Below are 576,716 nucleotides of genomic sequence, written 5' to 3'. Positions count from 1 at the left end.
TTCTGTTTCCTATACGGACACTTATTACTGGATTCAGGGCACACCCAGATATTCCGGCACAATCAATCCCATCTTGGGATTGCAATGTAATTATATCTACAAAGACTTTTTTCGAAGTAAGGTCACCTTCATGATTCTGGGGGTTAAAGCGTGAACATGTGTTTTTAAGGACCACCACTCAACCCCCTACAGGAACCAGAGAGCCTTGGATGGGATAACTAGCCCCATGCGAAGGAGGAATTCAGGCCTCTAAATTTGGCCTCCGTACAATGGATCAGAAGTATGGGGTATTTAATGAGAGGGTGGATATTTAAAAAAGCTGGTTAAATGGAATGACTAACAGGCATTTGTGTCGCATCAGGAGGCTAACACTTGGAGCCTGTTGGCTCACAGCTTAGAGACAGATGGAGAGAACCTGTCATAACATCTTTGGAGTCCCAGGGTCTAGCTCAGATTCTGACACATAAAAATGGTAGATGGATAAATTAATGAGTAATGACAACATAGATCCTGAACTCAGCATTACCTTCAGGCAGTGTAGCAACCAGGGTCATTTTAGAGCCACTGGAAAGGAGAACACGAGTGAGTGGGAAATTCCTGAAATCTGCAGTTACGCATCACGGGCTTCCTGTAGTCCTCTACGCATGGAGAGTCAGCTTCTGTGTCTAATTTCACAGGAATGTCCCAGTGTGATACGTCATCACTGTTATGTAAGAGGGCAGAGAACACGGCACTGGAAGGCAGCTGACGAGGGATCCAGCTGCACACGTTTCTTCTCATGACCCCTTGGGAAAGCCAGGGCTCTCCCACGCTCCTCACCGGACAATGGATGCCTCTCAGCCCAAGCAAGCTCAGAGCAAGCACACTTGGGACCCGCACGTTCTAGCCCCAGAAGCACAGCACTAGCATTCCTATAGGGATGTCTGATGGTCTTCAGGCCAGAGTCTGTCCTACTTGTAGCCCCATTCTCTATGCTAACCGTGGAGAAGAATGCTGATAGCTCAGTAGACTCCATGCTGACAAGATGTGTCTTACCTACAAAGTTCTCCCAACCCTGGTAGCGGGCAGAACGGTGGGGACATTTGCTGTCTTGCGGTGCCTATGGTGAGGATTGGCATGGCCGGCCTTCAGATGGGGAGCAGAACCCTGTGGTCGACAATGGGTCCCCTCTTCTGTATGAACCTCAAGGCAATACCCTCTTGTAGGGAGCATTTCTTTGTTCAGTTCACATGTACTGCCATGTCCCAACCTGCCAGGTGGGACGAGACATCAGACTTGATGCCACCAACAGATCTAGAACCGCTGCCCTTGACTTTTCCCTGACGATACCACTGGGTGCCATAGAGTTGTCGCGTTAAGTCCTGAGAACGCCAAAGAGTTAGTTGCATGCCTCCCCTCAAGTAATGGGCCGCTCGGTCTGTATACTATTCCAAGCTGGGCTGGCACCTGACGATATGGAATACCGGTTGCTTAAACACTGAAACGCTTCCATGTTGGTTAGTCTATATGGCTTCTGCCTTGTGTTTTCTGAGGGCCCCACCTCTGACTGCTCCAGCCCCTCCTTCTTTGCCTCCAGACCTTCCCATTATTCAGTAGTTGAAATTTAATGACCAGCACAGCAGGTATCCAGAAGTCTGCTCCAAGTGTGTGGCCAATGTCCATTCAACGCCTGGTCAACCCGTGCCACACTAGTTGCTAACCTTTACGATATTACCTCTGTGTCTGTGACTTGTGCGCACTCTCCCCCTGGCTTCCAAGGAGAGCTGGAGCCATTCCCTGTAATCCAATGTGGTTTTCTGGCATCTTCCTTGCTGAATAAGAGAGGAGAAAAAAAAAAAACCCACAAGTCAGATGACTGTTGGAGCCCTGCTATCTCCATTGAAATCATTTATCCACTCCTGATCTCAGATTCTTCATCTGTAAAGTCCAGGAGTTGAACTATGATCTCTAATCGTTGGCCAGCTCTGAAATTCCATGACTCCATCCTATTTCTGGAAAAGATTGTCCTAAAAAATTTAACGAATAACGGATCAACAATCATTCTAAAAGGAAAGCTGGCATTAACAGATTTGTTATCATATAGCTGTAGGATCAGTGAGTGATGGAAATCTGAACCGGTAGGTATAAGACTGATCCAGGGTGTGAATTTGCCATTCTGTGGACTATTCCAAAGTGCGGGAGTAAAGTAGCTGATTAAAGAAATACTTCTTATTTATACCATACCCTGCCATTGAACAAGAGATTGTAAAGTCAGGACCTGACAGCATCAGTAAGACACGCATTAACTCAAGGAGGGCCCTTGAGTAGCACTGCACAATGGTTACTTGTTTGACTACTTCTAGACTACCTGAGATTTTTATTGTTTTCTTTTATTTGCCCATAGCCCAAGTGACTCGGTCATAATGTGTCTAAGTGACCAATAAAGGGAGGAGAAGGAAAGGAGTTTTTCAACCTGGAAAATTGAATCTGCGTACAACCTGTGACTCTCCTTGCTTCTGTAAAGTTCTGGCTTACATGAAGACCTTCCATATTCTGACTCCAAAACATCAGCCTCTCTTGGATATGGGAACCCACTCTCGTGGCTCATGGTTGCTATTTCCATTTAAAAGGCTCCGACTGGGGCGCCTGGGTGGCGCAGTCGGTTAAGCGTCCGACTTCAGCCAGGTCACGATCTCGCGGTCTGTGAGTTCGAGCCCTGGGCTGATGGCTCAGAGCCTGGAGCCTGTTTCCGATTCTGTGTCTCCCTCTCTCTCTGCCCCTTCCCCGTTCATGCTCTGTCTCTCTCTGTCCCCAAAATAAATAAACGTTGAAAAAAAATAAAAAAATAAAAAAATAAAAATAAAAGGCTCCGACTGAGATCCAGTGGTCCAGAAATTTCCATTGTTTAACTGATGCCGAATGACCCGGAAAACAAAAAGAAGCAAAACCTTTGGCAGAACCAAGCGCTTCTCCTGCGTGATGCTCTCCTCTTCATTTTGTGGTTTTCTAGCCTGTGCGCAAAATGGGACAGCTGCGAAAGACAATTAAGTGCTTGGCATTTACTGTACAGAGTGTAAGTTGCACACCAACTGTGGGTTGTGGTGATTTTTCACGATGAAAAAAGAAGAACCAGGGAAAGATGTCAGTATCTTGTCGTTGCTAACCGGGGATGCCCGTGTAGCTCTTTCCAAGTTGGACTACGACCGTCAATCAAATCAAAATATTCACAGAACCATATTTGTGTCGGTTTAACGTATGATTAGTAGGCGATGGGCTTGAGTTCTTGACATTAATACAATAAAACACAACCGGATGGACGTCAGGGGATTAGAGGATTTGGGCTGTATCATAAATAAGAGTTCGCTTGAACTGGCTATTTCATGCGTTCTCAGACAAACTAGCCTGGTTTGCCCATGCCCTCTGCTGGGTTCTATGGAGCAAGGGTGTTGTCAGACTCACATGATGTGGAACAATGCCGGCAGCTCCCAAACGCTCAACAGCCATCAAAAGGACAAATAAGATGTTTGTTCATATTTAAAAATGGATGCCAAATAACACAGACCAGATGAAAGTGGCATTTTACGGAACAATAGCACCACGACATCTGGAATGTTTTCTCCGTTTTTGGTAGGCTCACTCTGAGGTGGAGAAAGCTGAGGCCGAAGAAGTCCAGAGAAAAGAACATGGAGTTATTAGAAGTGGTATGTTCTGTACTGTTTTGCTTCAAATCTGTGGCGTTCCGCTCGTAATTCCGGGGTCTTGTGGGGGAATGTGCCCTTTCTCTTTCTCTGTTGGACAGTTCTTGGCACCGGATTCCCAAGAGGTAGAGTCACGACACCTTACATTTCAGGCACCCAGTTGTTTGCCTTGTTTTTCCTGTCTAGGAGAGAGCAGGGTTTGACTTGTAAAGGGCTAAACCCATTCATGTTTTCTGGTAGTGATTCTGCAGCAGTGAGCTCAGACCTACGAGGGAGATAGATGTGCCTTCTAGCTTCAGGGCCGAGTACCTAGGACTTCCCACAGAGGATGAGAGAGGGATGTATCATCTTTTGAGCAAGACCTCACGGCCACCAAAAGCCCAAGACAAAAGGACAGGTGAGTTTTGTTTGAGGAGAAAATCTGAGTACAGTTTGGATCCTGGGGCTAGACTGACAGAATGGTCTTCAAAGCTAAGGAATTGAGGATCTGGGGAGCAGAGGATTCTAAAGAACAGAAACAGGCACCTGGAGGCTCTGATGACGTACTTTGTCTCAGGGCTGGTCGACGGAAGTAGACCCCGAGTGGGGTACATTATGACATTCATGGGGCCGTAGCTGTTCTGATTCACAATAAGTGGAATTCTGGTTTCCTGCAGAACTAAGGTGTGTAGAACCAACTAGAAAGAAAGAAGACAGTAAGAAGTAAGCGACAGAGAAGAGGGAAGGAAGCGGGACAGAATGTTGGCTCCCATAGTGTGGCAATGGAGATGGTAAGAACCTGAGGTAGGTGATGCATGGCAGACCGACCCCGTGATGATGAGGGTCGAATGAGGTCGCCCACAAATACACAAGTCAGAGATGATGTTTAAAGGAGCATGAGGCATGTGCAGCCACCTGCCCTTTAATATCGTATTCCTCTTTTTGCATGGGGGCGTTGGAGCAAGGGAAGGGATGGGCAGAAGAAAGTGCTTCCCTTTACTGCACCTGCAGATTCTTTAGGGTAGGTTCCGTTGAGAAGCCATAGCATTTCATTCATGGATGGATGGGGCTTGTCTCTAACATATGCTTGAGTATCTGAGCAGCACTGTAGGTTAAGAAACTGAATACCAATTCGCTGTACTAGAGAACGGTGGTCCAGCCAGTAGTTGGAGCTGTCCCAGAACTGTGGTAGGCGAGGATAGGATGTGCGTCAGTGAGGTCAGGTGCCTTGCCCATGATTAGATAGATGGCCAATTAGTGGGGGGATGGGAAGCTAATATCCGAGTCTCCTAATTCCAAGCTCAAGGTTCTTTCTTCTCCTCTTCACTCCTTTTCTTTACTTTCCATTTGCTTAAGAGGGTTTCAAGGTCCACAGACGGTGTGAAATGCATCTACTCGTAAGAGTAACCCCGCTACGGTTTGAAATTTGACATTTTCAAAATGACATTTTCATTTTAGACATAGATATATAGAAGGTAAGCATGATGGCGAGGACTTTGAATGTTTCATCGACTGCCATACCCAATAGGCTGGTTTAGTGCCAGGCATGTGGTGGGTGCCTGAAAAAAATATGACTTGAAGTTGAATGCATACAGGTATTTTTCAAAAGATCGTACTTTCCACAAAACTATGTCGATTACTTGGCCACTCCAAATTTTTAGCCAAGGCAGATCTTGACATTGAGCTAAAGACACTGACAGCTATTGAAATATGCCGAAAAGGGGGAGGGGACAAGTGGAAGAAAAAAAGTGATACAATTTTTTTATTCTTCTATGAATTCAAAGTGGCTGCTATAGTTTAGGCCAAATATTCTCCTCCTGTGCTAAACTTAACCCATTTAAAAAAATCACTCTCTTTGGTCTAAAATGAGCGGAAAATATGAACACCAAAGTGTGTGCATTCTTAAAAAACTTCAAGACATCCACTCAGAGTTGAAATTTTTCAGGTTACTAAATTCCTTGATCTATTTTTTTAATTTACTTATTTTTGAGAGAGAGAGAGAGAGAGAGCGAGCGAGTGGGGTAGGGGCAGAGAGAGGGAGACACAGAATGTGAAGCAGGCTTCAGGCTCTGAGCTGTCAGCCCAGAGCCCACTGTGGGACTTGAACCCACGAACCATGAAATCATGACTAGAGCCAAACTTGGACACTTAACCAACTGAGCCACCCAGGCGCCCCACTAGACTTCCTAATTTAAATCCATAGTTTGCATTTTGTTCTTGTTCTTACTTAGATTTGTTACCTACATAATTTTTTCTCTATGATGTAACTTTTAGCTTTATCAATATGTTGCCAAAAATCAAAGAAAAGGTTCATTACTTTGGGCAATAGGATACCTTGTCCCTACAGAGGTAAAACAGACATGAAATAGATTGAATTTTACAATTAAAATTGCTTTGTTGGGGGCGCCTGGGTGGCTTGGTCGGTTAAGCGTCCGACTTCGGCTCAGGTCATGATCTCATGGTCCGTGAGTTCAAGCCCCGCGTCGGGCTCTGTGCTGACCGCTCAGGGCCTGGAGCCTGCTTCGGATTCTGGGTCTCCCTCTCTCTCTGCTCCTCCCCTGTTCATGCTCTGTCTCTCTCTCTGTCTCAAAAATAAATAAACGTTAAAAAAAATTTTTTTTAATTGCTTTGTTGTACATTAATTCACTCAGTCGACTTTTAGTGAGCACCTACTGTGTGCTGTGTAGTATTCCAGGGTTAGGGAAGGAAACGTATGAAAACTGACAAAAAGCCATAATGAAGCTTATATTCCTATAAATTATGTTTCCATAGCTTTATTATACATAGAAAAATATTCAGTGAGTCTAGTGTTTTCTAGAACAGGGTCACCAAAGTTTTTCTGTAAAGGGCCAGATCATAAATTAAGCTTTGTGGGCTCTTTTGACTCAGCCTGAGGTTAAGTGAGCACTAGAATGCATTCAGAGCAACCCCCGCAAACAGCTTCCCCCAACTCCCCCCAATCAGCCGGCCACAAAGGAAGACATTTCCCACGTGTGGGTCCCCTCGCTCCATGAGCTCATCCTACTCGCCCACACCCTGTTCTTTCTAGACTTGGTGACTCCTCCTCATAAAAGATAAGCTGTTTCTGCCTGACCTGTGAGGCACTTGGAGATTTTATGGCATTGCAATTGTCCCCTCTCCCTAGAGCACTCATCTTTTTTAATAGTCTCTCCTTACCTGAATCCAAATTCGTTTTGTCTTTGGCAGGTTGCTGGCCTTAAGAAGGGAAATAGGAGGACTTGCTTTCTCAACCCCCAGCTTCAGGCTCCTCATTGGACTGACATACGGGCGCAGTCCTCTGACCCGTGCGAGGGAAGAATCTACTCCAGAGAAACTGGGCCAAACTGCAGCTGAGAGCTGAAAATATGCCAAAAGCGACTTTCCCTTCGGCTTCGGATTCTGTGTCTCCCTCTCTCTCTCTGCCCCTCCCTCACTCACACTCTGTCTCTCTCTCTCAAAAACAAACACTTAAGAAAAAATTTTTTTAAGTAAGACAAAACCATCGTTGATTTTCCCTTCTCCTATTTGGTGGATGTTTTTGTTTTTAATGTTTATTTATCTTTGAGAGAGAGAGATAGAGGGCAAGCGGGGGAAAGGCAGAGAGAGAGAGAATCTGAAGCAGGATCCAGGTTCTGAGCCATCAGCACAGAGCCTGATGCGGGGCTCGAACTCATGAACCGCCGATCATGACCTGAGCTGAAGCAGGATGCTTAACCGACTGAGCCACCACCCAGATATCCGTGATTTTTTTTTTTTTTTTTTTAATATGAGCTCAAAGGAGCTACTCCCTGGATAGACCTCAGGCACCCACTGTCTAGGGTCAGGCACTCATAGCTGAGGATGCTGGCTGTCACCTGCCTGAAGGATCTAATCAAATCTTACCTGTTTCTTCGTTCAGATATATTGCATTGACATTGTGGGGGATTTTGTCTGTTTTTAGTGTTTGACTTATTTTCTTACTTATTGTTTTTACTCTTCTTTTCCCTAATTTTGTCTTTTTGTCTTTCTTCTTTTATTTTTCTCATTTATTCTTTTTTATCTCTCATTCTTTTCCCTTTCAATATTCATGTGTTTCTTTTTCTTCATGTCTTCCTTTCTCATTTTTTCTTTTCTTCTTTCTTTTCTTAACTTTTTAATTCTTTTCTCTTTTCTCATGCTGTTTCATTTCTGTTTTGCTTTTTCTTTTCTCATTTTCTTTATTTTTTTCTCATTTTTATTTTTCTTGGTTTTTTTTTCTTTTTTTATGCGGTTTGGTGACATTGTTTTGGTATTCTTATTTTTGTCTGCCATTGTGTTATGAAGTCTTTACAAGGAGAAGTTCATGAAATGGACTTCCTTTGGAAGCGATTCTCTTCTGAGGTGATTTGGAGCAAGCCTCTCACTAGATTTTCCCATGTGAAGTCCACCTTTGGACACACTGACTCCAAGCCCAGCAGTAAGCCCTACGTGCTGTGGGGCCACATCTGCCCAGGAGGGGTCCCTGGAGATTATGGACACAGGTCAACCTTCCAGGTTGAGGTTGGCCCCAAACATCCTGACTGGGTAACAGGTAGACACGAAGATCATTGACTGAGGTAAGAACGATGAAGGCAGTGAATCAGGCCACCATAATCAAGTTCTTTGAGGTGACCAGGACAGAGAGCACTCTATCCCTTGGGAGAGCATGCTAGTGGAGCAGGGGTGCTGAGTACGGGTGTCCCCCTATCTGAAAGTAGAGCATTCCTGTGCAAACTTTCACAAGCCAAAATGGTAGCACGTGAAGAAACAGTCACCATTAACTTACATGGGAAAGTTCTTGAGCATTCTCAGACCCCAAAAATCACCTCCCTTAGATCCTTTCTGATACCTTCAGACACACCTTGCTAATGGATGCACAAAATCCATGGAGACAGAGCCCAGATACAGACGCTGTTCGGAGCTCTGGTGCTGGAGGGTGGTTCCCGGGGAAAGGAGCTGGTCAGGTGAGCCCGCCCTCTGTGAAACTCACTGCAAAAAAAACCAACGCAGGACACAGGTGCCGCTTTCCCCCTTTATCTGCAAAGGCAAAAATCCTTTTCAGATTTCTGTCGGCAAAAAACAGGTACTGATGTAGGTCTTTCCTAAAAGCAAAGTGGCGTGGCGGGAACTTTCAAGAAGCAGAGGGTGCCTGTACGTAGGGCCTTGCCGAAACACGAAAGGATAAAAGGCTGGAGCCACATTCTACCGCGTAGGGTCTGCTGTGCGGACCTATCCGCAGACCTTCATTTGGGAGAGACTTAAAGGCAGAAACTGTTCTTGGGTGCGAGGTGAACATCAAGATGACAACCTTTGGCTTCAGCAACGAGTCCACCTTTGGCAAAAAGCTGGTTAGCCTCTGTGGCCAACCCCGTTTTGCTGCCCCAGCCCTCACTCAGGATAAACTTGGAAGGGCCCGAGGTGCCGAGCCTGGGAGTCCTACTATAGGCACTGGTCAGCGGAGCCTGCCTTTTTTAAAAAAAATTATTTTTTAGGGGCGCCTGGGTGGTGCAGTCGGTTAGGCGTCCAACTTCAGCCAGGTCACGATCTCGCGGTCCGGGAGTTCGAGCCCCGCGTCAGGCTCTGGGCTGATGGCTCGGAGCCTGGAGCCTGTTTCCGATTCTGTGTCTCCCTCTCTCTCTGCCCCTCCCCCGTTCATGCTCTGTCTCTCTCTGTCCCCAAAAAAGAAATAAAAAATGTTGAAAAAAAAAATTTAAAAAAATTATTTTTTAACGTTTATTTATTTTTGACAGCAAAAGAGAGTGAGAGAGGCAGAGAGAAAGAAAGAGAAAGAGAATGAGTGGGGGAGGGGCAGAGAGAGAGGGAGACACAGAATCCGAAGCAGGCTCCAGGCTCTGAGCCGCCGGCACAGAGCCCGATAAGGGACTTGAACTCACAGACCCTGAGATCATGACCTGACCTGAAGGTGGACGCTTAACTGACTGAGCCACCTGGGTGCCCCGAGCCTGCCTTCTGATGGACAGAATCTGAAGGAGCTGCTGGGGCAGGTGCTGAGGGCACCATAAAACCTTCCCGAGGAATTTCTTGTTCTCAGTCCCAGCATGTTAGAGCAGATCGTGGAGCGGGTAGATGAATGTGGGTCGTGAAGCTGATGAATAAAACCTTACGTGGACCCTCTCCCTGCCTACAAGGGCCCCCTGTGGACCGTGTTAGTGGTGCCCCTGTGTGATGCACAGAGAGCCAGGATTTGCTGGTGGGTGGGCCACAGAGACCAGATAAGGTCACCTGTCTTCTCCTGGGCTTCAAAAGCTTGAAGCTAGAGGGTGCCATTGTCCCCTCGAAGCCCGTTGGCACCTGGGCTGATCAGTCGCCCTTTCCCCTCCTGCCAAGGCCTGCGGGGGCCGGTCAGCCAGCCCCCGGAAGCAGCGCTTCAGGGATCAGACTGCCCCCGCCTTTCCCACCCAGCTTCTGCTTTGAGAAGACCCAAAGTTACTAGAGGAAAGGCCCGGCCCGAGGAGGACCAGAGTCAGGGTGAAGGAGGGCCTAACAGCACCGCCCCCCCCCCCCCCATTCACGTGGAGAGGAAGATGGCCCCGTCTCCTCCACAAACAGCACACCACCAGAGGTGACCTTCTGGGCTGGAGGCCTAGGCAGGTAGTGGGGGGGGGGGGGGGGTCCCTGCAATTCCTCCTTCCCTGGAGCTGGACCTTCTCTTCCACAAGCTGCTGTTGGGCATTTGTACCCTCCTTAGAAGTAGTTCCATCTGCCTCCAGAAGGCAGAAGGAGCAGACCCAGGACCACTGGGAGAGGAAGGGCTACCGGGCAAGGTGGGCAGTCTCCCCGGTGACAGGGACCCCGGGTAGGGCTTTGTCTAAAAGCACCCCTGCTACGCACCCCTGCTTCTCCTCATCAGTCATCGGCACTAATCCGGGCACCTGTGGTGACCCCCCCACACCCACCCTGCTGTCTCATCTCTCTGTCTTCCCTTCTCTTCCCGATGCTGCCGCCCCTCCACGGGGTGGGGACGGATGGGGCCAAGTGGCTGCAGCTGGCTCACCTCCGTGGCCTCCGTGGCCGTGTGGAAGTAGGTGACTGTGGGTGCTTGGCTGGGGGCCGCTCTTCACCCCTTCATTTACTACCGTGCAGTCTCTTTCCTAAGAAACTGCTGGAGAACGTTGTGCACGGAGGTGGTCCCCATTCTCATCCGGGTTGTGCATTTTTTGGTGAGGCTTTGTTCCTTTATTTTATCCCTTCTTTCTTTTCAATCGTGGCGATCCCCCCTGCCCCCCACCCAATTCCCCCTGCCCCACCCACCGTGTGGGCCCAGTCCGGGCTCAGCTGCGAGTCAAACGCTTGGATCCCAGGAAGGAGCCGCCTCTGATCCTCTCTCCCCCCTGACCCCGCACTCTTTCACCCTACGAAACAGCGCAGTGCTCCAAGGAGGCCAGGAGGGCTTGGCTGGGCTCCACAGGGTGCGGGGGCCGGCGATCCAGGCAAGGTGCCCCATGCCCCCTCCCCCCCAGCAGGCTTCTGCACTTAGTTTGTCCTCTGGATCAACTGGTAAAGAGAATGTTGCGGGGCGGGGGCAGGGGGGGATCTATTCATGCTGTTCTATGGATTTTAAAAGTGCAAGAGTGTGAATAACAAAGCCACGTAGGGGCCAGTTACAGTCCAGGGAGAATGAGGTGGCTTGAATTAGAGTATCCGAGAGGCAGAGTCGAGAGGGATCTGGAAAACAGGACCAACGGATCCTGGATGCGGATGGGGAGCAGCGGAGAGGCAAGTGTTCAGATGAACCCTTAGCTATCTCACTTAAACAACCAAGTCGATGAGAGACACCTGGACAAGCACAGATTCGGCAGGGAAAACTAGCATTCCGTTCAGGGCGTGTTGAAACTGAGAAGGTTGTGGATGGCAGCTTAACATTTGGACTTTGTGACATGTATGCCCGAGGAGAGGTCATGCCTGAAAGTCTGGCGATCCCGTTGAAAGTGCCAGCGTGTGACTATCATTTAAAGTCCTGGCAATGAAGGGGATGGCCTCATCAGAGGGTAGGGTGGGCAGAGACAGTCTGGACAGAGTCCTGAGGGATGCCGACACTTGGAGACGAGAAAAGGAACACTAAGGCTGAAAGTGGCCAAGCAGAAAGGCAGGAAGAAGATTCATCGTGTGGTGTCCACAGCCGGGCTGTGAAGGGAGCAGAGGAAGAAGGGCTTGCGGATCAAAGGGTACGTTCAGGCGAGGTGCCTGTGCAGAAACACGGGAGGTTTGGCCTTTGAAGGGAAGAGAGGGTCTTCATTTGTTTTGCTAAGAAGAAGAGAGGAGATTCAGAGGTCAGTAAGCCTAGAAAAGGCCAGAGAGTAAATATTACAGGCTTTTAGTGCATATGGTCTCTCTCTCGCAACAAGTCAACGCACCGTTAGAGCAGGGAGCGGCCATAGACAATAAGTAAACAGTGAGTGTGGCCGTGTTCCAAAAACATTTTATTTATGGACCCCGAAATTTGAATTCCGTATAATTTTCATACGCCAGGAAATAGGACTCATCTTTTTTTTTTTCTTGTTTTCTTTTAAGTTGTTAAAAAAAAAAAGTCAAAACATTTGTAAATCGGCGGGCCATACAACAGGCCAAAGACTAGATATGGTGCACGGGACATAGTCTGCCCCGCGCTGGTCTAGATGCTAGAAAGGGAGGTGGAGATGTTTACGCAAAGGCATTCGTGGGGGCGAGAGGGTCCTGCTCACAGAAGTCTGTTCTTGCAGTGAAATACGAAGCAAAGGCTTCAGCCGACATACGGGTTGGTGTGAAGGGTCAGAGGCAGAGAACGCCGGGGGGGAGGAGACGAGGAAGCTGGTCTACAGGAAAAACACGGCAACATGTAGAGCAGGGTGGAAATCCAACAGAGGCGTGACGGCGTTGACCAAGGGGAGGCTTCCTGGAGGCCCTGCGTGGAAGCTGAGTCTGAAAGAAGGATCGGAGACTCTGAATTCATTTCGAAGTGAGAAGCAGAGCCACGGAGAAGCGACAGCATGACACAATGTGACTGTTTTCAAATGACAGTAGTCGCATTCCGTAATTTCCAGTCCCAGCACATTGCCTCTTAATGATACTAAAACATAGACGGACTGCAGCGTAAATGTCCAGACGTTCCCAAACAGACCAATGGGCTCCAAGGCACACACATCTGGTCAACATCTGGAGCGCACGCAGGACAGAATTCGTCAGACTTGCTCTGCATGTTCCACTCGGGTGGAGCCAGAGAAGTTCAGGCTCATTTCAGGTTCGGGGAAATTTGGTCAATTCGGCAGCAGGGTATATAAGGCCTCAAAAGCAAGTCCCGTTTATAGATTTTGCGGAGCCTAGTGTATGCTTCTGGAGTAGGATCCTACCTCAAAATCAGCTCAGCCTTCGCTCTTTCGTGGCGGGGGGGGGGGGGGGGGGGGGGGGGCGGCGCCAGAAAAAGAAGTTACATTTTCAATGAATAGAGTTAAAATTGCAGACAGTGATTCATACTACTGGTTTTTTTTTCTTTCTCCTTTCTAAATTAGAAAGGTTTAATCGTGATAAAACACACATAATAGAAAACTTCCGATCTTAACCTTTTTTTTTTTTTTTTAGGCGTTATTTGTTATCATGTTTTTGAGCAGCTTTCGGTGTGCAGCGCAATTAGGAAGGCATAGAGATTTCCCATAAGCCCCTGCAGTCCCCCCACATGCATGGCCTCCCCCCGGCATCGACACCCCCAGCAGAGCGCTGCACACTTCTGGTACAACTGGTGAGCCCCCACTCACACATCACAATCACCCAAAGTCCACGGTTGGCACTAGGGGCTCAGTCCTGGCCTTGGTCCTGCACGTTGTGTGGGTTTGGAGAAATGTACAATGACAAGCACTCACCGTGAAAGCGTCATACAGAGTGTTGTAGAACATTCGCGGATGTTATTGAATCCAATATGTCTAAACTATGATCATTGAACACGTAATTGACGTAGAAGTAGTTTACATTCCTTCTGGACTAGGTCTGTTAAATCTCGTGTATGCTTTACGCTTACAACCCATCCATTTGAACACTAAATTCTCATCGGAAAAAAAATGGGTCTGTATTCAGGTATAACATTCGCCGTGGAAAACGATTCGCATATCCTAGCTGTTCCACACACAGTTAAAACAAGGGTTCCAAACACACTTAAAAGTTTTCTTTCTTCTTTTTTTTTAATCTTTATTTAGTGTTGAGAGAGAGAGAGAGAGAGAGAGAGAGAATGGCAGAGGGTAAGCGGGGGACGGGCAGAGAGGGAGGGAGACACAGAATGTGAAACAGTCTCCAGGCTCTGAGCTGTCAGCACAGGGGCTTGAACCCACGGATTGCAAGATCATGAGCTGAACTGAAGTTGGATGCTTAACCGACTGAGCCGCCCAGGTGCCCCCACACTTAAAAGTCTTCTAACAACTGAGCTAAGTATCAGTTTTTAAAGGAAAATGATAAAATTAAAAAGTGACTTCCTCTGTCATGCCAGGCACATTTCAAATGCTCAGTAGCAGCAAGGGGCCAGTGACTACTGTGTTGGAGAGAGGATGGCTTTAAACATGCTCTTTTCCCGGGGTTACTTTTGACATTCATTTAAGAAAAAGTGTATAAATTCTAGTGTTATTTCTCATTTTTAAAAAATGTTTATTTATTTTGGGAGAGACTGAGCGCAAGCGAGGGAGGGGCAGAGAGAGAGGGGGAGAGAGAGAGAGTCCCAAGCAGGTTCCACGCTGTCAGCACAGAGCCCGACGCAGGGCTCGGTCTCACGAACCGTGAGACCGTGACCTGAGCTGAACAAAGAGTTGGACACAACCGACTGAGCCACCCAGGCGCCCCTCTAATTCCGAATATAATTACTACTCCTTATTTTTTTCTTGATTGGTCCTAAATTCCTTTATCCTTACCAATTTTCGTTGGTTCCAAGACATGTCTGTTTTTGTTTTTTGCTTTTTTGTTGTTTGGTTCATCTCGAGTCCTCGTGTCGTTCATGGCTCCAAACCACGTTAGTGTAAAGCGATTAGTTCGGGACTATAGTCCTCTCTTGAACCTACAGTTTTCTCATATTAGTCAAACCCTGCTTCCCCCTATATTTTTAAGACTGTTTTTAGAGCAGTTTTCGGTTCACAGCAAAATGAAGAGGAAGGTAACAGAGATTTTTCCTGTGCTCTGTCGCCACGCATGCACGGCCTCCCTCATTATGATCTCCCACCACAGCGGCACATTTGTTACAAGGGATGAATCTATACTGATACATCACAATCGCCCCCAGCCCACAGTTTACATCAGGGTACATTCCTGGTGTTGTTGGTTCTACGGGGGCTTGATAAATGTATAATGCCAGGTGCCCATCGCTAGAGTATTATGCCAAGTATTTTCAGGCATTCTGCCTATTCATCCTCCCTCGTCCCCTGGTTTTTGCTTATATTTACATTTTTAAATGTCTGTCATTATTTGGTGCTTTTTTGAAAACACTGTCCGATGGGGTTCATTTGAAGTTGTAGAACAATGCGATCAAAACACATCTTTAGGACGAGGCGGAAGTTTTTCAGATGACACGCGTGTTTTGCCATATGAAAAGAAAAGGATCATCTAGGGAGAGGTAAGAGTTTAGAATTGTTCTTGCCACGTACCTCTTATCAAAATAAATCTTGGCTTGTGTATTTTCCTTAGCGGAAGATCTATTATTGCCCCATTAAAAAAAAAAATTAATGCTTTTATTTTATTCTGAAGAGAAAGAGACAGAGTCTGAGCAGGAGGGGAGCAGAGAGAGAGGGAGACACAGAATCCGAAGCAGGCTCCAGGCTCTGAGCTGTCAGCATGGAGCCTGACGCGGGGCTCGAACTCACGGACCGTGAGATCATGACCTGAGCCGAAGTCGAATGCTTAACCGACCCAGCGAGCCACCCGGGCACCCTTATTGCCGCATTCTTATCATAAACTGGTTTCAGCCTTCTTTGTTGTCTTTTTCCAATTCTCCACCCCCCTCCTCCTTCTTCTCATCTTCTTCCTTCTCTTCCTCCTCCTCCTCCTCCTCTTTCTTCTTCCTTTTTTTTTTAACAGACAACGCTGTTAATTGACTCAGGGTTTGTAGAGTTCCTGCTCCGCGATGTCCGTAATAAATCCACTAAAAAGGTGGTCATAGTCATTCCATCACTGTGACTGTAGATGCCAAGTGATGTTATTGGATGGATGTTCTTGGGATTCCTGGGCACTGGTAACTGGCAACTGGAGTGAGTCTTCAGAGATACATGTGGCTTCATCTTAGACTCCTTTCACTGACCATTCCCACAAAAGAGAGAGAAGGTCTTTCCTCCTGCTCTTTCGACTTTGTTTTAGCTATATTGAATATTAAAACCAATGGAAATAAAGAGACTGCAGTGTCCATGAGTACAGAGGATGAGGTTGAATTCAACGAGTTTCATTTATTGTTCCCAGGCGTCCTCAGAGGGTTGAGGGGTCACGTGGGATAAAAATGGGAATTCCTATTTCCTGAACTGGTCTCAGACCTCCAGACGGACAGCTCCTCAGTGAGCACAAGTGGCAGGATTTCGACAAACGTCTTTGTTTTCCATCTTTTGAGTGCTGGAACATTAGAATAGCTTTGTGCTCCTTTTTATTTCTGGCACAGAGAAACTGGTTTGGCCAAAGAGTTATTTTGGGGGGCATTGGCATGTTCTTAGGTATAGGATTTGCCTTTTAGCCCAAGCTAAATAAAGTCAGGTGATTATGGCTTGGGGGGGGGGGTTCTCTTCCAGGAGACAAATCGATATATATTTTTTAAAGGCAACATGTAGGCTCTAGTTATTAAAAGATTTGTTCAAGAACATTCATATTCCATAACCTCATGTCAGAAAAATTCAAGCAGTAAGACATCTAAAGAGTGGGTTTTTTTTTTTTTTCAGCTTTACTCTTTTCCTTGTTAGCGCGTCATAAAAAGTGACAAACCAAATATCCTTTGGCCCTCTCACATTTACTTCAAACCCTGCTTTATCGTGGTTTTTCTCTTTAGATGAGCTCTCATTTGCACTTTCTTCTTCTCTGAATTGAAAAGTATTTGAAACCTACTTTCCTTATCAGATACATCTCGGAGTCTTCCCAAATAAAGGGAGATGTGAATGATTTTTCACAGATATAGTTACAAAAGGCCAGAGAGTCACAACCCTTTTCTCGCTTTTCTACACATCACACAAAAACACCGATGCTACAAATTTCTTTGATTTAGCAGCCATAAGGCCAAGAAAACAGTAATTTCCATTTTAAGTGCCAATAAACTCAATTTGGCAGGAAGCAAGGTTTTGTTTTTATAAAAATTCATTGAGAGCAAAGACATAGCTTAAAGCTATGATAAAAATAACTTTTTCCCTTTTTCTTTTCTTTTTTTTTTTTGGCATTTATGGGTATGGATGGCTGGGATCTAAGGGGGGGGGGAGATGCTAAGACACACTTATGGGTTTTTATTTAAACTTCGAACACTTGAAGTGTATTCCACCAGGACTGAAATAGATAATTTCCTCTAATTTAAAGGTAGAATAATCTGTTTTCACATATAATTGGATACGTTATGGGATTTTCAGTGGTTTGGACCAAATGAGAAATGCAGTTCAACTTTGACTTGGGTGAGGAAGAATTTTGTTTGTGATAAGGGAGAAGGCAAAGGGCACTCGTACCATTTTATTCAAAATAAACCACTTAGAAAATTCTAGGAGGATTAGAACTTTCCCCCCCGGTACACGGATTGCAGGGAAGTCTTTGCTCTTTTCACGCAATTCAAAGCCAATTCCCACCGAGGCAACAATTGCATAAGGAGATGAAATATTTGATACCAAAAGAGAAACACTTTGAATGTTTCCATATTTTGTTACTATAGAATGCTTTTCTCTCTCTTTCTCTCTCTCTTTCTTTTTTTCTTTCTTAAAGCTGATGTTCTTGGTTGTTCAGGCAAACTTCTAACCAGACACACCTAGAGTCAATGGTGAGAAAAATGGTGTTTCCCCCCCCCCAACTCACCCCCGCCCACACTGAAAGGTGTAGCTGAGCCGAATATCCTGATGTTTGATAAGAGGTCCCAGTAAGGATGGCCGTGTTGCTTTTTACAGATAATTTCCCCCTTGTATGTTTCCACTGGCAGCAGAGTATCACCAGGCCCCGCGGGGGGCTGTGAGGAAAGCGGGGCTCTAGCATTCTTTGGGAGATTCCCTGGTGTTGGGAATTCTTTAGGCAACGATATTACAATCCTGACTTTTGAACTGTGCATCTGACAGAGGATTGTCCGTTCTTTTCTCGCCCAGAGAAGACCACGATAATGGTAGCAACTACAGGAACACCAGAGGGAAGGAAAAAGAATGATGATTTTTAGGACGCCCTGAGCTCTCTTGAAAGCACACGGAAAAATACGGCCCCTCTATCCTTTTTGTTCAAGCTGAAGAATGAAAAGAGTTGCTAACTACTACTGATACCACTGCTCTTAGAACGCACTCCCTAGAAACAGCTGAAACCTTCTGTCAACAGCCGGAAGCCAAAGTTTGCAATGTGGTTCAAACAAGAAAGACTCTATCTTAACATATTCAGGGAGGATCTAATCAATTTAACATTGATCAAGAAAATACTAAGTAGCAGTTCTGTGACCTTAAGCACTTCATCTATTTTGCATACGGAGGTAACCTGGGCATTTGGAACAGTATCTGACACGTGGAAGGCTTTCAATAAATATTTTGTATATAAACAAACAAATGAATATGGAGATTGGCCTTGCATAAAAGAGGAGAGTCAGAGGTCCCAAACTATTTTTTGTTATTACCTTAGTCTTAGTGTAGCTATAACATTTAACTTGCTATTATTGCTTTATTTGATTCGATAAATGACTTTTCCTTTCTGCTTTTTTTTTTCTTTTTTTTTTTACCATTTTTCTCTTCTGCTTTGATGTTAATTTGAGGATTTTTCCCTCGGCTATGCCAATACTCACATGGACAGGAATCTTTGACTCGCTTAAGCCAATTTCTGGGTTTTTTTTTCGGTTGTGGCATGTGTGTGCACGCGTGTGCATGCCTCTGTGTGTGTGTGTGTGTGTGTGTGTGTGTGTGTGTTTTCCTTCTCGTTTCTCATCAAGTAATGACTTTTCTCTGTGAAGGCTGTTTTTCTGAGACATGTTTATGTTTCTCGGTTTGTCCTCTTCTTCATTTTAACTGCTTTCTTCTGATCATTTTATTTTCAACCATTGTTTTCTTCCTCTTCCTCCAACTCTCATCAGTAGGAGTAAATATCCCCCAATATCCAATCTCATTACCTTTGTTTAGGGTAAAAATGAGAATTTCTTCACAAGTAAACGGCACATCATCCTTTTCTCTTTTACCCTAGGTACGTACTAATTTGTTTTGCACACTGCAAACAGCTCAAACTCTTTCCCATCTCCTTTTGCCCCAATTTGCAAATGTGGGTGGTGCTCTCGTAAGTGTCTTCTTTGTACAAAAAAAAAATGTTTTATTGAAAAATAATTTACCCTCTCTCTCTGCCCCTCCCCCGTTCATGCTCTGTCTCTCTCTGTCTCAAAAATAAATAAATGTTAAAAAAAAATTAAAAAAAAAATTAAAAAAAAAAAAGAAAAATAATTTATATAAAAGAAAGTGAATGAATTAAGACTGTACACTTTGAAGAGTTTGAAATAAAATCAAGACAGTAAACATATCCATCACCCCTAAAAGTTCTCTGACGACCTTCCGCAGTGTCTTTGTCGGGACCCTTACCACCTCCAGTCTGGTCCCCAGGGAACCACTGATCTGCTTTCTGTCTTGATAGATTCGTTTGCATTTACTAAGATTTTAAATAAATTGGAATAATACAGTCTAAGGCACCAGTGGGAAATGCTTGTCCTTAAAGTACTTTCTACTCAACACTCACAAACCACAATTCATGACCTTTCCTATCTAAATGTAAGCCTCCTGGGGTGCTTTCTATGTCCATTAATAAAACTCTTTTATTAAAGATCAAGACTCTTCTTTTAAGTTCATTTATTTATTTTGAGAGAGAGAAAGACAGAGAGAGAGAGAGAGGAAGCACAAGTCAGGGAGGGGTAGAGAGAGAGGGAGAAAGAAAAAATCTCAAGGAGGCTCCACACTGTCAGTGCAGAGCCAGATGCAGGGCTTGAACCCGCAAACTGTGAGATCATGACCTGAGCTGAAGTCAGACGTTTAAGTGACGGAGCCACCCAGGCGCCCCAAAGATCAAGGCTCTTATTCAAGATCAACACTGGAGTTGTCCTCAAGGTTCCTTTCTCTTTCCTCACGTCTCCACAATTGACAGCTGTGCATCTGAGATGTTACTTTCCTATCTCTGCACTTCTGTTGCCACTGCTCTGCTCCTGGCTCCCAGCATCCCCTTCCTGGATTAGGGAACAATAGCTCACACCGATACCTCACAACTGTTCTCTCTGCCTCCATCACTTCTCTTTCTCTACAACCAGTCAGCCACGCTACCAACATTTATTGGGAACGTGTTATGTCCAGACAGTGAAAGGGGTTTGTCTCATTCGTCTCTGTGCCCTTTCTTAGCTCAGGTTCCCTTTTTGTCATGCTATCCATTGCAATTTAGAACTTTTCATTACTTTCGTAACTACGGGGCCTGTTTCTCAGACTGTACTCCGAGCCTGATAAAGTCCTGAATCGTGCCTGTTTGCTATTATCATTGCACCTATCCTCAACCTGTACTGGAACGTCAGTTACATAGCAGGTGCTCAATAAATACGTGTTGAATCAATGTGTGATACGTCACTTCTGTTGTATTTTATTCTTGGATTTTACAGCTTCTTTACCTGTGGTGTAGATTTCATGCCTATTACATATACTGCTTCAGGGAATTAGACTCAACAACCTCTCTCGATTTAATTCTTTCACCCTTCCTATGCACCTGGCCTTTACCCTATGCTGGTTCCCAAATGTACATATTTTGCTGCTGCCATTTTTCTGGAATACATTCCCCTCTTGTATCACTGGAAAAGATCTGCTTTTTCCTTCAACCAGTCTCCAGCATTCCAACTTATTCTGAGATCTCCTGGCCCAACCTTGCATGATTAATCACTTTGTCCACTGTTCTATACAGCTGACCACATTATGCTGTGTCAGTTATTGACTCGCTTAACTGTAACCAAGTGCAAAGCATAACCAAGCTTAGTGTGTTTCACTAGCAAGGATCGAGTCAAATGTCGTGGTTCTTTGAATTGACAGAGCTCAGCAGGGTGGCTCTTCTGCCCCACATGTTACTGGTTGGTTCTGTAGCAATGGAGGAGCTTGGCCAGAGTGAGGCCTGTCCTCCAGCTGCCATATAGGACCACTGGTACCCATAACCGTGGAGCCACCTCCACTTTTTTGCCTTCTTTTATCACTCTTCCTCCTCAAGATCAGACACGTTGTCCTTTGGAATGTTGCAAGCCCTGTTTGCATTGCTATTATCTTATCCCAGGCCATCATCCCTGAACAACTAGCCCAGGAGCTTCTGGATTCTTCTCTATGCCCTACTTTCTCATTTAATCCAAAGGAAATACTCTTTCCCAATACGTCTCTTGGAAAAACAAAGCTCATCAAAGTCTCTCTCCTGTGACACCCCCTTTGATCAGATAATGCCTAAGGCAACTGGTTGCTGCCTAGGAATCTACCAGTGCCTCAGGGCAGCATTTCGCACAGAATCTGCCTCAGTTTCACCTGCCAATGTCAACCTCTACCTTACCAGTAACCTCAGACAGGCCTGACTCCTCTCTGATTCTTGGATCCTCTGTGATCATGATGGGCTCAACCTGAGGCTTTTCCCAAGAATTTGATGCAGTGTTTTCTTGGGAAGCTTGCAAGTTTTCTCTGAACACTGGGATATCAATAGATCATTTTAGGTGAAAGATATGGAACTGTGGTCAAATGATTTGGGAAAATATTTGATTAACTAAAATTAAATACTTTTCATGACCGTGGAGATTTTGTTATGCTTATATTCATGGTGTCTCTCCACGGAGGAAATTTAGTGTGCACCATTCTCCAATTTTCTTAGACATAGAAACCCTTTCTGGGGGCGCCTGGGTGGCGCAGTCGGTTAGGCGTCCGACTTCAGCCAGGTCACGATCTCGCGGTCCGGGAGTTCGAGCCCCGCGTCTGGCTCTGGGCTGATGGCTCAGAGCCTGGAGCCTGTTTCCGATTCTGTGTCTCCTTCTCTCTCTGCCCCTCCCCTGTTCATGCTCTGTCTCTCTCTGTCCAAAAATAAATAAAACGTTGAAAAAAAAATTAAAAAAAAAAATGAAACCCTTTCTGGACGGACACACTGAATCACACATAATCCATAAAACATGCCTGGGAACCTGCTGTTCCACTGTATATTCAGCCCGACTTCTCCTTCATGCTTATAACACTTAGTACCTCTGTGGTTAATTTGGGTACTTATTTATATATCTTTCTTCTTGCATCTTTTTTTTTTTAATCACCTAGCACAGGGCTGTTATACAGAAAGCATAAAATAAATACTTGTTAAATGAGTAAATAAACTTTACCTTTCACTGATGAAAAAAATTGGAAAACTTGGAGACTGGACCCAAATTTCTTGACTCCTACTCTAGTATACCAAAGTATTTTCCAGCCAACTGGCTACCCAGAATTAAAGTTTTTATAACTGACTCCCAACTTTGTGGGCCCGCTGGAATCTGGGCACGCCCTTATCTTTAAAGACCATAAAAGGAGCAGTTCATACAGCAGTCGGAGGCAGATTACTTCGATAATGCCTTCATTTTTCTCGGGAATTTGGGCAATTTCCACCAAGATAGTCTTATTATGTTCTCTAATTTACTCAAAATTGCAAAGCATCGTAGAAACATGGACCTATGAGTGGGTATATTTGCAAAAAGACAGAAAAAGGAAAAGGGGTAACAAGCTTTTTGTGTTTTTCTCAACTACTTAAAAAAAACCCATTTCATCTTTCAAATTGTATTGGTAGCTTTTCTGCTTCATCACATGAATGTGGAATTTAAGAAACAAAACAGACAAGGGGTGCCTGGGTGGCTCCGTCGGGTAAGCGTCTGATTTTGGCTCAGGTCATGATTTCATGGTTGGTGGGTTCGAGCCCCACCTTGGAGCTTACTTCAGATGATCTCGATCTCTCTCTTTCTCTCTCTCTCTCTCTCTCTGCCCATCCCCCACTCATGCTCGGCCTCTCTCTCAAATAAACATTTAAACAATTTTTTTTTAAGAAGAAACAAAACAGATGAACATACGGGGGGATGGGGAAAGAGAGAGAGGAAAACAAGCCATGAGACAGAATCTTAAAGACAAGGAAGAAACTGAGAGTTGATAAAGGGAAGTGGGTGGGGGATGGGCATTAAGGAGGGCACTTGGTATGATGATCACTGGGTGCCGTATGCAAGTGATGAATCACTGAATTCTACTCCTGAAACAAATATTGCCTTGTATGTCAGCTGAGTAGAATTTAAATAAAAACTCAAAAAAAAAAAAGAGAAAACAAACGATTAACGGCATATGCTCAAGTAATCTTTATTTAATCAATAAACAACTATTTACTGAGGACTCATTGCCTCCCAGGCTCTGTGGTAAGTGATGCGGTTACCGCCACGAATAAGATAAAGACACCATTGAATGTGTAATCATGATAATAGTCCATGCTACACAGGAAAGGTACAGGTTTCTGAGTGTGCATCCACCAGCAAGGACTTAGCTTCGTTTCAGGGCCATCAAATGCTTCCCCAGGGAAGAGGCTTTAACAATAGCGCTTTTGAAGGGCAAGTTAAGACTCAGCCATAGAAACATCATGGGAAACCGAGAGAAGGTCCGAATGTGAGAAGGGGACTGCTGGAGTTTGAGAAACTAAAGTAAAGTTGAAAGCGTCGGACGAAAAGGAGGCAACAAGGCCAGCCTACAGGCCAACAAATGATATCAGTAGCTAATCTGATCCTTCCCTTTCCTTTTCTTTCCCTCCTCACTGTCCCAGAGTGAAAGTTTCTATTTTTCTCCTAAACGCCTTTAAGCAGGGTTTTATTGAAAAGCACTGCTGATAAATAGAGTAAATTATTCTGAAGCTTACCGCCAACTTGTTAGAAAACTTGGAGTCCTCCAACAGAAGTTCTGATCTGTGAGATTTACAAAAGTCTCCTTGGTCTTTGAGCGTGATCAGCAAGTCAGCCTGGATGCCTGGCCTGGGGCCCGGATGAATGATCCCCGTCTGGCCTAGGGACGATTTCCACCCCCCCACCCCCCCCCCACTGCAGTGAGATGAAAGTGTTAATTTTTTGCCTAAAGTTTTTTTTTTCAGCGTTGCTCTGCGTGGCTGAAATGGTGTATGCCCTTGACCCCAGGGTGGAAGCTTGTGAGTGCTGGGTGGAGGCCAGAGGACGCACACATTGCCGGTACTGTGGGATCCACCTCAGCATGATAATGGGAATAAAGTGAGTCATAATAAAAGATGCCAGTGAAAGGAAAATGAAAAAAACTGTTTAGATTAAATGAAGTCCAATTTGAATCTTCTGATAGATGTTCTGGAGGGGAGATTTCTTTTTTTTTTTTTTTTTTAATGTTTTATTTATTATTTGAGACAGTGAGAGACAGAGCATGAGCAGGGGAGGGACAGAGAGAGAGGGAGACACAGAATCTGAAGCGGGCTTCAGGCTCTGAGCTGTCAGCACAGAGCCCGACGCGGGGCTCAAACTCACAAACCGCGAGATCATGACCTGAGCCGAAGTCAGACGCTTAACCGACTGAGCCACCCAGGTGCCCCTGGAGGGGATATTTCTAAAAGATTATCTTAAAAGCATTATCGATGACTTAAATATCTTTAAAAAATATTAGCGATAGAGGGATTAATCAAGGGTCTTACCATTCAATAATTTTCATTTATCCATGATCTTAGAATATGTAAAAATAATAAAGATTAACAGGCGAACTTTGTTTGGAGGGTCCCTGGCATAGAAGAAAGGATGCCAAATTCCTGCCTTCCTTTCCCCTTCATCCTCTCTTCTCTCTTCCTTCCTTTAGATCTACACTGCCTCATTCCAGAAATTACTCATGATGGCTTATAAAGCCACATTTGGTAAAGCACTTACTGAGAAAATGGGAGGAATCGAAGAAAACGAAAGGAGATTCAAGTCAAAGCAGGAACCACATGAGCGCCTCTCCCCACCACACTTCTGCACTGAGCTTGGAGCTTCCGACCGCCCAGAGCAACATCCTTAAGATAAAAATGAACCAAATGCCGATTGGCAAGGCCAAGGCTCAGGGAAGTGTCTCTCCTGTGTGGTTGGTAGGGGTAATGGTGAAAGGCAGCTCATAAAGAAAACATGCATGCTACGGTAAAATGTTCAACATCATTGAAAAGAAATTTTTTTTAATGTTTATTTATTTTTGAGAGAGAGAGAGAGACAGAGCATGAACAGGGGAGGAGCAGAGAAAGAGGGAGACACAGAATCAGAAGCAGGCTCCAGGCTCTGAGCTGTCAGCATGGAGCCCGATGCGGGGGCTCAAACTCACAAACTGCGAGATCATGACCTGAGCTGAAGTCGCTTAACCAACTGAGCCACCCAGGTGTCTCTCAACATCATTTATGATAGATGCAATCATGAATTTTGTTGGTCTGTGTTGAGTCCGAGTTCCTGATGGTCTCCAGTCAGATTCCTTCAGGTCTGCAGTTTTCCGTCCAGCAAACATAGCCAGGGAACCAAATTTAGTCCCTTTTTTTTTTTTTTTTTTTGCATTTCAGGGGTAGATAGATGAATGCATGGCTCTCCCATTGCCTTCCTAAAGACTGGAAAGCAACCAGGGAAAAGGAAGTCTTCACAAATAATTAAAACGTAAATGTGAAGGAAAATGAAAATTGAAATAATTAAAAAGCATAAGCATTAAGCATAAGCCAGCCCAGTGTTAGGAGGATGTATCTTACAAATCAGAGAGGATGATGGGGGGCGGGGTGGGTATGGGGAACGATAGACCAGAAGGCAGTCGGCGGTCCATGTCCTTAACATAGTGGTGTCTCTGCCCAGCCGAATCTCGAGCAGCGGGGAGGGGCACACGAGGAGAGTGGTACCGGGGACCTTGCCAAGTGACCTTGGTCAGGTGAACAGCTGTTGCCTTTTAGGGTGCTCCTGGAGGCGGACCCTCCACCCTGATCAAAGAGATGGCCGTGCAGGCAGGGTCCCACCTGCTGACACGGGTAGAAAGGTCTTCCAGTCCTGCCCCCGTTAAACGGCTCTCAAATCTGAGTAAACCAACTGCTCTACAATGTGGTCACTGCCATGCTGATGTTATGGGCAAAGTGCACGAGAAGCACGGGAAGGATTTAATTTGGGGCCGGTTTCTATGTTGGTTCAATAGTTGGAGAAAGTGTTAGGTGTTAATGTTTATTAGAGAATAAAAAAAATACAGATTTGTTTTCAAGTCTAACTAATCTGTGAAAATCTTGTATTGTTTCTGTTTGCTCCATACTTTGAAAAATGACACTGGTGGCCAGCGGGGGCCGGGGAACGTTGGGTGGCTCGGTTGGTTGAGCATCTGACTCTTGATTTTGGCTCAGGCCGTGATCTCAGGGTCAGGGGATCCAGCCCTGTTTCAGGCTCCATGCTGAGCGCGGAGCCTGCTTAAGATTCTCTCTCTCTCTCCCTCTGTCCCTCTCCCCTGCTTGCTCTCTAAATAAATAGATAAATAAATAACACTTTGGTCTCACATGTAGTGTGAAGGTCTTGGTATTTTTATAGGTGCCTTGCAGTGGGTCTCTGTGGACAAGTAAGACGTTCACCTGAAAGGTGTGATCAGAAGTGTGTTGATGGGAAATGAGAAATTAGAATAATTTAAGAATTTATATCCTTATGACATACCAGGAATGTGTGATACTTCGTTAAAGAGCCCTTACGTCAGACAGATTGTCACCGACGACCTAGGACATCTGGCCACATGCAGTGTACCTATAGCTGTCACAGAAGCATTGTAAGGACCTGTGATTACTCTCCAAGGTTTCTACGTCACCACAGATTATTTTGGTACAGGAAGCAGGGCACAAAACTGCCACTTAACGGATGACTAGAATCATTGGAGACTGTCATTGGCTGAATGCTTGTGTCCTTCAAAATTCATATGCTAAAACCTAATCCCTAATGTGATAATGTTTGGACGCTGGGACTTTGGGAAATGACTAGGTCACAAAAGCAGAGCCTTCTTGTAGAAGAGACCCCGTAGAGTTTCCTCATCACTCTGTCAAGTGAGGACACAATGAGAAGACTACTATCCATGAACCAGGAGGTGGACCCTGCCAGATACTAATTCTGCCTGCACCTTGATCTTGGACTCTAGAACTGTGAGAAGTAAATGCTGTGGTGTATAAGCCGCACACCCCCCCCCCCCACCGCCCCGTCTACAGTATTTTTGTTATAGCAACCTGAACAAACTAAGACAGAGACATAGAATTGTGTTTCTAATATAATAATATGATATTTCTAGTGTTCACTAAGATGTTACAAGATCTGCTATACCTTGTAACTGTGATGTTGAAAAACCAAATTTTCATCCTGGCGTAGAGTTTTTATGAAAACCAAAGAGATTGGAATTGCAATATCACACGGTTTGCAAGGTTGTTTTTGACCAGAGAAAGGGAAATGTCTTTAAGAAGAAAATCCCACACTTGGAAGCAGGAAAAGACAGCAATGTGACTAACAACCATGGCAATAAGGTTACGTTTAATACACTTGACCTTCAACGGATAGAGGACTCTTTGTGTTGCCGATTATTTAGCACCGTGTGCCTGTTCTTCTCTCTGCTTTTACTGGAGGCAATGTCTCCGTGAGAATCAGGCCGTGCTTGTCAGGGACAGAATGTCAGATACATGCATGTGGACTCATGCTCTGAAGGCTGATTACTCATTTTTCAAAACTCTGCAAAACAAACAGGAGTTAAAGTGAGAACCCAAAATGTTAGCACAGGTGTTCATTATTACTTTTGACAAACGAGATGCTATAGTAAATGGATCAAGTATAAATTAATAACATAATACATTTATTAATGTCTTAATTAATGTGTGTATTAATAAGTCTTAGATTTTAACTTGACAATTGATAGGTGAATAATCATCAACAGATCTCTTTGAAGTAGCCACCATGACTTGGGAGTGAGAAGCCACCATGACTTTGGGTTGAGGAGCATAATGGTTTGGAGACGGTAAATAAAAGCATCCAAAGATGCAGTAAAAATTTTGTGCAAATCCTAACTTCGCTGCTAATGAGAAACTGAAGTCATATTTGTACTTTGAGAGCAGTCGATACACTTTTTTTCTGTGGAGAAATCCATCCCCAAAATACATAAAATCAATGAATTGAATTCTATATTTTTTACAAATAAAGCCAAAATCACCTGGAAGGACTTTGAAGTCCTCTGAAGTCACTTAAAGGCTAATGCAACGTTTGGTCACATTACTGGAATAACCACTGCCCGAGACAGATCATCAGATAGCCAATATTTAAAACAAGGCGAGCAGAGCTAACCGCTGAGCCGATGACATTTAATTGGTGTCAGAATGAGAAGAAAAATGAAGAGGCGCCCAACATTCCAATACGAAAGTCTTATCTTCTAAAATAGAGTAAAATAATACAGAAAGCATAAACATTTTATCCTTATAACATACAATGAGAGAGAAAATTTGCCATATTGTAAGTGAGGGGTAGGCAATTTTTTTTTTTCTTGTAAAGGCCAGGTAGAAATGTTTTTGGCTTTGCCGGCCATACAGTCTCTGTAACAGCTATTCCATTCTGCCATCGCAGCACAAAAATAGTGATAGACAATACTGAAGTCAATGGCATGGCTGTGTTCCAACACAACTGTTGGATTTTTTTCAAAACCCAACAAAAATTGGCAGCGAGCTGGATTTGGCCCGAGGACCATAATTTACCAACCTCTGTTTTAGATCATGAGAAGCCTTAATTGTTAGCAAGAACAGATCACAAGTCAATGACATACAAGCCTTTATCTGCAGTGAAGCCACAGGATTTCATAACTATTTGGACCAATGGCAGAAATCTCCAAACGTCTTAGAGTAATAGGAATATGAAATTTTATCACCTAAATGTCAACTGATATCTACTTTGCACAGTATGGTAGCCCCTGGCCACATGTGACTATTTACATTTAAGTACAAGTTAATTAAAATGGAATAAGATTTAATATTGAGTTTCTCAGTCACATCAGACACATTCCAAGGGTTTGATAGATACATGTTGCTTATGGCTGCCATATTGGACAACACAGAACATAGACTATTTCCATCATGGTGGGAGTTTTATTGGACAACACAGATCTAGATTATACAGACAGATTCAACAAACGAACAAATAGAAGTTTAGCAGTGTAGTATCTTGCTATCAAGCAACAGGACTCTTCAGTGGAGCACCAGAATCCGATCTGGGCTCGTCTGCCTCTTGGTGTCTGGTGCGTAACAGGAGATAATCAGCCAACAAAGAAGAAACAAGAAAGCTCTCTGAAAATGCAGTGTATATGGAGCCTGAGCCCAGACTAAAGTAACACCAGCTATAACGTTACCTAAAGACACGACTGACCTACTCACCCCAGGCACCAAAATCTTGGTGAAGGTTGTATGGTTACAAATGTTTCTGTATGAAAACACCTGGAAGAGTTGCTTTTTTGTTTTTGCTTTTGTTTTTTTGATTTGGGGCTTTATAGACAACAGAAAGGTAAATAGAGAGTGTCTGAAAACTCCATGATAAACGAAGATAATTTCTTGTTTAGTGAATTTATATATAAAGTCAGGGTTTGTCTAATACTGATGTCAAACACTCACATTGGAAGGAACAGAGAAACTCCACTCAAGAGAGGGTTCAATAGGATTGCTTCCTCCTTTTTTAACAAGATTGTTTCTGACTTGCTGTAAACGGGAAGCTGTCTGGTTGGCCTACATTAGTTAGGCTCTGTGGGTCTTTTCTGTCTGCTCCAAGCTGTTGTTCCTCACATCACCCCACCGAGTCTTTTTCTTACCAAAGTGTCTTTATTCTCAGTCTCCACTTGCATGGTTTCTGGAGACTCACCGCTAAGACAACATCTGTAGTCTCCAGAGACGTTGCTTCTGCAAAACACCTACTGCCACTAGAAATGGCGTCTAGTGCCTTCTTTTGGATAGCCCTGCACCTTTCAGCCTCAGTAATCAGTTTTCTTTGTATGGACCTCTATATTCTGCTTTCGATCTGAAACTGCGGAGCTCCCTCAATCTTGACTCATTTTGGTAGAACGAGTACCTTTCAAACTGGGCTGGAGCCAAATGGGAGACCATCTGAAACATGGCTCTCTCTAGAGAGAACCGTCTACGCACGGCTGAGACGCCGTTGTTTGACAATTATGTTTTTACTTTACAAGTGAGCATTAGCATGCTGACCTTGAAAAGCCTCTCCCTGCCGAACTATGACCTTCATCCCAACATTTTTCTAGAAAGTACTTGACTTGCCATAAGAGACCAAATGGTGTGCTTAATGTTAAACGCAGGTCTTAGGCTCAGGTTCCCTGGAAGAGACATCGAGAGGAAGGTTTCTGTGTAGGAGGCTGCTGGGAGCCGACCCGCAAGAACGCTAGCCTTATGATTTGTGCCCTTATAAAAGAGATCCCATGGAGCTCCCTTGCTCCTTCTGCCATGAGAGGACATAGAAAACTCTACGGACCAAGAAATTGGCCCCCATCACACACCTATTCTGACTGCACCTTGATCTTAGACTTCCAGACTCCAGAACAATAAGAAATAAATTTCTGTTGTTGATAAGCCGCTCGGTCTATGATATTTTGCTAGAGCAGCTCGAATAGACCAACGCACTAGTTATAGGGATAAATATGACGTCCTTGATTAGTGCCTATAATCCTCGAGGGCTAGAGAAAGCATCTGCCTGATGCTATACTCGATATATAACACTTGAATGAAAATTGAAAATTTGGTGCAACTATATATGTCTAGAATATATGAAACCACAAACACTTGTTCATAGCTGCGACACTAAGTTATTTCATTTTCAGGTGACTTTTTGCTTTCCAGCTACTCGGAATTATATAGAGATGGTCTTTAGATTGCTTTTAAGGGGTATGAAACCAAGCTATATGAATTTTAATTTAGCCTTTTATGACTGGCATTGTATACAGTCACAGATTTATGTCTAACGGATTTTTTTAGAATACAATATATTTCTTCAGGATATTATTTACATAAGGCATGTCAGCCTAGTTTTTAGTACTGCGAAGTACGCAATAGCACAAATAGAAGCAGTTAAAGACACCCAAAGAAATCAAAAGACCCTATCCAGATATGGAACCTTTGTGTACATTTTTACTCTGGCTTAAAAATAACTCATACTAATTATTTTTTTTTCAACGTTTATTTATTTTTGGGACAGAGAGAGACAGAGCATGAACGGGGGAGGGGCAGAGAGAGGGAGACACAGAATCGGAAACAGGCTCCAGGCTCTGAGCCATCAGCCCAGAGCCCGACGCGGGGCTCGAACTCCCGGACCGCGAGATCGTGACCTGGCTGAAGTCGGACGCTTAACCGACTGCGCCACCCAGGCGACCCTCATACTAATTATTTTAAAATGGATCCCTGAGTTCCTTCAGCTGATAAAAATGGGTCTCCTTCCAAATGAAGAATCTGTCTAAATACATTAAGGCAAACAACTTTTGTCAAAACGTGTTCGGTTGACCTGAAAACAAAGAAACGTATACAAAACTTGCCAACATATAAATCTTATAGTCTTATATTTTTTAGAACTGCCCTGAACTTCTGAAAGATTATTAAAATGCTGGAGGACCTGAGAGTCTGCAGAAATGTCAGGAAGTCAAAGGGAATACAAACACAATGCACGTCTGAATAAGAGAGCTATCTCTGGGATGGAGACCCTGACCTTGTTTACTACTCAGGCTTGTTCCTCCTCAGAGGTATTATTTTTCCAGAGATCTTACATTTCTCAATTCCTTTCTTGAACTTCTTTTTAGAAATTGCCCTCAAAACTTGCTCCACATCATTTTAGTATGCTCACTGTTTGTCTTCGGGTTTAATTTAGGGAATTACCAAAGTAATAAAATCACATTTTGACATAATAGTCTTGATCCAAAGTCAGTTACGATTAATGAGTAATTACCTATTCTCTACAATGGCTCATAGGCTAGTTCATTCATTCACGTATGCAATTTTATCTTATTTATTTTACTTAAATTGAGAAAGGATGGACATACAACATTGTGTCAGCTTAAGGTGTATAATGTGTTGATTTGATACACAGATACAGTGCAATATGATTACTACTGTAGCATTAGTCAACACCTCGATCATATCACAAAATGATTGTTTCCTTTTTGTTGTGAGAACATTCAAGATTTACTCTCTTGGCAACTTTGAAGTATACAGTATAACATTGCAATCTCTCTAATCACTAGGCTGTGCATTAGATCTCCAGAGCTTCATCGTCTTCTGGTTGCAAGTTTGTACACTTTGACCACCATGTAATCACTTGAGACTCTCTCCCTTTCTCTTCTGTGGAAGTGACCCACGTTTAGCCCCCAACAGTGGGCACTCAAGCCCGTCCACCTCACCTTGGGTAGATAAGCTGCAAAGAATGTCGAAGGAGGATTCTCTGACAAGGCACACTGGATTAAAGAGTGCCTGGGGATCCTGTAGCCAAACAAATTAGTTGAGCGTCCAAAATGAGACATAACTCTGGCCAGTTCGTTCCTCAAAGCCCCTATGTCCTTGGTTCAACTGTCCATTTCAGTTGTGGGGTCACAAAGACTATGTGACTCAGAAATAAAGACAATGATGGACAAGAAGGAAGACAAGGAGACAGGTGGGGGAATGCAAAATAGGGTCACTAGAATGTCACAGGAATTAGAATGGAGAAAATACACATTCCAGAAGTCTCCAAAGGATTAATTTTTGACACAATTAATTTTATTTGCTTTGAAAATATGAAGTGGATTTTATCCTCATCTGGATGCAATTGAATCTTCCCAATCCTAGGATAAATAGGCTTTTGTTTGGCTGGTGGGTTTTGGTTTGTTTTTTTGTTTTGGGGTTTGTATCTTTTTGTTTTGTTTTGTTTTGTTTTGGCGGATTTTAATATGCTTCCAGTGCCAAAAGTTTTCTAAGGAAATATATCAGATTTATAAAAATTACCCAACCAAATCAAATTAACCAAACACTGTTGAATGAATGACTCACAACATGTGACATTTTTACTGAATAAATAATTTTACTTTCCACCATATTCAGCTGAGAAAAAAAAAAAACAAAGAAAAATGTTGGACAGATCCAAACACTTAGTGTTTATTAGGAACATGTGTACGATGTGTATTAGAATTTCACGTACAGTTAGGTGGAGTAAGTGACCAAAGGTCAGCACTCTTTAAATGACTCCCAAAATAATTCTTTTTGTACACTCCAGAATTTTTTTTAAGTTATTCGGAGAGATTCTCTGAAGGTTAAAATGCTGTAGCATTTTGCTTAGAAAACCATTGCATGACTCTTCAGTTAGGTTGTACAAAAAGTCCAGAAAACCGAAAAATACATTTAAGTCTGTAATTTACCAGTCCTTAAAAGGAACTTTTTAAAAAGTCATTCACATTTATCAAGTAAATCAGACCCAGTTTCTTGGGAGGAAGCAAGAAGTGACCGCCGGGGCTGGTGATTACATTTACAACAGAGTAGGAAACACTGTATTAACAGTGATAGCTCAGAGAAGTAAACTTGTGATTTTCGTGTTGCTCAGACTTAAATATCTGCAGCTGTATTCATGTCAAAGTCATAATCTCTTGTTAATACCCACAATGCCTTCCAACTTGAACTGGGTCATGTCTCCTAAAGAAAGCTCTGTGAAGTCCGAAGGAATCACAGAGGTAGGACTGAGGTCCAGGTGCAGAGGGCCAAACAGAATGCAGATGTTGTGTTCACAGAACCGAGTAAGGAAGACATTTTTCTCGGTTGTATGGAGAAGACGTTTAGGTACACCAGAGAGGTACCAACAAGAGCCTAGACAGAACCTTGAACTAGTCCTGCTTCTAGTTTACCGGGGAAGACCCACCACTTTCTTGAAAATCAAAGCTATCAACCGTCAGAGGATATTTCACTAAGGCTCTACAAATGGTCACAGGAGATTCTTTACCATCACAATCTTTTTTAGGGAAATTGCTTGAAATTTTTACTAAGGACACTTCTACATAACCGAAAGTTCAGAGCTAACTGTAAAAAATGTGTATTCTACACCCTGTTTATAGAAGAAGATTGGCGGGGGTGGGGGAGCTCCTGGCTGGCTCAGTCAGTAGAGTGTGTGACCCTTGATGTCGGGGGCGTGAGTTCGAGCCCCATGCTGAAGGTAGAGTGTACCTAAAAAAAAAAAAAAAAAAAAAATAGAAGTAGGTGGGATGTATATTGCCCTAACAGGGTAAGAGATACAAACTGCCCTTTTTCCTCCTCAGTTAACTTATTTTTCTATTTGTTGCTACTGTATAAAAATCCATTTTTATATTGATCTTGATAAATTCACTTATTAATTTTACTAATTTATAAATATCTTATTTGCCTAAGCAAAGAGTTTTGTTTCTTGGGAAGACGTGGCCGTCTAGGTAAAGTCCCACCCATATTTTCATTTGCCTTCTCTTTTTTGCCCTAAATCTCTTCCCTTTCTCTTCACCTCGGCATGGGATTTACATAATTTGATAAAGTAACTACACTTTGCTTTGGGCTCTGTTTTCCAAGGAACCCAGGCTAAAACAGTCCTCCAATTTCCTTTCCTGTTTAATGACTCTCAAGGCCCCTTCCAATTTTAATATGCTTGCCCAAGGCCATAATACTAAAATAGATTGTAACTGAGAGCTAAACCGACCTCTCTTGCCATTATCGCCATGTTCCGGCTAGTCAAAATTTGACCCCCTGCATCTGTGCTTGCCCTATCCTAGCTCCATTCCAAGAAGACTCCCCTGTCTCTTCCCCTAGAGCCAAGTTTTAAAAGAAAGGAAAAAAAAAAAACAAAACCAATGGCCTTTTCCTCATAAACAGCTGTGGGCAGAATTTGTCTTCTGCTGTTCTACGAATATAAAAAACACTCAGGAGTTCATCTCTAGAACAAATGATCTCACTACAGAATGTTTATTGACAAGCCATTTCCTATGTGGAGTTCTTTCCTCTCCCAGCCTCCACCCTGTCATCTACTTTTTCCTTTGCTAACTTCTCTAACCACATATAACTAATGTCCCCATCTACCCTATCCTCAGGTTTCAGAAGTCACTCTGTGCATTGAATCCTATGCCTACCCACATTCTTGGAAGCTTTCCCCATCTACCCTGTCTCCTCAAGTCTCTTTAAAATGTCCATCCCTGGGGTGCCTGGGAGGCTCAGTCCGACTGTAGCTCAGGTCATGATCTCGCGGTCTGTGAGTTCAAGCCCCGTGTTGGGCCCTGGGCTGACAGCTCAGAGCCTGGGGCCTGCTTCGGATGCTGTGTTTCCCTCTCTCTCTGCCCCTCCCCCACTTGTGCTCTCTCTCACTCTCCCAAAATTAAATAAATATTTTAAAAAATAAAGAAAATGTCCATCCTCATTGAAAGACTATGAAGGCATTTTAGGTCTCATTAGATCAATGTACGCTCAGATTCTGTATCTCACGGCTCTCAGATACTCAGATAATTCTTCCTTCCCAAACTCATGGTTGCCTTGCAAACTGGCCATGGGTCCCTTTGGAGGAAGGATTAGGGAAACACACACCCTGTTTACTTTATTCCACTGATCATGCCTTCCTTTTAATCGTATGGCTCTGAGCTTGTGGTTTAACTTAGCTCTGGAATCAGAGTGAGGAATCTTGATTTTCCATTATAGCTGCTGACATCATCCTTCATTTCCTCAGACTTTGATATTTTTCGATTATACAAATCAAGCAACACGATTAGCTACCTAAGTATTTCTTGGTCTTTTCTGTCTTCTCCAAACACCATCGCTGTGGGTCTTGGTGGATCAAACATTATGACTCTCTGTCCCTCTGAGATGTCTGCTACCTGTTCCATAATTACACCCACTTTGCCTCAGAGAGTTATGTATTGCCACCTGGTCTGGTCACAAAATGAGGCATTGTAGGCACAGACCATCCGAAAAAGACAAGACACACTGAGAGTCACCTGCTTCAGGTAAGGTCTTTATACAATCTCCAGGCAACAGGAGTTTATCCTCCTCTGCTAAGTGCGGAGGGGACTTCTTTTGCTGACCAGTAGAATTCTGGGGAATTGAGGCATTAAGGTTATTGGACGCATTGAGCTAAAATGCCCTGTTCTCACTCTTTCTATCAGGTGTCAACCTCAGCAGAGAACCTCCCTTTAGTCTCTTTTATAATCCTGCCACGCTGATAATCAGATACCAGGCCTGATCTTTAATATACTCTTGTGTCTGAAGGAAGTGTACTTTCCCTTTAAAGTGACCATAGAGGCCCCCAGGCTTTCAAAGTTAAGTTGGCTGTTTGTTCCCCTAAGCCTATCATTTTCTTCTTACAAGTCCTCCATTGTTAACGAAAGCATCCCCTCGCTACCACAGTCTTTATTATGACCACATCCCTCATACTAATCAAGAGTGGGAGCCGCATTATCTCCCGATGCCTTTCTTTCCAGTCACATGCTATCTCAACTATCGACAGGTGAGAGATTTAGTAACTGTTACTATTACAGGTGGGAAATCAACTTCCGAAATCCTATCCCAAGAGACCGCTTTCTATGGCCAGTTATCCAGATGCCTAGAATTCTGGAGAACAAGGTTCACATCGTGATCTAGTGAAGCCACAAGGAGGGAGAAAGGGAAGGCAGGAAAGGAGAAAACAAATCTGAGTTTGTGGATTACCAAGCTGGCCACAGCTTCACAAGAAAACATAGCTGGTTATGTGGATGTATGAAATAGCTCCAGTGAGGCAATATGGAACTCTTAGCTCTCAGCATAGTCTATATGGAGTGGGGATCGATGAGCAACGTATCTGCCTGCGTTTTTCCATCCAGTCGTTTAGAGATCACTCCATGGGACATGAGAATCAGCCTGTGTAGACGCTGAAGAAGCCAGTAGGACCCACATGCTAGAGGTCCTGTGTCTCCACTGCCAAAGTTCCTGACCCTTGTTAAAGGCTATTAACATCAGTGGTATTAAGACATGTGATCCTATTACCATGGCGGCTTTGCCATCGCGTGAAACATGAAGTACTCGCTGGCTCCCCATGGACCAGGAGGCAGCATGAGTTGCCAAGCCCTTGGGTGAGCCATATCTGAGCAGATCTGGGGAGGATCCAGTAAAGGAAACTGGGTCCGGTAGTCCTATATGGTATTTCCCTTTCGTAAATTCCAGTAATTTATAAATGGCTATTTGTGAGATGGGTAGTTCTTCTTTAATATTTCCTTCTGTGGCCTTGGAGCCAATGTCAACATCACTGATCCAGTCTCCGGTTTCTCTGTATCTTCTGATGATTTGTCCTCAGATCATCAGAGAGCAGTGAGAAAAACTAAGTGCCTGGTTTGTAGAATAGTATTCCAGGGAGACAGTCAGACAGTAAACAGATAGCAACTTACAATATAATGCCATGTTAGGCAGTAAAGAAAGGTTGGTGGACAGAGGGTAAGAACCGGTGGTCAAAAGTGGTCAGGGAAGGTCTCTTTGAGAAATGACACCAGAGCAGAAGTGAGGGCAGTTAAAATGGCACTCTATCAAGAGCATGTATTCAACACATTCTTGTGGGTAGGAAGGAAGGAGCCATAAGGCACCGAAATCGGCTGTGACAAGGGTACTCACAGTTTCTGCTGAAGACTTTACAATCCAGGATAGAGTAGAAAAGAAAGGAGAAAAAAATAGATGTACAATTTAAAAATGATTTCAGGGCACCTGGGTGGCTCAGTCTGTCGAGCGTCCAACTTTGGCTCATATCATGGTCTCACTCACGTTCGTGAGTTTGAGCCCCGCGTCGGGCTCACTTCAGTCTGCACGGAGACCACTTCTGATCCTCCGCTCCCCCCTCTCTCTGCCCCTCTCCCACTCATGCTTGTTCTCTCTCTCCGCCTCTCAGAAATAAACGTTAAAAAATGATTTCAAGGTTTTCTATGACAACCTCGAAAATCTGGTAGATGTGTAAATATCTACCCTTTTTGTGACTGGGTTTTATAAAACCATATAGAAGACTGCATTTCCAGTAACAGTGGTGCTTATGTGCCCAGAGATTGTTGACGTATGATGGACATGAGATGGTCTCCGATGAATAGTCTCAGAGATTTCGGTTTTTCTGTGCTCTTGAACCTCGCTCAGGGGCTGTTACAACAGGCTTTCTTCTCTAATTGTTTCAGCAGGGAATATTTCCTTGAAAATAGTGTTCAATATATTGCAGCAACATTTCCACAGCGTGACCTTGCTTTATGCTGTGTGGTGCCTTAAGTAGTCATAGTTTTGTACCTGGGTACCTGAACTGACTGTACCTTCCCATAAAAAATAGAAATGTATTTAGTGATAAGGACAGCATATAACAAATACGTAGTGCATGGAAAAACCAGCTGTATTTTGGTTTACAAAATGTCTTAATTTATTTTTCAAGTATTTTGGATTAGATGAAACCCAAGTAGGTTTTGCCAAGAACGTTTCCCCCTTAATTTTTGAAATCATGTGCAATTTTGCAGAAATTTACTCCATATGTTTCTGTTCCATTTACACTTAAATCACCAAAATATTGCTTTGTAAGATCTATTTGATGTCCAAGAAGCCATTTGAATTAGTCCAATACTTTTTTAAAAATTGAGATTTAATTCACATACTATAAAATTCATGCTTTTAAAGTACACAATTCAGTATTTTTTTAGTATCTTCTCAAAGATGTGCAACCATTACCACTATCTAATTCCAGAACCCAAGACACGTTTGAAAACACATTGCATTAATACGATATTGAATTTGAACCGTAGGAAACATATGAAGAGCTGCATAGTGGGTTTCACCTTGAGGCTCCTGGTCTGGGACTTGATGTGAATTTTTGTTATAAACAAGGGACTGGTTCCAGCCCTAACACCACAATCATAAACCAGAAAATTCCGTATTTAATGGAGAGTCTTCAGGACTCAAGGATTATTGCAAGGATGAGTTTGTCTGTTGTGAATAACACACCAGTAGGACCCAAGTTGCAAAGTCCGCCGCTTTCCTACTCAGCCCCACTCCTCTACCGATGATATTTTTGCCAGGTTTTTTTGACCTGGAAAGCTCCAGACCATTGAGTACTGATCACACAATTTTGGGCTCCAAAGTTGTCCTAGCTCTCACTTGCAACCCCATCCAGCTAAGTCACTGCCAGAAAAATGAGAGACTACATAAGGCCGACTTTGAAGACAGAATGTTCCCTGAGTGACCTCTGTGTATTGAGTTTGGAACTGTTTGCTTGAAGGAATGAGAAAAGTGAATCATAAAACTTAATTTGTTATCTCAGTGAGGCCCTTCAGATAGAATTACAGACATTGCCCTATCGGCTGCTTCAAGGGTAAAATAGATCCCTTTCAAATACGAATACGCCTCTTTGCCAATTGTAGTTCTCAATTAAGTATATTGGATTTAGAACGCAGACATATATATAGAAGTATATTGGATTTAGAGCATATACATGTATGAAATATATGGAATACATTTAACATGAAATAAGATACATGATAGAATGCATTTAGCCACATTTCCCAGCTTTTTGGGAATCATGATACTTCAAGCTTTGGGACCCTAAAATCCTCACTCTTTTAGGCATAGTAAATGAAAAGAAAAAATTTTTAATATAATTTATTGTCAACAACACCAAGTGCTCATTCCCAGTGCCTTCCTCAATGCCCATCACCCACTTTGCCCTCTCCCCCATCCCCATCAACCCTCAGTGTGTTCTCTGTGTTTTAAGAGTCTCTTATGGTTTGGGGCGCCTGGGTGGCTCAGTCAGTTAAGCGTCCGCCTTCGTCTCAGGTCATGATCTCGCAGTTTGTGGGTTCGAGCCCCGCATCAGGCTCTGTGCTGACAGCTCAGAGCCTGGAGCCTGTTTCAGATTCTGGGTCTCCCTCTCTCTCTCTCTGACCCACCCCTGTTCATGCTCTGTCTCTCTCTGTCTCAAAAATCAATAAACGTTAAAAAAAAAATTTAAAGAGTCTCATGGTTTGCCTTCTTCCCTCTCTGTCTATAACTCTTTTTTTCCCCTTTCTTCTCCCCCATGGTCTTCTGTTAAGTTTCTCAAGATCCACATATGAGTGAAAACATATGATATCTGTCTTTCTCTGACTTATTTCACTCAGCGTAATACCCTCCAGTTCTATCCACGTTGCTGCAAATGGCGAGATTTCATTCTTTCTCATTGCCAAATAGTATTCCATTGTATACATAAACCACATCTTCTTTATCCATTCATCAGTTGACAGACATTTAGGCTCTTTCCATAATTTGGCTATTGTTGAAAGCACTGCTATAAACATTGGGGTACAAGTGCCCCTATGCATCAGCACTCCTGTATCCCTTGGGTAAATTCCTAGTAGTGCTATTGCTGGGTGATAGGGTAGTTCTATTTTTAATTTTTTGAGGAACCCCCCACACTGTCTTCCAGAGTGGCTGAACCAGTTTGCACTCCCACCAACAGTGCAAGAGGGTTCCCATTTCTCCACATCCTTGCCAGCGTCTGTTGTTTCCTGAGTTGTTCATGTGAGCCACTCTGACCGGTGTGAGGTGGTATCTCAGTGTGGTTTTGATTTGTATTTCCCTGATGATGAGTGACGTTGAGGATTGTTTCGTGTGTCTGTTGGCCATCTGGATGTCTGAAAAGAAAAAATAATTTCAAGCAGTATGTTATTTGTAGACACAATCAACCTGTGGGATTTGGGAGATTTTTCTTCATCTTTAAGACCCAGAGTCTCATTTGTAAAATTAGAAAAGCAATAGCTACTCCACAGAATTAACCTAGAATAAATGAAAGGGTAGCCTGCGTGTGAGAAGTTAGCATCCCAGTGCCTGGAACGCCAAAGGTAAATGATTATTGAATCTGGAATGAATCTGGGCTAATAAGCTGACTTACAAATATACAACTAGAAATGACTTGTATACTTGTTCTTCCAGAACATAAAGGAGTGTTTTAAGTAGTGACTGTTCTTTTCTGTGAATGCATTGCTTCATTTGTATAATAAACACAATGTCAAATAAACATGGTTTGTGTGTTTTCTATTAAGTGCCTCATAATGGCACTACCATTTATTATGATCATTATGAACCCATAGTAAGAAACTTCTTTCTTTTTTTATGTTTTCAGTGTTTATACATTTTTGAGAGACACAGAGAGACAGGGGGTGGGGGGTGGGGGCGCGCAGACAGAGAGGGAGACACGGAATCCGAAGCAGGCTCCAGGCTCTGAGCTATCAGCACAGAGCCCAACGCGGGGCTCAAACCCATCAACTGCGAGATCATGACCTGAGCTGAAGTCAGTTGCGTAACCAACTGAGCCACTCAGATGTCCGGAAACTTCTTTCAATATAGCCTAAACATTTTTTAAAATTAATTTGACACCGTATCTCATTAATTGTGCTCTTTTCCCATGATGAGCTTAGCAACCATTGTTGAACTCTACAGACCAGACAAGTTTTGCTAGACCCTGTTTTTTTCTCTTATGTCCCTAACTTGGCAGTGTTTTTTGTCCACATGACAACAAAATGCCTGGATGAAAAGTAAAATATTCAATCATCTGCGTGTTTTGTCTACACAATGGTACATGTTTTGATGTTATGTAGACAAAACATCCAGATAATTGGGTCTTTTTCCTTTCATCCAGATGTTCTGGCATTATTTATACATAGCTCATGTCTAGCTTGCTATTCATTGAAACAGGAAGAGAACACATACATAAGAGGTGACTTCCAGTGACAAGAAAAATGTATTGGGCATTAGATCACAGGTAAGCATTTTCCTGCATTGAAATAATTCGTTTCTTATATACCTATGGTATGCACTCTGCATTTTTATACTTCACATATATGAAACTTTACATAGAAAAAGATTGTTACCTATATATAATGTCTAAAATACTGGTTGCAAATGATCTAGAATGGAGAGGGACAAAAGAGGAAAGCTTGGTTTGATGCAATAAACCCTTTGACATCATGGATGTAGGAGACACTGACGATTACCTTTAAAAGCCATTCTGAACGACTTTCTATCTTTCTGCCTCCTAATACCAAAACTGAATATTCGGACACTTCATTTCTTGGCCTCTCGGTCTAGTGACCTACTTTTTCACGATGACATCATACGGGGAAGTGTGCTATGAGATCACTGAGAAATACATCTTGTTTCTTGATGAAAAGAATAGCTATTCATTCTGCTCCATCCTTAGTCTTCCTTCATTGACTATGGATGTGATACTGGAGCTGCAGCAGCCATTTTGCAACCATAAGACAATAAACATGAGGACGAAAAGCCAGCAAATAGTAGACTCCAATGGAGTACAATCAAAAAGAATGGGCAAAGACACTTAAGTCAGCATACTGAACTCCTCTTACTTGCTACCGATGAGGCATATCAGAGCAGCTTTTGAGGTTTTATAAGTGTTAGGGAATAAGAATCAGAAGTCGATGTTTTGACACTCTATTGCACCACAGTCATCTCTGAATCCCTCAGGGGTTTAGCTCTTGAAGAGATCTGGTGCCAGTGCATCGTGTTGAATGAGGGAAACAACATGGGTTCTAAGAGCCAGACTTGTATTCAATTCTAAACTCTGTACTTGCCAGACTGTGTGACTCGGGGCAGGTGTTTCCCTGAGCATTGCCCTCATCTGTAATATTGTGCTAATCCTATCTACCTCTTCAATCCTTTTGAAGATCAAATGGGATAATACATATACAACACCTACCCCAAAGCATGGCAAATATTTGCAATTTAATAAGTAGTAGCTATTGGGGTACCTGGATGGCTCAGTTGGTTGAGCATCTTGACTCTTGATTTCAGCTCAGGTCGTGATCTCACAGTTCATAAGTTCAAGCCCCACATTGGGCTCTGAGCTGATATAGAACGGAGCCTGCTTGGGATTCTCTGTCTCCCTCTCTCTCTGCTCCTCCCCAACTCATGCTTCCTTTTTCTCTCTCTCTCAAAATAAATAAATAAACTTAAAACAATAAGTCGTAGCTATTGTTATAACAAATGGATTAGGAAAACTATCTGATTCACATGGATATGAATGCCCTGAGCAAAGTCACTGTCCTCTCTTCAAGTGGCCTTCTCAAATATGGCCACGACGATACTATATTTGGAGGGTTGATAGTAGACCCTGGCAAAGATTGTGTGAACGGTCACACCCCAAGATGTATTAGTTCAATGACAGTTGAACTTGACCATGGCCTGTGGCGCTTACATCAGGTAAAATGCTCAGGTCAACATTGGGAATCATCTGATTACTCGGTCTTGTTATATGGAGGATCCAAGTGAGCCAGCAGACTACCTCAACGATAAGTTTTGGTTTTCGTAGATGTACTCAACACAGTGAATAATTCAAGTCCATTCTACGTTTACCAAGCCTCTTGTCAAAGCACCTTAGTGCTTTGTGTCCTGAAAAAGGAAATTAAAGTAAGAGCACTAAGCCAAATGCCCCAGTTGGTCACACACACACACACACACACACACACCCCAATCTCTAAATTCAAGGAGGCTCTTGTTACAGTAAATTTAGCTTACTGTGTGCTTTCACAAAATAACAATGACCCGAGAAGCTCTTTCTGTCCTGAATTCTCAAATGCAAAATAAAACCTTGGGCTCTTGGCTGAAAGGTGGAACCTGCCATTTGATTCCCAGTGCAGAGAATGTGGCTGCAGTGACAGAACATAAAGTCCAGCTCCACTATGTTTGCATGTTGTATAGACTTCTCTGTCAACCTGGCAGAGGCCCCCCAAAGGGAAGACGGTTGGTTTTAGGGACTGGCCTTGATTTCCTGCTTGAGACAGTGGATATCAGGAATCCATTCCTAATGAAAAGCAAACAGAGAATCACTACTTTTCCCCATACATTCCTTACATATTTATTCTTGAACGTATTCTGCAGAGACAGTTTTTTTTTCTATGAGTTCTGAATTCAGAGGGTGTGCACAGGAAGGCCTCATCTGGAGGGCTGGGGCTAGCATAACTAAATGGAAGTTAACCCTTGTGTTCCTGAGCCCTCGGAACTGTACATCCTCTGCCTTTTTAGAGGCATTCTGCACAGACACATCTTCAATCAAAGGCCAGTCAAAGCAACTTGATTCCTCAGGAGGTAGAACGTCACACAGTTCTTGGTATTGTCAGCCTGCCCCTAATACGTTGCTGTGTGGTTCTCCATTGGCTTTCATTTTATTCTGCGGGGTATAGTCAGTTCATCCTCTTCTAGAAGTGACTTGGCAAACTTGTGATTTCCTAGATAGACTTGTGATGGAAAAGGTCCCTGAGTCAGTGTCCAAGTCTCAACTCTTACTAGTTATACACCCACATTCCAGCTAGCTTACCTCTGGAAAGTGCCGTTTCCTCACCTCCAAAATGGCAACAATGGCTGCCCCAACGTGTGACAAAGTTCTGGTGAGAGGTACTGTGTGGAAATACCTGGAACCATATCAACTGCATATGAATGGAAGGTATCATCTTATGGTATATACTAAGATATTCTAAAAACAGTTCCAAAACAAGATTACTTTTCACATATTTACGTAAAATTTACTTTTTAATTAAACTTATTGCGAGATGCTTGTAGATGCATATCACGTTGTCAGAAACAACAGGGAGAGACACTGTGTACCCTTACCAAGATTTCCCTGTCTTACTAGACTCCACCCGCCATAACAAAATACACGAGACTCGGTCATTTCAACAACAGAAATTTGTTCCTTGTGGTCTTGGGGGTAGAAGATGCCAGCATGGTGGGATTCTTGTTGACGTTTCTTTTCTTTTAGCCCTTGAGAAACACTGTGCCACTTCTTCTGGCCGCCATGGTGTCTGGTGGGAGAAATCCACTGTCATTCGTATTATTTTTCCCACAGTGATGAAGTATCACTTCTTTGTTCACTGCTTGATGGATGATTCATTCGTCTTTTGTCTGCAGAAGTTTGTGTATCGCGTTTCTTGGTGTGGATTTAAGTTTATCCCGTTTGGATTTCACTCAACTTCTCAAATCTGCATTTCGCGTCTTTTTCTAAATAGGTGAAGGTTTCAGCCATCATTTCTCTGAACAGTGATCTTTCAGCCCTCTTCCTTGCCTATTTTTATCTATAGCTATATCATTTCTGTCTATAGTGTATCATCTATATCTATATATCTATATTGATGCCGATGGGTGTGGGGAGATAATTTAAGGAAATGTCTCACATACTTGCAGAGATTTGGCAATCCAGAATTGGCAAGGTAGACCAGCAAGCTGGAGATGTAGACAGGGGTTGTGGTTCAAGTGTAAATATTCTTCACTGACTGAGTTCTCTCTTCATGTGGGAAGATAATTCTTTCTTTACTAAAGCCTTCAAATGATTGGATGCAACGCACTCACGTGATGGAGAGCAATAGGCTTTGCTCAAACTCTACTGAGTTAAAAGATACTCTTACTTTAACAATACCTTCACAGAAACACCTAGAATAATTTTTGACAAAACATCCGGAAGCCATGGCCTAGCCAAGTTGCTACATAAAACTAGTCATCACAGTCCCTCATGTCTGTGAGGCTCTGTTCATTTTTTTTTTTCAACGCGTTTCATTCCTGTTGTTGCTCAGATTGAGTAATTTTTATTGTTCTATCATCCTTTGCTCCTTCTTTTCTCTCTTCCTTCCATTCTGCTTTTGATGCCGTCCTCTGAGTTTTTCATTTCAGTGATTGTATTTTTCATTCTAAAATTTCCATTTAGTTTTTCTTCACATTTTTGCTTTCTTTGCTGAGGAAATTCTATTTTTTATCTGTTTCAAGCATGTTTCTCATTGGTTTTTTGAAGCATTTTTATGATGGTTTCTTTCAATCTTTGAAAGATAATTCTAACATCTCTGTCATCTCAGTGTTGGTATCTATTGAATTATCCGTATTTTTTCCTTCCTCTAGATTGGCATCTTCCTGGCTCTCGGTATGAGTGATTTTCTATTGAAATCTGGCCACTTGGGGTTTTATGTTATGAGATTGAAAATTATTTAGACACCCCGATTTAGCTGCTTTCCCTGGCGCCACTGTGATGGGAGAGATGTAGGGGAGACTTTCTCATTTCCTCCAGTGGGGAGTGCATATCCAGGTTCCCTTTTCAGCCTCTGTGGATACTGAGGGAAGGTGATCTTTGTTATTGTTGGGCAGTTGTGGGGATTCTGACTTTCATACAAGTATCCCAACCTGGCTGGAGGGATAGGAATGCCTCGCTGCTGCTTCCCACCTGGCCTTCGATGATACTAGGAGGCTGAGAGTGACCTGTAGCTGCTGAGCAGAGAGGGAAAGTTCTGACTCTCCGCTCAGCCTCCTCTGACATTACTCCAGCTGGGTAGTAGCAGGCCCCTCATTACGGGCGGGTGAAATCTCGTCTCCCACTCAGGCTTCTCTGACACTACCTCAGCAAGAGCTTGGGACATCCCATTATGAACTGGGAAGGATGGAAGTCTGGATTCGCCACTCAACACATGCTAGTGAGAGGCTCCACTCTCTGGTCTTTTGGCTACAGAGATGGGATTTTGGTGGGGCTTTTTTTGTTTCCACTCTGGCTACCTTTGTTTCCAGGTTTCTGGCTACCTCACTTCCATTGAGATATAGAAGGCAAGAAGAAAACCCATAGAGTTCACCTCTGTGCTATTCCTTGGATCCTGAGGTCCCAGCCTGGCCACTGCCTTCTCTCCATCTTTCAGAGTTTTCTTATGTTTGTTTTATATCTATTTGCCAGGTTTTTTTAGTTGTACTTAGCAGGAGAAAGAGAAGAAAATACACTCCACATTCCTGGAAGCAGAAACTGTAAAAACATGCTTTTAATAAGGAAAAGTGGAAGAGTAAATGATATCAAATAATAATTTAATATTGTAACTACAAAGGATTATGACTTGCCATTAAGCTGGAAATCATAAAAGCAGCTTCTAACCAAGCTTTCTTACTAGAATTATATTTTTACCTTGGGATTTCACTGAATTCCCATCTTGAGTTTTCTCACTTTAAAATATTTTAAATGTTTTATAGTAGGTGTATCCTTCGTCTATGATGACATTTAAATTTGTACACTTCAAATTGGAGTACTGGATATGGCAAATGCTTAGCACCATATTTCGTATCATCAATTTATACTTTCTCTGGAGGAAAGTGTGCTATTTGCCTTTCCTCCACATTCCTGGCCAGTTCCCAAATCTATCACTCATATTCACAAGCAAAAGAATGTAGGGTCACCTTGACTGTATTTTTTCAATGAAATCACAGCCCATGCTAAGACCCTTTCTTCTGCATTCTTGAATTTTAAAATATTAGTGAAACTTCACATTTTTGTTTGTCCAAACTTAAAGTCTAGGGGCACCTGGGTGACTCAGTTGGTTAAGCATCTGACGCTTGATTTCAGCTCAGGTCATGATGTCACAGTCCATGAGTTGGAGTCCCACATTTGGCTCTGGGCTGACTGTGTGGAATCTGTGTGGGATTCTCTCTCTTCCTCTTTCTCTCTGCCCCTCCCTGAATCATGCTGTTTCTGTCTCTCTCTCTCAAAACAAATACATAAACCTAAAAAAAAATTAAAAAAGCAAACTTAAAGTCTAGAAAAAGCTTTCATTTCCAAACCTTAGAATCCTGGCATAATTTTTGTAGCAACATATATAAACTACATAGAAAATTCTAAGGTCTGAATTTTCTCATTTATAAATCAAAGGTATCAAAGTTAATTAATTATAAAATCCCTTCCAGTAGTGAACTTTCTACAGTTGTAAATGACGCAGCATGTTAGTGACTGAAATGGAATTAGAACTCTCAGGTGTTGTATGGAAACCGATTTGACAATAAATTTCATATTAAAAAAAAAAAGAACTCTCAGTATCCTGACTTCTACACATCTGATCATTCTTATGTCCAGCTGCTTCTCCTAGGATCCAATGAGGGAGATGGCTTTGCACCATTTTGGTGGTGAGGAAATAAATTCATTGACCAGCATCACCTGCTAGATGAGTGATTAGATTTCCTAAGATAACATAATTAGTAGTGGGCAGAATCAGAACTCACTCACTTTGAGCATTCTCCTTCCAAATGAAGTATTCATTTGCTTATTTATTTATTTGTTTATTTATTTTACTGAATCAAGTCTCCCTGTCTGGGACTGATGTCAAGCTCTGCTTCCTCTCCAAGGATGAACACCAGCAAAGTCCTAGAGAAAGTGTCCACCCTCTCATCCTCTCATTTTGCTTTGACTATGCCATGTTTCTTCTTAAGAGCTTACAGTGACTTATCTCCACATTTGATAAAATCGAAATCCTTACAGCTTTCATGAAAGCTCTTGATGAGGAGGCTTCTGCTTCTTCTCATGATAGAATAATGGTTCTCCCCATAACCACTAGAAAATTGGACAAAACTTATCAAACAACAGTTTTCAGACATTGGACAATAGGCAGTGCAACATTGTGATTCCTGAGAAAATGAAAACAAATGAGGTGGTCCCTAAGATAGCATCAGCTCAATACCTGGATGCAACTCAAGACTGTAGTGAAGGAAGGAGGAAGCCAAATATGGCCAAGTGGTCTTACTGAGTTAGGAGGACAGAAATAGATAGAATCTATAGGGAAGACTGTCAGAGAGGAGAGAACTCCAAGAAGAAAGGTCTGGATATTTGTGGTATAGTATTAAGTATTCTGCTGAATATTAATCTCCATATGCAGGAGAGAAAAATGTCCACACCTGGAGAGGAAATCACTGAAAAGCTATAGACAGAACAATTCCTAGAGTTCACACAGAGCTGACAACAGCTCATCTTCCCACCAGTTAGGGTAGTTAGGCCTTATAAGAAATGATTCATCAGGTAGAATCCAAGAAATGGTATCACCTTAGTAGTGAGAATAAATTAGCCTTAAACCATAGGGTGCTCTGACCTGCCCCCAACAAAGCATAAAAGCCTGCCTCATAAGAATCATGCTGATTTCAAATAACACTGAGTGTAAATTAGAAATTATTCCAAATTATATAAAGAAAAACAAAATATCTAGCTGCCAAGACCAAATGGTAAGCTTCATGATGTCTAGCATCCAATCATAAAAGGAAACAGGAAAATGTAGTCTGTGACCATAAGAAAAAAATTCAATCAACACATCCTGATATGACACTGATGATGGAACTAGCCAACAAGGACATTAAAACAGCTATTGTAAATACACTTTAAGTTCAAGAAGATGGAAAAAACATGAATATTATGATAGAAATGAAAGATTAAAGAATCAAAAGGGAACTTATAAAGTTGAACAATATACATCCGGAATGGATATTACAAAGGATAAAATTAGATGAAGTATTAGGCACTAAATTAAGACACTAAACTAAAAAAAAATAGTTACTTAGAAGAGAGCAATAGAGGCAACCAAAGTAATGTGCGGAGAGAAAAAAATCAAAAGATAAATACCAGTGAATTAGTGACCCGAGTGATAATATCAAACAGTTCGATAAAGCCTATAGTAGGAGATCCAGAAGAAGAGGAGGAGAAAGAGAAAACGGCCAACGTTTCACAAATTTAATGAAATCTATAAGCCCACAGGTTCAAGAAGTTCAACAAACTCCTTTCAGAAGAAACATAAAGAAAATCATCCCAAGCGATATCACAATCAAACTCCTGGAAATCAGTGAGTAGTAGATAATTTTTAAAGTAGGCAGAGAGAAAAAGATACATTAAGTATAGAGGAACAAAAATCACAATGACAGCATATTTCTTGTCCAAAAACATCCAGCCAGAAAACAATGGAACAATGTCTTTTAAGAACTGAAGTCAGGGGGCACCTGGGTGGCTCGGTTGGTTAAACATCCGACGCTTGATTTTGACTCAATTCCTGAAACTAATGTTACGCCGTATGTTAACTAACTGGAATCTAAATAAAAACTTGAAAAAAAAAAAGAAGTGAAGTCAGAAAAATGTCAACTGAAATTCAATACTCAGCAAAAAAAAAAAAAAAAAACCTTTTCGATCAGAATTAGAGGAGTTACTGTCAGTAAACTTTTACTGTGAGAACTTTAAGGGAAGTTCTTCAAATAGAAAACGATAAGAGATGGCATCTGGATCTGCAGAAAGAATGAGCAGAGTTGGAGACTGTAAATAAATGGGTAAGCACAAAGTACATTTTTTTCATTTTAGCCTCTTTTGTGTTGTTTAACACAAAAACAAAAGCCATGTCTTATGTGGTTCATAATATACGCAGAGATAAAATGCAAGACAAATATGCACAGAGGATCAGAGAGGGACATGGAAGAAAACCGTTGCCAAGATTTATAAAATAAAGAAAGAGCACTGTAGCAATATTTGAAGGCAGGGTGGGGTACATTAAACACGTGTATTGTAAAACTTCAGGCATCCACAGAACACAAAATAATAAACTGCGCATAAAAAGCCAGTCATGGAGATCAGAGGTAATCATTAAAAGTATATCATTAATCAAAATAATGTGGGAAATGAAGGAAAAACAAAGGAACAGGAAAGGGGATGAAAGAAAATAAATAGTAACAATGGTAGATTTGTTTTTAACTCTACCAATTATTCCATTAAATGTACAGAATCCAAACACTCCAATGAAAAAGGAGAGATTTTCAGATTAGATTTAAAAAAAAATTTTTAGCGTTTATTTATGATTAAGAGACAGAGAGACACAGAGCATGAGCAGGGGAGGGGTAGACAGAGGGGAAGACACCGAATCTGAAGTAGGCTCCAGACTCTGAGCTGTCAGCACAGCTCGAGGGCTCGAGCTCACATGGGGCTTGAACTCACAAACTGTGAGGTCATGACCTGAGCCGAAGTCGGATGCTCAACCAACTGAGACACCCAGGCGCCCCTTCAGATTAGATTTTTAAAAATACTACTCTTATATCTAAAGATACAGATGGGCTAAAATTAAGAGGATAGAAAAAGATATATTATGGAAACCCTAATCAACAGAAAGTTGGAGATTTTTTATTAATATCAGAAAAGTAAATTTAAAAACGGGGAATATTATCAGGGATATTGAGAGAGATTTCATAATTTAAAAAAAAAGGATCGATATATCAAGAAGACATAATCTTAACTGGGAATGTACTTTACGACAGAGCTTCCACATACATGAAGCAAAACCTAATGGAATAAAAAGGAAAAAACAGAAAAACCTAAAGTTACAGTTGCAGACTTTAACATTCCTCTCAATAAATAGTAGAACACACAGGCAGAAAGTCAATAAGCATATATATGACTTTAACTTGGCCTAGTTGACATTTACATATATGCATCACTTTCATATACACACAAAAAAATTCACAAAGATAGACCATATTCTAGCCCATAAAACAAATCACATCAAATTTAAAAGGATTGTAATCATATTAGGTAGGTTCACTGGCCATTGTGAAATTAAATTAGAAATAAATAACAGGGACGCCTGGGTGGCGCAGTCGGTTAAGCGTCCGACTTCAGCCAGGTCACGATCTCGCGGTCCGTGAGTTCGAGCCCCGCATCGGGCTCTGGGCTGATGGCTCAGAGCCTGGAGCCTGTTTCAGATTCTGTGTCTCCCTCTCTCTCTGCCCCTCCCCCGTTCATGCTCTGTCTCTCTCTGTCCCAAAAATAAATAAAACGTTGAAAAAAAAATTAAAAAAAAAAGAAAGAAATAACAAATGGCTATCTGGAAAATGTCAAAATATTTGAAAATCAAAACACATACTTCCAAATAACCCATGATCAAAGGAGCAGAGAAACAAGTGATTAGAAATTATTTTGAACTGAAGGAATGAAAACAAATCTCATCAGAATTTGTAAGATGCAGCTAATGAAATGCTTTGAGGGAAATACATAGAATTAAAACAAAGAAGGCCTCAAATCAATGAAACTAGAAAAATAAGGGCAATTAAAGTGGAAGAAAATAATAGTTACAAGCAGAAGTCAACGTAATAAAGCATAAAACAAAATGTAATAGAGAAAAATCAAAGAAATCTAAAGCTGTTTTTGTGAAGAACATCAAGGAAATTCATAAAATCCTAGCCAGGTTTATCAAAAAGTGAGGGGGGGAAGCCCAATTCCCAATATCAGCAATAAAAGAGGGGCATCACCACAGATCCTACAAACTTGAAGGCCTAAGAAGGTAATATTGTCTACAACCGTAAAAACCAATAAATATGACAACTCTAACAAAATGGACAAATTCTTTAAAAGACACAAACTACTAAAGCTTACTCAAGAAGAAATAATCTGAATGGCCTCAATACAGTAAGTCTTCCCACAAAGAAAAACTCCAGAAGCAGAGGGCTTCACTGGGGAACTCCAGGAAACATTTAAGGAACAAATAAGAGTGATTCTGCATTAAACTCTTCTGGAAAATAGACAACTCATTTTATGAAGTTAGCTTTACAGTGACACCAAAACCAGACAAGAATTACAAGAAAAGAATACAACAAACATCTGTATGAGCACAAATGCAAAAATCCTTAACAAAATGTTAAAAGAATTAATCAAGCAATATGTAAATATTTATATAAACATAAATCATGACTAACTAGGATGTACCCCAAAAATGCAAATTGGTTTAACATTAAGAAATCTTCTCAATAGATGCGGAAAAATTATTTGGAAAAAATCAACATCTGTTCATGATTTTTAAAATGCCAATAAGCTAAGAATAGAAGCAATCTTCTTCATGATAAAGAACAGCTATGAGAAGTTGACAGCTAACATATAAATTGTAAAAGACTGAATGCTTTTCTCTCAAAACTGGGAGCAAGACAATTGTTTGTTCTTCCTAGTCAATGTCATACTGAAGGTTCTGTTCAGTGAAAAGAGGAAAGAGGAGTGCTTGGGTGGCTCATTAGGTCAAGCATCCAACTCTTGATTTTGGCTCAAGGTGGTGATTGCACAGTTGTGAAATCGAGCCCTGAGTTGGTCTCCATGTTGGGTGCAGAGTTGCTTAAAATTCTCTCTACCTCTCTCTCTGCCCCTTCCCCCATGCACACACTCTCTCTCTCAGAAAAAGAAAAATATTTAAGTGTCATTCTAAAAATAATTAAAAACATGAAATACACAGGTAAAAATTTAGCAGAACTTTTGGAACTGTGTACTGAAAACAATAAAACAGTTTGGAGAGAAATTAAATAAGATAAAAATAAAATGAGACATATACAATGTCCCTGACTCAAAAGATTCAATGTTATTAAGATTTCCATTCGCCCATAGGACGCCTGGGTGTCTAAGTGTCCTTGGTTAAGTGTCTGACTCTTGATTTCGCCTCAGTTCATGATCTCCTGGCTCATGAGTTCAAGCCCCGCACTGGGCTCCAGGTCGACAGTGCGGAGCCTGCTTGGGATTCTCTCTCTCCCCACCCCCGCTTCCCCACTCTCTCTCCCTCTCTCTCTCTGCCTCTCTCTGCATCCCCTGCCTCTTGAGCACGCTGTCTCTCTCAAAGTAAATAAATAAAAATTTTTTAAAAAGTGTCGTAAAAAAAGATGGCCATTTTCTCCAAATTGAACTGCATTTTTAATACACTCCCAGATAAAATTGTCACAGACATGTTGGTTGACACGAAAAATATGTTTTAAATAATGAAAAGCTTGTCTTTATGGAAATTCAATGAACCTAGAAATACCAAAACAATTTTGAAAAAGAAGAATAAATTTGGAGGATTTACACAACCCAAATTCAAGTCTTATTATAAAGCTACAGTAATGAAGCAGTGTGGTATTGGTATAAAACACACATCTAGAATCGGTGGAACAGAATATAGATTCCAATATAACAAACTGATTTTTTAACAAAGTTGCCAAGGCAATTCAACATGGAAAGGACAATCTTTCCAACGAGTGGTACCGAAAACATCAGCTATCCATATGCAAAAGGAAAGAAAAGAATCTCAAACCTTAACACATACCATATACAACAATTGATTTCAAATGGATCACAAACCTAAATATAGGAGCCAAAACTATTAAAATTTTATAAGAAAACCTATGAAAAAATTTAGAGACCTCAAATTAGGCAAAGATTTTTAAATAGGACAAAAACAGCACAAAGTATAAGAGAACAAAATTTAATTGGACTTTGTTAAAATTAAAAACATTTGCTCTCCAAAAGCACTGTAAAGAAAATCAAATCAAGTCACAGATTTGCAAAACATTTGCCTGGATTTGTAATCCAAATACATAAAGAAGTCTTATAGCCCAATTAAAAATTTAAAAAATTTTTGAATACACTTAAAATGGGTATATACAAATAGTAAACAAGCACATGAAAAGATACTTAACATCTTTAGTATTAGCAGAGTATTCGTGAAAAACTCACGTGTAGTGAGATACCACTACAGACCCACTAGACTAGCGACAATCAAAAAGAATAATGACAAAAAGGCAAGGGCAGCTATAATTAAAAGAATTTAGCATTGGTGTGGGTGTGGAACTCTTACACATTGCTGGAACTCTTACACATGGCTTACCTACTTTGGAAAACAGTTTGGCAATTTCTTCCAGAGTTTAACACACCTTCTATGTGATCCAGCATTTCCATTCTTAGGAATGCATCCTGGGAAATGTGTCTATACAAAGGCTTGTACTCGAATATTCTAGCCCCAAACTAGAAAGATCCTTAATCTCCATCAGCTGATGAATGGAAAAACAAATTGTGGTTTAGGTTTATAAAAGTGCACCACTCAGCCAGCTGCAAAGGGGACGAATCACTGACCCCTTTAACACTTCATCCACATAGATGAATCTCAGAAGCACTGCCCTCAGAGGAAGATGCCAGACACAACGTACTGTGTGAGTCCATTCACGTGAAAGTTTAGAAAAGGCAAAACTAGAGCAGATCAGAGGGTGGCAGCGTTCCGGGACAAGAGGATGAAAAGACAGAAGGGCATGGAGAAACTTGATGACGTGATGAGAATGTTCTATACCATCACTGTAGTAGTAGTTAAGGGCTGTATGCATTGGTCAAAACCCTTCAAGTTATATTCCTATACTTGCTGGAAACTTTGTATGTAAGTTACACTTCAGCAAAGCTGATTCCTTTTTAAATAAAAAATGGAAAAAGATATCCCATGCAAACACTAATGCGAGGAAAGTTGGAGTGATTCTATTAATATCAGACAGGGTAGATTTCTAAACAAGGCATATTGTTTGGAATAAAAAGGCACATTTCATAATATTAAAGGGATACATTCATCAAGAGGACACATTAAGGTTTACTTGACTTCCTATCCAGTTATTTTTATGGCTCTTAAAATTAATCTTCCTGGCATAAATTTACTTCCCTTCAGAAAGAAAGGTTCTAAAACTATTTTTTTTGTTGTTGATTTAGTGTGGCCTGGAGTGGGGAAGCTTTTCTTTCCCCAAATTGCGTGCCTGAATGTTTTTGGCCAATTTCTCAAGTTCTACTGTAATTACATTGGCTAGTTTTGTTCATCCGCCAGATAGGTTATTAATTGTCTTTCATTCAGAAGTCTGAAACTTACTGGCCTCACTGACAGATTTCCCACTGTCGCTCAGTGAAAAAGTAACTCAATATGTCAGAAAACTTCTTTCACTTTGCCACATATTGAAATATTTAGAAAGATTAACACACTTGAATCACAGTTGACCCAAATAATGGCCAACGCTAGGCTGCGGGTTCAAAATAATTGTTCCATCTTAGCAGTTTTCCCTCCTTCAGGATTTCTCTGCGTGATTATCAGAGAGCCCCCCGCGTGTCTGCCCCCTTTTCCACCGAGGACTTCGCTCCCCACGGAGCAGCCTCACGTCCTGTTACCACCGCAGCGCGAGCACCGGGGTATCACTCACCTGCCATGGCCTCTGCCAGGTTCATGTTCTTGCCAAGCTTCCACCACAGGACCCCCCCTCGGCCCGTTTCGACCCCTCTTCTTGCTCAGGTTGCTCAGGCTTCGCGACTCACCTCTGCTTCACGAGGTTTATAAACACACGACTCCTTTAACAGCAGAGGTTGACCTTTTAGAGATGAGTGTAATTCAGATGTCCACTGAGGCCATCCAGTCTCGTAAAATGGAGAAAATGCAAACTGGCTTTAACTCACACATGGTGGGAAGTCCAAAACCTCCCTAAGTTTTGTTACCTCCCAGGGGGCTCATGTTCTCCTGGTCACTTTTGGCTCCTACCAAACTCTTGTTCTCACCTCCCGGTCCTTTCCTTATGTCTCTGCTCCACGCTGAGCGAAATGTGGAACGTGACTCGTTTTCCGTGATCCCTCTCACCCCAATAAAAACGCTCACACCTAGCACTTAAATATGTAGCAGATCCCGTAAAGGGAGAGGCTTCGGGTTACCAATTCACTCGCGCCAAACTCCCCTCACTTTCCCCCTTGTCTCCATTTTCCTGGATCCAACCTGTAAGGGACTCCAGGAAGCTCTTCTCCCTTTATGTCACCAAGCAGAGCAGTGCACTCACGCCCCCCTCCTCAGCTCAGGCTGTCCTGCGCATCTAGCGTGGAGGCAACTGACACCACCTGAACGGAACTACCCATCTCCCCAACGCACAATTCTGTGATGGATCCACTTCCTCGCCTTTCCCCACCTTGGGTTCAAGAATCAAGATTCCGGAAGAGGAGCGAAGCTCCTCTGATCTGGTTGTAAGACAAGACCCAGAGAAGGCTCTACACAGGATGTCACAAAGTTGACTGAAGATTTCAGACTGGCGTTTTGCTGACCTTTGCGAAGGGGGCTTAGAGCCAATGGGTTGAATCCACCAGAGGGAAAGTAAGGGCATCTGTTGACCTTTGAAGATTGTGTATCTACTTGTGTCCCTTACCTTGCGGATGACTGGACTTCCTTTTAGAGTAAAAGCTAGTCATACGTGGGTGACGTTAAAGGATGTGGCAAGGTTTCCAAGGTAAGTCTCAGCCTCCTCATATGAAGGATGAAAGGACAGTCATTCTGGTCTGGTTCCCATTCTCTTCTGGCTGCCTCAAAGCATTTTGGTCCATCAAAGCATGGATTTCATGGAGAGATCTTTTCCTTTTTATTTTTTTTAATGTTTATTTATTTATTTTGAGAGGGAGGTGGAGGCAGGGGCAGAGAGAGGGAGAGAGAGGATCCAAGCAGGCTCCATGCTCAGCACAGAGTCCGACACGGGGCTCCATCCCACGAACCACAAGGTCATGACCTGAGCTGACATCCAGAATCGGACACTGAACCAAATGAGCCACCAAGGTGCCCTGAGATCCTTCCTTTAATTGGGGATCCTTACTTATCACTAATCAGAGATATTTCCTAATCTTTTAGTTCTAACCCCAGATATTGAGATGCAGCCTTTTGCTTCTTTACTCTGAGTTTTTGTGAGTCTCCAACGTCTGTTAGATTTGTCCTTTTGTGAGACAAAGATTCCCTGATCCCTGCCATGACTGTGGTGTGTATGTGTGTAGAAAGAACCCCTTTCTACTAGGTGTCCAGACTTGAATTTGACATACTAATTGTGCATCCCCGTGACAGTTTTTATGTTACGTTGTTTTTAAAAACAGCACTAAAAGAGGCACTGGGGTGGTTAAGTCTTTTAAGGGTCAGACTTGGGCTCATGTCATGATCTCACGGTTCATGTGTTCAAGCCCTGCGTCCGGCTCTGTGCTGACAGGTCAGAGCCTGGAGCCTGCTTCGGAGTCTGTGTCTCCCTATCTCCCTGCACCGCCTCCCCACTCACTCTCTGTTTCTGTCTGTCAAAAATAAATAAACATTGAAAAAAATTTTTAAACCAAAAATAAACAAACAAGCGAACAAGCGAGGAGATTGGAGTATGGCTTTCATTATTTACATGAGGATCTTATTATTATTTATTAGTAGTAATTTTAGTATTAATTCTGATTTGTTCTTGATAAATCTTCTTTCTGCTTTCTATTTATCTTCAAGTGATAAATTTTTAATAGAACAAATTCTTTGTGTTATTGAAAAAGGCTGCATTTACATAATGCCAAACATAATTTTTCCAAATTGCGTAGTTAAGATAAATAATTTATTGCCATTGATAGCAAAGAGGTTTTTTGTTTAACTCTCACGACCTCAAAATTATTGGTTACTTTATTGAAAAAAAAATTGGTTACTTTATTGAAAAACCCACAAGTTGTTCTACTGGTGTGTATTTTTGGTCCCAGAAACTTCTATCTTGAGTCATGATGGCACTAAGAGCCGCGCTCAAGGGCCTAGTGTGTATCCCCCGCGAGGATTCGGACGCACGTGGGCTTTCTGATATGTTTTGTGGGGCTGACCACTTTGCACACGAAAGAGCCTCCAGGAAAGAACGTCATCCCGGGGAAAGGTAAGATAAAAGAGTATGAATTTGTCTCTAACAACCGATTAGTGACAGGGGAGAGAGGGCAACTTGACTGTACTGCTCAGACTTTTTTGTGACCAGCAGAAGGTAGATGGTTTGGGGGGCCACACGGTGATGACAGAACAAAACACGTAGAGAACTTAGCCCTTGATTCAGTGCATGGGGACACTGGATGCTAGGGGCTTGGAAGGCCAATGCATGGGAAGTAGGGCCATAATGGCCCACGTCCAGAGCCAACCTAGTCCCCTCTGTGCCAGCATGGGTGGTGGGGTCCCTACCAGGGCCTCCACATATATCTGCACAGACTACGCATCTTAGGGCAGGCTGAGTAATGGCCTTCCCCAAAGATGCCTACATCCAGATCTCCTGAACCCATGAATACGTCAGGTCACATGGTAAAAGGGACACTGTGGAAGTGATTAAACAAAGAATCTGGACACCATGGGATTATCCTGGGTCATCTGGATGGGCCCAAAGTCATCACAAAAGTTCTTTTAAGAGGGAGGCTGGGGGATCCGAGTAAGGGTGAGAAGACATAGGGAAGAAAACAGAGACCGGAGAGAAGATGCGGCCCAGCTGGCTTGGGGATGGAGGAAGCAGCCATGGGTCCGGGGAGGCAGGGAGCCCTAAAAGCTGGATAGGACAGGAGGCAGACTCTCCCCCAGAGCCCTCAGAGGGCACACGGGCTTGCACACACCCTTGACTGCAGCCCAGTGAAAACGATTTCACACTTGTGACATACAGAGCTGTAGGATGATAGAATTGTGTTGCGTTAAGCCACGAAATGTGTGATAATGACACAGCGTGTGTAAATCCACATGTCTTCCTCCCCAGAGATGCCATCCTTATGGACACTGATCAGCATGGTGCTCCCTAGAGTCGGGTGATGTGGCTTTCCCTCTGGTCACTGATGGGGGAAAAGAGGCCAGGGAAACTGTGTTTGCCCAGCAAGTCAAGGACTCAGGCTGTCTGTTCCCTGGCAGTCTCTTCCTCCTTCCGTGGATTACTTCCCAAGAAAAGGACCTCTCCATCCTCCGCTCTACCCTCCTGAGGCCCTCTTCCCCACCCAGGTGATCAGGAAGCAGGTGGCGGGTCCTTTCCAAGTTCTGGCACACCATTCTTCCTGGCCTTCACACCCATGGACCCACATGGAGGTAACAGCCAGGAGAGCTTCCAGAAATAGCTCCAGATGGAAGGACAAGAACGAGGGACCTCACCCAATGAGCTTGCCTCCTCCCCAGAGGGGAAATGTGTCACACTGTGTCTTCAGTGAGTGTTTCGGGGCCTCCCTCTAACTTCCAGTGTTCCTGTGTCCCCCCAGTCTCCCTCATCCTTCTATGCTTCCTCTCCAAACTCTCTGTCCTACCTAATCTGATGACCCCAATCATTCCCTCAAACCCCCCACCAGACCTACCTACAAAAGAGGCCCTGGACACCCGCCCCAGGGCGGGATTTGTAAACTCCCGTTCCTCAGGTGGCATCGTCATGCTTCCCTCATCCCACTTCTTTGTTGTTACAACAGAATCCAGCATGAGACCCGGGCCTTAAAACAGAAGGGAAAGGAGATGCTTTACGTCCACAGAATGGGGGCAGCTGGCCCCCAGGTGACCTGAGAGAAAACATACCGTGGCTCAAGTTCGTTTTCCTCCTAAAGAGTGTTCAGTCTGAAATCACATGGGGCAGTCTTCCCACTGCCAGAACTTGGACCTCACCCCTCAGGCAAATATCACAAAGGTGCACTGGGGCCAAGGAGCCAGTAACTCCCTGCCGTGACTGCTTTCATTATCAGGAGCCCTAGTATTTATCATCATCAGGAGCCAGACACAACCATCCAGGGGGTGTGGCACCCTGTCCATCGATTCCCCAAATTTATCTCTCGATAGGAGGCAGGTGGTGTTTTGGGATTGGCCCGACAAAAGAAGCAACAGACCATAGAGAGTAAGAATTGGTAGGGTTAACATTGCTAGAGGAACGGTACTGTGTGCTCGTATGAAAAATCCCCAGATAATGACTTTCTGAACTAGTTGGAAGAATTTAAGGGAGGCTGAATTTCTTACAATCCTGTGGGCAAGGCCTGAGTCAGAAAAATACCTCGTGTTGCTGTTATTTCAAAACTGGTTTTCCTCCAGGCTGCTGTAATCTGGAGAAACATATGTTAAATATGTTACCTTTCACGAAGAACTAGTAAATCTAATTGTTTGCAATTTGTTTCATTTTAATTTTTCCCCATATTTTTATTCATGGTAACAACATATTGTAATAACAATAAAAGAAATTAAAAGTGAGGGAAATTCTCCAGGCATCTGCCTATGAATGCAATTCTTTTATTTTCCATGTTTCCTCCCAGGAATTATCTATATGCTGGGAAGGCAGTTCTCTGCGACTTCCCAGAATGAAAGATTTAGAAGAAAGGCAGAACTCTGCGTCTAAAAAGGTAGGGGACATTGGCCACATCACTTAAAATCTTGGGTATCAGTTTCCTCATATTTAAAATGAGACTATTGGACTTGTTGAGTTTTTAATGCATCCTTCCAGTTTAAGAAAATATTTTTATGCTTTTATACTTGCAACGGAATGAGTCTTACTTGGAAGCATCGTATTTGGGGAACTGGAAATGTTTAAAAGCTGAGAGAATGGTGCTAGTGAGTGAAAACGGTGATTAGGAATGCCACAAACAATAGACAGGAGCAGAAACTGAAACTCAACAGTAACTTTCTGATAAACAGACTTTAAAATAGCTGCTTGTTTTGTTCTAATTCTAGAATTTCCCAAACTTGTTTCCGAGGCTTAAAGTTTTTCTAACAACGGCTTAGCCTTCTGTCAAGAAATATATCTACCATTAACCACAGAAATATTACATATTTTTAAAGTTTATTTATTTAGTTTGAGAGAGAGAGAGAGAGAAACTTGAGCGAAGGAGGAACAGAGAGAGGGAGAGAGAGAGAGACTCCCAAGCAGGCTCTGCATTGTTAGCACAGAGCCTGAAGCAGGGCTCGAACTCATGAACTATGAGATCATGACCTGAGCCAAAATCAAGAGTCAGAAGCTTAACTGACTGAGTCACCCAGGCACCCCAACCACCGGCATGTTCTATTAATGTCGTTAAAGATCAACAAAGGATCAAAAAAATATTCTTCCTTTTAAAATTTTATGGTTGCGTGCCATATATACAGTTTGGAATGATGTTTGTCTTAATCCATTCTGGCTGCTAAGATAAAACTACCAGAGACTGGAGGGCTTAAACAACGAGTATTTATTTCTCATAGTTCTGGAGGCTGGAAAGTTCAAGATCAAGGTACTAGCAAATCCTGCTTCTGGTCAGAGTGTCTTCCTGGTCCTCGGAGGATCCCTTTGAGTGTCTTCTTACGAGGGCACTAATCCCGTTCGTGAGGGCTCCACCCTCACACCCACCTCCCAAAGACCCCACCTCTTAATACCATCACGTTAGGGGTCAGGATTTCAGCCTACCAATTGGGGTGAGCCCAAACATTCAGTTATTAACAGTGTTGGATCAAAGGGGCTGTTGTCTCCACCGTGGACTGCTGTTAAAGGTGTACTTATCTTTAGCTTGCGTTCACTACCACTTTGAATCAAGATGTTCTGGCCAGAAGTATGGGACCTTATTTTAACGAGATGAAAATAACAGTGGGTACAAATCTTTCAAGTGCTTTTACAGGCAGCTGGATGATTTCCTTTCCCCACCAGTTCAATGAGAACTGTTCTCAAATAGGTGGATCACAGACGCAGAGCACAGCTCGGTCTGTAAACCCGCTCCTGAACTTCACATGCAGCAAGGCCCTCCACGTTGAGGCGCAAGGCATGGACGTTCCGGAACCAGGTTATTATTCTGTAATTCTGACCGTTTGTGAGTTGAACTACATACAGGCAGTCCTTCCTTTTGCAGTACTCTGTTAACTGAAATGTATGGCTCGATATTATTGCAGATGGGATCTCAGTTAGCAGAGAATTGTGTAAAGCAAGGACACAGTCCCCCCGTGCACACATTTTCGATAACATGGCGCCTTGCAAAGGTGAGAGCGTTCTGTATCACAATCTGGACACCCAGCCCCTATTTCAGCCTCAAGAACTTCTGACGGCTACACAAGATTTGGCAGAGTTCTGTTCAGAGTTGTAAGGTCTGCAAAGGGACTGACGGCCACGTGAGCAAGGGTCATCTTAACTTCATTGCCAAGCAGTGCTCTCTTAACACATGAACTCCCGCAATTTTTTTCTTTTTTGGATGTTACAGTGCCTGTGATGTTTCTGATGAATCACTTTGAGGCTGAGTAAATTTGATGATTGTCACGAAGTAAGAAGAGGTATTCAGCGACACAGGGCAAGTAAACGCTAACTCAAATGTCAAATTGGAGCACGGTGTTGAGAAGCATTCTGAGGTCCCACGTGGAGTTGACAGGTACGTGTAGAACAGCTTCTCAGTTATGTAGACGGTGGAGAACGTATGCCACATATTTACCACTCTTGCATAAGTACTAGATGATATTATTATATATCATAGTAATGTTAAACCAGCTTCTATTATAAATGCTACGTATAAAACATACAGAGAGGGATTCCTGGGTGGCTCAGTCTGTTCAATGTCTGACTCTTGATTTTGGCTCAGTTCATGATCTCATGGTCATGAGACAGAGTCCAAGGGTCAGGCCCCATGCTGGGCAGGGAGCCTGCTTGGGATTCTCTCTCTCCCTCTCTCTCTGCCACTCCCTCCACTCACGCTCTCTCTCAAAATAAATAAAGAAACATTAAAAAAACATTTTACAAATAGAGAGTTCTAGTAGGATTCAGACCATATTCATCGGTCTTCAGATACAGCAAACCTTTTCCAGGTTCCAGAAACTGAGAAAGCTATATCCTGTATGCATTGACAGAGGGGGTGACAAGTAAACCCCAACTGAACTCAGCCCAGGAACTGTCCAAGAAGTTGTGGTATGGCAATGGTCATTCCAGATATGTTCTATGATCTTTTTCTCACAAGACACATCGCTAAGGCCAATGCGTACTTTTCATATATGCCTCTGAGCCAACATCAATCACCTTGACTGATCTCTGATTTCAGACAAAGGTGCAATGGATATTTTCCTTTAAATGAAACTTACAAGGCTTACAAGGGTAAGCTTGTACTGACAATGCCTCACTTCAAACATGCACAGGGCATCTTTTCTCCTCCAGAAGCCTGGCCATATTTTCTTTGAGGTATCATGTTCTCTTCAATACTGCAGGGACCTGAATGGCCAGCTGGCACATGTATGTAAAAATGGAGTTAAAGTCACGGAGCGAAATCCCTCAGTCAGCAGGGGACTGAAGCCAGTAGAGTAAATGGACATGCGTCCCTCCCTCAGGTGGGCAATTCTGAGATGTATCTTACACATTTCTCCGGAACTACTAGTGGAATGGAGCCCCCATTGCCTACAGTGATGACCTTGATAATGCATCTTTTGTCAAGTTTTCCTCCCTCTCTGTTTTATTCGCCCCTCCCTCTCACTCTTGATTCCTGGGATTGCCTTCCAAATAAAATGCCTGAATATAAGTCTTCATCTCAGGCTCTTCTTTAGAGGAACTTATTATTAAACAGTACTCTTTAAAGTTGCAAGGATCATATAGTTAATGTTGCTGAAAACCACATGATAAATGGATGATCTGAGGCCATATTTCATGAAGAATATTCTGTTTTTCATCAATGGAAATTGCACAAGATCCTACTAAGAAGGAAAAGGTCTGTAGCTTGGGTCAAAATGGCACAACAAACGCCTATGCTTGCTTGCCATTCCCACACAAAATTAGAAATGACAAAAAAAGAGATTCTTTATAACATGCTGGAACCCAAAAGACTGCCATTGATGGATTGAAAATTTGGAGACATCCTTGATTTCTTCTTCCAAAAGGAAGACAAGTTTGATGGCCAATAGCACATGCAGAATAGGACTTCTATAAAAGGTAGAGGCACTTCCACAGAGGCTCTAAGCCCAGAGGTAATAGGGTCAGGAAGCAGGAAGGGGGGGCTAGGGCAATTGCCTGGGTGATTGTTTTGGTAAACCACGGGAACAGCTAAGAAGTCTGGTGTTTCTCCTCCCTACTCCTTCATCCGGCAGTAATTTGTATCTAGTGGCTCACAGATACAGCAGGGCTCTTTAACCCCAAGCTGGAGCAGTGAGTGTGGGCACTGGATCCAGAGAATCAGAGCAGTGCCCAACATCTTTGAGGATACTCGTGACTAACGGGGGGGCTGCACCAAATGGTAAGGTACTTACATCCCCAAGCAGAATTAGAATTTATTCCTCCCATAACAAATGCTAACAGCAGTTCCCAACAATTTCCACAGACAGGGGCACAGAGAATCTCAAACATAAAGCACATAACCAACATTACCACGCATTTTAGTACATCAATATGATGTCATCGAATTCAGCAAAGAGTAGAACTAACACCCTAAAAAGCAGAGTTAATAGTAAAAAGACGAAGACATAAGGAAATATAATCATATGACAATTTAGCATCTGATGAAAGTGCTATTCAATTTTAGTGACAAGTAGATGGAATAGCCACTAAATAAGAAAATATTATTTAGCTTGCTTCCTCATTTTTTATAATAAAAGTAAATTTCAGGTGAAAGGAGAGTATTAAAAGACAACATGGTTAAATATTTTTCCAGTTTTGGCAGGAGAAAGACCTAAGAAAGGTAAAAAAAACCTAGAAGGAACTAAAGTTTCAAATAGTTGCATTGAAATAAAATAAAAAACTCGGGGCGCCTGAGTGGCGCAGTCGGTTAAGCGTCCGACTTCAGCCAGGTCACGATCTCGCGGTCCGTGAGTTCGAGCCCCGCATCAGGCTCTGGGCTGATGGCTCAGAGCCTGGAGCCTGTTTCCGATTCTGTGTCTCCCTCTCTCTCTGCCCCTCCCCCGTTCATGCTCTGTCTCTCTCTGTCCCAAAAATAAATTAAAAAACGTTGAAAAAAAATTAAAAAAAAAAACAGAGTGAAAAAGTGGGAAAAATTGCAACACCCCCGGCGGAAAAATAGCTTATCACTTTCAAATATAATGTATGGTTTTGTTAAGGTTATGAGGAAGTAAGCATTCATAAATTGCTAATGCAACCTCTTTGGAGGACAATTGGGTAACGTTTGTCAACATTTTATTTATTTTTTATTTTTTTAATAAATTTTTAAAATGTTTTTATTTATTTTTGAGAGAGAGAGAGAGAGAGAGAGGGTGGGGAGGGGCAGAAAGAGAGGGAGACACAGAATCTGAAGCAGGCTTCATTCAGGCCCTGAGCTGTCAGCACAGAGCCGGAGTCAGGGTTCAAACTCATGGACCACGAGATCGTGACCTGAGCTGAAGTCGGATTCTCAACTGACTGAGCCATCCAAGTGTCCCTGTCAAAATTTTAAATGTGTGTACATTTAGACTTGGAAACTCCATTTCTAGGGACTCATTCTATAACATATTCACACTATGTGAAAAAGCTAAATATGCAGACATGTTTACTACAGTATTGTTTGTAATGGCAAAAAAAAACCAGTGATAATCTTAATATTTCACAATAAGACAGTACATAAATAATTTATGGTGATCCATAGAGGAAGTTTTGAGAAAGTATTTTTTAAAGAGATAATTCTGTATGTATGGATATAAAATTACCTCCAAAATTTTATGAGTGAAATAATGGAAAGAAACCCAAAAACAGTCATATTTCAGAAGTATGTTTAACATACCAACTTTTTTGTTTAAAAAACATATAGGCTCACATATAAATATATGCTAAATATGCATAGAAAATTTCTGGAATTCTATACCCACAAAAAAGAAACTGTTGATATAACTTGCTTTCCAGAAGCCTCTGCTGGTTCTAGCTAGGAGGAAGACTTAATTTTTTATTTGTCCATTGAAGCTTTTATTTGGGGAGGAGGTTTGCTTTTATGATAAGCATGCATCATCTTTTCAATGAAAAATTTTTAAAAATTAAAGTGTCATCATTAATCTCAGAAATATAGGGTAGGATAAATCAGGAGTAGGCTGCTATAAAATAACTTATTAGATGTCTTGAAAATGAAAAAATATGATCATTTAAATTTTAAAAATCTAAGGAGATAGAATGGACTAAACAGATTAGCTAATAAAGACTGAATTCAGAAGCTAAAACCTCAAGTTGTGAATGTTCACAGATTAAAACACAAAATAGCGAAGAAATACAAAAAATAAAAGAAAAAATTAAGAGACCTGGAAAACAGATCCAGAAATTCCTTTATCTGTATAATAAGAGTTCTGATGAAAGAGAATAAGTATAAATGGCAAGGAAGAATCACTCACATTAATAGAATATTTTCCATGAATTTTCAGATGGAAAGAACCATGTGAATGTCAAATAATTTGAATAAAATAACATCCACACCTAGACCTACCACAATGGAATTTGAAAAATAAGAATAATGGAGAAAAAACCCTAAGCAAACCTATGTTATTGCAGCGTTATTTACAATAGCCAAGCTGTCGAAACAACCTAAGTGCCTGTGAACAAGCAAATGGACAAAGATGATGTGCTGTGTGTACGTGCACACACACACACACACACACACACAGTGGAATATTATTCATCCATGAGAAAAAAGGAAACTCTGCCATTTACAACTACTTAGATGAAACCAGAGGGCATTATGTTAATGAGATTAGTCAAATAAAGAAAGGCAAATACTATGTGATATCACCTATATTTGGAATCTAAAAAAGCTGAACTTAGAAACAGAGTAGAGTGGTGGTTACCAGGGGCTGGGGAATGGAGGCAATGGGAAGATGTGGGACAAAAGGTACAAACTTCCGGTTATAAGATTAACAACTTTCTAGAGCTCTAATGTATAGCACGATGATAATAGGTAATACTATTGTATAGGTATGTATACTTCAAAGTTGCTAAGAGAGTAGATCTTAAATGTTCTTACCACAAAAAAGAAATAGTAATTATGCGAGGTGGTAGAGAGTTGGCTAATGCTGTGGTGGTGATCATTTTGCAGTATACACAAGTGTATCAAATCAATGTGTTCTATGTCAACTCAAGCAATTGTATGATAATTATATTTCCAGAAGGCTGGGACAAAAAGAATGTATGAATGCTCATAAACAGCACAGACAGTAGAAGACAATGGAGCAATATATTCACGGTTTAAAAAAGGGAAAATGATCCTCCCATTATTACCCACTCAGCAAAGTGTTGTCAGGGTAAGCACCACACTCACTCAGAGGAGAGGATGCTATAAACAAACTTCCCCAGGAACCTGGACATTTGCTGGGTGAGGCTGGGTGAATATCTTCAGACAATCGATCAGTTTAGTTGAAAGCAAACATTTCGTTCTCTTAGTAAAATATAAACAAAAGAACAAGAACATTTCATCAAGCTCTTCAGGGAATTATCTTTAAGTTAAGAACTTCGATGATTTCAATATATATCTGGTAAAGCTGATTAAAATCCGTTGGGTAGTAAATGTAGCCCACACATTTCATTCGGACAAAGCACTTACATGCGTGAAAGTAAGTATATGCGCACAGAGACACGCACACAGACACATGCAGATTCCACCACCGGTGCTATGAATCATTATAGCCCAAATGGTTTAGCGAACACAATCCTTTATGCTGAAAAGTGGATTGAAGGGTGAAAATCACTGGATAATGTATTCCAACACTTTCCCAAGTCCTCCACCAGTTTTCCCAATTTTTTTTTCTGGTTCTAATTCTTTTTGACAAATTATCTAGATACCTGGGTCAAGAGTATATTTCACCTCGTCTTAAAAAACTACCTTTCGGGGCGCCTGGGTGGCACAGTCGGTTAAGCGTCCGCCTTCAGCCAGGTCACGATCTCGCGGTCTGTGAGTTCGAGCCCCGCGTCAGGCTCTGGGCTGATGGCTCAGAGCCTGGAGCCTGTTTCAGATTCTGTGTCTCCCTCTCTCTCTGCCCCTCCCCCGTTCATGCTCTGTCTCTCTCTGTCCCAAAAATAAAAGTTGAAAAAAAAATTAAAAAAAAAACTACCTTTCTTTGTCAATGTAGATGTCATACCTGAGTCCCCTATGTGGGCAGCCCAAGTACGCAATAGGGAAGTTTTGCCTTACATTAAAAATGTAACAGAAAATAGTTTCTGCGGTAAGTATCGCGGCACCAAATGTTTTGCGCCCCCTTGTCTGTTGAAGCGTTTTACGCCTTCTTTGCTTTCCTGAAATAGCAGAAACATCTGCAACTCCTCCCTCAATCACTATAACACTTTATGAGCCCCAGATATACAAATAGTATCAGCTATGTGCAGTAACCTTATTCTTGGTGTTATTAATTACTTTCTATCATCCTACCGCTCAGCTGTTCGGATTGCAAAACAGATCATCTGTTTTGCAACTGACAATCAACAGTCGTGGATTTAAGTTAGCTATTTGACAAGTAGGTCCCTTTGCAGAGAGTGTCGTGTTAATTATGTCGAGAATCCGTGCCAAGGGAAGCCTTTGCTTGCTCTCCTGTAAGTCATGTTCATTTGCTTCTGTTTGTCTCCTTTTCTCTCCCTCCTCTACACAATTTTTAGACGTCTAATATTTAGACACTCTAGGAAACAATTAAGTTGTTTTAACCTTTTGTGTAGCAAATTCATTCCAAATCTTAGACCAGCCTCTGGTCATAATTCTATGTACACTGTTCTGACATCACATAAAAGATAAATATAAATGATAAGCATATCGGATCAAAGATATTTTCCCAGATCGTTTGGATTGTGTTTTGCTTGCGTCTCAGTTTCTGGGGAAAATGATGATTAATGAATCACTAAATGCACATGACCAGAAGTTCACATGGGAAAAAGGTAAATTGGGAAACTTTCTATTCAAAGGTTGTGAGCAAATGATGTGTGAAATTGTTGACAAATTGCCTTCATTAAGCTTTTGAAGTGGACATTTTTTTTTTCATAAATTTGGCTTCTGTTCAAATAGAGCCATGCAGAGTTTTGAGACATTGTCAAGGTATAATCTGCACTAATGTTTGTCCTTGAAAACTTTTATTTTTGGGAAAATTGGAGAAAGGTTAAAGTAGTGTTCTCCTTGGCAGTACTTACAGGGATAACACTCAAATCGAGAACATGGATTTAAATGCTGTCCCATTGGGGCGCCTGGGTGGTTCAGTCCGTTAAGTGTCCGACTTCGGCTCAGGTCACGATCTCGCGGTCCGTGGGTTCGCGCCCCGCGTCGGGCTCCGGGCTGATGGCTCGGAGCCTGGAGCCTGCTTCCGATTCTGTGTCTCCCTCTCTCTCTGCCCCTCCCCCGTTCATGCTCTGTCTCTCTCTGTCTCAAAAATAAATAAACGATAAAAAAAAAAATTTAAATGCTGTCCCATTATCCCCTAGATGGACAAAGAGAACAGGGATGCAATACAAAGACCGTTTTTTCCAATCGTTGATCTCTCAGAAATGACACCTTCTGACTGGGGGTCCCATATGGACCCTTAAAATTTTGCGCATCCCGTTAATGTTGTCTCTTTTCAGCTCAGTATCATGTAGTGTCATGGACAAAACCATGGTCTCGTAGTCTCTTGGGGGTTTAAACTCCAGTTCTGCTCTTTCCTAGGGGTGGCGTTGCCGACAACCAGCTGAATCTCTCTGTGCCTCGGTATTCTCATCAGAAATTGAAAATAATATCTACAAAATAACATTCGGCTGAGAATTTTTTTATTAATTTTTAAAGTTTATTTGTTTATATTGAGAGAGAGAGAGCACAAGTGGGGGAAGAGCAGGAGAGAGACAGACAGACAGACAGACAGAGAGACAGAGAGAGAGGGATAGAATCCCAAATAGGCTCCACACGGTCAGCGCCGAGCCCGCCTCATGAACTGTGAGATCATGACCTGAGCTGAAGTCGGTTGCTTAACCGACTGAGCCCTCCAGGTGCCCCGAGAATTAAATTTTAATTTGAGAATAATATATAAAGTACCTAGCTGCTACTTGGCACACAATAGAGTTAAGAAATACGATAACGTGTACTATTACCCATTTGGATACTCAGCAGAAACTTTGGTCTGAACTTTGGATCTGAAATGCCAAACATTATCCAGTTTTCTGTCAACTTTTATATTTATCTATAAGTCCATTATGCGGGGGTCTTTACTTTTGGTTCCTATAGGACCTGTCCACATTTAAGCCTTCTTTCCTCTGGGAATCGTCTTGGCATCGGATATTTTGATGACATCTTTATATAATAATTCCTGCTTCTCAAAATGCTTTCCTGAAGATCTTCTCCTTTCTTCTTCACACAACTCTCCACTGGGTAAAAAGACATATCCAGCCAATGCCAGTGTGGAGACTAAGATCCAAAAATCCTGCAGCCCTGTCTCCAGCTGCCCATAAATGTCAACAAGTATAAGCCGGTGTGGGCTCTTTATCGGGTAGGTTTTTCTGACAGAGTGTGTCCTTTCTAATAGTTTACCATCTGAAAGACATAGAACTTTGTCTCAGATCGTTAAGGAATCAGGTATCGTCTCCCAAAAAATGGCTAACATTTTCCAGTCATCAATTTTGCAGACAAATATCCTGCCAGATGCAGGTTCGAGCATAGACTGAATCTGCGAAATACCAATTTGTTTTCAATCCATGGTAAAGAAGAGCTGTTCCATAAATTCCTGTCCAGTTCTTGTTGCTTCAACCGACGCTCAGTCTTCCTTCTTTTTATGTAGTACAGACTCAGCAAGGGTCTTGTGGAGCTTCAGTCTCAAGAGTGAATTTCAGGAGGCACTTGCGTGGCTCAGTCGGTTAAGTGTCTGACTCTTGATTTCAGCTCAGGTCATATCTCACACTTGTGAGACTGAGCCCAGCATCAGGCTGGGGATTCTCTCTCCCTCTCTGTCTGCCCCTCCCCCACTCTCTTGCACGTGCATCCTCTCTCTAGCTCAAAATAAAAAAATTTTTTAAAAAGACTGAATTCAGAGTTTGAACTCGACTGTTTGGCTTCTGGTGTATACTTCAGCCATAAAACTTGCCATTTTTTGGTGGAAGGAATAACAGCAGTGGTTGGAAGGTCAGTAACCTTGTGCCTCAGGTGAGTCACTATTTGACCAACATGACTACAACGATCCTATCAAATGTCTTCTAAATTCAGACATTTGAATGCCACAGTGGACTAAAACGTCCAGATCTACATGTCCCCTCAGCTTGAGAGTCAAGGTCAGGAGAGGATGCTTAAGATATCAGGACGGGGGTGTCTTTGTCCCCTGAGCTTCCTACGACCTGGAGGATTTCAGAGTATTGGTTTGAAAGAAAGGCGGAACTGTGGTGTTTCACGAGGGGCCCCTCATCTCCAGGCAGTCTCGGTGAGAAGCCGATCTACTCCAGTGATAGCTGGAATCAGACAAAGAGTGCCTCAATATGCCCATTTCTTGATCCATGTTCTAGGGAAACTGAAAGATATAAGCGGTCATTTTCTGTGGATCTGGGTGTCTCCTTCTGTCTCACGTTGCCCTTGGGAGACGTGTGGCTAGAGTGACTCCTAATGTAACAGTTTGGGAAGAGGAATCGTCACCCAGGTGTATATATTTATGAACCGTGTATCCAATTATGTATCTATTCAAGTCATATACGTATAATCAGGACACGAAGACTGCTTAAAATTGCAAAAATCATTGAAAAGTAATGGGACTCTTCCTAACATTTTACTGTCGGAGCCTTGCTGTTAACTTCTGTTAAAGTAACTTGCTGTGACTTTGCAAAAGTCACTCCATAGCTGTAGACCTCAGCTTCCTTTCCTGTGATTAACCTGTAAGAATAACCCCTCTTTGTGTTTAGATTCTGTGATGATTGCTTCTTCCACCAATCCCTACCAGGCTATAAAGCACATTTCTGTCGATCTTGTATTTAATTCTCCTTTTAAGTTGGTTCTTGATGTCATTTTTACTATTTCACTGGTATCAAAGAAATGTATACACTGGGATTAGTGGGAAATATCAATGCGTCTACCCCACTGATGGGCAGCATTCTGTACTAAAGTATGGGAAGCACCTGGTGGGCAACCTCCAGCTATTACCATGAGCTTTAGAAGTTAAAGCTATTGCAAGGCTCACCATCCCTGGGCTACTCGACAGCTTTCGTCATGAAGCAATGAAAATTTCTCTTTAATCCAGAATGCACATGAGGCTAAGAGTTGTTGATGATTCCTGGAATGTACATTTTGTAAAGTTTTAGACGTAAAATCGGTAAGCATTACAATTTCGTAGACGTCATTATTAACTTGCCCATGGGACGCTGCAATTAAGTGAGAGATGGCATAGAGGCAAATCTTCTAGCTGACAGATAAAGGCGATGATGCACAAGAGGGTGACCAGTTATTCTGAGTAGACAGATAAGAAAATGTGCACCTTGTCTCTTGTGAAATATTTACCAGAGGGGTCTCCTGGAAGAGTGGTGGCGTCCCCCTATGCCTTTCTAAAGATCTTTTACTCTAAGAGAGATGATCTCCATTGATGAAAGAGAGATTAGCATGAACAAGACAGAACAATCTTTCCATCTGTTTCTCTTCTGCCTATGTCCTTCTATTGCGTTGTGACTTAAGCTTTGTCTAGCTAACCTGAAACTACTGTCATTTTGAAGGTATGAGCAACCAGCCATTCAGAAAAAAAAAAAATCAGTCTCGGTTGGCCCTGACTCACAGTTTGAATTAATTTCCAAGGCAACAGAGAAAATACAACTTTATTTAGACACTAAAAGAACTATAGTCTTAGTTTTGACTTTCAATTCTACTTTCGATTTCAAAAATACATCTTGGTTTTCTTTTTGCAGGGTCAAATTCTTTTACTGAGTACCATTCTTTCTCGTTGATCCAAGCGATCTGAAGTTCAAGAACTACCTCCGACTGTGATCATGTTGTGAGTATTTTCATCTTGATGAAACCATTCCACCATTTTGTTTTCTCAAGATAAATCATAACACCCACCTGAGAATGCACAGCCTGCCTATGCTTGGAGAAATGCATCTCTGCCTTCTCCAGTCTTTCGAGGTGTAAGGATTGACATCTGAGGAGGAGTTGGTCCACACACTATCAAGAAAGGACAAACCTGTATGTCAGTGTCATGAGAGCGCTCCGCCTGGCTTGTGCGATGGATTGATTATTTTTCCAAATAGTTCAAAACATCTGCCAGTGCCTAAAATCTCTCATTGATTTCTGGATTGCCTGTTTGGTTATGTAATACTTACACGGAGCACACCAGGCTACTCTCCAGTTTACTTCCAGATATAACTTCGGGGCTGATGTTAATCTGTAAAAGCACATGGGATTTGGATTTTGGCAATCCTGAAGACAGCCTCGCTCTCTACACAGCATCTTAATGGTTGATGTAAGCCAATGGGTCCTGAATTTTACCTCCCGCAAGCTGGCAATTCCTAACTGATTAACTTCAACTCTGGAATTGGCTTCTACCCATTGGGTTGATGAAGCCAACGTCTGCTCTCCTTAAGGTCATGATCCTGAGCATACTGAGATCATTAAAGGCCGGGGGTGCGGGTGGGGGGAGAATGAGATGGGTTTTTTTGTATGTGACGATAGAGATGCCTTACTAAAAACCCCTTTATTTTAACATTATGCAGAGACTGATTTTTTTTTTTAATTTTTTTTCAACGTTTTTTATTTATTTTTGGGACAGAGAGAGACAGAGCATGAACAGGGGAGGGGCAGAGAGAGAGGGAGACACAGAATCAGAAACAGGCTCCAGGCTCTGAGCCATCAGCCCAGAGCCCGACGCGGGGCTCGAACTCACGGACCGCGAGATCGCGACCTGGCTGAAGTCGGATGCTTAACCAACTGCGCCACCCAGGCGCCCCCAGAGACTGATTTTTAAAAGACAAACCAGTAAGCCAATCGGCAACATAATTCTACTCAGCCTATAAACAAAGGAAAAAAATGATAGCTGCTTTCAGGATTTATTTCAATATAAAAGGAACGACTAGTATCATTAAAACACATGATAGAAATATGATTAATACAGATGATAAAGGTACACTTTCTTTTGGTGCTCCAACTCAGACGAAATTATCATCTGATGAGCTTCTCTTTTGGGTTAAATAGAAACTTCTCTAAAACTATTTTTTTTAAATGGATTCTTTATAACCAAAGCATTTTTTTCTATTTGGGGCTTGATTTAAAATATTTAAGATATTTAAAATCAGTTTCAGTCCTGTACAACTTTAATACAGATCAAGTGTTTTAAAATATTTATGATAGAGAAAATGATTCCATCTGGGCAGGGAATTTATTACTGGAATATCATACCAATTTGAATTGAAGCCACTGTGAGATTAATTTCTTCTCTGCTGCTGGAATATAAATGTGTTCTAACAGCTGCTTTCTGTAACTAAAGTGCATTTATTTGCATACAGTATCTCCTGCTCAATGAAATCCTATATATCCGAGGAAGTTTGAATGGCTTAAACAACAAACAAAGATTGATTATCAACGCAATGCCAACCGGGGATTTACTATAAATAACAAAGTATCGGCCCGTGCCTGTTTTGAAATCGACACTTGTTATTTAAAGCTTTCAGAGAGATAATCATGAATTTCAGAAGAACTTGCTGATGTTTAAAAAAAAACAAGAATTATACAGAGGGGAAAGATGGCCTTGATCAAACAACATGTTTTTCAGATTTATTAATGATTAACATGTCAGACACCGTCTTTCGGATTACATTCCCTTTCACCAAGGCTAAGAGCTGAAATGATGAACATTTTTACAGTAATAGCATGTCATGAAAGATGTACAATAATTTAGACATTTATGTAATATGACTGGGGATCTGAGTAGGTACAGTTAGTGCCCATAATTTAGGCACTGAGGATAATAAGGGAGAAGGGTTTCAAAGTAGGAAGCTACATTTGTCGTATTTTTTTTTCAGGGACAGTCCCATCTGACCGAGAGGCCATAGACGCAAGCAAAAGGCATGGAAGTCAGTACACCTTTAAGAAAAGTGAAAAGGACCACCTGCCTTTTAGAAGCAAATAGAAATGAACAGACCCATTAAAATGGAGACTAATTGAGAGTCAAACTGATTTGTGAACAAAGTGACACTAAATCAGATTCTCATGTTAGTTCTTAAAAGTCATATTTTCTTGTGTTTTCCTCTTAGGAAGAATTTTGCTGAGTTAGCTGAATGTGACTTTGGCTGGAGAGCTCTCTATTCTAAGTAAATCAGTCACTGACAGACTGCGTCTAAGGCAGCACTGGAGAGAGGACAGAGTCAGGAAATCCAAGGTCTATATGTCCGTATCTCTCTGTTTATAATGATCTCAGAAGGAGTCAAAAGGTAGTTTCTGGAAAGAAGGGAATGGAGAAAGTGTAAAGGGGGGGGTACTCTATGTGCATTCAGGTTGCAAAAAGATTTGAACTCAATTTATTGTAGAAGTCTATATTCCGTGAAAACTACCAAGTTGTTCTCAAACAAAAGATACAATTACCCACTGAATATGTTTATAGTGCACCTCCCCGTAGCAAAATCTCTAATTTTACTCTTCATAGAACATGAGGTCATTTTATAAACAACTGAAGAAAATGCCGTGAGTAGCAAATGAGGGTGTGAAGTAGGCAAGGGGGCAAGCTAACAAGGTCAGCAAGTTTGTTACTTACATAGAGTCTGGAACCCTGAGAATCCCACTCAACTGTCACATTCCAGAGATGGCCATATCTATGGTCAGCATTTGCTACACAAATGGTGATTTTGAATCATTCTTGGGAGAGGAAAGGAGGAGGTTGTACATTCAACCACTTAGTTCTTGCGTTTCTGTTGGTAGGAATGTAAAGGGAAGTATGAAATTGTGGTCTACATTATTCAGAGGTTTTCTTTTTTTATTAGAAAATCAAATACTCTTGGGCCTTTTACTGAGAGACTGGAAAGGGAAAAAAAAGTAATATTTAAGGCTCATTAGGGAATATTTTTTTCTCCCTTCTTTCTCCCTCTTTTCAACTCCTAAGACCTAATTTCGGGTGCATCAGAGTTGGTCTTGTATATTGTGCAGCTCACCCAACCCAAAGTAACAGCACTGAGACTCTACCCCAAAAGGGCCGCTGCCTATCTGTTCTGAACACCAGAACCTTGAGTGAAGCTATTGTTTGAGGTTCACCTGAATCCCTTATGTGCCATTACAGTGGCAGAGGGAGGGGGCATTTCTTTACCTTCAGACTCCATAAGGACACAGAAAAGTAGAGAATGCCCGGGCACCCATAATAGGATGAGAAATGCATATAATTTACTACAGAGTTGACATAAATAAAATAGGAATAAACATACCCACCTACAAATGCCAGGTAGTGTTCTGTTAATGAGCACGTGGAGTTGCAAGAGGCTGGGGTTTACTCAAGCTATGTCATCCCTACCTTATGAGTCTTTCCTTTTATTACTAACAGTTCTCTAATCCATATCTGCCATACCCTCGGATTTTTGGTAAGGAACATCTTGATCTTTCTTTCTCCAACCATATGGACCTTTTTGGAAATGCTCTTTGCAGTGGTTACATTTCGTCTGGCACACTGGAGGACTGTATGGTGATTTCTCTACGACTCCTCGCCTTTATTCTTTTGACATTTAATGGTAGACTCTCTTCTCTGTGCCAATCATGCCTCTTGGTTCTTGCCCTCAAGGAGCTCAAAGTTGACTGGGAGATGGACAAATAAAAAAAGTTTAGGAGGAGGGGAACACAGGCATATGTCATTTGTGGGTGAGAGAAGGAGTCGGAGACAATGGTGGCCTTCTGGACTCAATGATTCCTTTCCTTTCTCCATGACTTGAGAGGATGGATTAAATGGAGAGAAACCTCTGGCCTTAGGAGCAATTTGGGAGACGACGGCACCAACCTCATATTGTCCTTTTAGCAGATAAAATCAAACTGTAGACCAAACACCTGTTCTATCTACGCTATGTCTCTCAAGAATGATGAATTTCAGATTTTGATAATTCCGGAAGGAAATTTCACCTTTTGTGAATGGTACATTTGCACCATTTTTATGAAGCTTAGCATCGACACCCTTAATTTCCTGTTTAACATATCATTTTTTTAAAAAAAAATAAAAACTGACTTAAATATAAAACGCTTTTTAAGCTGAAGATAATTTTAAGGGGGACACATCCTATATTAGGGACTATTACTAATGATTTAAATTTGTTATTCATATTTAAATCCTTGTTCAGAATAAAACTTACATTACAGAGCGAAAGGAGACCAACCCATTTCCTCAAGATATATGTTGTTTTCTTCAGAATGCATTAACTAGTATGGGGATTTCCAAAATTGTTGCTAGCTAGGTGTCCTCGGGCAAACTCCTAACTTCTACGGGCATGACTTTTCTTGTTTTCAGAAAGGAAACGATTGAAAAGATAGTCTCTTAGGTGACTTCAAATCCTCAATTGGTTTCTAAGTTTCTCCTAACGGTCCTGTGAGTGAGTTAATAAGAGAGCTGTATGAGCTGATGCAAATTCTTCTCAAGAGCAGCAAGATGTACATACTCGGGGGAGGGAAAGTATTGAGAAAATAGAATTAAGACAAAGGAAGTGCTGTTGGCCTTCCCTTGAGTAACAAAACCAACATTGTGGATTTTTATAGCCTGACTGACAGGAAAAATCCGACAACAACTAGATGACCTAGAGCTTTGGTTTCAAAAGTTGTTAGGACTTGGCAACACTCTAGTGCTTTATGGAGACAATGCCTTTGGGAGAAAAGTCCTGCTGCTGGCCTGCCACTGAGGAAAGGAGACTGGTAGCTCTAAAACATTTCCCCTGATGGCCTAACTGTATTAAAACTGTTACCCATTTTCCATACCTTCCATCCCCAGTGGTAGGGACTGGGCTTAGCCCTAGATTGGTTGCAATTTGCTAGTGTTGGGTGAGTTTCCATCTTGATGGATGTTCTTAACTGAATTTCTGATCAGCTGAATGAGTGAGGTCTATGGGCCTTATAGATGACATTTGAGAGATATCTGCTTCATTTAGTTGCTGCTTGGTGGGAACAAATAAGTCAGGGGCAGCTTGGAGGAGGGGGTTGTGGATGGCGCTTGGAAAATGACAATGTGCACTAAAGCACTGGGAAACCTTGCAGAACAGAGCCCCTTGCAATCTGATGTGCACCCAAGAATATTTTTACCACCCTCTTCTCCACTCAAATCCATTCACATCTCACGGGATTCACCTTGGGGCATGCTTGAATGCAATTTGTTGTGATTAGAAGCAGGGTAGTTCTAGTTATTGATCAAGTGGTCACTTTAAGATCGTTGCCAGAACCTGAGTCAGTGGGTTTAGAAAGGAATATTTTTCATTCAAAAAGCTGGCAGCCATGTGTATCCTGAGGAGTCAAGAGAGTCATTAAAAAAAAAAAATTGGGGGGGGGGGCACCTGGGTGGCTCAGTCGGTTAAATGTTCAACGCTTGGTTTCAGCTCAGGCCATGATCTCACCGTTCTTGAGTTCGAGCCCCACATGGGGCTCCCTGCTGATAGCATGGAGCCTGCCTGGGATTTTCTCTCTCCCTGTCTCTCTGCCCTTCCTCTGTTCTGTCTCTCAAAATAAATAAACTTAAAAATTTTTTTTAATTTATTTTTTTAATGTTTATTTATTTGTGAGACCCAGAGAGACAGAGCATGAGTGGGGGAGGGGCAGAGAGAGGAGGCACAGAATCCAAAGCAGGCTCCAGGCTCTGAGCCGTCAGCACAGAGCCCGACGCGGGGCTTGAACTCACAAACCTTGAGATCATGACCTAAGCCGAAGTCGGACACTCAACCAAATGAGCTACCCTGGTGCCCCAAGAGAGTCGTGTTAGATAGAACATAGGATGACTGGGGGAACCAATGGGAGAAGCCCAGGCAAGGCAGATACTGGAGCATCAACTGTCATGTTGAAATTAAAAATATTTCTTTTCATATTTTATCCCTTGATAATGAGAAATTATTTAGAAAGTTTCAAGCTGGGTATGAAGCAGAGAGAGTGCTGGGAAGTGTTGGCTCTATTGTTTGTCCAAAGAACCTACATTCATGGTACACATTATTGGATACTGGTCTAGAGTATGCTCTTTGGAAAATGTGGTTCTGTTCAGTGTCTTAATCTCTCCTTCCTAGAACCTAGCAGGGCCCATATACCTCTATACCTCCTAGTGTGCCCTGGGTCCCTTGTGCTGGTCCAACTATTTTCAAGTTGTTCTTCACTGAGCCAGAGACTGGCTTTACCTCTTTTGGATGGACAGGTTTCACGTCTCATCTATGATTGAAAGCCAGCAGCAGAATGCAGCCTGTGACTTGTTGGTCAAGCCAAGGTCTTGACTTTTACCTCTAAGCCCATCCCCTATCCTCCTGAATTGTCATTCTTCTCTTCCTCAAAGACGACAACAGGGGTGTTCTACCACGATAGCTTGCTTCGGTGGCACCTTACCATTTTGTTGGGTCTCCCTTTTGATGTGGACAGCTCCTTTGTCAGTTTCAAATACGGCTTTGCTCACTGAGAATAAGAGAAATGACTCCGTGTATATTCCGTGTTGGCCTGTGGTCACAGTTCCTTTCACTTGCCAGGCAAAAGTTGGGGCCAGTGTGAGAGAAGGTCTTCCCAGGAGGAGGCGGTCATGTTGACGTTATACATTTTGTCCACTGGTCTCTTTACACTCAGGGAGACAAACACTCCCATCTTAGGAGGATAGAGCTAATATAGCATTTTCCATTCACCCCAGAGACAATTGTGTTAGTGTGTCTAGTGTATCTAGATGTTTTTTCTTTCTCTTTTAGCAATTCTATTTCTTTTCCTGTTCATTAGGCAACAACATTGACTTCATTTACTCAGTTTGTCACCAATGTATTCATTTATTAGGTACTGAATATAAGACACTGAGTGTAAAAGAAAAAAATCCATGGTCTCTGCTCTTGAGAATTTCAGAATCCAGAAAACATTTATGTAAGCAGCCAACAAAAATGGCCAGTTAGTATTATATAGAAAATACAGCGTAGATATAAAAAATTAGTGACTGGGTAGGAGAGGAATGGAGGGAGGTTGCTGTCATCCTGGACATGAAGAAATTATTAGATCTGTTCTTTGAAAGGACAGCAGAAATTTTTCAAGTAAAGAAAGGCATGTGAATGTATTTAGGGGATATGAATGAGGCCGGGGGGAAAGAGAGGGAAGGTGGTTCTTTGCTGGTGATCCATACCGTTGATGAAGCTAAGCGTTATTAATAGAGAAAAGTGGAGCCCATAGAAACAAATCTCTCCTAATGCACTGCCTCTTCTTTACCCTCAACGCCCGCTGAAGTGCCCTCTCTTTCTTCTTCATATTATGAGTTTATGAGGCAAGACAGGAGGAAATAAAACAAAATGTGTTTATATCATAGAAAATCGTGTTTCTGTTAAACTAGAAGGACCCTTTTCCCAAAGACAATGCAATTAGTATTTCTATTTAAAAGGCTAGTACGTTCCTCAGAATTACTCTTATTATTCTAGAGTCTTGCTTCATCAAATGCCCACTGCTGCATCAGAGCCAGGCAACACTGAGACATTTATTGGCACACTCAGATGATGTTGCCAGAATGCAAGTGTTTACGGTATTGGATAGTACAAGATAGCAACAAATATTGGTGTATGGGTGGGGACGGGATGGAAAAGCTTTTTTTTTTTAATGTTTATTTATTTCTGAGACAGAGAGAGATGGAGCATGAGTGGGGGAGGGGGCAGAGAGAGAGGGAGACACAGAATCCGAAGCAGGCTCCTGGCTCCGAGCTGTCGGCACAGAGCCCGACGCGGGGCTCGAACTCACAAACCGTGAGATCATGACCTGAGCCAAAGTTGGTCGCTCAACTGACTGAGCTGCCCAGGCGCCCTGGGAAACCTTTAATATTAAGCACAGGGTCTTTGCTCACCCTTCAGGGCTTGTGACAAGAACTATTTAGTCAAACTTGCCTTTTTTTTTTTTTTATCAGAAATACTTAGCTAAAAATAAAATGTGTGTAGACAAACCGCCAAAGTTTAGGAGCTTCTGCAGAGGGGCCAAATAACGATCATAATGGAACTATGAAGTTCAGTAATTAGCTTTGTAAATTATCACATATATGCTAAGTAACTGATTTGGCAATTGACAAAGGCAGTCCTAGGGATGCACGAGTGATTGGGCAGGACAGTTTAAACCAAGGGCCTGGGAATAAATTTTTGGAGGGCAGGAGGGTGAAGGCAGTTGGAAATCAGTCGGCATCCATTAAACAGTAACCCTCAGGGATATAGGCACGTCCAGCATCTGCTACAATTGGTACTGAAGGGAAAAGAGGGAATTATGGTTGGGGCTATGTGGGTGAAAGGGAATGTTATCTAGAACATACCTGGAAGGGTTAACCTCAGATGGGAGCGTGGAAAGAATAAGAGGCACAGATCCATGGGACTGAGTGGAAACGTGGGCCTAGAAAGTTCTCTTGTTTCTGGTTTCTTAGCAGATTAAAAAATTCAAGTCATCAGCTGAGAATGAGGATTCATGGGTGCTGATGAAGGTTGAGGAGACAGAAGGTATGAAGCAGCCATCTAGGAGAGTGGGGCACTAGATGGCTGGGACAACGGAGCACGGTGGGCAGGTCCATTTTGGGTTAGGGTACTGGCGTATTTTTCTCAGCCACATTCAGCTGAAGTCAGTACAGTATTTAAGTAGATAGACAGTTGGTCTTCTGGGTTGTGGTTTGGCCAATTAAGTGCAATAACACAGCATGAGGTCGTAGGAGTTGAAAATGATTTTTTTTTTAAATTTATTTTTGGGACAGAGAGAGACAGAGCATGAACGGGGGAGGGGCAGAGAGAGAGGGGGACACAGAATCGGAAACAGGCTCCAGGCTCCGAGCCATCAGCCCAGAGCCCGACGCGGGGCTCGAACTCGCGGACCGCGAGATCGTGACCTGGCTGAAGTCGGACGCTTAACCGACTGCGCCACCCAGGCGCCCCGAAAATGATTTTTAATGATGGATAGGAACTAATCTTCTTAAAGAGGGAACTGAGACTATGAGGGCAGTTTGGGACGGTGCAAAGTGGGTCAGATCACTGGATAGTGGGTCTGCATGTAGCGAACATTGTCACATTTCAGTAGCGTGAGGTGAGGAAAAAGAACCCAACTAAGTTATGGCAATATGGGACGTGGGCTGGAAAGATGGGAGGCCATTATTGGAAACGTGTACTTGAAGTGGAGTTTATAGTGGTGCCAGTGGGTGACGTGGGACAGAGAATATACTCATTCAATAAAGGGGCTCTGTGATCCATCAACTCCTGGGGTGTTGGAAGCATCATCTCCCTGTATATTGAAATCGCTGGGAACGTGGACAAGCGATGTCCACATGGGAATGTGGACAAGGGAGTTTGGAGAGTGGAAAATGAAGCAAGCACTGAAAGCTTCAAAAGATGAGCCAGAGTCATCTCTGGGGTCTGCGTATAACCACACCCAGGGGGGACAGTTGATGTTATCAGGTGATGATGTTGGGATTCAGAACCGGGGTTTAAGGAGGCTTGGATAAATGACCTGGAAGCTTTGGCAAGATGGGTGTCATTGGATTTGGATTCAGTGGAGTGGTTTGGAAAACAGAAACAAAACCAAAACACAATAGGGAGAGAATGGGAAGTGAGAAAGTATGGGCAGTGAGCATAAGCTCTTCAAGGAATTTTGAAATGAAAGGGCAAAGAGAAATCGAGCAGAATGTAGAAGACGTGGGCCAGTTCCTGAGGGAACAGGAACCCTGGAAACTCTCTCGGTGAAGATTCGTGTAGAGGTTTCCCAGGAAGTGTTCTCCGCCATAGTTCTGGTACGGAGTGCTGGGGAGCAGCGCTGGGCAGAGGGAAATGTTGGGCGGCGATGTAGCTACAAGCACAGCCTAAGCAGATGAAGGAGTTTTGAAGCTGAGACAGATCTTCAGAGATTACGGAAGTAATCAGGCCTGCACAACCTACCTCTCCGTTCCTAGATACAACAACTTACTTGCGTGTGATTCCTGTCTAATTGTTCTCTCAAGTTTAATGTGTCCAGAGCACATCTCTGGATACCAAACTGCCCCTCCGGACAACCAGTCTTATGGTGATTTTCCCCCATCTTTTCAACCACCATCCACCCTCTTGTTCCAGCAGAAACCTGGAGGCCACCTTTCATTTTCCTCTTATTTCATGCAAGACGCAGTCTGGTGAGTTTGGCTGGCTCTGCCTCCAAAATACACCTTGAATCTGGCCATTTTTTACTTTCTCCCACTATTGTGCTAATCAAAGTCCCCCCCTTTTTTCTTCCCCACCTGTTCTAGGGCTGGGGCATCTTAACGGGTCTCTGGGCTTCTAAGAGTCTGTCAGTTCTCCACACTAAAACCTGCTGATCTGAAAAATATGTCAAATCAAATCAGTTCCCTACGGAAAATCACCCTGCTTTGCATTACAATTAAAAGGAAGTTCAAAATTATTATCATGCTCACAAAACACTACGTGATCTGACTTGTGCTCCTTTTCCAGCAAACCTGTAAAGTTTCCACTTATTCACAACATTCCGTCCATATTGGCTGCAAGAGATTATTTTTCTTAATTCTTCAGTCTCCTGTCCTGTGACCTTGCAATGCACAAAAGTGAGCCACGCAGCTCCCTCGTGTATTGGATTGAGACTTAGCCATGCGACTCTCTTTTGTTTGTGACGCTTATGAAGTTTAAAGAGTGCTTGCAAAGTTTGGTCTGGCCTTTCTGAGTCCTGTGACCCACTCTGAGGCACTAGATACCTTCACCCCTTCGGCCTGGACTCCAGGGGGACTTGCGGGGGAAAGCTGAACTTGATCTGAATTCTGGCACCAAGCCCAGGTCAGCCACAAGCCTGAATAAAAGCAGCCCCACTTGCTCTACAGTCCTGTGGGCAACAAAGTGAGACATGCATTGGGTTTGGGGATAGTCTGTTACATCACATCATCATAGCAATAGCTGTTTGATACACTGGCCCCCTGTTGGCTTTGGAATACACCAAGCTCATTCTAGTCTTAGGGACTTTACATGTGTTGTTTCCTCTGTCTGGAATACTCTTTTCCCCACATCTGCATATGGCTGCATTCTTTTCATTGTTCGACTCTCAGGACAAATGTCACATCCACAGAAACACATTCTCTGATCACTCCAGCCGTAGTAGCCATTGCCACAAAAAAAATCACCTCCTATACACCTTGCATAAAGCCTTTTCCAATCACACCCTACGTGCCCGATTTCAGCTAGAAATGGGAGGGGGGTAGTTGGCTCAATACTGACAGTTCTTTGAGTTTTGCAGAGAAAGGTGACATATATGTGGAAACTGCTTATATCAGGGAATTGACCTATCACTACCAGAGAACAAAAATGCACACTTTTTTGCCCTTGAAGCAAATTGTAAGTTGTATTAAAACTTCTTTTTCAAGAAAGTCACAATGGGGGTGCCTGGGTGGCTCAGTCGGTTTAAGCGTCCGACTTCAGCTCAGGTCACGATCTCGCGGTCTGTGAGTTCGAGCCCCGCGTGGGGCTCTGGGCTGATGGCTCAGAGCCTGGAGCCTGCTTCCGATTCTGTGTCTCCCTCTCTCTCTGCCCGTCCCCTGTTCATGCTCTGTCTCTCTCTGTCTCAAAAATAAATAAAACGCTAAAAAAATTTTTTAAAAAGTCACAATGAATTCCAGGAAAGTTTTATATTATTCATAGCTGAGAGAGGAAAATGTGCTGTAATATTCCATTGTTATTTTGCATCTTTCTTACTAGCATGAGATTTTGGTTTTAAGTACAGACTAAGTCTTGATAAAGACATTGAAATACAATTTGTCCATGTGGAGTAAATGTGTATTATTTATATATACAGTAATATATTAGATATGATCGAAAGTGAATAGAGTATCATTTTAACAGGCCAGTATTGTGGGAAGTTTGCTGTTTTGTACACGTATATTTCCACATAATTTAAGTTTCGTGTTTAAGTTTCAATCTATCAACTTTTTTTTAGTGTTTATTTATTTTTGAGAGAGAGAGAGAGAGAGAGAAGGAGAGAGAGAGAGCGAGGGACGGGCAGAGAGAGACAGAGACACAGAACCTAAAGCAGGCTCCAGGCCCTGAACCGTCAGCACGAGCCCGACGTGGGCCTCGAACTCACAAACCGTGAGATCGTGACCTGAGCCAAAGTCGGACGCTTAACCAACTGAACCACCCAGGCGCCCCATGAGTATTGATCTATTTTAATACAATTTAACTATTATGAATGGAGATATTGCTATATCGTCTACTTTTTCTTCCTTCTTAAATGAACAAAATACGTATTTCTTAGGTATGCCCTTGGCCTTAAGTAACAGAAAATCTAACAGTGCCCTGAAGACAGTTTTTATCCTTCCATGATAGTTGAGTTTGGAGGTGGGAGGTTGCTGATCTTGTTACGTGGCTTTATGTCTTCAGGACTCTAGGTGACCATCATTATAATTCTCTTGGCGTCTCCTTTAAATTCACAGGATGGCTACCAGAGTTTCAAAGAAACAGTGGAGTTGAATGTAGGAAGAAAAGAAAAGAAACAGTGGCAAAGCTATCTCCGAGTTTTACTTCCATAGCCAAATCTATTCCAGGTGCCGCTGGTGAATTTTGCTTACATTTCGTTGGCCAGGATATTGCCATACGGCCGTTCATGACTGCTGGGGATTCTGGGAAAACAAGTATTTACCTTTTGAACTAGAGAGAGGAGAAAGGCAAGGGAGAAGGAAAGGGGAAATGTGTGTTGCGTGAGCCAGCCACCAGTGTTTGAAATGTAATAGTTTTATGTATTAATTGTTAAACAGTAAAGTGGTGTTTTGGGGGGTTACTAAAGACTTAAGTTACGTGTATGTTCACCGTTATTACTGTGTTCTCTCTTTCTCTTTCTCTTTCTCTCTTTCTCTCTCCCTCTCTCCCACAGCGTGGGGTGATTGTTAGGGACATCAGGGCAGCCAGAGACTACATTTCCCAGATTCCTTTGTACCGTTGTAGCCATCTAACTTGTCCTTACCGGTGAGTTGGGAGCAGATGTGATATGATATGACTTTCTTTGTGCCTTCTGCCAGCTGCGTGTGGATGATGTGGTTGGTGAGTCTACAAGATGGAAGAAGCCGGATCCATGAATGAAGAATAATCTCCAGTGGACTAATGACATGTGCTTAGACTGTTTTGTGAGCCAAAAGTAAACTTCTGTTGTATTAAGCCAGGTTACTAAAATGTACATGTTCGTTTGTTACAGGTGCTAACATTACCTTATCTAAGGCAAGGACCCGTGTTCACATCACCCCGGGTTTTTCATTTGTTTCTTGTTTCCGTTTTTATTCAGTTTTTCCATGTCCCTGTAGAGACTTCTGTCATCACCCTCTCTATAACTAGCCTTAACTTTGTGCAGTTTGTCAAATACATTGAGCAATACTCCTTCTCATGCCTTGCTTCTAATTTTCTGTGTTGTTTTTAAAAATGTATTTTTTATTTTTATTTTCTTATTTTTAAATTTTTATTTAAATCCGAGTTCGTTCACATATAGTGTAATAATAGTGTCAGGAGTAACATGTAGTGATTCATTACTTACATAAAACACCCAGAGCTCATCCCAACACGCACCCTCCTTAATACCCATCCCCCATCTAGCCCATCCCCCCACCCAACACCCTTCCAGCAACACTCAGTTTGTTCTCTGTATTTAAGAGTCTTTTCTGGTTTGCTAATTTGCTGTGTTCTAACAAGCCAGATACTTAAGTGTGTTAGGACTCTGAATGCTATAATACTCAGCGAAGCACATGAACTTTGTGATGCCGGATTGGGCTATGGTGGGGTCTTGGGTGGCTTATCCCTGTTATGGGATACTTACTTGATAAAGGACCAGTATAAATAAATATGGAATTACCTGTTGCACGCAGAATCAAGGGTGAAGTGGAACTGTTTGGGAGTGTGTGAATATTACCATAGTTTGGATTAGAGCAACTCGCTATTTGGTTTTTCAGGGCTGGAAGGGAAACTTGGTGAGGAGATGATTTCCAGAGTCCCGTATAAACTATTAAGCCATCTATTTACTTTATTATGATCACAATATATAAATTAAATTTCCGAGATATCCAGCCATTCATCATTGTGGCTATGATGAAGATTCATGTTGCGTAACGAATATTGGGTTTGAAATCTAATTAAGTTTCACAGATGTCAGAAGATGTATCTTTCTTTATTAAGTGAAACGCATACTATCTCTGTCGAAAGCTGGGCTTTGTCCAAAACTAGGGTGGCACGTGACGGCATGAAATTGGGGGCGGAAAGTGGTGAGACACATCATAGGCTTTGCAAACCGATCTTGGTTCCAGTCTTGCTGTGCACCATTACAGGATTTACTCATTTCTCTGAGCCTCAGTATCCTCATCCATAAAGTGGAGTCTAGAAGCACTGCCTGATTAGGTTGTGAACATTAAGTGAGACATGCAAACACTTACTTCAAAACAGCACAGTGGCAATAATAAAATACAATTGGTCCACGTTCTTTTTCCTCTCCTCTCATTCTGCAGGTTAATTAATAACATACTCAATGTTGTTGGCGGGGGCGACATGATAAGCAGCTATACCTTTATTTTCTATCTGAAACAAATATTTGCCTTGTGAAGAATCCAGCTTCATATTTCGATAATAAATTGATATTAACTTATAAACAATATTTTCTCTTTCAGATAACATACACTTAAACACAGGTCGACTCGAGAACTAAGTTGCCATCTTCCCATATAACTGCAGTAAGAACATGGAAATCTAACCATATTCTGAAATGTGAAAATAACTAAAGATAAGCAGGTGATTCAGACTTTTGAAGGCAACTCAGCATGCTCAGGAGGAAAAATAAAGTCACAATAATGTGAATAAAGTACCGTTTGGCTCATTTTTTCCTCTTACAAGCTAGATTTCTTATGACCATTTGAATATTTCCTAACACGGGTTTCATGAGAAACTTGATTTTGTCTACAGCATTCCCAAGGAAGCATGTGTTTAATGAGTTGCTCCTTTGCACGCCTCTCAGCCTAAGTTGCACTGAAGAAAAGACGTGCTCTGATTGGTTCCTGGCATTTGGGCTCCATTAATATAGTTATAGGCAGCCTGTCCCTCACCAGTGCCAAGGGCAGGAGATTAACCTGAACTTGGGTGGCTCGACCCCCAGAGAAAATGGGGGCCTAAGGTGTTATAAATCCAGCTGCTTTTGAATTCAATATTCTAAAAATATGCTACTAGAAAAGAACGTATTCTTGCTACTCAGAGAGTGGATATACTTATTATAGTGGCTGAAAGGTCACTGCTGAAAAATAGAAACAGAGAGGTAAATATCAACTAAAACATAGGTTTTTCTACTCTTATGTTTTTGTTTTTGCAATCAGGTCTACATAGGACAAAGCAAATGGACAATTTAATTTAGCAATTCATCGACAGACTCTGTTAATTCTCATAAACCGAAATTCACGGTTTTGGGTACGGACCATTTTTGGCTTCTTTGCCTAAGTCTAGACTCAGATGTAAATTTGATTAACACTAAGGAATCATTTCTCATTAAGACTTTTGCTCTCCCAGGGGAGCATATGTATATGAAGGGGATGTGGGAGGTGTTGTAAATGGTAGCACAGAAAGAATATGCAGAAATAGTTCTTATGGCAAGAAAAGGGCTTCATTTTTTCAAATTATACTTTTATTTCAAGATAATTGTAGATTGTCTTGCACCTGTAAAAAAAGAATACAAATGGATCCCATTTATCCTTTACCCAACTTCTCCCTATGGTAACATCTTATAACACTAATAGTATAATGTCACGACCCTGATACTGACATGGAAACGGTTGAGATATATTCCTCATCATGAAATATCTATGTTGCCCTTTCATAATCCTTCACTTCCCTTTTGAACTCACCTTAATCTGTTCAACCACGAAGCTGCTCTCCACTTCTAGGACTTTCATATTTTAAGAATTTGGGAAGGTTTTAGCCATTATTTCTTCAAGTAGATTTTCAGCTCTTCCCTCTTTTTCATCTCCTTCTGAGATGCTGACGATGCTAATGTTAGATCTTTTATCATAATCCCACCTGTCCCTGTGGCTTTGTCCTTTTTTCTTTCTCCTTGTTCTTCAGATTCAGTAATATCCATTGTCCTGTTTTCCAATTCACTGATTCTCTCTTTGGCCTCTTCCATTCTGCTGGTCAGCCCACCCACTGAGCTTTCCCATTTTGGTTCTGAAATTCCTGTTTGGCTCCTTCTTCATATCTTCTGTTCCTTTGCTCAGGCTTTCTGCTTGTTTCATGCATCACAAGTGTTTGTGTAATTGTTCATTGAGTACCTTTTTCTACTGCTGCCTTAAAATCTCTGCCTGATAATTCTAACATCTCTATATCTTGGTGCTGGTTTCTGTTGATTGTCTTCTTTCGTTCATTTGAAATCTTCCTCGTACTTGGTATGACAAGTGTTTTCCATTGAAACCTGGTCATTTTCATATGCTACCACGAGACTATGAGTCATAATATAAAGTTAACATATAATATTAATACATAAAGTTAAAGCCTTCTGTTTTAACTGTGTCCCCTTATCACTGCCAGGTGGAGATAGAAGTTCAGGTTTCCCACTCAACCACTGTTGACACTGGAGGCAAGGGGCTCCTCCTTACTGCTGGGTGGTGTGAGAATTTCTGGCTACCCACATCGTCTGTACTGATGCTGTGGTAGGGTTGCCCTGTGTCTCCTGGATGATGCTAAAAGTCCTGATTCACTGCCAGGACATACTACTCTACTCTAGGTCTAGCAAGGAGGGAGGGAGCACTTGCTTACTCCCCCCTTAGGGACAAGGGCAGGTGGGTAATTGGGGCAGCCTGATCACGGGCTCTCACTTGGCCAAGAAACCAACCATGACTTCCACAACTGACAAGCTCCCACTGGAAGCCCACAGTTGGAATCTTTGTGAAACTGGTTCCCAAAGCACAGGAACTGGTGTTCCCGGAACAAGGTTGGAAGGCACTGGTTGGAGAAAAACAGTAGTTGCCTAGTATTGTCTTTTTGGGGTAATTTAGAATGCTTACTTGTTTTTTGATCTTTTCAGTGGTTGCAGCCTCTTAAAAAAGGCAGAGAGAGAAAGTGGAATAACATTCAAAGTACTTTATCTCTTTGTTCAACATTCATTTACTCTGCAAGTTTTTACTGAGTAATTACTTTGTGTTAAAAATTTTGCTACATATTAGGAACACAAGGGTGAAAACCACACTATCCTTTTCTCAATAAGCTTACACATCTGTATGTGTTTGCTAACTGGGTAAAAAGATAGGAATTTTTGGTTAAAATCATTTATTTGTATAATATCTTAATTAAAAAATCAAAATAAATACATGTGAATACATTTTTATTTTGGGCAGGAATTTTCCTTCTTTTTGCTTAACCATGTTTCCATGCAAGCTTTTATAGTAACTATGACAACACGTATTTATATTTCATAACCAGAAGATGTTAAAAATCAAGTGGTTTTTTTTTTCTATTTTGTTTTAAACTGGGGTTTGTTCAACGGGATCATCTCTGTTCCCCCTCATGGTAGGCAAGAGAGACTTGAATATATGTAAAGACTTTAATTGCAAAGTTGATAAATGTCGTTAGTCACTATAATCTACTTGTCACTGTTAGCTCTGCTCTGATATTAAAGACCCTGGGCGGTGACCCAACCATAAAGGGGTGACAGTGACCAAGATGAATAATGGCTAGGTTGAGAGAGGCAGTGACCCTCCTCTGTGAGAAGAAGACTTGAGAACCTGAATACATCTATCATTTACCACCTGGGTGACTCCACTTATTTAAAGTTTTGAGCCTCAGTTTCTTCTGCTGTCAGTGTCCTGACTCGTAGAGCTCAGAAGAAGGCCTGAGATCATCAAAAAGACGACTGCATGTAAAAAAAAGGTTGTTAGCTCTACTTTTGAGATGAGCTTCCATTGATTCACTACTTTTTGCTGGGTTTGTCTTCAATTACGCCTCCAAAAGGATCAGATTCAGGAAAGTTCCTTAAATAGTGATGGAAAATTACAAAGACCAGGTGAGCAGAAAACCACTTTGGATGAAGGTAATGTGGATTCAGCTCATTTCTGGATTGGGATTGGAGTCTCTGAAAATCCATTTAACTCTTCCCATTTTTTTCTATTAAATATTATTTATTGAGAGACAGAGAAAGAGAGAGAGAGAGAGAGAGAGAGAGAGAGAGAGAGAGGGAGAGAAACACATGCACAAGCAGGGGAGGGGCAGAGAGAGGGAGGGAGAGAATCCCAAGCAGGCTCCAGGCGGTCAGCACAGAGCCCCATGCAGGGCTCCATCCCACCAACTGTGAGATCATGGCCTGAGCCGAAATCAAGAATCAGATACTTAAATGACTGAGCCACCCAGATGCCCCTTCCAAATTTTGGACCCCCATACCTCCTATTTAGGGCCTGTGACACAAGATTTTAATTTAACACTAAGGATAAGGGAAACACATACTATCACCCAGGCAGTATGCTAGACTCTATATAAAAAGGTGAATTAAAATGGAGTCCTTAATCTCTTCGGACTAGGGAGGTTGAAATGTTACCAGGATGTTACCAAACCTATTTAAACCTGTTACCAGAATGTTACCAAACCTATTTAAACCTGTCCTTGAAATGAGATACGTTTATGACATTTTCTTTCCATACATGATTTATCCTGCACACAAAGTCTGGACTTTAGAATATTGAAACATGATGTTCTATCTTATTTTTAAGAAAGACAATTGTGCCAAATTTAAGGAAATTACCCCAATACAACCTCAATTTCTGCAGGTGGTTGAAAGCTCTTGAAGGAATAGGTAATTACAAAAGCCCTGGTTCTCCATGCAGTTGTATTACACATGCTTCTGTATTTTGCATGTACACGTATCATGACGTGTGATTCACTTAATTTATGTACGCATGTTTAATTTAATTTCATACATCTAACACCTATAAGGAGAAACTGTGCTGTGTGTTTGCCTCTCCTCAAAGAAATTTGCGCTGTGACGTCCCAGGTCTTTACAAAGATGCAATGTTACAGAATTTTAGGTATTTACACGGAAAGGGACTCCATCAAGAGGAACTTGCTTTTTCTGTTTAATGCAGGGAATACCAAAGGGCCCCTTTAAGGCTCTAGAAGTGCCAGATAAGTCTCCAAAAGAGGTTGTGATGTATTAAACAAAGGATATCACCAACCAGGAGGAGGAAAAAAAAAATCATCGAAACGGGGAGAAAAATACACTTCCTGGCTAGGAAGCTCTTAAAAGTTCTGAGCCAGGAAACCTTCCACCGGGGCGGGGAATGTCTTTGGCTCTCCAGTGACTCCCTGCTAAGTTCCCCTCAAGTTTTCCCTCCCTCTCTCCTCCATTCCCCGCCTCAGTCCCCAAACGTGGGAGCCACAGGAGAATGCCCGCAGAGATACCTGACTTTGTCAGACAGAACCAGACTCCGGTGCCTGTTTATTTTAAAGGACCCCGCACCCAAAATAGGCCGTATCGGCAGGCAAACCCGAGGGATTCCAAACGACGCCCGGAAGCTCATCTTACAAGTCGGGGGCCAAGCCTGCAAAAGAACAATAGTAAAACAGAGCCAGGAGCGCGTTCCTCCGTTCAAACTGCTTCCCCGGTGGCGCCCGGGCCTGCGGCGAGGCCGGGGCCGGGAGCCGGAGCCCCGAAAAGGCGCGCTGCCCCTTTAAAAGGCCGCGCATCTCCGGGCCGGCCTTCCTCCCCGGGGCTCCAGCTGTGATTGACGCTGGGCGGCGAGAGGAGGCGCCTGGCGCTAACAAAAGTCCGGCCCGCGGGCGAGCGGCGCCGGGCCGCGAGTCTCCGCTCGCTCGGGGCACCCGCAACAAGTGGCCGCCGCGCCCTCCCCGGGGAAGCCGCGGGCGCGCAGGGGCGCCGGGAGGAGGCGGCCGAGCCGGGGAGCCCCGGCCGCCCGCGCGGCTCAGCGCCCACCGCACAGGGATCGGGGCGGGCGGATGGGGACCCGGCGGCGGCGGCGCGGCGAGCCTCTGGGCGGCCCCGGGGCGCGGGCTCTCCGCGGCGCTGCGCCCGCTGGCCCGGAACGCGGATTCTAAGAGCGGCGGCTGCCCCCGGCCCCACCCGGAGCCATCGGGGGTGCCAGGCGGGGACGCAGCGCCCCCTCCCACCGGACTGCAAGGGGCCGCCCCCGGCCGGAGCCTGGCCCCGGAGCGTGGGGTATGCGCAGCTAACGGTCCCGTCGGGCGGGCTTTCCTCTGGCGGAGCGCGCAGGCGGTGCGCCCCAGCTATGGAGTGTCCGGGGAGACGGCGGGCATGACGGCGGCAGGATGGGCGCGAACAATGGCAAACAGTACGGCAGTGAGGGTGAGTGGGCCGCCCGTCCTCAGCCTCCCGGATCGCGCCCCCCTCCTCTCTCTCCCCCTCGCCCTCCCGTCTGGGGAGGGAGGTTCTCGCACGCTACCGTGGCGCACCCCTGCTCGGCACCCTGTCGGGGCCGTCACCTTTCCCTTTGGCGCTGAGCGTTCGGGGGCCCCGCGGATGCGTTCCCACCGTGGGGGACTCTTTAAGCAACTTCCCAGGTTGTCTTTGGGAGGGCTCGAGTTGCATTTCTGCCGTATTTCTGAGCACATGTGCCTCAACTTTCCTTCCCTAAGCATCTGGGGTTTAGGGCGATGGTTTGGCAGATGGCGGAAGACGGTTTTGAAAAATAACGCTGAGAAAACTTTCCCAGGCCTTTGTGCTCCAGTCCCCGGGACCCTCCTGTAAGCAGGAACAACTTCTGGAAGAAGAAGTTAAGTTTCCATTCTCAGCTCAAGGCCCCTGAGCTGACGGTTTCGTGAAACACCACCTATGGGCCTCGCGAGGCGAGGAGTGGCCGGGGGCTTTGTCTGGTCTCTCTCGGGGCTCAGGACGGGCGAAGGACCATCTGTTACGTGGGGCTGGAAATTGCACAGAAATATTGCCTGTCAAGTGGGAAGTTGGAAGTTGGGGAAACTTTAAACTCCACCTACCCCTAAAAGGATGATGGATGTGTGGGTTGGCTTCTCCCTCGCTCCTCCTCCTCTTTGCATAAAACCGTAGTATTGTAACCGAGTTGATTAACAGCTTGCCCCCGATTTGCATCCTGCATAGGCATTTCCCGCGGTTCAAAAGTTGGGAAGGTTTGTCTTTCGCGAACTTGGCTGGAGGGGAGTGGAAGAGACAGGATCGCTTTTATACCGCCCTCCCACCCCCTCCCACCCCCTCCCTAGGACAGGCTGTTATGAACCCGGTCCAGCGCCTGCAGACTGGTAGGAATGCAGAGTGGCTCTTCAGCATGTGGTGTTGGGGGAACTTCTATCATCCTGTTCGAAACTTTGAGGTGTGGTCACAGAACGTGGATGTCTATCCCCGTGTGTGTCTGTGTTCCTTTTCAGCAGCTTTGTGCAATTACAGCAAATTTACCCGCCCTAAAAAAACCATACCCACAAGAACCTTTTGTTTAAATCATTCTTTTCCAGATCACAATGTTTTGAATTGCATATATATAGTCTCCTTATTCTGGGCAGTTTTGTGGGAGAGATTTTTTTTTTTTTTGATAATTTAATTAAAAACAAAAAAAAGTTTAGCAGTTGTCTGTTTAAATAGCCCATGCGAAAATATGCCAACAAAGATTATTGGAGAATCTTGGCCACTGCCCAGAACTTCTTAATGTTTTAAAAATTTGTGGAATAATGAAAGATTAAGCCTTCTTACTCTGACTATTAAAAAGCTTTCAGGGCATAAAATGTGTGCTTGTCAATTCTGGATGTGCGTACATTGTGATCCTTGAACACTGTTGGGCGGTGGGGAGGACGCCCCAAGAGTTAAGTGGAATCAGGGCTCTGTGTTGTTGAATGAAACCACTCCCAACACCCCTGATTCTCTGCAACTTGTTCTTCTATCCCAGTGTTCTCGTATGGTGCAGTGTGTGGTGTATGACGACTTCCTGTCTGAACAGTGGAGTTTTCAACCCTTGGGAGAGAAAAGGAGAGACAGAGAACTAATGATCTCCAGCTGTTATCCGTAAATGCTACCTCTGCATTTTCACTTCGGCTGAAGTGAAATTTTACTGGGATCAGATTTAGATACACTGTGGAACTTTTTATAGGGAAAGCCTCTTGGGCTCAGCTGATTCAGGGGAACCAATAGGAAGCTTCGGGCGGTAACTGAGTTTTGGCTGGAGGGACACATTGTGCTTCGTTTTCATAGACTCTGTTCAAATGCTGGGAGATTCCTCTGTGATCGGTAAGGAAAAAATAAGACAAAGAGAAGTAACGTGAACTTAAAAAAAACATCTTTCCCCCAGTGACATTAGACCTCTCGTACATAGGGTTATAACATAGGTACAGTAGACCATTGAACAATGTGTGGCTTAGGGGCACCAACTTCCCCTGGAGTCTAAAATCTGAGTATAACTTTTGACGCATCCCAAACCTAACCACAAGAGCCTACTGTTGACCAGAAGCTTTACTGATAGCAGACAGTTGATTTCTACTCATGCATACATATTTTGTGTGTTATATGTGTTACATACTGCATTCTTAGAGCTAGAGCAAAGAAAATGTTATTAAGAAAGTCTTAAGGAAGAGAAGATAGATTTGCAATTCCGTACCGTGTTTATAAAAAAAAATTTACATGTAAGTGACTCCACACAGTTCAAACCCCAGTTGTACAAAGGTCAACTGTAATTGGTATTGGTCAGCTTTGTTACAGTGTGTCAACGGGTGGTAACATACATGCAAATAAGCCTGTTGGAATTCAACGTGTCAGTGTCACCTTGTTTTTTAATCTAAGATGTCAAATTTCAAAGAGAGTGGACTCAACCCTTCAACACAGTATCTCCATTAAGGAGACTGAGACTTAAGACAGTTTCAGTAGGTTTAGTACAAGTTAGGTACACTTTGGAGTAAGATTTATTTCAGAGATTTATTTCAAACCATACCTAACTTGAAATGAAAGGGGGGAATTATTAGTGGATGCATATCCATAGAATGCAGTGAGAGACCGCTCCACTCTGAAACATAGGTGTTCGAGTATACTTTAAAAATCTGCACTTTAGGGGCGCTTGGGTGGCTCAGTCGGTTAAGCGTCCGACTTCAACTCAGGTCACGATCTCGACTTCAACTCAGGTCACGATCTCGCGGTCTGTGAGTTCGAGCCCCGCGTCGGGCTCTGGGCTGATGGCTCAGAGCCTGGAGCCTGCTTCCGATTCTGTGTTTCCCTTTCTATCTGCCCCTCCTCCATTCATGCTCTGTCTCTCTCTGTCTCAAAAATAATGTTAAAAAAAAATTAAAGAAAAATCTGCACTTTAAGTATATTTTACGGTTGACACCACCAATGTAAATGCAAGCCACCTTCCTTTTACTGTGAGTGTTCAATTATTGGAATGTTTAAAACTTCAGGATTTCTTATGTAATCTTATTTCTCCTGCTACTGAAAAGCACTCTGTACATTAAAACAACAAAAATGCTTCCCGAGGCTTACCGTAGCAGGTGTAACAGGGCATACATTTCCAGTTCTGTGTAATTCAAGGTTGCGTGTGGCATAAGCATCACCCTGGAGCTTGTGAACAATGCAGAATCTTGGGCTCCTCCTAGAATTGAATCATTTATCACGTACTTGTTAAAACTTGGGGAAGTTCTTGTGTAGGGCGGAGCATTAATTTGGGAGTCTGTAAATTTGAGTCCCGCTTCAATTTAGCTTCTGTGACCTTGCTCAGTTCTCCTGAAATCATGGTTTTCTCTTTTCTTTTCTTTTCTTTTCTTTTCTTTTCTTTTCTTTTCTTTTCTTTTCTTTTCTTTTCTTTTCCTCTTCTCTTTTCTTTCTTTCTTTCTTTCTTTCTTTCTTTCTTTCTTTCTTTCTTTCTTTCTTTTGAGTGAGGAGAGAAATTCCTTATTGGCATTACTTGTCAAGATCTAATTCTTGAGTACATGGTCATTCATTTTATTTTGCTCTCCTAATGCCTTAATGGACCACTTAATGGAGATTAACCTTGGAAGGTGTGTTATAATAGGGAATATCGTAAATATAATATATAGGGAATATCATAATAGGGAAGTTAAGACTGTTAGTTATTGCCATGAAATCCATAAGTGCCCCTTCTCCCTTGTCACCCTCTTTTCCTTCACCTCTGTCTTCTTCACTTGTTCCCCCCACCCCTCACCTCTCCTAATAAATCAGTCCTGGACTCCCTGCTTTTCTTCCTAAATTCAAAATCTGTGTAAATAATGGGTGTTTCCAAAGTGTTTTGTTTTGCTAAATACTCAGTGACTATTCAGGTTAATGGTTTAATTTGTAACCCCATCTCCTTCTCCCCTCCACTGCCAACTTGGATTTTGCTCCAGGAAAAAGTTACCATACCAATCCTGATCTTTAGATTTCTAGAAACATACGTGAATGTCTAAATGATTAGGATGTTCTGATAAATTCTTTCAGGGAAGGCTGTTTTTTTTCCCCCTTTATCTTCTTTCATAAGTTGTCAATTTCAGCCTGTGTGTAGAAATCTGGAGAATGAGTTGGAGTGAAGCTTGTGACCATTAGCTTTGACTCCAGTTAAGTCAAAGAAACAAATCTCCCTGTTCTAGTAGGAAGGGACCGGCTGCTTTCCCTTCCTTTTAAGGTGTCTGAGCCTCACCCTCACTCACTCAGTAGTTTCAGCTTTAATACGCAGTTAACAGCTCCTTTGCAAAATCCTGGGTGTTGTTGAATTGGAGCTGATGAGGACACCGTGATGGGGTTTGACTCTTGGTTTCTCTGATGCTCTTATCAAGTGCCTCGGGTGCCCTTTCACCGTCTCAGACCTGTGCTGTCGGATATCAGGATAGTCAGCTGCCTGAACACATAAATCATCACTAATCCATCACCACCTCGGGAAACAGATCTTGGAATAATGATAATAATGGCAGCTAATGTTTATTGAAAGTTTCCTGTGTCCAAGCGTTCTTCTAAGCCATTGACGTACACTGACTCACGTAACCCTCATGACAGTCCTAAAGGCAGGCACTCCTAAGGTCCTCATTTTAGCAATGGGGAAACACAACTGTGGAGAACATGACCTTTCCCCCAGGTCCTACAGCTGGTGTAGGTGGCACTGGGACTCCCGGCCAAGTCTGTCTAAGCCCAGAGTCACTTATTCGTTCGTTCAACTAATGTATGTTGACTTCTTATTTCTTACTATGTGCCAGGAACTCTTCTGGATAGTTGGGATACATCAGTAAACGGAGTAAGATCCTGTACTTGTCAATCTTTTCTTCGTGAGTGTGCGTGTGCGTGTGCGTGTATGTGTTTGTGCGCGTGTGCGTGCGCGCATGCGCGTTGGGAGGGAGGGGAAGTGGAACAATTGACGTGTGCATACCCACCCAGTAATTCAGTCACCCGTGTGATACATCCTAAGGGGCTAATGCCTCTGAATAAAAACAGTCATCAGATTATTTGGAGACTGGGAAGACGAGACTGTTGCAATTTTAGTCAGTCACTGTTGGCCTTTTTGAAAAGTTGACATTTGGACCAGGACTTAAAGGAAGTGAAAGACTGATCCTTGAGGATCCATCCAGGTAGCACATTGACTATAACTTGGAACCACTGTGTTATACCAGGGTGAATACGTTCTATTCTGGGGAGCGTAAGTCATCATCTCACGCAAGTGTAACATCATTAGCTCTCCATAATAGCTACAGTGGAACCGAGTCAGTTTTGGTCACTGGGCATTTTTTTTTTTTTTTTTTTTTTGGCCTAGGATCTTTGCAAATATCTTTTTATCTAATTAGATTACGTTAGCTGTGTTGTGACTGCTTTTGGGTCGGGGAAGCCTAGGACCAGGGGATATTGCCTGACTTCACTGGATATGTGAAGATAACCCCAAAGATCTCCAAAGTTCTTACAGATAGGTCTTCCTCTTTTGCCTCCAGTAAATAATTTCATTCTGATGACGACAATCAAGAGAAACTGTACTGATTCTCCTGTTCGGTTTAAATCAAAGCATTAGTGTAGCTCATGGGACCATCTTGGATCTGAGGGTGAGAAGAGATTTTCAGAGATTTGGGGAATCTTTTATGTTTAAAATGAGAAGGAAAAGAGAGGGAGCGTTTGCTTTCCCCTGAGAGTCAACTCACAAAAGCTTTGTCTTGACTCCCTCTGCGCTTTGAGAGAAAACGAATTCTGGATTGGTTTTGAGTAACTAATAACTTTTGCCTTCAGCCTTTATCTACTGGTGTCCCTCTGGAAGCTGTGCAGATTACTCGGCTGTGTAACTGGTGGGGCCGTCTAGATACAGATTTTAAGATGGTGTTAAGGATGTATTAAAATATATGACATAATCTTGAATAAAATCAAGAGTGAGTCAATTCTCTGAATAATGAAGAAGGGAATAAACGAAGTTTAGAAACTTAACTCATTAAAGGGGCGCCTGGGTGGCTCCATGGGTTAGGCTTCCGACTTGAGCTCAGGTCAAGATCTTGAGGTCGGTGAGTTCCAGGCCTGCATCAGGCTGTGTGCTGATAGGGGGTGGGGTGGGGTGGGGTGGGGGTGGGGTGGCTGGAGCCTGCTTTGAATTCTGTCTCCCTCTTTCTCTGCCCCTCCCCCGCTCATGCTCTGTCTCTCTCTCTCTCTCTCTCAAAAATAAATAAATGTTAAAAAAAAGAAAATTCATTAAAAAATAGCATTTGAAGAACTGTCGTGCTGAAAAAATTAAATCGCAAGATGCCTAGCAACGACCAATTGTATTTGAGTTACTAGAGGGTAGATTTGGCCGCGTCTGAGTAAGACCCCATGATTGGAGCTGACCACCTCTGAGATAGGCTTCCCAGTGAGTGAGTGAGTCATCAGACATGGGAAGGAGGTGATTACAGTAAAGGATGATGTGCTAGAGGTTTCTGCATTGACCAAGGGGTATGTTATAGGACCCTATGTCCAGTTCCCTTGCAAATATTCGGTCATGTGAAGTTATGTTTGATAAAGGGTTAGTGCTTGATTCTAACTCATTTTACTGCTTCACTTCCCCTCTCCCGAATACAGCTCTATCATTTTAGGTGTTAAAAAATATTTCCCCACTTTCCCTGGGTTATTCTCTTTCTCTCTTCGTCTCCACCTGTTACATGTTTGTGTTTATCTCTACCTAGATATATTTAGGTGTTAATTCGAAAAATCTACTGATTTTATTGACTTTCCTGCCTTCTGTGAACATAAGCTCCAGCACCAAAAATTGGGTTTGATAAGTGACTTGTCCGTATTTTCAGTGTAGTAACGGACACTGACTCTACCTATGGTGTTACTTTTCACTTTTATTATTAACCCTGAAACATGTTGATCTGCTGAACTTGAAGCAAGACCTTTAACTGTGCTCATGTTGAGTGTCTTGAATACATGGTTTACCTTGTACATAAGACTTTTAATTGGCATTACTGGTTAGTGAAATTCGATCAGAAGCTGCAAATTGCCTGGGATCACACAAAGACAGCATCTTCCTAAGAAGCTCTGATATTTTGTTCCGCACGATGTGTACCGTGAGTGAGACGTAGCAACAGATCTTCTGTGTAGTAATGGAGGCCAGATCAGCTGACCTTTGCCAGAATGTAGCTCTTTTTTGTTTTCATTTTTTTGGTTCTAGTTACAGAAATTTCGAACCCTTCTTCCACCTACTCACGGCATTAAATCTGCAGGGAGAATAGACTTGCTCTAAAAACGTTCAGTCTCTGAGAAGCTAGGCAGGGATGCAGATGCTTTTAGAGCAAGATGAGAAGTCCCGATTCACAGGAGGCCCCTGCTTCTCCACGTGTGCTAAGTGTGGAGGTAAGTGGTCAGGGGAAAGTGTGAATAGGGATAGAGTTACTCTCTAAACGAGGACAGCTCTGGATAGTACCTGCGCTTCCCGAAGTATCTAAAGGATGTTTCTGAAACAACAGCAACAAACAGGTGAGTTGGATTGACTGTAGCTTAGACCCTTGGGAGAAGCTAAATGTCTGTTAAGAGACTTTCCCTAGTTGTTCCCTCAAATCCTCATGTGGTTTATTTCATGGAAAGTGATTCCTGCAGCTTCTGTAAGTGAGGACCTTGAAATGTTTCAGAAAAGGGCAGGACCATCTCACTAGGGTCCCTAGTCAGGGTCCCTCTCAAACATGCACATTGCCACAAAGGAGAATGGCAGCCTTTGGGCAGATGCCCTTAAAATATGCTAGCCGATGGGGTGCCTGGGTGGCTCAGTCAGTTGGGTGTCCGACTTTGGCTCAGGTCATGATCTCGCCATTCGTGGGTTTGAGCCCCATGTTGGGCTCCGTCCTGACAGCTCAGAGCCTGGAGCCTGATTTGGATTCTGTGTCTCCCTCTCTCTCTGCCCCTTCCCGGTTCCTGCTCTGTCTGTCTCTCCCTCCTTCAAAAATAAACAAACATTTAAAAAAATGTGCTAGTTAATACCCCAAAGATGGACAACTTTAAAACGTCTGACATGAATAATCATTAACCAACCATCTCTGAATTTTCCTCGGTAATGAAGTATAAACACATGGTCAACATTTTCCCCATTCCATGGTTGAAGAAGTGTAGACTGTTTCTGGAGCCATAAATCTCTATTAGGCCCTGCATTAGATGTGCTCATTCTATCAATTCCTATTTAAATTTGAAACCAGTAACAAAATGAAAAACAGTTGTTAACACTGCATGAACTCATAATTGTAACGTTAGAAGCCTTGAGCAATGTGTAGAAATGTTATTAAAACATTTTTTGTTTGCTACCCTTTCTGTGGTAAATTCCTTTGCAGCATTTTTCAAGCAGATGCAGCCGTGGAAAGTGCATCGAAATTTCTAGAGAAAAATTTCAGGAATTATTCGTGTACTTGTGGATTGACCTTCTGGCTGCAAGTAACCCACTTCTTGGCAAGGTGGAGAAGTCAGGAAAAGGCTACGTAGACATGTAGTACAACCCGCTGGCCCGGTGAAGTACTCGGGTCAGATCATGGTAGCATCTGGGTTAAGTCCAAGTCAAAGGCCAGGCGTGACGGGTTCTAACTGTCAGACGTGGGTCGGAGCCCAGAAGGAGCAGCAGGTAGGAGACCTCGCGTGCCCTGGAACGCAAGTTCAAGGAGGGGGGAAAAGAACAAATTCAGAGAGAATGGGAATGAGGGCAATGGTTGTCTCTTAATGTGAAGAACAGGATCAATGTTGCGCTCAACTCTTGCCTTCTGAAAAACATCTCAGCCCGCGCGGCCCCTGGGTGGCTTAGTGGTTTGAGTGCCCGGCTTTGGCTCAGGTCATGATCTCGTGGTTAGTGGGTTCAAGCCCCTTGTTGGGCTGTGGGCTGACAGCTCAGAGCCTGGAGCCTGGAGCCTGCTTTGGATTCTGTCCCCTTTGCCCCTTCCCCGCTCACACACACTCTCTCTCTCCCTCTCTCTCTCTCAAAAATAATAAAATCCGAGCTCACAGGTCAAAATGATTATTAATAAATACTAGTATTTCCAAGTTTATTCTATTTGCTGTCAGTTTGGTAACAGTAATTCACATTTATTGAGCACTTACTAGGTGCCGCCTTCCCCCTCTGTGCACTCTACACGCGCTTTTCTTGTAGTTCATGGCAGCCGCTCAGGGGGCACTGATGACTCCATTTTACAGGTGCCAACAGGGAAGCCGAGAGGCTCGTCCCTGCCCAGGGCACACAGCTGGTGAGCGGCCCGTGACAACGGCAGTCCCTGGTGGTGCTGGAGTCTGTGGCCCTTTGTGCTGTGCCCATGACCCCCTCCTGCCTGTCATCGTAGGTGTGCAGCCAAAACTTTTCCCAATCTTTGTTTTGTTTGTGTATCTCAAAGAATTGCAGTGGCTGAGAAGTAGCCCTTAAACAAACAAACAAACAAAAATGGTGACAGTTTTATGGATTAGGAGATCCAAAATGGAAAACTTTTTTTTTCTTCTAATTTTCTTTAATTTTTTTGAGAGAGGGCACAAGCAGGGGAGGGGCAGAGAGAGAGACAGAGTGTGAGGGAGAGAGAGAATATTAAGCAGGTTCCATGCCCAACACAGAGCCTGAGGCGGGTGCTCGATCCCACAATCCTGGGGCCACTGACCTGAGCCAAAATCAAGAGTCAGCCTGGAGCAGGCTCCAGGCTCTGAGCTGTCAGCACAGAGCCCGACACGGGGCTCGAACCCACGAACTGTGAAATCATGACCTGAGCCAAAGTCAGACGCTTGACGGACGGAGCCACCCAGGCGCCCCCGAAGGATGTGTTTTGAAGGAAACTCTCAACTCATTTGACCTGGGTCTCCCAGGGATAGATTACCTGCTCATTAGGCGACAATCTGCCGACAAACTGGCGGGCTAACGAGCATCTATAATGGCATCAGCACGTGAAATAATTAGCATATTCTGTACCGTCTGCCTGAAATGCCATCCTCTGGATTCTCCACAGCATTAGGTACTTGTCGCTGGCCTTTGTTCTGGGTAGCCTGGGGACCCGCTCCCAAACAAAAGCTAGCGGAGGACGGAGAAAGGTGCACACGTTTTCTTTCCTCCCTCAATAGTCGATGGGTTCTACCTTCTATTTCCCTCTGGTTGCAGAACCGTGGATTTGAAACAGCTGTTAATACGGAGAATTATTCCAAGATGTACTGGGGAATTTGGCCTTCTCCTTTGCCAGCTCCTGGGAGACTTCTCCATAAGTATGTCCCAGAAATTGCTTTGGAAACTATAAAGCGTTTCAGACATTAATCTTACTCATCGTCACAGGGACCGTGGAAGGGGCGTCCGTCATTATCCCCAGTTTATAGGTGAGGAAACTGAGGCCTCGACAGAGTAAGTGACTTGCCTTGATTTTACGCTGAAGATTAGGTGAGGTCATTTTGATTCTAAATATACTACACTTTCCATGATACCATCACTCCCCCTTAAGTGCTACAGGAAAACAAGAATATAATCATGCTAGAGGGTTATCACCAGGAATTCTTGGCAGTATTTTATTTATTTATCTATCTGTTTATTTATTTATTTTTAGAGAGAGAGGGTGCAAGTGAGTGAGGGGTTGAGAGAGGGAGAGAGAGAGAAGCAGAGCTCGCCTGAAGCGGGGCCTGAGATCACGCCATGCCGGTCTCAAACTCAGGAACCTTGAGATCATGACCTGAGCCAAAGTCAGATGCATAACCAGCCGAGCCCCCGGGTGCCTTTGACGGTATTTTAAGTTGCTCTCACCCCAGGATAGAAATGGGGATCTGCAAGCATCCATCCTTTAATCGCTTTTCAGCTCTGCTAGACGCAGAGAAGTCTGCCTTCCGAGTGGTCATACCCAGCCATGGGTGTGCGGGAGCAGCCTCATGGTGATAAGATGAATAGAATGAGAATGCAGAGTAAATTGTTGGAAATATCGGTGACAAGGGAGGGGGGCTTGGTAGTTCAGCCAGTTAAGCATCCAGTTTCGGCTCAGGTCATGATCTCATGGTTTGTGAGTTCAGGCCCTGCGTGGGGCTCTCTGCTGTCCCTGCGGAGCCCGCTTTGGATCCTCTGTCCCCTTCTCCCTGCCCCTCCCCAGCTCTCGCTCTCATGCATGTGCGCGCTCTCCCTCTCAAAAATAATAAACATAAAAAACAAAACATGTTCACAGCAAGATGACATTATTGTTTGGAGTGCCCTTGCTAGTTGGCAAAACTCAGGTGGGGCTTGGAGGGGTGTTTCCCTCCCTGACAACGTCTGCTCCGGATGCTTTAGAGAAAGTTATGCCACTGCCCGGGAGATCAGAGAATCACCTCTAAAACTGGGGACTCTGAGCGTGACAGGAATCCTGGTTCTCTTCCATCTTCTCTGTCCTTTGCTGTTGAATGACCACCTTTCCCAGAGGCCTTTGGAAGTGGTGAGGGCCTGGGGCAGGTCTTTTAGGATGAGTTGGTATGAAGTCACTGAGGTTCTATCATTGTGATAGAAATTCGCGTTGTTCATTTAGTCTTTAATTGCTTTACTCTCCAGGCACTGTCTTCTAGCTTAGTCTCATTTGTTTTTCTATTTCTCGGTCCTTTGTATTCATTCATTATTCATCCTACATGTGTTCCCCCAGATGTGACTGCAACCCTGCTCATAGAGTAGGCCTGAAATACACGTTTTTGTTGTTAAATGATGAAATGAACATGAATCTGTGGCCATGGTCTTTGTTGGATCTAAGAAAGTCTCATGAAAACGCTGTAGTAGTTTCTGGGACTGAGTGTTTCTGGGACTCAGACATTTTAACTCTAAAAACATATTTTTCTGGACACGTGTCTTCTTCCGAGGATATTCTAACTTGGACCCTCATTTTTTATCAGGCAGTGCCATCTTCTTATGGATGAAATAGTGTAACTTGTGTATTTAAGGAACAATGAAATGTCTGTTTTTTAGGATTGCTGAAGGCAATTGTTGAAGACTTTGACTTCACTGCCTTACAGTATTTCAACTGTTTTCGTGATTAGTATTGAGTGGGACACTGCTGTGTATATTTTATTGAAAAGTATATTGTTGGGTCACATTTGCCTAAACGGACTTGGAAGTTGGTTTTATGTGACAATTTAAGCAAATCATTAACCTAGAACACATTTATAAAATGTGATCTTTAAATTAATAAACGATTCCTTTGGCCCTGTGTTCTCTGGATTAAACGTTCATAGGGTTCTAAATCCTTTTAAATTTGTATATTGCTCTGCTTCATGCTAAGCGCCTTGGGTCTCCATTTTTATCTTTATTCTTATGCAAAATATAAAAGTTATTATGCGTGTCTGGCATGATTGGAATGGTTTCTAGATCTTATGCCTCTGGCTTCCCACATTACTAAAATCAGAAGTGATTGAGGAAAAAAAACCCATTATTGAGCTGTGTGTGTGGTATATGGATGTGTTCGTGTACTTGAAACCATATTTAAATAACCCTTTTCTATAAATTAAGTGAAATCTATTATTCTTCACACCTATTTTTTTTCCCCTGTGGGTGGAGAGAAATACATATCCTATAAGGAATTTAAGAAATACAACTAAAGTTAAAGTGGCATTTGTTTCTCTAATAATATGGTATGGTAGAGGAATAGCTTCAAACAAAAGGATACCGTAGGAATTGGGCGAAAGAAAAAACAAATAGCCCAACACAGGAGCTTTTTGAGATGGAACTTAGGGTAGAGGTACCGTACTGTATGAACAAGGACTTGAAATAGTTCTATGACCTGAAATCCACTTGAAGCTGTATGGTTGCGTTTGTTTACCCGAATGTGTGTTCTGCTCACATGAATGGATGTAATATCTCATTGGTGGCAATTTTACATTGCATGACACTCAGCCTGGTTGACATTTGCTTTGAAGTGGCAGAATGTACATTCGGAATCATAGGCAACACTGACATGCTCATTTTTGTCTTTTGAAAAAAAATTTTTCAAGATCAATGGCTACTCCATTGGTTGGAAGGATTTACGTCACCCCATTTGGACAGTGTGCATTGCATATACTCGTGTGAAAGTAAATTTCAAGACCTGACATTTCTGTCCTGAACATCTTACTCTTGACATTTCATTTTGTATCCCCTCTGCTTATTTAATTATATTTTAATAATTTTCTCTATTTTCCAGCTCTCTTGAAAGACCTCTCCTGTTGATTATCCTATGAGCTTGTTTTGAGACACAGTGTCTCCTTGGGGAGTCTTTCTCTCCTCCTAAAGCCGTAAGAACGTGAACTAAGCAATAAAAAGCCAATTCCCTCCTCTTGGTTGTGCTTCAAATAGTCATTTCTTTGATACGGGCTAATAAAAACAGGAAAAGGATCAGTTTTAAATGCTTTGCTTGGGGTTGCTTTACCTCCAGTAAGGAAAATTGCCTCACAAGGGGGAGCATGGGTAATAAAGATACAGCTAACTGAGTAATTGTAGTCAGTCTAATGTCGAAATCCCCAGGCTGTTGCCTGCAAATCTGATTTCATCTTGGGATTGCTGTGTGTCCACCGTGGTGTGCAGATTTGAATTTGCTGCTACTACTGATTATCTCCTCACCATCATTGAAGATGAATTTCAGATGCTACTGGAGATTTTTGATATGGGTGGGTTCTTCTTTCCTTAGCCATATTTGTAAGTCTTAAGGTAGTTAACAGAAAACCTTTGGATGTTGACCAAGAATGAAATACAGTCATGGAAATTTTAGTAGTGAAAGTGACCATAGATCACCTTACAAAGAGATTGAGGCACAAAGAAATGACACAACTTTGCCAAGGTCATGCAGAGAGCAAGGCTTTAGGACACTAACATGGATTCTCTTAGTTTCTTTTTAATCTATGTCTTTGTTCGTCACCATGCTTCACACCCTTTTCTTCTTACTTAAGATTCAAGGTGAATGTCATGTCCGCTCCACCTCTCTACCCTGTGGCCTCTGCAGGACCGACCCTCTCAGACCCTCAGCTGCCCAGGGTCTTGGTACTGATAACTCACAGCCCGGTGCCTCTCCAGAAATTATTGTCACCCAAGGCCAGGAGCGGCCCCCATCACATGACTAGTTGAGGCGGAATACCATTTGGGACAATTCAGAAGGGCCCTCTTGGGTCCACGTTCCCCATGGAATTGGCTGGGTCTTGTGTTGCGGAGTCCTTCTGTCCCTGTCCAGTCTGCCTTCTCCCTTGCCTCTTGTAAGTGTGATCCCAAGCCTAATTCCCAATAAACTGCACCTAAAATCTGCACAGAAACTGTTTACCGGGGAAACATAAGACAACAGAGAAGTTAGAATAAGGTGCTACTCTTGGTGGTCAAGGGCAGGCTGGCACTGCTGGGAAAATTATCTTCTTCCTGGGAATCCTGGCTGTCCTTAAAGGGAGTCTTCAGCTGAGAGGTAAGAGACGTGGACTGGTTTTCTGCTTGGGGACATAGTCTCATCCTGTCACTGTATAGATTAGGAAAGCAAGCCTCCTACCCTAAAGGGACTTGACCAATAGCGCGTAGCTACTTGGCAAAAGAGCCAAAACGAGCTCGTAATACCTGTCTGCTGCTGTTGGGGCTGACTTTGAAGAGCCATATTGGAATTTGTTCAGAGTCGTTCCGCTGCTATAACTCGGAATTGACTGCAGATGGATCTAGAGACCCTTCATCTGTCTGATCCATTTGTTCAGCTCTGGCACTGAAATCCGACGTCTCAATAATTCCTGCGTGGTCTGATTTTGCCGATTGTCCACTGTTCTTTGAAGAGTGATCGCTGCAGCTCACCACAGTTGGTAGTAGAACAGTGAAGAAGAAAAAGGAAGTAGAAACAGATGGTCATAGTTGTTTTTGCCTGAAATCAGCATTTCGTGTTAACTGGCTATTAAGAGAATTGGGAAATTGGCAAGGCTTATTACATGATAGACCGGTGGCAAGTACACGTTCATTAAACAGATGAAACATGCAGCAGTGGGTTGAAATAGTCGTAAGCAAAATGAAAAATGACTACAAATTAATATGGAGTCTCAGGATCATCCTAAATAGTTTATTAGTCATTTTATTATGCTCAAATAATGTTCCATGGAGATTATCAAACTATTATAAGCGCAGCGTCACTATGATCCTGAGAAATTTGGAAGTAATTGAAAAGCAAATTATTAGTTTGTTATTATTGCTACTACAAGGATTCCGATTTTATATAATTTCCTTGGCATAATTAAGCAGCTCCGCTTCTGGAAAATGTTCTTTGACTCCCATTGTCTGTAAAGTAAGTCAAAATTTATTTTATTTGGTACTCAAGGCCCTATGTATGCTGTAGGCAGATTGCCTTCCCAGCTTTCTCTCAGGCTGCTCTTCTGTATGCACTTTGTACCCCAGCCGAACCGGAAACCTCAGAGTGCCCCAAGCGTGTCTTTTATTTTCCGAGATTTGTGTCTTTTGTCACACTGGTCCTTTTTGTCTTGGACCTTTCTTCTCCTGTGCTTACCTATCAATGACATTTTCTTTGATTTCCCTCAGATACATCTTTGTTTCTTAAAAAAATTTTTTTTGACGTTTATTATTTTTAAGAGAGACAGACAGAGCATGAGCTGGGGAGGGGCAGAGGTGGGGGGGGGGGAGACACAGAATCCGAAGCAGGCCCCAGGCTCTGAGCTGTCAGCCCAGAGCCTGACGCAGGCCTCGAACCCACGAACCATGAGCCTAAATCCGACACTTAACTGACCGGGCCGCCAAAGTACCCCAGATACATCTTTGTTTATGATGCTTAACCCCTTGCTTTGAGGAAACACGTCAGGCATTCCTGACTGGCGTTCCTCTTTCTTCCCTCTGAACCACTATGGAATTTTTTTTTTTCTAAGTTTATTTATTTATTTTTGTGTGAGAGAGCGAAAGAGCGAGTGAGCAGGGGAGGGGTAGAGAGAAAGAGGGACAGAGAGAATCCCACACAGGCTCCGCACCATCAGTACAGAGCCTGACGTGGGGCTCGCACGCACGAACTGTAAGATCATGACTTGAGCTGAAGTTAAGAGTCAAACGCTTGACCTCCTGAGCCACACAGGTGCCTCCCCGCCAGCGGTGTTTTATTTCTATGGAAGTTTTATGTCCTACTTTGAATTCAGCTGCCCTCATCTCTCGAATTCATAAATACTTGTAGATATCCCCGTACCAGAATCTGTGCTAGGCGTTGGGAGATTCAAAAACGTGGGAAGCTGATCTTCACCCTAGGGTCTCCAGTCTAGTGAGTGGGATATAACACAGTACAAGAGGAGCCATGTAGGGGGCCACTAAAGCACGTGGTGGAGGGCACAAGCCTGGCTGTGATGACCCTTAGCTGGGGATGTTCATAGGGACTTCTTATCTGAGATGACCTCGAATTGAGTCTAAAAAGTTGAATAAGGGCTTGCCTGGTATGGCTGAGGAGGAGGAGGTAAGCGGAACCACGGAAGGTCAGGCAAAGAGGCAGGAACCGTTGGGTGAGCTACAGGGGAGAAGAGAGTGATCCAAGTGGAACATCACACCTGGAAAGGTAGGCAGGTTTGCGTCACTGTGAAAGATGACGAAGGCAGACGGCAGGAGGGAGCCAGTGGCAAAGGTTCAGTGACGTCCGCTTTGGACAGATTTACAGAGATCACTGGAGAAGCCTGTGGATGACTCTTCTCCGCTCCTTGTGTTTACTTCCATGTGGACAGAGTGTCATGAATATAACTCCAGGCCTGGAGAATTTACCTGTTGGTAAATTTGGGAGAAATGCAGTCAACATCTGAGCTCCTTTCTGTTTTCCTCTTGAGAGGGAAATGCCCTTGGGGAGCACCTTCTCTGGCAGAAGCTCTTCTTTGAATAGAATTCCATGAGTAGACTGACTAGCTTTGGTCTCATGCCTGCCAGCCCTTGGGTTCATTGCTAGCCACTTAGCTGTAGACCTAAAACCACAACTTCTGAACTAGAGTTTTCAGAAACAAAGGTGTCATTTTTCTATCTGCCACTCCTTAAAAAAAATTTTTTTTTTGAATTTTAGAGAGAGCGAGAGAGAGAAAGCAGGAGAGAGGGAAAGAGAGAGAACCTTAAGCTGAGCATGGAGTCTGACAAGGGGCTTGATCCCAGGACCTTGGGATCATGACCTGAGTCAAAATCAAGAGTTGGACTGTCAACCAACTGGGGCACCCAGGTGCCCCTGCCACTCCTTTTTAAAATTATTTCCTCAATTTGTTTTGAACCTGGGTGGGAAAAAGTGGTGCTTTTCACTGAGCCGCATCAAGATCCTAATGTAGTATGTGGTGGGAGATAGGAAGAATAGATAAATGTGAGCAGATAAATATCTGAATTAATGCAGTGGTATAATGATTGAAGAGGCTGGTGTGGGTTTCAGGGATGAAAAGAAGGTAGAATGAACAGGACTTGGTGACTAGTTGGCTAAGGAGATGAGTGCCATGGGACACTCTAGAAAGACTCTGCCTTCAGGCTTGGGTGGTTGCAGGCCACAATCGTTCACCTACCGTAACTTTCTGATTGAAGTGAGTTACCAATGAGTAACTGTCTCCAGGCCAGGACAGCTAGTCTGGCCTTTCCTTTCTCCTTGGTCATTCCCACCCATCGGACAAGTTTTCAGGGACTGATCCACTTGGGCGTTTGTCCACCCAAGTTGTTCTTTCCTTTATTAATTCATTTAGCTAGCAGATATTTATTGATTTCCTTCCATGTGTCAATACCTATCTTGGCTTGCCCATGACATACAGTGATGAATAAAACATTCACGTGTCCTCTGCAAACTGACTCAGAGGGTCTAGTGGGGGAGCCAGAAAAGCAAGGTGCTGGTCCAACAGCTTTGGAGCCAAACAACCTGAGTTAGAATCTGGATGGACACTGCCACTTGCGAGACAGGTGGCCTCATCAGAACCTTATTTATTGATTGATTGATTTTTCCAGTTTTTAAGAAATGCTTCTTTATTTTTGAGAATGAGAGAGAGAGGGAGGGAGGGAGAGAGAGAGAGAGAGAGAGAGAGAGAGATCAGGGGAGGGGCAGAGAGCGAGGGGACAGAGGATCCGAAGCAGACTGCACCGACAGCAGCAAGCCCAAGTTGGGGCTTGAACTCACGAACCGTGAGATCGTGACCTGAGCTGAAGTTCGATGCTTAACCAGCTGAGCCACCCCAGCGCCCCATCAGAGCCTTATTTTTAAGGTAGCCAAGTCAGTATCTACCTCAAATGCTACTTTCACACTTTCTAAATTCTCCTGATTTGGCCCAGGAAACTAGTGGATTGACTTTGAGTAAATTCTGCCAGAAACCTAGAAAATTGGAAAAAAAAAGTTGTTTTTGGAATTCATCTTTGAAACAGGAAATTCCTGTCTATAGCTGAAAGAAGTCACAGGAGCGGTGGAGGTTATGCTCTATTTCTCCCTCTTTTGGGCAATCCCTTCAGATCGCACTTGATGGAGGGCAGTTAGAATGCAGTTTATTTTTTGGTTAAGTTTTCATTTTTGAGTTATAATTGCATCAGGGATCTGGAAAAGAGTCTGAGCTCTCTTTTCATGATGGCAAATCTAGACCTTCCTGGGAAGTAGAGAAAGAAGGTGTTTGCGAGGTTTGAAGACAGACCTCGTATTAATAGGGAAGGACACTCCGATTTGTAGATGTTTGTGCCATTTCGTACAATAATGGACTTAAAAAAATTTTTTTTAAGTTTATTTATTTTGAGAGACAGAGCAGGGGAGGGGCAGAGAGAGAGGGAGAGAGAGAATCCCAGGCAGGCTCCATGCTGTCAGTATGGAGCCCAACATGGGGCTTGAACTCACGAGCCATGAGATCATGACCTGAGCCGAAACCAAGAGTTGGATGCTTAACCGACTGAGCCGCCCAGGCGCCCCAATAATGGACTTTTTAAAGGTTCTAAACTTGGTGGGGGAAAATCCCATTGTTTCAAGAGTCCTTGCTTGATTCAATGTAGAATACTATTCACATAATGCAAATTGTGTGAGTATGTGTGTGTGTGTGTGTGTATGTGTATGTATATGGGTACTTTATTGTTCCTATTTGGGACATAGACCAAATTCTATGCTATGCACCAAATCCTGCCATTATTGTATGAAATGGCACGAGCATCTACAAATCGGAGTGTCGTTCCCTATTAATTGGAGGTCTGTCTTCAAACCTCGCAAACACCTTATTTCTCTGCTTCCTAGGAAGGTCTAGATATGCTGTGATTTCAGTTTGTCCCCCAGTGTCCCACACCACGGAAATTGAAAAAGGTAGGTGAATTAGAAGGTGGGACAGAAGTAATGATTCCTAGTGGGTAATACCTGCTTTGTCTGAAATCACTGTTCTTTAAGCAAGAACAAAAACGCCCCAGTTTTGTCCTATAAGTTTTTTTCCCTATGCATGGAAAGAAATAACGGTATCTTGTAAGGAATTTAAGAAATACAATTAAAATTAAAGTGTCATTTGTTTCTTTAATAGTATGGTGTCCGTCCTACGGCTGTGATCTGCTTTCATTTATGTCAGAGAACCCTGTGTGTTTTTTAGTTTTTTTAGATTTTTTTAAGTGTTTATTTACTTTGAGAGAGATGGAGACAGAGCGAGAGCCGGAGAGGGGTAGAGAGAGAGGGAGACACCGAATCCGAAGCAGGCTCCAGGCTCTGAGCTGTCAGCACAGAGCCCGACGCCGGGCTCGAACTCGCGAGCTGTGAGATGATGACCTGCGCCGATGTTGGACGCTTAACCGAAGGAGCCACCCAGGCGCCCCCAGAGAACCCTGTGTTTTAAAGCTGGATGGGACTCGAGGGATGACTTAGTTTAGTGCTCTCCCCTTCGGGGACCAACAGGAAGTTGAGGCACCGAATGCTGGAAAAGCCTTTGGCAATGTCCCCTATGAGGTACAATAGCCAGCACGGTGGCTAAGAGTTGGACTCCCTGGGTTTCAAACTGGCTGTGCCAGTTACCGGTTGCGTGATCTTGTGCGAGTTACGTAACCTCTCTGCCTCAGTTTGCACATCTGGAATTTGGAGTTAGTAGCAGTTTTTCCCTCTAAGGGTTGTCAGGGAATGGATTAAATGAGTAGGTATAAAGCCGTGGCGTCTGACACAGCAAATGCCGCTATTGGTCTACAATGATCTGCATTTCGTCAAACCTGAGATACCGTGAGGCCACTTCTTCCTTTATTTTTTCCCTCATTGTGAGTTTTTATTTGTTCTTCATCTAGATTCTGGTTGGTTAACGCACGGGGCAGTAGTGGTGTCGGGCGTCGAATTCGGTGACTCCTCACTTACATCCAACAGTGCTGCTCACAACGTGTGCCCCCCTCAGTACCCATCATCGTCTAGACCACCCCCCACTCCGCCTCCCTCCATCAACCCTCGGTTTGTTTGTTCTCCATCCTGAAGAGTCTCTAGTAGTTTTCTTCCCTCTCTTCTCTCCCCCTCCCCCCCCCCCCCCCCCCGCCACCTTCCCAAACGTTCATCTGTTTTGCTTCTTCGCCACTGCTTTCTGGATCTCAAAATGCATGACTGGCAGGGTTCACAAAATCATGGTGTGATCTGCCACAATGATTTGAAGGTCCTGTGGATTGTCAGATGGAGGTGAAATGGACAGTGAGAGGGCGGGGCTTGGAATCAATGAAATGGGGTGCTGTTATTATTATTAGTAAGCCGGACTTAAGGTAGAGCTTCAACTAGAAGCTGGGTCTCCTCATCCAGCCCCTCGCCGGTTATTCTGCATTGTCCATCCGGGGTATGTTTTTGTATACAGTACGGTTTCAGACACGTGCACTTTGGGAAATGAAAATTTTAGCTGTTTGAGCACACGGAGCCTGCCCCTCTTGGGATGACGTCGTTCGACTTGAAGCTGTTGTGACACTTAAGTTTCGTGGCTCCAAGTCCTAAAAGTCAACGAAGGGTGATGCTCCTATCTTATTGCAGAAAGGAGGCTAACGAAACGCCCAGATTTCCCTGAAAGAATGAGGCTGCTCTTTCCACCCATGCTTACAGGCTGAGGGGCAATGAAACTGTATGTTTCTATTTGTTATTGCTTCATATTTGGGTCGGTTAAGCCTTTTTTTTTTTTTTAATTTTAGCGAGAGCAAGAGTCAGTGAGCGTGTGAGCGGGGAAGAGGGGCAGAGGGAGAGAGATTGAGAATCTCAAGCAGGCTCCATGTTCAGCCCCGACGTGGGGCTCCATCCCATGACCCCGGGATCCTGACCTGAGCCATAATTAAGAGCAGTCAACTGACTGAGCCATCGAGGTGCCCCGTGTTGGTTAAATCTTTAAACAATGATACGTGTCTTTCTACTGAGCAGATATTCAAATTCATCTGAAACTTTTAATCGTAATCAGAAAATGCTGTTTTTATTGCTGGTAAAGTTCATCCAACCATGGAGCCCCAGGGCTTCCATTTTAAGATTCTCATCAACCCACTTAGGGGCCCAAACCATGTACGTTTTATAGGTGTCTATGTGAATCCCCATAGGAGCACCTAAATGAGGGCTTTTGTGAGTACATTTAAGGCTTTGGGCCGGACTTTTCTGTTTGATTTGTTCCTTCATTAGTATTTTATTGTTTGTACTGCTCTAGATGACCTGTCCTCCCTCCCTGGGGGCTCCCTCCCTCACATGTTCCCCTCTCTCTTGTCCTTATCCTCCCTTCCCTTCCCCCCAACTTACCACTCTCTCTTCGTTCTATGTCTCTGTCTCTCCAAAGTTTATATTTGACTCTTGTCGCTGGGCAGTCTGCCCGGTTTGGTTTATTTGTTTCTCATAACTGTATTTAGAGCCTCAGTTACATGTTTCAGATGGATGTTTCAAATGGCATTTTTGTCTCCTTCACAACACAAGTATTTTCCTGGAGTTTTGCAGTGTTTTACAATAAAAATGCAACCTTGACCTCTCCAGAGTGGAGCTTTACAAAATGAGTACCCAAATCGATGAGAAGGTATTCTGAATATCCCTGAATTAACTCTTACTGTCCCAGGTCTCTGAGTTGTGGAATAAAAGCAAGTAACTTACTGGTTAGGCTGATTGATCCTAACTGTTTGCATTTATCTCTTCAACAAAAATAATCTGCGTTCAGTTTTATGGAGGGTAAGCACATTGATGATAGTGTGAAAGAATGCCAGGTGTCCTTCATACTGAAATGGGAGCTCATGTCAGCTTTGAACTGAAGGTGCAGCCTGGGGCACCTGGGGGGCCCAGTCGGTTGAGCGTTTGACATCCGCTCAAGTCACGATCTCACGGTTTGTGGGTTCGAGCCCCCCGTATTGGGCTCTGTGCTGTGAGCACAGAGCCTGCTTGCGATCCTCTCTCCACTCCCCCCTCTCTTCCTCAAAATAAATAAACGTTTAAAACAATGAAATGGAGGTACAACCCTAAGCACTTCCTCCTTTAGTGTCAGCCCAAAGTCTGTTGCTACTTCGAGAAAACTGTGGTTTGAAGCCTTCTGTTATTCTGTAATGTTCTAGCAAAATCTCTAAGCTTTAAAAAGCAGGTCTTTCTATGATGATAATGGTTCTTTCTGACTGCACATTCACTATTTTAGATGTTCCAGACACTGTATTGTCCAATCGGGTAGTAACTAGCAACTAGCCACATGCAGCTTTTAAAAGTTCAATTAACTACAATTAAATAAAATGAAAAACTCAGTTATCCAGGCATCGTAGCCACACTTCAAGGACTCAGTCTCCACATGTGACTACTATGTTGGGCAGCGAAGATATGGAGCATTTCCAGCATTGAGAAAATCCTGTTACAGAGGACTTAAGCTGGGGTAAATGGCACTAACTAGTAGATTTCACAGAGTTTATTAGGGGAAAACTAAGCTGCTTTAACAAGAGAGGACAGGGGTGTCTGAGTGGCTCCATCGGTTAAGCGTCTGACTTCGGCTCTGCTCAGGATCTCATGGTTCATGAGTTCAAGCTCCGCATTGGGCTCTGTGCTGCCACAGCAGAATCCACTTTGGATCCTCTGTCTTCCTCTCTTTCTGTCTCTCCCCTGCTCGTTCTCGTTCTCTTTCTCTCAAAAATAAAGAAACATTAAAAAAAAAAAACAAGGGATGACAAAAATACAGTAAATGAAAGGATTTTAAAACCCTTGCCTGTAATAATATCCGGGAGGTGGGCAGTCCAGATTGCACACGGGACTCTTCTCCGTAAATTATACCTGGATGCGATTCCTTCCATCTTTTTGGCTCAGCCTACCCGCGGCGTCTTTGGTGCATACGTGTTCCAGTTTAGAAGGAGAACAGACAGAATGCTAGGGTGAGTGACCTTCTTATATGTTGCACATGACCCAGACATTGATGACATCACTTTTGTTCACATCCTTTGCTCCAAATGGAGCCATTCATCCACCCCCACACTGCAAGTGAATCGAGGGAAGGTGTCCCATAGCTTGGTGGGATGTGTTCAGCTTAAACTATTACTGGAGAAAGAGAATGGATTTGAGGGAACAGTCAGCAGTTTCTACCACATCAGCTCGTGCCCACTGGAGGGATTTGCTATTTAAGGGGACGGTTTATTTGTCATAGTTAATGTGAGTGTTAGGAGAGATGGTATGTGGATTTAATTTAGATATTGCATGGCTCTCAGGTTTTATTTGTTGTCATTTAAGCAAATATAGTCATAAAACTCCAGTAAACTAGACTAGGACATTTTATACACCTCATTTTGTTCTTGCACCGACCGCGTAACCTGAGCGTGTGTGGGGTGGCGTGGTTTAGATTCGCAGGTGGCACCCCAGAGCTGTGACTCCCTGACTGCTTTCAATAGAGATTAGAGTTGGAGCAGAGTTGGGGATTGGAAATGTTGACCCTCCTGCTACTCTAAGCAAAAGGCTTGACTAAGGCAATGAAATATACTTCAACGGAAGAATGGATTTTATGGGCCATTCCTTCATGGGAGGCGGCAGGGCTCGTTTCTGTAATGAACCAAGAAACCTCTTCTGGAGAAACCCAAGACATTCTTTCCACGTTAGTAGAATTATCTTTTGCTTTCCTTTTTCTTTTTTAGAATCAAAATGGGAACTGTCTTTGTGCATCTGTGTGTGTGTGTGTGTGTGTGTGTGTGTGTGTGTGTGTGATTTCTCTACTACTTGTTGTTGCTGACCCATCTCTGTCTTAACCGGAACCTGGTAGGATTATAAAGTGTTAGAATGTACTTTGTGGAGTTGGTGTTATTATCTGTTGGTGACAGACCGTAACAGCAACTCATGCAATGAATTGCTGTGGGTCAGTGAATTCTCTTTTTTTCTTACTCACACACTGAATTTTATCTCTTCTCAGAGGGTGTGTTTGGCTGTTTTATCTATTTATCATAGGAGATTCAATTAAAATGTAATTTTCATTTCAGTTTTTAAAAGTTATGTTCAAGGTTTTATCTCCTCTAGCCCAATTTTCTGTAATTACTAACACATTGAATTTAGTCATAGAATATTGAAGTCTAGGGGCGCCTGGGTGGCTCAGTCAGTTAAGCGTCCGACTTCGGCCCAGTTCACGATCTCATGGTTCGTGGGTTCGAGCCCCACGTCGGGCTCTGTGCTGACAGCTCGGAGCCCGGAGCCTGCTTTGGATTCTGTGTCTCCTTCTCTCTCTCCTCCTCACGCTCTGTCTCTCTCTCTCAAAAATAAATAAACATTGAAAAAAATTAAAAAAAAAAAAGAATATTGAAGTCTACTGTGTATCCAGCACTAAATTAGTCCTTGTATACTGCCTTTTTTCTCTTCCTGCCTTCCCCCACCTTTTCTAGGACGTGAACTATATCAAACGTAATTTATATGTCTCCTCTTCTTGACATTCCTCTACAGCGTGGAGTAATACTCAAAGAAACCCTTTGTTGGGTATTATTGGCTCAGGGTCAAGAGCGTGCAGTCTTTGATCAATTACTAACTCTCTAACCTTTGGGGTCTTCAACTATAACATGGAAGTGCTTTTAATAAGAGTATCTTAGGCCTCTATGACAATGACATGTTTTGTATAAAATGTTAACATATTGCTTGGTAGATGGTGAGTGCTAGATACAAATTATTCCTGGTTGTTATTAAAACTAAACCATGTGTGCCCCAAAACACTTACTGAATAAGTCTGTTCAGCACTGTGTGGTCAAATACATCGTTTTGCAATGTCTGTTCCTAGTCAACGCTAGAAATGAAGAGTTTTAACTTCCTGAACATTCTTAGCATATTAATAGAGTTCCCCGGGTTAATATTAAATGGTACTGCCCTCCGCCATTTAAAAAGTACTTTGAAGTGAGAATGACCGCTTCTTGAATAATCTGGGTTAGTTTGTTAAGAAGCTGCGACCGAATGCTTCTTCCACAGCCGTTCTATTTCCGTATCTAGCACTCGGATAAAAAACACATTTCTAAGATAATTGCTTGAGGACAAATTCTGAGGGACAGACGCTCGAATCAGCCAGGTATTCCCTTGGCTAAGTTGCAAGTTAAAGAATTTGATTAAGGCTCAGTAAAAACCCTCCTTTCGAAAACCTTACCGACCAACTGGGACCTACACTGCCTTGTCAATAGAAATGAAGTTTCCGTGGCCCTCGTCCTCCCTAACGGGCTCCGCTTCCAGCATTGTCCTCCAGCATCTAGTCAGCCTTTGGCTGTACCTTCTAGATCTCTAGCCAGAGAACAAAGAGACTTGGCTCCTGGGCCTTTAGAGGGGGAAAATCAGAGTTCAAGACCAGCTTATTTCACATCGGTGTTACATAATCAGATGCAACCAGAGCCGTGGTTTTAGAGATGAGTTGATTCAAGAGCCACTTAGGGCTTAGCACAGGCAGAATTTTGCTGATTGATTGGGTATTAGAATAAAAGAGTCCCGGGGTGCCAAGGTGGTTCTGTCTCTGCCCCACCCTGCTTGCACGCACGCCTGATCTCATTCTCTCTCTCTCTCTCTCTCTCTCTAAATAAAGAAGTAAATAAGTAAGTAAGTAAATAAATAAATACTTAAAAGAATAAATAAGAGTCCGGGCATCTTCTACATTTCCGCTGTGGATGAATGGTCGAATGGGGGATGCAGTTCACCCATGAGAGGGAACGAAGAGGAGCATGATTTGGAGGCGTGATGGTGTGTTCCAGATTGCTGAGTTTGGGGGTGACCGTGGGATGCCCAAATCGGAATGTCCAGTGGACATTCAAGTCTGGAGCTTGAGAAGAAATCTGGGGCAGAGAGATTTTGGAGCAGCACCCTGTCGTTGAAATCGCTAGAGCGCACGATGTTGGCCAAGGAGCACACATCTTAGGGAATTATACTGTGAGCCTGTGCAAGCCACACCTCTGCCTTAGTGCCCCGCATGCTGTGGCTGTTCCATAAACCTTTGGTGAAAACGGCAAAACACTGATTGCCTCACGGGGATCAACTGTTTTCTCATTTTGGCTCCGTAGAAATGACAAAACATTTTTACAGGAGGATAAAGAGGATATGGTGTGTGGTTATGAGAGATATTAAGCACTGTTTACATGCAGGGAGCTGAGGGAATTTATGAATGAGTTTCAGAGAGCCCACGGAGGCTTGAAATTATATGCAGAAGGGGGGAAGGAGCCATAACTTTGATCAGATTCTCAAAGAGACATGAAAATTATTGACTAAATGCCTGTGATCCTGGAGGCAAGTGGAGGGAACAAAGATCACATCGGAATAACTCAGAAAACCAGACAAATCACCTAGACAATGAGGGATCCCAGTTCCTGTGGGCTACACTTCGCCCTGTGCCAGTGTTGTATAATATCGGAGGAATTTGGGGGTCAGGAGTTTCATAGTGTGGCTTGGCAGAATCAAAGGCCAAAATATGATGAGTTCTGGATGTGGATAATCTTCGAAGGACAAGGAATATAGGGAGGATTAAGGGTAATTTCCAAAATCTGGCCACTTCCTCCGCCAGAATATTCCCTCTCCTGTTTACTGCAGATAATGAGACGAGGAAGGCACTGTTGAGAATATTTAACAAAACATTCCTAGTTCCTTGACGTAGGAGTAACATTTTTGTTTTCCTCTTCGGAATACTTTATTTGTCAGAGAAGTTTGAGGTTCGCAGCCAATGGGAGAGGAGGATCTGGCGATTTTTCATTTTCCCCCTGCCCCTGCCCCGCCACCCTCAGAGCCTCCCTTGTTACCCACATTCCCCACCAGAGTGGCCCAGTTGTTACAGCCGAGGAACGTACATGACGCATCATTATCACCCAGAGGCCAGAGTTCACGCTAAGGTTCACTCTTGGTGTTGTGCATTCTTTGGGTTTGACAAACGCGTTATGACACGGATCCACGATTAAAGTATCAGACAGCATCGTTTCACGGCCCTGAAAATCCTCTGCGCTCCACACGTTCATACCTCCCTCCCTACTCACCCTTGGCGTTGCTGATTTTTTTTTTCTTTTTTACTGTCTCCATATTGCTTTCCAGAGCGTGACATAGTTGGAATCATACAGTATGTAGCCTTTTTAGACTGACTTCTTTGTCTTAGTAGAATGCATTTAAGGTTCCTGCCTGTCCTGTCGCCAGTTGATAGCTCATTGCTCTTTAGCACTGATAATATCCATTTGTCTGGATGGACCACAATGTATTCAGTCACTTAGCTGCTGCAGGACATCTTGGCCGCTTCCGCGTTTGGGCAATGAGTAAAGCTGCTGTAGGGGCACCTGGGTGGCTTAGTCGGTTAAGCGTCTGACTCTTGGTTTCAGCTCAGGGCATGAGCTCATGGTTCGTGGGATTGAGCCCCGAGTCAGGCTCTGATGGTGCAGAGCCTGCTTGGGATTCTCTCTCTCTCTCTCTCTCTCTCTCTCTCTGTGTGTCTCAAAATAAATAAACATTTTTTTTTTAAAGCTGCTATAAACATTCACGTGTAGGTTTTGTGCAGACGTAAGTTTTCAACTCCCTTGGGTCAATACCATGGAATGTGATTCTGGATCACGTGGTAAGAGTACATTTGGTTTTCTAAGAAGCCTCCAAACTGTCTTCCCGAGTGACAGTTGCCTTTTGCATTCCCACCAGCAGCGATTGATGGTTCCTGTTGTTCCACACCCTTGCTGGCCTCTCGTGCTGTCAGCGTTCTGCATTTTGGCCATCCTGACAGGTGTGAAGTCGTATCTCGTTTTAATTTTCCTTTCCTTGCTGTCATGTGACGGGGAGCATCTTTCTCCATGCTTGTTTTCCACCTGTGTATCTTCTTGGGAGAGCGGCATTTTTAACGAGAGAGTAAATGGCAAGTTTTCACTGAGACGTGAAAGCACAGTAGATACAACACAGCAGGGACCCCAGGCCAAATGCAGATCTGTTCGTGGCATTTCAAAAACCAGTTTTGTAGTCCTTGGATTGCTCGCTGCATAGAGGCTAGAAAGGGTTGGATTATTGAAGAGGTAAAGAGATGATAAAAGTGACTGTCTTGAGAGAGAGCTCTTGGTGATGTGAGGGCCCCCTTCCCCGGCCGTAGGGGATGGGAGGGATGCCTGCCCTTCCCCTCAAGGCCACTGACAGGGGTTCATCCTGACTACTGGCGGTGCTCCCTGAAGTGGGAGGAGTGACAGAACTATGGGGTTTTGCTCTTGCCCGAAAAATCTTCCTGGCTGGCTACTTCAGGGCACAGAGCAAAGGGAGTTTATAGGGAAGAAAAATGTGTGAGTATTGCCCAAGGACACAAAGTGAGCTAAGGGCCAGATGGTCTTAGATGCCGTTAAATAGGTTCTGCTGGGGTTTGCTAACTGTCAGCAGAGGAAAGCCGGAGGGGGGGGGATCATTGGACCTCCGGTTGTCGAGGGAGCAAGTGGCCAGCTAGAGAAAAGTGCCTCCTTGATATCAAGGGAACTGCCACGAGAGGGTCTGAGACACGGTGAGGAGGGGTAACCCCTAGACTCCAGAAAAATGCTGTAAATATTAGCCAGACCCAAGTTCTGTGCAGGTCAAGTAAGATTTCTTCTTCTCGTCTTGTTTCTCCTCCCCTAGGACTCTGTTTGCTGAGTTTTTATCCAGAAGCCGGGGAGGAGTTCCCCCCCTTTGGATATACTCTAATGGGGTAGAGGAGGACTCAAAGAAATTATGCTTTGTGAGTCCTGCTCATTCTTCGTGCCCGTTACGCATTAAAGGGGGGACACAATGAAAAAAACAGTTCGAAGTTTGTAACAATCGGCAGGAAAAAATTCTTGATCCTGTTTATTTCTGAGAACATGCCTTTCTTTTAGAAGGAGCTTATATCGCAAGGAATACTCTACTATTCTTCATCAGCTAATAAACGAGAAGAAATAGCCCCAATTGTGCTTTTCAGTGGGTTTGTTCTGCTCAGAAAACTCAAACGAAGACTGGTGTCTTCAGGGGGTCAACCAAAGATGCCAGAACCCACTCTTGTGTCTTCCGAGGCATAATTACCTTGATGGGGGGGGGGGGAGCAAGAATAATTGGTTTGTGCTAAATCATAGGACAGAAATCAACAGATTCAACTTGACGCCGAAAGTCAAGTTTTCAAATTACTGGCATTCACGAGCTCAGAATATTAATGGCAAATGTGCTTAGGGAACCTGATACTCTCTCTTCTATGCGTCCTGGCATAGCCCAGTATTTAAATCTACTTAAATGCATCTACTCTGACTATGAGAGGCCCCACACAGGCCAGTGTGCACTTGGAGGGGCCGGCGGGGAGCAGTGGGTCAGTGACATCGTGTTGGTATGATTCCAGCTGAAATGTGGGGGAAATCATTTTGTTTGCTTCCTTGTGGGTTTACACAAACTCAGAAAGCCTGTTGGGGTAATTCTTCCGTTCAGATGTAGAGACAGCGTCTATTAGAGGAGCCAGTAAAAAAAAAAAAAGTTGATGGAGAAGAAAATGAAAATGTATTCTTATGAGTGGTAGACAGAAGAAAAAATTCTCGAGGATAAACAGAAGGAAAAAGCGCACACACTTTTTATTAGCGTACAGGACTAAAATGATTTGCAGATGTTCGGCTGAGCGTTGCACATAAAACATACTTATATACCTGGGCTTTTTTTCCCCCTCACTTATTTTAATAGCTGAAGCATCTTTCTCTTGCGAACAGTTTATTCTAATGGCAATAAAAATGCAACAGCCCGACCTCATCATGCCCGATGGCGAAAGGCTTCTGTGGCGCCTTAGCTTGCTTTGTAGGGTTGAGCTCTGGTGGCTGATGACAATCATGTCTCACCAGGCACTTGGATGAATGAGGTTGTAAATAGGGAGCCACAGGAAAATAGCACAGCTTTTCAAATGGGACTCAGCTCTCGAGTTTCTCCTCACCCACCCCCACCCATGAAGTCCAGAGCAAGGATGTCGGGCCATCTTGGATTTCACAGAAGCCTTCCTTAAACTGAGTGATCCCTGCCAGTCTACACAGTGTTTTGCTGTTTCCCGGCTACCTCTTTTTTTTTTTTTTTAATTTTTTTTTCAACGTTTATTTATTTTTGGGACAGAGAGAGACAGAGCATGAACGGGGGAGGGGCAGAGAGAGAGGGAGACACAGAATCGGAAACAGGCTCCAGGCTCTGAGCCATCAGCCCAGAGCCTGACGCGGGGCTCGAACTCCCGGACCGCGAGATCGTGACCTGGCTGAAGTCGGACGCTTAACCGACTGCGCCACCTAGGCGCCCCCGGCGACCTCTTTTTAAGGTGGCTGTGGGTCATCTGTGAGTTTACCACTTGGGCTGCCATATTTTATCTTCGATAAAAGCTTCTGTTGATGAGGGAGACAGACAGGGGAGGCTTGGTGTCCTGGAAGAGAGTTCGTTGGACAGTCGGTGATGTTTTATGAGGGTGTGGGCAGATGTTCCCCTGCTGGTTCATCCCCCTGTCGTGGTGCCTTCCTGAGAGGAGGTCATCTTTCCAACATATCTCTCCTAGGCTTTCTTTTGCAAGTCAAAGAATGCTATGTAAATAATATTGTGATTACTTTATAAAACACTGGCATTCTGCATGTAACTCAAAGTTATTCTTTTTTGAGTTTTTTTTTTTAATAATTAACACGGTTCCTAATGAGGATCCTTCATTATACTCTTTTTAGGAGTTTTCAATAAATACAAACTCGAACTCACAAACTGTGAGATCATGACCTGAGCTGAAAACCAAGAGTCGGACGCTTAGTCGACTGAGCCACCTGGGCGCCCCTTTTATCCATTTTTTAAAAACGTTTTTTATTTATTTTTGAGAGAGAGTATGAGAGAGAGAATGAGTGGGGGGTGGGGCAGAGAGAGAAAGACACACACACACACACACACACACACACACACACACACACACAGAATCCCGAGCAGGCTCCGTGCTGACGGCAGTGAGCCTGGTGTGGGGCTTAAACCCATGAACCCTGAGATCCTGACCTGAGATGAAGTTAGACTCTCAACTGACTGAGACACCCAGGTACCCCTGATTATCCATTTTCCCCCCAGACTAATATGCAAATAAAGCACCCTGCTGGGTTTAACAGTGGTCACTGGAATAGACTATGGAAGAACCACTTTGGGGGAGATGAAAAGTCTTGAATCGAGCACTTTGCCCTAATTGACAGGAGTGATAGCATTAAAGAACTCATGAATCAGGGTCAGAGTTAACTTTCTCTTTTGCCTTCCAAACAAACATTTGTTCAACTGAAGGAACCCTTTTAAAAATAAAATGCCTAAAGTACATTTCACTGATTGGCTCTCTAGTCCTTTTGTAGGGCAATTTGTTCCTGGCAATCAAAATTTTAAATTTGCTTTTAAATCTTTTACAGGGCCTTCTTACTTCTTGGCATCTGACCTTTAGGAAGACTTATTGGTTTGTTTCAACTGTATGGGACCAAGTCCCAATGTTTCCTCCTAGATTAAAAGTAAAACTCTCACCTCCCAAGGGGAAGTCTCCTGCCTACCTCTCTGATCCCGTATTCTTCCACCTGCTTCGAGGGAGACCAGCCAAGCCCTTAGCAGCTCTCCCATGTTCCGGGTATAATGATGTTTAGTGGCAGGAGAAAAAGAATGAAGGTAAAATGTACCTTCCCTAGGGTTCATCGAGTTGTAAGATTTTTCTCTCATTTACTCTCTTTTCTTTCTCCCTGCATGTGTGTATGTGTGTGTTGGAGCCCGTTCGCTCATGTGCCCACGTGAAAATATGAACCTGCGTATACTGTATATTTTTTTGGCTGAATTTTTTTACAAATTCGGTGCAGATATAATGACCCCGCTCTCCCACATGAATCTCTTGGGAATAAAGACATTCTCTTAGATAGTCACAATGCCAGTATCCCATCCAATACTGTTTGTATTCAGATATAGAGGTTTTTTCTTTTCTTTTCCATTTTCTTCTGCATTCAATTGTGTTTTTGGACATGGAACATAGTTACGAGGTTCCAAAGTTAGAACTGTGGGTATAAAAGGTGCAGTCAGGGAAGCGTCGACCCCTTCCCCATCTCCTTATCCCCTCCTCCTGTTCTTACTCATCCCTGTAGGAAGCTATTTTCATTCCTTTCTAGTTTACCCGTCCTCTGTTTCTTGTTGTAGAGGTAAGTTTGTGAGTGTGGATTTCCTTTCTCCTTCTTACTTACACTAAGGACAGCATGCTATGTACACTCTTTGCGATGGAGCTTTCTTTCTCTTGACTTCTTTTTAATGTTTTGTTTAATAATATATGCTGGCTATGACTCCCTGTAAGTTCTGAGAATCTTTCTCTCTAAATGAGGACTCCTTCGTTGACAGATAGAACTCTTTAGGAAGTAGGATAATTGATGGGGCACCTGGGTGGTTCAGTTGGTTAAGTGTCCGACTCCTGGTTTCGGCTCAGGTCGTGATCTCACGGTTCCTGGGATCGAACCCCGCTGGCAGTGCAGGGCCTGCTTGGGATTCTCTCTCTCCTCTCTCTCTGCCCCTCCCCCCACTCCCGCTCCCGCTCAAAATTCATAAACAAACTTAAAAAATTCTATCTTCAGTTAACATATAGCACTATGATTCCTTATGTGTTTTCAAATAATTCTCGTGCAGATTTTTTCATTTGCTTTTCATAAAACTCTATGGCGTCAAGTGTGAGTGCCCGTACATTTTTTTGATGAGCCCATTTTATGTGATTAACACGTGGAGGTCCACAAGGCGTGGGAGACTTTTCTGCCATCACCCATTAGACTTTGCTATGAACGTCCTTCGTTAGCCTTGTAATGACAGGTTATTTCTAGTCACAGTTCTAGCACATTCCATAATTTAATATTTTCCCAAAATAATTACTGTAATTATTTACTCGGGGACATATGCTCATGTATTCCCTACACTTAGACCTAGAGTTACCATTTTTTTAGAGTAGTTTCAACATTTGCGAAGAGCCAGAAGTTCCAAACTCCTGATTTTTTATTTCCTAAATCGTCAGTGACCTTTTGTGACAGTGGTAGACGTGAAACAGAGATCAACTTCAGAATCTATAAGACCTTGTGCCTATCTTGATGGAGACAAACCTAAAATGTTCCAAATTGCAAATTCCTTTTCTGCTTCTTAACCATGAGATACACTAAAATATGAACAGGGATTACTCTGTTTTATGGTAATGTCCCCATGATTTTTATGCTCCTTTGTGCAAACAGAAACGGTGATTTGCTTTCCGGATACAGAAGAACTGGTCTCCTGAGCTAGAACAGGTTGGGGCCTCAGCATGGTGAGTGGGGTTGATCTACCAGATGCCGGATGCCCTTTTCATGCTGAAGAAAGATTTGAGGTTCCTGAGCAAGAGAAAGTCTAAATATAAGTTTAATGGATGGGGAGTTGGCGGTGGAAGAGAGTCATTTTCTTCCAGTGTTTCCAAAAGGAAATCAGCAACCAACCCCAATTTAGTCCAACAACCGTTTATATGGTTTTTAATATATAACAGGCTTCGAGCTAGGCATTGGGGACAAACTGGTGGATGAAGCACATTCTCTCCTTGTAAGACTAGTCTACCAAGGGCAACATTATTCACTTAGGTCTGTGTCTTCATGAAACTGGAAACATACAGGGGGAAAGCACTGGTGGGTCAGTGGGCATTTGACCAGCAGGGTCTAGTTATCAGTCCCAGACACGGAAGGGTAACAAACGAAGCAGGGTTAAGCTCAGCGAGAAGGGCTGTTGTGTAGTGACGACCATTGGACCACTGAGCCGGAGATGGGATATCTGTTTCTTTTAAAGTCTTCCAACTGTTTTGAAATGGTTCTCAAAATCAAATAGGCCCAGGACATAAATGCACTGGGTTGGCCAGATTTGCATTTGCTGTGTCCTCTGTCAGCAATTAGACTGCCCTTGCTTACTCATCCATACTTGCCGCCTATTTTAGTAGGTCAAGGGAATCCCAAATGAGCACTCACCAGAAATACACTTAAGTGGGTCTATGTGACAGTCAGAGTGTCCTTTTAAGAATTAATCATTTCATAAGCCATTTTTGACAATTATTGTTTTTCGTTGTCTGGTTGGATACTGCAGTTGCTTCTAGCATGTTGTTAAGACATCCGATAATGCCAGCTCAGACATTTTTGGGTGTAACATCTGCAACACACACACACACACACACACACACACACACCCCATCCCTCCGCACATACCTTAAATGCCACCAAAAAATAGAAAAAGAAAAGAAAGAAAGATACATTCTATTACTAAGTTTCGGACTTAGGCTTAGGCTTATGATTAATTTCAAAGTAGGATGTGGATACATAATTTGCTTGTGGGTAGGGAAATTAAACAGCCCCGCTGGGGGTTATGTCTAGTCTTGGAACATTCCTTGTGTCTCTTTATTGCGTAAGAGCACAGCATAGTTTCCTGTTAATTACTCAGCAGTTTGCCTTCCTATGTGCAGCATGCGAACTTCACCTTCCTGAGCCCTCATTCGTTTTAGCCCATCTTATTTCTCATTTGTTAAATTTTTGGTTCGAGGTGCCAGTATATATCTCCTTTAGTGTTCCAAGGTAAAGTCTACCAACGCCTGACTCTGAAGGATTATTGAGATTTTCTTTATACAGAGGAGGAAAGAAAAGGATCTTCCCGGAGACACAGCCCCTGCATGCTGGATACCTTTTGTAGGCAGAGATGGGTTGTCCCCACCCTACTGTTTCTGATCCATGGGAATACCTTTAGAACAATGAGGAAAACAAATTTACTCCTCCTTATCCTATCCTCTCCGCTCACACTGCTTCCGTATTTCCTATCACATATGCCATCGTCATCCTGGTGCAGGCACCAATCCTATTACTAGGTCAGTGCACAAACCTTTCTTGAGAGCGGGCCCTGTGCCGGATACTTTACTAGCCCTTCGTTTCCTAACTTAGCATTATCTTATGAGTGATCTAATGCTTTACTAGCAGATATCCGTTCGTAATTTAGAAAGGGGAATTAGGAGCAATGGACCCTGAGACTGGATGCCGAACAAGACCCAACCCAAGCACGAACAAGACCCAAGGCCCCTCCTCGATACCATACTCTAGCAACAAGCCTTGCCCACCAATCAGGTTGGCAAAAGAGCTTCAGCCCAGTGTGCCTTTTTTATTTATGTTACCATCTCTGGTTTTTCTCTGGGGTTATCGCCTCATTCATGGTGAGGGTTGCAGGCTCAGTTTTAATTCACCAGCCTTTGAAACTTACACACAAATGGCAGATTAAATCGAACAATAGCACTTTGGAAGGGCAACCGTCTATTTTCATATGGATTGCCATGTTCTTCAACTGAATGTGACTATATTTTTGCTGCTTTCAATTTTTAATGATTCTGATGATTCCACCCTCAATGTTCCCCTTAATTTACTACTGAGATCATTTATTGATTCCTCACCGACATTTAGTACGTATTTATTGAATGGTTGCATCTGGTATCATGATAGACACTCTAGGGATGGAATAGATACTGTTCTTAATATGTTTGGGGTCTGGTTGTGAAGGCAGAACTTACGTGTCTTACGGTCACGAAATACATAGAAAAAAGTGGCCGGCAGGGTGTACTGGTTGTCAGTATAATGGCAATTCCAAGAAGGGAAAGACCGTGATGGCTGTGGGAACTGGAGGGATCGTGCAGAGTGGAAAGAGTTGAGCTGATTCGTGGATGTTGGGTAGAGTTTAGACCTGCTGTGTCCACCACTGCCCATCATGGTAGCTACTGGCCAGAATGTGGCTGCAAAGCACTGAGGTATCACTCGTTTGTATCAAGACCTGCTGTAAGCGTGAAATACACACTGGATTTTGGACAATCTGGTGTAAGGAAATTTCAGTATGTCCTCAATATTTTATAGGGATTATCTGTTGACATCATAGAACTGGATATATTGCACGAAATGAACTCAATGCTCAATCTTTAATTTTACCTTTTTTGACTTTTAAAATGTGGCTTCCAGAATGTTTGTTTGTCTGTTTATTTGTTGATTTATTTTGAGACGGTGTGTGCATGAGAAGGGGAGGGGCAGAGGGAGAGGGAGAGAGAGAATCCTGAGCAGGCTCCAAGCTGTCAGCACAGAGCCTGTTGTCTAGAGGCTCGTCGAGGGGCTTGATCTCACCAACCATGGGATCATGACCTGAGCCAAGATCAAGAGTAAGGCAATTAATCGACTGAGCCACCCAGGCACCCCTAGAACATTTGGAATTACATATAAGGCTCACAGGTTTGGCCTGCATTGTCTTTCTCTTGGAGCCATGCGTACATTAGATAGTAGGACTCATTGCAAATTGGGTGGGGTGGAAGGGCAGGGAAGGAGGAGGCAGTGGACAGGGTCTTGTGGCCTGATGTGGCTGTGAATCAAGTTGAAAGCCAGAGGAAAGAAGCTTTTTGAACACATTGTAGTTGGCACCCCAAGCTTGTTGGGAGAGTGGGAAATCCAGGTGGACATTCCCCGTGGGCATGCTCTAGCAGAAGGGGTGTGCCTTTGACTTGGAGGAGAGGTTTGGATCAGAGATCTGGATTTGAGAGATGTCATTTTGCATTTAAAATTCCAGAAGGTACCCGGGGTTGTCAGATAGCGGAGGTACCTTGATGTGAACCCCGAGGGCTTGGTTTATGAGCTCCTTCCCAGACACCTTGCCTCTGCTATCCTGTGACTCCTGTTGAACTTGTGATGTTTGCACCCGGGAGTTGCATGTGTAAAGAAAACGAAGAAAACGGATTACCCCTTGGGAAATATTCCCCCTTCATGTTAGCCCCTAAAGATTGGCTGGGACTAAGCTGATGTTTGGGGAGGAAGCTGACAGCTTCGCGCAGAGGGTGTGAAGGGCGGAAATCCGTGAGAAATGACTGAAGGACTGGCAGGCTGCAGCAACGTGGGGAGTGTCCATTTGCAGGTGTCTCAGGCGCTTCCCAGGTGAGATCTGAAAGCAGCGCCAGTTCTCAGAGGGCAGGGGGAGACCCAAGAAAGAGGCAGCCGCTCCAGGGTGGTAAGTGGCAGTTTTAATCACCAAAAGCAACTTGCGTATGAGGCTCGTCTTGGGTGGCAGCAAGGAGAATCAATCTCCACACTCGTCCCCCAAATCTTACAAGTTTATAAAGAGGCCCTAACTGGGCTCAGTCATGTGTACCGAGCAGGTGTTTTCAGTCCCACACACCATCTCAAGGCTGTGTCCTTGGAGCAGCTTCTGGGAGTGAAACAGGCAAGTGGAACCCACCCACATTCCAAGGTCAGCGGAGGAGACGAAGAGCCGCTGAGTGCCTGGGTCCAGCTCACAGATCAGTCGACGGTCATGTCTTTTCGATGACCTTCCCCAGCAGAGGTATGAAATCAGGTCACGTGAGGGGGTTCTCTGTGCTGGGCTGCCTAGAGCTACAGGAGGATGGATGTGGGGTGCTCCCGGCAAGGAAATCAGAGTGACGGACACTGACAAATTGGGAAAGATCCTAGCCTGGCATTTTAGTTTCCTGTTTACCCATGCAAGGGTGGTAGGGCTTCTTTGTGCTAATTCACTCATAGACTGTCTTGTGAGGCAGCCTACTATTTCATTCATTGATATATTAGCTTATAATTTAGAAAGGGAGATTAGGAGGAGTAACAGTGTAATGAGACTGAATGCCCCCTGGAGTTAATGAACTTGTTTGAAGGGTAAAACCAGGAACATTTTGAACAATGATGCTTTATTAGAAAGCAGAAAGTCTCCAAAGGTGAACACCTTTGAAAGGCAAAACTCATTTTGATGTTTGTGTTCAGGAATATACATTAAAAATTAATCCTAATTACTTCATTGACTTACCTCGCTAACAAGATTAAAAGTGATAATAGCCAACATTCATCAAACTGGGCTTATAGGTGCTAGTGGGGAAGAGTGCCCTCTGACTGCCTGTGTTGGCACGTAGGTGGGCATTTTGCTTACCTTCTCTGTTCCTCAATCTCCTCACCTATGAAGTGGGTATAAGAACTGTTCCTACCTTGTACAATTTTGTTTTGGTCACTAAATGTTTAAAACATAGGAAACACATAGCACATAGAGTAATTTCAAGGACATAGGAGGAGTTTGACAAGTATAAGTCATTAGTTTGTGGAATGCTTAGAGTTTTCTTCTGGGCCTCTTATAAAGAGGAGAAAATTACGTGTTGGACAAGTGAAGTCAGGAGGTGGCAGGTAAGTCATACAACCAGTATGTAGCCCAAGCTTAGCCCAAATCTCAAGCTTGTGCAAAACCACCTGAATCAGAAAACAACATGGGGGCCAAATCCTGACTGCTGCCTGCCTTTGCAAGGCCCTGGGGCTAACGATGGTTTTTATCGGATGGATTCTGTTGAGTGAAAGATCGAAAATTTGAACTCAAACCAAATTATGCCCACCCTCCCCCAAATATTTCCAAATTCTCATTAGCAGACTTGCGTTCCACCCGACCTGCAAATGCATTGTAAAGACTCCCTTCTGGCCCTTTCCAGAAAGGGTTTGTGTCTGTCTCCGTCTCTGTTAGCCGCTGGGGTGGTCTGTGCCAGAAAGTTCCGAAAACCGAACTGGTCCTCACAAATAGGGTGCCGGGGACAGAAGCTGGGTGGCGTAGGAGGGTGAAGGAGGACACTTCCAGAAGCAGGCTGTGAACAGTCACGGGGCTGCTGCATGTAAGGTGCCCACAGAGATTTGGGCAGGACCCTGTGCCCCGTAGGAGCTTTTGGGCAAAGGCCGAGGAGGGAGTGTTTCTGAAGATCGCTTGTCTTAGGGAAGGAACATTGGCGAAATTTGTCGAAATAGAAACATTCTCCCAGATTACACTTTTCTTTCCACCTCTCAGGGGTGCTCTAAATAAAAAATGTCCTCAAAAGATGTAAGCCTAGAAGCTTGGCAAGACTTTTCAAAAGCAACTTGAAGTATTTTTATTTTCCCTTGAAGGAGGCTTGGAAAACTCATTTACATCGCTAAGCCGTCGGGAGATAGCCTGGGATAAAACCCTGTCCCAAATGGCTTCTGGGACGCATTTAATGGGCTCTGGTAGTTGACATGGTGCTGGAGGTGGCACGGAGCCCGTGGCGATCTGGATTTTGCCAAATAAAAACAGACCAAAGAGATGGAACCCTAGAGTGTGCTGTCGAGGCCTGCCAGGAGGTGTGGAGGCTACGTCAGCCTCTTTGCACAGAAGCAAGATGTGACCACAGACCTTGAATAACCTCCTGCCCAAGCTGGTGAGTGGCCGGGATGAGGGCCCGGGGCTTCCTGCAAAGTTCCTTGTTGACTTTGCCGTCAGGCCTCTTGAAACCTTTTTGTTTCTGAAACTTGTGAGCACGTAAAGCAAGTTCGGATCCCTTTGTCGCGACCCGGATTCTCCTCAACTCTTCTTGGAGAATGCCCCGCCCTCCGTCCCGGGGACTGCCCCCAGGTCATGAGACCCCCGTCACCTGTCACCTTCCGCTTCACCTGGATCCTGACTCGAGGGGCGCCCACCCACCATTTCTGGCCCTCCCCCCTCTGAGCAGCTGAATCAGTTCAAGACTTAAACAGTAGCATACGAGCAAATGTTAAAATTGAAATCTGGGCTTTTGGCCATACAAAACAGGGTGGGAGTTATTATTTTCTGCCAATTTTGACTAAAATGAACATCCACTTTTTTGGATTGGGAGAATGAGGCAGAAAACCTCTTCCTAGGAAGCCCCGGCCTTTCATCTCCCCGTGTTTGTGTGGTAGTCAGCACTGCCACAGAATTGTCACGTTTCAGCAGGACAAAGGCTTGATTAGAGAAAACACTGCTGGCATAGGCTTTGGCCCATTAGTTTGTGTTCATTTGCATGTCCCTTGCTTTCTCGGAACGTGTGCTTGACCCGGGAGCATCTGTGTTTCCATGGAACCCTTTTCTTTAGCTGGTAGGCACCGACGTTTGAATAGCTTCCCTTGCAAGGCAGAAAGCCCCCCGTGCCCTGCGAGCCTCTCCCGACAAAGCAGGGGAGCAGAGCCTTGTTTCTGCATAATTATACAACTGGTAGTAACACTAGGGGTCTGTCCTGTATGCTTTATATGGGATATTATCAAGAACAAGAATTTTACTCCCTTGAACTTGGAAGGGGTTTTAGCAAGCGCGAGCGTAGTTAACCGTTGCCCTGAACGGTTAACCGATGGCTCAGTATCATGCTGTGCCGTAGTGACAAGAGCGGAGACTGATGCTCCGGCTGGGCTTTCTCTTGATCGTTCTCCAGTGACTAACACAATTTTACCTTTTTTTCTTTTTGTTTTTTGTTTTTGGATACGGGATAAACCTTTGGCAATTAAAACAGGTATCAAGGATGTCTCTGAAGAAATTCGTTTTGTGCCTGTTTGTTACTTTTCTGGATTGGGAGGTGGGGTTGTATTTTTATGTGTGTATGTGTATGTCTGTGTGTGCGAATGCAGCACTTAGAGTATTTTTAGTGTTTATTTAGTTTTGAGAGAGAGAGAAAGAGAGAGAGAGGAAGGAAGGGACAGAGGCAGAAGATCCGAAGCGTGCTCTACGCAGACAGCGGAGAGCCCGGTGTGGGGCTCGAACTCACAAACTGTGAGCTGATGACCAGAGCCGAAGTCGGATGCTTAACCGACTGAGCCACCCAGGCGCCCCTGAATGCGGTACTTTTGACGTCTGCTGCGGCCACAGGCTGGTGCTGGAAGAAGCATGGAAATCAGTTTCACCCCAGGCTTCTCTCTCCAGCGGATGTCCGTGTGTCTTTTGCTCCAAAGACGCTTGTCTCTTCCTGTTTCTTTAGTATTCATTTCATCCCCCTATCGTCTTACCTGTTTCAAGGAATCCCTTCTTTTTGAAGGAATTTATAGACATGAAATAACAAAAGGGGAGAAGGGCTCGTTGCTTCCATCTGTTGGAAGCCTTCCACTTGTCAATTACTACAATATATGGATTGTCAGGTTCCATGCTACAAAAATCCACGAGCTGCTCATAAGGGTAATTACCTTTTTGCCGGGGGGGGGGGGGGGTGGCGCACAGTGCCCCGGGACCTGTGTCATCCTGTAGGTTTCATTTATTTATCCAGTTTAATTCCATCAGTCGTCATGTCATTTGATGGACCTTCTTGGCCGCTTCCTCCTGTCCTGGTAGAAAGACTTTCCTCTTCGGCTCACAACACAGCAGTCTCCTGGTCTTGCCCCTGTCTCCCCTGTGGCCCATTCCCCCTCTGTGACAGTCACTACCCCCAGTCCACCTCCGGGCCCTCTCCTTTCCCCATGCCATCATCTCTCCCTGGGCAGACTCACGTCTTCCATTAAGAACCACGGGTTAGTTTCATTGACTTGCACATTTGTCTCTCTGGTCCAGACCTTCCCACCAGTTGCCACACTCCTGGGCTCAGTGGACTGCCGAGATGAAATGTCAGTCTCATCTTGGCTGTTTCAAAGACCCCTCACTTCAGAACACCCTAAGTCATGCTCAGGATTTTTGCCTCTGTCTCTGGTCCTCTGGCCCGGACCGCTGAAGCAGTCTCCTACCTGCTGCACCCACACCACCCCTGCCCCCGACAGTACGTCCTCCACTCTGTGGCCAGCGTGTTATTTTCAAAGGCCGATGTGACCTAACATCTCTCTGCTGAAGACCAACCATCCATCTTGGGATAAGTATCTTAGAATAATCATCAAAATACTCACCGTGGTGCCCCCAGCCCCTGGCGTTTGGATCCTAGCCCCTTTTCCAGCTTTATCTGGTTTCAGTTTGCCTTCTCCCTACAGCGCCCCCTGCTACCCCCACTTGGCTGTTTTCGGCCACATTTGTATGCTCCTGCTCTCCCCAGAGTCTAAGCTCTTTGCCTGGAGTCCTTCTCTCTTCACTCCTTGCCTTGTTACTCTCTTAGATTCTCTCTGGCTTCCTCTTAAGCCAGCCTCCCTCGCATATGTTTTCATTGTATGATGTCCTTCCTCTCTTGGAACGCTTACCCCCCTTGGAATTTTATGTTTGTTCTTCTGATCGATTTAGCCATTAAAGCTTATGTCTTCTACTCTACTGTAAACTCCACAAAGGTAGGATGGTTTCTGGAATTCCTAACCATTGGTTTCTCCACTACCTAGCTAGTGCTTGGCAAACAATAGACTCTTGATAAATATAGGACAAATGAATACATTTCCAGTTTACAGATGAGGAAACTGAGGGTTGTAGAGGTTAACTGAGAACTTACTCAAGTGTCTTAGGTATGCATTGTTGAGTTGTAAATACCAGAGTTCCCCACAAATTAGGCAAAGCAAAGGGGGCAAAACGATACAAGGTAATTATGCAGAATACAAGTGCAGGGCTTGAGCCGAGAGGAGAGACTTATCAGGCTCTGTCTTTCCCTTAGCACATGGGATTCTCATCCTTGCTCCTCTCTGTTCCTCTTCCCTCTTCAGCCCCCATTATCATCCGCATCCAAGGTCTGGGGCCACTGAACAACAGACTCACAGGGCAAAACAGGGGGATGTCACATTCTCAGGCTCCTGGGGAAGAAGTCAAACTGTCGGGTCTTGCCTCTGAATCATCTCTGCCTGTTAGGTGTCCATCGCAGACCCTCTGTGCTCTGGGTGGGCCAGCGCCACCTGGTCCCATCCTAGGCATAGGTTGGAAGAGAGATGGGTGGGTGCGGGCGCCCCTGCAAAGCATCTTCCACCCCACGGTGGCAGAGTTGAAATGCAGGCTCTACAGCCTTGGGATTGTGCTACTCTGCATGTTCTTCCAACGTAAGCAGATCTCTGTCTGATTCATCTGTGACCTTTTACGTCCTCAGTAACACTTGCGCTTGGATGTATATGGTGGTCCTGTCTACCGGTTGTGAGTGCTCCGTGTCTACCAGGCATCTCCAATGCATTTAAAAACTTCCTCTCGGGGCGCCTGGGTGGCGCAGTCGGTTAAGCATCCGACTTCAGCCAGGTCACGATCTCGCGCTCCGTGAGTTCGAGCCCCGCGTCAGGCTCTGGGCTGATGGCTCGGAGCCTGGAGCCTGTTTCCGATTCTGTGTCTCCCTCTCTCTCTGCCCCTCCCCCGTTCATGCTCTGTCTCTCTCTGTCCCAAAAATAAATAAACGTTGAAAAAAAAATTTTTTAAAAAACTTCCTCTCATTCAACTTCTAACAGCCCAAAGAGGGGGTGGGTACTGTTCGTATAACCCTTTTGTTGGGCGAGAAGATGGGTCATAAGACAAGTTAGGTAATTGGATATGAGCCATGGCACTCAAAATCTTGAGCTTGCAAATGGAATCTTATGTGCGCTGCCCTTGGAGAGTATGTGTACTTGAGATGTGCTTGGCGGGCCAGCAGCGTCACCCTCACCCAGAGCTTTGATAGAAATGTGGATGCTCAGACCCCATCCCGGAAGGAGAGGATCCAATTGGCACGTGCCCAGCTGCCCAGCTGATCTGTGGCATATTCAGGTGGAAGGGCACCGGTTTAAAATTCCTGCGACCTGATTTTCATTTTGCTCTGAGTAAGACTTCCGCCATGGGAGGTGGTCGACGTCACATATTTCCCGCTTTGCCCATCTGTAGAACAGTGACATTTCTACAGGGTAGGTCCATGAACAAATACACACGAAAGTATCTGCTGCCTGGTGGGTGTTCTTGAAGGGTGAGTTCCATCAATTAAGTGCTTTTGGCAAAAACAGAAATAAAAACAAAAAACCAAAACAAGACCAGAAAACCAAAAAAAACAAAAAACAAAAAACAAAAAACCAGACTCACACTGTGAAATACGTAATCCTCCGTGAAAACAAGTGTCGTTGGCTTGTTTCCGCTAGAATAGATATGCCTCAAGGTGATTGGGCGATGAAGGCATTTTCAAAATACAGTTTCCTCATAGTCTGGCTCGTAAGGGTGCCATTCCTCGTTTTTTTTCCCATTCGTTCAAATTTACCTTGTAATCAGCAGACTTTTTACCGGTTCTTGTTGAAGTTAACACACAGATGCACATACACACACGTGCATACACCACAAAACATCCAGCGAGAGCGGAAAAGCCAAGTCGTCACTTTTGATACAGAGGGCTCCTGTGTTGCTCAGAAATCAGAGGCTTATGTTGTAGGCCTGGCGATACAGCCCAAGGACAGATCTCGAATGGCGCGGACCACGTGGGAAGCAGAAGTCAAAGCTGGCAGCTGTATCGCGGTTAAGATGTCTTCAACCTAGAGGCACTGGGGGTGGCTCGGTTGGTTAAGCATCCGACTTCAGGTCAGGTCACGATCTCATGGTTCATGGATTTGGGCCCCCCACTGGGCTCTGTGCGGACAGCTCCGAGCCTGGAGCCTGCTTCGGATTCTGTGTCTCCCTCTCTCTCTGCCTCTCCCCGGCTCACGCTCTGTGTCTCAAAAATAAATAAGTGTTCCTTTTTTTTTTTTTTAAAGATATCTCCAGCCTCAAGTGACAGTCTAACTCGCGGGGTCTTTATCCCACGGGCACTGATCTGGGGGAGCTTCCCAGCATCCCCAGTTGGGCAGTAGCTGAACTTGGTTTAGCACCCCAGCGACGGCCTGGTTGAGGGTATAGGCCTCTTTGTGATCTTCTGTGTTCTTCCCCGTAGACAGTTGTTGTCACACAATGTTATGTTCAGGAGGCAGAGCCGGGAAAGGAAATTTCTTCTGGTGCTCTTTTTGGATCGGGGAGAAAATCTTGTTCCCAGAATCGGGCCCCTCCCTGCTTTACGGTTCATTGGTCGGAGGCGGTCACAGCCCTGGGATAAAGGCTCTCTATCGGATACTTGAATCAAATTGGAGATGGGTTAGCAGAGAAGGACAGATGGATGGACCCACGGCCCTTCCCACAGAAAGAGAGATGCCTTTTTTACTAGAGATGAAAATAAGGTATAATCTCCAGGGGTATTAGGGTTCTCCAGAGAAGCAGAGCCAATAAGCTTATATATATGTGCACACAATATATGGAAAATTTTGTTAATATATTTTACCCAAATTTTAAGTGTGTGTGTGTGTGTGTGTGTGTGTGTGTGTGTGTGTATCCTGTTGTTTCTGTGTCTCTGGAAACCCCTAGTGCACCTGGAGATTATGCCTTATTTTTATAATAGGATATGGAGTATAATGAAATTTCTGATGAAGAATTGGCTCACACAATATAGAGGCTGAGAAGTTCCAAGACGTGAAGTCAGCAAACTGGAGAACGAAAGGATGTCGGTGTAATTCAGTCTGGGAACCAGGAGAGCCAGGAGTAAAAGTGCCTTTCGGAGGGCAGAAGACTGATGTCCCAGCTTTACCCTTTGGTTCTATGCCAGCCCTCAAATAGTTGCAGGATGAGCACCCCCACTGGGGAGGGCCACCTTCTGTGCTCAGCCTGGCATTCCACTTGCCGATATCTGCTGGAAATGGTCCCACAGACGCACCCAGAAATACCATTTAACCAGGTATCTGAACATCCTGTGGCAAGTCAGGTCGACACGTAAAATTAACCCTCACACCAGGATTGGGATGAAGCAAGGATAGTAGAATAAGAAAAATAATAAATCTTACATTTATTTTTTTTTTTTTTGCTACGGCATCCATGTATCAGCATACTTGGACTAAAATAATTTTACATTTCATCCAGTCAGATTTTTAGACTCCTGTTCACTTTCTGCTCTCATGACTGCCTGGTTTGCGAAAAATCCCTGAGAAGTTAGGAGCGAAGCATCCCGGTATCTCTTTTATTGTGGCAAGTCAGAAAGGAAGTGAGGCGTACGTGTGAACCACGTTTTGGAACTTTTCCAGCCTCCGTGATATCAAGGAAGAGCCAGCATCCCTTCTGTTTGGAGCTGGAGCCGCGTGAGACTCGACTCTTTTCACCTTCGACGCGATGTTTTAAAGCCAGAACCAATAATCAAAATGGGAAGTGGCTAAAGAGGCCAGATCCTTAACTCTGCCTAAAATGCGGCATTTTGTCATTCATGCGCAGGGACTTTTTATTTATTGGGTTTTATTGGCCTGGTTCCTCAGCCCTACAAACTTGTTAAAAGCGGAAATGAGACGATAACATTATAATTAGTAAAGGTTTAATTGTCTTTGAGATGTACCACAGCAACTTCTAATGCAATTCGACTCAGAATTCTGCCAATTACATTTAGTTTTTTAAATGTTTATTTATTTTTGACAGAGAGAGAGAGAGAGAGAGAGAGCGCGCAGAAGTGGGAGAGGGGCAGAGAGAGAGGGAGACCCAGAATCCAAAGCGGGCTCCAGGCTCTGAGCTGTCAGCACAGAGCCCGACGTGGGGCTCGAACTCACGGACCGCGAGATCATGACCTGAGCTGAAGTCGGATGCTCAACCGACCGAGCCACCCGGGCGCCCCATCCGCCTAATTATTTTTTTTTTTTTCGCCTAATTATATTTAAAGTGAGCCATAGGTTATCTTAAATTGATGTACTGGAGGTTTAACACTTGTGAAAGTAAGACAAGTAAGGCATATGAACGTCTTACTTAGAATGACCCTGATTGTACCATTTCATAAAAAACAACTTCATCTTCCTTTATTTTTTTATTATTTTTTTAAATATGAAATTTATTGTCACATTGGTTACCGTACAACACCCAGGGCTCATCCCAGCAGGTGCCCTCCTCCGTGCCCATCACGCACTTCCCCTCCCCCCCACCCCCCATCAACCCTCAGTTTATTCTCAGTTTTTAAGAGTCTCTTATGGTTTGCCTCCTTCCCTCTCTAACTTTTTTCCCCCCCTTCCCCTCCCCCATGGTCTTCTGTTAAGCTGCTCTGTTGGTGCCAAGGACAGAAGGGTTGGGCATGCTCTGTCCAGAGTGGTGTGGCCCACAGGCTGGAGAGGTAATTGATGGAGAAATGCGTGAGAGGCTTTCAGCTTGGTGGAGTAGCCATTTGGGTTTGCTATTCCTGTTGGGTCGCTGGAAATGCAGGGAACTGGGGGGGCACGGCACAAGGTGACCGCTTAGAGACGGGCAGCCGGGTGGCTCTGGGCAGGACCCCAGCTCTCCCTGTGCTCTTGCCAGTGTGTAACCCGGTGGGTAATGCTTGCGGTTAAATTGTGCCAGGAAGAGAGTAACATAAAACCTTAACGTCCTGTGACACAAAGGACAAATGTTGTATAATTCCACTCTCATGAAGTTGCTGGAACAGGTAACTTCAGAGAGACAGAAAATAGGTTAGGGGTGTCCGGGGAGGGGTGAAGGGAGAGATGGGGAGTTTGTGGGCACAGAGCTTCTGTTTGGGGTGACCACAAATACAGAAAATAGTTGCACAACATTGTGAACGTAATTAATGCCACTAGACTGGGCACTTAAAAGTGGTTAAAATGGCAAGTGTTTTTGCCAAGATTTGCTAAAAGTGAAAAAAGAAAAGAAAGGGAGAAAACCTCCCAGTGGGATATTTTGCAGAGTGAACATCTTATTAACAGCACCAGCCTCAGCTGCAACCTTCAGGAGCCAGAAGAGGCTGGGTTGGTTTTTCCTTCTCTTTCCAAGAGGATAAATCTTCACTTCCCTTCAGAACACAGAGCACGGATTCTGGCTCATGCCTTGTTTTTTATTGCTGCCAGGCCAAGGGGAGCTGGCCAAGGGCACCACATAGGTGCCAGGCTGGGTTTGTCTCTAAATGGCATATGTGGTTTCTAAGTACCCAGCTTGCTATGCCCAAGGGATTGAATATGGAAATAGCTTGTTCCCAGAATCTGGATTCCAAAAATAAACTGGAGACTTTAAATTGGACCCAAGCAATAGCACCTCCTTGTAGGTGAGGGCACACCATATGCGACCCTTTGGGTATTTGGATTTAAACCCATGTCGAATGGTGTCCAAGTCAGGTTTATTTCAGAGAGAATTATTTTCTTCTCTCTTCTGAGGCTGCTTTTGTATCCTTTACAGTATCAGACACAAATCAAATGTATGTGTGTGTGCGTAGGAAAGCATCCACAGTTCTGGCATTTATAACAGTGGCTTGGCTTAGGACATACACCCTAGAGCTAGACCATCGAGATTCACATTCCTCCACGCAGGCCATGCCATCTCCACAAGGTACTTAATGCCCTGTGCGTTGTTCTGGGAATTAAATGAGCTAATAGAGGTAAAACATTGAGGACAGTGCCTGGCACTTAATAAATGCTCCCTCCGCATGAGTCATCGTGAGTAGCGGTCGTAGCGGTGGTCTAGTAGATGTATGTTTGCTTGTTCCGACACTATATATGAAGCAACATATATGAAGTTGTGTTTGGGGAAGGAGAATGTATAGGAAGATAAAAGATTCAAGTTAAAGACACATCCAGAAGACATGAAGAGAGAAGGCATATGTCCAAAGCAACTGGAAACCCTTCAACCGGGTGCTGTTCAACTTAATCTAATGCGAGATTGTGAAAGGGCTGAGGTCCTATATTCACGTGACCTTTGGAAGACTGAAGAGTCATGGTGTTGACAATGAAAAATATCACTGTGATAGAAATTACATCTGTACGTGTATCATATATGGGTGTGTGTGCGCGCATTTGTGTTTCATAAGTGTCCCTGGACGTGTAGTCTTAACTTCCTTAATTTGTAACTGAGACAGTGGCATTGGGGAACTTAAGTGACTTGCCCTAAGTAATAGTCACTGAAAGTGGTCCAGAAATCTTTTATAGAAGACCCCTTTCATTGTTCTGTGGGATAGTTTTACACACATCCCTTGAGCAGAGGACAAAAAAGTTATTTTTTGCCGAGTTCCTAATTGTTCAAAATGCATCTAGAATTTGGTGAAGCAAAACGTCAATCAAAAAGAAAAAAGAGAGAGAGATTAGTGGAGTTAGAGCAAAGATTTGCAAGATTTGCAACATAGCTGATACTGCTTTGGCAGTAAAAGACCTGGAGGCATGAATGATTAAGTTGAGGATAAGGAGTAGAACCTACAGTGAATAACGAAAGGCAAGGCAACATTCAGCAATGCACATTGTTTCTTTTCTTGCCCTAAGAATGAACTGCTCACTTCCTCTTGTGACTTCATGCAAAACCCGACAGGCACAGTCCTTTCTGTTTTTTGGGGCATCCTGGACACCTACACATATGCTATGATCATTAAATACATGTCTTAACACTGGCATATGAGCTCGCTGATGACGTTTTCCACGTTTGTACCTTCCCATGTACTTAGCCAATATCTTGCACATTACTGCTACTCCTTAATAGTTTATTTTTTTTAAGTTTATTTTTGTTTGGTTTTGAGAGAGAAATAGAGAGCAAGCAGGGGAGGGGCGGAGAGAGGGAGAGACAGAATCCCAAGCAGGGCCTCGAACTCATGAACTGGGAGATCGTGACCTGAGCCAAAGTCAAGAGTCTAACGGACTAAACCATCCAAGCGCCCCTCAGTATTAGTTTCCGAATAAATACTCAGTGAACATATAGCAGAACAAATTAGTTCATGCAGTTATAGGCAGTTGATTCTTATTTATTTATTAAAATTTGTTTTTAATGTTTATTGATTTTTGAGACAGAAAGAGAGAGCGAGCGAACACAGGGGGCAGAGAGTAAGACACAGAATCCCAAGCAGGTTCCAGGCTCTGTGCTGTCAGCACAGAGCCTGATGCGGGGCTCAAACCCACGAACCATGAGATCGTGACCCGAGCTGAAGTCGGAGGCTTACCCGACTGAGCCCCCCAGGTGCCCTAGCAATTGATTCTTAATAGCACCCACCCAATGACCTTAATAATACCCAGTGAAGTATTTTTTCTGGTTCCTCTACTTGCCAAATTCTGTTGAAGCTGGGTGAGATTTCTTTGTTAAAATACTACTAACAGTTATTTAAGAGGCTTCTCTTCAATGAACTACAGGTTTAAAAATATATAAATCATGTGACCATTGGAGACCAATCCCTTTACCACTATGAAAGGAAGCATTTAGAACCACATGGGATTCTGGGTGGACCAGCCACCTGGGTGCTCCACAGCCCATGCTTGTGCCTCTGTCCCACTGGATTCTGGATTCTTCTCTCGTCAGGTCTTTCTCACCAGAGAGTAGGCCCAAGTGACTTGCTGTTTTGTATGCATTATGAAATTCATAAGCATGTTCACTACATGTATGAGGTATGGGGACTCATAATAAAGTGTAAACTCACAGTCCAGCTTAAGGAATGCGGTGTTCCAACACGCTTCAAGTCCTCCCTGCGCCCTCTGCAATTCCGTCACCCTCTCAAGGTATCTGCATCAGATTTTGTGTGTACCACACCTTTGCTGTTCTCTTTACAGCTCTTCTAGTTACGTACGGATCGTAACATTAGTTTTGCTTATTTGGAATCAAAAGTAAATGGAATCAGCCTGTATGTAATCTTTTCCATCTCGGTTTTTTTGTTTTGTTTTGTTTTTTTCCCCCAGTCAGCATTATAGTCATGAGAATTGCTCCTGTTAAACTGGTGGTTGTCTTTAGTTCTTTGATTTTCACTGTTTCTAGCAATTTCTTGCCTGTCTTCCTCCCTCCATTCTTCTCTACCTCTGTTCTTTCTTTTGCTTCTCTCTCCCTGTATGTATCCCTTCCCCTCTCCTTTCCACATATATTACCAAATTCCTTTCACGTGCCAGATGCCATTCTAGGCTGCGCGGACAGAAGTAGTGGTAAATAAAGCGAGATCAAAATCCTTGCTCTCAAAAAAAAAAAATTCCTGCCCTCATGGAACTTAAGTTTCAGGTAGAAACACAGATGCTAAACAACACAAATTGTCTTAATGTTCATAGATTAGATGTTAATAATTATTGTGCAGAAAAGTAAGGCATGAGAGAGGCTGGGGACCCGGCTATGCAGGGATGATTTTCAACATTAAAAAGGATAATTAGAGAATATAGCACAAATTATTCACCTATTCTGATTGTTTTGAGGCCACTGTGAACAGTGCTTTCTGTCTTTGGGCACCGAGGTACGGAGGTATTTCCGAGGTATGTATTCCTAGGGGTGGGACTGCTGGAGTTTGTAAAAAAAAAAAAAAAAAAAAAAAAGTCAAAGCGTTTTTCATTGATAATGATTTACTCATCTTCTCATCTTCAGAGCCCAGCATGGTGTGTGACACAGAGGTAGGCTAACATTTGCTTGACCAAATAGAACTTCATTTTAGAAACCAGAACAATAGGGACTGATCCTTGAAGCCTACTTCGTCCTATAAATTGTGCTCTGCTATTTATGCATCAGACCTTGCATGGAAAGCAGAAAGCAGCCTTCCATTTGTTTTCTGTGCTCAACTATTCTTCAGAGAATGGCTTTGGACATTTGGTGAGTTCGGCACAGTTGCTAAAGCCTCTTTAGCAGTAACGAGCACTGTAAGTCGCTTCTAGCTGTTTATTGCTAGTATTTGTCACTCTCCTGTTTGAAACAACCCTTGAAGAAGCCAAGTTCTCTTTATAGGACATCATCCCCCCTTTCCTCTGTGCTCCTGGCTTCTGAAGCTTGCCTCAAGAGCGTGTTCTCCAGCTCCTGTATGGAATCAGGAGTCTCTACTTGAACTTGCACCTTTGAACATTCCTGTCCGGCTGATGTTTTGGCAGGCAGAACATTACACTTTAAAATTGATCCTTCCTTGCTTGTGGAAAATGAATCTAAGGTACTTGGGGAATTATTTGGGCTTGGGAAGGCTTGATGCCTCATAAAAGGAAGTTCTGGGCCGAAGTACTCTTGGAATATGTCAAGCCCCAGAGTCGTGCCTTTGCTTTCTAAATATTTGATATAAAAATGGGTGGTTACATCCAGTCACTCTGTGTCTGATTGTTTCATCATGTTTGAAATGTCCAGTCTCAGCATTTAAAATAAATAAATTCATTTCTTATAAAGTCTCTTTTAGTGCAGTCATTGGCAACTGTTCATCCCGGTTAGCACATTTAACAGATGAATTGTGAGTGTTTTATTTTTTTTTTTCGGTCCTCATTCTTTCCAGTGTATATTGAACCATTTAGTTACTAACCAACTTTTCTTTATTAAAAGTTGGGATATACTATTCTTCCTAATAAATGGTTCTTGGTATAAATAAGAATTATAAGAAAGACTATAATGTGCATTTTTGTTATATTAATGTAAAACAAGGGAACAGTTGTGGACTGTGTTGTTGTTGTTGGGTTTTGTTCTTTGTTTTTTTTTGTTTTTTGGGTTTTTTTTTGCTATTTCAGTATAAATGGCCGTTCTTTTTTTTTTCTTTTTTTTAAGGGTTATTTATTTATTTAGAGAGGGTGCAGGGGAAGGGCTGAGAGACAGGGGGGGAGAGAGAGAGAGAATCCCAAGCCGACTCCACACTGTCAGCTCAGAGTCTGATGCAGGGCTCGAACTCACAAACTGTGAGATCATGACCTGAGCTGAAATCAACAGTCAGACGCTTAACCAACTAAGCCACTCAGGCACCCCTAGAAATAGCCATTCTTAAATTCTGACTCTGGTGAGGGAGGCAAACCATAAGAGACTCTTAAATACTTAAATACAGAAAACAAACTGAGGGTTGCTGGAGGGGTGAGTGGGGGGATGGACCAAATGGGTGACAGGCATTAAGGAGGGAACTTTTTGGGATAAGTACTGGGTGTCATATGTAAGAGATGAATCACTGGGTTCTCCTCCTGCAGCCAGGACTACACTGTATGGTAACTAACTTGAATTTAAATTAAAAAAAGGAGAAAAAAATAAGAATAATTTTCAGCCTCCATCTAGTAGACTAGACAGGTATGAGGTCAATAATATCTGTGTGTGTGTGTGTGTGTGTGTGTGTGTGCAGACACATGGTATATTTAGTGCACCTCACTAGATTATCTCAAAGAAAATTCTAAAAGTGAATGGCAGTGTTCATAAGATTTATTAAATGCATAAATAATAAATAGATGTCTACTCTCAGCATCAGAACCAGAGATGCAAAATGAATGAGAAAAGCACCTGAAGTACAGTTTAGTAAAGGAAAACATATGTTGTTTGCCATTTCAGTTGACTGGTGAACCACCATGTCACTTTCTTCCTCTCTCCTCTTAGTTTATTTTGTTATTTTGTTTTCCTTTTAAGTGATCTGTATGCCCGGCTTGCACTTACAACCCGGAGATCAGGATTTGCATACTCTACCAATGGAGCCTGGCGGGCACCCTTTCTCTCCTCCTACTTTGAATGTGGTCCAAGATCCAGGATTCCAAATGGCTTTCAGAAAGGTTCTGACACTAAACCCACGGAAGTCCGCTTAGTGAGAGTTTTATGGATAAAATGCAACTCGGTGCGCAATATGCCTGAAATACATTCAGATGTCGCAAGGTTTGTTCTTCTGGCTCCCGTAGTGATGAGGCACAGCACTGATATTAAAAAGCCTGGTAACGCTTATGTGGCCTTCATAAAAAAAGAAAACATTTTAAGTCTTTCAAAACATAAGAAAAATGCTATGATGTATGTGTGTGTGGCTTCTTTTTGAAATAAAGATACAACTTTGGAAAAGCAAATAAAACCAAGCATTTATAGATGTTTCCAATATGCTGCTATTAAAATCACGGTAATAAAAATAGTAGGTTTTCCTATTTTAGGGAGAAAAAAAAAGCCTATGATCTTTTCCATTAAAGTGAATGGCAGTTGGCTGCATTTTCCTGTCTTTCTGATATGATTTTTCCATGCCATAAAAATATGATTAGCTTGTGCTTAAGAAAAGTTCGTCAAGTTTCCATGACGGAAATGTTTATTGAAGCCTAGACTGTTTCTAACATGACACCACGTTTTTACTGTAAAAATGTGAAGCTGGGTAAAGGTAATATTCAAATGGAAGAAAACCTTCATCTTCATTCAGGGAAACTAGCTTACGGTTTGGTTATAACACTGTAAAAGGAGAAATGGCCGAAACATGGTCATGTGTCTGTATGCCATATTGTATTAGTCAGCATTTCTCAAGAGAAACAGAGCCAGTAGGGTGTGTATATGTGTGTATTGTATATAGCTGTGTGTATATCTAGATATTGGCTTCTACAATTATGGAGGCTGGCGAGTCCCAAGATCTGTAGTTGGGAAGCTGGAGGAGGGCAGTGGTGGGGTTCCAGTGACTACTGGCAGCCTCAAGACTATGTAAGAGCCAGTGTTTCATTTCAAGTCCAGAGTCAACCAAGAATGGAATCCCAGCCCAAGGAGTCAGGCAGGTGGAGTTTTCTCTCTTACTTGCTAGCCTTTTTGTTCTATTCTGGCCTTCAACTGATGGGATGAGGCCCACCCGCCTTAGAGAGGGTATCTGCTTTATTTAGTCTACCAGTTCAGATGGTAATCTCACCCAAAACACGCTCAGTCTCACATCCAGAATAATGTTTGACCAAGTATCGGGGCACCCTGGGATTCAGTCAGACTGACACGTAAAATTAAGCAGTACGCATGCCAAAAAAGATGTTGTTTTTAAAGGATAGGAAGAAGAAAAACATGGAAGACAGGAGAATGAGACATTTACGGCAGTCTGTCCTGGAAAATTCACATCTCTTCTGTTTCTTGCATTGAAAATAGATTGAAGATGATGTAAAATGCTTCAGGATGTAGACGTTTTTATGTTGTAGTGCGAGTGTGGGGTCCAAGTTTACTATTGTATCGAAACAGAGTTGGATGGGTTTGAGACTTACATTGAGCAGGTTTCCAAGAACCTGTGCTCTGGTATGCTTTTTTTTTTTTTTTTTAAAACTTGAGCATAAATAGTAAAAAGGAACAACTAACATTTCAATTATAAGTGCAGTTGGCAAAGGGGCATTGGCTTCTTTTGTTTTATTTAGGCAAGCCAACTTAGGAACACCAAACAATAGTTGAGTAATTTTCCCCAAGGATGTCTGTAAACCATTTAATTCAATGTGGTGAACTCAACACACTGAGCTGCACTGAGCGAGATGTGGCTATAAGGGACGTGACTCAGAGCAAACACTCGGGGAGAGGAAGGACCTTGGCTTTGTAAACGGGAACGTGAATTTTGGGACCAAGATGCTAGTTCCAACCCCACTAATGTTACATTTTGTACAAGAAGCAAGTTTTTGAGAAACCCGTTTTATCGCAAAGGAATAGATATTTCAAGCATTTGAAAAAGCAGAGGACTACTTTTTCTGCAGTCTCTGGAAGAGAATCAAATAGGACAGGTTCCTTGGCACCGGTGTTGTGACATGCACTGTCCAACGTTGTATGTCCTGCCTTTCGTGACCTACCTGTAGTGACTTAACCTTTCTCCCGGAAACGTGTAAATGACTTTTGAGATACATGTTGTATTTATACGTGTAGAAAGGTTGTCAGAGAAGGTTGGTTGCAGAACCATTTTTTTCTCCCCAGGTAGGCATTGAGGCAGACAGGCTCCTTCCAGTGGGGCTGCTGAGAGAACAGTCATTTTGATCCAAATGATGTGTATTTATCCACTTCATACCGTACTGCCGCACCCACGACAGTTTTGAACCTGTAGAGCTGTGAGGGCATCAGCGTGCTCTCTTTCTCTCTCTCTCTTTTTTTTTTTTTTTAACATTTTTTAAATTTATTTTGGCGGGGGAGAGGCAGAAAAAGAGGGGGACGGAGAGTCCAAAGTGGGCTCCAAAGGGGGCTCGAACTCACTAGCTGCGAGATTATGACCTGAGCTAAAGGTGGACACTTAACTGAGTGAACCACCCAGGCATCCCTCCAAATAATGTCTTTTAAGTAGAAAAGTAGAAACTGTCAGCGGGCTCCACGCTGACAGCAGAGAGGGGCTTGAACTCACCAACTCTAAGACTGTGACCTGAGCCAAAGCTGGACGCTTAACCAACTGAGCCCCCCAGGCACCCCAGAGGCATCAGCACTCTTCATTTTAATCACGCCAGCAGATCCTGAACATTACTTTTCAGGCTTTTTTTTTTAAACTTGGTTTCTTTCTTCTCTCTCTCTCTCTCTCTCTTTTTAAATCAAGGCTTTATGTTTTAGAGCAATTTCAGGTTCACAGAAGATAGAGCGAAAGGTACAGAGATTTTCCAAATATCACCTGACCCACATATGCACAGGCTGCCCCATCAACATCGCCACCAGAGTGGGACATTGATTGTAATTGATGAACCTGCACTGACACATCATTCTCACCCAGAGGCCATCGCTTACATTAGGAGCCGCATAGGTGCTGGACATCCAGTGAGTTCGGACAAATGCAGAATGACAGGTATCCACATTTGTGGTGCCATACAGAGTAATTTCACTTCCCTAAACATCTCCTGTGCTCCGCCTTTTCATCCTTGCCTGTCTCCAAATTAGGGGACTTTTTTTCTTGTGGATAATTGATGACTGCCATACTCTGAGATCTCTCTTTAGTTCAAGCATTTTATTCATAGAGAAAAAAGGGTTCTTTTTGCTTATGAACTATGAAGTAGAATATTAAAGACTTTGAAATTTAATGTTCCGCTCTGTAATTTGGAAGAAAAAAAGAACGCCTGTGTTTGTTTGCTTGCTTGCTTGCTTGTTTTATATTGCTGAAGCGTATGAACTTAGTAGAAATCCATACAAGCATAGAACTGGATTGGAAAGAAAGTTAGTGGGTACCGAAGTAAATCCTTCCACCTTATGTACCAGCAAACAGAGGCCAGGAAAAATTGGGTGGTTTGCTCAAATATAAATGAAATAAGTCTAAAAATATCTCCTCGTCTGTAGGAGAAAAAAGTCCCCAAAGTTTACTTTCCTTCCCAGCAAAACTATATTAGTTGAATTGAATTAATTAGAAAATGCGAGTCTGCTTTGCAGATGAACTTCAGTAACTGTGACTTGGGGATCTAGACAGTCTATACTGAGAGCCCCATTCCCTTTCCTGAACCCTGCCTCTGTCTTGTCATTAGAATTGTGCTATTCTGCTCAATTTGGAGTGTGCAGATCCAAGAGAAAAGGACGTGGCCAGCATCTGTGGCTGACCAGCCCTGCTCAAGGCCACGGGCTGTCTACTTCTCACTCCAGGCTGGCCCCGTGCACTTGCTGGCTTTCCAAAAACGACCTTCCAGTGTCAGGTTGGAGGGTGTGTGTTTTCTGCAGCTCTGTGCACCCCTCAGCAGAGACTTGGGAGACTGTTTGCCCCTCATCTGACTAGAACTGTGTGGGCTGGTTCCTTTTGAGCTTCTGGGTTATAGCTGTGCTTTAATTTTTGTGAAATGAAACTTTAAAATGTTATTGTTTTAGCAGCTAAACATCTGTTTTCCACAGGCGAATTCAAATCCCAAAATGGAGCTGGAGTCATAAAACCTAACCAACAGTTTGACTGCCATTTAAATCAATGGTGCCTTTTTTCCCCCAAATAATGTCTTTAAAATTTTTTTTTTAGCGTCTATTCATTTGTGAGAGACAGAGAGCGAGAGGGAGAGGGGCAGAGAGAGAAAGGGAGACACAGAATCCGAAGCAGGCTCCAGACTCGGAGCTGTCGGCACAGAGTCAGACAGGGGGCTCGAACTCACGAACTGTGAGATTATGACCTGAGCTAAAGTTGGATGCTTAACTGACTGAACCACCCAGGCGTCCCTCCAAAGAATGTCTTTTAACTAGAAAAGTAGAAACTGAGAATGCCCTAGTTTGGGTGTTCATTCTTTAGAATTATACTAGTGACAATAGAAGTGACTTTGGGAACCTTCCAAGACCTCTAAACCTTGACCTATTCCATAGTCATTGGCAAATGAACAGGCGTAGGACTCCAGGAGATTAAAGTGTCTGCTTTAACATGGGGAGGTGGAAATAGGGCTAGAGACAGCAATTGGAATCCAGTGGCCTTTATTCTCCACAAATATGTAGATCGTTTATAACAGTAAAATGATTCGATCGGGGTATAGACAGACTTTTCCAGAGGATGTATTTTCCATCACTGTTTAGGTACATTATGTGACGTGGTTGAGCAGACGACATTTGGATGAAATTTGTGTGAATGGAATCACGCTGGAGATGACCTAAAGGAGAAGAGTATTCTGAGCGTTTTGGATGAGATGTCCCCTGCCACTTGCCATATGGTTTAGCAGGTGCCCTCAGGTGCCAACAGGTCAGGTGAATGCGTAGATCATCTGGAATGGGCTGGTTTAGATGGTAGAGAATTCATTGGTGCTCAAATGCTCTGCCTCCTACCCTGTTACTAGCACATGGAATTAGCCCAGAACTGTTTTAGTTTCCAGATTTCAATTTTTCAAGGGTTCTAGAAATTTGTAGTTTCATATGATATATCCAACTTTTATTTTATAAATGGCTGTGACTCACCAGTTTGTTATTTGGGGTATCAGGGCTTCTGGGTCCATCCACATGTTTTTAACATTACTATTGGAGTCATTTGGGGGTACTAATTTCACCTTTCTGATGCTTCAGTTATGCTTTTTCTTTAATGTTTTTTTTTTTTTAAACTTTTGAAGGAGAGAGAGAGAGACAGAGCATGAGCGGGGAGGAGCAGAGAGAGAGAGGGAGACACAGAATCTGAAGCAGGCTCCAGGCTCTGAGCTGTCCACACAGAGCCCGTCGCGGGGCTCGAACCCACAAACCGTGAGATCATGACCTGAGCCGAAGTGGGACGTTCAGCCGACTGACTCACCCAGGCGCCCCTCATTTGTGCTTTTTGCAGCTGAAGTAATAATGCTTGCTTTAGAAAGTAATGGAGATAAAACCAGAGAGGGGAAAGGGAAGCATTTTGTAATTGCGGTGTTCTTTAGAGGCCTTAAGTGTCGTGTGGAGGGACACAACATGCTACGTTGTGGAGTAGCTTCCGCGGAGCCATCTGTACTGGCCCCAGCTCGTGCCAGCTGCTTCCCAGCTATACTGCACCAGCTAAAAGATGAACTGGGGAAGAGTGGGCAGGCACCAGCCTGGTTCAATATGCACTCCGAAAGCAAATGCCCGAAATCTCCTTTCTTCTTTCATGCCCAAGGCAAAGGAGTGTGAGCCTCATGCCCCCTGATGCACCCTGAAAATACTCCTTATCCTTTTTTTAAAACCCCTTTTCTACCTTTAAGGCCATTTCTTACGACTTAATGGTTTATAGTAACTCATTTAGCCACATAAACATAGTTTTCCTTGTTAGGGAGGGATCAGGAGGCGATGCAGAGAATATGCCTCACCCTGGGTCCTGGAAAAGCCTTTCCAGGTCCAAAATTCATTAGCAAAAATAATCATTTCCCATTCTCTTGCTTGTGTCTCACAGTACCTGTTACTTCACTTATTTGTTTATAGCAGATGTTTGTCTTCTTTAATACATCGTGGAATCTTTGAAGGGAGACCGCTCAAATGTCATCTCTATTTATTTATGTTTATTCATTTTTGAGAGAGAGAGAGAGAGCGCGCAAGCAAAGGAGAAACAGAGAGAGAGGGAGACACAGAATCCGAAGCAGGCTCCAGGCTCTGAGCCGTCGGCACAGAGCTCGATGTGGGACTCGAACCCACAGACTGAGATCGTGACCTGAGCGGAAATCGGACGCTTAACCGACTGAGCCACCCGGGTGCCCGTTAACTCTTTTTAACTCTAAGGCCCAGTGAGCATTGCAGCAGCTCAATGTTTGCTCCATCGTACTGAAGAACTCTGAGCTGTCATGTCTTTGAGTCTCTGGAGAAAGTATAGTGTTTACAAAAGGACACGCGTTCTCATTTTCTCGAAGTAGAGAGGCAGCAAGCAGTAGGGGGTGACAAAGAATACTACTGCAGAAAGTTTTAAGGAAGGCTTCTCCATCTTGCCAATGAGATGGTCAAGCCAGCTCAGAAAAAGAAAAAGCTTTTACCCTATTTATCAAAAGTCACCGTCATTTTTGTTTGCTTGGTAGAAAGAGGGAAGAGGTCTTGGCAGAAGAGGGAATCCAATGACAGGCATCCCTCCTCACTGCAAGGGAAGGCAGTATTACTGTTGCACTCTGGAATTTTCTTTGTTTCTCCCAGAAAGCAGATGGTCTGATGCAGGCAGTGGCTCTTGCCAACGTAAATTAGATGGTCTGTTTTGTCAGGAGCTGTCCTGTCCACCTCACTGGTGCCCTGCTTTGGCGGGTCAACACTGATGAATAAAATCAGTGTGCCTCCCATCCTTGGAGACCGTGGATATAAGTCTGTCCAGTCCGATTGATGGTTTATTGTGTGGTCTTTGATTTACAGCATCATATATGTAGAGAAGCATTAACCAAATTTGTACCATTTCTTCCAACTTCCCACCAAAGGAGAATAATGTAGCTGGGAACTTTTGAGTCCTATGGGTACATCATAAAGTTGATATGTTAGAATTCAGTGCTACCCTTGCATTTGATATCTTGCAGAGACAGAATGAAGCCCATAATTTCTTTACTTCTAGGAAACTCTTTAAGACGTCGGAGTGCAATTTGCTTTCCCAGAAATCGGTTGGTAGCTTTTTATTGTGTATACCTGTCCTTATTATTATTTCAAAAATATTGCAAATATTTGGCAACTCCTGTAGGTGCGATAACTCTATAACATGCATCTTTTGAAACTCAGAAACATTTTATGAATACATAAACTGTGTCATGTCCAGAATGGTTTATTATATAACAGCTTTGCCTTAAAAAATAAACTTTAATGCCTTCCCTGTAAAAGTGCAAAGGGATAAAATATGGCTTAACAACAGAAGTACTTACTGAGCAGGAACTTACCAGGTTCCATAAAATAATTCAGGTTCAAACTAATATTTGCCAGTGCAAGAGAAGGGTGTTTTTTGGGGTGAAATAAATTCAAATCTTAGCAGCCTTTGGATATGTACTTTATTATTTTATGACGAAAAGTATTCTGATGTGGTAGACATAATGTGTTAATATTTCTGGACTAGTGAAATTAGGTTAAGACTAAAAATAAACTATGCAGGGTTGAAGCAGTCCACGAACTTCATTACTCGTGCATGCACTGAACGTTCCTCTATGAAGAAAGTTTTGTTTGCCCTGAGGTAGCGTTTCCCTGCATGTGGGTGTTTCATATTTAATGCTGCAGGGGATGAGAGTTGGTCTTACCGCGGGAGTACTTGTAAGCCGGCACTAATTATTGTGCTGGGGCTTGACTGGAATGTGCTGGTAGCAGCCAACTTTAGGTCATTTGCTTTAAATAAAAGAATAGTGTGTTTTGGTGTGGGGATTGGAACGGTGCAAACTAAAGCAAAGAAAACCACGTACAAATGAAATCAGTCAATCAGGATCAGTGTAGTTAGTAACCTAACAGTTCGTATTTCTTCGTCATCCAGACCCGAGATCTTTGAGTCTACTCCTTCTTGTTACATTTAGCATCTCTAAATCAGAAGAACTCTTGAATCCATTCTCTCTCTCCGGCACACTCTCTCCTACGTATTTTTTTGTTCTTCCCAGCCCCGTGTTGGGATGATTTAGGGGTTATGTTGGTGGGGGCACAAGTGTGAAGCAAATGCTTTCATCAAATGTAAGTCAAACGTAGAGTTGTATCCAAATCAAGTTGCTGTTAGAAACCGCTGGTAAGGCAGGGAGATCAGGGAAGGATGCCTGGAGGAAGTCATGACTTTACTGGGAACTGAGGGGTGGCCAAGGAGTTGAATAGTCCAAACAGGGATACCAAGCTCTTGGCAGATGGAACCGTGCATCCAGTGGCCCTGTGGCGGGAGCAAGAGTGGCAAACGTGTAGGGCTAAACAAAGGCTTTTGTGGCTGGTTGGAGATGTAGTCAGGCCTTCTGAGGAAGTTTTTAAATATTATGAGACCAGGGGCACCTGGGTGGCTCCATCGGTTGAGCCACCCAGTTCTTGATTTGGGCTCAGGTCAGGATCTTGCGGTTCGTGGGATTGAGGCCCCTTGTGGAGCCTGCTTGTGATTCTCCCTCTCCCTCTCCCTCTCTCTGTCCCTACCCCACTCACACTCTTTCTCTCTCTCTCTCAAAATAAATAAATAAACATAAAAAAAAAAAGGTCCATAGGAAGCCATGAAAGAATTTTGAGTAAAGTGGTGACATGGTTAGTTTTGGAATTTGAACTGGTGACTTGGTGGCAGGGAGACAAGAGTGAATTTGGGTCAGTGAGCGGAAACTTTTATGGAGACAGTCAAACAAGGAAGATGGCGTCTTGGGCTAAGGAGGTGCTGACGGAGGGGGAGAGAGCAGGAGGAATCTAAGAGACATACGCAAGGTAGAATCCATAGGACTTGGTGGTAGACCAGGTATGGGGGTGAAAGAGACAGTGTTAAGAATGACATGCAAATCTCTGACCTGTGTAACTGGATGGGATGTGGTACCGTTTCCAGAGGAAGAAAAAGCATAAAGAGCCCTAGGCTTTGTAAGGAATATGATGAGTTCAATTTTGGACATGGTGAGTTTGAGGTTACTTCAGTGTGTCCAAGGGGAATGGATGTTAAACAGGCAGTTAGGGTTAACAGTCGGAGTGGGGGGTGAGGTCTGGGTGGAGAATTTCCAAACGCGTACGCAGATGATAACTGACTGAACAGACATGACATCACCTAGGGAAAACGAATCAGGGTAACAAGACCGCAGGGTCCAGCCCTGACCCTTGAGGGAATCTAGTGTGCCCTGGGTGAGGCCGAAGGGGAGTCTGCCAAGGAGAGTTTCTGTGGGAATGAAGGGAAGCCAGGGCTTTCATTTGGGCTTATTGCCTTAGACGTGACACTCAACTTCACGCCTTTGCCTCTTCCCTTGGACTCTCTATTATTAGAGTTCTAGGAAGGTTAAGTTTTTGAAGTATAGTTTTCCTCTTTTCTCAGAAATAGAGATTCTCCATGTTCTCCAAAGTTTAACACCCTCCAGGGTCTGGTTTTCACCCACTCTATTTTCTTTTACTGCCCTTCTCAGACCTTGTAAATGGAGGGAACTGAACCACTTGTTTTTATGTTTAGCTGTTAAATGCCCTTGATTTTCTATCATGGCGACTCTTCTCTTGTAGCTTCTTCAACTAGAAATGCCATCTCCGCCCACCTTAATGGTCTAGCTCAAAGGTGTTTAAGAACTGCCCAAAAGTTTAGATGCTTATGTAATTGGCCTGGGTGTAAGCCCAGCCTTTGGCAATTTGGCAAAGCTCCTCCAGGTGATTTGAACATATAGCCAGGTTTGAGAATTAGTCTGTATGTCTTAGACTTCAGTGGGTCCCTAAACTCCTGAAAATGGCAGGATCTGGTTCTCTTTTATCTTTGTATCTCAGGCCTTGAATCATGGTAGGTGCCCAGTGCCTATTTATTGAATGAATTGACAGTTTATCCTGTAAAAAATCTGAGGCATTTTGTAAATCGTTCTTCCCGTATTTCTTGGATCTTTTAGTGTCTTGATCATTTTTGATGACCATTAAATATTTTCCCCTCCTTTCCTTTCTGTTGGTTTCTTTTTTTTCCTTTTTCTTTAAAAAAAATTTTTTTAATGTTTATTTTTGAGAGAGAGACAGAGTGTGAGTGGGGGAGGGGCAGAGAGAGAGGGAGACACAGAATCCGAAGCAGGCTCCAGGCTCTGAGCAAGCAGTCAGCCCAGAGCCCGACGTGGGGCTCGAACTCACGGACCGCGAGATCGTGACCTGAGCTGAAGTCGGACGCTTAACCGACTGAGCCACCCAGGCACCCCTAGATCTTTTTAAAAAATGTTTATTTGAGAGAGAGAGAGAGAGAGAGAGAGAGTGAGAGAGAGAATATCCAAGAGAGGGGGAGGGAGGAGAGAGAGACAGGGAGAGAGAGAATCCCAAGTAGGCTCCATGCTGTCCGCGCAGAGCCTGATGTGGGGCTCGATCTCACGAACCATGAGATCATGACTGAGCTGAAATCAAGAGTCAGACGCGTAACCAGCTGAACCACCCAGGTGCCCCTGGGATAGTAGTTCTCAGTGGGGACAGTTTGGCTCCCAGGTGACATTTGACTCTCTGGAGACATTTTTCGTTGCCACAAATCGGAGGGAGTGCTACTGGCACCCAGTTGGTAGAAGCCAAGGAGGCTGTTAAACATCCAACAGTGCACGGGACAGCCTCTCTAAACAAAGAGTTATCTGGCTTCAATCAAAATGATAGTAGCACCAGGGTTGAGAAACCCTGGATTAGCAACAGTGGCTCTAGAAAAAATAATCACATGTTGAGTTTCTCTCAACCTCAGTTACGGAGTATTCCAGGCTTGCCTCTAACTTATTCTGACATACAGATGTGTCTTCATGTAAACTTGCCTCCCTTTGTGTACTTCTTTATGTGCTCTTATCATTCGTGTGTGTTGCTTTGCCTTTCTTTTGAGGTACGAAACAAATCTAGAGTTTGATTCCTGGGTGATCCACACAAGGGGATTGAGAATCCCACAAAGGATGGTTATCCGCTGGTGTTTTCTTGGTTCTTTTCAGTTATACTAGCTTTCTGTTATCAGTGAGCAGAAAAGACACATCCTTTTGTGTTAGAGGCACAAATGCTGGCCTAATTATTTTAGATTAAATGTTCTCTCCGGAGTAAAACTTAGTGATTCGTCACATATATAACACCCAGTGCTCATCTGGCTTCGTGTTTTAAGTCTGTGGCAATAAGGGAGTATTGCTTTACTTTAAAATACAGTTTTGGGGGCACCTGGGTGGCTCAGTTGGTTGAGTGTCTGACTCTCGATTTCAACTCAGGTCGTGATCTTGCGGTTCGTGGCTTGGAGCCCTGTGTTGGGCTCTGCACTGAGAACTTGAAGTCTGCCTGGGATTCTCTCTCTCCCTCTCTCTCTGCTTTTCTCTCTCTCTCTCAAAATAAGAAAATAAACTTTACAAATAAAATAAAATAATAAAATAATAAAATAAAATAAAATAAAATAAAATAAAATAAAATAAAATAAAATAAAATATAGGTTTTGTTTCCTTGTCCTTAGTATTTGGGCTGCTTAGCAGAACATTTCATTTCCTGTGAACAATGGCTAGTAATCCTGGCCATCCTTTTCTGACATCTTATACTTCAATTATTTTCAAGCTGGCATGCAATAATATAAGTTGAATGAAAGGTAGTTAAGTGTTTGTTGACATCTATTGGGAAATACGGTGTCATCTCTAGTTTATCTATCAATCTATCTATCTATCTATCTATCTACCATCTATCTATCTATTTATTTATTTGGTTCCGTTTTCGCATACGCAATATGCCTGTCTCATTGCACACCTGTCTAGGGAGCAAAGAGCCACAGTTTTCTCCAAAAACACCACAAGAGACCTATAAACCTGGAGCCAAATTATTGGCAACTCTCTTGCCCGGTCTGCAACAATGCATTCTCCCTTTCCTGCTTTGGTCTGCCCTGTAATGTTTTTGTGTTTGATTTATATTTTGAAATGGGGACTGGGCTTAGTGATTCATTAAATAATGTCAAAACTAACGTTTGTCAGAAGCCTTCTTACTATCGCATCTTTTTAAGGCATAAACTGGGTTGATAGCCCACCGCTTTCGTGGCAATGGGAAAGACGATGACTTCTGAGTCGTAAACAGAGTTTCGGAGCCGGCTGATAACATTTAAGTAGTTAGACTTCATAAACGCTCAAGAGGCTATATCTTTGGAATGAAGAATAATATTTATGTTGTCAGTGCTTTGTATGTGGCAAAATTCACCGGGCAAAGAGACTGGTGATGCAGAGCTCTTGCTTAACTTGACAGCTGGTGTGGATCACTGACATTTCAGACACCTTTAAAAAGATTGATTTTATTTTTTTTTTGTCCTTAATAACTCATTGGAACCGTAGCGTTCAGAGGAGGTGGTTGAGTACTTGGGATCTGGGCCGTCAGTGTGAAAAATCATTCCCAAGTGTGTGTACATATCGGTACAGAATCATCATGGTCTTTTTGACACCCTGATTATCTGTTTGTCTCTCTCTGTTTTGTCTTACTTTGCAGCTGTTCTAAGAGCATACCCAACGCAGTGGTGTGAATGTAGCAAACATTAAGCCATTAAAAAATAGCAAAAGTTTCATTGAATAAACAGTATCAGTATTTTTCGCCATAAAGGCTTTATTAAACATAAAGATCCAAAGTTACGAGATGTTATGTAAAATATTTTGAGAAGCAGCCTGTTGACAGGGCCTCCCAAGAGACTTGCTTCATTTTAATCTGCCCACCGTGAAACTCCTCCTGACAAGCGTGACCCATGCGTTCATTCTTATAGTCCAGCGACCAGGCTCGTCTCATCCCCAGACCATCTCGCTTAACGTGGTTTCCGATGACATCATCTCTCTTGGCATTTATTGTCCACATCACAGTATTTGGGTTCTTCAGAAGACTGTCTTCCATTGTCCTCCATGGAATGTGTCTGGGAGCTTCCTGTGGGCATTCCTTACTTCCTACAAAAGTCTGGTACTGTGGAGAATGTCTGTTGGATACCTGACAAAAAGTCATTGGTTCTCCCATTAGCTTTGCATCTTCATTGAGTAAGCCTTCTGAAAGAGATAGGTTCTGGGCAATGCCATCATTTTCAAGTAAATTTAAAGTGGTTTCTAGTTTTTGGTTTTGCCCTGATTCCTCTATTGAAACATTATTATTAATATATAAAACGTGTGTGTGTGTGTGTGTGTGTGTGTGTGTGTGTGTGTATTTTTCGACTGAAGGATGTGGTAGTTTAAGGGCTCTGTGGTCTGAATGCACCCTTGTTTCCAGATTTGTGTTTTAAATTTGTTAAGAACAAAGAAGATTCAGGTCTGGCTACATATTTTGCAAATACAATCTGTGTATTTGTCAGCCACCAAAAGGAACCCTGCCTTAGGGCTTTACTTTGTGATCATGTGTAGTCCAAACCCTGTACGTTATAAAAATAATTATAGGCTGATTGTAGGTGATTATAGGTGATGTCCATATTTCCTGGCTGTAATGATACCCTCATAATCTTGTTTGTTTTGAAGAGACTGTTGCATATTACGGATTTACATGGAGCTGTTTTTCTGCAGCACCTGTGGGTTTTCTCCTTTGGATTCTGATTCCTTGTTTATGGGACGTGTGGTCATGGATGTAATTCAGAAACACAGGCTATGCAGGTGTTTCCCTTGGCTGATAGAAACGCTGTAGTTCTTCCGGAGAAATACAAATGTTAACTGGCCATCACCCATAACATAAAACGCTTCTTTATTATACTGGGAAAGTGCCTAGAGCTATTCTTGTGAGAATAGAAAAATTTCTGGAACTTTCTGCCAAAAAAAAAAAAAAAGAAAGAGAGACAAATCCTTACATAAAACAGAGAGGAGAAAAGCATATGGGTTATGTTTTGAAATAACTAATGAATTTCTTAAGACAAGACACAACAATGCATTGAAAAAAAATCCCCTTTGGGCAGTAATTAGGATGCGGTTCCCAGTAGGCAGAGACTTGATCTCAAAGAAAAACAGTGTTGTTACTAACATGATACCAGATATCAAAAGGACATCAGTGAGTTTGACTGGTGAGCCTTTTGGGTGGTTTTGTGTAAGCCCAGGGGATTTGGAACTTCTGTGTCTTAGGCAAAGCCTAAACAATCTAACTCAGATCTATGGCCTCAGATGTAGTTCTGGAAAGTCTGGAGTACACTAAGTGCATCACCAAATATTTTTAGCATTGGACTCCTCATGAGACTGTCACGCTCCCCCCATAATGCTACGAGAGATCCAAAGTACTTTCATGGTTTAAGCAGCAAATAGTACAATCACTATAGGTTTAAAAGAAAAATGGATACATTTCCAATCTAGTATGGAGCAAACATAGGTATACTAATTCTACAAAACAAGTATGTTCAGCTTCTCTTGTTCTGTCCCATTCCCCTCTATGAAATGTTAAAAAAAAAAGGGGTGGGGGGTGCCTGGGTGGCTCAGTCATGAAACGTCCAACTCTTGATTTCGGCCTGGGTCGTGATCTCACGGTTTGTGAATTCAAGCCCCGCACTGGGCTCTGTGCTGACAGTGCAGAGCCTGCTTGAGATTTTCTCTCTGTCTCTCTCTCTCTCTCTGCCCCTCCTGTGCACTCTCTATCTCCCTCAATAAATAAAAACTTTAAAAAATGTAAAAACATTTGGTCATTAAACTAACTTGACATGGAATGTTTCAGAATTGGCTAACTGTTTATATATGCTCTTGTCATGCATAACATAGAACATATTGATGAAAAGTACGGTTTTTTTTTTTTTTAGCTGTTGTAGGCATTCCCAATTTCCAAGTGAGTCTACATGTTTGTCATGAAACAGATACATGTAGATAGATATTCAGCTGTTGCCAAAGAGTCCATTGCTTTTTGGTAGACATCAATGGACTGGATTGCTGAAACTGAATGGTGTTGTGTTCTTAGGCATTTTTCTCTTTTCAGATTTCTGGGTCTTAATGTCTTTAGGCTTTTAGGTTTCTATCTGCATGTGGGAGGCGGACAGTATAAGAGACAAAAGCAGTGATGTTCCTAACCCTTCGTGAAAACAGATAGGAAGAGGTTTTATACCTCGTTACTTATGTGTAACCACATTGAAGTTAAGATTTGCTTCCCCAGGCAGTATCTGGCCATAAGCAGTGTGGGAAGTAGCTCTGTTCAGGGGAATTTGAATATATTACTGCTGGGATCTGTGAATAATTGGCATCTTAGAGGGACGTAGGACCCCAGGATGCTGCGTCTCCCACAGGCCATAATTTGTCCATTAGTATGTGGCTTTAGAATATAACCTATAACTCCTTATCCAGAAAAATACCATGTCTGAAGGGAAATAATGAAAGTTATAAAACACAGATGCTTTCTTAAGCTCGACACAATTGCTTTACAAAAGTGCAAGAAATCATCTTTCAGAATAAAGCGATTCTCATCTCTTTATTATTATGTCACAGTGCGTTCTGGTCCTTGTTGCTGTGTAACAAATCACCTTAGAAGTTAGTGGCTTAAAACAACAGCCATCATATTATTCACTCTCTCAGTTTTTGTGGTCAGAAGTTTGGCAAGGCCTAGGTGGAGCGGTTCTGGGGCCAAGCAGTGGCTGGAGCTGGAGCACCGAGGCTGGAGCACTTCCGCCTGGGGCTCGCCTCTCTTTCTCTCTGTCTCTGTCTCTCTGTCTCTACAGGGTCTCAAGGCCTCCCCTTTGATCTCTTCATATGGGCTAGTTTGGGCTTCCTCACAAAATGGCGGTCTCAGGGAAGTCCATCTCTTTATATGGCTGAAAAAGTTTTCAAGAATGGTTTATTCCACTCTTACAATAAAGCATACAAGGTAGAAGCAGTGTTACCTTTATGACTCAGTCTTAGAACTCATGTGGTATCACTTCCTACCCGGAGGGGAATCAGACTCCATCTCCTGATGAGGGCATGACCGTTCTCAAGGGCATGTGGGATAGGAGATAATGTATGGTAATGTGTCGTCATCTTTGGAAAAATACTATCTACCACACTTGGCCTCACATTTACTTAAAAGAAAGAGTTTTTGTTTGCATTCCTGGATAAGCAAACTGAGAAGCCCTTCTTTTACAGTCATTGAACAAGGCTTGAAATATTTAACTGCTTTCTCTTGTCACAGGAAAGGCCATGCCTACCTGGGGGGAAATACTGAAGGAAATGTGAAATAAACCTCTGGGTCAGGGAGGGTTGGAGGTGCTAGAACAGGAAAGGGAGGGGATGATCCTGAAGAATCTCACGAACTGCACCTGCTGAGTATGTCTTGAGGCTCCTGGCTGCTCATGGTGTATCTCAATTGTCTCGGTGAGCAGTCACGGGCCTGGAGAAGGTCTTAGCAACACTTAGGGATGCAGCAGGGCATTTTAATGCATGTCTAGGACGATTAAGGGCAGACAGGAGGTTGGAATCCTGCAATGGTCCTGCTTTAAGCTGGCAAGGTGACCCAGTAAAGGCATCTTTCTAGATCCAACATCATGAGTTACGTCAACCACTGATGGTTGAACAGTTCCGGCATCGAGGGACAGATGCCACTAGGTGACGGGTGGAGGCTGCTTGCCTCCTTACGTACGACCAAGCGCACGCTTCTGTGGGCTGTATATTTGAAAAGTCTTCAAAAATCTTCTGAGAGTCTGGTTCGATTGGTTGATCAATGTAACTGATGCATACTGAGTATGATATCAGGCGTATCAAGTGTCACTAAAGGGGCCTCAGCAGTTCTCCCACTGGCACATTCCCTAGCTGTTCTTTATTGTGTAATTCTTCTAAACTAACTTATTTCAAATTAACCTTTTACGGTAAGCTCGAGGCTACATGAGGGACTGGATTGATAGAGGCATGGCAGGTCTCCAGGGCATGTGGCCTAGGAGATAACTCATGGCGCCCACCCACTGTCTACCCCCCCACCGGCCCCCCTCCCCGCCTCTAGGGCTTGGGAGGAACCATAGGAATGGGGGTAAAAATGTAGCAACTTCTTTTTTAAGTTTATTTATTTATTTTGGGGGAGAGAGAGAGTGTGTGCGCACAAGTGGGGGAGGGGCAGAGAGAGAGAAGGAGAGAGAGGATCCCAGGCCGTTTCCGTGCTGTCAGCATGGAACCCGATGTGGCGCTCGAACCCGCAGACCTGTGAGATCATGACCTGAGCTGAAATCAAGAGTCAGACATTTAACCGACTGAGCCTAACCGACCAAGCCTGACCAACTGAGCCACACAGGCACCCCAAAGGTAGCAACTTTTGTCAGCTTTATGCAACCTTCTCTTTTGGCTGTGGACACTTCTCCCAGAGGGAGAATGCTCAGGCCCACTCAAAAAGCTATCCCTTTGTAGCTGGGAGACTCAGAATTTGGTCTTATGGGGTCTTTTTTGTTGGCCTGTCTGTCTGTCTTCCTCCTTCCTTCCCATCGTGTGCTTGTGTGAGCACTTGTGAATGTGGTGCCTTCGTGGATGAGTTTATGGGGTTGGGAGTGCGGGGTGAGGTGGGGAAGCAAGCTCGTTCCTGTCAGATACCCAGCCCTCTCCAAGAAACCCAAATCCCACAGTCCAGGCCTAATCCCTCCGAACACGGGCTTGCTCTCACCTCACTCCTTACCCTACCATATATTCCAGACGGACGAAAGGTTGGAATGTGTAAAAATGAACATTGAGGAGCTACTAGAAGAACGCAAACATAGTTTTTTCTACTCTGGGTTAGAGAAATCTAATTTCATGGTAGTAGGATATATTGAAAGCACATAGGAAATGATGAACAAATTTGATCTTCTGCGTTCTTCTGTGTTGGAGGTGAAGAAAGGGCCATCTCCTACACGTTCATACAAAGATAGCTACGTGGGCATCACGGCATACAAGTGAAATTGTGCTACACGCACTGTTGTGTAATCTCCGCTCGCTCAACGGTGTCATAGACAACCTTCCATGCCCGTAAACGCATCACCCTTTAATGTAGGGATAATCTTCCTTTGACTGTAAGTGGAAGTTCATTTAGTCAGTTCCATATTGTCCTCACTTTTTCTTTCATATAAATGATTAGGTGGGAGCACCTGGGTGGCGCAGTCGGTGAAGCCTTCAACTTCGGCTCAGGTCATGATCTCGTGGTTTGTGGGTTCGAGCCCCACGTCAGGCTCTGTGCTGACAGCCCAGAGCCTGGAGCCCGCTTTGGATTCTGTGTCTCCCTCTCTCTTTCTGCCCCTCCCCCACTTGCACACATACTCTCTCTCTCAAATATAAATACACATGAAAAAAATTAAAAAAAATATATAAGTGATGAGGTGAACAAACAGCCCGAGGTATTGAACCTTTCAAACTTGCGCAGTTTCTTTGGTTAAATTCTGAGCAGTCTTGTTGGGTCAAAAAGACTGTGCTCGTTTTAAATTTTCACACGTCCCACTGTGCGGGGTTGGTGAGTCTTTTCAAATCTTGTATAATGTCAGTAATGTGCACATGCAAAATAACCCCCTATTTTGATTTTGATTTTCATTTGTATTATTACAGGGAACGCTTCACATGCTCACTGACCACTTCTCTGTTGCTTTGAGAAATAATAGCCTAAACCTTGCCAGGACTTGTTTTGATGTTGGGGTTTTATTCTCTAGCATTATGTTACAGTTGTCCTCTGTTCATCCTATGTGTTATTAATATTTTCTGCATAGTTTTTAGCCATCAACTTGCCATAGGGGAGTTTTTGGGTGATTTTATTTTTTTCTCACCCCCTCCCCTTTTTTTTTGCTACATCTAAGTCTCAGTGTATTATTAGGTCACATTTATCCATCATTTCTGATGTGATTTCAGAATCACAGTATGATTCTAGTAGGATCACGCAGATTTCCCTAATCCAGAGTAGAAAACTTTTATGCGTATGTTTTAGCACCCATTCAGTTTTTCAGTGTGTGCATTTTGATGATTTATTTACCTGATACATATTTTTGGGTAAGGAGTGAGGTCAGATCTAGCCTGATATACATATATTTTTTCTAAACTGCTGACCGGTTGTCCCAAAATACTAATTGGAGCATCTGTCTTCGTTTCTATTGATTTGAAAATGCCACTCTTATGATAGATTACATTTTCAGGCAACCTGAGTTTTATTTTTAAACTCTTGAGGATTTCTCGTTGCTCTTGGGACAAAGATCTCTGTTCTGAACGTGCCTGGTGAGTCTTGTGTGGTCATTCTTCTGTTACACCTCGTTGCTGCCTTCCACGTGCCCCACTACATGAGCCCTGTTTAGCTCTTCAACCCTCACTCCTTCCTGCCTAGGGCCTTTGCACAGGCTGTCTCCCCTGCCTGACACTTTCTGTACCCAGATTTCTGTTTGGCCTTAAGTTTACCTCTTAACTTTCAAAGGAAGCCTTCTTTGGTTTTTTGGTCTCAGGTTGGGTTTGTTCTTGTTTTTCAACGTTTTTATTTATTTTTGGGACAGAGAGAGACAGAGCATGAATGGGGGAGGGGCAGAGAGAGAGGGAGACACAGAATCAGAAACAGGCTCCAGGCTCTGAGCCATCAGCCCAGAGCCTGACGCGGGGCTCGAACTCACGGACTGCGAGATCGTGACCTGGCTGAAGTCGGACGCTTAACCGGCTGCGCCACCCAGGCGCCCCGGGTTTGTTCTTGTTTTAATTACACTTTCAAAGAGCCACATTCATGTCCTTTAGAGTAGTTATAAACTATACATTTAAGGGTGTGATAATTTGATTAGCACCTCCTTCCTTCGCAGGCGGGAAACTTCCCCTGGTCAGGGACTCTGCCTGATACTGTTTATTATTGTATCCCCATCACTAGCCGCATGGTTGCATTTCGTAGAGATTTCTTGGTTGCTGAATGAGTAAATGAATGGATGGATGGACATCCTTTTTACTATTCTTGCTTGGGATTTAGATATTATTCCCTGAGTATTTATATAAGACCTAATGAGAGGTGCTTGTTTACCCCAGTTTATCTCTGGGATATCTCTGAAGAAGAGAGTGGTGGTCAGGTTTGTCTGGGTCCTGAATCTCCGTTGATTTTTCAAGCCCGAGTCAGATGCAGGTAATTCCTGCTCTGTTTCTGCCTTTCGAACCAGATGTAATAGTGAGGTTTCATGGGGTTCCTGATGCTCCAGGATTGGCTACACGTGGGGATCACCAGCAGAACCTCATCTAGTCTGCCTGGCCTTGAGGCTCTTGGTCTTGGTCCTCATCCATGGATCCCATGGCAGATTTACTAGTTGCCGATGCTGAACCTTATCTTGAAGTGGTGAACTTCCCGGTCTCTTGGTTTCCGGGTGGGAAAGGGCCGGGAGGAAGAATGGTCATCTACCTCCTAACAGGAGTCTCCCATTATCCAGAAACAAAACTGTGATATTCCAAAACCATTAGATTGGAAGCTCCAGAGGGAAAAGCAGGCCCCTGGGAGCATGATTAATGCCTCTGAGAAAAATAGTGATTTTCCAAGAAGTGATGGGGGGCCTGGTGGCGCAGTCCGTTGAGCATTTGACTCTTGATGTCAGCCCGGGTCATGATCCCAGGGTTATGTGATTGAGCCCCATGTCGGGCTCTGCGCTGAGCATGGGCCTGCTTGGGATTCTTTCTCTCTCTCCCTCTGCCTTTCCCCACTCCCTCTCTTTCTCAGATTAAAAATAATAATAATAAAAAAAAGAGACAGTCTCATTTGCCTGCACTCCTATGCTATTGTACCAGTTGGTTTTGGGGAGTCATGAATACCCATTGGAATCCCTCTCAGCTACTCTGCTGTAGCACACTAAAACCCCTGGGTGCATTGCTTTAAAACATTCCATGATTTAAAATTAATTGATCAAATTATAATTCCTTCCCCCTCCCCTTAAAATGTGTATCTGTGTTCATTAGTGAGGTTGAGGAGGGGAGGGGTTGCCATATGTGAAAGTTGATAGCCTCAGCCATATACCAGAAGGAAGGGACACATTTGTCATGTGCATTGGCTACAAGAGAAGACTGAAAGGTGTCCTGAGGCCAGACTGTGAACCTGTTTGTACCTCATGGTTACTCACAAGCTTTGCTTGTAGAGGGAGGAGGATGAGACCAATCAAATGAGTGATATTCATGATAAGATCTGGAAATGCTGAAAAGTGGGGTGCCTGGGTGGCTCAGTCAGTTGAGCATCCAACTCTTGATTTTGCCTCAGGTCGTGATCTCAGGGTCATGAGATCAAGCCCCATGTCGGGCTCCAAGACAGGCATGGAGCCTACTTGGGATTCTGTCTCTCTCTGTCTCTCTCTGTCTCTGTCTCTCTCTCTCTCTCTCTCTCTCTCTTTTCTGCGTGCTTGCATGTGCACACTCTCTCTTTCAAAAAAAATATAAGAAAAATAAGAAAAGAAAAATGCTGAAAATTAAGAGTGGCCTATGCTACTGTTATTTCCTGCAATGTTTGAGAGCAAAGAGAATAAAATGTTCAAAATTAAAAATTAAATGTCAAAAAATATCATCGTCGTTAGCAGACTTACTTTATTATAAATGTGGTCGTATACATTCAGTTGTTAACCTTGTTCTGCCTTTGGGGTGTCATTAGTGGAGAAGACCAAGGATGGCCTAAAATATGTTGAGAGGAAAAGGGATTTTTCTCACATGGAAGCCTCAGATACCACCAACTATAATGCCATCAAGTTGCCTAAACTGTGCCTGATAAATCCTGATGAGTTGTTAGAACTGATCTCGGTTTATGCCGGAGTCGTATCACGTCAGCTATTTCTTGTCAGACTCCTTGGCATGCGTTACGCATGAGCATGTATCTTATTAAATCGAAATCAAATTCTGGTTCAAGGCTGGTCTCACAAATGTGATCTTTTTAATTGTGAAATGCCAATGAATGGCTGTTCCTGGAGGGAGCTTCCCTTTGGCTTCTTTGAAAGCAGATGATGTAAAAAGGATGAAGTTAGGAATCGAGAAAATATGTGTGACTCTACACCCTGGAGCCAGTCTCCTTAGCTAGATCCCAGTAAGTCCTAAAAATATGTGCTGTCATTGCAAAGCTCATTTTTCCAAGCTGGACTCTAACATTTGGCTAAGAACTTTCTTTTCTTTCCATGTTTGCTCTACACGGAATCTGGGGGGGGCGGGGGGTGCGTGGATGAAGATTGAGGAAGGAATGAGAGCTTGAGTTTTGGGAGCCAGCGTTAACACTTCTGGGCGATGACAAATCATGACTTAGCCACCACCCCCCTTTTATATTTATTCTCTCTTTCTCTCTCTTATTCCCCATCTCTCTCTCCCTCCTCTCATTTCCTTCCTCAGGCACAAAATGATGGGTTGGAATGGAAGCATGGCATCTCATAAGGTGTTCTCTAGTGTAACCTCTGGAAGGAAACCTGGGAACAAGGTGATTGTTTTTGGATCCTTTATCAGGAAGCTATGGTGGGGAAGTCTTCCCTTACTGGCCCTTATCAGCACCAAACCTCTAGTTCGTGTTCCAGAAGATAATTTACAGTCCAATCCAGAGGGGAAACAATGAAGAATTGTCTACCACACGATCTAGCACCATTATGCATCTTGATTTGTATTCGTAAGGAATGGGGTCTTACAGCTGTCATGCTAAACCACATCAAGAAGTTAGCCTGAACTGTCCAATCAGTTCATGGCTGTAAACTATCTTGTGAAAAACACTTTGTTGACTTCACTGGCTCCTGCCTTTCATGAGGAGAGCCATCTGAAGAACTTGAGTTAAACAGGCACTATTTACATTTTCCCCTTAGCCTTTTCTCTGGTCAGTATTTGCATCTGAGAAGAGACTGCCCAGGCAGACATTCTGTGAAGTTTCAGGAGGTGTCTTAAATTCTGTCCATTTCTCTCCACCTTCCCTATCCCTGCCGATACCAAGCAAACATCATTCCCTGCTAAACGGAGTTCATTAGCTTCCGTGCTGTTTTCATTCTGAACCTCTCTGGTCCGTTCCCTATCTGGCAGCTAGAATCATGTTTCAGAACAAAACTCTGTCATTCCCCCATTGGAAAACCATCCAGTGACTTCCTAATCCACTAAAGCTAAATTCTTTATCACCTCTGAGTATGGTACGATTTGCCCCTTCTCTACATTTCCCCAGTTCCTGGAATACACCTGCCTAATTCCAAGGTCACAGTCTTTGAATAGCCAACATCCTTGGCTTGAAATGGACATGTTTCTTTTCTTTGCATGGCTGACTCTTTCCCATCCTTTGGATTTCAGCTCCAGGTTCCCAACCAGCAGAGCCTTCATGATCCCTCCAGCTAAGTAGCCCCCCACCCCCTTTTATTCAGTAGTGCTCTATACATTTATTCCAGGTCCTTGTGTATTTTGAAGTTCTGTATTTATTTATTTTTGTTTCCTAATTATGTCCTCTGCCTTCCTAAAGGTGGGAATCTGGTTTGCTTTATTCGCTATTGTAAATCTTAGCTTTGACATGGTATCTGGTCACAGAGGACACATGGCTATTATTAAAGTGTCCTCTAAGTTAGGTACAAGTATGCCCCCATTTTATAGATGAAGAAACTGAGGTATAGTGAAGTTAAATATTTTTTTCAGGGTCCCAGATCTATTAAGAGACGATAACACTATTGTTGAATATTAATTGAATGAACGAATGACTATCGGTCTAACATATGCCGTCTAGAAATAATAGTTTTAGAGATTAAAAAAGAAAACTGTAGAATGGGTCAGCTAAAAAGAAAGGTCATTAAATAGAATGTTTTCCTAGCTAAGGTGAAAGCTCTTCCCAGCTTTCCAGTCTTCCACCCCCAGCTGTTTAGCATATGTTTTTGTTTTTCAAACTTTTTTTTTTTTTGTTCCTAAAAACTCTCTAAATTCTGGGATCCTTGACAAAGCCTCACTGTTATGCCAGGTTGAAACTCAGCCACCCATATTTGCTCATTTTGCATCAGATTTACTGTCCAGCAGAGGCAAGACTGAGGTCACGGAGTTAAAACTAGACTTTTTAGTTTACAGCGTTATGTCTGGTGTAATGTTGAATTCAGAGATTTATTACTCAGGGTTGGTAGGTTGCGGGGAGACTGTTGTGTGATTTATTTACCATCAGAACTAAATGGTGAAGTTTTTAAAGTGAATGCTATTATTCCCCAAATAAGTTATCACTTTAAAAATATCTGAGGCTGATTTTACTACACATTCGAACGTATTGGTGTGTAAATTCATGGCTTTGGTCATCACAGGGAACAACCGTGGCACCAAACAGAAGTAATGTTATAATCTTGACTCAGTTACAGTTTATGTGCAACTGGGATGTGTGTGTGTGTGTGTGTGTGTGTGTGTATGACTTTTCCTACCACTGCGTCTATCCATGTTCCATTTCCATGCACATCATGGAGTAATTCCTAAATTACGAGTTTTTGAAGGCCAATGCCATCAGAACTTTGCTTTGTTCCTCCTTTAAAGATTTTAGTCCAATCTCTTTTTCAAAACAAATTCAGTTAAGTCAGGGTGTCTGGGTGGCTCAGTCAGTTAGGTGTCTGACTTTAGCTCAGGTCACCATCTCACGGTTTGTGGGTTTGAGCCCCGCATGGGGATCGGCGCTGACAGCTCAGAACCTAGAGCCTGCTTGGGATTCTGTGTCTCCCTCTCTCTCTGCCCCTCCCCTACTCGTGCTGTGTCTCTCTCCATCTGTCAAAAGTGAATAAATGTTAAAAAAAACACCCCAGTCATTTTACTCTCTTGATATTGCGAATCTATTTTGTTTGGATTCTTTGATTGGCTGGAAATCAGTGAAACGGTGCTGATCACGAAAACCTCTTTCTTGTTGTAACTAATGGAATTACTTAAAAAATACATTCAGTGAGAAAGAAGGATGAATATACAAGAGGAGGGATAGCAAGAAATCCCATGTTCTTTTTTTTTTTAATTTTTAATGTTTATTTATTTGAGAGACAGAGAGAGAGAGTGTGTGTGTGTAAGCAGGGGAGAGGCAGAGAGAGAGGGAGATACAGAACTCAAAGCAGGCTCCGGGATCTGCACTGTCACCACAGAGCCCGACGTGGGGCTCAAACTCACAAACTGTGAGATCATGACCTGGGCTGAGGTCGGACACTCAGCGGACTGAGCCACCCAGGCATCCCAAGAAACCCCATGTGTTTGACCCCAGCTCCCTGTAACCTTGGGTATTAGTGAGCAGCCCATTGGCACCTACATCCCTGTGTGGACGCAGCAGGTGCAGTGAGGGCAGCGTCACGCTGAGTTACTGTGCGTAAAGAGGCTTGATGAACTGCGTTGTTTATTTTGCTATTCTTTAAGTCAGAAGTAACAGCTCTGGACGCTGTCCTTTAAGAAGCCATCCGGTGGTAGTAGCATCAGGCCAACGTGTGGCCCCAATAGCTGTTTTTGTTTTCTGACCATTCCTGTCGGGTTTCCCAAGCCAGCCTTGGGCTCAGCCAGCGAGGCCTCGATGCCGTCATCAGAGGTGACAACGCACAGATGAGATTCAGGCAGTGGTCGTGGACCGGTCCTCCTCGTGTTTCAGTGGCTTCTCCATCTGCGCTCAGCTAATGAATGCTGCCCTGAAGAATTGGCTAACACTTGATCCTCCGTGTTTAAAAAACCAATGAATTGGTACTTCATTCACCATCCCAAGCCCGTGCCGTGTTTTTTCTTTTCTTTTTTCCTTAAAAGAATGATCTTTTTATAAACCACACCTTCTTTATCCATACAATGGAATACTACTGGGCAATGAGAAAGAATAATCATGCCATTTGCAGCAACGTGGATGGAACTGGAGGGTATTACGGGAAGTGAAATAAGTCAGAGAAAGACAGATACCGTATGTTTTCACTCATATGTGGAATGTGTGTGTGTGTGTGTGTGTGTGTTTGTTTGTTTTTACAATGTGTTTTAGGCTATCTTTGACCTTGAGGGTCCACAGTGATGTAAAGATCTGCTTGGAAGCAGCAAGTGGAAGGGAAGGCAGACTTTGGGTCCTACTTGGGCCTGATCGGTAGGGGTAAGAGGGGAAATCAGAGTGCTTGAGAATTTCACAGGCACGGGGAGAGTGTGAAGAGGAAGCTGGGCACGGAAGGTGGGGACTGGAATCTGTTTTCTGGTCGCCTCTGGGTGCAGGCATGATTCAGACCGTGTGGACGGATCTTTGACCACATTGACGACAGCTTGCCCGGTGCCTTCCCTTAGGGTTTCAAAGACTCGAGTCTGGTTTTCCCACGGCTCAGCATCTCGGCAGACCTGAATGATGACAACACCATCTCCTCTTCAGTTGCTCATAGGCGACACACTTGGCAACGCTTGCTCCTCTGAGCACGAGAAAAGATCATCTTGGGTGCCATGTGTGACTCTTCCGCCTGCCTCACTCCGACCGTCCAATCACAAATTCCTGGCGTCTCTGCTGGAGCCATGTGTCTCAAACCCATTCATTTCTGTCCACCCACCACTTGTACTTCTAGGAACATCTGTCTAACCAGTCTAACTGCCTCCAGTTTTGCCCTCTCCAGTCCGTTTCCTCCGTAGTAGCCCGACCTGGCTTTCTGCAGCCTGGGACGCTCGTGTTCTTTTTCCAAGCCCTCTCCAAGGTGCCTGGCGGCTGTCTGCGTATAGTTCATGTTCTCTGCCGGGGTCTGCAAGACTTCAAGTTTCCCGACCGTCTATCTTCTCCTTTCCTTCTTCCTTCCATCTTCTGCAGCCCCACTAAATTATCCGTGGTTCCTGAATGCTCAGTGCTCTCTTTTGCTTCTGGACCTTTCACTCTGCCTGGGGTGTAAACTCAACCATTGTCTGAATTTCCAGATCACCTTATTCCTCCCAGTTCACCTACAGGGAACTCTGGAGCCCCTTGCCTTTATTCTGGCATTTGCAGAGATGATTATGTGTCTCAGGTTAGCCTGATAGTGTCTTGAGAGCAGAGGTGGTATGGCTGTTAGGCTCCTAGCTCCTAATGCCTGGTCACTAAAGCAGAGACCAAATCAATATCTGTCGTATAAATGAATGAGTCAGGTAGCTGTGTTTGGGGAGATCTTTTCTATTAACCTTATAGTGGCAGTATTATTTTACTTCCTGCCTATTTCCTTTCTCCATTTACAGCAAGAAGAATTCTGTGTAAAGAAGGCACGTTTTTAATTGTGTGGATGAGTCTTTACCACATTGACCACAATTTGCCCCCTTTTTTTTTTCAACGTTTATTTATTTTTGGGATAGAGAGAGACAGAGCATGAACGGGGGAGGGGCAGAGAGAGAGGGAGACACAGAATCGGAAACAGGCTCCAGGCTCCGAGCCATCAGCCCAGAGCCTGACGCGGGGCTCGATCTCACGGAGCGCGAGATCGTGACCTGGCTGAAGTCGGACGCTTCACCGACTGCGCCACCCAGGCGCCCCCACAATTTGCCCTTTTTATCCCCTTAGTGGTTCAAAGACTTGAGTCTGGTTTTCCTGGGGCTCAGCATCTCTGTAGCACAGAATGATTGCAACACGATTTTGCCCCTAGATAGTAGCAGGTTATGATAACTCTAAGTCAAGACTGGAGAATTTTACAGGGCATGGGGCAAGGTGTTAAAGTGCAACTTTCACTTTATAAATTGGAAATACATTTGGAAAATTAATTGGGAAGTTGGAAAAAAATTGATCTTGGAACAACAGAGTTTTGAACTGAATGGGTCCACTCACATGCAGACTTTTTACAGAACAGGACTATAAATGTATTTTCTCTCCCTTACAATTTTCCTAATAACATTTTCTTTTTTCTGGCTTACCTTGGTGCAATCATACAGCACATAATACATATAACTTACAAAATATGTGTTCGTCGACTTTTTATGTTATCAGTATGACTTCCGGTTAACAGTAGGCTATGGGTAGTTATGTTTTGGGGGAGTTGAAAGTTATAAATGGATTTTTAACTCTACGGGGCTGGCATTCCTAACCAATGCATTGTTGAAGGTTCAAGTATAATGTCCTTGTTAAGGGATAGGGCAAAGGGGGGAGGCTTAGGAATAGACCAGGCTTGACTTGGGAAGTGTCAGCTTCCAGTTTTCTCTCTCACTTTGCAGGTCCAAGAGCTTAATGACATCAGTCTTCTTCACCCCAGATCTTGTGATGTGAGTCTTGACATTTATGGCCCCATATTTAGCCCTCTGCCTGGTGTGGTGTAAGGGCCCCTTGAAGGCCACTGCACGGAAGGCATATCAGAGGCTCGTAGAAGGCATATCTTTGGGCTCAACCAGCGTGCATTGAACACCTACTATCTCTGTGCTCTTTGGAGCTCAGAAAACTTAAGTCCTTTAGCTAGAAAATTCTAGAACTTAGCCTGGAATCCAGGTCGTCTTGCTTTTGTCATCTAGTCCAATTTGATATTCTCTACCTCCAAATTTGGTGGTGACCCACTTCATTTATGCTGGCGCAGGATAATGGAGAAGAGTTTTGGAGTCAGATGGACCCGTTTCTGCTCTGGGATAGAGTCGCACTGGGAACCGGGGCAAAAGCTCAACTTCTGTGCGTGAGATCTAATTCTCTTTCCTTGAATATGGAAATAATGAGGCTCAGTTCGTAAGGTTCTCGTGAAGATCAAATTGGATTATTATGTAAAGTCCCTAGTTGACTACCTGACATCATCTCAGATAACCTTTCCTCCTCTGTTTGGAATGCCTGAAATCCACACTATTGGTCTATTTAAATTCAGTCTCCACTTAAAATGTGGATACCCCTGAAAGCTTTGTGGTAATGCTGTGTCCTAGGCTGCTCGTGTGTTTTGTGGTACCTCAGTTTCCCTCGCGCCCTATCCACATTTTCAGTTGCCCATGGTCAATGTTGGTCTGGAAGCAGATGATCTTTCTTCTGACGAGTCATCTGAAGGTCAACAGTAGCCTAACTTTACATCACAGTGCCTACGTCATTCAACTCATTTCATCGTATTACAGAGGCATCTTATCATCTCACGTCCTCACAAGAAGGGTAATACCGCCAGTAAGATATTTTGAGAGAGGGAGAGAGACAGAGACAGAGAGAGAGAGAAGGAGCACATTTACATAACTTTTATTACAGCCTATTGTTTTAGTTGTTCTATTTTATTATGAGTTATTGTTGTTAATCTCTTACTATGCCTACTTATAAATTAAACTTTATCATAGGTAAGTATATACAGAAAAAAACCACAGTGTGAATATAGGGTTTGGTACTCAGGCATCCACTGGGGACTTGGAACATATTTCCTGCATATAAAGGGGGACCACTGTAACTGATTTGACTACCCCCGTCACCGCAGAGAGGAGAATGTTTGTCTACGCATCTAGTTCAAGCCGTTAGTGTTTGTGTTTTGTTTTCTACATAGATTAAAAACTGAAATTCCACTCCTAACATTTAGCTCTGCTCAGGCCACATAAAGGGAAAAGAAATTTTATTAGTGAGGGATTATTTTCGTTATCTGGAGAAGTTTACAACTGATCCTATGCTCACCTACCTCACATTTTAGCCTAGAGCCAAACTTTTGTTCATATTTTAAAATGAAAAAAAAAGGGCTGATGAATGATGGATTCTAGGGTAAGTAAAATATGCATATATTCAAACCCAAGGGAAGTGCCATCCAAATAACGCCTCTGCATGATTATGATTTGGTTGGAGGCTAGGAAGTACTTAAGGATGGGAAGTAACACTGTTCTCCTTGTAGAACAATTGTCCTTGCAAACATTTGAAATTTTAGAGCCTTTAAAATGAAAAGCAATGGACCTAAGGCCAGTCCGCTGCACTGGAATACAGCTGCCTAACATTTGTTTATCATTCTGTTCCCTCGTGTGGCCTTCTCTTTTCTCACCTCCTCCAGATTCTCTGTCACTGGCCTCTTCTTTGGAAGTAAGCAGACCTTAGTCTTCCTCTGCTCAGTATGGAATTCTCATTAAGTTTTCTGGTGCGAAGATATTAGATAAGAAATTAATACGCTGATCTTCCCAAGAGTTTTGTAAGAAGTTAAATAGCATAAGAGATGGAAATAGCAATGTGCAGGTTTCATGGTTATTGTTGTTTATTTGTTTTATTAGTGCAACAAATAATTTCCATCCTTTTTAGTGGAAGTTTGTGGATTGTCTCACTTTATGGTGAATGTTACTTCTCTGCGTTCATTAGTAACTCACGAGAAGGGTTCGGTAGAAGTGAGTATTCCATTGTGGGTACCATCCAATGACATTTTCTTTGTACTTCATATTCATCACCAACCTTAGAGTGCTGTCCCAAATAAGTGTTTGTAATTAGGTTGAACATGTGAAATGGTTGATCTTGACATTTTTTTTACCCGCAAAAATGGCAGTTTCTTACGATGTAGCCTAATATCAAAAATCTAGTCGACTCAGTTCTTTCCTTAACGCTACATTATTTTGTCCCAAACTCATATTGTGTTTTATATGCATTAGACACCTCATATTTACCTGTTGAGGGAGTTGATCTTAGCGATACTAATCAGATCGGTTTTACGGCATTTGTGTCCACCTCTACACCACGGGATGAAAGTAAATACCGTGAGGCTGAGGTGGCTGGCAGGGGATTTCATGTCCTGGTTGTCCAGGCTTTTCATTGTAGAGGAAGAAGGGACATGTGGTGGGTCAAAGAGGTCAAGCATTTGGCAAGGCATTTGAAAAGCTAACAGTTGAAAGGTTAGGAGTGTATCTCTTCTGATCTTGGGCGGTCTAAGCCAGTAAACATAATGGCTCTTTGAAGAGGTGTGTCTATTCCTTACTCGGTGAAGGAGGTAGATTTGGGGGGATGGGCGTTCTCATTGGCCACCCCCCAGACAGGCTAAGTTCCTGATGCCTAAGAGCAGGAGAAGGCGTTGCTATTTCCAGCTCACGCAGGGGACGTAGAGGAAAGAGAGCCCGTGGGTTTTTCCTTGGATCAGGAAGCTGAAGATGGGCTTCAGGAACCAGGAAAACTGATTCTAGAGAAGGGGCAGGTCCACAGTAGAGACTCACAGGTGGCCTGGGACGTGTTCCAGAATTCAGGTTCCTAGAAATTTAGACCGACCTTTCCATAATAAGCTGTACTTGTGGCACGCTGTGTTCCAGGGGCTGCCGAAGAAACTGCCCAAGCCAACTCTCTCGTTTGCATTTGCGTATTATGAAAGTTCTCGATCGCGATGGAAATGCTGTGTTTCTCCCTAAATACTCTGCGTCCGTCCCCATTGCTAACTTTAGCTGCTTTGTTATTAGGTGGATCTATGCACACTGTCAAAGAATCTCGTCATTCTTTAGATTGACAAAATATACCTGCACACGAAAAGAAGTCCACTGAGGATTTGTCATCCCCTGTCCCATTCTGTGGAGCCCTGCTGTCAGCAGTGACCTTCTCTTGAGGGCTCCACGGTGTGACCCTTTTGCCAGCTGCAGTGTATGAGAGGCCGTGATCCCGGGGCACGTAAAAAGTTAGGAATGCCAGTGCAGCGGGGAGATGTACATAAAAACAAATCAGTATATTCCCACAACAGCTATAAATGTCAGTTGTGATTATTACAATTGTAAGAGCCAAATGACTGTAAATGACGCCAAAATTCCAAGTGGGGTGGGGTCCCGGAGACCCACAGGAGGCTGTTTGTGGAAGAGTTGACAATGGATTAGGGTCATATTTAGGAGAAAAAGAGATGTCACTCTAAGCTACCGGAGAAGTTGGAACGGGGCGCAAGGCGGCCCTGCATATAGTGAGTTTGGGAAATTACAGGCCGACCGGATGGACCAGCACAGCGATAGAAGAACCAGTGGCAAAGAGAGCCCTGGTCGGAATTCTTTAACCTGATTATTAATCTGGAATAAATTGCTTAGATTACAGGGCTGATCTAGGATCTTAATTTTGAAGTGTCGGACAACTGTATTAATCCACGCTTTCGGCACAGTATTAATAAGGAACACTTACCGAGTGCTTGCTAGGGGCAGGCATCAAACTAGGTGCTTTACGTGTGTTAATTCACAGCACACCCATCACTCTGGGGCCCCGCTTTCTAAACCAGGATGCTGCAACAGTTCACTATCTTTCCAAAGTCAAAGAGGTGATAAGTGACGAAAGAATTCAAATCTAAGTGTGCTGGTCCCTGCATTTGGGCTTTTCCCTACAAGGCTCTAATAAAAATTCACATGATGTCATGTGGTGATCGGGGCGTCTAATGCCTGGTGCTTTCCTTTACGAGCTCTGGGAATGTTGCACAGCCTATGCCTTAATTTCCTTGTATGGGCATAAGGGGTGGTAACATAGGTCTTATCTCATGCGGTGGAATAAGAAGATTGCGGAACGTTCTCGATAGGGGTTGGCTGCTGGGAGAGGTCGGAGAACTTCTGAGCCCTCATCTTCTCACCTGACATAAGAAAAAATGGAGGCTCAGGGATTTTATGCGGTTTATTCAAACACACATTTGGGATTAGGATGAAGTGCTCTCGTTTACAAGAGTAAGAACTCTCGTCTCAACAGCGTGCAACGTGCTGCATCAGAATGTCGGGTCATGCCAAAACTGGGCTAAGGCTCGCTCTCGAAATAACTGAGAAAAAAGCATTTGAAAGTAAAGTCTGGTGCATTCAGGTAGGCATATTATGGTAGAGTTTACTTTTGTATGATACGAAGATCTCTGTGGGTATGTGTTTTTGCGGCAGAGAGAGTTTCTTTTGTTTCTAATTATTCAGAAGTAGATGTTAATTCTCCACTTCGGCATCTTAGCATATGTTCTCCCCACACTAAAATGAAGATGAATGGCCACTTTCAAACACTCCCCAATTTGTATACGTTGCTGTTCCTAAAGCACCTTTTGCGTGCTGAATTTCTCTAGTGACATACAAGCAGACTTGATAATTATCCGTGACCTCCTATCCCTTTCCCATGGCGCTGCTTGATTTGAGAGACACCAGGTGAACCAGTCTCTAGGGGTGGTGGCACTCTGGTATCTCCTGGCCTGGTATCCCTTGGCAGGAGAGGGCTGGGCTGGGTGTGAGCCATGCCGGTCAGGCTGTCTGTCTGAATTCTGTTGTAGCCCAGGGGGAAGGAAGAGAGACTGGGTGCCTGTTCTGGATGTCGACTAAGTTCCACGATGAGAAGACACTGCTGGGGGCTGCCTTATAAATGGCCCAGGCTTTGGCATCATGTCTGCTCAGGTGCATCATCTCCAGGACCTACTTTTTGCTTTCCCCAGAGAAGAGGACCCTTCCTCTTAACAGACAGCTCTCTCCCTAATCCACCCCCCAAGCCTCTCCTCTGCTGAGCAGGATCAGAAGGGTAGTGCCAGGATGGACCACAATAAGAAATTTCCTTTTCTTCCCCAGCAGTCTGGATACAGAACACCCCCTAGCAAGGCCAGATCCGTGGATTTTCTACCTTTGTGGTCACACAGAGCCCTGTGTTCAAAAGGGTCCCATGCTTATTTGATGCTCTTGAAATCCCTTGAAATTCCTAATCACATTTTAGTAAGGGCTACACAGTTTCATTTTGCTCTGGGGCCCATAAATCATGTAGCCCGTCCTGCCCCTTAAACAACATGGTCAGCTACTTGACCTTCATAGTTTACTTTTAAAGGTTTTTTTTTTTAAATTTTTTTTTTAACATTTATTTATTTTTGAGACAGAGAGAGACAGAGCATGAACGGGCGAGGGGCAGAGAGAGGGGGAGACACAGAATCGGAAACAGGCTCCAGGCTCTGAGCCATCATCCCAGAGCCCGATGCGGGGCTCGAACTCACGGACTGCGAGATCGTGACCTGAGCAGAAGTCGGACGCTCAACCGACTGAGCCACCCAGGCGCCCCCATAGCTTACTTTTAAAGACAAATTCAAGAATACATTAGGTAAGGAAGTAGCAGGCTCCCGTGTTAATTGAAGGACAAGTGGAATTTCTGGGTTAAAGGGCTTAAACCATATCAAGGCTTTTGATGTGCATGTGGCCGGACGCTTTAAAGTACTTGTATGTATTTTTTCTTGTAGCAGCGCAATGGATATTCCCATGAAAACAAACACTCTGTTTGCTTTGTTTCTATCAGTGCGTTAAACTCCGTTTCCCATTCTGTTTTACCATGTGTGTTTTTTTTCTCTGGGGAATCGCCTGGTGTTCTTTCCTGGTTTGTGTGTTTGTCTTACTGTTTTTTGAGTGATTCCCGTGAGTTCCTTGAACAATAAAGACGTTTGCCCCTTGTGATTTTTTTCCCCCTAACCGACTGTTTGACTTCAATTATATATGTTACTGTTTGTTGATTTTTGGCGTGCGGACGTTCAAAATTTGTCTAAGGTTGAATCTCTTGATAATTTCTTTTGCACTTTCTTACGTTAGCTTTTAGGTTAGTAGGCTTCTGCCTTCTAGAAATTTGATAAATGTTTGCTTATTTTTATAAAAGTTGATCTATTTTGACTGTTATACTTTATTTTTGAGGAGGACAAGGATATGATTTTTTGAACAATGGATACCTGGCTATCTCAGGGAATTCTTCCCTTCTCCACCGATTTGTTCGTGTTACGTTTCTGCCTTCACCATTTAGAAGTGAATTACCTCTGGGCTCCTGTTTTGTTACGTTGGTATTTCTGTCCTGTCTGTATCATCCTGACCTAATGGGTGTACCCTTTGTATGGTATTAATGGGCTAGGGCTGGTCACCAGCATCCTCCTCCTTTACCTCCAACTAATTTATTTATTTATATGTAGAGAGAGGGCGCAAACAAGGGAGGGAGCAGAGCCTTGAGCAGGCTCCGTGCCCAGTGCAGATCCTGATGTGGGGCTCTATCCCATGCCCTTGTGATCACGACCTGAGCTGAAATCAAGAGTCGGACGCTCAAACAATGGAGCCACCCAGGCGCCCAAACAACTAATTTATTTTCTGATCTGTTCTCATTAGTTTATTTTCTCTTAGCCCCTGTTCGATTTCTACTTGGCAATAAACTACTTTAAGCAGTTTTTCTAGGAACTTAAAGAGATGTCAGTGGCCTTTCCTTTCTGTGATCGATATCCAAACTCATTGTCTGTCTCACATTGATCTACGTGAATTTTTTATTTCTCTGTAGGTGAAGATTCTTTGTATTGAAAAAGCTTGTTAATTTTGTAATTTGGATAAATCTAAAAGGGAAAGGCTGTGTTTATAGTAGTATTACCTAGTTCATTCAACAGGTATATACTGAATATCTCCAAGCGCCTGGGACTGTGGATGGCAGTGATCGCAATAGACAGAGACCTCTGGGGATCCTCGGGGTGACTTCTGAGAGGAGGACAGGCAGTGACTATTTATCACACAGAGGCTCGTGGGCCACTGTAGGGAGTTTGGGCTTAAGCCAGAACCCAATAGGAAACTGTTAGGGAGTTTTAAAATGGGCTGACGACATGATCAGATGGTTTGAGGATCAGCGTCTATGTTGGTAACATCTTGAAAAGATGGGGAAGAATCAGTAGTGAGGCCAGGAGGAAAACAGGGCTGAAATATTCAGTTCCATCTCCTCTTTTATAAAGAATCTGTAAATCTCGAGGCAGGCAAGATTATTCTGCCTGTCGCAAATCATGCATCTGAAAACATTTTCCTAGATGGTATCACACGGAGAAAAAAATACCGTCACAAATCCCTGAAATTCTTACTTTTTGTTTCAGTGACTTACAGCCCTGTAAATTGCATTCCAACAAAGTCTTCATGAACATACGCATGGCGTAAACATATCCGGTATTCCCGTCTGGGTTTCGCAAAAATGCGCTCATCAAACGTAGCTTGCTTTTTAGGATGAGTGTAAGATTTACAAGAAGGTGAATGAAGGCAGAGTGTAGAGGGAGACATTGATGAATAGATTGAGACCTTAAATCCCTGAGCCTTATTCTCCCTTCAGACTAGATTGGATGGTCAGAATGCCATCACTTTCATGGATGAAGCGATGACTTTGTGCTAGACGAGTTTGGGAAAAGAATTCTAGGAAATGTTCCAGCTATCAACCAAGTATCGGCACATCAAGAAAGAGAATGGAGAAACAAGCCACAGCTCTTGGTGGAGTATATCTATTTTGGCCAAAAGGCAAAGTTATTATATTTTTAAAAGAAAGGAGAGATTAGCTCCTAAGTTACTATATTCAAGAACTATTTCAGTTTCAGGCAAGATTTATTTTGCTTAATGTATCTCATTTTATAGAAGCCAGACCTTTCCCTTCACTGGCCCCTGCAAGCCTCAAGTTAGGTTATAACCACAATTTATATGATAAAAGGGCCATAAATGCAAAATTTAGGGAGAGTGATTTTTTTTTGTTAATGCACAACGCTTTGAAAAATACCACATAGATTATAGGTGGAAGCTGAATTAAGGTTGTTAAAAGAAGAAAGACCTACCAAATCATCTGTTCATTGCCTAGAGAAAATTAAACTATTTCCCAGGTCTGGAAAACCTTATCAGATTTTATCATGTGGCTGCATATACTGCTTCCTATTTTACTTGGTTGTGCCTGTTTAAAATCTTACAATTCATCACTGTTAAAATTACTACTGGGTACTTATTCAGCCTTTCATGGAGTCAGTTTCTAAAGCAAGAAAGTGCTGCTTGCACATGGAAAACAAGTGTCTTCGCTTTACGATGCAATGTTTTCCTTTGCAAGTTGTATGTGTAAGCATAACACGTCTGCAGTTTCAATGTTCACCACGAGGTGCAGCACACAGAACTTCTCCTTTGTTCCTCGCTGACTCATGCAGCAGAATTCTAGCAGTGGAGCAGGCATCAGGACTGTTTACATACCTTAGCGATAGGCTTACCTAACTTCCTTCTGTGTTTGTTCTGCTGTGTGTATCTTTACGCCCAGGTGGACTGTCCTTTTCAATGCAGTATGGCTGCGCACAACTCCTGGTCTTCCATCCAGAAAGGGAGAGAGAGCATCTTGTTGCTATTGTTGGAAAGCTTCGGCCATTCAACGGCCCCTCTTTTTCTGCCTAGTTAATCATTGTGCAGTGAGGACAGGTTCATGTTGATTGAGTTAGGACAGGCAGAGCTCCCTGCTGGAGCTAGAAGTGAAGTCACTGTCACAGAACCGTGAGACAGCTACATAAAGTCAAGGGGATGGAATGGATTGAGGGGTGGGGTGATCACGGCGCTCGGGGTACTGGTTTAGCCTCTCCTTCCCTCGAGTCAGGACTTAGAAGGATTTTGGCTGTCTGTGAGACACTCTCTTGTTGCCATTCATACTTTCTTGGAGATGCCCCGTGCTCAGAGTTGCCTACTGGCAAGGATAAGCACTTCAACTCCTATGGAATAGGATTGTAGCTTCCCACTGTGGTTCTAAAGAAAACTTGTCCCAACCCAAGGGAAGTGGAAGAGACGTAGGAAGAGAATAACGATACTCTTGGGAGCCTGGCAGGTAATATAATCAAGATTCTCATTTGGGGACTAAGATCACCACACTGGACAGGCAGGCTCAGAGGTCACATACCCAAGAAGACACAGCAGTGAAATAATCCAGCTGTGAGTTGGTGACTTGAACGTATGTGTGTACAAATATATATTTGTATGTATGTGTGTGTGTATAATTATGTGTATAATTCTATATAATTTCAATTCAGTAGAAGGAGGAAGTTGGCTAACCACTCTGTCTCTGTCATTCAACTTTTAACTAATTTTTAGGTCTTTTTGTGTCTTGGCTTATGGTTGTAAAGCAGTTTGTAGTTTGCTACACAGTTGGTAACTTTTGGATTCTGGGGAAGTGGAGAAAACGGAGAATGTAGCAAGTGAAAACTAAAAGGGATCTTGAATATGAGCTTCTCCAGTTTTCCTCTCCCCCAATCAGTGGGTCTGGATTGTTACTGAGAAGTCTTGAGTAGTTTACCAAGGGCCTCCTGGCTGGTCAGGGAGTGAATGTGGATCCGAGCTGAGAATTCCAGTTTCGCCATTTAAATGCTTTCCCAACAGTGTTTGGTGCCTGTGTCTCCTGTGGAAGAGAAACTTGTTTGTTATAATCCTGTTTACGAAGTAGGGATGGTTGGATCTTTTTTCGTTCCACTGATACAGAATTTTGATAATAGAATTTTGCCCAGTGTGGAATGGGGAACATATAAGATCCTAAGATTGTTTTATATTAATTAAGATTAAGTTCTGAAATAGATAGCTCGTTTTTCTCTTTCACTGTTGGTTGATTTACTGCTTGTGCATGAAAGGAGAATCGATGCCTTTTAAGAATTTATTATTCAGAACTTCCACCAATTTACGTTGATCATCAGTGATAATTAAGGTAAACACTTATAAATGTGCTTTGTATAAAAATTCTGACATCGGGGTCGCCTGGGTGGCTCGGTCGGTTGAGCGTCCGACTTCGGCTCAGGTGATGATCTCGCAGCTCGTGAGTTCGAGCCCCGCGTCGGGCTCTGTGCTGAGACAGCTCAGAGCCTGGAGCCTGCTTTCTGCTTCTGTGTCTCCCTCTCTCTCTGCCCCTAACCCACTCGCATTCTGTCTCTCTCTCTCTCTCAAAAATAAATAAACATTAAAAAAATTTTTTTTTTAATTCTGAAATCAATCAGTGGCCATAGGGTACAAAGGTCTGTTACTAATTTTTGATGGGCTGAGCCACAGAAAGCCACAAAGACTCAGAGGATGTTGCTGCCTGTTCCTTCAGTAGACTCTCCGCTGAAAGGTAAAGTTGGTGTTTTCTCCGCTCTTTCCCTGCTCTCAAGGTCCTCTGCCACCAAGATGCTTGATCATGGAATGGTGTCTAAGACGGGCTCCTGGCACGCGGCATGTTGGATGAATGAATGAGTGAGAGGGTGAATTAGAAGACGCGGTCGTGCATTTGTTGGCCCCAGAGGCTCTGGATGGCAGGAAATGATCACGTGGCTGTGCAGCCGCGCCCAGATCACGTGGAAACAGCGCTGAACTTCAGAAGGAGCTCCCCTGTTTCCTCGCGCGTCACGTTCAAGCAGACGCAGTCCGCTCGTGGTCTTTGGACGAAATCACTGGTACAAATTACAGTGATGCTGCCATTAGTAAAAAAAACGTCTTCTGGGCGACTTAGAGCACAGTGGAAATTCTGGTGCTGGTGCACGTAGCCTTGAGCCTGTCCGAGGTCCGATCCTCTCGGTACCCTGCTCAGAAGCCCAGCTGTGAGGCCCCATCTGTCAGCGAAGGCGGCATCTGTGTCTCCGTCGGCTGACATCTGCGTTAACTCTCGTGGACTTGCCTGAAGGCCCGTAGGTGGCTGTGAGGCTCAGGGAAGCGGGCTCTGCGGTGGTGCCTTTAGTGAAATATTGCCCGGCCTTTTCAACTGAAAACCCCCCGTGATGGTGTGCTAAGCGCTTGCTTTTTCACGAGCTGGGAGACCCTTTCTTTTAGGGCTTCTTGCATTCCAGGATGCATTAAATCGTACTTGCTGATCTTTAAAGTGTATTTACTTTGAGAGAGAGAGAGAGAGTGTGTGAATGAGTGCAAGTGGAGTGGGGGCAGAGAGAGGGAGAAAGAGAGAGAGAAAGAGAGAGAGAGAGAGAGAGAGAGAGAGAGGGAGAGTCTCAAGCAGGCACCACACTGTCAGGGCAGAGCCTGATGTGGGGCTCGAACTCACGAACCGTGAGATCATGACCTGAGCTGAAGCCGGACACTTGACCCCCTGAGCCACCCAGGCGCCCCGTTTGCTAATCTTTTGCACCCGCAGCAACATTGCCGGGCAATAGGACTTGAGTAAATGCTTGTATGAGAGACTCAGGGCGGGGTTTTCTGCTTTCTGTTCAGTTCTTCAGAAAATGGTGTTGGAAAATCTAGCAGGTTGCAAAGTGGCCCTCCTCTCCCTCCACACACACACACACCCCCCTCTGCTTCCGGTCCTTCCTGGAGCATCAGAATGGGACCTTATTTGGAAATCGGATCAGTGCAGATGTAAGCAGTTAAGATGAGGGCACACTGGGGTGGGCTGGACCCGTGTAGCTGGTGCCTTGATGACAAGGGGCCCGGAGACACATGGAGGGAAGATGGCCACAGGATGACTGAGGCAGAGATTGGAGTTTTGTCCCGCAAGCTGAGGAGCGCCAAGGATTGCTAGCGACCGGCGGAAGCTAGGAGAGAGGCATGGGGCAGGGTCTTCCTCTTGGAGAATTGACCGAATCCCTCGGTTTCAGACCTTCAGCCTCCAAGACTGTGAGGCAGGAAATTTCTGTTACTTTTGGCCACGTGGTTAGCGGCAATTTGTTAACAGCGGCCACAGGAAGCTAGTACAGCTTACTGTGTTCTGTGTCGTCACTGGGAATCTGCATGAGTTTTCCAAGTTCTGTTTTGCACACTCGACACATCGCCATTGTGTAAAGACTCTTCTGGGCCAACATAGATTTGAGTGGCGTCTGTAAGGAAGGGACGGTGCTTACTAGGAAACATTACAGGAACGGGGCCATTCCATTAGAAATAAATCTCCAGGGGCGCCTGGGTGGCTCAGTCGGTTAAGCATCCGACTTCAACTCAGGTCACGATCTCACGGTCCGTGAGTTCAAGCCCCGCGTCGGGCTCTGTGCTGACAGCTCAGAGCCTGGAGCCTGTTTCAGATTCTGTGTCTCCCTCTCTCTCTGGCCCTCCCCCGTTCATGCTCTGTCTCTCTGTCTCAAAAATAAATAAACGTTTAAAAAAAAAGAATTAAAAAATAAAAAAAAAAAAAAGAAAGAAATTTCCAGAGGTGCCTGGGGGGCTCAGTCGGTTAAGCATCCGACTTTTGATCTCGTCTCAGCTCGTGATCTCATGGTGGTGAGATCCAGCCCTGAGTTGGGCTCTGCCCTGGAGCCTGCTTAAGATTCTCCCTCCCTCTCTCTCTGTCTCTCTCTCCCTGGCTCTCTGCCCCTCCCCCACTGGTACGCACACTCGTGCTCTCTCCCATAAAAGGAAAAAGAAAGAAATTTCCAGCGTATTCACTTAGGACCTTCCTCTTATGCCAACTCATTTAACATGTGTACTGAGTGCCCATAATATGCCAAGCACAGGCTTGCTTTGGAGGTTAAGGGATCTACCCACATGGAGCTGAGGATACCGTAGAGAAGACAAATAGGATTGATTTCAATTAATCTACATGTTTATTTAATTTTTAATTTTTTAATTTTTTTTTTTAATTTTTGAGAGAGAGAGAGCATGAACAAGGGAGGGATAGAGAGAGAGAGGGAGACACAGAATCTCAAGCAGGCTCCAGGCTCTGTGGCAGGGCTCGAACTCACGAACTGCGAGATCATGACCTGAGCCGGAGCTGGATGCTCAACCGACTTGAGTCGCCCAGGCTCCCGACTCCACATATTTTTAATGTCATTATGTATATGGAAAAAGCAGTCACGCTGAACAGCAGCGAAACTCCGCGAATCAAATAGTATTTGGGGATGTCACTCAATGATCTGATTCAGAAACTTAATATACTGTGTTTATGTTCAGTTCTATTCATGTGCCTGTGGTTTCTCTCCCCAACCCAATACAAAACCGTCCTGCGTTTTCCACAGTCAATCACAGTCCTTTGCGTGCAGTAGCTTTCACATGTTGTTGCTGAGTTCAACTGAGTTATTGATTGAGGATATCGATAGGGAGGATGGTTAATAACAGCTAGCGGGTATTAAGTACCTTTTCTACGTACATGCCACGATAAGCAATGGCCCTTTGTCATTTTATTCTCACAGCTGCTCCCTGTGAGTTTCTATTTCCCAACGTCCCACTTTAAAGATGGGGTAACTGTGGTGCTCAGACGTCCGGAAAGCTGCCTGAAGCTCCACCATTCAGCTGGCAGCGAAGCCAAGATTCGGGCTTATTCCAGCAGCCTGCCACCAGGCTCCACGCCCTCTGGCACCACGCGCTGTGCTTTGGGCCCACACGTGGCTGTCTGCCACCTTCCGTGGATTGGAGAGGACTGTGTCACAGTCATGCCCCTTTCTCTTTCTTTATCACCATCTTCCGCAGGCGTGCGGAAATGGTGGGTTTTAATTGAGATTTTTCTCCGAGTGTGGCTTCTTTCTTCCCCCAAGAAAAAAAACAACAGGGTGTGCAGCGAACGATTGCTGATCAACTTATATTTCTATCTAATTCTGCCTCTTTTTAGCCCTTGGCGTCCAAGCTAACACCACTTCAGTGATCGGTCTCCTCCAGGGTCATGTGTGGGTAAGCCCTGGGCTTGCATTTCACGTCGTGGTTTCGCTCCTGTGACTTGGGAGTGGGACCCCTCCACCCCCTCCTGCCCTGAATTACTTGAGGCAGAAGCTCTTGCCTTTCCTAGAGAGAGAGTGTAGACAGTCTCCATCTGGGGAGAAGGGGGCGGCCCCCAAGCGTGCAGTCTGAGCCTCGCAGGCCTTCCAAGGGCAGAGCTTCTGCTGCAGGTGTGTGTCTGGATCCCCAAGCCCTGTCTGTGCCTCTCTGTGTCTGCTCTCTTAGCATCTGTGCCGCGCGCTGGTTTTCTGTTCTCGATTCATCGCTACTGGCGGCGGCAGCCATCCAGCCCTGCCTGGAGGTAACATAACACACCCCGTATCCCCGCCTGACGTTCCGTTCCTGGGGGTGCGGCAGGCCTGTCGGGGAGCTGCTGACTCAGCAGCGGGGTTGTCCCGTGTTTCCCTCCTGGAAGAACTCTGTGTACTTTGTTCGCCTGCTCCAGCCACAGCTCTCAGGATCTGATTTCGGCTGGAAACAACATGCACCAGAAGTTTGAGAGTCAAAAGCCACAAGCGGTGGAAGCCAGCACTCTGTCATTGCAGCATTACCCGCAATAGCCCAAGGAAGAGTAAGTAGGTAGACAAAAGCCCATCCTCAAGAGAGAAATAGATAAATAGGTAGATACGCGCAATGAAATATTATTCAGCCGTAAAAAGGAATGTCGTGCCGACTCGTGCTAAAACCCGGATGAACCTTGCAAAAGTGAAGTAAGCCAGACACAAAAGGACAAATATTATATTATTCCCCTTAGAGAATGTATCTAGAATAGGCAAGCTCACAGGGAGAGAAAGCAGATCAGAGGTTACCGGCAGCTGGGGGAGGGTGGAGTGGGGACTTCCTACTTCCTGGATGCAGGATTTGTGTGTCAGGTGATGCACAGTTTTGGAAATAGTAGGTGGTGGTTGTACAACATCGTGAGGGTAAATAATGCCGCTACATCGTACACTTAAAAATAGTTACATTTTCTGGCAGATTTTATGTTGTACCTATTTTTCATGGACTTAAAGAATGCCCCCACTCTGAACCAGATCCTGTGTTTGGGTGGACGTTGCCTCTCTTAGCAATTGAGAAAAACGCTGAAAAGCGTCCTTGGCTTCTCTTAGGCTGAATATAAACCCGTAAGAATGGCAGCGTCTCGGCAGGAAGGGACCGGCACACCTCCGGGGTGTGAAGCAGGTGTTCACTTAACTGTCTTGTGTTCCAGCCCTGCCCTGGACCGCCAACACGTTATAGATGCCGGTATCCTGCTCAGTGGCCCTGAGATCAGTTGCTAGGTGCTTTGGGAAAGTGGAGGAAGGAAGATACTAGTTAGGACATTAAATGGCTTGAAATGAAAAGAGAACCGGGACTCACGTTTGCCCTTCTGCTTCCTTTCCTGTCTTCCTCTTACCCTCTTCATCCCCTGTTGCGGTCTTCTCTGGGGGAGAAGCAAATACAGAGGGCACCATCGACTGATTTTTGCTCATAATAAAATAAAGCAGAAAGTTCAGGATCCGATTCCTCCTTTCCCTCTACTTCAAGATTTCTGACTCTGGAGAATTCCTCGGTTAAATCTCTCTCTCCCCTGTGGTCTGAAAGGACTAATACGCTTTCCTGATACGAGTTTCTTTTTCAAACCCGGTATGCACCTGGGCTGGGGATTAAGCCGGATCATTCTTTGAGGTAACTAATACTATTATTCTGCATGTATAGACCCTTGAACCGTGGATCAAAGAAGATAAGAAATTATCTCACGGTAACAATCAGGAAAATAACAGTGAGTTCAGCATACAAATATGCCCCACCACTCCCGTGATCTAATTCTGAGATATTACAAAGAATTCTCTTTCATTTGGTGTAGACATTTAGTCTTTAAACCGTGCTCTCAGGGTGTGCCAACAGCAGCTTGAAAAGAAGGTACCTGAGAGGAACAGGAAATGTAGCGGGCTAAGACCCCCACGTGGGCCCACATGCTGGTTTGTGGATTTCATATCCGAAGTCCATGGCTGAAACCCACAGGAATGAATTCAATGCATATAATCTGGAAGTTATATAAGGAATCAATTTTGCAGGTAATTTCTTGGACTCTTAAGAATGTTCAAAACCGTAGGATCCCTTGGTTCATTTTTTTTTGTCATGTATCGATTGATCTGGTCTCTTCTACCCTTTACTTTCTCGTGTTATCAATAACTGACAGTGGCATGTCTGACTGTCTTGTTTTAAATACCTGCATTTACAAACTCAGCCTGGGCACTGGGAAGGAAAAGAGAGAAGAGACTTAGTTTTGCAGGTTTTACACATGGGAACTTTAAGAGATTTAAAATCGTTCTCTATGAGAGGATCCCCATTTAATGAACATGGTCTTTCTCCTCAAACACTGTGGAAAACCTGGCACGCTCTCACAGCATGGCTGGAATAGAGGACCAGCACTTTCTTCTGCTAACATCCCCGGATTAACAGTGTGTCCCAACTGACCGGGGTAATCAATCAGCTGACTAGTTTCGCTACACTGTGATTGAGAATTATATGTATGTATGTTAATCTGGTACAAATAACATCGACCAACATCAGCACACTAGTTAGTTTTCACTTGCTTTGGTGTGTATTTGTATCTGATACCTAGTTGTTGGTTCAACTATCCTCATTTTGGGGCCTTTAGCCCAATTGGGAGGACATTTAATAAAGCGTAACATGGTTCTTTACCAAGTCTAACAGGCGTAGTTCTGATATGCTCATAACCCCTAATGAGGGTTTTGGCCATTGATCAAATACACAGACTTTCATGTAGTTACATAAAGCAGTCAGATAGCAGAATTATCGGCTTTGCTCATACCAGAGGGATTTTCGCCAGCTATATAAAGTATGTATAATTTCATTTACATGCATGTGTAATATTTATTTACTACTATATATCCATGTAATGGTGTAATAATAATTAGTGTTTTAAATTTCATTTCCTGTTTCCTGATACAAATTAGGCTGTAATAAATGGGTCAGTACTAAACAATCACAGGGTGGGCTCTTGACAGCCATGGGCATGATCGAATGCTTTACCAGCCGGATCCCATTTATTCCTCCTAGCAACGTCCCCAAACACTGAAGGGTGGATACAATCCCCCATTTATAGAGGAAACGGGTAGTGTTTTTTTGTTTGCATTTATCCCCACTTTATGGATAAAGACAATGAATGTTAGAGAATTAGAGAGATTTTCTCCTGGACACGTTGCTTGGAACTGGTAGATATGGAATTAAAACTCTTGTGGTCTGACACTGATGGACAGTTTTATGTGTCAACTTGGCCAAGGTGTAGACAGCAGTTATTCAACCAAACATTGTCTGAAGGTAAGAAATGTAGGGTGATCTTTCTAAGGCCATAGCTTGGCTTGCAAGAACATTGTTATCCTTCCAATTCCTGTTTTTGACACATACGACCTCGTCCATTCCTTCTTGAGTTCCTCCTGTAACATTTCTGTTATAAGTTTCCCACCCCGAAACATACACCTTTTTCCTGAACTCACTGGGGAGATGGTTATGTTTCCAGAAGCAGGGTAGAAACAAAGAGCATATTAATAGCATCCAAAAATATGAACTTATTCTAAGATTCGTGGAGTATTTCCTAAGTGCTGTTTCTGGGTTATTTTTATTGAATCCTCAGACCAGTAAATTACAGATCCACATATGAGATTTGTCATTTACAGACTATACTCCCTCCGGTCCACATGAAAGCTGCAAAACCATATTTAATACAAGATTATATAAGTTGATGCTCACTATTTGAGAATTCCATAATTTGCAAATTTGTGTATTTGCTGAAATTTATTTGTAACCCCCAAACCAATACATGTTTTCGTGGTCATTTGCGGACATGAACAGAGTGAGGAAAATCTGAGTCTCCCAACGTGCATGTCCCCAGCTGGGGATGAACAAGGTGATGCCTGTCTTCTTGTTTTGGCTCTTCTGCTGTGACTAAATGTCCTTTTTGCAGCCTTATTGACCACCACGTTTTTCGATTTGTGTGCATTTCTTCGGTGGTTTCACTCTCTAAGGTGGCCTTTAAGCGTCATGCTGAAGAGCTGTCTAACGTTCTCTAAGGTGTCTCTAAGGTGTGAGAAGGTTGGGAGGTGTCTCACATGCATTATTAGATAAGGTTCACTTAAGCTTGAGGTATAGCTCTGTTGGCCTCAAGTTCAGTGCGAATCAATCAACAGTATAAGGTGTCTTTAAATAGAAACACACATGAAACAAGGGTATGTGTTGACGGGCGGACAAAAATGTTGTGTCCAGCAGCTGGCAGAAAGCTAACCCTGTCTTTCCCCTAGAAGCAATGATCCACTCTTGTCATTGCATGGTTTGGGGTGGCTTTATAGAACATAACTACCATGAATAACAAGAATGGACTGCATTTCTCTATGATCTTGCTTTCCTTAATTAGTTAATTTGTTAAATACTCAGTGTTTTTTACTGTCAACGGACATATATTCTCAAAGGGACAAAAAATGGTTCTTGATGCGGGGGGGGGGGAGAACCCCATTTAATGTAAAAAGCAGAGGTGTATACGCAGTGCATAACATATACAGTATATTGGTGGTATTACAATATCTTTTGGGGTACTTGGGAGAAATGTCTAACAAGGTTCCTTGGGAGGGAGGGCAGTAATGAAAAAGTGATTGCAAAACATAGCCGCAGGGCACAGTCAATATGTGATGAAGAAAGTATTTACTAGGCTACACAGCACAGTATACATAGCTGTTATTATTAATATCATTGATAATATTATTTGTTTTCTTAGCCTCTTCCCATTCTTCATAGACCAACATTTCTCAAATTGGAGTTTGTGGTCCCCTGAGGGGGTCTGCATTCTGTTTTCAGACCTGTCTGAGAATTTCCTCTAGAATTTATTTTGCTTTGGGCTTTCGTTTTGATGACAGGCATGAAAATAATAAGTCGTTGTATCCTGGTTCCCCTTTATGGATGAGTCCTGCCACAGGATTTCATTGTCCAAGTTTATGCCTATCTTTTAAGATAGGCGTTCTATTTCAATGCCTAGGGGCCAGTAAGGAATAAAAGAGGAGAAGACTTAAAGATCATGAGTAAAAGAGACGGAGTGAAGGCCCAGTGACCTGTCTTCCTGCTCTGGGAGGGAGGACTCCCGATTCTGGATGGAGGAAAGTGGTGCTCAGCTGAGCCCTCACACGGGCCAGGGGGAGCACGGACATGCCCTAACCCAGAGAACATTCGCTTTCGCAGCCGGTACTGTGTTAACATTTTGAAAGGCAATTTAACCTCTGCAAAATAACATCATCTGCGACGTGAAATTAATGCTGTAATTTGAATTTTATGGGCTTTCTTGTTTTTGTGTTCAATGTGTTACTTTGTTTTGGTCTCATTGTTGAATCAGGGTTAGAGCGTATGGAGTTTATTTCTAGCTTTCCATTTGTGCATTGCTAAATACCAGTATACTAAAAATAATGTAAGTCTCCATCAGTGGTGGGCAATAATGCTTTTTGCCGTATCAAAGGGAGTGTTGGCATTGCTCGGGTTTAAGAAGCACTGTGAGGGACTCCTAGGATCACAGATTATCCAAGCTGCTGGGAATCAGTCCACCCATCTCTCCTACCACATGTGGACACTGAGCCTCCTGGAGGAGAAATGAGTGGCCAAGGTCAAAAACGAGTAGGGGCTGACTGAGGTCAGAGAGCAGGTCGGCAGGCTTCAAACTACACACCCCACCCAACGTGTCAACCCTGTCCAAAGGTGGACCGTGGCAGATAAATGGCGACCACTGCCAGGCCACAAAATTGGGCTAGACACAAACTCATGGAGAGTTAGTTATGCGTCACCTTGGCTAACTCTGAGCGTGGAAGATGGGAAATGGGCCGGGACAACTGGAATGACAGACTTGTTTCAGAGTCAGGAGTCACAGTGAACAACGGGCAGTGCTGAAAGGAGACAACAGCCTTTTCACTTCCCTGCTCAGGTGATATCACCCATGAACTTGGCTTGTTCCAGTATTCTCAACATTCACAAGCAAATCCCCGAAGCTCCTAAGTTGAAGTGCCTTTGTGCTTTCTACTCTGTTTTTAGATGTGACTGCACTCCACGAAACTAGGGCACGTATCACTGCGCAGGGAATGTGTTTCTCAGTTGCATGTAAGGGTTTTGATCCTAACTTGCTAAGCGAGAAGAGCGCATTTGTGATAGAATTGGATGGTCATTATATTAGTTTTCTATCGCCGTGTGACAAGTCACCACAAACTTCAGAGCAGCGGAACACAGGATACATCTATTATCCGACAGTTCCCTGGGGATGGAATTCTGGGCCAGGATCTGCTGGGAGCTTTGTTCAGGATGTCACAGAGATGTAGTCAAGACATTGGCCAGGGCTGTGGCTCCTCTGAGGCTTGGGGTCTCTTCCATGCTCATGCAGGTGTTGGCCGAATTCGTTTCCCTTGCAGCGGTAGAACTCACAGCTGCTTGCTTCTTTGGGGCCAATGGGCAGGGTCTCTTTCCTCTAGACTCTTGGAAAGAGCTTACCTATTTAGGCCAGGCCCACCCAGGATGATCTCCCTTTTGATCAAAGCCAAGTGATTGGGGGATTTAATTGCATCTTCAACACCCCCTCATATTTACCATATTTGTTGCTTAGAGGTTACAGGTTCTACCCACGCTCGAGGGAACAGATTACTAAGGACATGCCATGAGCACCAGCTAACTTAGCCTGTTGAAGTTGCTACAACAAAATACCATAGGGGCGCCTGGGTGGCTCAGTCTATTAAGCTTCCGACTCTTGATTTTGTCTTGGGTCATGATCTCAAGGCTCATGGGTTGGAGCCCTGAGTCTTGATTTCAGCTCAGGTCGTGGTCTCATGGTTGATCAGTTTGAGCCCCGCATCAGACTCCGCACTGACAGTGGGGAGCCTGCTTGGGATTCTCTGCCCCCCTCTCTCTGTCCCTCTCCTGCTTCTGCTGTCTCTCTCTCTCTCTCTCTCTCTCTCTCTCTCTCTCTCAAAATAAATAAATAAATACATAAACAAACAAACACATTTTATTTAAAAAATACCATAGACTAGTGGCTTATAACAACAGAACTTTAGTTCTTACAGCCCTGGTGGCTGAAAAGCCCAAGATCGAAGTGTCTGGTTCACAGATGCCTGTCTTTCTCCAGTGTCGTCATAACATGGAAAGACCAAGGGAGATGTCTGGCGTCTCTTTTAGTCTCATTCATGAGGGCTCCACCCTCATGATCTAATACCCTTCGAAAGGTCCCATCTCCTAATACCATCCCATTGGGGGTTAGGTTTTAAGATGAATTGGTGGGGGGGGGGGCGGTCGGACACGTTCCGTCTGTAGCAGGTACCACGCGAGTTATCTTAGACTTCTGCTCACTGCCAGCCACTGGCACTTCCTTCATGAGGCCGTGAGCCAGCTTCGTATTTTCAGACTTCCGTGTGACATCTTGAGAATGTTTAGCACTATTAATGTATATGTTTATTTTAAAAGTTAGAAGAATAGGGGCGCCTGGGTGACTCAGTCGGTTAAGCGTCTGACTTCGGCCCAGGTCATGATCTCACAGTTGGTGAGTTCGAGCCCCGCCTCGGGCTCTGTGCTGACAGCTCAGCGCCTGGAGTCTTCTGCAGATTCTGGGTCTCCCTCTCTCTGCCCCTCCCCCTGCTTGTGCTCTGTCTCTCTTGCTCTCGAAAATAAATAAACATAAAAAGAAAAGATGCCACAACTATTTGGAGCTAGCAGGCTCTTACTGTTTGAGTAATGCCTCATTCTTAGATGTGCTTTTGTCCTTTGCTGGGAAATGTATAGTTTATAGTTGCAAATAAAAAATTAATGCCGTGGATGTGTTTCCCACATGTCCTTACTTATTCACGTGCATGCCAAAATGAAATTACGTTATCATATGTTTTATAATCTTGTCTGAGTTTACAGTCAAGCCATATTATAATGGGGCTTTAGTTCCACTCTTACACGGGTCAGATATTTAATGCATAAGGCAGGAAACCTAATAAACTCCATACTTGGTATTATGGCTCCTTTCTTGGAAACAAGTGATATGGCTTGGTATGGGACAGAGTAGAAGGCATGGTCCGGTTCTGAAATCACAAAACTCAAAAGCTGCTCATTCCTGTTTTCTCCAGGCAAAGGCAGCTCAAGCATCTCATCCGACGTGAGTTCAAGTACAGATCACACGCCGACCCAAGCCCAGAAGAATGTGGCTACCAGTGAAGGTAGGCATCTGGTCTTCATTATCTCTCTCCCTGTGTTCACAGTGCTGGCTATTTTTGGAAGACAAATAAAATGTGTGAGTCTCAGTTCTGTTCTACCGAGTGGGAGCATATGAGATTCTTAAAAATGAGAAGGCGGAGGGTTTCTCGAGTTTGTTTTTTGCTGCTTTGCTGCTGCTGCCCGATAAAGGGGTTTTGATAGGATTTAAGTGTCTCAATTCTAAGGCAGTGCTGTTATTTTGTGAATATATAATAGGTTCACTTTGGGCGAGCCTCCGTGACGTTATAGATCCTGTTTTTCAGCGTGGAAACCACTAGGATTGTCAAATTCTTGTGCTGTAGTTGAAAGTTCCTGGAAGAGCTTTCAAAATAGGCACACTCGGAATTCAGGATTTTGGCAACGGAAGGTCACGATCATGTGATTTGTAGAATTTGAACTAACCAATATTTGGAAGTAGGAAAAGAGATTTGTTTGATTACGTAAAGAATAAGTGGAAAGTCCTGCCTCTCAGGACAAAGATTCGGTCCACTGATGGTCTTGATACAGAATTTCACTATATGTAGTAACAGATGTTGGAATTAATTGCTTTGCGTAGTCGGAAGCTTTTGTGTCATTACTTGGGTGTGGAAATGACTGTTTCTGTGGTAGTTAGTTAGTGGCTGGTCGACCCAGTTATGGAATTAGTTGTTTTTATTTTAATGTGAAACACAATTAAGTGAGTTTTTTTTTTTTTTTCTGAAGAAGAGTTCTTTCTAAATTAATTGTTGAACGCAGGTCCAGTGTAAGACATCTGTGAGGTGTCGGCTGATTTTCATGACAGGGTGTGCAGCCTGCTTCCTTGAAGTGTGCATGCAGGGTGTGTGGGAGTACATTTCCAGGCTTTGTTTGGAGGCTTCATTTAAGCTGCTTGCAATATTGGGAAGCGTACCCTTGACCTGATGTTGGTTGCTCCTGTATGACAGCGTGTGCATGAACGATGATGGCTGGTCTCTGCTGTGCGTGTCTCCTCTTTGGGTATTCTTTGACTTGCTGTGTTTCAAATGGCTGATGTATAAAGAGATTTTATAACGGGTTATATTCCCTGGTGTTTAAATGCCTTAGCGTTGTGTTACCAACATGGTAAGGCGAACAGAGTGGGGTGTTCTTCTCAGAGCAGCGAAGCACCAGGTAGAAATCCAATTTTAATTTTCTGCCTGTTAATTCAAATACGAGCATTAGGTCATTCTTGAAATTCAATTAAGGTAATGGGCAAGTCAAGTAAATTGATTCTAGCCATTTGCTTTTGAGGCCTCCGTTCTTAGGAACCCGAGTGGAAATCACTTCAACATAACTGATTTACGGTCTTCTGTAATCAAAAATGTACGTTTTGTAAGGTGATCACTTCTTTCCATCGTGATTACAGTTAATTTTGTCATAGTCATAGTTTGGCTAATTTGAGTGGCTGTGAAAATAGAAAGTTAAGACTTTACGTTGATAATCCCTGTGTGTTTCTGTCTCCAGATTTAAGTTCTTGTATTACTCTTTTCTCTTTTCAAAAAATGGAAAATACAAAACTGTATGGACATTGGTGAAAGGGTTGGGGGAAGGGACTGTGGGGCTTCCTGCATTAAAAATGTCTGCTTTTTATGCTTCAAAAAAACCCCCGACTCCACAGGGATTTAAAATTTTCATTTTATTCTGCCTTTTCCTTAGGAAGATTCTTTTGATGCAGGCCCAGCCAGTGTTTTATATATTTTTGTCACAATGCATTTTCTACCATTCTGAGAGTAAATTCAGGAGAAAAATGGGAAAATTCAATGTTCAGGTGAAATCATTTTTAGCAATGGAGCTAAATTAATACCACTGTTTTTTCCAGCTCTTAAGTGACTGGACCCCATCCCTATGAGAGATGCTGTCCATTTTTTTTTTTTTTTTGCATGTCCGCAAAATTAAGTGTTTTTTAGTATTTCTATGTATGAATCCATTTTGCTACTGTTTTTTAATCAATGAAACAAAAACGGATTTTAAAATGAATTCGGCATGGGTGTGTATCATTTACAATTAAAATGCATCGTAGGGAGGTTTGCTGCAGAACGGTCTCACTATCAGCCTGGTTTTTCAAGACGGGAGCACGACAGTAATGCTAATTTTCTCAAAGCGCGGGTGACAGAATCCTGATCCACCTCTCAGGATTAGGGTGTCACCTTCTGTGACCTCCAGAGTGGATTTTGCCAGTCGTACACATGTTTGCTCCTACTAGAAAGCACCTGGTGACCACGGTGTACGGTGTGCTGGCAAAGAGACAGAGACTGGACGCCAGTGTCTTCCATGTGCCACAGAGGAGCCAGTTAAAAAATGCTTCTCTGCTTCTCTTCCCACCGTTTCGAGAACTGTGTTTAACCTGTCTTGTTAATATTGGGTGAGTGGTGTAACTGGCTTTCCAGAAGCGGTTTGACTATCGTCATTTTCTCCCACGGTTGATCCTCTTAAGATTGTTTTCCCTCTGGATTTCCCGATATCCTCTTCAAGAAACACAGGCAGGATCATCGGTTTCAAGGTCTGAGTGATAGCGATTTATAAAAATGGGGGATGTGGTGAAGGACCGTATTCAGTTTTCCTGCAGCCTTTGAAAGCCGTGGCCACACCGGTAATAGCTGGGTTGGAAGCCTTTTGGAGCAGAGCTGGACCTTTCCCTGTTGGGCTGGATGGGGAAGGTATCACGTCAATTTCCCGGCCAGCGTGGAGCGTGTGCACGCACAGGCGCCTTTGTGCCCAGCCTCCACCAGACGGCGGACAGCAGAGTCATGGTCTCTTACTGGGAAGCGTGTAGGTAACCCATGCGATGCCTGTTGGCACATGAACTGAGGACATGGGAGCTGAGGAGAGGGAAGGGCACTCACATAACATGCGCTTCCCTGGGGCTGGTGGTAGAGATGGTCACTGACTGTGACAGACACGAGGAACTTACTAGGGAGATGACAGGGTTCTAAAATTGGATCGTGGTGCAAGTTGCACAGCACGGTACATTTCTAAAACTCGCTGAAGCATACACATGACAGGGGAGTTGGGAGTTGTGGCTTCTGCGTGACCTGAAGACTGCCATCTAAATCATCACGAACTATTCTTTGAAAAATGCTGCCTCCCACCTCTGGGAAGAAGTCCGGAACAGGGCTGAGAAGACCCCTTAGGAGCATGGGTCTTGGCCATCCAAAGTGCAGGGCTGCTGGCCGAAAGCTTCTCCTGAGATGCTCTGGCCTTGGGGCCAGAACAGCCCTGAAAGCATCATGAGGAGTCCCTGGACGAGTAGTGTTCACAGCCCAGAGCGTGGTGTCTGGTCAGAGTGGACTCCTCAGAGAACATACTCTCCTGGAAAGTTCTGCAAGACATGAGAGATGATAGACCCACAAGTTTCTCAAAACCTTTTTTTTTTTTTTAAGCTTTTCCTGGAGAGTCTCTAACTTTAGCTTAGATTTATGTTTTGAGCCACCAAGCCTAATGGTTGAGACATCGGTCACATTTACTGACTCTAATCAGTGTAAGGACTTATGTCCTTGCTGTCTATCTGTTGTTCCCACTCATTCACTTTGGGTCATAAGGCTTCTCTCCTATGCATGATGGGCACAGATGGTGATACAATTTGGTTTCAATCCAACAGACAGTGGTATTTTTTACCTAAGTGGTAGCCTTCCGTTCCAAAATCTCTTGCGAAAGCTTCGTGCATTTTAACTTTGTGATTCTAAAGCCACACCCCTATTAAGGAATTGGCAGCCTGCAGTGCTTTCTCCTTGATAAATGGTATAGGCCTTCTTTAAAGCCCATTATATTTCATGTGACAGTTTAAGTTCCTGATTTCCTGACACTGTAGGGGGTTTGGGTTCAAGTGTAGAAAGCTGGAAACGTTCCATTTTTCCCAACAAAATCTGCATTCCAGCTTCGTAAGCCACAGCTTAATTCTTTCCAGTTGTGTTGCTATTCTTTCTCTTATACTTTTTTTTTCCTCCAGTCTTTCTCATCCACGGGTGTTCTCTTTTGTACTGGAGGCCATGGCCTTTGACTTTCAGCTATGAAAGCCACATCCAGCCCATGGCTGGAAAAACACACATGGATGGTGAAGAAGCTTCCTAGGAATAGTAAGCTGAGCTGGGGCTTCTTTCTCAGAACAGGGTTATGACTGTGTGGCTTTAATGGCGGCCTCTCAACAACTCAGACATCTCTTGAGCTGGAGGAAGGTGACACAGTTTAGTTCAAAGGCCAAATGTAATTGGCTGAGGAAGAGCCAGCTTCCTCCAGCTGCTCTCTAAAGATATTCCAGTTCAGATATTGAACTCACTGACAACACAATTTATAGGTGCGATGGCTTATAAATGTCGTGATCAAGCCAGCCAAATGTGGAATCATAGGATTTTTAGAGCTACAAAGCTTTGGCAGTTTTCTGATCTAATACACTTGTTTTACAAAGAAATCCCTGCGGCACAGAGAAATAAAGAGATTTGCTCAATATTACACACCTAATAAATTGTGGAGCAGGAGTTTGACCCAGTATTGTTTTGGTGAGAGATGGTCAAATCAGGAAAAAGCCTAACCTTTAAAGAAGTTGCTGCCTTCTAAGCGTGAAGCTATTCAATTCTGTTTTGTGCGTCTCCTGTCCTCTACCCATCTCGAGCTGGTGGCAGAGCTGAGGCAGGCTGTTCAAAAGAGTTTGAGAAAGATGGAGTTCACATAGACGGGTACTTCCAGTAGGAGGAGAGGACCTCCTTGAAGGGGCAAAAGGATCTCAAGCTACTTGCGTAGGTTGGCTTCTCACCTGGAGATGGAAACACTACCTTTAAGTTACTTCCTGGTTATAAAATAGCGTTTCAAAAAACATTTACCTAATATCGTTTTGTGAAGTTGCCCGTTTAATTAACTCCCTGGAGGAAATTAATTTTAAAATGTTTCTTTTGAGCTGTGCGTGAAATGAGTCGATATATCAAGGATTTGTGGTGCTCTTCTTTCCACGGTACCTAAAATCACCAGTTTATTTATACAGTCATGGGTTAACATGTTTTCAGTGCCCAAATTAGACCAGTGCTAAGTGGAGGTAGTTTGAAAATGCCCAGGAATCTGGCTTTGTTTTATTCTCTTTGTCTTCCTTATATCATCTTCTTTCTACTTGAGTGTACTTCTCAAACGAAATTCACCTGAGTCACTGAGAAAGAGAAAGATGATGCTTTTAATTCAAGGTAGATTCCATTTCCCTAAAAGCCTTTTTGCCCATCCAACAAATTCAGCAAACATTGTTGGGACACATATTACTTCATGATGAACAGCTGCCTTCATGCACATCATTATTCAACTGCTCCATTGTCACATCACTCTTGAGAATGGGATAGAAAGGTTTTCATTTGGCAGATGACGACAGGGGGACTGGGAAGGGGTCAGTGTGGCCCAGAGTCATGGAAATTTAGTAAAAGACGAAGATGGTTATAAGCACTCGGTTCTGAATAAGATTTATTTTTAACGCTTGTTTTATAATTGTCATGTAGAATTACCAAGAATTTCATGCTGATCATTTTTATGAATTTATATCAAAATATGCTTTGAAAGTCCTCATGAGACGTACCTTTTGAAATGCGAATCCACGATTGTGTCTAGATTGTCAATATTATACATGGAAACCCTTTTGTGGCCTGTGTGTCGTCTAGACATTTACTTTAAATGCTTGGTTGTTGAAAGCAAGAGTTAATATTCCAAGCTGTCTTTGTATTAAACTGTTGAAGGGTTAATTTGCAGGTTATCGTAACTGTGTCCTTAACACACTGCATCAGACAGACATAGGGTTTGAAAGTGAGATTTAAATAATTCATGACATAGGATCTGTAGTGCATATAATGTAAAAGTACTGACTAGTCACGTTGCTTCTTGTTACTTTAAAAGTGAGCCATGTATCCCGCCTGGGTGGCTTGGTCGGTTAAGCGTCCGACTTCAGCTCAGGTCATGATCTCGCAGTCTGTGAGTTCGAGCCCCGCGTCGGGCTCTGTGCTGACAGCTCAGAGCCTGGAGCCTGTTTTAGATTCTGTGTCTCCCTCTCTCTCTGCCCCTCCCCTGCTCATGCTCTGTCTCTCTCTGTGTCAAAAATAAATAAAACATTAAAAAACAATAAAAAAAACCTGAGCCATATAGTCCTTAATTGGAAATATACACAGGTGAAAGATACCAATCTTAGAGCATGTGCCTTGGAAGACTGGAATTATGCCTTGAAGCCGGCATAATCAAATGAAACTCCATCCATGACACAAGAGAAAATAAAGTAAAAACATATAATGCAGGAAGAGGAGTAAAGAATAAAGAAGTGGAGAAAGAAAATGGCATAGAAAAAGTCTCTTTCAAAATAGTTCTAAAATGACACGTCTTCAAACTGGGATGGTGGTTGGGGGACCTTACGGGAGGGAGAGATTCCAAAATGAGAAATGTGGTATTAGTAGCTTTTACTCCATGTATGAAGAAGGTGATGACTCATTATTATGAGGATTTGTTTTGCCTTTAAAAATTAAATTTCAAACCTAACTATTTCTGAAAATTTCAGCATCATTTAGGTATACCTGACAGGGCTTTAGCCGTTGAAGTTTAACATGTTTGGGTAATTAAATTAGCAACTCACTGTTTCATGACCAACTTTCCTCCATTGTTTAATAACTACTGCCTACTCGTAAGGTAGGTGAATTTTGAAAAACTGCACCAATTACACTGGGTGATTTGAGCATATTATAGATTCAGTGTGCCCGATTTAATACAGAAGTCAAATTTGCACTTGAGGATAAGTTTAAGCAGTGGAAAACTCATCAGCTTGGTATCCATCAAATTGTTACGTAAGCCTAAAAATGTACAATGAAATCCTAAATACCATCTCAGACTCGAGAACTAAGTTTAATTTCTTAAGGGAATTATCTTCCAAAATGAATCATCCAGAATGGCAAAAATGTCATTTAATAGTCTCAAAAGGAAATTAGGTTTCTGTGTGTGTGTGTGTGTGTGTGTGTGTGTGTGTGTGTGTGTGTTTAAGGACATCTTAAAGTAATACTTAATTGAGACATCCAGAGTCTGCCAGTGCCTTTATGTAGAGTTAGGAGAGGAAACATTAGATCTTTAGCATTCTAATCCCATGTGTAAAATTATTCTGTGTTTTTCTGTCACCTACATTCTGTCATTTGCAAAAAAACCCAAACCAAACAAAACTCAATACATAACCGATATGTTTCAGTCATAGACATTCTGGTTCATCTGAATACAACTAAGTGTATTTGTAATGACGGCTTGGATCGTATCTAAGTTCTCTTATCTGTAATCTCAGTTATTTAGTTCAATGGCAATTTATTAAAGGATGTAATCTAGATTTAAATACATTTGTTTAGGCACTTGGGAGAATTCAAAATGTGTGTCAGTCACAAGTTGGTGGCACAGAGAATGATTCCTACCCTCAGATGTGTTTGTTTCTCCCTGAAGAATTTTCAAAACTAATTTTGGGTTTCATTTAATGGATTCGGGTGGGGCATCTACCCTGCAGCTACTGAATTCCCTTCATTGTCTATTGCCTTAAACAGGCGTCTTCCAAAGTATTGCTGTTACGTCTTTGGCTCCAGGAGGAATTTGATTTCATGGCGAGACCCACTGCTGCCAGAACCTTAGTGATTACTGGTGGGATAAACCCTTTGCATCGGTTCAATCGTAATTGGTGTAGGTGGTGTAGGATTGTGTCCTGAGAAGTGGCCTGAAAAGTGCTGTAGTTGGGGAGGAAGGGAGAGAGGCATGGGTTGGAGTAACTGGGAAAGGTGTCATGGCAGCTGGGGATTTGGCTTCTCCTGCGTGGACAAGAAGATAGAAGGGTGGAGAGGAACATATCGCATAGCGTGTAACGCAGTCGGGAGTTGGAAAAAAGCCATCTGGGTTCATGTGGGGAAAAAATAGGGCTTGTTCTAAAGAGCCCTCTCCCTGACAGCATTGAGTATGTTCCCAAAGTGCTTTGACCATCCAGTCTTTCACTAAAATAGTTATTTACGGGGTGGCTGCACATTCTTTGTACTAGGTTTTCGATGGATACCGTATAATTGGAAGTGTCAATGACAAATAGGCCACCGTTCTATGACATTTTGTACCCACCACTTTTCTTTGGGCTCTTTGGAGGGTTTTACACTACAAGGCTGACTTCTGGGCTCGTGTAAGGCAAAAAAGGGCATATGGAAGGGGGTGGGGAGCAATGTTTCAGAAAGAATAACCCGACATTGGAAATATTTGCCTTTCGCAGTCCTGGACACAGTCTGACCTTAAAGCTCAGGTTAACACGTCTGTTTATTTCCTCTTTGACTAGGAAATAACTTCCTGAGGATAAACTAACTTCCTCAGGAAGTCCCAGGCTTCCCAAGGCTGTTAGGCTGATTAACAAATAATGAGAGAAAAGCACTTTAGCTGTAAAGTGTGTTCCTTTATATCCTACATATTTATAAAACGTAGAAAATCCCCATTTTGGAGGGAATGATATACAAGTAGCTTAGGTATTGTTCGTGATCATTAAGAGGTGATTGAGGAATTGTTAGAAGGAGTGCAGTGTGTGGGAAGCAGATAGTAATATAATTTATAATTATAAATGTAACTAGGATACTTTTGCTTATCACCACTACCGCCTTCCTAGGTGGGGCGGGCTGCCTGCTATCCCGAAGGACACTTGTTCTTCCAAATAACTGTATGTGTTTGAACATGTGAATTTCCTGATGCGGGCTTCAGAAAACCAGATTTCTCTGCACGGTGGAGAGATTTTGAGCTGCAAAGGAAGGGGACACGGTGGGTATCTGGCAGATCAAAGAGGAGATGGATGGGAAGGAGGGATGGTGGGGCTTTGCCAAACTCACACAGTGCTCGGAGGGAGTGGATTTTCTATAGAAATCAGTGGAGGGCTGAATTGTGAGACTGGCCTTTCTTGGAGTCCCTTGACTTATGCCGATACGGCAAATGCCCACTGATGAAGAATCCATCAGTTAACACACCCTTACTATGATAATTTGTACACATTTAAGCATTCTATTATGCTTATATTCTGTTGTGGATAATGCTATTTTATATAACATATTTACTTACAGAATTGATAATTAACTTTTCTCTTTTAAGTCCGATTATGAGCTCACATTGTTCCAATTATTAATAATTATTACTCTCTGCTTGATGTTTGATTTTTTTTTTATAGCTTCTTCTATGGGAAACCTTGAAGCATCTCCTTTGTCCTTCCAGCACTGTCCTTCAGGCTGTAAGACCACCCTTGCTTTCTGGCCATGAGGAATGGTGCAGGCCCAGTTTTTGGTGTTGTTGTTCTTGCCTGAGATACAGGATCAATCATGACCAATGGGTCTTTTGTTTTTAATGGCGAAAGACACTCAAGATGTAAATCTGGGAGTAAAGCAAAGGGCTCCTCTGCTGTGGGCCCACTTTTAATAAAGTTAGAACTGGAGAACATGTATTTTTAAGCTTCTAGTACACATCGATTTTATCAATTTATAATATTTTATGTTCTAAATTCCTGCACCGTGCTTAGGTCCTCATAGTATGAAATTTCATTTGCCACTAAGACTTTCTATTATTCAGCAGTCAAAGATATGACTTTCTACTATTCAGCAGTCAAAGATATGACTTCTATTGGGTCCTCCCCAACAAATCTTCAAATATGCCCAGACCTGCCTGATCCATAGCAGTGACAAGTAATAGGCTACGTACGGCTCAATCAAGATATCCATCGCGTGAGAGTTTTGTGTATGCTTTCAGTTGGTGGCTCTATAGGGTCATTCCTACAATTGCTTGAACTCCTCTGAGGAAGGAATTGAGTTTTATCCCCCTTTGTGTGCTCTGTGGCTACCACAGAGACTTCCATACGATAAGTATTTGAGAAATGTTTATTAAATGAATGAGTGGGTTCTTATGCAGAATCTAAGAAGGAATAGCCCTCTTGATTAGTTTTTCCAACTGTAGTCATAAAGACCATGACATCAAAAGCTGTGCAAATCCAAGGTAATTTTGAGAGGTACAGTTACTTTTTAGAAAAGAGAATAATGCTATTTTTTAGGAAAAGTTGAGGCACATCATAGGAATGTTTACCATCCATTGGCTTTTAGTTGCCTTTTGTGTTCAGGAAACAAACAACTTCTTTAAGCAGAATAGACATTCCAGAAGGAGGATGAAACAGAAGATATTTCTGGTTTCTGTGTTTTCACTTGTTTCAACATTTTTAAACCAACAAACAGGCAAGGTTTGTTGTCTATTGAATATTAGCTCTATAAATAACCAGTTTCTATCAGGAAGTTTTTTTAACATTTTAGTTCACCAAATGGGACAAACATAGAAATACAGAATTCTAGAGCTGTTCAGCCTCTGTACCGCAATTTCAAGGGCAGAGGAAAAATATTCTTTACCCCCTAACCAATTAAATTTTATTAAATCCCTTTTTAATCTTTTTTAACCTTGATACGTTGAATTATTTCAATTCTTCACTCCCCGATTATCTCAAGGTATCAAATTAGAGCCTGTGGTTTTTTAACTGATGAAATTGGAGAAGTAAGTTTCATTTTATTGGCACAGAATATGGCTGAATTGGCCAGTTAATAAATGTGTCCGGGTTTTTTTTGGGTGGGGGTGGGTTCACTGATTTGTTATAAAGAAATGTTAGGAAAAACATTCCTGAGGGAGAAACTAATATTGTTCTTTCCCTTTTTTAAAAGAATTATCCTAGAGCCAACCTTGACCTCAGACTATCTTCTGCAAGCTATATTCTATTTCACAGAAGGTGGGAAACTGTAAAGTTCATGTTTTGTTTAGCTGGGTTGGAACTGGTCAGTACAGAGATTAGGAAATTGTTTCATTCCAATTTCAGAGATTTAGAAAGAGCTAAATTCTGGTAATGGATATATTTGGAAAATGAAGTAGGCGGTTGAACTCTTCATTTAATATGAATGAGAGGGGGGAAAAAGCCGTGAGATAAAAATTTTGTCACTTTTTTTTACTCCCCATTTATGGGTGGCCTAAGTTGCTTAGCCTTAATTTTCTTCTCTGTAAACCAGTAATAATAACGTTCTCTACTTCAGTCTTGGTTATGAAGATGAGATTTAAAAATTATATGCAGTGTGAGTCCATGCGCCTATTAGCTGGTTTAGTGTCATCAGCTTACCCACAACCACTATCTGTGGCTTCCATATCCTACCTTGCTCAGGGACAGGAAGATGTTTGTATGGAAAAATCACGCTTACATAAATTCGGCATAATTCTAAATAAGATTTTCCTTTTGAAACGTGACCCAACTGTATTTTCTTTACCTGGAAGAATGCATCCAGCATCTATAAGTACCTGCCATATGTGGACGTTGAATTCAACTCCATTACATGTATATGACAGTATGTATGTTGAATTACTTAGTATGTTGAACTCATTTGTTGAGTGAATACATGTACACATGAGGATATCCAGGAAAATTTTGGAAACGAGTAATGAGAGTAACATTTCCTTCGTGTCATGAAAATATATTAGACATTTACAAACATTTAAGAAGTGTGGTATGGTAGAGCTTGGTGTAATGGAACAGAGAGTTCAGGGTAGACTTGGTTATATATGGGAATTTAAGGTTTGTTAAAGATGGCATTATAAATTAATAAAGGGGATAAGCCTTGTCAGTACATCCTAACGGGAAAATCAGCTTCTCATTTTAAAGAAAAGGAACACGGGCAACCTAATGTGTTCCTGATGCCAAAATAAATTCTGTATGGATGAAAGATTTAAGTGTTCAAATTAAACCTAGATGAATGGTTTTACGATCTCAAGGTAGAAGAACCTTTCAGAGCATGAAAACAGAAGTTGTCATAAAGCTAACGAAGGCCACCAGCGCTTGCGTGGGGTTGTACACGCTCTAGTGGGTAGAGAAAGATCTTTCCATTGTCAAATATGTTTGTCGTTTCATTAAGCAAAGTTCAACACAGGTCTCTTTTTTATTGCCGAACTTCTCGAAGCTGTTGATGTGTTAATGTATGTTGTTAATTTTCAGGTGGTATATTTTATTTCACAAGCTCACTCTTATCCTTATGACCGGGAAATGCGAATACTTGTCAATCAAGAGCGTTAAAATATGTGTGCACACTTTGATGTAAAAGTTTCACACTAGGAAATCACCTTAAAAGTCTCAATTTTTATTGTAGATATATGCTTCTTAATGTTCGTGATGTAAAAATATTGGTAAAGTATTTCATTGAGTCATCTATATGTCAAAGATCTGTTTAGGTATCAAAAACAGCTTCACAAATAGTGTTTCATATGGGAAACTATTTATGAAAAATGTATATTATAAAGCAGAATTTCCTATAGAATCCCACAAATAAGATTGCATTTGAAGAGGAAAAAAACTGAGGGGACATGTTTCCAGATGTTACGAATGGTTATCACTGAGTGATGGAATTATAGATTATTTTTATTTTGTGTTTTCCAATAGTGTGTAACTTCCCGTGTTGAAGAGGTAATTTTTAGAGAATTCAAGTTGGTTCTTTTTTTTTTCTTTTTTAAGAGCTGAAAATGTCTCTTTCACTAGTTTTTTTTTTTGAACTTTGTTGAATGTGATATGACCAACAATTCAATAATTCCAATTTTCCACAACTGATTAAGATTTATGGATAAAAATTGACCTTGCTGTTTCTTATCACAGATACTCCAATATGCATTCAACACCGTTCTGTGCAGCAATTGCTTGCTTTCATGATGTTCTTTATAATCAATTTTAAGAGACTTTCCCATTCTTAAAACTTTTTTTAGTTGAATGTACTTCCAACACAATTTTTCTCTTCTCTGTACATTTATAGAATATGTTTCCAATACATGGCATATATTCCGATTCATTCTGTATTCATTTACCAGGTGATATTTTCACTCATCAAAAATTACTGAGTGCCAGGTATTGTGCTTGGGGAATGTGGGGACTCCTTGGTGAGCCAGACACCGAGGCTCTCATCTTATGAAGACACAGATATTATAGAAACATAAAAATAAATAACGTTCTAAGAATGCATTATTCAGTACATGCGTAGAAACGAAAATTGAAGCTGAGGTCTGAAGATGAATGGGAATTAGCAAGGTAAATATCTGGGTGAACATTTATATGTCAGGAGGCATGATGGTGGGGAGAGTGGAGTCCTCATCTATTATTGTATAACAAATTACTCGACAACAGTGAATTAATTTCCTGTTGCTGCTATAACAAATTACCAGTAATGTAGAAGCTTAATGTAACACAAATCTATTATCTCACAGTTCCGAAGGTCGGAAGCTCTAAAATAAGTCTCGGAGGACTAAATATGCGGTGTTGGCAGGGCCGTGTTTCTTCTGGAGGCTCTAGGGGGAATCCATTCTTTACTTTTTCCGTCTTGGTTCATGGTCTCTTCATCATCAAATCCAAAACCATAACATTTTCAAATCTGTCTCTCTGATCCTTCTGCTTCCCTCTTGTAAGGCTTACTTTGGGCCCACCCAGGTATTTCAGGATCTCAAGATCTTTAACTTCATTCATCTCAAGATCCATCTCAAGATCTTTAATGTAATCCCATCTGCAAAGTGCCTTTTAACCATGGAGTCACAGGTCCAAGTTTCTGGGGGTTAGAACATGGACATCTTTGGGGAAGCCACTTTTCTGCCTTTGATGTTTACTTAAAACAATCACCATTTTATTATATCTCACAATTTTTTTTTTCCAAAGAGAAATTTGGGTAGGGGTTGGCTATAATTCTTCTGCTCCATATGGCATGGATTGAGGTCAGTGGTGGTATTCTGCTGGTGGAGAGGCTGGTCTAGAAGGTCAACACTGTGTGCCTGCCCCTTGCCAACAAGGGCTGGACTGTCGATTGGAGAGCCTACAGGTGACCTTTTTGGCAGGACAGTTTCAGGGTAACTGGACCCCTTACATGGTTCCTCAGGGTTCTAGAAAGAGGTTTTCAAGAGACCAGAAGTGGAAGCTGCCGGTTTCTTGAGGCTTGGGTGCAGAAATTAGCATGGAATAATGTATTACTGTATTCATCACACCATCGCAGAACCACTCACATTTGAGGTGGGGAGCATGGATGTCACCATTTCACATGCGAATGTTGGTGTATATGCAGCTATTTGTAATCAATAGGGAAGATGGGTAGTGGGGGAGGATTCCATGGAGAGGGATGAATGTGTGGGAAAGCCCTGGACCTGGAGGGAGCTTAGGGCTTCTCTGAACAAAGGCTTGTGTGTATTTGCATCATAATGACAGAGGAGAGATGATGCAGGTGGGGCCATTAGGCAGGGCAAGTTTTTCTAGGGCCTTCTAGACCACATACATGTTATGGGTTTATCCTAAGAGTAAGGAGGAGCCCCTGAGGACTTCGAGCAGGGACAGATCTGCTGTGGCTCCTGTGTGACCCTGACAGTGGACAGTGAGGGAAGCCCAGGAGAAGTCAGTTGTGCGTAGGGTCAGAAATAACAGTACTTGGGACTCGTAGGGTTCAGGCTCATTTTCTGCCGCACTTTTCTAGTAGCTTATGATAGAGGAGTGATAAAAGGAGGTCAGGGATAGTCTGTGAATTGTGTCTGTCTCACGGTCATGCAGAAATCGAGAGTGATTAAGGTCCTTCCAACAATTTGATGTGCTACAGCATCCACAGGGGCTGAGCACGGGCTAGTATTTTGTGTGTCTGTTGTTTTTTTTTTAACTTTTATTTTTCCCTCCATTTCTGTTGCATTTTAGCATTCGTGTGAGTTGGAAATTTGAAAAAACTACTGGTCTTTTCCAGCTCATAGATTGAGAAGCACCCTGCCTAGATTCCTAGAACACAGTGTCTCACCTCAGCACGTATTACATCTTCCCTCTGTGCCCCTCTTGGGGGCCCTGGGCTCTCCTCATGGAAGAGAAACACCCACCACCACACGTGCTGGATTTCTTAGGCTGAATGGGAGCAACTGCTTTGCTCTTGTAATCTGCGACTGCTGAGAACCGGGGTAGAGCAATTTTGCAAGAGTCCGCTAAAGGCCCCGATAATGGCTGCTCTCCTGTAACATCTTGTCAGTATTTATTTGTCATCCCTGCATTTTACAATTAAGTGCTCTCTGGTCGCGTTAGCCGTGGAAGACTTCTTGCTCACAGTGACAGGGGCCAATTTGTGGTTGGCAAATGTTAGAAAAAATAGATTCAAACAAGGAATCATTTAAAAATTAATATGTAGGCTGTAAATGTTTTCTTTAACTCAAACCATGTCCATTCGTTTCCGAGTCTTTTGAAGTTCGGTTCAAAACCTTCTGTTTGACTGTTTGGCTACTGATTGGAATCGTGCAGTACAGCCTTTATGATTTTTGGGTTCCGTGGCCTTTGCGTTTGGTAGAATGAAACATGCTTTGAGTTTCTCAAAAATAAGAGATCTGATAGAAGGAATTGGGAGAAATACAATAGAAGTCATAGAATCAGAGAGCCACAGATTTTAAGTTAGAAGGGGTGCGTTTTCTTTTTTTTAAACTTTTTTTTTTTTCAACGTTTATTTATTTTTGGGACAGAGAGAGACAGAGCATGAACGGGGGAGGGGCAGAGAGAGAGGGAGACACAGAATCGGAAACAGGCTCCAGGCTCCGAGCCATCAGCCCAGAGCCCGACGCGGGGCTCGAACTCCCGGACCGCGAGATCGTGACCTGGCTGAAGTCGGACGCTTAACCGACTGCGCCACCCAGGCGCCCCAGAAGTGGTGCGTTTTCATTATGGTTAAAGGAGAAAGAAGCAGAAGTGGTTCATTTTTGCAAGTATTGAATGCATGGATGATGCAGCCTTCTATCTTGGCAGAGAGAAGAGATATATGTGTGAATGCTCTCTCAGCTCCTCAAACGTTCTGATTCTCATTTTGCTAATAAAGGAACATCTGATAAATGTAGGTACTCCTTACTGAAGGTTTTATATTTCAGAAATCAGAAAAAATAACGATGGGAGAGCTTGTAAAATAAAAAAAAAGTTAAAAATGAAACTCGGACTGTGTAATTGACACCGTCTCCCATGAGCAGAAATCGGAACCAGAGTGAAGGGGTCTCTTAGGAGCTCAGATTCCAAAGCCCGTATCAAAGGGATAAAGACGGGCGCAGCAATCAAGGGGAAAGTCGTATCAGATCTTCAGGAGCGGCATCCGTAGGGGGAGCGTTGCAAACGAGCCGGGATGGAGAAAAATGAAAAAGCAGAAAACTGCACAAAGGCATGTTATTTAAAGTTATGTAAGAAGGTGAAGCTGGAAGCATGCCAAAGAAAGCATAAGGCCGTGATAGACGACAGTGTCATTTAACAGCTGACCTAGGGAAAGCAGAGCGACAGGCATGCTGGAACCAATTTTTTCAGGAGGAAGGAGCACGTCTTCAGAAATACTGAAGGGCATAAACGAGAATAGCGGGTGACCACTCTCAGTGCTTATTGTGTGCCAGGCGTGGTTCTAAGTGCGTTGCATGCTTGAACTCATTTAACTGTGGCACCGATGAGGCAGCTGCTATTATTATTGCCACCGTTTTAGAAGCAGGAGGCTGGGAGCATTCGTAATTGGTTCAGAATGACGCGCCTTTGAAGTGCCTTGAACCGAAGCATCTTTCTCCGGACTCTCTTCTTCTGAGCAGGGCTGTACGATTTGAAATCGCAGCCCGCACACGGTGACGTGTAGTAAAAAGAATCTTTAAAGCGAGTACAGGTCAACGAGACTGAACCATTCACAACACCAAGGACTGAAGGACTGGAGATAAACCAACGCTCTTTGAATATGGAGAACATATTCTCCATAAACGAGGATCCTGCTACCATAGCTCGTTAAGTCGGCTTCATTCATTCAGCTAACCCAGCTTACCACCAGCTCCGCGAAGTCACTGTGCAGAGTGTTAAGGTGTTAAGGATAAGACGACGCAGTAGATCTGCACAAGTCGATCCTTGCCCTCCAGAAGTGCGATCTACGGCATGGACCAACAGATGAAGGCGAACTGTAATTCTGTTTGATGCATCACTTAAAAAGCACAGGGGGCCCAGAGGAAGCATGAGGAAGCAGATCTAGGGGAGGCTTCACAGAGGAACTCATGTTCGATCCAGGCTTTGCATGATGAGGGAGAGTCAGCCAGCGGGAAGTGGAAGGAAGTGTCTACTCAAAGTGGGATCCAGCATCGGCAGCATCGCATCTCCCGGAACTTGTTGGAGATGCAGCATTTCAGCCACCACCCCCCTCCCTGCCCCGGACCTGCCAGATTGGCACTTGAACAAGTATTCTAGGTGATGCACATGTACCCTGAAGTTTAGAAAGCCTTGTTGCGGAGTGAGTGTGTAATTTCAGCGTTGCACGTCCTGAGTCGGTGGTGCATTCGGGGGGACGCCGTGTTTCCCAAGTCGGGCTGACTTCAGACCGTCCCGAGGGCAATGAGGACCTGTTGCAAAACCCCAGAGGTTTGGCAGGTGGTTTGTATACCTGGCCCTTGTAAGTCACCAGTCTGCACATCATAGTTTCCTGTTCATAGTTTCCAGAAACAGCATTTCTACAGTGTTTGTAGAAAGTGATATTCCAACATTTTGTGATACTAGGAAATAGATTTAAAATAAAACAATCTTCAGGGGGCACTGGGTGGCTCAGTCGGTTGAGCATCTGCCTCTTGATTTCTGCTAAGGTCATGATCTCATGGTTCATGGGATTGAGCCCCATGTTGGGCTCTATGCTGACAGTGCAGAGCCTACTCGAGATTCTCTCTCTCCCTCTCTCTTTGCCCCCTCCCCCACTCACATTCTCTCTCTCTCTCTCTCTCTCTCTCTCTCTCTCTCTCAATAAATAAATAAATAAATAAATAAATAAATACACTTAAAAAAATCCTCTGGTACTATACTTCACACTTAAAATATAATCAGAGCTGTGCAAACCCGAGTTTGACTTCCATGCCTGGTCTGGATTTCCCTGGCAGAATCGGAAAATGACCTTTCAGTGAGATGTTCTTGGTAAGGAGTGTTATTTTGTGTTTGGATCGTTCAGGATCTCTCATGTCTCGAGAAACATTCTGATGAATAATTTTTGATGAAAGCTCGTATTGTTTTGTTCTTGGTCATCTCTGGCACTGTGGTTTATTCTTAAATTTCCAAATTGGGGGATTTATTTGGCTCTTTGAGTCCAGAAATGTCTTTAGCACTGAGCTGGGCCTTCAGACTCAGAGAGTCCCGGCCTCAGAATTGGGCTCCATGATTTATTGGACCTGTACATAGCTCTGTCTCTCATTGCAAAACATGAAGGTAAAAATGCTTATCTCGTAAGTTCTTGGAAGCGTCAGAATATAATCTATATAAAGATTGCTAAATCACTGCCTGGAATATGGAAAATGCTTAATGAGCAGTTGCCACTACCCATAATAATTTACAGAATCATGTCTGTCGAAGTAGACCAAGGCTGTAAATAGTCCCATACAGAAGCCGGGAGTGGAGGAAAGACAGTGGTTACTGCATCAGTGAATTCTGATGTTCTTGAAGCCTCTGCCCAGCTCGATAGTGCTTGCTACACCCCCTGCCGAGGGCCAGAGAAGCACTGTGTCCTAACTGAGGCCCCAGGACCTTATCCTAGCATATTTAGAAAAAGGCTGATTTTCCTTGAATTGCATCTGATGGCATCATAAGGAACTTTTGTGGCTTAGTGTTTGTGTAGAGTGGTTAGAGAATTGGTGTTGCATCAGTCTATATTCGTTTTCTGGGGCTGCCATAACAAAGTACCACCACCTGGGTGGCTGAAAGCAAAAGGCATCCATGCTGTCACAGGCCTGAAGTTTAGAAGTCAGAAATCAAGGTTTCATTCCCTCTGAAACCTCAGGGAAGAATCCTTCCTGGCTCTTTGGTGTTCCTTGGCCACAACCTGCCTCTTCATCACGTTGCCTTCTTCTTGTAGGTCTGTGTCTCTCCTCTTCTGTAAGGATTGGGGGCCCCCACCCCACTTCAGTATGATCTCATCTTAACCACTTACATCTTCAAGGACCCTGTCTCCAAATAAGGCTCGAACTCCCGGACTGCGAGATCGTGACCTGGCTGAAGTCGGACGCTTAACCGACTGCGCCACCCAGGCGCCCCAATGCCTGACTGTCTTTGAGCTGGGGCACCAGTCTCCTCCTGCCTTTGGACAAGGGCTCAGACTTGGGATTTGGAGCATCAGCTTTCCTGGTCCTCGTACTGGAACCACAGCACTGCCCTCCTGGGTCTCCAGCTTGCTGACTGCAGATCTGGGGCTTTCTCAGCCTCTCTAATCATGTGAGCTAATTTTTTTTATAATAAATCTGTCTTTATTTATAATCTTGTTGGTTCTGTTTCTCTGGAGAACCCTGACGGTAAGCCATTAGTTACAATAATTGGCACTTTCTATTTTTTTTAAGTTTATTTATTTTTCAGAGAGAGAAAGAGCGAGCCAGCGCACGAATGGGGGAGGGGCAGAGAGAGGAGACAGAGAATCCCAAGCAGGCTCCGCACTGTCAGCGCGTGGAAATATTCACGCATGGATGACTTTTTATGTGTTTCTCAAATACTTTCTGTTTGTTACAAAAAGAAGAAAGAAAATAGCTTCAGTCCACTTTGTACGTGGCTGGGATAGGTAATGCAAGGGTGCCACACACAGCTGTTTTTGGTGCCGATAAGGCTCCAAGAGCCACAGATTTCAGGGCTCATGCACCTGTTCCACTCAAAACTCCAGTGGGAAAGCCTTTCCTTGCACTTGATTTCTGATTCAGAGGACCTTGGAGTGGTTCGCAGGACCGAGGATTTGGGGCTCTTTAGAAAGTAAGAATCGGTCGCCTAAAACCTGCTCTTCCTTCCCTACATTTGAACCCTCAAGTGGTGGGAGAATTAACCGAGCCTTTCAGGGGGTTCTAAATGCAAGGAAATTTGATTTGTTCTCAACCCAATGGATGCCATGGAGCAAACCAGGCTAAACTTCGGACCCCTGGAGCGAGACAGACCTAGACAGGCTTCCGTGTGGCAAGTGGGGAGGAGGCGGAGGAGGAGACTTGGAATCCGTATCCGAATCCTCGGCTGGTACTCATCTAACATGGCTCACTCTCCTAGAGTCGTATATCCCATAACGACCACTTGCCAACCTGTTCAGTTGACTCTGTGATTTCATTTAAGAGAAAGAACCATTGCATCTTGCTTCCATAAATTAACTGCAAAACTCTGAGTACTTTTTGCCTTTCTTCTTACGACCAGAGTACCGTTTTTACTCATCTAAATTACAATTGGTTTTACAGGTTTCATTTGCTTTTCCCCACTTAATCCATGAACCCTTTTATGTGTTTAACCGTTATTTGTTTAAGAAGGTCTGCAATGAATAATGCAGCGAACAGCCAAATTTTTCACATAATAATTTTTTATGAACCATACAAAGACAGCTTGAGTTTTTATAAATCTAAATGAACTCTCTAGCAGCAAGGGTCCCCATCTTCAGGCTTCCTCACGGAGCTGCTTCCCTTTCTATATGTTTGAATTATTGATGTAGCCAACCTCATCTTTCCCCCTTGCTGCGAAACTTACGAGAAAGGAACCAGCTAAATCTAGCCAGAGATTTGCATGAATTCTGATTTTCAAGAGCCAACAAATTCAGCCAAGAATCACCTCGTCTTCTGCACCCCACTTGTAATCGTAGGTTAGAACCTTAATGCAATGCCTGGAAAAAACTCATCCTGGTCTCCTCACTTGAAAGGCAGATGTGTGGAAAGATTTGGGATGCAGCCGCTGATTTGGGGTAGGACAACATGCAGAAACGCTCATTGTCTTTTCACTTTCTTTACCCCTGGCCTGACGGCCAAGGTGACAAAGGTGGGTGGATGAAGGGCTTACCTTCTTTCAAATATTAAATATGGAACTTTGAACCATGCTTGACTTCTCAGGATCAAGCAAGAATTGGAGGCTGACATCAGAGAGTTTGAAGGAAGCATTTGTTTTTCCAGTGTAAGGTTGAGGCAGTGGAAGACTGGTTTGGTCAAGGAAGAAGAAATGGTTCTTGCGTGAGCCGTTGGTGTCATGTGCTTTGAGTGTCTGTTGATTGGAAACAGTGATCATCTGTGAGTGGATAATCTGGCTGTAGAGGTGACTACTTGGGTTTGATCTGAGTCCGTGTCAGGATCTAGCAAACAGAGAGAGGAATTTTGCCCAAATTAGTGCTTGGATGTGTGTCCGACTCAGTGTTTTCCTCCATTATAAAACCAAAAGAAGTGAGTTTTGAATTAAACATTGTGGTGACAATTTATACTTGAATTCACTCAAAGGAATGGTGAGTTTGTCAGGCCACAATAAGCTGCCTGGAGTTTTTCTTTTCAAATCCACCCTCATTGATATTTTGCTGTTTATGCTGATGCTTTGGAGCGAGGAGTTAAAGAACAGTCTTATTATTGCCCTGCCCTTACACAGGAAGTGATATAGCATCTATGTTAAATGGTAATGACTCTTATTTCCTTCCATATCGAGAGACAGAGGGAGAGAAGGAGAGAGGGAGAGAGGGAGAGAGGGAGAGAGAGAGTTTATCTGACACTTTTGCATGCTTGAGTAATGTTTCATTTCTTTCTTTTTAAAATATTTTTTTTTAATTTTTTTTCAACGTTTTTATTTATTTTCGGGACAGAGAGAGACAGAGCATGAACGGGGGAGGGGCAGAGAGAGAGAGGGAGACACAGAATCGGAAACAGGCTCCAGGCTCCGAGCCATCAGCCCAGAGCCTGACGCGGGGCTCAAACTCACGGACCGCGAGATTGTGACCTGGCTGAAGTCGGACACTTAACCGACTGCGCCACCCAGGCGCCCCTTAAAATATTTTTTAATGTTTATGAATTTTTGAGAGAGAGAAAGAGAGAGTGTGAGTGGGGAAGGGCAGAGAGAGATGGAGACACAGAATCCGAAGCAGGCTCTAGGCTCTGAGCTGTCAGCACAGAGCCTGACATGGGGCTCGAACCCGCGAACTGTGAGATCATGACCTGAGCCGAAGTCAGATGCTTAACCGCCCCAGTAATGCTTCATTTCTAAGGAAACGCACTGTCAGTCTCAAATGTCAGCTCGACACTTGCTTTCAGAGACTGGATTTCAGCATATCACAGATGTGCAAGAAGGTGAAGCCTTACCGAGACATGCTGCTTTAACGGAATTAATGGCACCTTTGAGATGCTCCGTAGTTGGTGGTTTTTAGATCTAGAGAATCTAGTGTTCTCATGAGGAAATAAATCCCCTCATCAATTTCGCCTGAAAAAGGAGACAAACTGACACCCAGGTATGCTCTGGTTGCATTAATAGAGCATCTGGTCACAGTGCCCTCATCTTTGGATGGATCCAGAACAACGGCAGAGCAAAAGATACTGGAAACCAACAAGCTCAGTGTCAATCTTGGCACATCTGGGATTTTAAATTTGCCTTGTTCCTTTCCCAGCTGGGATGTTGACCCACTCTGATAATCAGCAATTTTCATGGACAAAGTGAAACACAAAACTAATATGAGTCAGACAATTTTACCACAATCTGGACAAGTTTCCTTAGGGGACATTTGATTTTGGAAAGTAATTTTCCATGTTTGCTGTTGTTGTTGTTTTCATTAAGCCAGCATGTGTATTCATAGTTATACATTTACATCACTGATGCCTTCATTTGGTACTGAGCTCCACGATATGAAAGTTATCTCATGTTTTCTTAGATTTCTTTTTTGCCTCTATCTTTTCTGAATTGAGATATAATTGACATATAATCTTAGTTTCAGGTGTACAACATAGTGATTTGATATTTGTATATATTGTGAAATGTTCACCAGAATAAGTCTAGTTAATGTCTGTCACCATATAGTTACAAAAATCTATTTTTCTTGTGACTGGGAGCTTTTAAGACTTACTCTCTTAGCAGCTTTCAACTATGCAATACTGTCTTATTAACGATAGTCACCATGCTGTACGTTACATCCCCATGACTTATTTTATAACTGGAAGTCTACTTTTTGACCCCCTTCACCCTTTTCACCATTGTTAGATTGGCTTTAAAAATATCTTTATCACTCTTTGTCTTCTTTAGAGCAGGCTTACTTGGGTCAATTCTATATGCAGCTTTACAGATTGAAAGTTCTGTCCAATAACAAAATAACTTGGCTGCATCGTTCACTTGAAAATGACAACATAATTGCTTAGCCTTCCTCTCAAACATGGAATTTTGGCTTGTTTAGAGCTTGTTCTCTGTTCTAACAATCACCCACAGCGATTACTTCATTCATTTGTATTTCTAAGAAACTTTAAAACTCTTGGAGGCATTGAGGTTTAATGGGTGTGGGTAGAGGTGGGAGGAGGAGAAATGTTAGAAACCATGATTAGCCCACTTACTTGTTGGATAATGTTGGAAATTCAACCTCCCAAACATGCAGTCTCTTGGTTTACAAAATGAGGATAATCGTACATGCCTCACATCTTATACAATCGAAGGCAGCAGTCTGGTGCACACTAAAGGACATGTAAAAAGTTATTTCTTTTTGAGCATTTGCGTACCACTTAGCGATAATAATAGTAAATCCTTAGTAACTAGTTTGTGTCTGGAATTATTTTTGTTATTTCCAATTTAATCTTTGCAATACGCAACCGAAGTAGCTTTATCATGCCCCCCATTGTACAGATGAAGAAACTGAGACACAGAGGTTAAGGAACTCATCTGAGGTTACACTGCTGGTAAGTGGTCAACTTATGAATTGAACCCAGACAGTCTGGCTCCAGAATGAGGAACTTGAAACAATGCCAGGAAGTGATTTTCACCAAGTTTAGCTGGAACCAGGCTTGAAAACTGTCTAAAATGCTGTTTCTATGGCTATGGCGGGAGCCGAATCGATACTCCTACATTAATGGAAATTAGACATTCTCCTTGGCCGATCTTATCCCTCAAATCATTTTCAGCTGTTTCAGAGCCTTGGAATTGCTGGAAGTGTTTAAGCACCACATTGTCTATTTAACTTATTTTGGTGTTTTGCAATAGCCCCCCACCCCATTTTCTTTCTGTCTGTTAAGGGTATGTTACCATACGATACTAATGGACAAGTGTTACCCCCACGTGTTGAGACGTTATGGACTACGAGTCGCAGAGATTTAGATTGTGCTACGGTGAGCCCAGATGACAGGCCCCTGGGGAGTATATAACTAAGTGATGTTCCCAGAAAACTCCGGAGCCTGGAATGGCCTGGTTGGTTCTAGAATTTACGGAGGGTTCAGATCATATTTTGTGGAACCGGACTGGCCAGAGATCATGTGTGCCCACTATGTCTGTTGGTCCAGATCCTAAACAACGCCAAATTCACTCTGTGGTCTTCAGGTATTAAGTGTTACCAGCTGGGTGCCAGCTCAGAGTTATGGCAGTCCTATATTACATGGGACTGGACTGACTTCAGGATGGGAGCAAGGTGACCATGTGAAGAAAAGAATTCCAATCCACGTGACCTTATAATGACAAGAATAGTGTCAGTTATTAAAAGTTATTTAGCAGTTATAAAGAAATGCCACAAATAATTGCGTCCGAGCTCCACAAATTCTTCTGGTCTAGATAGACTAAGCCTTACTATCCACATTTCCATTGTGGGAAGTAGGACTCAGAAAAATCAAGACGGTAAGTGCTCCGCTGTGGACTTAACCACAAGACTCAGACTCCAAGCCTTCTTCCTGCCCTACGATGCAGCATCTCATGCCTTGTTATCTCTCAGTACTTAGAGGCAACTGTCAGTGTTCCCTGCTGTTGCAAAAATATGTTACCTCCCAAATCCAAGTGGTAGACCACAGCAAAATCTAAACTCCGGAAGGTGGAGAGGCTAAATGGCGAGAAAAAGGGAGTGTTACTAAGGGGCTATTAAAAAGAATCCAGGGTTGAAGGTAGTGAGTGAACATATGCTTATTCCTTCTCAGTGTTATTTAGTTGGCAACAATTAGAGTCCCCCAAAGAAGAACACTTTTCATCAAATATATTTTGTACCAAGGACAGTGGGAGAGGGCGTGGAGGAGCATTGACATTTATCAGAGTATTTTGGCATCCCCTGCATGCTATATTAAGGTTGTGTTTCATCTTGACAGTAGTAGCTCCATTTTGCAGAAGGATAAACTTAGGATCAGAAGTGGGAGTGCTTTACCTGAGCTCACACAGCTGGGAGTGTCTGGATCAGAATTTGAAGCCAGAGTGTCTCTAGTTTCTCCTCTCTCAGGCTGCCTCTCTCAAGCCCGGAGGTGAGAGGGAGTGCTGAAAATATGAAAATGCCAGTGGTCAGTAACACTTTATACATGCTTGCCCCCAGCACCCTTTGTAAATGAAAAGCTCAATAAAGGAAACACGGACATGAAGTGGATAGAATGAATGGCCACTTTTTGAATGCATATTCAATTCGAATGCCTACTCCCGGCCACTGACTTTAGTTTGCCTTGAACATACCAACTACTGATGTGACTACAATATACATTGAAGTGTGTTTTCACTAATATTGAAGTCATCCAAGAATTGATGTTGGTTTTGTAGGATCTTCTGTTGTTTCTTCTTAAACATAGCGTGTTGTGGGTTGTTTTGTGGGTTTCTCGGTGTTGTTTTGTTTTGTTTCGTTGGTTTGTTTGTTTTTTACGTCTGAATTGGGAGTGAAGGCACCCGCTTGTCACCCAAGTTCACATGTGTAATACAGGTGAAAGGACATGTATAAAATGTTTTAAGATGTGGAGCATAGAGCGATCTCTGACTAGATATATGTGAGACGGCACCAAACTCTGGCTTTAGACTTTCTATAAAGGATTTTCTCCTCCAGTAAAATGGCTATTTCTGCATTTTAAAATCTCTGGAACATTCCTGTGGTGATCATTTTTATCCTGTCTGAACTGAAGTTCATTTCAACTGTTCAGTATTCACAGAGCCAAGTGGATCAAGCCCCAGGATGGCTCGAACCTGGCCAATTGCAGTGGTCACATTCCTGCAAGATAAGGTCTCTGTTACCAACTTCCACATGCATTTGTGTGAAGCTTATTTTTCCATTCGGGTTCTCTTAGCCACAGTAATTTTCCATGTCTCCATCCTTTAGCCGTATGCCCCGTTGAAGACTTCTGTTGAATGATGAACTCCAGCTGAAATGATCTTCCCCCGGAAACCATGGAGAAATGACCACTTGAACTCAGACTCTGTAACTGTTTTATTGTCTCAGATTGTGCTCATCAGAGTCCCAGCCAAGTCAATTTCAACTTTTTTTGGAGCCAGATTTGTTCTTACGCTTTTAGGAAAATGGCCACATTTTTCATTTCCTTTCTTGATACACTTATTTTTTGTTGTTACAGATGACGTTGGAAATCTAACAGGTCTTTATTATTGGTTGCTCAATTAACATATTAGTGGTTCGAGTTACTGATATGGACAGGTTTTGTAGTTATAAAAGCTATGGCTTGAACTAAGGAACGATAGAATAGCTAAAGAAAATTTATATAATTTATGTTATGAGGTCCTGAGAATGAAAAGGAAGAAACGAGGCGGTCACATTTTGGCAAGTTAACTCTAAATTATCTGATTAATCTTGTCTCAGCTCTCCTAAAGGCATTATCATGCTTGGCTTTTTAGATATTTATCTCACAAAGGTATAACTATAATACACTGCTCATGTGTCATCTAGGCAGGACTAAGTGGAAAAAAAAAAGATGCTGAATTGGTTATTCTAATATCCTGTCAATTTATGGCAGAGACGCTGAGGTCAAGTATTATAGGTCCTACGTGGTCCTTTGTAATCTTCTCTCTGTTGCTTCCACTTTGTGGTTGGGACTGCTTTATTCCTCCCTGGGACATTAGTTTTACTTGGTCTCCAGGGCCAGTCCTGACTTTGGCAGGAGAGATGGAAGAGTTCTCTGGGCCTCTTCAGCAAATGACATCTATTTTTATCCGGTTCTGACCTTGTATCCAGTCATTAGAAATGGGGTGCTACCTGACCCCAAGACTGTAAAGCTATAGGAAACATGACAGTGTGGGTTAATGCAAAGACAGACAAATAATAGATCAGTAGAAAAGGACAAAGTCCAGAAATACACTTATAGAATTGATTTTTGACAAATGTGCCAAGCCAATTCAATGGGGGAAAGGATAATCTTTATAGCAAATGGTGCTGGAGCAATTGGATTGCATGTGCAAGAAAAGTATTCCCAATCCATACTTTGCACGATGTACAAAAAAATAACTCAAAATGGATTGGAGACCAAAAATGTAAGAGTTACAACAACAAACAAACAAATAAACAAAACTTCTGCAGGAGAACATAGGAGAAAATCTTAGTGACTTTGGGTTTGCCAGGACTTATTAAATGAGACATAAAAAGTCCAAATACTAAAGAAAAAAATCAATGCATTGAACTTTATTAAACTTAAAACATTTTGCTTTTCAAAAGACACTTTTAAGGAAAAGAGGGGGAGAAAACACAGGCCATTGGCTAGAAAAAGATATTTGCAATGTATCAATATGATTAGAACTTGATTCCAGAATATGTGAAGAATTCTTATAATTCAATAATAAAAAGACCAACAGCCCAATAAAAAATGGGCAAACTATTTGAACAGAGACCTCACGGAAGAAGATATATTAATGTCAAAAAGATACATGAGGAAAGGCTCAAAACCATTAGTCATGGGGGAAATACTAGTAAAAGCCACAATGAGACATTACTACAGACCAACTGGAATGGCTACAATTACAATGATGGAAAATGACTGAACATATGAAGTATAGGTGAGGATGTGGAGCAAGCAGAACTCTCCTTAACTGCTGGCGGGGGGGGGGGGGATGTAAAATGCTGTATACTCAATTAAAAAAATAATTCAGCAGTTTTTAAAAAAGTGAAACTATACCAACTATATGATCCAGTCATACCACTCTTAAATGCTTACCTCAAAGAAACAAAGTGTATGTACCATACAAAGATTTGTACACAGATGGTCATTGTAGCTTTATTTATAATAGCATAGAACTGGAAATAACTCACATGTTTATCAGTAGTTCACTGGGCAAACAAACTGAAATATCCATACCATGGAATACTATTCAGGAATAAATTTTTTTTTTTCTGTTGATGCATGCACCAACATAGATGAGTCTCAAAATAATCATGCTGAGAGAAAGAACCCAGAGAAAAGCATACAATATAAAGTTCTGGAGAATGCAAACTAATCCTAGTGACCAAAAGCAGATCATTGATTACCGAGGGACATTGAGGGGTAGGGAGAGGAGAGAGAGATTACACAGGGGCACAAGGAAACATCTGGTGGGCGATGGCTATATTCATTTATTTGGCTGTGGAAATGGTTTACCTGGTGTATACCTGTGTTAAATCTTATCACACTATACGTGTTAATATGTGCTTTTTATTGTATATTAGTTATGCCTCAAGAAAGGTAAATAAAAACTCATTTAACCACAAATGAAGTGTTAATGTATCCTACTAATGAAAAATGTGGACGGTGATGTTCTTTCTACCTGGCCTCTTATTTCTAGGAAATATGCTCCCTATGTGCGAGACCCTCTCTCAGCATCCTATCTGGTACCTGAAACTACAGGGCCTGCTTCAGCCTGTCCCCCAGGTTAATGGTCTGATACATTCTCACCCATTTTACTCCTACTGTCTGCTTCTGAGTATTGCCTACCACTGGTTCTCCCTAGCTGAGATTTCTTTCTCCATTGGGCTTCCCAGATATTTCACATCTTGCCCTTGTCAGGTATGACAACACGTCTGCAGAACAGTGTACTTTTGCCTTGCTCTCCAAGTTAACGTTTCCCAGACTGCACATTATTTGGTTGAACCTAATGCTTTCATCGCTTGTCCTGCCCCTTCCCCAGACTTGCTCCTCGTCAGTTGCTAAAACTTTACCTGACACTGACCTCTGAAATTTGACTAGTTCCTGTCTATAACGTGACTGTGGGCAAAATTGAAGAACATGTTGCCATAATACATCTTTTGGCCAATTGGTGCTGAAATGCAATGGGTCTTTAAGGAGGGGAAGATTAAAGTGTCTACGACTTAAATTTTCTTTGCTATTTGACACTCCAGACCTAACATAGACCTGGATTTTTATTTTATGATTTATTAGGAATTAAATTTTGTATTTGCTTTATTTCCCTTTGTTGTTTCTAATCTACTTTTGCCTCAGTGTTTCCTCACCTGTGTACATTTGTTCTTTCTCTTCTGTCCATCGGAAATATCTTCTTTTCACATCTGACTTATCTACAAAGCTTTCGTTTGTTTTTACACCTGGCTCTGTCCATCTCAGTACCCATGCCAGTACCTGCATTTCTGTTTTCGCTCGTTCATTTCTTTGTAGTCAGTCTCTTTCCCCTCTCACTTTGGACTTCCTCTGATTTTGTGTATTAGGATAGAAACAACTCTTGCACCAGCAAATGTTTAGGTAGAAAGTGTTAACTCATCCACTTCAGGTGGCATGTTTTTCTTACATGATCTAAATGTAGGACTGTTTCTATGAAGCTGTGGTTGCTTTGAGGGGTAAGGAATTTTGCATCTCTCTGATCAGCATTTTCCCAGTTGTAGATGCAGCCATCCTTGGTGACCTTGGTGACTTCATTCTCTCTTTGGAAGTTTGTGCTATTACCCGCAGGAGAGAAATGCCTTAAGATTTTATTTAATTCCAGCTTATCTGGAATTGCTGATAACCTTGATTCAGACTCAGTTGTTAAAGGACTTGTGGCTGACCTACGGGCCTGATTTTCCTGATAGGAATTATATTCCTGGATGGAAAAGTTATCAAAATTTACCAAGTAACTTTGCCTTTCATCCAGCTGGCACAATGTGTTGTAAGACGACTCAGGTTCTTGACAAATGTTAACATTAAAGAAGATATGCCATAAAAGCTCTCGGCCACTAAAAAGAGCAAGATGAAATGTGAAGGACTTTCAACTTCTCCAAAATGTCACCTGTAATGGAAAAAGTTAATGGAATAAAAAAGGCTTGCTTTATCCATTTGCCCTCGCTGTATTAATCTACAGTGATAACATCATTTCCTTTTGGGGAATTCTGCACAGAAGCTACCAGAAATTACATGTACCTTTAGTTTTCCTGATTGCATGACCAAACTGATTCCAGTTTTCCTCAGTGTGGCATTTATTTACAAAAACTTGCCCATTTATTGAAAACATGAATGACTTTGACTGCAAATCGGAGAACCGATGAACATCATTTAGCAGCAATGAACCTGTCAGCACATGGAAATGAGGTTTATGGTCATGCAAATGTCTTGTACTTCATTTGGGTCAAATACACCAAACAATAAGCTAATTAGCCTTAAGTAAACTGGCTTTCATTTCCACCGACAGTGAAACCAATTACGTCTTAGAGAGAGGTTTATTTTTACTCTAGGGTAAGGGTCTACAACTCCTTGGCATACCCCCGAATGATTCTCCAAATCAGGCCAGATGAAATTGGCAAGTCACAGATGGTTACCTTGATGTATAAATTGTAGGGTCCTTCATTAGGCTTCTTGACATCACTGAGAATGGAGCCTGGGAATCCATTTGTGCAAGGGTGAGATGAAAAGACGATCATCCGCCACTTAATTCTGCTTATGAGGGAAATTATAAAACAGGAACAACAAAACTGTTCTTTAGCAATCTACTAAACATCCAGCCACAGACCCTCTTACAGATTGAATGTCTGATACATATTCGGTAGCCATCTCTCGATTTTAATATCCTTGACGTCTATTACTTATGGCTCATTTTTGTCTTGAATTTAATACCTGAAGGATTCAAGGTTATTTAAAGGATTCCAGACCTCTAACGATTCCCCGAAGCTTTAATCTCTGAAACAGAAAACTTCCTGATTAGAAAAACAGACGCCTGCTTTGGCCCCTTGGAACACTGAACTACCAGAGATATTGTCCAAGATTTTTGGTGGTTTTTCTCTGTCTGTATTGGATAAATTTTGGAAGAGTAGGCATTAACATTTCATCTGAGATTTAAAAAAAAAATACGGAATAGGAATCTACCATAAGCCTTACTTTATTTAGATATACACATGTGGGTTCTGTAATTACAAGTCTCTAGAATATAAACTGCATTTTGAAAATTGTATATATTCAGTTTTATGTTTGCATACTATTTACATGCTAGAAAATTTCCCAGAATGTGGTTCAAATGGGTCTTACTATAAACTGGGATATGGCTAATTTGTCATGGTGTATGTAGAGTGCCTTGCTTCAGAAACACTCATGTTCCTGGTGTGGCCATGTTAAGATGGTTACTGATGTCAGCACACATTTTAGTCCAAGTTAAATGTAAACATCCTGCGTCAGCCAGTCCAAGGTGTGGAAATAAGCAGAAGCTGTATTTCTTTCTGTGGTATCAGAACTGAAACCGGAATATAACATTTGGCTAAATTAATCTGCACTTCCATATATGTGGTGGTATAATCAAGCAAAGATCTAGGCTACAGTACAATGTCTTTAGAAACAAACCATGGCTGATCAGTTGGCTTGAAAGTTGTGGTTTCAGTGTGCCTGAAATAGTTACATTTCCGTGGATTCAGACATATCCACCATTTCCCATGGTCGGGGAGCAGGAGTCCGCTTTTGAAACTTGGAGTTTTGGAACATGAAAAGTGAGAGAGACCTTGGTGCCTGTTAGACGAACTCACTCATTTTATAGATGCAGGACCAGGAAGGTAAATGACGTACGAGACCTGGTATCTCCCAGAGCCTTGACTAAACCCTGAAGCATTTGACCTAGTTCAATGCTGCAGCCAGGAGTCCCTCCTGTTGCATCCGGAGTGGCCTACTCTACAAAGCACGTCCCTATCACAGAACTCAGCACCGTTGAGCCCCCAACCTTGATCACTTGTTTGTGTAGGATCAGAATTATTTTTGGAGTAAATTATTTTGTTCAAAATAGTAGGAGCATTTTACAGGAGAAAAAAAACTTCTTTCTGTGCTTCCCCCTTTTGTTGCAGTTACTTGGAAATTTTAGCTTTGGATTTACAGCAGATACTGGAGCTATAGGTTGTATGTAAAGAATGGATAATGTCACAATGTTTGCTAAAGATTTGATTTGTGAACGCATAGGTTCGTGGGAATCAAACTAATTTATGAACATGTCAAATTGCAAAAGAGCACTGGTAAACAGTAAGGAAGCACATGCACGCATAGAGTTATTATTACAGTAAAAACAAGTTAGAACTATAGACTCTAGACAATGAATGACTATCTAAAAGATGCGTCAGTTGGAAAAATAATAAATCTAGTGCATGAGACCATTTTAATTAGGAAATTGTTTTGTGTCCCATCAGATTCATTTTATATAAAGGCGTTAAATTATCAACGTAGAGCACTCTGGGAGTTACTTACGTGAAGAGTAGACTCTACATATTATACATGGTAGAATCAGATGCAGTTAGGAAAATCGCCTAAATTGACATTATAAAAATGGAAATGAGAAAGATCCCATTCATAATCATGTGGGGAAAAAAAGCCATGAAATACGTAGGAATGAATTTAATGAAAAAGATTCTATGAAATGACCTATAAAATTATATTGAAGGAAATAAAACAAAATCCAAATATATGGAAAGAAAGACCACGGTCTGGATAGGACAACTTAATATCATAAAAATGTCACTTCTTTTAAAATTAGCATATAAATTTCCTGCAGTTCCAATCAGAATTCATTTTTTTTTCTCTTTTGAGCCACCTAAGTGATTCTAAAGTGTATATGGAAGAATAAACAAGTAAAACTTGCCAAGGAAATTGTGAAATGGAGCGACAGGAGAGAAGCTTGCCTTCCTAGATAGGAAAACCTAATACAAAGCCACTTTAAACAGTATAGTCCTGGCCTGCAACAAACGATTCTATAGAGCACATAAAGATCACTTAACATGTAATTAAAGATGGCATTAGGAGTCAGCGAACAAATTGTATTATTCAATTAATGAAATTGGAAGAATTGGCTGTACTTTCGTGAGAGAATAAACTTTTATTCATACTTTATTGTGTAACAACAAATTACAGATGAATGAAAAATAGAAATGCTAAAGAATGAAGACCACAGCAGTCTTGGAAGACAGTCCAAAAGAATATTTGTGTAATCATCATGTGATGATGGTATTTTTTTTTTAAACCAGAACCGTAAAAATAGAAAGGAAAAAAAAAACACCAAAAGCCTGAAAATAGGGAGGAAAAAATGACATACTTTATCTCATGAAACTTAAAAACATAGGAAAGGCAAGGACTTCATATGATGGACATTTAAAAAGCTTGCTGACTTGCCAACAAGTTTTGAATATCATTCAGACGTTTGGGGAATTACTCTGTTTATAAATTCTGCCGTCCTAAAGTAGAAGCAGAAATCCACTTTCCCAGGCTCCCTTGCAGCTAGCTGGGACGTTAGCCTCATGACCCAGATGCGCCCATTCATTCTAAATTCTGGTTCAGAAGAGCGTGATGTGAAGAAGAAGGTGGCTCATGGAACTAACTACATTGAGAGTGACAGAGAAACACTCAGCTGTTGCAAAAAGCAATAGCAGTGACCTCCTGCGTCCTAGGGGTTGGGAGATAGCAAGGTACCCAGGGCAACAATGTAGCAATTTACTTGGACATTTTCCTTAGCTCTTTGGCTTCAGAGATCAGTTGTTGATTCTTCTCGGAACTTCTGTGATGCATCTAATGCCTTTTAATAAATTCCTTTTCTGCTTAAGCTAGTAGGAGAGGGTTGTGTTTGCCACTAAGAATTCTGACTGAGTCACGCCCATAAAAGGTCCAAAGACAAATGAGAGACTTGAAAAGAATAATTGCAACCCCAGTAAGAAAGGATCAAAACAACCAAAGAGGAAAAAATGCGCAAGTTCTATAAGCAGGCAATCTATTAAGGAAAAAAAATGCAGATAAAAATCTACATAACCACCGGGATAACTAGGGAAGCTATGATAACATCGTATGTTTTAACCGTCATATTTACTAGAACTTAAAATATGGCTAGAATTCAGGGCTTGAACGAATGTTCAATATCTACTCATATACTCTGTTGGTAGGAATGGCTAGGCGTGAAGCCTTGTGACCTGGCAATACTTTATACAATTAAAATCTGGACACTAATTGATCTATTAGTTTCATTCACAGGGATTTAACCAAAAACAAATAAAAACCCTGGATTTTTAAGATAAACACAAACACACATAAATATAAACAAAGAAGTTTATCACCAGTTTCTTTGGAATAGGAAACATCTGGAAACCGTTGGAAGGAGAATGCCTGATATAAAGAGGCTTATATCCATAGTTCAGGATTCCATAGAGCCGTTAAGGCGGGTCTGTCTGCATGCGTTCGGAAGACTGTTCTTGATATTTTGTTAAATGAAAATGTCAGGTTTCAATCTTATCTCAGTGTAAAAGATTATATATATAAATCTACTTTATCTTAAAAATTAATATTATGGAAGATACTCACCATATTGCTAATAGTGCTTATGTTGTGAAGAAGATCCTGGGAGATTTTTTAACTCCCTGAGGAAGGAGCCACATTTCCATCAGCAAGTACCAGGGAATCTCCATCCTGGTCCAAGCTCTGATAGAAACATTTTACTTCTTCCCATCCTCTCGCCCCGGAAGAGTAAATTTCCCATTCCTTCATTTTTGCTTTCAGTGTTTCCTTTTTCACAAAGACACTGACTGATTGCCATTACTGCCAGTCACTGAAGCAGATCAAAGTTCAGTGGAAAGTAGTTGGGCGCTGGGACTTACAGAAGAGAAATTAATTAGGAGGAAAATGGTACTTGCTCAGACGTCTTTGTAGATTTCCTAAGTGAAGTGCGTCCATCCAATTTCTCTCTCCAAACTCCCATTAATTGTAAGAAGGTAAACAAACTTACTGTTAATTTAATGCTTATGACTGCCCAGACATTAGCTTGAAATCAAATTGATGACACAGCCAAGTTGTTAAGTGGTACCCGTAACTTGATAGCGTATGAGGGCTCTTCGCGTGATCCTAACTGTGCAGCACACATCTGCCCATTTTATAGAACTTGGAGTCTAACAATTTTTAAATGCTTCTGGTTTCACTTTCTTTTATTTTTGCAGCATTTTCTGTGACATATTATGGCTTTATATCATGGCTTTGTAAAGTTGAGGATCTTACCTCTCTCACTTCCGATTCCCTTGAAGCAGTTTGCCATTCCAGGGTGGAACAGCTATAGTTTCTTAAAGCTGCTGGGTAATCCATGGAAGTTCTCCGTATGTCTGACTGTTAAGAAGCAATCTCTTATACTGAGAAAATTATCTTGTATTTCTACCTCTCACCTGCTGGTCTTAGGATGACACAAATATAATTTCAAATTCTAAATGTTCATTGCTGGCATATAGAAATTGAGCTGATTTTTATTAATTGGCTTGTATCCTGTGACCTCGCTAATGTTACTTATTTGTACCTTTTTTGTCAGATAAGGGCAGTTTCAGTTCTTTCTGGTTTCTGTGTATTCTATTTGTTTGCCTTGCGTTACTGCATCAGCCAGGACTCCTGTACAATACCGAATAGAAGTGATGACAGCATACATTTTTGCCAATCTTAGGGGGAAAAAACAGTCTTTCACCATTAAGTGTATTGTTAGCTGTAGAGCTTTTTTGGTAGACATCCTTTAGCAGGTTGAAGAAGTTTCTTTTTGATCCTAGTTTGCCCAGAGTTTTTATTATCAATAGATGTTTGATTTTGTCCAATGCCTTTTTTTTTTGCCACTATTGATCATCTGTTGAGAGTAAGTGGGGGAGGAGCAGATAGAAAGCGAGAGAGAGAATCCCAAGCAGGCCCCACGCTGTCAGTGCGGAGCCTTATGCGGGGCTCGAACTCACGAACTGTGAGATCATTACTTAAGAAGAAATCAAGAGTCAGGCACTTAACCAACTGAGCCACTCAGATGCCCCAAAGTAAGCACTTCTTGATTATTGAACCAACTTTCCATCCCAGGGGGAGAAACCACTTGCTCATGATGTATTATCCAGCGTACATATTGCTGGATTTAATTTGCTGTTTTGTTAAGGGTTTTTTTTTTATCCATGTTCATGAGGGATATTGGTCTATCATTGTTGCTATATTGAAAGAGCTTTGTCTGGTTTTGATTTGAAAGTAATGATGATCTCCTAACATGTGTTGGGAAGTATTCTTTTATCCTATGTTTTCTGGTAGAGCTTGTGTGGAGTTGGCATTTCTTTTTTTAAATGTTTGGTGAGTATCGCTTGTGAAGTATCGTGGACCTGCAGTTTTCTTTATGGAAACATCTTTTAACTGTGAATATAGCTTAATGGGTAAATGGCTATTCAGGTTATTTTTTTCTTGAGTGAAATTTGGTAATTCATGTCTCTCAAGGAATTTGTCCATTCCTTTATTTTATCAAAATTATTGGCCCAAAGATTTTCAGAATGTCATCTTATTATTCCCTCAGATCTCTAGGATCTGTAATGATGGTTCCTCTTTCATTCCTGGTATTGATCATTGCTTCATTCTCTCTCTTTTTCTCTCTCTCTCTTTTTCTGTCCCCGTTTCTTCATAACAGTCTGTCTAAAGGTTATTTTTTTTTCATCTTTCCAAAAGACCAGATTTTGTCATTTTTGTTATTATTTTTCCATTTCAAAATGATTTCTGTATTGGCTTCTGCTTCTTTCTTTCTTTCTTTCTTTCTTTCTTTCTTTCTTTCTTTCTTTCTTTCTTTCTTTCTTTCTTTCTTCTTCCTTGAAGTCTAATTTGCTTTTCTTTTTCCTTGTTAAGCATTCGACGGTATAAACAGCCCTTAATTGCTACTTTCTTTGCATCTCACAAGCTTTGATTTGGGTATTTTCATTTGTCAATTCCAAATTTTTTTATTGCTCGTGACTTCCCATGTGTTATTTCTAAAAAGTTCCGTATTTTTCCTATTTATAAAGATACCGGGATTGTCCACATTCTTTCAGATACTGATTTCTAGTTTAATTCCAATGTCATTAGGAAATTTACTTTGTGTGATTTCAGTCATTTTAAGTTTGTTGAGATTTGTTTTATGACACAGAGTATGTTCTATGTTGGCAAAAGTTTCATGGGCACGTCAATCTATATTTAGCTATTATTGGATTGAGTGTTCTTTAAATGCCTATTAGGTCAGTTTGGTAGCTTGTATTCAAATCTTCTGTATCCTTAGTGGTTTTCTATGTACTTATTGAGAGCGGAGTGTTGACATCTCTATCTAAACTGTGGATTTCTTTATTTCTCCTTGTAGTTCTATTAGATTTGTTTCATGTATTTTGAACCTCTATTGTTCTGTGCATACACACTCGGGATCATTGCGCCTTGTTAAGGAAATGGCCTTTCATAATTATAAAATACGCCTCTGTATCGTAGTATTCCTTTACCTGAAATCTGCTTTGCCTGGCAATGATCTAGTCATTCAAGCCTTCTTTTCATTACTGTTTGCATCCATTTTCTTTAATCTAGCTATGCCTTTCTACTTAAAGTGGGTTTCTTACATGCATTATACAGTTGGATCTTGCTTTTAAAAATCCATCCATCATCTCTTCAAGCTACCTTTTGCAATTGGAGTGTTCACGCTGCATTTAATGTAATTGTTGATGCGATTGGCTTCATATCTACCATCTCACCAGTTGTTTTCTTCTCATCTTACCTGCTCAGTTTTTCTTTGTTCACCTTTTCCTGCCTTCTTTTCTATTGCTTTGTTGTTATTTTTATGATTCCATCTTATCTTCGCTCTTGTTTCTTCTTGTTTATAATTCTTTATGGGGCAGATTCTTAAGGGTTACATCCTACATCATTAACTTGTTACAGCCTGCCTTGAAATAATAATACAGGGTGTTACCTGTAGTGTAAGAACCCTACAATAGTATACATCCATTTTCTCTTCCCAGCCTTTGTACTGCTGTGGCCATGTACGTTACTTCTATGTATAGTATAAACCCTGCCGCCCACTACCCGTTGCCTACATATCCGATCATCTTTAGAAGTGATTAAAAATAAGAAAGGTATCTTTAATATTCGCCTTCATTTTGATCTTTTCTGGAGTTCACTGTTACTTTGTGGAGATGCAGAGTTTCACCTGGTATCCTACTTTTTTCTGAAGAACCTCTCTTAACATTTTTTATTTTGTGGTTATTACTTTGGGTTTAGGCAATGAATTCTTATAACTTGTGTTTGTGTAATAAAGTGCTTACTGTGATTTCATTTTTGAAAGATGTTTTCATGGGGTAAAGGATTCTGGTTGACCATTTTTTTTTTGTTTGTTTTTCTTTAGTACATTAAAGATGTTACCTCCCTGTCTTCTGGGTTGCATGTTATTTTATCTTTATTCCTAAATATGTTAAGGTACATTTCTCCACTCAGCAGTGTAAGGATTATATATATATATATATATATATATATATATATATATATATTTAATGTTTATTTATTTAGTCTTGAGAGAGAGAGAGCGCACAAGTCAGGGAGGAGCAGAGAGAGGGAGACCCAGAATCCGAAGTAGGCTCCAGGCTCTGAGCTGTCAGCACAGAGCCTGATGTGTGGAGCTTGAACTCATGAACCATGAGATCATGACCTAAGCCAAAGTCGGATGCTTAACCAACTGAGCCACGTAGGCACCCCAGGATTATACTGTTAATAAAAGAAGGATTCAACACAATGGGAGACATTTCATGCCTGCTCCCCACAGCAGTGGATCTTTGCTTACTCACCGGCACCACTGAGAAGAATTCTCACCATTTTCCTCCCCTGCCCCCACTTCTTATGAAGAGCCTGGATATTAATATTGAACTCTCCCTGTCTTTTGGACTTTCAGCCATCGTAAACTGACCCTCGAGTCCAAGTGTGGTCTTTAAGAATCCAATCAACTTTCAGCTGATTTCTTCTTAACTAGTATGAAGGCCACCTCTTCCTCCCATGCTGTGTCAAAGGTTGTCTCCTGTCTCTCCTTGGAATTCAGTTTAGATTGCATTATGAACTCAATTCTTAGATAAGGATCACAAGGTTCTGGGTTTTTCCCATTGCTGCAATGAGAACAGCATTATCTTGCAACATTTTGCATCATAGTTTGCTATGGTTTTGAGGCTGTTCACCAACCTAGATACTCTTTTATGAATGGGTTACAATTTGTTGGTAGCCCACTTACATTACCCTGAAATAAAGATAATCCTTCAGGTGAACAGAGTAGATTAGGCTGTATCCACAGCTATATACTTATCAGTGTCAGTTCAGTTTTTACTGTGCCTTGCATGTTATTGCGTCATAATGTGTGTATAATGTCAAACTATCTGCCGGGTCTTTTTCATACATCCTGCCATTGCTAAACCATTTCTTCCCAACCCTGCACTTCTAGCTGTCTTTTTGATCCCTGGAGCAAAGTTTTGCAAATTGTCATTTTAAATTATAGTTTGGGGATGAATGTAATCTCTTCAGACTACCTGGATTTGGGGAGTCCTGATCTCCCATGTGACAGAGTTCCTGTTCCTTCAGTAAGTTATTGATGGAACTATCAAATAGGTCACGGCTGAGTCCAAAGAAGGATCTGCCAGAAATTCCTCCTCTCAAATTTAACAGTGATTCATGAATTGGTAGCATTCAACCTGGTAAAGTCCACTTAAATAATCTTGTTTTCATCTCTTATTGTTCTTGGTCATAAGATTGATTACATGATAGTTCTGAGTTGCTCCTATATATATACGTGTATATATGTATATGTATGTATATGTGTATGTATGTATATATGTATGTATGTGTATGTGTGTATGTATGTATGTGTATGTGTGTGTATATATATACACGCACATATATGTGCGTATATATATATGTATATGTATGTATACCTATATATACCTATGTATACCTATATATATATGTGTGTATATATATATATATACCTACGTATACCTATATATATATGTATGTATATGTGTGTGTATATATATACGCACATATATATGTACATACATATATATGTGCATATATATATATATGTATATGTATGTATACCTTAACAATCCATAGTAATATCTACAGTTTGGAGAGCACCTTGCTTATTTTTTTGAAAAATCATAACTTTTGCCCATTTATTGTTTTATTCTTCTGGCATCATTTCCGTTTGCGTAATTATTCAAATACCACATTCACTAGTTTTAGGTGCATGTCTGTTGGTCCTCTGGGACATTTTTAACCCAAGGCAGAAAACTGGAACTCACTTGGATCCTGTAGCAGCTATTCTGTATGGTGCTTTATTCTTTTGTGGATTCATATACATTTAACTGTTTTTTCCCACCATTTTCAAATGGTAGCTTATGTGTATTATCAGGGAAAACAAAAGGTAGGTAGGAGCTCTCTCTTTGTCATTTCTTACTATCTGTTGGCTCCAGGTAGAGTTTCTGGCCCTGCCTTAATCTTAGTTGATCATGTATTAATTTGACCTCAAGATTTCAATTTTAACCTCAGTACTCTTTTATAAGTTTCATTGTGACCTTGTTTGTGGGATGGCTCTGTGTTGCAATGGAAGACCTCCTGTAGTTTGTTCTAATTTCGTAACAAATAAAAGAGAAAGTTGATGGGTATATACCGATGGGCCATTGTGAATTCTAGTCACTGGTTCACAATAATGGAAGCTTAGAAAATCGAAACAGGCATTTTTTTTCCCATTTGGGGTGTGTTCCTTTCTTCCTTTTTATAATAAAAATAACTGCCAGAATGTTGATCAGTCAAGCTGAATTTAAAGATATTTGTTTTGGATCAATTTCATCTGATGGAATCAAACAGGTTTAACAGTGTGAGGTGGGTAGACAGTAGCAAGAAAGAAAACCCCGTTAAGTGCTAGTGACCTACCTGCCGGGCACTCATGTGTAAAACGTGAGCCTCTTAGGGGCGCCTGGGTGGCGCAGGGGCACCTGGGTGGCGCAGTCGGTTAAGTGTCCGACTTCAGCCAGGTCACGATCTCACGGTCCGTGAGTTCGAGCCCCGCGTCAGGCTCTGGGCTGATGGCTCAGAGCCTGGAGCCTGTTTCCGATTCTGTGTCTCCCTCTCTCTCTGCCCCTCCCCCGTTCATGCTCTGTCTCTCTCTGTCCCAAAAATAAATAAACGTTGAAAAAAAAAATTAAAAAAAAAACAACAAAAACGTGAGCCTCTTATTCCTGGAAAAGAGGACTATACTTGCTAAACCTAAGCAGTTTCCTAGAAGTTAGAGTAAGAATCAAGTGTTGAATGCACATTAGCTATTAATGCTGATAATGATAGTTGCTATAAAAATTAGCTTAAAATTATAAAGAAAATTAGCTTAAAATTAGCTTAAAATTATAAAGAAAAGCAACCTGAAGTTATGGCATGAGTAAACTCTGACTTGTGCCAATGATGGGGACTTCTACTTTATCTTTCCTGCCTTTTAGGGAAAGAGAAAGCCATGGTCCTTTATATATATAAAGCCATATATATATATATATATATAAAGCCATGGTCCTATATATATATATATACATATATATATATATATGTGTGTGTGTGTGTGTGTGTATACATATATAGCCATATATATATATATATATATATAAACCCATTGTTATATATATATATATGTATATACACACACACACACACATATATATATATATGTATATACACACACACACATATATATATATATATATATATATATATATATATTAAACTATTGTATAAGTCACAGCTGAGTTCAAAGAGGTATCTGCCAGAAATCCCTCCTCTCAAATTTAACACTGATTCATGAATTGGTAACATTCAACCTGGTAAAGTCCACTTAAATAATCTTGTTTTTATCTCTTATTGTTCTTGGTCATAAGATTGATTACATGATAGTTCTGAGTTGCTCCTATATATATACACATGTATATATGTATGTATATATGTATTATATATATTTATAAAATATATTTATTTTTATAATAGCTCTGTCCAAGAATAGAGTGAAATTTGTTGTACGTAGCCTATCTATCTATCTATCTATCTATCTATCTATCTATCATCTATCTATCTATCTAGAATACAACAAAAAGGGATATTTTCATGGCATCTTAATATCACTAAATGGATTTCTTCTGGAAATTTTAGCAAGTAATGCCTTAAAACTACTTGAAAGAGATATTATTTTAAAGAGTTTTAACTCTTTAAAATGTTCTTAGAGGTTTAAACACCTTTGGCCAGCATTGCATCTCTTTTTCCTCCTGTTTAAAATTAGATTTATTACCAGTGTTTTCATTTAGTTTCTAAAAATGGTCCTGTTTTTATAGAGAGATTTTATGCTGGAAATAATGTTCTAGGAGGTCTTTTAAAATCTGAAGTTGTAAAATTCAAAAATGATTTCGTAATTTGTTTTCCTAAATTGGAACCTCGTCAGTGTTCTACCCGTTCTTTTTCTTTCTATTTTGGAAAAATGTATTTGGTTGCTGTTTTCAGGCACTTACAAAGGTTCCACCAGCTTTTTGAGATGATTTAGAGTTTGATTTGAGAGATACAGAAAGGATATTGAATGGGGTTTTCTTGGACCCTTAAGAGCCATTGAAGTTAGAGAAAAATGCTAAATAATTAGACTGAAAGTAATACTTATCCTTATCAATGGCTTATAGTACTTTAGAAGTATAGTCATTTATTACTCAGTTACTACAATACAGTGTTGGTATGACTCTTAGTGACTCTACTGATGGTGAACATTGATCATCAAATGCAGAAACAAAGTTTTAAGCACAAGTCATGCCTCAGAAGGGATTTTGTCCTTTGGAGCGGCCACATGGTAAGTACGTGCACTTAGTCCAACAGTGTTACCACTGCTTTAACAATTTTGGGTCTCCTTGGAACTGTCTTCAGGGTCTACAAGCCACAGAAGAAAATAAATCTTGTACTTTTAGGTACACCTCATTTTTGACCCCAAATGGTATCCTGAAGCCTGATCATCCATTTTTTTTTAATACCTCTTGGCTCTTTATGATATCTTTTGTAGTATTCAATAAACACATCTTTCAAGAACAGAGATTTGCTGCCATTTGTGTGTAAATGTTTTAAACACTGAAATTCCAGAAGGAGGAAGTCCAAAAAAATATGTGAATCAATGGCAGCCTACTAGAAAACACATGCAATTCCCTGAGCAAATTATCCTGCAAGTGAGAACATGCATTTGGAAATGAGTCTGGCAAGTTGGGGAAATCCATTACGTTGCACTGTAATGTTATAGAAGGAGAAAAATGCCTATGCAGGCTTTGAAGAGTCCTGGAGATCGGTTCAAAAAGAGCTCGAGTACTGGCTAACTGTGTGCAGGTGTCTTTCTGAACTACTATTTCTTCAGCGTTGAAGCAGAATTGAGAGAAGCAACCTTGCAGACTAGAGTAAGAACTAGCAGTAAGCCATTTGCAAGGCCTGGGGTCACTCCAGGCTCAATAATGGTACCATTAATGAGGTTAATGTTATCAGAATATTTGTCCACAACTCATAGAATGCTTTATTTAGCTTCCTGATAGTATAGTTGTATTACTGCATATCAACTCTTACATTGTAGAAGCAAATAGATACGTGACGAGGGTTCTTGAAAAGTTTTTGAGAAGGACCAGATCCAACTATTAATTGCCTAAGAGTTTGTTGCAAAGGTGTCAAGGTTATGAAAGAAGAACACTGAAAACAATGATCAGGGTGAAAGGACAGCTTTAGAGATCGTGGAATTGTACATAGTGCATTCAGAGAGATAGCTCACACACGGAACTGTCTGGTCATTTGAGGAAAGAACTCCAGTCCACAAAGTTCATAAACATAATTCACGCAGTTTGGAATTTCAGTTTACCTTAAGATTTTTTTTTGATTTTACACTCAAAAATAAGGAGGGGGCAAGTATTAAATTTGAAAGCTATAACAGAACTCCTTATCTCTTACCATTGGGTTAGAGGTTAGCCCAGTCTCTCTTGACCACAAAAATGCAGTTGACCATTACCTTAGGTAATTTTGATATTTTGCCACGTGTGGGAGATTTTAGTGTTACCCTATGTTATCTGTCTGAAAGAGATAAGTTTTCTTAGTTCACAGGAATACTTCTATTTGTTCTGACAGTCTCACAGCATTTCCTTTACATAGATGATGAAGATTCCAGGACTGACCTCTGGAAGGATTCCTGGAATTCACAGCACGACCTCCATGTCTTTTCAGTCTTTGCTACATAAATGAACCTGCTTCCCCCCAAGACCTCCTTGAACTGCAACAGGCTGGGTCAGATAGACTATCTGCATTTATTTTGGAACACAAAATGAATCCGGAATCTGATGAATAATTCATCAGTTGCAGTGGCTGGCATGGGATGTAAATCCCTAAGAAAAAAAAGCAGTTGAGTCAAAATATGCTTTATATTCAAAACGTTAAGTTTTATATGACTCACGCATTAATTGAAAGTATTTCTGCTCTCGTTGAACTTTAAAAAGAATTCTTAGGCTATTTGTTTGTAATGTCTTTTAGAAATATTGTATATGCAAGGTTTTCTTCTGGATTTAGACATTATCTCAACTAAGTAATGGAAGCTTACAACTTGTTATCTGGGAAACTTTAACAAATAAAACAATCTCATATCATCTCCATTTTCTGGATATTTTGGATCAAAGTGTTGGCCTTTAAAGCTTGAGAAATCTGTTTAATTGCTTCCATTCATCGTTTCGGTTAGCTTACGTAAGTGCTCCCAAGAAACATCTCTACTTACTGAGCTGAAACGTAAGGTTTTCTTCTGTATGCATTATCCACTGGGAGGAAACATGCAGCAGGAAAGCATTTCCTTTGCTCAGAGCTTTGTGCATGGCGCTCCCGCTTCTCTCAGTGGGTGTGCATTCCTACGGCTCCTGGATTTGCTGGGATAAATACCTACCAGCATTCCCATTCTGTAGGTCCTGAGCAGTCTTCCATCTTACTCAGGGCACTCTTTGAAGGATTTTGAATGCCTTTTGATAGCTTTTAATAGGACCGTTGATTTTATCACATGAATGTTCACTCCCTGGCTTGGGTTAGATTTTTTTTTTTGGGGGGGCGTCAAACAAAAGTATGTGATCGTATTATTCTTTTATTACTTTCTGTACCTTTTGGGTGATAGTACTTGGCCACTAGAATGGAGTCCAGAATGATAGTGGCATCACAAGACTAAGAACACAAGGGAGGAAACACTAAGACAGGGTTGTAGGAATTTTCACTGCTTCCAGCTGGGGGTTTGGAGTCTTTCCTAAATCCTGTATTCCATATTATTTGTTATCCCTAATTTCTGTTGCTTCCTGGATGTCCCCTTGCTATCTGGAATTAAGTGGCTCCACTTGGGCCTCGTTCTTAAGTCTTACTTCATCTAGTGTTGTTTGCATGCATGTTTGACCCGATTTCTCCTCGGTGATCTTTCTGTCACATACAGTGACTTTTCCCAAACTGTGTTTCATGGATCAGTTATCCGCTATGTAAATATTACTCACGTTTTCCCTCAGCTATAACTCAACAAAGTAAAATCAAAGTTGAGAATGATACTTTTTGCTTGGTATTTGAAACTATAAGTGTAATAGTATGGGTTGTGACCTTTCGGGGGTGTGAGATAGTATTTTCTTTTAACACAGAGCATCTTCTTAGACGGCGATGCTCTGTGACACATTGGGGAATGATGGGCTTTAGGATAAAGCTGTAATTCCTTTGCATGTGATACAAGGCCATCGCCTAGCTTCCGAAATTCACCTTCTACCACTCATCCTTTGTATGATGCATATTATCCATAGCAATCTGCTTCTTTAGGACGCCACCCTGCTGATTGACCACAGGTTCTTCCCATCTTGCTGGATTCTTCTTCTTCCTTCTGACACCCAAGCAAACTCCTATTCATCCCTTAAGACACAACTCAAGGCGTCCCTGCCTTGGAGAAATCTTCCCTGACAACCCCGGACAGCACTCAGCACTCAGCATCTTTGATGCGTGGAATAATCACCCACTGGGCATAAAGGCGGTTTTAAGTCCTGCTCTCCGGCAGGGCCTTACCCTGTGGCTTGGTCATTCTTTGCTTCCAAGGCTCTCTTCCCCGCGTGGTCTTAACTTTTAACGATCTTTGCGTACCTAGGGCACGCCAGAGTGGGCTGCGTAGAGTAGGGAAAAGTGTTCAGTGGCCAACTGCACAGCCCGTGAATGTCTATCATGTGTTGTGCCGTTGTCCTTGAGGTTAAATTATTATACGTTTTAAAAAGCTGTTTGTTTATTTTTGAGAGAGAGAGAGAGACGGCGTGCGAGCTGGGGAGGGGCAGAGAAAGATGGGGACGGAGGATCTGAAGCAGGCTCCATGCTGACAGCAGTGAGCCTGATGTGGGGCCCGAACTCACGAATGGTGAGATCATGACTGGAGTCGAAGTCGGACGCTCGACCGACTGAGCCACCCAGGCTCCCCACATTTTTACACTTTTAACTATGTTTCCCCCCACCAGTATTGCATAGAGGGAAAGCAGGATGTCAGGAGATCGAAGATCTCTCCTTTTTCTAATTAATTTGGAACATGAGTCTAGCTTCATTGAGTCTCAGGCTGCTTATCCATAAAATAAGGCTGAAACGATCTTTGCAGATGTTCTTTGAGTAATGAGTTGATCTCCAACTGAAGTAGAGGAGAGCTGGAGATATTTTTCTTCTTCACGTTTCTGCTCTTATATCTGATTGGTCGAACATCCTTTCTTGACCCCACGTTTTGATCCTTAAAATGCAGCAGGATGTTGATGCCAGGGTTTTCGCTAGGCTTTGTAATTTGAGAAGCAGAAAATATGGTTATATTTTTAGAAACCAACTGCAAAGATGTCTGATTCTGTATTTTTTAAACTCTTACTCAGGCTTTTCAAAACAATCATTTTTCTGGTCCGCTGTGTCTATCTCCGGCAGTTTTACTGAAAATATTTCTGATGGAGATGGAAGAAGCTCCTACCTAGTGCAATCTTTCACCCTCTGTGATTTGCCCTGCAAGATCTCATGTCTGTATTAAGAAGGCTTCTTGCTTAAGGTTCCAATTACAGGAGTCGGACCACAGGTCACCAGGCTGCAGGGCACTGCTGTTCACGAGGGGTCAGCCAAAGAAAACACTTGTGTGAGCACGGCAAAGCAAAGACGGAATGAATGCTTTTCAAGCAGGAAGGAGCTCGTGAACTGGCCCCCAAGCAAGTGTTCCACACGATAGCTCCTAACTGCATGCGAAGCAGCTTATCATTATGTTTACTACCTGGGAAATATCCACACCTGCCATTTTATATTCTTTTGTTGCAACGCCACAAATGAAATACGGGCCTCGACTGTAAAGGCAGAATTTGTTAATTTAGGTGTTAAGTTCTTGTGATGGAAATGAAAATACAAAAGACCTCTTTCACGTTGGCTGAACCATTGGCCTTTTCATGGCCGGCATCAGCCGGTACGATTCTGGCTCATCAGGGTCGTGCTTTCGTGTTTGAGCTAGAGAAATGATTATGAAACTAGTTGCTGTCCTCAGGAAATTTCTGGAAAGGTCAGAGACTGAATGTATCAGCAGACATTTCAGTAGGTTTGAGCTTTAGTTCTCATCTGTTTCTCTGAAAGTTTTTTAGTTTGGGGAGTTGTGTGTGTGTGTGTGTGTGTGTGTGTTAAGAACACGTAGCATGAGATCTACCCTTTTAACAAAAGTTTACATGTACAATAAATACAGTATAATTAACTACAGGTGCTGTGTTATACAGCAGATCTTTAGGACTGAATCATATTGCATAGTCATAACGTTATGCTCTTTGGGTAGCAACTCCCCATTCCCTCTCTCCCCACCCCTGCAACTACCATTCCACTCTCTGCTTCCATGTGTTGGATTGTTCTAGATACCTCATGTAAGTGCAGTCACACAGTGTTTGTCCTTCTGTGACTGGCTTATTTCATTTAGCACAATATCCTCAGGGTTCATTCTGGTTATCACACAGGGCAAGATTTTCTTCTTTTTGCAGGTGGAATAATATTCTGTTCTATGTGCACTCCACGTTTTCTTTATCAATTTATCTGAGAAATACAAATTAAAATCATGATGAGATATCACTTCACACCTGTTAGGATGGCTGTCATAAAAGAAAACAAAACAAAATCGGAACCCTTGCCTACCGTTTATGGAAGTGTAAAATTGAAAACAGTGTGGAGGTTCCTTGGAAAATGAAAAATAGAACTACCATATAATCAAGAAAGTCCACTTCCGGGTATTTATCCAAAAGAGTTGAAATCAGAATCTCGAAGAGATATTTATACTCCCATGTTATTTGTGGCGTTATTCACAATGGGCAAGATATGCAAACAACTTCATTTAGGGAGAATTTTATTTAAAAGTATCAAAGTCAGAAACACGATACTTTCATATAACATCATGCTTGGGGACATATACCTCGTTCTAACAACGTGGGCTCAGTTTCTGAACTACTACTCTGATCAACCTTTTTTCTTTTGCTTTGTTTTATTTATCTATTTTGAGAGAGAGGAGCGAGAGGGAGAGAATGAGTGGGGGAGGGGCACAGAGAGAGGGAGAAGAGAAAATCCCAAGCAGGCTCCACACCGGCAGTGCAGAGCCTGATGTGGGGCTCGATCCCACAAACCATGAGATCATGACCTGAGCCAAAACCAAGAGTCGAATGCTTCACTGACTGAGCCACCCAGATGCTCCCATCTTTTTTATTTACTACCAACACCAGGGGGGAAACAAGGACGGTGGCAAAGCGTGAACTTTTAATCCTCTTCCAGTGTGATTTTGGCCTGGAGATGCCCTTTCTCTTTAGCCCCATGTCCTAAGAAAGGTGATAGTTTGGAGGATGCCCACGCACCTGCGATATTAAGTGTGACAAGCTCTCGGTACTGTTGTGCTAAAAAACACAATCCCTCCACTTTTCCCCTTTTCCAGTCTTCTGCCCCCTGATGGGAGATGAAGCTGTCCTCCTTCCTCCATTGACAGCCTCGCCACGTTGGCCGAGGGAGGCTGAAGGGATATACATCACGTTACAGCCTTCTCACTGCCAAGTTCTAGTTAGTTTCAGCAATGCATGTGAAAACCCCCCAAAGCAAACACAGAGAGCGGAAATCCAAATTAAATTAATCCTCTCCAAGGATAAATAAGACATGGATGCATTGCTCTCGAGCTTACAGGATGGAAACGAGAAAGACTTTGCTTGGGTTTCAGTGATCTCGGTGTTCAGACTCTTGATTCTTCAAGAGCCCAGAAAAGAGGAGAGATACAGACTTAGGGATATTGAGGTTCCTTACTAATGTCTGTATATGTAAGAAAATATGCCTCAGTAGTTAATATTGATAGACCTCTTCAAGATGGTGGATGTGACTGAGCAACAAAATCATCCTTAAAACCAGCCAGCGTGTCTTGAGAAGAGAAGAATCACACTGTTTCTTTGAGCATATTCATGGCAAAGAACGAAAGGACATTTGGGAATCACATGATTTCAGACAGATACAAATGGCTTTGAACTTCTAGTTCTCATCTTTATGAATCGAGAGAATCCGGGTGGGGCAGGGTCCTCTACTTTTCTTCAGACTCTGTGTTACCACACAGCTGCAAATTCTATTGCCCCCTCAGTTTCTTTGACCACGTAAAATGATTTTGACTAAATTCTTCACTCTAGCCCTCTGACCAACATCTGAAAAAAAAAAAATACAACCATCTACTAATCTGCTTACAGACGCAGAGTGATTTTGGACGAAAGGAATTGAAAATTTTGGTTGATTTTTTTCTTTTCGTTAATACTTACTGGATGACAATGCCAAAGGAAAACCTCACTTGTTTTTTTCTTTTTTTTAAAGGTTTTTTTTAATGTTTATCTTAGAGAGAGAGAGAGACAGAGACAGAGACAGAGCATGAGTGGGGGAGGGGCAGAGCGAGCGGGAGATACCGAATCCAAAGCAGGCTCCAGGCTCTGAGCTGTCAGCAACAGAGCCCGATGTGGGGCTCGAACCCACAAACTGCTAGATCATGGCCTGAACCAAAGTTGGACACTTAACCAACTGAGCCACCCGGCAGCCCCTCACTTGTTTTTTTTTTCTAAATGCTGATAAAACACCCTCTTGAAACCTGACTTAACAGTTGAATGGACTATTATGGATTGTGCTTTAGCTAGCCTACTGCAATGCCTCTTAACACCCCTATTTTAGATGTGGTTATAGTTCTTTTATAATTTTTTTAATGCTTATTTATTTTTGAGAGAGAGAGACAGAGTGCAAGCAGGGGAGGGGCAGAGAGAGAGACAGAGACACAGAATTGGAAGCAGGCTCCAGGCTCTGAGCTGTCAGCATAGAGCCCCATGTGGGGCTCGAACTCATGAGCCCTGAGATCATGACCTGAGCCAAAGTTGGACACTTCAAAGTTGGACTGAGCCACCCAGGCACCCCGATGTGATTAGTTTTTAATTACGGTTTTCCAGTTCAGTTTTTCAGTAGGTTACACGCCATTCTGGTGGCTTTGCTGGGAAACTGTCTACATGTTAATTAAGATTGGAAAATATAAGCTCCCCTAGGATACTGTATTTATTTTACTTTTGTTTTCCAGAATGCTCTCCCTCTCATACTCAAGTACCAAAGTTAAAATGTATTTCATGAATATAGTTGTGGAAAGTTACACTGTTTTTTCTTAAAAAGAACAGTAAATACAAGAGTGCCAGTATCTGTTGGACACCTGAGTGCCGAATGAATTTTTAGATGGTAAAGGCTTTCTGGCTGCCCTGTTTTGGGGGAAGTCTTAGAGGACTATGCACTCACTATTCCTTAGAAAGAGAGTTAATTAGCCACATCTAACAATTCAGTCATGAGCAAAAAAAAAAGAAATGAAATGACGATAACCCTGAAAATGGAATAAAATGTAGACATTTGTACCAATGAAAGAATTGAGATTAAAAGGAAAAAAAATGTTATATTTTTGTATACTAAACATATGGCCAAAATGCCTCCATTACATGATTGGAGGAAACAGAGAGGTAGATTATCCAATATGGATTTCTAATAGGTGATATAGACAAGTTGTTTCTTTTTTCTAATTTTTTATTAAAAATTTTTTTTAACATTTACTTATTCTTGAGAGAGAGAGAGAGAGAGAGAGAGAGAGAGCAGGGGAGGGACAGAGAGAGAGAGGGAGACACAGAATCCGAAGCAGGCTCCAGGCTCCAAGCTGTCAATACAGAGCCTGATGCAGGGCTCGGACACACGAACCGCAAGATCATGACCTGAGCCGAAGTCGGATGCTTAACCGACTGAGCCACCCAGGCGCCCCAGACAAGTTTTAATTGAACTTTTGTTTGTGGTACAAGTATCCGCATTCACAATTGAATGCAATTTTGTTTGGTGCTTTAATCACTTCTGCAAACTGCTGAAGCCGCTGAGGACAAAGTGACTGCTACGTGATGGCTTCCTGTGCTTTTGAAAACGGTAATTCCTCCTGAGACATTTTCTTTCCAATTACTAGAAAATTATTCTGTTAAGTTCATTAGAAAAAGAATTCACTGCCATTTTTTGGGAAAATTGTCTCATAAATACTTATCTCTGGATGTAATGAAGTCATAGTAAAAGGTACCTAGATGTGAATTACAGCCTATTAGATATGTCACCCTTGTGCAATTCACAACCTAAACAACTGCACTATGCAGGTATTTTAGGGGATAAATTACTCCAAGAGTCAGAAATCTATCTAGCTTTATCTTCCTGTTCTATAGTCAAATAGAGAAAAAAGAACCAGGCTCAAATCGGTCACATGGTCTTTTACTGGGTTGTGTTTGGATTTCGGTAGACTTCCAATTAATGTATCCAAAGTAGGGGAAAACAGTTGTAAAGATGAGATGTCAGTTAGAAATTACCAGATAAGTTGTGATGAATAAATGCTAGCTGAAGCTCACTGACATCATAATTGTGAACAAGCTTCAATCTATGTCAATGACATTCATCTAAATGTGTAGATTTCTGAAAATGTATTTGATACTCTGTTAGCATATCTTATTTTTTCAAGAGAGAGAGAGTGATAGAGAGCAGGGGAGGGACAGAAAGAGAAGGGGACAGAGGATCTGAAGCAGGCTCTACACTGAGAGCAAAGAGCCCAGTGTGGTTCGAACTCATGAACCATGAGATCATGACCTGAGCCAAAACCAAGAGTGATGCTTAACCAACTGGGCCATCCAGGCATCCCTGTTAGTGTATCATTTTACTGAATTGTATTAATTACTTATCAGGTACTTTGATACTGTGCTGAATGCCGTCTATGTAATATTTTAGTGAGTGGTTGTAACAACTCATTGAGAGCTGTTGTTTTAGTTATTCCTATAATCTAAATGAGGAAATAATGCTTAAAGTAAAGTTAGACACCCTACCCTATGGGGACCCCAAAGTCCATGCCATTAATTAGAATGGAAAGGAAGAGGCAATGATTAATAGTGGTTTTATATGCCACAAAGAATCATCTGGGAGAATGCAATTATTAAAAGATGTGAATAAATAGGTACACATAGCATTTGGGCATAAATCTGTTGAGAGATATAGGAATCAATGTGAAGAACATGATAAACCCAATAGGAACATAAATTGGTACAGCCTTTCTGGAGGATCATTTGGCCGTTTGTGTCAAAAACCTTTCCAGGAAGTCATATTCTCAAATTCATCAATTTCAGCCAGGGGAATTTATTAAAAAAATGCGATTAAAGAGGTGGCAAAGATTTCTCTACAGGTTTATTTACTTTAGCATTGCTTCTGCTAACGACATTTGAAAAAAATACAAATATTCATAGTAGGAGATTTTGTAAACAAAGTATATTCATATGCAACTTTACAAATGATTTTGTAGAAGAAACATTCTAACTTACTGAAAAATATTTAAAGGGATTATTGAAAGTGTATGATTACAAATTTGTAAAATTGAATATGTATTTATACACTCACATGCACACACAGAGAAAAGACCGCGATGGTTTGTGCAAACCTGTGAATAGTGGTTACCGATGGAGGGTATGATAATGGTGATTTTTAGTTCTTCCTTTCCATTTTTGTATATGTCTTCTTTTTTCTACAATAAACTGTATTCCTTTTGTAATCAGAGAAAGACTTTTAAAATACGGTTTTAATGTAGTCATTTATCCTGTGATTACATTTGAACCAAGTATAAAGGTGAATTAATATTGGTTTTTGTGCTTATCTTACGTTTGCATTTTCATTTTGCCTTTTTTAGGAAATACAGGAACAAGGAGCGTAAGGGCATAAGGAAAATGAATTTTGTTTTATGTTTTTGATGGTAGAGCATAACTGTGCTGCCCAGGCATGATGATTTTTCTCAAGGAATAAGAAGTCTCTGGTTTGTTTCATTTAGACTAGGTTTATGTAAACACAGCGTACCAATCACTCAGATAATTCAGGTCTGGGTTATTCAGAATATGCTGACTGTTGCAACACGGACACCTAAAATATCAGCGACTTAATATACTAAAAGCTTTTTGCTTAATTACGTCATAGACCAATGTGGTCAGAGGCGGGGGAAGGGGAGGGAATTCAGCTCCATTATGTCATTTAGACATTTGGGAACCCAGGCTTTGTTCATCACGGTCAATGTGTGACTTCCAAAACTGTCACAAAATAAGAAGAAATAGTACTCAGGCTGTGAGGGAGTTTACGGCCAGGTATGATGTGTCCTGTCAGCTGTGTCTCTATTCCACTGGCCAGATTCAATCCCATGAATTTAAGGTTAACACAGAGGAGGGTTGGAAATGTACCTTACTGTGTATTTTGGGAGGGAAACAAAACAAGACAGGTTGAGTGAACGTATGATGTGTATCATTACCACTTACGCCTAACGTACCATTCAAAATTGATCTTTATCTTTAATGGCAGAGAATGGCACTTTAATACTCCATTTTACTTTGGCATATAAGTAAAATATTGCTTTTAAATGATCTTGTAGGGAGCTTGTTCAATACTTTCTTTTTTATAGTCCATTGTTGTAAAACCTTTCTATCCAGCTGAGAAAATCCAATTGTATTTATCAGGGAGTAATTGATGCCCGAGAAGATGATAACATATTTCCCGGACAGATTCCCCAAGTGGCTCTTGGTTAAGAGGAGAGCAATTTAATAACTACATGTTTGTGTAGGCTACAACCTAACTGATGGATACAGTCTGTTACTCCTGCCTGCAGGCTTCAAAAGTGTTTATGTCTGATTGGAAAGTCTTCAGCTTGTATCAGACACTGGAAAAACACTTTACTGCCTGAGATTTTCTATTTGTTGAAGAGGGCAGTAAAAGAAATTTTGAGCATATGGAATCACCTAGTTTCATTTCTCAGATCTGAAGCTTTAGGCAGTGTCTGGTCGTGGCAAGTAAACTGTAGCCCTAATTATCTTTCTTATAATGTTTACAGAGGCCAAGGACAGGTTGTAAATAGAACAGGAGAGCAAAATAAAAGGTGAAGTTGTTATTGCTGATACTGCTTACTCATTTGAAATGCAGGAAATTTCTCTTTCAAGTGTAGAATTAACCACTGATTCAGGAGCACCTAGAAGTAGACTCTGGAGCCCTTAACTTTGTCTTTTATTTTTCTTGAAGCCCACGACTCACAAGTAATGGTTCGTTGTTATTTGTAATTAATCAGCTGAAAGTGTGTGTATGTGTGGTATTGTACTGAGGCACCTTTGGGTCTAGTGGCTTTATACCAGAATTGTACCAGACTTGAACAACTTCAGGGAACCACCTGACCCCTCTAGGGCCTCTGTCACCCTTGGACTCTTCAGGAATTCCCACCCAAGGCTTTCTGTAAAACCACATCTGTCCCCAGGTCCCACGAGAGGGCCCCCCCTTTAAGAAGAAATAAACCACGTGCTCTGGAACACCAAAAAGAGGGTGGAAATTTTCATGGATTTCAGAAGGAAAGGAATTTCACAGCAAAGATCCTTCTCAAAGCATATTTATAAAAGGGCAGCCGTAACATGGAACGTACCCCCATAAAAGCGTAGGCAGTGGGAGGCGTGGCTTTTAAGAAAGTTAAGGAGTTTTAGCCCTAGAAAAAATTATCTTTCTCTTTGACAATAATCCAAGTTAGAGAAGAAACTGTAGGCAATAATTTTACCAAAATCCTCACTTCTAATCATTTTCTTCTATAAGTGCAAAGATGGGGGCTTGAAGTGCATGACTTCTTTCCCCTTCCTCCTCCATGTTTGGACCCCTTAACTTCCTTAAACTCCAGTTTCCTTGTATGGAAAACATGCAAGGGCTTCCCCGCAGTGCTTCCGAAGGGCTATATACACAGTACAATTTAAGAATACAAAGCCCCGTTGAAGTTCGAAGTGATGAAAAGTTAAGAATATTTTAATATTTCTCCCACATTGAGATAATTTCGATCATTTTCAATATAGTCTACATCTTTCAGATTGAGATGTAATTGATAGGTAACAGTTTCAGGCATACAACATACTAATTCTCAATATTATGCATATGATACAGTTTAAATCACAACGTGCTACCATTAGTCCATGCTGTCCACCCCCTCACCCTTCCCTCCTTTCTTCCATCTATTCATTGCCCACATAGTTGTTGTTGAGATAGTCCTCATAGATCTGTGTACCGACTTAGGGGGCTGCATGAATGCACGAGCCTAAGAACCTGCTCCCCCTGAATTTACGATCTGGTAAGGGGGGCAAGCCAATGATACTATAATATGATACATCCTATGAGAAAGATATATGCAAAGTAGTATGGAGAAGAGGTAAGCGGTGCATCTACCTGGGTGGGTGTGAGTCAGGTAATGGTGGCTGATCTGGGGGGCAGAGGCTAAGTAGGTCGAGCAGACAGAGAGAGAGATTTTCAGAAACATAATCAACGATGGGCAAACATGCCAGGCAGAATAATGGCCCCAAAGGTGTCCACGTCCAACCTCCCAGAACCCTTGATGTGTTATCTCAGATGGTCAAAGGGACTTAGCAGGTGTGGTTAAGGATCTTGAGATAAAGAGATTATCCTGGATGGTCTGAGCGGGCCTGATACAATCACATGGGTCCTGATAAGAGGGAGACAGCCGGTGACAGAGAAAGAGATTTAACAAAGGAGCAGTCGTCAGAGGTAGAGAGAGACTGAAAGGGGCGATGCTGTTGTTTTTTAAGATGGAAGAAGCCAGGAGCCACCGCCTGCCAGTGGCCTCAAGAAGCTGAACGTGTCAAGGAAATGGGTTTTGCTCTAAAGCCTCCACCGAGAACTCGGCCGTGTCAGCGCCTTGATGTTAGCCCTGTAAGACCCACTTTGGACTTCAGACCCCTGGAACTGGGAGATGGTAGTTTGTGTTGTTTTAAGCCCCTGTGTTCCTGGTTATTTGTTACATCAGCAATGGGCAACAAATGCATTTGAATGCGAGCTCCGCCTACAGCAAGAACTGACTGTCCCTGGTGTCTCTGGACAGCTGGCACGTCACCGGCATGGGGTTTGTATCGGTCAGGCAAACTGTGTGAATGAGGGAGAGACCTTGGCCCTTTTGGGCAATTGCAGGTGGCTATAGACTAAATGGGGCTGCTCAGCAGGAAACAGAAAAGTAGGCAGAGGCCAGATCACACAAAGGTGTATAGAAAGTATCCGGCAGCTGGAGGGAATCCGTGGAAGGATTGCCAACGAGGAGGGCGTAACATTTCTCTTCCTCAGCATATGAATACGTTTCCGAAGATTTTTTTTTATTTCATGGAGTGAAGAGAATTGATAATAGGGGTTGAAAGAAATCAGCCAGACGTGGGTTGAAAGAAATCAGACATTGACTGGAAGGAATCTACAGTCCTTGTAGTCCATGTAGATTTCTACATGTGCTAACTAGCTACTTAGCCTCAGGCAAGAAGGTTCCTTTCTCTGGTGCTCAGTGTCCTCATCGTCTAGATAAGGACCCTGCATGGGATGAACTCGGATCCTCCCCAGCCCCAACATCCTGTCCTTTCGTGTCATGCCATGCTGTCTGTGAAAGTCAACTGCATCTGTGTATAGAAGTCACAAAGCTGTAAACTGTGTGGACGTGGCTGTCTTGTTCGCCACAGTATCTGAGGAAATTTGCTCACAGCGTGGCACCTGCAGGAGGGAGGGAGAGAGAGAGAATGACTTACGTGGTTCATAGACAGTTAAAAAGGAACAACAAGATCTTTCTTTTCTCAAACACATTACATGGACAACATAATAAATGTGTTAAATTTATCATTAGGTTACAATGGGATGTCGACAGATCTGTGATGGTGAAGACAGAAACGGCCACCGCAGTGTTGTTGGAGAGAAAACTGACAAAGTGTTTCCTATTTGTAGGGCCCAATACTTCTCTGAATAGAGATTTTTTTTTCTACTTGTGATACTTTGTAAGATCCTACCTTATTTAACACTTTTCCTGGTAGCAGTATCAATCCAGACAGAGGCATTGCTTCCACAACAAGAAAAAAGCCTTACTCTTGAGTGTGAACAAACAATAAAGATCATGAATGCACTTGGGAAAATCATTTTCAAAATTTTAATTATGTCCATAGTGTGAATATCATAAGCCTGGATGCAGTGTTGCAGGTGACACGAAGTCCCTAAAACGTGCAAATGCATCTTGCATATGCTTCCCAGATTCGTGTACAGAGAAGGTAAAAGGGTATTTGGAAGCGGCTGGCGTCACTGCAGCCGAATGGTGGTGGTGGAGGAGGAGGGTGGTTCTTATGATTCGGTTAGGGAGGACAAAATCATAGATAGCATCTCCACGCACGCAATAAGAACAACTTTACCTTGAAGGCCTGGGGTGAATACCTCAGGGGGAAGGATTGGCATTTAGTGTCGTTCAAATGTCAGGATGAAATGTATGGGGGGGGGGATAGTAGAATATTCCATTTATTTCTGTAGTGCTGACAAAATGTGGGTTGCATGTTTCGGAAGGCTACTGAACAAATTTCTTTCTTGACTGTCATACTAGGATTCAAATCCCAGCTCTGCTGTTTGCCCTATTTATGACCGTGGCCACTTTTTTCTTACCACTCGGTGCCTCAGTGTCCTCATCTATAAACTGGGGTGACAATGCTGTTGTCTTCTTCCCATGCTGTCACCAAGATTCAATGAAAGAATATGTGTCTAGGGGCGCCTGGGTGGCGTAGTCGGTTAAGCGTCCGACTTCAGCCAGGTCATGATCTCGCAGTCCGTGAGTTCGAGCCCCACGTCGGGCTCTGGGCTGATGGCTCAGAGCCTGGAGCCTGTTTCCGATTCTGTGTCTCCCTCTCTCTCTGCCCCTCCCCCGTTCATGCTCTGCCTCTCTCTGTCCCAAAAATAAATAAAAACGTTGAAAAAAAAAAAAAAAAGAATATGTGTCTAGAGTTTAGCACTATTTCTGGCACATAGGAAACACTCAACAAATGTAGTTATTATCACGGCATATTCTGTATTACACCTTGCTGGGCCTTCTCATGAGCAATCTTAAATCTGAAGTCACCAGCCTGGTATTCAAGTTAGGTAGCTGAGGGCAGAGCAGATGTGCAAATACACAAAACCATACCAGGAAAACAAGGTTTTGTGACAATGGTCCTCTTGGTCTCTTTGCTGGAGAACAGAGACCAGATGGTGTGTGGTTTTTTAGGAATGCCCTTATGAGTGGGTTAGGGACTCAACATAACAAAATAGTGTTAGGCAATAGTTCCAAATGCATCCAGTTAGCTGTCTGAATGGCTTTGTTGACTGGGTCACTCCAAGTACTTTAAAACGTGGTCAATTTCACACAGACTTCTTGTTCTGCCCTTGATGTGCAGGTGAGATCAACTCTCCATTGAGGTCCTTCAAGATCATAAAGAAACCAGAGTATCTTGTTATTACGTTGTCTGTTGCACACTCAGATTTAGAAAGCCCCATGTTGGACAGAGCCAACACATTTACATAATGAACTGTTGTTTGATAAACGTGACAGTATTTAAATTAATTTCCAAGCGCACAGTGAAAAGGTTTCAATATCAAACCAAACAAAACCTCCGTGGTCCTTCTCCCTAAATCACCCGATTTTGACTGGAAGCTCTATTATCTGAGTTAGGGGCCTTGTTCCTGCTTTGCTTGCGTTCTTTTTCTCTCCCAACCTCTCCCTGTGTAGCAATGAACAAAGTATATTGACCTCTGGGGATATTATTTTAATTCCTGCATTTTATCCAAGACTTAAACATACAGAATTACAAAAACCTCAATTTATATCATTTTCAGTGTAATTTAGAAGGCGAAATTGACTTTTTTGGACCTGTATCTTTAGTTACTGGATTTTTAATAGCTTGGAAATGCAGCGATGCTTGAAAATGTAAATTTTTGGAAGGAAAAACTTTCAGAAATTGTGACCTACTTAACTTTTAATGGATTGGACCATCGAGCCAAGAAGCATGGTGACCACCCACTGGGCTTCAGGCATGGTGTCCTGATTGTCAAGCTCAAGGCCAAAGATAGTTCTAATTAAATGAAGACCACCTCTATTTGGGCCGGAGAAATTCTTGAATCATCACATGGATTTAGTAACTATGTAGGGTACCAAGTGAGCCTGCCCTTTCATCTGAACTCAAGGTCTGGCAGGTTGTGGAGCTCACATGTTTGTTGAATGAATTAGAATACCACACTATCTACTTCCATGATAAAATTCTCTCCAGCCCCCATTAAAAGCATACAAGTGAAAGCACGAGACAGAATCACACTCTAAGGCCACCCTGGATTAGGATAGGTGGCTATAATAATACCAAAACCCCTTTAGAGGAAACCCTATCTTTGGAAAATCGTCAGAAATAAATCCACATGGCTGATTAGAATTCAAAAGCCCTGGAATATAACTGCTGCCTTGTGCTCTCCAGACTTCTGAGCTTAACTCCTGCTGGCCTGGTATCAGTCTTAGTGGCTCCAAATTGTGGCAGCAGAAAAAGACATTCAGAGACCGGGGCCAGAGGCTCATTCCCCACTTAGAGTTGCTTCTTACGCTTCTCGCACCTTCAGTCTCCATGAGGGAGGCTCCCTGGGTTTGTTTTTACCACGTAGTGCTAATTCTAAATGCATTTAATGCAGTGTGATGGATGATCATTTCATAGAACTGTAGGACATTGTGTGTGTGTGTGTGTGTGTGTGAGAGAGAGAGAGAGAGAGAGAGAGAGAGGGAGAGAGAGAGAGAGATAATGGTATCACTGACCTGGTTTAATGCTTCCTAACTGGTGTGGCACAACTCTTCAAGGCACTGTTGGGGTCAAAGTCGTGAACACGCATTTGGTTATCATAATGACTGGAGGGGAGCTCCCGGGATTCCGGTTGAGAAGGACAGGGATGCTAATGACCCCGCAGCACGTGGAAGAGTCGTGCACAACAAAGACAATGAAGAAACGTTTGTGAGTTCACTGGACATTCGTGGAGGCTAAAAAATTATTTAATAATGGTTGGCGTCTAGGATCTAACTCCTTTGTCTTTGTAAACGGAAAGCTTTTTGTTTTTTGTTTTGTGTGTGTGTGTGTGTGTGTGTGTGTGTGTGTGTGCAGAATGAGTATGTATCGTATTTTCAGAGGACGGCATGACCCTTCCCCTTGAGGGACGGCAGGACTCTGAGTCAGAACTTTCCCGTGCAGCTTGAGGCATGACAACTAGCTTCGCATCTTCCCTGGTGGAGCCTGACCGATCGCAAATTTAAAGGCATGGTATTTTATTGCCATTTCCTTCTCTTCTGTTTCTCCTTCATTACGTATTGAGAGCGTTATATCATTTCTTTGGCAGCTATGTGTGTAGGTTAATACCTGTCCCCTGGCTGGAGGCAGACTGTTGCGAGCAGACCCCGCAAATTTGAATGCCGGCTCCCAGCTGCAAGCACATTCCTGACCCTTTGTCTTCTGTCTGCAAACTGGGACCATACTGCCTAGCACCTATGCTGGCTGGGGATAATTGTAGTACCTTTGTCATAGTACCTGCGACGTGCGGATGGGCACTAGATCAATGGTTGCCATCCACAATGGAACCCAACAATCCTGTAACAAATGTGTGGTTCTGTCCCCTTCACTGTCCTATAAAGTGAGATTCATAGACGGTAGCCTACAGGTATTACCCAAGGGCTGTCCATGCAGATCAGCCAGCATCTGTCTACGAATGTCCTACTGGAGGAAATGTGCACAGTGAACTTGGGGAACAGCGTAGTGGCCTGAGGCTAAAGGTTTCCTGCCATCAGCGAGACCACAACACATGTGGTTTCCATTTCGAGTAACATTCAACGTCAGATGACAGTGGGCTGACTTCGTGACTGAGTATGTTTACGTATGTGAAGCAGTAATGGGGCCGACGAGGCTCAAAAAAGGGGCTACACAGAGATTGGGAGAGGAACTTTTTTTTTTAAAGTTTTTATTCATTTTTGAAGGGGAGAGGGACAGAGCATGAGCGCGGGAAGGGCAGAGAGAGAGGGAGACAGAAGCCGAAGCAGGCTCCAGGCTCCGAGCTGTCAGCACAGAGCTCGCCCAGTGCGGGGTGCGAACCCACGAACCATGAGATCATGACCTGAGCCGGAGCCCGATGGTTAACCGACTCAGCCACCCAGGTGCCCCTGGGAGAGGAGCCTTCTAGAATCCCTTTGGGTAATTGGTCCAGCAAGGAAGGTCCTCTCCATAACTTACTGTCAGGGACAGAGCCAGTGAACTGGGTCTCGTTCCCCATGCCCCTAGAGTAGCAAAGCCATGCACATGGAGAACATCACACCGTTGCTTCCCTGTCCCTGGGCTCCTGGCAGGAACCCCAGGACCGACAGTGGCTGATGCTATTGCCACTTGCTGGGCGGTTTGCTCCACCATGATATCGGGGGGTTCTCTCTCTCTCTCTCTGTCTCTCTCTCTCTGTACTCTTACTCCTTTCTCTGTTGTCCTACATATTATTCCTGTTGCTTGTCCTCAGGGTGATAGTTCTCAATTATTTTAGTTTTAGAAAAACGCATAAGGCAGTGTTTCCAGTACGATGGGAACAAATGGGAAAAAAAAATACGTGACTCGATGAGTGATTTCTGCCTCCTTTGATCAACGGGTCTTGATGCAGAGATCCTGGGCGATGTCCCTCTTCACTGTCTTTTAAGTGTTTCCTGAAGCATCTGAGATCAGTAGCAATGACACCGCCTCTGATAACCCGCCCAGCATTCTCTAGGCCCTGTTCCTCTACCAGCTCTTACCTTGGGCAAAATCCTCATCCCCTTCCTGTCTCAGTTTCTCTCCTGTAAAATGGGGAAATGATGGTACCTCAGAAGGCATGGCATACTGACGAACTGAAAGAAAAACACTGAGAACAGTACCTAAAACATAAGAAGTGCTTAAGACTCACAATTTTGAAAATGCGACAGTGTCTCGGAGAATTCAAGTGACTGGGCCATGAAGAACCATTCGGCTACGAATGCATGGAATCCAGGTGTATCTACACCACGGGGCTCATCCTTGACACTGCTGACATGCGGGTCTATGTAATTCTTCGCTGTGGGGCCGTTCTGTGCGTTGTAGGATGTTTCACAGCATCCCCGGTCTCTACCCTCTAGATGCCGGCGACACACCCCACATGTGACAACCCGGAACGCGTCCGGACGTTGCCGGACCTCCCTGGGGAGGGGGATTGTGTGCAGAATTGCCTCTGGCTGAGACCCACTGGCGGGAACCAATACTCTTCTGCCCTTTTCACTGTCCTCATCATGGAGGAGAATCATTTTTTTCTAAGTATTTTTTTAAACAGATGAGCTACGTGAGGAGGCATTTCTTTAGAAAAGAACCTTTGCTTTCCAACTTTCAAATTGTGTAATTACTTCAAATGATCAGCTTTGTGGGTGTAATCAAAACCCAATTCAATTAAAATAAATTCAGTAATAACACACAGCTAAGGAACTGTCCCTCTGGTCAGTGATTAGAACAAACATACCTTGTTATTCAGATTGGACCGGTGACACCGTGGGGGGTGATGGCCATCCTGAGGAGGTTCTCCTGGGTCCCTTTAGCTCAGAGGCTATAGGGGCTGGGACGAGTGCCGTAACCATAGGAGGAGAACAGTTGGGAGGAGTGTGGGTTTTCTGTGCATGGAGTGTTAGCGGAGTGTCTGCGGTTATTGGCCCTCTTCTAGGACTGAAGGGAAAGCATGCCTTCTCATCTTCATTTAGAATATTCTGTTTTAAATTTCCCAAGTGGGACATGTTCTGTAGGGGCCATGCCCTTCTCATCCTCCTCCTTACCAGACTTTCCTAGCTGATCACGTCACCCTTTGCCTGAACTGGGTCCCCAGGATGGTGGCAGAGGGGGGTAACTGGCCTCTGTTATTATCTCTTTGGAGTTGCTGGAATGCAGCTCTGTTCTGTTGTAGGGAGCCGATGGCATTCAGTGCCCAAGGGGGTTCTTTGGAGGTTCCTTTGACCCTGAGAAGCACCAGAAGGCCCCAGGTGCAGCTCATTGTGCTTCAGCGGTGAAGTTTCCCTCTGCCCACTTCCTTCTGTTGAGCCTATGTAAGCCCCAAGCACTGACGAGGGAAGTGTGAGAAGTCAGTGGTATCTTCAAGGAGGAAGCCAATCCCTCGGGATTCCCCACAGCACTGAGCCCGGGTTACAGAAGCAGCATTCAGTGAAAGATGGGAGGCTTCGTTTCCGGCAAAGAGCTGTGAGCAGATGAGTCTGATGCATGATTGGGCAGGACTTAGGTTCTGGAAGTGTCTGCAGCAGCCCAGGGCGGGTGGGGGGCAGGGGAGGCTCGGGGCAAGAGAATGCAAGGGAGAGCGTGAGCTCTTGCGTTCGGTCACCTGGCTGGGAATCCAGGTTTTCTTCCCCTTCTTAAGTGAAAGGACTAACAGAAGACTTCTCTCTTTACCTCAAGTTTCTACATCTGTAGAGTTTAGACAACACAAGTACTTTCTCCATAGAGATGAGAATTAACTGGGTTACACGGTTCAAGTCCTTAGACTTGGGGCCTGATAATTGTCAATGCTATCCTTTGTTATTAGCAACAAACGTCGAGCCTACGAGGAGTCGATCTCCCCAGTCAAGTTGACTGCCATTCTCCCCGCTTATGTACCAACATCTGCAAAGGACCTCGGCCCAACCTTTATCTCCCCGTGCTATTTTTAGAGAGCCATCCGTTCAATATTTTTCCTTACCTCTCAATGTCTCTTTCCGAGCTCAATATCCTGACATTGGTAGAACCGTTCTTCTCTACCCATGGGGTTAACTGGGGCCGCTAGTTAATTCTCTGACCCCTCCTTCTTCTGATGGCAGACTTGTACTCCTGGCCATAGTACTGGGGACCTGCTCCGGGCCCGACCAAAAGGACCCCTTTGCTGTAAAGAGAGATGTTCAAGGTCCGTGCACGTGACCTTACGTGGTCGGAGCCCTCTATAGCGGTTGCAGTAGATAGAGCGGGCTAAATGCATTTCCTCTTTCTGCTGGAGTTGCTATGCTGGTGGTGGCAACCTCAAAGTTCCTTTCAGTTGGAAGAGCAAGCGAGGCTGAAAGCAGCCTCGAGAAGGGGGGGGGGGTGGATCGTGTGAGCACAGTCCCTTCTGTCACTCACCACCCTTCCTTTGCACAGTCGGTACATTCCCTTCTGCTCAGTCATGTTTGAGCTGCGCTTCGGTCCCCTGAACAAGTTGGAGTGCCAGAACTCAAAGACAAAAACAAAAACCCAAACAGAGACAAGCTAAGGAGCTCTACGAGGACCAGGGCAGTGACGATGTCTTCCTATCTTTATGACACCTGGGCCTGGCCGAGCACCTGGCCGGGGCAGAGGAACCACCTGGGTCCCTGGGAGAAGCAGAACTCCACATGTCAGAACCAAGACTCCCATTTCGTGGGGCTAACCTTGGTAGATCGTTGGAACCAGGCCAGTGTCTCCTTGTCGCCTGAGAGCAGGGTCTCCTCTGAGATTTTCACCTGGAACGGGAAACAGTGGGTGCCACCAGGTGTGGGGTTCCCTGGCAGCCCGAAGCCATCTGGTCGCTGCCCCCTTGTCTTACTCCCACAGGTACAAATTTCCCTGGTGCCTGGGAGAGTCTTTCCTTTGGGGAGAATTGGTTGGGGTACACATCTCCTCATTCCCAAGCTTCCTTTTAACTTGCTGTTTGAAAACACCCTTCCCGTTGGGGCACCTGGGTGGCTCAGTCAGGTAAGCGTCTGACTCCCGATTTCGGCTGAGGTCACGATCTCGCAGTTCGTGAGATCGAGTCCCACGTTGGGCTCTGTGCTGACGGTATGGAGGCTGCTCGGGATTCTCTGTCGCCCTGTCTCTCTGTCCCTCCCCACCCATGTGCCCGCTCTCTCACTCTTTCTCAAAATAGATAAACAAACATTAAAAAACATACCCCTCCCCTCAGTTATGACTAAGCCTTCTTTTTTAAGTTTATTTATTTTGAGAGATACAGAGCACGAGTGGGAGCAGGGCAGAAAGAGAGAATTCCAAGCAGGTTCTGCCTGGTCAGCTTGCAGAGCCCAGGGGGTTAGAACTCAGAAACCACGACATCATGACCTGAGCTGCAGTCAAGAGTCAGATGCTTAGCCCACTGAGCCTCCCAGGCGCCCCTAAGCTTTCTTTGTATTTGCCTTAAGCCTTCACACCTTCCTTTTGTTTTAGCCTTGCCGTAACTAACAACGTAGTGGGACCATTTTTAACCCTCGTGCTAACACAGGTGGGACACTGATGCCCAGAGTCCCTCAGTGGGGTGATCCTGGGTTACATATGCCTGGCCCTGCTTTGTCCCCAGCCTGACGCAGGCACAGAGGTAAGGACAGTGCCGAGGTATGAGTGGCCTAAGAAGACAGCATGCATTTAAATGCCCTGTCTGCTGTATATATTTTACTAGAAAGTGTTTTAATACTTTAAATAGACTTTATAGGTCAGCTTCCAGGAGCCCAAGGGACTTCTCCCAAATAGCTGCAGCCTGCCCTCGAGGAATAGATCTGGGACAAAGGAGCCTAAGCCAAGGATCCTCTGTCATTTTGACACCTTTATTAACGTACCGTGGTAAGGAATGAAATAATCTATTCATACATGTTGTAGCTAAGCCTGGAATATACATTTCTAAGGCAGAAGGAGGGGAAGGGGTTGAGTGGGAGAAAAAAAAAAAACCCAAAAAGCTAAAGGGAACCAAAGGAAAAATCTGGATGGACTTTACAACCATAAATGGTAAAACTAACCCTGTTCGACTGCCAGCTACGAGAACAGCCGAGTAAGGTTTTGATTTACAGGAACAGCTCAGCAAGGGCCTTGTAGAGAGCTTCATGCCTGCTATAAAAATGTGATTAGCTATAAAACAGGGAGATTTAACAAGAGGCTTTAAGCATAGGCAACAGACCTGCTCAAAAATAAACAAAAACAGAAATTGCTGCCTGCGTGTCTAACCCAACTCCACAAAGACCGGGATTAGGAGAATTCTTTTTTAGGCTTGTGATATAATTAATAACTTTTTACTTTTAGAGTCAAAAGCAAGAAAGAGGAAGGATGTCCTTGAACGGTACTTGCGATGACTTCAACCTGCCTTTCATCTGCAGCTCTTCCATTTGATGCTTACATAGTCCTAAAGCACGAACAGGAGTCCTCCCCCAGAGCACCTCCCGTGCAGAGCCCCCCTGACACCCAGGGTGGGAGGAAATAGCAGTCAGTGAGAGTATCCTGGGCCTTGGGAGGGGACAGTGTTTAAAGCCACGAGGACTTTTTGCCCCCTTTCCCCTGCTTTGTGGTAAGTCTGCATTGCTCTGCTGTGAAGGTCTTTGGCCAGAGGTCAAATCAGTTCCCAATGATTTTTTTTTAAAGTTTTTATTTCGAGGAAGACAGAGACAGTGTGAGCAGGGAAGGGGCAGAGAGAAAGAGAGAGAGAGAGAGAGAGAGAGAATCCCAAGCAGACATTGCAGGGTCAGCACAGAGCCCGATGCAGGGCTTGAACCCAAGAACCCTGAGATCATGACCTGAGCCGAAACCAAGAGTTGGATGCTTAACCACCTGAGCCACCCAGGTGCCCCCCTAATGATGTTTTTTGTTGTTTTGTTTTGTTTTGAGAACAAGTGGTCGTCCTAAGTTACTTTGAAGGGGAGAGGAGGGCTGGGAATATTTAGTCAAAATACTAGCACATCCAGGTCAGGCACTGGGGTGATTTCTTAGTAATTAAACACAACGGCTGTGATCTATGGATTTCTCACTGTGCGTCAGTCACCGTGCAAAGCACTTTATGTGGATTATCCCCATATCTCCCAAGAAACACTCTGAAGTAGGTTTCATTTATCTCCATTTCACAGATGTGGAAACCATATTCAGAGAGATTATCACACAATATATACAAGTTGGAGCTGGGGTTCAACCCTGGCCTGTCTGAAGCCAGAAATCAAGCTGCTAACCCCTGTTCCAGAAAAGTGATGGTGTTAATGAAGGGCTCTGTTCTGCTGTTTCTGGCTGCAGTTGCTTTCTCTTTCCTGAGAAATACCAGCTCTGCTTCCCTTCTTTGCTGAAGCCTGGGCAAGAGGCATGCAGAAAGTCTCTGGAAGATCTGTTTCTTTGCCAAAAGAAGCATGCCCGCTGAGTCCTCAGGCCACGTGTGGGGTTCCCAGTGCTTCGTTTTTGCCACCCCCTGTCCTCTGTGCCTGTCTTGCTTATCCTTGTACTGAATATGCTTGGCCCCAACCTATTGCCGTCTGGGACCGAAACACTGCGTTACTGGAATGCGTGTGCCGTGCCCTGTGGTTAACTGCATTTTCAGGTTCTTCTGTCATTCCACTAGTACATTTTACTGTCTAATTTAACCTTTTTTTAAATAAGGTAAGCCTAATTTAACATTTTTTTAAATGTTACATGATCATTGTTGTGCATTCAAGTTGTAGTCATCTTTATAGATGTCGATTTTCTCTCCATAGTACTTCTTAAAACTTATTTCTTTAAATTCAAGTTAGTTAACATACAGTGTAGTCTTGGTTTCGGGAGTAGAACCCGGTGATTCACCGCTTACGTATAACACCCAGTGCTCTTCCCAACAAGCGCCCTCCTTAAATGCCCATCACCCATTTAGCCCATCCCCCCCCAACCCACCTCCCCTCCAGCAACCCTCCGTTTGTTCTCTGTATTCAAGAGTCTCTTGTGGTTTGCCTCCCTCTCTGTTTTTATCTTATTTTCTCTCCATAGTATTATACATGGGACTTGAACAAAAGGAAAGGGATTATTTTAAAATTGAAGGGTTTCCAGACACATCCTAGAATTTAAAATAAAAGCACCATGCGACCTGGTTTTGTTTTCAATGACTCCTTAGACAGTAAGCTGGACCCCCACCTGAATTCTCATTAAGACTGTCCTGTGTGGGCCGAGGTATACGAACTACATCTTATCTTATAGTCATACCGTGCAGCTGCCTCCGGCTTCATTAGAGTATTGCTTATTGTAAGTTTTCACCACTATTGACATATTAAAGGGAACCTTCTATTATATGTATGGTCTATCTGCCTTGTTAATATCACTTTATAACTAGAGCAGATTTTTCTCCCCAAAAGGCTTCGGTGCTAATTTCCACCAGAATAAGATCTGGATTAATTATAACTTGGGTATTGAGAACCCATGAAATAATCCCTTCTTCCTGGAAATACATCCTTCTCTCAGGGCTGTTATGGGACAAATGCTAATTTCAGCCTAGGAGTTCCTTCTTTGGAGGGTTTTTGTCACATCCTGTGTGACGAAAGTACCCTACCTAGCCCTTTTCCATAGCACCTCTGTGAGTTTATCATAACAAGGTCACCCCCGTCATGTAAAGCGTTTAAGTTTTTTTTTTAAGTATTTTAAAATTAAAAAAAAATTGAATATGGTTAACGCAAATTTAACACTAGTTTTGGGTGTACAACTTAGTGATTTCAAATATCACCATCATTTAGTAGGTGATCAATAAATATTTCTGTTGAGTGAGTGAATGAAAGAATACGCTTTTACAAAACCTCAGGGCAGATAAGAAAAGGTCACTGGTTACCCAGCACCAGGCAGATTATGGGAAGTTCTGTGAGTTGCAGGCACCGTGTTATCAAGGTCTATGTGAATGTGAGATCACATCCTCTTGGGACCAGTGCAATTTGCAGGGGGAGTTTAATATTCTGTTGGGACTTGAGAAGGAGATCTTCTCTGGCCAGGTGCAGATTGACAGAGAAAGAATGCCAGGATGGAGGGACGATAAAATTGCAAGGTCTAGAAAGTCTGAAAGCACAATACAGGCTCAAGGAGAGAATGTGAGTGGAAGTTAGAGGCTCCGATGAGAAGAGTAAGAGAATAATACATTTTGGTGACACATTTTGGAGGGTCTTAAATGTCTGACCAAGGAGTTATACTTAATTTTGAAGGCATTTGGAGAGCAAATGTAGGTCTTTGAGCTAAAGAATGATACGATTGAAAAAGTGCTATGAGATTAATATGACCGTGGTGTGTGTTCTAAGGATGATAGGAAGTTAAATGGGCAGAAAAATCTCCTAACAGTCTATTTTAACATTCTAGGATTGGGGTAAGGAGGCATAAATCGAGACTGGTGGGGTGGAGACAGAATGCTTGAGGTGATAAAGACATTTTTTTCTTAGGAATTGGCAGAGTGTTTGTGCACACAAGACTTCATTAAGTTATCAAAGGAACTCATTTGCTTCTCTCTCTTGTACATTTTAAAGACTTGCCTGAAAAGCAAAATTGTGAAGTTCTGTCTGTTTCTTCTCCCTGTCATGTGTTTAAATACAAGCAAAGAAGCCAGCTCTCAATTTTAAAGCCTATGCTGTTTTGGATTTTACCAAAACCAGCCAGCATCCCAGAGCAAAGAACTAAAGAAATGCTCTTTTTCCAAAATTAATAACGACTTCAGACCTGTTACTAGGGTAACATTATCTTGAGACCTACCTAATCACTTCTGTTTTAGAGGGAGATTTGATGACGAGTCACAACCCTTATAGTCATATGGGAAGTTGTGGTGTGAAAGCTGTTTCTTCCTGATGTTTAATGTGTCTTTCAGAAGTGGAGGCGTGTGGAGTTTGTTCATCTTAACCAAAAGCAATAGGAAGGGAGTGTTTTTAGAAAAATCACCAAAAGACAGGTTATTTGTAATCCTTTAAAAAATAACTCATGGTTACTTTTTTAAAGGGTTATCAAGGATTTGTATGAAGGGATAACAGCTTCTGGAACATGGTAGATCAGTACATATTTTCACCCAATGGCTATCACCTAAATCCAAATTGTGTCTTTAATCTCAGTTACGGAGTTGTATATAGATGCTGCGTATGTACACGTGCTCTTGGAGAGCACATTGACCAAAATTTCATTTGTTTACCCAATGGGTCATGGTGCCTAAAAAAGTTAAGAACTACAGAGCCAGAGTCATGATTGCCAGAGCTAATCTCTTTTATCTTTACCATTCAATAGTGAAATGAGCAAAGTACAGATGGTATGCTATATTTTCTCATAAATACAGAAGACTGTATTTTATTCCTGATTTTTATTTGAAACAGTAATGATAAATTCTACTTGGCATCTTTTTAAAAGTTTGTTTGGGGGCGCCTGGGTGGCGCAGTCTGTTAAGCGTCAGACTTCAGCCAGGTCACGATCTCGCGGTCCCTGAGTTCGAGCCCCGCGTCAGGCTCTGGGCTGATGGCTCAGAGCCTGGAGCCTGTTTCCAATTCTGTGTCTCCCTCTCTCTCTGCCCCTCCCCCGTTCATGCTCTGTCTCTCTCTGTCCCAAAAATAAATAAACGTTGAAAAAAAAATTTAAAAAAAATAAATAAAAGTTTGTTTGTTTGTTTGTTTAGAGCAGGGGAAGAGCAAAGAGAGAGAGAGAGAGAGAGAGAGAGAGAGAGAGAGAGAGAGAGAGAATCCCAAGCAGGCTCCATGCTTTCAGCATTGAGCTTGATGTGGGGCTCAATCTCATGAACCCTGAGATCACTACCTGAGCCAAAATGAAGAGTTAGATGCTTAACCCACTGAGTCACCCAGGCACCCCCTTTAGTTGGCATCTTAAGTCATCTCCAATTAAGGATTGTCTTTCCTCCCTCTTTCTTTTCTTTTCTTTTCTTTTCTTTTCTTTTCTTTTCTTTTCTTTTCTTTTCTTTTCTTTTCTTTTCTTTCCTTCACCACAGAGTTCAAGTGTGTTCATTATACAGTTACTCACAAATAGAATTACTGAGTTCAGTTACTCCAGCAAGAATTTGGATTTGAACGTACATGATGATTTTCCATAACCATGGTTAAAATCAAAGCATTGCTTGCAAGATGTTCAATTAACTCTAAATTAAATTAATCAGGAAACCCCATTCTTTCAGACAGAGTTTGCAAACTAATTCTAATTTTTGGAGTAGCCTAGACTTCTCTTAAGAAGGCAGATTCTTACAGTTTACTTGCAAGAGACTCTGACACATCAGGTCATAGATGGAACCCAGGAACGTGCCGTTTCTTATTAAGCGCTTCTCAGCTGGTTCTGAGGTAGGTGTTCTCAGAGCATACCTTCATCATCACTAGATGAGAAGGTTAATGTAATAATTCAAGTGAGAGAAAACAAACATCCAGGTCCATGTGCGGTTTGCTAAGGATGTTCTAGTGGAAGGCGGACCATCCTGGTTGAAGGTCTGCTTCTACTGGCTTTTTTCCTCTGAATTTTTTTCCTGTTACCAAATTGGGAGCTATGTTTGTTTCCTGGGGCTGCCAAAACAAAGCACCATCAACTAAGTGGCCTTAAACAACAGCAATTTATTGTCTCACAGTTCTGGAGACTGGAAGTCCAAAATTGAGGTGTTGGTAGGGTGATTTCCCCTCTGAGCGTGGCTAGAATGCTTCTTTGTCTTCTCCTAGCTTATGGTGGTGGCCTTCAATCCTCGCTTGGCGTTACTTGACTTGTAGGGGCAGTCTCTCCCGTCTCTGCTTCTGTCCCCCATGGTGTTCTCCCTGTGTCTCTTTCCTCTTCCTAGAAGAACACCGGCCATATTGGATTAAGAGCTCATTCTACTCCGGTGTGGCCTCAACTTTACTAAGTTAATTACATCTGCGGCAGTTCTATTGCCCAATAATTGGTCATATCCTGAGGTCCTGGAGGTTAGGACTTCAACGTACCGGTTTTGGAAGACGTGATTTAATCCACGCAAGAGGGAGGAAGGGCACGTGGCTAGAATAGGTCTGGGATTCACAAATCAGCGTCATAAATTGGTCCAGCGTGACTGTCTGGTCTCTTAAGAAGCAAGCTAGAATCACAGGTTCCTTTAACCTGAACTCCAGATTCCAGCTCAGTAAGGATGAGATTGTGCCTTAGAACACAATTGTGTTTGCATTGTGTTACTGATCTGTAGGAAAGTCCCACTCTGAGGAACCCCGCCGGAAGCATCCGCTTAATTATGTTTTGCTGAATGTGCTGTGTAAATAATAAATTATGACTATGTAAAACTGAGGTGATAGCCACATGTAACAACTATGTATAATATCTCCACAATGAGCTGCTACCATATGTTTGTCTGTCTCGGCAGGAGCAGGGAAGCAGTGTTCACAGATTATGCTTGTTTAATTGATCGTTCCATGCGTTTAAGGATAATTATAGCTCCTCCTAAGAGCGATCTTTTATAAAATGAAGCACAGTTTCAATGTTTTTGTTTTTCCACTATTTTAATTATCAACGGGATGATGAAAAATTGGGCCATTGACCCCATTATGACTGCTTTCTTTTCATTAATAATGACAAAGGCTCTTCTTAAAGTGGAACCAAAATGCAGATGTGAGTTCACCCAGCCTCTAAGGACTTAAGGAGACCATGCATTTGATCAAAATGGCATGTTTAACAATCCTCCTTTCAAGATAGAATACAGATAAAATACAGAGACTCTGAGGCCAAAAGTACTCTTTGCCACAGCCGCACTCGATACTACATACGTTGTTAATCCCTGGCCGTTTCAGAGTAATTGCAGGCTTCTTCGTGGAACCAATTTTCTGACTTTGGAGACTAAGATAATTCAAATTGCATGTCCTTAAGTATGATAGCAAGAGGAGTCTGCCAGTGGTTGCTTGTAGGAGCCGATCTTGCTGGAGGAACGAGTTGGACCTTCGTGGGTCTTACAGACTGGAGGTTTGCATTTAGCCCTTTCCTTGGCAAGAGGACTCACGCCACTCTCAGAATTAACAAGCGTGTCTCAGAGTCACGGAACTGCCTGTCGAGTGGAATTTATAATTTTAATGAGGCAGTTTGCTGTTTCACATCGCAGAGTACTAACCACTATACGATCACGGCCCAGTTTGCTGTTTCAAATGGCACGTTTTGAAAAAGCAAATGTGGTTTCTTCTTGAATAATTGGTAGTCGGTTCGTAGTTTCCTTTGCGTATTTTTAGTTACATGTATGTTCCAATGGGACCTCCCCCCCCCCCCCCATAGTGCCATTGTTTACCGATTGGCATTTGGTGGCAAAATCCCCTCCATTGTATCTGCCTCCCTGGTAATGTTGGCTGTAAAGTGAGGTACACGTTTTTGATGATTCCTTGCATAAATCTGGTATGTAAAATATTTTGCCAAAATTATCACTTCATAGAAAGTGTTATTTAATGTGACTGAGCCAAATGTTTCAATCAGTTTCCATATGCCAGAAGTGGATCGAGATTGAGGGAAGAGTGTGACTGGATTGCAGATGATGTCTGTGAACTTTCTCAGGGTCACGTTGGAGACACAAGTAGACAAAGACTATTTCTAGCCGCAATACCTTCTTGGTTTCATCTAGTCTCCGCTGAGACTGAAGCCTTGATTTCCGGATTCTTTCTTTTTTTTTTTTAATTTTTTTTTCAACGTTTATTTATTTTGGGGACAGAGAGAGACAGAGCATGAACGGGGGAGGGGCAGAGAGAGAGGGAGACACAGAATCGGAAACAGGCTCCAGGCTCTGAGCCATCAGCCCAGAGCCCGACGCGGGGCTCGAACCCACGGACCGCGAGATCGTGACCTGGCTGAAGTCGGACGCTCAACCGACTGTGCCACCCAGGCGCCCCATGATTTCTGGATTCTTAGAGAAGGGTTGCATCTTCTTGATGGATCTATTATCTTTGTGTCTCTGGGTCAAAAGTTATCAAAGAGAAGCAGAAAACTCCAAGCTGGAATAACACTCCGAATATTCTGAAGAATATCTATGACATTCCCTATAAATATTCAGACTTTCATCAGAAAACAGTAGCTTTGGGCAAAGAGGGGTGTGTATAGTTCAATGTCAGCATTTAACAGCCGGTCATCGCCATGTCATTGGGCTTTCTTCCCTTTGGCCACAGGGCATCTTCACTGTTATGCTTTAGTGTTTTTTTTTTTTCTATCTGCATATTAATTAATTAATTCTTCAATATTTTTCAAACATTTACTGCTTGCATTCACTTGCACGTAACAACTTAAGAGAAACTCAGTGTAATTGAGAAGATTGATCTCTGGGAAAAAGTTTCCAATGTTGGAACGGACGGACGTGGTAAATGATATACTGTAACACAAGAGCAAAATGCGAGAAAAATGCATGGAAGAAGAAGGTAACAAGAAATCTACGGGTAGTAAGATACTCCTGGTGAAATGGACACACTCTTGGCCTTTATGATACTCATTTGCCATATACTTAACTCAGCATTTCTATGTACTGGGCATTGTGCTGATAATGACTAGAACATAGTTTTTTGCCCTCATAGGTGGAGGGGAAGACAGCTAGGTGACAGAACAATCTTGGCTCTATAGAAGTGCAGAGAACCTGATGGTCTGTGGGCCAGGGCAGAGAGGAAAGGGCTCCTGAGAAGGAAATGCTGTTGGGTTCTTTAGTTTCCAAAGACTCAGTCCACCCAAATGGGCTCAAGTAAAGTAGGGTCATTTGAAGACATGAGGGATTCTCACAGAAACAAAAGGCAGGGAGTATCTGCTCTCCAGAGAACCGGGCATCAGGTGAGCACTCTGTATCCGTCTGTCTCTGAGAGTCTAAGCGGCCCGGTCTCATTATGCTTCTTTCTATGTGTGTTTTCTCTAATACAGAATCACTGGATTTTTACGGAATGATGTATTTTTTTCAATAGATCATCACCTTCTCCTCCTCCTCCCTCTCCTCCTCCTCCTCCCCCATCTTCGTTTTCAGAAAATTTCCTGCAGTCATCTTCAAGGTTGCATTTTGTGGCTAACAGATTGGCAATCACTGACATTTCCTGTCGACTCTTGTCTGTAGGTGCTTGTAATTGTGAAAAATACTGTTTATAGTTGCTTAGGTGCCTACGAAGTCTGGAGCGAATTCTGCTGGTGAGAGCTTATTTTTAATTCTACCTTTTAATATTTAAACATGTAATTATTTCAGCTCAAATCTGTTCACATTTTATTTATAATGTTAACATCTTATTTTATTTTTTTAAAGTTTATTCATTTATCCAGAGAGAGAGAGAGAGAGAGAGAGAGAGAGAGAGCGCACAAGCAGGGGGAGGGGCAGAGGGAGAGGGAGAGAGAATCCCAAGCAGGCCCCACACTGTCAGCACAGCACCCGATGTGCGGCTCAAACCCACAAACCATGAGATCATGACCTGAGCCAAAACCAAGGGTGGGATGCTTAACCGACTGAGCCCCCCAAGTGCCCCCATAAATTTTAAACTGAGTTTGCAATGGTCACCTGACAATAATGTCAGTTGTTTCACCTCCAAAAGAATGAATTTCCAAAAGTTTGCTTTGACTCTATGAATTGGATGATGAAAGCCAAATTATTGTTGGAATTAACTTTATGGTGCATGCGAAACGTCTACTAATATTGACATAAAATTAGCATCATTCAACTCTGAGGGAGTTCTTCTGCTAACGGAGCCAGTATATCGGGGGTTACTGCTTTATGTTTTGTATACACATAATACAACTTGGAATTGAAAAACAAGCAAAATTAATGTAGCAAAGCGTCAATTGATCTAAATGAAAAGTGATGGATCATAGACTGACATGTAAATTCACCTTTCATAGCTTTGCATGTTGAATGGTCAATTCTAGGCACAGTCTCCCTAAAATAACTGCTGACTTTTGATAGCAGTTACTGACCCTTCTTCAACAGACCGTGTGTCTTGTGGATTTCACGAGGTCAGAAATGTTTTGGTAAGTGGTGAGGCCAGAATCTCGGTGACAATAAGGAGGTGCTAATTTTGAAAGGTGTGGCCCCGTTGATTCAAAAGTGGAGTATTGGACTTTTATTTTTAACAGTATAATTTTAAAAATAATACAGTGTCCAGTTCAGTCTCCTACATGAAAATGACCTCACTGTCGCTGAAAAAGTGCACAGTGTTAAGAAGACAAAATAACAAATACAATCATATTCCCCCCATGGCGCAAGGATACTGCCAGCCTGTAATGTCCAGAACAGACAAACAAGGTCACACGCAGGCACTGGTGGATCCTGGTGTTTGTGCTTCAGCTTGGAGTCACAGGCTGGCACAGCACTAAACCCGACTCCTCCATGATCCCTCTCCAGTGGCCTAGATTCCTGCTCCTTCTGCTGCCCCTGGTGGTTCGGGCAAAATGTGATCTGAGGGCAGTGACAACTAGCCAGAGAGGAACCAGATGAGGAAGACAGCAGCTCGTCCTGGAAAAGTGAAGAGGTCACTCTTCAAGTCACCAAATTTAAATTGTGCCTGTGCTGCTCATCAACATGATGCCTTGGGGAAATCCTTTGGTCTCTCAAGATCTCACTTTTGGGATGAGCACTGGGTGTTGTATGGAAACCAATTTGTCAATAAATTTCATAAAAAAAAAAAAAAGATCTCACTTCCTTCATGTATAAAATGAGGAACTGGGACAATGGCCCCTCTAACTTTGATAGTCAAAGACCTGAGGTTCTGTAATTCAAGACAGAATTCTTCCCTTCCCTTCCCTTCCCTTCCCTTCCCTTCCCTTCCCTTCCCTTCCCTTCCCTTCCCTTCCCTTCCCTTCCCTCCCCTCCCCTCCCCTCCCCTCCCCTCCCCTCCCCTCCCCTCCCTTCCACTCTCCTCCTCCCCTCCCCTTCCTCTTTCTTTCTTTCTTTCTTTCTTTCTTTCTTTCTTTCTTTCTTTCTTTCTTTCTTTCTCTCTTCTTTCATGTGTGTTAATTACTGAATGTACAGTCTATTCATTTTGACCTTGGAATATAAGGTAATTCTTTGAGGTAAAAAAAAGGTTTCTCAGGTTTCAGGTAGAATCTTAGCTTTTGACACAGGGCTTCTGAAAGACAATTGTAGAAAAGAACTATGACGCAGAACCCCAAGTGGTGATATCAAATCCAAGAATTGGATTCAAATCCTGTGACTTCTCTAGTTCCTATCTCTAGTGTCCTGGTCAAGACCTACAGTATGTCTTCTGTTTCATCTCTCAGTCGGAGTTAAATTCTCCTGGAGCCTAGGCTGCATGTTTTTATTTATTTTTAATTCCAGAATGCTCTTTGTCATTTGACGATGCAACATACTAAACTATTTAAAATACCTTGTGAGTGAAATCACAGGGCTGAGATGTGGCGTGTGTTGCTAGAGCACGTGAAGGGCAGGGCTTGGGTTGGGCAGTCTCCTTCCCCTCGCCTCCTTTCTTACCTCCGGGCATGTGTTTCTTCCCTCTTGCTTGAACCCTGGTAATTAGTGCAGACAAAAAGCAGATTTCGATGCATAGACAGTTCATTCATGTTGGTGGGGTGCCTTATGTCAAGAAGTTATTTGGGCAATTTTTGTCTGGTTTAAGTGGATTAAAAGAATGACCCAGGATGCAGAGTGGCCCCATCCTCTGACTTTGTCTTCTGCCAGTTCTCTGTGATCTCAAGAAGCATTGCATTGAATTTCCATAAATTCATCCCTACCTTACTCCTTCCCAACTTAACATTGTTTTGAGGTCAATCCAGAGATACATACAGATGACCTCAGTGTTAGAGACTGAGTTTTATAACAAACATACTTAAGTTCATGTACGTAAGAATGTGAGATCATGAGGACAGGGATTTCTCTTTCTTTACTATCCTATTCCTTTTGCCTTGGTGCAAAAGATGCTAATTTAGATTAAATTAATGAACGTGAGGGTGACCCATGCTCTCCTGAGGGTGAGCATCATGCCTGTCTTGTATGGCTCTGTATCTGCAGCCCCTCAAAAAGTGTCTGCCTCTCATTCGCCGAGGGAATGAATGAACTTAAGGATATGGTCATCACCATTAAAGAGTTTACAGTCTGGAGGCAGATTGGCGAAAGATTAAGGAGCAGTAATAATTTGAGATCACAATGGGAAATTACCTCAGGACAGTCATATTTTAATTGTCCAAATAATGACTTAAATAATTGTCCTCAATATTCAAAGTAGGACAATAACATAAACAAGAATCTTCCCCTAACAGACTTTGATATCAGTGGTTTGTTTGTTTATTTATTTATTTATTTATTTATTTACTTATTTATGCAACAAATCTTTGAGTGTTTCTGTGTTCAAGGCAGTATATCAGGGGCTGCGAAGTCCATAGTGAATAAAATAAATGGAGGTCTTACCCCAATGAAACTTATAATCTAATGGGGAAAACCATCAGAAACCAAGTAATGAAAAATGTTACGTTTTGAAAAAAAAAATGGCACATGGAGATAGAGACTAACATAATAGCTACTCACAAAGAAAGTGAACTAGAAAAATGGAACATTTAAGCTGAACTTGAAGGATGAGAAGGAACCGGCTCTGTGAAGAACATTACAGGCAGAGGGAAATGTGCGTCCAGAAGCCCCAGGGTCCAAAGGCGTTATGGAACTCAGTCACCAAGAGAGCTTCCAGATGGTGGTGAAGAAGGAGGCAGGTACTGAAGGGTGTGGATGAAGATGGCATATGGTACGCGAGTGTACCGTGAGGCACAAAATATAATAACATTATAAAAATTCATTCTTGGGTCCCTTGGGTGGCTCAGTTGGTTAAGCGTCCAACTGTAGATTTTGGCTCAGGTCATGATCTCGTGGTTCGTGAATTCAAACTCTGCGTTGGGCTCTGAGCTGACAGGGCGGAGCCTGCTTGGGATTCTCTCTCTCTCCCCCCCGCTCTCTTGGCCCCTCTCCCCTCTTTAAACATTCCTTCTTGCTCAGATGTGGAGAATGGATCGTGGTACACCAGAACGGGAGTGGGCATTTGCTTTCATAGTTCATCCAAAAAATAAGGAAGTCAATAAAAATTTTAAAAAAGATGGCGACCTTGCTACTAAGGTAGCAGCAGTGAAGATAACCAGGTATGGAAGGATGTGAGGTTGGATGAAAGAATTTGCTGTTGGAAAAAAGTGGAAGAGAGTACTCCTAGGTTTCTGATTGAAATAGTGGGTAGATGGGGGGGCTTTTTACTGAGGGGGGCAATACCCATCCGGGCTAGGAAACACGGGTTTAGTGATGGACAGGTTAAGTTTGAGATGTCTGCCAGACAAACTCAGAGATACCCGGTAGCAGTCGGGAGCCAGGTATGTGAGTGTGGATCTCAGAGGAAAAGTCTGAGCTAAGGATACAAACGTGAGAATCCTCACACACTGAGCCTGCATTGATGGGAAACCCATGGCACGTACCAAATTCAAGCCTTCAGTTTACATCACGTGGACCTGGAACACTGAACTACCTCAAATGCTTTTCCTCATCCCTCATTATTTACCCATCCTGACATTCTCAGCCTGCTCCTACACCTCCTTTACTTGCCACAGGACCCTTGTCTACACTATTTGCCCTTTCTGACCATGACTCCATTCTTTGTCCTCTCTCACACCTGCCCTTTATCCTGTCGTCTCTCATGTCCGCACCGCGGCTCCCACCATCCTTTCAACCTCCTGACCTGGTGCCTACGTCAGCTGCTTCTCAGCCCCTGGACCCTTACTGCCTGCTGTATACAGTGGTCCACAAATTGTAATGCCCCAGTGATCTGTGTTTAGTTCATGGCAGTATTCCAAGTTCTATGAATCTTTTAAGGTAAGGCTCCTTTTCCAATATCATTTCGCGTCCTACGTCAAAATGAGGTTTAATTCCTACAAAAAGAAGGAGGAAGAAGAAATTAAAAGGGGGATTATTGGTGATAGGGTGTTTGTAGATCAGGTTGCAATTTGTGTGTGAAACAAATAAAATTTGTTTTCATGGGGCACCTGGGTGGCTCAGTTGGTTAAGCATCTGACTCTTGATTTCGACTCAGGTCATGATCTCGTGGTTCACGGGTTTGAGTCCATCCCCCAATCCCTGCTTGGGTTTCTCTGTCTCTCCCCCTCTCTGCCCCTCCTCGCTAGAGCTCTCTCTCTTTCTCTCTCTCTCTCAAAATAAATAAACTTAAAAAAAAACCCAAATGAGAGTGTAGTGGTTGGTCCACTCTTTCTGCCCTTTGTCTCAGCAGGTGCAGAGGGGTACCCTTACCTCAAGCTCACTGCTAGCACTGTAGCTAGAAATTGCAACCGTTAGCATTCAAGGAACTTAACTGAAGTGCCGACAGTTGCCGATGCCCAATATCGTGTTGCCTGACATCCCAATCCTGAAGAATTCTCTTTGCCAGTTCATTTTTGCTTCAGGGAATGAGCAGTCAGTTACCAGATCCTCTGACCATTTGTATAAATCCCTGAGATGTTATCCTCAGAAGAAAAGAGTCCATTTTTTTCCTCTTTCACTGAAAGCAACCCAAGCCAGTAATCTGACATGCTTTTGTTCTCGGTTCTATTCTCGTGAATTCTCCAAGTCATGTCTTTTTTCTTTTGGGCTTAATTTGTTTTCAAGTCAAAAGAGCGCTTCAAGTAGAGTATATGGAATTAAGGAATTGTCCAGTGCTTATTATTGGGATAATTGAATACAGTTAAATTTACAGCAATAAGCTTATGTGCTGTTGGGTGGAGCAGGGGATAAAGGTTGGGGGTTGTCCCAGAAAACGTCGTGTCACATATTTGGTCATCGACTCAAATGGCAAGTGCTCTGGAACCACACTTGCATGGGGTCTCTGGACATGGTTAGTTCCTTCTTGGTAAATGAATCTGATTAAGAATGTGTTGGAGGGGCACCTGGGTGGCTCAGTCGGTTAAGCGTCCGACTTCGGTTCAGGTCACGATCTCGCGGTCCGCGAGTTCGAGCCCCGCGTCGGGCTCTGGGCTGATGGCTCAGAGCCTGGAGCCTGCTTCCGATTCTGTGTCTCCCTCTCTCTCTGCCCCTCCCCCGTTCATGCTCTGTCTCTCTCTGTCACCAAAATAAATAAACGTTAAAAAAATTTTTTTAAAAAAAGAATGTGTTGGAAATGCAGCCCCTGCTCTGTGTAAGAGGAAGTCCCTGGGGTCACTGAAGCCTAAGGCCTGCCCACAGGGAGCTTACAGTCTTGTCGGACAGTTAAGACCTGACGTTGTGGTCCCAAGCCATCATTACAGATTCATACCCCGTCAGCTCTCCCTTCACAACGTTATGTAGTCTTTGCCGCCACCCGCGCTAAACCCTCTCATCTCACTGCCATTATTACCCTAATCTCCCACGTGGCATCTCTACACTTCACTGCTGCCCTCTTTAGCCTCTTCTCAGGGTGATCTGGTCATGTGGGTCCTCTGTTGAGAACCCCTAGGGGCCCCCCAGCCCCCTCAGAGTAGAGCTAGTATAAGGATACTGGCAACACAGACCAGACCCTACACACAGTCCTGTCACATATACTGTCAGGGACTCTCTGCTCCCAGCCTCCTGCTTCCTCTCTGCTCATCTCCTTGCCCCTCCTGGAGAATGCCAGGAATGCTGCTACCTCAGGACCTTTGCCCTGCCTGGAAACCTCTTGGCCTCAGATGGTTCAGTTTCACCTGTGTTCCTGTCTTCACTCACAGTGAGGTCTTCCTAGGCCACGTTCTCTTAAATTGGATTCATGAACACACACACACACACACACACACACACACATGCAAACACACGTACTGACTTTAATTGTTTTCCATGTAGATATCCCCATGGGAAGCCCTAATATTTTGAATATCTGTCTGTCTTTTCCTCAGTGGGAAGTAAGCTCCTTGAAGGCAGTGTTGGGTTTTCTTCCAGTTTGCCACGTCTTGAGCACGCAGGGTGGCGTCAGACACACAGACAAGGTGGTGGGTTCATTTCCGAGGCCTGCTATCGCACAAATTGGGTTGTTTAAGACCACGGAAATTTACGGGCTCACAATTCTGGAGGATCAAGCCTGAAATCAAGCTGTCTGCAGAGCCACGCTCTTCCAAAACCTCTAGAGGGACATCTCTACCCGCCTCTGCTAGCTTCTGGTAGCTTCAGGCATTCTTGACTCGCGGCATTCAATCTCTGCCTGCATCATCACAGGGCATTCTCTCCTCCTGTGGCAGTGTCCTCATGTGGTACTCTCCTTTCTGTGTGTGTCTGTGGTGTCTTATGTGGACACAAGTCATGTTGGAGTAAGGGCCCACCTTACTCTCGTGTGACCCCATCTTAGTTTAACTAATTACATCTGCCACAATTTTCAAAGAAGTCCCACTGAGATACTGGAGGTTAGGACTTAAGTATATCTTTCCAGGGGGCACAGCTTGACCCCCAAAAGGTGGTAAGGCTCTGAGGTAAGTAGAGATGATGGAAATGGGGACACGGAAAGCAGATGGCGGGCATGAGATTTGAAGGAAGAGTACCCAGGATCCTGTAACAGGTGCCTCTCGAGTGTGATGAGGTAGAAGCTGGAGATGAGAAAGCATCTCTCTGCCTGGGGGATGGAGCCCGAGGGAGACAGGAAGGTCTGAAGACACGTCCGTCACCCCTAGTGACACTGGCACCCTGCATCCCCTCCTCCACAAGCTGCCCCACATCCCAGATCCCAATATCTGTGGCCGGCTGTGTGTCTCCTGGAATTCTTAGCCAGAAGAACGTGGATCTAAGACTGCCCTCTGCCTTCAAGAAACAGATCCTCAAAGAACTACTAGAAAGTGAGGGAGGAGTTGAGTGCTGGTTTTCATCGTGACAAAATAATGCATTGGTTGCACATTTTAAATTCTCCTACTTTCCTCATATTACTGAGAACTTCTCTTGAAACTTGCATTTATGCTTCATGTCTCCGTAAGAAACACGGTGTATATCATATCTAGCGACCTGGGATGTTAATTGTCCTGTGCTTTTCAACTTAATGTTGAACTAGTTCATAACGTATATTTTGAGTCTTTGTTCTTTGAGACACCTATTCTCTCCCTCTGTTCGTGTCCTCTCTCTTTCATGTTCTACGCTATTCTGTTTTTCTTTATGCACTACTGATCTTTGATGATTGGAGTAAGCTTGGTAACGGAAGTATTTCAATTCAGACTTCTTTTAGAAGTCCTTTAGTCCCCACCAGGCCAGTCGAATGGATTGGCAAACGAACAGTGCCTGTGCTCGTGTAAGTCCTTAATCTACCATCAGATGCTTTTCAAGAGTAGCCAGGAAATTCTTAAGACAATTGGAGGAGAGCAGAACACTCAGAAGAAGGGCTACCCTGGGGAAATTCTGAGCTTTGCCCTGCCTCTTCTGTGGCCAGAAGTACTCTCTCATCAATACAACCCTGGAGGATTCTGGTTTGCTTTATGCTTTTGTCAGTTCTTCCATCAAATTCATTCTTAGGAGAAATCTTCCTAGCTTCTTCTACCTTTCTTTTACCCCCAAAGATAGATAGATAGACAGACAGACACAGATATAGACATGGATAGACATAATGAAATGCTCCGTTCTTGATGAGTGTATGTATGCATGTCTTGGGTGGGTCACCTTTTATGATTCATGAAGTTGCCTGTTGTATGACTTGTGTGTTGCTTTTTACATGTCTCTTTTGTGGGAAGTTCACACATAGAGCATGTGTTGTCTACACACACACACACACACACACACACACACGTTTATTTTTGAGAGACAGAATGAGCAGGGGCCCGATAGAGAGAGAGAGAGAGAGAGAGAGAGAATCTCAAGCAGGCTCCACACTGTTGGCACAAAGCTGCACAAGGGGCTTGATCTTAACCTAAATCAAGAGTCGGACGCTTAACCGACTGAGCCACCCAAGCACTCCATTATTATATTTTAAATCAGGTTTTTAAAAAACTTTTTTTTTTGGAAAGGACAGTTTATTCAACGTTTATTTATTTTGGGGACAGAGAGAGACAGAGCATGAACGGGGGAGGGGCAGAGAGAGAGGGAGACACAGAATCGGAAACAGGCTCCAGGCTCTGAGCCATCATCAGCCCAGAGCCCGACGTGGGGCTCGAACTCCCGGACCGCGAGATCGTGACCTGGCTGAAGTCGGACGCTTAACCGACTGCGCCACCCAGGCGCCCCTTAAAAAACTTTTTAATGTTTAATTATTTTTGAGAGAGAGAGAGAGAAAGAGAGAGAGAGAGAGAGAGAGAGAGAGAGTGCAAGGGACAGAGAGAGGGAGAGGAGATACAGAATCTTAAACAGACTCCAGGCTCTGAGCTGTCAGCAGATTCTGATGCGGGGCTGGAACCAGGAGCTCATGACCTGAGCCAAAGTTGGACGCTTAACCAACTGAGCCACCCAGGCACCCCTTGAATAAGGATTTGAAAGAAAATCCCCACAAAGCCAAGAGGCCATGTACTGGTAGCTAAAGAAACTAAAAGAGAGAGGGATGGTGGGAAACAAAAGAAGGAAGGAAGGAAGGAAGGAAGGAAGGAAGGAAGGAAGGAAGGAAAGAAGGAAGGGAAGAAAAGAAGGAAGGGACAGAAGCAAAAGGTATTCCCTTTGTATGTTATCTGACCTCCCTCTTTCCTATAAATTCTTAAAAAAATTTATTTTGAATGTTTATTTATTTTTTATTTTTTTATTTTTTATTTTTATTTTTTATTTTTTAATTTTTTTTTCAACGTTTATTTATTTTTGGGACAGAGAGAGACAGAGCATGAACAGGGGAGGGGCAGAGAGAGAGGGAGACACAGAATCGGAAACAGGCTCCAGGCTCTGAGCCATCAGCCCAGAGCCTGACGCGGGGCTCGAACCCACGGACCGGGAGATCGTGACCTGGCTGAAGTCGGACGCTTAACCGACTGCGCCACCCAGGCGCCCCAGAATGTTTATTTATTTTTTAAAGAGAGACAGAACATGAACAGGGTTGGGGCAGAGAGAAAGGGAGACACAGAATCCAAGGAGCTCAGGGCTCCAAGCTCTAAGCTGTCAGCACAGAGCCTGATGCGGGGCTAGAACTCACAAACTGTCAGATCATGACCTGAGCTGAAGTCGGACGCTTAATCAACTGAGCCACCCAGGCACCCCTTCCTATGAATTTAATTAGACTAATATCACATCAGCACAGCTCTGGTCCAACATCTACTCAGACAGAAAATCTTGAGCATCTATTCCTTGTCTAAAGTCTCTAGAATTTGAGGCTTTCCACATTGGTTTGCCATCCACCATCACATAACCTGTGACCCATCTAACTTGTAGGATTTGCTCCTACCTATAGTTACCCCTTGCTACATCCCTGCACATGTTTCTTTCTATGCTTTTCCTTCAGCTCTTGTCACAGGCAGCCGTTACTTAAGGCCTTTCCTGCCAACTTCCTTCCTATGCCCAGCTTCTCCATCTTCAAATGCAAGTTTACCCCTAACATCTTGTGGCATTCATTATTTCCTACTCTGCCTTTTAGGGGTACGTGAATGAAGTTTTTGTCTCTTCTAAATTAGGGTGATAAGCAGAGCAAAAGAGTGATTCTTTTTTTTTTCCAGGAAACTGTAGATATAAATTTTGATTAAATTTTTGTGTTGTTCTGAACAAAAATATGTCAATATTCACATGTAAGGACGTGATGTTCTGAGACAGCAATACACAATGACGGAAAGAGTTTAGGATTCAGAGAGAAAGGTTTGATAAGAATTAAGAAGTGTGGAAAAGGTTTGGTGAATGTTAAGTCTATATTATGTATACTTAACCATCTTTGGTTTTGTTTTTCAAGCACCCATGCTCTTTTTGGAAAATAAATCCTTTTGCATATTGGGGTAGACCAAATGATGTCCCCTCAAAGATGGCCCCATCCCAATTCCTGGAATCTATGAATATTGTAAATTACATGGGAAAAGGGACTTTGCAGATACAGTTAAGTCAAGGATCTTGAGATGGGGAGATTATTCTGGATTACCTGGCTTTGTTCAGTGTAGTAACAGGGGTCATTACTAAGAAAGAGGCAAGAGGGTCGGACTCTGAGAAAGAGATGTAATAATAAGAGCAAAGAAGAAAATAAAGGCACCATGACAACAGAGCAGAGATTGAATTGCTGGCCTTGACAATGGAGGATGGGGCCACAAGCCAAAGGATGCAGTTGGCTTCTAGAGGCTACAAAAGGCAAGGAAATGAGGTCTCCCCTGGGGCTTCCAGAAGTTACGCAGATCTGCTGACACCTTGATTTTAGAACTTATGACCTTCAAGACTGTATGATAATAAATTTTTGGTTTTTTAAGTAAATTAATTTATGATAATATATTACAGTGGCAATAGGAAACTAACACACATATTTTCAGGAAGAGAAATTAACGCCCTGACAATTAAAAGCAGAGGCCAGGACTTGGCCATCTTTTCTGTGAAGGACCAGATAGTAAATATTTTACGCTTTGTGGGCCATATGGTCTCTGTCGCAACTACTCAACTCTGTCATGTAGCAAGAAAGCAGCCAGAGACAACATGTCAATAAGCAGATATGGCTGCGTTCCAATAAAACTTTATTTACAAAAATAAGTAATAGACTGGATTTGGCCCATGGGCTGTAGCTTGCTGATAACGTGGTATAAACCTGTGTCTCATCACTATGTATTCATTTAATTTATATTTCATCATGTTCTGGAATCTGTTTCGATTTAAGTGTGCCACATGACCCAGTGAACTAACTATAGAACATTCACCAGTGGCCCGTGGTTTGTTCTCCAGCCAGCGACAGTACGATTTTTAATCTGTAAAGGTCAAGCTCATTATTAAGACTCTACAGTTATCTCTAATTCCTCAGTGTTTGCCCGTTGCAAAAGCTGTGCTTCAGGAGTGTAAATAGTTGTGCTCGAGTACTCAGACTAGATTTGCTCCAGCGACAAGATCGTATTGTATTTTCACAAAGAAGCCAGCATTTCTTTTTTTTTTTTTTTAATTTTTTTTTCAACGTTTATTTATTTTGGGGACAGAGAGAGACAGAGCATGAACGGGGGAAGGGCAGAGAGAGAGGGAGACACAGAATCGGAAACAGGCTCCCGGCTCTGAGCCATCAGCCCAGAGCCCGACGCGGGGCTCGAACTCACGGACCGCAAGATCGTGACCTGGCTGAAGTCGGACGTTTAACCGACTGCGCCACCCAGGTGCCCCAAGCAGCCAACATTTCTAAGAATATGCACATCTCATCAAAATGTATTCCATCCAGCACTGTCTACAGAGGATGACACTAAACTGTAAAACCATGTTTTTGTGTACAGCTTTCAGGATTGCTAACGCTCTTTTGTTTATCATTTCTCCCTGGGACATCTCTCTTGAGGCAAATGTTCTCTCGGCAGAGGAGAACTCTACAGACGGTGTGACTTTTGGCCAAAGAAATGGCTGCCCACGGGGATTCTTTTTAGGCTCATGTCTTACAGGAGAACTTTGTGCTTGTGTGAACCTGATCGCAAACATCTGTATATGTGCGGCAAGTTGAAGCAGCCAGCTTATACCTGGCTTGCCGCAGACAGTTTTGTCCCCATCGTATTTATTATATTAGGATGATGTGACAGCGACCCCCTTCCTGTGCCTGTTGGCTTTCTTCTCCCTTCCTCCTTGCCTGTCATGCTGACTCCGACCTTAACAGCTTAGATCTAATTCTGCCCACCCTCTGGTCAGTCATGCATTGCTATCTATCACTTCCCTCTGCAACTTTTCCTAACATCCTCTGGTCTATATGTTGGTTAGTTAATTAATGTCACATGAAGCTTTGCTGTTTACTTGATTTCTGCATGCATCCTACCAAATCATAGGTGCTCATATTCAGAAACTAGCTTATAATTTATTTATAGCTCCTAATACTTAAGTATAATAATACATATTTCTGGCTTATTTGCTTGCTAGATTTTATTGCTTAATTTGAGCCTTCTCTGGATTTTTCAAAGACTTAATTTTTTTAGGACAGTTTTCAGTGTATAACAGCATCGAGGCAGGTGTAGAGATAGCCCCCGCCCCTCCCAATTATCAACATCACTCACCAGGTGCATTTTTTTAAAAATCTGGGATGAACTGACATTGACACATCAGAATTCCCCAAAGCGCACAGTTCACTTTAGGGTTCAGTTTGGGTATTGTACGTTCTATGGGTTTGGACAAATTCCATCCTTATAATATCACACAGAGTATTTCACTGCCCTAAAAATTCTTTGTGCTGTTCCCATTCATCTCTTCCCCCTATACACACTCCTGGCAACCACTTGTCTTTTTTTATCATCTCCATACTTTTGCCTTTTCCAGGATGTCAGACGGTTGGAATCATATAGCCTGTAAACTTTTCAGATTGGCTTTTCTTCACTTAGGAACGTACAGTAAAGATTCCCCCATGGCTTGATAGCTCATTTTTTAAAGCACTGAGTAATATTCCATTGTCTGGATAGACCACAGACCACAGTTCATTTGTCCATTAACCCACCGAAGGATACCTTGGTTGCTCCAGAGTTTGGGCAGTTATGGATAGAGCTGTTATAAACACCCGTATGCAGACATTTGTGTGGATGTAAGCTTTCAGTTCCCTTGGGGAATTACCAAAGAGCACTGACTGTATGGTAAAAGTATGTTTAGTTTGGTAAGGAACCACCAAACTCCCTTCGAAAAGGACATTTTGCGTTCCTGTTACCAGTATATGAGAATTCTTGTAGCCCCACAATCCTTGTCAGCGTTTCAGTTTACTGGATTTTGGCCATTATCAGAGGTGCGTGGTGCAATCTCATGGTTGTTTTAATTTGTATTTCTCTGATGACAGAAGCTTCCATGAGTGTTTTTGCCATCTGTGTATCTTCTTCGGTGAGGTGTCTGTTAAGGTCTGTTACTGTCTATTTTTTGAATGGGTTGTTTGGGTTTTTTTTTTATTATTGATTTTTAAGTGTTCTTTGTATATTTGGATAACAGCCCTTTGTCAAGTGCACCTTTTACACGTATGTTCTCTGAGTCTGTAACTTGTCTCGCCATTTTCTTGATAATTGTCTTTCACAGAGGAGAGTTTTTTTACTCTAAACAAAATTCATCTTATTAATTATTTTCTCATGGATTTTGCCTTTGGTGTTGCATCTCAGATCAATATAGGTTTTCTCCTGTGTTCTTTTTCTAGGAGTTTCATAGTTGTGTTTTTGCATTTGGGTTCATGATCCACTTTGAGTTAATTTTTGTGAAAGATGTAAGGCCTGTGTCTCGATTCTTTTTTTTTTTTTCCTTTTTTTTTCATGTGGTTATCAGTTGTCTCAGCAGTAGACACTATCTTTATTCCACTGTATCACTCCTGTTACTCCTTCGGCAAAGATCAGTTGACTGTGTTTATAGGGATCTATTTTTAGGCTCTCCATTCTGTTCCATTGATCTTTTTGTCTTCTCTTTCACCCATATACCACACTGTCTTGATTAGTATAGTTTCTATTAAGTCTTGAAATGAGTGAGTGTCACTGTTCCAACTTTGTTGTTTTACTTTATTATTGTATTGGCTGTTCTGGATGTATAAACTTAAAAATTAAAAAAAATATATATTTGAGAGAGAAAGAGAGAGAGCAGGGGAGGAGCAGAGAGAGATAGGGAGACACCTTATCTCAAGCAGATTCCAGGCTCTGAGCTGTCAGCACAGAGCCTGACGCAGGGCTTGAACTCACAAACCATGAGATCATGACCCGAGATGAAATCAAATGGTGAACCAACTGAGCCACTCAGGTGTCCCTGAATGTATAAACTTTAGAAAGAGTTTATTGATATCATAAAATAACTTCCTGGTTTTTTTTATTGTGATTACATTGAATCTATAGATGAAGTTGAGAAGAATGGACATCTTGGTATTGAGTCTTTGCGTCTGTGAACACAGAATGTCTCCATTTATTTAGTCTTCTTTGGTTTCATTCATCAGAGTTCTGTAGTTTTCCTCATACAGATCCTGTACATATTTTGTTAGACTTATTCTCAAGTGTTTCATTTTTGGAGGGTGCTAATGTAAATGGCATTGGATTTTTTAATTTCAGATTCCATTTGTTCATTGTTGGTATATAGGAAAACAATTGACTTTTATTATTTTTATTTTTAAAATTTTTTTTAACGTTTATTTATTTTTGAGACAGAGAGAGACAGAGCATGAATGGGGGAGGGTCAGAGAGAGAGGGAGACACAGAATCAGAAGCAGGCTCCAGGCTCCGAGCCATCAGCCCAGAGCCCGAGGCGGGGCTCGAACCCACGGACCGGGAGATCGTGACCTGAGCTGAAGTCGGACACTTAACCGACTGAGCCACCCAGGCGCCCCACCAATTGACTTTTACATATTAATGTTGTATCTTGAAAACTTGCTGCAATTATTTATTCCAAGAGATTTCTTTTTGTTTTTAATGTTTATTTTTGAGAGACAGAGAGACAGAGTATGAACAGGGAAGGGATGGAGAGAGGGAGACACAGAATCCGAAGTAGGCTCCAGGCTCTGAGCTGTCAGCACAGAGCCCAATATGGGGCCTGAACTCATGAGCAGTGAGATCATGACCTGAGCTGAAGTAGGACCCTTAACCAACTGAGCCACCCAGGCACCCCTATTCTAAGAGATTTCTGTTGATATTTTTGGATTTTATTTTATTTTCCCAATTTTTAAAAAAATCTCCAGCTAGTTAACAGTGCAATATTAATTTCAGGAGTAGAATTTGTGATTCATCACATGCATATGACACCTGTGTTCATCACAAATGCCCTCCTTAATACTCATCACCTATTTATCCTATCCCCCATGCCCACCTCCCCTCCAAAAACCATCACTTTGTTCTCTATAGGTAAGAGTCTATTTCTTTTTTTTTTTTTAAGGCTGTTTCTTGGTTTGCCTCTTTTTCCTTTCTTCTGTTCATTTTTTCCCCCTTAAATTCAACATATAAGTGAAATCCTATGGTACTTGTCTTTCTCTGACTGGCTTCTTTCACTTAGCATAATATTCTCTAGCTCCATCCATGTCATTGCAAGTGGCAAGATTTCATTCTTTTTTAAGGCTTATTAATATTCTGTTGTTTTATATATAATCACATCTTCTTTATCCATTCATCAGTCACTGGACATATGGGCTCTTTCCATAATTTGGCTATTATTGATAATGTAGCTATAAACATTGGTTGCGTGTATTGCTTTGAATCAGTATTTTTGTATCCTTTGGGTAAAAACCTAGGAGAGCAATTGCTGGATGATAGGGTATTTTTTTAACTTTCTTTTTAAACTTTCTGAGGAACCTCCATGCTGTTTGGAGAGTGGCTGCACCAGTTTGCATTCCCACCCTTTTCTCTCCATTCTCGCCAGCACCTGTTGTTTCCTGTGTTGGTAATTTTAGCCATTCTGACAGATGTGAGGTGATATCTCACTGCAATTTTGATGTATTTTCCTGATGATGAGTGATATTGAGCATCTTTTCATATGCTTGTTGGCCATCTGTATGTCTTCTTTAGAGAAATGTCTGTTCATAATCCATTTAACTGGATTATGTGTTTTTTGGGTATTCAGTTTTATAAATTCTTTATAGATTTTAGATACTAACCCTTTACCCAATATGTCATTTGCAAATATTTTCTCCCATCCTGTGGGCTGCTTTTAGTTTCGTTGATTGCTTCCTTCGCTGTGCAGAAGCTTTTTATTTTGATGAAGTCCCAATAGTTTATTTTTGCTTATGTTTCCGAATATTTTTGGCTTGTCTATGTAAACGATCATGGCATCTGTGAACAAAGACAGTTGTAAGTCTTCATTCACAATATATATACCTTTTATTTCTTTTCCTTGCCTTATTGCATTAGCAACATCCAGTGCGATGTTGAAAAGGAGTGGTGAAAGGGACATTCTTGCTTTGTACTTGATCTTAACAGGAAAGCTGTGAGTTTCATCCCACTAAGTATGATGTTAGCTATAGGTATTTTTGTGGATAGTCCTTATCGAGTTGAGAAAGGTTCCCTCTATTCCTAATTTACTCAGAGTTTTCATCATGAATATGTCTTAGATTTTGCCAGATCCTTTTTCTGTATCTATTGATATGATCATGTGATTTTCCTTTTTTGTCTCTTGATGTATGTGATGGATTACATTAATTGAATTTTGAGTATTGGACCAGTTATGCACACCTGGGATAAATCCCACTTGGTCATAGTGTGTACTTTTTATACTCTTTTGGATTCAGTTTGCGAATATTCTGTTGAGGCTTTTTGCATCTATGTTCATGAGAGATATTGGTCTGTTGTTTCTTTTTCTTGTTCTATCTTTGTCTAGTTTTGATATTAGGGTAATGCTGGCCTCAAAAAAATGAGTTAGGAAGTATTCCGTCTGCTTCTATCCTCTGAAAGAGATTGTAGACTTGGTATAATTTGTTCCTTAAAGGTTTGGTAGAATTCACTGGTGAACTCATCTGGGCTGGGTGCTTTTGGTTTTAGAAGATGATTAATCATTAATTCAATTTATTTAACAGAGATAGGCCTAATCAGATCATCTATTTCTTCCTGTGTGAGTTTTGGTAGATTCTGTCTTTCAAGGAATTGGTCTGTTTCATCTAGGTTATCAAATTTGTGAGGATAGAGTTGTTCATAATATTCTCTTATTATGTTTTCAGTTTCCATGAGAATCTGTAATGATGTCCCCCCTTTTCTAATATTATTAATTTATGCCCTCTCTCTTTTTTCTTAGTTACCTTGGCTAGATGCGTATGAATTCTATTGATGTTTTTGAAGAACTAGCTTTTGGTTTTGTTGATTTTCCCTATTGACTTCCTGTTTATAATTTCATTGATTTCTGCTCTAGTGCTTATTATTTCTTTTTTTCTGCTTGCTTTGGATCATTTTAATTTTATTAATTTAATTTAATTTTATTTTATTTCTGCTTACATTGGATTTAATTTCCTCTTTTTATAGGTTTTAAGGTGGAAACTTCGATTATTGATTTTAGATCTTTTCTAATCTGTGCATTCAATACTATAAATTTCCCTCTAAGCATTGCTTTTGCTCCCACCGATTGTGACAAATTGTGTTTTTATTTTCATCTAGCTAAAAGTATTTTTAAATTGCTCTTGAGATTGCTTCTTGCACCCTTGTATTATGTACAAGTATACTGTTTAATCTCTACATATTTGGGGATTTTCCTATTACTTCTCTTTTACTGATTTCTAGTTTAAATCTATTGTGGTCTGAGAGCAGACATTGTATATTAGTATCCTTTTATGATTGTCAAGGTGTTTTATGGCCCAGAACGTGATCCACCTTGGTGAATGTTCCATATGAGCTTGAGAAGATACATATTCTGCTGTTGTTGGATGAGGTAGCCTATAGATGTCAATTTGGTGTTATTCAGTTCAGCTATGTACTGCCCCTTTCCCGCTCACGCTTTGTCTCTCTTTCTCTCAAAAAAAAAAAAAAAAAATAAACATTTGGGGCACCCGGGTGGCTCAGTTGGTTGAGCATCCGACTTCGGCTCAGGTCATGATCTCACAGTTTGTGGGTTCGAGCCCCGTGTCTGGCCATGTGCTGACAGCTCAGAGCCTGGAGCCTGCTTCAGATTCTGTGTCTCCTTCTCTCTCTCTCCCCCTCCCCCACTCATGCTCTGTCTCTCAAAAATAAATGTAAAAAAAAATTAACAAAAATTTTTTTTTCAACGTTTATTTATTTTTGGGACAGAGAGAGACAGAGCATGAATGGGGGAGGGGCAGAGAGAGAGGGAGACACAGAATCGGAAACAGGCTCCAGGCTCCGAGCCATCAGCCCAGAGCCCGACGCGGGGCTCGAACTCCCGGACCGCGAGATCGTGACCTGGCTGAAGTCGGACGTTTAACCGACTGCGCCACCCAGGCGCCCCCCCAAAATTTTTTTTTTAACGAATGAGTGCTGAGTACCAAACCATTCCCCTTTTTAATTCTCTCTGGACTCACTCCACTTCAGATGTCTAACGATGTTGCAGACTGGTGGTCAGGTCATGAGCCTAATAAGAAGCTCAACTAAAAGTGCTTGCTTACCCCCTTGCCGTTGTACATTTGGCTGAGCAAGAAAAGGTGAGTGAAAAGTTGAGATCCTAATCACGTAAAGAGAGACACAAGAAGTGGCTCAACATCGCTTCTGAGGTGCACCTGCCAAAGATGTGTGACCTGAAACTGGGTGTGAGAAAACGGATGGACCCAGATGGAGGCTTGTTGTGTAAAACAATGCCATGGGCTCTTGAAAAATATTGCCAGTGTCCTGAAAGCCAAAGAGCCTACGGAAATGTTCCAGAATAAAGGATCCTTGATCAGATCCCGAATTCAAAAATAAAATTTCTCAGTTTTACAGGGCATTACTGCCTCAATGGGAAAAACTTTAAATATAGAGTGTATGTTAAGAGTATCAGATTATTGTTAAATTTTCTGTGTGTGATAATTATATTGATGTGGTATGGGCTCATATCCTTCATGGAAGGTACATGCTGAATTTTTTCTTTTCTTTTCTTTTCTTTTCTTTTCTTTTCTTTTCTTTTCTTTACTGTTTATTTATTTTTGAGAGAGAGACAGAACGTGAGTGGGGAAGGGGCAGAGAGAGCAAGACACAGAATCGGAAGCAGACTCCAGGCTCTGAGCTGTCAGCACAGAGCCCGATGCGGGGCTCGAACTCACGAATTGTGAGACCATGACCTGAGCCGAGGTCGGGCACTTAACCGACTGAGCCACCCAGGCGCCCCGATGCTGAAATATTTTAGAGATACAGAGTAATAAGATTTGCCACTGACTCTCAATTAGTTCAGAATAAGAGAATCTGTACCTGTGTGGGTACCTGTGCGTACATATATACATGTATATGCACATACACTCGTATGTATACATCTATAGGCAGATGTAAATGAGAGAGAGAAAGAACGTGGTAAATGTTAACAATTGGTAAATCTTGGTATATAGACATTTGTTATACTGTTCTTCCATTTCTTCCATAGGTTTGACAGTTTTCAAAACAAAATGTTGGGGAGAAAAAGGCAACAAGTCCCAAAGTGTCTTTTTTCCTGGCTTTGGGTGGATTATTAGTTAAGGTTCGGATAAACTAAAGTGGAAAATCCCCAAGCTACTAAAATAAATAATCTGTCCTAATCCTTTATAAGTTTTGGATATTTTGGTAATTATAAACAAGGGCAGTCGAAGGCTAGCTAAATAAATATGTCTTCATATACGTTTGACCCTTTAAGGGATGCCTGTCAAATATACAAACAAATAAAATCACACAGCCAGTCATCCACGCATGGTGATAATCACAAGTTTTTGATTTGGAAATGTTTCCCAGTTTGAAAGTTATTGCTTTCAGCTGTAATAATAATGGGCTTTTCCGCTAAGGGAAAAATACATAGTGTTTAAAATAAATATCATCAGTGCAATTTTGCAGTGTTGACGAAACATAAATGACCTTTTTCTTTTTCTTTAAACATTAAGATCACTTGAAGTTCTCATGAATGTGTACTGGGGAGACAGAATTCTGAGTGACTAAAGGTGATAAAAAGACTGGTCACAAAAGGGCTTCTCCATCACCTTAACGCTAAACCATTTCTGTTTGTGGCCTTCACCCAAGGATAAACCTGGAATTTTGTCCAAGCACGTTGGCCACACTTCCCTACTGAAATCTGGATTTTTTTTCCCGTGGAACACAATTCAGAATGGAATTGTAAGCTCAGGGGATATCATTACTTACTTCCCAGGAATTGACTCAAACCAGTTGTTCTGAGCACTGTAGCCATCTTAATAGTTATCCCGAGACCAGTTTTAAAAGGATCCACACACTGCTCTGAGGAACAGCAAAGGTTCGAAGATTTCTTTGTGTGTTTGGCCTCACGCTCCCCTTTGTTTCCTTACGGAAAAATATGATGTTTCTGACATATGCCAGGTGAACTGCCTACAATGATCTCCTACAGTCACCACAAGAGCCCTGTAGCAGGTACTATTATCTTATTTTGCGGAGAAGGAAAATTCTAAGGCTAAGGTAATAGGTGGCACTTGGTCCGATAATAAAGTCTTGCTTTTACCACTGCAATATATTACTTCCTGCAAATGAAGGGCATTTATTTTTCTTTATTCCATCCTGCATTTCAGAACGTGACAGATAGCATCCAGAAGTACAATCAAATGGATTGAATCAAATCCTTTTCAGGTGACAATTTTATTGCTTTTCCCTACCAGCTGAACAGTTAGGTCTTCTATGAGTGTCTTTATCTTTCTAAAGTCTTAACAAGGGTGGACATTTATTTGTCAATTAAAATCTATACCACCGACTCAAGGAAATGTCAGACATTCTGCAGGAATGATTCACGTCAAGGTAACTTGCTTTGATGTAGACCAATGATCGTGGAAGAATTCAGCAGAATTCTCAAGGACCCTCCTTGCAAGGGACAGAGAACAGCAGTGGGAGATTCTGAAGCAAGAAGGCTGCTCCACTGAAGTCCATCCACCAGCTGGAAAAGACTCGGCAGGTGGGAGGTTGAGCGCCTATTCAACATCTAGTAGCTACTGATACTTGTTTGTTCAACAAACATGATCATCACTTCTGTGCCAGGCACTGGGCTGTGTACTGAAGTCACCCTGAGGAATTTCCTGATCTCAATTCACCATCTCTATTGAATTGCAATGCAGAAAGTAGGATGTTAGCAATAAACGATAAGACCGACACTCAATCAGTCATTTGTTAGCAATCATGACTATTAGCATTATCTTTAAAATATAGTAGTAAGAAGCCCACGTTATGGATGCCCACAGGACATTTTCCTTATGGTCTTCTTTGAATCTTTTCCTGAAAACATTCAAGAATCAGGTGGAAGATAACCAATTAGCAACTTCCATGTTGTAAACATTAAGCTTTGATTATATTTACCTTGGATGACTGAGTAAATTACTTGACTTTTCTCCATGCTTGAAATGGTGTTATAAAGCCACATTGTGCCTCATTACATGATCCATTTCTATTGTGAACCCTTGGAAATATGCATGTAGTTTGTACCTATTTTGAAGCCATTTAATAATTCATTAAAACTTAATATGTTTTAAATTGGAAGCCTGATTTTGCATTTATAGCTAGCTAATTTTATTTTTCTCTCCCACTTAATACATTCAGCAATCTCTGTTATCTGAAACGTGTTGGTCAACGATTAATTTTTCTAATATGACCCATCATTATGAACACTGAGCCACTGGCTTTAGCAGGAATGTCATCAGCGACTATCTTTTTTAATCCGTTGTCTTTCAAACTGGTTTATTGGGAGGAGTATAATGTTATGCAATCACACAACGATTATTATAACAGGTTAATATGAGGTTTTTCACTTAAATTGGTAGTTACCCCTGCTTCTCTGAAAAAAGAATCTGGGAGAAAAATGCCAACATTCTAAGACCTCGTATAATATAACAGGCTTGGAGAATAAGCTTGTTCTGGAACACAATGGCTGTTTTTACAGTGCAAATTATTTGTTAAATAAAGGCAACAGTGAGTCAAGTGAGACATATGATTGAAAACAGTTTTCGAATGTAGTCTCTTTTTCTTCCTCTATTAAGTTATATTCCTGGTGCAACTTCCTCTGTAGTATCGTGATATCTGTTTTTAATTCTTGAGTATTTTGCTTTTAAAGTGATCCTGCCGTAAGTTTCAAAATTACCTATTTGCTTTTATGATTGAGACTGTTTGGTAGAGCTTTGTGAATGCTCATTCACACACATCCCTGGAGCTCATCTTTTATTTTATGATAAGGACTAGGTAAATTTTCCTTTCATTTTCTGCTTACGGACCTTATCCTGGATTTTCAAAGACTTGCTTTTCGGTGTGAGATCAGTGCTATCAAAGAAAACAGTCTCCTTCTAAATTCTTTTAGGCATGTGATTTCAAGAGACTCGTGAGTATTTAAAGTGACTTTCTAAAAAGTTGCAAGCTTGTGAGGTTAGCTACAGCATGTGTCAGTAAGATCATTCACAAATTCTCCAAAAGTTCTGCCTAAAATCATGGCAAACAAAGATTAAAAAAAATAGGAGAAACATTACTCATTGTAGGTCTTACTTTGTTATTTGTAATTCAAATGAGATTATTTATATTCTCTCTTTCCCTCCTTTTCTTCCTTCCCCTTTCTTGCCTCTCTGCACTGCCTTCAGTTCCTCTGATAATACAAAAAAAAAATTCCCCAACTTACAAAAAGACAGAGAATATCAATTTTGACTCTCAGACCTTCCCACCTGTGTCAATTCCTCAGCTCTCCTTCACAGTTAATGTTGATTTTCATATTGCTTTTATTTCCTCATACCCCCCACCCCTCCATTTTTTGTATTGGTTTTTTTTTTTTTTGAGTTGTTAGCATTTCAGTGATACTTTCCCAGACGTATTTCAGCCAGATAAGAATGCTTGTTAGGTAGGATTGCATTATGTGCTATTTTTTTTGCCTAGCTAGATCATTAAAAAATATATCATAAACTTATTAATAGTGGATGTTTTGCTATTATAAAAATTACAAGTGTTGCCTGAGAATGTACATCATTGTGCACTTAGCGTATTTCTTTTTTCTAAGAAATATTTTATTATGAAATATTTTTTTAAATTTTTTTTAAACGTTTATTTATTTTTGAGACAGAGAGAGACAGAGCATGAACAGGGGAGGGGCAGAGAGAGAGGGAGACACAGAATCTGAAATAGGCTCCAGGCTCTGAGCTGTCAGCACAGAGCCCGACACGGGGCTCGAACTCACGGCCCGTGAGATCATGACCTGAGCTGAAGTCGGACGCTTAACCGACCAAGCCACCCAGGCGCCCCTATTATGAAATATTTTAATACCTCCAGTAGCCAGTCTATAGAGCCCATAGCAAGCATACAAATGGAAGCCTACCTCCCATGTGATAAATATTTAACAGATATATGTCATGCTTACAATGAAGTATGTCCTGCAAACTTGATAAATATATCTTCGTAGCAACCTGGAAGACTGGGTCTTGAGTTTAGAATTCCAGGAACCTTGGTGTCTCATTCATACTCCCGCCATCCCGCAACTTGTTCTAAACTGACAGGAAATTTGCACATATACACTTGGACATCACAGCGTGCATATCCGGGCTCCACCCCTAACCTTCACCAATGGTTGCCTTCAACTATCCATCAAGCTTAGGTGGGCACATAGCCATGGCACAGTCTGCTGCTGAGAGGTTAGACCCAGAAAATAGAACGACACAGTCCCTGCAGTTGGGATAGGGCCATTTGGGCAGCATCTGGGATATCTGAATGTGGGCTGGAGCAAGGTGCAAGGTACTCAGGTATCACCAAGGGTACGTTCCCTTGGATGGCTGATTTATTGCACATAGGCACTAGGAAGCTTTCATGGAACTATTTGAACCAGCATTGCTTAAAAAAAATCTGGAAACAACTCACTTATTGGTTAACAGGAAATTGGACAGTTTATGTTACATAATGGAATACTAGAAAGCAGTGAAAATGTCTGTGCATGTATTATAGATATTTTATACAATGTTCTTTGTAGCCAAATCGATGTGACTGATTGATTATTCCAGAATGCTTTCACTAATGCTGTATTGCTGGTAGCCAACGTATGGTCGCAATTGGTGTGTAGTAAAGAATAATGGATAACGGGGCGCCTGGGTGGCTCAGTCGGTTGAGCGTCCGACTTCGGCTCAGGTCACGATCTCGTGGTCCGTGGGTTCGAGCCCTGCATCGGGCTCTGGGCTGATGGCTCGGAGCCTGGAGCCTGCTTCCGACTCTGTGTCTCCCTCTCTCTCTGCCCCTCCCCCGTTCATGCTGTGTCTCTCTCTGTCTCAAAAATAAATAAACGTTAAAAAAAAATTAAAAAAAAAAAGAACAATGGATAATGTTCTTATTTATGTTAACGAGTAATACAAAAATGAAACAATAAAATGTTTGGAAAATTCACCATTTGTCAGTGACATTAATGACCTCTATGTTAAATCAGATAATAATATTTGAGACCTGGAAAAATATTTTCTTAACTTCATGCACTACTCACAATGTGCTGGCTATAGACATGATACACTTTTAAGCTTAATCTGTATTATTAACACTTTTGCCGTGATGCTCCTAAGTCTGGACGAGACCAAAAATAACAAATGAAGCCCTGATTTGTAACATTGAAAATTTCTGTGGTATAAATACTCCTCAATCTGTGAATGTCAAGCTACTACCATGCTGAACACCAAGCTGAACACAGAGTTGGGACAAGATGCACAGAGTTCCACATCTTCGTGTGTCCACCATATAGATCAAAGGACATACAGAAAATGCAGTCAAAATAAAGAAGTGATGAGTTTTGAGTTTTCGTTTTGTTATTAATATGGTTTCCTTCATTTTAAGTTTATACAATTTACTTTTAATAATGGCCATATTAACAGTAGCTTGGAGGGACGCCTGGGTGGCTCAGTCCGTTGAGCATCCGACTTTGGCTCAGGTCATGATCTTGTGGTTGACAAGTTCGAGCCGCCCCCCGCATTGGGCTCTGTGCTGAGAGCTCAGAGCCTAGAGCCTGTTTCAGATTCTGTCTGTCTGTCTCTCTCTCTCTCTCTCTGCCCCTCCCCGCTCATGCTCTGTCTCTCTCTGTCTCAAACAAACAAACAAACCAAAAAAAAAAAAAAAAAAAAAACCAAAAAACAATAGCTTGGAAAGTTTTAAAGTTTAACTGTTGGCTATTGAAAGCTGGTTCAGAGCAACTCCAGTACAGTATTGCCCAATGCCATTCACTGAACAGTCTATGTGGAAAGTTCCTGGGTTTGCTCTTCCATTCTGTTGCCCTATTTATTTATTTCTGCTCCAAAACAACACTATTAATTAATTCAGTTTTAAATTCAGCTTGATATCTGGAAGTGCAGTTCTCTGGCAATTTTCTTCCAAAATCTCTTGGCCGTTCTTGTAAAGGAATATCTTGAGACTGCCCACTTCGATACACATTTTATAATTCTTTTGTGAATTTCACCAAAAAATCGTGGGATTTTGGATGAAATCCTATTGAATAGTAGGTCAGTTTGGTGACAACAGATGCCTATAGGATACTGAGATTTCTTATGCATTAATACTGTATTGTTCTTTTTAGGTCTCTTTCATGTTTGATAAGATCTTGAAATGTTTAAAACTTTTTTTTAGAGTTATTCCTAAATATTTTATATTTTTGGTGGCTGATGTAAGGACTTTTTCATCTTTTTTCTTTTTTTGCTTAAGTCACCTTCATTGAGATCTAATGTCTAGACAATGGAATGCACAAACTTTGTATGTATGGTCTGATAAATTTTGACAAATGTGTACATCATGCACCTCCTCCTAGAAAGTTCCTTACTGCCCCATTTCAGTCAAATCCTCCCTCCCTTCCAAGCCCCAGGAAGTCACTGATTCACTTTTTGTCACTACAGATTAGTTTTGCCTGTTCTGGACCATCATATAAATCGAATTATACCGTATGTACATCGTTGTATCTGGCTCTTTTTGCTAAACATGATATTCTTTTCCAAACATTTTATGTACAAGTTTGCTGCTATCTGGACATGAAATTTATGTTTTGTGAAAATTGATCTTATTGACCCTTATTTTGCTATACTTTTAAATTAAACCAATAATTTATAGAGACTACTTTGGTTATTTAATGTGAATATCATAGAATCTAGAGATGATGACATTTTGATTTCTTCTTTTCCAACCCTTACACTCTTTACTTTTCTTGTCTTACGCTAGCCAGAACATTCAGTGCTAAATTAATGTTACAATAGTAGGCATCATCATGTGTCTCTTATTTTCCAAAAGAATTGCTTCTCCATATTTCACCATTAAATTTAATAATTGCTATAGGTGTTATATAAACAGATTTTATTAAGCTAAGTAGATTGCTTTCCATTTTCAGTTAGCTAACCTTTTCCAAGTCATTAATGGGTATCAGATAGTCTTGACTTCTTTTTACTTCCAAGTCATTAATGGGTATTGGATTGTATAGATCATCAATTTTTTTCCTCTAATGTCCTATTTGCATATTTTCATGAGTGAGATTGGGTTCAAAGACCAGGGTTTGGCAAACTTTTTCTTAGAGTCAGTTGATAAATATTTTCAGCTTGCAGGCCATACAGTCCATCACAACTACTAATCTCTGCTGTTACGGTATAAAAGCAACCATCGATAATATGTAAGCAAATATTTATGTCTGCGTTTCAATAAAACTTTATATGAAAATACAGGAGGCCAGCCTGTAGACTATATTTTGCTGGCTCCTTTCAGTAAAATAGATTCAAATACCTTTATGACACTAGGGCGATTTATATTTTCTGTGTCTTCTTGAATCAGTTTTGTTAGGTTACATTTTCTAATATTTTCTCCATTTCATCTAAATTTTATTGATTGATTAAGAGAGTGTGTGCACGTGCATATGGAAGCAGGGGAGGGGCAGAGGGAGAAGGAGGGAGAGAATCTCAAGAAGGCTCTACGCCCAACGTGGGCTCGATCCCACAACCCTGAGGTCATGACTTGAGCCGAGATCAATCGACTGAGCCACCGAGGCGCCCCATTTCATCTAAATTTTAAAGTTTATTTTACAGCTGTGTTATTTGTAGTTCTCCTTTAGTCCTCCCGTAGTTCATCCTACTTTCTTGCAGGATGTTTTAATTTCAGACTGCTGTCTCTTTTCTTGATCAATCTTGGAATGTTTGTCTTACTGGTATTTTTTTTTAAATAAAACTTTCAGCACAGCCAAGGAAGTGGTGACATCATGTTTGTCATCCATTCAACCCGCAAATAATTTGACTTATCTACAGAGGGTAGATCACTCGTCCATAGGGTTCATCCATCTCTGCTGTATGTTGCATCCTTTCTTAAACTAGATGCTCCAGTGAAGGGGTCATCTTTCATATGTAGAGGAAGACCACTCTGCATTGAGTAGTGTAGGATCTTGGTCCCCTGTTAATAGATAATGAAAGCAAGCACTCTTTGAACACTTGGCATATGCCAAGCACTCCACTGCATGTTTCATGTATGTCTTTTCACTTAGTCTTTTCTTTTGTAAGTTTGTATTTAAATTCCAGTTAGTTAACATGCAGTGTGATATTAGTTTTGGGTGCCCGATTTAGTGATTCAGCACTTCCCCATAAGAGCTTGTCACAGCAAGTGCCCTCCTTCATCCCCCATCCCCCCCCCCAAGCCCCTCCCCTCTGGTAACCATCCCTTTGTTCTCTATAGTTAAGTCTGTTTCTTGGTTTGCCTCTCTCTGTTTTTCCCTTTTGATCGTTTGTTTTGTTAAATCCCACATATAGCATCTCACTTAGTCTTCACAATTGTTTTACTGTGTTTTATCATCACCTCCGTCTTTTCAGAAAAAAAGGAAGTGAAGGTTGGAGAAATTAACAGCCCGAAAAATAATAGTCGACTAGGATTCCAAACTCAGGCTGTGCGTTTCTAGAGTTTTGTCCTTAGCTTCAGGAAAAATTGTCTGCTACTTTGTCTCTAATTCAGTGCTCATAAAATGAACTTTCAATGCACAACTTAGTGTCGGAAGAGGCTATGGCCATTATGAAGAAAGCCTGGACCAATTATATCCTACAACTTAAGTTTAAACTGGGATTCTAGTTTGTAATTAATTCTCTTATGAGATTGATTCTTGCCTGAAACACTAAGATTGTATTTAAAAAATTTTTTTTCATATTTCTTTATTTTTGAGAGAGAGAAAGAGACAGGGCACGAGCAGGGGAGGGGCAGAGACAGAGAGGGAGACACAGAATCCAAAACAGGCTCCAGGCCCTGAGCTGTCAGCACAGAGCCCGACGTGGGGCTCGAACCCAGGAATGGTGAGGTCATGACCTGAGCCGAAGTCAGCCGCTCAACCGACTGAGCCACCCAGGCACCCCTCGAATTGTATTTTTGATGTTGCTAAGTGAGGGTCAGATCAGAAACAGTGGTTCTATTTCTGAATAATATTTTCTAGTGTTCAAAGGCTTGTTTACAAAAATCTCATGTTATCACAATATGGTCTTTGAAAAGTGATAATTATTATTTTTTTTCTTTCTGTTTTATGACTAAGTACATTGAGGCTGAGAGATTTAAGTATCTAGGTCAAAATCACAGACTCCTGAGCGTGAGGCTCAGATGGAAGCTCTTCTGCTTGTCCATATAGGACCCTTCTCCAGTACAACACGAATCAGACATTTCATGCATCCGTGCACGGAACTGCTAAATCCTCTGACTCTTACATCATCTGATTTTACTCGGTGTCGTAGAATTGAGAATCGGATGATGAGTGACCTACTGGTGTCCCAGAGGACTGTAGTGTATAATGCATGTATGGACCTAATTTGCTGACCGGGCAAAGTTAACTTCCACGGAGTTCATGCGTGACGGAAATGCACTGAACTGGGAACCAGAACATATATAATTAAAGAACCCATTTCTCCACCAGACAGAACGAGTCAAGAAGGGTGACAGAAATTTTGTGTGCACTTCTTCCTGGACTGTCGCCACATCACCGAGGCCTGAAGATACTTGTCAATCCTTGAAAGTTTATTTTTCAGTTTTTGAATTCATCGGTCCGGACAATGTAGTGTTCCCTGTTGGTTGGTTCACACCGGCAGTGTTGACTGACTTCTCAGGGTCTTTTGACCATACTCTCTTCCCTGAGGCCCATTGAACTGATGTTGACTTTTTGTAATGACCAGTGTTCCAGATAACGACGTGTACAATTATTAGGCGCTTTCCTTGACGATGGGTGCTTTATAAGGAAGAAAGAAAAAAAGAACACGGTGATTCCAAACCAGCACTAAAAATTAATTTAGTGGAAGTGGACGTACAAACTTCATTTGGGAAACAAATACTGTGACGTAGTCTATTGGTAACGGTGTGTATCTTTTCTTTACGGCAAAGTTAGTGTTGGTTAGACACTCTTGTATGTACAGATATTAATAGTTATGCATAGTGCACGGACAGAGATATGAATAGCAAATAGCAATGATCATTTTAGTCACAGCTGACATGTTAGTGCTGGACTCTGCTCCAGGCACTAACGTTAAGTAATTTAGCATGATCCTCACAATAAACCTAAAAGATTGGCACTAATTCCAACCATGTTACAAATGCCTAGCATAACGCCCGGAGAAATGAATCAGGTCAACCCATTCACGCTGGTGATATGTGCACGTGCTTGTTCCAGTTTCAACTCTCTGAGCTATATGCTAAACTGCCATTTGATGTCTAGTTAGAGAAGAAAGGAATTGGAGTTTGCATGAGAAACAATGCACCTGCCTCACCAAACAAAGGCAGAGCCTGAAACCATTAGCAGGTTCTGTTATCGAGGTAACAAGTTCAGTGACCAGGAAGACCTCTGTCCATAGAATTCTCTTGAATCACAGAATGGAGAAATAGACTAAATTGTAAAGTCACTTTTGCTGTTTCACATCGTCTCCACTTGATGAGGACAGAAACATTTGGAGGGAATTTCTCTCGGACCCTCATGTATTTTTTTTTCTTGAAGAGACACTGTGAGTCTTGTAACTGACCAAGTTTGCCTATTTCCTTTGGCTGCTAAGAAGTTCGGAACCACACGTGCGGCCTACCTATAGGAATTGTATAGGCTTTGGGGATGCCCTGATACCAATCATATTCTAGACTTTTTATCATTTCTCTACCCCATTTTTCCTGGGCCCTGTTTTCTTGAGCTGTTTACTCTTTATTCTGCTGTGTGGTAAAAATTCCTTCAAGGCACCTCAAAATCTTACTGAGGCCTGGACATCAAAAATAAAACAGGGAAGGTCTAGCCGGGTGGCTCAGTCAGTTAAGCGTCTGACTTCGGCTCAGGTCATGCTCTCATTGTTCGTGAGTTCGAGCCCCGCGTCGGGCTCTGTGCTGACTGCTCAGAGCCTGGAGCCTGCTTCAGGTTCTGTGTCTTCCTCTCTCTCTGCCCCTCCCCTACTCACACTCTTACTCTGTCTCTCTCTCTCTCTCTCAAAAATATCCATAAAAAAATAAAAAATTTATTTTGGAGAAACTATTCCTAAAGCATATTTTTCCATTCCATTAGTTGTATGACACACAGAGACAGTTTTCTGGTGCTTGATAATAAACGTCAAAGGTGCATTATTCCAGAAAATTGTGTAGCTGATAAAATAGTGTTATTTTGGATGACCTAGTAACGACCTAACCCCCGCAACTGGTCAGTGACATCACAATTGATTATTCTCACAATTCGGAGACGGAACACCCATACCGATTATGCAGACGAGGTTAAAAGGTTGTATTTGAAACCAGGTTGCTAAGCTTTCTTGGTAGTGATGTCGGGGAGCATCTCATTATCCGTGTGGCCAAGAGAGCATGACGTTTCTACCCAGCTCCGGCCCCAGAGGTACAACCCCCAAGATTACAACCCAGATATACAACCTGTCTGTCGACTGATATAAGACGAGTCCACTCTTGTTTACAAGATGGAGAGTATCTAAAAACAAAAACAAAAACAAAAAACACATTATCCTATCCCATGGAAGGTAGAAGAGGAAGAATCCTGGGGGGGGGGGAAGAAGGAAAAAGAAAATACTGGTTCTGGCTGAAAAAATTAATGAGCACAGGACACAGACAACCAGGGTAAGGTAAGTCAGGGTGGGGCATCAGCTTCCTGGCCAGCCCCTGTGGAATCCCGTGTGGCGGGTCGCAGAACCCACGATGACCTTGCATTCTGAGAGTTGTGCTGTTAGTAAGTGGAGACGATGAATTTTCTTGATGGATTGAATTCCTGAGTATGCTTGGAGGGTAGAGGTAGATAAAGGAGGCTGCGTCCGGGTTCTAATCTTGCAGAAACTGGCAGCTGTCTTTTCCTGGCTGGTTTCTGGACTTCACCGGTCCTGTGTGGAGTGTCAGGCGCCAGAAACAACAATCATGTCAAGTCGCACTTCAGGACTGAACAAAGTTATCTCTGTCCAGCACGTTTCCAAATGCAGTGGAGGAAAAAAAAAAAAAAAAGGTATGAACAGATGGGCGAATTTACTTGTTCCATTTCCCTCTGGTGGATCTTACGAGCTCTTTTGCTCATGGTATGTTTGTTTTCCACACTTTGAAAAACTTTTTCCCCCAGATATAAAATTCGGTATGTGAAGGTTGGTTCTGGGAAAGTTAACCAAATAATTCTTAACGTTAATTCCACAGACGTGTTTATTGACTCGCGTCTAAAATTCTTTCCTCAAGTTACTGTTCTTTATAACCAGGACATGTCAGGGGTACGATTCTTTCAGGCGTTAAGGGTCACTCTGTTTGTTAGCCAAACAGACGAACAAAATAAACAAGAGAAGGAGAAGCTTAATACAAAATGAATATTAGTGATATTCATTAGTGGTTTATATTTTTTATTACTTAATGTATACTAAATAACATAATAGCAGTGAAACTAGTTTCAGTAATTAAAATGAAGTTTTCCATATTTATTCTTATTTATCTCTTTTATTTATATTTTCATTTATCCTTCAGTGTCTTGTTAGATAAAAGAAACCCCAGCATGTCAGATGCAGGACTTCCACATTTGTTGATTTGCAGAAGCATAGGTATGGCCAGTTTAGGGAACTCTCTTTGAAAGGTAGCATGGCTGGGGTGCCTGGGCGGCTCAGTCGGTTGAGCGTCTGAATTCGGCTCATGATCTCACGGTTCGTGGGTTCGAGCCCCGCATCGGGCTCTATGCTGACAGCTCAGAGCCTGGAGCCTGCTTCGGATTCTGTGTCTCCATCTCTCTCTACTCCTCCCCTGCTTGCACTGTCTCTCTGTCTCTGTCTCTCTCTCTCAAAAATAAATATTTTTTTAAAAAATAAAAGTAACATGACTGAAGATCGGGAGTATGGTAAATGGCGGTATATTTTAAGATCCCAGTCTACAGAAACCCCACTTAGTCTAAACTTCAATACCCACAGGTTTGGAACCACAACTTAATGTCAAAAAGGATTGCCTTTCATTGCAATTTCCTTTTTCAGCTTCCTACAGCCAAATATAGAAAACAAAATGCCATCCGGAGTAATGATGTTGCCCGTGGACTTTAATCCAGAAAGAGCAAAGGAGCTTTGCACCTTTAGGATTTGCCTCTCTTTTAGGAGTTTGAGGTCAACTTAACTCTCTCTAGGATTATAGTAGACTTCAGCACAGAACTATTTCAGCTAAGAGGTAAAGCTATGCAAATTACAGAAATGTTCTGACAAGTATGATGGTGACTGTTGCATTAATACCATTGACTTAGACCAGGCATAAATATTAGAACTTGATTTAACAGGAATGCAAAGACAGGAAGATGCGATTACTGTATTAGGGTGTTATCGTTATTTTCTAAAATGATTGCTGGAGTCCGAACAAAGCTCACAAATTTAACACAATATCTAGATTTAAAATTTTATTTAAATTCAAATTGGTTAACATACAGCGTAATAATGGTTTCGGGAGCAGAATGTAGTGATTCATCACTTGTATGTAACACCCGGCGCTCATCGCCACAGGTGCCCTCCTTAAATGCCCATCAGCCATCTAGCCCATCCCCCCCACCACCACCCCTCCAGCAACCCTTAGTTTTTTCTTGGGATTTAAGAGTCTCTTATGATTTGTCTCCCTTTCTGTTTTTGTCTTATTCTTCCTTTCCTTCCCCTGTGTTCATCAGTTTTGTTTCTTAAATTCCACACATAAGTGAAATCATATGATATTTATCTTTAACTTATTTCACGGAGCATAAAATGCATAAACATTCTAGTGCCATCCATATTGCTGCAAATGGCAAGATTTCATTCTTTTTGAATGCCAAGTAATATTCCAGTGTGTGTGTGTGTGTGTGTGTACGTGTGTGTGTGTATATATGTGTACGTGTGTGTGTGTATATACACACACACACGTACACACACACCAGATCTTCTTTATCCATGCATCAGTCGATGGACATTTGGGCTCTTTCCATAATTTGGCTATTGTGGCTAGTGCTGCTGTAAACACTGGGTGCATATTTAATGAGTGTTTGCCTTCTGTCCTGGGAAGATTTCATACCGCAAAGGGGATGCAGTCATCACTGTCATAACACAACCTATCTGTCTATGGAAGGCTAAAATTTGGGGTTCCACATAAGTATAATGTAACTGAAATGTTTGTTGGGGAGGGTGGGTGCAGCGGAGACAGTGTGGCTCTCTAAAAGTAGATGGTGACAAATTAAGGGGAAAAGCTTTGTGACATATCGCAGGGTAGTGTTTTTCAAGCATGTTACTTTTTATTTTAATAATATTTTTCCTTCCCATGAAGTAACCGGTTATGTTCTTGCTGCAGCCCAGTCTCTGGTCTTGCTGTCCCCACTGTGGCTGAGCACACCCCTTCGGGCCACAGCCTGCTACACAAGCCCCTTCGTTGTTCCCTCCAACATGATGCTGCCTCTGGGCTGGGCTAAGTGACCTGCCCACATCCCCATGTGCCACTAGCCCTCTGGGCCAGTCACACTCTTGACTTCAATCCCTGCTCTAGATGCCACTGGCTGCTTAGACTTTGGTCAAGGCATCCGATTTCTTAATCTGTGTCTACTTCTGAAAAATATAGATTATCATAGAGGATAAGATTTCATAGGATTAGTTGTTGTAAGTATCAGGAAAGCAACAAGAGAGGAAGACTCTCTTAGGACCTGTCCCAGAGCAGGCCCCAGAAATGTCCATGAACCTTCACCTCCTTCACTCCCTCTCTCCCTCCCTTTTTCCTTCGTGTTATCTATTCCTTACCTCCTTTCCTTCTTCTGCTCCATTTCTTTTCATTCTTTCTCCTTTCCTTTCCTTTCCTTTCCTTTCCTTTCCTTTCCTTTCCTTTCCTTTCCTTTCCTTTATTAGTTTTTAAGGATATTAGACCCACAAAAGTAGAATCTGTGATGTGTTTGGTATTTAGAAAAGAAAGAGATTAATGGGGTCACCTGGGTGGCTCATTCAGCTAAGTGTCTGATTCATGACATTGGCTCAGGCCATGATTTCATGGTTCATAAAATCAAGCCCCATGTCGGGCTCTGTGGTGACAGTGTAGAGCCTGTTTGGGATTCTCTGTCTCTCTGTCTCTCTGCCCCTCCCTTGTTTGTGCTCTCTTTCAATATAAATAAATGAACATTTTTTAAAAAAGAAAAGAAAGATTTCTGTGTGAAAGCATGAGAGAGATATTCAGGGAGAGCATCTGATACAGATCTTGGAGTTCAACTAGACTTTATACATGTGAAAAAGAGAGAAAGAACATGGAGACTGGTGGATGGGAAGTTAGAACCAACATGGAGGCCTTGCATCCTATGTGAAAGTGTTTGAATCCATCAGGCGGTGTGGAGTCTTCAGAGCTGTGTGTGTGTGTGTGTGTGTGTGTGTGTGTTTTAATCATGTCCTAGGTGTAACTGTAGGGTCTTCATACTGAAAGTGACTTTTGTGATTAATTGAATAGGTACAGAAGAGAACAGGGCGACCCTTCAGAGGATTTGAATCAGGCAGTGACAAACAAAATAGAAAGGGTTGTTGAGAAATAAATTGCAATCTAAGTAGGACTCACGGCTAATGGCATGTAGGGAGCAGAGCATGTGGTGAAAGCAAAGGTGTTTGAGGATTTAAGCTTAGTGGTGGGAAGGATAGACAATATCTTGGACAGGAAGTGGATGGAAAGAAGGATTTTTGCGGAGGAAGTTTGAGGTGTTGGCTAGGAATTTGGCACGTCATGTTTCTAGAGTGATGGCAAAGATAAGCCTTGAATTCCTCGGCTACTTAAGCACCATTTATGTAGAGTGTGGAATAGAGGTTAAATGACCAGGAAACGTCCAAGGGTAATAAATGTCAGAGGAGAACAGGGCTGAGCTATAATGATGTGAGATGATGTGAAAGATAGTGAGAGTGACTTTTGAAATGATGGGCAATGAGCCAGAGAAACCAGAATAGGAATCTGAACTACTCAGAAGGATGGGATAGAATTTGATTTGATGGTTTTCAATCAAGGTCTGTTTCCTACTAGTTGTTTTCAGTGTACGATTTAGTGTCTTTCTGGATGTTCCATCCAAAGAAAAACAATCATTTGTACCTACTTGCCTTTCTTTTAGTGACTATTCAGTATACTAAAGTTGCAAATTCCAAAACCTAATTTTTCTTAAGCTCTTGTGTTCAGACTCTCATCATTCTATTTATAAATCTGGTACACTTGAGCAATCATTTTCAAGGGAACCTTCACCAGGAAGTTAATTAACCGTCACTAACTATTTAAATATCATTCATAAATTTAATGTATTCATTTCCCTTTTCCAAGCTTTTCAGTGGCCTAACAAACTAAATGGCCCCAAGTTTTGGAGAAACCTACTTAAATGTAAACAATCGAATGTGTAAGGATGGTGACCCTTCAGTTCTCTTGATCATTACAGTATTGTTTTATAGACTAACATATTTTTATTATTTTTATAATTAAGACAGAAAACCTAAAGAAATTACCCTATCTTAAATGTGATAGATAAAATAGAAAAATATATAAATTATTTCTTAAAATATATATTATAAAGTTTATTTATTAAAAAATTTTTTAACGCTTATTTTTGAGAGAGAGACAGAAGGCAAGTGGGGGAGGGGCAGAGAGAGAGGGAGACAAGAATCTGAAGCAGGCTCCAGGCTCCATGCTGTCAGCACAGAGCCCAATGCAGGGCTCAAACCCACAAACTGTGAGACCATGACCTGAGCTGAAGTCAGATGTGTAACCGACTGAGCCACTCACGTGCCCCACAAAGTTTATTTATTTATTTATTTTGAGAGAGAGAGAGAGAGCAAGTGAGCAGGGGAGGGGCAGAGAGAGAGGGCGACAGAGAGAATCCACTGTCAGTGTGGAGCCCAACCCAGGGCTCGAACTCACAAACTGTAAGACCGTGACCTGAGCGGAAATCGGGTCTGGCGTTTAACTGACTGAGCCACCCACGTGCCCCTACACACAAATTTCTAAACACAAATATGTTAGTGCACTGGGCTTGTTTTGGGTTCATCGTCTTTGTCCCTCACTCTAAACTTGGCTAGTTTTTAAAAAAGTTCATGCACCAAGGAGACGATTCTGCCATTCAAGGTCTGGTCTCCTTAACATCAGTTCCCTTTGCCTTCCTCCAGCTTAAAAGCTGGAAAGTGAAGTATACAAACTCTTGGCCTCTCTTGCAGCCGCAGGGGGCCACTTGACACACTTCTGTCCGATGGGATGTATGTGTAGACACACACACACACACACACACACGCACAGAGCATGCTCCATCTATTTTCTTTTATGGATAAAAAAGTAGCAGATATTTGCTCATTGTCACAATTCATGGGACCTGCTAATTGTCATATCAGCAATGTATGTGGTCCTCCCTGTGTCCAAAAGCCATTTTATGTGCTTTCTATGGGCTAACTGTAATATTTATAACAACTCTAAGAGGTAGATACAGTTATCATTCCATTTCATAGATGAGAAAACAATAGCACAGAGAGGTTACTAACTTGCCCAGAGTCACACAGCCAGTAGTGGCCAAAGTTAAGATGTGAGAGCCAGCACCCTAATTCCAGAGCCATGTTCACTTCTCCACGTAGTCACCACTCCCTGATCCTTCTTCCGATGGGCACTTGAGCTCTTTGTTGTATCTGTTCTGCCACATAGATATTACACTCTTACAGTTAGCAGTTTCTGTGTCTTCCCCATTAGACTAAGTGGTCCTTGGCCACGTTCATCTTTTACACCCAAATCAAAGCCCCAGAATTTGTCTCCCGTAGATGTTCAACAAATATTTCAATGAACACGTGGCTTAAACTCTATAAAATTATAAATGTCATGTAGACAGACTTTATTTTCAAAACCTCAGTATGTCAAACCCTTGACATAGGCAGGCAGAAGATAGGCTAGGCAGAAAAGTGACTTTTTACTTTGTAAAGAGGGTGTCACTTTGTGTAATGGCCACTCTGCATAGTGTCATCATAGAGAAGGAGCTGAGAAGCCCCTCAGCAGATCTAGTAAGGAAGGAGATCTTGCATTGCACCTTTGTGTACTTTTCCATGAGTGGCAGTGTCATTATCTTACACGTTGACAAGTGTCTGCGTCAAATAGGTTAACAATAACCTTTTCAGATCTGTGCCCTGAGAAAAGCTGAAGTGTGATTGAGTCACTGCTCCCTCCTGTAGAGCTGATGCCTGCCCTCCAACATGTGGAAACAGTACCAGCGTCCCCAGGACCCAGGATGTGGTCCGTAGAAAAGGGGTGTCACTTACAGGTTGGGAGATCACGTTGAGCTTCATGTTGTAGGATATTTCTTTGGTTTGGATGAAATAATGTATTGGAGTTCTTCAGAGAAACAGACCAATGGGATATGCATGTATGATTTACTATGAACTATTAATTCATACATTTATGGACACTGAGAAGTCCTATAATCTGCTGTCTATAAGCCGGAGACCAGAAGGCTGGTGGTGTCATTCAGTCCAAGTGCAAAGATCTGAGAACCAGGGGCATCAGGAGATGATCCATGTCTCTGCTAAAAACAAACAAACAAACAAAAAACAGCTAGGCGGGAAGGGCTGAATTCTGCCTTATTCAGCCTTTCTGTTCTATTTGGGTCTTCAACAGATGGGGTGATGTCCACCCACACGGAGGAGCGTGAACTGCCTCCCTGAGACCACCAAGGCAAATGCTAATTTCATCCAGAAACACACTCGGAGACACGCCCAGAAATGATGTTCAGTCAAATATCTGGGACCCCCATGATCCAGTCAAGTTAACACGTAACATTAACCATGACAAACAAATATGTAACACGTGGAAAAAATGTGAAAATGGTAGGTCAGACAAGTTATGGCTCATGGCACACATTCGTTAAGCAAAGCTATTTTGTCTCCCATGTTCTCCTCATTAGTCAGTTGGGGGCCAGCCCTGCCCTCCCTGGGTGAGCACTCACATGGACCCAGTCTTCTCAGTTGCTCTTAAGGGAGGGTGCAAAGACGACCTCATTTCAGCATTTCCGTTGTTCAGACCCTTATAATCACGAAGCCTCCAGCCCAATGGAAAGTGGCTTTCTTCTTCCCTCCATGCGACTGCTGCAGGGAGAAAGCGCGTAGCCTGCCGTTGGAGGAAGTCAAGTTTGATGGTTACCGACCTCTCCTTTGTCACCTGGGATTCTGAGACCTCCAGGGCGCAGAGGGGGCAGAGGGAAGAGGGGAAAGGGGTTTGTGCTCACGGATGCTATGGTGGCATTGCTGTCTCTGTTTCTTGGACTCAGCAGATGCCCACATTGGACTCTTTCTCTCCCATGCCTACTTGACTTGGTTGTTCAGAGGCCCCCACCGTTGGGGTTTTCTCACCTGTGGCTTCCATCCCGTGGACAGATGCCTCCCTATTTCACTAAAACACCCAGAAAACCTGTGAAGAGAATCACACAGTGTGTGGTCTTTTGTGATGGGCTTCCTTGACTCAGTGTAGCGTTTACGAAGTTCCTCCACGTTTTGGCGTGTGTGGGCACTTCCCATTTTTATTGTCAGATATTCTCCTTTTATGCATTCCTCCATTCGTTTATCCGTTCATCAGTTGATGGCCATTTGGGTTGCTTCTAAGTTGCAGGCTCTTCTGAAGAATGCTGCTAGGAACAGTTGCGTGCAAGTGTTTGTGCGAACGTGCGTTTTCGTCTCTTGTTGGTATACGCGTGTGAGGAGAATTGCTGAGATGGGGCGGTTCTTACCTTTCAGGGACTGCCAGACTGGTTTCCACGGCAGCTGCTCCATTTTATATTCCCACCAGCATTTTATGAGGGTTCCAATTTCTCTACATCCTCCCGCTTCTTGCCGTTTCTTTTCATGATATCCATTGTAGGATCTTACCGGTTTCAAGTGGTTTTTGTAAGGCCCCCCGCTTCCCAACTGACGTTGGAGGGGACACCCCATATCTGCTTTATTAGGTGGTGGAGATAGGGCACTCACAGCAAAGTTCTAATGACAAAGATCATTCAAAGATCATTCTTTAACTTCCAGTCTCTGAAGCCTTCTATCTCAGTGAGGGTGAGGGATTCCAGACTCATCACCTTGGTTTTCTTCCACCTCCTTTGCTACGGGCTCTGCACAGTAACGTTTGCCCCCTCACTTTATGTGTTGGGTCACGTGTTAAGTGTTGGATCTAGAGTGTTCAGGCCTCAGCTGGAATGTCCGTCTAACAAGTGACTTGCCCCTGAAAGCATGGGTCTTCTATTTGCTGTCTACCCACAGCTCCCTGTGTTGGGCACAGACCTCCTCAGACTTCACTTGAACGTGTTACCCTTTTCATTTGCCCCTTAAAATGAACTGCATCCTATACGACCGGCTTTCCAGGAGAAGAACACCAGACTCTTGCAAATAGTCATGAATCACAAGTGAGAGCATTTATATATCTAATGAGAAATTATTTTTGCTGGTAAATATGTGTGTCTCCCTGGTTCCCTAAACCCTTACCTTTTGGATGAAATGGGTTTGAGGTGGCTCACCAATAGCGTGGAATCGAATCAATGGAGAGGTACGATCAATTTGGCACAGGGAAAGTATGGACAGAGACGTGAAACACAGCTGAGGAACAGGTAACATTCGCAAAGGCTGGGCTCTGCCACGTTTGTCAGAGGTGGTCACAAGTTTGGCTCACTTCCCTAACTGTCCAGACAAAGAGAGAAACACAGTCAATTTCACAATTCAATATATTTGTAAGCCTTGAAGAGTGGCGTTGCCCTGGACAATCATACATTTTCCTAAGAGACAGATAAATGTCTCCCGTGTGTCCTCATCCTGGGGACACTAAACAAGGAGGAAGACCAAAAGACAGTATCACCCACATAAGTAGCACGTGTCCTCATGCTCTGTCTTGGAACATTTCTCAGTGCGAACAGGTGGCCCGTTGCCAGAGGTTATTCGTTATTTAGAAAATATTCTTATAGACGGGCACGTGATGTTAATTGGTGGTCTCGCTTTAAACATTGCCTGGTTTTTGGCTTTCACAGTTACACAGACACGCTTTAGGTCTACTGATACATATTTTTAATTTTGGAAACCGTTCTGCCTCATATTAAACGTAATACCCAGTTTTGTTGGTGATTTGCCCATTGGATAGATATGAGTGTTTTGCATATATAATTGCAACTTCTTTCTCATACAGTTCTCCCATGAACTTTCAACTTAGAAAAAATAGAGTTTTTCTTTCCAAAAACTGTGGATCGACAGTCATGGTGAAATTATGTATATGGAAGAGGTCATTCTTTGGCATTCACTACCTTTTGTGGAAGATTTAAAGTTCCTTCCTCGCCTTGTTTTTCTTCCTTTCCCAGAAAACGCTGTTCTTGGGTGGAAAAAGAATCAAAGACTACAACTTTTTAAAATACATCTGGCTCTGTGCAGTGAATATTAATTCATGGGTTCTCAGAGGCTGCCTTGCTGAAAAAGGCAAGGTAGGAAGCAAGAAAGGAAGATACATATAGTCCGGTTAAGTTTTATAGGGAAAATGGAGCCGTCCTTAAGAGTTTTAACACCATCTATATAGGCTGAATAGGGAAAAAAAGACTTCCCCTGGAAACACCAACAGTTCAGCTAGAATAAGATCGCCTTGCAAATATAAAGTAAATCCACTGACTGAACGGGGGCACAGTAGTCAGGGGACAGATATACCAGTGGTGGGATATATGGCCTCATGGTAGTTACAAGTGGGTTTGAGTAAAAATCCAAAGCAATGATTTTACGGATGCTAGTGTCAGCAGCATGTTGGCGTAAACCCAGAGCTCCAGGAGTAGGAGCGAGTGGTTAATTGTGCACATAGACTGCTTAAGTCTGTTTCTGCTTTATAGTCACCTTCTGCTGTTTTAAGAAATGTTTTCATCCAAAATTACTTGATGAGATTACTTGTATGGGATACATATCTATAAATACTCCCTCGTGAGAAATACAAATGGTTTTGTCTTTAATAAATCAAAATCTGAAAAGCGTTTCCTAAGTGTTTTCCCTGGGGTGGTAGAGAAGGATATACATCTTAATTTTGAAGCTGTTTAGACATTTTAAAATATGGACTATGGAAAAAAAGAGCAAACCCATCTCTACAGAGCGGACACGAAAACTCCTCGAAGCCAATGAATTACAGAATTTGGCTGATGAAAGTAGTTTCGCTCTTTTTAAAAACAGATGTCAGAAGTAACAAAGCTCCCCCAGAAAGGCAGCTGGGTGAGGGAAAAGACTTCTGTGTGCTTTGCTGTTGGCTGTACTGTTCTGTCCCACCCCCTGGAACAGTGCCCGGCACAAAGTAGGTATTCAGTAAATCCTTATAATATGAATGAAAGAGTGATAAGCCCAAATAGCCAAGGACTAAATGAATGAGGGCGGTCTAGTGGAGTCTTCAATGACATGTACTATGGAAAAATGAGATGACATTTCGATTATCATTGAAACCACTTGTACTTTGAAAAAGTTTTGTAATATTTATTTTTGAGAAAGAGAGAGAGACAGAGCGTGAGTTGGGGAGGGGCAGAGAGAGAGGGAGACACAGAATCTGAAGCAAGCAAGCTCCAGGCTCTGTGCTGACAGCTCAGAGCCCAATGCGGGGTTTGAACCCATGAACCGTGAAATCATGACCTGAGCCGTAGTTGGTCGTTTAACCTACTGAGCCACCCAGGTGCCCCCAAAATCACTTGTATTTTTTATGACTTCTTCGATGGTGTTGGAGAGTTGGCATCCTTAAAAAATTTTAAATCACTTCCTTTCAATCTTATCCACACTGTTACGTTGAATTGCCTATGGTGTGTTGGACAAAACTCAAAACTGTGAACCACAAAGTAAAACTCAGGTGAGTCTGAATTGATGCATTTCTCCGCAGTTCCCATTTCTGTGGCTCATTGCTGAACAGTCTAAATGTTTAGTTATAAATATTTAATTATTTGGAAAGGGTGGCCCATAGGGTGCATGGTTTCTCGATAAAAATGATAAAGGAATCCGATGAATGGGTGAGCGACAAGCCTAAGTCAAGAACCCTTGTTGTTAGCTAATATACTGTTATTACTTGGTATATTCATGAATGGGTTTCAAATAAAGTAGCTCATTCAAACACGGCCTCTCCTCTGTGTCAAGCATTCTTCAGACACAGGAGAGTGAACAAGTCTAAATCCCTGCCCTTGTGGAGGTTACATTCTAGAGAGAAGAGAGAGGTAATTAGGAAATCTTGAAATAATGAAATTCTATGACAATATTAATTAGTTGTGATGCACTATAGTAAGTGTGATTAAGACAAAGCATGGTGGGGTCAGTCAGTTAACCATCCAACTCTTGATTTCAGGTCAGGTCATGATCTCATGGTTTGTGAGTTCAAGCCCCACGTCGGGCTCTGTGCTGACAGTGTGGAGCCTGCTTGTGATTCTGTCTCCCTCTCTCTCTGTTCCTCTCCTGCTTGTGTTCTCTCTCCCTCAGAATAAATAAATAAACTAAAAAAAAGACAAAGCATGGTAATGTTACTTGGAAAAGGTTCTCAGGGAAGCAGAGAAGTGAGCCTTGCAAATGTCTAGAAAAATGTTTCAGGCAAAGGGAAATCAACCGCAAAATCTCCTAAGATAGGCACATGCTTGAGGTGTTGACATGACCAGAGGAGGGCCCTGTGTTTGACAAAGCAGAGTGAGCCAGCAGAAGGGCAGTCACAAGTGATGTCAGAAAACTGGAGGGGAAGATTCTACAGGGTCTCCTAGACTGTGGTAATACTCTGGACTTTGTTGTAATGTGATAAGAACCCACTGAAGAGTTTAGAGTACAGGGCACTTGATCAGGTCTATACTATTAAGTAACCACTGTGGCTTCTGGGGAAATGGGCTGTTATGGACAAGAGTAGAAGCAGGGGAAGGAACAGAGGCTATTTCATTTCTTCAGGGGTGAGGGGATAATGGCTTGAGCTGGGGTCTTGCTGGTAAGGGATGGTGAGAAGTGGTCCCACTTGAGATATCTGTTGGAGTCAGGGTCTCCAGGCATACCTACTGCATAGGATGTAGAGGGGGACAGAAACATACTAGTTAAGGATGACCCCTGAGTATTTGGCCTTAAAATTTGGTAGTAGTGCATTTAATGAGCTGAGGAATAGTAAGTGAGGCAGAGCAGGATTGAGCAACATCAAACAAGAGCCTTTGTTTCAGGACATGTCAACTATGAGTTGCTTCTTGACTTCCAAGTAGAGATGCCTGTAGGCTGGTGGACATCTGAATCTGGAACTCGGGGAATGGTGAGGCTGGGGATCTCAAACTGAATGCCAGCAGCTTAGAGATGACATTGCTAAAACCATGGAATTAGAGGAGATTATCTGAAGATGGTTCTTTTTCAAAACCTCTCTGATCTCTGGTAAAGAATCTTGGCTTTTTTTCTTTCTCATTTGCTGTGGACACATACTTTGTTAAATACAGGAACTATAAAGACAAAATGAAATTAAAGAAGAAGTGAAATAAAGACATGCAGAATATAAGGGCTACATTTTTGTTTTAGTCTATTGCTATTACATTTCACGGACATGAAATTGTCAAACTGCTACACAAGTTTCTAAATGCTTACCCCGGCTTTCTGTACCTGCACAACTGTGGACTGATAACAGTTCATAGGAAGCGTCTTTCGGGGACCGTGGTGGTGGTGCCACCAAGCTGGACATGAGTCTACCCAGAGAGGGAGTCCTGGGCCTCCAATTTTAGCCCTGCGCAAGAGGAGGAGGAGGAAATCATCAGACTGTGGGTCTTGGAATTCAAACGAAGGAGATATTTCAAGAAAACCAGGAGGCTAGTAGATACCATAAGCAATGTTCCCAGGCCTCAACCGTAATGATCAAATAGGCCAGAATGAATGCCAAGATGCCACTTTGCTTTTAGTCTTTCCTTCCTTCACAAGCTTTCATGAGGATACAGTTCTTGCAGTCTTAAGCTTTGTCAGTGCGTGCTCTGCTCTAAGATAGTTTGGGGCCAAACCTGAAGTTCAGAAAGTTTCCGAAAAGAGCAACGGGATCATCAAGGTTAGAGTGAGATCAGTTTTAAACAACTTCCTCCCTAAAAACATAAGCTAACCAACTTCACTCATAGATTGGAGGTTGTTGGGGGTCAACCTGGCCATTCACAATGGTCATTATGAAACCAACCGTTTCTATTTGCTCGGCGTTTCTTTCTTTATTATCACAGTAGATCTTATTTCAATGCATACATTCTCTGCATCAGGCCAACAGAGTGGTGGTACTCTTGATTTCTCAGCAAAGATTGTTTTCTCAGGCAAAGGGGATTAGCAGGCTCAAATGCACACATGAGGATCTTACGTAAGATTGTTACCTGAGGTGGAACCCAAGGGGATTGCACAGTTCAGGTTTTCCATCTCTGACTTAGTTACCCAGTCACAAACATTACCCCGTATTTTTTGCTTAGTCTTCTGCTTATCTGACCTCATCCCTCTCCCCTTTTACCATCTTCTGTTCCCCAAAAAGGCAGCTGTACTTGGACCATTTCTCAGTTTGCCGTTAAGGCTAAGGCTTAGGCTAGTATTTTGCTGGTAATTCTTTTTATTTACCCATGACTATCTAAACATCTTCTGGCTTTACCCCAGTTCCAATATGGCAGCTTTGCCTACTGGTCGTTCTCAACTGGGGGTGATTTTGCTCCCCAGGAAACATTTGGAAACATCTGGAGACATTGGGCATGACTCGGCTGGGAGGTGGAATGCTACTGGCATCTAGTGGGTGGAAACCAGGGATACTGCTAAACATCCCACAATGCACAGGAAGCCCCTGACAACAAGAATTATCTGGCCACAAATGCCAAGAGTATCAAAGTTTAAGGAAACTTGACTGATATGCCGCACCATTGATTCATTCATTAATTTACCCTACATGCTAATGTTTCTCCCCACTTAAATATTTTATATACTTTCAGTTACTAATTATCTTTGAGTATGTAATAACAAAAGAAAAGGAAAAAGAAATGATGATCCAATTGCCCAGAGTAGCATGTTGACTAATTAAAAGCTATACAAGAGGCAGGGCAAATTCTTTACAATTTCAAGACTTCAGATTCAACTTGTGAGTTAGGTTTGTAAGGACTTATTGAAGGTGTTATTCTCAGTCATTGGGCAGGATTGTTGATGCAGGAAGATCTCAGTAATGAAACAAACTGACAGAATGTCTGAATTGTAGAATGGTTTTGAGGAAATGGACTGTGTTGCTTCTAGTGACTTGACCTATGTGTCTCACCAGGGTACCATCTTAAGGAAGCATGCATTGTCAGAGCTCAGGAGACATTGTCCACAAGAAACCTTCCTCATTGGGCAGATGGATTACAAAACCACACATTTTTTGTGGTTGCACTAGCAGGCCAGGGCCAGAGTTTCGTGGATACACATGGGCTGGATTCCAGCCTCACTTTGCCAGCTGGGCAAGGTAATTTTATACAGGCTACAACCTGCACAGTCGTATACGGCAGCCATGTTGGGGATGGGATAAGGATCCTTTTTGGTTTTTATTTACTGCGCAAATATTATGTTAACTGCCCACTGTATATCTATTGTAAGCACTGTTATACATCAGCAAATAAAATAAGTTAAAATCCCTGCCCTCAAGGAGCTTATATTCTAGTAGGGTATACAATCTAGTAGAACTTTTGTTTTAAAAGTTTGTGATGTGTGGGGTGCCTGGTTGGCTCAGTCAGTTAAGCATCTGACTTCAGCTCAGGTCATGATCTCACGGTTTGTGAGTTTGAGCCCCATGTCAGGCTCTATGCTGACAGCTCAGAGCCTGGAGCCTGTTTCAGATTCTGTGTCTCCCTCTCTCTCTGCTCCTCCCCCACTCATGCTCTGTCTCTCTCTGTCTCTCAAAATTAATAAACATTGATTTTTTTTTTAGTTTGTGATATAAAGTTAATAACTATATACTCTGGGTGAAAAATAATAAATTGCTGAGGATTTTTATCATTAGATTCAGCAATAGCCTGGATTAAATCTTACAAGTTCCTTGGGCTGGACTTTCCTTTTGTTGCAGAAGGTGCCAGCTGACCTCATCCTGAACCTGGGGCAGTTTTCTTGCATTACTTCCTGTAACACTATTCTCTGATCTCATGTCTTTGCTAACCGCCTATTTTAGCGAGGAAGGAAGCATTGTACCTCCTGCGTGACTCTCTCTTTTTTTTTTTATAAAACATTTCCATGATTCATTTATTTTAGCAAGTAAAATTCGAATGCATTGTAAAACTCTAAAGCATTTTTACTTGCCCCCCACCATGTTTTATGTTTCAGAGGTCGCATTTTACATCTTTTTATTGTGTGTATCTGCTAATTATTGCATAGTTGTTTTTACTTCTTTTGCCTTTTAACCTTCACAATAGCTTTGTAAAAGTGACTGATCTACTACTTTACCACATGTTTACCTTTTCTAAGGAGTTTTTACTTGCATATGTTTTCTTCTTACTAATTAGTGCCCATTCGTCTCAGCTTAAAGAAGTCCCTTTAACTTTATGGTAAGATGGGTTTAGTGGTCTTAAATTTGTTTAGCTTTTGCTTGTCTGGAAAGCTCTTTATCTTTTCTTCAATTCCAAATAACCTCGCTGTGTAGAATGTTCTTGGTTGGAAGCTTTTTTTTTTTCTTTCAGCACTTTGTATATATCATGCCCCTCCCTTCTGGCCTGCTAAGTTTCTGCTGAGAAATCTGCTGATGGTTTAATGGGGGTTCTCTTGTACATAACAAGTTGTTTTTTCTTGCTGCTATTAAGATTTTCTCTTTATCTTTAACTCTTGACATTTTAATTGTAAGGTGTCTTGGTGTAGGTCTCTTTGGGTTCATCTTCTTTGGAACTCTCTTAGCTTCCTGGATTTGGATGTCTGTTTTGTTCCCCAGGTTAGAGAAGTTTTCAACCATTATTTCTTCAAATAAATATTCTCCTTTCTCTCTCTCTCTTCTCCTTCTGGGACCCCAATAATGTGTATGTCATTCTGCTTGTTGTCCCATAAGTCTCTTAAGCTATTATACTTGTAAAATCATTTTCTTTTATCTGCTTTATTTGGGCAAATTCCACTTTTTCTTCTGCTTCATCTAGTCTGCTATTGAACCCCTCTAGTGTTTTTTCATTTTAGTTATTGTATTCTTCAGCTTTGTGATTTCTATTTGGTACTTTCTTATATTTTCAGTCTCTTTGCTGAAGTTCTATTGGTGTTCACCCATTCTTCTCCCAAGATCATTGAGCATCTTCATGACTATTATTTTGAACTCTGTATCAGATAAATTATTAATCTTGGTTTAATCTGGCTCTCTCTTCTGGAGCATATTCCTCTTTCTCCTTGTTTTGCTTGACTCTCTGTGTTTGTTTCTGTGTATAAGGTGAAACAGCTACTTCTCTCAGTTGTTTCTTGAACCTCAGCCTGATATATTTTTGATAGGACCCTGTTGTTGAGGGAGTGCCAAGTTCTATGAGTGCTCCACAGGGAGGGATCTCTGTCAGCACCTAGTTTCAGGCTGATTGGAAGCCAGACCCTCAGGCAACAGTATTTAAGGTATGTAAATATGTACAGCCCTGTAGGACTGCAATTGTAAACCCTGCTGGCCTCTAGACCAGGTGATCTGGAGGTGTCTCCTTCACAAGAGTTGCAAAAATTGGGGCTCCAGACATGTGTATGAACTTTTTTTCTGGGAGGTACCAGAAAGCTGTAAGGAGACCAAGGAAGAGCACAAAAATGGTGTCCCCAACCTAGTTCCCTTAGCACACTTCTGAAGCCTCTAGATATTTGCTAGTCCTGTCCCTCAGGTTGAAGTTCCAAGCTTTTTCACAGGCACACTGGCAGTTTGTTTCAGTTGCTGTTTCTGCGGTGTCCTTGAGTTGACAGCCTTCCAGAAACTGTCTCCAGTGGTCTCAGACCTGTGGGGCCCAGAAACACAATCCTTCCTGACCACCAGCATCTGTTAATCGGGGGGCATCTCCTGTGTGTGCTGTGCACATCCGTGGGCTTAGGTAGGGCCCCTGGGACAGCACAGGACAGCGCTCAACCACCTGACCCTGGCGGGTCAGGGGAGACATTGGAGGGGTATGCTTGGTCGCTGCTGCACGACTCTGAATATTTCCAGCAGCCTCACCTGCCATTCCTGGCAAGTACCTGATGGAACATTTGCTCACAGGCCCCATTCTGAATTTATGAGACGTTTCTTGCTTTTGCCGTGTAGTTTTGCTTTTTTGCCTTCAGGTACCCAAAACCCACATCTTGGGCCCTATCAGTGGAAAGGTTTCTGTTTGGGGGGTTTTGGGTTGCTTTTGGCCGAATGTCATAAGCGGCTGCCTTACTCCAATGTCTATATACCGCCATCTCCATAACCACAATCCTGGAGTGAAGCATGTAAGGGCACATAAAACCAAAGATAAAGCTGATAAAGCAGCAGCAGCGAGCGGCTCATGTGGAATGTGGTGTTGAATAGCATTGGCCCAAGTGTGAACTACCCTGAGTGTTCCTTTCACATCTGGGAGAAGACAGTGCCCAAGTCTGCAGGATATAGACTATTAGGCACAATCATTCCCGTTCCAAAATTTGTCAACGTATACCTATTTCATTGAAAGAGAAAGATGGAAGTTAATCTTTTTCAAAAAGACATAATTCGTACACCATCTTCAAACAAATTTCTCTTTGTGTATTTTGTTACCAGGGCACTGTCATTTCTGAGGGTTATGTGCTTTCAGCAAAATATGTGCGTGATACTCAGTAAAAGTAGACTCCTACCCAAAACCAATGCCGCCATTGTTTTTGAATGTTTTTGAATGTCATCAATTGTTATTGAAAGGTGGCCTTTTTTTCCCATAAGCCTCTTGCCCAATAATAAAACTTTTTTTCTTACCTTTTCTTGATCATTTGCCAGACGGTAACTACAATTTGGGGGTGTGAAAAGGGGAGCATTAGGAGGCTGAAAGATGCACAAAATGTGATAGAGTTTGAAGGAAATGTTCCTGTGTGAGGTTCCAGTTAGAACTCAGTTGACTGCAAGGCCATCCAGGCCAGACTTCATGGTGTGCGACCGAGTCATCTCTAAGTATGGATGATTCAGAAATCTTTTCATTCTATTTGTTTTAGAGTCCACTTAAGATATTTTTAAATATCTTCTAGGTGAGTTTGACTTATCTATAAAGCTTGAAAATACTAGAGACCGTAGGATTCATACATAAGTTGAATGGAATCACATTCTCTTCCCACCATGTTGAAGACTGAATATTACAATAAGTAAAAGTAGGTGAGCCTCGGGGTTCTGTGTCATGTATTAAAGAGTGGAATGCAATGGACATGGTCTGCAACAATGCCTTATCTTAAAAATGCATTTGTGGTCAGTGTTTAGAGTATTTGCTCTCATTACTTTTAAAGTGGGTTTACATACGAAGTGATATTTTTGGGGTCAGATTAATATTTAATTAAGAATGTGTTCCCTGGATCCATAATGATTACTCATCAGCAGGAGAGCAGTCCTGGAGTATGCTGGATTATTAGGTTAGGACAGCAGTTGGGAAACGGGTACTGGATTAAAAATGGATAATCCACAAAGTGAGTAAACACCAGGCACAAGTGCAGATCCCCAGTGTCATTCCGGGAATATCAGAGAATGGAGAAATAGATAAATCATTTCACCTCACTAAGTAAGTGTAAGGTTTGTGGTCAAAGCGTAAGTTCCTCTTGCAAAAATTTTAATGCCTTGTTTGTTTCTCATCCATCTTCGGAATTGTATTTCTAGTGCACACAGTATGCACATCACCCCACATGGAGACTGTACCTAGGGGCAAAGAATAGAAAATGGAATATAAAAGCAAACAAACCACAGAGAAAGGGCTAGAGGTTTTTAAAATAAAATCTTAGGGGAAAAAAATGAAAGGAGACTTGTGCCTCAGTTGTGTTCTCCGGCGACAAGCATCGCAACAGAGGAAGTTGAGGTGAATCGAGAGGGTTGTTGGCCTGTGCTTTGTCATGAAGTTTTTGCAGGAAGAAAATGTCAGGTAAAAGAAATGTAGCTTTAGAAATAGTCAACAGAGCTAAATTTCCCAAAGCAGTTTTGTATTTTATTTTAATCCCATACCATTGGATTACTCCAATGGTAAGGCAAGTGATAAGAGGTGAGAGTTTAGAATTTCAAAGGCATTAAGAGTTCAGGATTTTTTAAAAAGCCTGGAAAAATATGCATCTTAATATGCAACAGAAGAATTTGCAGACATTTCTTTGAATCTGCAGGGGAAGATCTTAAAGAATATGTGTCATCAAGGAAAGAGAAATGGAATTCAACGGTATTGTGTTAGGACTGCTAACTTATTATGTATCGAAATTCACAGTGCATTATTTACTATATTTTTTATTACTTCGTTTTAGTAAACGTACGTATGTTTATAGAGACTCATATAAATTCAGCCCCAACCTCAGTCCCCTAATCTTTCTTTTACAGTTATGTTTTAAATTCATCAACTATGAATGATCCTTCTAGAAGGTTCTTAGGGAACTGTAAACGACTCCAGGGATGACTGTGCTTTCACTACCATCATTCATTCTTGGTTCAGAGTGATGCGTCTAGGGAATTGTCCTGGGTTTAATCAATCTTTTTTCTTCAGCAAAATGTTGACTTTAGGGCAAAGTTGTTTCTGTTGCGATAAGACTTTGAACATTTCTGTCACTGCAATTCAAGTAGTACTTGGCTATTCAGCAGCAGTGAGATTGGAGGGCTACAGTTCTGCCCGCATAGATGTGGAGTCTAGGGAGCAGGCTAGACACGCTCTCTCTAGGACACACTTTTTCTTTTATTTCCCTCCTCGTGTTTGTCACTGATGAATTCACTCAGCACTTGAATATCTCCTACTTTGTTCCTTCAGCAGACCATTTGTTTATTTGAGAGCCCATTTTGGCAAGTGAATAATCAGCTAGCTGAGCAAGCTCAAGGACGATCAAGGGGAATATTTGACCTCAACTTGAGATGATCCACATTTTTAATGTCAGTATTTGTGACTTAGCAGAGCCATAAGCACAACGGGCTTTCTTTCTTCCCAGCCTGTGAGCATACATCAGAAGCTCTAATGTGCACGCATGAAGCAAGTCTTAAAAGCCCTCATTATTGTTAAAATGCTATGTGATTTTTAAATTTGCAGATCAGGAGGTGTGGACAAGAAATGCTCATGGCCCTTTGTTCTAATGATCAAATTCCCATGTCTACATTTTGTTGCTTTTCCCCCTTCAGAACTTTAATTAGTACAAATTCATTACTTGCCTTATTGAGCACCATTAGTCAGACGTAGGTAAGTGCTTTGATCTGGTTCTTCTAGTGGATATATCCATTGTTTCCTAGACTTAGCTATCTGCAGGGAGAGTAAAAATAGTGGGATAAAGAAATGGCACATGCCTTTAGAGCCTCAATTCTCACTACTTCCAGCCCCCTTTCACAGTTTTGTATTTATTAACATGGACTTATTAGTTTAGGACAGGGTCAGCAAATGTTTAGGACAGGTCAGCATGATGAATAATAATGCTATTATGGAACATAGAAGGCCCTGGACTGCACATCAGATGTGGGTTCTAGCCTTGACTTCAGCACCAACCAGCAATGAGGTCATGGATAACTCATTAAATTTTCATGAGACTCATGCTCATGTGTAAAATGGGTAGTTGGATTACATCAGTGGTTCTCAAACTTGAGCGCGTACCAGAATCAACTGGAGGGCTAGTTAAAATGCAAATCACAGGGTCTCAACCCCCCCCCCCCCTCCGATTTGGCAGGGCCTGGGCTGGGGGTCTGATAAGTTGCCTTTCTAACCGGGTGATGCTGATGCTACTGGTCCAAGGCCACACTTTGAGAACCAGTGGATTTGTGATTTACCTGACCTCTTCCAGCGTTAATTCTGGGAGACCGGGTCATGCTCTTAGTGGCTGTCGGGTCATGCTGTTAGTGGCTGTGGTAGCCTAGTTGGACCTTCTGAATGCATTGTCTGTGGCCGATACAGTGTGCTGGCATCCAAAGTTGACATGTTGGAATTTGAACACGGGGGGACCATAGTGGTCGCGGCTAGAGGGAGCTTGGCATTCGGTTGGGCTAGGCTAGTGTGTTCAGTATAAGCGATGTGACAAATTTGAACAAGATTATGGATATATACTGGGTACGGAAAAAAAAGTAATTTGATTTTATAAGTCAGTCACGGGGCAACCAATACTCTTTGTATTTCTATAATTAATGTAACTTTTAATATCAGTGAGAAAATTGTACTATTCTAAAAACAAAGTTAAATTTTAAAAGCTCTGGTTATTTCTGTATCACCACTATCCTTCAGCAGCTGCAAAATAAATAACGTGCAGAAGCCCAGAATACCAACTAAGAATCGTGTTGGCATTTTTGTTGTCTAGGCTCTTAGATTCTATTAGCGATTCTGGAAAACATTAAATCTTTGGTTTTTCCAAACCTTGCCCACAATATTATAAAAGCGTTATTATATCATTATAAAAATTGTAAAAATGTTATAGAAAGATGTGATTGAGGTATATCAATAGATCCCATCCAAGAATATCTCTAATTGAAAATGAGGATGCAAGCATTGAAGGCATGAATGAGCAGGCATAAAAGACAGATTTCCGAGGGCTGGCTAGCTCTTCCGGGTGTGTGTGGGTGTGGATGTGTGTGTGTGTGTGGGGGGGGTGTCTCTCTGATCTACAAATTAAAATCACCCTGTCCCACCTAATGCAGTGTCTGACAAAGCAAGCATTAAACTCTCAGCAAAATAGCTGCACTTTGCCTCGCCAAATACTTTGTAATTTAACCAAAGACAATTTTCAGAAGGTGCATCCAGGAGAAATATCCCTGGCCCTTTACCTCCTTTCTCCGCCAGTGTGAACACTTTCCATTACATCTGGAAATGGCCAGTAAGAATCACTGACTAATACACAATCTTAGCCAAGAAGAACTAACCAGACGTATGTTATCAGCCACTCAGAATGTTATAAAATGTGACGAGGTGTTTAGAGGTTGTTGTGAGGTTCACCGCTGAAATAAACTGAGAAAGCCTAGCCCTGAAGGAATCTGGTGCGTTCCAGTGCCTCGGCAGGAGGAAAAACCTGTTGTATCTGTTGAATCAACTGCATTCTGGTTTTTCAGAGCAGTGGGGGAGAAGGTGAGAGAGGGAGGGAGACAGACACACACAGAGAGACAATAGTCAGCTTCCAGACTCCCCTAGTAGCTGGCTACAGTAAAAATACCTAGTTCATGTGTCAACGATACTTCAACATTTATTTATTTTTGGGACAGAGAGAGACAGAGCATGAATGGGGGAGGGGCAGAGAGAGAGGGAGACACAGAATCGGAAACAGGCTCCAGGCTCTGAGCCATCAGCCCAGAGCCTGACGTGGGGCTCGAACTCACGGGCCGCGAGATCGTGACCTGGCTGAAGTCGGACGCTTAACCGACTGCGCCACCCAGGCGCCCCAACGATACTTCAATTAACAATAACAACAAAACCCTAGTTCACGAGAAATTGGCTTAGAAGTAAATTGGCATTTCCAGGTATAATGAGAATTTTCATAGTTATAGGATTAGCCCTGAAGCTGTCCAATCTAGTTACTGATTTGCATGTTTCTGAAATCTTAAAGGATTTTTCCCAAGACCTGGCTGAGATTCTTTTTTTTTTTCTTCACTGAGTCTACATGGTGTTTTTAAATATTTCACTTCAAATATATTTCACTCTAAAAATGTAAGCTTTACACATAGTATTTACCAATTCTTTACATCAAGAGGAAGCAAAAAAAGAACAATCCTATCCAAAAAAACCTATGATTTTTTTCATATTTCTTTGTGCCCTCATACAAAATGGAAATATTTTATTTAGTTTTGTGATAGCACAACTATACAATTTCAATCTCCCCCCCCCCACCCCTCCTTGTATGCACTTCAGCGTTAATTGCAAGCAAATTGCTCTCTCTTCTCTTCGTTTCCATAATCCGTGGTTACCCATTTGCTCTAACCAGATGGCAAAAAATACCAACAGCAGAGGGTTAAAAAGAATGAACAGGGCATCCTGATAGTCATTTCTCATACCCATTGAACCAAATTACTCTCCAGAAAGTCAACCGTTTCTGCAAGGAAAAAAAGACCGATCTGAGTTGCAGGTTCATTTCTGATAGCTTTGTCTTGCTGTGGCTTCTGCCAGGAACGTACAGGGCAAATCATAAGAAAAGCCTTCAAGTCACTAAGCACTGCGAGATATGGACCATTTTTTAGGATATCAACATTGGATGCAGATAGTTTAAAGCTGCATGACTCAAGTTTTACTCGCTGTGCTGTTCTTAACCAGCGAAAAGATTTCAAAGGTCAAGTCCCTACAACACAAGGGTGCCTGGAGGTTTGAAGTGGATCATTTTTTTTTATTGTTTTTAACGTTTTTTTTAATTTATTTTTGAGACAGGGAGAGACAGAGCATGAACAGGGGAGGGTCAGAGAGAGGGAGACACAGAATCCGAACAGGCTCCAGGCTCTGAGCTGTCAGCACAGAGCCCGATGCGGGGCTCGAACTCACGGACCACGAGATCACGACCTGAGTGGAAGTCGGCCGCTCCACCGACTGAGCCACCCAGGCGCCCCTGGGTCATCTTTAATGATGCCAAGTACCCCTTGTAAAACATATAATTGAAGTCATTAAGAGATTACTTTCCAGTCTGTTCTTGCCTCAGTCTGAAATGTTTTAATGAACTCAGTATATTCTTCAGCATTATCCAATATTAGAAATAACCTCGATGGACAAATAAAAGAAAGAAAAGTGAAAAAATTAAAAAAAAAATTACCAAACTTAAAGGGAAAAAAAGCCTAATTTTTTATTGCCTGGAAAAAATTAGGGTCAGTAGTTTGAGCAGAGGAGTAAATATGAGGGTTTCTAAGTATTTTTTGCTGGGAGGGGAGAGAGAGGGCTGGGGGGTGGGGTGCTCTTTATTCAGCAGTAGTGCCTACAGAGAGTAGATTAAATGGTATTTCTGGGAAGCTCAGAAAGTAACTGGGTGTGTTGGATTTAGGAATCACAGACACATCAATAAAACTGCCTTGTCCAAATTCTGTATCTTGCTCCTGTGTCAGGATCCTTTTCTAGAGAGTGCATTCTTGTTTGTTTTTTGTTTTTTTTTTAATTTTTTTTAAAGTTTATTTTTTATTTTTATTATTTTAAAATGTTTATTTATTTTTGAGAGAGAGAGAGAGGATGAGCAGGGGAGGAGCAGAGAGAGAGGGAGACACAGAATCCGAAGCAGGGTCCAGGCTCTGAGCTGTCAGCGCAGAGCCTGATGCGGGGCTCGAACTCACACGCTGTGAGATCACCACCTGAGCCGAAGTCAGTTGCTTAACAGTCTGAGCCACCCAGGTGCCCCAAAGTTTATTTATTTTTGAAAGAGAGAGAGAGGGGGGGGGGGGGCAGACAGAGAGGGAGACACAGAATCCGAAGCAGGCTCCAGGTTCTGAGCTGTCAGCACGGAGCCCGACGTGGGGCTTGAACTCATGAACCATGAGATCATGACCTGAGCTGAAGTAGGATGCCTAACGGACTGAGCCACCCAGGGACCCTGAGATTGTGTTCTTTTTCTTTAAAGGTAAGTTTTGTGGTTAAGAAAAGCTATCGAAGGAGGAGGAACTAACTGAAAACCCAAGGAGCCTTGCCTCAGTTCAGGGAGGCCACCGGCAGTAAATTGACTCAAGTAGTACAGCTCTGAGACCTGGGCACTCACATGCCTTTACGGTTTTTTGAAGAATGCTTCAAATTCTTGCTGTACTCCTAGGAGGCTGTCAGACTTCAGACACTAATCCCAGGTAGAGTCACAGAGTCCGGAAGACATCCATCCATTCACTGTGACAAACAGAAAGCTGAATTATGTTCCTGCCAAAGCCCGATACGGATTTCTGTTCTCAAAAACAACAACAAAGCCTTTTGTGACCAGATGTCTTACGCTGCTGTAACCGAGATAGTGGTGATATGCAAAGAATCCAGGATTTTCTCAGCACCCCAGTTTCGTCACCCAGCAGCCGCATGATGGCTGTGAGGCACTGAACTGTTGTTGTCTCATTAGTGATCTGAGAATGACTAAAATTTCGAGTAGGACTCTTGTGAGGATGTAAGTAGGTTGCATATGTGGAAACATGTTGTGTACTTAAGGCCCTTCACAAATCTCAAAGGGCTGAGCGATGGAGCTATTGGGAATAAGGCTTGATTCAGCCAACAGAAAGCTATCTCCATCAACCCCATTATATTCTATATTCACTTTCTACCCACAACTGGTTTTCACGTTCACAGATAAGTTTGGTTTCTCTTTCTTCCTTTTTTCTTCTGTTTGGCTCTCTTGGCACCTATCTCATGATCCAATTGTGATCATAATAGGAGAAATAGCAAGAAAGAATGAAGGAACCCAACATGTTGCCAAGTGAAGCTAACAGAGTAAAACATAATGGTGAGCTGGTCTGGGGGTCCTACTCACCCATGTATCGGGGCCCCTTCTCTTTAACATCAAAATATTTTGAAAATCACCTCACACGTTACTTTCCCCAAAGAGTGTCTGCTTAAAATATGTACATAGAAGAAATCAGGAAAGCACTGTCAACAGCAGCCAAACTGTGGAGAGAGCCCAAATGTCCATCAACTGATGAATGGATAAAGAAGACGTGTTATATATATATATGAGAGTACTCTCCCATAAAAAAGAATGGAATCTTACCATTTGTAACTATGTGGTTGGAGCTAGACAGTATTATGGTGAGCAAAATAAGTCAGTCAGAGAAAGACGAATACCGTATGACTTCATTCACATGTGGAATTTAAGAAACAAGACAGATGAACGTATGGGAAAGGGGGGGAAAGAGAAGAGAGGGAAACAAACCACAAGACACTCCTAAAGATCGAGAAGAATATGGGTTCATAGAGGGAGGTGGGTGGGGGATGGGCTAGATGGTGATGGGTACTAAGGAGGGCACTTGTTGGGATGAGCGCTGGGTGGGGTATGTAAGTGATGAGTCACCGAATTCTACTCCTAAAACCGATATTGCAGTGTATGTTAACTAAAATTTAAATTAAAAACAAAAAGGAATCAGGAAAAAAGAACAAAAGTACTATAAGGAAATATAATTCATTATTTATGTAATTTTGAGGAAGGAAAGTAGCTTTTAACATGATGCCAAGATCAGAATTTACAAAAGCAACTGTGAAGAGAAACAATATTATGAAGCTTTTGCATAAAAGCAATTATTAAGTGAAAAATAAAGGTAGAGGGAAAAAAAATGGAGAAAACGGTATTTGCAACATAGCATAGTCAGTGGCAATTTCTTAATATGTAAAGAACTCTTAGAAAATGAAAGACGGAAAATCCTTTATCAGGAAAAGACAAAAAAAAAAAAAGTTCACCAAAGAGCAAAGATGATGCGAAACATACTTTCAAGTGTTTTATCTTCCCAGTAGTTTTAAAACGTGAATTTTAAGCAGCAACAAGATACTCTCGAGTTGGTATAGATTTTTTTTTTTAATTTTTTTTTCAACGTTTATTTATTTTTGGGACAGAGAGAGACAGAGCATGAACGGGGGAGGGGCAGAGAGAGAGGGAGACACAGAATCGGAAACAGGCTCCAGGCTCTGAGCCATCGGCCCAGAGCCCGACGCGGGGCTCGAACTCGCGGACCGCGAGATCGTGACCTGGCTGAAGTCGGACGCTTAACCGACTGCGCCACCCAGGCGCCCCTCGAGTTGGTATAGATTTTATAAAAAGGAAACCATTCAATGCTGGTCAGAAAAAGACACAGAACATCTCACTGTGTGCTGTTGGCTTGGGGAGTTGACATGATCTGTCTTCAAGAGAAACCACACGTCATCAAACCCTCTACCAGGCATGTCCTTTGCTTCAGGAGTTCCGCCTCAGGGAAAATATTCAATGGAAATAATCCACGGTTTATGCAATTATTTGTCTACGGGAGTGGTTCCCATCTGAGGGCAAATTGTGTCCGCCAGGGAGTATTTGGCGATGTCTGGAGAAAGTTTAGTTGTCACAGCTTGAGGGAGGGGAATGCTGCTTCATGCAGTAGAGAGGGGACAGCCGTGCTGCCCAACGTCCTACAATTCACAGGACAGACCCGCAAAATGAAGAACCATTCAGCCCAAAGTGGTAATAGGATTGCAGTTAAAACCCCCTGGTAGGGGCGCCTGGGTGGCGCAGTCGGTTAAGCGTCCGACTTCAGTTCAGGTCACGATCTCACGGTCTGTGGGTTCGAGCCCCGCGTCGGGCTCTGGGCTGATGGCTCGGAGCCTGGAGCCTGTTTCCGATTCTGTGTCTCCCTCTCTCTCTGCCCCTCCCCCGTTCATGCTCTGTCTCTCTCTGTCCCAAAAATAAATAAACGTTGAAAAAAAAAATTAAAAAAAAGAAAAAAAAAAAAACCCTGGTATACGTGAATGTTTCCTTAAGTGCTAAATAGCCCCAAATAAATGGCTAGGTAAATACATTATGGAGCTTCTATATAATGACCTAGTTTGCAACAATTAAAGTGTTGCAAAATATATCAAATGATACAGAAATCTATCACAACATATTGCAGTTTGTTTGTTTGTTTATTTATTTATATTAGAGAGAGGGAGCACAAACGGGGGAGAGGGGCAGAGGGAGAGAGAGAGACTCTGAAGCAGGCTCCATGGTCAGTGTGGAGCCCAACACGGGGCTCGATCCCACGACCCCAGGATCGTGACCTGAGCCAAAATCAAGAGTGGGCTGCTCCCCTAATATATTACATTTTAAAAAGCTAGTCACAAAGTAGCATGATCTCGTTTTCGGTTAAAAACATGGACTTAATAAAGTGTATCCATAGCAAGGTATTTATAGGGATTGTTTCTCTGTAGTTGGTTGTGATGGTAAGTATTCTTTTTATTCATCTTCATAGTCTAATTATTTTGAATTGCTTTGATATTAAGAGAAATTAATAAAAGTAATGCTGATACATTTTGAAAGAAAACCATAGGACGGATTCATACATGAGTTGTAATTGAGAAAACAAATGACCAGGATCTGTTACCATTTTATTAAATCTTTAAAATCTATGTCTGTCATCAGAATAGACAGTATGCACATTTGAATTATGCTAATGTGTGTTTGCCAACAGACGATTATTATTTCTTGGATGTGTTACAATAATTGTGGCCACACATAAGCTGGAGGTAGACATGAATTGTTGACCGACTCGTGAGGTGTTTACACAGATGAAGCTACACTTTACATCCTACTAGTTACTTTCTTAGGATTTTCCTACCTAAGACATTGGAAGGAGGTTGTTTCAGAATGCTGAAGCTATTCGCATGATACCGTGTTAGTATAATTCTGTTGATGGCAGGCCACATTTTCCAGTCCTATGAAATAATTTGATAACTTCTTTGACTTTTCTTTTTATTAAAACCGAACCATGGACTTGAAAGGAGACACTGATAATGCAATTACTCTTCATCTTTCTTCGAGGTGATTTTTCTCTAACTCCCGTTGAGAAACTTTGAAATAACTTAGTACACAATGTTGGCAAGTTTCTGAATTTCAGGAAATCATTTTTGCTTGTACTTTTTAACAAAATAATTATGCTTTGACATTGCACTTTGTAAAATAGATTTTTTTTTTTCTGGACTCATTAGTGTGTGTTCTAGAAATGTAAGGTATTTGTTGTGACTTCCAAACATTTGTTTCATGTTTATAATATGCTCTTCTCTGAGAGGTACTGATGATACTAAAATCAATAGGTGTCAGTTCATATATTTATTCATTCTTCTGTCCAGAAAATGTTTACTTAGCCACTAGTACATGCCAGGCCACTGGGAAGATGACAGGGAACAAAATGGACAACGTTCCTGCCCTCATGAGGACTAAATTCCGTTGAAGCCTGGCTGGTCAGGGCGCCTGGGTGGCTCAGTGGCTTAAGTGTCTGACTCCGGCTTGGGTCATGATCTCACGGTTTGTGAGTTCAAACCCCACGTTGGGCTCTGTGCTGACGGCTCAGAGCCTGGAGCCTGCTTCCGATTCTGTATCTCCCTGTCTCTCCTCTGCTTGTGCTCTCTCTCTCTCAAAAGTAAATGGATAAACATTAATTTTTTTTTAAATTTAAAAAACGATTGGTGTCTGGCCATGAGGATTTCAGTGTCCAGCTGGAGAGGACGAAGATGGGAAACAAATTACTTCACTGCCGTGGGGTAACTCCTCCAACAGCTTTGTACAGGGTATGATCAGAGCATTGCATTGAGAGCCCAAACCTAACCACGGACAAGCCGACCTGAGTGAAGACTGCCCGGGAGACACGATACCTGGATGGAAAAGGAGGCATTTCCCACAGGGAATATTATAGGACCAGTGTGCCAAGGGTAGAGCTTGGCATCAACCGGGGCAACGCTGTGCCCAAGGAAGAATTGATCTTTCTCTTGGAAAATTGAATCAGGAAAATGAGAGACTCGGCATTTTATTAAAGTCATATCAATAAATGAGCCACTGATTGGTATATATCGGTGTCATTGCAGAGCCACAGGAGACTTTGAGGTTGGATGCCTTAATTATTTTTTTTTTAATTTTTTTTTTTCAACGTTTATTTATTTTTGGGACAGCGGGAGACAGAGCATGAACCGGGGAGGGGCAGAGAGAGAGGGAGACACAGAATCGGAAACAGGCTCCAGGCTCCGAGCCATCAGCCCAGAGCCTGACGTGGGGCTCGAACTCATGGAGTGCGAGATCGTGACCTGGCTGAAGTTGGACGCTTAACCGACTGCGCCACCCAGGCGCCCCAATTATTTGTTTTTTAAAGACGAAGAAACTAAGGTCTGGAAAGTCAACAGATCGAACACAGAGCCGGGAGGCACCTGGAGTCGCCTGCAGGGGCAGGCGTCAGCTGCTCTCCTGAATTGTCTAGACCGTTTTATACCAAGTCACGCACACTTACAAGGCACACACGCTAATTGTTCTGTGATTATTCATATCCTAGAAATATGATGAGCTGTGGTATTCCCTTGTATGGGGTATTAAATAAATACTATATATATATATATTCATACTGAATATGAAAGTATTCAGGATGCACCTTGTTTCAGCTATGTTTCTGTTGAGGTTTTTCACAGGTTCCTCATCTCTAAATAGACTGGTATTCATGTGGGAACTAACTTCGTTTTGATTTTTGCTTGGGTTTCAAATGTTAAGTGATGAGATGGGAAAACTGAGGGACGAGGCACTCTGGACCCGGAACTTACTGTTTTCCAGAGCCAAGAGGTCATCCTCGTAACCAGGATGGAGCCAGCAAGGTAGAGGCCAAGGCACTCTCCTTGAGTTCACTCCAAGGATTGTATCCTTGTTGGAATAAAATGGCGGAGAAAATGGGGGTAGCGAAAGGGGTAGTGGTGGGACAAACGTAACTTTTAAATCATGGATTGCAAAGATCAATGAGTTCATGGAAAAGAAAATTAACTCCCACATACGTGAAATGTCAAATGAGACATTTTTCAGAACCCCTAAATAGGCTGGAAATGGCTGGAGAATGAAGCAGAGCAAATAACCACCCATTCGTGTTTCAGTGTGACCGCAGGTATTAGACGGTTACAAGAATATTGCATGAAAGGGAAATGAAAGAGGTAGGAAACGTGAAAACCATTCATCTTTTCTGGACACAACCACCTTCCTATCCTGGCTGCTTTGTCCATTGTCTTGGTCAGGTACAGAGCGTGAGCCTAAGGACAGGAGGAGTGTTTAAGAGGTACGATTACACTGACGTTGGAAGCGATCTGTTTCTTCCATTTCCTTTCCATTGCTTCAGCGTTGCTTTCTGAGTAATCTACAGCATTAATTTTTTTCAGTAGGTAATTTCCTTTTCCCTCCCTTCAAAAATAATTGTTTATGGCTGTCTTGTTGCCAAAAATATCACAGTCTGGTTTCAGGACGGAGAATGCCACGCACAGAGAGCGATTCCACACTCGTTAAGATGTTCCTGTGCAGAGACAGGGCCTAGGATTTCACGACCACGCATCTGTCTCTGCTCTCCTGGGACCACAGAGAGATTTGCTCAAGCCCTGTGTCTCTGCTCCCTGGGTCTTCATAAGCTGGAGCTTGGTGAAGCTTGGAAACAAAAGATTTCTTAGTGTCAGTCTATTGAACCTCCTTATTTCTGAAACTGCACATTTATCTGCTTCTTTTCCCAGAAATAATTTAACGGTGAGTCCTCGTTGGAAATTATCTTCAAAGATGTTTGAGTCACTTTTTAAAATAAAAGTGCTGCAACCTTCTGAGACCAACATGGGCCTTCCATATTACTATGTCCCCATATTCAGTTGTCAATCACTGTGTAACAAATTTCCCCAAAACTTAGCAGCTTGACACAACAAGCATTTCTTACCTCGTCGGTTCTATGGGTCAGAAATCTAGGTGCAGCTTGGTTGGGTCCTTGGCTTCAGGGTCTCAAGCTGTCAGCTTAGGCCGTGGTCACATCAAGTCTTGAGTGGGAGAGCATCTGCTTCTGAATTCGTGTCGTTGCCAGGATCCAGGTTTCTTGCAGGTTGTTGGCCAGGGGGTCTGAGTTCCTATCTTCAATTCCTTGTCACGGAGGCCTCTCCAACATGGCAGCTTGCTCCATCAAAACCAGTGAGGAGGACGGTCTGCTAGCAAGAGGGAAATCCCAGTCTTTTGTAACGTACTCAGGGAGGAGGCATCGCTTGACCTTTGCCAGATGCCATTGCTTAGAGAGGCACACTTAGGGAGGAGGTGAGGGGGATCCACAGAAGCATGGCGAGCAGGAGATAAGGATCATATAATTCTGAATGTCCTGGCCACTTCCTTTTTGGTTTTTAACGTTTATTCATTTTCGAGAGACAGAGCGTGAGTGGGGGAGCGGCAGAGAGAGAGGGAGACACAGAATCGGAAGCAGGCTCCAGGCTCCGAGCTGTCAGCACAGAGCCCGACGTGGGGCTCAAACTCATGAACCGCGAGATCATGACCTGAGCCAAAATCCGACGCATAACCGACTGAGCCACCAGGCGCCCCATGTCCTGGTCACGTTCTTAATGAGCAGTCTATGTATTTAATTTACTGAGAGTAGATTTAAAGTTCCAGATTCAGATTGCATCTGGGCTACTGACTAGCTCTAGGACCTGGGGTGAGTTATTTAACCTCAGCCTTACTTGCTGCATCTGTAGATGTAAATCTGTAAAAGGAGATAAAACAAATATTTCCCACCTAAAGTCATTTTGCAGATTAATTGAAATAATTCTTTTTATTTTTTTATTTTTTTTTATTTTTTATTTTTGGGACAGAGAGAGACAGAGCATGAACGGGGGAGGGTCAGAGAGAGAGGGAGACACAGAATCTGAAGCAGCCTCCAGGCTCCGAGCCATCAGCCCAGAGCCCGACGCGGGGCTCGAACTCACAGACCGCGAGATCGTGACCTGGCCGAAGTCGGACGCCCAACCGACTGCGCCACCCAGGCGCCCCTGAAATAATTCTTCTAAAACAACTAGCATATTGTTCAGAGAGTGAAGTGTTGTCAGTGTCTGAGGTTTTCAGAATGCTGAAAGGATTTTTTTTAATATGTTTATTTATTTTGAGAGAGAGAGAGAGAGAGAGAGAGAGAGAGAGAGAATCCCAAGTGGGCTCCACACTGTCAGCACAGAGCCCGATGTGGGGTAGAACTCATGGACCATGAAATCATGACCTGAGCTGAAATCAAGAGTTGGAAGCTTAACTGACTGAGCCCCCCGGGTGCCCCTGAAATGACACTTTTTAATTTAACATTTCCATTGAAACTTACCTAAAATGCATTATGTAGTGTCTTTTCAGATAGTTTATACCCAACAGAATTTTGAAACTCGATAATTTGTGACCCTTGTGTAAAATCTAAATGTTGCTTTGCATTGCTATATATGTATATATATATGTGTATATATATACACACACATATATATGTGTATATATATACATGTATATGTATATATACACACATACATATACATACATATATGTGTGTATACATATGTATGTATATGTATGTGTGTATATATATGTGTGTGTGTGTGTGTGTATATATATATATATATATATATATATATATATATGTAGTGAGGTCTGAGTGGCTTTTGAGACGTTTGAAACTTTTTGCCTCCTTAAATGGTCCCGAACTGCGCTAATTTTGAGTGGTTCTATTTGATTTTAATCTGTTTTTTTCTTCTGTCCGGCTCTAACCCTGCCATCTAGTACATTTCATTGTCATCACTGTGCGGCGTGCTGCCAACCCTTCTCTCTTCTAATCTGTTGTGGACTTAAGATGTGGAGGCAGCGTGTCCTGCTTAAGAGCATAAGACAGTCCTAGGTGTAAATCCCAGCCTTCATACTTGCTATCTCTGGATTGTACTTGACTCCCAGTACCTAGCTTCCCTGTGCCGCTGTGTATATCACCTATAAAACCTATGAACTATTTTTATTAACAGTAAATTAGATTATACATATGCAGTTATTAGAATATGGTAAACATGTGATACATTTAGCTATAATTATTTAAAATTTCGCATCAGTAGCTCTTAGAATTTTCTGAAATATAAGGACAAACAGGCTATAATTTGGGGCTCTTTTTTTTTTTTTTTTTTGATCAAAGTACATTAGCATCTACAGTGTTCCAGTGAGTTCTAGATCACTGAAGTTTTGTTATGACCTTTGATCTAATGTCATTTGGGTTTTGTCCCTTCGGAATTCCTTTGGTAAAAAGAAAACCATGGTAATCATCTCATATTGCCACCCAGGTTACGTGTAGTGGTTTTCTTTCTGTACCTCAAAGCATGATAGCATCTACGCTTCCTTGGGTTTCTCTTCTAGGGAAGGTATTTGAAGTCACTTTGAGTTGAAAATAAAACTCATTAATCCTCATTAACAACAAGTTTAAACCAAAGACTGAGTATCAGCGTACTATTGGAAAGTGCTTGATAGATACAGAAAGTGACACTGTATTTCACATTCTACACATCAGAAGCTTGAAGATATGCCATGGGCTGGGAACATTCCTTCATTTTGACTGCAGGAGACTATCATTATTCTTAGGCATATCCACAAGAGCAGATGTAAGTATACGTAAAGAAAGACGTATTCTCTCACCGTTTTCTCATACCTGAGATTGAGTAGCCCCTTTAAGCCGAGAAATCAACATGGTTCAAGTGAATATTAAAAGCAGACGGGACGTGTAGAAGAAGTTTGGAAGGAGAAGGACAGAGGAAGTACAGAGAGCTGCAGGAGACTTAAGGGTCAAAGTATGTGCCTGGGGTGAGGAGGGACAGAAGCAGGTGCCTCAGGCTCCCAGAGCGTAGAGTTACGAATATATGTGTACGAAATCAACGCGGGCCAGTATGTTTCAAGTCCTAGCTGTGTCATTTCTGAATGTGTGGGCTTGGGCAGGGTGTTTAGCATCTCTGCGGTTTAGTTTCCTCATCTGTGAGGTGGAGGCTGCTCCAACATTCACCTCACAGCGGTTGTGAGCCTTGAACGAGAGACGGAGCGTATCACTCTTAGCAGCGCGCTGGGCACATTGTGAGTGTTCCGTGTGTTTTGTGGCCTCGCTATAATCAGTAGCAGTACTTTGCAAACTTTTTCTCTAAGGGGCCAGATAGTAAATATTTTAGGTTTTGGAGGCCAAGGGACAAATTGACACTATTATGTGGGTCCTTACAATAAGAGATTAGACGTATTCCTACAAAAGTTTTAATGGCAGAATGCAAAATATAATAACGTAGTAGAGCACAGTGTTTTGTAATACAGATGTACTAAGGAAGATGAAATTCTGTTTTGCAGGGAGATAATATTTCCCTTAATCGTGGCTCAAAGCTCGTGCGCCCTGTCACCAAGTTTCTTTTTGCAAATGTTCATCTGCAGCAGGCATTCTGGACACACAGGAGGGCTGTGTGAAGACAGGTGATGGGCCAAATATGGCCAGAGAGCTGCAACAGGAACAACGGCTCCCAACTTTTCTCTCCCGGTCTTGCCACTGAGATCCACACCATGGATCACGGTCACAGAGGTGACATGCTCCCATGTCACTCACTTCCCAGCACCATAGCTTTAACCCCCCCCTTTCATGTGACACATGAAAGAAATAATCTGCCTCAAGCAAACACTTCTGCATTATAGTTAATGTAGTCACAAGTGAGCCAGACGCATATCCCAACTGATCACGCCTGACCATTGTGCTGTGACACGAGAGCCTCTTTTTTTTTTAATGTCTATTTGTTTTTGAGAGAGAGAGAGAGAGAGAGAGAGAGAGAGAGAGAATGGGGGAGGGACAGAGAGAGAGGGAGACACAGAATCTGAAGCAGGCTCCAGGCTCTGAGCCATCAGCACAGAGCCCGATGCAGGGCTCGGACCCATGAACTGTGAGATCATGACCTGAGCCGAAGTCGGACGCTTAATTGACTGAACCACCCAGGCACCCCCAGATCCTCTTTTTTAAAAGGGAGACTGTAATGTAGGCAAAGGAAGATTGTTTTTTCTTCTTTGATGTGTGGGGGACGATGAAATGGAGATCTGAGCTCTGGGACCAGGAGTTCTGTGCCTCCTCTTACCAATAGTGACCCCAACTATGTGCCAGTTGTAGGCTCTTTCCAGAAGCCTCCACCTATAATCCACCTGCCCACTGGCATCTCTGCCTGGATCGCCTACAGGAATCTCCAACTAATCCTGTAATACCGATGCATTATTAAGCCCCCAGCCCATCACGTCTTAAATACACCCCTTGTGCTCCAGCCCTCTATCATCTTCCTGGTCTGGGTGTTCACATGACCATTTCTAAAACATGCTGTGACTTACATCCTAGGCAGGAATAAGTTCCTTAACGTGGTCTTCAGGACTCACATATTGGGACCTGAACCTATCTCTCCAAACATGCCAGCATCATCAAATGGCCGGTTATTCCATTCCATTCCAAATGGCTACAGGTGCCATATTGTTTCTTCGTGTACAGATCTGTGATTGTTTTGAAATAAAACTGTTCCTGTTTTAAACTTGACTCTCGTGGTCTCTAATAGAGCCTTCCTTAGCATGTATTTGCTCTTCCCAAATGGAAGACGGATTAATGACTTTCCTGTCAGCTTATCTCGCCTCATATTTGAGTGTTTCATTTTTCTCTCCCTTCATCGAATGCAAGAAATGGAAGGGAAGAGAACTGGAATTTTCTCATTGTTACACACTAGTAAGAAACTCAATGCACCATCAGCCACTGCTAGCCTCGGCTGTGACAGAGAACAGTCTGAGAAGAGGTCAGTTTTCCACTGGGCAGCCTTGCTTTACCCTCTCACGCCAATGGTAAAACAACTCTATTTTTAAAATCTGTAATTTTCCTTTAAAAGCGTGTCTTATTGGGGCAGAGGGTGGCTCAGTTGGTTAAGCATCCAACTTTAGCTCAGGTTCGTGGGTTCGAGCCCTGCATCGGACTCTGTGCTGTCAGCTCGGAGCCTGGAGCCTGCTTCAGATTCTGTGCCTCCCTCTCTGTCTGTCCCTATCCCGCTCACACTCTGTCTCTCTCTGTCTCTCAAAAATAAGTAAACGTTAAAAAAATTTTAAATAAATAAATCAAAGAGTGTCTTATTATACTATGAAGCAGTTGGGCCCATTTTACTCAAAGGATGAAATCCACAGTGCACCACAGGACCAAAACTAAGATTGGACTCAGATTTGCGCGTTCGGTGTTTATACCTGCATCTAGGAAGCCCAGCCCTTCCAGCGTGTGGAAGAGCACAGCTCTACAGAACTGTCCCCTTAACCCTAGAGCCACAGCTGACGGTTAGCATACAGTCCCCTTGTACCTGGTTCTGAAAGCACAGGGCCTCTCTAGGGATAAGGAAACACCGAGACTGTAAAACCAGCAAGCACGTATGTAAAGACCAGGTGACAAATGTGGGAAAGGTTCACACAGTAGAAAGGGTGAAATAAAAATGTATAATTTATAAATATGTGTTAATAATATATGAATATATACTTATACTTAATCGATATAAATATATTAACATATATAAGCAAAAACACTTATATCAAAGCAAAAGCAATTTGCTGGAAAATTTGTTTTTCCTTACTGTTTGCCTTTGCTAATTAATTTACTGTTCTTTTCTTTTTTTTTAATGTTTATTTATTTTTGAAAAAGAGAGAGAGAGAGAGAGAGCGTTGGTGGGGAAGGGGCAGAGGAAGGGAGACACAGAATCCAAAGTAGGCATCAGGCTCTGAGCTGTCAGCACGGAGCCCAACGCCAGGCTCCAGTTCGAAAACTCGAGCTGAGATCAAGACTTGAGCTGAAGTCGGACACCTAACCGCCTGAACCAGCTGGGCGCGTCTACTGTTATTTTCAACTATTATCTTCAACATTATTCCACTGGTTATATGTAGTGATGTGATGGTCAGGCTCCAGTATTATGCTGCACAAAGATAAAGCATGCACACAGGAGCACCTGGGTGGCTCGGTCGGTTGAGCGTCTGACTTCACCTCAGGTCATGATCTTGCAGTTTGTGAGTTAGAGCCCCCCATGGGCTCACTGCTGTCAGTGCAGAGCCTGCTTGGGATCCTGTGTCCTCCTCTCTCTCTCTGCCCGCCCCCCATGCACGCTTTTCTCTCGCTCTCCCTCAAAAATAAATAAAGATTAAAAAAAAGAAGAAAAGCATACAGAGTATATTTAAACAAACGATATGAATGCTCATAACATGAGTGTTTTTAATCTACAAAAGGAATCCTATTATGTACACATGGCAAGAAATGCTGGCACATTCATACGCTTTTCTACTTTTTGTCCTGAGTGCCTTGAGAACAATTATCTCCTTCCTACCTCTTCAATTTCCTCGTAATTACATTCGAAAGATTCAATATGTCCCATTTCTTTGGTTAACAAGTCACCGTGTCATCAGGGTCAGAGTCAGAAATCGCTTGTTTCAGTTTTCGGCTGATCAGGGGCAATCGAATACCATTAAGCTGTGTCGTCCATTTCTGATGTGTACTGACCCCTTCTACTCCAAGGATAGTGGAAACTCTAAAAGCAGGTACCTATCATTTGCTTAAAGAGTTAAGTGTCACAAATTTGCCACTTCTTAACCTTCGGAACAGAAATATATTGTCTAACACCCGTGGAAAGCGGAGACGGCCCCCTGCATTTGGGAGTTGGAGCGATGGTAAACTGTCCTGTTCTGAGCATGTGCGGTGAGTTGTGATAGTACAGGCCTCCCGATGTGCTCACGAGCATGGTGGGTTTCTCTGTGAGCGCTGAGCCAGGAGACTCCATCCGGCCCCGTCTGCCTGTGCACTGTGGGTGAGACCGTGCACCAAACATCCACCGGAGGATGTTTGTGTGGACTGAGCACAGAGATGTAAATATACATCAAAGCCCAGAAATGTGGGCATTTTGATTCATTGGACTCCGACCTCAGGCCAGGCAAGCCTCAATTTATCAAAACAGTGACCGGCGGAAGAGTGAATAGGACGCATCGTTTAGGGAAATGCACCCCCGTATTGATCCGAACTATTGGCGTAATATTTAAATGTGTTTGCCAAGGTCATAAATCATTCTCGTTCCCCGAGCAGGCAGGCAGCAGGGCACAGAGGCAAGAAGGCTGCGTGGGGAGCCCTGGCTGCATTTTCTGCTGCCTTGACACATGGCCTCGGGCACGTAACTCTCTCTGCCACCAGCTGCCACCGCACAGGGGAATGTGGGATCCCTGCCATTCCAGGAACCACCAAGCACTCCGTAGTGGAATTCTCCAATAAATGATGCTGTATCGAGCTAATTATCACTATTTGGACATATATCTTGAATGCATCCATCTGGAACCCCCAAAATCGACCCACTATGGTATGATGAATGTACATGTCACGGGAAGGAAAATGCTCCAAAGGAGAAATTGAGCATTACCCAAAGCCAGATGCAAAAATCCATGCTGGTAGTTGTCTGTAGTTTGAGCATCTATGCTTTTTCTTCTGAAATCTATATTTATTCTTGGTGTAAAAGAATATTAAGCAAATTAACAATAGCAAATCAACCGTTTAATCCTTGAGATACCACATAGCAATATAGTTTTTAAATTTGATCTGAAATATCCAAAAGGCTTTAAAACAGTTGGCTCTGTTATCACTGCATCAAAATACTAAAAAAAAAATCCTAGCTTTAAAAATATTTCATACCCAGACTGGGGGAGGCTAAGGAGACATAGTTGGCCACACTGCATCAGTGTTATTTTCTTGGTTTTTATCATCCTACTAAGGTCATAAAATATGCTAGCATTTGGGGAAGCTGAGGGAAGGGTGTAGGAAACTCCATTGTGCTAAGTTTGCAACTTTGTTTATAAATCTGACATAATCTCAAAAGAAAGAGTTAAAAATATTCCATGAATGAGATTTTTCACTGTGCCGTTTATCTTCAGATAGGCCAGTTTGGAATTTTTACTCCAGTATTGATGTCTGATTGTAATTTAAGAATCCGTATGGAATCGCAAACTATTAGAGCTAGGTGGATTGATTCTGTTTATTGGTGGAGGAGGGATGAAAAAGTAATATTTAGTGATTAGTTACTAGGTGCCAGGTTTTAGCAACTCTTGTTAATTGTGTCCCAGTATCTGTTGGCCTATTCTTTCTTGCCGCGTGAACCCTGATTTTCTTCAGGGCCACACGTGCCTAGCCTGGGTGAGAGTTCACCATGATCTCTGATTTCCCTATCTCCCTTGCAGCTGAGGTGGTCCACATGTGACAGTTCCGGCCAATAAGATAACATGAAAGGACGCAGGAAGTGTTTCTAGGAAAACATTGCTTTCCTGATAAAAGGACCAAACATAATCTGAGTCCTCCCTTCTCCCCCATCTTACCTACCCTGAATACAGCTGTGAGGTATGGAATTCTGGCAGCCAGCTTGTGACAAGAGGCAGAGACCAAGAAAACTACAGAGATGCCAGCCCTAAGGTGATAAGCCAACCAGCAGCTACCTACCTCCAGAGCTTTTTGATATGGGAGGAAAATAAACTCTTATTAGTGTAAGCCAGTGTTGTGGTTTTCGTTACCTGAAGCTGAAAACATTCCTAATTTACCCAAAAGTGTTACGCGGACCATTTCCTTTCAACTTCACGACTCTCCTTTGGATACAGACCTTATTCCCATCCTACCCATTATACCGATTGGGAAACCAAGGCTTATGAAGATTAATTAACTTTCCCACAGTCAGACAAAGGTGAGTGAATCTATGATTGGAATCCAAACGTGCCTGGCTCTAAGCTTTCTTCCTTTTCCACCACACAACACGGCTTCTATATGGTGATTTGTACACGAAATGGCAGCAAAAATGCTCAATTAGGAAACTTGCCCAGAGTTACCTACATAGTGGGCGTTGTAGTAGTTTGAGGACTCCAGATGCCCTCAAAGCTTGGCTTGCTTTCTTATTTCTAAATAGCTCAGTAAGTAAGGTGCACAAAGAACTGTCTACAATCTCTGATACAGTTTTATCATCCCACACTCCTATGGAGTGATCAGAATTAGCTTTCTTCCCTGTAATTTATAGTTTATAGTTAAGCTTTCTCTGCAACAGAAGCTGTGTGACCAGCCCAAGGTCATGTAGTCGGTCATCAGTGGCCCGTGAACTTCCTGACACTGTGCTAGTCTGCTCTAATGTGTGACATTTGCTTCAACCTTTTAATCAATGGGAGCTTCCCCCTAAACAGTACATCTTATTGGCATTTTTACTCTTCGCTGCTCTTCACTTTCTTTTTCTTTTTCATTAGAAAAGGATGCCCAGAACATCTTCATCGTGATGTTACTTTATTGGATTTGTACTTACTGGATTCAAGCTACACTGGGGATACGTATCAGAGATCTGAGGGGTGATCAGCACAACTTTGGGGTTTATAGTCAAGTTTGAGAGAAGGACAGGTATCAGAAAGGGACAAACTCTGACTGGGAATTAGGAGGTCTGGATTCCAAGCCAGCTGTGCTTCGAAAAGACTAGATGCTGCAGCAGTGTAAGTCAGTATTAAGGAGAGGTTGGGTGTGATTGCTCAAAAAATATTTGCTCTACCTCCCGTGTAGACCCTCCTTCTTTCCAAAACCACAGTTATCTGGACTATTAGAAGAAGGTCAATGGATAAGCTAATTAAGGAAGAAAGGAAGAGAGGGAAGGAGGGAGGGAGGAAGGAAGGAAGAGGGAGATGGGGGGGGACTGAGAAAGGAAAAGAGAGAGAGAGAGAGAGGGAGGGAGGGAGGGAGGGAGAAAAAGAGAGAGAGAAAAAAAAGAAAAGAGAAGAAAGAAAGAGAAAGAAAGAAAAACAAAGAAATAAAGAAGAAAGGAAGGAAGAGGGAGAAGGGAGGAAGTGAGAAAGGGAGAGAGATGGAGGGAGGGAGACAAAGAGAAAAAAGAAAAAAAAGAAAGGAAGAAAGAAAAAGAAAGGAAGGAAGGAAGGAAGGAAGGAAGGAAGGAAGGAAGGAAGGAAAAGAAAATCCATAAATGAACTAAAAATCTCATAAGTTGATAAATCATGCATCAGAATTATGGGAGCAATATTATGCACATTCTCTATACTCCTATTTTTCTAGCAGTTTCAACTTCCTCTTGCTCCACTTAATGGTACAGGATAGTTAAACCCAAGGGAGATGTTATGTGTGCAGGTTTATAGGTGAGAACGTTGTTCGTATTTCTGGAGGCTGAGCCATTGCATACTTGGTATATCAGTGAGAAAAGGGGCTGGTGGTTTGTAAGGCTGCTGGACCACTGTCTGTCTTCAGTGCACATCCTGACCCCTTGGCAAAGGAACAACCAAAACCTTATCTTTCCAAAGCATGGAAGACAAGTAGTTAAACTAAAAGGCTTCATGTACACTCTTCACCAAAAGGCATGATTGAAAAAGCATGGCTTTGGAGTCAGATATTGTTAAGTTAGACCCTGTGGCCCCACCATACCAGCTATGTCAACGTGGGCCAGTTACTTAGATCTCTAAGTTTATTAAAATGGGTATAATAATTCCCTCTTCGTGGTGTGATTGCATGAATTTAAAAATATGTTGGCATAGACTGTAGCTCAGTGGTTCCCCAGACTCCATACCTGATTGGAATTACTGGAGGAAAGAGCCAGTTCCCACCAATCTTGTATTTACCATGCTCTCCTGCCCCCAAATACCCTTCATTATTCCCCTCCTTGTTTGCATATTGGTTCTTTCTATCTCCAGTTGACATACATTCTTCCAGTGCCTCTTCGATGCTCTGAACACCTCTGTCAGGACCAGGAGCTATGAAAATAGTGTGACCCTTCTTTCTGAGGTCTAAAATGCTTTTTAAAAATTTAGGGGCGCCTGGGTGGTTGAGTCGGTTAAGCGTCTTACTTCCGGCTCAGGTCATGATCTCATAGTTCATGGGTTCGAGCCCTGCGTCGGGCTCTGTGCTGACAGCTCAGAGCCTGGAGCCTGCTTCGAGTTCTGTGTCTCCCTCCCCTGCTCGCACTCTGTCTCTGCCTCTCTCTCAAAACTACCATAAACATTTAAAAAATCTTTTTAAATAAAATAAAAATACTTGACATTTAAACAGAGAGAAAAGACCAGATCGGCAAAAAAAAAAAAAAAAAAAAAAAAGTTCCTTTATTTGCGTTGCACTTAGTTGCACCCAACCTTACTGAATTTGGCTTCACTTTAAATATTTTGCTCTAAGCACTTTTTTTCAAAACTCAGGATCTTCAAAAGATGTAAGAAATTATAAGTGGCCTGGAGTACAACCTACTGAATTCCTTACCTATTGCCATTGTTTATTATACAGTAGAGTGGGACCATTTGAACGAAATGGGTGCTTTATAATGGTTCTGTGTGGTCTAGTCTACTTGGGGGAAAAGATAAGTGAGTAAAGGAAGGACATACTTACTGGATATCCCAGTCAACTAAGGAAATGGACAGGAGAAGGCAACAATACAGGAGCCCTCCCGCTCAAAAATATTTCCGTGTTGTTTGATCTCCTTTCCTTCTCTTTGCGCATGGCTTTTTCTTGTGTGTATTGTATTCAATTTTTTTGTTTTTATTTTATTTTTTGATGCGGTAGAAAATTACCACAAATTTAATGGCTTTAAGAAATGCAGGTCTTACAGATCTGGAGATCTGAAGTCTAAATCAGGTTTTGACAACACTGCATTCCTCCTGAGGTTCTTAGGCAATAAGGTTTCCTTGATTTTTTTTTCAGCTTCTATAGACTACCTCTGTTCCTTGACTCATGGCCCTCCCTCTCTCTGTTATCACCTCTGCTTCTACTAACTTGGACCCAACTGCCTCCCTCTTACTAGGACCCTTGTGATTACATTGGGCCTTTCCAGATAATCCAGGGTAGTGTCATCATCTCAACATCCTCAATTCAACCTGCACATTCCATGTACCATATAAAGTAACATATTTACAGGTTCCAGGAATTAGGACATGGGCATCTTTTGAGGGACACTATTCAGCCTACTACATATATATATATATATATATATATATATATATATATATATATATATATTTTTTTTACATCTATACATGTTTTTTTAACGTGTATTTATTTATTTATTTTGGGAGAGAGAGCGTAAGAGGGACACAGAGAGAGGGAGAGGGAGAATCTCAAGCAGGTTCTGTGCCTTCAGCCCAGAGCCTGATGCGGGGCTCGATGTCACAAACTGAGAGATCATGACCTGAGCCAAAATCAAGAGTCAGACGCTTAACCAACTGAGCCAGGCGCCCCACCTACTACATATATTGACCTAGATACGGTTTTTATTTCAGATTTTACTGTTCCCTTCAGTTCCTAGGTCCCATCTCACTAGCTATGGCCCTGGACTTCAGAATTTTGTCTCCCCTTTTTGAATTCCATATCCAAGCTTGTCATGTCCCCACCATAGCGTGGAGTCTAGATTCCTCACCAGCCCTGATAAGTTTTAACCAGCTCCTTATTTTCCTATGAGGATGACACTTGAATGAAATTATGTGAACCTGGCTGTAGGAAGAATTTTGACAGCATACAAATAATAAAAATTTAATAACAAGCGCTGACTAATTACCAAGTAATAAGAGCAGAGTTTCTTCCTGGCTGTCTGTGATTCTGACCTTTGAATGTGCAGGTGGAGGCAGGTCTGTCTGCAGTTGTCCATGGTCCTGAACCACTCTGCAGGCTAGAGTTCAGTTGTTTCTCTTGACCTTTGGGACACCAGCCCCTCTGTCTCTGTTTCACTGTGTTTTCCAGAAATTCTGAAGAAGGTGAGAAGAGAAGAAGTTAGAGCTGTGAAGGGAGCTTAGTGAGAGAATATGAAATGAACAGAGTTTGTTGGACAGGCAGAGCCTTTGATAGGTTGCCAGGTAGATAATAGGAAAACATTGTTTGACATAATTTTCACATAATACAACTACAAAAAAGATATCATGACTGATCATGGCATAAATGTCAAATAACTAAAAGGAAAAAGAATATCTGTGCCTTGAACAATGTAAAGGGTGTACGTGTGAACCTTTGGGCAAACAAAATAGGTAAAAATATAGTGATTAGTTGAATTGCACAAAAATGTTCAAATTGCTTTTTTGCTTGCGATTTGATGGAAAATACTACCTTGTGCAATTTATTACATGTATTTTTGATGTCATGCATTTTTGACAATCATCATGTTTCTGAGGTTACTATCTGCCCCTCCCCTACACTTCGCCTTCCTCTCCCACCTCCTCCCTCCCGACCCCAGACACCATCATCACACATCATGGTGGGGAATGTGCCTTTCCACAAATTTCTCCCACTCTTTACATCCTTTCACCAGAGATAGAGTACACTTTCGATCCTTGACCTTGTCTGTGATCTTCATTATTCATTAGTTCCTCATCTTAGAAACCTCCATTCTTTAGGGATGGGATGGAATGGGGATTAGAAATGGATTTCAGGTGCTAGATGTCTGTGATTCACATTATTTGACAGGAAAAACTACAGATTTCATACACAAATAACCGTGATTACACAGTTATTTCAGCTAATTTCAAACCTTAGAGAGGCACAGGAATAGAATATGGACCAGGCATGTCAGTTGCACACTTTTTAATAAATAAAAGCAAGAATAGTAGCCTTTTTACATGTTGACAAAGTTGGCCAAAGCAACCTCATTGCAATTTTATTATCAGAACATTCTGGTTGTTCTTCTACATTTCATTTGTGGTAGATTTGTACTTGGACATACCGGAAGTTCTAGACATACAGGCACAGCACTAGTCTGATTGTGGAATTTTCCACCTGAAACTACTGGGTTTTTAACTAGTAAAGCTTGAAACAGATTTCAGTTTAGATGATTTCCCAGAATTAAAAATAGACACCTGTGTTATATTGTGAGTTTTCTTCATTTAGCATGTGAGCGAAAGTTTTGTTCTTGTATTTAATAATAATAATATTAGTAATAATAATAAGTGGGATGATAAATAAATAAATCTGGGTGCAGAGCCCTTTGTTAAGTGAAACATTAACAGGAAGAAGTCAAGGTACATGCCCACCAACGTGGGTTAATACATCATGAGTGTACTACTCTTGGGTGCAGAATTAATATTGTATAGAAGAGTGTGGTAGATTTTATCCTAATTGCTGTTCCCCCCCAAAGCCCATTTCACTTAGAGCACACCTTCATTTTATATCTAGTTAATAAGGAAGACTATGGTTTAAAGTCTGTGTTGCCATGGAAACAACCAATTATAAGTGCAATCTGAAGCGATGGAAGACAGCTGCCAAAACTCTCAGGGAAAAAAAATGATCTGGGTTGGCAACCTACAAGAAACGTTGCCTGCTAAAAGCTTTTGCCAGCCTCCCGTAGCATTGGCCTGCAAGTTTATATCTGAACAAACATCTTGCACCCATTTGCTAAGCGCTGCATCTGTAATACATTCTAAAAGGATAATTGTGTCTGGGGCTCAACATATGTGATGGTGAGGCAGGAAAAAAATTCTCACATTTTTTAACTATAATTTCTCTCATATGTTTCTTATAATTTCATGGCACCAACATCAACACAAAAGAGAGAAAAGAACCTTAAGTGGGCCAGCTTCCTTCTAAGTTCAGGAGTGTATTCACAAGTTGTGTTTTAAATAGTCTTGTGTTGGTTGCTTACACATAACAAGGCATAATGCTAATATTTATCAAGATAAGAATTCTAGAACTGCAGTAAACTATCAAGCCACCAATTTGGAATTTTGGTGTTTAACATTTGGATCCCTGTGGCGCACTTAATTATACTTGTAGCTTAATTTCTACTTCCTAATCACTGTATATTATTATGCTTTGTTCCAGGAAGCTCAACATGCAAACATAATTCATTTCCCAAATAGAAAATTAAATTGGAGATAATTCACATGATATGGAAACCAATTTGACAATAAACTTCATATATTGAAAAATAAATAAAAAATAAAAATAAAATATATTTCACACACGTTATTCCATTCTTCCTGGTAACAACCTGGTGAGAAAGGATGTTTTCATTTTCATTTTGCATAAAAAGAAACTGAGATGTAAATGATTCAGTTAGTTAGCAGTGAAAGTAGGGGCAACCCCCCACCTATACCTTCAGACCTTGCATGATTTTCACTCTACACTGCGGCCACCCTGCAAGCTTAAAATTAAATGCACCTGGATATTAACCTTTAGTATGTCAAATAATGTAGCTCTTAATCTTTACTTCAAAAAGTGTTTATAGTTGAGACTCATCAATTAGTAATGTACGGATAACTGTATTCCCTAGAGTCCACCTGTGTCTTTCTCTTATTTGTAGTTAAGTGATCGGGAAGTGAAAGAGTAAAATTGACAATGATGGGAATCACATTCAATTAGCATGAAATAGTAAACAGCTGCTGTGTTCAAACTTGTTATGAGATTGTCAGAGTTGAAACATTACAATACACATGGCACAGTTTTGAATAGTGAAAGAGAAGTTGAATCGAAATGTAAAAGCTTGATACATAGAACTTTCGGGTCCTAGGAGACACACAAGAATTTCCCTTTTAAGGAAGTGGGCTATATATAGTGTGCAAACCCCTATTCTGGTAAAAAAACAAAAAAGTAAATTCCAAGGTTGAATAACATTTTTCTTATATTGGCATGGTACTCATTTGTGCAAGAAGCGTTTTTATTGCACTTAGTCTAGGGCAACACTAATCATCCTCTCTATAATTAGGGGATTGTAGGAAATTAGCCACACAATCTCGCTCCCCACCCATGCACTCCAACAACCAAACAAAATAAAACCAAGTGTCCACCTATGGTCAAGAACACATCTCCTGCCTTCTCAAGGGCACTGCTTCCAGAATCACCTCTCTTCTTATCTTTATATTCCTTTTCTAATTGTTTATTTTCCTCTCCTGCCAAGTTCTTTTCTCCAGTGGTTCATGGGCGTCGTCCTCAGTTCTTTATATCCCCCCAAATTAGTTCAAGTATCATTGTAGGTACGGCGAATCTCTGAGCCTCCATCCCCTTCCACAGAACGCATGCATAGCCACAGCTGCTGTAGTCAGCTTTCTACTGCAGGTGAAATGGCTTCAGAAAGTCATGGTTCCAAAGCCAAAGAAGAGATTTCAGCCAGAAATAAAAAATGGGCCATGACTTAAGGTACGAACAAAAGGAACATCTCTCTAGCGGTGATGTCTTACAATTGTAGGGTCCCACTTCTGAAGATTGAAAGAATGTTATTTCCTACTAAATCAATGTGATATGAAGTTTGTTGTGTCAGATGACTGTTCATTGATTTTTTTGTTTGTTTGTTTTTCTCTTAGCTGGTGGGCAAAATCCTTATTTATTGATAATTGTTGATGCCGTTTTCGACATATATTCTTGTGGTGGGTCTTATTATTACTATGTCCAGAGTAGACTAGAAAAGCTGTGTCATTGAACAGGGAAAAGAATGGTTTAGGAGCAATTTTCCTCTTGTCCATCACAGGGAGTGGCTTTTCAGGAAATGTGCTTCCCAGTTGTTTGGTTTCCGGCCATTTTGAGTTCTAAGGAAAACCACCCATGACCCATTTTTAAAAAGTGCTTCATATCACTAAGTTAGAATTTTACATACATTAAAATAATTTGGGGCATTTTCATCATAATTCTTACAAAATAAATTTGAGTGTATATTTTTGAGCATGTTAAAGTCTTTCAGATAGAGTCAACAAACTAATGACAGTATAAGTTTAAACAATAAACATCTGCATTGTCTTTTTTTTTAACGTTTATTTACTTTTGAGACAGAGAGAGACAGAGCATGAATGGGGGAGGGTCAGAGAGAGGGAGACACAGAATCGGAAACAGGCTCCAGGCTCTGAGCTGTCAGCACAGAGCCCGACGTGGGGCTCAAACTCACGGATCGCGAGATCATGACCTGAGCTGAAGTCGGCCGCTCAGCCGACTGAGCCACCCAGACGCCCCTGCATTGTCTTTTTAAAAAGTGCTTAAGATTTGAGTTTTAGCTTTTGCCCAAGAATCATCATGAAAAATCAGTTTGTTCTGTAGTGGAACTTAAGAAGCATTTTCTTACTTGAAAAAGCAATTTCATTTTAAAGACAGAACCACTTACTCTTAGAATACTTGTTTTTTCAGTAAAGATTTCTGAAATTTCCATTTATTGTTCTTCTCTTCCCAAACCTAATCATCCCTACCTCAATTCCAGATGTCCTACTTGTGTTTGTCAAAAATGTATTTGAAAACCGATCGCCACATCATGTGTGTTTTGAGTAAAACAAATGATTTCTCTGACCAGTCCTCTTGTGGAACTTCCCTCCAAGGGAAGCCTCAATCTACAAAGAAGGTTTGGGGAGGGGAGTAAATGGGTTATTTTCCATTGCTGTATCTACATTTCTTTACTTAAAATAAAGCAAATTGTGGTTGGTTTCACTAAATAAATAGCAATAGTAATGGTCAATTCAGTATATAATCATTCATCCAAAATTAAAAGCTAAAGGTTAGCCATGGCAACTTGCTTACATTTACTGAACTTAAGGAAGCCATATTTGTGTTACTGGAAGGAATCTCAGGTAGAATCCGGGGTAGGGGTGGGGGAGGGGAAGGTGTATATTGTATATATAATATACACAATGTAAAATATACATATATAATACAAAAATATAAACAAATATAAAGTTATATAAATACACATAATTTTGGGGGCTACTGGGTGGCTCAGTTGGTTAAGTGCTAACTTTGGCTCAGGTCATGATCTCACAGTTCATGGGTTAGAGCCCCGCATCAGGCTCTGTGCTGGCAGCTCAGAGCCTGGAGCATGTTTTGGATTCTGTCTCCCTCTCTCTCCCCAACCCTTGCTTATACTCTCTCTCTCAAAAATGAATAAATGTTAAAAAAAATTTAAATAAATATATGTAATTTTATATTTGTTTATATTTCTGTATTATATATGTATATTTTACATTGTAAATCATTTGAACTCTACTAATTCAGAATATCCCATATGTTGAGTTGTAATTGTCCAATGATTATGTACTTATTTTCTAGGGAAAAAACAATTTGTTAAGTACAATAACTCCAGAAACCAAATTCAGAGTTACTGACACAGGAATGAGTTTTAGAGGCTTGACACAGTTATATTGTTTGTTCAACGGGCACCTCTAAAACAGGAGGTCAGTGAGTTCTGTGTTTATTAAAGCAGAGGAAATAGAGTCTGGGAATTGTGGCTGAAATTACTGTACAAAAGATAAAAATGATTTTTCTGTTCAGACTTATAAAACTTTGTTCTTCAATTAATCTATATTCACACAGTTTTAATATTCTGAAGAATTTAGTATAGAAATGAATGAAATGGGATTTAGTATGCCAATGAATGGAGGGGCTCCTGGGTGGCTCAGTCAGTTGAGCGTCTAACTCTTGATTTTGGCTCAGGTCATGATCCCAGGGTTGTGGGATTGAGCCCCATGTTGGCTCTGCCCTAGGCATGGATCCTGCTTGAGAAGCTCTCTCCTCTCCCTCTACCCCTCCCCCATTCATGTGCACACTTGCATGTACTCTCTCTCTCTCTCAAAACAAAAACAAAAACAAATGAACAGACAAAGCAAGCCAGATTTTTGACCAGCGCCAGAAGCTGACTTTGCCTTTCCATGTTGCACCAAGGAGTCAGGAATATTCTGTTCGAAGTAGTGCTCTGATTCCATTTATCCTGAAACTGTTGCTGTTCATAATCTCACTATCACCTTCTTAGACTTCTTGGCCAGGCAGATTTCTAAGATACGCTGCATAAGCAGTTGTGACAGTGATTCCCTAGGGCCTCTTTTATTATAGATCTCCCCTGTGCCACCCTGGTCTACTTCGAGTCAGAGGATAGAAGACTCCAGGAAGGATTTGACCAACAGTAATTGGGACTGCGAGTATATGTTTGAATAAATTAAAAAGAAGTTGTGTAGCTCCAGTGGAGATTGAATCTGTGATAAAGAGAAAAATAATTAGAAAATTGAAGCAACCGATAACTATAGAAAAAATTAAAGTGTTCAAAAAACACAGTGCAGGCATGGCACACAACAATCTAATATTTCCGTACCATTGAACATGAGTTTAACCAAAAAGTATGACATACCCCTGCTGGGAGGATGGGAAAAGGAGAAATGTACGGGTGAGTGTAGGAGTGCTATATAGTAGAGTAAAATGGCCTTTCAGTACTGAGGAGCCAATACAAGTGTCAGAAATCTAGAAGTAGACAAGTGCTTTGTGAGCATGCTTTTTTTTTTTTTTTAAGGTCAATCAGAGGTGATTTTAGTTGAGAGTTACAAGCTGCTGTCTATGGGAAGAAATTTAAAAATAAATACATTTTTTAGAATATGTAAGAATCTTACTTTAACTTTTAAAAATAAAAAAAATTTTAAATGGAAATGAGAACCCAGGATGTAGAGACCATGTATGCAGACCATCCCTTGACGAGTCACCATAAAGGAGAATATAAAATGGGGCAGATGCTGAAGACGTCTGAAGAGTTGAGGGAGGACCTTTCCTTTAAGTGGAGAGATTGGAGTGTGCCTTTTTTGCTTATGGGAGTGAGAGGTTGAAATGGGGAGATTGGTAACACAGGAGAAGCAAGCACGACCACAGAAGCAAAATTCTTGAGGAAGTAAGGGAGGATGAGATCTAAAGTGAAGTGAGATCTAAAGTGAAGGCATTTGCCTGTGCAAAGATAACGGGCATTTCTGAGACAGAGGCTGGGGTTGGGGAGGTGGCCATGGGAGATGTCTGAGAAGAAAGGATATATAATGTGGAGATGTGACTTTAGGAAGGAAATGTAGCAGGCTTACCGGGCAATATCGGGATTTGACTAGACATTTGCAGTCATAAATTTAAAGTGAAACAAGCTGCTGTATGATTTTTCTCCAGCAACACCAATTACATAGGATGCAAGTGGAGAGTTGGAACAGTGAGATTTGGGGTTTTGACAGGTGAACACAACATCAGAACAGAGAAGCAGGAGAGTGACGGTTTTTGCATGAGAGCAACAGTAGTGGTGGCCCAAGAAATCTGGGCTGAGCAAAAGAAAAAGGGAAAACAGAAGGTGGGTGAGGAATAGTGAGAAAGTGATGGGGTTAGTAGATGAGAGTGTCAGGAAGGGTGAAGATTTGGAATCACGGGCCTGTGATCATTTCCGGCACGTAAGCTGGAAGGTTTACGAGGGGTGGTAGAGAACCAAGAGGTGATGCGACTCCCAGAGGTGAGCAGGTCCTGGGTGTGATGTTGGGAGAAGATGACTAAGGTAAAGTAGAAGAAAAGGCGCCTGGAGGGGAGGTCAGGGAACTGGAAGGCAAGAGTAGTGGCTGCGGAAGTGTCCAAGAGTGATTGCTCTGAGTCATTCATGAGGGTGACAATGAACATGACAATGATGAGGGTGGTGTGACTGGTTGGCATGAGCTTCAAAGGGACACGACATTGTAACAAGGGGGGTAAGAGAAGAGGAGTAGCAAGATCAGGGAGGGTACTGACCCCAACTCCAAGCCCTGAGGTTCAAGGACCGTGGGGAAAATTCACTGCTCACTGGAGAGGGCAACAGAGGAAGCAGTGTGCTCAGGGAGCAGGTGTCAGTTCATGCACGGAGGTGAAGGGGGCTTTCAGCGGAGTTGAGGAGACAGGGCTGTGTGCTGGGTTGCTGACTGAGAGCACCAGGAGTCATAATATGAAGACTTAGCAGGGAAAGGCAGAGTGAAGTTCTGGGTCATGAGACAGGATTGATGCCAGTGAGAACAAAGGCTATCAGATTTCACAAGAAGCTTGGACTGTAGACAATGGCTGAGGTAAACAGCAGCGTGAGGCCTGATGAGTTAGTTCTGAGGGTTTTTTATAGGCAGATGGGCACTAGGTTCTAGCACGGTGACCCTAAAACCTTTAGCTTGCTTAACACAGAAGTGACTCTTCCTTCACCACCGATGTCACTAGAACAGTTCTGGCCGGCCACATTCTCTACTTCCTCAGAAGTCCTTGTCATTGCCTTGGTGAAAGTTGCCTTAGAGAATGTAACAGTGTCATGCTTGTGTGGACATGTCAGAAAGAGCTGAGGGTGGCAAGGGTGCCTCAGTCCCTGCTCTCACCAGAAACCTGGGCGGGTCAGGTAACTTCTGTGAGTCTCAGATTCCTCATTAAAGAAGAAAAGTAGATTATTCTGGTTAAATTCATGATTCTAACATTAAGTATATGAAGATGTGTTTGTAGCATTTTAAAATTAAGGATTTGGGCCCATTATCATCCAACAGAAATGAATGCTGAAGGATATTGGGCTTATAAAGAAGCATACGAGATGGAATTTTCTTTTTTTTCCTTATTGTTTTCTTGGCATATGTATCATCCCACCATTTGTAATTGAGAAGATATTTAAGTATATAGTCAAGCATAAATGTAGCATATGTGTGTATACACACACACACACACACATATATATATATACACACACACACATATATATGTATGTATGCGTGTGTGTGTATATATATACATCACCACCATCATTTTGTTTTATATTCTTTTTCTTTTGTTCCTTCATGGCTCTGAGGGTCTCAGGGTTATGTGTACCTATTTCCAGGAATCAAGTCCAAAACGCAGTCTTGGATATGATGAAGCAAACTTCTGTCTCACCAACACAAGAGTCTATGCAATTATCCACATTTCAAGAAAACAGCTTATAATTATGAGGTTTAAAGGAATCACCGGTTGGAGAGCGCCTGGGTGGCTCATTCAGTTTAAGCATCCAGCTCTTGATCTAAGCTCGGGTCTTACTCTCAGGGTCCTGAGTTCAAGCCCGGCATTGGGCTCCATGCTGGGCCTGAAGCCTACTTGAATAATATAAACAGCTGTGCCTTCTGCAGCACAGGGAGAATCCCACAGTGATCCACCTGTCCCTGGGCATGGTACACACACCCATACCCCACTCTGAACATCTCAGAGGATGGGGCAGGCTTCTAGCAGCAACCTGGTTCCCCCTGCTTCCAGTTGGTTATAACTTCAGACCAGCTACTTTGGAATGTTTTATACACAGAAGAGAGGCGGTCGATGAGATTGGAGCCTTCATCCTTTCTGTGCTTCCAAGAGTACAAACCAGTCGGCCCGTCCTTACTCCCAATTAAAGGAAAGAAGTGAGCCTCATACGTGGAATCTTGAGCCTCCTAATATTAGAAGTGCGTGATGGAAAGAAGATGAAAAGCAATGTGGATTATTGTGTTGGAAATAGAGAAGAACTTAACAGCTGGTTGTATTACCATATCAAAGAGCACACTGGCCCAGTGATAATTCTTGGGCGAAGTAGATTCGAAACATTTTCGATTAAATCCTTTTAAGCTATGTCTCAGTTGAGCTGCATCTGGTATATATTGTGGCGTGTTTGCTGTAACTTTGCAACATTATGAAATCGCCATCTTCGGCTGTAGCAGCATGTGGCCCTGGGTGGCATCTGTAACACAATGGCGTGTCTTAATTTTCATAATAAACAGAAAATATAAAAACAGTATTCGGTACGGGAATTACTCCATGGATCTGATTAATTGGGCTAGACTGTCATTGGAAAGTGAGTCCACGGGCAGAAGAAAGCAACATGCAAAAACAGCTTCTGTTTGAGACCAGCCTTCCTAAAACTCGTCTTCTTCTACTGCAAGAGCTACTAAATACAGAGTCCTCACAACTTCTAGACTTTTTGACAGATGCTTCCATAGGTGAATTCTCAATGATCTTTGCAATACTGCGAAATTAAAGGGAGATGGCATTTGAGATATTTTCTGGGTTTTTGTTTTCTCCCTCCTTCCCTTCTGTCCTTTTCTCTCTCTCTTTTCTTCCCTCCCTCCCTCCCTTCCTTCCTTCCCTTTAATAAATAAAATAAAAGTGAACTATTACCAGAACTTGCCATGACTTGACAAGCCATCAATAGAACTGGAGTTTAAACTCGTTCTATCACTTGCCTAGATCTTACAAAGTTTCTGAGTATCATTCTGGATTGTATTTTCTGATACTTCCCATTTTCTTAGGTGGCCCTTCTGTTTCCTGTCAGATTGTTGTGTTCTTTAAATGTCATCACAGGATGTGACGTATATTATGAAGTGTATTATGGACGGTGTTCGTCCCTAATACACTCACAGTGCCAACTTTCTCTTTGGTACTGGACGGTCATTCAGTGTCAAATAAAGTCAGTTGGCAGAAATGTAGTCATACACCCAGATGGAGTTTGTGGTTTAGCAAGAGTTTGATACTATTAGTAAAAAGTGAAGTAGACTGGTTTGTAGATACTCTTAGGCTAAGTGTCCAAAAGTTGAATTTGATGTAATTTAATAAGCAAAAATTTAGCTGCCAAATGCATATTTTGCATAAGGAACTTACAGGTATGTGAATGCAGACCTAAGTGCTGTGGGCAGAGTGGTGGCCTGCCCAAAAGATACGTCCACATTCTACCCACCAGAACCTATGAGTGCGACCTCATTTAGCAAAAAAGGTCATGGGGCGCCTGGGTGACTCTGTCGGTTAAGCGTCCAACTCTTGACCAGCTCAGGTCATGATCTCACCATTCGTGAGACTGAGCCCCATATCAGGCTCCGTGCTGACAGTGCAGAATCTGCTTGGGATTCTCTCTCTCTCTCTCTCTCTCTCTCTCTCTCTCTCTCTCTCTTGCTCTCAAAATAAATCAACTTGAAGAAAAAAAAGAAGAAAGTTCATGGAAGAGACATGCACCCTATATCAGTTTCTTAGGCTGTGCAACAAATTACCACAAACTGAGTGGCTTACAGCTGTAGAAATGTGATGTCTCACACTTCTGGAGACTAAGATTGAAATCAAGGTGTCAGCAAGGCCAGCCTTCCTCTGATGGCTGTAGGATGGATCCTTCTTGGCCTCATCCGAGCTTCTGGTGACCCCTGGCAATCCCTGGAGCTCCTGGACTTTTAGGCACGTCATTGCAGCCAATACCTCTGGCTTCACGTGGCCTTCTTCACATGCCACCAGCGGGGTCCTCTCCTCTTCTTGTTAGGGCATCGGTTATGAGATTGAGGTCCCAACAGAATTCAGGATGACGTCATCTTAATTAATTACATTTGCAAAAACCCTATTTCTATATAAGGTCACATCCTGAGGTTGTGGGTGGACACACATTGTGGGGAAACTCACTTCAACCCGCTATACTTCCTGTTTACATGTTAATCCATAGGGCCTGGCCCAGGGTTTGACATACAGTGGGTAACCAATACATTTGTGCTAGATGAGGAAGCAGACCTGTCATGTCCACTAATCATATGACATTGCTAAAAAGTGACACTTGGAAGGGAAAACAAGAGAAGAGAAGGGGTGTTAGGAGAGGGAAGAGAAACTTTGAAGCCATGCCAGCTTCTTCCGATCTCAGTCCCTTTACCTGAAACGTTCTCTCTCTCCCTCCACCCACCTAACACCTCATCCTTAGCTCTTGGCTGACATAGCACTTCTTCAAAACTGGTGGCACATCTCCAAATGCTCTGTGGAACTGATATCTTTCCTTTACCAGAGGCCTTCACAGTTTGGGGCGATGTTTTTAATGACACAGTGGTTTGTTTAATGTCTTTGGCCTCTATCAGGCCAGGAGCTGCGTGGAGACAAGACCTTGCCTAATATGCTCACCGAAGCATCCCCAGCATCTGGGATGTTCTATGGTCCCTCCATATGACAGCTTTTCACGGATTTTTAAGACGATTGTCATGGCCCACCTAAGGCTTCTTTAACCTGAACGCACTACCTCTGTCCTTTAAGTGAATTTATCTGCCCCCTGAGGCAATGCAATGCCCTGCCTGTATCTGCTGAGCTCAAAGTGAGGCACACAAAGATGGTCAAAGAGTCAGCCACCCACGCCCGGCAGGTCTTCTGGCCATTGGTGCTCTGATTGCATCACTGGTGAGCCCCAAACTCGGCCTTGGGATCACAGCCTGGTGCCCTGCCATGGCTTCTACTCACAAATGTTGGCTGTGCTCTCCCTGGCACGTGGGTCCCTCCCGGCCTCTGCGCACCCCTGCACAACCCCCCCATCCCCACCCCTCCCGGGTCCCAGCCTCTCCTCTTCATTCACCTCAATGGAAGCCAGCTCCCTCTCTCTGCCTCCGTGGCTGTGGCCAGCTCTGGGCAGGAGGCAGGGTAGACGAGGGGTGCCTCGGGAAGGCTGTGAGATGAGGCTGTGAATCGCTTCACTGATGGCTCGCCTCGGAACAAAGACCTTCTCAAGTGTGACGCTCAAAATGAAATCATGCTTTTTGGTGCACGTGACACGCTTTTGAGAAATCATGAAGGGCAGATTCTGAACCTTGAACTTGCTCTGACGCTGCATGAGACTCCATTGTCAGCTCCCCTAACACTGGTTGCTCCTATTTGGATTCCCTTTCGCTAAAATCTGCAGATCACTTCCGCAATGCCGCTAAATTTCACTTCACCCTGAACTCGTGAAACTAGATTTTTTTAAATATCAGACCTTCATTTAAATGTGACCCTACCACATTTCATATTCTTAGAGTCGACCCATCCTTGCAGTACGTTGAGATCACTGTGCATGATTTTTTAAAAAGAGCTCAACTCTGGCTTGTCCATAACAGAAGGCAGCTAGTGTCTCTTACACAGTTGAAACCTGTCCTCTGAGCGTAGAATCTGGAATTCAACTCTCAAGAGCTCGGTGACTTTTCCTCTGCTTTATCTGTCGGATGTCGGTCACTTGTTCAACCTCTCTGTGTGCCTTAGTTTCTCAACTGTAAAATCAGAGACCAATGATCCCATCTATCTCAAAGGGGTACCATGAGCTTTAAGTGAGGTAACTCATGGGTGCCTGGGTGGCTCAGTCGGTTGGGCGTCCGACTTCAGCTCGGGTCATGATCTCACAGTTGATGAGTTCAAGCCCCGCGTCGGGCTCTGTGCTGACAGCTCAGAGCCTGGAGCCTGCTTTGGATTCTGTGTCTCCCTCTCTCTCCCTCTCCCCCACTCATGTTCTGTCTCTCTCTGTCTCAAAAATAAAGATAAACATTAAAAAAAAACAGTAAGTGAGGTAACTCATGTAAAGAGGTGAATGCCATGCCTGCCACGTTCTTAAAGTGCTAAGTGTTAGCTCTTATTCCTGTGTCTATTTATTATGAAAGTCACCACACCAGCGTTTTGCTTAGCAAGTCATTCTATCAGATGACTGCTAGCCTAGCCACTGCCCAGATCATTAAGCACTAAAGAAAATTTCCTGTTATAAAGATTTCTCTTTCCTTTTCCTTATCGTCATCAAACAATGATATGCCCTAAAAAGCATGGCTGATCTTTTTGAAAACAGCACGGTGAGAATCTCTAGTCCACCTGACATTTTAGAGCTGCCTTTCTGAAGTTCAATCATGGATCCCAGGAAGAATGACGGGCATCAGACTCAGCTCTAAGAGAGGAAATTCCGGAACTAGGGGCACAGAAGTGAAACATCCCACTTTCCCCAAACTGTGATTCATGGACAAGATGCGATCGAGTTTTCTGTGAGACTGGTTTTCCATGAAGACGTGTGTTTGGAAGATTAGATTAAGTAAAATTAAACAGATTTGTGTTAAGGCTTCAGGCTTATTAAAGTCCCTTTGCCTATGGGCAGTCCAGGAGTAACCAAAGTCCCGCTGCACAGGGCGGTCTGCCCTGCAGGAGTCCGGGAGTAACCAATGTCCCGCTGCACAGAATGTGCTGTGCAGTTGACGTGCTCCTCTGGGCTCCTTCCTTTGTCACCGCTGACCTTGTGCATGACGGTGGATTCTTGCACTTCTCTGAGTCTCATTTTTCCTCATTTCTAAAATAGGCATATCAACTGCCCTGCAAGATTATCAGACACATTAAAAATGATTTATGTTGGGGTCACCTGGCTGGCTCAGTTGGTTAAGGGTCTGACTCTTGATCTTGACTCAGGTCAGATCTCACAGGTCATGAGATCAAACCCCGCGTGGGGCTCTGTGCTGACAGCATGGAGCCTGCTGGGATTCTGTCTCTCCCTCTCTCTCTCTCTGCCCCTTCCCTACCTCTCTCTCTTTCTCACTCTTCTTCAAAAATAAATAAACTTAATATAAAATAAAAATGATTATGTTGCAATGCTGAGCATGGTGTCAGACTCTTAGTAGGTGCTCCATAGATAGTAGGTATACTGAGTACTATCGACTAGAATCAAGATTTAAAATAAACTTGTGATTGTGTCTAATGAGTTTAGTTCTGGGGTTCTTTGTTCCAAATACACTGTTAAATTTATGCATTTTCTTCTCTCAGAAAGAACTGGGTTTTGATAATCCAAATAAAAGCAATTTTATTCCCAATATAAGGCATCTATATGGGATATATGCCTAGTCATGTATCTGAATAGTAAATGTCACATATTTTACTCATGCATATGTCATGCTTTAGGTGCCACCTAGGGTCCAGAGATGACGTGTATGTACAGAACATTCCACCAAGGTAATTGGAGAGAATTTACTAGAGAAATGGTTAAAAGGGACCCTACAAAAGTTGACAGTACTCCAGACTAGCTTCTGAGCCTGACAGGACAAAGGCAGACATACTCCTGGGGAACTTGCCAGGTATGAGAGGGAGCTAGAGTTGTGTCTGAAGGAGAAACCTTTGTTTGGTAGAGGAATGGCTGACTGGGGAAGATGGCAGATAGGAAATTACATGACCTCTCCCTTCTCTTTAAAAACACATTTTTTAATGTTTATTTATCTTTGAGAGACATGGAGAGACAGAGTGTGAACAGGGGAGGGGCAGAGAGGGGGAGACACAGAATCTGAAGCAGGCTTCAGGCTCTGAGCTGTCAGCATAGAGCCTGATGCGGGGCTCAAACTCACGAACTGTGAGATTATGACCTGAGCCGAAGTCGGATGCTCAACCAACTGAGCCACCCAGGTGCCCCAAATTCTCCCTTCTCTTTCCCTCTCTGTTTCTTATGGGCTGCCTTTGGTCATTTCCAACCAGAAGCCAGAGGGCAAAGGAACCTTGTTGTATAGATATAACCATTAAGAGTCTAGCTCCTGGGTACAGAGTAGGGTATAGAAGGTTCCAGAGTGGATCTAGTGGAGTTAATGCAGAACACGACCCCAGAGAGTGTCCCATGCAAAAACTCCAGTTATACCTACTTTGCAAGAACAATAGGTAATTTTGGTTAATGATTAAAGAGAGAATCATTTTGTCACCTGGAACTTTACTAAAAGCTAACCATGGTGATAGGATAATAATAAATGGCAAGATCCCACTCTGTGTACTCATAAAGGTAGAAAAAATAAATGGCTTAGCTGTCAAATATTTAGTATTCAGGCAAACTCTCCTTGACCCCATGATGACATGATGCCCATCAAGTACCTTCTGGTTGCGAGGAAGCAGTGATTGGGACATCTTCACTCTGCTTTTTTCTTTCCATTTGATTTGGCTTATCTGCATTCCACACCAAGAGAGCCGTGTGCTGGTGAAAAAGAAGAAGGAGAAGAAGAAGAAGGAGAAGAAGGAGAAGGAGGAGGAGGAGGAGGAGGAGGAGGAGGAGGAGCAGGAGGAGGAGGAGGAGGAGGAGGAGAAGCAGGAGGAGGAGGAGGAGGAGGAGGAGAAGCAGGAGGAGGAGGAGAAGCAGGAGGAGGAGGAGGAGGAGAAGGAGGAGGAGCAGGAGAAGCAGGAGGAGGAGGAGGAGGAGGAGGAGGAGAAGCAGGAGGAGGAGGAGGAGGAGGAGGAGAAGCAGGAGGAGGAGGAGGAGCAGGAGGAGGAGGAGGAGGAGAAGCAGGAGGAGGAGGAGGAGCAGGAGGAGGAGGAGGAGGAGGAGAAGCAGGAGGAGGAGGAGGAGGAGGAGGAGAAGCAGGAGGAGGAGGAGGAGCAGGAGGAGGAGGAGGAGGAGGAGATGGAGGAGGAGGAAGAGAAGAAGAAGAAGAAGAAGAAGAAGAAGAAGAAGAAGAAGAAGAGGAAGAAGAAGGTATTCCTTTCTCACACTCCACATGAAATAACATGAATTCTATTGTTTGACTTTCAGACATTCAACTCTGAAATGTTTTCCAGCATGCATTATGGACATAAGTGGGGCACAGTCCTCCCTTTCCAAAGATGGACTGTAATGAGGAGAAACAGAGTTGGCCGGCTTGTCCGCTGGCACATAGCATGTAGTGGCTGGATCGTCTGGGAACTCTTTTTAATTTCTTGAGGAACCTCCATACCCTCACCATAACTCCTGTCAACCTCCTCACCAACACTTGTTATCTCTTGTCTTCTTGATGACTGCCATTCTAACAGGTGTGAGGTGGTGTTACATTGCGGTTTTGATTTACATCACTCTGACTAGTGATGAATTGAGCTCCTTTTCATATACCTGTTGGACATTTGTATGTTTTCTTCGGGAAAATGTCTACTGGAGTCCTTTGCCCATTTTTTAATTGGGTTATTTGGTTTGTTGCTATTGAGTTGTGAGCTCCTTATATATTTTGGACATTAGCCCCTTACCAGAGACATGTTTTGCAAATGTTTTCTCCCATTCCATAGGATGTCTTTTTTTTTTTTTCATGATGGTTTCTTTTGCTGTACAGAAGGTTTTTAGTTTGATGTAGTTCTACTTGTTTATTTTTCCTTTGTCTTTGCTTTTGGTGTCAAATCCAATGAATCCTTGCCAAGGTCATTGTCAAGGAACTTACTGCCTGTTTTCTTCTGGGTTATTGTTTCAGGTCTGAAATTCAACTTTTAGTCCATCTTTAGTTGATTATTGTGAGTGGTGTAAGGTAGGGGTCCAGTTTTGTTTTTCTGCATGTAATTATTCAGTTTTTCCAACATCGTTTGTTGAAAAAACTATCCTTTCCCCACTGAGTGTTCCTAGCAGCCTTTCAAATATAAATGGACCATAAATGCAGGCATTTATTTCTGGGCTCTCCATTCTGTTCTACTGGTCTATATGTCTGTTTGTTTTTTTTTTAAGTTAATTAATTAATTTTGAGAGAGCGGGAGAGAGAGAGAACATGCAGGTGCATAAACATGGGAGGGAGGGGGAGAGAGAGAGAGAGAGAGAGAGAAAGAGAGAGAGAGAGAATCCTGAGCAGGCTTCGTGCTGTCAGCTCAGAACTCAATGTGGGGCTCAATCCCTTGAACTGTGAGATCACGACCTGAGCCAAAATCAAGAGTCAGATTGTTATTTAACCGACTGAGCCACCTAGGTGCCCCATGTATCTGTTTTTATGACAATGTAATAACTTTTTGATTACTACAGCTTTTTTGTGTGTAGTTTGAAATCAAGAAATGTGATGCCTCCAGTTTCATTCTTTCTCAGAATTGCTCTGGCTATTTGAGGTCGTTTGTGGTTCTGTACAAATTTTAGGATTGTATTTTCTGTTTCTGTGAAAAATGGAAACAAATCTCTCTGAGCTACTGAAACTTTTACTCACCCATATGAATAAATCATTAAGTTAATGATGCTATTTTGTTCTAGTATGTGTGCATTTGGGCAAGGAAGGTTAAGCGTTCTTTTTTATCTGAAGTGTAGACAAATGTTCTATCTATTAGCTAAAAGCAGAATTGGGTATGCAAAGCTTACTTTTACTCCAGAATGCCTGTCCACTCATTTGTAACAAATCCATGGAAAGTTTTTCACACTCAGACTGCTCCCAGAATAGCTCAATTACTCTTAATTATTTAATTCAACTACAGTGACATCTCCTGGCTGAGATGCGAAATAACAGGTAGACCTCTTCAGAGGTGATAGAAAATTCTGAAGATCTAAAAGAAAGAAAGAAAAGATGCTCGCCACATGCTTTGTTTTAAGGCCATCAACATTTTCTAAGTTGTTATTCTTACTGCCATGTTCAGAGCAATGAATGCGTGACCAGGACTAATAATATCTCCCTTTCGTAAAGGCAGGTAAATAAAGCAAGAAAAACCATTTTAAAATTGGCAAGCCCTTGTGGGAAATCTTGCCAGAGGCTCATAAATGAGGGAGTGAAGATGTTTGCTCACAGATTCCCGGGCCTTCCCTTATCTTTTGTTGTGAGTTGCATGATTGGTTTTGTGAATAATGGATGTATTTCTTTTTCCTTAACAACTTTGGGATACAAGGCTAACCAGTGATCACACAATTGTGTGCTGATTTTAGGCTCCTTTATTCTGGCTTTGTAACAAAAAAAAAAGCCATTGTTTGCAACCTAATAATAATGTAAGAGGGGAGAGTGGGTAAAACCCAACACAAAAGGTCCTTCCTCTATAGATAGAAATTTGGCTTTAGTACAGGCCAGAGAGCACAAGCAGGGTGCATTTCCTGTGGGAAATATTTTAAAACTTTTTTTAGCTTCATTTGTTAGTGTGATGCCTTATCATGAATTGCTCATGAAACTTTAAAAGGTATTTTAAGGCCTAGGCTGTGACAGACAACAGTTTTCATGGGGGAAGCCTTAAGGGTGATTCTCTGGTTCCTCTTCCCTGGTTACACCCCTTGCCCAGCCAGGGTTTTGTTTGGGTGTTCTGTTACTCTGTATCCTTCCCTTCCTCCTTCAAGGGATAGAGCTCAGGGCCTCAAGAATTCATGGCTCTGACCTGAGAGGGTGAAAGAGGTCTGAGAAAAGATGGGGAGTGAAGGGGAATACTAGTAACCCATGCGGAACTAGAAAGACTTCCTTCTTATCATTTGGCTACAATTTGACTAACATTTTTCTAAACATGTAATTGTTTGCGGTTCTGAGAGAGATGCTCAAAAGATGATTTAGTGTTTCACACCAGGATTTTAAGTGCATGTCAGTTTTGGAAACCTAACAGAATTATCAAGATCTGACACAATCTGCAAGCCTTAAACTGTACAGAATTCTAAAGAGGCTAGGCCTAACAACCAGGTATCAGTGTCAGCATCCAGGTACCTTTGTCATGGTGAACAATTCATGTCCTTTGCACATGGCTATTTCGAACAAAATGTGCTTTCCTTAGGGACTAAGTCACGAGAATTATCTGCAAAGAAAAAAAAGGTGTGCTGATCATTAAAATCAGCTCAAGGTTTTTGCGTCTTGCCTTTTTTTAAGTGGTGAATACAGATAATTCCATTTTTGTGTATTCGGGGGGCTAAGTGGAGAGGGTGGGAGAAAATAATATTTTGGTTTTAAGTTAGAAAGAAGTAAGCACATGGCTTCTTGATAATTTTGCCTATTCAGAGATCCAAACGGACATGAACATTTCATTGATTTCGAAGTAATGCTCAGCAAATTCCTACCATAAATATAACAGATGAAGAGAAAAGTGACCCACATCTTAAAACTGAAATAATAGCAGGTCCAAAGCTATCAAGTTTTCATAATAATCTATAACCTTTTTTTTTTTCAGTTTATGACCTTACAGTGTGTTCTCCTTAGACAACTTATTCAGTGAGCATCTTTTCTTACTAAAAGAGTTTTCAAGTTGAGCCATTGTATTGATACACTGTATCCATTGTAATTTTTCAGTGCTATACATTCTCCCTAGGACAGATTGCATGTGGAATAAATTGTTGAATTGTAAGTAACTCTTTTGTAAAAATTTTTAATGTCTATTTATTTTTGAGAGAGAGAGAGAATGTGAGCGGGGTAGAGGCAGAGAGAGAGAGGGAGACATAGAATCTGAAGCAGGCTCCAGGCTCTGAGCTGTCAGCACAGAGCCCAACGCGGGGCTCGAACCCATGAGCTGTGAGATCATGACCTGAGCCGAAGTCAGACACTTAACCAACTGAGCCACCCAGGGGGCCCCAAATTATAAGTAACTCTTGCGGTATCATAGGATTCCCAAAGTCAATCCTGAAAAATCTCTGAATGGTTTTCTGCTACAGAAACAAAGAATGTCTTGTTCAATAAGGAAAGATAAGGTGGGAACTTTGCTATGAGTCATAATGAAGGTAAGGGCACATTTTCTACTAAATAGCCAATCGGGAAAACCAGAGGGCAGGTAAGCTCTCTAACTGTAGGCATCAGCCAATTATGACCCACAGACCAAAGCCAGCCTGCCAGCTCCTTTTGTAAATAAAGTTTTATTGGAACACAGCCACACTCATCTGTTTGCACATTGTGTAGAGCTGCTTTTGCACTACAATGCAGAGTTGAACAGTTACAGCAGAGACTGTTTGACGTGTGAAAGCTGATTTATTTATAGCCCCTCTCTTTACAAAGTTTGACATGCCCTGCGTTGCTGGTTTGTCTCTTTAGAATCTGCACAGCTCCTGACCCAAACTGCCACATCAAAAGAAAGGGTCCCAGATAAAGACACAAGTCATTGCCTAAGAGAAAGGCATCAAAGCAGTTGGATTTTACACGCTGCCGTGACATCCATTTCCTAGATGGCTTGCAAATGTGAGAGAAGTACCTAAAGCTTTTAGCACCTCAGCAGTAAATATTTTTTCCTCCTACTGGTGCAGTCCGGGATTCACTACGTCACACTGTGCCAGGCCAAGAGGGGATGAAGGAATTCTGTAGGCTGCCTGAAGTGCTGATCGAGTTGACCAAGTCAGTTTGAAAATGGAGCACGGACACGGCGGCACGGAATGGATTTGAGAATGCGTCTCGAGATCTAGAACTGATGGGTGGGAGATTCAGAGCCGTAGACTGCAGAGTGGTGGTTTTACTCCCACGGACGTTTTATTTTCATGCCTGTCCATGGTAGTCCAGGGAGGAGCACAGCTATCGCAATCATCATGAAACAGAACCCATTTTGTTGGGGTTTTTTTTGGGTGGTGGTTTAAAAAAAATACAATTATTTGTAAGTAATCTGAACTACAAAGTGGATTTCAAAAAGAAATACAACACAGCTAACAGACCAGCCTGGCTGTTAGCATAAGTGTAGCTTGGAAAGGGATCCAGTTTTTCCCTGTAAGTTAATCTCCTTGCTATGAAAACGTAGGTAGGACAGAGCATACAAGACTAGGGTGACAATATAATAGGTCATCCAGTCCCCAAATCTCTTAAGAGTGAAAGCAGCATTAGGGGCGCCTGGGTGGCTCAGTCGGTTGAGCGTCCGACTTCGGCTCAGGTCATGATCTCACAGCTCGTGAGTTCGAGCCCCACGCCGGGCTCTGTGCTGACAGCTCGGAGCCTGGAGCCCGCTTCGGGTTCTGTGTCTCCCTCTCTCTCTCTGCCCCTGACCCATTCGCATTCTGTCTCTGTCTCTCTCAAGAATAAATAAACATTAAAAAAAAAGTTAAAGAGTGAAAGCAGCATTAGTAATAATGAAGCCGAATCAACAGGTCTGATGCAGGGCCACCCCGGGTGAATCTGGTGTGTGGGCTCCCATATAAGCATTGATGTTGATGGCGCCTCTTGCTGCTGGTCGTTTGCAGGTGCTTGGCTCTCGGCCTGATCTAGAACATGTGAACTTTGTGAGAGTTCCAAGAAGGTACTCCTTTTGGTGGCCAGCGAGAGATGGGCTCCCCCTCCCCTGGACTGATGTGGCCTTACTCCCTAGGCCATAGCTCACTGAGTGGTGGACCCCTGGCCCAACGTCTGGCAGGATACAACCATATGTGGCTCTTCTGCTTGGCCCTGAACCGTGGTAATGGCAGTTAAAATAGGCTCATGGTGACATATCTTGTTCAATATGTGCAGCATTGCAGCCTTGATCTAAAATCAGTGTTATTTGAACTAATACAGGTTTCAGTGAAAGCAATTAAAACAGATCTTAGTAAAAGCCTACGTACAATTCACCAAGAGATTCTTGATGCCTGTGCTTTTAAAAATGTAACTTTATGCCCCTATAAAAGCGGTTTTATGTTCTGAAAGTTGGAGTCCTCTCAGTCATAGGAAATACTGGCTTTTAGATTTGCTTGGACCTTCCGGGGAAGAGTCATTTGGATTTTTCCACCTAATTTTCCAGATAATTGTTGTGGTTCCTCCCCCATTTCTCCATTAATATAGCCCAGATGACAGAAAGAGATACATATATATCTCGTACTCCGAGATGGAGAATAAGGCAAGATGGCCATCATCTTAAGAGTACTGGTGCCATTTCACGTAATTCTTCTGACCACAAGCTATAGCAAACCACTCAGTCTGCTATTGTTCTCCATATTCTGTTCCTGGCAGACGCGAAGCTTCTTATTTGTAAAGCCTGATGACCAAAACGTGTGTCTTGTTGCACACAGACTACCCACAGGACTTGCCAAGACCCTTCACACTGTGGAATGGAGCCTCTCCTTTGCTCAAGGATGATGGAGGAGCAAATAAAAACCACTTGAGCACTCTTTGCTTCGCCTTGCTTCCAGTTCCCCTTTTCCTGTGGGTCAATTTAATTTCTTCCGTTCATGAATCTTATGGTTTCTCCACATTGTTCTAGACTTCCTTCAGCACTGATGAATTAACTTTTTTTATGACTAAGTACCATTTTTTTTAAAGGGGGGGAATAAGAATTTATGTGCGTATATGCATACGTAAAAAGTCTTTAAATTCACAAAACCTGGTAGCAGGGGTGATGGGGGGAGCAGTGTGCTGAGCAGACGGGAGAGGGAGTTGGAGGAGGCTTTTCACCATGTGTGTTGGTTTTCTTGCACTTGTGATGTCTGCGAATTGCTTACCTGCTCAAAAAATTAAGCTAAAATACTTTTTACATGGAAACAAAACCAACAACAGCAAGTTGAGCAAATGCCTCCTCGGTGCTCTCTCCCACGCTAGAATCATGAAGGTCTAGCAGATGCCCGCTCTTCTGAAAGAACGTGGTTGACATGGTCGGGTCAGAGCTGTCGATGCATTTTCACCTCTGGCCCTACCTGGTCACCTCGGGGGAGATGAAGTTCCCTTTCTGCGCGTGAGGATTCTGAGCTAGACTGAATCATGGCCCACGGGCTTTTGTGGTGCCACGTGGTGCACCGAGGCAGTCCATTTTGCCGGACTTTATTGCAGGTAATCACACCTTTTCCTACTAACTGAGAATCCCTCGTACGTAGGACTCATTCATAAGATAAGCAGTGAATGGACCACACATCCTCAGCATTAGCCAGGCAGTTGAACGCACTCTGCCCAGCAGAGTGTCCCATGTAACCAAAGGAGACATCAGTCTAAATACACAATATCAGTGCTCTGTCATAGGTGCAATGCACGGTACAATGTAAGCCATGGTTCACTATAAAGCTCTGTGGGAAGATGGGAAAAGGAGTAACTAGCGAGGCCTAGGCTGATCAAGGAAGAGTGTGTGCCTGTATCTGATTCCCACTGGAACTGTGGTAAAGGTCTTTTTCCACAGCTCCCCAGACCCTCTTGGGTGGGGGTGGGGGGAAAATCACAATGCTGACAGTGTCTAAGAGGCTTGAGGAAAAGTGTTCAGTGCATCATCACAGAGAACTTACACAGATTGGCATCAGGTCTCTAGAAGGTCCATTCCATTCTCTTGGCGAAACAGGCCATCTTGGAGTTTTATTGGTGGGTCGTGAGAAAGTTGACCAGCTTTAACCAGGGCAAAATATTTCCTTCCGAATATCACTCTCAGCAATTAAAGTCACGTACTGTCATAATGTTCTTTGTTTTGTGTGTGTGTGTGTGTGTGTGTGTGTGTGTGTGTGTTTTGTTTAATTACTAGCCATTATACAACAATCTTTGAGAAAGATTCTTTTTGAGTCAGTTGGGAAACAAAGATATGGGGAAGGGTTCTGTCTGGCACTGAGAAAAAAAAAACATTTCACTAACACCTTATTGATTTTTGTACCTTGATTGAAATAGGGGGATGAACACACAATAAAACAGAGTATATTGGTTTTGAGGGAGGTGCCGTCATACTGAATATTAAGAGAAAGGGAAAAAAACCCCAAATATCAAGTAGGATTACATTAAATTAAAAAGCTTCAGCACTGCAGAGGAAACTATCAACCAAATGAAAAGGCAACCTAGTGAATGGAAGAAAATACTTGGAAAACATAGATGTGATAAGGGCTAATATTCAAAGTATATAACGAACTTACACAATTCAATAGCTAAAATACAGTCTGATTTATAACTGGGCAAAATACCTGAATAGACATTTTTCCAAAGAAGACATGCAAATGGCCGACAGGTATATGAAAATGTGCGTGACATCACTAGTCATCAGGAAAATGCGAATCAAATACATAATGAGTAACACCTCACACCTGTTGGAATGACTGTCATCAAAATGACAAGAGATAAGTGTTAGGATGTGGAGAAAAAGGAATCCTTTCTGTACTGTTGGTGAGAACGTAAATTGGCACAGCCACTGTGGAAAATAGTATGGAGGTTACTCACAAAATTAAAATAGAATTACCATATGATCCCACAATCCCACCTCTGGGTATATGTAAAAAAAAAAAAAGAAAAAAGAAAAAAGAAGAAGAAGAAGAAGAAGAAGAAAAGAAAATAGGATCTCAAAGAGATATCTGCACTTTCGTATTCATTGAAGCATTTTTCATAGGAGCTAAGATATGGAAACTACCTATGTATTGATTGGTAAATAGGTAAAGATGTGGTAAATATATATGATGGGATTTAATTCCGCCATGAGAAAGGACATCTAGCCATTTACAACAACAGGGATGGACCTTAAATGTATTTATTACCCTTAAGTGAAATAAGTCAAACAGAGAAAAACAAATACTGTGTGATATCACTTATATGTGGAATCTAAAACTAGACTGTTGGTTACTAGGGGTCGAGGGTGAGGGAAATGGAGAGAGATTGGTCAAAGTGTACAAACGTGCGGTTATAAAATGAGTAAGTTCTGGGGATGTGATATATATCATCTTATATAGATAATAATACTGTATTGTCTACTTGGAAGTTGCTAAGAGAATAGCCCTTAAATGTTCTCATCACAAAAAAGAAAGGGCAGTTATGTCATGAGATGCAGGTGTTAGCTAACGCTGTGGTGGTAATCGTTTTGCAATATAGCAGTGTATCCAATCAACACAGTTGTACAACTTAAATGTATACAGTGTTACGTGTCCATGACATCTCCATAGAGCTGGGAGGAAAGGTAGCAAAAGAAGATTTTTTTTTTCACTATGCAATGAGCCGTGTGGACGTTGGTGACTGGTGGATGATAGGAATCCACACTTCTCTTTCAAAAAAATTTTTTAATGTTTTTATTTATTTTTGACACAGAGAGAGACAGAGCATGAGCAGGGGAGGGGCAGAGGGAGAGGGAGACACAGAATCGGAAGCAGGCTCCAGGCTCTGAGCTGTCAGCACAGAGCCCGATGCGGGGCTCGAACTCACTAACTGTGAGATCGTGACCTGAGCGGAAGTCAGATGCTTAACCGACCGAGCCACCCAGGCACCCCAGGAATCCACACCTTTCTGCGATAGGTGTCACGTCCTAAGATTCATCTTGCTTCTTGGTTACCGATGAAGGGAGACATGATCCAAAAGAAGCAGAGGTGAGGACAGTGTTACTGAAGGTGAAGCTACACAGACTGCACCTGTTGTCTTCATAAATTGGAAACAAAACACAGAAAGTAATAAATTTCTATTAAGCAAATAACACACAGGCCTAATCAGTACAGACAATTCCCGAAAGGAGGAAACCAACCCTAAAAAAATGAGTTGGGGTTGGGGGGGTGGGGTGCCCGGGTGGCTCAGGTGGTTCAGCATCTGACTTCCGCTCAGGTCATGATCTCGGGGTTCACGAGTTTGAGGCCTGCGTCAGGCTCCCTGCTGTAGACACAGAGTCTGCTTTGGATCCTCTGTCCCCGCCTCTCTCTGCCCCTCCCTGCTTGCACTCTCTCTCTCTCTCTCTCTCTCTCTCTCTCTCTCTCTCTCTCTCAAAAATAAATAAACATTTACAAAAATGAATGAGAAGGGAGTGGAAACTAATATTGATTGAGCTCCCTGCAGGCCAGGAACATGGTGTAATCATTTCACTTAATCTTCACGACAAACTGAAGAGGCAGATAATTTTATTCTTAATTTGTGGGCCAGGAAATGATAACCCAGGAAGGTGAAGTCTACTTACCAATGACCAGTAAGTGCTGAAGGCAGACTGGTGAGGCCTTATCTAAACATACTCTGGCATCTGTGGACCACGGTATTTGAAGGAGCCACATTCTGGGTGTTGCAGAATTTTACGAGAAGTCCTGAGGCCAGTCTCTTCAGCAGGCCCTGCCTCCAAACCTCCAGTTTGGTCAAATCGGCCTCATCAGCAGGTGCACGTGCAAGCAAATGTTCCCAGGAATGTGTCAGCCATGGCTCTCCAGAGGAATAGAACCAGTGGAACTCTGTTTATATACACACATAACCAAAAGGGGTGTGTGTGTGTGTGTGTGTGTGTGTGTGTGTGAAAGAGAAAGAGTGAGAGAAAGAGAGGAGAGCCATTAGTTTTAAGGAATTGGCCTATGGGATTGTAGGGGTTGGCAAGTCTAAAATCCATAGAGCAGGCCAACAGGCTGCTTAACTCAGGCAGGAGTTGATGCAACAGACCTTTTCTTTTCAAGGAAACCTCATTGTTTTGCTTGCTTCCACCTTCAACTGTTTGGAGAACAGCCCATCTTTGTTAACCAAATCTGTAGAATACCCTCACAGTGGTACCTGAGTACTATAGCCTAGGTAGGTTGACATATAAAACTAACCATCATAAGGAATTTAAGCCATTGCTAGTTACTAGAAGAAAGGATAGTAGTCAGTTAAAGGTTAAGGCCATAGGATGACTATACTTTAAAGTACTACAGAGCAAGGCACATCTATAACCAACTTTTAATGGAAAACTAATTGTAAATGGCATATAATAAAGAACATCATGGGCCAAAAGTGTCGCTTTCATTTTGATAAGAAAATATAAGACACGCCATTTCTTTTGTAAAAAGCTGTCTTCTATGTAGGTTTTATGTATCAAGGAGTAGAATCCTGCACCTTGCTATCTAGGGAAAGCAAACTCCGAAGCCAGCCAGAATTTTTAAATAATCTTTTCTGGCACTGCAAAGAGGGGTTGGGGTGTGTGTGGATCAAGGTGGGAGAGGGGTGGTCTACTTTTGGCTGTCTTCTCCAAAGATATCCCTTACTGTATCTTTTTCACAGTGGAGAAGATTCTAAGCCCAAATGGTCAATGTAGTAACCTCTTTCCATATTTCTACAGGGGGCTAGTTTGCCAGCGTGGTTACTAATACTCTACTGCGTGTGTTGAACTTCCTGAAAGAGTGTATTTATCTCCCTTCTATCCATGAGAGTCCCAGATGCTGGGGACTTCAAGTTAACAAGGGTTAGCCTAATGGAGTGTTTTTCACTTTGGCAGAAAAACTGTCAAGAGAAAAACTGGCAGAGAAGCTGTCAAGATGGCAGGAGTCTACACATGTGGTTAGATTTCCCCAGTTCCCACCTTTCCCTCGTACCTGCATTCAGTTCATCAACACGTGCAGTGGCTCCACCTCCAAAGCCACCTTGAATCTGAGTACTTCTCTCCATGTCCATTCTGATGTCCTCTCATCCCTTCTTTGGATAGCCCTCTCCCTGTTGTTACCCCAAATAGCAATGAGAGTGATGATATAGCATAGCCAGATCATGCCAAGTCCCTGCTTAACACTGAATCAAATTTGGGTAAAATCCATGCTCTCCCGCATGGCCCAGGGGGGTCTCTGTGGTCTCACGTTCTTCACCAGATGGCCCCGCATGTTTTCTTCTTTGCACTTACCTGCATCTGAAATCATACGTTTTAAAATTTGTGGGTGGACTTCATGTTGATTTGTCCCTCTTTGAGAGAAAGTGAGCTCCTTGAAGATGTGGACATCATCCAGGATTTCCTGTGTCCTCAGCGCCTCAATGTGCACATCCCATAGTGGGCACCTGATGGCCATCTGTGGACTGGCTGCTTTCTAGTAGTTCGATGCTCAGACTTTGGAAATCAGCCACCTAAAAATGTTTGACCAACATTTTATCCCCAAATATACCACAAGTAGAGCCTGGATCCCCCGGTCTCATAGATACTGTCTACATAACAATGAGTTTCAATCAGGTAAAACCGACTTCAGTATTTCCCATAATCACTCTGTCCTCTTCTTGGATACAGCATTATCTTCTCCTTTCATTTAAACAGAAGAAAAAGAAGAGGAAATGTGTAGCAAATGAGTCGATTTGAGGGAACCTGTGTCACTTTGTACAAATCTAAGCATTGATTATCTTGCCATAAGTTTCACATTGAATTTGGGGATTGAAATTGCATGTTATGCCCAATTAAATATTCTCCTCTCCTCATATTTCTCTCTTGATGGCTCTCCCTCCATCTTCCCCCTCCCTCTCCTCTCTTTCTCTATAATCCCAATGCCTCAAGATTTGTCACCTTTCATTGCAACTCCAGATGGGAAAATTCATTGCATGACTTCCACCCTTCTCCAAAGGCTCTACTTTGAAATTAAAAAGAAGAAGAATTTTCATAGCATCTATTCTCCTTGCCCCTACATCTCACTTCATTACTTGTATCCACAGACTCTTCCCTTGAGCAGTACAGGGACACTGTGGTAGGGGCAGGCACCCCAGTAGATGTGCAGGGGGTGACACAATGGAAACTCCCATGTTTGAAAGACAGGCTTTGGTCATTCCACAGTAGTCCACCAGAACATTCCATACACATCCTTTATGTCATACAAAGAAGGAACAGTCCAACCGCTGCACTAGCATAGTAATTACCCCTTTCTGAAAGAGGTGTCACACGATTCTTGCCCTCACTTATAAGTATTTGTGACTGTCCCTTTTCACCCAAATATTAAAATAATTGATTTTGTACTTCAATATCTTTTGTTAACACGAGACTATTTTTTTTTTTTGGCAGTTTCTTTTCATTGCATTCTTACTGTTCCACATTTAAAATAAAATTTTAAAAGTTGTCTGTTGTATTAGTTTGTTGGGTTACCATGCCAAAGCACCACAGATTGGGGTGCCTTAATTAAGAGCAATGTAGTTTCTCACAATTCTGGAAGCTGGGAGTCTAAGATCAAGCTATCAGCAGGATTAGTTTCTTCTGAGGCCTCTCTCCTTGGCTTAAAGATGGCCAGCTTCTCCTGTGTCATCACATCATGTGTCTGTGTCCTGATTTTCTCTTCTTATAAGCACACCAGTCATACTGAGTGGGGCCCATGCTAGGACCTCGTTTTTACTTAATCATCTCTTGAAAGACCCAGGGATCTGCAAATACAGGCACATTCTGAGGTACTAGGGGTTAGGAATTCAAGTATATGAATGTTGGAGGGACCCAACGCAACCCACACCAACTACACAGAGACTAGAATAGAGAAGCGTATTGTTCTGAATTCCACAGAATGGCTTACCATCTACAGGCCAGTGAGAAGGATGATGTCTCCCCTTAGATGCTGAAAGTGCACTCTTCCCAAATGGAAATCCACAGTCTTTGAATTTGGTAACTACAAATACTCCACAATCTGAAGTTATAATAAAATATCATATCATATATAGTAGTATGTTGTATTAAGCCATAACTTTTTCATTTTTATGGATTTTAAGGTTTTTATGGATTGAACTTAAGATCCGTTTAAGAGCCATGTCTATAATGTGGGTTCATATAATGATCTAATTACAAAATTCTTTGGGCAACTATATCACCATAGCCATTGAGGTGTTTTAAAAGTAGTCAACATAGGGCCCCAGAGGTCCTATTCAACCCCTAAGGTCACTGAGTATCAGCTATAATCACTTTCAGGAGAAAAATAATCCATTCAGAAAAAAAAAAAGATTAATCATACGGTTTTAAACAGAAAGCTAAGATCTTTATGCTAACTTAAGTATTTGATGGCATTACCTAATTATTCAGCTTCTGTGCATATAAAATAGATTTCTTCACTTTGTTAATTAATTTATTTTTTTTAATTTTTTTAACGTTTTTATTTATTTTTGAGACAGAGAGAGACAGAGCATGAACGGGGGAGGGGCAGAGAGAGGGGGAGACACAGAATCGGAAGCAGGTTCCAGGATCTGAGCCATCAGCCCAGAGCCCGACGTGGGGCTCGAACTCACGGACCGCGAGATCATGACCTGAGCTGAAGTCGGACGCTCAACCGACTGAGCCACCCAGGCGCCCCGTTAATTTATTTTTTAATGCTTATTTTTTTATTTTGAGACAGGGGGATGGGGGGAGGGGCAGAGAGAGAGAGAGAGAGAGAGAGAGAGAAGGAGAGAGAGAATCCCAAGCTGGTTTCGTGATGTCAGTGCAGAGCCTAACACAGGGCTCAAACCCGCAAACCATGAGATCATGACCTGAGCTGAAATCAAGAGTATGGTGCTTAACCAACTGAGCCACCCAGGTGCCCTAATTTATTTTAAATCAGTGTATTGAGGAGATAAAAAACAAAACAAAAAACTTCTCTTCCTTTTTTAGGCTATGAGTAAACCAAGAAAAGTAAAGCTTGGTCCTATCACTCTTTAAGTTTGTTTCTCAAGTTGACCTGCTTAAAAAAACCTCATCATCACAGAATCAAATTTACAAGTAATAAAGTCCTTCCAGAGCGTCTGATCCAATTCCAGAGTCTAGAGAGGTATGGTAACGGAGACCCAAGAAAAGCAAAGTGACTTCACTTAACAGATTGAACAATTTAAGAGAAATACTTAAAACTTAAAAATAAACCTGTTTAATTTGTTCCAATAATTCTGCAGCTTGCTTGTGTATAGGCTACATAAGCTAGTTGTTTTTCTGCTCCAAAATAATGTAAAGTCTGACACATTTGTGCTTGTTGCTTCTTTAGTCAAAATAGAAAAATTAACTCCACAAACACTCACACTTACCATGTTGAATTGTGGATGATGCATCTCAAAATTACCTTTCCATGTATCTGTTTAAATTAGCTTTGACAAATATAAATGCAGAACAAAAATAAATCTCTGGCATAGCCTGAGGGGGGGAAATAATGTGAATAACTTAAAAATAAATAACTATTTCAAACCAGTTTGAAAAATTAGGGGGTTGGCAATGGATGGGAAGGAGTTGAAAGACTTTGAGTCGAGAAGCGACATTAGGATAGCCCCGTGGTTAATCTTCCTTACTGGGGCTCATTTGAGCATGTGGATATTGTGATAATTATCAGGTCAGGTCGGGACATTAGGTATAAAACAGGACTCTTACCAGGAAACTTGGATATATGATCACCCTATTCTTTGGGAAGATTAACCCAGCAGAGATTTATGGGGCCAACCGGACAAATCACAGGTTGGTAAGTGTTGTCTCTCAAATACTTCAGCTAAAGAGAGTGGGGGCCCGCACGTGCCTGGGAACCGCTTTCTTCTTGGACAAGTGGCAGGGGTGGACAGCTACTTGCTATGTGGCTTCCCCTCCACCTGTCTGGACCAAAGATGCCCATCTGTCAAATGTATACTCTCCTTTGAGGCATCTTCCATTTCTAAATCTATGTCACGACTGCATTTCTTTTCTTTTTTTTTTTTTTTTAACATTTATTTATTTTGAGATAGAGCAAGTGTGAGCTGGGGAAGGTCAGAGAGAGAGGGGGAGAGAGAGAATCCCAAGCAGGCCCTGCACTGCCAGCACAGAGCCCGACATGGGGCTCAAACCCATGAACCATGAGATCATAACCTGAGCCAAAATCAGAAGTCAGCCACTTAACCAACTGAGCCACCCAGACGCCCCATGACTGCATTTCTAAACAGTAAAGAGTACATATGTTATAATGAGAAGCAAAAGGTGATCATTTTGACCAAGTTGGCCTAAGGGTGTGGGCCACCCAGCCTTTAGAGAGCCCCTGCCCCACTCCCCCACCAAGCTTCAGCCTACCCTCAGCCGTCCTGCTGGGCAGGACAGGGCACAGAGAGAGAACTGTGTTCCCAGCAACCCCCGGGGCGAACCTAGATAAGCCGGAAGTAATCCCCTCAGTCTGGACAGGAGAAAGCAGCCGTAGTTACCAGTGGGTGACATTTAGCACATGCTGATAAAATGCAGGTCAGAGTGTTTAAATGGAGTTTTCTGATAGTACTAAATGTTCAGGATTCCAAATTAGACCATTAAAATGCAAATTGGTTTTAATCCAATTCCCCAGCTAGGTATTTACTTTGCCTCCAACACTTGTTTTTCTTTTGCGTTTCTAAGGAAGGTGTCATAAATTGAGCTTCCTATTCTCAAGCGCTCTTTCTAGAAGGAGCACTTCTTCCTTATGATCGCCAAATATGCAGGTTTCTAGCAGTGAGGCGCCCCCAGAAGCATTCAGGGCTGGTAGTTTGGCCTGTGGTTGGTAGTAACGCCTGAGTGTGCATGGGCAAATCAACGTTACATGGCTTTGCGTGACATTACATTGCCCTGGACTCTGAACTCACAGGTCGTCCAGAGCTCACACTGTTCCGTCCTCGGCTCAGAAAGCAAAGACCGAAAGTTACAGAGGGCTCTGACTGACCGCTGGGTCTCCCTGTGAGCAAGCCCAGGATTTGGCACTTGAGACAAGACAGCCTTTCCAGGTCTGTCAGCAGCAGGGGGCACATCTGTGTTGGAAATTTCTCACACACTCCTGAGGACCGGATAATTTATTATTTTCTTTTTTTCCAAATAAGCTGAAATATGTGTTTGGACGTGATCTAACCCCTTGCCTGCTTCCTGTTGAGTTGGCCACAGGCCTTTTTCTTTAGATTCCCTTCATTGTCTTTCTCGGTGTCGCCTCAAATTCTGAAGAACTCTAGGCCAAGTGTCCCGTTTACACTCATCTCTCTTTGTGTTTAAGTGGAATGAGACGGACTCCTGAATTGGTTGAAAATGTATTTTCTGTTGTAAATCTTTCCATATCCAGCCATGGACTTCTGGTGGTCAATGGTAACACTTTCCCAGAGCCCCTTCCTCATCCTCAGCCTGGACTCGCCCCTCCCTCATCTTCCACTGATTCCGTGGGCGTGGCCACGTGTCTCCCACAGTGTGTGGCTGGTCTCTTGGCTCCCATCCTTCAGTAACTGTTACAGGAAAGATGGCGGGCTGGGCCCTGAGAATAAAGATGAACGAGACATAGCCATATAGCCCCATTCTCTTCCCCAACACGAAGAAACAATTACAGGTTGATAAATTATGATATGAGAGAGATTTGTCCCAAGTGGCCGGTTCCCAGTGGCGATCCCCCTCCCCTGAGTGTCTCCCACGAGTGAAAGCCGAGATGCTCCACGTGAGCAAGGGCTTGCGTTGTTTTGTACTGTACTGCGTCACCAGTGCTTGGATGGTTCCTGACACTTATAGTAGGGACTCGGAGTGTGGAATCTAATTACAGCATGGCTTGTGAGCTTGTGTAGGTATATTTTGTTCTTTTCACCACTGCCGCTCAGAATTCATGTGGGCTGCTCTTTAAAAGTCTGCTTGCGTTAACCATCTCATTTTGTCCAGCCTAGATTTCTGAAGACAACTGATTATTATTTTCACCCAACAAACCATCCAAATCCCAGCTGTGTTCCTTAGGTAATACTCATGGTTAGTTGAATGCTGAACTTCAGATTTACCTGTGGAGTCCTTCAATGCTTTCAGATAGCTTCCTCTGATTTTATCAAGCAGTGATCGTGGTAGTTTAGAGCTTGGGATCTGGATTGGAATCCTAATTGCTTACCCTCCCTGAAATTTATTCACTCCAAAGAAAAGGAAAGGAAAGGAGAGCAGAGGAGAGAGGAAAGGGAAGGGGGGGGAGGGGAGGAAAAACAGGAAGCCACTAACAGAATCAAGTTCATAGGGCTGTTATGTGGATTATATCTGATGAGGGTATGTACAGATTTTAGGACAGAGCCTTATACACAGTGAACACTGAATAATTGTTAGCCACTCCTATTATTATCACTAGAGTCTCAAAGAACTCATATTATTATTAAAATAATCACTTATTCATATGAATGTATTATACTCCTAGAAAGCTCATACCATTTTAAAGAAAAAAATAGCTTTAACCGTTCGGTGAGAAGCCAGCCTACAGCAAATGAGAAGAGAGACCAGGATTATTTGATTAAACTGAAAAAAAGGAAGTGAAAAAGATGAGAAAAGATAACTTGAAAATAATGTTTATTTTGCGTAAGGGAAGAAATATCATCATGCCCGTTTGAAACGGTATCCGAGTGTCATGATATCTTATCAGCCAGGGCTGCAAATTCTGGCCTTTTTTCCCAGTGTCATCAACGACGTTTGTCATTCAGATGTGCAACACGCATTTCTCAATGTGGATTCCCAGAATTTCTTTGGATACAGAAAATATTTTGTCGGATAGTTTAGCAAATACGCTGGTCTGTTTTGGTATAATACGTGTGTTTTCTTGTTCAAATACATGTCAGTGATGAAATCAGATATAGTGACCCATTGTTTTCATTCTATGCAAAAAATAATAGAGGAATATATTTTAAATTGAAGTGTATTTCTTGTTGCTTACTGTTTCTAGATCTCTCTCAGCACAAATCATATTAAGAAGGTGAATAAACATGTACCATTGAATAATAATCACTGATTAGCCTTATTCAATACTAAAAAGCATATTACATGGAATACAGATTTGAACATATTAACGTTTACCATGATTGCAAACTCTCTTTGCACCATTATTTTATATGTCTTAGATTTGTTCACTGAAAGCTGTAATATATGATTAAAGTCCAGCTGCCACTATATTTTTCATTTATATGACATATCGAAACTGAAGTGAAATAATAAATTGCATCAATATTTGTTAATCTCTCCCTCTCCCCCTAACTCAAAAACCCAACAGACAGACCTATCTTACTTATTCTGTATTTTCATCATTTAGCATAGTTCTTGGTACATAGTAGACATAACAAATAAATGGTCAAACAAAATGTAGATATGGAGGGGCACCTGGGTGGCTCAGTTGGTTAAGCGTCCAACTCTTGATTTTGGCTCAAGTCACGATCTCCCGGTGTGGGATCAAGCCGTGCGTCAGGCTCTGCGCTGACAGCACAGAGCCTACTTGGGATTCTCTCTCTCCCTCTCACTCTGCCTCTCACCCGTGTGTGCTCTCTCTCTCTCTCTCTCCCTCAGAATAAATAAATAAACTCGTGTCTTCACATAGTCTTCCCTCAATGTGTGCCTGTGTCCTAATCTCTTCTTATAAAGTCATATTGGATTAGCGCCCACCCTAAGAACCCATTTTAACTTAATTACTACTTTGCAGACCTTATCTCCAAATATAGTCACCTGTCTGAGGTAGGTAGGCTGAGGACGTAAACATACGAATTTGGGGAGGACACGGTTCAGCCGGTAGCAGTGCGGTCACGAAAATCTTCCGTAACAAGATTGGTTTGAGACATGCTTAGGGACACCTCATTTAGCGGAGCCCTTGAATATGCTATCGTGCCCAAGAGAAAGCTGCAGGGCTCTGGCTTTACCGAACAAAAACAAAACAGATCTCCAGATCTTCCCATGGAACACCCACTTGGCAGATCACGGTGGCGGCCCAGCTCTGTGTTGGCGTTCTTGCGTTTGAGTCGTGCCGTTGCAGAGGGCTGCTGATGAGTCCGACCCTAAGCAACCCCGCCGATGAGTTCAGTCTCTAATGAGCCATTGTTTCCATGCTGTCCTATCTCCAGAATGCATTCTTAGTTTGACACAGGACTCTATGCACTTAACAACTCTTTCCGAAATTATGAATTTCCTTTTTTTGCGCTCTACCAACAAGTTGGTGCCAGTTTTTCCACCCACTTCCTCACTCCAGGTTGGAGATACCGTTGGAATCTTTCTCTATCATGACTGGCATTTGATAACGCTTTTTGCAGCTAATTCTCTGAGCGCTTGAACAAAATGAAGAAAGGAAGAGACGCAACGAGATGCCTCTTAGAGAGGAAACATAAGCGTACAACTTCGAATAGGGCTTCCATGCAGAATAGCTGTCCAGCCTCCATGGAAACAGAATTCTTTATGGACTCATTATACAGGCAAACTTGCTAAGCTCTTTAGGACATTAGTGCCTTTGATAATGATGTTAGCAACTTTCCCTGAACTATTGCATATTTACAGTGGGCCCTGAGTGGAGTAAGGGCCTTGTGAATTAATCCCTATTTAATGAGAAATATTTGAAGGTGATGAGAGTCATATGCTGCTAATGGGGAAACTCTGCCTTGATAGATTATTTTTGGAACATTAAGTTCTACTCAATCAAGACACTTGACTATTTAGGACAGGACAATTTTGTGAAAGATTGAAATAAAATACAGGATTTATACTCAATTATTTTCATCACCTATAAAATGTCCTGTATTTGCTTTAAAGGTTTTAAGTTTTCACACTTTCTTGCTTTCATCAAACCTCAGTAGCCTGCACTAAATCAAATGGCTAGATACCGGAGTTTTGGCTGAAGGGTGCTTTTAGGAAGGTGACAGCCAATGGCTGCAATTGAGAAAATGTAATTTATTTTAGATTAATTTGTAATATAGGTTTCATTTCAAAATGTCTGGAAAGGGCTGTGAAAAGATGTTTATATGTGAAAAGTGCTGTTGGATCCTTACCAGCGTGATATAAATTTTCCACGTCTACCTCAAGACTTAGATACAAAGCATAATTAAAATGTTTTGAGGTACTTGGAAATGTTTGGTTGTTCAAAACTAAACTCCTATATTCAGAACGATTATTACCATTTCTTTAGACTTGATCTTACCACTCTGATAGAAAGTACTCAGAAATTAGCTGGTGGAGGGAGGTTACCAAAATAACCTGTTTCCCTTGTAACTCATCTACCTCTGTTCACTTCTGTTCATAGGTATACACATAAAAAGGGTTTAATTTCTTAAGTTTGGGTGGTTTTTGTTTCTGTTTCTGGCTGTAAGTTTGAGAAAGCCATGAGGGTGTGGGAGTGAATGGATATGGTAAAATCTAACAGCAGAAGGATCTCCTTTCTTTTTGGAGATGGTGACCCCTCTCATGCCGTGAATGGCCTTTGCTTTGTGCATCCGTCCAGGTCATGCCTTTTCGAATGCAGTGAACACTGAATTAATTTGATAGTCAAATCCTGACATAAACCCGGCAGTAGAGAAGCACGATTTGGTGATAAGACTACTGAATCTGATCCTGACTGGCTGTGAGTGCAGTCCTGGGCTCTCCCGGCTACGCTTTGCTCATCGATGAGATGAAAAATTACCAGAGACCCCCGCTCAGTGCTGCCTTAATCCTCGTCATGGTTTTGCATTGGCATCCACACACAGGTTAAACAAAAAAAAATGTAGCTCACGCTGTCATGGCACAGATATTTGACATGTTTTAGATGCCACCCTTACACTCAAAGCTGCTTTAAATATCTTACATTGTCGCTACTTATGTTTTTCATTATGAAGACCGCAAAGTTAGTAATCTACTCAAAATTTCCTGTTGAGAGATTTGTCTATTTTGTTATTTCATACAAAATAATCTGAAGAAGTTTTTGTCGGAAAATGAAGCGTAATTCCGTAACCGATCCACTTCTGTGAAAAACCAAAGTTTAAAAGAACTTCTCCTAATTTCTGTGTAGGTTGTTTGTGTTTAGATCCATGAGAGGTTTGTGGCTGAACGAGAGGTAATAAGAAATTGCCCATGGGGGCACTTGGGTGGCTCAGTCAGTCAAGCGTCTGACTTCAGCTCAGGTCATGATCTCGTGGTCCATGAGTTTGAGCCCCACGTCGGGCTCTGTGCTAACAGCTCAGAGCCTGGAGCCTGCTTTGGATTCTGTGTCTCCCTCTCTCTCTGCCCCTCCCCAACTCGTGCTCTGTCTCTCTTGCTCTCAAAAATAAATAAATATTTTAAAAAAATTTTTTTTTTTTAATAGTAAGAAATTGCCTGGACTTCGAGCCCAAAAACGTGGGACCAAGTCCCAGATTCAGCTGCAGACTTTGGGCCAGTCACCCACTCTGCCCACACCTCAGTTTTCTCACCTGTGGAAGGGGAACGACACCCCTCACAACAAGTTAGAAAGTGATGGGGGAAGTGTCTGAAGCGTTGTCACAGATGGATGCCCACATGGTGGCAGCCAAGTGAGGTGAGGGGTGCCTGGGTGGCTCAGTTGGTAGGACTCTTGATCTCAGCTCAAGTCATGACCTCATGGTTCGTGAGACGGAGCCTCGAGCCGGGCTCCGTGCTGACAGTGCGGAACCTGCTTGGGATGCTCTCTCTCCGCCCATCCCCGACTTGCGTGCACATGCGCACACACTCTCTGTCTCAAAATAAATAAATAAACTTTAAAAAATAAATAGATAAATGGGTGGTAAGGGGCACCCCGGTGGCTCAGTCGGTTAACCGTCCGACTCTTGATCTCAGCTCAAATGTTGATCTCAGGGTTGTGAGTTCAAGCCCTGCCTTGGGCTCTGCACTGGGCATGAAGCCTACTTAATAAAAATAATAATGATAATCATAATAATAACAATAATTAATACATAGGTGATAAAGTTTAGAGACTGGATATCAGCAGATTCATCTTGGAAATAAAGGCAAGAGAAGGCATGCTTCTCTGCGATCGAGCTTCAAGTCTTTGTATTTCCTTTAATGGCAGTTCTACACGACATTGAATCAACAGGAGTCGTAGAGAACATCTTTGTGATGATAGTGCTATGATAGGCATTCTATCATTATTCAGCCACAGTACTATATAAACACACACACACACACACACACACACACACAGACCTGTATGTATACATATACATGTGTATATAAACTTATGTATACGTATATATGCATATATATGTATATGTGCATACACGTATATAATGCTAGTATCATATGTTAATATAGTAAATAAAACAGTATGTGTATGGTATTCACGGAGAGATAAAATCTGACAAAGCATGTCTATACTAGGAGAGATTCTCAGATCATGTTTAAATGAGAACCTAAGAATCTGTAGATCATAGATATGCTATGGCTTTTTTTTTTCCAGTTTCTTAAACTAATGAAAAAAGAAGGATCACTTGAGGTTTATTTTTTCGTAGCTAGATGTCGAAATAGAAATTTGATGGGTTTTTTTTTAGTCAATACTTACTGATCCAGATTTGTTAGGAATTGTGAGTTCTAAGGTAGCTAAATCAACCCTTTCTTTTAAAAATCCACTATGGGGCGCCTGGGTGGCGCAGTCGGTTAAGCGTCCGACTTCAGCCAGGTCATGATCTCGCGGTCTGGGAGTTCGAGCCCCGTGTCGTGCTCTGGGCTGATGGCTCGGAGCCTGGAGCCTGTTTCCGATTCTGTGTCTCCCTCTCTCTCTGCCCCTCCCCCGTTCATGCTCTGTCTCTCTCTGTCCCAAAAATAAATAAACGTTGAAAAAAAAATTTAAAAATCCACTAAATAATAGGATTAAAAAGTAAATACTGCAAAACTTTACATTCTAAATGATACAGAAAATATAGTCACCTCATTATTTTTAGACATTTTCTTTATTCATTAGCTTTCTCTATTGAAATGTCAATTTAATATTGGTCTTGAAATAAGCACATTAATAATGCTAAGTAATAAAATTTGGTGGGACTTAAATCTTATTGAGGTGAAGATGATGCTCCATCATTTCTTATGATCTGCATCATTTAAAATTATAAAAATGGAAACTGTGAAGAACATTTTAGCTATTTGTTTACCAGTGCCTCTGAAGTCAGCCCTTTTCTTCACGAATGCATAATGATTTTCAAGGCAAAGGGCCGTTAACCCAATGGCCTCCGAAACAGAAGCTCGCCTCTGAACGATGGCCAAGCTCATTAGTACATTTTCTCAAAGCGTGTGTCATTCGTGTGCATGTAAAGTCTCCTGATTTATTATAACTTCCTAACAATGGTCATAGAAAGACAATTAGCTAAGGAAAGGAGATGATCTACGTGAAGGATTGGCAGACATTTTCCACAAAGGGCCAGGTAGGAAACATTGTTGGCACCGGGGACCTCAGGATCTGCCCTGGAACCACTCAGCTCTGCCTTGTAGCGTGAAAGCCTCCAGAGACGGTCTGTAAAGTAGTGGTCGGGGCTGAATTTAGCCTGCAGACCTTGGTTGCTCACAAGGGTCCTACATGATAGGAGAATAATTTGGATTTCTAATTACATTGTTGCAGCTCATAGGCTTGTGGCTCCATAAAGTCCCGTGGCTGTATGAAAACCACAAGGATGCAATCAGTCATCTGGATACCTTCAGCACAGGCCAAACATCTGGATGTTTGGACATCTAAAGTTTAAAAAACACCTATTACGTTATCATTATGATTATTACTAAACTTTTGTGTACCTCATTCCAAGAGTGATCTCAACGTATTTAAAAAGCTGGAAACAAAGTCAAATTATACCTTTTTTTCTTTTCACTTTGAATCTGGTATTTTAAAATGAAGGCCAATGGAGGGGGGAAAAAAGGTTCTAGTACAAGATAATATACGTTTTCATATCAGCTACTCTCTTAAAAGCATCACAGTTACAGCCAGGAGAGCACCGAGTTAGCTTGATGTCAATCAGTTTGCAAGTTCAAGAGTTTTTTGTTAGGAGTTGTAACCAGCCCCAGGATAATGCGCGTGCAGACTTAACCATCCACGTACTTCCCAGCTTAGCCCCATCTGAGTTCTAAGGCTGGAAAGAGAACCCGCAGAAGGGGGACGATGTGCAGTCTTGCCTTGCCGGGTTCTGTTGTGGCTGATAATCTTAGACGACAGAAAGAGGAACCAATGTCTCGCAGCCAAACTCTTCTTGTGGCTTCTCCTCCTTTTCCAAATGGTATTGGAAGGCGAGGCTGGGCCCCATGTTGAATTCTAGAATGAAAACCAACCAGCTCTGTGTATCCAGAATCTAGGGCAAATATAAATGCTAGGATTGTTTTGTATTCCTTGCAAATGCTGGAACCCAAAGTTTTGTTTGTTTGTTTGTTTGGTTTTGGAACGAACTCCAGCCTGTATCTCTGGAGTCCTCTCACGCGTAATGTTACAAGCGCGTCCGTCATCATTTCACGGCAGAGGAAAAACTGTTGAGTGCTCGGGTCTCAGGCTGGCTTCAGCAGCACCGCTTCTAGGGCTACACTCAACACTGAACTGCCCAGGCTCTGGCCCTGTCCTCATCTGGACACACTCTCACCTCCTCTCGGTACCTTCATTGCACCTGATCTTGGACCCCGTTCCTTTCTCTCTCCTCTGAGAGTGCTCTGTGGCTTATCCTCTGCCTGTGTTCCCTTGAATCTATCTTGAGCGTATCTTTTCCTCTTTTTTTATTAATCACAAACACTGAAGCCTCCCTCATCTTAGCTTCTCTCTCTCACTCTCTCTCCCTTCTTCCCTCCATTTTTCCTCCTACAGTTCAAGTGCCGTTTTCCCTCCTTCTTCCCTTCGGGGCCAAGCTCCATACGAGAAACCGCTCCTAGACCGCGGTCTTGCTAGTCTTCTGAGGTCCAGTTGTGGACTTCCTCCATAGCATTCAATGTCAATTTTCCCATTTCCTGTCGACTGAAGTCTCTCTTCTCGCTCTTAATGCTTTTATTTTTGAAGACTTTGACCACACCCTTGCATCTGGTGGTAGCTCCAGATTTTTGCCCATCAGGAAGGATGGTTGGTTAAGAAGGAACCCCTGGCCGCACGCAGGCCGGTGAGGAGAGAATAAATCCCAGGACTCGAATGGGGTCCTTAACCCTGCTGTCTCAGTCTTGGCTGCAGCTTAGTGTTAGCTAAGGAGATTTTAAGAGACACTTCCTCAGAAATCCTGATGGAATAGATCTGGAGCAGTAAATGCTGTGATAGAGGTAAGTCACAGTGCTATGGGAATACTGCCTCCCTGACGGTGAGGACACCTGCTACTCAACTTTGTTTTCCCATCCACTGAAGAGGGCCCAACACATGGTATGTCCTCGGTAAATGATTTCTTAATTGGGTAGCTTCATGATGAGTTCATTTCCAAAGGTAAGAAACCATTGGCAGTTTCATCCATTACAATTATAATTTGGGGGCACCTGGGTGGGTCAGTCGGTTAAGCGTCCAACTCTCGATTTGGGCTCAGGTCACGATCTTGCGGCCCGTGAGTTTGAGCCCCGCGTTGGGCTACGCGTTGACAGCACGGAGCCTGCTCGGGATTCTCTGCCTCCCTCTCGCTCTCTCTTTCTCTGCCTTTCCCCTGCTTGTATTCTCTCTCGCTCTTTCTCTCAAAAATAAATAAATAAACATTTTTTTTTAAAGATTATAATTTTATCTGTTTTACTGACTAGACCTATCTTTCCTTCAGTCTTTTTTTTTAGATTATGAGCATCGGTCTTCCCATTGTGAAGATTTTTTTTTTTTAATTTCATAATGGTGCTTGAACCACGTCTCCAGTAATTCCAAAGGGAGACCTATCTCAAGTTGCCATAAAATGGCAGCTCTTAAGAAAGCAGTGCCCAGGGCTTAACACATGCATTCTAGAGTCAGACATGCCCTGCTGCTAACTCTGCCATCTGCTGGCTGTGGGATGTTGGGCGACTTAGTTCACCTCTCAGAATGTGTGAAATTAATACTTGAGCAATGGTGAAAGAAGTCGCTAGATGGTAGCCATTTTATCCCTTCTCTTATCTGATGCTCGCAGCCTGTGAGGAAAGGACTGTCACCACCGCCACCACTCCTGGGGTACATATTTAGAAACTGAGCATTGAAGACTCTCCAAACTTTAAAGGATCGAAGAAACTCCACAGCCTTCACTCATCACCATCAAGAAAGTCAGGACTGACTTTTCTCAGATTTCAGGGGATGAGCTGAAAGTGCCTGGAAAGCCCCAGTTTCCCCTTACCCTTCTAACGCCTGGGGGAAATAGTCTCTAACTTCTCAGTAATGGAGAACCGCAGGGCTCCAGCCAGCTTCCATCTTGGGAATGGACATGAAGACGTGGCATTTTAGACAAAGTTCCTTTGGCTGCCTCAGTAAAAATCATCCTTGGGGTCTGAGGTGGGCCAGCCTTAACCCAAATGATGCCCCTCAGAAAGCTTGCTAGAGCAGTAGGTGTAGATGCAGGCAGTGAGGGTGATAGGGCAGCTTTCTGATGAACACCACGTGATTGGCCTTTCTTCTCTAGGAAGTCCTGTAAGCCCTGGTCTATGAGCCTGGATATTTCTCCATTCCACATTTCACTGGGTATCTCCAAATAACATTCACGTTCCAGTCAGTGTCACTTTTTTTTTCTTTTAATGGCTATTGAGATTATATAGTAATATTAAACAACACTTACGTATTGCTTTGCATGTACTATGCACTGGAGATATCTATTAAGTCATGTATTTCTCACAACAACACAATTTGTCTCATTTTATAGCCAAAGAAACTGAGGCACACGAAGATGGGACAGTGGTTCTCAGATGTCAGTATGCATCAGACGTCACCTAAAGGGCTCGTTAAACTAGATGCCTGGGACAGAGTTTCTGATCCAGGGGGGCTGGGGTGCGGTCTGAGGATTTGCGATTCAGGCAAGTCTCTAGGCTGATGCACTTGAGAGCCCCTGAGATGGGGTAAGCTGCCCAGGGCCCCAGAAGTGGCAGAATCTGGATTCCAAACCAGGCAAGCAAGCCTCCAAAGCCTTGGTGTTACCTGCATGATAACTAGACACGACTGATCTGCTTAACAGGAAGAAAGTCCATTTCCATATAAGCTGTTCTTCCCTTTCTGCATGTAAATATGCCTGTATAGCTGTTCATGCATGTGTGTGGATGAATATATGCATGTATGCTATAACCAGGCGCTCCACTGAGTCCAACTGTGGGTAGATAGATAGAGAATAACCATTAGCGACTTCTTGAACCATTCTTATTGGAACGATTATAATCATTACTTTGCTTTAATGACAGATCTGTGAGCCCATCATAGTCATCGTACACGTTATTTAGAAATAATGGGCTTGTGTTTCCAAAGCATATGCAATCCCATACTTCGTTTTTAGAAGTAAATCAAACTCTATGCAATTTGACATAACAACAAGGGTAATTCATGCATTAGAATTATAGGTTCTTCGTCATCAACTCCAACCGCTCACCAGATTCATAAATCTCCGAGATCTGTGAATGAAGGGCAGGCAGCCATTGCCTGGAAATTTCCCATTATCTGACTCACTTGTGGGCGGATCCCCTTGTTTTGGAGCTCTCTTCCATAGTCCCCCCAACACTGCCCTCCTGTGAGCTCCAGCATCCAAGACCTGGGCCCTCCAGGGACACACAAGCCTTTTCTGTGCTTCACAGGAGACCATTCAAGTGTACAAAGCCACCACCCAAGAACTTAGCCTTCAAGCTCCACCAGCCCTCGGTCTTCAGTTATTCCCTGTGCACCAAACATATCTTCCTACCCCCGCCCCACCTGCCATGGGTGTTCTTTAACCTGGCACAGTTCCTTTGCAAATACAGCATCCCAAAGTGAATGGAATATTCCTGAAGATACCCAAGAAAGAGAATCACAGCCCTTGATCTAGAAATGCATGCTGAGACTAAATGTAAATCATTTTTATTGGCAGTTTCCCAAATACATCCTGAAAATGTTTTGTTCCCACCTGGCTATGGCTCATTTTCTCAGACTCACAGCTAGGACTTCCTGGCGCTGGATGTGATGTCAAGTTTTTTCTTTTGTTTTGGTTGTGATTGTGGCTCCCTCTGCTGTTCTTAAGGGTTCCCAACATTTGCATTTTCCAAGAAAAAGCTATGATTGAAAGGGGAACATTACATCTGTTGACTTAAAACAATAATCGTTTTCTTCTTCATGGCGGACAAACACTGTGAGCCCCCTTTAGCAATGTCACCTGGTCTAAATAACCTAGTCTCACCTACTGGCTGATTTTTTTTTTTTTACATTATATCTTTTTTTTTATTTTTATTTTTTTAATGTTTATTTTTGAGAGAGAGAGAGAGAAAGAGAGACAGAACGTGAGTAGGGGAGGAGCAGAGAGAGAGAGAGACACAGAATCCGAAGCAGCCTCCAGGCTCTGAGCTGTCAGCACAGAGCTCGACGTGGGGCTCAAACCCACAAACAACGAGATCAAGACCTGAGCCAAAGTCAGATGCTCAACCGACTGAGCCACCCAGGCACCCGTACATTAGAATTTTGCAATCGATGTAACAGAGTAGTTCCAGGGTCCTCTCAGTACATCTTGAAAGCTATTATTTTGATTCATAAACTCTCAGAAGTTGAAGACACTTTCAAAATTGTCAGGCCAGTCTTTTTACAGATGTGGGGCCGAAGTTCCGAGAAGTTAGAAGAGTTTCCAAGAGGCATAAGCAGTGTCAACACCCGTCTGCAAGTTTCAGATGTGAAGCTAACTCATTGGGATATGTTTTTATTTTAGTAAATCAGATATATTAATTTTGTAACATGAGATATTATAAACTTTCAGGGTTTTTTTTTATTTCAAGCCAAAATAAATAATAAACATTTAGTTAAAATTTTGCAGTAATTTAATTATTTTGGCATTTATTTAATAAAATCCATAAGCTATGATGGATGCCTTGGAAGTCCAAGTTTCAGTGTTTATTTTCTGATGTTTTCTTGTATGCTTGCTCATGCAGCTTCTGACAGAAGTAAATGTATTCATGGAATTGTCAAAACCACTCTTATTCGTATATGATTCCTAGAAAACAAAGGAAGTTTGGAATTTGTCCATAAATGTTAAATATTATCTGAACTGGATCCAGTAAAATCATCTTTATTTGGTAAAAAAAAAAAAATAGGACTTTATGTGGAATAGAAGGTCTCAATCCAATAAAACACCACATATGTTGCTGTAAAATACTGAATAGATCTTACAACTCCTCTAACTAGAGTAACTTTGCAATTTACTTATTTAGAATTGTTTGAGGTTTTCACTGGCTTCTAGCCAAGCAAAGGAAGGAACACACATGCATCTGAATGAAGTAGACCTGTTATGTTTTGATCAGAAGTAGACAGTATTCCGATTCCTATTGCAAAATATAAACCTTTGGACATTTTAAGTGTTTTCTAATTTCTGAATTGGTATGTGCATTTTGGTCAGTGGGAGGCATTAGTTACCATCTTTTTTCTGGATACTATCCCAGGTCACCTGCAATTTTGCTAAAATCTATTATGCAAAAGATTTGAAATGCAAAGAAGTATAAGTAGTTCCTTCTAACAACTTACGGTACGGAAGGAGAATTAGAGTCACACGGTTGGTGCAATCATCGACCTCAGTTGTCCCATTTTGGCGATGCAGAAAGGGAGAAACGCAGTAGTTTGACGACTTGCCCCAGTAAGAAAAAAACCAAGAGTAAACTTGGGTTTCTTTGATTCCCAACTGAGTGCTCACTGCCTAAAGTACATCATCCTAGCCTCCTTATGGAGCTTTTAATGAGCTTAAAATGGCCAGAAACATATTATAGAAGCTTGATGACATGGTTCACATTTCTTCTTGGGTTACCAGAGGCCAGGCCCAGAACAAGCCTAGAACAAGACTTGTCTTGAGAGCAAAATTAAATGTACCGAAGTCAGCACTTTCTGTTCTTTCCAGTATGTCTGATCAACGTCTGTATCAGTCCATTCTTTCTCCAAGTCCTTATTTCCCACTTCTTAGCTACACACTGACAGATGAAAATACTAGAGAGAATGCACATTTGAAAAATTTTTAAAGGCTCCTCATTTAATCCTGGATGTCTAAGGTTGAGAAAATCTTACAAAAGGCAGATGAACTGTCAAGACTTTAGTACTTAGAGAAGATAGTGGTTAGAGCATATGTATTTCAGTCTTTAAGCACAGGACAGGCAGTCCGATTAGGAAAAATAATGTCAAAAAGCCTAGAGGCCTAGGGGTGCCTGTCTGGCTCAATCAGCAGAGTGTGAGACTCTTGATCTCGGCATAAATGCATGCCCCACATTGAGTGTAGAGATTACTTAAAAATAGAATCTTCAAAGAAAAGCCAGGAGGCCTGAAATAACAGAGTGTAACTGTGTTCCTTGTGGTAGTCTCTTGACAGTGTAGAGAGCCAGGCTTTCTCCTTTGGGCCATCCCTATGGCTTCAAGTTTTTATACTGAAAATATGCTCAAGGAAAGATGGATTCAGCTGCCTAACGATGATGAGAGGCAAAGTTCTCTCCATTTCATTCGATCAACTTTACCTACAACAACCTTCCCCAATTTCCTTTTCAAGGACCACTTTCTCATTCTTTAAGATTTAGTTCAGCCACATCTCCTCCTCAAGGACCTTCTTGTAGTCCCCTAATTTTGAGATCGATAGCCCTACTCCACTCTGTACTTCTATTTTATGGGGGAGCCTGGCTGGCTCAGTCAGTAGAGCCTATGGCTCTTGGTCTCAGGGTAGTGAGTTCAGGCCCCATGTTGGGTGTGGATCCTACTTAAACAAATAAAAATAAAACTTGTTATGTTTTATATAGCAACTGAGAGTATCTCTCTACCTTTACATCCAGTATAGTGCATTTAAATTATTTCTTGATGTGTCTTTCTTCCAGATTTGACACATAGGAGGTGCGTGAACTTACGTTAAAACAGAAATCTTCATTTGGCAGTTGGTGGTGCCCATTTAAATGATTTCTATCAAACAAATAGGTCAAGTTATTTGGCTATTAAAGGGCATAAATTATAGCCAGTTTATCTTGGAAGGCTCACCCAAAGTTTAATTGCTTAAAATTCAATATTCTGAGTATTTTAAAGGGCACAGTGGGCAATTGGTAACACCTGCTGTGGATATTTTCCAAACTAAAAGTATATAACAATACTCCATGCCAAAGATTGTTAAGGATCTTGACTGAGCATCTGTCCTTGTGTTCAAACAGCTGAGAACTGTTTCTATGGAAAATCTTGTCCCTGCCCACCTCCACACGACAGGAAGACATCTGAGTGTCCAGGTTTAAAATACAGTAAAAACTTGGATTGCAAGTGACTTGTTCTGCGAGTGTTCCATAAGATGAGCAAACATTTCTAATAAATTTTAATTTGATAAATGAGCGATGTCTCGCAATATGAGTAGTACGTGACACTGAACGTCACATGGTCACCACTGAGCCAATGTTTCTTCTCTCTCTTCTCTGTCTCTGTCTCTCTCTCGCTGCAGGATTGTGGGTGATCGTCTCCCATGCGCAGATATTCAGTGTCGGGCTGGGGTGTTTGGCAGAAATCAGTGATTTTTCAGAATGTTGGAAGGTGCCCACAACTGGCAGTAATGTATTTTTTGTCACTTCAAAGGATCTATGGACAGTCGTTTGCTTTTCCATACAAGAGTAAGCTCAGGAATGCTTTGCTTCATTCTAGACCATTGGATACGTTCCTTGTTAAAGCCGCATGAAAAGAAAAAGATTCCATGGAGCCAATAGATAGCAGTGATTCCATTAGTGATAGTGAAAGACATCCTACCCAATAACCCTCCTCTCTGTCTCCCTCACACCAGCCACAAAGGTTTTCCAAAGGTGAGTGCAGGTTCATTTGTTCACTTTGCTTTATAGTTTGTATTTTCTTTATTATTTTGTATTATATTACCGCATTGTAATCATTTTTACATGAATATTTTTGGGTTGTGGAACGGATCATCCGAGTTGCCGTGATTTTTTTATGGAGAAATTCTCGTAGGTGTATAAGTGCTTTGGATTTCAAGCATGTTTCCGGAACGCATTATGCTCGCAAACCAGGGTTTTAATGTCCTTGATTTCATCTGAGAATGTTTACTTTGTTTCTTTGTGCTTCCCTTTCACACCTGTAAAATAGGGATCACAGCTACCGCAGGAGGTTCCTGCGATAGTTAAAAGCGCATAGCAGTCGGTTAAGCGGCCGACTTCAGCCAGGTCGCGATCTCGCGGTCCGGGAGTTCGAGCCCCGCGTCGGGCTCTGGGCTGACGGCTCGGAGCCTGGAGCCTGTTTCCGATGCTGTGTCTCCCTCTGCCTCTGCCCCTCCCCCGTTCATGCTCTGTCTTTCTCTGTCCCCAAAATAAAAATAAACGTTGAAAAAAAAAAAAGCGCATAAAAACACATTAAGCATCTGGCCTAGTCGGTGCTGTGTATGTGCTTTTGCTAGCTGCCATTAATATGCAATCGGGTGTGCGTTGCCGGCTTTAGCAAATAAAAATGTGGATGCCCAGTTAAATTTGGTTTTCAGGGCAACTATGCATAATTTGTTTATTATAAGGATGCCCGTGCAATGTTTGGGACGCACTCGCACTACGAAATCATCTGTTATCTGAAATTCAGATTTAACGGGCTGCCCAGTATTTAATCTGGCTGACCGTAGGGTGATTGAATGAATAAACCTTAGGTGAAGGTTAGGAATATAACTATTTTTTTTATTAAAAACTTTTTTTAAGTTTTTTTTTTTTAATTTATTTTGCGAGAGAGACAGAGAGAGCAAGCAGGGGAGGAGCAGAGAGAGACAGGGAGAGAGAGAATCCCACTAGCAGTGCAGAGCCCGATGTGAGGCCCAGACCCATGAACTGCAAGATCATGACCTAAGCCGAAACCAAGGGTCGGATGCTTAACCAACTGAGCCACCCAGGTGCCCCAAGGCACGTAACTTTAAAGGGTGTTTTCATCAACTGAATGGAAGGTATAAAAAAATTTCCTACAGCAGGAGCCTTCTCTGATTCATGGAACACCTTCTGAGTTAGGTGCCAGGAAGTGCATCAGAAATTCCGGGTGAACCAACCATTTAGAGTTCGGGGGTCCAGTGGGCCTTCTGTGCCAGGTGTAGGTTTGGGTTGAGTCTCCCTCCGACCTGCCATGGCATGTTGGAAAGGCCGAAAGGAATTTACAGTAGAAATTTTTTTAAGTGTGTGTGTGTTTGCTTTTTTTAAAGAGAGAGAGAGTGTGTGTGTGCTGAGGGGGTGGGGGTGGGCAGAGAGAGGGAGAGAGAGAGAATCCTAAGGAGAGAGAATCCCAAGCAGGCTCTGCACTGTCAGTGCAGAGCCTGATGGGGGCCTTGAACCCACAAACCGTGAGGTCATGACTTGAGCTGAAACCAAGAGTTGGACACTCAACCAACTGAGCCACCCAGGTACCCCTACAGTAGAAATCGTAACTAGAGTGATAGCAGAATATCGTTACCTGATTTGGAAGCACCTTCAGTGGATCTGGGAAAGAAATTGAAGACAGTATAACAAATGCCATGGGAACCTGTTCACATAAGCTTTTCTACCCGCTTAGTCCTGTTTGATTTGAGAAATTATATGGCTTCAGAGTTATTAGAATTTTTAATGAGGGGCGCCTGGGTGGCTCAGTCAGTTGAGCATCAGACTTTGACTCAGGTCATGATCTCGTGGTTTATGAGTTCAAGCCCCGCTTGGGCTCTGTGCGGAAAGCTCAGAGACTGGAGCCTGCTTTGGATTCTATGTCTCTGTCTCTCTCTCGCCATCTCCCTCTTGTGCTCTCTCTCTCTCTCTCTCTCTCTCTCTCTGAAAAATAAATAAACCCTAAAAATTTTTTTTAATAATTTTTAATGAAATAGCAAAAGTGAAGTATGAGAAGAAATCATTGTTAGTAACATAACTAATTTGAATAGTGATTGATGACCTTAGAAACCTGGCCCATTGCCCTGGATTATTGGGTTTTAGTATAGCTTGTTTATCCATCTGGTTGCATTAACCATCTAATTAAGTAACTGTATTCTCATATCATTATTTACGAGTGACCCTAAATTAACTCTTCAAACTTGAGAGCCATCTTAAGCCTTTCTATTTACCCTTGTCATCTACAGTAATTGCCTTCGATTTTTTTTTTTTTTTAAATTTTTTTTTTTTCAACGTTTATTTATTTTTGGGACAGAGAGAGACAGAGCTTGAACGGGGGAGGGGCAGAGAGAGAGGGAGACACAGAATCGGAAACAGGCTCCAGGCTCCGAGCCATCAGCCCAGAGCCTGATGCGGGGCTCGAACTCCCGGACCGCGAGATCGTGACCTGGCTGAAGTCGGACGCTTAACCGACTGCGCCACCCAGGCGCCCCGCCTTCGATTTTTTTAATGTAATGTAATGATCACAATTTTTGTTAGTTTGTTTGCTAAGCCATTTAGCCCTAGAAATTTGTAACTGCAGAAAATACTAAATCTATAGGTTTTTTTTTTTAAGTTACCTTATACTTTTGGAAAGTTTGCACCTTTTAAATATATTTAAAATCCATGTTTCAATAGCAATCTCAAGAAATAAATGGTTAAAACTAAAACATGGATTTTTTTTTTCATTTTTGCATTTTTTTCTACATTGCGAGTCACCCAAGTAACATATGGTAATCATTTAGGATCCTGAATCATATATAATTATTTTCATTTTAATAGCATCGGCTCTCTTTGCTTTAAAATTCACCAGTTGGCATGTAAGTTTGCCAGTGGACAATCAGTCTGTATTTTCCTAAAAGTGCTCCTGAGAGTATATGAATTGTTATCCTATAGTGGTACCATAACTTTGGAAAGTTGAATATCAAGATTTACTTTTGAAATATTATTGTTTCATTGGAAAAATAATAATATGTGGCACTTGGATCTTTCCTTTGTAAGAAACCTAAAAAGTGATTGCCCTTAGGTTCCCCCTCTTCTGTTGGTATAATGTGATTATTTGGGTAGTTTAAAATAAAACCGAAATCCAAATCATTGATGTCTTGAGGCATGCCCAGAAAGTTGCACGTTGGGTTGACAAATGAGCGAAGGTGCCCTCATTTAGCACATTCCTGGCCACATGTCTCCCTGTTCAAAATCCTCTCCTGCAAGGCTGGATTTATCCTGAAGCCAAGAGGCTTTTGCTTCAGGGCCCACACCTACCTGGGTCCTTTCAAAGTCCTGGGAGACATGTAGAAATGTATTCGCATAGGCTTCAGAAAACTTTGCAGAAATAGGATATGACCACAATCAGGTAGGACCTCAGTCCTTCAGTCTCTTTTCCTCTCCAACCTGAAAGAAAACCTCCAAATTGTGCAAACCTCAGGCCCCACTAAACTGGAGTCCACCCCTCTTTCCAAGAGCCAGCTTATTGTGTTAATTACACATCCTGGATTTTAAAGGGGGTTGAATATTTTTACCAGTATGTCTGTTAGTCACATGTTGGCCTTGGAACCAGCTTTTTCACTCCCAACTTTGCCCCAAGGGAGAGTCGGGGGTTGAGGAGAGCCCCCTACCCTCAACCCTTGGTTCCCAGCCCTTGTCCTGGAGCCCACCATGGCTTCTCCCAGACTTGGCTCCTCCCTGCTCCCCTGTTCCCTTACTCTTCAGGCTGACTTCCCTCCAATCTTCACACCCAGAGAGACTAACCCAGGAGGTTCTCAGCCCTGGGCTCTAGCTCTTTCTCAGTATCTGAGGGCAAAAGATAGAACACAATGGCAACCTTACCACAGATATCTTTAGTAAAAATACTGTGATTGCGGGGGTCACCAGAATCAATAGTGAATGGCCGGGGCTCTCGTGGCCTGGGCTGGGATCAGCCTTTACCCACCCCTTGCCTGATTGAGTAACTGGGTGCCGTGGGACTTGCTGAATGTTTTGTTGGAGGTGTCGAGATAAAACAATGACAAGAGAAGAGCTTTGTTAAGCCGGGAGAGGTGGTGGAGTTCTGTGTGCTTTCACCCTTGCCCGGGTGCTCGAACGTTCACCGCTATGTTTTCCATTCAGTCACATTACTGACAGGGTGAGGGGCAGGTGTTGAAGCTGGAAGATTCTAGAGCCACACTTCCCGACTTCAAACCCAGGCTCCATTCCTTATTTGTTATGTCAACAAATAATGTAGCTGCTTTGGACCCTACTGTCCTCGTCTGCAAAATGGGGTATATGGAGGTAGCTCACAGGGCAGTCCTGAGAATTAAATAAGTAGACAGACGTAAGACGTGTGGCACCATAGTTGACACATGGGAAACACTCATCAAACGTCAACAGGTACCGTGGTCACCCTTAGTCCGGGTTTCCTGTGGCTCCCGTTTATCTGCGTTTGTTCTAGAATTATTGGTTTCAAATGATAATATATCTAAGCCCTTTATTACAATCACATCAACTCATTTCTCCAAATACATGGGCCCTACATAAAATAACATAAAAGGTCCTGTTACGATTTCTGATAAGGAGTGTCTGTTTTATGCAAATACTGAATCATTATGCTGTACGCCTGAAACTAATAATAATGTTACATGCCAGTTACACCTCAGTAAAAATACATAAATAAATAAAGGTAATAAAATAAAATGAGGAAATAAAGAAATGTCTGCTGGAGTCGAACCAGATCCACAACTCTCTCCCGCAGGGAAACGCAGAAGTCCCTCAAAACCTGATTCCTCCCTCAGTTTTTCTTGAAGAAGAATGTGAAGATTTTTCTTATATGAAAACTAAATAAATCAGTAAAGCATACACCATCATTCAGGCTTTGGGCACAGAAGGATATCCGCCTGATTCCCAGTTTCAGGACCTGAGAAACAGGACGGGAGCTGAGAAGAAAGACGGTGCTTTCTGCCTTCTCTACCTGGGAGTGAGGCAAGACCAAAGTAAAATTTCAAAATCGTCTGAGTCTGCCTTCTCCGCCAAGCCATCTGCTTTTTCACACTTTCTTCTTCTGCCCAGGGGCTCCTCTGCCTGTTCCTTCGCACAGGGGGGCCTATCTCCCTTCAGGATGTCATCTATGATTCAGAATTGCCAATCTGCTCACCCCAAACTTCAAAAGTACCTCGCTGCTCACAGCGGTGAGCCATTCCTAAAAAGCAAACATGCTGATTTACCTGGGAACACCACAGCAATAAACTTCACCCTCTTAGCTGTATTTGCATTTTCAGGGGATGCTTATTTTCACCAAAAAAGAAGTGTTTTTGAGAACATTTTAGAAATAACAATACAAAGAACCTAGTCCCTTCCTCCAGCCTTGCACCGTGGTCCTCTGAAGCTTCCACAGTCACTCAGAGCTTACTCACCTCCTGTGTCTCGGCATCAGCCGCCACAGGGGGACACGGAGGGCACACCTGCTTTGATCAGGTCTCAGTGGAGGTGTCTAGAGGAGGTGGCTTCCTTGCACTGGCTCGGACTATAAACTAAAGGAAGAGGCATGCGGCGGAGGCCCGACCACGTAACCAGTTCTAGCCAAAGAGTTGGGAACAGAGCTGATGGCACAGCACGTGGGCTGGAGCATTAAACTGCTGATTGGTGACCCTCCTCAGTTCTTTCTCCCTCTGCTGCATCAACAAGCAATGTTCCAGGTAGCAACCCATCTCTCAGAGGAAATGACTGGCATATAACTGCACAGTCACCCTCATGTAGCACAAATAAGATATATGCCTTTATTGTTTGAACCACTAAGGTTCTGGGGCCGTCTGCTATTGGAGCACAGCCTAGCTCATCCTGACTGAAGTACTATTTATAGTGCTTAAGAGTCCCCCTGTGGTCCGCACTTCTCTCTCCCGGCAATCTGTTCAATCCATCAGACAACAAATGGGTGCCTCGTCTAGTCAAGATTCTTTGTAGATGCATAAAATTCTGGGATAAAAGCATCTAACATATTGTTCTTCAAGGGAATTGCTATCTATGGAGAAGACAGACTTCTACCCAGATAAAGATAATACATGGCAGAGTGCTTTTAGTGCCAGCAATCAAAAGAGTAGTTGGTTACACGGAAGATCTTGAAGATTCTTCCAAGGTCAAGTGAAACGAAACACTTTGGAAGCTCAGAGGAGATTACGCATCAGAAGAATAACTGAACCTTTCCTGGAGATGGTGGCCTTTCAAGCCTCAAGGATGAGGAGGATGTAGACAGCAGGGGATGTGAGTCAGAATATTCCCAGCAGTGGGTATGTAAGAAAGGGCAAGAGAGGAAAGGGACAGGGCACTTTCCCACGTACCGGGTGCTGCACATTTTGCAACACACAGTCCCATCTGATACTGCCAACAATGCTCAGTGGTATTATTTCTGTTTGGGGTAAAGTCTAGAGCAGGAGGCAGCCCCCAGGACGCACTGACCTCACCACCAGGGAGCTGGCCTACTGTTCCCCAAAGTACAGTTCAAGGAACAAGGGCCTCGCGGGATGTCAGTATAATTCCCGGGAAAGAGATGTGTTTGAGGGGATCTCATATGATCAGATCCTCTAGGAAACACGAAGACGTTTTCCTTTCCCGCACGGAACTCATAAAAGCTCTGATCGGCTAATGTCAGGGTGAGTCCAGAAGTTTATTTCTCAGATTGTGTTGTCTGGAACTTCTTCTAGGAAACATTGTTCTAATATCACACCAGGCTGCTCTTAGGAAGGGCAGTGAGAATACAGTAAAACCTTGGATTGCGAATAACCTGTCCTGCGAGTGTTCCGCAAGGCAAGCAAACATTTCTAATAAATCTTAACTTCTAAACGAGCGATGCCGTGCAATAGGAGTACGTGGCACCGTACGTCACGTGATCACAACTGAGCCAACGGTGCTTGAAATTCTCTTTGATATGCGAGCGCTTTGGGTTGCAAGCATGTTTCTGGAACAAATTATGCTCGCTAACCAAGGTTTTGCCATCCTCCCCTGTGCAGAAAGCCATGTAAACCCTTAGAGAGTAGTGGGGAGGGGGAAGGTGGCAGGGTATGGGTGGAAGGGACCAGGGTTGGCAAGGGGAAGGGTGTTGGGGTGGCCGAGATGTGCAGTAACGTCTTTTTAGGAAAGAAGATAATCAACATCTGTCCAGACACATGGCAGCTCCGTGTTCTGTGTGACTCATCTATTTGTAAAGAGATGATCCATCGTCCTTGCTCTGCTGGTGCCCATGGTCCTTGTCCCATCCACCACCCCTCAGGATCTCTACTATCCTTTCCGCTCCAATTCCTGGCCTTCGGGGTAAGAAAGGAGCTACCACTCTTAACACAGCCCCCCCTGCTCCAGAATATAGGGTAAGAACCCTATATGCTAAATATTCCAGGCTCTGGTTAATAGAACCCACACATCTTTCTTTTTCCTGGAAGTTCCAAGCCTTTCTTATGAATTTAAATTATTCCAGCCTTCAGGACTGTTGTCTCTGCTATGAATTTCAAAAGCCTACTTGAAGCTCCTTTGTATTACTCTTTCCCTGAGGGCAGTTCATAGAGGAAGCTACCTGTGCAGCCTAAATTGTCAGCAAAGGATCACAGAAGCAAGTAACCTCAGAGAATAGCCGCCTCATAGTATCACAAAATATGATTTTGTTATAGCTGTTTAAAGGTTATTTTTACAAATCCTAGAGATCACACTTAATAGGGATTAAGACAAGCAAGAAAATCATTTGCCCCTTGATAAACATCAGCTTGTTATACCTCAGTGTGAAGTTATGCATTCAAAACTATTTGAATAATTCTCAGAAGTCGGATTAAAGAACATCCTCATTCCATGTTAGGTCAATGACCTTTCTTAACACAAGGCACTCTGATTAACCGTCATGAGAACAGCTAGTTACATTGAGGATGATTTGGCAAGTGGAACAATGAAAGAGAATACAGACACTTGGGTGACACACAGCACTGTTGAGCTAATAGAAATTCTCTCTGTCCATTGCAGCGGACCCAAAGGGGAACAGATCCTAGAAGGGTTTATCTGGTACACAGAATGATTGAGTCAAAATCTATATGGAGTCCCTGGTGGGTTATTCCTTCTACTTTGCTGTGATAGACCACCTGCAGTATTTCCCCTATTAATATAATTTCAGCAAATATGGAGCAAGGCTCATTCTCTAACGCAATGGCCACACAAAGCAAGTCTTTCCAATCTAACCAGGTTCTGTCATTTGTCCCTGTGACGAACGGAGACCCATATTCAAGGTCAAGGAGGTTAGAACAGCGAAAGTAGATTTGTTTATCTTCTCATCCAGATGAGGAATAGCACCTTCAACTTGTCACTTTTCCTCCTTTGCAGCCGCGTCCCAGTGCTGTCTGGGAGGAAGGGCATGGATGTGCTAAGACTTTCATGGTGCTATTCACGAAATGGACAAAAGTAATCATTTTCATTCAAAATACATATTTTGGTAACCGTTTTCATAGAGAAGATCTGGTCCTTACTCTTCGAAAGTAACAGTCACACTCTCTTGCATCACTGGCCGTTTTCACCGTCTAGGTAATTTATAAATTTTAGAATGGTCAACTGTAGAATCATATGTAAAGAAAACATTATTATCTTCACTGTACTTATTAATCTATGTTCAGTTTCCACGAAGACCTTTGCTAGGAGTTAAGAAAAGTTACACAATAGTTGGAAACAAGCAAAGTGAGGTAGCATGTCAGTGTGATGCCATATGGGAACATAGTTGGACAGATTCACCCACGGATTGTATACTCGTCTGGGGAATGTCACTTTGTTTGACTCACTAAGTACTATTGGTTAAAAGCCCAGATCATACGAAATTATATACCATCATACACGTTCTTGTGCAGTCAAATGATTTTTGTCTGCAGGAAAGATATCTGCCCTGTGGGGCACTGCCCAGTTGTGTAACTGATCCAGAAATCTCATTACAAGATTATTTTCTCACTGCCTGTATGTTTTCATTCTCTTTTGAATCCACCTTGCCGGTTCCCTTTAAAGAGTTAAAGAAAATGTTTTCACTTGCTCTTTCTATATTTCTATGAAAGTCGTACTTTTAAGTTTGTGAAAATTATACTTCAGCACAGGTAGTACATAGATTTTTTTTAATGGGATCTTTGTCTCCCATGAAGGATACATATATAACACAGATTAAAAGTATAGTTGCTCTGAGTCTGATGAACTGGAAGCATCCCAGATAACCTTAAATGTGCGGTTCTCTGATTATAAATCCTGTGACCTTAACTGGCTTCTCTTTCAAGGAATTCAGATCATGGCTCCAAGTGTATGATCTGAGTACGTTCTTGTCCAGTCAAATGATTTTTGTCTGCAAAAATTTGGGCTCCAAGAACGAATTCAGATCACACACTTAGAAGCTGTAGGAACCTATCAGAGTTCTCAATCCTTGGATGCCCCCATTTCCTCTTACCTGTGTGTTTTCTAGCTTCGAGGCTGAAAGCCTGGCCTTCTAGAAGTATGCAGATCGCAAAAGTGCCCCTCTGTCAATAAGATTTACATCATGCACGTGCTATCTATTGAGACCTAAGTAGGCAACGGAAAAAATTAGCAAATTCATTGGCTACTGATTTGCTTAGTCTTGAATTCCAGGCGTTAAATGTTAATTACATTTCAGTAAGCAATATTTCTAAGTAATGGAGCAAGGCCACTCATTGTAAACTAGTTTCATCTCCTAATGGTCACTTGTGCTCAGTTATCAAGTCACGATTTATCAAGGATGTACACCATCAGCTTCTTTCAGATGTACGTAGTGGGTAACTTACGAGTCATTGCTCTGCCCTTTTAGTAAATATTCTGATGTAATGCAATCATTTTTAAGGAAGCCAGCATTAATAACCGATCATGACTATCACCAGCTAGATTTGCACCCAGGAAAGAAATGAAATGGCCTGGATTTTAATTCCAATTCTCATGGCATTTTGTACCATACGTCTCCTGTGTAAAATGCAGGAAGCAAATGTGAACAGAACAGTCTTATGAATGAGAAACAAAACAGACCTTGGATGAGAAACAAAATCTTATTTAGGATTATAATAGGTAACTATGTATGATTGTGGATAACTATGCAATTATAACGTATAATAGACATATTAGAGGGTCGTCTGGGTGACTCAGTCAGTTGATCGTCTGACTCTTGATTTTGGCTCCTGTCATGATCCCAAGGTGGTGGGATCAAGCCCGCATCTGGTTGTCCAGTGAGTGTGTGGCCTGCTTGGGATTCTGTCTCTCACTCCCTCTCTCTCTGCCCTTCCCCCACTTGTGCTCTCTTCCTCTCTCTCTCTCTCTCTTTCTCTGAAATAAATAAACAAATTAATTAATTAATTAATTAATACTATAAAAAATATTAGAATCATGCAGAGAAAGGACCTACAGTGCACAGTGATCTTTTCTGGAATGTCTACTAAGCATTTTCCTGGACACATCCCCTTCAGCTTCACAATGACCCTGAAGAGTTGGGTGCTGTTTTAAAATATGGGAAGTGGAGGGGCGCCTGGGTGGCTCAGTCGGTTGAGCATCCGGCTTCGGCCCAGGTCATGATCTCGCGTCCGTGAGTTCGAGCCCCGCATCGGGCTCTGTGCTGACAGCTCGCAGCCTGGAGCCTGCTTCCGATTCTGTGTCTCCCTCTCTCTCTGCCCCTCCGCTGCTCATGCTCTGTCTCTCTCTCTCTCTCTGTCAAAAATAAATAAACATAAAAAAATTTAAAATAAACTAAAATAAAATATGGGAAGCGGAGGCCCAGACAAAGCGAGTGACTCAGAATCACACAGTCCAGGACATGGTCGGGAGGACGTTTGCTGCAGGTCTGCCTGACCACAAAGTCCATGGTCTCAAATTACAACACAGGAAAATAGCGGCGAGCGGAGAGGTTTCGTCCTGCGGTGGAAACCTGAATGTTGTGTCACAGGACCGCTCATCCTCACATGCTTTTGCTTTATATAACACATCCTCTTACCTTCGTCGGGACTTTTTCGGAAGTAGCCGTAGCCCCTTGGAGTTCTCTTGGGAAGAATCTGTTTTGCAGCTTATTTGCAAACAGGTAATTCTATGACCTGTGTGTGGCTAAAGAACTGTCTGGCGGGACTTGGGTCACAGAAGCACTTCAATCTTGGCCTAGTATTTTCTATTAAGACGTACATGGGTTTAAGACGCCCGCACCCACCGATAACATGGATTCCCTCCTTCAACAAATTCAGTACCCTTTGCTGCTGGGGACTATTTTTAGGTGCTGTGGCTACATCGTGATGAACAAAATCCAAATGGTCTCTGCTCTCGTGGTCCTTATATCTTACCATTTTACAGTGGTACGTCAGTTGCCTTCGCTCATTTATTCTTTTATCGGATATTTATTGCACACTTATCATGTGCCAAAAAAATGTTTCCAGGGCTTTGAGATACATCCGTGAACAGAATAAAGATCCCTGCTCTTCTGGAACACGCATCTGGCAAAGGAAGGCAGACAGTACTGTGTAGACATGATAACTGAGAAACGTTATGTAGTACTGTGGAGATGAAAAGTGCCCCCAGAGGAAAAAGAAAAAGTAAAAGAAAAACAGATTATGTGAAGAGAGATTGATTGGGAAGACCAAGATGGGAGCAAGGAGATTGCGATTTTAAATAAGACGCTCTAGGTCTGCCTCATCAGGAAGGTGACATTTGAGCAAAGACCTGCGTGAGGTGGGGGGGTGCTCTCGACTGAGTGTTTGTTCCCCCAGGTTCATATGTTGACATCCGCACCCTTAATGTTATAGTATTCAGAGTGGGGGTGGGGGGGTGGGCTTTGGGAGGTGATTAGGTTGTGAAGGGAGAGACACATGAGATTCATGTCCTCATCAAAGGGAATCCAGAGAACTCCTAGCACTTTCTTTCAGTGAGTGTTACAGGAAGAAGATGGCTGGCTTCTCAGGAGGGGAGCCGCCAGACCCTGAATCTACAGGTGACTGAATCTTGGACTTGCAGCTTCTAGAACTGTGGGAAGTACATTTCGGTGGTTTATAAGCTGCTCAGCCTCTGGTATTCTGTTATAACAACCCCGATGGACTAAGACAGGGAATGAGCCGCGTAGACATTTGTGATGAAAGCATTCCACCAAAGGCAGCAGGGGCACCAAGCTTCTGAGTGGTGATGCGCCGCCCAGTGTATTCAAAGAACAGTGAGGAGCAATGCACTAGAGCAAAATGGAAAAGAGAAGGATAGTAAGAACTGGGTCCAAGAGATACTGAGTCCAGACCATGTGACGTGTTATGCCCCACTCAGTCCGAGGCGCCCTGCAAGTTGTGGAGCAGAGAGCGACAGGACCTGGCCTGTGTCAGCTTTCAGCCTCCTGTCAACCACTCGCCACGGCCGCCCATGTCACATTCTGTGGTGGAATCTGCAAGGCGATCCTCCACCAGGAGAACTGGGGTAAATCAGCTGTCAACTGTACCTTCACCCTTTGTCCAGGCAGGACGTCCTCTTGGACATCTTGTGAACTCTTGGTACCTTCTGCGACTTCACTTACAAGAAAGCACTGAGGCATCCAGACTTTGCAGGTTTAAATCGCTCCCTGTGTCCAGCAGACAAATACCCAGAACTTAGCAGAAATACAGGGCCTGGGGCTGAGACATTAAGTCACTCCTTAATCTATGATACTAAGGTCTCTGATGCTTTGGTGACATGTCTTAGTTCAGACTGCTATAATAAATACTCCACAGACTGGGCAGCTTTTACACAGCGGGGAATTGTTTCTCACAGTTCTCGAAGCTGGGAAGTTCAAGATCAAGGCACTAGTAAATTCAGTGTCTGGTTAGAGCCTGCTTCCTGGTTCCTAGATGGTTACCTTCTTGCTGTAGCTTCATGTTAAGGGAGGAGTGAAGGAACTGTCCAGGGTCTCTCTTACAAGAGTACTTATCCCATCCACAAAGGCTCAACCATCATGAACTAATCACCTCCTAAAAGCTAGTCACCTCTTGCTACCATCATATTGGGGAAGAGAGGGCAATGTATGAATTTGATGGGGGTGGGGGAGCACAAACATTTACTCTATAGTACAAGTCTAGAGCACTTATCCAACTTTGACTGAAGCCATCATAACATTCCAAGTAAAAATTCAACATAAATTGAAATACTGTAAATAATATTATTTTATGAAATTACGTGACTTCTTTTAAGAATGTATAGTTTTCTTGTACTATGGAAAGAATCCTTTCAAAAGCAGCGAATACTCAATTTATCTTTAACCACATATATTGGGTAAAATTGTGTGACACCTGTTCTTTCAAAGTTCACAGAAGAAATTCTAGGGCATTTTTAAGGATCTGAGACATACAGTTTTGCCCATATATAGCCGGCATACCGTCAATGGGGAAAACAACCATAAATATGCTTTATTTAACTTCCAAACAGCTAATCAGAGACTACAGTTGAGTTTAGTGAAGATAAACTTGTTTGAACAAGACGTTTATATTTGGTTACCACTGACATTTAAGACAAGCGTGCTTAAGATTGAATCCAGCAAAGAGAAATTGAGCCAAGTTCTAGATAGAGCTGATTTAGACAACCCTCTGTGGATAACCTATTACCTAATCACTGTTTGGTAAGTATTATTATTGTGATTAGTGCTAAGATATCCTGAAAGCTAAGGATGGCTAGAAGTCAAGTCCGGCAAAGACCCAGAGCACAATGCATCTTCCTTGAAACTGAGTTGGTAGGAAGTCAGGAATCCAAGGTCAGCATCTGACAGCTGAGGTTCCCAAGGCTGGGGGTTTTGTGGATGCAGACTGCCTTCAGCAGTTGTTTGTATTGCTTCTGGATCAGCAGTTGCTTTTTTCTGTTTCTGTTTCTTTCTTTCTTTTTTCCTTTCTTTCCCTTTCTTTTTCTTTCTTTCTTTCTTTCTTTCTTTCTTTCTTTCTTTCTTTCTTTCTTTCTTTCTTTCTTTCTCTTTTTTGAGATTTTTCAAACTCAAATCACTCAGCACAAAGCCCAAAAAGGCTAAATGAATAAGTAAGTCTTGTTTGGGAGCAAAAGGGAGACACTCGTTTCTCTTGACATTTCCAAGGTGAACCGTGGAAATGTGTCGTTAGGGCCATGAAGGAAAACAACTGTTTGGTTCCGTGTGTTGGAGGATGGGAGAGGCGTGTGGGTGGGCTTCCCCCCGCTGTGGCTGTGACTCGTGCCCACATCAGGGAATCGGACAAGCTCACCGTGAATGCAGACCACTCTCGATGCCGAATTTTAAGAACCTGCAATATTTGCATATCCATCTCAGAGCGTATTTCTGCTACATTTGGTGCAGTACATCTGCTACATTCTGCTGACTACATCCCCTTCTCGAAGTCCTTTCCACTCTTGGTTTCTGACTCCACCCCTGGAGCCAAGAGCATCTTCCCGTATGAACATCTCTTCTCCCTTGGCTGTGCATTTGAAATGCAATTCATGCCTGGAGAGGCTTTCCGGACCCCCTGTGTTTCTTCCACTATACTTTCTACTGCAGACTTCTAATGGCTTAAAAACTTGTGTGGATGCAGACTTCTAATGACTTAAAAACTTGTGTGGAAAATCATTATTTTGAACCCTGATTCTTCTTCCCTAAATTCTACAGATAGAGGTAGCTTAAACAATGGGTATATTGCTAACAGTAACTATTACTGAATAACTATAATTATTTGTTTATTTATTTATTTATTTATTTATTTTTGTTTGTTTGTTTTAAAAATAGAGAGAGCCAGTGAGCCATACAACGGCTTTGCCTTTTATCAATTGTTTACCATGATTTCCTAAGAGTCGTCTTCTTTCTTTGTTTTTCCTTCATTGTGATGTTCTCATCTTTTTTAAGTTTTGTTTTTTTTTTTATGTTTTATTTATTTTTGAGAGCAAGAGAGAGAGAGAGAGAGAGCATGAGCAGGGCAGGGGCAGAGAGAGAGGGAGACACAGAATCCGAAGCAGGCTCCAGGTGTGAACTGTCAGCACAGAGCACAACGTGGGGCTCAAACCCACGAACCGTGAGATCCTGACCTGAGTCGAAGTCGGATGCTTAACCAACTGAGCCACCCAGGCGCCCCAGTGGTGTTCTCGTTTTTTAAAAGCTGTTGCTTTCCCGCAGTACTATGCAGTTCAAGATCTCTGCATGTACTGCTGTGCTTGCCAGCTTTTCTCTGCTAGGACCTGCCTCCCTCCTCATACACGTTACCCATTTTTCTATCAGGTTGTCTGGTTTTTTTTTCATTGTCTCCTCATGTCCTAGGTTGCTCAGACATCAGGAGATACCTTACAATAAGTACAAAGCGTTTAAAATCACTCCTGATTTCAAAACATTTTTGTAAGTTCCCCAATTTTGTAAATTGTCTTGGGGATGCCGATCATCTTTTGTAGGGGGTACAAACATCCAGAAGAATCAAGTGTCAGAGGTCTTTTCGTGGGGCTTATGTTAACTCATGGTTTCTCAAAATAGTTTTGTTGCCATATATATCCCTTCAGTTACACTACCAAAAACACTGATGCCGTCTTTAAATAATTTTGAGAGGTTCTGCGTATTAGTTCTGCATGGTGGTTTATGAGATGGGTTGATATCTTGAGGCTAAGAGTGCTCTTGCCTTAGCATTCTGTTCCCAAGCCTGATATATTAGATACCCTTTCTCAAATGACATCTATTGTTACATCATTGCTGAAATCAGCAGAACTGCCTAAGTGGAGGCAGAGATGGGGTCTGGATGAATGGAGGCAGCTTCTGGAGCGGAACAGACGGTGTGGGTTGACTAGTGGCTTCAGAAAGCCAGTGAGAATAGGGTGTATTGCTGTGACTCATTTAAATGATTTGTGGCCGATGTGTATTAATGATTTAGTTGTAATAAAGAAAAATGCATCTTATGAACTAGTGCTTTTCAGTGGAACAAGTGAGGAAACAACTATTAGCTTCTTTAAGCTGTACTGTATTTTACTACCTATGATCAGAAAAGCAAAAAAGACTATGGAAGCACCTGCACAAATAAAACGTTATGCTTTGAAACATCCCTATATCAACCTCTTTTTTCTATGTGATTCTTCATATAATTTTCAGGAAACATCTTTTTTTGCTCACTTTCCTCCAATTTCTTCCATAGAGCTACGAAATGTATGTTTTCTAATAAAGACAATAAGCTTGGCTTTTGCTTCTGTTAAAAAATATATCCCCCTCTTAGGGGCGCCTGGGTGGCGCAGTCGGTTGAGCGTCCGACTTCATCCAGGTCACAATCTCGCGGTCCGGGAGTTCGAGCCCCGCGTCGGGCTCTGGGCTGATGGCTCAGAGCCTGGAGCCTGTTTCCGGTTCTGTGTCTCCCTCTCTCTCTGCCCCTCCCCCGTTCATGCTCTGTCTCTCTCTGTCCCAAAAATAAATAAACGTTGGGAAAAAAAATCTTTAAAAAAATATATATCCCCCTCTTCTTCTAAGACGCACGATTTAAAATCAATGCCCTCATTCTTCCTGTCCTCATTACTCTCCTTTTTTTTCTTCATAACACTTTGCACACACACACACGCGCGCGCGCGCGTGCACGCGCATGTGTGTGTGTTTATTGGCTAATTGTCTGTCTGTCTGTCTTTCCCTTTTAGAATGCAAGTTCCCTACAGACAGGGATCTTGCCTCTTTTCTGTGTCCCTTCCACATAGTAGGAATTCAGAAAATATTTAAATGAATAAAATAGTATGAATCTTTCCCGCTATGTGGTCATAGAATTAAAAATGTGGTAAAGTCCCATATTCTAAGTGTGCTCAGTCCCAACTTTTTTGGGAAGGCAAATGAATATCTATAAATTGCTGTCCTTAAATTCCTAAATCTGGTGAACAAAAGCTTAAAAGACGATTGTAAAAATCTCGAGAATTTCTGGGAATCCCAGCGGATTGCAGATCGCTGAATAATCAGTGCGATCTTATTGCCTTTTTTGGGTCTAAGTTTTAAAATCTTAAAGCTGATTTACATCTCAAAGAGGTATCAGATGTGTCATCTTTAAGAAAGAATCTATGCACAGGGGCAGCAGATATACGTATCCTTTCCGAAGATGTGGCTAAAAAGTGAGTAACTACTGTTCTGGAGAAATGCCATATGTTAAAAAAAAAGTTGTTTTCATAGAAACAAAAAATCTTCCTCCCTTTGATGGATCTGCCTAAAGACACCACTTGCCACCGTGGCCATTTATTTAGCACCGGACAGGGGACAGCCTGAGAAGGCGGACAATTTGGAGTTCTACTGGTTTTAATGGGGGGGGGGGGAAGCAATTGCCAGTAGAAGCTTTAATTACATACAGATTGGCCTTTTATTTTGCCTCAGTCTTTTTTATTCAAGTGCCAGGGAACAGGAAGTATTACCTTCACTGCTTGCACTGGAGGTCTGCTTCCACTTAGCCACAGCTGCCGAAGCAAATCTTGCCTTCTTTCTAGAACTGCTAGCCCTGAAATGGGCTGTGAGAGGCATTAAGGGGGCTCCGGGTAACGGCAGTAACATGTCTGAAGGGGGCCTGCTCCCAGGTCCTCCACGAGGCTCCTGTCCTTGCCTGGCCAGGTGCCCCGGGTCCTTCGCTGTCCTCTCCTTGGAGCACTGAGAGAAAACCTGGGTCAGGGGGTGCGGGGGGGGGCCAGGTCTTGTCCCCTCGTGCTGGAGAAACCCCCAGAGCAGAATATGAGGTAGGATTGAGCTGAATGGAGAGAAATGGTCAGGGATCGGGGAGGAGGCCAGTGCCTCTGGCATCTCGACCCCCAACAGCATCACTCGGGTCCCAGGAGAGAAGGTGGCAGGGATGAGAGAAAACCAGACACTAGTGGGTAGGCCACACCGTAGGCCGCATGGAGAGGGCCAGAGCAGGTGTGCTGCGGAGGGGACCAGTGCTTTGGCACTGACAGAGATCCGTGGCATTATTTCTGTCACAAGGGACAAACTGGGTCACCCACAGATCCCCCTCTTCAAAAAAAAAGACTTCGGAAATAACTGAGAGTCCTAAGATATAAGACCATCCAAATGGCTAGGGACCCCTGTAGGAGAATGACCCCCTCCTTTAGCCACTTTGGCCTCAGGATACATCTTGGTTCCTCCTTCCCTCAGGTAGGACACACCTGACCTCCATCTTGGCCATTCACCTTCTGTGTGTGCTGTGTTCCCAGATGCAAAGGCGACCGCCTGGCTGGGGCCATCTCTTACCTCCTTTTGTGTGCAATTTGGTACCTAATTCTGTTGATCCCTCTGAGTTAACTACTATGTAAAATAGGTCCTTCTATGAAGTGGATTCTTTCAACTTGAGGGAAACGAAAAAATGAAAGCACCGCTCATCTTGAATATTGATTAAAACATGAGGAAACCGTACATTCATACACTGGTGGGTTGATAATTGTCCCCAAATCTCGACAGAACAATTTGGCAACACCGATCCAAATTTTTGAAGGAAGTACTCTAGCCCAGGGTGCAAGGCAGAATTCTAAGAAAATCTGCAAGATTCTCACCCTCTGCACATAAGCTCTGCACAATTCCCTCCTGTTAGTGTGAACGGGACCCATATATGATGGGATCTCACTCTCTTGATTAGGTTGCATTGTATAGCAAAGGTGAAGAAATTTTGCAGATGTAATTAAGCACCCAAATCAGTTAATTTTTATTTAACGAAAAGGGAGATTATCCTGGGTGGGCCTGACCTAATTAGGTGAGAGCCCTTAAAGAAGAGACTGGGGCTTTCCTGAAGAGATTCTCTTCTGGTCTTGAGGGGATCACATGATAAAGAACTGCAAGCAACCTCTAAGAGCTGAGAGTGGGCCCCAGTGAGCAGCCAGCAAGAAAACAGGTACCTCAGTCCTGCCACCACAAGGAAGTGAACACTTCCAACAATGATGTAACTTTGAAAAAGAGTCCTGAACACTAGAAAGAACACAGCCCAGAACTTTGATTGCAGCCTTGGTAGATACTGAACAGAAGACCTAGCCAAGACGAGCAACCCACAAAAACTGTGAAATAATTATTGGGGTTATTTAAAACCACTAAGTTTGTGATTATTCGTTACGCAGCAGTAGGTGACTGATACACCCAGCACTTGCACTTCTAGAAATTTAACTGACAAAAATACCCTGTCAAGTCTCCAGTGTCTCACATACGATCATGTACCTTGAAGAATGGTTTAGGATAATCTGATCTTTCAGTGACAATTTCCAAGGCTTTTCCAGTTCTTTGTGTCATCAGGCCCACCCCACTTAACTAATGTTCCCATTCTTAAAGGAGATTCAATATGGCAGGAACAACAGTCTTTGAAACTAAGATGATTTTGTGTGTGTGCATGCATGTATGTTTCAACGGAATTGTTGAGCTCAGACACAACTTTAAGCTAACTCTAAAGCTTTCTAGCACAACTGAAGTAGCTGTATGATTTTTGTTGTGACTGAGAGCCCATACTTCGTTTCATGAAAAAGAAGGTGTCTGTTGCTTCTCCAGAAACTCTAGAGGTTTCATTGTTTTTCGAACAGTATTTTTCAGAGCACCGAATCTTTGGCTCTTTACAAGAAAACAAAGCCAGGGGTCAATGTTTTCAAATGCTATTGCCTGGAATTAATCTCTCTTCTGGAAAAGTAAACCCAAGATGGCAGCTGCCATGTCGGACTCTCTTTTTGGGGGTATTCTTAAAACTGAACGTATAAATCATTGCTCTAGTACTGTGCAGTTTAATGAACTCCACTGATGTATGGTTTATGTAAGTGATTCTTCCATGTATTAAAATCTCTTTATGGCTTTGGCTCACTCCTAAATTTTGTCCTTTGGTTTGTGATTTAAGTATTTGCACAAGGCCACCTAACTGTACCGTGAATGCAGTGTGTGAACCCTCTCTTGATATGCCTGTTAAATGGTAGCATCGTTTTTTCTTCTTTTCACTGTATCAGAAAGAGACATTTCAGCAGAGGGTTAGTAAACACTTGGAAGATAAATGAATAGATCAATGAATGAAGCAGAAGAAACAAATCGCTGCTAATTCAACGTACAAATTTTTTACATGCTAGTTTTGTTTTTCATCTCTTGAGATGAAATTACTAATAGTGTTCTGACAGCTTATCTGGATTAAATTTGCCTGTTAAAACTTGAAGTCCATGACCGTCTGCCTCTGCCTTACCTGGTCTCAAAAATTCATAGATCTTAATTCATTCAGTGCCCCCAGGAGTGAAATATCTTACTGTCTCCATTATACAGCTGATAAAACTGAGGTATGGAGTGACGAGTCAGCTTATCTGACATCCAAGGTAGGCACAGGTGGCGGGAGGGTTTGAACCCCGGCACTCTGTTTCCAGGAGCGGCCTTAGTAAGCACCTGTGATCCTACCTTGGACGTTAGAGCTTAGCCATCCCAGATGTCCGTATGCCGTGACATCCTAGAAAAGCGTGATCACCCATTAAGGCTCTTATACAACTTCAAGTTAAATTAGTAATCATTCCTTCTGAATGTGGGAAAACTTTATATAAACGTTGCGATACAGGCAACAATAGGAAAGTATTTGAAAACTTTGGATTGATAAATTCAAGGGAAAATCTCAAACGTGATTCCATGTGGAAAAAGCAATAATTTTGAAAAGAAATTGTGTAATATTCCTCCCCTGTCGGGCTCTAAGAGCTGAGCTCCTATTCTAGCTTCTCTTGAACATTTCTCTTGCTGAGTAGTTTCCATCCTATTGACTCCTTGGACCACAGCTTCTGTCGAGACGGGGACATGTCTTTGACAGGTCTCCCAGATCAGGCACATCAGCGCTGGACCTTGGTGGGGGTGACAGGGACACCACTTACCCAGCCATATAGACTGTGATCATGTCCACGTCATCTACTGAATGACAGGATAGAAGGGCTTCTTAAAGCTCAGACATTCGTTAACGTTAGTAATATTATAATTAAGCATTACAGGTTTTCATAGAACATAGGTGCTGGGAATTATAGCAAGTGTTCTTTCTCTCGAAAGTATTTATTAAAGAAATAGATACTAAAAATAAAAAAAATCCTGGAAGAGTAAGGATTGTCCTTTCGGATGCGCGCTGTGTGCCCTGCTCGTGTTCTCGTGTGGGGTTCTGCCCGGGTGCCAGCGCACGGGAGCGCCTACTAACTTCTCTGCTCCCCAGGCTGCTGAGCCTCTTTCCAAAAGGGCTGTATTTGAGGGTTCTTTCTTTTCTCCTTTGGAAAACACAGCTCTGAAATGCAGCCTTGCCTGATAGAGAACATTGCTTTGGAGCTGTTTTGTATGTAATCGGCAGGGATGCACACACCCGGCCGTTTCCTGGAGAACATGTTGCCAGGTCAGCTCCCAGTCACCCCCCACCCCCCGCTTTTTTTGGCATTCCCTGTCTTTTGGAGAGTTCTACCACTGTTCAGAGGATTTTTCATCCATCAAGGACTTTCCGTCTGAAAATGAGGCATAAATGCCCTCTTTTCCTGTTGTGGCCTGTATGCAAAATGAAGTCCAACTTGTGAACAGACTTTTCTCTTAGAGTCACTCACCAAGTAGCACACGCTTCGAGTCGCTACAGGACTCAGCCCTGGGGATGTGGACTCTTAGCAACTTGTCCTGGTTTCCCTGTCCTCCAAGAGGCTAGACCTTAATTTATCAGCAACAGAAGTCTGTTGGAATGAATGGATCATTCCAATCATTTAATATATGCCCTGCAGCCTTAAGGACACTTTCTCCCTCTTATTATGCCTAAGAGGGCGAGGGATTTAGTCACTGTGATTCTCAAGGCTAGATCGACCTGAATGGAATAAATATTATTTGCCATATCTCTCATCTTATAGTTTCAATTCCTTCTTAATGCATTCTAATTGGTAGTTAATGTAGTTTGGGGGAGCGAAGGATATATAAGGATTAGCGTGAGCTTGTCAGATTTGTGGAAATAAATAGCAAAATGGAAAACACGAGTCTACAAACTACAAAAAATATATAAATAATCTAAGAAACCAGAAGTTTTTCCTACATGCAGCTACCCAGTGGCCTTCTTCTAAGGCAGGTTCTTATTCACTAAAAGACCTATAACCAGTTCACTTTTCACTAGTAAAGGATATGTCTAAAATATAATAAAGAGCTATCTAGGACACAAACCACTGAGCACAAACAACCTATTCTCTCTCTGCGTGCCCCGTCGATCTCATCAAGGTCACAGCTGGCCAGGTCTTTGAGTGTGCAAGGAGATGACATCATGGTGAAAAGTCCACCGGTCCCTGCTAGATAGTAGCTCCCTTAGCACTCTCCTTGCAGACTTCAGAATATCACTCCAATATTGGACTGGTTACAGTGGAAACACAGAGAGAGATTCTAATCATACATAATAAAGATTTCCATTTGTGAGCTCAACTATTGGATCTGTCATCTTTCATCAGTAGAAAAATGGAGGAAATCAAATACTTTGTTTTGTTTTAACCACCCAGAGAAGGAAGAGAGCAGTGTGTGGGAAATCAATATATCTTACTTACTCCGACAGCCCCTCCCTCTGGAGTGTGTAAATGATCAGGGCCAGGCAAATTACTTTTCCATCATATTTGGCGCAAAACTACCCTGGTGAGTGAGGAGAAAGGGAATCATTTGATAAGATTTGGAAAATACCATCTGTTTTTCTTAGCGTTTTTGGATGAATTTATCAGGCATCCTGTAATTTACACTTTCTGTTGAAAACTATAATTGAATACCCTGCAAGAACATAAAGCCTTTGGGTATTAGTCAGAAGCTATGTAAGGGCTATGCCATTGAAGGAGGCTATGTTTACAGTCAAGGGTAGAATCTGAAATGTTTAATTGTTTCCTTCCTGGGAAAAACATGGCTCCCTATGCCACCCTAGGATACTTCCCTACTCTGCAAACTTGGAACCAAATGCTGATGTTTTAGGCATTTCCAGTTCTAGGACCAGTCATTCTACCACTTTGAAATCATTTTTCTCACTCTTACAAGTTTAGTTTGGTTTGCCACATACATGGCTCCTAGAGATGTCAAGCAGTATGCACTGGGTGAGGGATATACAGATAATTAAGAAGTCTGTTCCTGAGAAAAATAAACCAGGTTATCAAGGGTGGAGAGGATATAAACACAGCTCATAGCTCACCCCGAGGACTCGCTGTTGTAAACTTTAGAGATACTGGTTTATTGAATCCTCCTCTCTCGGTGTAGATTCTTTCGTCATGTCCGTTTAACAAAAAAGGAACCGGACCCTGCCGGCAAGTGAAGGAGCCAGGAGTCGAGTCCGGTACACTCACTCCAGAGTCCGTGTTCAGACTATGATCTGGTACAAGACAGTGAATGTAGGGGTTAAACCCCTGATCACCAGGTACCATGGAGCACAGACAAGGGGCAGCTGGCCTCGCCCACAGACAAGTGGGACTCCAGGTACAGTCTCTGGGTGTGCTTTTGTCTTTTCAAGGAGGTGACATCTTGAACAGGGATTTAAAAGATGAGAAGGTGGCTGCTAGCTGAAGGAAGAGACCTGAGGATCTACCAAGGAGAGGCCACAGCCCAGCAAGGGCCCTGAGTTGAGGAATGGTACTTGGGGCGAAGGGTTGGGATAGTGAGAGGTGGAAGAAGTGAATGTATTCCTGGGACCTGAGTGACGAGACCGAATCTTGGCCAATGAGGATGGCTATAGAGGTGTTTACTGTGGGGTATCTGGGAGGACACCCCCTGGAGGAACACAGCACCCTGCCTTTCCCCAGTCCAAGCCCTTGGTGCCCTGCACATTTAAGTGCACTCATGCTCTGACTTGGGAGTACAGCCGTTCAGAGCTCTGAATTATCAATTGCATGGCAGGAAAGGGCAGGCCATGTAGTTAAGGGTACGGGCAAGAGTGCAATTAACAAGGATTTTGCATTTCTGGGCAGGAACTTGAAATTTCCCCTGAATTGATGGTTTTAGAAAAATCAGCATGGCAGTTGTGGTTGTGTGGAGCTTGAATTTGTTAGGGACACAACTCTAAATTTTGCATTTCTAACACTGGCTATCTTCTTGAATGACATATGGATATTTGATCCTTTCGACTCTCTTAATGAACAGTGACAGAGATGTAACAGATTGTTTTCATCAACCTTTACAAAGTTTCTCTCTGCCAAGCCTTTGGACCAAAATGTTCAATAGAATAAAGTGGACCACTTGGGAGTTTCTTTACTCTGATTTCATCTTTCTGCCTTTAGAGAGAAATGGTTCTGGCACCAGAATACGAAGCAGAAATAAGAGAGAGAGGCAAAGGAGCTGTGAAATCCATATAGTAAATAACCATCTGCTAACAATTTATCTGACAAATATTTGTAGAGGGCCGAGGCATGCTTGCTTCATTTGGACATGCAACACTAAGTGTTTGTCCTCGTAAGTGTGTACATTTCATAGTTGACTATAATGAATAGGTCAGCCTAAATTGAAAAAACCAAATTCCAAGAGTTTTTTTTTTCTTTCTTTCTTTCTTTTTTTTTTTTTTTTAATAATCATTCTGCTACCCAGCACGTGAACTATCCTGTCATTCAATAGGATTTGGAATCTGTATAGGTGATCTTAGGCCTATTTACCCTGTGACCTTACCTGAATGTTAATCACATTAGCATGTTTTGGTGGAAAGAAAAGAAGGAAGAAGTCTGAGTTGGGATATGTGGCTCAGGTTCAGGTTCAAGAAAACGTTCCTGTTTAAATCAGGTGCTTTTCCATAAAAGAGGAGGCGTTAAACCGGATGTTTTTAGTCCTTTTTGAATGTGAACATGTTGAGAGTATAACATTTCATATTTTTCCACATGCTCTCCTACTTATGACATATTTATGCTCTCAGCACAGAATAGATTATTCTGCTCAGAAACCAGCAACAAACAGCCCCCATCCCTTACAGCAACTGCCCCATTATATTAACTTAGCAGAATTTTTGAGTCCGGTTCTATGAGTAGGCACTGTTGATGGTTACTCTTTTTCTCAAAAATACCCTAGTTAAACTGCTCAATCATCACAGACTCAGATGGGCCGCAAAAAGCAGATAATATTCCCTAAATAGTACCCATCCACTTGGTGACCAGTGTTTTGTTTAATTGTTTATAATGAAACCAGGGTTTTATTAGTCCACCGTTGTGATAAGACCAGTGTATTTCCTAATGTTAGAAACAAGTCAGAATCCATTGTTCTCATTTCCTTTGCAGTTTTTAGTTGACCTCATCCAAATCAGGAATACAATGAGCTTGAAGGTTTGCCCTGGCAGTTTTGATAGAAAATAAAAACAAAATGGTTATCAAAGACCCTGGTTTATTTTTTTATTGTTGCTGAATTCTACATATTTTAAATGTAAGTAAAGAAAAGTTTACAACATTTTAGTATACATTTTTGTATTTCAAAAAACAGACATTAAAACAATTTTTTGGAGTTTGTTTCTTTCATAATCTTTACACCCAGTGTGGGGCTTGAACTCATGACCCCATGATCTAGAGTCGCATGCTCTTCTGACTGAGCCAGCCAGGCACCCCCAGGTTAAAATTTTTTTAGCATGCAAAATGTAAATGAGTTAAAAATTTTTTCCTGCAGTTTTGTATTTTAAGATGACCACTGTTAATGTGAGGAAGGGGTTTCTCTACATGTGTGTGTATATTTATATAAATTTACATAAATACGTATTTACAGAAATTTACAATGAAATGATAACTCTTACAGTCTGCAGTGCTTGTAGATGGGTTGGGACATGAAGATTCTGTCTATACTTTGTCCTGAAGGGCAGACTGTAAAATAGCACAGGTAAGTTAACTCTTCTCCTTAATGTACATATTTTCTAATTCCCTCTAAAATAAAAATAATTTTAGGAAAAATGATATATTGAAGATAAGGCTACCATAATGATCAAGACATCCGTAATCACGCTCCCAGAATAACTACTGGTAATTGTCAGGCATTTATGTTCTCAGCTAGCGTTCCATGCATATGCTAAGATACACATGTGTTTTTATTGTTTTCCTTCATTTTCTCTTCTTTCCTTCCTTCTTTCTTTTCATTTTTGTTTTGTTTTGTTTTGTTTTGTTTTGTTTTGTTTTATGGGATCATGAGATACACATTGTTTACAACCTGTGCTGTTTTTCCACCTGGCTATTTACTCCCATGAATATCCAACTTCTTTTTAGTGGCTATAAACTAAAGTAGATTTATTTTTGATAGTTAACCAAATGCTAATAAAGGCCTATCTTGGGTCATCATAAACAGTGGTTCAGTATACATCCTTGAGTATTTATTTTCTGCATGTATGCAGGTATTTGGGGGAAGATATATTGCAGAAAGTAAAAATGCCTGAGATTGAAATTTTGCACATATTAAATTATAAACAATACTCTAAAGCCGCCTTCCAAAAAGGTTTTACCCGTTGCCACTCGTATAGCATCAGGTAGAGGTGCCCCCATTCCACTGCCACAGCCACCATCTATAAACCCTAACCAAAGAAGGGCATGGAGGAGATTATTCAGCCTTTTCATTTCTCTAGTTGCAACACTGAGCCTGAGAGGTGCTGAAGGTTTGTTTTCCCATCATCGTTGGTGTAATAAGTACTGGGTGCAAGCCCAGCTGAGGTCATAGTATTAGTAATGATAAGGATGGCCAGCACTTTAGAGCCAAACACTGCTGTAAATGCTTTTAAAATCCCTTTCGTTCGGGCGCCTGGGTGGCTCAGTGAGTTAAGTGTCTGACGTCAGCTCAGGTCATGATCTCATGGTTCGTGAGTTCGAGCCCCGCGCTGAGGCTCTTTGCTGACGGCTCAGAGCCTGGAGCCTGCTTCAGATTCTGTGTCTCTCCATCTCTCGGCCCTTCCCCTGCTCATGCTCTGTGTCTGTCTCTCAATAATAAATAAACGTTAAAAAAAATTTTTTAAGAAGTCCTAAGTATTAGCATCTATATGTACCATCAAATATAGAGGAAGAGCAGGATCAAGGATTTTGAGTTAAAAAGAACCTCAAGTGTGTGTGTGTGTGTGTGTGTGTGTGTGTGAATGCTTGGGAAAGATGAGTATGGAGTTTCGGGCAAGCAGAGAAGAATGTGTTGGTCAGCTCTGACCAGTGAACTATAGCTGGGGTTTCTTGGGAGTAAGAGCAGAGACCACACACAAGCTCTGCTCTCCAAAAACCACTTGAGCCATAAATCCAGCAAGTGAAGAAAGCTGCAAACTGAATAAGAGACTGGGGTATAAACTGGACTGGAAAAATCCTCCCAGCTGAAAATGGCTGAAAAAAGGAGGTATCAATTAGGGTGTTCCTTATGATTCAGTAAAAAGGGCGCAATTAGTACTTTATGGGGAGAATGTTTTCCAAGTATGCATCTCAATGAGTTAAGATTCTCCACTCCAGTGCGTTGCACAGCTCGTTGTTTGTTTTCTAGGTGTAGCAACTTGTGGAGGCGCAGGGATCTCATACCCTCAAAGCTCTCTTCAGGTTGATGGGCCCCTGAGGACGCAAATAGACATTATCTGCCTGCTTTGGTAGGGGGCATCATGCCTGACCCTTACATTAAGCAAAATGCACATCCTTCTGAACCCACCTCCAGCTGCCCTCTTCATCTCCATAATGAGACCCAAGACACTTCGGGGACCCATTTTCTCTCCAGGAACATCAGGGGAATCTCAGTGGTCCCCTCCACCGCTCTGCCACCGCAGAACTTTTTCCTCCAACACTCATGGTGCCCTGGCATGTCTGTCAGGCTTTACTTGCCATTTGCCACAGAACCTGGTGGCACAGGAAGTGCGTGTCCTGCTTCCTTCTTGCAAATCCTGTTCTTGGAAACTCTCTCCTCTGCCCCTCCCTTCTTCCCCCTTTCCTCCTCTCCCCTCCTCTCCTAAAACCTGGCTGAACATGAGCCCAGGGTACGAAAGATTTTAAGAATTCAGATTCCCTTGTCCAAGCTGTCATTCCACAAATCATCGGAAACTTGTGGTAACTTTGGGTTCAGTGGTGGATCCTCTTTGAAATCTTTTGGTTCCATTTGTTTTAGATTGAATTGAAGCTGTGCTAATTGGGATTGAGTGTAGAAGAGCCCCCAAACTCAACTCCGTGGCCTCCACCTGGCTCCCCAGGCAGCCCCTGACATAGGTCTGTGGAACCCTAGAACTCCTGGGAACATAGGTTGAAAACCACTGTTCTAGAAATGGGGGATTATTCAGAGTCTATTAACGAGGGAGTTGGTAAAAGTAATAAATGTTTTCTTGTGGTCCTGGGCACAGTGGGAAACCAGCACAATTGGATTGGGATCAGGAGACATATCTGAGTTTAGTTTAATTATACATTAAAAAAAGATTTCCTTTTTCCTCCAGTGAAGTTCTGAATCTTTTTAACTCCCAACAGATATATGTAAAGATGGAGAGCAGAGGGTGATTTCCAGTATATAGCGTACAGTTTCTGATATATATGTGTATAATTATTTGATGCATATGTTTGAAATGTTTCTGTTTCAAGGACCAACAGCCATAAATTGAGGAAATAAAAACAGACAAGTTAAACAGTTGTTACAAGCTGGCACACAGACTCAAGAAAATGTAGCATTCATCAATATGGCAGTTTGGATTTTTTTCCAAGTTCATGGCTTGATATTCTAGTATTATTCCATTTATTTTTTCACATTAAAATTCTGTAACACTCTAAGAGAACCATAGCAAATTTCAGCCTTATAGCTATTAGAGAATGAAAAAAAAAAAAACAACCAAGGTATATATTTGTGTGTATGTGTGTGTGTGTGTGTGTGTGTGTGTGTGTGTGTGGTTTAAGATGTGTCAAACACTCAAACAATCCAGCATATGAAAAATACCACAAATAACACATCATCATCGATAGCAAAGATAAAGGATTATTCTACACTAAACCATTCACTCAATGTTTTGGTCAGTAAAAGTATTCTTTTAGTATTCAGTGGAGGAAAGAAGGGTTTGCAGGAGAAAGCCAGTGGTTTTGTAGCTGAAGCCCTTTTATGGTAGTTGGCTCTGAGGGATTGGAAAAATTTGTCTAAGGGCATTTATTGTTAAGTACCATGTTTATACAGGACAGGCAATCATACCCTTATGTGTCCATTAATTTCATTTGCAAAGAGATGCTCTGTTGGGAATGATCTGATGTACACATTTCTACTACTTTGCCCAGCTGTGAATTCATAAGGAAGCAAGCCACATTGGGCAAGTGTTCATGGGGGGAGGGTGGTTATCTTTTCTTTTCTTTCTTTTTAAAACCACCAAATTATTTTGATTCTTTAGCCTGATTTAAGTTGTTTGTCTCTGCCTCTTTGGCCAAAGCTAAAATAGAAACGTTTTTCAGATTTTACCATTTTTTTTCACTTTTAAATGACCTAGGGTATTATTTTATACGCTCATCCTTACTGGGCTTAAGGGTATACCATGGATCACCAGAAATTTAATGCAATAAAATTTTGTTCTATGGCCATGAACTGTAATGTGACTAGTGCACAATTTGGTCTGGAAAAACTTCTACTCGCATGGCTTAATAAATATATAATACCTGTTTTAATATACTGGGATTTTGTTTATTGTTTTAAATTTTTTTAATGTTTATTTATTTTTGAGAGAGAGATTGGGGGGAGAGGCAGAGAAAGAGGGGGACAGAGGATCCACGCCGGCTCTGCGCTGACAACAGCGAGCCCGATGTGGGGCTCAAACTCAAGAACCGTGGGATCATGACCTGGGCCAAAGTTGGACGCCTAACCGACCGAGCCCCCCGGAAGCCCTATCCTGGGATTTCTAAAACATACCTTGGATCCTGTCCCTCCTTTTCCTTATCTATGTCACTTAAAGTGAGGTTTTCAAAGCCAGTCCCCACCATCAGGCGTTGAACAGAGATCAGAGAAGCCAATTATTTAGGTCGCCATGTTGAGTAGATGCTGCAGGGACACAGGAGGAGGTAGATGGAGTCTTTGAAGGTCCCCAGTGTGTTTGCTAATTCTGGAATCAAGAGAGAAGGTGTGTAGGCAACTACTGGGCCCAGACGGTACCAGGAGTTTTTTCTTCTTCTTGTATCCCATGTTCCTGGTGACACACGAGACAAGCATAAATACCCCAACGCAGAAATCCTCAGCCTGGGGTAATTTTGTCCCACAGGGTACTTTGGGTGATGTCTGTAAACATTTTGCGTTGTCCCAAACACACGTATGCATTTGGTATGCTGTTGGCATCCCAGGCAGAGTCCAGGATGCTACTTAGTTTATTGTGCCCAAAATGTCAATAGTGCCAATGCCGAGAAACCCTGTTCCATTTTACAGATAAGGAACCTGAGGCTCTAAAGGACCACAGTTTGTGAATGTCAGAGCTAGAATCAAAACCCAGGGCTGACTCATAAGTTGATACGCTTTATCACTGAAACTCATCCCTTCTCAGGTAGTAAGAGATAAAATCAGAATATGTAGATCAACATCCAATTATAGACGGTTATGAATAGGAGGAGACTGTAACCTAGAAGGATTGTGGAGCCATTGAAGGTTTATGTGCAGAAATATTAAACAAAAGGCAATACTTCTAGAAAATCGGAGCTCAACTAGGGGCACATGGAGAAAATACACCAGCGCACATAAATTCCTATTTTCAACCAATTTATTAGTCATGAAATTTCATTCCTTATGCTCTCCTGTTTACACAGACATATTCTCCTGTCTGACAGCCTAGAGTTGCCAAAATTTATTGAGAGTAGCAAACTCAGGCCAAAATCAGCTCAGACGTTTTATTTTAGGTGTTATTTCCGTAACTTTTCAATTTTAGTTTCCAAATATCGAGAAATGCCCTCTGGCCATCCCGCTTCCTTCATTTTCTTCTTGTTACCACTCTTCAGAGAAGTCCAGGGTGGCCAGGTTACCAGTGGAGAATTCTGATTGCGCCTTGCACGTGATATTGAAAACTCCCAATTTTAGTGATAATATTTCACTCTTTTGGATGCTGGGTTCCCTCTGCCCTTATTCAGATTTAGGTCCTTGGAGCCCGCCTTTGAAAATTATTTATTCTTACCCCCATTGTCTTCTCACATTTGCTCATTAGCATATCAATTTTCCTCAACCTGGCTATCAGTTTCCCATTTCCATAGTCCCTCCCAACAAACTCAAGCATTCTTTAACCACTTAAATGCTTAGGGGTAGTGCAGTTCTTACCAGTGGATTCGTCTTGGAAAAGCACTGGTCTCTGGGCCCAAATGACTCATGGGATCCTGGCACTGACAGGAGTCACAGAGAGCGTCCAGTCCAGTCCCCTGTTTATGTAGGTAGAGAAGTTAGAGCCAACAAGGGTGAGTGTCTTGGCAAGGCCAATAGCCAGTGAGCTGTCACAGTGGGACCATGGTCCTTATCTGTTGATTTTCATTGCCATGATCTCTGCACTACATATTTTGACCAAGTTTCTTCCAGTAATAGAGCTCACTGGAATGTGGTTCAAGGTAGTATTTGCTATATGGTAATGAATTCTACTCCACAGACCATATCGTTGGTTCCAGAGTGATGTGATTCTGCTCCCTGGGTATTCTTTAACACGGCCTATTTCTGTGGCCTAACTAGCCTTGCCAAGATAACACCCGGTTTCTTGGGCCTGGGTGTGATGACTGTAGAAGCTAAGCACTGGAAGAGGAAATGTCACTGCTGTCACAGCCTTCTGATAGATCAGACACAGGCACAAATTCTTAAGTTTGGCTGCCTCACAGGCCACATATGCCAGAATATTACCAGGCAGACATTTGTTTTGTCCATATTTCTATTGTCTTTTATTATTTTTTTAAGTTTACGTATTCATTTTGAGAGAGACAGAGAGCGTAAGCGAGGGAGGGGCGGACAGCGAGGGAGGGAGAGAATCCCAAACAGGCTCTGCACTGCCAGCATGGCAGCCAACACAGAGCTCAAACTCACAGAACATGACATCATGACCTGAGCTGAAACCAAGAGTCGGACACTTAACCGACTGCGCTGCCCAGGCGCCCCTTTATTTCTATTGTCTTTTAAAAGAGCAAACATAGTTGCTCAAACTAGAAGGCAGAAAGCAAATCCTCGTGTTCTCCTCATGAACCAAAGCCATTTTTTGTTCAGTCATATGTAGGTTGGAAGGTGAGATGCACTGTGTACAGGGTGTGTGGGGAGCACAGCTTCGTGATAGTTCTTTGGACACCCAGACAAAGCACATCTGTACAGACTCAATGGGAAGGTGAGAGTCGGCCTCATTCCCCAGACCTTCCAACCTCTGGTTGTAAGACCAAGTAGAGGTAGAGGCACAGGCTCTTCTGGAAGACAGCAGCAGAGCTATGAACAGAAGAGAAAGCTGGTGCCATGGTTCTGTTAACCTTGCCAGCAGCCATGCTGGTATTCTCACCAGCTGGATTGTCGGCCATAGAAAGTCGGCTGCCGTTTGCAGGAGTTGGTCCTCTGCAGTGCAGCACATTGTGGGGGTCCCCTTTCTGGAGACTGTGGCACATGCTCAGCCTGTCATATATATTCCAAGTGTCTTTGTGTAAGAAGCCAGGTTGCATTTACCTTCTGCAAACACAATGTGATGATATGTGATCAGCTGGATTCATTTAATTATTGATTAAATGATATCTATGAAGCATCTACTATGGGCCAGGCATAGTTACTAGCATAATAGATGATGGAAAACTAAACTTAGGGATAGAGTTATCACTAACTCCCCTTGGGAATGGAAGGAAGAGAATGAAGAGATCCTGTCTATAGAACATCTATAAAACCCACGCATTTTATGTATATTACTGCACTGAGTCCTTTCAAGAACCTGTGAGGGAATCATGATTGTCCCCAATTTACGAATTAAGACTATAACGTGCCTGGGCCTCACCACTAGTGAGTGGAGAGCCAGGAGGGAAGCCCGATGTTGCTTTTTTCTGTACTCGAAGTGCCTTCCGTGGAGGAGAATGCTGAAATGGGCCAGCCTGGCCTGCTGACCGGGAATGTGCCTCTAAGGCAGCGAGATGGGACAGGAATGAGCAATGCGAAGGTCATCTACTCGGAGCTGGAGCCGAAGGTGGGGCTTGCTGACCTGTAGCAGAAAAGAAACGTGGCTCCCTCTGAGTCCAGCTGGTGGGAAGCCACGTGCTTTTTAACCTGGCGGCGGGGGATCCGCCCCAGCGTTCTCTGCTCTTTGCCACATCCAAAATGTGAGGGGCACATGGCTGCTCATCCCCACCTAAGAAAGCCCCCGGGGGACGCAGGCCTTTTCCTGTATGTGCACGTCAGCGCATGTTGACAGCATGATCTTCTGTGTGGGTGTATGTACGCTCATCACAGAGATACCTCGGTGGACTGTAATCCCGGCATGTTCCATACAGCAAGAAGGTTAGCCAGTGACCTGCTCTACTAAAGTTTCCCACATGTCCTACCAGGTGGCAGACTGTCCACTCGAAATCAGATCTCATTTCATCGGCTTTCGATGCCAGCCAGTACTAAAAACTCAAGAGTGGAAAGCCAGAAAGAAAAACCACAAAAGGACTGAGAAAATCGCCACTAATTAAGGATCTCCAGTGTTAATCTTTTCCACAAGGAGCATGTCCCTTCCGGTCATCATTTTCTCTTGAAGCACCCATTTTTATTTAAGAAGAAAAAGTGTTGATCCCTTTTCTTTTCCCAGAGAGTGTAGGGTTCTGTTCACATGAATCGAGGAAGAAATTTAAGGAGTACCAGGCTAATGTCATCCACATGGAGTAGATTTTAAAAATATTTACGTGGGAATCTCAGAGAGTAGTGGATGTGACCTCACTGTCACGACAGTATTCTTGCTGTCCACCACTGTTTCTGTGTTGCTGTCATTGACCTTCCAAGGCTAGAATGAGGTGGGTGCTCCATCTCTGTTCTTCTATTGACCAGACTTATGGGTGGGTATTGAGGATTCGGAGGTGCGAATGGATGAAAATATAGGATTAGCCCTCAGGTTTCCCAGCGGGGAGGAGCAGACCTTGGCAGAAATAATTTAACACAAGGGCTGCCGAGCAAGTAGAGAAACTTCAGGAGAGAAGCCTGAAAAGTAGTGCAGATTTCCGTTACCGTGGGAATGCAGCCCAGATGCGTGGTCTAGGTTTCAGTGGAACCCAGTCAGTAGATTCGGCCTTAACCTTGAACATCAGACTTAAAAAGATATTGAAGAAAACATTTCCGGTACAAGAAATAGAAATCCACCTGAAACTAGCCTTAAGCTAAACAGGAATCTATTGGCTAGTGCGACTAAAAAGTTCTGGTGTTGTTTTGCTTTAGACTGGCTAAATTTAGGGATTCTGTGGATGGCTTCAGAGAACTGACTCTGGATCTGATTTCTGCAGTGTTGCTTTCATTTGCTGCCCGTGAATTCTCTTCACACGATGGGAAGGATAACCATTTTAAATGTAAGTGTTCCTAATAACTCAAAACCTCATAAGGAGAGAAAACATCTCTGGCTCCAAGCATCCATTCCATCCTCCCAGAAAGTCTCCAGTGGGTAAGCAGGCATGACTTGTCCAGCTTTCATGGGAGAAGCAATCACCACCCCACCCCACCCCACCCCACCCCCCCGGACTGCCAGCTCTATCCTTATCCCACAAAGTGGGGATGGGTGGGTCCCACAGGAAAGGCTCCAAAGAGGGCACATAGGAGTCACAGCTCTGTGCTACAGGCTTGAAGAGACCTTGGTCCCCCAGCAGGAGAAATAGCTTAGAAGCAAAATGGGAGGTTCCTGGATATTGGAAGAGGGCATTCATCAGAGTACAGACTCTGCAAACCAAAGGGAGGAAGATTCAAACTGGGATTAGATTTGTCAGAGGGAACCAGAATCAAAGAAGATTCTACATACAGCTTGCCTCCGGCATCGCGTGAAGCTGGGCTCCAGATCAGCCCTTCCCAAGTCTGTTGGAGGGTGCTCAGAATTGATGGCAGGTCTTGACCCACCTTGAAACATCCACCCAAGCCCATCACATGCTCACTCAGCCTTGTGCTCCCTCTGTCCTCCATCTCCGGGTCTCTCTCTGGGTCTCTGTGTCTGTGTCTCGTTCTCCCCACTTCCTCCCCCCTCCCTCTCCCCCACCTCTTTCTCTTTAAAATAGCCTTTTGAAAACAATGTACAATAGTACCACTGGGGAGGACAATTACTTTCAATCCACTTTTACTTAGAGCTGTTTTCACCATAATTGTTGCTGAGATGAAATACTGACCTTTCCATGTTGAGAAAATTAAAAGTGCCTCAAGGGTCAGAAAAAATAATCCCCTAACTACCAGCTGCAGGGGAAGTGCCCACATGAAGTGACTACTCCCTTCCTGACATCACCACATGTAATTCTCTAATTTTCCCAGCAGAATAGATCTCCTACCCGTTCTTATTATCTTCAAAGACACCAACAATGGGACCCCTTAACCCAGAAGGCCCACAGTGGCCAACCAGTTCTCACAAACAAACAATTGTGAGCATGTCTTTTCTCTAAGACAAAATCTACATGACCACATTCATTACCAGAGAAAAGGTCACCTTTTCCCAGAAATGGTCCACGGATGAGACAGATGTAGATTTTGCTGTCGAACATTCAGAGAACGGTTGCAATTCTACACTTGATGCTGTAGACACAACATAGGAACCACAAAACAGTAATCATTAGGTGACTGGAGGTCATGGATGGTACTGAGACAGATGTTTCCCTAACCATATGTAGAATTAAACCACTAACATCAATGTCTATTATATAATGTGCCAATCAGAGAAAGCCAGCAAAACATTTACAGATTATAAATATACATTTAGAGGTACACTAGTGTGTACATATGCACACATGTCCATAGCCACATGTGATCAGAAATGTCCAGTTGCTACTTCTGTGAGAAATCGTTCCTGTATTTACAAGTTTAATCTTATCTGTACCTAATGCCCATCGCTTACATGAAATGGGGTAGAATGAGCCAATTTGTGTCCATACCTAACCTTAGGTTTTCGTTAGAAACCGGAAGCATGCATTATGGCAGGAACACATATTTGGAGTGCATTAAAGCATAGGGAAGCACAGAGTTTCTACTTTATGTATAAATCATGGTATTTAAATTTTTCTCAATGGGAACAGCTTGTAAATTCTAATCTCTACCTTTCAGGATAAAGTTCTTACGCTGACTGTGCACTTAAAGACCCCTGTCTCAGACCTGTGATCACTCACTCCCTTCTTTCCCCCAAAGCAGGTAGTGTGAGTTATTGGCATCTAGCTCTGTGCTGTTGATGAACTGACTCTCCTCAGGGCTTCCTCTCTCCGGAAGAGTGTGCTTATCAATTCTGCCCTTCTCCTGTATATCCTGCAAGACTTAACTCAAGCACACCTCCTACAGAAAGTTTTTCTGTACAGTTCTCCAGTGTAAGGAAGAGGATGGCTGGTCCCATAGATAACGTCTAGCAGGTAGACTGATCCCATAGACCGGTCATAGCAGTGAATGGTTTACTTGTCATTCAACTGCAGTAGAGCATCTGAGCATCTTCAGTGATTCTGATGTTTCCCCAAAGTGCCCCTCTGTGGCAGGAAGAGTAATTGCCCCCACAATGTCCACAGGCCAATCCCTTGAACCTATAAATGCATTACATTACATGATAGAAGGGACTTTGCAGATGGACTTAAGTTTGTGGAACTTAATGTAGGGAGGCTAAGCTGGATGATCACGTAAGCGCAGTCTAATCACAGAGGTCCTTAAAAGCAGAAGAGGAGAGGGGCATTGGGTGACTCGGTCCGTTGAGCGTCCGACTTCTGCTCAGGTCATGATCTCACAGCTTGTGGGTTTGAGCCCCTCATCGGGCTCTGTGCTGACAGCTCTGAGCCCGGAGCCTGCTTTGGATTCTGTGTCTCCCTCTCTCTCTGCCCCTCCCCTGCTCATGCTTGGTCTCTCTCTCTCTCTCTCTCTCTCTCTCTCTCTCTCTCTCTCTGTCTCTCTCATAAATAAATGAACATTAAAAAAATTTAAGTGGAAGAGGAGACAGAAGAGATATAGCCCCAGAAACAGCATCTAATCAAAGTGATCAAGCCTAGAAGGCATGAGAGTGTGACAAAATGGAAGTCACACGCTTTCATAACCGAATCTTGGAAGTGACATCCCATCACTTCCTCTATTCTCTGTTTCTTAGGAGGTGGTCACTAGGCCCAGCACGTGCTTAAGGGGAGGCAGTCACATAAGGGTGTGAGTCCCAGGAAGCAGGCGTTCTTGGGAGCCGTGTGTTGGTTTCATGTCAGAATCACCTGGGAAACTTTTTAAAATATTGATGTTTTCTGGCTTCTGGCGGGGTTTGGGGGTTCTGCCTTCACTCCTTGAAATAAGTGTAACCCAAGTGTAGGTCAGCCAAGAGGTATTGAGAATACCTAGGGCATCTGGAAGTGGGAGGAGGAGGAGGAGGAGGAGGAGGAGGAGGAGGGAATACCACTGGTTTAAGAGGATATATTAAAAGGGAAGTAGCTTGCACCTCCTCTAACATGTAACATAGGGATAAAGAGCCTGGCCTTCCCTCCAGCTTCTCTTATCTCGCTCACGCTCCTAGTTGGCTGCCTGGCTTGTGCTGTGATTTGGACAGAAGGCAGTGCAGTGCCATCAAAAGACCACCAGAAAAAAAGGGTTTAAGGTTTTTTTTTGCAAGAAATGAGTAGGTCTAAACATTGGAGAATTCTTCAAGGCCTTGGAGATGTGGAGACTAGATTGTGATCTGAGAATGAGTTCTAAATAGTTGGAAGATCAAGTTCCGGGCTCTCTGGGATGGGGATTAAATTCTGAGCTGAAACTGGCCTAGGCAGCTGCTGAGTTACCAGGGAATCTGGAGAGAGATTTGGCAGGAAAGGGGCTGGCAGTGGGCATTGGAGTTGAGTTTCTCATGTGATTCTATATCTATATGTGTAAGGATTTTATTAACAGAAATAGGACATCTTCACAAACAGCTTCCATTATCGTCATTGTATGGTGACTTCAGCCCCCTGTCATCCTTAAGAAAGCCAACTTCCTGGACTTTTTGGGCTGATCTTCATTCAAAAAGACGTGGCTGACTTTGAAAGCAGGGTATTCCATGAGTTGTCGGCCAGGATGATTGAAACATTTGCATGGTCCTTTTATGCCCACGTTGTCCTCATGGTCAGGTACTTTGGGGAGCCCATGGGCCCGTGATCTGGTCTGCATCTGTGGAATCAAGCTATGCTCACATAGGGCTGAAACCCAGGACCTTCTGAGGACCAAGGCTGACTCTGGCAAGGCTAGAAAGTCACGCAGGAAGCCATGTGAAAAGACATGAAGGAGGACAAACCTTTAAAGATGAAGAGGGACAAGCGTGGAAGAGTGATATTTTTTCAGAGAGTTAGCTAATCAGGGCAATGCTTCTCTTTTGCAGAAATATTTAAAAACAGCAATGTCTTTAGAAGCCAGGTGATTAGACCAGCAGGAGTTTAGAAAGAATTACACATTGTTTTAAAGGGAAAAATCAGCCCCTCGGATGCATTCAGTGATGCAGAAATAATAGCAAACTCGAAATCTATGTTAGGACTAATTTTCTCTGTTTCACTTGTTAATTTCCTCTGTTATGGGATCTGTCTTTTGCTACTCACCGAGAGATGGCTCCAAGTAATATTTGGAAATTATTTCATTATTCAGTGTTATTTACCTTGCCAGCCTCCCAGATCTAAACAGCAAGGAACTGCAACCACAAAGATGGATTGTTCGTAGTCTGCTAATTGCATCTCTTTAATCTCTGCGGAATTTAAATATGATTAAATGGACCCTTCACATCAATTAACAAGCAACGTGAAGGAAATTAATATCTCCGTTACTATTCACATCGGTCTAACTTTTCTTTGAAGGTTATATTATCAGGTCAGTCGAGACGGCAGAGGGACTGATCAAAAAGTCTCCCCCATCCGAGCCTCTGCATGGGCTTTCTCCTCTTTCCGTAATCTGAACACAAGCCTGGAAGAAATAGGACAACCGGGGTACTTGGCAAAATGTCTGTGCGTTACTAAAGAAGAAGCCGCTGTAAAGGCACACGGTGGCGGGTACAATGTGAATCCACTAATGGCTGTTTCGGGGGGAATAGGACGCTGTAAGCTGGGGGTTTGGCTTGGCTTTGGTGCTAAGAGCTGCATGATCAGAGATGAGCCAGCCGACCTTTCTGAACTTGGAGATGGGGTAGTTGCACTATGCAGTTATCGAGAAAGTTTAGTTGATCTCCAGAGAAGCGAATTCACAGAGATATGAAATATTCAAAACCCCTGCCCTTGGACATGAGAGTTTATGAAGCCACATGAACGTAGGTTGAGAATGTCCTCTGAACCTCTCATTCATCAATTCACAAAATACGTATGACCTATCTCCTATCGACAGGGTTCCGGGTCCCCTGTTAATAAATTAGTTTGCCTCTGGAGAACCATTGCACCACACAATGAAGATGTTTTCCAGAAAGTGTGAACTGAGTTTGACTTTGCAATTATTTATTGTCAAGAACTGCTTATTTTAAGGAAACTGACGCAGAGGCTCCTGGTTACCAAAAAGAAGTGGAGTTTAGACTGCAAACGTACCTGACAATAAAGCAGGATGGTCCAGAAGCTGACACAGGGGGCGCCTGGGTGGCTCAGTCAGTTAAGTGTCTGACTCTTGGTTTCCGCTCAGGTGCTCAGGTCGCGATCTCATGGCTTGCTGACAACACGAAGCCTGCTTTAGCATTCTCCCTCCCTCTCTGCCCCTCCCCACTTGCGATCTCTCTGTCTCTCTCAAAATAAATAAAGAAAGAAGCCACAAAAACACTGACAAAGGATAATACTTTCTTATTTTAAGGAGTAAGATTTTTTACTCTGAGGTTTTATGTGAAGACACCAGTGGAGTTTCTAAGTTTGGGGTATGATCTCCTGAAGACCCTTCAGAGTATCAGACTCTTGAGAAGTGGGACCAGACACGGATAATGGAGAGTTTAATATGCAGCCAAGGTCAAGAACCTGTTGCCCTGAACTCTCTCGTTCCCAAATGAACTTGCTTGCTGTCAGCTAACTGGGTACTCAGACAAAAGCAAGTCGAAACAGGGATCTCTGCTAACTCACCAGTAATAGGTGATGATTTCATTATTTCCTCCTTCAATAATTATGTGCACCTTGATATGGAACCTATACGACCCTGTACAAACCAGCAAAGTCCTAGCCCCACTAATGACAATTTCAGGTACTTCATTTTTCTTTTATCCTTATATGTCCTTGCAGAGATCACACAGGAGGAAGTATTTTGATGCTCAGTGTGCTGGCTACTCAAATAGGAAGCTCAGCTTTCATAACGGCCCGAGGAGAACTTTAAGGACAGCAGCCAGTCTCTCAGTTAAGAAAGGAAAAGAAATCCTTAGGTCTAATCTCCTTATTTTTGAAATCTAAGGTTTTCCTAGAAGATGCCTGGACGGTCTCTGCATGCACCATGACACGAATGGAAGGGCACAGATCCCGAGGGGAACTCACCATTCTGCCCCTCTCTCGAGGTTAAAGAGGTTTCTGTTGATTGGGCAGAAAATTACCCCCATCACCCATTAAATGGCAGGAGGCTTCCACTTGAGCAGTCTCCTACATGGGAAAATTTGCTGGGCTAAATTTTGTTCAAGACCACAAAAGAGGAAGTTCTCAGCATAAATTCCCTCGGTGCGAAAAAAGGACAACCCAGCAAGACCGATTTCCTACCTAATTGTGACACATGTACCCCCTACTGGCCCATGTCACTTGAACTTGTCAGAATGCAGTACAAAATGTTCATCGATTTTCAGCTTGATTTGGGAACTAAACTGAAGGGCGCCTTTATACACACGATGGTACTGTAGAGAACTAGGCAAAAAAAAAAAAAAAAGTCAGTAGAACTGGGGTTAGTAATGAGGCAATAATATGGATGAGAATGCCCAAAATGTTTCTAAACAGCCCCAGGATAGCTAGACTCAATGGAATGTCAAATGCCAGGACAGCCCATCGGCTTGACCTTGTCTTTAAAATTTTTTTTTAACGTATATTCATTTTGGGGAGAGGAAGAGAGACAGAGCATGAGCGTGGGAGAAGCAGAGAGAGAGAGAGAGAGAGAGAGAGAGAATCCAAAGCAGGCTCCAGGTTCTGAGTTGTCAGCACAGAGCCCGACACGGGGCTCAAACCCACGTGAGATCATAACCTGAGCTGAAGTCGCGAAGTCAGACGGAGTCAGACGCTTGACCCACTGAGCCACCCAGGTGCCCCATTGACTTTGTCTTTTAAATTCATGTGAATTACTTACTCAGGGCTCTCAGTTGCAAACAATACAAATCTGCCAGCTAATTTAAGCAGGAGGAACTGGTGGGAAGAATGTTAAGTAGATCACTGACCCGCCAGGAAAATCTGAAATCAAAGTGGCCAGATGCTGGTCTGGTAAGGAACTGCATCCACAGACACCCCCCCGCCCCACCCCCGCCCCCCGCCAGGCTGCTTCTAGAATCCCTTCTGTTCCTGGAGGCTGAGTCGTACTTGTGCCCTGTCCACCATTTACTGGAACGGACTCTGGTTCTCTGCTTCTTCTCCTCTCTAGCTTCCATTCCAAGTCTATACCCGATGGCTGAACCCAGGCCAAGGGCTGGCCCTAGCATTTTCAGTGCCTGCAGGTAGAGGGAAGTGTCACTTCAGGGATGGAGCAGTTGCCCAACACTAGAGAATGTGCAGGTGTGCACGACCGTCCTGGGGAAAACAGTAGCCCTCTTACCCTGGTGTCACTCCAGGTGGGGTCTGCAGACCGGTCCGTGAACTGTGTGACCAGCCTACAAAGGGACAAGTATAAAAATCGAGAGGAAGCTCTCAGAAACATTTTATACAGCAGCTTAGGCTTGGATCTCGGTATCTTTATCCCAGTTTCATTCCCCTTTCCTAATAAGTCACTGTTACTAATTTTTGCGAAAGTATTGGCCTGGGATGGGTGGGAAACAAAACGCTGGTACTTTAACAATAGGGAGCTGAGAAGCCCTGCTCCTTATCACATAAATACTTTGGTTTGTAACATGTGCTGAGCGAAATAAATTCTGAAAGATGTAGGCCAAGGAAGGTTTTATATTTTCACTTAATAATAAAAAATCATGTACTGAGTACTTACCGTAATCCTTCTGCCTATGTTTATTGGATACTCCCCCAGCAGGCTCCTACTATCTCCATTCCCATTCTACAGATGAGAAAACTAATCAACAGAGAGATAAGTAACTTTCCCAAGCAGGCTGTTTCCAGCAATTTCACTCTCATCCACCAAACGCATTACCTTCTTGCGTGGACTCCCCTCCGTAGGGCAGCCAGGAGGAAACTTATTACTCACTGCCAAAAGTTGTCTTTAAAACACAGATTCTTTAGCCAGATATGCTATTTTTCGGAGGAAGCCAGACGCCATTTTTAAAAAAACAATGGCTCACAAGATAGATGATTTCATTGTTCTGCTGGATTTGTTGTTTCCAAATTTGAGCTTGTTTGTTTGTTGTTTTTTTTTTGAGGCTTTTACTTTTCTGCAGAGATCCTATAATTCTCTCTGTAAATTACTAGCATCTCTCCGCGGAGACTCAAATTCTCTTATCTGCCTCATTGAGAAAGTGCAGCTACCAAGCATAAGCTCCCACAAGACGATGAGAGAAGTGTTGGCTACGGGTCATCTGGTGCTGCGGTCTCAGTGACCCACCGGAGATGAGTATATCAGCGCCTGAGGGGTTAGGGCCAGAAGTCATACAAGACACTCTTGTGGAACCCAATCCAGGCTCGTGTTGGAGCACAGAGCTTTCTCTGTGTATCTGACTTGTCTGAGGCGTGGTCATACAAGGCAGGAAGTGTCTGCTCTCGATGACGAGGAATCAGAACAGCTCCCCCATTCTTCATAAGCAGCCAAGATTTCTACAGAAGTCACATTTCAGACCTGATGGAAGTCACTCTACAGATCCAGAAACATATCAGTGCTTCCAGGCAGGGGAATATGAGCAGTGAATCCTGTGAAGTCAAGTGGTCTTTAATGCAGTAAACACAATCTCTTCTCAGTCTCTTCCCCTTTGGAAGAAGATCTCTTTTTTTATGGGCACAGAACCTGTTCTTTCTCCTTGACCAAACCCCTAAGGCTAAACTGAAGTGAAACTATTAAGTTTGCAGAGCAGACATAACATAAGTGTGGGATCACCAGGCAAGGTGATTTTTTTGAAGACTAATATAGTCCCAATTTCAGAAAGGCATATTGAAAAATAACCTCGTATATTTTTTTACCAAAATATGTATTACCAACTAAAATATTTAGTGACATGTCGGTCCAGTCATTTAAAAAAAAATTAATGAAGTAAGGCCTAGCCTGCCTTCTTAGTCTCAGACAGATGATCCTGAATTCTCTTGTCTTTTAAGATGGTGGCCAACTCTCAAACTCTCAACAGTTGAAAAATTCTTTGGTGTGATTAAAACCATCCTCTTCACATTTATTCATATGCTATGGTGTGTTCTTTAAACATTTGAAGTTAGATGGGAAACAGGAGGTTATTTTTTAATCTGCATTTTCAGTGTTGGTATAGTTGCTATCTTGGCACTGATGCCGACTGGAGACCATCATCACAGGGCAGGGAATTCAGAAGAACGCACATTCCCAAGCCCTTGATCCTTGGCAGGACCATTTGAAGATTTGATTTGTTTTTGTTTGGTTTGGGGGGTTTTCCCAGAAGAGAAAATACTACCCATTTGCTGCACTGTATTGAAAATAAATCATGAGATACTCAATGGCTTCTAAACCCATGTACAGAAAGGCTATTATTCACCGAGTAAGGCTTCTCCCGCACATTGGTTTCCCCTCACAGGATGGAGGCATGACAATTTTTGATGTTGTAAGAAATGGGTCTTATGACCCCAAGTTGGGCATTACGAGCCGATCGCTTTACAGGTGGCGAGAAAGGAATCCTTTTCGTCGGACAGATTTAGCAGCAAGTCCAAGATGTGGTCTTGGGAACATTCCTTTAAGTCCTAGATCACTGCTGGCCAAACTGCCACTTCTGTCGGTCTTTCGGCTTCAGTGCACATCTGGAGACAATTTTTCAGAGGGTGGCAGAGGACAAGACTAGGTGGCTGGAGCCTTAAGACTAATTAAAATCCTAACACTCATCTATTTTTGAGAAACTATTCCAAGGAAAGGTAACTTGCTCACCAATATCAAACTATCCCCTCAAACGTATAGTAGATTCAAATAGAATTAGCTGTCTACTAAATGCTCATGGAATTATTTTTGTACAAAAAAAAGGGGGTAATGGCTCATCCAACTAATTGCATTTATCTTGATTATCTGTTATTTTGTTGTTGAAATGAATAAACAAAGGTAGACTAAAATGGAAAAACATAATTTGCTCACAAAATAATTCAATATAGACAGTTAAGGGGCGCCTGGGTGGCTTAGTCGGTTGAACACCCGACTTCGGCTCATGGGTTTGAGTCCCGCGTTAGGTTCTGTGCTGACAACTCAGAGCCTGGAGCCTGCTTCAGATTCATTCTCTCTCTCTCTCTCTCTCTCTCTGTCTCTCTCTCTCTGCCCCTCCCCCCCCCCACTTGTTCACATGCTCACGCTCTCTCTCTCTTCCAAAAATAAACATTTAAAAAACTATAGAGAGATAGTTAAAAATATCAAATTCAGGCTGTTAATGAAGAAAAGACAGTTTTCTGAGTAAGGAATTCAGTTGCTATAAACCGTCTCATTTCATTCGGGACATTTTCACCATTTAAGACTCACCAGATTCTTTTAGAATGAAAATAGTGGTGGGTGTGGGTGTTTTCAAAATAAAAATCCTTCCCCTAAAAAGTGGATAGACACTTGTAATAAATTGTATGTGACTGTGTTTACCTTTTTTGAAAAAATCAGAGTCTACCCATGAATGACGGTGAACGTTTTTAGAATGGTCTATTGGCCACTAATTGCTGTATAACAAATTACCCCAAGATTGGCTGGCTTAGAACAACAGCTTTTGTTACCTTAGAATGTCTCTGGGTCGGAAATCAGGCCCCGCCTAGCTGTGCCATGTGGCGCCGTGTACCTCTCAAGACAGCACGCAGTATCAGCTGAGCTATAGTCATCTCAAGTCTTGACTGGGAGAGGATCCACTCCATGCTCATATACATGGTTCTTGGCAGGATTCAGCTCCTTGCAGATGGGTGGACTGAGGGCCCGCTTATTCACAAACTATTAGCCGAAGGCCTCCCTGTCCTCTTGACATGGGCCTCTCCACAGGACAGCTCACACATGACATCCTCTTTGTTGGAGTGAGCAAGTCAGAGAGTGCAGCAAGAGGGAGGTCACCACGATTGCCGTCTAACCTCGGAAGTGACATCTTCCCACTTGTCTAAATTTCATTTTGTAGAAGCACATAACGACATAACGAGGGCCCATCCACACTCAAGAGTGAGGTGATTACATGGATAGGCAAATAAAAGGAAGTGAGATCTTTGAGACCCTATCAGAAAGCCCCTACCACACACGGTGATCGGTTTCCACTTTAATGGTGGCCACATGAAACGTAGAAGATCAGGTAATATTCAAGTTCTCCAGTTTTTCCTCCAAAATGTTAAAAATATATACAAATCATCTCTCCAGGACTTGATTCAATTTCCATGACCATATGTCTAGCCAGAACTGGGCAAGTTAACAGTCCCTATTGTCATTAGTCATACATTCAAACGTGACATTTTCTTGTTTAAAATGTGTGTAAGTAAATCAAGAAAGGATATCAAGAAGAAGAGAGAAGAAAATCCACTCAGGAAAACAACTAGAATGTTCTGTATCCAATGCAGCCAGATATGTTGTGTCCCTGTTTCTCTTTCTACTAATCAGCTGAAAGAATTACGAAGAAATAATTTTGTGCTCTGTGTATTTGTGCATGTGCGTGGTCATGCACTCATATGTGCGCATATGGGGATTTTCACAGTGAGAACACACACGGGAGAAAGGACACGGGTCCCAGTGGGTGGCCTCATGTGTTTACCTAGCTCCTTTCTCACTATGGCAGTAAAACCGGGCACAGGAAATTTTTTAAGTTGGTGAAGCCTAAATTAGTTGTCTCCAAAAACCATTTCCTTTCTCCAAACTATGCAATTTTCTTTTTTTTTTCCAAAGAGCAATCCTAGCGGATAGTACTTAGCAAATCTCCCACTTCCATTTTGTCTTCAAATGGAGGCTAATGTCAGTTATCCCTACTTTGTCCCTTCATTATGCGAGTTTATGCTTGACCATCCTGCCAATAGGGCTTTCCACCCCATAAACCAAAGATCTTCCACTTCCTTAATTGTCAGGGTCCAAATAGTGTATACACAGCCAAAGAGAAAATCCTTTTCTAATAAAGTCTGACAAAACTTTGGAAGCTACATGTGTGTTTGCCCGTGTGTGTGTGTGTGTGTGTGTGCACGCATGCGCGCACGCACGGGTGCGTGCCTATGCTCGCAGCACATATTTTCCAAGAGTCATAGCCCGCAAAGCAACATTGCTGATCTAACAATCACACTCTCCTCAAAATGATTTACATCAAGATTTCTTTGCATTGAGCAAGTTCACTGTGGCTCGCCTCGGTTAAAAGACGTAACGGGGCTTTGTTTTGCTTTGGGCTGGAAAGAGGAATAAGAAAAAACTGAACAACTCAAGAGACAGATAAATTGCTTTTTCTAAACAAAGACTCATTGCATTTATAAACTGGGTCTCCCATAATTTTTAAAAATCGTTTATATGTGGAGATGAGCCTTATAAACAGTACAGCCTCGTCAAGACTATGGTTTTGTCCAATTAAAGGACTGGACCCGACGAGACCACCAATTGTTCTGTTGTGTTTTGGAAGCTTGATCCAAGTTTACATTTCCAGCCAATGCCTCACCCCTTATGTTTATGACAGCACAAAAGAGCAAGCTCTGGGAATTTCTCAAGGGGAAGTCATGGCAGTGTGCATTGTCACCGAGAAGGAGAGCGTGGGAGGACAATAAAGCAACATGTGGAAGGGAAGGCAGGAGAATGGATGATCCCTCTTGGCTTAACACTTAAATCCCAAATTGGATTCTCCTACATATCAAAAGTGAAAATATTTTCAGTGTTTGGACATATGTAGGAATTGCCAAATGGAGATTTAAGTCTGAAAACAGTACGGCATCGACCATTTGCACAGCTGTTGTTGGAAATGGCTCCAAACCATCCTGATATAAATATTGACCGTGTGCATTTCTAGGCTTTGTTCAGGGGCTGTCCCTGAACATACTGAGGCCGTGAGGGCCGTACGAAATACGATTATTATCATACTAACTCTGTCAGCCATGATAGTTGTCAGTCTGCAGTCTACTTGTAATCACGCATACGGTAGCTTTCTTTGTGGCAATTAGAAGGTATAACATGTGGTTATTTTGCTGAACCCAAAAGGATTGAGTGTGTGTTAGTGTCTGTGAAATTATTTTCAATACATGTGTTTTTCCAGTGGAGAGGGAAGGAAATGCCGATCTTAAAAAAAAAAAAAGGTAACTTATTCTGGGGTTCTTTGTTCCCTAATGGCTGCCATGTTGTTCTACTCCATATCTACCTGCTCTTCCAGGCACCCGAACACCTGACTCTACGGTTACGCCTCCTTGGTCCGATATCATGCTACCATAAGCTCTGCATGTCCCTGAACTCTTCTCCTCAATCAAAAAAGCCTGTCTGGACGATCTGAGAGGCCAATTTAACGAGATTTCATAAAGGGCTTTCATAGTCACTAAAATTAATTTATATTGCGTTATCACCCAAGAACTTCTCAATAACTATTAATTTTGCCTTCCCAATTCTGATGAATTGTGATCTACCTATAAGGTCCACCTAAAATGCTTACACAAATGCCTTCCAGAAGCCACTGAGTATTTCCTCCCTCGATTTTAATCTTTGTAAGATGACATTTTTAAACTATTAAGTGCTTAAGAGAACCACTTGGTCAAGTTTGTAAAAAAAAAAGTCTTATAGGGAGATGAGACTGAGACACATACCTTCTGCATCATGTTACCAGTGTCTACTCTGCCATTCGTGGGCAAATTTCTCTGTGTGTTGTGAAAAAATGGCAAAATTAGTCTTTATCATCCTAAAGCCTGGAGCAAAGTTCAGGCAATAGTAGAGTTCCTTCTCCCAGTGAGAGTTGCTTCTTTGTTCATGCCTAGAAGACTACCCAGACTCATCTCTCTAAATCACAGATGGGCAACAAAAATCCGGTGGAACAAACAAACAGAAAAAAAGAAGGCGGAGGAAGGGGCATTAATAGCCTCCCAGAGACCATGAGTGCTAGAAAGCACTATGAAATTTACCAACAACTGGCTACAAGCCAATGAAAACACTCCCGTTTGGGTTCCAGTGATTAAAGATTAACATGTGGAGAGTTTATCCTTCTCTTCAATGAGTAGCTGTCCATCCTTCTTGATGTACCCCTAAACAACCTTACCAGGGATTAAGGTAAGATTCTCTTTGTGTGATTTATCAGGAGGCTTGCACATGACTTCTAATTGTCTTCCTCACTAAAAAGCAAAGGCTCGTGTTTCCTAGCAAATTACTGAGCCACAGAGATTTACGTAATGAACCAAAGTGAGGGAATGCGGGAACATCAGTGGTGGTTTTAGAGTTAAAGCAGCAGAAGCTATGGATGGCTAGAATCAGCTGAAACTTTCATTAAAGATACGCGGTGGCGCTCAGGTTCCCTAAATCTGGGTATTTCCAACTCTCTTCCATATTGGAACATATGGGAACTTTGGAAACCTCCAGTACTTGTGATGCACGCCATGCCAATTAAATCATAATCTCAGGAGGTAAGATCCAGGATCGCCGTTGTTTTAAAACTCTTCAGGGAATTTCAACGTGCAGCTAGGTCTAAGAATCGGAGCACTTGTGAGTATCTGCTGGTGTGTGGCTCTCTTTGATCATTACTACCTCCGGGCCCCATTTATTTTCTCCTTCCACAAACATATGGTTATTCAGCAGCTACTCCGAAATAAAAAGCAGGGCGAAGACTTGTAACATCAAACAAACCAAAAAAACCAGGTGCCATAACCCAGGTCACTTTAAGAAGGAAGGTAGTAGGAGGGTGGGCCATTCCTAACCTGATGTAGATTTCTCATAGCGCTGACTTTGTAAGGGACAAAAATTCTTGGGAATATCAGGCTTCATTCTCTCTTTTTAAGTAAAATGCAGAGCATTGACATAACACAACTTTGGTATCCTCCAAAGATGGTCTGAAAATGGCAATTGACATGGAACGCCAAGAACATTGGTTTATTAGCCTTATCTTTCAATATGTAAACTCTGAATACTATAAACAAATTCAGAAAGAGATCAACAGTTTGTTAACTAGGGCACCTGCGTGGCTCAGTTGGTTAAGCAGCCGACTTCAGTTCAGGTCATGATCTCACCTGCGAGTCTGTGAGTTCAAGCCCCGCTTCAGGCTCTGTGCTGGCAGCTCAGAACCTGGAGCCTGCCAATTCTGTGATTCCCTCTCTCTCTGCCCCTCCCCTGCTTGCTCTCTCTGTCTGTCTCTCTCTCTCAAAAATAATAAAAATTAAAACATTTTTGAAAAAAAGTTTATTAACTACTTCTGATAATAAATTTGGTGATAATCCCTTTTTAAAACAGCATTACTGAAATAGTGATGCATTTTTTAAAATAATCTATACAATTAGAAAAACCTAAGAAATGCTTAGATTTATCATCTGTGCAGAGGGAAGTCAAGCTTCATTATAGCCAAATGATTTTTAATGTTTCCTCTGCATAATTCACCCTTTTCCTTCTACTGTTGCTGCTGTAACTTATTATTTGGATACTTCAACTGCGTTGAAACACTTTTAAAAACCCTCCAATAACACTGCCTAATCCATCACTTCCTATTTCCACCATATGCATTTAGAGAAGTCAGAAAAGGAGACTCTAAGTATCTACAAGTTCTCACTCAGGTCAGAGAGGTACTATGACTTGTATTATAAGCCTAACTTAAGGACAGTAGATTTTCAGTGATTTTATCTTTTTTTTTTAAGTTTCTTTATTTATTTTGAGAGAGAGTGAGAGCCAGGGAGGGGCAGACAAAGAGGGAGAATCGCAAGCAGTCTCCACGCTCTCAGTGCAGAGCCAGATGCGGGACTGGAACTCACGAAACTGTGAGATCAAGACCTGAGCTGAGATCGAGAGTTGGACGCTCAGCCGCGACTGAGCCACCCAGATGCCCGGCTAGTGGTTTTATACTCCCTCTAACCCTTAAGTTCTCCTCTGACCAGATCAGAGTAGTTGCTATTGATATTAAGTCGCTGCCTTTAACATTTAAAATCTTGGAAAGAAAGATATTCTCTCCCTGCCTCCGCCGCCTGCTTTCCTGCCTCCTGCCAATACCTCCTGGCTGGAAACCATGGGACAAGGGAGCCTGGGAGAAGGAATTCGCCGAGGTCAGCATGAGAGCAAGAGGCAGAGAGAGCATTGGAGAAAGGGGACAAATGGAGTGAGCCAGCCCACGTTCTGGGGACACACTCCAACCAGCAGGAAGATTCTTAAAGAGGGCTATGCTTGGCACATTGTAGGAACAGCAAGGGGGTCTCCGGGGCAGGAGCTCAGGGGCTAAAGGAAAATCTTGTAGAAATCTGAGTCACTGAAGCAAGGGGGAGCCTGATAACGCAGGCCTGTGTGGACTCCACAAAGCTTTGGCCGTCATCTTATGTAAAGCGAGGTAAAGATACGAGAGGAATTTTTTATGCAGGGGAGTCCATAGTACCATATGGAAAACAGGGCTTAAGGGGCTAGAACGGAAATGACTACAGTCACCCAGAGCTCGGAGCAGAAGTTCAGATGGGAGATGATGGTAGTTTGAAATAAAGTGGAAGCAGCAGGAGTTAGAAATGTTGAGAAAATCAGTTTTGCGGTTCTTCGGGTTTGCCATCTTATTGCATCCAAACACCTTTTGTGATACTTTCATCCATTTTATGGCATGTATTAAGTAGCTACGATGTGCAGAGCATGAATTCGGACAGTTCTCTAGCTCAGGGAAAAGAGGGAAGGAATTTTTATGGAGCACTTGTGCGCTAAATATTTAACTGAGCCTTATTCATTTTCTATTTCATTTCATAACCCACAATGAAGTAGATGGTATTTTCCCCATTCCTCCCCCTTTCTCAGATTAAGAATCAAGAGAGTTAAAGGTGATGTGTGCAAAGTCCTTGAGTTGGGGAGATGCAGGGTGGGAATCAGTTTATCTGACCTCACATCAGTGTTCCTGCACTACCAATGGCCAGAGATACAACACAAGTCACAGATATTGTTTATTAATGTAACACTTGAGAAACTCTCTGAACATCTCTTTCAAAGGATGCTATGAAGGGTGCCTGGGTGGCTTAGTCGGTTAAGCACCAGCCCTTGACTTTGGCTCTGGTCCTGATCTCGAGGTCTGTTGTGAGACTGAGCCCCATGTTGGGCTCTGAGCTGGGTGTGGAATCTGCTTGGGATTCTCTCTCTCCATCTCTGCCCTTTCTGCCCACACCCTCAACACACACGCATGCCCATGCGCACACTCTGTCTCTCTCAAAACAAAACAGAACACACACACAAAAAACAAAGACTCCTACAAACTTATGGGGAAAAAAAAACGGTCAGAGTTAAATTTGTATCCATTGTAGTAGGCAGAAATGAGCATCATACTTTGGTATGTTATAGATCAGTACTAAGTGTATGCACCCAAATGAGGACTGGTGGGACCAAGGAACTCCTCATCTAAACAACTAATTTGAACAGAGCAAGTAGCGAACATCCAAAAAAGACTACAATGAACAGAGTACCTGTTGATTTTAGTTAGGCTACTGCATAAAAGCATGGCCTGGATTTAATGAATTTCTTTTCATCCTGAATGTGCCTTCGTCTACAGGGTCCATTTGAGCAATAATGACACTGTGCATTCTTCTTAACATTTCTAATGCAACATTAGGCCAAAATTAGTCAACGATTAAAACAGAATTATCCCATCATGGTCAAAATCATTTAGGTCAAATATATTATATTGGAAGTTATATTTAAGCACATAGTGCTATGGAATGAATTAAATTCTTTCTCTCCACTGTACTTTGCATTGAAGAGGCAAACGCAAACTCAATGCACACACTTTGTCAACCGCCATATGGAGGCATGATCAAATTTGCATTTGGGCGAGAGTCCAGTCCATCTGATAGGGCTGTAGACAAAGGATGTCAACATTTGGAAAAACTAGGTGTTTGGCTCCAGGCTGATAGTGCTCACGGATACCAATCACTGTAACACATGTATCAGGGGGACCACTGCAGTATTTGGTCATTTGTAACACACAGCTGATAGAGAATATTCTAATAACAAAAATGAGCCCTGATACCATTTTTCTTGCAGGGAAAATTGAAATATGTGACTTACCTAACCACCCACCGATTAGGCACAAACAGTAAATACCAGTGACCGATATCATGAACATCACAAGAACCAGGGAGAGGTTATTGATTGATAGTAGGAACATGTCCTTACATAGAAAAGTGTATTTTCTATTGTATTTTCTGTTTATAATTTAGATGAGCTCTTATCCAAAGCCTATGGGAGTTACCTAAAAAAATTCTTCCAAGGATAAGATTCTGCCACATGTCAGTAAGTGTATATAAAGCGTGTTGTATCTTGACATATATTTGTGAGGTCGCGTTCTGGCTGTCATTAACCCTCCGGAAAAGGTAAATTCACAGAAGGGCACGTCTAGATTCTGCTCAACAGCCGTACCTCATCTCAATTCTAAAGGTACCATAGGGCCCAATTAGAGGCTTACATCAAGTTTTTAAAGTTTCTTATTATTATTATTAGAATTAGACAGGGTGGATATTCATTTTTTAATAGTTGATAGCAAGTTACTTCACAGAAGAGGGCACAATAAACCTTCTATACCGTTTAATGGCAAGTTACAAGAATTTGGATTTTATTATATAATGTTTCAGGTATTGAATAATTTATTTTTGTGAAATGAATCACCCAACTCTGAAGATCAAAACATTTGTGTGTTTCAGAAGTAGTTCAAAACTATCAACATTCCAAAGCATGTTTGTTCTCACTGTTCTACTTGGCCATTCTACCTACCTTCCTACCTATACTTAGAAAGATACAAATCAAACTGTTAAATACATTACCTATAAGTCAAAAGATTATAGATACCATCTTCAGTCTTCATATTATTCTATGTCTTCTGAATTCTAACATGGAGCATGTATTACTTATAGAACTAAAATTCTATAAAGCTATTTAAAAATTTTTTAAAAGATCTAGATCTAGTTAATTTTGAAGACAAGAAAACCAGTATCATGCATAGCATAGAACATATGGATTGGGGCATAATTGAAACTCTTACAGAAAGCCTTAAAAAAAAATCATTGAAAATCCTTAAGAGGTTTTTAAGGGAAAAAAATGTGAAATTTAATCGTAATAAGTAAAGAAGATGCCTTAAGCTGTACACATTACGTTTTAGTGGATGTTTCATTTGCAAACATTAAAACGCACATGTCTTTGATTCTTTAAATTCCATTGTCTGTAGGAATGATCATCTAATGCCGATACTCAGGACATTCTTGTTTCATATTTTTAAGCCCAGGGCTAATTGTAAAGTTGGGATTTAAGGCACTGAACTCAAGGTTGACTGTGTCGACCACCCTCTAATAATGGAGTGTCCATTTCGACCTTAGATGTTTATATTAGAAAGGTGGGAGCTTAGGTTGTGGAATGCACATGATACCAAAATTGCTGGCCTGTTACCTATTCCTCACTTCAGAGACCTACTCCACATATGGTGGGTAAACCAGCAGTATATCCCAAGAGCCTAGAATGGTCCAAATCGCCTCTAAAGTTACCCATCTCATAGTTCCAGAGATGGAAGAGGAGAATCTCACCTGGTGTGAAGATGATGGCCTTAGAACCAATCCATATGTCCTAGCTCTGAAGGATCAAGACCGTGGTGGCCTAATTCTCCAACTGATGTGCCTGCATCACAGGCTAATAAGAATAACTCCTGCCAATTCTTGCCTCCTCTAACCCTGTGAAATGGAAATTACCTCGATAGCTTACTTAGGTATCTGTTGTCGTTGACGAACACCGGGACACCAGCAGTCCTTTCCCAAGGCTGCTATTTATTGTCCCTCCCTGTGACTTTCAATTTAATATAAAATGAAAAAAAACAGGGGCACCTGGGTGGCACAGTCGGTTAAGCGTCCGACTTCAGCCAGGTCACGATCTCGCGGTCCGTGAGTTCGAGCCCTGCGTCAGTCTCTGGGCTGATGGCTCAGAGCCTGGAGCCTGTTTCCGATTCTGTGTCTCCCTCTCTCTCTGCCCCTCCCCCATTCATGCTCTGTCTCTCTCTGTCCCCAAAAAAATAAATAAACGTTGAAAAAAAAATTTTAAATGAAAAAAAACAAAAACAAAAAACAAAAACCTAGCTTATTCACTTTAATTCATTAAGTTTGGAGGGAAAAAGACAAAGAAGTGTTTTAGACATGGGCCAGTGCCATTTTTCCCAAATCAGCACATATTTTTGCAGGGTCTTCTAAATTCAACAAATCTATATTGGTCGTCAATGCAATCACTTAGCTTGCTGCTGCAGGAGATAAAAAGGAAGACTTCAAGGAGTGAAATCTAAAGGCTTTACTCATCCCATTTATTTCTTTAGCAAATACTTATTGAATACTTCTTTTAAGTTTATTTATTTATTTTTGAGAAAGACAGGGGCAGAGAGAGAGAGAGAGAGAGAGAGAGAGAGAAATATAAGCAGGCTCTGTGCCATCAGCCCAGAGCTTGATGCGGGCTTTAACTCATGAAACCATGAGATCATGACCTGAACCAAAAGAAGAGTCTAACGCTTAACCGACTGAGCCATCCATGCACCTCACTTATTGAATACTTCCTAAGTGTCAATGCTAGGAAAATAATTGTGAACAAGATAATGAGGGTACCTATCATCATGAAGTTTACAGCCTAGTAAGCCCTATTTGAGATGGAAAATGCCACGATGGTTTAAAGGAGGCACACGTCATATGCTGATGGACTCAGGAAGTATCCCATGAAGAAGAAAGTACTGGGGTCAGCCGCAAAAGGATTTAAAAACAACAACATAATTTCACAAGATGGAAGAGGAGATAGCGTGGGCAAGGGGGACTTTGATTAGCTTGTGCTCCAAAAAATAGCGAATAGTCTAATTTCTAGAGGTTAGGCCACACCGAGGGAAATACTAGCAGAGGAAGTTGAAAAAAATGTGTCAAAGTCCCAACAAGGCCAGCCTTCGGTGAAGAGGCAGGAGGCTTGTTCTGAATTCAGCAGGCAGTAGGGGCAGCAATGCCAGATGTTGAGTTTGGGATTGGGTGGACAACAGGTGTGGTTTAAGATTGATCTGGACATCAGTGTCTCCACCAAGGCGATTATTGCGTTCTATTTCAGGCTTTCAACCACTGCTGGCTCAGTGCACAGGGGACTTACCATAACTGAAGGAGACTAACCGGCAGCTTCACTCCAGGGATGCAAAAATTGTGACCCTTTACACAAAAACAAACAAAGATCGATTCAAGAAAAAAAGGTGTGAAGCCCAGTGGGAGGATTGTCACTAGCATTAGCCATCTTCCATCATGTCACTGTGTCGCATGTAAATAATAATAAGGAAACGCACTGCAGAGCCAGCTTGCAAACGGAACACATTTAGAGGATGTGGAGGGAAAATAAAAAATTAAAAAAAGATATCTAGTCAGAGATTTGCATCCCCATGGAGCTCCTGCCCCCCTATAAATGTGTTTTCCAAACTCATGAATATAAAGATCTCTCTTTAACTTGGTTGAGTATAGCTATCACAACTAACATAGGAGAAAGTGTGATTCTTCCCATATGCAAAGGAAAGACACTCCCATAGTGATTCTGGCCCCAGCCAGGAACCTCATAAGCTAGAACCTTTTTTCCGATAGTAATGATCAGCTGCCCATTTCTGATGAAGCCGCCTCTTTCTCTCCAAACACATTGGAAATTCTATTGGCTTACTCGAAAACATGAAGGAGACGTCATGAGCAACAGTAAACTATAAACCTAGAAGTGATTTTTGGCGGTAGAGCAGTGCTGGCCGGCAGCTAGATTGATTGCTAGACACGTAACGTTTATGTGAGTGAGAGACAGAAAGAGAAAAAGAAAGAGAGAGCGAGAGAGATCTTACATATCAGGCAGCACAAAAGAGAGAAATGAGCAATTTGACTTGAGCACTCATCATTCTCAAAGGACATTGGTTCACTGATCCCAACCAAACTGTCCTTGGGCGTAGATGTGTGGAAAATGTTTTTATGGTAAAATTTAGATTTTAGCCCCAAGCTAAAACTATGTGTCAGGATACTGCTTTCCACCTGAAATCGTTTCCATAGACACAGGGATAAAACTCCAAGTTTTCTTGGCTCCGCCAATCCATTATACCTGCAGAAGAGCTGAAGTTCGGAACTGTGTTATGAACCTGTTTAACATCACATGCATTTACAGTGCCATTTCCTCCGTTTATCTTCCCTTTCGGCTGGGAAGTCACTTCAGTGCACCTGCTCATCTCCTGCCTAGTATTTATTTTTTGGCCAGCTATTCCTGTTTCTTACAGGGACTTCTTTTTTTAGCCTTTCTTTTTGAAGAGGGCTGAATAATTCATAGAGCTTTCAAAACTAAGAATATACCTATTTCTTAAGCATATGTATATATATTTGTATATATATTTGTATATAAATGTAAGATATATATAAAGATTGTATCACATACACACATACATACCTGCTATCCATCGTTATAGTATTTTCGACTCTTTAAATATTCTGAAATATGTTCTGTGTCATGGGTTCTGCTGAATGGAACGACACCCTGTAAGATCATTTACACAGAAAAGGGGTTGTCATTGAGATAAACAGATTTGAAAAAACAGCTTTTTATAAGCTTAAAATTTTGGTCTTGAATGACTCGAGAAATTAATTCAAGAAACAAACCCTGGTTTTGGCTGTAGCAATTCTTAAGACACAGGAAGCAGTCATCATATCAAAGTAAAGTGTTAGACAAGTCTGGAAGAGTAATGCCGTGCAACCTGGCCCAATTAGGAGCTGTTCAGAGACTGAAAGAGAAACCTAAACAAGAAAGGAGGAGACAGACAGACACACACACACACACACACACACACAGAAAGAGAGAGAGAGAGAGAAGCAAGAGCCCATAAAATCATCCTACCAATGGAATCGGTAAGGGATAGAGCTTTTAATAGGCTTATTTTATTATAAGCATGTTGCTGATAATGATCAAAGATGAGAAACTAATCTTTAATGTTAAACGTACATCCCTAAGAAATTCATGTCGCCAAGAATTTGTCTTCAAGATCTTTCACGTAGAAGTTTTCCCCTGGTACTGAGGATTAGAGAAAATGAAAATATTGTTACGTACACTCAAGAGCAAGTGTAGTCCATGCCCAAAAGAACATAATCAATTTATTCTCACAAGAAATCGAAGGGTTAATACTTTGCATTCACCTGTCCTAGAGATATCCTCATTTTAATCTGGAATCACAGGAGAGCATCTCTAAAGACAAAAATCCATTACTGGGGACAGATAAGGGAAGTCCTACTCACCGCTTTCCTAAACTGGAAGCGTAGCCCTTTCTCATAAGCTGACTCTGCAACACCAAATTTGGATCTGTCCTGAAGAATTACACAGAGGAAAAATGTAATACTTTGGTGCTCCAGTCCGTAGGGTCTATTCACGGCAAAGCCAGCCGTGGCGCGAGAAAGAATGACAGGTAGAGATATACTAAGCAAAAGAATCACTTCCTGAAGATTTTCGTTTACCTTTCAAATTATACTTTATAATTCCCAGCAAACTTACTCTTGTGGACTCCCTATTAGAACCAAAGAAACCTATGAAAATAAATCAAATGTATAAACTCTAGAATTTTATGAGCCAACAATCAGAGTGCATCATACATATTTCCAATCAAATAACAAGTGAGTCAATTAAACTGAAGCCTATGATTGTAGAAATTGAAGCAGTATTGACTGAAATGTAATGAATTCGGTTCAAGGAAGGAGAAAATCACTGTTGCTATAACTTCTGATAATGTCTCCGCGTTTGTACCCATTGGCCTAATTAGTTGATTTCTAGTTTTCTTAGAACAATTTCACTTCACAATTAGGGCTTAATTGAAACTAAAACCCTTTAGAAGGTCTAGTACTCTGGATTCTTACTGCAACCCAAATTCTTCCATAATATCAAGCAGAAACCTGCTTAACTTCAAAGACCTTTGTAGAAAGACCATAGGACTCAGAAATGGATTCTTTAGTTGCCACTCTGGAAATAGAGACTCCTCAGTGACTACTCCAATTTCTAAAAGCCATGTATTCCCAACACCAAAGTTTACTGCATGATGGATGCTGGAAGCCCCTCGTATTCCCTCTCATTGTATATTTTAAATTAATAAGTCATCACTGATTTCCCCACAAGATTTTTCCTTAGTGAACCACAGAACGTTGGAGCAGACCAGAATCTGGTAAAGTCAGAGTTTGGTCATATCACTAAATTTCACACAATGCGTTACTCTTTTTGAGTAGAACCAAGGCCAAGATCACTCTCCCACCTCTAGAAGGATTTTTGAATCATACCCCGCATAATGCACTACATACTCAGGCATGAGTGCAAATGATTGGCATTGTGTTCTTAATTACTTTTAAGCTGGGGGCGATTGCCATGCCTTGCTCTATATGCCACAGGCTTATTTATCCAGATCAATATTATTCATTTTGGAACGCAAGTACATGGGGATTGTACCGCAGCCTTCAAGTTTTTTTTTTTTTTTTTTTGTGCAGATGATCAAAGGTGATGCGATTATGGGCTGAGCAGAAAACTGCATTCAATTAAGAGTCAAAATCACTCCATTCCAGAGACCCTGCTTCTCCGCTTCTGTCCAGTTTAGCAAACGGGAAAGGTCCGAGGCAGCTGACTCTCATCTTGTCGCTCCTAGTCTTCTCTCTGGGCCTGTCTTGTGCTCAGTGACACTTTTATATTGGTTGCCTTGCTTCCACATGGCTGTGCTTTCTTTCCCTGTATGACATATGTTGAAGATGTGAGATAGAACAGGATGTTTAAAGTTGTGGAGTTATCAGTTTGTTTTCCCTTAGAAGGCACAGATGCCCTAACATGCAAAGTCCCAGAGCTTTTAATGTCCTCATAGCACAAAGTGCCCAACGTCACATCTATGTTTACACAGTTCTTATTGTCTAAGCGGTCTAATGTTTTGAGCCGGCACATTTTCACCATTTGCTGCCATTATGTCGACTGAAGACAACTGAAAGATGCACAAGGAAGAATTCAGTGCTTTGATTTAAAGACAAAAAGTGTCCAGATGACTTGAGAATGTTGGTCCAACCCAGCTTTCCACATGAGAGATGCTTCCATCTGCAATATAATCCCAAAATATGGCTTAATTAGTGATACTGATACTTACAGCTGGCCCGTATCAGAGTGGAGAGCTTGCTTTTTAGGAGAGAATTTCTAGCTTCCTTTTTAGGGGACCCCCTCCCCCGAGAGGTTTCAGGTTGGCTTGGCACAGTTCAGGAGGCGGCAATACAGTGCAGCCCCTTCACCAAATCCCCTGGACTGAGAGAAGTCACGAGGCTGTCCTCAGGAATCCAACGCCGTGCTATCACTGTCAGTCCTCCAGGGTCACTTCAGGATTCTGCCCCCTCTGGTCTCCAGGCGATCATGGTATACAGCCCCTCGACCAAGTGGTAATAACATCAGCAATGGGGATTTCAGGTAGTGAGTGGGTCTAGATCAGAGCAGAGCAAGCCCTGTAGGACTCACTGGTGACCTGCCGACCAACTGTCTGGGCTCCAAAGCAAAAGCGACGAGAGCAAAAGACCCAGCAAGCACCACTTTGATGATCGCTGGGAGCTACGTGCAAAAATAGAGCAGGTTGAAGGCCAGGCAGGCCAAGTTAATACGTGGAGGAGTAGAGGCCATTTCAAAGGATATTAAACTCCCTGTATAACATTGCAGGAATAAAAGAGTGGAAAGTGAGACCCGGCTACAAAAGGAAATGCCTCTTTAGTTAAAGGATTCTGAAAAATGGTGTCTCCCGGGCGGTCATTCTCCAATCCCCATGACCCACGATGCTCCCTTTCGAGTATTGTGTCCAGCCAGCGCAGACTGTTAAATACAGGGATTGGGAGAAGGGGGTTTAGATGTAAACACCATGACATCTGATTAATGTTGTCCTCATCCTTCGATACTCTGGCACACTTCCCTCTGGAAAGATCGACACTTTGTGGTTGGTACAGTTTTATCTTTTTATGGCCTCTGGCCATACACACATGAAAACAGACCCTTTCTACCAAGCAACAGTCCTTCCTTTGTGCAGTAATGGGGGGGAGGTGAGTGGAACCCAGAACTTGTTCAGACATTTGACTTTTTTTTCAAACAGGATTTTAGTTTTTAATTCTGAAAGACAGAAACATGAATAGGTATCTTTATGGAATCTTCTATACAGGAGATTAAAACACTGTACAATGTAGCCATTGCTTTATTATTTTTTTTTTTCTATTTCTCATCCAGCTCAAATTTTAAAAAACAAATTTGAGGTCAGAGTGCCAGTCATTCATTCAAAGAAGTCCAGCAGGCACAGTAGAATATCCTCTGTCTTCTGCTCTTTTCACTGTTCAGGGATTGGAATTGTGGATAACAACTTTCTCTTTGTGTAACTTTTGGAGACTACATTTTTACAGCTTCTGGAGAGAGAAGGGAAGAACTGGAGACATAATGGTTCTTTTAGGGACCCAAGTGTAAGGTTGACATTGTGAGATATAATACCCTTGGTACATCTTAAGGCAGTTGCCACATTTCAAGGTATGATATATTAGTATCTCTAAATCTTCACAGATACAGCTTCCTATTGTGCTTATAATTTTCATTTTTATCAGCAAAGTCAGAGGACAACTTCAAGCATTGTTTTTCTTGGCTACTCTCATTTAAAGACGTATTCTTGTGTCTTGATATATTCTAAGATTTGAGCCATCTTTGATCATAGTAGGTTATCTTTTAGTCAAATGTCAATTGCCACAGACCTTTCTCTGACATTTTGTATACACATACACAGTGTAAACATGCAAAACTTGCAACCCTCATGTGAACACAGAGTGCTTTTTGTTCCCTATTTTGATTATGTAGCCAGCAAACTCAAAAGGGAGGTCATTATGAACCCTTTGTGGATTTTGTGGCAAACCCAGAGGTTTCTTGCTATGATTAAGTATTAGGTAGATTACGGTTGTGATAGGTTGCTTCTAATTTTATTTTAGGTCTTTACACAATTCAAATTGTATTTCCAGGGATAAAGGACAGCTCTGTTCAGAGCTCAAAATCATTTCCAGGAATGCTAAGATACAAGAAAGAAAGAGCTCCATTAATAACTCCACGTTCAAGGGGCACCGGGGTGCCTCAGTTTGGTTAAGCGTCTGACTTGTGGTTTCGGCTCACCCAACCTCATGGGTTCGAGCCCTGCATCAGGCTCTGCACTGCCAGCTCAGAGCCCGCTTGGGATTCTCTCTGTCTCCCTCTCTGTCTGCCCCTTCCCCACCTGCACTTCTCTGTCTCTCTCAAAATAAATAAATAAGCAAGAAAAACTGACCGCATGTTGGATGTCTTGTACATTAATCTTGGTCAAGATGTTTCTACATTTTTTCCTAAGAAAGCAAAATATTTACTCCATAACTATTTGTATTTATGTGGGTTATTTTTTAATAATTACAAAAATGTGTGTCCTTTACTTAACATCCCTGGCCAAAGAAGAATGTTAAGTAAGAATATCTGACGATTTCTTTGTGGTTTGTGCTACTCTGTACTATACTTGCAATAGTTAGTCACTGGATATTCGGCTATATTATTTCATATGGCTCTCGACGTGACCAAAAAGAGCCAAACTGACCCTTTTGCAAATGCTGCTTTAATCATATTTTTATTTGCCTGATCCAGGAAGCAAAATGAAACAATTTTCTAGCTATAAATTTTCTAGCTATGTTTTTTCGTTGTTGTTGTGATTTAAAATGACCTAAAATTAATTCGAAAACAATAAAACACTGAAGTTTGTCATCAAAGTCAAACTTAAGGTGCCTGTTTCATCTTATTTTCCCTTTTTGAACCGTTTTAAGAAAAGTGATTGTCTTCTTAATTAAAAAAAAAAAGGACTAATTTATTGCTTGGGGTCCAGCCTGGAAATCATCTGATCTAGAAGGAAGGAATTTCTTTTAAGACAGTTCATATTGAATGCACCAAAACAATTTCTACCTCAAGGCTTCTATCTGGTCAACCTCCGAAGAATGAATCTGAAAATGTTTTTGTCATTTTTGGTGATCTTTGCTTTTACTGATTTAATAGGTGTTTTAAAACAAAATGAACCAGTATAACAACAACAAAAAACCTTGAGGAAAACTCAGGCCACCAGCCTGTCATATAAAATGAGAGTATTAACATCTGTTGGTAAAAATAAAGTATTTTCAGTTCAGATCTAAACATATGAAGGTAAGCAAAGTGATCCACCTGTGAAAGCATCATAGATTCCCAGTAAGGGTTGGGGAAGCAAAGGGAAGAATGCAGAGGACAGGCTGGAGGAATTGAGTCTTAAATTATCTCCACTTGTGGGGATCTCTGCATCCCCACACTGACCCATGTTACATGGTCAAACGTTAGCTTCCAATAAGGAACTAGAACTGTAATCTAGTACCGAATATTTTGCATCCTTAAACAGGGAATATCTTATAAGTGATGAGCCACAGTCTACCATTTTGTTTGCTTTATGACTAAATATAAGTCTCAAATTTTGAGTAAAAGGCAACTAAAAGCACAGGTTGTCTAGAAAAGCGGGCTTAAATAGAGACGATCTCCAACGTATCAAATGTATACTTCCATCCCTCCAGCTTTCCAGCCTCCACCCTAAGGAATTTTTGTTAATGATCTTGGGATTAAGTGGGGGCTTTAAACACTGATTAATGCCACATTTATAATTAAGAACTTACTTTTAGATTTATTGTTGTAATGCTGTTAAAAGGTATATCCAATAAATATAAGTTTACAGATATTTTCCTAAAGAGAAATAGAAATTATGGACTGATTGAGATTAGGATGAATTGGAAGGTTTATGATAAAAGGTCTTAATTCTCCAGAAAAGTATTATGCCGTTGGAGTGGAGAGATTTCCCAGAGGTATTTTGGCTTGCTTGAATTCTACTCTGCAGCTGAATTTCCAAAAGATTATTATTGATTACCATTTAAAATGGGGACTCCCTGAAAAAATATGATTTCCCTTTTGAAAAATAAGATAGTCTAGAATTGGAGCCATCAGCCAACCATGTAAAGTCCTGCCCCCCAAACCCTAGGAGCCCAATGAAAGCCAATCTTTGTGCTACTGAGTATAGGCTCTATTCCTTGGAAAAGCCCCACTCTGTAGGGTAGCCCAGAAATCTCTCAAAAAGAGATTATGAACTTGGACTCCGGTAGACCCAGGGAACTCCCCATGCAAAATGTATCCCAGGTCAGTGTAAGGTATCCATCCACCTATCAGGAAGCAGCAAGGCCGTCAGCAGGTAGATAAAACAACATTTATATAGACTAAGTTCTTTAATTGTTGCCTTCTCCATTTGCTAATATAGAGAGAATAAAATGTTTCTCCACATCATTTGGTCATTGGTTTTCCCAAGCATTTAAAAACGTAATAGGGATTTTGCATTTATGAATCAATATTTCTGTAGTGCATAAGACAGTGCCTTGTATATAATAAATGGCTTTACATGTATTTTTACATTAAAACGAATCATTGTAAGAATTTAAACAACAGTGGATCGTCTTTTCAAATGGCTAAGGAAATGCAAGGATTTGCTTTGCTTTGGGAACATTCTAATTAATTACTGCTCCCGTACATGCTCCTAAGTTTACTGGAGATTTCGCTTTTTCCCTCACTGGAAAGTTGAATGTGTGAGCTACGCTAGAGCTCCCTGTGAGGCCTGCTTTCTGCTGCGAACTGACAATTTCGAAGTTTCTCTTTGTCAGAATCTAAATTCAATACTCTAGCATGCATTGCATCTTTCAAATTGAAAGATGCAAACGTTGGGATCTGGCAGCTGTTCATGGGGAAAGAAGGTGGAAGCATTATCTGACAATGGAAGATAGAAAACAATTAAGGCTGCCATATAAAGTATAACTTGAAGGTTGAATGGTATGGATTGCAAGGCTTTTCATGAAAATCTCTGCGTTTCTTCCCTTGTCAAGACAAGAGCTGGCTCATTTCCCAAGCTTTGGAAAGCTATCCATGAGCTCTCTAGAGAACGGCAAATAAATATCACCGTCTTTCCCGCACTGTGAAGAAAAAGCCAGTTGTGCTTCTTACAACTGATGTGTGAATCCGTTCAGGGGGGCGGGGGTGGGGGGAGTTCCTCTTCCGTTTTAGGTAACTAAACTTAAACAAAATAAGTCTTACAGTTCTGAGCCAATGTAAAAGTGTCATTCTTTTTTATTTATCGTGAGTTTTTATGGTTCACTGTTACTAGGAGTGAACAGAGATGTGAGTAAACTACAATAGCAGGGGCATCGGGACAAAAAGCACTAAGAATTCGACTCTGGGAAACTTTAGGTGATGTGTGCTTCAAAAGACTGGTTTTTTTTTTTTTAATTTTTTTATATGTTTATTCCTTTTTGAAAGACAGAGCACAAGCAGGGGTGGGGCGGAAAGAGAAGGGGACACGGAATCTGAAGCAGGCTGCAGGCTCTGAGCTGTCAGCACAGAGCCCGATGCCGGGCTCGAACTCACGAACCATGAGATCATGACCTGAGCCGAAGTCGAACTCGCTCAACCGACCGAGCCGCCCAGGCGCCCCATGCAAGAGACTGTTTTTATGTGTGCATGTGTCTTTCTAAATATCTTCTGAGTAGATGAGTACCGTTAAGCTCAGTGTGCTTACTACCTCAGCCAATATTAAGTGGAGGGGCAAAGAAAATAGACCTAAAAATGAAATGTTGATAAGGCACAGAGATGCTCCAACTTCTTCCGCAATCTGAAACACCTCCTTCCTCCAAGTAGTTCCTATAAATGTTTCCAACAGCAACCAAAAGAAAACTGAAAGGGATCTGTGATAGAACCAAGCAAAGAGCATTCCTTGTGGTGCATTAGTTGAATGATTGCTGGAAGGCTGAATCAAGGAAAGACTCTGGAATCACTTGGAGATGAGTGAGACACCTCCTGGCTTCGAGATGCTCACCGTCTAGTGAGAAGAGAGACACTATGTGAAAAGGGCTAACATACAGGTGGATATGATATCAAGGGAAACACGATAAGTAAATTATTTAGCCCCAGTGGATCTGGACAGATTGCCAGAGAAGTGGACTTCCCACCCGGGACTTGAGGTATGACTAGGAATCTACACTTAATCTTGGGGAATAGAACTTCTGGTCTCCTGCATAGTCTAAAAAATCGAACTTTATTCCCTGAGTAGTGCTTAGTATAATGTCTGACACGTAGAAAGCATTGAGTAAAAAGGTGTCAAAAGATGTGTCTAGATTTCCAGGAGCTGTGGTTACAAAGTACCACAAACCAGGTGGTTTAAAAAACAACAGAATTTATGTTCTCACAGTTCTGGAATCTGGAAGTATGAAATCAAGGTGTTGTTAGAAACATGGAAGAGGATCCAACCTTGTCTCTTTCAGCTCCTGGTGCCCCTACACATTCCTTGGCTTATGATAGCATCACTCCAATCTCTGCTCCCAGCTTTAAGCTGCCATTGTTACCTTTGTGTCCATGTGTTGCTGTCTTCTCTCCCTGTGTCTCTGTTTCTTCTTTTCATAAGGACACCAAATCATATTGGGTTAGGGACCACTGTAATTGAGTAAGACCTCATCTTAACTTGATTCCATCTTCGAAGACTCTACATCTTTTTTTTTTAAATTTTTTTAATGTTTATTTACTTTTGAGACAATGAGAGAGAGACAGAGCATGAGCAGGGGAGGGGCAAGAGAGAGGGAGACAGAATCTGAAGCAGGCTCCAGGCTCTGAGCTGTCAGCACAGGGCTCAACGTGGGGCTGGAACTCACAAACGGCGAGATCATGACCTGAGCCAAAGTTGGACACTTAACCAACTGAGCCACCCAGGTGCCCCACGAAGACCCTACTTCTAAATAAGGTCACATTCACCCATACCATTAGAACTTCAACATATCTTGCCAGGGACACAACTCAACCCACAACAGAAGGAATGAGTCATTCAAGGTTTGGGGGCAGGAGGTTGGACCATATTTTGGAAGGTTAACACAAAACGCAGGGCAAAGGCTATATGAAAGTGATGGGTTTGGAAGGAAGAGTCAGCACTCTCAGGTAAGGAATTATTGAGAGGAGACAGATGTTGAAAACTTCCAAGTGGGATGGCAGCCATGGAAAAAGGGGAGAGGGGACTGTTAGTTCCACAAGCTAACCACCTGGTCAGATATGGGTAGGATTCAAAATCATTCCCAGGTTTTTAGCTTAGGAGGCAGACCTGACAAGTATTGGTACCATTAACAGCAACATGGAATGGAAGGGAAGGAGACTCTGCTCTGCAAAGACATTGATGTGTTCAGCCTTGTGTGTATTGTAACCAAGGTATATCCAGTACACTTTCAGGGAAAGGACTAGATATCCTTTCAGGGAAAGGATAGATAGCGTTGTCCACTAACACTCTCTGCAGTGGAATTTTTCTGTATCTGTGCTGTCCAGCACCGTAGCCACTGGCCACAAGTGGCTCATGAGCTCCTGAATTCTGCACCTATGGAGCTGAATTTTTAGGTCAATGTTAATAAATTTAGTTTGCCTAGTCCCATGTGGCTAGGTCCATCATATATTAGGTAGCAATGGTATGGCAGGTATTTGGAGACATGTGTTTAATATTTGAGAGAGATACACAGCCTGGTCCAGACTGGATATTGAGTTTGGGGAGTCATGAGCTTATGGGCAATTGCTGAAGCCGTGTGAGCGCATGAACCCACCTCCCCCCATCTCAGGGGAGGCCAGATGCTAACAAAGAGTAAAGAATGAAAACCTTGGGGAAATAGCAATATATAATTGGGACACCACAGAAGAGGGGGACCAAACGGCATCTGAGAAGAAGAAAGAAAAAGGAGAAGCGAGGATGGTATTTCAAAAGCCATGGGAGAAATCTAAATGAGACAGCAGGTCCACTATATTGTATAAAAATATGTTTTCTTAAATAAACTATTGTCGTAGACTCTCGTCCAGCAAGAGAGCAAATGCAGGATTAAAATGCAAGAGAGGCTAATGTCTGGGAGGAGACAAGAGCCCCAACTAAGGGTCCTTGCCCCATCTTTATTAGGATCAGAGGTTTACAAGAATGATGGATGTGCACAAAGAGACAATGGATCCATGGACATTAACTCATGGGTGTGAAGGAAAGGGGGTTTGGAGGATATGTGGTGTTAGGAGTTATGGGCCAATACAAAAACAAAGTCCTGGTGCCAGGCAGATGGCTGTTTGCAGCAGACTGAGGCTCCACCTGTGTTTATGTAAACTTGCCTAGGGTACAAGAAAGACAGAGCATGCTACCTCAGGGTCCACAAGGCACCTTTCTTTTGCTAATTAGCTCCCCTCTGGACAGCTCCACCCTGCTGCTGTCTATAGCCCTGTTTACCTGTTTACCGAATTTGGTCCTTCCTTCCTAGGAAAGCAGCTTTCCGCTATTGTACTAAGTTGGGGAGTGTTACCGCCCTGAATACCTAATCTTGTTTACCTCACTCTTGATGCTTTCATCCTGAGGCTTTTCTATTCCTCCATCTTTGTCCTAGACTGGGGGCCTTTGCCCTGTTTACCTAATCTTGTTTACCCACACTTGGGTGTGTTCATCCTATGGCTTTCTAATTCTTTATGCCTCGTGAACCCCTCAGTGCAAGCTCAGGGAATCCCTAAGCTTGTTCCCCACAAACCATGAGAAAGGGATTTCAAAATTACAACATCCCTTCGCCAATAAACGCAATGGCCATATTGCGTTCAGCAAGAGTTAAGTATGTTGTGTGCTGGAGACATGGATTTTTATGATATTCCCCCCTCTCATTCCCCACCAGCATGAAAGATATTTCAAAAGTTTACGGAGGCAACAATACTCATAAAGATGGGACTATGGGTACCAGATACCCCTTAAAACATAGCTCCACAACGGGAGGGCCCAGAATTTTTTCCCCATGAAGTCCTCTGAGAGACTGTATAATTTTTGTCAAATGCTTCTACCGATAACAATACCAGTTTTCATAGACTTCATCTAATTACTCTATAAAATGAGTGGAATTATTTCCAGTTTACAAAAGAAGAGGCTTATGGCTTATGAAGCTCTAGGCTGCTTGCCTTAGACGATGCAGGTTGCACGTCGTAGAGCAGAGACAGGAACCCAGGGCCATCTGTATTCAATGTTCTTTTTGACCTTAACAGCGTTCCCTTAACTTAAGACACTGACAAACGCTGTCATGACTTTTGCTGCGATCTCCTTACCGCCTGTACCACTATGCATTTAATATCATTAAAAGCAAACTTCAGTTATTGCCTAAAAACCACATACTCGAAAGGCCAGCATCACTTGTGATAAATAGATGATAATTTCTAATAAAAATAAATTATGATGAACAATAAAAAATTAAAATATGATTGAATTAATGTCATTAACTACTTGATGCCTGTCAAAGAGTTTGCATCTGAGACCTTCAAACGGAAATTCTCAAAAGAGGCTCAACCATAAGAAGAACATCCCCTTGCCTTTTGCAAAGGGTAGCATCTAATAGCAGTGAATTCTCACAGGGATGAAGCATCCTACGTTCCTTTAAAGGATAAGTAGTATAAGGTCATCTCCCTTTGCCATATTATAGATGAGAAAAAGAAAGGTGCTGAGAAGTCATCATTTCAACCTAGGATAAAACCATAAGGCTGATGAATTTAACCCAGGACTCTCACATAGTTTCTGAGGTCACCTGTTATTTCCTCTGGCATTACTTTCCTAAAACACCTTTTGTAGATATTCACGTTGGAGACAAAATCAAACTGCATTTCGAAAGATGCCATTCTCTACATTTCATTGATTATATTTATGTTCTTTAGACAATGCACTTTAAAAGCTTCCTTAGCAGTATGACTGTTTCCTTTTAGAAAAATTAAAGGTCAAAGAGGATCCATACCCAGCATCGTATAGGGTCAAAAACTGGATACACTGGGGAACTGGTGCTCAGCATAAAGACCGAGCCAGGCATTTCACTAGACCATATGGCCTGACAGGAGAGAAGCTTCATCATCCTCATCATGACTGCAAGGATCAGGGGCACCTCGGTGGCTCAGTGGCTTAAGCGTCTCTTGATTTCGGCTCAGGTCGCGTACTTGCGATTTATGAGTTTGAGCCCCACGTCGGGCTCTGTGCTGACAGCACACAGGCTGCTTGGAATTCTCTCTCTCCCGTTGTCTCCGCCTGTCCCCCCACTCGCTCTGTCTCTCTTTCAAAATAAATAAATAAACTTAAAAAAAAAAAAAAAAGACTGCAAAGATCAATCACCGTAGCCCTATCCTTATGGGACTGGTCCACGTGACTAACAAAGCGGGTTTTTGTTCTTAGACAGAAGTCTTTGTCACCATCTGATCCTGTTGGGGGGTGCCACCTTCTGGACGACAATCCTAGAAAGAATCTTTGGGTCCTAGAGGTAACTTTCTCCAGGTAAAATGCAAAATTAACCTTGTCTATATAAATTTCCACTTTATACAACCAATACCTTAACTAAGTTCTGGGGTGTGTACATTATGTGAACCACATTAAAAGAAAATATTTTGAAAGAAAACAAGAAGGAAAAAGATCCCTCAGATTGTATTTTTTTTTCACTAGTGAGGTTTTAGAGATCTATTTTTTTAAGCTTGAGTTTAAGCTAAGAAAAGAAACCTTGCTTTTTATGGCAAGCGTTCTTGAGCAGAAAGATAATTTATAATGGAAAGCATCTTGCAGAAAAGTTTTGGTAATCAGAGGGGGAAAATGCAGAGTAGCTTTGTAAATTCTGACTTTGAAAGGCCAGTGTAATGTAAATATGACTTCCTCGCGTGTAAACAGCAGTGGTTTGAAAATAAAAACTTGTACGAAACAGGCAGCTATCTAGTTAGAGGAAAATGTGTCTAATAAGCATGAGTGTATGAGATGCCTTGAATATTTTTGATACTGTACTATAATTACTAAGGATGCAAAATTTCCAGGACTTTTGAAACCATGAGAAAACAAGTTTATTGAGTTTTATTTTTCCCCCAGAAAAAGATAGCTATATTTTTTAAAATTTTTTTTTAATATTTTATTTTCTCTTTGAGACAGAGAGAGACAGAGCATGAGCAGGGGAGGGGCAGAGAGAGAGGGAGACACAGAATCCAAAGCAAGCTCCAGGCTCGGAGCTGTCAGGGCAGAGCCTGATGCAGGGCTCAAACTCACGGACTGTGAGATCATGACCTGAGCCGAAGTCAGGCGCCCCAAGATAGCTATGTATTTTGGTAGTCTTTACATATGTAAAGTAACCTAAGTACACTAAATGTATTGTTCCCACATAAATTACATACTTGGAATGTTTTAAATCATTAATGTAATCACCAGTGCTTAAACTTTCTCTTCCTTTAGTCAATAGATGAAAATATGAATAAAAAAGTATAATTATATTTATTTGCCTTAAGATCTCCTTTCTATCAAACAAAGATTGCACCATTTTGAGTAAGTCCAAAAGCTTACCAAAAATATTGTTGAGTTCAAATGTTTTACACTACTGGGAGATTCTGTAGTCATTGTTTTTACCTTAGACTTCTGAAAACTGTCTTTTGTTCCAGGCTGAGACAAACTTTTCTATCCCTTACCATCCTGGGTTTAGGCTGATTTGAGCACATTCCCAAAAGGGTCATTTTTCTCGCTCCCTAAAGGATGCAAGAAATTGGAGAGGTCAAAATCTTTGCTGTGGAGGTCCTTGAATGAGACTGTGGTACAGAAAGGAGTTGGGCTAGGAATATTTGCTTTAGAATCTAGTCAAATGCAAAACCTCCTCCCTTCCTAGACCCCACTGGGCACTCAAGCACAGTAATAATGTGTGGTAAATGACCCAACGAAAGAATGAATCGTCACTTTCTTTTCTGCCTATAAATCTGTAATCCTAGAATTTGCAGCAGCCCAACCTACTGCATTTTCGTACCCAGTGGCTATCCCTGTGTACTGCTTGCCATCCATTCTCTATATATTCCTGTCGACATCGGTGCTGTGTATTTTTCATTTGATTTCAGTCTTTTGTGTATATCCACTTTCCCAATAACATTAAGAGACACAGGCCACAAAATACACATCCCATGACGAAAATACATGCTCACTTCCTTAAATTCTCACATTCTGCTTTGATGACACTTTCATATGTGTGTCTCTGTCTTTCTTACAGGGTCTTACATATTCATAATTGGTAACCTCTTCTCTAATTCTTATATTTGCAATTAACCAGGGGTGCCTGGGTGGCTCAGTCGCTTAAGCCTCTGACCCTTGATTTTGGCTCAGGTCAGGATGTCATACATAGTTTGTGAGTTTGAGCCCCACATCAGGCTCTATGCCAACAGTGTGGAGCCTACTTGGGACTTTCTCTCCCTCCCTATCTCTCTATTCTTCCCCCACTTGTGTCCTCTAAATAAATAAATAAATAAATAAACACTTTAAAAAAAATGTAATTAACCAGACATGCCTTTTTTGCAGACTTTATACTTTTTCCTCTTATACCTGTGGCTGTCTGTCCACCCCTCCATGCAACCATCCATCCTACCACAAAGTAACTCATTGAGTCTACCTTTAACAGATTTCATTACCAGTTTATATGTTAATTTTTGAAAAAAAATTTCCTCAAAAAATGTCTGCAGGGAAAACAGTAGTGTTGGTAAATTTCAAAAGCCATCTGCTCTGGAGAAGATTGGGAAGATGGCAGGGTAAGAGGAGCCTACGCTCACCTTGTCCCACAGATACAAATAGGTAACACTCACATCAGCGTAAATGACCCGAAGACTGGCAGAACAAACTCCATAACTGAAGGTAGAGGAGAGGCCACACTGAACAGAGTAGGAAGGGCAGAGATGCATTTGGAGATGCTGTGGGGAATAAAGGGACTGCAGCCACCCAGTGGGGGAAGGGATCCCTGGGTACAGAGCAGGGAGAGAAACAGGCTGTCACACAAGGGAGCCCACATGGGTAAGACAAATCCCCATAACATTTGGCTTTGAAAACAACAGGAGCCGGATTTTATGAGTTTTTACAACCAGCAGGACTTAATGCCTAGAATTTTTCAAATCCGTGGGTTCAGTTCTGGGAGAGCCTGGAAGGTGAGAAGAAGCTGAGTCCCCATTCTTAAAGAAACAGCATGACAAACAGCCCACAAAGCTACAAGGCAGAAGCAGCAGTTTGCAGAATGCCTGGAACATACAGGAAGGAGAATAGTTTACTCATTTTGGAGCATGTCCAGGAGGCACAGGGTTCACTGAGGGACTTCTCCAGAAACAAAGGAGCTGGCAGGTGCCATTTCCCTCCACTGCCCATGCAGTGTAAACACATGGCCACCTGTGAGAACCATCGTGGCTCTGAAATTCACTACCCTACTTGTTCACACCAAACCCCGCCATGCTTCCTTGGAGCCACCCTTTCCAGTCTCACTTGCCTCAGTCCTGGAACTGTGGGCCCCCTCTCCCAGAAGACTGGCGTGAACTTTGACAACACTGCATCTCCCAACTGGCATGATTTGCAGAGCCTGAGTCCCAGCAGTGGCAGCAGCAGGTCTCATTTCACTAGCTGACTGACATACATCTTTCTAAAACTGTGTGCCCCACCCTGGGCAGGGACCCAACGCTATCTACAGCAGGAAAAGAGAGCATTTGCAGACTACTGGAACAAAGGAAAAAGCAGCCAGGATACAACAGCAGGGCACACACAGCACACGTAGGAAGCACCCTGAAACACCAGGTTCTGGTGAACAGAGGACATTGCATTGCAGGGCACTGAAGGATCTCTTCTTCAGAAGACCACTACTCCCAGCAGGAGATGTAGCTGACTGTCTTAACACAGAGGAACAGACACAGAGAGTTAGACAAAATCAAGAGACAGAGGAGGATGTCCCAAATAAAAGAACAGGGCAAAACCACAACAAGAGACCTAAGTGACACAGAGATGAGTAATATGCCTGATAGAGAAGTTAAAGTAATGATTATAAAGATAGTCACTGGACTTGAGAAAAGAGTGGAGGACATCAGTGAGATCCTTAATAAAGAGATAAGAAAGAACCAATCAGAGATGAAGAACACTATAATGAAATGAAAAATATACTTGATGGAATAAATAGCAGGCCAGAAGAAGAAGAATGAATTAGTGACCTGGAAAACAGAGTAATGGAAAGTAATCAAGCTGAGCAAGTGAGAGAAAAAATATATCTACAAAATGAAAATAGAGGTAGGGAACTCAGCGAATCCCATCAAGCGTAACATACACATTATAAGGATCCCAGAAGACAAAAAAGAGAAAAGGGGGCAGAAAATTTATTTGAAGAAATAATAGCTGAAAACTTCTTTAACCTGGGAAAGGAAACAGATATCCAGATCCAGGAGCACAGAAATCCCCTAACAAAATCAACTCAAGGATGTCCACCTTAAGACATAGATAATTAAAATGGCAAAAATTATTGACAGAGAATTTTAAAAGCAGGAAGAGAAAAGAAGATGGTTACATACAAGGGAAACTCCATAAGGCTATCAATGGATTTTTCATGAGAAACTTTGCAAGCCAGAAGGGAGTAGCATGACATATTGAAAGTGCTAAAAAGAAAAAAAAAAATCTGCAGCTGAGAATACTGTATCCAGCAAGGCTGTCATTCAGAACAGAAGGAAAGATAACATTTCTCAGAGAAACAAAAGCTAAAGGAGTTCATGACCACTAAACCAACTCTAAAAAAAAGAAGGGAGGAAAGAAAGAAAGAAAGAAAAAAAAAGGGTAAAGGAGACTCTCTGAATGAAAAGGAAAGACCATAAGTAAGAGTTATAAAAGTGGGGGGCGCCTGGGTGGCGCAGTCCGTTAAGCGTCCGACTTCAGCCAGGTCACGATCTCGCGGTCCGTGAGTTCGAGCCCGGCGTCAGGCTCTGGGCTGATGGCTCAGAGCCTGGAGCCTGTTTCCGATTCTGTGTCTCCCTCTCTCTCTGCCCCTCCCCCGTTCATGCTCTGTCTCTCTCTGTCCCAAAAATAAAATAAACGTTGAAAAAAAAATTAAAAAAAAAAAGAGTTATAAAAGTGGGACACACAAAAGCAGTAAAACAAAGTATATCTGTAAAGATCAGTCAAGAGATTCCCAAAATAAAACGATGTAAAATATGATACCATATACCTAAAATGTTGGGGGTGAGTAAAGAATGGGTTCAAACCTGAGTGACCATCAACTTAATACGGACTGCTATAGGCAGAAGATGTTATAGACAAACCTAATGCTAACCGCAAATCAAAAATCAGTAATAGATATGCAAAAAAGAAAGATAACGGAATCCAAGCACATCACTATAGAAAGCTAGCAAGCCATGAAAGAGAGCAAGAGAAGAACCAGGGAACTACAAGAACAACCACAAACAAGTACCAAAATGGCAATGAATACATATCTATCTAAAATTGCTTTGAGGGGCGCCTGGGTGGCGCAGTCGGTTAAGCGTCCGACTTCAGCCAGGTCACGATCTCGAGGTCCGTGAGTTCGAGCCCCGCGTCGGGCTCTGGGCCGATGGCTCAGAGCCTGGAGCCTGTTTCCGATTCTGTGTCTCCCTCTCTCTCTGCCCCTCCCCCGTTCATGCTCTGTCTCTCTCTGTCCCAAAAATAAATAAACGTTGAAAAAAAAATTTAAAAAAAAATTGCTTTGAATGTAAGCGGACTAAATGCTCCCATCAAAAGACATAGGGTGTCAGAACGGATTTAAAAAACAAGAACCATCTATATGCTGCCAACAAGAGACTCATTTCACACCTAAAGACACATGCAGATTGAAAGTGAGGGGATGGGGAAATGTTTATTACGGCAAATCAATGTGACGAGAAAGAGGGAGTATCAATACTTATATGGGACAAAATAGACTTTATTTTTTTTAATGTTTTATTTATTTTTGAGACAGAGAGAGACAGAGCATGAACGGGGGAGGGTCAGAGAGAGAGGGAGACACAGAATCTGAAGCAGCCTCCAGGCTCTGAGCTGTCAGCACAGAGCCCGACGTGGGGCTCGAACCCACGGACCGTGAGATCATGACCTGAGCCGAAGTCGGACGCTTAACTGACTGAGCCACCCAGGTGCCCCAATGGGACAAAATAGACTTTAAACAAAGGCTGTGACAAGAGACAAGGGCACTGTAATAATAAAGGAGATAATATAACAAAGAGATATAACAATGACTTTGATAAGGGCACTAATCCCATTTGTGAGGGTTCTACTCTCGGGACCGATCACTTCCCAAAGGCCCCACCTCCTCATGCCATCACCTCGGTGGTTAGGATTTTGACATATGAACTTGAGAGGGCTACCAACATTTAGACCATAGCATGACTCATTATTCTTTATTATTTATTTAATTCTCAAGTGTTATTTATTCAGTGGTGACAAATTATATCCTTTCAAAAAGTCTCTGAGGGTTCTCGATCTGAGTAAGTAGGAAATAACCAGAGAATGCTGGTGTACATTCTGGCAAAAGAGACACCCAGCTGCCCTGGTGGCAATCCCCCAGACTCCCTCCACTTGTCTCCTCACGTTGGTAAGCAGTGCCGCGCGATCATGAATTACTCCTACGCTGCTGTGGAATTCTAGAAAAGGCAGGACGGAGAGCTAGTGCCTGCTCCTGAGTCCCCTCCAGGGCAGGATGTTCCTCACAGACGTGCGAGGCTGCCCTCCGTTTCTGAGTGTGAATTCTGGAACGCTCGGGTATGGTTGTTGGCAAAGAAAAACCTGAACGCGTCACCAAAGGCACAGCCGTGCTGGTCAGTCTGGATGCATTCCCATTCTCTCCCTCAGTGCAGGGGGGGGGCGGTGTGAACGCGAAGAAAAGTGAATTGGCGAAAGATGCAGGTTTAGGAAGCTGCCCCGACCCCCACTATGAGTATGTTCATCCCGCAGGGGGCCCAACTCACGATGTGCAGGTCTCCGCAGAGTACTGCTTCTCTTTCAAGGTGAATAGAATGTAGGCAGGTAGGAGAGAGATGTCAGAGCCCTCGTAGCCGCTAAATGTCAGAGCGGAAAGCCTGAGACTGACCTCCCCTCCTGGCCCTAAATAAGCTGTTCACCTGCCTAAGGAAAATGCTGGCTTTGGAGGCAATTCTCAGAGTTCACCTAATGACGAAGGTTTAGTACCGCAGTAGCTTGGATGGCAGTTTGGAAATCCCTAATTGGTTTCCATGCAAACTTTTCCTTACGGATTTACTGTTTGTTTTACCTGATTACGAAAGAGAGAGGTACACACTTCCTTTCTTGTGAACGATTTAAAATGCAGTCTGTATACCACCTGGGAGACAGAAGCACATGCCAAGCTAGAAACCGTTGTTTTCTGAACATCTAAGTATTTCCTCTCAATTCAAAACATTCATATGCAGCTACTGTGTACCATAAACCATGTCAGGTGCTTCCAGGACACAAGTAAGAAAAGGATTCAGTCATTGTCTCAAAGGAGCTTTTAGTGTAATGAAAGCATATCTGTCATCTGCTGCCAAAGTAATGCTGCATAACAAGTCGCCCCAAGCTCAGTGGGTTAGCTTACACATCTCTGGTTCACCTGGGCATCAGCTGCCCCCAGCTGGGTTTGGTTGAGCGTGGCTCTAAGCTGCAGGTTTCAGCCAGTTCTGTCCTCTCCATGGTCCTCTCCCCACCATTAGGTCAGTGGACTAGCCAGGCATGTTCACATCTCCTCATATTCACTGGCCAAAGCAAGTCACGTGGCCAAGTCCAGCATCACTGGATGGAGCAAATATACTGCATCTAGAAGGAACGGCAGAGTCACCTGGCAAAAATGTGTGGCTGTAGAGAGAGGTGCAACATTGAGAAAAATAATACAGTCAGGCACATCAGGGAAAGATAAACTCACAACTGCCTAATAACCAAGGATGGAGATGTGAATAGGAAGGGGATTAATTATTTCTCAAAGACATTAGGAAAATATTTTTAGAGGAGATAGCGTTTGTTCTTAGTATTGCAAGAGGCAGACAAAGGGAGAGGAAGTAGGCAGTCATTCGGAGATGCTCCACGAGCAAAGTCATGGGCACGTGTAGGACATTTTCAGTGTCAGGTTATAAAGAAATAAATTGAAAGAACACATGATAGCGGTAGAAAAAGGATACCAATAGGAAAACTACAGACAGACCCTCAGTGGAGATTCCCGTGTCGGAAGTTCCCGTGTCCTCTGTTATTACTGGAAGTTCTTTGAATAAAAACAAGTGTTTGAAAATTCCCAAGTATGAAATGTGGAAAAGCACACAGGAACAGAATTTTTGTGTAAGTCTTTGGAACTGGAATTAGAGCTAGAAATACCTTAGAATTCATCTAGCCCATATCATTTATTCTACAGAATAAGAAACTCATGCTTTGGGGATGAATATACTCTGCGTGTGTGTGTGTGTGTGTGTGTGTGTGTGTGGGATCGCGCGTGCGTGTGTGAAATATATAGACATTAGAGAGACAGAATAAATGTCATCCTAAATACATCTGTCCAGCTATCTAGGCAAACTGTATGATAAATAAATATATTTATATAGAAACTAAATTATTTCATATAGATATAGCTATCAAGGTGGGGATATGAAATGAACAGCCTTCTCGAATTGGTATTCTAAAGAACTCTTCATCCCTCAAAAGCTTGAAAACCACTTTTATCCTCATTAAGTGATCTTTTCTGGTGTCAGGGAGCAATACGAATCACATCGTTGGAATGCCGAAGACAGTTGTTAATAAGGAAAAACATATATTGCCACAGGTAGTCAAGGCCTGGAAATACCATCTGAAATGGCCGGTCTAATGGAGGAAGTGGGTGGATCCTCAGACCCCTGGCAGAGTTTGGGGTGCCATTATCAAAAGATGGGGGCCTGGACACTAGGGGAGGGGCCAGAGCGAAGACAGCAGTGTTCTCTGTGTCTCTTTCTCTTCGGAAACTCGTTCCCGCGTCTGTAAACGGAACATCATTATCCGCCTGACCAAAATGTGATTAGAAAAAGGAAAAGAGTTTGTGTTCATAATATGTGAGGTTTCTTCCCAGAATAGAAATAATGAACCTTTGAAGGTGTGCCCTTGAGAGAACCGCCAGGAACGTAGATCAGAAGTCAGCGAGCCGTGGCCCTCGGGACGAGCCCGGCTGGTCTGTTTGGATAGAACAAGTGTCATTGAAGCGGCCACCGCCGTTTGTTTACGGACGGTTTGAGGCGGCCTTGGCACCACGGTGGCGCGGCTGACTGATGGCAGCAGAGACAGCTCCCGTGTGGCCTGCAGTGCCCATACCTGGTCCTTCCTGGAGATGATGGAGGATTAGCCTTTGTCTGGAACGGGTGAAACGTGCACGCGCTGCTGCTTCCGGTGATGGATGCAGCCGGGGGAATGGATGCCCAGGAAGGGTTACCGGTGGAATGCGTGTGACGGCGGCGTCGGCCTCCTCCCCGGGGCTCCGCGGCCGCCACCCTTAACCCTTTGCTCTCTGTCCTTTGCCAGACTCCGACCTGAGCATGCGCACCCTGAGCACGCCCAGCCCGGCCCTGATATGTCCACCGACCCTGCCCGGATTTCAGAATGGAAGGGGCTCGTCCACCTCCTCGTCGTCCATCACCGGGGAGACGGTGGCCATGGTCCACTCCCCGCCCCCGACCCGCCTCACCCACCCGCTCATCCGGCTCGCCTCCCGACCCCAGAAGGAGCAGGCCAGCATCGAGCGCCTCCCGGACCAGTCCATGGTGCAGATCTTCTCCTTCCTGCCCACCAACCAGCTGTGCCGCTGCGCGCGCGTGTGCCGCCGCTGGTACAACCTGGCCTGGGACCCGCGGCTCTGGAGGACTATCCGCCTGACGGGCGAGACCATCAACGTGGACCGCGCCCTCAAGGTGCTGACCCGCAGACTCTGCCAGGACACACCCAACGTCTGTCTCATGCTGGAAACCGTAACTGTCAGTGGCTGCAGGCGGCTCACGGACCGAGGGCTTTACACGATCGCCCAGTGCTGCCCGGAACTGCGGCGCCTGGAGGTCTCGGGCTGTTACAACATCTCCAACGAGGCGGTCTTCGACGTGGTGTCCCTGTGCCCCAACCTGGAGCACCTGGATGTGTCAGGTAAACGGCAGCTGACCTCCAGTCGGGGGGGCCCTCCGGTGCACCGTCCCGAAGCGGGAGAGGGACACCGCCGCCTGGAGGAGGTCCCCTCCCTGATAGCCAGTAGGGACGGAGGGTGGGCAGCAGGGAGGCTGACTCTTACGGAGAAACCGTCTCTATGTAATCAGGACCCCAGGAGGCCAGAGGTCTCCCTTTCATCAAACAATGCCAACTTCTTCTTCTTCTTTTTTTTTTTTTTTAAGTTTTTAATGTTTATTTATTTGAGGGGGTGGGGGGGAGAGTGTGAGCAGGGGAGGGTCAGAGAGAGGGAGACACAGAATCTGATGCAGGCTCCAGGCTCCGAGCTGTCAGCACGGAGCCCGACGCGGGGCTCGAACCCACGAACTGCGAGATCATGAACTGAGCTAAAAGTCGGTCGCTTCATCGACTGAGCCACCCAGGCGCCCCAGACAATGCCAACTTCTTAAAGGCACTAGTGTCACCGTTTGGTCTGGCCGTTAAGTTAGTCTGACTTTTAAATAACGCCCTTCCTCCCCATGGCTGTCACTTATTGTCAGAGCAACCACAGAAATGGGAACCAAGTAACTAACTCCGTGTTAGTTAGTGCCTGTAACTAAACAGGCAGTTTAGACACCACCCTGAGCCCAAAAGCTGTGTCTGAGCTGACTCTGTGCTCTGGGCTGTGCTCAGAATTGCCTGCCATCTTGCAGACACCGGGGAAAATCCATCCTGTCCAAGTGTCTCCTTATATTTCACCTCCACTCTCCTCACCCTTGGGTTGATTTTGTATATATATATTTTTTAAGCAGCATTCTCAGTTACGTAGTGCAAGAATCAGGCCCATCGAGGGAAGCCTTTAGATCTTTTTAAAATTGAAGGAAATCCCAGCATGGTTGCTCTGCTCGAAAACCTCTCTCCGGCAGGAAGAATTAAAACCAGACTCACACTTTGGTGCCAGACGAGGATCCAGCCGGACTGACAGCCTTTCTTTATCTCCTTCACTGCCCAGTCAAAAGGCCAACATTTGAGAGGCTGAAATGTGTAAGATGCATCAGGGAGTTAAAGAAACGAACAGCCTGAGCCACCACCTCAGGGATGGTTGGGGAGGGGTCAAGCAGTAAAAACCACGGTGACAGGCAAATAAACAGAACTTGGGATTTACAAGCATCTGAGGGAAATGAGACCCTCCAACAAAATCTGCAGGAAAAGTCCACTCTCTGAGCTTGCTCTCTCTTTCAAAGGCCGACATCTGAAAATATTTCAGATGACAGTCAATTATTTTTCGCAGATTCTTTCCCTTGCTGGAAAGCACCTCGTTTCTCCCCTCCTTCAGCTGGCTTCAGGACAAAACCATAGTAACCGTACGTTCAGTTAGTCATGAGCAGCTGCGGGCATAAAGAGGCAGGAAACAAAGAGGTTTTCTTACATTTTTCCTCCAAGGAATTCTGGAAAGAGAACGCATTGTGATGTGATGGAGACTGGTTTCAAAACTCTGTGATTTGGGACAGTTCACAGCTTTCTCTCGATGTGTTTCCTCTTCAGTTAAAAGAAAAAAAAGTGAGGAATTGGCTTCTTTAACATGCTAAGATTCTGAACATTGTGAGCCTGGTTTTCAGAACCTCGTTTCCTTTTCTTTTCGAAAATCAGATTAGAGAAGGCCTTGTTTTTGGAATCCCCATCTTTGTTAAAGGAGTTCCCACGCACCCTTCATCCAGGCTGCAAATTGTGCCCTCTCTTTTGGAGTCCTTTGGAAATTCAGAAATGTGGAAACTACTTTGGGAATGGAAATTCCTGGGCTTCTAACTGAGTGAGTGGACCCTGCTTCGCCCTTTTGACTAACCATTACGTAAGCCATGATGCCCTCCTTCTGTATCACCCTAATTTGCAGAGCCTAATATATTTGTGGCTTTCTCACATGCCCTCTCTGTGACCCCCTGTGATCTATGTGGCGATTATATACACAAGGGAATCTCTAACTCACCAAGTTAAGAGCACAGAATTCCAGCTAGGGGGTGGGGGTGGGGGTGTCCAAATGGTGCCCTCCAGCTTTGAGGGAATCTGGCAACATCATGTTGATACTGGGAGAAGCCAGAGGGCTGCCAGAGGTAATTTCCCTATGCCTTGTTCCCTTTGGTTTTCAAGTTGACCTTCTCGTTGGCAGTAAACTTGACTTTGCAAGATTCATCCCTGATCTAGAGCTTAATTCCCCGAGAGGATGTGAGACTGCCTTCCTTGAACCGAGTGCGCCCACTTTAAAAGCTATCTTTTCAAGTCAATGAAACTGACTATAACTAGCTGTAGGGTTTTGTCATGACCACATATTACCTTCTATTAATATTTAGTCTCGGTTCTTCAGAGAAACAGAATGTGTGTGTGTGTGTGTGTGTGTGTGTGTGTGCGCGCGTGCGCGCGCGCTCAAAGAGATCTATCTGTCATCTGCAAGCTGGAAACCCAGGAGAACTGGAAACGCAGTTCAGTCCAAGTCCACAAGCCTGAGAACCAGGACTGCTGATGGTATAAGTCTCAGCTCGAAAGCAGGAGAAGACCCATGTGTCAGTTCCAACAGTGAAAGCAGAGAAAGAATTCTCCATTCCTCCACCTTTTGGCCTGTTCAGGCCCTCAACAGATGGCATGATGCCCATCCACACTGGGGAGGGCAGTCTGCCTTACTGAGTCCACTGATTCAGATGTTAATGTTACCCAGAAACGGGTTCACAGGTACCCCCAGAAACGTTTAGCCACGTGTCTCGGCACCTTGTCATCTACTCACGTTGACACATAAAATTAACCGTCACCATTAATAATATCTTTGAACATCAATGGAATGTGGTAAAGCCAGGCAGTTTTCAAAGTGTAAAACCGCGTAATTATTGCAGATGAAATTGCTTCAAAGGGTCCTCTTCCAACTGGAGACCTGGGCGTCCTCCTTGCTTTTCTTTTCCTGATCGTATACACAGAACCAGTAGAATCCTGTGCAGGTGTTTCTACTTGCCCCAGTACCTTGATTCTCTCCCCTCTCCTCTACCTGCTGCCACGATGCATGATTCACTAGCCATTCTCCTTACGCTCATCTCAACCCCGTCAACCGACCCTCCACACAACCAACCTCCAGAGGGACTTTTTCTCAAACAGCAAGTCAAACCATACATTTTCCTGCATAAAATTTCCGGTTGCTCCCCAGAACCTCCAGGAAGAATTCGAGTTCTGCAGCAAAGCGTAGACGGCCCTTCATGAGCTGCCCTAGGTTCACATGTCACTTTTTCCACTCAGTGCTCCCCTCTATGGAGCCATTGGCTCTCTACACGTGTGTATGTTTCTCCAAACACATCACATCTGTGCACACTGGGGCGTGTGGACACCTCTCTGGCTTACATACTGTTCCCTCATCTGTCCCTCCCCAACAGCCCTCTTAACAGCCTTCTCATTGGCCAAGCTCTAATCCAAGTATCCCCTAAGGAAAGCCTTCCCTGTCTGACCCCCAGCAAGTTAAGTTTCCTCCCAGCTCTTTACCTTTTGAGTACAGGCAGATAAAGCATCACTGGGTTTTGCAATTGAGTATTTGCATATTCCCAGATTCCTTTCTCTCAATTCATTATAAGCTTCATGAGGGCAAAAATGAGCCATGTTCTGTCTCTGCACTTGAGGATACCACAGTTATGTGAACTTATGTGTGTCAAAGTCTTCAGTGGTCATCTTGACTTCTAAAAGGTTCAGACAAAATTGCCATTGGTTAATACTCTAAACACGCATTTAGGAAGCTACCGTGGCTAAAACTTCCTTATCAGTAGAAGTGGTTTGGTGGGGAAATTAATAAATATCAATGGTTAACATAAATATTAAATATTTAAGTATCAAATAAACACGTATGCTCTGCTCCAAACCGTGTAGTAGGCATGCACTAAGTCATGACTGTTGTCATTGTTTTTGGATTGTCATTGTTATAAACATGCTTGGAAGTCAGTACTTGGTCTATGTTGACTTCACCATCTTATATCCCAGAGAAGGTAGAGGTATTACCCCAATAACGAGAGGAAGTGTTAACGAAGATTGTATTTGTGAAAGGAGAACCAAATCTGGAACTAACTGAAGAAACGCCAGAGATCTGTTCAACCTATATTGTTCATTTCCCACTGAGTACTATCCATACTCCTAACCCTGAGTATTAGGGCAGGCCCCATAATCTGATCCCAGTGGACCATTCCTATCTTAGTTCCCATCAAATCGTTTCAGAAACCCTGCATTCCACCCTGTGGAAACTCGTCACAACCCCTCTGCCCCCCTGCTTTCTTGTCTCTCATATTTGCTTGTGCTGTTACTTACTACCTGAGCTCCATATTATGTAACCAAAGTGCTCCCCTCGGTCAAGAATCCCCTTATAGATAATCACCGCTTCCAAGACTCCTGAGTCCTCGGTATCTAACTGTTCACTTCGTGCCGACACATGTACAGTAAATCTCTCATGCGGTTCATCAGTTGCCCGCCATATCCTCGTCATTTCTTACCTCCTCTCCTATAACCGAAGCCCTGGATCAGGAAACGTTCCGTAGTCTGGCTGTACAAGTCCCATAATATTACTGAGTGTGAGATACCTCATCTTTAAAAAAATAAAGGTTAATTGGGAGGATTTCTACGGTGGTCTGCACCTCTGTAATGTATGAATGCATGAACTAACCACAGATACTACCTACTCAGCCACGGACCAATTTATTTTCTTCTCAAGCCAAACCTAACAAGCCTGTAGGAATTAAGACCGAAGCTTAAATTTAAAATTACTGCTCTAAAACAATGCAAGCATATCAAAGTAGTGTCTTCCACCAAAACTGAGCTTAACCAGTATTTCCTTAAATTGGGGACTCAGTTTCAAACACAAGGCATATATTTCCCTGAATCAAACGTACTGTCCTTCCTGCAGTGCATCGGATTTTACTAGATATTTAAGATAAATAAATAAATAAGAAACCAGAACTAAGAGTTTAGGAACAAAGGTTGTCGTATGATCTTGAAAACCAAAGTGCCTTCACAGGCATCACAGATGGGAAAACCACTACTGTGGTCATAGAAGTTCCATAGAAACAGGATTACAGTTGCTCTAACAAAAAAAGAAACTCAAAACAAAGGACAATTTCAAAGCCGAAGTTGAAACTGAAAGGCACAACTTTCAAAGCAGAAGCTGAACCACCTTCTGCAAAACCACAGAGGCTATTGGAGCAGAGTGGACGGCCTCTGACGAGTCACAGCTTTGTTCTCCAGCATTGGACTGTATGCTTTACTCCTTCCTGAAATTCTTTGAGTTGGTAGCACTTGGCTTTTGAACCTCATTACTCCCAGGGCCTGAATTTTATAAGAGTTTCCTGGGCAGCCTGCCAAGACGTGGGAGGAAAGTCCCCATTAGCACTATTATGTCACCACTTGGGAGCTTGGGTATTGCTTGAGCAGCCAGAGCACGGAGGTGCCTGAGGTGAAGCACCTGGCTTTGCAATTGCCAGAAGGATTCAGGATGAGCACAGAGAAAATGAAAAATATATACACACGTTATGTAGTGGGATGAAGTATCTATCCATACACATTGATTTATGTTATATATTGATGGCACACCATTTATATTTATATACAAAGACTATACTGTAATATTACATATACATATGTAATATTTTACGTATGTATGTTACAGTATGGTTTTATGTATGTAAAATATGTATATTACAGTATAGTTTTAGCATATAAATATAAATGGTGTGCCATCAATATATAATATAAATCAATGTGTATGGATAGATATTTCATCCCACTACATAAAGTATGTATATACGTATATATACACACACACACATAAAGTGTATAACACATATGTATACATATGTAAAATATGTATATTACTGTATGTTTTTATATATAGTATATTTGTATATACAGTATATTATACATATATTAATATATAGTGAACTGAAATATATATTGAAATTCATGTTTCATATATGATTATATATATGACATATACAATGTATACAATGTATTCTTAGGGTAAGAATAGCTAGATTTAGGAAGATAGCTAAAGACATCTTCCAATCGTGTGAGGAAGGACAGAGTATTAAAGGGCTTTCTAGACCTAAAAAAACCCACAAAAACACAAAAGTCTTCCTAAGCATTAATTTCCTTATCAGTAAAATGGATTAGGAATCAGGTAAGAAAATGTTCATAAAAGCATTCTGGAAACTTCATAATTTAATACAAATGAAAGGCATTATAATTCATTGTAAAATAGACACCTGTTTTGCAGTATAAATATACATCAGCCATGGTCAAAGTCCTGAGGACATTTAAATGTTTGAATTTAAATTATCCTATCTAAGTGGGGCAGAAGTAACTCTAGACCAAGGTCTGCAAGTATTTCCTAGAGACTTATATAGGCTTCAGGGGCCGAGAGGTGAAGTCATGTATTTTGTGCATACTTAACTACAGAGAGAAAACTCCTCATCCCACCCCCCCCCCATTTGATGGGGGTGGGCCTCCCGTGTGCTGGGCATGCTTTATCCCTAATTTCCATCTGCTAGAGACATTTCTGATATGAAAGCACTGGCCTGAGGGGAAAGGTCTGCCTAGCGTGTGGGAAGAAGAAGGAAGTGTTATGGACTGAATGCCTGTCTCCCCCAAATCCATGTTGAAACCTTAGCCCTTGGTGTGATGGTATTAAGAGGTGGGGCCTTTCGGAAGTAATTAGGTTTAGGTGGGGTCATGAGGGAAGAGCCCCTATGACAGGATCAGAGAACTTGCTCTTCTCTCTACAGTGTGAGGATACAGCAAGAATGCAGCTGTCTACAAGAGGGTTCTCATCAGGAATCAGGAACTGAATTGGCTGGCACCTTGATCTTAGACTTCCCAGCCTCCAAACTGTGAGAAATAAATACTTGTTGTCTACAAACAAAAAAAAATAAGTTGTCCTCTCTGATCTTCCTATAGAAGGTTCTATTCACTCCATAATTCACTCATTCATTCATTCAACAGATACTTAGTGAACAGCAGCTATGAACCAGGGATGAGGGGGACAGCAGTGAACAGCCCAGAATCCCTTTCCTCAGGAACTTATATTGCAGAGTGAGGACAGCAAATACATAAATGAACAAATACATGCATCGTGCCACAAAGTGATGAAAAGTGTTGAAAATAAGTGGGAGTCAAGCCGGGGGTACCACTTGATACAGGGTGATTGGGGAAGAGTTGGCCAATCAGTTGGACATTTGCTCAGAGACCCAAGAGAGTGGGGATGGCCCATGGGGCAACCGGGGAAGCACGGTACAATGCATAGACATTGAGGCCCAAAAGCACCTGAGGGTGTCTGGGAACCAGCAAGGAGGCCAGTGGAGTCAGAGGAGTGGGGAAAGAGATGACGTCAGAGAGCACAGCGGTACCGGTCCTCAGAGGCCCCCTCAGACTTGAGGTTTCACACCTGGAGTGCCATGGGTGGTATCCAGAGGCTTTGAGAAAAGTGACATGATTCCAGTTCTGGTTTTCAGGAGAGCGGCTCTGAGGATAAAGTTGGGAGTAAGGACAGGGCAGGGATACTGGTTGAGTCGCTAGAGCAATAATCCAGGTGATATAGTTGTTCTTGGACCAAAGAGGGTTGAATTGAGTCTCCAGGTGGCCACCTTATCTCAGATTAATAATGATGTGTATTTCCCTGGAGTTTCCAAGTACCTCTGTACCCATCATCTCACTGAATTCTCAATATATCCCTACAGTAGAGGCACACCAGCTACTCATGCTCGCTGCATAGAGGAGAACCTTGAGACACAGAAGTTAGGCGTCCTGCCTGGGGCCATAAAAAGGTAGACCTGAACCAGCTGTGCCTCCCAAGCCAGCGCTCTTTCTGCCAACCCTAGACCATGGCCAACCCTTCTTGCATCACCTTACCTCTTTGACCACAGAGCTACCAGACCACTGCAGGGTGAGAATCGGCCCTTAGGGAGCTTCCGGAACGTTCCTGGGCCAGGGCAAGATGTGTTACAAGCAGGGTCTCCTTTATTCTTCACAGCCACCTTTCAGGGAACGGGATCATCCCCCTTTTAAGACAAAGGAAGTGCTCCTTTTAAGCGATCACCCCTCGTTTTAAGACACAGGAAGGACTGATTGGCCCAACATCTGGCAACTGGTGGTGGATGTGGAATTAATTCAAAGCGCAGTTTTCCGACTCAAAAGCCCGGGAAGCCTCTGCAACCCAGATAACCGAAGCTGTTACCCGATCAGATAAACACGCAGGACCGGTTCTTGCTTTCCCTTCTCCGCGGGGGCCGCGCACGTTGGCGGGGCGGGGCGGGGCAGCAGGACCCCGCGACGGTACCCCCACCCCCCACCTTCGCGGAGGGGATCGGGGCTCCCCAGCCCACCCCCCACCTCCCGCCTCCCGCCTTCCCGGAGGTTCTCTGAGCGTGTGTTCTGTCTCTCCGTGCAGGGTGCTCCAAAGTGACCTGCATCAGCTTGACCCGGGAGGCCTCCATTAAACTGTCCCCCTTGCACGGCAAACAGATTTCCATCCGCTACCTGGACATGACGGACTGCTTCGTGCTGGAGGACGAGGGCCTGCACACGATCGCCGCGCACTGCACGCAGCTCACCCACCTGTACCTGCGCCGCTGCGTGCGCCTCACCGACGAGGGCCTGCGCTACCTGATGGTCTACTGCGCCTCCATCAAGGAGCTGAGCGTCAGCGACTGCCGCTTCGTCAGCGACTTCGGCCTGCGCGAGATCGCCAAGCTGGAGTCGCGCCTGCGGTACCTCAGCATCGCCCACTGCGGCCGCGTCACCGACGTGGGCATCCGCTACGTGGCCAAGTACTGCGGCAAGCTGCGCTACCTCAACGCCCGGGGCTGCGAGGGCCTCACGGACCACGGCGTGGAGTACCTCGCCAAGAACTGCGCCAAGCTCAAGTCCCTGGACATCGGCAAGTGCCCGCTGGTGTCCGACACGGGCCTGGAGTGCCTGGCCCTGAACTGCTTCAACCTCAAGCGGCTCAGCCTCAAGTCCTGCGAGAGCATCACGGGCCAGGGCCTGCAGATCGTGGCGGCCAACTGCTTCGACCTGCAGATGCTCAACGTCCAGGACTGCGAGGTGTCCGTGGAGGCCCTGCGCTTCGTGAAGCGCCACTGCAAGCGCTGCGTCATCGAGCACACCAACCCCGCCTTCTTCTGAGCGCGCTTGGCGCGCGCCGCACGGACCCCACGAACCCCTTTCTAGAAAGCAGCGTATGTAAGCACCGACCGCCGCTCGCTCGTAACAGCTCTTTCTTCCTGGAAGGTTCTTAGGCATCCGGCTTTTCTTTCTCCCTATGTCTGGCGGGCCCACAGGGGTCAAGGGAAGGAAGGGGGAGTCGGGGGGGGGGGGAGAGCCCGGGGGAGCGGGGGGAGGGGCACGAATTTCTGTTGACAGCGAACCGGTTGTGTGGTCGCGTCATGCCGAGGCAGCGTCTCGTCTCCCGGAAGGCGTGCCTCGGCAGGCTGGCGGCGGAGTGTTGGAGGACGCCTCTTTTCTCTGTCTCTCCGCCCCTGGCCACCTCCCAGGCTTCTACGCGCACCCCCTGCGCCCCCACCTCCACCCCCACCCCGCCCTCACCAGCAGCAGCCACAAATCCTCCGAATAGTGATGCTCTCCGGACCTCCTCCCCCTTAAACTGCTTCATTGGCCTAAGCCCTACCCATCAATCCCACACCCAGGCAGATTCTCGTTGAAGAATATACAAAGTGGTATATGCAAAGTGCTAACGACCCTTTTCTGAAGAATCACTTGTCCAGGCAGCACGGTGCAGGGGAGGGAGAGGGAGTGGGGGCTGCATTCTTCCCCCCGGCTCTGCCGCTAAATAGCTGTGTGACCTTGGGCAAACCACTTGACCTCTCTGGGCTTCAGCTTCCAGCACTGAATCAGAGGCCACCCCTGCCCCAGGATCCGCTCCCTTCCCATTTTAGAACTGAGAGGACAGAGATGTCAATAAACAGGAGCACCCTGGCCTGGACCGTAGGAGGCATCCACCTCTATTGGTTTTGGAGGGTGCTTTCAGGAGATTCAGAAGTGCCAGCGTGAATGCCCTATAGTTCCTTCACTCCAATCCGAATGTCACTCCACCCCTGTTTATTTTGGTGGGTGAGTCTCTTGGGCACCCTCCCTGTCCCCCTAGGTGGATCGTTTCTGTGACAAGGGCTTCCCACATGGGTGCACCCCACGCCCTCTTGTGGAGGCAATGGGATTCCTACGCACAGCACAGCCCATATCCCCAGTCAAGGTGATCTTGCTGAGTGTTTTCAAATAGGAGGAAAGACCCTCACAATTTTTAGTGAACAAGGGAGGCGCAAGAGAACGCATGTCTTCCAAGGTTTTTCCAGTCCCTCTCCGTGCACCTGTGGCCTGCATCAGGCAGGTCTGCCCGGCAGCTGGCAGGAACAGGCCTGTTGGTTCTTTGTCATTCAGATCACATTTCGACTTTTCTCATCTATTTATTTCTTTGGGCATCCAGACATCATCGCATGAAGCCTGTCGGGGTTAAGTCATAAGTGTTTAACGGTGCAGATTTGCCACCTCGGGTGCCTTCTCCCATGGCTCTTTAAATGTTCTCTGTCCAAGAATGCACAACAGACTTTCAGGTGTTTAAATACTGTTCACTCAAAAATGTCAGGCAAATGGAAGAAGGAAGTTGATACAACTCAGGCGCCCGTCCACCAACCAGGCCCTTCGAATAGAACGTTAAAATTATTGCCAAATAGGAACTTTAAATGGCCCTATTTGGATGGCGATCCATTTGCTAGCTTCATGTGTGTGAGATCAGGATGCCAGAAGAAAAGTCCGCTGCTCATTTTCATGAAACTTAGTTGCCTTTGGTTAATCCACACATGACTTTTCCCAGATTATTCTCTAGCCACCACTCTCCTTCAACACTATTCAAGTACTCAGCCATTTCTTTCTCAAAGGGTCCATCGCCCCAACCCAGAACCTCTGCATCTCCAAGCCAGGTGTATGGAATTTATTTCACATCGAGTCCACACGCAAGTCAACAGCTGCACTCCCACTGTAGGCTCACTGTGTTTCTTTGTCTTATGTTGGGAAGGAAAAGATAGAGTGACGTGGCACCTGCCCAGGGGGTTTCTCTCGTGCATCATATGACATCACCTCCTCTCCAGTCAACCTCGCCAACAACTTAGTGTGCAATCGATACTACGTGCCACGGGGGAAAATGAATTGCTTGGCTGGGAATAGTATCCTGGAGATAGCACAGGGTTTAGAGTCATGGATGAGGTTGAAGGTAGCGTTCCCCTGCTCTGTGACTGTCTGAAATTTCAGAATTTGAGAGCCAACAGAGGATTGTCCCTACCCCTTGGCACCGGGGTCTTCCAAGTGGTATTTTCATACTCCCGGAATGAGAAGAGAAATCCAAAATGGCTCCCTGAACCAGAGAATAGGTGTCCATTAAAAATACCTTTATCACCATCACCTGACCGCATCACCTAAACTGTCTTCCAAACAGGAGTCAAAGGTGACCTCTACATTCATTGCCCAGCACATGCTGTCTTTCCCCGTCTCTCCTTTTTCCCCGTCTTCTCTTCATCCGCTTTGCCTCCACTTGGGGTGGGAATCTATGGCAGAGGTCACTGGGGAAACAGCTCAGCAGATTTTTAGAGACCAAGCAAAAGGCCTCACTAGGAAATCTCTCTGTTTTAAAACATTGCTTCCTTCCTGCCTCTGCGAAAATGAATGCTCATTGTTGTTTTTTTATTTCTAATGTTCAATCACTGCGTGCTGTATGACTCTAGAAAGCCTTAATTTACTACCACCAAGAAATAAAGCAATATGTTGGTAATTGGGTTAAGCCTCATTTAATACCCTGGCCAGAGGAACATGGTGTTCAGAGAGGGACATCCAAGGGCGAGCAAGCTCTCTTCTGAAGTAGAGAGCAAGTCAGGTCACTGCAGCTCTTGTCCACTTAAAGTTGCATTTGGTCATTTCCCTTGGTTCAGTGACTGTGGCTGAAAATTAGGAGGCGGGTGAAAAATCATTACCTTCACAGTTTGGTTCAGATCTTCAATTCCTTAACCCAAATTCTTGGAGTCAGATGAATTTTGGAATTCATAATTTTTTTTTTTTATATTTTAGGAAGTTACCTGTGGTGCATTTTGAAATACCTCTAGCAGAGTCTGGAACAGCACCCTTAGTCAAACATTAGTCAAACATGTCAGCAATAGGTACAAATAGTCACACTGTGTAAGATTATTAGAGACTATAAAGAGCCTTGCATCCATTCAGGTCAGATTCTGTCACCAAATTAATTTGCACCAAACACAATGAAAAAAAAAATCTTCTTTCAGAGATTTCCAGATTTCAGAATTGTGGATAAGTAACTGTGGACCTGAATGCGCTTCCCCCGGCCCTAATGCAAACATTGGAGTAATCTTCAAAATTATGCTATTGGTTGTTACAAATCTTTTAAAAGGTCTTAAAGCATTAAAACGACCTAGCAGGGAACTATGGCAACTTGATCTAAAAGGAGAAATTATAATTCAGTTGGAAAAAAGTAAATGCCGATTCTCTACTCACCAACACCTTTAGATCCAAGAAATCAATAGGGCAGAAAGCAAGTACTGAGAGATGAATGGCACACTTCAGCCTTAGCAAGTAAAAAGGTTTTAAGAGATATTGATTTTATTTGTCCTCAGCCTTCTTCGGGTCCTATGTCAGCTGCTTAATGACTGTCAAGTTAACCAATAGGACGGTTAACTACCTGGGAACATTAAGTTGAGGTAGCCCCAGGCGGCTCCTGTCAAGATCCCAGAATAAAGCTAGCAGTAAGTAAAATGCATTTGTCCTTGAGGTTCATGACTTCTGAGATTGACATTTGTTCAGAATTAGGAAAAGTCTTCAAGAAACTTGATATCCAAGAGCGTGCGGCATGAAACCACACAGGTCGGACATTTTTAAGAGGAAAAGTAATTCGATAAAATTGCTACCCACGTCTAAGTTTTCACAGAGATGTCACAAAAAGTAGTACATTTGTTCAAGAGCTAGCAGTCATGATTAGTTAAGAAAGACATTAGTTGGAAGAACCGCTGAATCGACAGTAGGGGAGGGGAGAGAGCATAGAGACCTGGTAAACACTGAAGTGAAAACGTTCACACAGACGATCTGTGAAATCAGGTGGGGTTCCCTCTTGCATGCTGTTGGTCAAGTGGTTTCTCCTCGATCCATTCACCAGACATGGTTCTTGATGTCGCAGGAAGGGAAGGCACAGAGGAAGGGGCGTGCCTGTCATCATCTGTCTGCAGTGGATGCTGATGCTACCACTGAGACGCCCCCAAACACAGCTCTGGGTGCCCAAAGAGCAACTCAGGCGCTTTCATTAATGGCCACCTGGTGGGTCGAGCTGTTCAACCTGGGCGGAGAAATACTCCCACAGACACTCAGATTGGGGGCACCCCATCCAGGATGTACCTGGCATGTGACTATTCCTCCTTTTTCTCTGAATGCGCCATTCTCTCCTAAAGTCACAGGTCCATTTTGTAGAGGCTTTCTCCCCACCTTCAAGCCACTAGATCTCCTAGGATCTGCTAAAACCACCTGGGAAGGAACATCTCCATTTGGAAGCTGGAGGTGGCCCAATCCCTGCCTGTCACCGGCACCATGTGGCATCTCCAGCAGAGCTATCCCAAGAAATATCTGCAACTATGATGCTGGTCTTGTGAACCACCCAGGAGGGCTCCCTTTAAACTCTGAATTCTTGCTCAGGTGTTAGCAACCAGCATCATCCAGGTACCAAGGATGGCCTTGAAGATCACTTAAAAAAAAAAAACAAAAAAAAAAAAAAACAAGGAACCTTGACCTAAATATTTCCAATCTAGCCATTTCTGTACTGTGGAATGTTTCTCTTTGCAGTCACTGAGCTACCGAGTTTTACACTGATGAGATCAAGATGTCTGGACTCTATCCTGACCCATGAGGATCAACGTATGATGGAGACAGGAAACTACAGCCATTCTCCATAAACAAAGGATGCCCAGGGAGTGCCAGTCATTTTCTTCTGAAGGAGCAGACAGTACCCAGCAACCTGCAACCCCTCTCCAAAGGTTTATCGAGCTGGTACTATTATAGGATCTGGGTAGATAAGAGATAATATCCTTACCCCAAGTGGAACCTTGGATCAAATACTATCAGGTAATGAGCTGTAGAAGGGAAAGGGGAATATAAAAAGGACAGAGGCAACACCCTTTCATTTATTCTTCCGACAAATAATTTACTAAGAACTTAATATGTGCCAGACGCTGTGGTGGCACTAAGAGTCTTCTCCTGATTGAGTTTACCCAAGAAGTAATTTTCGTCACCCTGTGGAGAGGAGTAAGCACTTAGGGACTCATCTCAGAGGTAGGGACCCTTGAACTGGATTTCATAACTCCATCAAGGGGAGCATCACAAGCCATGGTGCACTTGAACATCCACAACAGCATACATAGAGCCCACTCAGGAAGACAATATTTAATAAGGCTAATAAAGCAATTTCTCCTTACCATAGGTTAACATTATCATAATACTAACTATACTAACTCTAAGTTAACTTTGTTAACTTGAGGTAGTCATACGGAAATAGCAAGTTCTGTTCTGTTCTAACATCATCCCACAGCGTAACTCCTGGGTACACATACACATGCTTTCATACACACACACACACGATAAAGTGGGGACGTTCTGTGAAAACAACCCTGCAACAAAATTTCTCGAACAAACTCTGACAAACCTCAACCAGCTTGACTGTCCTCCCAGACAGCATACATGGTAACAGTTCAAGCACAGTCACATGCCCGAGAACCTGCAGTCAGGATTTCTCCAGAATCTAGCACAGGGAGAGGATGCTAGAAGCCCCTTCCCTCAGTTATCCTTGGATTCTTCAGCCCACATAAGTGCTCTTTGGTACCACTCCAATTGTTACATGTTTATGATGGGAACGGTCAGAATAATTGAGGCTTCTCAATTTACCATGCCCCTTTATTGCAAACCAGTCCGTGTCAGTAATGTCAAAAATATCAGATGGCCCAAATAAAATTGATTAAGTAGCCATTAAAATTGGCAAGAAATTGATTTTTTGTAAATTCTCTGAGAATGGGTTCTTTGAAACCTCAAATACTATCAGGCTTGTGAAGGTGAAATCATCTGCCACAGTAAGAATTCACCAAATGACGGAAGCAATCAGAAAATGCGAGGGTGGTGGCTTTTAACGTCTGTTTTACGGCAGTGAGGCACAGCCATCCTTGTGGTTTTCCAGAGCCCCGAATGTCTTCCAGAGTTTGAGAAGGCATAGTAAGGCCATTTCCAGATGAGCATGCAAAAGATAGAGGGAAAGAGATTTCTAACTACAAAGATTAACCAGGCATCAGCACTCTCTCTTTCTCCAAACTTCTACCACCACTAATGAACACAGCCACCCTCTGTAAGTTTTTTTTAATTCCAGGTTTCACATCAATAATGTATTCTTCATGGGTGTTTACGCTGAGAATTTAAACAAACTTATCATGGTCTTTTTCATTTCTGAGAAAGTAGATAACGGGACAAAACTGTCACAACTGATAAATGGCCTTTCTTGTTTTATCTCAAAGCCTTTCTTTTGGAGATGGAGACCAAAGTAGATATAATTACCTTTGTAGATTTCTACACTTTTCATACTTACAGGATAACTACCCAAATGCCTTGGATTTCAACTGTACAAGTCTTCATTTTTGCAATCCCTCCCCTTCATAATGAAGAAATGTGAGAAGTGTTGGGTTTTCATGCTCCCTGGCCACTTAGTAAAGCCCCTAAAGAGATCATTTTGCTGAACAGATTCTGCTCTTAGTAAGAAAACCAGAGAGGGAGAATTCACACCATTTCTCTTTTTCTCATTACAACCACAGAGGCCAATATGTGATTTACGACAGAGTTGATCTATATGAATGGCGTCTGTGCCACAAAGGCTTTCCATTAGCAAGTTGGACTGTGAGACTCCAGTTGGCTCTATGTTCATAATTTAAAAATATCCAAAGAATAATGACCATGGATGCACTGGAAGGCTGGAGACCAAAAGGCTGTAGATTTAAAGAAAAAAGAGAGAGAGAGAAAGAAGCACTTAAATAATGAATGACCTCTTGCTCACATAATGAAAACCAGAGTCTCCTCCAGATTTCCAAGCTGGCATTGTTTCACCGGTGCCATCGCCTTAGGGCTCCTGTGTGTAATGTTTCTTTTAAAAATAGTGCACAGAGGAAAGCGATGGGAAATACAAACACTGCCACGGGAGAGCCTTAGCCTCCCTTCCTTTTCAAACTAGTGTTTAATCCCAAATGCATGTGGCAAAATAGTCTTGAAGGTGATCAAGTTATGGAAGGACTCCTTTTGTGTTTACAAAAAGAAAAGCCACACGTTCTCCAGTGCTGAAGTGTTTCTGTTTTTTTAACTTCCCTCACACTAACTTCGTTGGCCTTGTGGCTCTAATGGCTAACTGCTCACAGCCAATAACTTGTCCAGTCCAGGAAGAAAAGTGACCTTTCTTACCCGACTTTCTGAACGCAAAGAACTGTATCAGGCTGCCCCATCGCAAAGTTCCTCTCCAGGGCTTGAGAGCCCGACGTTAACCCTGGCGGTAGCTGAAATCCAAGAACGGTCTTGGGGAAATCTGGCTAAAAGTCTCCCTTGGCTGAAACTAAGTCACCTTTGGTAATTCTTAGGGTGATAGCAGATGTAAATTTTTAAACTTTTTAAAAAATTTTTTTTCAACGTTTTTTATTTATTTTTGGGACAGAGAGAGACAGAGCATGAACGGGGGAGGGGCAGAGAGAGAGGGAGACACAGAATCGGAAACAGGCTCCAGGCTCCGAGCCATCAGCCCAGAGCCTGACGCGGGGCTCGAACTCACGGACCGCGAGATCGTGACCTGGCTGAAGTCGGACGCTTAACCGACTGCGCCACCCAGGCGCCCCAAATTTTTAAACTTTTTTAAAGCTTACTCCTTCTTGACTTTGAGTGGGATTAATTTCATGTACTTCTCTCCTTTTGCATAGCCCTGTCCATTACATTTACTGTGGCAACTGATGAAACAGAAATTCAGGTTTGAGTTCTCTATGTTTTTTATCTTGTTTGTTTGGGTTTGGGTTTGTTTCTGTTTTTAGTTGTACACACAACATGGGTTTGGCCACTCTTGGGTTGTCTGCTACTGTCAGACAGAGACGTGTCCCTGTGGGGGTCTATGGTGATTTCAAAGACCATCTTGGCAACATTACTCAGTGTGGATAGCCCAGTGTCCAACAGAAAATATCACTGCTGGAGCACAAAAGTTAATTTGTCAGGGACATGGAACATTTTTGGAGATGGTCTTGGAAAAATAAAGAGCCTCAATCTGGAAGACCACAGAGGTCCACTCTACTCCTGGCAGGTGAATTCCAAACTGTAGGCAGAGCGTTAATTACCCCATAACTATCGCATCTCGGCCTTTTGGCTAAGATCAAGTGTACTCCATAACTATAAACAATAAGTTTAACAAATTGGGGGGGAGGGGCTTGGGAGCCAACCAAAAACTTCATGGTCTCTCTGTAGATGTTCACTCATCACTCATAATTTCCTCCTCTTTTACGTGGATGTTCCTGCTTGTGCAGCATTTACAATGATAAATTTTGTTGCTGTGAGAATCCAGGGACCCTCAGGTAAAGGATGAGTGACAGCAAGTTTTTGAAAACTGTTATATAACTACAGATAAGCCGTCTAATAGATGTGGTTCAATAATTTCAAAAAGCCACTTAGAGAAATGTGTCAGGGTTCTTTACGACATTTTCTTTCTACTAGAACATCACAGGAATGAGGGGTTTGTAGGTATCGTGTCATGTCTTTAATGACCAAATATATTCTTTCTATATATCCAGTAAGGGACTAGAAATACAAATAGCTGAATTTTTAAAACATTGCATTTCATTTTGCAAGTGTTCTGGCTCCGGGCGAAAGGATCGTGATTAGAGATTTCACATTTCCGTTTGCCTTGTCATGGTAATACCCGCTGCTCCCACCGCATTATAGAACTGAAAAATAAACCCTTTCCCTTCTGTTTGGGTTGTAATGGATGCAACAGACACGGACTGGGTGGTAGAAAAGCTCTAGATATCATTGATCATATTCCAAGATATCATTAGCATCGGAATAACTTAAATCTGCTTCAAGTGAGTGTCAGGCAGCTAACCTCAGTAGGATCTATGCACATCTGAACATCTAATCCTCCAGAAAACTGCTTTAAGCCACCATCTCTGTGACTTCGCAGAATCCGAATAAAGAGTAGAACCACTTGCCGACCATTTTCCTAACTTTCCTCAGGCCTCTGCCCACTACCCCAATCTGTATTAACTGTTTCCGAATGTCCCTGGATTTACCTTGGTCCAGCATTCGGGATGTCTCCAAGGGGCTTTCTGAAATAAATTCTTAATGTATCCCTCAGCATTTCTCTCGATACAGAAGTCTGCATGGTAGCAGAACTTCAATATGGTCTCATACTAAGAGAAAGCCTCACCCTATAGACCCCCACAAGAGAGAATAGATAGATAGATAGATAGATAGATAAACAGTGATAGATGATTGTTAGATACATAGATGATAGATAGATAGATAGAAGATAGATAATGATAGATGATAGATACATAGATGATAGATAGACAGATAGATACATAGATGATAGATAGATAGATAGATAGATATAGATATAGATAGATACCTATACATACACATATGTGTATATATTTAGACAGAGTACACAGCACTGATGCCATTTCATAAAAGTTTCCGGGGTTCCTGAAACACTCACTTGCTTCATATTTTATTTAGCTTCATGAGACACATTAGCTTCAAGGCCCAGAACAAAAGAGCAACAGAACTGCATCTATCAAAAATATTGAGCATTGCAGCTGCCCTCCCTTTTTGTCAAAATCACTCTAAATCTTGCCAGTCTGTCCAACTAAAAACAATAAAAGAACAGAGATATTCTACCGATGCTGGAATGAGGACAAACAAGATGCTTGACTCAGCCAACAAAATTGAAATGCTGGAAGAGAAAGCCAAGGGGATAAATAACCCAGCTGAATTAGGATGCAGACAGGACTTCATGGCCTGATTTTCCTTCTCAGTTCTGGTTACCAAGACTGAACATGAGGGTATTTATTGGTGGCATCCCAAAGTCTCCTCTTGGCCAAACACAATATTTTTTTCCCAGTGTGGTAGTAGTGAAATGTATCTTTTGTACTGATTTTAAAATTCCCTAGCCAGACTTTTTTCTGGAAAAAAATATAGCTGGATGAATACCACTGATAATCAGAAATAGCCAGCATTCTAGGGAAATAATTTCCAAAGAACACGGCTAAATTTTTGTATGTGCTGCCTCTTAGTGTTTTCTTTTGGACAGAGCAGTTAGATCTGATTACGGAAAGGCACAATTAAAGGACTCAAGATATGAAATAGTCCAAAGATATCAAAGAAACACTTGCTGTAGGTCTTACGTTGCTACTTTTTCAGAATGAAGTACCGTTTTCTTTTTTTAGGTGGCACATCTGGGAATGTGGAGTACCGCACAGGAAGAGAGGGGCTGTGAGGTGTAATTTGTTCAGATCGGAGTTTGCACCAGCTCAGGGACTTGAGCAATTCTTCTCCAAAAGAGTAGAAGGCAGCAGCCCTTAGGCCCTCCCCATGTCTGACCACGAAGAAAGACTAGAGTCACAAACGAGAGCCTCCACCTGTGCCCAGTTAACTATACGCACGTGGAAACACACTGATCCCTCAGGAGCTGGAAAGTTTAAAGCATTCTGAACATTCAATACGGTGAATGTTGACTGATGGTCTTCCATCAACAGCTGCTGGAGACATAATGAAAAGCAAACACAAGTCCTGCCTCAAAACACCCATCATCTATTCAGGGAAGACCAAAATGTAAATGGCATTTTGATTCAAATCAACAAATATTTCTTGAAGGCCACCTTAGGGATCCTATCATGTCAGGCACTGGAGATGGGCCGGTGAACTAGACAGACAAAAGTCCATGACCTCATAGAGCTTGGATTCTAAAGCTATCCCGTCCAACGGACTTTCTGTGGTGATAGAAATATTCCGTATCTCTGCTGTCCACCGGAGCAGTCACTAGCCACATGTGGCTACTGACTACTTGAAATCAACTCACGGAAATAAAAAACTCATTAAAAATTTTTATTTTGAAAAAAAAAATTTATTTCATTTTGGGGTGCCTGGGTAGCTCAGTTGGATGAGTGACTCTTTTGTTTTTAATTTTTTTTAATGTTTATTTATTTTTGAGAGACAGAGAGAGATAGAGCATGAGCAGGGGAGGGGGAGAGCGAGAGGGAGACACAGAATAGGAAGCAGGCTCCAGGCTCTGAGCTGTCAGCACAGAGCCCGATGCGGGGCTCAAACCCACGAGCCTTCGAGCTGTGAGATCATGACCTGGGCTGAGGTTGGCCGCCCAACCGAGCCACCCAGGTGCCCCGGATGAGTGACTCTTAATTTTGGCTCAGGTCATGATCCCAAGGTCGTGGGATTGATTCCCATGTTGGGCTCCACACGGAGTGTAGAGCCTGCTTGGGATTCTCTCTCTCTCTCTCTCTCTCTCTCTCTCTCTCCCTGCCCCTCTCCCCTTCTTGCATGCTCTCTCTTTCTAAAAAATTTTAAAAAAGAAAATTTTTATTTAATTTTGATTGATTTACATTTACATAGTCAGATGTGGCTACCATATAGAGTAATTTTAGGGCAGGGCTACCTATTTGAACTTCCAGTAGTAACGAAATGTTCTTTATCTGTGCTGTCTTGTATATAGGGTAGCCACTAGTCACATGTGATTAGTGACGATCTGAGGTGTGGCTACCCTGACTGAGGAACTGAATATTCAATTTTATTTAATGTTGGGGCACCTGGGTGGCTCAGTTGGTAGAGTGTCCAACTTCAGCTCAGGTCATGATCTCACAGTTGGTGAGTTCGAGCCCCACATCAGGCTCTGTGCTGACAGCTCGGAGCCTGGAGCCTGCTTTAGATTTTGTGTTCCCCCTCTCTCTGCCCCTCCCCGCTCATGTTCTGTCCTCTCTCTCTTTCAAAAATAAATCAACGTTAATAAAATTAAAAAAAATAAAACATAAATTTATTTTATGTTAGTACATTTTAACATAAAGAAACGTGTGGAGTGAGGCTGTATCAGGCAACACAGTTCTAGAAACTTGCTTATTGGTACATGGTTCTTGGGTCAGCAGCATCAGCAACATTTGGGATATTAAAGATTCAGACCATGCATTTTAACAGAATCCTCAGATTAAATTTTGAAAAGCCCTTGTCTATTAGCGGCAGACAAATAATAAAATAAAATCAATGAATTTGTGTGCGTGTGTGTGTGTGTGTGTGTGTGTATGGTTGACAACGTGGATATCAATGAGGATGAGAGATTCTGTGTGGTTTAGAATAAAGCAGGGAAGGAGGATGGGGAGTGTAGTGTAGAAAGGTTTTGATTTTTAGAATGATCAGGGGCACCTGGGTGGCTCAGCCAGTTGAATATCTGACTCTAGATTTCAGCTTAGGTCATGATCCTAGGGTCTTGGGATCAAGCCCCATATCTGGCTCCATGCTGAGCATGGAACCTGCTTACAACTCTCTCTCTCTCTCCATCTGCCCCTCTCCCCCACTTGTACTCTTTCTCTCTCTCAAAAAAATTTTTAACTAAATAAAAATAAAAGAATGATTAGAAAAGTCTTCACTGAAAAGGTGACATTGGAGAAAAGACTTGAAGGGGGTTAGGAAACAGGCAGTGTGGGCATCTGTACGAAGAATGTTTCAGGCACATAGAAAGTCAAATGCAAAGGCCTTGATTCAGGAGCAAAGAGTCCTATTTCTTGGTCCAGGAAGTACAAGGAAGCCAGCATGGCTGGGGCAGAAAGCGTGGGGCAGGGTGGTGGCAGATGGGGTCCAGAGGTAATGGGGACAGCTTGTGTGAGGCTGGTGCCATTGCAAGGAATTTGGCTTTTATTCCCAATGAGACTAGGGAATTTCAAACAGAATAAATAATACGATTTGATATATTTTAAAGGGTGGCCTCTGGCCTTGTGTTTTAACAGTGGCACCACGATACAAGCAGGGAAGCTAGCTAGGAAACCATTGCAACAATCTGAGTGAGAGATGAGGGTGGTTTGGAATAGGGCGGCAGAGGTGGAAGTGATGAGAAGTGGTCAACTTCTGGGTATATGTTGGAGAGAGAAAACACCAAAAGGGTTTGCCTACAGATTGGGTGTGGGTGGAAAGACAAAAAGAACAGAGATCACCCCAAGCAAACTGAAACACGCTCTAGATTTATTGATGAGGACCACAAAATAAAGTAGGTAGTGTTTCCTGTGCTCTCTGCCTGACAAAAACTTCAAAGGCCCCTCCTGTTCACGGGGAGCTGTCCATTCGCCTCTCCACCCTGGCAACTGGAGCAAAAACAACATAGAAGGACTAGAGCCAACCCTCCGTCAAACCGCTTGCTTTGTTATGGACACTTCGGCTTTTCTCAATCTTGCTTAAGAGGCTACGAGAACTCATCCTCAAGCAGATTGTCTCTTAACCAAACCTCCTTAGAGAAATTCTGGAGCCACTACTGCCGGTTAGTTCACTTCCCCAGGAAATTTCTGGAAAGCCACACAGAGACTACTTGACACCTCCATCTGTCAACCTCCCTTGGAGCCTGGCTGACCCTGCACTCAGCAGATTCCCTCTGGCCATCTCTCAAGCTGTTTCCCCTGGTGCACCGGCTCTTCCCAGGACTGTAAGCCAACAATTATCACAGACTTTGTTAATCGTTTAGCTTAGTCAACCGATATTTACTGAGCTTCAATTATGTACCAAGCACTTTCTTAGGTACCAAAAATGTGAAATGAGCAAACGATTCTCTATGCTTGTGAAACTTACTTTGTTTAAAGAAAGGCAGGCAATAAACAAAAACTTAATGTTATATCTTGGGTGATAAGGACTATAGAGAAAACTAAAGTAGGTTAAGGGTAGGGTGCATACCCAAGGGAGTGGGGGTGTTATTTTAGATAGAACGGTTAGGGAAATCTTCTTTGGGGGGACGGCATTCCAGCGGGAAAGAGAATGTATGTGCGCTGCAGCAATGCAAACAACTTGCAACTGAATTCTGTTATTAGCTTCCTATTACAGATCACACATTAGCCCAATGTTTGGCAACCCAATGCAACAAACATTTACGATCTCACACTTTCTGTGGGTCACAGAACCGTATCAACACTGTGTCACAAGTTTTACATCTCACAGAACTTGGGAGTAGTTCAGCTGGCTGGTTCTGGCTCAGGGTCTCTCAGTTAAGATATTGGCTCTGGCTGTAGTCATCTGAAGGCTTGACAGGCTGGAGAACCCACTTACAATCTCATTCAATGGCTACTGGCAGGAAGCCTTTGCCATATGGGCCGCTCCATGAGGCCGCTCATGACACGGCAACTGGTTTCCCCCAGAGTGAGTGATCCAAGAAAGAGGGTAGGAGATAGCAAGCAGGAAGCCACATGTTTTTAATGACCTTGTCTTAAAATGACATGCCATCACTTCTGGTGTATCCTATTGGTCACACGGACTGCCCCTGATACAATGTGGGAGGCAATTACAAAAGCCATGAATTCCAGACGGCAGGGATCACTGGGAGGCTATCTTGGAGGCTGGCGACATCAGATCCATGCCATCCCATTTTTGAGAGCCACTCAGCTTTTAGTTATCCAGCCATGGTATGGACTACCTCTTCTAATCCTTGTCTCTTGGGAGCCAAGAGGAGAAACGCAGGAATAGAAGGAGGAGGAAGAGGAGGACAGAAATAGAAAGAAAAGAAAGAAATTTCTGCATTTTTTTTGGAAAGTCTTCCAGTTTTGTAGCTCCTAAGCCAAGATCATGTCTAGACACGGCACTTCGTGTCCCAAGACTCAGTACCAGGCCTTGCTGTAATGTGGTAGCTTATTCAGTATCATCAGATTCCTTTCTCCCACTAGCAGTCACTTCAAGTATCACAGAGAAAATGGGGTTTCTGAAGGATTTTATTTCCCCAAAGTTATGAATTATGCCAAATGTTCCCCTTAGAACAAGAAAGTTAGTTACAATTTTTATTATAAATAATTACTTTCATTAAACCTTTTTGAAGACATTGCCTATTTTATGATCCACTATCCCTTATTCAACATCTGACACTCTTAATTCACTCAGGGTCTCTGCAAAATGTCTCACGCAATAAATATCTCCTTGGGTTTAGTTCCAGAAAAAAAATTTGACTCTGCAGGCAGGCTTGTCTGCTTTCTTTTAATAGTCCATGAAGTTGACATATCTCAGTATATTTCTCTGTCTTCTTTTGTTTTCGGGAAATCCAGAAAATAATCAAGGCCAAACTATAATCTGTAGCACTTTCTGGTCAACTAGTAACATCTATTCTTTCCCTATATTTGGTATGATTACTCTTCTCTTTTTCATTATATTTAAAGTTATATGCCCCCTCTAGTCCTTTTGCAGTAGGCAGGATTTATATTCCAAATAAATAGTAAATTATGACAGTTTCAGCCAAGAGCAAATGATTTTTGACTCAAGCTCTAAAGTTCAGGTCCACGTACATAAGCATTGTCACTCAGTTCCAATGGCACTGCTGAAAATGAAGGACTCTTAGCTGACCCCTCCAGTATCTTGAGAAGGAGGCTATCTTTTATATATGTTCTTTTTTGAAAATCATGGAGCCAGCCAGAGATGACTCAGATTCGTTCTTCCTTTGAGTCAACTTGGATACTATTTTTTGTGTTCTGAATTGTGTCTTCCCATCACAAAATTCCTGTGTTGAAGTCCTAACCCACAATAACTCAGAATTTGATTGCATTTGGCAATAGAGTCCTTACAGAGGTAAATAAGTTAAAATGAGTTCATTAGGTTGGGCCACAATCAAATATAACCGGTGTCCTTATAAGAAAAGGAAATCTGGACATAGACAAATACAAAGGGAGGACTATGTGAAGATACAGGGAGAAGATAGGCATATACTGGCCAAGGAGGAAGGCCTCAGAAGAAACAACCCTGTGGTCACCATGATCTTGGACTTCTAATCTCCATAACCGTGAAAAAATAAAATTCTGTTGTGTAAACCACCCAATCTGTCATACTTAGTTATGACAGTCCTAGTTAATTAACTCACTATTATATCCTCTCACAAAGGAATAAAAACTAAAACTTTCAATATTTTCATAATTGGGATCAAACTGTAATTGTCTGCAATTTGGTTTGAAGGCAAGAAACCACACAGAAGCTGAACACAGGGAATATAGTGACAAAACCCAATGATGTTAAAGGTATTGGCTACATTCCAAGTGAACTTCTGGAAGTATCTAAAGCACGGTCAGCTGGATCAACAATTCACTGTTCTGAACCCTACTGGGGTAAGGTAATGCTAATAGGGAGAGGGAAGTATCAAAGACAAGATGTTTCCTGTAAGGCCCAAAGTGTGTGCTTCTCCACTCAGTTCTAAAATGCCACAGTTGGTCATATTCCTTATGGCTCAAACCCACCAATTATCATCTTTTGTTCCTCTTTTGAAATTGTTTGAAAACCCTGTGTATGTTAAATTGCTTTTCTAAACCTGCAGATTGGTAAAGAGCATAACACCTTCTCCTGTGGTCTGGGGAGAGATCCTAAAATGCAGGTGCCATAGGTCATATTCATGGTACATCTTATTGACATATCCTTCTTGCTTTCCCAAAGAAAGACAGAGGAGCCCATTTGGCCCAGAAGATTTTTGCAGTAGTACAGTTCTGCTGAAATCATACCCAAATAGCATTTCCAACATCTAATTTGATCTTACAGTCTAATAAAGTGTTAACTGTTGGGGTGGGTGGGGGGCATGGGGAGAGGCTGTGGGTAGAAATTCAGAACCAGGAAAAATTTGTCCTCTGTAGATAAGCTAAAGACACGCAGATATTTCCTTTTCTTCCCCTCTTCCTTTGAAAAAAAACTACAGTAGTATTTCCTTTTCATCAAGGGGATATAAATATTTATGCATCCAAAGATGGTGTTGCTAGTGACACTCAGCTTCTATTCTCATCTTCAAAATGTGCTGCAGACAGAGCTTTTCCAAATATTTCCATGCTATTATGCCAATGGCCAACTTTGATAAATGAGGACCTATTTCTGTTCTCTTCTCATCTCTGTTTGAAAGTACATGGTGATATTTTTCCTCAAGATATCAGTTGAACCCATCCATGCAAAGATGCAAACCTTTCAGTGAAGAAAGTAGGATGTTTAACTGCTGACTCAAGTATCCAGGTGCCAGACATATGTACGTCAGAAAAACTGATGGATGGTGTGTCCCTTTATTCGTGTTTGTTATGATAACAGGACTGAGAAGTATAGTTCATCAGCTACTATTTTTTGTCCAGAGGGATCAGGAAGTATGAATGGTGGCTATGACAATGCCATCTTAGTCACCATCATGCATCCCCTGCACTATTACCAACTGCTTCCTGTAACTACTTCCTTCATGATTTTGTGGGAACAAACAAGCAATGGCCAAAGTATGGTTGCTCACTGCCATCTCTTGAGATGGCTTGGAGTCATGGAGTCACCAATAGTCCTGGCATCAAAAGTATCAGTTCTACGCCTTACAGTTCCTGGGTGACCCAGTGGGATGAGCATTGTACTCTTAATTTCAGCTCAAGTCATGATCCCAGGGTCATGGGATCAAGCCCACATCAGGCTCCACACTGATCATAGAGCCTGCTTAAGATTTTCTCTCTCTCCTTCTGCTCCTCTTCCCCACTTGTATTCTCTTTAACATAAATAAATTATATATATATATATATATATATTTTTTTTTTTTTTTTTTTTTTAAGTGTCAGTTCTATGACTTATTAGCTATATGACCCTGGACAGGTCACTTAATCCTTTCCTCAGGGCTTCATCCCTCACATGTGGGAATTTGCCCCAGCCCTCTTTTACTGGTTGTAGACTGAGGGATGATAAAGGAAAGTACTTTCTCAACTCTGAAGTCCCATAAAAGGATAAGCAACCTGTCTGCACTTCCAACAAAGTCTTCAGGGCGCAAACCCAGCAAGATCTTACACCTGCTTTCATGTTCTGCTCCACTAGCTCTCCATGGTTGTCTCCAAGAAGTCCTGCTCATTTCTCTTTTATTTGCATAGATTTTTGCCTTCTTAGTCATCATATCACTGAAGCCACCTTCAGATGCCACTCTGAACTCAAGAACATTCACTGTGATTGAAAAATGGTAAGGTTTCAGTCGACTACTGATTTATTTCCTTTCTTATTACAATTAAGTTCTTGGTGAAGACACTACCTATAAGGTACAAACTTGGTCCAGAGTAGCTTATTCTCTGAAAAGTTCCTTAAAATACAGTGTTTTTGGCTTCCAAGATGGTGTTCTATGAAGGAAAAAAAATTATGCTAGAAAACTTTGTTTAAATTCTTTCAATTTTCTTTCCTATTCTAAGGCAATCTGTATACTCTATCTCTGAATATCAAGATGATACTCTTAAAAATATCCTTAAGTTTAATTTTAACATGTTTATGGCTCAGGAACAGGCTTTGCTACTTAAATGTATGTATTCTTCACCTACTTGGCCACGTTCATCAATGAGGACAGAAGTGACCCACCAGCCACACCAACGGACTGTACTCAGCAACACCAGCCACTTGAGCATCCCTAGCTGGGATGAGCAAGTGAACAGAGTCAACCACGGCCAGATGTGGAAGAAGTGAGCAAAAACTGACTAGGGCTTGTGGAAGAAATAGTGAGCACCCAGTCTTCTTAGTGGTAGTTGGATAGAAAGGGAAGCCCAGGTTTGTGGATTCTGGTCACCTCTCATTGAAAAGTATAGAAGAGTATTTGTGACTTGGGCTGCCCAAGTTAGGTACCAGGAAGAAACTGTCCAAATAATGGGTACAAACCTTGAGTAGCCAAAGAAATCTTGAGAAAGAGTAATAAAACTGGAAGTACAACAATCCCAGATTTCTTTTTTTTTTTATTTTTTTTAATTTATTTATTTTTGAGACAGAGAGAGACAGAGCATGAATGGGGGAGGGCCAGAGAGAGAGGGAGACACAGAATCCGAAGCAGGCTCCAGGCTCTGAGCTGTCAGCACAGAGCCCAACGCGGGGCTCGAACTCATGGACCGTGAGATCATGACCTGAGCCGAAGTCGGACGCTCAACTGACTGAGCCACCCAGGCGCCCCAATCCCAGACTTCAAAATATAGTACAAAGCTGTAGTAATCAAAACAATATGGTACTGGCACAAAATTAGACACATAGATCAATAGAACAGAGATCCCCCAAATAAACCCACAATTATATGGTCAATTAATCTATGACAAAGGAAGCAAGAATATGCAATGGGAAAAAGTCTCTTCAACAAATGGTGTTGGGAAGACTGGACAGCTACATGTGAAAGAATAAAACTGAACCACTTTCTTACACAATACACAAAAATAAACTCAAAATGAATTAAAAGCCTACATGTGAGACCTGAAACCGTAGAATTTCTGGAAGAATACTTGGCAGTAATCTCTTTGGCATCAGTCTTAGAGACATTTTTCTAGACACATCTCCTTTGGCAAGCGAAACAAAAGCAAAAATAAACTATTGGGACCACATCAAAATAAAAACCTTTTGCACAGGGAAGGAAACCATCAAGAGAATAAAGACAACCCACCAAATGGGAGAAGATCTTTGCAAATGACATATCCGATAAAGGGTTAATATCTAAAATCTCTAAAGAACATATACAACTCAACACCAAATAATAATAATAATAATAATAATTCTATTTTAAAATGGACAGATGACATGAATAGATATGTCTCCAAAGAAAGCATACAGATGGTCAACACACACATGAAAAATTGCTTAATATCACTCATCATCAGGGAAATGCAAATCAAAACCACAATACAAATCAAAATCATCTGTCAAGGTGCCTGGGTGGCTCAGTTAAGTGTTCAACTCTTGCTTTCAACTCAGGGCGTGATCTCACAGTTTGTGAGATTGAGCCCCAGCATCAGGCTCTCTTCTGGTCGCATGGAACCTGCTTGGGATTCTCTCTCTCTGCCCCTCCTCTGCTTGAGTTCAATCTCTCTCTCCCTCTCTCTCTCTCTCTCTCTCTCTCTCTCTCTCTCTCAATGTAGTAAGTAAGCTTTTAAAAATAAAAAATAAAGTCAAATAAAATAAGCTATCAGAATAGCTAACTAAGTGATGGGATGTGGAGACAAAGGAACACGCATGCACTGTTGGGAATGCAAACTGGTGCAGCCCCTGTAGAATACAGTGTGGAGGTTCCTCAAAACATTAAAAATGGAACTACCATGCTATCCAGTAGTCACATTACTGGCTATTTATTCAAAGGATATGAAAACACTAATTCGGAGGAATATATGTACCCCTATGTTTGTTGTAGCATTACATACAATATCCAAACTCTGCAAGCAGCCCACGTGTCCATCAACAGATGAATAAAGAAGTTGTGGTATGTATACACGACCGAATATTACCCAGCCATAAAAAAGAATGAAATCTTGCCATTTACAACAACACGGATGGATCTAGAGAATATAATGCTAAGCTAAGCCAGTCAAGAGAAAGACAAATAGCATGGTTCTCTCATATGTGGAATTTAAGAAACAAAGCAAACAGACAAAGGAAAAAAAGAGACTAACAAAAAACCAGACTCAAATATAGGGAAGAAACTCGTGGTGGCCAGAGGGAAGGTGGGTGGGAGAGTGGGCAAAACAGGTGAAGGCGATTAAGAATACCATTACAGTGATAAGCACTGAGTAATGTATAAAATTGTTGAATCACTGCATTGTATACCTGAAACTAATATAACACTGTGTGAATTACTGGAATTTAAAAAGAAATAAATGAATATGTTGTAAAATAATAGCTATAAATCAACAGAAGGAAGTAAAGAGTAAGTAAGTGAAGGGTAAATCTCCACACCTTTCCCACACTAAGCTTTTCCTGATTTTTTTCTTCCCTCAAAACATAGATACACAAAATAATACAATCAAATGCTCCTACCAATGATACCGCAATATAATGTTGCTTCACGTTGTCAATCCAGGAGAACCGTTAATATTTGAACATTGCCTCTGGTTTCCTTCTAGCTAAATGAAAACGTGCTATCTTACATAGATCCCTACCACATATGAGAAATATTCCATTGGAGTGGGTGTTAGCATTGAGAAATGGACTTGCCTACATAAACCGATGCTACGGTTGAGTGTGATCCTAGGGACAAGGATGCTTAAGTATCAGAGAGCACAAGATCTGTGCCATATGAAGTTGTATCCTAGCTTTCCTGAGACGCTTCCTTAATTTTGTACTTTTGGGAGCATGTACAGCCTCAGACCCTAACCCAAGAGAGCTCCTGCATTTCTGGTGAAAGGTCTCTAGCCCCTTCTTGGATTTCTGCAAATCCAGGGAGAGGTGGACATTTCTAAACCCCAGGGATACTGGGCAGGAGTGTGCCTTCTCTGCTGACTGAGCTGTGTGGCCTGGACAAGGCAGTAACCTTAGTTTCCGCATCTTGAAAGCAAAGATGACGGTACCTACCGCGTGGGATTGTTGTGAAGATTAAATTAATACAGCTTAAATCAGAACACTCAGGTGATTTCTCACAGAAAACATACACCAGCTGCCAAGTTACCTTGTGGCTACCTAAACAAACAAACATGGCCAGAGCCATCACTCTGTCACAGGATTGCCTGGACCTCTCAGTCACTGCCACTTGTTTCTCTGGGCTTCCCTGTAGAGACATCAACTTCTACTTCAGCTCTACTTGTCCAGTCGCCCTTTGGGGCCTGGACGTTCCCCAGCTTTGGAGTTCACAAGAATCACTCGAAGGGCTTCTTAAGACACAGGCTGATGGGCCACAGCCCAGGACCTTCTGATTTTGATGGGGCAGAGAATTTGCCTCCCGGACGAATTTTGAAGGAATGCCGATTTGGCGGGCACGGGGACCACACACTGAGAGCCACGACTGAAGGACATCAACTCTGTCAAATCCTCTCTTCGTTCAGCAAACTCTTCTAGTTTACATAGGATGAGATCAAGTTAAAGTACGTTAATCTATTTATGATTCATTTCAAGTAATTCATCAGAATTTATAGGCCAAAGAATACTTTCTAAGACGATTTTATAAATTGATTTCTTTCAAAGGGAAATTCCAGAACGAAAGAAAATGGAGAACACACCCGCCACGTGGATCTGAATTGTCCCTTTGTAGGCATCACCCAACCTTGTTCAACGTTGGGTATTAAATATGGCTTGTTTTAAGTCTATTGTTTTTAGTTACAAAACCGACATGAGAAGTTGGGACTTGCTGTGTTTTTGGAATTACGAGACTGTAGAGCAGATGGTATAATGGAGGACAGAGCCCCCCCACCCTTTTTCTTTTCACTTTCTGCAAAGTGCCAGCTACAAGAACTTCTGAGATCACAGGGAGGAAGAAAATCTCATCCTCTTGATAGAAAATGAAAAGCCCCTCCGCATTTACAAAACTTGGAAAGGAAGTGGCTGTTCACTTCCTGATAGGGAGAAGTACATGGGGCAAGGACCCAAAACTCGGAGCCTGCTTTCCATCATGTTACACACAGAGAAGGGACCCAGACATGCCAGAGATAGTCTATATTGGATACAGATGTCCTCGAAACAGCAAGTTTACTCTGTAAAACTGCCCCGGCAGCACCAGCTGCTTATGAAATCATGAGGAGAGAGAGGTGAGGAGGGTTACATGTTCAGACATATATTTACAGCGATTTTACAAACCTCATTATTTCCAAAGAAGAGCAAGATGAAAGCAGCCTGCTTATAAAACCAGACTCACCAATTAGCCATACCATCCCCCACTCCCTCGAACACTATTTCTGCAAAATATGTGCACTAAAGGGACCACTGAGGCAATTATCTAGAGTATCCAAGAGAAGTCCTCTTTGATTCGATAAAGTTTCTGCTCTAACCGGCAGACTTCACTTATATAAATGGAACTGAAGGTCATTCCCTTATCAAACACTATGGGTTCAGACTTCATGTTTTAAAATGACATCTGGGGGCGCCTGGGTGGCGCAGTCGGTTAAGCGTCCGACTTCAGCTAGGTCACGATCTCGCGGTCCGTGAGTTCGAGCCCCGCGTCGGGCTCTGGGCTGATGGCTCAGAGCCTGGAGCCTGTTTCCGTTTCTGTGTCTCCCTCTCTCTCTGCCCCTCCCCCGTTCATGCTCTGTCTCTCTCTGTCCCAAAAATAAATAAACGTTGAAAAAAAAAATTAAAAAAAAAAAAATAAAATAAAATAAAATAAAATAAAATGACATCTGGCTAACAGTTCCTGAAGAAACTTCTCCCGGCTTCCTCTAACATTTTGCTTCATTTTCTGACCTTTCTGGCTAAAGATCAATCCATCCATCCATCAGTCCGTCCTTCCATCCATCCATCCATCCATCCATCCATCAATAATGACTCATACCGCTCTGAAAAGCAGAATTGCTGGGCAAATGTTTCCAGGATTTGGGGGAATTTCCATTAACTATAAAATTGATGGAAACTTACATACTGTGTGCTTCTGGCCAAGAAAGGTAAGGATGGTACCAGCCAGAAAGTTGGACCATTGTTTCTTATCTGCAAGGAAATATCAACTGAAGTATTACATGTGATTTTGAAAATGTGGTAGCACCTTTGTGCTGACACTCATTGGAGACTGAAATTCCCAGAAAACTTCTGAGCAAGAAGGAGGCTGACAGTGAACATCCAGGGAGAAGAGTCCACCCAAATAACGTACTCTGGAGGCAGCTGCAGAAATAGCCCAGAAAGCAGGACTGACTTGGGATGCGGTTTCTCCTATGGTCTAGCTCTTTAAAATGTCAGGGAGCCAGGGAGATTGGGAAGATTAGTATCAACATATAGGAGGTGGATCTCCTACCCACATTTTCTGCCTTAACAGCTCCACACAGGCAGGCCTGGGGTCTGGAAATCCTCCAATTACCAATTTCTCTTCATCTGCATAACCCCATATACCTTTCCTCACCACCTGGAGCTGGTTTCCACTCAGAAGCTTTCCTAACATCCACAACAAGAGAAGATGCCCTATGATACCTCTCTTGGTCCACCATCACATTTGTTTTATCTTATTGCAGTTTTCAGGCTTCCCAAGAATCTGAAAGCTTGACAAAGCAAGGACTACATCTTCCCAGTCCAATTCCAGGGGTAATAACTCGTAGACACTAGCACAAAAGAAGTTCCTGAGACAAATAATGATGGAATGAGAATTGGGGTGGGGAATCCAGACCACTCTCAAGCTGTAGCTATCAAGAGCTTTACAGCAGTCATGGTTCTTACAGGAATCAGATTTTCACATTCAAATTATGATAACTTGAGGGCGTGTATTAGTCAGTGTTCGCCAGAACCAGTTGGAGAGATAGATAGATAGGTATCTCTTTTGAGAGAGAGATTTATTTTAAGGAACTGGCTAAATAAGATTGTGGCAACTAGTGAGTCTCAAATCTGTAAGGCAGTTAGTAAGCTCAAAATTCAGGCGCAATTTTTATGTTCCAGTCTTGAAACCGAATTTCTTCTCTGGGAAATCTGTTTTTGTTCTTAAGGCTTCCAACTGATTGGATGAGGCTCACCCATCCTATGGAGGAGAATCCGATTATAAAAGTCAGTGGATTGCAAGTGCTAATCACATTTACAAAAAGCCTTCACAAGAACAACTTGACTAACCTTTGACCAAACAACTGAGCACCATAGCCTAGCCAAGCTGACACATGCAATTGATATGTAATTGACACATTATAGGAGGGACTATTTATAAAAGTAAGGGAAAACAAAATTGATAGTAGAGTATATTGGAGTGAAAAACAACAGGGCTGCCATTATCTGTGGGTCTAAAAAGACAAGAAAAGGGGAGGAGTAAGTGATTACCAGAATATGGACAAAAAGAGCTGAGTGCAAGGGGTCCCTTAATTCAAGGCACTGATTCAGAGACCAGCAGCCTCAGGAAGGGGGCCAGAGCAACGGATACTACAACATCCATGAGTCCCATTGGATGAACCCAACTGAAAACCACAGGCCAAAGGAGTTCCAGAAACTTTAGAGCAGCTGGTGGGCAACAGAATATTTTCACAAGGCTTCGATTAGCCACCACATTGAAAGAGCTAGAATACAATCTAATCCTTTCTGTAAATTAACAATGGATCTGATCACCTAAAGTTTGTGTGAACATTCAATGCAACAGACTTAGATGAAGGGAACATTATCCTGAGACTCAGAGACAAAAACTTCTTTAAAAATCATTTATTATAGGAACCACATAGGAGTGAAAAATGTGGATACCTGGCATCAATTAATGGCTGTGAGAAACACGTGAGCATTATAGAAAAGAAGAAAAAGCTACAAGGAGAGAAATGGCTGAGAAAAGGCAACACAATGACATGAACAACAGATAAATGGGACAGGGAATTATTAGAAGGAAGTCAGCAATATAGTCACAAAGTTAAATTTTCTATGGGAGTCAGTAAAATACAGAACTGACAATGTAAAAAAATAAAAGAAGTGATATGGAAGAGAACCTGGGGAAACTGCAGAAGCAATCATCGAAGGTGTGTTTGAGAAAGCAACTTTCATGTTTACAGACTTCGCCAAGTCTGAGGTTGAAAATGTGAGGATACAGGGGCGCCTGGGTGGCTCAGTCGGTTAAGCGTCCGACTTCAGCTCAGGTCACGATCTCGCGGTCCGTGGGTTCGAGCCCCGCGTGGGGCTCTGGGCTGAGGGCTCAGAGCCTGGAGCCTGCTTCCGATTCTGTGTCTCCCTCTCTCTCTGCCCCTCCCCCGTTCATGCTCTGTCTTTCTCTCTGTCTCAAAAATAAATAAACGTTAAAAAAAATAAAAATAAAAATAAATAAAATGTTAGGATACAGATTTAAAGCACGTTAGCGTGTTCCAGGAATACTCAGTAACAAGATCCCTACATCCTGATGGAAGTTGAATTTGAAAAGTAAAGGAAAATTTTATAAGCTTCTGGAATAAGCTGAATACAAGTTGCCTTTGGTCAAGTGCCTCTGCAACACGAAATACCAAGGGACAATGGAGTCACATGTGACTATGTAGCCTGGGCATTTTAATATGGCACGTTGCTCAAGAGGCAGGCAGACATTCAGTTGCTCAGAAAATTACCCTTGCATTTTGAACAGTTTTGATGGATGAGATGAATCAAAATTTAAATCTAATGTGTAGTTTACCTACCATAACTTAACACAACACAACACAACTTACGCTAACATAGCATAATATAAGGCTGTCTACAAAGTAACCCAGACCGCATGTGTCTGACTTATCTATTTATCTCATCCTTTACAGACAACTGGCAGTGGTATGAAAGACTTGTCCGGGTTAAGCATCCTTCAGCATTCATGCCAAACCTAGAATCGAGAAGGTTCATGTTGATCAGCCCAGTCTGAGACCCAAGGGGTGGGTTACCCTACATCACTTCCCTCGGATTTCATTCAATTAGTAAGAGAAATTGTGGTGTTCTTAGAATCACCCCACAGCCATGGTGGATGACACCTAAAATGATTTTTTTAATTTTGTGCACTCCTGCCAACCATGGCTAGACATTCTTGAGTATTGGGGACACTGAATTAGAAGGAGTGCTGAACATTGTGTTTCCTTTATTCATAAAACTGCAGATGTATAGGCCATCTCAATTTCATTGTAAATTACTTGAGTAATAATTTTTGGCCTCTTGCAACTCCTGGGTAGCTTAGTTGGTTAAGCGCCTGACTCTTGACCTCTGCTCAGGTCATGAGATCACAGTTCATGGGTTCAAGCCCCAACTTGGGCTCCACACTGACAGTGTTGAGGATTCTCTCTCTCCTTCTCTCTGTCTCTCCCCCACTCTCTCTCTCTCTCTTCCTGAAAATAAACTTTAAAAATTTTATAAAAAAAAATAATAATTTTTGCCTCTTTAACATTCCTGTTGAAGACAGCAGTGATTGGAGACTTTTAATTATAAAAATCCCAATAAATCTACTCAGGGGCCGATATTAGCTATTACTGAACAGTTCTTTACAAAGTTTCTCATATGGAATCTGTAAATGTCCCTTGTTAATGTTTAAAAATCAAGGTACACAGTATGATTTCAACTATGTTTATTTAAAAGCATAGAAAAAGGCAATAAGAAAATACACCCAAAGTATTAACAGTTGTATGCCTTCAGTATTTTGAGTGTGGATTTTTTCAGCATTTGTAATTTTTGTATAATGAACACATGTAATTTGTAAGTGAGAAAAAATAAACTCAAATAATTCAGCATATACTATATGTTATACACTTTAACGCAACCACATAAAAATTCAAAACAGAAGATAGAAAATAAAGTGTTAGCAGTATTTATCTTTAAGATGTAGAAATAAAAAAAAAGTGAAAGAACTTGAAAAAAAAAGATGTAGAAATATAGGAAGGGGTGCCTGGGTGGTTTAGTCGGTGAGCGTCCAACTTCGGCTCAGGTCATGATCTCATGACTCTTGAGTTTGAGCCTCGTGTCAGGCTCTGTGCTGACAGGCTGGAACCTGCTTGAGATTCTGTCTCCCTCTCTCTCTGCTCCTCCCCCACTCGTACTCTCTCAGTCTCTGAAAAAAAATGAATGTTAAAAAGTTTTTTGTTAAGGGGCGCCTGGGTGGCGCAGTCGGTTAAGCGTCCGACTTCAGCCAGGTCACGATCTCGCGGTCCGGGAGTTCGAGCCCCACGTCAGGCTCTGGGCTGATGGCTCAGAGCCTGGAGCCTGTTTCCGATTCTGTGTCTCCCTCTCTCTATGCCCCTCCCCCGTTCATGCTCTGTCTCTCTCTGTCCCAAAAATAAATTAAGGTTGAAAAAAAAAATTTTTTTAAAAAGTTTTTTGTTAAGATGTAGAAATATAGTAAAATTTTTTCTTCATTTTTGTAATATATTTTTATTTTTTAAGTTTATTTATTCATTTTGAGGGGAGAGCATGAGCAGGGGAGGGAGAGAGAATCTCAAGCAGGCTCTGTGCTATGAGCACAGAGCCCAACGTGAGGCTGAAACTCACAAACCATGAGATCGTGACCTGAGCCAAGATCGAGAGTCGGACACAACCAACTGAGCCACTCAGATGTCCCTATTTTTGCAATATGTTAGACCTTTTGACAACAGTCATGTTTTAGATCTATAAGGGATTAAATGAAGGAAACATGGAAGCATTTTAACAACGATTTATATTTCTTTAAGGAATAACAGCATGAAGAGTTTCATGGAGGAGTGCGATGACCCAATAAAAATAAAAATCGTACAATAACAACAAGAAGTATTATTTATGTAAAGGGTATTATGTGCCAAGTATTACATAAGCATTTAAATTCTTCATCTTATTTAGCTCTAAAATGACCTTATGAGATATATTACTATTCAGATGAACCATTTTACAGAAGAGGACACTGAGGCTGAAAAGGAGTAAAACCTTGTCTAACAGCTAACAAAGAGGGAGGTCTATATTTTAGATCAAAATTTCTAGACTGAAAGCAAAGGGTAAAGATGAAAATGGAATATACGGGAAAGGCTCTCTCCCACCCAGGTCAGGACCTGATTACTAGGACCAAGTTAACTTCTAGAGAAGAGCCCTCCTCCAACCTAGATGCTCTCCAACTCATGAATATCTAACTTTAACACTTTCATTCAGTCTTTACCTGCACCCAACTCCCCATATGAATGGTCTGCATCCTCAGCAACCTAGCCGAGCCCTCTCTATCAGCATTTGCATAATGTTCACATGGGGAGGGGGGAGGGGAAAAAAGGAAAGAAAAAGAAAAAGAAAGAGGAGGAGGGGGAAGAGGAGGAGGGAGCACCCACGATACCAGTGCAATCAGCAGGCTTTCTTGACCTCCTGGTCAATCTATGATACGTTATCTCAGCTCTGTGGACCCCTTCTTTGTAGCCCTTCTCAACCTTATAAGTCTATGTTTATTTGTGAGATTACTTTTAAATCACCTGTCTTTCTGCCTTGATTGTCAGCATCATGATAGCCCAAATCCTGTCTTTTTTTTTTGCCTGTACCTTGAATTTGTCCAGCACAGTCCCAGTTTATGCCTATTTTTCTGGCATATTTACTATTAGTGCCCTTTAACTCTCTGACAGATCTGGTTTGGAGAATGAATTGTATAATAGGCCTTTTTGAGTTTAATTGTATCTTCACCACATAGAGTACTTCACACATGCTGAGACCTTTCTACATAGTTGTTGAATGAATGAATGAATGAATGAATACCCCATTACTCAAGTTCCAATTTCTCACTTTGCCCAATGTTAAGCAAGAGCTTTCTCTTGGTAGGTTTTGTTCATGATGTTGAATTGAAGTGAGATGTCTAGTCCTCTTGTCACTTGTATGTAGGTCAGGGCTCACCCCAGGGAGGTAGGAAAACTCTCAGTTATGGGACTAGGTATTCACTATAGGAATTTGATCTGATATAACTGTGGGAGAAGCTGGGAAGTGAAGGTCCGAGAGGGGACTGGATGATGAAGGGGGTCACCATCTAGTTGTCTGTGAAGCCAGTGTCAAGCCACCCATGTGGGTCTATAAAGGGGAAGCTCATGGCCAGGTTGTGGGAGTCACAATAACTTTCAGAGCATACTGACCAGGTTTTCATTACTGCCTTCCAAAGCTCGCTTCAATTCATCTTTGGTCAAATGCAGCTCAAGACTGTGCAGGGAATGGAGCCTGGGAAACATGGTTTTTACCTAACCAACTTGACATAGCACAAGATGGCCGACTTTTCTTCTACTCCTCTGTGCACACACCTGCACTATTCTTTTTATCTGTGGCATCCCCCTCTCTAGTGGTGTCCCCCAGACTTCTCAAATGACCCTGTGTTCTTTTCCTGGGAGAAAATGTTCAGAGTGGTTTGCCCCAATTCTGAGTTTTCCTCTGAAAGATGAAGGAATATTTCTACAAGTCCCTTGTGTTCCCAAAGTCACATTATTGTTATTGTTTTGACTTGCAAGACTGAATTGAGGAAAGAACTGAACTTTAGGAGAGCAACACTTTTCCTAGAAAAACACAAACCCTTCCACATACAATGGTGGAACCATATTAAGCTTATACTTTGGCTTCTGTTAGTTTCCATGAGGCTCCCTGGTGCATAATCACTATGTATAATATAGCTTTTATCAGCAAGGAGGGAAAAATACCTGATTTTTATTTTTTTTAACGTTTATTTATTTTTGAGACAGAGACAGAGCATGAACAGGGGAGAGGCAGAGAGAGAGGGAGACACAGAATCTGAAACAGGCTCCAGGCTCTGAGCGGTCAGCACAGAGCCCGACGCGGGGCTCAAACTCACGGACCGTGAGATCATGACCTGAGCCGAAGTCAGACGCTTAACCGACGAAGCCACCCAGGTGCCCCAAAATACCTGATTTTTAAAATTAGTTTCTAAATGAACTCAAACCACATGCCCACTTTGTCTTAAGGGCGATCCCAGTTCCTGTCGAAGCTGCCATATCTCAGAAAATCAGATCATAAAGAATGTCCACAACCCTTCCCCGGCTAGGCTGCCATACATCAAGCTAGAACTGGTTAGAGAAACCCAGACCCAAGACCAGTAGGCAAACCTGGGAGTAAGAGCCAGTTAGCATAGCACTAATGTCAACTTGATGGGCAGAAGTGTGCGACCATGAATTTATATTCAGAATCACAGAAGCAAGGAAACTACAAAGATCAAGTCAGAAAGAATGAAAGACAACATATAGGGGTATAACTTAGAATTCAGACAAGGTATAGGGGCTACAATTTAGGCATAAGAGTCTAGATTTATTTTGTGTTGATATTGTCCTTCAACCCTACACCCTGCTGTTCTGCTGTTCTGACTTTGATCCCTCTCTGTCTTTGTCTTTCTCTCTCTCTCCCTCCCTCACACACACACACACACACACCACCATTTAAGTGCTTGTGCAAACTCTGACAATAGGGTAAGATATTCAACAAATCCAGACAAAAACAGGAATCAGCCAAACTACATGCTTGTTTCCTACAAAAGCCATGTGAGTGCCGTACCTTTATAAGGCCATTGATGACACTTTGATTTACTGTGTTGCACCTGTTTGTATCACTGCATGGCAGCCATTTTGACGGTGTAAACAGACAGACTCATGCTTGGTTAGCCCGAATTGGGGGCGACCGTATCTATAAATGTAGAAATTCACAATGTGGGAGGTAGACTGTGAAAGCGTCAGTATCATGGCACGTAGTTCCTGGTCTATAAATTTCTATCCTCTGTCTCACCAAGGAATCATACTCGCTCTTCCCGCATGGTATCCAGCCTTTGCTATCATACACTATGATCATCTATGTCACATTTGTCTCCAAGCAGACATAAAACTCCTTTAGGTCAGAATTTGCATCAGAATTGTCTTCTTATTTATCACAGGCACTCAGTTAAGTGTGTCTAAATAAATCAAAAGATATGAGGACCATAACATTACTCAAAAATTCAATCTGATTATTGTTCTTGTCATTTATATTGTTTTACCTATTAGTTTATTATTTTCTTTTTTTATTTTAAAAAAAATTTTTTTTCAACATTTATTTTTGGGACAGAGAGAGACAGAGCATGAACGGGGGAGGGGCAGAGAGAGAGGGAGACACAGAATCGGAAACAGGCTCCAGGCTCTGAGCCATCAGCCCAGAGCCCGACGCCGGGCTTGAACCCACGGACAGCGAGATCGTGACCTGGGTGAAGTCGGACGCTCAACCAACTGCGCCACCCAGGCGCCCCTTAGTTTATTATTTTCTTATATTTACTGCCAGTTTGCAATAATAGAGTACTTGAGGATTACGATATTTTCTCTTAATTTGCAAGAGAATATCATTTGGGTAGAGTAATGCTATTTTTATTCAGTGTCCAGGAGACCAAGAATCCAAGATGCGTGAATATTGCTACAAGACAATGAAATTCCAGAGGAAAGCTACAAGGCTTAGGCACCCTGTCAGCCATCAGCTCTGGTGCTCCTGCAGCTATGGGACTGAGTCACAATAAGCTTGGAAAATAGATGTCCAGAGTGAGGCTTATTGAACTCGAGTTGCTATACCTTCTATGATCTCACTCTCCCTATCACCATCTTTTCTGTGTGGGATCATGATAGCAACAAAGGATATAAAATAGAAAAGGATCTCCCAGCTATGTAACTCATTGTGCCTCATAGGCATGATCATTTCCCCAAAGACACCTCCCCATCAGGAATCTTTGGATCAGCCTTTACTGCTTCTTTTCTGTGATAGCTGTGTAATGCGTCAACTTGGCGAGGTTGAACTACAGTCTCAAGAATTGCCTTTCCAGTATGTTTTTACATACTGGATCATTTACAAGAGGTTTCTCTTCTAAGAGCTGGAGGATGGGAAAAAAAGGCAACAGCCAGTTTATAGCATACCACACCTTCTGTTTGATATTCAAACACTGGTAGAGGTGCTTCTGTGAGGGGTTTTTCACATGTAATTAAAACCCTTAATCAATTGACTATTTTAACCAAGGTCTTGGGTGGGTCTGGCTTAATCAGCTGCAAGTCTTTAGCAGAGAATTTAGAACTTCCCTGAACCCAGTGGCTCCACACAGAAGCTGAGTCTGTAATTATTCCCCCTTCTTCCTGGATCTTCCTTCTTAACTGCTTGTCTGTGGGCAACCAGACTTAGCCCATGCCCATGGGGTTCCAGCCCACTCACGATCGTCCCTCTCTGACTGCCTACCTGTGGTCTTTGGGCTTACTCAATCAGCCACAGAATTGTAAAATCAATTCCAAATAACAAATCCATATATGAAAACCACATATCCTACTAGCTCTGCTTCTCCAGACAGGTAAACCCCCTCTCAACCCCAATCATCCATGTAGTCACTCTCCGAGTCCTGTCAATCCCTTTGTCTAAGTAGTACCTTAGTCTTGCTGAAGATGACGATGCCACTTGGGGAATCCAGTTCCAACTTCTCACTTCTCCCAGGGCTAATGGAGAGCAATTTGTTTCTGTCCTTCCACCCACCCCAAGCCAAGTCCATACTACCATCAGCTCTCACTAGAACAGCAAGATAGTTTCATGACCTGCTACTCAGCACCCCATTCTTATCCAGCCTACTTTCTCCATTGAAGACAGGATAAACTTCCATAAATATAAGCCCAAACATGTCAGCTTCCACTCAAAACCCTTCTGTGGTTTCCCAGTGGATGAAGACCAGATCCTTGACATGCCCGAAAAGCTTCTGCACCACCTGGCTTCTCCTCACTACTCCAGTGTCCCTTCATGCCACAGTCTACCTTTCTACTGCTATCTAGTGACCTGAAATGTTCTTCCAACATTCCTTACGCGGTAGGCAGAATATTAGTCCAAAGATGTCCACATCCTAATTACCAGAACATCTGAGTTTGTTATGTTACACGGCAAGGTGAAATTAAGTTTGCTAACCAGCTGACCTTCAGGTGGGATGATCATCTTAGATTATCTGGGTGGGCCCAACATTATCATAGGATCCTTATTAGTGAAAGAGGGAAGGAAGCAGGAGAGTCAAAGTTTGAGAGATTTGGAAATGCTACACTGCCAGCTTTTAACATAGATCATGGGACCATGATCAAAGGAATGAGGGTAGTCTCTTTTTGCCGAAAAAGGCAAGGAAATGCATTCTTTCACTGGGCTTCCAGAAGGAGCACAACTTGGCTAACATCTTGACTTTTGGCCAGTGAGATCCATTTTGGACTTCTGACCTCCAAAACCGTAGGATAATACATTTTTACATTTTAAGTCACCAAGTTAGTAGTAATTTGTTAGAGCAGCAAAAGGAAACTAATATGTCCACCATTGGGAATTACACAGCAGTAGAATTTCACAAGTGATGAAAAAACCTTTAATTTTATAAATAAAAATAATTACTATGTACTATACTCTTATTTTCATTCATGAAAGGACTTTTTAATTTTTTTGTTTTGAAATAACCGAACTTACAATCAACTGCAATAATATAAGGAATTCCCGTTTACACTTTATTCAGATTCATTAACTTTTAATATTTTGCCACATTTGTTTCTCATTCTTTCTGTGTTTCATTCTTTCTTAACGTTTGTTTGCCAGTCTCTTTTTCTCTCTTACTATCTCCTTCTGCACATACACACACAAGTGCAAATAGTTATTATTAGGAGAGACAATTTTAACACAGAAAACTAGGAAGGACACATCCCAGAATAAAGCAAAATCTCTTATATTTAATAACTTCATAATATAGTCCTTATATTTTCCTTGTTTTATCATGGTAAAATTCATTACAGAGAAGTACTCATTCATAGAAAAGCATGTGGAAATCATAGTAACTCTTCTTTATGTATCTTTACTCATACTTTTAAATTTAGGCCTCATTTTTGGTTAAACCTTATACCTTCACACTAGAGTTGATTCCCCAATTTTTTGTTCCTCTTGAAACCTGAACTTCTTAGTGCCCACTTGACATTTGCAGCCTGAGAGCCAGAGGAGCTCTCATTTGTTAGCCCCTTGAAGGTAAGAATTATAGTGCCATCTACCTTTTACACACACTGTATAAAAATGTAATGTTTATACATTTATACACACAGTGACACAAACAACTGAATGGGGGTGTGGAAGGAACTGTAAAGGAACAGAGATTTTAGGCTTTTTGTAGGTTATTGAAGTTAAACTGGTATAAATTCAGATTATAGCATTATAACTTTAGGATGTTAAATATAATCTCCATGATAACCACAAAGAAAATAGCTATAGCACATGCACAAAAGGAAATGAGCAAGGAGTTTAAATATTTCACTGCAAAAAATCAAGTAAACACAAAAGAAGACAGTAAAAAAGTAAATGAGGAACAAAAAAAGCTAAGACGTGTGGAAAACAAATAGTAAAATGGCAGAAGTCCTTCTCTATTGGTAATTATGTTAAATATAATTGGATTAAACTCTCCAGTCAAAAGACAGAGATTGGAGAATGGGGACAAAAACATGATCCAACAGCATGCTGTCTACAAGAGGTTCACTCTAAATACAAAGACAAAAATAGTTTGAAAGTGAAAGGATGGGGAAAGACACTCCATGCAAACAGTAACCAATAGAGAACAAGGGTGGCTATACTATCAGACAAAATAGACCTTAAATGTTAAAAGTTTATAAGAGGAAAGGGAAGATACTATATATTAATAAAAGGTTTAATACAGTGAGAAGATAATACAAACATTTATGTACCAATTCCAGACCATCAAAATATATGTAGCAAATCTATAGAATTGAAGGAGGACATAGATAGTTCTATAATAATAGATGTAGACTACCAAATCCCACTTTCAGTAAGATAGAACAACCAGACAGATGAGTAAGGAAATAGAGGACTTGAACAACGCAACACATCAACTAGATCTAACAGGCATAAACAACATGCTACCCGATAACGGCATACACATTTCTCTCAAGTGCTCATAGGATATTTTTCAAGAAATCAGAAACCTTTGGTAGAAATGTAAAATGGTATAGGCACTGTGGAAACCGTAAGGAATATTCTCAAAAAATTAAAAACAGAATTACTATATGATCTAGCAATTCCCCTTGAAAGTAGGGTCTGAAAAAGATACTTGTACATCCATGTTCATAACAGCGTTATTCATAGAAGCTAGAACATGGAAGCAACCCAAGTGATCATCAATGGATGAACAGATAATTAAGTTAAATCTTTCATAAACATAAAGTAGAATATCACTCAAAAAGAAGAAAATTATAACACATGCTACAATATGGATGAAACTTGAGGACATTTTGCTAAGTGAAATAAGCCAGTCACAAAAAGACAAATGCTACAGGATTCCACCCTACGATGTACTTAGAGTAGTCAAAATCATAGAGATCAAAAGTGAAATGGAGGTTGCCAGGTCTATGGGGAAGGAGCGTTATTGTTTAATGGGGATAGATTTTCACTTAGCAACATAGAAAGCATTCTAAAGATGGGTGGTGGTGATGGTTGCACAACAATACGAATGTACTCAATACCACTGAACTGTGCACTTTAAAAAGACGGTAAATTTTATGTGATGTGTATTTTACCACAATAAAAATATTAAGTAAGCAAAACTTTAGTAAATCCAATAGCAAAGTACACTATCAACGAGAGACTTTCCTTCAAAATCTAATCTTATCCGATTGTCTAGGCCAAGGTAACCTGCAGCCAAAATCACAATGACATGTCTGCCATAGCACAGCATAATTTACTTCATCAGAACCTTTCCACAAAGACATCATTGGAAATACAGGCTTTCAGTTGGTCCCTTTATAGAATTTAATAGTTAAACTTCTCTGAGTTATCTTTGCCTTTACAGGACTAATTTCTAAACCACCACAGATACCTAATTATATTCTCCCCAGCAAGCATCCTTCCAACCTGTGTATAATAAGAAATTGTTAAAAGATATCAGCGAACATATTAATTTTCAAATATATAAATACACAAGCAGGCTTTAAAAGACCGAATGCTACTTTTCTTTAGTTTCCAAACCACAATGGATGCCCTTGGAATGATTGTTCTAAGTTTCCTGTGATAAGTGAAATCCAAGGAGTTTCCACAAATGATACATTTATAGTGGAAAAATAATTTCACTCATTTGTTGCCTCATCCTCGTGTTTTTTTCCATATATATACAGATATATCCATATAGATATGTTTGGGATGAAACAGAAAATAAACAGGAAGCATTCTTGCCGTGTTTACAAAGCAAAAAAGAAATGTTATGATTCTGTAAATAAATAATGTTTTTACAGTACTTCAGATTTGGCAGGACATCTGGTGTGGATGTTATCAAGGGCATTAGAAGCAAATGACTAAATTCTGCTCTCAGTTCCTTACTATGCTACCATATGGAAATCTTTTTTTCCCCTTACTCTATCCTTCACGGACTTGGGAGAGACAAAATCATAGTAGAAATGACTAAACTGCTTCCTACCAACTCTTGGACTGCCTAACATTATGGTCTGTTTTTAGTATAAAGACTCAGTTGCTGATCTCAGCTACCTTAAGTAGGTTTCCATGCATTGACTTGAATCATGAGTCTATAATGACCGAAAAATAGTTGAATAAATAAATAAATGAGACAGGAAAGTTCTCCCAGTTAATAAATGTAGAAGAGAACACAAGAATAGAAAATACCATTAGAACCAATAGTGAAAGTTGTCGCAACAAGATCTACCAATAAATCCTAAAACTTTCAGGAGGAAGACAATATTTGCCCAATTGCAAAATATCTCCCCTCAAGATATTTATTGGTTACAAGAGGAGAAATAGTAATTTTTTAACATTTATTTATTTTGGGGAGACAGACAGCCAGAGCATGAGGCGGGGAGGGGCAGAGAGAGAGGGAGACACGGAATCCCAAGCAGGCTCCCAGCACAGAGCCTGACACAGGGCTTGAACTCATGAACCATGATCATGACCCGAGCCGAAGTCAGACATTCGACTGACTGAGCCACCCAGGTGCCCTGGAGAAATAGTAATTTTTTAATGGAAAGAGCTGGCAGATGCCATCTTAGCCAAGTAATCAAGGTTAACATCACCTATAATGAAACATACTGGCATTAGGCACCTCTGATACAATGCACTAAGGGGGCTCATTATCTCAGTGACATTCTTGCTAAACACCTACAAATTTAATCTTTTCATGAAAAAAAATTAGACAAATCCAAATCATAGGACATTCTGCAAAATACGTGTCCAATATGCTTCAAAAGTGTCAAGGTCTTGGAAGGCAAACACACACACACACACACACACACACAGAAATTATTACAGACTGGGAGAAAATATGGAGACATGAAAACTAAGTGTAGTGTGGAATACTGGATTGACTCATGGGCTAGAAAAGAACACCAGTGAGAAAAATTATGAAATCTGATTAAATCTGTAGTTTAGCTTAAAAAAAGGGGGGGGTGGTCCAGGTACTAGCCCCTTAATAAAATTCCCCTAGTTACCATAATGCAGTCTAAAAAGTAGCCCCCATGGTGAGCCACTGTGACTATTCACTGCATTTAAGAATAAAGAATAATTAAGGATGTGTGAACAGACGCTAATAAATTAATGCTTCAGAAGCTTCTACTGATACACAACTCAGTCTAAGGAGACAGCATCAAGTTACAAAAAATAGTTTCACACTTCACAAGCCATTGAACTTCTGTCTGCTCTCACTGGTCTCTGAATCTGTTCCTCCTCTCCTTTTCCCATCTGTCTCATTCTCCCTCTACTCCCTCCTTCACCCAACCTTCTGTCCTATGTTAATACATAGTATAGAACCGAATTATATTTTTAGGTAACTGATATTATCAAGTTTTATAGCTTGTCTACCCAAGTTTTAAAAACTTTCTCTTTCAAAATAAAAAGCTAAAGCTGTATTAAGATGATCGTTCTTCATGTAAACCGTAAATTGATATAGTATGTGTGAGGTTACTGGCTCTTGATAGAAAATGTTTTCCTATATCTGGCAAAAAGCTTAGAAGCCCATTCAGAATGATGTTGTCAGAATATGTATTCATGAGATACTCTGAAATAGACAAAAAGAAAAGAGCACACAAAGACTTCATTCTTTAACATTATAAATCACCCCTGTTTTGACACTCTTATTCATAATCATGCTGCAAAAAGAGAGTTAAATAAAATTCTCTTACGTTCCATTCTCAATCACTACTGTTTCTTCCGAAAAACAAATTATATTGGGTGATAATATGGTATGAATTAGATAAAGGAGAGGTGCTCCATGAGAAGCTACCCTATAATTTATACCAAAATTAACTTCAAGTGGGACTCAAGCCCTTTCAGAATCTGGCTGTCATCCTAAATGCCTTCACTGGGGGATGCAAAATGCTATTGCTTTTTCCCCCCACTTTGCTCCTGATTTCCTAAGTTGAATTACCTCTAATTTAGCTCTGAAAGAGTTTGATCAAGAAAGATCCCAAAGATCAAGGAGGATATGAGTCTATGTTCCAAGAGTGAAATCAAATATAGCATTTCTCAAATGCGTCAGTATTAGGTTTCCTCAATCTATTCTTCCTTCATTCTCCAATCCTGCTTACATCTGGCCCCAGATGAAGTAAATGCCAAGTACAGGAAAGGGGAATGGACTCCAGGTGTGTGTAAGTATGGGTGTGCTGGTTGCAGGGGTTGGGGGAATAGGGACTTCACTCCAGGGAGAGTATTCTATATTTAGAATAGCCTGCTGAGTGAAACGCCCCAGCTATGTGCAGAGTTCCCAACCACATTTTTACTATGACATCACCAAAATAACTAGACATTTGAGGAAACCTGAAACATGAAAGAGAAGGATCAAGATACAAAATTTCGAGCTATAGCAAACAGAGACAATTTCGGGTACCCAAAGGACATTTATTAAATCCTTCAATGAGTCCCTCAGAGACATAGGGAAAAAAAAGTTTGCCCTCATAAAACAAGAATAGGGGAGCTTTAACAAATTAAAATCATGATTGTTCAGATTTCTAAAAGTTCAATAGAAGGGTTGTAAAATGCATTCAAGGAAATCTACAAGAACAAAAAAGAAATGGAGGCCATAATTATGGCAGATATAATAAGGGGCATAGAGATGATTAAATCAAGACTTCTCTAGCAAACACTATAGATGCCTACTCACCAACCATTCCCCATTTCAACCTTATTAATATTTGGTTTAAAGGGGACCTCCAATGGCTTCTCCCTTTCTTCTTCACTCTTCCCTCCACTTTCTGACTGGACCACAGGAAAGTTACCTAAGGAAGAAGCAACCACCTTGGCAGGGTGAGGGTGAATGGTACATGCTAAAGATTATGGCTCAGGAAAATAGGATGACCCTGGGTCTTTATGGCATTGTGTAATTGCTATACCAGACCTAGAATTCTTACCTCTAGATTTCTTCTTATGTGAAAATTCAAAATTATATTTTTTGAATGAAGCACTTCAGTTGGATTTCTGTTTACCTGGCAATAGAAATATTATCTAATAAGATAACACTAAGAAGGTATCATTTGTTATTAATTAATAACACATAATGTTACTTATTTATAATATTCAGATTATATCTGAAAAAAAATGCTACTCAAGCCAACATCCAACTAATGGGAAAAAAATGAATAAAGAGGGAAGAAGAGGGAAAGACGGGAGGTGAGGAGGGAGTAGAAAATAGATGTGAGGGATTTTCAAAGGAATTTAAAAAACAAAATTCCAAAAGTTGGAGGGATACAAGGGTCTTACATTTGGAAAGGTTTTGCAAGTGCTGGAATAATTAATGGAAAATTTCCACCATTTTGTGCAACAGAGATAAAGAGATAATCTTAAAAGTCCTCTGAGAGGAAAAATAAGTACTATACATAAGATATAAAAATCAAATTGAAGAAAAATTTAAGCCAGAATTCTTTTTATTAAAAGATTTTTTAAGTAATCGCTACGTCCAATGTGGGCTCGAACCCATAACCCCAAGATCAAGAGTTGCATGCTCTACCCCCTGAGCCAGCCCTCTGAAGTTGGAACTCTTAGCTAGAATGTCTAACGAAACATTTTCAGACATGAATGGATTCAGAAAGATTATCTTCCATATAGCCTTTCTTAGAAGTTGGGTCAGGATGTGCTTCAGCAGTGTAAACCAAGAAAGACCACGGGGATCCAGCAAATATTCATCTAACCCCAAAAAAGTAGTGAAAAACTGTATTAGGACTATCGTTCTTTCATCTTGCTGCAGAGCTCTTAGTCTAGACGGAAGCACATAAGTGAAAGGTAATTAGAAACTCTGAGTAGAAGATGGTTTCCAAGATAGTTGAGGCCCAACTATGAGAGAATGAGTACAAATTAGAATAAAAAATGGATGACTTCCCAAAGAAATTTGATGGATTCCATGTGACAGATTTCATGTATTTCGTAGAAAGGTAGGACATACTAGCAATATAGTAATGGCATATTTTTACATTTCCATGTATTGATATAATGAGATTTGGCACTAACTAGTAACTTTTTAATGACTTGGGAAATGCTTATAATTCACTATTGCTCAAATAAGAGAACTGAATAGGATTCTATTTTCATAGCTAGGTGATAATGCTTGTCTTGGTCAGCTCAAGATGCTGTAATGAAATACCATGGACTGAGTGGATTAAACAACATACGTTTATTTCTCGTAGTTCTGGGCCATCTCAGGGTCCTGGATGATTTGGTTCCTGGTGCGAGCCCTCTTCCTGGCTTGCAGTTACCTACCTTCTCACTGTGCCCTCACATGGTGGTCAGAGAGTGCTCTCAGTCTCTCTCTTCTTTAATCCCATCATACGGTCCTCACCTTCATGACCTCACCTAACCCTACTTGGCTCCTCAAAATTCCACTTCCAAATGCCAACACATTGGGAGTTAGGGCTTCAGTAGAAGAATTTTGAAGGGACACAAACATTCCATAATAATGTTAAACATTTATTATTGCTGTGGGTGAGATCATTTTTTTAAAACTTCATGTGTATTAATCTATTTAAATCCCTAAATCATACTGTGAAGTAGATGCTGTTAATATTGTAAGTAGTTTTGTTATAAATTAAGATTTTTATTATCTGCTTTACAGTTGTTGAATGACTTTAAAACTAATGTGTATTGCTTTCTTTCGATTTTTAATATTTCTTCAGATAAAGCAAATAATTCGTCTCACATTTAGATTATATTTTTATATACAGAAGTGTATTAAAATTATTTTCATTTGGAACTTTTGATATTACATATTATACAACATTTATTCAAACTTAATTTTAAAATTCATCTTGTTCTATGCCTTTAAATGTCAGAAGTTAAATAATCTCCTGGCTCAAGGAGTCGCTTGGACTTTTTTAAAAAGTGAATTGAGGAATCAGTGAATTGGTGGCTTACTTTATTGGGAATATATGAATTTCTTCAAAATGTCAGAAGACTAGTATAATAAGTGGCTCATGGAGATCCAATTGTATAGATCCACGGTACAGAAAAGGTAATTTTAGTCTATTTTAATTTATCTAGAATCTTGAATGAACTTTAATTTATATAACCACCGGTACATCCCACTTGGATACATCTGTTGCGCTATGATAAATCGTGGTGACCTTTGAGAATATTGGCGAAACATTTCATGGAACAGGTAAGGGGAGAGAGTCTATCAAATAAGACACTGCTGAGGAACTGGCCAGAATCCAGATTTATTCTTCAGGGTGTTTCTGAGTTACTGTTGCCCCCCAAAATCCCTTGAACAAGGAAGCAATTACTTTGGCACAGGGGGAAATCAAGAGTTAGCTTCTCTTCTACCATTTAGACTTTATCGTTGGCCCCTTGCTCCTCGGTTGGGCTTCTTGGGAGCCATCTTAGGTTTCTCTCTATCAAGAAGCTTGGCTAAGAATGGAAAAATACTGAGAGAGATCATCTTTCGGATGCCCAACCCCTCGTGTACACACCCCGTGCAATCCCCAGAATTTGTGATATGAGATCTCACTCCGGTGGTCAGGTCACATGGCACAAGTGACTTTATGAGTGGAGATTGTCCACGTGGACCAGACCTAATCACATGTGCCTTTATGTATGGCTCTAGAAGTCATCAACAAAGAAGTCTGTGGTTTGAAGCATGAGAAGGATTTGATGCACCCTTGTTGACTTGAACATGAAAGGGGCCATGAAGGAATTCCAAGGAATTCCAAGGAATGTGGAAGCCTCTAGGAGCTGAGAGCGTAAGAAAATTCATAAGAATAAGGTGGATTTTTCCTCGGAAACTTCAGACAAGATCTCAACCTGCTGACACCTTGATTCTCAACACAATGAACACTGAACACTTCTTTATGTTGCAGAAGGTCTTGCTGTAGATGCCCAAAGAGCCACTCATTTACAATTTTATGACATAGGAGTAAAGCTAATTCAATTAATTTTTCCTACTGTGCCCCCATAATACACATGATGGGATTGGTTGTTTTCTTCCCATATTATTTTAATGTAAAAATATAAACACATGCCTCCATTTGGAACACAGGCCCAGCATTGGGTTCAGCACCGTCCAGAAAGTGAGATCTTCCCTGAAGGAGTTTACAGTCTAGTCGAAAAAAAATAACATACATACCCAAATCACTGTCATATGAGGAGAAAGAGGTATGTTATTAAAAATGAAAATAAATTTCTGTAATCTCAGATATAAATTTAGAGTCACATTTCAGATACAAGGGCAATATTTTCTTGCTCGAATAACACAGGAGGTTTTATCAATAACATGGTAAAAGGATCTGAATCTGATGGGTAATTGAGCTAAATAGTATTTTCCATCACCTCAGTAGAAAGCCATGATATCACTCTCTGTTTCCAAAAATGTTGTTTCCTCACAGAGTGCCCTGGATTCAGTTCAATTCATAAAAGTCTTCTTTGGAAATTAGTTACTAGTCTCAAAGGAAAATTATGAGTTTTTAACCTTACAGAGGGTCTCCCATTAATAAATCATGGCAGAGTAAAGAGGGCCCGTTCCTTCCTTGCAGTGGGACTCAGCCCTCTTGGGGTGAGGTAATGTGCCCATAGAACTGGTCCCTCACTCAGGTATTTCCCAGGCTGAACAAGCAGTTCACTCTTAGCAGTCAGTTGAAGCACTTCACAGAGATCTCCATGTTTCCCTTACATATTTCATCAATCCCCACCAGGAAATAAACTTTCTGGACATGTTGCTCCCAATTACTCATCCTTGGGAGGGAAATTAAATATGCCAATAGTATTCATTAGCACCGCACCTGTAGAGAATTTCATGGCTCATCAGCTATCACTGGGGACTTCAGAGAACAAGGTCCCTAGGGAACAGGGAATCGATGACAGGGTGAATCACATGGGGGAGGAGGAAGGAGGACTTAGGAATAGGTCTGGATGCCGGGACACTGCTGAGTACAGAGTATATTGGGAGTGAGATAGTAGGAAGCTTCTCTGGGGGAGAGAAGAAATTATAGAGAAGAAGAGGGTGCAAGAGGTCGCCTCTCCAAATAGATGGGACCTTCTAGATGGGACCTTCTAGATGGGACCTTCTACAGGTGAGCAACAGAGGTTTAGAAAGGTATTGAACTTCCCCTAAGACCATACAAGTGACAAATCTGGGGAGATGAGCCAGAATTAGGTCCTTTCTCGCTTATGCTTCCCTCTGATTCTTGTAGGCCTGTCAAAGTAACATTTCCTTCTGAGATTGCAAGCCTCTGAATCATGAGAAAGGATCTAGTTTTCCCTTATTTTCCCTGGCAGCGTTTGGCACATAGGAGGTGTTCATAGGTGTTCATGGTGCAGAATGTGTATTTTCTTAATCAAGAGCATCTTACTCCTGTTCATGCAGCTCTCCAAAACCTGTCCTGCCAATGGTCTCACACACACACACACACACACACACACACACGTGTGCACGCGTGTTGTCACCAGTTCCGGATGAAATGTCTGGGTCTTGATTCCTTATGCATAAAGAATCATCCCAATCTGACCCTTTTTTTTTTTTTACTGACCCTTTCTGCGATTTTGATTGCTGGTATATATTTTCTCTACATGAAAGTAACAGAATTTGTATCAGTGGGCCCAAATTTACCTATGCATTAGAATACATTAAGGAACTTAAAAAAAAAAACTACAGATGCTGGAACTCTAGCCCTCATATTCATTTTTAATTGTTCTGGGATGAGGTTCAGGCAGCAAGATACTTAAAAGGTCCCTAACTGATTTTAATGTACATCCAGGATCGAGTACCACTGATATAAATATTACTTCCCCGCAGAGGAAAGCCCGTCCAAGACTAATGAAATCAGCATCTCTAAGGATGGGGCCAGACAGTGGTATTTCTCAGGCTGTCCCATGTGATTTCAATGTGCAGCCAGGGTTGAGAACCTCTATCGAAACAATGGGTCTAAGACAGTAGTACATACAAGAAACATCCAAGGAGATTTATAAGATTATGAATCCAAGTGGCACCCTGGACCTAAATCAGGCTCTTTAGTTTACAACCCCCCCCCCACATCTGTCATGCCTGGTGAGGGCGGGTGGGCAGCATTAAGGAGAGGAGACCATATGTAACTTGCTCTCTGGAGCAGCTCACATGCAACTGCTGCCGCTGCAAAGGAAAAGGTCCCCAGAGAGCCTCTGAAAAGGAGATTCTGGAGTGTTGACAAGCAGGATAGTGTCACGCGTATGGGCTTCTGTGCTTCCAGGTGGGGCTACTCTTACTACTGGCATCTGGGAGGAACATCATTGCCTAAGACGGAACAAAGTTTATGTCTACAGAAAGTACTTGTTGAATGAATGAATCTAAAGGAAGCTCTCTAGGGCCCTGAACCCCGGGGCCGCGGGGTATTTATCTACACAACAGGAGTTCTTGTGAAACTTGTTTAAAAGAGTTTATTGGTAATAAACAGGTGCAGCCTACCGATCCCAGGGATGATGAATTTCAGTCCTATTGCCGGACACTGCTGCTAGTGACAAATTAAGAGAGTGTCAGCTCTGAGTATCCACTGTATTCTGTACTTGTCAAGCCACTCACTAACTAAATGGCAGAGTAAAGGGTTAGGACTGCAGGGTGAGTCCCCTGCAAAAGCATCAGTGTCGTTTTCCAGTCGCGCGAAATCGCCCTGAGCTGGTAAGTGAAGCCGGCAAGTGGCCTGGCGCACACATAACCCGTTTCATATAATTCCAGCAAAGTTTCAAAGTGGTTATTGAGACCTGCTTCGCATCGCTTTGAGTGCCCAAAGAAGATTCCTTCTCCTTTTGGGTAACAGGACATTTTATGAGAAGTTGCCTCTCATCTCAGGGCTATGGATTTCAAAACCTCACCTCTACCCCTCAACTTGATGTCGACTCCTCGGCCTAAACATCCAAAGAACTTCTGTTAAACAAGCTAACCGCTGGAAATATTATGGCTGCCAGCTGAAAGAAACGAGGTGGGTACACAGACCACATAAAACAATGGAAGCCATTTAAAGACAAAATGTACAGAGTAACGAGGAACAATTTCGACAATATTGAAAGCATGTCAACGGCCTGCTGCTCTGGGCAATGCTCTGCAAATCTTGGCGTTCACCCACCGTGGCCTCAGACTCCCTCTGGATGAAGCCTGGATAACTGGCACCTTCCATCTTCAAAATCAGCCTTTCTGGCCAGACCACAGAGGGTCAAGGCAACCATTACAAACCAGAACTCTCCAGTGCTGCCATTTCCTGCTGATTCAAAGAGGGGCAAGACCGAGGGACAGTGTGCAGTTAAGTGGCCATTGAATTAACGGTGTTATTCCTTCTGGTTAGATTTGCCTTTGCCCTTTTAATGAGGCGCTTTGTTGAACAAGAGCTCCATCTATGGGAGAAATCAGTTATACTGACTTCTACCCTTAACATCTTGATTACAATTTACATTAGACCCGTGGTTCTCAATAAGAGGTGACTTTGCCCTCCAGGGTGACGTCTGGCAACATCTAGGACGTTTTTTGTTGTCATAACTGGTCACAACTGTCATAACTGGCTAGGTAGAAGGTAGGATACTGCTAAACATCCTACAATGTTATGGACAGCCCTACACACCAAAGAATTTTCCCACCCTATCAATAAATAAAATGGGAGAAATTCTTCTTGGGACAAGAGAGTCCTATAAAATTGATGCTTACATATGGGTTCCGCAAGCCACAATAAAACCATTTTTATTGAAATATTTTCCTATTCCCCCACCACTACACTGAGATTTTTGTCTCCCTACCTTTTCCTGCTGCATATGGATGTGACAAATTCTTTTACCCTAAGGTGTTAATGAGTGACTTAATATATTAATATATATCTGGGCTATTTGAAAAAGGAAAGTAGAGGAAGATGATGATACTTAGGGCAAAAAATGCATTGGTAATGGTAGAGTTTTAGGTAGGGGCCCCTTCAGGGGACTGAAACTTCGGGTTCAAGTGTTCTCCTTCTAGCTTTTCTCACGGGGCGATCCTACCCTGTGGTTGGTTAAATAAAAAAAAAAGACACATCAATTGGTGCTCAGACCATTGTAGGTGACATTATCGTTGTAAAAGCCCTCATAGGATGGACACAACACAAAATCAGCTTTCTTGGATTCTCTACTCAACACATGCCATTCGGCAGGTCACCATTCAGTATCTCAGGCAGTTTACTGAGTGGGATTTTGGTGGACTAAAAACTAACAGTCACCTTCTGAGAGATTTTCTTTCAATCCACACAGAAGCACATGTACCCCTGAAATTTATGATAGAGCAGATTTTTATAAAAATATAGCCGTGGGCCAGGATTTTCTGTCCTTTGAAACCTCCTAATCATGGACTACAAATAAAACTTGAAGCCTCGTGCTTCAGGACTGTCACAACCTCAGGTGCTTTAAGAGATCAACTCTTGCCCCATGGAGAAGAATCTTCGTCCCAGCTATAAAGCCTACCACTACCACACTCGAGGAGACCCCACTCTTGCTGCTCCACTTCCAAGAAAAGCAAAGGATCAGCTCACTTGTCTGACAAGATGAGTATCTTTCTTCATCTACATGGCTTTGTGTCTTACCTTTTCTCTCTAATGACTAAGCATGAAATTCATCTCATCAATCACTGGGAATCTACAGTCTGCAAGGCAAAGCCATGGGAATGCAGAGATGATTTAGAGAGTCCCACTCCATGAGATAACCAAGCAAGGGTGTTATAGCTGCATACTTGACTCCAGTCCATTTTTTTCCATTGTGGCATGGCATCCGGCCCTGGATATTGCAGGTAAAGGAAAAGAGGCATTCTTGAAAGTTATCGGCTCATCTTTCCTGTCATTAGTAACAGTGCACCAACTATTAAACCCTGAAAATCACCAAGAACTTGCCTACGTTTTGTATGCAATATCTAGATTTCTGTACTATGACTGTACCAGGCAAAGTATATAGTGAGAAGTGTTGGAGCATCCTAAAAATTCATATTAAATGAGTAATGATTTAATAACTTTCCTCTTCAAGTGCCATCAGCAAGAAATTGTACACTTTTATGGGAACTCTTGATTTATTGGTCCTGAAGATTGCCTCAGCACAGCCAGTTTGCCTCATAATTTGTGGGAAAGAAGCAAGATTAAAAAGAAGTTTGAAGGGAAAAAATGAGTTGAGAAAAATTGGCAACAGGGCTTGTGCAATATTAATTATAATTGAGAAGAGAACATCCCTGCTGAATCTAGGGCATTTTTATGTATCGTGTGCACTAATAAAACCCTGTGTTCCCCAAACTCGCTGATGTATGATCATTGTTTCCAGTCAAATGGGTCTGATGAGCAGTGAATATTAAAATGATATTCTTAGTAATTGTAAGTGCAAAAACATAAAGTAGGAAAATAATAATGCACACCTACAAACACCATAAACTGTGAAAGATATTGTGTTTCTCTCTTCTCAAGTAGTATTTGGTGTCATGTTTGAAGGAGTGTGGGATGATGGAAGAAAATGAATATAAATGATATATAAATAACATAAAATATTGAAGCATTTTATCATCTTTGTTCCAAAGACAATTACTTTCCAGAATATCGAAGCACTCATTCTATGACCTACATATGGTGAACAAAGATGAAGACATCTGGCCAGACTGCATCTATTCCTAAGAGATTGGCCCACAGCAGTTCAATCTTGGACTATGGTGTTTGAGAAGATGAAAAGTCTAAGTTACATACTCATAGTTGTGTTTAACGGTATTATTTGCTAGTCAAAATGTGCTGAATTTTGGTTTGCTGGAAAAAAATAGTTCAGTTCTTTTTGCTGTATATTTAATAAATATTAATACTGTGTCTACATAGGGCTTACATTACCAAGAATATGTAATTGCTTTGGCTACCAATAAATCAAGGTTAATAGTTAGGCATTTTGGAGCAATTGCTTAGATTTCTCATGTTCCATTTGAAAAAGTAAAGTTATTAAATCATAACCCATTTGTTACGAGCTTATAAAACACTACAGTTTCAGTGACATAGCCTATATACTTCAAATATGAAAGGCCAGATTTTCTACGTTAGCCTCTTTCAGAGTGCCATGGATGATCAAGATTCGAAGAACTATGAATTTTACACTCATTTCTGCAGAACTCTGGGGTTCGAAGAAGCCAAAGGTCATCTGACCAGCCCACACAAGTTCAAGACAGCCATGAGGAACCAGAACTCTCCAGTGCTGTCCATTTCCTTCTGGTCCAACTTGCATGCTATTTCCTAATTATGCCTAGTCTACTATAGCCACTGTTTGTCTCATTGAAGATCTGAAGGCTCCCTACAGTTATCCATTCTATTTGGGGGCAGATTTGACTATTAAATACAATCTTTTTTTACACCAATCTCAAATGTTTACCTTCCAGTATTTATCATTGCCAATGTTGGTCCTAGAATACCATCAAGGGACAAATTAAAAATGGTTGGGGGGGGCGGAATGTAGGTGTGTGTGTGTGTGTGTGTGTGTGTGTGTGTGTGTGGAGTGCGTGCTCCCTTCTTCAGAGATGACTCTTGCAATATCTGTAGACAATTAGCCAACTGCCATTGTCCATGTCCCTACTCATTACCTTCAGACTTTTCTCAATGGGCTGAAAGACTCATATGGATGACTCCTATATGAGTTTCTTCATGTAACTTAGAATCAATTCTCCTGTAAAGTTTTCAGAATTGACTGCAATAATGGGTTGGCTCCTCTGTTCTCAATATACTCTTCTTTGTCCATATGCATTTAAAGTGTGATATCCAGAATGGCAGTGATAACACAGTGGTCCAGAGATGTTCCCTCCTTTTTCGTTCATGTCTTTAATTCAACAAAATTTTATCAGGTGGCTACTATGTGCTGGACATTCTGCTGTGTTGAAGGTACGACAATAGAATGAAAGATTCAGTCGCTGTTGTGGTGGGAAAGCTTTAAATGAGTACACACCAGTAGACATAAATTACCCCCCTGTAGTGAATGAAATGAAGGCAAAGAATTTAGGTGCTTTAAGCAAGAAGAACAAAGAGAGGGGAGCCTGGCTGGTTCAGTCAGAAGAGCATGCGATTCTTGATCTCAGGGTCGTGAGTTTGAGCCCCAAGGTGGGTGTAGAGATTACTTAAATAAATAAAATAAAGTGTAAAAAGAAAATAATAATAATGAGGAGAGATCTGATTTAAATTTTGAAGTCAAGGAAGATTTATCCAAGGAAGGCACGTTGCATCTGAGACCAGAAAAATGACTGAGATCATTGTTATTACTGTGTCGATGGCAGATTCTATGACCAAATTAATTTAAAAGCAGCTATCAATATGGGGACTCATTTTGACCTTACTCTCTTATTACACATTTACCCATTCTTTAAAAAATAATTATTGAGCACTATTATCTTCAAATAAATAAATGCGTATAAACATACACAGATATATATTTTAAACATACATGTTAAGCCCATATAAGGCTCTCTCTGCCAGGGTGTATATGTTAATGTAATCCCTGCTGTCAACTTTTCAAAAAATACCTCAGACAAGTGAGACAGTGGAAGACAAATCATTCTCTTAATAAGCCTTTCCAGGAATCTTGCCCAGGACGGAAGTCAATCTTACTGGCCGCTAGTACTCAAAACCTACCTTATTCATCTTGTTGTAAATTGAATTCACATTTTCTCTCTTTTTAATCTTCTCACACTCATTCCTTCATTTATTTATTCCACTTTTCATCCTGGACCTCTAGAGCACAAAGCACTTTTGTGTAAATTAGGATGTTTCTACTTTCAGGCAAAGGAATTGAAAAAAGGACCCCCTCTGATAGACCAGATAAGAAGAGGAATCCTTTCTCCTGAGCCGTCACCATCCCTCTGCAGGGATGATATCTGCCCACTGGCAGAAAGTTGGTTGTATTTCCACCCTTTTTAGACACCCTTTTTCTTCCATCCTTGAGCTCTGCTCCTATCCCAAGGAGCACCATTGCCTTTTTTCACAATACCTCAAAAATTATGGAAAATGATTTACCATTTTTATTTGCAAGCTCTTTCTGTATTGCAATCTGGAAGATTGATCTTGTATTAACTTTTATTTTTGCCCCTTGGAATAGGTCATCAACCTTTCTGAACCCAATTTCTATCACATATAAGATGAGGATATTAATGAATACCTTCTCCCAAAGAATTTCTGTAGATTACACAAGATAATTCATTTAAAACACTTAGTACAATGCCTGGAACTTCTAAGAATCCAATAAATCATAGTTATTATTACTTCTGGTCTTTGGAAGGCAACTGCCTGAGCCAAAAAAGTAGAATAGCCAAAGTTTCATTTTCATTTATTCATATATCTTATGTTTCAATCCCCACCTACCAATGACGGTTTTCCATGTTTAAAATACAAATAAAACAGAAAGAAAATAGCCATGGAAAGTTGTGATTTTACTGTCATCCAGAAATATAGCATAATTATCCCAGGAGTGCTCAAGCCATAAATCTGCTCTTTCTAAAGAAATTCTAGAAAGCCACTGTTACTGTCTTTAGGGCTGTTTTAGTCCATTTGGGTTTATACCACAAAAATATTATAGACTGGTTGGTTTGTAAGCAACAGAAATTTATTTATCACAGTTCTGGAGGATGGCAAGTCCAAGATCAAAGCACCAGAGATGTGGTGTCAGGTGAGGACCCTCTTCCTGATTCACAGAAGCCGTCTTCTCACTATATCCTCACATGGCAGAAGAGGTAAGAGATCTCTGGACTGTTTTATGGGGGAACGAATCCCATTCACGAGGGCTCCATCTTCACGACCTAATCAGCTTTCAAAAGTTCCACCTTCAAACACCATCGATTTGGGGATTAGATTTCAACATATGAATTGGTGGGATAGGGATGGGGGCGGGGGTGGGGGGGATAAACATCAGTCTATGGCAAGGGTTTTAGCCTCACCAGCACAATTCCCAATTCTTGGGAATATAATCTTGTTTCCTTTCATTTCGTTCTGCTTTGGGGCTACATGCTCACCATTTGACTTTTAGGACTTGCTCATCCCTCTTGAGCATTTCCCACATCCAATTTTCATAACATGCAATTACCCATTTTCTTAAATCTAGATCCCATCCTTGATAAGTCTTCTCTTCCTGTCAAAAACGTTCCAAAGTAATAGAGATGTTCTTCAATGATATCTTTAACTTCCCCCTCTGAAATTAAATCCTCTTTGTTCATCAGAACTGAAGCCATAGGACCAATTCTCCTATTTATCTGTTCTCTTTTTGGAAAAATCAACTTGTAAGAGAAGCTGGTCAAAAGTATATCAGACATTCTACTTTCAGCCCAATGGTACTCCAGCAGATAGCCATGGGATTGAGTTCCCTCAAAGAATCCACCACTGGATTTGATGACCTGTGACCTGTGAGACATCTTCCATTTCCTCCATCTGGTCCAGCTACTTCTGGTATGCTCAAATAACAATAATTTTATTACTATCTCCCTTTGCTCGCTCCCATGTATTTTCTGACATGCTTCCATTTTTTTGTTTTGTTTTGTTTTATGGATTTCCGAACAGGTATGTATATTCTTCATTGTCTTAGATGTGATTTTTGACTGTCACTAAGAATGCCCTAGATATTGAAAGGGCTCTGTCCACACAACAGAGTCAGCTGAGGACTGAAGGGAGTTTCAGGACTCAGCCAGGCATCATGTTCTCTGAACATTCAGACCTGTGTACTAGCTACTTTCTAAATCCAAAAGGATCCCCCAAAGCCTAAAAATTCAAGATTGGCCTTAAACCCAAATCCAAGGGAAATAAAGTTGTTTCTAATATTTGTGCATCATTTCACCCAGTGGATTTATGCCTTCTGCCTACTCATCTTTACTCTTTCTGCCCATTTTTCACAGTATGATCTTCGAACTCCTGTTCACTGTACATTGTTAATAGCTGTTAAATTATTTAAAGGTTAAATTTAATAGATCTCCAAGGTGTAATCAGGGGGATGTATATCTTACCTTAGAAATTTTGGCATTTGTTTCTAAAATTATATAGAATGAGGTTAGCAACAAAAAGGAACGCAGCAGAAAGGAAAAGAAAATGTCACCAAAAACTTTAAAGCCCTCAATCTGCCTCTGATAGGTCTATTTTTCCAATAATGATAAAAATAATAATGACAATAATAATATAAATATCAAAAAGCTCTCATTTATAGAGTTCTTATTATGTGCCGAGGATTATATCAAGTACATCCCACATATTGTCGCATTGTTTCCTTAAAGCAATTCTGTATGATGAGTAGATCCCTTACTTAGCTCTATTTTGCCTTTGAGAAATTAAATAACTTGACTAAGATCCCCTCCCAACCCGCAGTTAGTTAACAGCAGGTTCAGGAATTACATTGGACACCAAACAGGAGGCTCTAACCACCCAGTTGGGCTTCCTTTTGCTTGGCCAGGATGTGATGTCTTCAGCAGCTTTTCTACAGGACTGTATATTTGAAGGCCTTTTGTTCTGTTTGGAAGCCTTTCAGATTTATTGATTAAATAACTTGTGCACTCTCAACAATAGCCAAATTATGGAAAGAGCCTAAATGTCCATCAACTGATGAATGGATAAAGAAATTGTGGTTTATATACACAATGGAGTACTATGTGGCAATGAGAAAGAATGAAATATGGCCCTTTGTAGCAACGTGGATGGAACTGGAGAGTGAAATAAGCCAGACAGAGAAAGACAGATACCATATGGTTTCACTCTTAGGTGGATCCTGAGAAACTTAACAGGAACCCATGGGGGAGGGGAAGGAAAAAAAAGAGGCTAGAGTGGGAGAGAGCCAAAGCATAAGAGACTCTTAAAAACTGAGAACAAACTGAGGGTTGATGGGGGGTGGGAGGGAGGGGAGGGCGGGTGATGGGTATTGAGGAGGGCACCTTTTGGGATGAGCACTGGGTGTTGTATGGAAACCAATTTGACAATAAATTTCATATATTGGAAAGAAAAATAAATAACTTGTGCATCAGAGTGGCCAAGAGTTACTTTCCGAGGCTGTGCAGAGCGGGTAAGAATACGTTTCTTCAAATGCGTAGCTGTTCACAAAACGTTGTATGTTTATATTATGCTCATTGGACTGTGACAATTAAAGTGAAATAAAGAACAAGTTCTTATCAGATGCTTTCTTCCTTCTCATTTGTGCTCATTGGTTTAATCCTTAAATTACAAAGGATACTTTGACTAGTAATTTGAGCCTGTTGGGGTTACAGATCCCTTTGAGAATGGTGAAGATATGAAATCTTTTTGTAGAAAAATCTCTATACTCACATGCCTACAAAAGCTATCTAAGTTCGGGAAGATTTAGGGAAACCTAAAGAAGCCTGTCTGTGGAGCCTTAAGAATCCAAAGAATTCATATTAAGTATTTCCAATCTAGTAAAATTAGCTCAGATGTCTGTCTTTTATCCAGGACAACACAAAAAAATGAGAGACCAGAAAGCACACTCTCCTTTCTCCACCGTCTTGGCCTCTCAGGATGAACCTTGGGAAGTCCCAGCCCATCATTAAGGTCACCCCACTCAGGCAGACAGGGTGAACCTATGCACGTGTGGCCAGCCAAGGAAGAGAGTGGGGATTGAAAGACAGCTTGTGTGCTGTGTGCCAACCATGTACCCCAGCATTGGGCTGCACCCATCAAGAGTAGGCACCTTTTCCTAATTTGCACAGAGACATTTGTGCATGGGTCGGCCAATGTCCCACATGGCCACCTGCACCCTGGATTATACAGCAACTAGAGATGCTCTGATCTTGGAGAAAGCTCCCCTCAGTCACAAGTCAAAAACCCCACTCCTCCTGAAAGTTAGCTCAAAATGGATTGAAGACTTAAATCTAAACTCCTGAAACCATAAAACTACTAGAAGAAAACACAAAGGAAACTTCTTGAAACTGGTCTTGGTGATTGATTTTATGGCTATGACACCTAAACCACAAGCGGCAATGCAAAAATAATTAAATGGGACTACATCAAACTGAAAAGCTTCTGCCTCGCAAAAGAAACCATTAACAAAATGAAAAGGCAACCTATGGAATGGGAGAAAATATCTACAAGCCACACATCTGATAAGAGTTAATATCACAATATATAAGTACTCATCCAACTCAGTAGCAAAACAAAACCAAACAAAAACAATTCAATAAATGAGCAAAAGACCTGAATAGACATTTTCCCAAAGGAGATATTCAAATGTCCATCATAGAAAAATGTGCTCAACATCACTAACCATCAGGGAAATGCAAATCAAAACCACAACAATAACATATCACTTCAAACCTGTTAGAATGGCCAACATCAAAAAGACCAGAGACAAGCCCTGGTGACAATTTGAAAAAAAGGGAAGTTTTATGTACAGTTGGTAGGAATGTAGGTTGGCGTAGCCACTATGGAAAACAGTATGGAGGATCCTCAGAAATTAAATATAGAACTACCATGTGATCCAGAAATGCCACTTCTGGGTATATATACAAAGGAAATGAAATCACTGCCTTAAAGAGATATATGCACTCCCATGTTCATTGCAGCATTATTCATAATAGCCAGGACATGGAAATAGTCTAAGTGCCTATCAATGGATATATGGTTAAAGAAAAAGTGGTATACATATACAATGGAATATTAGCCATAAAAAAGAGGGAAATTCTGCCATTTGCAACAACCTGGGTGAATCTTGAGGACAAGATGCTCAAGTGAGATAAGTGATGCTCAAGTGAAATATGCTAAGTGAAATAAGGCAGAGAAACACAAATACGGCATTTCACTTACATGGGAAACCTAAAAGAATCACACTCATAAAACCAGAGAATTGATTGGTGGTTGCCAGAAGTGGGGTCATGGTGGATGGAGGGAATGGGTAACTGTGGTCGAAAGGTACACACTTCCAGTTATAAATAAATAAGCTCTGGGAGTGTAATTTTCAGCATGGTGGCTATCGTTATCAATACCGTATTGTATATTTGAAAGTTGCTAAAAGAGTACATCTTAAAAGGTCTTATAATAGGAAAAGACATTGCAACTACACGAGTGATCAACATTAATTAAATGTATTGTGGTGATCATTTCATAATACAGACATACATCAAAACATTACACAGTACACCTTAAACTTACACAATGTTATATGTCAATTACATTTCAGTAAAACTGGGAAACAATTAAAATTGAAAAAGCTCCGGTTCAGCCCACTTTATCTTCCTCCTTCCCAGCCTGAAGCACTAGGTCACTTGGCATCTGAAAATTAAGTCCATAAAGTTTCCTTGTGTTTAATCTCCACTCTGCACTAGAGCAGTGTTCGGATGATCGTGTAATATTTTCATTAATCCATTGTCATAGACACAATTTGCTAATGATCATTTATTCAAAATAGGCTTGATTCGACCAAGAAGATTTTGCTCCTTTCTTTCCCACCCGCTTATTCACCATGGCTTACATCCATGCATTAGTTTTGAAATGCCATCCACATTCCCTAATAAGCTTCATACTGAATTTCATTTTCCAGTAGTGGCACAGGCACAGTGAGGATTTTTGTGCCTAGTATGATCTAGAGTTAATATAATTCTTAGCAGACTTCATCAGCTCTAAAAATGCTAAGGATCTGGAACTGAGCCTTTTATCTATGCCACAAACGTTTCTGAAACATCTATGTGCCAGACATTGGAAAGCCTAGTGAAGATAAAGGTAAGAGTAGGTCATGTCCATCTTTGAAAGGTACAATCTTGTCAATGTGATTAAATTGGATATACAGGACCCAGGGGTTTGCTCATAAGACTCTGTCAAGAGGAGATAAGCCTTGACCACATGTCCATTGGGATCTCTTTTGGTTGGAGTTGTGTAATAGTAGTTTCATACTGACATGAAGAGCAATGTTGGACGGTTTGGACAATCTGCCTAAAGGCAAGAGAATAATCCAAATGGCCTCTGGGATTTCTTTTAACCATTATACTTTAAGGCATTGACAGATAAGTCAGTCCTCTGAAGTTTTATCACATACTTGGGAGAGAAGGAAGCTGAAGGAGACTTACTTGTATTGAACTCACTTGTCTAAGTTACAGAATTTAGACATGGAATATATTTGCAGCCTACCAAATCAAGACCCCTACTCTTGACCAGATGAAGACGCTGCACACTAAGCTTCAGGGAAGAAGGAACAGGAGGAGACCAGAATTTCTCTAAACTACCACATTTTAAACTCATGTTTCATTCTGGCTGTGCTTTCTCTGTGTCTTGCCCCGAATCTTTGATATGGTTCAGCCTTCCCTTTGTCTCCTGTCTTTTTGTTTGTTGACCTATCTCTCCAGATTCTGACGTTCTGTGTTTTCTTCGCCATGATCAAGGAGTGTCTCCTTTTATTGACTCAGGGTGCTTAGGACTACTTCTATTGATAAGCCTCTCTAACATGCCTCATGACACTTCCCCTAAGACCAGCATCAGTAGACAGTATCTCCCATTCCCAGCATATACCATATCTTCTCTGGCTCTCACACCCAAATGTTGGATATCATATCCTGGTACAAGGGATGACCAGAATGACAAAAACACACTGCAGTGACTAGCGAGTGATCTGTCCCTTAAATGAGTGTTGTTGCAAATTCTACTCTGTTGGCCGTCTCCTTGGAAAGCATGATGATACTGAGGGTCTGTTACCATTCAATCACTCATCGTATGCAAGAATATCTTCATGGTAAGAAAGTCTTTGAGAACAGTGTAGAAACTTAAATGAGTTACCATCACAGTGGCTCTTGAAGGTACTTTAGGCTTGGACCAGAGGCCCTTCTCAAGACAAGGTTAAGATGATTCCATGGAGGCATTGTCAGTTTTGGCATTAGAGGAAAGGGGACACTTATCACAGTGCAGCAGCCCTCTTGGCGGTTCTCGGTGGGGTGTTGATGTGTCCCTAAAGCAAGTTTCTATGCCAATATTCTGTCATTTAGACTGTTGGTGAGTTGTTGCAGAACGGGTCAAGCTATGCACACTTCGTGTTATTTTTGACTATTAGGGGCAGCCCAACAAAAGGAACATTTGCTCTGGTCCAGAGACATAGTGCAGGGGAAAAGGAGATAGAAAGAAGCAGGGAAGCAAACCAAAGCTAAAATAGCATAATGAATGACAGTAATGCAATGTTCCAAAAATATTCTATTGGGTTACACTTTGAATAATGATCATGTCTGGAAAAGAGAACTATTAAGGGCCATAAGAATTTATAGAAATGCTCCGATCCTGAAGGAAAGATGAATAGTTAGATGGGGCTTTGGAGGATTACAGCAACAAATGCAGTCAGACAATTTCCATTATAATCTTTTATTTAGAATGGCATGTAACTCATTTGTGTTGTTGTTGGGTTTTGGTACTGATGCACATATGCCCTGAGGTGCATTTTTATGAGTGAAGAAAATAAATAAGAGGATTTTCAATCGATCTAAGAAAGGTTAATCCTTTTCAACTGAAAAGCTCCCATGCTTGCCTACAGGGCTTACTGGATTTGGGTCTCCCTGAAGTGAAATGCTTTTTTCCCCAATGCATAAATGTAACTACCTTTTATTTCAAGTTAAGAACGTGAAGGTGGAATTTGAGGGGTGTTAACGTTTAAAAAGAGCCAACAATTGATTGACAAGATAGAGGGAAAAAGGACAGAAATTATGGAAAGGTAGTTCATGTCTAATAGGAAGGGATAAGCAAAAGAAGAAGAAATATAACAGCAATGCCTTGAATTTGTAGACCGCTTTAGCGTTTATAAAATACTTTACTCGTGGAGATGGAGACTTCTTAAAAATAAGAAATTTGTCTTCATTAATCTTTGATTCCTTGATCCTTCACGGAATACCTGGCTCACGTAGAGACCCAATACGTTTTAGCTTTGTGAATATACCAAAGACCAGTTGAATGAAATAATATATTATTTCATTTAATTTTTGCTATAATCCTATAAGTTTGGAGTTATTTTCCTATTTTATATAGGAAGATTCAAGACACATAGAGATAAAATGACTTGTCTAAGAGCACATGAGTCAAACGTACAGCCAGAGTTCAAGGCCAACTTTTCTGTCCTTGGACAGAGCTTTTTTACAGTAATAAAGCTCATATTCTAGGTTGAAATAGGGTTGGCACAGATTTTGAACTAAAATTTAGATCGGAAAACAAGAAAGGAAGGGGAAAAAAAGAAAAAAAAATGTGCTTTGTTTTATTTTTTAAGGTCAATTGCTATACCAAGTGAGCAATTGCCACAATAATTCTCTATGGGAAAATCTCCCATGAACTCAGTGGCAGATGAGGATAATCATTTATTCTCAGGATAAGGGGACTGTAAAGGGACTGATCCAGGCTGGGATTAACTTGGTGGCACTGCTTCGAGATATAGGTTGTGCTGAGCTTGGATCCTCACTATGTGTTGGCTCAGAGATCTTCCAACTGTATTCATTGTAGGGCCCAAGCAGAAGAGTCATCAGCTACACGAGTTGTTCCCATGGTGACGAAGGAAGAACCAGAGCTCAAAGTCATTCTTGCATGGACATTTCATGTCTTTGCGTGCATGTCCTTTGCTAACATCCTGCCGACCAATATGGTGGTTAGAATGGTCCCCAAAGATGCTCATATCCTAATCGCTGGAACCTGTGAATATATTACATTTATATAACAAAAAGGACTTTACAGACGTAATTAAGATTATGATTCTTAAAAATAGGGAGATATCCAAGATTACCCGTATGGACCCAATCTATTTCCACATGTCCTCAAAATCAGAGAACTTTCTCTAGCTGGTGGGAGAGAGATGCCACAGAAGGGAAAGATAGAGAGAATTAAAGTACGACAGAAATTCAACCCGCCCTTGCTGGAGGAGGCCACATCTTCAAGCCAGAGGAAGACAGCTCAAGAAGCAATGCAGACAGCCAGTAGAAGCAAAGACTGCACACCCACCCCCCCCCCACCTCCAACAGCCAGGAAGGAAATGGAGGGTCTCCTTTCTGCATAAGGAGCTGAATTGGACCAACAGTTTGAATGAAGTTGGGAACAGACACATCCTTAGAACTTTCCTTAAAGAGTTCATCCTTTATGTAATGTGGATTTAGGCCTTGAAAGACCCCAAGCAGAAGACCAAGTTTTGAGTCCACTGGATTCTAACCTACAGAAACTGTGAGATAATAAACAGAGGTGGTTTAAGCCAATACATCTGTGGCAATTTATTATAACAGCAATAGAAACTAGGATAGCCAAAGAAAGTCATGTGGCTAAGCTCAAAATCAAAGGCAGGGGAAAGCCACTCTATCACTCAGTCATGGCCAATCTTAAATGTAATTCTACAAGACAGTCAAAAAAAAAAAATCAGAGCAAATATTTAAAACTTTTCAAATAGAATGGAGGTAGAAGAAAAATAGCAGCTGTCCAGAGAAAGTGTTGTTAAAATTATTGGAGGGTCAGGAAGCTATTAGAAAAACCACTCCCAGGGCGCCTGGGTGGCTCAGTCGGTTGAGCGTCTGACTTCAGCTCAAGTCACGATCTCACGGTTCGTGGGTTCAAGCCCCGTGTCGGGCTTTGTGCTAACAGCTCAGAGCCTGAAGTCTGCTTCAGATTCTGTGCCTCCCTCTCTCTCTGCCCCTCCCCACTTGCTCTCTCTCTCTCTCTCTCTCAAAAATAAGCATTAAAAAAATAAAAAAAAAAGAAAGAAAAAGAAAAACCTCTCCCAAGATACAACTGCCCAGAAAGGCAAAGTATTTAAATAAGTTGTTAGAGAAGTTGTCAAGTGATCTTTGGAAAAGGTAGTTTTGACCTGAAACTGGGGTGGGGATGGCATGTACATTTCCCCAAGAAACAAAGGACTATTTAGGGTGGTGGTGGGGAGTAGAAGTTAACACTATAAGATTAGTATGTTGGGTGAAATCCACAACCAGCTAAGTCTCCATATCTGTGGCAGAAAACCTAGGAACTGAATGTAGTGCATGGCTATCTTCCCAAGATTTAAAAAGGAGAGTCTTTTCTATTTTCCTTTGGATGGAGATGGCGTACATTGTTATGATTGTCTCCCAAGGGCCCAGAGACATGCTGAAAATGAGTCCTTTGGGATTTTAGGAGAGGACCGTTTTTTGGCCTCCCTTTTATGCTCTGCCTTGCATCTATAATTCTGGCTGGCTGGTACAGTGAGTCACCTAGCAACTAATGCAAAGGAACCAGGCCCATCTACTTCCAAGCATAAGGAATTAAGATTCTCTGGCAAAACCCCGTTTGGAGACAATAGCTCACAATGGAAAAGTGCAGGTAGCCTATGGGTAGCCCCACACTGAGCCACTCACTTTTATTGAGTCTATGAGACCTGAAGGAATTCAAGATAAAGCAACCCATTCCAAGAGGAGTTCCTTTATGTGTTGGGGAAAACAGTGTCCATTTCCGTCTCTGGGGAAAATGAGCTCCTGATGTCTGAGAAGCCATCTCCTCTAGTGGGGATCTGAAGAGCAATGGTTAAAGATCCCAGAATCTGAGAGAGTGTGAATCCCAGCTCCCTTCCATCCTCGACGTGTGACTCTGGACAAAGTACTTCATCTCACCAAATGTGATGTTGTTCTTCTGTAAACAGGGGCTGTAACAGTACCCACCTCATGGGCAGAGAGCCATTCTGAGTCTCAAATGGTAACTATTGTTATCATGATTCAAGGTCAAGCAGAATGTAATCAGCTGGATTGTAGAAGAGGTATTAAGGGTTGATGTGAAAAGGAGCTTCCCAGAAGTGAGAGTTACAAGTCGTACTGTGAAAATTCCATGAAGACATTTGAAAATAATCCTATTAAATAATGTGACAGATGTTACTGGACATTCAAGAATTTATATAGTCAAGCGACCATCATCACCTCAGTGTTACCACCCTGGGAATTTATACACTGATTCCAATGATTTTGCTTTGGAGCAAATTCTCTTACCTCATCACTAAAATGGCCTTCAGAGACTGTAATGCATTCCCTTGACACCCCTTCCTAGAGGACAGCTGTCATCTTCAGAGGACTGATGCGACAGCCAAAAGCCAATCAGGACCAGTAAAGAGAGATGACTTTACAATGAGAGAAAGAATCTTATGTGGTTCAAGTACTTGAATTGACCTTTGCATTCATGGGTTCTAGATAATGCAAATAGATTAGAAATGGAAATAACTTTTTGTAGCCTAAAAAGAATGCTTAGTAACAGATGCATTGGAACCCACTTTTTATTTCTTAGATAATTGATAGCAATTGTTTACTAGGTTCTCTATCCTTTGTGATGAGTCTGGAATATTTTCTAACAAAGTCTCTTAAAACAACTAATTTCTGAATTTAAAAAAAATGAGGAATAAAGCTTTCCCCAAAGACACCTCTTCTTAGATCTTCTCAGAAGCTCACAGAATGTTTCCCTAACTTACTCATAATTCATTCACAGCCAGAGTTTAAGACTTGAAGCTTCCAGAGTTTGGAAGTGATCCCTACATCCTCACAACAAGGGAGAAGCTGAATAGACTAAAAAATCAACAACTCTTCTTGGATCTGTGAGAGGGGAGGACACAGGGAATCCATTGCTCCTGAGATGGGAGAAACAGACAGGTGAACATGGGGAGCTGAGGTTTCCCAGAGTGGAGATGCAGGAGTATAAACCACCATGGAAAGTGGAGCTGGGGGAAGGAAATTTAACCATATTGAAGGATTTCTGGAGCCCCAGTGTGTACAACTCTGAAAGCTTAAAATTTCAGGAGACCCAGTCTTTGGGTCCAGTCTTTGGGGGGCCCATCAATAGTGTCAGATTTGCCTCCAGGAACTTGACTAGATTCTCATACTAAACAAATCCTACCAGACTTCTGGCAGGGACATGGGAAGGGGAACCATTTTGAAAAAGCCAGAGCACTCTAGTCTTAACAAAGCCTGCCTTCAGGGGAGACTAATGAACCAGAGCCTAAACTGCCTAATTGACCCAGCAAAGGGAAATACCCAAACCCAGTCCCCTCTAGTCATCCTGTCCCACATAGGAAGGAAAAACAAAAACTGAGAGCCACATGCAAAGTTCACAGTCCTGAGGCATAGGCTCGCTGGAAGACTGAGACCTAATCACAGGCTATAGAACACTTCCCCTTCCCGACACCCCACCACCACATGACTAAATTTACAGCAATTCACAATAATTTCTTTTATACCTAGTACATCATAACCAGCTATCAGAAAAGAAGAGGTTCTATAAGAAAAAGTTGCAAGGCATACCAAAAGGAGAAAAAAAAAAAACCCACAATTTGAAGAGACAGAGCGAGTATCAGAGCAGACACGGCAGGGATGTGGGAAGTATCAGTACGAGAATTTAAAACAACTATGATTCATGTGCTAAGGGCTCTAACAGGTAAAGTAGACACCATGCAAGAACAAATGGGCAATGTAGGCAGAAAGATAGAATCCTCAGAAAGAACAGAAAAAAAATGTTAAAGATAAAAAAAAAACAGAAAGAAAAATGAAAAATGCCTTTGATGGCTTTATTAGTAGACTGGACATGACCAATGGAAGAATCCTTGAGCTAGAGGATACATCAGTAGGATCTTCAAAACATTAAAAGCTTGGAGAACAAAGACTGAAAAAACAAACAAACAAAGTCCTAGGACTATTGGGACAGCTACAAAATGTGTAACATCTGCATAATGGGAACATAAGAAGGAAAAAGAGAGAAGAACAGAATCTATTTATTGGTATTTTTTATCTACCTTAATAGATGGAGTCTATCTAGTTAAGACATGCTTCATTAGCAGGGTGCTGTATAAAGCAAGGAGTAGAAATAACTGAAGCTTCCACTTTCTTTGTGACCAGAGTCCCACTTTCCACTTGCAAGCAAAGGCCACCGTCCAAACTCACATTATTAGCGAGTATTTTGATAAATATGAATAAACGATCTATGTGCCAAATCATAGAAGGTCACAGTCGTCTAGTGTTGGTGTGCCTACTGTTCTGGTAAACCAAGAGAGTATAGCCTAGAGGTTCTGCAAATACAGAACTGAGTGAAGCAGATGAGTTGGAAGAAAATACAGAATCCACTAACGGGAAAGAATTCACATGGAAACTTTCCAAGTTTTTCTCAGCCCAAAATTTCAGGCTTTTTCTTGGATCTGCTTTTTTAGTATTCCACCTTCTCAGTACAGTCACTTTTTGTTCTGAAATCCACCATGGAGAGGCATCAGGGTCTGTGCTTCAAAGAGAGAACCAACCCCCCCCCCCCACCAATTGCAGGAAAAGCTGGTCTACACCATTACCCCAGTCTTCTAACCTGACTCTGGTAACGTCTCTTAAGTCCACTGGAACAGAGTCCAAACAAGCAGCTACACTGGTGACTAATGATCTGGATGCCCTTGTTCATCATTGTGGATGCAGAACTGGGTGGGGGCGGGGGGGGGGGGCAAGTGAACTCACCCAGCATTGACCCTCTGTCCTAGCTGAGCTGAGTACAGTCCTGTGTCTTAGGGTTCCCCTAAGGACCAAAACTAGACATATGTATATATAGAATATTTATTAGAAGAAATCAGCTCACCTAATTGTGGAGACTGAGGAGTCCCAAGCTGGAGACCCAGGAGGGCAGTGGTGTGGTTTCAGTCTGAATTGGTCTAAAGGCCTGAGAACCAGAAGAGTTTATGCTTTAAGTACTAGTCCAAGGGCATGAGAAGGTCAATGTCTCAGCTCAACAGTCAGAAAGACAAAATACCCTCTTACTCAATCTTTTGATTTTATTCAGGTCTTCAGTGGCTTCGATGAGAATCACATCAAGAAGGGCAATTTGCTTTACTTAGTTTACTGATTCAAGTGTTGATCTCATCCAAAAACATCCTCACAGACATACCAGAATGATGTTTGACTAAAATGTCTGGTGGCCTAGTCACATTGACATATAAAATTAATCATTTCATCCTGGCCTATTTGCTATCATGACCTGAACTTCTCCTAAGAGAGAAGGATTCTCATTCATAGGTCCCCCTTTGGGGAGAAAAACATGGGTATGCAAAAGAGAGCCTTGGCCCCCTAATATTACTGAGTGTAGACTGGATTGGTAGGTAGGTCACACAAGTTCAACGCCTCCCCACTCCTGCCCCTGTGTAGAAGTCCACGGTAATAGACCCCAACTCTCTTTCCTGATACATATAGGGTCATTCTCTGAATTACGTTTTGCATAACAGTTTTGGAAACCAAATTCAATAGACATTAGCATACAAGAGGGAACCTCTTTGCTTCAAGATTTTCAGTCAGGCCCAAGCAGCTCAGAAAACGGATATTTTGTGTGGGGCTTCCTCCCATGTGTTTCTTAAATGACAAGAAACATGTTTAAAACATGCATAAGGATCAGGATGTTACTTTTCTAGAACGAGAACCCTGGAAAAGTTAAAACAACTTCAGAGATTATTTCATTTCACCTGCTCAGGGAAAATGGAGTCCTGTTGTAGTCAGTTTCTCTGTCTTTCTGTTTCTCTCCTTCTCCCTCTGTCTCTGGCTGTTGGGCATCTGAAACCCTCTTAAAATGGATGGTTCCTTCAGTTCACAAGTCACAGTGGGAGACGAAGCTTGATTCTCAATGCGGATGTTGAAAACCCTAGACTTTTACATTATCAGCCTGACTTGCACTTCCCCCCAATTCTGAACTGGGATCTCATGGTATAAAACAAACAAGCAAAAAACAGGGAGGTAGGTGGTGGCAGCAAGGTGGTCAGAAACTGCAGATTCAGTGCCACAACAGCGGCATTCTTGTTCAGTTCTGAAGGTTGCAATGGTGTCCTCTTCTGACTGGTTATTGTCCCATGGTTTGGCATGGTCCTAGTTGCTGCCAGTGTCCCATGTTCCTTTTCTTTCTTTCTTTTCTTTTTAATATTTGTTTATTTATTTATTTATTTATTTTGAGAAAGAGAGAGAGAGAGAGAGAGAATGAATGGGGGAGGGGCAGAGAGAGAGGGAGACACAGAATCCGAAGCAGGCTCCAGGCTCTGAGCTGTCAGCCCAGAGCCCGACCCAGGGCTCGAACGCACCAGCTGTGACATCATGACCTGAGTTGAAGTTGGACGCTTAGCCAACTGGGCCACCCAGGCGCCTCCCCCTCCATGTTCCTTTTCAATGGCTTTTCCCCCCCAGTTATTATGGTCTTGTGTCCTGAGAGTTATCCCACGTCTTCTCAGTAAAATACTTCTCTGTTTCGGTCAGTCAAAGTTTCATTTGCGTGTTGTTTTTTGGTTTCCTGGAACCAAAACCCCTGACTGTTACGTGACCCACTGAGGGCAAGCAATCGTATGGTCTGTGGAAGCACTGGGGAAGAAGACATGGAACTTCCAGCCGCGTGGATTTACGTGGGGGGCCAATCTTGCTCTTAACACACCGATGCCATTTCTAGTTCATTCATTCTGCTGGGAACCACCATGTTGTCTCTACCTTTCTTCTCCACACTGAGAGAATGGGAAAGTAAAGTGGGATGGCAAAGAAGATCAGTGTGGCTTAAAGTATTTTGAGTTGCGATTCAGGTGCCTGGATTAGTGAGAAATAGGTTAGGGAGCAAGCAACCTGAAGCTCAGTGTGATTGATGGCTTCACTGAGTTAGAAGCATGTTTCCGTCTCACATAGAATAGAGGGGAGCCGGGCAGGAGGCAGGGGGCTCCAGACTGTCAGAGACCTTGACCAACCTCCCCCTCACTTCCGCTTCACCCTCAGCCCTAGGTGTCCACCTCCATGTTGGGTTGTAGTCAATATCTCGTTGCAGACAGATGGCCCACAGAGCCTAAAATGTTTACTATCCAGCAGACGCTCGCTAAAATTCTTCCTCACCTGTCTTAGTCAGCTCAGGTTGCCGTAATAAATAGCATGGATGGAAGAACTTAAACAGAGAAGTTTTATTTCTCACAGTTCTGGGGCATGGGAGGTCCAAGATCGAGGTGCTGGCTGATTCAATGTCTGGTGAGAGCCCACTTCCTGCTTTGCAGATGGTGCCTCTTTGCCGTGTCCTCACGAGAGAGAGACAGAGAGACAGAGACAGAGACAGGGAGACACAGAGACAGAGACACAGCTCTAGTCTCTTCTTCTTATAAGGACATTCATTCTATCATGGGAGCTTGGCCTCGTGGTTTCATCTAAAACGAATCACCGCCCCATTTCCTAATACGATCATTTGGAAATTAGGGTGTCAACGTATGAATTCTGAGGGGCCACAAACATTCAGTCCACAGCACCACCCCACTGCCTAAAATCTGGGTGGACGCTATTCTTGGTGTATATGGACTCAGATGCGAGTCTTATGGGCAGTGGGGAGCCATAGCAGAGATGCCTGGTCCAAGCAGCGATAACTGGGCGATTCCGACCCCGCCCAGAACCAAGAGTAGGTGAGCGACTTTGCAGAGGCAGAGTCAGCTCTCCGTTCAAGTTAGGAGGCCAAGGCCTAACCGAAGTCCTCTCTCAGAGTCGTGTGCAGAAGTGTGACACCTCTGTGCCTCAGGGCACGAATGTCAACTACTGGGCAGAGAGGCTATAGCATCAGGAGGCTTTTATCTTGAAGTTTTCCGGCCAAATTTAGTATCTGATTATATAAAATAATTGCATTGTAATTCTTAAGAGCAAAATGAATTCTGTCTCGGCCTCGGTGCCTCTTGAGGATTATTAGAAATCATTCTGCAACCAATATCCCAAAAACTCCTGAGAGAAATGAAGGCTCTGTTACCCTTAAGAAGGAGATTATTAAATCTCTCTGAAAGCCAAGACTTCATCTACAAGTAGCTTCACTGATTATCTCCAGCTTCTGTCTCATTTGCTGGCTTCCCACCAATTCACACCAGCCGACAGACATGATCAGTGATATCCATGTTGGTGACACCAGTATTTAGGAATGGGATAGGTTCTATCTCATTCCAGAGCAGATACACGGTAATTATAAAAGCTTTCCGTGAATGGGTTTATTACTGATGTTATCCTGTAACCAGAACAGGTACCTTAACGTTTAATTATCTTCTCCTCCTTCAGATTCTGAAAGCAATTTTTTTAAGCCGTGTCATCTCCACTGACATCTACCGTTTTAACAGGCCAGGCCTCCCACCTCTTCAAACGCGTAGAATGTTTCTTTTCCTTCCACGCTGGTCCATCAACGTTGGCCTGTAAGGGTCAAAATCATTTTACGTCTCCGTGAGTGCATGTTCTTCAGGGGAAGGAACGATGAATAGCCATGACGAGAGCCACGGAGACGACAATACTCATTTTCAGAAACACTTGGACAATCACGAAGTGTTTTTACGTAAAGTATTAAAAAACACCCGAAGTCTTATAGCTCATCTTTGTGCTGCCAACGCATCTCATGTTTATTGCATGATTTTTCTTGAACAGAGAAAACAAGTGCTACAGGGGTCTCCGTGAAAGTTCAGCAACCTGTGTCAAAGAAAAGAGGGGGAAAACAGCGCTAGGTATGTTCGAGAGACATCAAACTACCCAGAATGATGGGCTGAACAGCAGGATGATGCAGCGGGGAGGCTGTGAAAATCAAAAGCATTGATTTTTCTGAGACAGAGCACAGGCTCCCGGTAATCAGAGAACACCTGATGCTTGACGTCTCTGGGTGGGGAGCACGAAGCCAGCCTGCCAGTGGAGACGTGCGGTGTGGACTGCTACTGCTGCGTCTATGCGGGCACCTGCCGGAAGACCGTGGGAGGCGATTCAGCTCCCCTTGGAAGAAGCAAGGCCAGCCTCTCAGATGCCGCTCTGACCTTACGGGACATGTCAGCTGGCTTCCAGAGCCGGTGAAGGGCCATCGAGTGACTTCTGCCCCTTCCAGCACTCCCTTCCCTGAAGGAGGTGGTCCACACGCTGCCTGGTCGGGAACTCCCCGAAGAAAGAGGAGGCCCAAGGTCGAATAAATTGGCTTGAGCTGAAGTCTCCCTCTTGGCAGAGTTGGCATCACAGGCAATGGTCTCCTGGCCCAGGACGGTCTGTGAGCAACCGAGTTGATGGGCCGGGTAGGGAAGGCAGGTCCCTCACACCCGCCACAGGAGGTGGTGCGGAAGTGAAACGCCGAGGGGGCTGGTTTCCCTCTTTTCTTTTTCCGGTAACTTCTGGTTTATTGTGTCTAATTTATAAGTGCTGGAAACAAACCAGGAGGACAAAGTAAGTGCATTTGGGTCCACCAGAGCTTCTCTGAGATAACATACACGTTGCTCCACAGAACACTTCTGAAGATGCTGGTTTTTCAATGACCGTTGTACTAACAGAATCCCTTTCATGCTAACTGATCAATGTTGGCGAGCGGAAGCAGCCCAAGTCAACACCCTGTGGTTTGTTTTGCACCCTTGGCCTCTGTCACCTCTCGAACTTCAGCTTTCCCTACTCCCTCTTCCCTTTACGCGTTGCTGTTGCCCGTGAACTTCCGTTTGCTGGGAAACTCACTGCTCCTCCTGCCAGCCTCCGAGATGCTCCCTGCTTTGCTTCCCGTATCCATAAGCCTCCCCTCGCTCCTGATTGCCCAGCTTCGAACCAGTTTTCAGCTGCCAGCTTGAAACGTAATTTACTGTGTGAGACATTAGCCACCCCTTAGATACAATTGCATCCTTCAGCTAAGCGATCCCATAGCTCTTTGTGCCTCCTTTGTCTGCACGAAAGTGATGACGACGACTTGTGCAACCCAGGTTCTAGACGCTGTTCTCTTTTTTTTTCATTTTTAAAAAGGCTTTTTTTAAGTTTATTTATTTATTTTACGAGAGAAAGCACGCAAGCAGGAGAGGGGCAGAGAGAGGGAGAGCGAGAATCCCAGGCAGGCTCTGCACTGCCAACACAAAGCCCAGAGCAGGGCTTGAACTCACAAACCGTGAGATCATAGACCTGAGCTAAAACCAAGAGTTGGATGTTTAACCGACTGAGCCACCCAGGCACCCCTAGATACTATTCTGAGAACACACATACACACACACACACACACACAATACACACACATATATACCTATACATGTTTGTATGTATGTATGTATCATCTGTCTGTCCATCTGTCTATTTGGTCTGAAGATTGAATGAGCGAGTATCTATATAGTAACTATAAATATGAGGGAAGTAGATTAGATAGATAGATAGATAGATAGATGGAAAATAGATGAATGTAGACGGTCTTACCCTTTTTTGCCATTTCCTTCTAAGAGGAATATGAAATTCCAGATGCTAAACACCCAACTGACAATTTGCCGGATGCCACACTCCGCTGCTTCAGACCATCAGTGTCTGTGTGTATTTTCTCGGGAGCAGTGCCAGCAGAGGTGAAGAGAACACATAGTGCCATTTTGTACGCGTGCCTGGTAGGATCCACCATTGCCAGCGTTTCATCCAGCCAGGGCCCTGATGGGTTTTGCTCAGGAAGGAAGAGACTAAATCTCTCGGGAAAGAGTGATACTGAGGGTAAAAGAAATCATACCCCAGCTGTACTGGCTGGGGTGACAACAACCACTGTGACAAATCAACCCCCAACGGAGTAGCAGCTTACACACAGTAGAAGGCTTATTTCCTGCCGAGCAGTCCCCATGCTTTGGGCCACCCAGTCCTAAAGAGTTTTAAGGGTACCATATGGGCAGTGTTCATGGACCACGCTTAAAAACATGCTCATCTACTCACCTTCCATTGTTTAAAACTCAGGCATTGAGTTTAAACTCAAGCTTCCATTGTTTAAAACAGAAAACTCAGGTGTCTATTGCTGCTGTAACAAATCACCACAACCTTGATGTTTAAGACAATATACATTTATTCTCTTACAGTTTTGGAGGTCAGAAGTCTGAAATCATTTCCACTGGACTGAAATCAAGGTGTCCGCAGGACCACACTCCTTCTAGAAGCTGTAGGGGAAAATCTGCGTCCTTGCCTTTACCAGCGTCTGAAGCTGCTTCCCTTGCATTTCTGCGCCCTTGGCCCCTTCCTCCGTCTTCAAAGCCAGCAGTAGCTTGGTGCTCCAGCGGCCACGTGGCTTCCTTCTTCCGTGTCAAATCTCCCTCCACCGCCCTCTTACAAGGACACTCGTGACTGCATTTAGGGTCCACGCCTCTTGACACCAGGTCTGGCACATTCGATAGTCCTTTTCTTACACACTGATGAAATCACAGATTTGGGTTTGGGCTTTAGAGATAAAGAGCCCCGTAGAAGTTCTTTATGTGGCTCAAGCGGATTAAAAGTATTTTACGTGGGGCTTTGGGGACAAGGTTCTAAACAACTATGGCATTATTATTACCTTCCTTTGTAAACCACCGTCCCGTAACAGCGAAGCCTTTTAGCAAAGTGATGAGTCTGAAGCTGATACAGTCATTATTGAGCCCCCTGATGAAATGATACCTTAAAGATCTCATGATAGCCTCCAGTGGTCATGGAAGTAGCCGACGTTTTAACATGGAGCCGTTGGTATGAGGATGGCCAGAGTTTATATAGTTCTTTTTTCTTGTGATTCAGATCTATTAGAGTATATAGCATTTTTAAAGGAAAAAGAGAATATAGGCAAGGTAGAAAAAAAAGTAAAGTCTAACAAGGAGCACGATGTCTTTAAAATAGGAACCGTACCCAAGTATAGTAACAGTCAAAGCAGGGGGAATGAGGACATGCAAAAAATAATATATGCAGATAAGATTTTAAAAGCTTAATGAAATGGAGAGAGAGTAAAAGCACTAGCGAAAAGTACTGGTTCTTTGTAAAAGAAGATATTGTGAGCTTACGCTTTGGAGTTTTAAAAATTCCTTTTCCTTTTGTAACGTGAAAAATAGCGTAAGATTTGAACTAGAAGGTCTTTCATATTTCCTCCATGTCTAAGATTCTCTATGAAATCCAACATGGTTCTGTAATGATATAATATATTATTTTGAACGGTAATAAGGTGTTCTACCAACATGACATTCTTCATTCTGTAAGTTGAAACATTATACTAATAGACTCATCAGTACCCATGCTCATGTTCATGCACCTGTTTTCCCGAAATATCCAATGCATAGACATTAAGGGCATTTAGGCAACATAAGATGGAGATACTTTGGCTAATCTGTTAGTCACTGAACACTGCCTTCCCATATGAATAGGACTCAATAAAACCCTATATTTGTGAAAACACTGATCCAGTGATAATTGTACGTGGAGAAGTAAGAGATAGCGTTATTGTGGGTGTGGAGAGAATGGAAACCGTTTTCAACTACTCTAATCTCCAGAGTCAAATATTTAGAGCATGATGTCACCATTGACCAATGAATTGCTAACAAGCCTCTGCTGCTCTCATCTTATCTCCATGGGCCCTTTGACCTGGGTGGGACCTGAGAGCTTCTTCATTCAAAGGACAGCCAGAAATAAGGGATAGTGAACAGAGTTCAAAGCCAGAGGTGTGGGATGAGGAGAAATTGTGTGGTTTTCAAATATGTTATGGAAATGGTCAGCTCCATAGTGTATCTTTACACTAAGATTAGGCAAAATGGTCACTTGATGGAAGCATCGCCTTTGTTAACGTGTTTGGTTATTTAATTTGTTGAACACAAGCACTAAACTTTCTAGAGGTCTGTATGAGTCTAAGCCTGAGTATATAAAGCAAATAGGAAACCCAAGACTTTTGGATGGATTTAGACATCTTTGGCAGAAAAATCAATGGGTAAGCCTTTCAGCATAAAGATATTGGGTCCCAAATCAGATGCCTCAAATTATAGCTTTTTAATTTGAAATATTGTTTTTCTTCCTTGAGAATGGCACTCTGTCATGCTTGAATATATTCTATTGCCTGTAAATTGCCTTGTGTTTTTTTTCCTACAGCCCAACTCCCACATTAAGATAGAGAGTTTGTATGTTAGAAAAGTCATTATTACTAGTTAAATCTAAAGAATGTTTCAAATTTTACTTGATAATGAGATATATATGATGTTTTGATGCATATCTACTAAGTTATGACATGTGGCACAGAAACTAAAAACACAGACTCCGGATCTAAGCATCCTGGTCAGACTCTGGCCCTGCCACTCGTTGTCTGTGAGTTTGGGTTTAATCTCTTGATTCCTCAGTTTTTTCATCTATGAAACCTGCTTCATAAGGCTGTTTTGGGAGTTAAGTGAACTAATACTTGTAAAGGGCTTAAAACAGAGCCTGGGCAGTGATAGGGACCTAATATAAGTTGGATTTAATCATTCATTTTTTTCATATATGTGTAAATAAAGTTTGCCTTAAAAAATTAAAATACTTCCTCCTCTAGATTATTTTCCTTTTCCTTGAAAAAGAGCAATGAATAAAGAACTGAACTCTTCCATGTATAAATTGGAAATGGAAGCTCAGCCAACTTTTAGATTATACCAGTGGGGTATAAGCCCCTTTTGCAAGAGTCTTGGTCAGTGCTTTGTTTGTATTTTCATCAAGGGGAGGGCAGGAAAAGACTTCACTCTTCACTCTACATGGATCCCCCAACCTGGAATATTGGACATCAGTTGCTCGTCACTGTTGTCATAAAAACTTAAGGAACAGTTCTGTGCAACTCTAAGTTTTGAGAAAATTACAGGGAAGACAAGTCGAGGAGAATCGAAGAAAGTAGAAGAGAAACCAACATTTATTGAGTGCCTACTATGTGCAAGGTACCATAATACACACTTTACACATGTTATCTTTATACAGCACAAGGAATTATTGACTGCATCTTTTAGATGAAAACTGCATGAGTGGGAGAATCGGGATTGGAACCCAGGACCTTCTGATTCTGGCCAGTGTGCTCTTTTTCCTTCTTCAATTTAAATGCCCCTACAGCCCTGTGTGATGCATACCGTATATGTCTACCATTCATAATTATAATCCTGAGTAATCAAAATGAGATCGCTTTTCTCTGTAGGTTTGGTTTTTTAATCAGGTAAAGTAATGGTATGTTTTAGAAAGTTTTCATTCAAAGTCGTTAAAACAAAACACATTTTTATTCCTGAAGTATTAACACATACGTTTTCAGGACAGGTCTCTTAGCTGAACCCCTTATTCTTTGCCAATGCAGGAGGAACCAGTGAAACAGAACCAAGCATCGGACGGGGCGTGTCAGGACCTACAGAATGGGAGGGAGCCCACGTAAATGTGCTCAGCTGTGAAGTTTCCTTTCTTCCCCCAGCTTTCTGAAGATATAATTAACATTTGACATTGGGTAAGTTTAAGGTGTACAATGTGATGGGTTGATACATGTATACGTTGTGAAATGATTACCACAATTAGGTGAGTTAACACATCCTTCACCTCACATATTCACCTATTTTTGTTGTAGCAGTGGTGGTGAGAACACTTAGGATCTGTTCTATCAGCAACTTTCACATATACAATACAGTATTGTTAACTCTAGTCATTATGTCGTACATTAGATCCCTAGGACTTACTCATATTTTAACTGGAAATTTGTCCCCTTGACCAACATCTCATCATTTTTCTCGCCCGCTCCCCCCCCCCCCCACCTCCTGGCAACCAGCATTCTATACCCTGGGGACCCGGGGGTATGTTTGACACTCATGACATCAGAACAGCACCCATGGCAGCCCTCCCCTCCAAAAAAGAGTTGAACCTTCGGGGGTGAGGAGCCGGGCAGGCCATTGCCGGGCTCTGATCCTCCCCACGGCCCATGCAGAGACGCACAGTGGCCTTGACCGGCTGTGTCACAGCCAAAAGACTGGCAGACCTATCTCCCTCCCATCACCCAACCAGCCTGCCCTGGGATGGCAGTAGGCCCCCTCTTTAAAGCTGTAGCTTTAACTGTTGATGCGGGAAGTTTTTTAAACTGTCGATGGGAGGATTTTTTAAAAGGTGGGGTCTTGAGGGTAAGTGGTGAGTTCACAGGGCTATGACACACGAGGGCAAAGCGGGTACAGGGCTGTATGTACAGGGTGGGAGATGCAGGGGTGGGTGGGGAGCCTGAGCCCCTGAGAGACATCTTCAATTAATTAATTAAGTAAGTAAGTAACTTTTTTTTAAAAGTCCTGCTGGGCCTTTTTCAGATTCCACATGTAAGTGAGATCATACATTATCTTTCTCCCTCTTATTTATTTTACTTAACATCATGCTGTCACAGTTTGTCCATGTTGTCACAAACGTCCAAATTTACTTCTCTGATGACTAAATAATATCCTGTCGTGTACCTATACACCGCATTTCCTGTTTTCATTCATCCATCATCAGTGGAGACTTAGCTTATCTCCCTGCCTTGGCTGTTACGAATAACGCGACAATGGATGTGGACGTACGGATATCTCTTCAAGATAGTGATTTCACTTCTTTGGGATATTTACCCAGAAGTGGGATTACTGGGGCTTATCGTACTTCTCTGTTCAATTTTTTCGAGAAGCCTCCATACTGTTTTCCACAGTGGCTGCGCCAGTTTACGTTTCCAACAACGTTGTTACAAGGGTTCTCTTTTCTCCACATCCTCCTCGGCGTTTACTATCTCTGGTCGTTTTGACCGTAACCACTCTAACAGGTGTGAGGTGATGCCTCATTGCGGGTTTGGCTTGCATTTTCCTGATGATTAGTGATGTTGATTCCCTTTTTGTTGGCCGTTTGGGAAAATGTCCGTTCGGGTGCTTTTCCGGGATTTTAATCATATTGTTTGGGGGTTTTGTTTGTTTTTGTTGTGTTTTGTTGCTATTGAATTGTGTGAGTTCCTTACATATTTTGGATATCAACTCATCATCAGATGTAGTTTGCAAATATGTTCTCCCATTACACAGGCTGCCTTTTAATTTTGTTGAAATGAACACAATGATGGGAGCTTTTTAGCTTGATATAGTCCGACTTGTTTATTTTTTGCATTTATTGCTAGTGCTTTTGGCATTATTGCCAAGGCTGATGTCAAGGAGATCTTCCCCTATGTTTTCTTCTAGAAGTTTTATGGTTTCAGGTCTTACATTTAATCCTTTAATCCACTTGAGTTAATTTTTGGGAGTGGTGTAAGATCCAATTTTATTGGGTCCGATAAAATTCTTCTTTGCATGTGAAAATTGTAAGGGGCCAATATTATTCTTTTGCACGTGAATATCATTTTCCCAATACATCGATTAAAGAGAACCTCCTTTCCCCATTACTTTTTTAGTATTTTTGCCCCCTCCTCAAATATTAGTTGACTGTATACGCACGGGTTTATTTTTGGGCTCTTGATTCTGCCCCATTGGTCTATATGTCTGTTTTTATGCCAATGCCATACTGTTTTGATTATAGCTTTCTAATATAGCTTGAGGTCAGTAAATGTGATGCCTCTAGCTCTGTTCTTTCTCAGCATTACTTTAGAATTGTGAAATCTCTAAACCTGGGAATTTGGATTCCGATGCTTCTGGTAGCAGCTAGCCCTCAAGGGGAAATGCAGGTCCCCTAACCCTTCCTACTTCCAGAATCAGGGAGATCAAGATGACCCAGCCTCTAGTTCCTGCCTACTGGTCTCAGCATGGCCATTCTCTCCCCATGTCTCTCTAGGATGGGACAAAAGTTCAGTTCCCAGGCTTACTTCTAACCCAGGGCAGACAAGAGAAGACAGAGCTCCTTGGAGACATCCTTAGTACTCACTCCCCCCCATATCTCTACACCCCACCCTCACCCTCACCTCCGGAGCACAAGAACCATCCTCATTCAGGGGCTGCTTCCTCCCTTCTCTGGAGTGATATTTGCAAGGGCTTTGGGGAAAATTCCCAAGGTGTAGGGATATGTTGAAAAATTTTATGGGACTAATGACATTCTTTGGAACCATGCAATCCCCTGAGAGAATGTTCATTTGTTGAATAAAGAAATACACTTCTTGGGGCGCCTGGGTGGCGCAGTCGGTTAAGCGTCCGACTTCAACCAGGTCACAATCTCGCGGTCCGTGAGTTCGAGCCCCGCGTCAGGCTCTGGGCTGATGGCTCGGAGCCTGGAGCCTGTTTCCGATTCTGTGTCTCCCTCTCTCTCTGCCCCTCCCCCGTTCATGCTCTGTCTCTCTCTGTCCCAAAAATAAAAAAAAAGAAAGTTGAAAAAAAAAAAAAAAGAAATACACTTCTTGGGCACCTGGGTGGCTCAGTCGGTTAAGCGTCTGACTTCAGCTCATGTCATGATCTCCCAGTTCGTGGGTTCAAGCCCTGCATCGAGCTCTGTGATGACAGCTAAGAGCCTGAAGCCTTCTTTGGATTCTGCGTCTCCCTCTCTCTGCCCCTCCCCCACTTGCGCTCTGTCTCTCTCCATCACTCAAAAATGAATAAAAAACATTAAAAACTTAAAGAAATACACTTCCGTCGTATATCCCATTCTCTGAGAGCTATAGATGTTCTCAGAAGTTTCTTTCCAAATTTTCATAAACATATCTTTTCTTTTTGGGGGAAGGAGGACATACAGAATATGATTTTCAATAATATTAATTATCCATATTCATAAATAATTATTGAGCTATGCATATTCTCTGAAAATATTTTTTGTACATTTTATATCTTCTACCTATAATAAAAGGATACCTCAAGACATAGGCCAAACAAAAATGAAGAAAAAAACAAGACTTGGAGTCAAGCCAGTCACATACTTTGCCCACTGGAAAGCAGCCAAAGCACAGACTAAAGACATAATCCTGGGGTTAAGCTGGAGGATATGACCCTTTGCTTTTCCTATGGTAAGACACGTACATAAAGCATTTCCTTCCATTTATATCCAACTCTAGGGAGGATGTAGGGAAAGAGGTAGGTGCCTGAGATATTTGAGTGACTAAGTAATTTTTTTAGTAAGGCTGATGAGTATCCAAATGGAGTCTTTCAATAATCATATTGGATTTAAATTATTTTATTTTTATTTCATTTCATTTTATTTCAGCTTTATTGAGGTATCATTGACAAATAAAATTGTATGATACTTAAATGCACAACATGATGACTTCATTTATATACATATTAAGAAATGATACATCTTTCCCATATTAGCTATATTTGGTCAGGCTGAATGAACCAATTTTGGAATAGCATAATTGAAAGACATTAAGGTAGTCTGTGAAGAAAATGGCCATTTCATAGAATAAGAATTGACAGAATTTTCTACCGTTGCTCAAGCTCTCTTGACTGACCTGTGCCTGTATTCTACGTGAACAACAGAGCCAGCTGGTCATTAAGGAGAGTGTTTGAGAATATGAACTTTTAGCCAAATTCAGTGCTTATTCTATCTGATCAGTGTCCTGGAGATGACCCCGAAGATGGAGAAGAAGAGGGTATAGCTGACTGTATCCATGTACCATGAAATGATCCGAGTGCCTGATGAAAAACATGACCATGTTCCCATTTCCAAATAGATTCCTGGTGGGATCTCTATGCCCTGAGGGATCTATATGCAAATTCCTAGAATTTCTTTACATGCATGAAGAAAATGCCAGAGAGATATATTATTTATTGCTAAATAAGGTGTTGACCCCGAGTTCCCATCCTGTTTCCTATTTCAGTAGCCTAAGATGTGAGCCTAGAGGTGTATGTTTGCCTGCTGAGCATAAGGGATACGACTAGACTCAAGGAGCTAATGCAAACTGCATCGAGCGATACCAGGCAAATGATATACTTTTACTAAGCATTTGCCACTATTTATTACCATCATTACTATTTTAAGTGATGGTCATCCTCCTCTCCTGAGCAATAAGCTGCAGGCTCCTGGCCTTGAGGAAAGGCTGCGTTATCCAAAGGGGAAGTACAGTAATACCGCAAAGCATTATCTTCCTAACCTACAGTTTTTAATATAATAGTTCTGTTTGTTTGCTGGCTTCTCTTGGATTTTTGAAATACAACAGGGACGTAGCTATAACCTAACAGTGATCGGTTCCACATTTAGAGGAAAGCCATGACTGCCTGTCAGTGAGACTTCTTAAAGTAACATAGATGTAAAGTCAAGCCACACTTTTCACCCACTACCCTGAGAAATATTGTCATTCAACTCTGGGCATCCATAGCCATAAAAGGGTATTGGGGGGATAGTTCCCTGTGATCTTTTAAAAAAATTTTTTTAGAAGTTTATGTTATCTATTCTGAGAGAGACAGAGCAAGAGAGAGAGAGAGAGAGCACACAAGTTGGGAAGGGGCAGAGAGAGGGAGAGAGAGACAGTCCCAAGTTTATAGTGCAGAGCCCAACATGGGGCTCAAACCCATGAGCCATGAGATCATGACCTGAGCTGAAATCAAGAGTCGGTCACTTAACCAACGGAGCCACAGAGGCGCCCCATAATTCCGTGTTCTTAAGACAAATCGACTTAGGTCTTTGGCCCACAAATAGATTTGAGAGCATAAGGTAGGCACAGATAGAGCTATCTCTTCACAGTGGAATCAGACAAATGATGGCTTTAGGGGAAATAACATCTGAAGAAGACATCCACTTCCTATTAAAGCCCAATTAGAGAAGTAAATCAGAACACAAAGGCTGGATAAAACTGCTGATTTCATAGACAGAAAAAGTTTAGAGGTTTATTGAGGAGTACTCGTATAGTATTTCTTTCTAAAACAAAACAAAATCATGATCACAGAGGTTTGCTTCTGCAAGCAGCCACAGCTGTATACAATATGTAAGTATCGATCTCAGGCTCAGAAACCACATTAAAATAAAGTTAAGAGCCTGGCTTACATCTATCAAATTTTGGGTAATGTCAAGGTTATGCCAAGTCTCCCAGCCACAGAACACCCCTGTGTAATGCCAAGGCCCCTCCACTCATCTGGTTCTTTATATTGGGCTGTTTGATCCCCAGTCGGTTTGAATGCCTCCAAGCAGAAGATCTGGAAAGCAGAGACTGAGGTTAAAAATTCCACTTGGTTTTCATTTTCTTATCCCTTGCAGTAAGCACGACGTCTATGAGCCACCACACTTTCTAAGTCTTCATCTTTGAAAGAGTTGCCATTCTACTAAGTAAGAACTTGGAGAATGAAAAATCTGAATGAAACGTGATGGTGGTGTTCCCCACTGCACCTTGGGGGGAGCTAAGAGGGAGACAAGATCAGACCAAAAAACATCCAGGGGATAATATGATGAGATCCCTGCCCTAGACTGTGGATTTGGAACAAAGGGAAGCCTTCAGTTATAGCTAAGCAAATTCTGTCTTTGAGTACTTATTTTTAATGTTTATTCATTTTTGAAAGAGAGGGAGAGAGCAGGGGAGGGCAGAGAGAGAGGGAGATACAGAATCCGAAGCAGGCTCCAAGCTCTGAGCTGTCAGCACAGAGCCTGATGCAGGGCTTGAACCCACAAACTGTGAGATCATGACCTGAGCAGGACTTGGACACTTAACCGACTGAGTCACCCAGGCAGCCTGCAAGTTCTGTCTTTAAAATGGACTTGGGGTTTTCCTCTAATGAAGAGTGCAAAAAATGTTGCCGTGGAGTTGAGTGTAAATAGTGAATAGTCGTTGGAGGCTTCAAGTTTAAACTAACAAAATGACAATTACGCGTCGATTATATAAATATCCTCTACCTAAGTTTATCATGCGCCTTTCCACATACACGATGTATGTACAAGAGGCAAGAAACATTGTCTGCTCTGACAGGTCTCTCAGGTGGAGGAAGGTGGCTGCATAACAAATTGAGATAGCACAGCTTAAATCCCTCATGGTGATAAATACTGAATATGTCGCTACATATTTTGCTGTGCTGGGCATCGGCCCAAATTCCACCTCACATCCGCTCTGTGACTTTAGGGCAGTAGTAACTTTCCAGCCTGTTCTCCATCTCTCTGCCAGTTACATAAAAATAATTACTAGAAAAAAGTTATAAAATCATGTCTGTTTCTTCAAGCTTTTGGGGAGTCATTGGTACTACCGATCAATACATCCTAGAGCAAAAAGGAATAGGAAACAGCTCCTTATATTTGCCAAACTTTCGCAAGTATATATTGATCGCAGTTTCTATGTCCTGCTGTTCATGCGGCCCCTCTCATCACAGACGAAACTGCCGTGTAGTTAATCTTGTCACTCTGGCCTTGTCTAGAAGTTTCTGTTCTATTCTAGTCTGCTCTATTCTATTTCCGCCTTCAAACCCTTTGAGGGCAAATTATGAACTGCTGAGCATATCATAGATGCAAGGCACTGTATACGATAAGGAATCTGATCTAGGCATAGGTGAAAACAGGATCACTGTTAGTTTCCACGTAAGTACAAGATTAGCGAATATAATAAAGCTGATTTATGGCACCGTTCAAAGAATGAAGAAATGAAACTTTCTCAAATGAAATAACGGCCTGTGTGTATATTTGGGATCTGGGATAAGTTCTTCCCTTCCCTGAACCTCCATTTCCTTACCTGTAAAATGGGGCAATAATAGTACCTAATTCGTAGGTTTGCTATGTGAGAACCGGATGAGGCAGCATGCATAAAGAATTTAGGAGAGCCTAAATCATGAGTGCTATTATGGGCTCACCTGCGCTAAAGCCCCAGTACTCCAGAACGTGGCTGTATTTGGGAATAGGGACTTTTAAAGAGGTAATTACGTTACAACGAGGCCATTATTTACATTAGTAATGATTTAATATGACTGGTGTCCTTATAAGAAGAGATTAGGACACAGAGACACGAGGGGTGCATGTGCACCGAGAGACAGCCATCTGTCAGCCAAGGAGGGGACTTGGAACAGATCCCTCTCTCATGACCGTCAGAGGAAACAATCCTGTTTGGCACCTTGGTCTTAAACTCTTAGCCTCTAGAACTTAAAGAAAATTCATTTCTGGCGAATAAGCTGCCCAGTCTGCAGTATTTGGTTACGGCAGCCTGAGCGGACGAATACAACTGCTCAGTAGATGTTTGCTCTACAGAGAGGGTAAGGGCAGAGCGAGGAAAATGAATGTGTACACGGAACACTACAAGGAGATGTGGTCACCACGTCCCCTTGGGTTGACCTCCCTGGACGACCTCAAGGAGCTCTCTCTCTCCGGCACCAGGGCAGTATCATTGGATTGTCTTCTCCAGTCGGCAAGGAAATTCTGGAAAGAATTGCAGGTACTCGCAGACAAAGGAAAAGCAGAGCATCTCATGGATATCACTTTATGCATTCATTTGGAAGAAGACTGGGCTTCAAGTCATACCGAAGTAACACAAAACACAAGGAGCCCTTACTCTCCCCGAGACGCTTGGCGATTTGCATGTATAAATCAAGAGTGCATTTTCAAAATGCTTGGCTTCTTTTATGAACGTCTTGATTTCTCCAGGCCAAAGTATCTCAGAATCCAGAGTGCAAAATAAAATAAGCCAGGACAATATGTATCAGAGTCTATTCATAGGGACCTAATTGGTGCAATCATTAAACGGTATGTTCTCAGCCAGTCAGTTGGGTAATGATTGCGAATATGTAATTCCTTACTACAGACCCAGCCTGCTGATATATGTCTTTCTGCAGTCAAGTCCAGGAGGCTGAGGGAAGTCGGGCTTAGAATTCTGTGGCATCTCAATATCTCAGTGTTATCTCAACAACACAAATTCAACAAGGATCTAATAGTGTATTGCTGCCAATATCTGGATCTTTTTTTTTGCTAAGTGTTCTTTTTCCTTTGCTTGCAGCATAATTTTAAAATCATGTAGTGCACTTATATTATTTAGGAGAAACCAGATGATATCTCTGTACCCTGAGGTCAGACCCCAATAGCCATCAGTTAGCACTTGACTGCTGTGGGCTGGGCACATGATGTTTTAAGTACTTCATTAGTCTGGGGCCATGTTCCCTGGGGCTTCCATAGAACAAAGGGTATTATGGACGCTTTCCAAATGTTCATTTGTTTTACATCATTGTTATTAAATGTAGGCAGGCCGAGTAAGAAGGAGAAGTCTAGGATTTTTTTCGATGGCACCTTTGAAATCTTCCAGTCCAGGGGTGGCAAATAGATTTTATTTCCATTGTTAACTCTTATCAATTGGTTGTGGCTTCACCCAGAGCATGATGTTGAAACTGTGCCAAAGCCAAGTGTGGACTCAACAGAAAATAATGTCAAGGTTGATACTGATGTCCGCTGTGGGCACAAGATTGGGGAGTGGCAGACTTAGAGATACGAAAGTCTTGCCCTTTCTTCTTATGTAGGAGGAAACTGAGCTCCAAAGACATTAAATGATACTCTGAAGATCACACAATTAGTTAGCAAAAAAGGCCAATATCCTGACTCCCTTTCTACCACATCACTGAAGAACAATGCATGAGTATAGCTTAATTCTGCCCTCCAGGTGATAAAACCGGTCTTCGTCTCTGATGAGACCGTAATCCAAAAAAAGCCTCCTGTCCCCAACACACACATCACCCTTCTTCCCTGAAGGATAGGTTTCCTCTGCATTGACTTAGAGGTATTTTTCTCCTGAGACCCTTTTCATGTTAGAAATAGGAGATAAAGTTTGTCTCCAGGTTCTATTTACTCATCTGTAAACGGGGGAGTAATACACAAAGTCTGAATTCTGCGTGAATTTCCATTATTAAAGCCCTTTGAGTTCTTTACAAAAAGAATTCAAACCTGAAAATCCCTTTGGTTATCGGGGAGCCTGGGTGGCTCAGTTGGTTAAGCCTCCGACTTTGGCTCAGGTCATGATCCCGCAGTTCATGGGTTTGAGCCCTGGGTCAGGTTCTGTGCTGACAGCTCAGAGCCTGGAGCCTGCTTCGGATTCTGTGTCTCCCTCTCTCTCTCTGTCCCTCCCCCGCTCACACTCTGTCTCTCTCCGTCTCTCAAAATGAATGAACATTAAAAAATGAAAATAAAAGAAACATTTACAAAAATTTCTTTTGTTCTCAATATGCCAGATACAGGTAAGAAAATATAAACCTTGTATATGTAAACACAAAATGTTCTGCACATGAGTTGAGTGAACCACGGGGGGAAAGAAGTTTTAAAAAAGGGTAAAAATCGAGTGAACCTTCTTAAGGAATAAGAGCAAGGAGTTAAATTCTAATTCTTTGTAGCAATTATTTTTTTCCCCTTGGGAAAGGACATTAAGAACTTTTGCACCGTAATGCCATCTATTTTTTATTGCGCCAATGAACAAGTACATCTTTCCAAACTGCCACTATTCATCACTTTTAAATAAGGATAGATGAGTTTGAAAAGATATGAAGATTCATTAGTCCCGGCTCTAAATATTGCAGGTGAAATTATTTCCATCCATTGCGGCCTACTGCAGACTCAGAGAAGTGGCACATGATATCCTTGAAAATTATGCTTCCAAAGAGAGTGGCCCTTGTTTGGACAAATGTGTTCGTTTCCCCAACATGTCACGTATACGGCCGGATAAGGAATACCATTCGATCTCATGGGAACGAGTCCTTTCTATATATTGAGACCATCCAAACAGCTGGAAGAGGATGTGATTATCGATATGACATTTTAATGGAGTTCTGTGGTCAGTGGGAAAGTTTTATTAAGATCTACTTCCAGGGCGCCTGGGTGGCTCAGTCGGTTAAGGGTCTGACTTCGGCTCAAGTCACGGTCTCGCGGTGTGTGAGTTCAAGCCCTGCATCGGGCTCTGTGCTGACAGCTCAGAGCCTGGAGCCCGCTTCAGATTCTGTGTCTCCCTCTCTCTCTGCCCCTCCCCCACTCTCTCTCTCTCTCTCTCTCTCTCTCCCAAAAATAAATAAACATTAAAAAAAATGTACTTCCTGGAGCACCTGGGTGGCTCAGTCAGTTAAGTGTCCAACTCTTGATTTCAGCTCAGATCCTGATCTCGCGATTTGTGAGTTTGAGCTCCACATCAAGCTCTGCATTAGCAGTGTGAAGACTGCTTGAGATTTTCTCTCTCTTTCTCTCTCTGCCTCACCCCTGCTCTCACTCCCTGTCTTAAAAATCAATAAACATTAACAAAAAAAAAGGAAAAAGGCGGTCCACTTCCTTCCAACCACTTTAACCTCCAGAAGGCAATAACTGGGGTAGTATTTACTCCCGAGGAAAAGGCATGAGGAGTCATGAGTTCTCGTGAGCACCTACCTACCCAGCGCCCTGTTTGGAGATTTACATAGATTACCATATTCATTGCCACGACACTCCAAAAGGGTAGATATAATCTGCAGATAGAGACAGAGATACTGAGGGCATCGGCGGGTTGAAGCAGTTCAGTGCTCTGGAAGCAGGACTAGACTGTCCCTTGACTCCTTTCCACCAGCCCAACCTGAAGGCTGCTCTACACTATACTTCCCGGCCAAGCCCTATCCCTCAGAATCCTAATTCTTTGAAGATCTTCTCCCGAGACATCCAAACCTCTACTCTAGCATTGCCATTTGATTTAACCTCCACATGCCCAGGTTCCAAATGGGAATACCTAACTCCCCCATACGTAGGGAGGGCTAGTCCTACACACTTTCTGGGGGTGGTGTTTTGAGCTTGCCTGAAATGTACACAGCGAATGAGACACGACTAGGGAGAGATTATCATACCTCATTTATGACGTCGATTTTATCTTGCATGTCACTAGGCTTCTGTTACTTACTTGATCGAGGGCAAGAACTATGTCCTGCAGCCTGACTCCCCTATCCCTCCAGTACCTAGTCCTGTGCTTTGCACATAGTAGGTGCTCAATACTTGTGAGAAGAACGACTGACTACCTGAATGACTTAATGGGTGGATCATAGCTCACTGGTGGAGTGTCCTCATGTGCCAACCCGTTTCTCCCTTTTCACTCACCTTCTACCTCCTGAGCCACTTCATAGGCAAAAATGCACCCTCCTTCCCTCTCCTCTGCTCACCCGATGTGCCCTCCACCGTGTCACCCTCTACCGACTTGCCACAGTGTAATGAGGGCCTAATGAGAATGACTCAGCTCAGTGTTGCATCTAGATGTCCCATGACCTTTTCTTCTTTATCATTTGCTCATTGCCAGTCTGAGTGACTCAGCTTTTGGCTTAATGGAAGTGGTGACTATACAGCATAGAATTCTCCGTATCTGTATCTATACCAATAATTTATTTATATATATACAAAATAATTTTATAGGTAAATTAAATTTATATATTTGAACTCTCTATATTCATATTTATAATCACACACACACACACACACACACACACACAATTTTTAAAACTCTCCCACAGCCATGATCTCATTTGACACAGCACCTTCTGAGACCACCAGGACGTACCTCACAAGTCTTATCTTCCAGGAAGTAAAGGTGACTGAACCAAAGTCACACAGTGAAGCCATCAAGTGGCAGACACATGTCTCACTTTCTTTTCACTACCACCCATCTCTTCTTCGATCGTTGGCTGACCTTGTTCCCATTCTTAGGGCAAAGACCTAACACCCATGCCTCTGTTTGAGTCTAGCACAGTAAATGTTATAAACTTGACTGTAGCCCCTAAAAGTGAAACCTAGCTTTGAAAAAAAAAAATTTACCGGAAATATCGAATATTTTAAAAACTCCCATCTTACTGAAATCTCATCAGGGATGGACACTCACGTCCATTCATTTGTGAGGACTTGGGGGTTTGGAAGTAGCATAAAAAGTAAGCATCATGGGAGCCCCCAGAGGTCTTTGTCCCATTGAAGGGTCCATTGCCGAATATGGCCAGAGAACAGTCCTACAGTCAGCGTGGCTGGGGCACAGGTGAGCGGCTGATGGGCCAGATGATCTGTTTTGAGAGAGAGGGAAATTCGCCTTGGCTGGCGTGGTGATGAAAGGGGGTTTAGCAGAAGACAGAGGACAGATGTGACAGATACCTGACTGAGAGTGCAGAATTGCTGGGTCCAGGGGGGCACTAGCTTGCTATGTGCACTTGTGGGACCACTGGGATGCCCAAAATTTGTATTTAGGCCTTGTTTCTATTTAAGTTAGTTTTGTAACTGTTTTAAAATTATTTTTTTCTTGGATCCATTTACCTGCGTGTTAAATGGAGACAAATTTGCCAGTTCTTAGCTATGGACACTGAGGAAAAGTTTTAGTTTCTCTAAGTCTCATATTTCCACTTTTGGGAAATAGAAAGCCTATAGCCTGCTGCACAGCACTGTTGCGAGAATCAAATGAGATGATCTAAGTGAGGCCTCCAGGACAATGCTTGGCACAGAGTAGTTGCTCAGTTATTTATTTTCTAGGTGGGTTTACATGCTCATCCGTCCTTTATACTAAACATACCCTTGGCAACAACTGTCTCGATTCCCAAAGTCCAGATCTCCTGGAAACACTGGCAGTCATTTCTTCAGTCTAGAGACTAGACAGATAGATGGGTAGATAGTAAGTAACAAATGGGCAGATGGGCAGAGAGAAGGAGACAGAAATTGAGAGAAACACGTGGTACATACATACACAGATGGAGAGAGATACCGGTGGAGAAAATCAAGTCAGAGACGGGGAGAAAAAGGGGAAGAGACAGGAAGATAGATGGAAATTGATAGGGAATTGAAGTACTGTTCTTGACTCACTCCCACCTCCATGAGACATTACCATTTAATCTCTCTGAATCCAAACGCTGAGTAATTGCAAATGGCATTTGGACCTGGAAGGTTTCACCGCAGGTCCTGGTTATGTGTATTTCTTTCTTGTCACTGAGTAATGATAGCACAGGAAAGTGGAGCTACGAAGTACGGAAGAAAAACTTGCAAACCTACTCAGATAAAAATGGGCCCAAATGAAAACTGGAGAGCTAAGCGTATATAATTTCCCCCAATCTAATTGTACATTTTCAACCTTCTTCCCCTCTCCCCGACACCTCCTCTCCCCTGCCAAGCGTTCCCATGACCTCAGATTTTATGTGTAGCTGGGAGGTAACTAAAGTTAGTGTTTATGTGGAATCCAGGGGTGTTAAGAGCAGGGTGAATTCACACTGGGTGAATCAGGATAGAGGCTGGTAAGAATAGGTTCTTGGAAGAAAGAGCCCAGGAAAGCAGAGCCCATCGAGACTGGGTGCCGGAAATAATGGCACACACCTCATATACCTGGAGCAGGAAAAGGTCTCAGGCAATGGCAGTGTCCTCGCTGACCATAACCAATTCACAGAAGGCACGTATGAGAAATGGACATGACAAGTTTGAACCGAGTGGCCCCCATGCATGTTGTGACTTGGGACTGATGACAGCAGTTTGCAGGGTTTATGTCCTTTGATGGCCACTGGCTCAGTTCTTCCCAGCCAGACCCTTGGAAGAAAAGTTTCATTCCCAAACTTTTCCAGTTATCAGGGATCCATTTTTAAGCACAAAATACTTCATGCCCCCCCTCCATGATTATAACGGTAGCTAACATTTTATCATGTGCCAGCCTTGCTTAGGTGCTTTCTGTGTGTTGATTCTGTTCATGTTCATTCCATCTTTGTTAGGAAAATAGCCTGTCATCTCACAAAGGAGAAAGCCAAGGTAAGGGGAAGTCACAGGACAGGTAAGGGGGAGCTGAGTTATGACACCATTCCACAGTCCCTGCTCTTAACAGCTACGCTACCCTCTCTCTTGATTGTAGGTGAGCTTTCATTGGAAAACAAGTCACATAAGAATAGAAGGATTTCGGGGCGCCTGGGTGGCGCAGTCGGTTAAGCGTCCGACTTCAGCCAGGTCACGATCTCGCGGTCCGTGAGTTCGAGCCCCGCGTCGGGCTCTGGGCTGATGGCTCGGAGCCTGGAGCCTGTTTCCGATTCTGTGTCTCCCTCTCTGTCTGCCCCTCCCCCGTTCATGCTCTGTCTCTCTCTGTCCCAAAAATAAATAAACGTTGAGAAAAAAAATTAAAAAAAAAAAAGAATAGAAGGATTCCATACACATCCAGCAATGCTTTTAAATTAATCTCATAGAGCTGAAAAAAATAATACACTGGAGGTATTATGTATCAGATCCATAAACAACACTTGAAACAGCATGGGGGTGTGTATTACTTCCTATGATGGCAGCCTTTGCCGTGGCAACGCATGGTCAGATCATCCCCATGCCTACACGGCCCCAGGGCTCGCTGTTCCAAACCTTATCATAGTCTCTTGGATCTTGGCTATCTATCGGTTGTGTCCTTGGGGTCGGGACGGTGTATTCTTTGTAATTGTAATTTATGCACGCATCACTTCTTGCCCATTATAGGTGCTCAGTAAATATTTTTGGAGTGAATGAGTGCATAGTTCGGTATCTAGGTCCTCCCTTCTCCTATCAAGGCTATTTGCAAGTACAGATGACTTGGAAACAACTAGCTTAGAAGGTGTAATCAATGATCATACCAGGTCTTTCAAGAGAGGTAGGGCTGTACAGGAGCGCTCCCGAGAGGGACCAGTATAAAAAGCATGGCGCGAGGTGGGTTCCTGGAGCCCCTTTCCTGGGCCACTGTAAAGCGCCTATTTGAAGATGGTAACGGACATCATGGTCAATAAAGGGTGACTGTCAACAGATACCTTCAGGGAAGATGGCAAGCTCTTTGGCCTGTCCCGGTCTGAGGGTGCTGCACGTCTTGAGGTTCACGTGGAACATAGGGCAGAGTGGGAAGCACCTTCGCCAAGCAGCGAGAACCACATTGGCTGCCAAAAGGAGGACTTGAGGTGCGGTCCAGCTGCCAGGGCCTCTGACCCTGACTGGCTGTGGAACAGAGGTTTGCACCTTCAGGTCAAATTCTGGCCGACCCACGGGGAACCTTTCCCTCCCAGTCTTCTTCCAAGGGCATAACACTAGGTGGGGTTCACTCATTGGTAATTACAATGAATAACACGGGGAGATTTCAAGTTCGGCATTATGGATGTGAAACCGGACATTGTGGGGTCACAGGAACCTGGGGTTTAGCTCGAGAGGCCAGTGCAACCCTGTGTTCGCTCCTCTTGGGTATGTCCCCTGAGGGGATGTCTGGGGCTTTTAAGTAGCCCCTGTCACTCTAAGAAACAGCCGAGAAAACCCAGAGGGCCCAGTCTGAGTCTAGGATGGGATAAAAAAGCATTCTCAAAAGAGAGCACATTCTGTGTTATATCATTGAAAATGATCCATGAAAACTGGACAGCAAATCACTGATGTTGAGATTTTTTGGTCTGGACTTGGATTATATGTGCAGACTTCATTTATTGCTCTTTATAATATTAGTATTAGTATCCTAATTAATATTAGTATCCCCAGAGTGCCAATCGAATACAGAGAATGTGCCCAAGCAGTGTCCCATTACGGCGGACTTATATCAGAGTGGACTACTGGGCTTGAATCCTTGCCCAGAAAGCCCATTCTGAGCTGATGACATGCTTGTCCTCTGTTATCTGACATCCCACTCGCCTCTATGCCACTGTTTGTGACCCTTGGAGAGCCTTTCTTGATAAAATGAAGCCTGGTGCCCACCCCATGCATTCAGTAGAGCCGCACAAATTAGTCATTGCCTATTGAAACTTTAAGCTTCTTAAAAACGAGATATATAGAAAATGAGCATGGTCACCGTGTGTCAGATGTGCGTGCGGAATCAGCCGTTTGATTTCTAGTGGAAATAAATCAAAAGCAGACACTTCTCTTGACCATAGATGAGACGGTGTCTGGAGCCAGATAGCGGCAGGTTGCTGAGTCTAAAGTGCACATAAAATCCAATTGTAAGTTGGCTGACCACAGAACACGACTGGATTCACTTACTGCTAATTAGGATGAATAAAAAGAGACACTAGGAGATGTGAAGCTTGGGATTATGGGTAGTGAAAGCCACTTGATGGGAGGAAACCAATTTTTCCTGGTGTTTTGGAAAATCACTTCATACGGAGTCTGGTCCGTTATTTATGTCCTGAAAACTGCACGTAGGAAGGACCAAGCATATTCTGATAAAACTACACCCCAGGAAGTCCCATCCGAAGGGATCTTAAAGACCCAAGCAGGGAAGAGTGAGTGGGTTTGGCTCCCCATTAAAGAATGGATCTTCTGTCCCTGGCCTGTACGGAAAGACATTTTTCCTTCTGCCCCAAGTGATAAAATGCATGCCAATGAGCAATGCTGGATGTCGTCAGTTGAGGCTGGTGTGATGGCCAGATGGCCCACTTGATTATCGATCATTTTATTTGTACCTCCTGGTGGTAAGTTCTCTTTCTTAGGGTGATTTCACCATCCCTTCACTGTATTTGGAAAGGAAATGAACGGCCAGGCTCACGCAAGCTAGGAGTGACTGTCAGGAGGTGTGAGGCCAGAAGAAAGCAGCTACATGGAGTGCTGGTTAATAACATAAAGGAATCTTTTGTGGGAATTCTTACTCCATTATGTTGGCACATCCCTTTCCCCCGCTCTCTGGCCAGCAGTGATATGGGAGAGTTATTTTAATCTTAACTCTATTTAGGGGATTGGAGTGTTCCAAAGAGAAGGAGAGAGTTTTGCTGAGTATTTTAAACAATTGATTCCAGATGGATTCTCTTTGTATCATTTATGGAATTGGTTCTTCTAAATGGATTCTAAAGATAGAATGTACGTGTTCACCGCAGACTGAAGAATGCTGAAATATTAAGCAACTTGGATGGCAAATGTTGTGGTATCCAGGTGTCACTTTGGGTAAATGGTCTCATTTTCCATTTTTGTTTTGTTTTGTTTTTCTTGGTGCATCTACAACACGTCTGAGATGGTAATCCTCATAGGGTAGGGATGACAGGATCAATCTACGGGATGAGTTATCCACATCTCTGCCCAAGTACCTATGGGTACTTGCCATAATAATAAATGATTTTTATTTCAAATTAGTTTCAGGAGCCATTTTACTTTTAATGAGAAGTGTAGCGGCGGGGGGCAGGGGGAGAAAGAAAGAGAGAGATCAAGAGAGATAGAGATACCCAGAGAGACCCCACAGGAGTGGGGGCAGAGAGAGAGAGTCTAGTGGAGAAGCCAAGATTAAAAAC

The 576,716-nt window shown here is 42.5% G+C and overlaps 1 protein-coding gene across 1 annotated transcript; it reads left to right on the top strand.

Annotated features, from left to right (window-relative positions):
- The first annotated feature begins 93,155 nt into the window (after positions 1–93,155).
- On the top strand, positions 93,156–487,863 carry FBXL7 (F-box and leucine rich repeat protein 7). Its single transcript, XM_043600949.1, has 4 exons — positions 93,156–93,432; positions 197,032–197,121; positions 475,416–476,027; positions 484,474–487,863. Exons 1-4 carry the CDS (start codon positions 93,396–93,398, stop codon positions 485,208–485,210), a joined length of 1,476 nt encoding a protein of 491 aa, XP_043456884.1. The 5' UTR covers positions 93,156–93,395; the 3' UTR covers positions 485,211–487,863.
- Positions 487,864–576,716: the final 88,853 nt, after the last annotated feature.

This window comes from Prionailurus bengalensis, chromosome A1, assembly GCF_016509475.1.
Source record: "Prionailurus bengalensis isolate Pbe53 chromosome A1, Fcat_Pben_1.1_paternal_pri, whole genome shotgun sequence".
NCBI lineage: Eukaryota > Metazoa > Chordata > Mammalia > Carnivora > Felidae > Prionailurus > Prionailurus bengalensis.
The sequence above is the reverse complement of the archived record's forward strand: the minus strand, read 5'-3'. Positions and strand labels throughout refer to the sequence as shown.

What these genes read in the sequence shown, in the direction of transcription:
- FBXL7 (XM_043600949.1), top strand. Translation starts at nt 93,396, where the DNA reads ATGGGCGCGAACAATGGCAAACAGTACGGCAGTGAGG. An exon ending in GAATGTGGCTACCAGTGAAG is followed by an intron (nt 197,122 to 475,415) that starts GTAGGCATCTGG and finishes GTCCTTTGCCAG; the next exon opens with ACTCCGACCTGAGCATGCGC. An exon ending in GGAGCACCTGGATGTGTCAG is followed by an intron (nt 476,028 to 484,473) that starts GTAAACGGCAGC and finishes CTCTCCGTGCAG; the next exon opens with GGTGCTCCAAAGTGACCTGC.